The sequence below is a fragment of the Apteryx mantelli genome, chromosome 3 (genome assembly GCF_036417845.1).
Source record: "Apteryx mantelli isolate bAptMan1 chromosome 3, bAptMan1.hap1, whole genome shotgun sequence".
Taxonomy (NCBI): domain Eukaryota; kingdom Metazoa; phylum Chordata; class Aves; order Apterygiformes; family Apterygidae; genus Apteryx; species Apteryx mantelli.
In genome coordinates, this window is record NC_089980.1 from 80,907,347 (window position 1) to 81,477,458 (window position 570,112).

Sequence of the window (570,112 nt, forward strand, 5' to 3'; positions counted from 1 at the left end):
AAGTTGATTGAAACCTCACTTATTTTTCTTGATTCAAGAACTCCCAAAGCCCATAGACAGCCCAGTGAGTTCCTGTTTAACACATTTTTAATCTATATTCTTTCCCGCTGTCACACAGTGTTCTTTTGTAATCTGGGTTACAAAATATAAACACTAATGGAACATGATTATTATTATTAGAGTTCTGGTATTCTCATAAATATAATTCAGAGACGGAAATACATTTTTTTCACTTTGTATATGAAAGAAGGTATGAGATTTTCTGCAATACCAATTCTAAACTCCTCTTATTTCAAGATTTGTTTAAAAAATTAACATTTTTCTCTGTAAAACCTATTGTTCAGACTCACATCCAAAATTCTGCTCATTTTGCAGAAGGGCATGATGGGTTTTGTCAGGAATGCATCCCTTAAGATCTGCACAATGATAACAACAAAAAATGAACATGAAACTCAACCATTAGCATTTACTGTGATGCTATTTATAGTGTGGATTGAAAATCATTGGGAAGGCCTGGGGGAGTTATTCTCATGTGATAATCACACTCCCTGTTGTGTCTCATTGCTTAAGTATTTTTCCTTTTCTGAATTTAAATTTAAGGGTGTTTCCTAAAAGCTATCTTGCATTTTCTTTTCTTGCATTCTCATTTGGACATTTCCAAATGTTTTTCCAGATTTGCATCCATTTTACCTTGTATTTTACTTGGCTTTATTTAATGTTAATTGTTCATGAGAAGGGTCAATGCATGAATAAATAGGAATTAACATGAGACAGCTAAACTACCATATTTAATGATGGCAAAAGTAGCATGCTTCAGTGCTGTGAACATTATTTCTTTTATGTATTAAAAAAAAAAGACATGATCAAAAAAAACAAGACAGAAGAAAAATAGATCTTAGCTATTTGCACCCCAACTTTGGTTCCTGTGTTTGGAGGTAGAGACTGAGGCTAGAGTAATGCGTAAGGTCTCTGAAAACTCCAGGCTGAGAATAATTCCTGTGACTCAGTAACTGAGGAAAACAGCAGCAGACAGGTTTTTTACAACCTTTACAGCAGTCCTGAGGTATGCTGGGGGCAAAGGCAGACAGGCTGTGGCAGGCATGTGATTGATCTGGGCCATGGCATTACCCATGAAGGGGATCACTGGGCATGGGCAGATGTCATTTCAGGCTATCTCTAGGATTGTTTAAGGTATTCAGAGGCTTATTTGTTGGCAGTGCAAGTCCCCAGACTGGTATGTAATCAGAAACAGAGTTGCTGTGCATCTCTTAAAGATGTTCAAAGTCTTCTTCAGAATTTGGCATCTAGTTCTTAATTCCATACCATTTCTAATAATTAGACCTAGGAAAGAGAACTAGTGTTGTTATATTATAATGTGGAATATGGTCACTGAGGAGTGCAAATTCTCTCTTCTCAGGCTCCTGTAGCATTTCCTGGATACTGATGCTTATTATAACCAGGAGGTCAGGTGACACTATTTTGTAAATTCAGTCACTTTCCGCTGCTTTTGGACTGACCAAGAACCACTCAGTATCAAGCTATCTGCTATGGCTCCACAGTATTGACCCTACTAATTGAGTATTACCACTTTATGTTACGCTTCTCCTACCTGTGGCTCAAAACAGAGAAAACAAGTCACCTGTGCCTGTCTCTCCCAGATTTCCCATTCACTGGAGAACTTTGAATGTGTCTAGTAAAAGCTGTTCTTCTTGCAAGGGCTTAGTCATGAGCTGTACTGCATATCTATGAAGGTGGAGTTAAAAAGCCCTACCCCTTTTTCTCTATATCACTAGTCTGTGTGCAAGACAACGAGCAGCTGTTAATGGCCAGTAACATCTACTTTGACCAAATTCTGTCTCCACCAGCAAACTCTTTGTACCAGCAGTGTGAAACTGAACTGGCAGAGAAGAGAAACAGTGATGCAGTCCCTGATGCAGCCCCAGGCAGGGCAAGTAAATAAATGTGCTCATTTACTTAAGGCTAACACTTCTTCAGTATTTTAGTTTTGATGGAAGCAAATGGAAAATATGTATGATTTCGATCTAACATAGAAAAAATGTTCAGTACTGAAATATTCGCAGAGTTTGGAGCTCTGAAACAACCTGATACAGATATTCGTCTCATTCATAACAAAATATTCAGCCTCCCTTTACCTTTTCTTTAGACTGATTTCTGCTCCTTCAGGATGTAAGGACAGGGTTCTCTTGGGACTGAAGGTATAGTAACTAACAAAAAATTTTACATCAACCATTATCTGGGCAAAAAATAGGGAAAGAATGCAGTTCTGATATAATTCTTTAATATTATGGGAACAAGAACAAAAATTCTCTGTTTTATATCCGCTGTGCTTGCATACCCAAAAAGCAATCCAAAACGTATACTCTTTCTAAGTGGCTAGACTGAAATAAATATCAAATGTATTTTAGTAAACACTACATAAGGTATTTCCTATTCTTTGCTGCCTAAGTAGTATATCTTAGAAGTCTCTTAATGGAATAATGACACTCAGGCAGAACAAGAGAAATCAGGGTGCTTGAAGTTCAGTGGAGCTTTTTAATCTCTACCATTGCTTTTCTGCCTAGAACTGAACATCTGGTAGTCACTAATACATGAGAAATGAATTTCTTATTACTCAAGCTGTTATCATCTCTTACTAGAAAAGCTAAAAATATCATGAGGAATGCCCAGTGGAAATAAAATTTATAATCTAATTCAGGATGCAAAAGGGTTGACTTTAGAATAACACTTGGACTCTCATACGGTATATGAGGCACCATAAACTCTTCTCCTTTTACCACCCTAACAAGTTCTAACCATCTTTCCTAGCCAGTATTCACAGAACCTCTGGATGTGTTGTTTACATGTAGCAAACAACTTTAAAATGGTTTTCCCTAATGGAAGTGCAGATGGAGGATATAGCAGCTTCCCTCCAAAATGAATTCCCATTGCTCCCTCTTATCACGTTTCCTGTTGATATCTCCCACTGTTTTCTAAAACTGCACTTTCCTACAATCTGACTTTAATAACTTTTAAGAAATTGTATTTATCTACTCCTTTCTAGAGACATTCCCAACAATAAATGCCATGAAGTGTGTGATTGTTGCTGCTGCTTTACTTTCTCTAGGGATTAGAAAGTGAAATAAATGATGTCTACCTTCTTTAAAGTCTTTCTTTAAATCTGTGGAAGTCTAGTTGTAGAGTATAGCTTGATGATGTGCTCTATAACTCTAAACTTTAATGAGATCAGGGAAAGTGCATTCCTCTTGATCTGTAAGTACCTCCTCTTAGGGCAAAGTGAAAACTGGTGTACATCATTTGAAATGAATTGATGAATTGATCATCCAGCAGTTAGAGAGCTGTATCACTCCTTGCAATGGAGAAACAGCTGGGAGAAAGCATCCACATGCATGGCATTTGAATGAGGCTAGAAGCGTGTTTTCTTTCACTATTGAAGGAGCAAAAAACTAGGCTGCAAACACAAGAACACCAAACTATGCAAGAAAGTGTGGCCATGTGGGCAGTGCTTTAACACCAGCTTGGTCTCTTGTAATGCTTCCATGCTTGCATCTGTCAGCCAAATTTTCTAAGACTATTCTTGTCCATAGTCAGGTCCAGAAACCTATCCTTAAATCAGATTTTAACCCTGGAGGTTGCTCCATTGAAATACAACTTAAAGATATATTTGATTTTTCCTAAGTAACTTTTGCAGGAGTATATAATTTTCTCTGTTTTCTTCTTTGCTGAAGATGAGAGTTTCCACTGCCTGTGACCTATGTACTTCTCTCATCTTTGAAGAGTTAGGTACAGAAGTGAGCACTCTATTGCAGAGTGACAAAACCCACTTATCCACAGAAATAGTAAACACTGTCCTTCTGGGTTTAGGCTTAGTGGAATACAAAGGTAACAAACAAACCCCTTTCGGGGAATAGCGTTTGAGTCAACAGCAACTAAACAACAGTGACCTGACAAGAGACTACTAAGAACTAATCCTTTGTCTTCAAAGTTTCATTTTCATTCCATGTAACTTTTTGGTTCCTTTTTAGTGGCAGTAAAAATAGTTTTAATAAAAAAATAAGATAAAGATACCTTATCTATAAGTTCAATCAGCTTCTACACCACTAAAGGCTAATGTGGATAGAGGGTAGGAGAACCCTCTGACTGATTTTTTAGTCAGTGAGAATTAATATAATTTTTTACATTCAGTTCTCAGATATCCCAAGACAGTTTCAGCCAAGCAGTCTGTGCATATTTAAAGCAGAGAGAGAGAAATAAAGATTTTAGGAAGAAATACAGCAGAAGTAAGTCAGATTCATGAACTCATTTTAACCTGGTGCAAAGAAACGCATGTCAAGTTGAAATCTTCAGTGATTTCAGCAGTAGGTAAAATACAAAAATAATTAACACAAGTTATAAAAGAAACCTTGTCAATATTAGAGGAGTCTTCATGTATTCTTCAGATATTCTGAGTCATAAGAATAATTTGAGCCCTACACTGGACTAGAATCTGGAATCCTGAGAAAAGGCTTTAAATGGAGGACAAAGTCACAGGACTATTTTTGAAGGGAATATTTCCATTTATCACAGTTCTCATGAAAGCTTTTCTACATCCTTCCAAACAAGTGTTTGATGACACAATTATGTGTGACGCAGGTACATTAACAGCACTACTCATCCACATTAAAGTTAAAAACTGATATATTTTTAGCTCTTTATAGGGAGAGCAGGACTTAGGTTCATAGGTCCCTTTGTGAGGTACAGTTAAATTAATATGCAAAATATTATACATTTCATTTTTGGACTGTATTTAATTCCTTGCAATGAAAGACTAGCATAGTTTTGTACAGCTGGCTAGTGGTGTTATAAGAAACCTTTTCTGTGGAATTTTTTGCTAGTCCCCAACACTGACCATCCCTTCTCCAAAACTTGATTCAGACTGATAAATCTTTCCTTCCTTTGTTAATTTTCTTTATTTTATTTTATTTTATTTTATATTTTACTCCATCTTTTGTTTAGTTCTTAATCTCCACTTCAGGCACAAATTTGAAATTCAGAGATGACCGTATCTTGCATTCTATGTTTTATTCCTTAAGGAGATTTGACAGGAAGCACTGAGGTGAGTGTTTTGAATCACTCAAATAAAAAGCAGAAAGACTGATGCAACTGTCTCATAAATTAGGCAAGCTACTTAACCAGCTGTAAGCAGGTAAGTGTGAGAAGACAGTCAAGGTCTCAAAGGGCTGAAGGAATTCCTAGCCCCATAATTTTCTTTGTCTAAAAGAGACAAACCTGGAAATTGGAAGAACTGGTGTTTTGTGGCCTGTGGTTTTGGGCCTTGTCTATATTCAACCTTATGGCTCCAACAGTTATTGAAGTTTCTAAAGTCACTGAAGAAACTATGGTCTCCATTTGAGAATACTGTACCGTAAAGATACTGTAGTGGAGCTGATAGCTCCTTACCTGGTACTGTGGTCATCCAGAGAAAAGCTGTTTGTCAGTAATTGGCTGTGGCTTCCCCAATATAGTGATGAAGTTATAAAAAGGCCTGCATCAGGAGACATAAGGAGGCTCTGTGTGGTAAGAAACAGTAGCCTGGAGATATCCATGGGGAGAAAAGGCCTGTGACTAGTGTTGCCTGAATATGGTGAATGTCTGCAGTGGCAGTTTTGCTGATAGAGGCCGAATGAACTGGATGAAATTAATATGTCCAGGGTGGCATCCCTTTGCCACCAAGAAAATGTTAGCTTAGCCTGACTATTGATGGCTGTAGACCTGAGAGACCCCACCACCACATACTTCTTTTGCAGAACAGTTGTGTCATGCTTGTTACTATGAGACATTTTTGTGTCATGCTGGTCATCTTCTGCCTAAGCAACCATGCTTAGGGTAATTGCATTGCTTATTTCTGATGGTCCTTGCAAGACAAAGCAATCCTCTGTTATTTGTCAGGCTATGTTTATAGGAATCCACCTGAAGAATCAAGGGCTGTTCTCCTATGGCTAAGGAAATATATTGCTCTGGGTAGTACTTAGAGGGCTTTCACTGGATTAACAGGGCTCAGAATTGTAGTAGGCCGACAGTTCTTCACAGATATTAACTGCCACCATTGCTAGTGCTCTTAAACAAGCAAGGTTAAAACCTCTCAGGGCAAGATGTAGCAGGTCTGTAGAATCAGGTAGAATTGCTTGCCAGCCTGCCAGAGCAGGACAGTGGCAGCTGCACGAGAAATCTTAGAGGGATATTTTGTTCCAGTGTTTCTTTTGTCAGATGATTTCTAAAGCTAAAGGAATAAATGATAAGTGCAAGGGATTCTGAGCTAGAATACTGAAATAGGGATAACAAGGAGTGAGAAACTTCATATCAAACTCAATGACAGAATCAATCTGATGTTATGAAGATTCAGGAGATGTTTGAAAATCTGGAAGACGAAAGATCAAATTTGTGAATGCTAGGTTTTCCAGAGGGAAATGAAAGAGAAAAGAGGCTGTCATTTTTTAAATAACTTTTAAAGGAAACCTTTACAACAAGTATCAGTGCGCTTGTTTTTGCATTAAAAAGGCAAATCCTTCTGCTGACAAGTCACCAAGAATAGTGATAATAGACTTTTTGATCTTCCAGAATAAGAAGAAGGTTTTAAAATTTGCCAGGAAAGAGATGTAGTTTAGATATTAATCAGTGAATTAGCTGGGTTTTATTGCTAAAATCTGACCAAAGAACTGGTATTTTGGCTACAGGTCAATTTTTTTCAGCAGCAGTAGAATCATGCTCATGTCAAGTATCCTCTTTCCTGCCTTTCTTATGGTACTTCCTTGGAGGATATGGGCAGCCAGTTTATTTCTCCACTGTGCTGAATTCATGCAATAGCTTTGCTCCCCTTTTTATTAGGATATTCTTTAGAACATTGTCTCTTTGTAAAATTAGTGTGTGAGCTTCACAGCAGTCAAAGATTAAACATAGAAAGCAATAGAAGGAGGTGCTGTGTTCCAGAGAGAGCTTTCCTTGGACACTGTAGGGAACACAGGGCTCTAACTTTAGATTATCTTAAAGGGATAGGTAGATAACACAGAAAATTCCGAATTCTGCATTTTCTTTGCCTTTGTCCAAGATCAGAATTGCCAGGGAGAAAATAAGAGTGCCAGCCTCCTCTTGCATATCCTGCATATCCGTACTGTATGTGTGTCACGTTCTTTTGGTTTTGCTTTTTGTCACTCATGCTTTCTAAGCATATTTTCTAGTACAACTGAGTTTGGTTCTTTAGTTATGAACTTAGCTGGGTTTTCTCTCAGCAGTGTGTGAGGTAGGCTAGTGATCAGGTGCTAACAGCAGTCATCTGTTGTTAACAACCAGTAAAATTGCAATTGCGACTGGAATTCCTCCACCTTAATGACACTATATTATGTAGCTGTCAGAACACTCAGGCACAGAATTTCTGTCACTGCTGGCTCACCCTGAACAGCCTCAAAATTTGCGTTTGTATTCTCTACATAAAATAAATGTGGACAGTATAAAGAACAAGCCATATATTTTTAATTTTGCTCTACTGGCTGTGAATGCAAAAATAGCAGCTTGATTTGAAAGGAGAACCTTTAAAGACTCTTTCAAGACTAAAGTGTTCATACAAATCACTGTGTTAATTATACATCCCCAAAATTATGCAAATAATCTTTATAGTGGTGAATTAATCAATGTTAATCACTTGAAAAATAGCTTTTAAGTGGTTTTTTTTTTTGTAAAAATGTGTCAAAGTATTTAAAATTCTCATGGTGAGCTTACATTTTTATAGTCCTGTTTTATTACTTTCTAATAGTGACAGATGAATACTCCCTAAGTTATTTTGGTGTTGAGCAACAGACACAGTAGGTGGTCACAGGTGTAAACTTCTTACACTGGATTCCAGGTTCTTGCAAAGGTTTATAAAACAGTAATGTAAATATCACATCTTAATATTTCATTTCAGATGCCTTTGGCACAGCAGCAGTTGCCCTAGTTGAAATGCAGAAAGTACATTAACTGAGTGAGACGCATCCAAATGAGGTACTTGACCTCTTCTTTTGAGTTATGGACATAATTTGCTGTCTAATCTGAAAATATGGCTGAAAACAGTTCTCAAGACAGGGGCATGGGAATGCACTTGGATCAGAACTTTTCATTCATAAATTGTTTGACATACTCATATCTATCTACTACTTGTCCCCAAGGTGCATTTATTTCAAATTCTTGCTCTGGTGGAGGTTAGCACAAATCTAGAAAGCGAGATGACCAGCTCTAGATACTCACTGTGCCTCTCCCAACTCTACTGTAGCAGTAGATCTGCTCTTTCAGGCACTTGTAGCCCCATGTCTTATACAGACCCAGGAACCACAACGCTTCTACTATTCCAGCTGAGGCTATATACGCTCCTACCTTTGGGCCCCTGCCTGAACTCTGGAGTTCCAGAATTTTCCACTGTTTTGACTCTAGATTTACATAGCCCGAATCCTACACAGCTAGCCATCACAAGGCAGTGTGTCCCAGGCAGTCCAGAAGTTGCCAGCAGAAGTTTTCAGGAGTCCTCTCAGCCTGGACTTTAACAGCATGCATGATCTAATGCTCTGACTAGACAGTCAGGCAGATGAACTTGGAGTATTGTAACTGCTCCCATCCCCACAGTTAACCAAGGCTTAGGTGTTGGCTGTATGCAATGTCCTGGGATCTAGCCAAGACCTAAATGAAAATGATTAGCGTAAAATTACTATGAAAACTGAATCTTCTTTAGAAATTCCATGGAAATGTATTTGATGTGTGTAGGGGGAAATGTATCTCACACATTGAAGTTCATTCCTATCGGTGACTATGATGAGATATGCTTCTGTCACTGTGTGAGGCTACTAGCTAACACTCTGCTGTGTGTGGAAAACAGGATTTTGTACAGTGTAATGGGAATGGTCCAAAGTGTAAAACAAACAGATACGAAGTTTATATAAATAAACTGAAGTCAGAGCACCAATGTCTTGATAGTCTCGATTATGGAAATAAATTCCACTTTTACAGAGACAGCAAGGTTCACAACTAAATGTAATAGAAAAATTACATGTCCTTTTACATGGAAAATATCAAATAATCAAAGTCTAGACCTTCTGCAAAACATGTGGCTACTACTAAACATTCATTCATGCATTCATTCCATAAGCTGATTCAAATTCTCTGTAACTGTGAGATTACGGAAAGATATTTTATGAAGTAACTGAAAATTTAAACCATTTAATAAAATGATTGTTTTTCAGTACAAACATAACATATACATGCCATCAATTAAATTCTTACATTTGCAATCATTGATTGCGTATGTGATAAAACTATAAATGCAATATGAGTACATAACTTGCATTTTATTTTTAAAATTTCCTGTAGTTCTCATTTGCTTTAACTGATAATCTCAACACTGAAAATTAGACTCTAATTGAAAGGCTTTGGCCAGGACCCCTTTTGTAATGCATGAGTAACAGGTGATAAAAAGCTTATTTCATGCATGCTGTAGCAGGAAGGAAACTGTTTTCTTTGAAATATTCTTGTACTTCGTGGATGACTTTGGTTTGATGAATCACTGAGATGGTTAAACTTTTAAAGGGGTGCGTAATTTGTTACTCTGGTGCTGTCCCATTCGGAAGCAGAAGAATGCAGAAACAATCTCTTTCATGAATTGCCTCTCCAAACAGAACTGATAATTACCAGAAATAACTTCCATAGCCAGGCATTCTGCATGTGGCATCACACACATATCATGGGAGACAGGTGCGCTTTTCCATAACTGAAGGAAATAGAATTTGTTTTTCACACTTTATAATGTCCTCTTTATTTTTCCTCCCAATGATGATTCACTGCTAGTGTACAAATGAAGACTGTCTTTTATACGTACCTGGCAACATTACCACTGCCAAAAGGTGGATTTATCTAGCATAAACTGCAAGAGTTTTTTCTTTCTCCTTTTTTTTTTTTTCTTAGTGCCTTTCAAGAATGTACTTAGTTCAGTTCCTTGAGCTATTACTTTGGGTACTATTGCTCTTCTTCGGGACTCAGATGAAAATTTTGTAGGATCAATTTCTGCTTTCTTGAGAGAAGACTTAAATCACATCAGACTAACTTATCTAGAACATAGTCTTTGGCAGTGAAAATAAATAGTTTATCAGAATCTTTCTGAAATATTTTTATATTATATATATATAATATATATATATTTATATCTTTTTATATGAGTTTCTATTCAGGAAGGAACCTCCATACCATTGTCTGACTCATCCTGATCAAAAGGAATAATGTGAAAGAATCTGTAAGTTGGGTTTTACACCTGAAGGTGAAGAAGAGCTTGTAACCTGATGAAATCCCTTGCACCCTGGATTCAGAGATTCTCATAAATGCTAGCAATGAAATCCTCACTGCCCAGCAATGACTGACACAGATGTTATTTTTGCAGATAACAGTCTTATAGTACATGAAACATTAGTCATATCTTTTAAATAATTCAAGAGAATATTAATATCCTCCAACTGCCTTGCATGTAAGAGTGACAGGTGTGTTTAAATTAATCTCTTGAAAAAAACCCAGACTGTTCAAGACATGAATTTACTTCAGGAACACCAGCTTTAAGTGGCTGATCCTCCACTTCTTTTGACACCAATGAAAGAGTTGATATGCCTTGCATGTCTAGGCAAGGCAAAAGAGCTTTTGCTGTCTTCCTAATATATGTTGACTGAAGTCTTTTATGAGGAAAAAAAGAATAGGAGCAAATTTATTTCCACGGACACTTATGTTAGTGGATCACAACTGGGAACATTAGTCTGAGTGATTTAAAAAGCCTATAAGACCCTGCTGATTCCTGCCGAGCACAACTGGGCAAATACGCAGGTGCTTTTTAAATAAGAAGAGGAAAGTACTGATGGAAAGAGTGAGGCAAAAAGGACTCATCTGATGAGTGTTGTAGAGGAAGTAGGGTGATGACGTTCAGAGTAGGCTTGTCAAATCAGATAGTTAAGGTGGTAGCGTGATCTGTAACCTGGACTGTGACATACACATTTCACTGTTTGCCCTGTTCTGCCTGAGTACGTTACTGCCCCCAGGACTGCACAGTACCTACATTTACATTGAGCACCTTTTTGCAGTATATAGGCTATATTCATGATCCCAAACATTAGCTTGAATTTGGTGATGTGTGAAAAACACATGTTCTGGCTGGATGTACTTCTAGCCCTGAGTTTGTGTAGTCTTGATGCTGTGTTGCTTCTGTTATTATTGCAGCTGAGCCACAGAGTTGCTTTCCCACAGCTGTCGTGCTTTGTTTCTTATCTGTAGAGTAGACAGACAACATTTTTTTTGTTGCTCTGAAATGTGGTGCATAGGAGTATTGTTAAATCTTCCCTCCACAGAAATTAAGTAAAACCCTAGTTAACTTTCTACTTCGAATTGACCCCCCGCCCCCGCAGTCAGCTGTCATCTAAGTAAAAGAAACATGACTTTTCCTTGATCATTATAAAGTAGCACTGTTAGATGAAGTGCAATCCAAATATTCAAGGTACAGTTGTTTCACAAAACCTTTCACTACTCATGAGTTTGAGCAGATGTGTTAACTGTCCTGCTAGCTGAGGAAAGAGGAAGAACTACAAGCAATCAGAGAAAGAAAATCTTTAAGACACCAGGGATATAAAATGGCATTTTATACCGAAATGCACACTTCAAAAAGTGTCTAGGAAATTAAAATACACAATTAAAGATATGATTCTTTGCAAGACCCATAAAATTATCTCAAACAAAATCCTTTACCTCCAGGCCAAATCCCCCTTACACTGAAAACATTTATGTCCCAGTCTGGATTGTTTTAACAGTGGCACAATGGTTGAATGTACTAGGCTGCTGCTTGTGGCTGTACAGCCTTCACCCCACAGGGAACAACTGCCAACAGGTCCTTGGCAGCTGTAGTTTGTGCCAGTTGTACCAGAGTTGCACACAATTTCCTCAGACCCTGGGAATGCAGCCGTGAGCTTCCAAAAGTCCCCAATGTCCTTGCCTTGCATTCTGAGCTCTGTGGCCGTCGCTGAGGATCTCCGACTCTCTGTCTCCGGGGTAATATTTTTATTTTCCTTTAAACTGTGAATTTGGAAAAATTCATTTGGTTGAATTTGGCTGAACTGTCCCTTTAGGACTGTTGCACCCTTCTGCATTTGTTTTCTACTATTTCAGGGAGATGGGGGGAGGAGTAAGGAAGAAGCAGCAAGTCTTTTCAATAACTGCTTTACAGACAAATATTCTTTATGGTTTGCATTAGAAAGTTGACTTTGGACATATGTTGGAGCTTGGACAGGAATCTAATAAGATCGACAGTGACAAATGGTGATGTACTATTCAAGGAAAATTAATATATCTGCTATGCTGAGTGGTAAAGACATTAATGCTCAAACTGATTTCTTTTTTTAAAAGATCCTTCATTTTTTGCACAAACTTTTTCAGTGCAGTTGCAGCTGTCAGCACTGACAAGTTTGAATTTACTAATTCTTTCATTCCACTCATACTCTATAAAGAGACTAAATTGCCTAATGAAAAGCTCCCTGTTTAGATTTCTTTTAATAATGATCATAATAATAATAATAATAATAATAATAATAAAGCGGGTTCTTCATCTGCAATTCTGACTTTGATCAGTCCTAGACCATGGCTAGCATGAGGCAGAAAGAAAGAAATGGAAAGAAAAATTGTAGCTATTGTTAAAACAAGCATATTTTTCCTTTTAAACTCTACCTTTTCAGAAATCTGGTTGCTGTCATGTAATTTCTTTCCTATAGCTGATACTGCTGAAATATTTTGCCTGCTTTATATTTTTTCTCCTTTTTCCTGTATCTGCCTCTCTATACACTTATGACAAATAACAGATGCCAGTATTTCCCAAGTATTTTGCATCTTAGGTTTGTGTATTGCTGGGTGGGTGACTGACTTTTTGGCACACAAAGGGTTAATTCAGTCTGGAGCCTTTCATATTTTAGTATTTGAAGAATGATTTTCAGTTGGACATAATCGTGAATTCACTGACAGGAGCTGATATCTATCCCATCTGTGGAAATGTATAACTCAACCAGATTCTGATGTCCCAGGGCAAAGAGAAACCTTGGAATGGTTAAAAAAGAAAAAAAAAAGAAAAAAGACATTAAAAAAAGTACAGCAGAGGCACGCTATCTACAGGAACACTCTTAGAGATACTGTCCATACCACCTAGGGAATGTCTAGGATAAGAAGGCCTACCTAAAGTTGCAAGCAAGGACTGAGACTTATAACCTTTTTTTGTCTAAGCCTATTTCTACACTGCTGTTGTTTTTCCAAGCAAACGGTGCTTAGCTTGGAAATGGTTTTTATATCACCATGCCTTGATCCAGACTATCTGTTTGCAGAAAGACCTTGGCAAGAGCCAAAATCCAGAAGGACCTCCTGAGGTTTTGACTGGTATTAGTTATGAGAGGAATCCTTTGCTAATGTGACTGTGGGAGTTCCACAGTGCCTAAGAGCACACGATACATAACATAAAATATCAAGCAGAAAGATGAGTCATAAAATGGAAAAAAAGATGAGGTTTCCCTTTGGTTATGAAGATCAGACCCAGCAGATAGTTTCCAATGTCCCAAAGAGGGTTCTTACTAGTGAAGATACTTGGAGCGCTAATTTGATCCCATATTTTTTCGAAAGTTTTTGGCATGAGAATATGTATTTGTCTTTGCCTTTTAACATAGGTGCAATCAGGCTTTTCTCCAAAATTGCTTTTCTTTTCTTCTGTTTATGGCAGGATGCTCTACTACGTAGTATAGCTGAATTTTATTTTATATGCTGATTTCTATTGAAATTGTTTTTGAGAGAGAGACTGGGAGACAAACTTAAACATACATCAGTGAAAATTTGGAACTAGGTCTGCAATTTGAAGTTCAGAAACAGCTCAGATATTTTGCTACGTCTTTTGTGTGACATATTTCTGAGTCCTGTGAGTTCATCAGAGAAACTTGGTTTAAATAAAATTTTGAACAAGCAGTCATTTTTTAACAAAAAAATTTCCTGTTCTCAAGCAAAACTTTGTCACAGAGTGTACAGTTGTCTTTCTTTGAAAGAACATTTTGGCCAGCCAGTACACCAGGTTCATTAGGATATTAGAACAGATCTCAGTCAATATTTCTGGATGAGGTAATTAATGTTATGTCAGAGCCCACCCATGTCTCTACTAACTAGCTGGCTACTTGTTATGTTATGTACACCGTTAACCTTGGACACAGCTTGTCCTGAGGGAAAAGACAATTAACGTGCACTTTTTGTCATTGCTTCCTAAAAAGGGTTGGATCCGGATATCCCTTCTTTGTTATCATGGAGGTTATCTGTAAGACTGCCTCTGAGAAGTTTCCCAGATATGAATGTAAATTCACAAGGATTGTAATAAAACAATACTAGTTAAGAACAGCAAGAATAAAACAGGTTAAAGGAACATTATGTGATACAGAACTGCTAAAGCTCATACAAATACAGTCTACATTGATATGCTGTAATAGATGCCCTCCCTGAACCTAGCTCATAGTAATATTGAGTACAGTTAGAGCAAATAAAATTGAAAAAACACTCCTAAGCAAAGGGTCTGCTGTAGTCTAATTTCCCTCCTTTGACCCTCTTCTCAGTCAGCTTACAAGAAGACAGAGTAGGGAATCTTGTAACATCCTTGCTTCCTGGGATTCAAATAGTTTTACAATCGGTGGGTCTTCTGATATTAAAAATGGTTCATAATTGAATCATACATCCAGGCTGAGGTGTCATCAGCAATTTTGCAGCATAATGTCTAATTGGGGGTATTGTCTATAGTGAGATGGAATAGTTAGTATAATAGATATTTTCCTTCATATCTGCTAACTTTCCATCATGTAGCTTTAAAGTAATTTCTTTTTGTGAAACCTAACCTATCAGATGTCCCTTAATGAGCTCAGAGTGTCAGCGTGATATGACCCTAGTGTGCTTGTCAGCTGTCCCCAGGCAGAGGCTGATTTGAATTCAGACTGGTCTGTCTACAGAGACAGGGCTTCTTAATTGTATTCTACATTCATCTGTCAATAGTTCACATTAAATCTACCACACAGTTTTAACTAACTCTCTCCTACACTTTAAAGAAGAAAATTTTTAAAGGTGCTATGTATGTAACTCTCTCAGTGAAAAATGATGCAGACTGATTTATGAAAATATTTAAACCTGTGTCAAGTTTCAATCTAAATCAGAAACGATACTTAGGTCTTGTTTAGGTCTACCTGTACTGTGAGTATGCCTTACTCTGGTCATGGTGATGCCAAAAATCTTGCACATGCTATTCATTACATTTCAGCCTGAATGGAAGAGAATTATTTCAGAGTGTGTAAAGGTACATAGCAGGTCACAAGAACTATATCTGTGACTGAGCAGGCTTCATGGGCACCAAAATCTGAATTTCTGCTCCTATTCCTACTGAAGAACATACGATCTTACCAGTGGAACTTAACAAAAGTCACATCTATATGTAACAGCATTCCTGAACTAAAAAAAAGGAGGGGGAAATATTATGTTCAGTGGAAACCAGTCAATGCACCAAACAAATACTAGTATTTTTTTTATATGTATCTCATAGCTCAGTGACAGACATCACTATAATCCCCTCTTTGTTTCTGCCTGCATTTTTACTTTCACCAGTATCCACAGATTGGGTATCATTCACCTAGCTTTATACCTCCATCCTATATTCAGTTCATACCAGTTGATTACTGGGTGTTTTCTGATAACAATATACTCCCAGGATTCATCAGCTATATCAGAATTAAGGTTAAGATTCCTTTCCTTGACCCTGCTGTGTTGCTGAGCATGCACTGAGATACAAAGCCCTTTTCTTTTGCTTAGTTTGATTTTGTAAGACTGAACTCCTAGAATTCCTCAGCAATGTGTTCGCAGATAACTTCAAACATTGTTCTGCATTTTCTTATTGACAGACGGTTTTACTCTGTTCCTCAAATATTTCCTTGAATCAGTATGAAAGTCTCTCCTCTCATTACCTAGTAATTTAATGTGATCTATTGTCTTTCTTTATTCCCTTTTTAACAATATCATCATGGCAACCCAGAAATCAGCTCATAAAGAATTTGTGTACACCTACTCTGATTATTTGAACAACACAACTTGTCATTTAAAAGTGGGAGTTAGTAGTAGAGCTTATCAAATAGTAAATCTATGACTTTTTCCTAAAATAAAATGTTCAAGTTATTGCTTTTCCTTGAATTTTTAGTTAAGACTCTCACTTAAATGAAACATTACCTGAGATCAAGGCACATGGTCACATGCAGACAGCTGTAGTAGCATAAAGCCCTTTTTTACTCTTCTGTTCAGATTTTTCTTTTCTACAAGATTGCTAATTTTTCTCTATCCAGGCAGGTAGAGAGTAAAGAGAACATTCATTTTATTATCTTTCAACTGACTTGTATAGCTCAGAAATCTTGTATGAGGAGGGAAAATTAACCTTCTGTTATAACTCTCTCCATTATCACTGAATCTGAGATCTGATCCTGGAGCAGTTCATTTAAGATGTAGCTTCTGTGGGTGGGAAGAGAATACCTGTTGCTTGCTTGAAGAACAGAGCCAAGAGCGTTTTTATATCATGCCTGAGACCTGATGTGAAGAAAATGAGGAGAAATTGTGTGTGTGTCTAGGTCTGGATATCTCTTCAAAGAATCAAAGAAAGTTTTTAATTTTTCATTATTTTTGTCTTTTATAATATGAAGGACAGAGAAAGGACGTTTTACAAAAAGAGTCAAAATTTCCATCCAGTTAGACAGGGTAGGCTCCCACTCATATGCATTCTGGGTCAGAATCAATATGTAAGCTAGGTCAAGGAATTAACCCAGGGAATTAACCTTTAATCTGTAGGATGAAGAGCTATATATACTTTGTGCTGGCTTTCTGCATAATCTGAATTTCATAGACTAGTGAGTCAGCTGCTAGACTTCAGATTTTAACAAAACTTCTAACCAGCCCTAAACCTAATTTGGGGAACTTCCCTTCCTTAGTCTCCTAAAGAAGAAGCATAACACTCTATAATTTTCTGAAAGTGACATTTATTGTTCAAAGTAAAGGTACATATATGCACGTGCACACAAAATCAGAACCTTGTTTACCATAATCTGGCATATTTTTGCAAAGGTTGTGATTGTCTCCAATAAATATGACACACAGCTCCCCTGACTTTGCCCCCTTAAGAGGGAGCTATGTAAATCTCAATATGGTTGCCTAGAGCTATGCCTGCTGTAAGATATTTGTGCACATGACAGCTTTAGCCTGCTTTCCAGAATGAATGTGTTGCATCTGCAAGGGATACAGAGATTAGCAAGCAGTTCTCTCTCTGGCCGCTGGACTGATGTGTGGAAAAGTGATGTCCACTTGGATTCTCTCACTTCCTCTGCTCTTATATTTTAGTTTCAGAGTATCAGCCTATGATTGGTGATTGAGCAAAAAATAGCAGCAAAGGAAGTAAGGCATGAGGGCGAGAAGGCAGGTGGTAGGAGCTGAAAATGGAAACAGTGAGGGACAGAAAACCATACAAACACAATTAAACAAGCAGAGATGTCCATGGTCTCAGAAGCTTGCCTTATAGCCAAAAAGCAAAAACAAAATTCATCCATGGGTATTATCTCCAGTTCTCTTCTCTTGTATACCCAAACTGAGCCTTATTATTTCATTTCACTTTGTATATTAATACCTGTGAAAGCAATCCTGACTTCACGGTAATGAATTGCTTTGTGCTTGATCTGTTCAGCATCAGCTGAGATGATATGTCTCACATCTCAAGCAAGTAGCCTAGCTGTGGAACTACAGATGACCCAAAATATTTAATTGTTCGTGGAAAATGGAAATGCTCCAGCAGAAAAAAATGAAGTAATTAAGAAAGACTAGGACTTTGCTTTAGTATCACACAATTTACTACAGTTTACTAACCGCTAAGCTATTGTGGGCTGCTGTTTATTGATGTGCATATGATTCCACAGAACATTTAGGCATTCATAAAACAGCATTTTTTGAAGGAATAAGGCTTTGTCTAAAATGTACTCATCAGCTTCAATGAGGAGGATCTTCTCAGGAAGACAGGCCTAGGCTAAAGAAGAAAAAAGGGAGGGTTATGGGAACAAAGAGAACAGCACTGAGTACTGAGCATGGAGCAGCCAGAGTTGTCAGTGCAAAAGATTTGTTCAACAGAGCTGAAGGAGAAAAGGGATGGAGTACTGATTCTAAGCTTTGACTAGAAAATGGCTATTAGAGCCATTTTTAACATTTTCAGTCATGCAGCGCATTTGAAGTGGGTTACAGCAGAAAGAAATTCTAATGGTGACTGTTAACTTCTGTTCAGTGAGTCTTCCCTTCTGCATCTTGTGCACTGGATAAACAGATTCCCTTGCTTGTACTTTGCCGCAGAGCCAGTTGCTTATATCTCCTGCGGGGAAGATGAGAAGTGCAAATGCCAGCCCATGTAGTGGAGAAGAGCTGACTATAGGTTCCCTGCTCAGAACTGTTTAAGATGGCATCCGATTTCATGTGACGATGACATTCATGTAGAGGCATGCTGGCTCAAGGGCGCTTTTTAGTTAATCTCACTTTCAAACTTGCAATAATCTTACAACTGTGGAATTGCAAGCAATGCAATCAATAGATTGCTCATGTTTTTCATTTATTATTGTTGCTTAAATTATTATTTTTTTTGCTGTAATATTGGTTAAAGTCTACTTGTTTTCACTTTTACAAAATTTTGTTTACAACCTCAGCTTTTTTAACCAAGTTTGACATTTTCTGTAAATTAGACCTGAAAAAAAAATCTGATCTTCTTAATATTTTTTTCATGTTACCTTGACACATTTAGATTATATAAACTATTACTATAGCATGTGTAAACTATTACTATTTACTTTTTTACCAGTGATCTTTAATACTTAGATGAACTTCACAGGTATGTGTCATCATTACAAATCAAAAAAGATCCAAAAAATCAAACCCCCCAAAGTTACCAGTTTTACAGGTTTAGAGTGGCATCTTTATTGGCTCTGTAATTGGGACTAAGAATCAAAATGGAGAAAATTACCTAAATTTACCCTCCCCCTTAGTTAGTGGTAAACCTAATAGGACCCTCCCCAAACCAAATAAGGCAGGGAAGAATGTGCTAAGCACCGAGTGTGCTAAGAATAAAGTTGAGCTGAGATGGATAAGGTTACTTTGAACTCTATATTTCATGTTTCCTGACATACACTCTAAAGAACTGGAATTATGCTAGAGAGGCTGCAGGAGCTCTAAACAGTTCTTTCCCAGTTCTTTTGCTTTTTGCTGCGTTTCCATGCTTTCCTGTCCTATTTGAAGCTGGGTATTTTTACCTTTTTTTCATCGTGTGCAAAGTGCTTAGGTTGTTAGAAAAAACGTGCAGAAGATTCACTGTGAGGCATGGCTATTTTTGTTAGATGCTGATACTTTGGACTGAGCTTTATGCATTGCCTTTGGAAGGCCCTAGGTTGTTCTGGGTGGGCAGGAGTCTGCAGAGGAAACAAAGTTCGAAGGGGCACAAAAGAAGAAGAAACAGAATTAGAAAAAACAAAGGACCTCCCTCCTTTTCATTCTGCAACTTCTGCAAGAGCCAGCAACCCAGAAGTATTATCTGAGCTGTCACAGTATACCTTGACCTTTTTAACAGAGTATCTCTTACCATCATCGTTATGGCCGAGATTACAGCAGAAGGTACCGTAACTATTTTCAAATAGAATTAACCAAAAATGTTATATACTTTGACAATGTAATTGAGCTACTGTGTCAATGTGATTTATTGCTCTTAGAAAATAACATTTTTACTGCAGGGTCATTTACTTTTGTTTGTCGGATTGCTTTCTTCTTTTCTTTCCTTTTTTCCCCCCCCCTCTTTTTCACTCCTGTAACTAGCCTTTCTACTAGTTACTGAAGCTAGATCTTTGTGCACCTCTAAAAATAGCATTAGTCTCACAGGCAGAACAACACTGCTTAGGCAGTTCCATTAGTATGATACAAGAAGGGAAAAATCACATGGTTCCATCCTCCAGTCTTTACTCAGGTAAATCTCTGATAGTCCCTTATAATAGGAGATTTGCCTGGATCAGAATATGGGAGCTTAGCTGGGTGACCCTGATTTTTCCATAGGAGCACAGAATGTTTGTGAACAGTAAATAAAGTTATTGAAGGGTAAACGCTATCAGGACTGCAATTCTTATTCAGATAAGCTTCCAGGGGAGTCGGTGAAAGTTTTGCTGAAATAAGTGCTCTAGAGATGCACAGGAATGAAAGGCGATTGTATTAGCCAATAAATATATGTTCTAAAATATGAATATTTCATGTACTTTAATATTTCCTGACCATTCATATTTAGATAACATTTTAGATGCGTAACAATATTTTATCAACCACAGTCAGACAGGGGAGATGTTTAAAATGCAAACTTCTTCAAATTTAATATTGAATTTTTCAGTGGAATTTCATGCTAACCTTTTTTAATAGTATGGGTCACTCTACTGTTTATCCAAATTTCATAAAGACACTATAAAAACAAAAAAAGAAGGTTTTTAAACAGCATTCTGAAAGTTATTTTTATTTCACTTGTCAAGGTTATGTGGTGTTTCAGTGTATGAAAGATGTACTTTTCATTTTCCATTCTTCATTGTTAATATTTGTAAGATGATCTGCATTAAGCAATATTAGAGACTGTACATTTTCTCCCAGAGGATCCAAATCAGGACTATGTCAAACTGCTTACAGCTCTTGCCTCATGTCCAGTTAGCGACAGTAAAGAGTTGATGTGGTTATGAGTGGTTTTTTTGGTCATCAGGTGGATGGACTTATAATTCACTTCTGGCAGCAAATACTGCCAAAACAGGTGGCTTAGCCTGACAGCCCTAATTCAGATGGTAGCAACTAGTTTTTTTGGATATTCTTAACCTGATTTGTTGGAAACACTGTTTATTTTGTAATTGTTATCAGGCAAATCCGTGAAATTTTATTTGTCTTCCAAAATGTGTGCATTAACACCGTTAAGTGTCAGGTAAGCTGTGTGGAGGTGCCTCTTGGGAGGTTCTCCATCTTTAGGGAACCCTGCTTAAAAATGAAAATTAGCAAGATTCTTAGTCCAAAATTAATATCAAACATAGAAGACTTTTCAGTAAGTAAATCACTTAGCTACACTGAATGTGTCTACAGAGGTGTTCTGCGCTGCTAAATCTTGGATTTTCTAATTGAAAAAGAGAAGATACCCCCCTAAAATTTTATATATTCATATATATATAAAAACATATATATATGTGTGTCTGTGTGTATATATATGTATGTATATAAAAGGAATAAAACAGAAAGTTTGACAATGTCCTTATCGTGCTTACAGGTAGCTGTTCCTTAGCTGTCATATTGTGTGTCTTTCATCTTTCTTTTGCCTGTGCAAGGCAATGGAGACTTCAGGTGGTAATGGATATCAGCGACACAGTAATCTGACCTTCAGTCATAGAATACAATTTTCTTTCTCTTATATTTGGAACGGAGTTATGCTCATTGTCTGATTTTTAAACTCTGGATCCATGAGATGGAAATTTTACCCATGGCAGAAAACTAAAAATTCAGCCTGGGGCTAATGTTTTACTGCAGATTATTTTCCTCTGGGGCTACTGCTGCCACTCAAAAGGCTGTCTGAAAATTCAAATCTAAACTTCAACAAACACATCATTGGGACAAATAGAAAAACAATTAAAATATCTCTTGTTTTCATACAAGTTTTTTTTATTCTTCCTTTTTTTTTTTTTTTACTGCTTCCCAATCTACGATTTGCTGGAGTCTTCATGGCTTGTTAGGATTAAACTACTTGTTCCTCGTGATAGGTATTCTTATCACTATTTTATGCTGTCAGCCACACATCAGACAGACTGTCAGACTACTTGCCCCTTGAGATACCATGCCTACATGTCAGACAGCAGTGCATAGTGACCAGCGTGCCTGGAGCCATGCAGGTCTTGACACTGCCATGCCCAGCCCAGCTGCAGATTTAGAGAGCGGTGGTCCAGCTCTGGCAGACTGGTACATTTGATACAGATCTCGAGGTATCTTTTTTCTGATAGCCCATGTCGATATCACGATCTTTTCAGCGGCAGAATACATGGAGATGAAGGGTGCTCTTTCAGTTCGACATCACTGTAATGATAATGACACTAAATAGATGGAAAATGTAGCCACTGAGCAATGACCCTGGCCTGTTTTAATTGCAAGTCACCTGTGCTACCTATACGTTATCACAGCTACAGGTGGCATGGTGATCAGATATACTAGTGAAGTATACTTGGTGAAAAACAAAAGATCTGCAAAGATTATAGTTAACCTTAGAAAGCTGGCAGGACTTGGGTCTCCAAGTGATAAATATTTGAAAGGAGATTCCAAAGGATTTTCTTCAGCACCCTCATGTTACATTTAATTGTAACAACAGTAATGTCCTATTAAAATGTTTCTTGGGAAATTGCATAAAATTATGTACAAATGGAAGCTCACTACAGATATTAGGTAATCCCTCTTTGCAACACTCTCAGGAACGTTATTATTATTATTGTTGTTGTTGTTGTTGTTGTTATTATTATTATTATATTTCAGCTGTTACTGAGTGTTCTGTAATGGCCAGGGACTGTATTGTGATCCACCTATGAGCATGCCTAGAAAACCACAGGCATCTAACTCTGCTACTCTGCTGTGTTTATGAACATGGGCATTGGACTGGACTCAATGACGCATGCAGTTAGAACTGCCACCACTGAAATACAAATATAAAAAGCCTGGCATCCCTGAGAAATGGCTTCTACCAATGTACAGCTTAATCAGTATGTGCCAGCAGGAGCCCTATAGTTGGTGCTTTCTAGTCCAATCTACTGCAGGTCACAGTGCAAGGTTGATGGCTGTCCCCTGGCACTTTATCCTCCCACTCATGGCGCAATGAACAGAGCCTTAGCTCTGCCTGCTGCAATGCTCTGGAGGTTGTATACTGATCCAATCCTGGGAGGTGAGGAAAGGAGAAAGACAAGGTTTCTATGCCAGCTGTTTGTCTGACACAACTTATTTCCCCAGTGGAGCAAGAGAGAAGCAGGAGTCAAACAGAAACGTGACAATGAGTCACAATTTGGTCCTTATTTTGTTGCTGAGAGATATGCAACTACACATTTCCTCTTTCTCGGAGCAGATTGTAAGGAGACAGGCTTAGCCTGGAGGCTATATGCAGCTTGTCAGTGACAAAATCAAAATTAGCTTCTGGATTTTGGTCCTTTTCTCAAGCTATTTGATAAGTATGAAAAGTTTTAAGATGTAAAACATTTCAAAAGGCAGATTTAACATGATATGTATGCTTGAAGATTAATATACATGAAACTGATAATGTGTGAGAAATAACACACAAGAGCCAGAGGGTAAAATCATAAAGACTTTATGAGTGCAATGACCAGAAGCTAACAGCAGTCTTCAGTAGGCAAAAGTTTAGCAAAGTCATACAATAGGCAGGAAGGAGTTTGATACTTCTCATGGGAATTCATGAATTGCTGCTAGAGGTGCTAGTTCTGCTGACTACAAAAGGGGCCTGGGTGAATAAATTAGATTAGATGATTCATTTTGGTGGCTAAAGTCAGGTGAAATGTTTCCTAGTCTTCAGTTATACTGTCGTTTGAATCTTGTTTTAGGAGGTTGCTGTAGAATTTATTCAAAACGAATGATTTCATAATATGAAGGGGTGTCGTCTCTCCTCCTTCTTCTGGCTTCAAATGTTGATAGGGAAGCAAATTGTATACCTTGATCCCATGAAGGGTTAAGGAAAATATGCCATTGGCATATGGCATTTTTGGTAACGATTTTTTAAAAGAGTCAGTCTGCTCTTGTTCAAAAGTACCCGGTCAAGTCAATGGCCTAATTATCCAGAGAGAAAAGTCAGAAAACCCAGGACTGCCTGTAATGAGGTAAGTCTTTGAGGGGAACAGAAGCTGCAAATTCTCACTTAAATTCCATGAAACTTGGATTCCCCTGTGCCTGTGGACTGGACACCTGGGATGGTTATTTTGGCTTAATGGGTTCCCTCGAGGCTGGTCTGCATGTGCTCTCTTAGCCTGCAGAGGCAAGCAAGCGCGAGGTAAAATGTGTTACTTTAAGTCTTAAGTTTAAAAATTTGTGGGCGTTATTACTCACAGCTGGTATGATATCTATGCATGTTCAGTTGGTACAGAGAAACTCTAATATATCATTAGCTTATGCAGCACATTTGAAAGAAAGCTAACTAAAGATAGCAGGGAGTCTTAAAACCGGTAAAGCAGAGGTTTAAGCTAGTGCATCGTGATGCTAGCCCGTGATGAGCTAAAGTGTGTGTGCACACAGTTAACTTGTGTTTACTTATTGTGTGCAAACAGTTGGATTGTAGGTCTGAATATTTATTCAGTTTTTTTGAAACAGCCTTGTACTCATAAGTATTTGGAACAGTTTTTTGGGGTTACTTATATAGTAAGAAATACACTTAAAGACTTAGCAGTATTTTCAAAGTATTGATGCGATTAGTTCCCACTGATTTCAAAATGAAATCTGTGCAACTAGTTAGATTCTTAGAAGTGCTTTCAGGTACCTCGAGGTACCTGAATCCTTGGAAAAAATCTAGTCTATAAATTCTCGAAGTGTTTTTTTACCGTTGTCTCCAATGAAAACACTGAGTAAGCGGCTGATTCATGCTGCTTTTATGACAAAATTGAGCCTTCAAAATCTGAGCTTCACTCTGAAAAGCAGAAACTGGTTTAGTTTAAAGCATGTTTCATAATGCAGGTCTGGCTTCAGGCCAGGATGCACTGAGGACAGAGAAACCAGAGCTGTCCTCTTTGAAACAGGTCAGCTGCTTACAGAAATGAAGAAGCTTTCCTTTTCTTCTTGACGCTAACATTGGCTGATTTCTATTCTGTTTAAGCAGTTTGAACTAGTGGACAATGTTCATTTTACCAGCTTAAATGATCTTTAAAGCAGCAGAGGGTGGATTGTTTTAAACCAAAATGATTGGAAAAAAAAGATTAAATCATCAATTTTAATCATGATTTAAATCAGCAAACAAGAAACCTGGATTTCAAAACAGCAGTTTTAATCTCATTTTTGCATAAGTAGTCTAGGAAAAAAGAATAGAAAAGAGAAATTGATTCCTATTGGCTGATGACAAGTGTCATGACTGATGACTGAATATAGTCTTTTTTTCTAAAATTGTGCCTTTTACTCCTAGGGAGGAAAATATCCTAAATGTGTATCTATTAAGCTAGTCTATAGTTCAGCAACCATTTATCCAGATTCTTAATCTTTGCATATTTTTTTTATGATAGAAAATGGTAAATGGTGCATTTCTCTTTTACTAGATAATGATTTTATTTTTACTTGTGATTTCTGTCAAGCTTCATTAGGATGGAAATTGGAATTCAATTAAAATGGTACATAACCAGCATTTTAAATTTGTTTATTTGTGTACTATAAATTTACGGGATATATAGCAAAAATTCATTTAGAATAGAGCATGTTTTGATAAGCTAAGTGATTTATTAAACAAATATAGTACTATTTGTAGTTTAGTTTCTGGCCACTGCATCCTACAAGAATATACAACTGATAGAGCTCATTTTCTTTCACATAATGTTTATTCAAAGATTAGAGAAAGAAAACTTATTTTCTTTTTTTTTAATCCCTAATTACTTCTTGACATAGAATAAGATAGCAATTGAGTTCAAGTAGTAGAATTAATTGAAATGAAGAAAATATTTTCTGTGTTTGCAAAGAGGTTATATTGTCAAAAACTGGCTAGCTTAATTTGGCTCCATCTGCCTAGCAAGTGATTTCCAATTGCTTAGTGATTTATTTATCTTTCTTCATAACTTTAATGGCTAGATCATAGATTTTTGTTTAAATAAAAGTGATTTTAATAGATGGTACTATAAAAAACAGTCCTTAGCACAAATTTTCTTAATTTCATATTTAATTTTAAAAAGATGTGTTTGTAAAAGCATTTGAAGAAAACCTCAGCTTGTGATTCAAAAAGCAGCAACAATTTTACTCCCTGACATCCCCCAGTGCAGCATCATTTGATGGGGGCTTATAAAGGAGAAATGTTGAAGATTACTATAAAAATGTCTTTAGTAGTTGGAGTGTATAGATGGCTGTAAAACAGCACCAATGATTACATATCTAAAAGACTTGTACAGTGCCTTGCACTAATTTAATACCAATTCAACGGTGTGGTCAAAGAAAACTTTACAGAGGAATACAGACTTAACATTCTTCATGCTGCTTTACATTGACAGATCAGACTGATAACAGGGAACATGAAGTAGATGAGTGGATCTGAACTGTAAAGTTGTTGTATCTAAAGACTTAAAAATATGGCCAATTAGTTATATTTCTTATCCATTTGATCCCTCTGTCAAGTTCTCTTTGCAGCTTTAAACATTTTTATTAGAAATTATGATTATTTCATATTTTGATCTTAGCCCAGTGTCTTTATATAGATCTTAGTTTGATGCATTGAGACATGACCATTCAGACTTTAGATCCCTGAATGGGAGTATATTTAAGCAGTGTGTGGTCAAAAGGGTCAAAAGATTTAGAGTCTAGGTTTCTTGCTGATATTTACCTATAGCAGAGCTGATTTATTCATGTAAGTTTGTTAGGGGAATTACAAAGCACATACTTGGCTGCCAAATATTTGACTAGCAATAGAGATAGCAGTACCAATAGTTAGCACCAGATACACCAAATGACACTGCCAATGTGTCTTGCCCTTTTTTCATACTCTCTGATGAATTTTTTTCTCTATAGTACAGTTTTCCCTTTTCCCCTTCTCCTGTCCTCCCTCTTTCAAGATCTAAGATAATACTGCAGTTCAATAGGCAGATTATATAGCTCTAGTCCCTTCCCTAAAAGCAAAATATAATCAGAAGAACATAGTGAAACACACAGTAAGCAATTGCATTGCTCTTCAGACTCATTAGATTTGAGGGAAAGAGATGAGCTAATGTAAGGGCTCATATAAGATAGAGGAGGCTAAATAAAACAGCTGTAAAAGAAGATACTGATTTTTTTTTTCACCCCAAACTGTTTCATATGCTAAAACCCAGCTATGTGACAATTTCAGTCAAATTTCAGTTCAGTTGCTTGAAATTATGTTCAGTGCTGGGTTTTGCCCTTAGAAATCAGGATGAAAGAGTCTTGGTTTACAGTCTTGAATAAGCTTCACTTCAGTCCTGTGGCCCATTTGGGCTTTTTATAGAATCAGCTCTACAGTGCAGTATGAATTTGTTTCTGACCTGAAAGTTTTACTTAGTGCCATATGAAGGCATTTTCCATAAGAAAGGAAAATGCAAAATGCAAGGCAGAGAAAAAATTTCTCATTGGAGCAGTCTCCTCTTTCTGTCTTCAAAGATGGTTTTAAAAAATCCTTTACAAATATGTAATGAGTAAAGACTTGCTACTCCCTGTATGTGCTTATGTTTTCACAACTTCAAAAGTATGTCTGTACCTTTGCCTGGAGTCAAATTGTCAAAGGCACAATGAATCTAAGCCTTTGTAGGCTCCTTTGGTATGTAAATGTGCTCAATTTTTTTTTCTATATTCCATTATGTAGACTTAAGTTGTGGTTCTCTATGCATGTCAGGAAGACTAAATCTTGTTTCAATCTTTGCTAAGAAGTTATTCACAATTGACACAATTACCATGAATATAGTTTTCTGGTAACTATTTTACTGCTTTTAGAGACATAATTTAATATACCTAGTCAAATGTTAAGGTCTTCATTTTGCTAGGACCTTTTCCTCCTGTAATAGGAGGACCTTAGTTTTGGCTTCAGATCCAGCAGCGTAACTCCTACTGAAGTCAACTGAAGAGGTACATGAGCGTATCCAACACAGGATAGAACTTAGCAGCCCAAAGAGGCAATGTTACACATGTGTGATACAATTTAGGCTACGTACTTTTCATAGCTACCTGAATTTTTAAACCGTGACCATATGGTGAAATTAGCATAATTTCAATTGCATTTCTTTTTTAAGGGAAACCTTCAATTCCTCTTCTTCCTAGAGATTTTTATTGCACCATAATTCATGATAAGGGTAAAAACTGTGAGTATTCCACAAGGAGATATACAAAGTTAGATTCACCCCTTTAGACATACCACTAACTTCACATAACAGTAATCATAGCAAAAAAAAAAAAAAAAAAAAAAGTAGCTTAACAGGACTCAACAAGATTTTTTAAAAAAATCTGTAAATGCATTTGATAAGGTTATCACTTTACTAAGAGGTGGAGCAACTCATAACTAAGTACAGGCATTTGTTCTGCAACTAGAGTAGCCCTGTTATCAGACTCCCAAACAGAATTAATCCATGTGAGATATGTGCTGTCAGCTTTACATTTATCCTAAAATGCACCCCTTGTTCTAGACACTGTAATGCTTTTATTGATTACATAAAAGCTACCTGAAATGCTCTGGAAAATGTAATGTGCTTTATTGTGCTGTTAGTAAACCAGATGAAGTGACAAGTTTCCAGATCACTAACAGCCAACAATTCTTCTTTCCCAGCCTGGTCTCTCTCTCCCTTCACCTTCCAAAAAATAGTGCACTAGGGTCCTCTGCATGGAGACATACCGCCATACCTATTCCTTGGCTTTTTCTGAAGTGAGAAATTAATAGATACTATAGTACACCTTTATTATATTTTGCTTGCATGTTGCTTGTAAACTAGAGTCTTCAGTGAATTGTTGTTGTTTTCTGTTAATGATTTATAAAGAACTCGTATAAGAAAGATTAGGAGGGAAACTTTGCTAGATGGGTGTTATTCTGGGATGGAGGTACCTTATTAACTTTGAAAATCATGTAGAAACTGCTACAAATATGTAGGCACACAGTTTCAAGAAATCCTTTTTGCTTTGCAAGGGCAGCTACAAATATTGATGAGGCTTGAGCACATACTTAAAATTAAATGTGAATTAAATGTGTATATGCATATACCAGTGGAGCTGGGGAGAGTGAGCAATTTTGCCTGAGTTAATGAATTAAGATAATTTCAACTCTACAGGCAAAGCAATCATATGTGTTAGGTTTTTCTTTTAAAAACTAATTAGTGGGAAGTTTCTTTTAAAATACATTTGCCATAGTTTCATTTGTCACCCAGTATAGGCTAATGCATTTCACACTGAGAAGTGCTACAGGCATTCTCAAAAAAAAAGATACAAATGACTAAGTTAGTTTTACAACACGGTTGCTATCCACTCTTCAGAGTTTCATGGTAACTGCAGAAAAACAGAAATAATGCTGCATCTGCAGAGGCTGCCAGAACTATAACATGGTATTGGACCTACTTTTTAGATATTTGCTGTGGTTCTGCATAGAGATTGGAACCACATTGGACTAATCACTTTATATAATAAGAAATGATCTCTACATTAGATTCTTAAGATAATTTTAACTTGTTAGGGTTCTTCAGTTTCCTTAACATTTGAGAGAATAAAAACATTGTGGTAACAATTTTAGACTTTAATAGTCTATTAAAGCAAACAGTGAACTATATAACTCTCTAGCAGTGAACACTTAAATTCTTGAGATTATTTCTAATGCATACTAGTGCATTTTAGTATTTAGTAGCTTTTATATGACGTGTTAATTTTTCTGCTTCCTCACTGGATGCTTTTGCACACGTCCTCCAAATGAGAAATAAAGTTATTACCATTTTGTTAGAGACAGCCAGATCTGGTATACTTTAGGACCCCAGGGCTTTCTCTCTGCCCGCCCACAAGAGCCATTTGTGGTGAGCTCTGAGGTCCTGGGGATCCCTCTGGTCCCAGTCTGCTAGATGGGTGTTGCAGCCCCATGTCCAGCGAGCAGGTGCTGGCACTCAGGTCTCTCATCCCATGCATCTGTCCCTCCAGCCCTTTCTTTTGCATAGGAGGAGGTATCAAAGATTAAGTTAAAACAAAAATGTGCAATGTGTGTTAAAAAAAATGGAGTGGTTATAAAAACCTGCAAAGTCTTAGCTGCTCACTGTGTTCCTCTTTATCCTCTCAGTTCAGGTCTTTTAACATGAGCAATTCCAAAGATGTGCATTTTATTTTAGCATATTTTTTATTTAAGTGAATATTATTAAAACACGAGATACGATGTTAATACAGTTTCAGATAGAATACATGGTATATTCTGCAGATATAGAGATGGTGGTGTTAAAGACTTCATGATGAATTGCGCCCTATCTTAAAGTCTGAAATTTTGAAGAATGTTATTTTAAAAGCTTCAGCAAGAATTTTTTTCAAAGTATAATTTATAATGGTTGCCTGGATAGTTTCTGCAGTAAACTATTTTTTTTCAGCTATCCCTAAAGAATATACAAGTGAAACCTTCCCACAGATTCAGTAGTTCAAGTTAGTGTCAATGAAACTTCAGTTAATGTGTTCATGCTTTTACAGGATACATGCTCTGCACTCATATTCTTGAATATATTGCTCCACCTTTTGCTCTGTATAAGTCCTATTTTTATTCTATTCTTGGCATTTATTTCCTGTAAACCCTTTTACATCTGTGGACTCATCAAATAGGTCAAGTCAATACATTTGAAATCACTGCTGTCTCCATTATTAGCACAATCTTTGTTGTCTTTAAGTTTTTGTTAGGAACAGTTTTATCCTGTCTAATTGAATAACTTTAAGTCTTCAAAAAGGTAGATACACTTATTTAGGTACTTAATGAAAGTTGCCTAAACGGAGTTTGCTAAATCTCTGAATTTTGTTTTGGAAAGGATTCCCTTGTTTTCAATGACAGTCAGGACTTTATCTATCTCTGCTTTCAATCCTTCTCTTCTTTTATGCCTTTCATTCTCTTAATTGGAAGGATCAAACTTTTCTGCTGCTTTACTAGTAGAAATATTACCTTTTATTTTCACAGTGGTTGGAGAGAATAAATTCAGTGGTTTTGAATAAAACTAGAACTACAATAGTCTCTCATCTGTTGAAAAAGACCACATGTTCTATGAGAGAGAACATATATTTTTAGGTCCTTGCTAGATCAGTAAGCTAATGTGTGAATTAAGGCTGCAGAAACATTTACCTTGTTTTGTGTTTTCAACTTATTTACATGCTATTGCAATCCCAGAATGACAGAACGATTGAGGTTGGAAGGGACTTCTGGAGATCATCTAGCCCAACCCCACTGCTCAAGCAGGGTCACCTGGAGCACGTTGCCAAGGGAAAATAAGAAAATCATAAATTATTGTACTTTTCATTGATTTTATAACCAGCATTTCATCAACACTTTTTGGACAGGAATGTGAGTTATGTGAACTGCCCAGCTCACACACTGTTAATTTTCATGGGATCACTTAAGTAAATACCATTTTCATGGCTTTCAGTCTTCCTCTCTTCCCTTCCAAATGTATCACCTGAATTTAATTTGTATGAATGTTACCTGTCCCAAATTTCTACTACATTAGTCTGCAAGTTCTTCAGCACTCTAGCTCTTTTTATCTATACTTCTTACTGCAGAAAAGTAGCACCTGACTAAAGGTGATGCTAGTTGCAGCACATATTGTGAACTGAAGGCTACTAAGATGATTAGGGGACTGGAACATCTCTCTTATGAGGAAAGACTGAGAGAGCTGGGCCTGTTTAGCTTGGAGAAGAGAAGGCTGAGAGGAGATCTTATTAACGTGTGCAAGTATCTGAAGGGAGGGTGTCAAGAGGATGGGACCAGACTCTTTTCAGTGGTGCCCAGCGACAGGATGCGAGGCAACGGGCACAAACTGAAACACGGGAAGTTCCATCTGAACATGAGGAAAAACTTTTTCACTGTGAGGGTGACAGAGCACTGGAACAGGTTGCCCCGAGAGGTTGTGGAGTCTCCTTCTCTGGAGATATTCAAAACCCGCCTGGATGCAATCCTGTTCAATGTGCTGTAGGTGACCCTGCTTGAGCAGGGGTGTTGGACTAGATGATCTCCAGAGGTCCCTTCCAACCTCAGTGATTCTGTGATTCTGTGATTCTGTGAAGTGTCAGCTGGGACAGAAATGTGTTGTGCATAACACAAATCCTGACGATTTTTTTCTATGACACAGAGATCTTAGACTTTTCTTTTACTTACAGACCTCACATAACATTTTCAGCAACCGATCACAACACAGGTGATTTTTTTCTTCACCAAGAGTCAGCAATGGCAAAGGTGTGTAATGTTCTCAGCAAAAAGCATACGCTGCTCCACATGCATCAGGGAACATTTTCCCATCCAAAAAAGACAAAGACAAGACACGATGCAGATGGTATTATGAGACAAGTGATGGGTTATGATGTGTCCTCTGATCATTTCCATTTGAAGGAAAGCAGTTGTGACCTCTGAAGCCCTCAGTAGTCATTGGAATTCCCCTGCTTTTCCTTGGCATAAAGTCATTGAGGAGGGAGTTACTCCATTATTTTTCTAGTCAATCAAAGCCCAAATGAGGCCCAGCTGTTTAATGGGATGATCTTCTAAGTCTACTTCATATAGTGGTTTGCTAGGGAACATCACCCCATGAAATGAATATCCAAGGGACTCTGTCAGATTGTAGTTGAGCAAGCCTGAGCTTTTCTGGAAGCAGAGGAAAAAAAAAGTCTAACCTTTACCTGCCCACTTGGTGAAGAGGGAAAAATTCCAACTCTCTCCCTCAAGAGATGTCTAGTGAATGTCCCTTAAAACCTAATAATAACACTCCTGCCCTAATCAACAGAAATGGTGGGATAGAGCTGTTGATCTGGACTTAGAAACAGATTTGACTGCTTGGGTGGTGTGAACCTTTCCTCACAGTCCTTAATGGTGGAAAAAGCTTAAAAGCTTTTCTCCAGAAGCCTGTCAAAACAATTGGATGCTATGAAGCATGTGAGGATAGTTCTTTAAAAACATTATTCAAAACAATTTCATTCTTGCCTCTTATGTGGCACCTGGTATAAGAATTAAATGAAGCACTATATCAAAAAAAAACGCCCCAAAGTGGTCAAAATTCTGCGTTCTGGTTAATTTTCAAATCCGCATTTCTTCCTTGCTGTGCCAATTTCTGTTACAAAAAATAGGTGATGAAGGCTCATTTAACTCATTGCCATGTTTGATCTTTTTTTTAACTTATCATGGAGTTTTGTCTTTGTAGTAGTGTTTGCTTTGTGTTTTTATTTTAACTCTAGCCACAATAGGGTTAAGTTATGAGAACTATAGTGCAATGTCTTATGGCCTACTTCCATCTTAGTATTTTACATTGTGGATATAATAAATTATTAGTTATTCAGTTATTTTATATATACTTTGTGGCTATTCTTATCTTTCACCATAATACTTTAATAGTGTTCTGAATGTATTATACTTTTGTGGGGATGAATTGTGTTACTGAGTGAAAGATAATCAGTTATGCGACCATAAGAATATAGTCAATGTAAGCTGTAAGGCTGAAATATTGACTGTAATGTGAATGTTCATCTTCAATACATAAGAAAGTATGCATTTTTTATTTATTAGCACTTATCTAATTACAGCTGAAGCTGCACTCTATTTGTATAATAGAAAAGGAAATTAATAAAGAAAGGTTAGATGATGAATAGTCCCTTGACCAGAATATAACAGGGTGCAAAATCTTGCAAAGATGTATACAGAATAACTAAGTAGGTTTTGAAAGCTTTCTTGAAAATTTAGAAAGGACTATCAACTTCTATATCTGCAGAGGACATCTCTATCTCTTTTCATTATACTGGCAAAGATATGACTTGAGACTGCTATATTAATATTAAAGAATCTTCAGAGAACTGCTTGAAAGTTTCCTGAAAACTAAGAAAGTAACAGTGTCTTTGATATTCTTAAAATCGAGATGGACGAGCTTAAAGAAATTTTATATACATGCTGAATGTGTGGGGATACAAATGGCTTGAAAAACAGGCAAAGAAGACAAACAATTGCCCTCAGAAGAAATCTGTGATTTATTCTGCATAAACATTACAGAGTGTGTGCAGAGGTGCAACGAGACAGTCATTAGAACAGGAAACCAGGGTTCAATTCTGCTCTGTGCCTAACTATCAATATGACCTTCACTCATCACTTAATCTCTCCGTCACTTCCTTTCTTTCAAAAAAAAAAACAGTGGTAGGCCTTACATCACTATCATCATTATCTTTGTTAGGGAAAAGAGAGTGGGATGAGATCAAGACAAATGTGCATAAATGTTGTTTTCAGTCATCATGGCTGAACTTCAAATATACATATGCAACTTTGTCCTTCACCATGAGAGTCAGGGAGTCAAGCACAAAAGAACTGCTCAGCTAGGACTGATACAAAATACCAGAAACCTTGTAGGATAACTTGCAGAGGTCCCACAAGTGCCTGATCCCCGCACTAGGTGCTCAGGCCAGGAGGAAACTTTGTAGCCCCTGCTGTTCCTGTGGGCTAGGAACACTGGATCTCCTAGTATGTACATCGGCTGTTGCAGAGAACGTGAGGAGGTGTTACAGCTTGAAGATGACAGCAGAATGGCTTTGCAATAACTTTGTGCATGTCTATAGCAGATGCTAAAGAATATGTGATTTAGAATCCGTGGAAGGAAATGAGGAAACTATCATTCCAACCAGGTCAAAATTTTCCCCTGGTGTAGCTCACTTTCTGTTCCAGGCAGCAATATCAAAATAGAGGGACAGCCTTGAGATGGAGGAACAGGCCTTTTTCCTCAGAATAAAATCTTTTAAACTGTGCATTGAAATGAGACTTTAACATTGTGAATTTGAACTGATTATGCCATTAAAAAAGTGAAAAAGGTTTTCCTGTGTTCTAAAATGTATCATTTGGATTTGAGGACTGCTCTACTAAAATCTACTTAGATTCCGTTTAGTCTTCCATGACCAAATAAGATGAAACACTATTTTGCCTCAGTGTCTAACATTTTAATGCAGACACTGGAATTGAGAGAGGCTATGACCTTCAGAAAGATTCATGTTCAAAAAAATATACGTAAGTGGATGCCCCGTCTGTGAACAGGACAGCATTACATCTCAGAGGTGTTTCATTTCTGTGCTAGTGCTGATTACACATATGCATTGGGAGTGAATTAAAATTAATGGTCATTTTATAACATTCTATGCTCTGCACAAGCATGTATAGGTTTAATTTGTTTTCTAAAATTCAGAATCTTGCGTTGTTGGAATAATTTCATGAATATATCCTACAGTAGACATTATTTTTTATTTCATGTACTTTACAAACACACAGGCTTATCATTAATGCATTCTCCCTGTTTTAGGCTATATACTTAGGATCTTAATGTAAGCAGGATAAAAAGATATTTTAGAAGTAGCTTATGTAGATAGATATAAAAATAAATCATCTTCTATTTTAGATATCTTTGAATTCAAAGAAGATTTTTATCTTATCTGTCACTGAATAAGTTTAAAGGATTGTTAGCCTATTAGTAAATCTTTCAGATGAATCATTTTCAAGATTAAGATGTCATTTCTCTGAGTCACTTGACAATTAAACTATGGATCATAATCTTTTTTTCCTTTCCAAGGCCAGAGTCCTTGGAAAACATCCTACACAGCTATTATAGCTTTGATATGGATAAATACTTACGTTTTCAAGAAGGTAGAGAAAAAGCCATTGTTTACTTTTTATGATTCAGCAAGATAATACTGAAAAAAAAATAGATACAGTCACAATGTTAGGAAAATTTTATATACTAGCCCTGATGATTTTGTGCTAGTGAAAAAATATTGCTTTAAAATTTTGTCATTATTACTTTATGAGGAAACCATTAATATGGAATGTCATGACATATACTTAGAAAGAAAAAAACATTCATTTGGGGTTTGGATTTACTCTGAGAGTTGGAAAAATAAGTTAGTTGTTAGAATCTGTTCTATGAAACAGTAAAATAAATTAATCATTTGGTAATTCTGCCAACTAAAGCCAGAAAAATATCTTCTATAAAATCTAAAGGAAACCTCTCTTGTCCTATAAATCAAAAAAAAAAAAAGTTGTATAATACCATTACTATACACCAGCAAAGACTAAGCAAAGAAAATAACAAATGCTCAGATAATAACACTGATATCAGACAAGAAATGTATTTATTTTTAGTAATATTGCACCTCTTGGTACCTTCCATGCGTATTTCCATGTCTATCATACAACTTACATCATACTTCAAGTTAGACTTGATGTAGAAATTGGAACTCAGCTATATTTTTTAAATAAAACAAGTAACTTTTTTAATGCACCCATCAAAGTGTTATTTTTCATGCACTCATTTTTGCAACCCAAAGTTGCAACCCCTGCGAGCTGAATTTGGAATCCATAGTTTCTTCAGATGGATAGTAGCAAATAGGTATGGAACTGTACCTATTTATTAATATCTCTTACTCCAAACTACCCAGTACTTTAGTATAGAACATTCTTACTGTTACTAGGCTCAGTCTGAGACATGTGGGACACAGTGAACATTTCAGATTTCATTTTATGTGTCATGTCAGTATGTCACCTCCTGGTAAGGAATAGTTCTATGAATCTTTATAGAAAACTGCTCCATTTCTGGAGCTGAATAATGTAACCAGGTAACCATTTCTTGGCATTTATTACTGGGGTAAAATAGACACCACCCTAAATCTGTTTGGTCAGTTGAGATCTTGTTATTTTATCTCATCTGCAGAGATCTGAAGAGCTGTGCTGGAAGCATTAATTGCAGGTTAATAGTTAATCTCGTGCCTCTCATAACAGATAAAATTGGATGAGGTGGTTTTGGGGCCTGATTTCCAGGTCACGGAAGCAAGTGTCTCTAAACCAGTCTTTAGAGTATTCATTGTGCTGTTGAGGAACCATTTTGGGTTGGTTTGTTCAGAATGTGGTGGTGTGAAAATTAGCAATACTGGAAGTCCACAAGGTTTACATGCAGGTGTAAGACAGACTATTTAAGAGTCTCACTTGCTGATAATTTACTGCAGATAAAAGTCAGATGACTACAACAATTTCTAAAATCTGTTCACAGTCTTGTTCTCCTGACAGACATCAATTTGCAGGAAGGATGCAGAGAATGCATACAATTATTGATGTGTTTTTGGTTTTCATTACATAATTTTCAAGGAATCCTAAATGTTCATGCTTTTCCTTCTTTTCAGTGTATAGATGAGATGCTATAAAAATATCTGCATAGAGAGAAAAGAAAAACAGATACTTCAGACTCTGTACCTGTACATGAATAATATGCAGTGACCTTTTTTTCGTGAAATTTGAATTGGCAAGTATTTCCCACTTTCCAAAACTTGGCCAGGGTGTAGTCCTGAATATGACAGATTAAGATGTGACTAGTTGATGGTAGCTGATTCAGGAATGACTGAAAATAGTGGAGGGCAGGGTGACTTTTTCTGCTTGTTGAAAGGTTTTGCTACTTGGAATGGATCTCCATATTCTCAAAAACATATCCCATCTTTGTCCAGAATGCTTAACACTCATTTGAAATAAAGTTCTCTTTTCAGATGTGAGCATCTGGCATCAGCTTCCTTTGAAACAAACTTTGTAAGGTAGTGTAAAGACTTCCCAGCTCTTGAGAATAGCAAAACACATTTTGCAAGACAGACATACTGTGAATATGCTACTGTACCATCTATAAAGATCAACTTCCCTCATTGGGACAGCATATCCTCTGTGCCCCAGCTTCCCATAGAGGTCACGCCTGTTTGCAGTCTATTAAGACATATAATTTTGGTCCTAGCTCCAATATCATGTTAGGCTGGAAGAAAAGAAATCAGCAAATCGTCTTACAAATCATTCCTAGACACACACATTTGGGAGATAATGGTAGTTCCACCAGAGTTTCTTTCCAGAGTTTCTTTACACTGGTATGCTTGCCTGAAGTGAAGACAGAGGTAGTTTTAACCTGCCATTTATTGTAGTGACTTTCAGTATTTATTATGACTACTATTATTTTATAGACAGGGGTAGATTTGTTTTTCCAAAACAGAAAAAGTCTGTTTTTCTTCTAATCCATTATGAAGGTTTCAGGAATTTATAGCTGAGTTCCCCAAAACAAATTAATAACAAAGGGAATGCATACAGTGCTCTTGCTTCAGAAGATTTCATGCTGTTTAAAGATAAATGGCAACTATTTTCCTCCAACCTTCATTTTGACATTTTAAAAGATAAGATGTACCTCTCAGCTTATATCAACTCACAAATACGTCTGAATATCCCTTTGGCATCTCCTTCAGAAATGTCAGATTTCTAAGATGAACAGGAAGGTAAAAATTCTTTTTACTGTTTCAGAGCACCAATCGTTTCCAAAGAAGGGAAGGTATTACTGCAGATCAATAAAAAAAATTCAGGTGTGGAATTGAACAAATAATCGATTTTTCAGTGTGCTGAGAATTTAGCGTTTTGTGTTCAGAATTCAGTTAAATTCTTGTCTCAGCTACATACTGAGGAACTGGAAATGAAACATTTGATTTTTGAACAATCTTAGCATTTTTTAAAAGAAAACATAAAAGACATGCCAAACTGAAGAGTCACTTCAAATTGAAAAAACCTGAACGTTCAACTGCCAGAACATCAAAAGGTGAAGTCTGCTGCCTTTTGAAAAGGGAGCAGCTCACTGTCCCTTTGCCATACCTGGCCATTGGGCACGGTAAATGACACTTTTCTTGTTCAGTATCATCGACTCTACTACCTGCAGTTTTGATTTTATAGAAGTAATTAATCCTGTGTTGATTATTGTTAACCCTGCTGGTCTTCTGAGTTCTCAAGAAATTACTACTCAAAGTGCAGTAAGTAAAATGATCTATAAAATTTCCCAATAAAATTTGCTATCTTTTAAACCTGGTCTTTAGGACTTTCCTTACATTTCTTTCTGCAGTCATTTCAGGTGTGAATTATTGTGGAGAGTCTCACAATACCATCTCTTTTCTGACAGTAGATGCGGCTCTACAGGTCTCAGGCTGCAGGGAGTGCTTGGGGCCTCTCCGGGAGGCCTGGGCTGGCAGCCAGCTCTCCTGCAGGAGGTGTGCTGCTGTTGGCGAGCTGTGTCGTCAGGTAAGGGAGTTACGGGAGGAGGTCAGTAGGCTGCGCAGCATCCGAGAAGCAGAGCAAGAGATAGACAGGGTATTCTCGGAGACTGTACAGCTCCAGGAGTCCCAACCCCCTGCAGCAGTGGAGTTGCCAGAGGGCTCTGTGCCGTGTGAAACGGTACATCATAACATCACAGAAGAAGGCTGGAAACTGGTCACTGCTCGTGGGAGGAGAAAGGCTCCTACTCCTCCTGAAGACCTGAAGCTGAAGAACAGGTTTAGTGCCCTCCAGGATGAGGAGGAGATGGGCATGGCTGCCAGGGAAGTAACCGGGACAACAGACCCTGTGCCCTGCCGGAACACCCGGAAAAAGCGGCGGGTGATTGTTGTGGGGGACTCCCTGCTGCAGGGGACGGAGGCATCTATCTGCCGACCTGACCTCTTGTCTAGAGAGGTTTGTGGCCTGCCGGGGGCTCGTGTGAGAGATGTCATGCAAAGACTGCCAAGGCTTGTCCACGCTTCGGACTATTACCCACTGCTGCTCTTCCATGTGGGCGCCAATGACACCAAGGGCAAACTGGAGACCATCAAGCAGGATTTCAGAGCTCTGGGGATGGTGGTCAAGGGTCTGGGAGCCCAGGTCATCTTCTCCTCAATCCTGCCAGTGAGGGGGATGGATGAGAGGAGGAGGAGACGGACTTTCCAGGTTAACGACTGGCTGCGCCGCTGGTGTTGGCAACAGGGTTTTGGTTTCTACGACCATGGGACCCTGTTTGAAGATCGACAACTGATGGCGAGAGATGGGATCCACCTCACGAGGCGGGGCACGTGTGTCTTTGCCAACAGGTTGGCCAACCTGGTAAGGAGGGCTTTAAACTAGGAAAGATGGGGGAAGGGGAGAGTTATAGTGCCAGGGTAGCTGGCAAAAGACAGCTCAAGTCAGGATGCCTCCAGCAGGTGAATGCAGCCAGGGAAGTGCGCATGGGATGTGGCTATGGAGGACCCTCTTTTAGCCCTCCTGGGAAACCTGCATGCTCGATCACCTCCCTGAAATGCCTGTACACCAATGCACGCAGCTTGGGGAACAAACAGGAAGAACTAGAGATCTGTGTGCGGTCGCAGGGCCATGATCTCATTGCCATTACAGAGACATGGTGGGATAGCTCGCATGACTGGAGTGCTGTCATGGATGGCTACGTGCTTTTTAGGAAAGACAGGCCAGGAAAGCGAGGTGGTGGAGTTGCTCTTTATGTGAGAGAGCAACTGGAATGTATTGAGCTGTGCCTAGGGGTGGATGAAGAGCGAGTCGAGAGCTTATGGGTAAGGATCAAAGGGCAGGCTAATAGAGGTGACACTGTTGTGGGTGTTTACTACAGGCCACCTGATCAGGATGAGGAAGTTGATGAGGCCTTCTACAGACAGCTGGAAGTAGCCTCACGATCCCAGGCCCTGGTTCTCATGGGGGACTTCAACCACCCCGATATCTGCTGGAAAGACAACACAGCTAGGCACAAACAGTCCTGGAGATTCCTGCAGAGCATTGGTGACAACTTCTTGACACAGGTGGTGGAGGAGCCAACAAGGAGAGGTGTGCTGCTGGACCTCGTACTAACAAACAAAGAAGGACTGGTGGAAGATGTGAAGGTTGGGGGCTGCCTTGGCTGCAGTGACCATGAGATGGTGGAGTTCAGGATCCTGCGAGGAGGCAGCAGGGCACCAAGTAGGATCGCAACCCTGGACTTCAGGAGAGCAAACTTTGTCCTCTTCAGGGACCTACTTGGAGGAATCCCATGGGTTAGGGCCCTGGAAGGAAGGAGTGTTCAAGAGAGTTGGTTAATATTCAAACATCACTTCCTCCAGGCTCAAGAGCGGTGCATCCCTATGAGTAGGAAGTCAAGCAAAGGAGGTAGGAGACCTGCATGGATGAGCAAGGAGCTCCTGGCAAAACTCAACCAGAAGAAGGAAGTATACAGAAAGTGGAAAGGGGGACAGGCCACTTGGGATGAATATAGGAATGTTGTCAGAGTATGCAGGGATGCGACGAGGAAGGCTAAGGCCCGTTTGGAATTAAATCTGGCTAGAGATGTCAAGGACAACAAGAAGGGCTTCTTCAAATACATCAGCAGCAAGAGGAAGACTAGGGAAAATGTGGGCCCTTTGCTGAATGGGGTGGGTGCCCTGGTGACAAAGGATGCAGAGAAGGCAGAGTTACTGAATGCCTTCTTTGCTTCAGTCCTTACTGCTCAGGCCAGCCCTCAGGAGCCCCAGACCCTGGAGGCAAGAGAGAAAGTCTGGAGAGAGGAAGACTTTCCCTTGGTGGAGGAGGAGTGGGTTAGAGATCATTTAAGCAAACTTGACACCCACAAATCCATGGGCCCTGATGGGATGCACCCACGAGTGCTGAGGGAGCTGGCGGATGTTATTGCTAAGCCACTCTCCATCATCTTTGAAAGGTCATGGAGAACAGGAGAGGTGCCCGAGGACTGGAAGAAAGCCAATGTCACCCCAGTCTTTAAAAAGGGCAAGAAGGAGGACCCAGGGAACTACAGGCCAGTCAGCCTCACCTGCATCCCTGGAAAGGTGATGGAGCAGCTCATCCTGGAAGCCATCTCCACGCATGTGGAGGAAAAGAAGGTGATCAGGAGTAGTCAGCATGGCTTCACCAAGGGGAAATCATGCCTAACCAATCTGATAGCCTTCTATGATGGAATGACTGGCTGGGTAGATGAGGGGAGAGCAGTGGATGTTGTCTACCTAGACTTCAGCAAGGCTTTTGACACTGTCTCCCATAGCATCCTCATAGACAAGCTCAGGAAGTGTGGGTTAGATGAGTGGACAGTGAGGTGGATTGAGAACTGGCTGAATGGCAGAGCTCAGAGAGTTGTGCTCAGTGGCACAGAGTCTAGTCGGAGGCCTGTAGCTAGCGGTGTCCCCCAGGGGTCAGTCCTGGGTCCAGTCTTGTTCAACTTCTTCGTCAATGACCTGGATGAAGGGACAGAGTGCACCCTCAGCAAGTTTGCTGACGATACAAAACTGGGAGGAGTGGCGGATACGCCAGAGGGCTGTGCTGCCATTCAAAGAGACTTGGACAGGCTGGAGAGGTGGGCAGAGAGGAACCTCATGAAATTCAACAAAGGGAAGTGCAGGGTCCTGCACCTGGGGAGGAATAACCCCATGCAGCAGTACAGGTTGGGGGTTGACCTGCTGGAGAGCAGCTCTGCTGAGAAGGACCTTGGAGTGCTGGTGGACACCAAGTTAAGCATGAGGCAGCAATGTGCCCTTGTGGCCAAGAAGGCCAATGGTATCCTGGGGTGCATCAGAAAGAGTGTTGCCAGCAGGTCGAGGGAGGTGATTCTCCCCCTCTACTCAGCCCTGGGGAGGCCCCATCTGGAGTGCTGTGTCCAGTTCTGGGCTCCCCAGTACAAGAGGGATGTGGCACTACTGGAGCAAGTCCAGCGAAGGGCTACACAGATGATTAGGGGACTGGAGCATCTCTCTTATGAGGAAAGGCTGAGAGAGCTTGGCCTGTTTAGCTTGGAGAAGAGAAGGCTGAGAGGAGATCTTATCAATGTGTACAAGTATCTGAAGGGAGGGTGTCGAGAGGATGGGGCCAGACTCTTTTCAGTGGTGCCGAGCGACAGGACGCGAGGCAATGGGCACAAACTGAAACACAGACACTTCCATCTTAACATGAGGAAAAACTTTTTCACTGTGAGGGTGACAGAGCACTGGAACAGCTTGCCCAGAGAAGTTGTGGAGTCTCCTTCTCTGGAGATATTCAAAACCCGCCTGGATGCGATCCTGTGCAATGTGCTCTAGGTGACCCTGCTTGAGCAGGGGGGTTGGACTAGATGATCTCCAGAGGTCCCTTCCAACCTCAGCGATTCTGTGATTCTGTGATTCTGTGATCTCAGTCATGTAAGACTATTTCAGCAGGACTAACAACACAGAGGACCTTTGAACTACTAACTGCTAATCCCTCTGTGACTGATAAATAATCAGAATCATGTAAAAGCCCTTTGAAATATATATGCACACAGAAAACAACCACACAGAGATAGAAGGTTAAATGTCATATAGGTATAATGATCCTTATAAGCAAATTCAGAATAAAGTTAAGGCATTTTTTACACTTCTTCACAAGCTGCATGTAACAAATTTTCCTCCCCTTAATTTGAAGTAGGTTGTAATTCAACATTTTTTCTGTGCCACATATTTCGATAGTGAAATGAGATAGCAGTTTAAGAAATTATCAGCCAGTGCTCAACTAGACTATGGAATTCAAACATGTAAAGAAGAATGGATATTTGGCTCCAGATCACTGAAGTCCAGCTTTTCAAGTGATTTAGGACCCATCTAATATGGATTTTCAATGATATGTGGGCTCCTAAATCATGCAGAGACATCTGCTGATTTCCCTGAAGTCAAAGGTCAGAATTCTACCAACTGAGAGGGAGTTAACTTGTTTTACTGCTGACCATATTTTAAAACACAGTGGAAGAGAGTCTGACTGAAAATGGCTTCAACTTCCCCTCTTGGCATTCTCAGGTTGTTTCAAGACACCTGTACAAATAGGTAAAATTCCTCTTTTTCAAATATAGTTCTTTTGAAGTTCATACCCTGGCCTAGCCCACAACACTAATAGCTAATTTTATTATTTCTCCAATGGGATCCAAAGGTCCATTCCTCAAAATACAGATGCTGCCTTTTTTTTTTTTTTTTCCCCAGCCGTTTGCCAATGTTTTTATTCCCCCTTCTCCCTGCAGGGGTGGTCTGTCTGGGGCAGAGAGCACTTTTCTTTTTTCTTTTTTTCCTCAGTCATACTTGTAGCAAATTTAATTTTCTGACTGTATAAGACTTTCATACTGTCTGATTCCATACTCTGAGCTTTCCTGGACAAACTATCCTTTATTGCTACTACTTGAATTTTTCCTTCTTGATCAAGAAGGCCCCCTTGGGGATGAAGCCCAGACTGCCCTTATGTGATTCAGACTCCTAGCACACAACAATGGTCCAAATTCAACATCTGAATTTACTTGACAAGAAGCTAACTACATATGCCAGCTTGTTATATGACATACCCCCATTCTCTTATATTCACCAAAATATCTTTAAAGGGATCTCTGTAGCTCTCCTCAGAAGAAAACAAAATCAGAGACATGGGTTCAAAAAATTGTGGCTAGATGGAAAATGTGAGTCTTGATACACTTTGAGTGAGATAAACTGCTCTGCTTCAACTGTTTAAATATTTCAGAAAGTGATTTATACTAGGTGTACAATGTATTACATAAGAACTAGCAAAATATAATATGAAACTTATTTAAAAAACATTGGAGCTTAGCTTCTGAATTTTCCATATTTCTTTTACAGAGAGACTAGCACTTCACAGCAGGTTTTGAAAAATTGTTCCATGTGGAAAAAAACCCCTCCAATACATTTTATATTTCTCCTTTTTATTATGAAAAGCATTTGCATAAAAATAGTAGATTTGTTTCTTAAAAGTTCATTTTCTCTTGCTGCTCCCTCTCATACAAAAGCATCATAATCCTCACAATAGATTGATGTGGAAATGGTTGTAATACCACAAAGGAAGAATTATGACTCCAAGTAGGATAAAAGCAGCAGGTTCTCCTGAATTCTTAAAGCAAAAAGATTCTGTTTCCATACAGGTGACTTTACAAATAAGGAGCAACAGAGAAGCAAAACAGAAATTAAAAAAATGTTTAAAAATAGATTTATGTTCAGTTTTTTGATCTCATCTCACAGTTTGGCCTCTTACTCATAATGAACAGTAGGTACCCTATGCTAAGAACATCTTCTTTGAAGTTAGCAGGTGTACTTTAAAAATATGGCATTTACTTGATGAAAATTAGGGCATCAAGAACATGAGAAGAACCAACATGTGTCAGATGACAGGCCCAGATAATGCATTATATTGTCTTCATTAGTGGCCACTGGTTGATGTTGAGAGAAAAGTATAAGTTCAAGCATAAAACGGTTATTCTCAAACTTTCCAGAATAATTGCCCAGCATTTAGGGATATGTAATAAAGGGAATTGCTGAGCCAGAAATTATGTCTTTGTGTTTAAAAATCCTGAAAGGACTTTTTTTTTCCAGGTATTTGCCCAGTCCTTATTGTAATCTGGCCATAAATCACTGGTAAATTTATCTTTTGTTCATACAGGTTTTTCTACATTAGTATTAGTTAAACAATTATTTTCTTCAGAGAAACTTTACTTCATCTTTTCCACACAGCCCACGGTAGTGTAATGTATTCTCAGAGATAGATATTACCATAATCCCTCAATGTACATCACACCTTAGAATGCAACATTAATAACTTCTATTTTTTACCTCATAGTATTATTTATTATTATTATTATTATTTACTGTTACTATATGAAGTATCCATTTTTTTTGAACTAGATAATGAAATGGCTTGATAGGATGTAACTTTTATTCTACAAACTTCCCATTGAAATCAATGTGATCAAAAGATTGGTGTACATAATTTCTTGGAGTATGAATCGAAAAGATTAATACAATTTACTTTTTAAAATATCACACACTCTCTATTGATCAAAAATAAAACCAATACAGATATAATAACAGAAAAGGAAATTAAAAGAGTAGACAGCACCATATGTAATTATAGCTGCCTTTTCTGAATTCAATTGTTCAGTCAATTTTCATGCACCATCCTCTCCATATTCTATAATCTCTATTCTATTTCTTTTGTCATGTAGAATTGGTTGCTGCATAATTTCAAAGCCTATTTTCCACATTTCATAAAGAATATTACATTTTTATAACTATCAGTCACCAATAAATCTGCAAATGTTCCCTCACAGACATTCCCAGTCACAGTTTTATAAGCCTTTAGTCTGCACAAAGACTACCTTTTAACTTTGAGAAGTTTGCCAATATACACGATATGTGTTGAGAGGTTTTACTATTTGCACTTTAATTACATAAACTGTAAGTACAACACTTCAGTACCCTGTGATGATTCTAAAAGTCTGTAAATTCTGATATCAGTTGTGAAACTCCTTTATGTGTTATTCCCTTTTATTTATTTTAATTTATTCCAATTGTATTTGTCCATTCACACATAGTGGGATATAATATAATACAGAAGAGAAGGAATGGCTGAATGTCAACCATCTAGAGAGAAGATTTATGTTACAGCTCTAAATAAATTAGTCTCTCTTATAATTGGCACATTTTGGCTCATTGGCTTGCACGTACTCCTTCAAACCATACTCGGCACACCTACACTAGGTGCCCGCTGCTCATCTCCTGATGAGCACTAAATTGTACGTATTTGCCTACTTACAGAACCTATTTCAGGCAGTGGTGAGAGAGGAGCTTTCAAAGAGCATCCGAGTTTGCCTATGTAAGATGTCTTTCCCTATTTCCCTCTCTCTGTCAGTATTAGGCAAGAGCCTTTGCATTATCATGTGTGGCCAATAGGAAAAATGAGGCATATTAGTGAATCTAACTGCGTTCTTTATCTCCTGAAGGAGGATATCAGGATTTCAGACCCTCTGTATTCTAAGTGATTTTAAATCCACTGTAATAATTTGTTTTAAAAACTAAACTATTAGATAAGTCTAGGCTGACTCAGTGTTGTGATAGCATTTGGATGAGAGCAAAAGATTTTGCCCAGCTGGACTCTTCTTGCTCTCGTTTGAGATGTTCTGCACTCTGCCATTCATCATCCAGTGTGTGCGTCTTGTGGCCACTACTCCTGGCTCTGTAGCTTTCAGCCCAGATAAGATGGTGTAGGCTTTCTGTGCAGGTGCGTAGGCTGGGTTCTCAGGGTCTCTCTTCTCTTTGCTCTGCTCAGCATTTTGTTCCACATCAATGTATAGGGCATAATTAAGCAAAAGGCATAATGGTAGTGAAAAGTTTACAACTCCCTATGCTTCTGGAACTGGCTATATATTTATGATGAGACAAAAGCCTTTTGGGCAAAGTCATCAGACTACTTCATATTGCCGCCATTATTTTATTGCAATTATTAACTGCAATAGAAATTCTGCCTTTTCATCTACTTTTGTATAACCCAAGGGTACAGAAACCAGAGCAGAGAAAGGAAAAGAGAACTCCATAGTCAGGTATGAGTATCAGCTGAATATAGGCATGGGCACAGGTAGTATATTTTTTGGTGGAAAACATTTTCCCCTCAGGGTGAAAAGAGTGATTGCTTTGAGAGCAGCAGAGGTCTGTGGACTCAGTAAAGGTGATATGCTGGGGCTGAGAAATACAGCAGATTATGATATATCCATTGCACGATCCTTCACTGAAGGGTTCTAATCCCTTGTCCTCTTTCCCTACGGTAAACTCCTTACCATAGGCTGAGACTGCTGCCTGCCTGATCACAGCAGTGGTGAATTGATAAGGTCACCAGGTTAAAGCCCAAAGCTCAAGTCCAAGCTTAACATAGAGCGTCAATTTATACAGTCATTCTTTCTCTTTTCTGCTCCCTTAATTAGTATTTAAATATTCCAAGTGAAGTGGAATAGGTCAAACAGGAGCCATTAATGACCTGAATCCAGAATACTCTGTTTATTGGAGTGTTCTTCTGGGAAGTGGAATAGAGAAGTCAAAATCTACCTGTTCTCTCATTTAGAGCAGACTGCACTGAGATTTCTCACATCCCAACTGAATTGCCCTAGCAACAATATTATTATTTAAAAAGGAACAACCTTTTTTTTTTTCCAGCAATATGACTAGCCCTCTGCTTTTAACACACCTAGCCTCAAAAAGGCATTTCACATTAAATATTTTTCCTGACTTTTTTTTTTCCTTGGCTGCTGGCAGGATGAAGGCTGTAATACATAAAATAACTATGAAATAACATAAACACAGAAAATTACTATTTTATATTTGAATGAGTCTGCATGGTTTGGTTTATTTTGTTTTTTTTGTTTGTTTTTTTCTGAGGAAGTGGGAGGTATAGCCACTGAACTGCAAAATCAAGTGCCCATCCTTAACCATGGATTCCTATGTTTATTATGCCTTAAGAAAGCTCAGCTTACAAATACAAAGGGTATTTTATCTAAGCTGCCAGCACTGCAAGCTCACCCTGAACTCCGAAAGTCTCACTGTGTTTTCCTCAGCGTTGTCACCAATCATCAAGGTTTATTTATATTTGTGAGACCTTATGGGTCATCATATTGTATCCTCAGTGACAACTCTGAAGTCAGAGGAATTGTAAGAATCTCACACAGTTTTAACTATTTGGAATTTAGCAAATCAGTCTGTTAATGTAAAGGTGATATTTATGACCTGATGGGGTAGTTCTGTGTGCATGAGAAATCGTGATGTAGAGTCAGAGGTATATATCTCTGAAGTATCTTTTTATAGAAATGTATATATAAGACTAAAACTTTTTAACTTCCCAGCCTCATTGAAAATCAATAGCAATCACAATCCAAAGTGCCAGGAGGTTCTCACAGACATTTAGTGGTGGATTAAAATTGGATGGCTGAAATTGTTAGAGCCCTCAGCTGCACCCTCCACCCCTCTGACAGATGTTGCCTCCCCCAAAGCAGGGACACATGAGCTGCTCACGATACTATTGATCCACTGCAGTGTTCATCTAAGTATACTAAAGTAAGCTGACTTGGATTTTTGGCTGGCCATAAGACAATAGAGTGAAATCTGTATTGTGAAAGGAAATTTGTGTTATATAGTTGGGAAGGATGGCTGGAGAAGTTCTGGAATCTGATTTTAACCTGTTGCTGAATGTAAAAATAAAACTTGCAAAAACAAAATTTGATATGCTCCATCAGGCAATTTCAAAGCAGCAAAACCTCCTGCCTCTCTAATTGCCTTGCTGGACACCAGAACCCACACTGACCACCTGTGCAAGGGCTCTGCTCAATTTTGGCACTTTGCTGAGAAAGGGGAGAATTGCTGCTTGCTGGATTGATGGAGAACGGGGGCCATGTGTAGCTGCCTTCTTTCTCTACTCTGCTAGCTGTGTAAATAGCATTATCTCAGTTTTAGGAAGGAGGTTAGCACTGGTAGGAGATGGACAGCAAAGCACATAACACCTGGGCACTGAAAATCAGGGACCAGGCAGAGTAAAGCATCGCTCTTACACCATGGGTACCGCAGTAATGCAATGGTTGTTGGAGGGGCAATCATTCTGTTGTCGTTGCTTCTTTTTTTTGGAATCATGAAACTATGATGGTATTACTATATGATCCACCCCTCATGGGACTGTGTGGCATCAAACAATGTCCTCTCTCAGAAGTCTTTAAATAAACTCCTCCAGCCAGTTTTGCATATTAGTAGCCAGGGATAGAAGTGCATCTAAGAATACACAAAAATCTTATTTCCATTTTCAGTGTTTTAGGGTATCCTGTCTGGGCTCCTCTAGGCAGTTCAAAAGTTACTGTTCTGTAGATGATGCCCAACAGTCCTGTGAAGATATTTCTGGTACCATAAGGCACCTATAACAACACTAGAGACTTACTCTTTGGCACCTGAACTCTTTGGCAAGTGTCTGCACTGGGAACCTCCAGCAGTATAACAGCATGTTCCTTAGCTTGACTTGCAGATAAATTTGAGTCCATAGCTGCGCAGTCCCACTTCAGTGAGTGTAACTGTGATGATTTTATTGTATAGCATCTTGAGTTTTTCTGGGGAAAATTCACATGGCTGTGTCAATAGCCAAGAGCATGTGATAAGTAACCTTCTGTCATACGTCAGCTGTGTGGTCTCTGCAGTGTTGCTTAGATTGATAAGTTGTAGGTAACTATTTTCTTCACCAAAGTAAGCACAAATAACTCTGAGCTTGAAAAATTAGGTATGCTAAACAGGAAGGAACTACTTTTACATAGCAACTTTCCTAGCAGAATGATCCTATGAATGGTAATTATCCATATGTATAAATCTGTATCTATGTACACACAGACAGTTTTAATTGGTTTTGTTACAACTGTGCAAATATCTGCCATTAGTATGTCATTGGAGAGATGTTATGATACTAATCACATTTGTCAAGATGAGACTACCTTTCTATTCTCTCCATACCTCATAAAACCTGACTGATATCCCCAAGGAAAAAAGTGCATAATGTGTCATTTATGACCTGTTACATGCACAAATTACTTCCCTTTTGTATGCATGGCAGTAGGAAAACAAAATGCTATTGATTTGGAATTTGACTTCAGGAAGCTGATCTTTATTGCTAGTTGTCACTTGGCAGATTTTTCCTCCTGAAGTGAAATATTTGATCCAAAAATTATGTTTGGAGAAATAGAAGCAATGAGTTTTTTTAACAAAAGAAAGTATATAAATTGTGTCTTAGTAGATAGACATTATTCACAAGCAGAATAAACCTTCTATAAATAAAACTAAATTTCAAATAAGTAACAAAAAATGTGTAATATGCCAATCTTGTTCTGCTTATTTTGCTATTCAGAAAAGCAGCTTTCCAGGTCTTGAAACAAGACACTGATCGATGACAGGATGCTGGCGCAGAAATAAGCTAAAAAGGTGAAAATAAGGGAAATACACACTAATATAATGCATAACATTATAAATGAAAAATGTAGAATAATCAAGGGTCTGAATTTGAAAACCTTACAGTTTGATCAGTATGGTATGATTAGGAACCAAGGAACCTCTGATACTAATGCTATCCTTCCCAGCTCTACAGATACATATGAGATGTGTAAAGGACATTTCAGTATCATTTGAGAGAATTGTTACCACTTTCTATAGAATAAGGAACAAAATCAAGCATCTTTAGCATGAGGATTGGAAGACTTGTTATTCCATCTATTTTTTTAGGCATAAACGTTCATACTTATAGGTAGTACCACGGATCTCATTCTTTCTCTATATTCATTCATTTCTTTAAGAATATCAAAGTAGTGATTCTCCAATAGAGGCTATATATATCATGTGAGGTCAAACATCTGAAAGTCTTCAACAGTCTTGTACATTAGCTCTAGACATATTTGTCATTTTCTGTGTGGAAAATGGAACTAAATCTATTCATCTTTGTGTAGTGCAGCTCCATCACTTTCCTAACCTCCATCATTGTAAAGAAATTATCAGCTTTATAGATTGTATCAGCTGTGTCAGAACACAGGTGAACTCAGGGTAAGAAGCAATAGTTTGAGCAAACCACGTATTACTTGATTCCTTGAAAGTTCAAATTTTTATGTGGTCAAGGGTCTTTGAACTCACTGGCATTCGTTAATGAGAGCTGGTATCAAATGTACTCAACCAGACCAGGAACACTTGTAACTTGTAATATCTTTGATTTTTTTTTTTTAACAGTAAGCTAGAAGTAAATATCATAAACTAAGCTGGTAGAGATACTATGATTTTCTGCTGTTGTTGGCTGTGGAGTTATGAATATTTTTACTGGTTTTGTATCTTCTGGAAAACAAACACCAACCAGGATTGTTTAGATTATCACTTTCTTTTATGGGGAAGAATAATATGATAACTTTTCAAATGTTTTCAGGTTTCAGTTACCGTTAATTTTGGTTTTGTGCAGAATTAACTGTTCTTAATACTCCAAGAGGAAGTGGATTAAGATGTGGCAACTACTTACTTAGTTAACATACATACCCACCTTCCTTTCACCTTTCTAGTATCAAATCTATATTTTCTAGAGTTAAGTCTGCCTTGGCACTGTAACTCTTGTTTATTAGGAAATTATTTCATTAAGTGAAAAATGTTATAAACAAAGGTATTTATTTAAAAATCAGCTACAAGCTTCTTCACAAATTGTAATGATACAGGACAGATATATCATTTGTGTTTCTGTTAGATGAAATGGGATATAAACATTCTCCTTGCCATCGATATGTCTTTGATGGCAGAATTCTAGCCAGACCACAAGTGGTGTAAATGCGTTAGCTCCATTTAAGCCAGTGGAAGTACACTTAATCACATCACCTGAGAATCTGGCCTAGAGCCCATAACAAGGCAGTCCTTCAGAGAATAATAATATTTTATGCTTTCATCAATCACTCTTCTAGGTCTGTAGCTATTCATGGCAGGCTAAAAAAATGTTATATAATAATCAAAAAGACCAGTCATGGCTATTTCACCATGTTTTCTCCCAAATTAACTTTATTAATTGTGCCCATAGTTCAGAAAAACCTCCATCTTCTGGAAAGCACAAGAGCCTGTCTTTAATATTACCATATTTTCACCTATGTTGAGCATTCTGAGTAATACAAGGATTTCAAAACAGCATTCATATTCTTGATTTTTAGGCTCCAACATTCTATTTTCTCTGCTTTGAATATTTTTCTAGGACATATGTCTACAACCACAACAATAATAGATGGTAAGAAGAGATCTGTTCCTACGACATCCATGAAAGTTGGCAAGAAATCGGTTACAGAAGACCTTGTGACGACGTTCAGCTCACCAGCAGCATGGCTTCTTGTTGTTGCTCTGATTGTTACTTGGTCAGCAGTAGCTATTGTGATGTTTGACTTGGTGGATTACAAAGCCTTTGCAGGTAAAACTCAGCATATTCTGTTTCACATCTTGTACATTAAAATTTAAAAATTTGTTAAAGAGTGTATATTATGTAAATATGCATGTACTTCACCGTTTTGGAGCCTGCCCAGTGTCTTTACTGAGTTTACCAACAGAGGAGATATTGTGAGAAATGACAGAACATATTAATTCACATTTTCCACATCTTTAAAATTTAGATCTCTGTTTTGCAGCCCATCTTCATCCTAGAAAATGCTTATGTTTGCAACAATATAAGATGCATATGAGCATGCATGGTCAGATTTCAGTTTCTATATTAAATTATTTCAAAACTAATAAAATAAATTACTAATTCACACACATTTTCTTAATTATATTATAAAATCTTTCATAGCTGTCTTGTGCTTCTGACACCTGCTTACAGACTTCCATTACAAGAAATATGCAAAAGATCGTTTATAAAGATGCTAACCCTAAATTTATTTTCAAAAAACATAAGCATAGAAGACCAGATCCTTAATATTAACTGTCACAACCATGTCCTGAGTAATGCCATAATTCAGCCCAGTTTAAGACTGAACACACTGACTAAACAAGATCAAGCTCTAGGGTGTCTATTGACTGCTGAGGGCAAAGATGCAGATGAAGGCATGTGCATGTGGTGCAAGGACTGTGTGGCTGAGGAATGGAAAGAAAGGTGTGGTGTATAGAAATGGTCTCATTCTTACTTGATTTTTATGCCTTGTATTTAGCCATGATATATAACAGAAAATAAAATAAACTGCCTATCATTTTTAAGGGGGCATAGCTTTCAGCAAGCAACTGCAGAAGCAAAACTTCTGAGAGGTAAACGGGCTGGTGTAAAACATGTAAGTAAAATAGAAAACAAATGATTAGGGCCCTTTTCTTTCTTAAATAAGTAAGAACTCCAGCTCTAAATTTATCTCATCTGTCACCATAATTAACTAGGAATTGAAATTCAGACTTCAGCCTTTTAATTCAAAACAAATTGAGTCAATGTTTCACAGTTAATTTCCTGGACTTTATTAGTTTACTGATAAATCTATAGATTATTGTCTTGTTATATATCAATATTGACCCCAAGATTTACTGAAAAAGCTTTTGAGCCATAGACAGAGCTTGAAATAAACCTCCCAGTCCTGGATCAATGGGTGGTATAGGAGCTTGAATTGTAGAGAAAACATACAAGAAACCTCTTTAAAATTTTTTTGCTTCTCATCTGTGTCTGTTTTCAGAGGGAAGTCACTTGAGTCCCAAGAAAACAGAACAGTTCCTTTTGAGTGGTTCTCCCAAAGTGGGGATCACATTTTAATTTGGGCACTACCTACTTAATGCTACAAAGTAGATGTAAACCAAGAGAGAAACCACCATACTCTACTTTTAGTTTTCCTTACAAACTCTCAATCAATCATTCAATCAATCAGATTCTTAATAGTTTTTCAATGAGCAGTCAGGAACCAGGGCACTCAGACAAAACTCTTATCCTAAACTAAGCAATTCCTGGCCTAGCTGTCAGCTCATGTATGCTCACTATACTACTTAAGGTAATATTAAGCAGTGAGAATCCATATCTGTTTTGGAGACTGAAGGAATCATTCTAAGCAGATGGAAATCTGATATTCATGTTGCACTGGTTAAATGAGCTTAAATCCCAAAGGCATTAATGGAAACTGACATTTTCAGACCAGGCTGTAGAAATAAAATAATGTAAAATTCAATCTGCAGGGTAAATTCATATTTTGTGGTACTCTCTGAGAGATGACACTTTAGCATTTTGGGTTCATGAGTTCATTTCTTTTTCTTCACAAAGATATTTCTGTTCCTAAGTGATTAATTAAGACAGCATTTAAATCAGATCTCAGCAGTGAAATGTTAAAAGAAAGAACTGTTGTGCTCCTTCAGTCCCAGATTTATTAGAATGCTTTCTATATTTACATAAATATAACAATAGCTACATAGCTCTTATCACGGCCCCTGGGTTTCAACTCCTGAGTTCCTATTCAGTCTGATTTTTCCAGGTGAAACTCACTGATTTATACAAATCCTATGGAAATAGCTGAAGATTTCACATAGGACCAGTGTGCTAGCCTTATTGATACTACAGTGATTTTCACCCTCTAATGGTTTGGCCCTTTGTCTCCAGTGGAACTAGTGCCATGTTTTAGTATACGAAATGGACTTGGAAACATATTTTTAAAGAGACTCCTTAAATCTAAAACCCAGGAGTATTTTCTCTTGGTTTTGACACTGCTCCTTGGAGAGCCAGAACTGCATTAAAAAAAAGGTAGTGGTTATTTTCAGGACTGTAAATTTAGTTTTGCGAGCATGATTAAAATTAATTTCATAACTTTTAAATGTAAATGGAAGATGTGAAAGAAATTATATTCAATTATATATATTTTATATATATAAATCACTGCATATTCAGTGCATTTTTTCGTTAGTAACACTAACAGTCAGTGCATCCCATACCTGAAATTCCGTGAAGTTCAACTTTAGGAATTATTCATAACACACGAATAGCAGGTCGAGGGAGGTGATTCTCCCCCTCTACTCAGCCCTGGGGAGGCCCCATCTGGAGTACTGCGTCCAGTTCTGGGCTCCCCAGTACAAGAGGGATGTGGCACTACTGGAGCAAGTCCAGCAAAGGGCTACAAAGATGATTAGGGGACTGGAGCATCTCTCTTATGAGGAAAGACTGAGAGAGCTGGGCCTGTTTAGCCTGGAGAAGAGAAGGCTGAGAGGAGATCTTATCAATGTGTACAAGTATCTGAAGGGAGGGTGTCGAGAGGATGGGACCAGACTCTTTTCAGTGGTGCCCAGCAACAGGACGCGAGGCAACAGGCACGAACTGAAACACAGGAAGCTCCATCTGAACATGAGGAAAAACTTCTTCACTATGAGGGTGACAGAGCACTGGAACAGGTTGCCCAGAGAGGTTGTGGAGTCTCCTTCTCTGGAGATATTCAAAACCCGCCTGGATGCAATCCTGTGCAATGTGCTCTAGGTGACCCTGCTTGAGCAGGGGGTTGGAGTAGATGATCTCCAGAGGTCCCTTCCAACCTCAACCACTCTGTGATTCTGTGATCCTGTGAATGAGGGAGGTTGAGAGAACTTGTTTAGTCTAGAGAAGAGGAAACTAAGGGGTGACCTAAGAGCAGCCTACAGCTACATGAAGGGCAGTTGTAAAGATGGCAGATGACAGTTAACAAGATAATTTCCTTAGTTATAGTATAAGGTAATATAACAAGGGGTAGTGGCCACAAATTACAGCCCAGGAGGTTCAGGTTGAACACTGGGGAAAAAAAAATCTTTACTAGGAAGGCGGTGTAGCTCTGAAACAGATTGCCCAGAGAGACTGCAGATTCTCCATCCTTGGAAGCTTTCAAGACTTGACTAGATGGCCATGGCTAGCCTGACCTTGTGTTAGCAATAGTCCCTCACTGAGAGATTGCACTAGATGAACTTCAGACATGCCTATTGATCAACAGCTTTGTGATTGCATGATTTCATGAAAAATCTCTGTTAGAAATCACCTATCCAGAGATCTCAGTAGAGACACAAAGATAAGAAAGAGAGAGATTCTCACATATGGGGAGTGAACCTGCAGACCTCTGCGGTTAAGGTTTCACTCCCTGGTTAATACAGTTAATCCTTCTTACTTTAGTGCAGGTGTTTCCCAGTGACTCGCAGCGGGATGATTTAAAAGCGCACTGCCACCACGTACAGAGTCAGCACCCTGCCAGGTTTGCAGGAAACTGGGAATAGGCTCTGAGCTGGGAGAGCTCTGGTAGCACTGGGTGAAGCGTCACGCACCTCCCTGCTGAGGCTGGCCCTGACCTACCAAGACCCATCATCAGGTTTCCACCTCTGTGCCAGAAATCACTGTCTCTGCAGCAGAGCTGCTTGTACTGAACAAGTATTGGAGCCTTTGCTGTTACAGAACTGACTTAGGTAGAAAATAGTGGTGAGCCATCCACAAGCTGTGAACTGCGTTGCTGAGGAATATATACAGATTTGGTTCTCCTGAGCCTGCTGCAGAGCTGCTAGTGCCCGACACAGAAAAGAACTGTAACCTTTAAATTGTGAGAGTTTACTTAGATGCGCCTTGAGATTACACACTGCTGTTCATGGAGCTCTGTAGAAACACAGTAGAATTGACCTCGTCAGAGTAGGATGCATTTTAAACTTAAGTATTTTTTTTTTAATTTGAACAATTACTCTTAATTTTGCTTTCAATATCTTAAAGGAAAATAATTTCAATGAATGCATATAATATCAGTATATTAGTTTTAGTTATTAAGTTTTCTTTTGCTTTACCAGTATAAACTCCATATTCGCTCTATGATTATGGAAGGCCAACCCATAGATTTCTCTTCTTAATTACCACCGTTTCATGTCCTTTTAAAGGTAAATTATCAATTTGGGAACTTTGACAGTTTATACAAGATGAGATTTGTCCCAGATATGACTGTGTGGAAATGCGATGTTTGGTTTCATCCTAAAATAGATGTGGTAAATTACTTTTTGGAGGGCCCTTTCTCTATTCTATCTGAAAAGGAGCCTCTAGAACAGAGGGAGACTAACACTTAGCTTTTAGATAGCTGAATTCAGATGACATGAATCCAAGCTCCGCTCACAGAAACATTTAAGATATGTTTTGTGTAATTTTACACATTCAAGAAATGATCATTGTAAATTCAGTAGTATTCAGGAGATGGTGGTTATGATATAAAATATTTCAGGTAGACTCTGCATTGTGGGGTGTATGTGAAAAAGTATATGCCTCTTTGGTGCTACGTATAAGTAAGTTTTTTCAGAGGTGAGAACATAAATGGGATTTACTAGTCAACTTTGGCTGCGGAATGTGAGGGAAGTATGAGCCAAGACTTAGGTCCGTGCTGAAAGCTGCTCTCTCCTATCCTATCTATCCAGAAGAAAGAAATTAAAATTTTCAGTGTTTCACATTAGTGTGTTATGTTCATTCCTTTGAGAAAAAGAAATGAGAGCTTGTATTCCTATCGTGTTATATTGTACAACTATAAACCTAACTGAAATATTTCTAATGTGGTATGAAGGTGACATGCATTACAAAAGCCGGAGATAAGGCACTATGAATCTCATGCAGTATGTAGTGTGCATGATTATGCAATAAGAAGTATACTGCATTGGAAGCTCTCTTGTACATTCTAAGTATTTTCAGAAATGGAAAAGAGATTCATTTTGGTTTGATATGTGCTTTGCAACAGTTTGTTATTACTCCTATCCCGTCTGTTAGAAAATACACCTTGTTAATTGGCTTCATGATTCATGAATGTATTTCACACATTTCTTGTACACATAACTGGATTATATATTTTAATTGGTACAAGTAATTAAATAATTTAAGAATATTTTAGACCTAAAGATTGATTGCCCAGGAATCTACATTTGCTAATGGGCTAATAAAGTGTTCAGAATTCCCAGCCACCTCTGTGAGCCATTACAGCTAATTAACACCACCCTAATTTCAGCTCCAGAGTGTTCAATATTCAGAGTGAATTGATAGTGATTTAGCTAGTCACCTAAAAGCCGGACTAAATCAAACCTATTGAAACATCACTGATTCTATGAAACCCAAAACAATCACAAAATAGTCTAAGTAAATGGAAGTACACACACACAACATAGTGAGCTTGTCATCTTCTTGTGACTGTTTTCATAACAGAAAAAAGAACAGGCTTTTTGTTGTGGATAATTCATTCTGCTCAAGCATAAATGCATGGAGAGAAGCTGTTAGAGATCTGCAGCAAAGATAGATCTCCATGGAGGAAATGTCTGTCGCTAGCAGGAATGGAAAGCAGTGATTGGAGGCATGGAGCTGCTGGCTCCACGAGAAACAGCAGGGATTCCAGTCAGATATGCTTTCTCGTGGCCCCCTTCCTCTCCCCCCCCTTTTTTTTTAAGTTAATGGCAAAGCATCTGACCAAATTGCTGTGATCTTTCCTATGTCAGCTGCTGACTCTAATACAGTCTAAAGTCACCATTTCCCTACCTTAAGTTATGGTCATATCTATTACTGTCTTTCAGCCACAGAAAGCTTTTGAGTGACCCTAGATAGCCAGAATGATATACCCATTCATATTTTCCAGGAGAGAAAAACAATAACAATTAGGAACCTAGTTTTTGCATTAAGATACATATTTTAGAGGAAAAAAAATCAAGAAAATGATGAAAAGAACTCTAAAAAACTTGTGCCATATAACCGGCATGTGGACATTCATTTTCCCACTCCCCTGCACAACAAAGCTGTAATGTGTAAAACCTGTAAGGTGCAGAATGTGTTTTTCATCATTAAAATAGGGGGAAGTCACCAAAATGCAATTATTCTACTGGTTGTTTTTCTTTTTTTCTGTGATAAGATATGCATTTGTTTTTCTCCTCAAATATTTTTACTCTGAGGCCAAATGCTGCAGTCATCCTTTTGGGCTCATGTTCACTGGAAACTTTTAGTACTGCAAAAATAAGAGTGCAGTTATATTCACCCTTGTATTTTATGCCAGTATATCCAGTATTTTCAAAATTAGTAATACATTATCACTTATTCAGGAAAAAGAATGTATTTATTTTTGGCTCACTTTAAACCACCAGCAAGCTAAATGGAAGAAATCATTTTGTCTCTTAGTATAAGAGAAGTGGTTTATAGCCTCACTAAATTGGAATAATTGGTAAAAGCTTCTCCGTGAAATGCCCTAAACAACTCTCCCATAAAATACCAAAAAGAAAAGGTGTTGGCACTTGCTGTGCTCACCTTGGAATTTTTCAAAACTTGATGCTATAGCCTTTTGAAATATAATTTTTACTGTACTCACAGCTGTCGGTCCATAGCATGAGTGAACAGCATACACACTTCCAAGTTCTTAATTAAAAGATGTGTTGAATTATACGGAACTTCCACAGACATACCCAAAACCCACAAAATAATTTTTTTCACCATCTTCCATAATGGTAAAAACAATCAAAGGGATTTAAACCAAATTACAATTTAAAGAAGGGCTGCCCATATGACATCTTATTTCCCATGATTCACCCTGCAGCAAATCTTGCAACTGAGTTATAAACCCCTAGAAAATGAATTTTTACTGGAAACAATGACAAACCATGAAGTGCTGCAGTGCTACAAGTACTGCATTCGTCCCAAATGGTCTAGCATATACAAGACGATAAATTGTGGTAAATCTAGCTCCATGAGGTCATGAAGTTGAAAATGTGAAATTTCAGAAATTGACTCAATGAATAGGGAAGGATCTAAGAGAAATGAGTCTTGTGTGCTTAAATGTGCTTCATGGAACACAAAACACAAACTAAATTTCTGGCCCATAATAGTATCTGTGAAATTTCTAATTTTAAACAAACAAACAACAGTAATTAATTTCAGTAACGATTGCAATAATTTAATTCTTTGGTTATTTGCTGATGAAGAAATCCAGATAGTTCAATTAGAATCAATTATACAGAACATGTTCTTTTCAGCAATAGAATATGCTTGTAACTTTTGTGAAAACACCTGTGTCTTATTTAACTGTATTTTCTGCATTTCTCTGAATCAGACTCTATTATCTCACACCTACAGTGTATTGTTTTTTTTTTTTAACGAACTCCAATTTCTGCTTCATAACAGCAGCCCCCCAGAGACTAAATAACTCCTCACTTCACTCCGTAACTGCTTCCTTTAGTCAAGCGACAGCTGAGAATGTTCATTATTGCTAATGGTGTTTCTTCCTTTTTTTTTTATTGGCCTTTCTTGGGTTCATCCTGTTGTCATCCGCTATAGCCACTTATTCATTGTGATGATCCCTGTTTACCAGCTGGTAAAGACATTCTGCCTGCAGTGTTCTGCCTTAAGCGTGCGCGTGTGCAGTCTGCTCACCTAAGATAACAAAGCATGGGCAACAGCAGAGTGCCACTAAGCAACAGCACAGCATATCTGCTGACCCCCACATCTAGCTGACTAAATCTGCACAGTTAATTATAATAGCATCCTCTTAATTTTCACCTCCTAGTTGAAACAGATATGTCAGCTAGGAGACTGCCTCAATCTGCAGATTCCCAGGAATCAGCAATAAACTGAGAGATACTCATTTTACCCCCATTAATGCCTTTTTAAAAACACCATCATGCAATTATTTAACAGCATTACCTTTTCAATACAAAGTTAAGATCAGTATCCTTAGTCAGAGAACTGAAAACAGAATGAACAAAAAATAAAGCCTGAAAATATTTTAGATAAAATGTCTAGCTGTTTCAAAAAACACCACCTAATTAGGGTCAATCCATCAAATCAGAAGAAGCCTTTCAGCTGATATCAAGTCAAACCCTGCGAGTCATATAAATTTAATGTAGCCCCATGCTAAACATACATTCACATCTGCATGTGTATGGCTATATCAACATATCTGAAATTACTTGATATTTTGTGATACTGTGAATTTCCTTTTAAGTTTTGGCAAGTAGAATCTACTTCTAATATAACTACTTTGTTTTCATTTCGGGTAAAATGCCTTTGTCCACTTTCAGTGGAGGTTTCCTCTGAGGACCTGACCTCAATATAATTATCTAAGGCTGATGTTAGAAAGAGACAGAAAAGATTTATACCACAGACTGCAGTCTTCATAAATGGAAATTACTGGGAAATGTTGAGTCTGAGTTTTCTTTGACATTGGCTTTATACTGGTACAATTTCATGATATATGCTAGAGTTTATCCTGATGATAAGTGCTACAAGCATGCAGAAATATCTAATCTATGAAATATGAAGATGAGTCCTAGAGACACCTACACTGAATGAACTGAGGTATTAATGATGGAAGAGTTTAAGTGTATATTTAACAACATGTGTGAAAAGGTTTTATGAGTCAGATACTACTCTTCAGAAAACCACAGAACAGAAAGAAATTATGACCAATAATCACCCACATTAAAAAGCTTTCAAGTTAAAATATTTTACTAAAACTGGGATATGTTTTATGAATGCTTAAACTAGAGTTAAACTTTTACATTTTATCAAACATTGACAGAAATCCTCTGTCTTCATCAGCTGCACCTTGTCAGTATCAATGAATTGGATTATATCTCATAGATCAATCTTTACACCAGATAATTACCATCATTTGTAATTTAATTGCATTCAGTTCACTAGAGTCAAAATATGTAATTGATGAAAATCCCACAATCATTAAGTAATTCATTGCAATTCATTAAAATAAATAAATAAATAAAATGGGCTAAACTCTGAGTGTATATTCAACTTTTTGACAAGCAAAAAAGATTGATAGCAGGCCACATTCCTGGCAGGGTTATTAAGACTGGAATAATGACTTAAATGATTTGCACAGATAAACCAGTTAGTCATTTTTTGTTGTGTGCTTCACAGGAATAAATGACACAAACCATGAAACCTAACCAAGTATGCTCAAGGTACTATAACAAATCATATCATGAGTTTAATCAATTCCTATTTTGAAAAGTCACGATTACAGAACTTTATTTAATTATATTCAAAAATATTTAATAGCCACCATACCACAGATAGTAGCCATGTCACATACCTTGGTGATCTAAAAACAACATGTAATGTCCATGCTAATTTTTTAGGCTTCATTTATAGTCAGTGTCAAGACATGGACATCTTCAGAAAGTAATTAATCTCACCCTAAAAAAGACTCAGAGGAAGGTGAGAGACTTGCCTTCTGAAGGTGAAACCAACTCCTGAGGAAGTCTAGAAATCACCAGGGACTCAGCACCTGGCTTTCAGGTACATATAGCTAGATAAGATGAGCTTGACGTAAGCTGTGATTAAATGAAATGACATACCGTCAACAAAAAGGCTTCAATATTAATTGCATGTTTCATTCCTGAGCTTAATTTGCTGAGTATCTGTTTGCTTCCCTTCCCTTCCTTCCTCCATCCACAGTCAACTTTTGGTATTTTACTACTACATTGCCTAAGAGGAAAAATTGCCTCAGTCCCTGTTTACCAGTTCAGCAAAAGGTAGAACTTCACAACAGGTATCTACCTGAGAAATACTCTGGCTCCGTAAAGGCTCTATATAGTTTAAATTCAAGATTCTGCACCAGATGCTCCCAACACTTCCTCTTATGGTAGCAAATCTGAATCATGAGTTTATCTCTTCAGACTTTGCCAATAAAACACTTACCTTTAGGATACCAAACTTTGTGTGTTTTGGCCCTACCTGAGAAAACCCTGTGTAGGGCATAGATTAAAGGAAAATCCATACTACAGAACAGTATGTCTGAAAAATAGTACAGGTCCACATTTAACCAAAAAAGTAATGGGTCTCCTTTTTGAAAGTACTGAGTACCCAGATGTTCACACTAAAATCCCTTTGATGTAAGTGCATTGCATCATAGGGGGGACACTTTTAGAGAAGAACGGAGAAAAGAGTCATCTGAAAAACTGCTTAATGTTTGATGTAAATGTAGCTAATATAAATAGCTGTATAGTGAGCAAGGGAAGTATATTGTCAGCTTAGTTTTAAAATAATTTGTATTCTATGGCCTGCTGAGAGATGAAAACCCAGAAAGAGATATGCAGAACACAGCTAATCTAGTTTGAATGGACTTGATTCCAAGAGTATTCTAACAAAACATCAGCATACTGTACCCTCTACATCTGCAAATAAAAAAGAAAAAACAGTTCTACATAACATCAAAATGTCAAGCTTAAACTTTGTTATGAAAATCTGCATTCTCCCAGTCACACTCCTTAAAATCCACTGGAAATGGTTGTCTGTTTATGCATGTGTGTGAGGAAAATGGTATCTTTCTCTCTACTTGTTTTACCCTGAATTGCTTCCTTTCCTTTGTTTTATGTATATTTTGTTCTACTAGGGAAAGAACAACCTGGGAAAACTAAAAAGTTCTGGGGAAAGCTAAAAACATGGATTTGATCAGTAATTCTTTCCACTTCAGTAATATCTGGAATGGTGTTCTTATGCATTTTAGGACACATCATCACCTCTAGCACTACTTTCATAAATTGCAGGAGTCATAACAAACGTTAAACAAAAGGTCTGTACACAGGAATACTACTTGCCAGGCATATGGCACATGCATCACACTGCAAGTGGTTCTTGCACTTTTTGTACAAAATTCAATTTTGCAAATACCATTAAAGTGTCATCTACACAGTCCCAAACTGACATTTTACAAACTTGTTATGTTAAACAGGATTTGCAACTTGGATCTGCTAGTAGAGGTGTGACTGGAGAATTTTGCCTCTAGTCACTTACAAATTCTAATCCATTTTCATAGTTTGCCATGAAGTTGTTATGAATTGAAGACCAGGATACGAGGCTGAGGGCTCTGATTCATCAGCAAAGGTGGCTTGCCTTGGGGTGGTTGCAATAACTTCCTCTGCTCTTGATCTTTCTCTTCTCTGAGCAGTTCCCATGCCTGCTTGGAGGGACAGTTCTGCTACCTGTGAAACAGTTCCTGAACTGCTAGTATATAGCCCAGGATATTAAAATGAGTTGATACAAATTTTTGTTCAGTTTACAGCTGTAGTCCATAAACAGTGGCTGTAAAAGCAGCTGAGCCATCCCTAAGCAACCAGTGAGTAAAGAGTGGGTGGGTAACCAGAGTGGAAATCATGGCAGTTGTCCTAAGTTAAACCATCCTCGCTTGTGAATCAAAACCTCAATTATGCTAAGACCCCTCTGGCCATGTAAATTCTATTAGTTCACTTAGACTCTTTAGCATCTCTAGATTAGAATAAAGTATAAACAACATGTGAAGTTGAGTTGCAGATTTATTTTTTAATTGCCTTGGTATAGGTATTTATTCTCCTGGTAAACTGTTGAGAAGGACATCTGTGGCAATTTAGTTGAAAAACAAAATCCCTGGATTTCAGTGGATGAGGTCAATGCAAGTAAATATATTCCTTATGATAAGCAAATTAAATGCTCCCTGGTATACTACTCAAAATGTTTTTGAATTTTTTAGTCTGGTGCCAGGTGTAACACACAACAGAATACTAAATAAAATGATGTTACATATTTCTTTGCAATGATGTCATGCCATCACAGCACATAATAAATTTATTTGATGTGAATGACTGTTCAGCAACATATGTCTATATAATATAATCTCCAAAAATATTAACCAAAATATTTCTTCAATCTAGATTATTTAAAAGTAGACGCAAAATAATAAAAAATCAATCTGATCTTTTCTGTTTGAGATTAATTATTTAAAAATAAAAGGAACTATTTAGAAAGAGCTTCTTTTTGCTTCAAATGAAGTTGCTTTCCTTGTAGACTTTTTTCTAGCACTTTCGGAAAATAACTGTTCGTATTGTTGCTGTCAAAGAAGTTGCTTCAAGCCTGCACTTTGCTTGTCTTCGTAACCCACAACTTCATGTGAGACTGCTGCTGGTTACTGCTAAGATTCACCTTGTGAGTCAGAATGCTGAAGCTGGAAGTAGTCGTAGAGGCTTACATTTAATTTCTTATTCAGATATGTACATACAGAAAGATGGTGGTAAATAGAGCTATAGTTCTCATTTTGTTACTATGGGATTCAGTGGCTATATTTCTGTTGAACTCAACAGGAGCAGGACTAGGCCAATGATTCAGATTATATCTGTGATTTGCCTCTGATTGTCTACATTTGTGGGAAACCTTCACACAGATAGGGGAAGCATTCAGTCTGCCATTTCAAGTATGGTGAATGACAACATAGGCTGAATGACAAGTCTTCCTTGTCTCTCTTCCTAAGGAGCATTTGGTATAAATTTCAAGATAATGAAGGTTTGATGGACAGAAAGAACAGACAAAATAGTCTGACAGAAGCTGGAAAGTTCTTCTGTAACTACACCAGCAGAAGAAGGATAGAGATAAATTTGGTGAAATCATAATTAGAAACTCATTTTAGGAAATATTTTCATTACCAATTGATGGTTGCTCTCACCGAAGTGTGGACAAATTGAGGAGCGGAGGCCTTGCTTCTATTACAGGTCCCAGTGAGGATTTGTTGATGCAAGTAAGATGGAGCACATTACACTGCACAGCTTATTGGTTTGCCAACTTCCTTGCGTACAAAAGCAGTACAAGAACCAGTTAAGAATGCCAGTATGCACACATGAATGTGAATGAAGGTCTAGAAAAGTAGTAAGAGAAGAAACAGATATGCAGTTGTAAGTGCATTTTAATGTAACTGCCACTGTGTGTCACATTTTTGACTTCACATTTCCCTTCATCCCATACTCAGGGTTTTTTTGCCCTTGGTGTACATAGCCTTCGCCTTTCCATCCTTTACATTCACTCCAGAGGAATGATGTGACCTGTCTGTGCAGTCAAGTCAAGGCTCAGCAATTTCCTCAGCCAGGATTTGTGAAAAGCAAGAGCCTTAAGGGGAGATGTGATGTGAGTGGGACACAGATAGCAGTGTATCCTAAATAGATATCAAGAGGTGGAGAACCTGGGTAAGAGAAAAGAACAGGTCTGAAAGGAAGAGATTATTGGAGAGGATGAATATTTGGTGGAATCAAAAGTATATCTAGCTTCAACCCAAGTAAACCTCAGAAGAAGGGCCAGAAATTGGAGAGCACTATCAGACCAAATTATCCACTGAGTCCTGAATCACTCTGCTAACTGTAATTACAGTAGGATACATTTTCTACCAGTCCTGCACAGGAAGGAGAGCTGTCCTCAAACTCTTGAATAATAAAAATTAACTTTCACGAACTTTGTTTCTGTTAAAGGAAGTAGTATAATTAGTCTTGTGTGTAATGAAGAATAATTTTAACCACCAAAGGAGTACTTTGTTCAAACCTTTTTTGTTTTAAACTCTGTACTCAGGAAGATCTGTTAACAAGCTCAGCACAGAACCACTGAGAATCATTCATGAGACATTGGAAGAATCCAGTGATTGGCTTTATGGCTTTATTTCTTTACTGTCTGACATCGTATGGAGTGATGATGATGACAGTTATGAAGGTATTCATAATGTAAAGACTTCTGTAACTGCTCTAACTGCTGTTTTACATGCGTTATGTTGGCTTACTCAGCTTTTAACCTCACAGTCAAGAAGGTCAAACAAAATGAAAAGTGAATATTGCTGCTAATAAAGCATCTACTGGCTATTTCAATCAGTAAATTGGTCTCTTTGTTAGCTTTCATCTTGTGTTTAATGTACCATTACAGAAAAGCTGTCAGAATTAAATATTACCATTAGTACATCTCGAAGTAAAGAGTGTTAATTTACACAAGACTTCAAAGACGCAACCAAAATATGCATCAGGGTATTGCTTCAGAGAATGGCAATAGCTGTTTACTTTTAATATGTATGAATCTAGAGAACCCTGGTAAATATACAAGATAAACCAAGAAACTTAGAAGAACTTTTTTATTTGATATATTGATTATGGGTCAATATACTGACAACAAAAATAAAAGAAAAAATAGCATTTTGACTGGGCTAAGGGGATTTTTGATGACAAATAGCAAATAATTCAGTTTAGTAAAAATTATGGTTTTGCCATTGTGGTAACATTCTTCATCTGATACCAACTGATAAATGAAACTAAGCTGCTAGCATTTCAAGTTTGGAAATAACCATCCTTCTCTTATAAGAAAATTAGTCCTCTGGTATGAGCAGAGCAGCAGTGGATCATCATGTCATGTCATACTGGTCATTTTGACAAGTGATGACTGTAGCAGTGACATCTTCATTTCACAGTGGTTTATTTCATATTTTATTTGACTATAACACAAGATAATTAAAAAGCAACATGTACTGAAACTGATTTATACACATTTGTTCATAAACTTGAGGAATTATCAAATTTCTACCTTTCAAATATGTGCATGAGCTTTTTGTATCAGCACTGTATATGAATACTAATAGATATGCTGCTACATGTGGGTTCACGAATTGGGCGTCCTATTCTGAGATATGATTTACAACCAGAAGGTGACCAGTCTCTCCTACAGTTGAGAAACAGAAAAGGTGAAATGCGGAGAGCTTGCTTAAAATTGAAAAGTGTTCATTTTTCTCATTTCATAGCACCTGAAACACCTGCAAACTTTCAAGTACTTGAGTGGATAAGTATTAATGCAAGTAGGAAAGGTCATAAAACACCTGACGTACAAAAAATAAAGATCTGAATGATCACTCAGAAGTGTTTGGAAACCTCAGTTCCAGCAGCTTTTAGTCAAAGAGTTGTTCAGTCAATATCTACCAAGAGTCTGAAAAAGCAGTAGGTAACTTACTGCACTATATCATAAAAAGTAAATTCATGTGCACTCCCTTCACATTATGCATTGCAATCAATGCAGCTGAGGCTGCATGTTCTACATGGTCATCCAGACTAAATCCTTTAATGATCATATGTGGAGGCAGAGTAACAAATTGGGTGGTCAAGTGCTCCGAGTCCCACTGAAAGCGAGCATCTTTTGCCTTTAATTTAACTGGAAGTGTTACTAGATTTACAGTCTAGCTTACCTGTTGTTTTATAATTGGGAGTTAAAACTGAACTAGGCATCTATTCTTAAAACATGGACCAAGCAAATTGTAAGTGTGTAGTCACATGTTTACATTCACAGCACAAATACAGGTTTGGATGTTTCCTTGGTTACTGCTGCACACTGAACTTATCTATTCCAGACCCTGGAAAGCTCCTATGGTAAAAGAGATGTGTTATGAAAATCCAAAATCTCAGAATAGAGTGCTTGCCATTTAGCATATAAAGAATTGAATATATTTAAAAATGAAAATGAAGCAACGGGATAAAAAATATATATATTTTTAATTATAGTATGTCTTGTCTGAATTTAGTTCTTTTCTCTTGGTTTAGGTGAAGTGGAACATTCCCTGAAAAGAAAAGGTTGGTCAGTTGCCTTATTATAAAGGGCAAATATTTTGTAACATACGTATTAAGAATTAACTAGTATGTCTGTGCTATAGGTTCTGTCACTAGTTACCTGTCAAACTACTAACTATGTATACTGTACTTTAACAAAACCATTAAATAAGAATGTCAAGTTTTAATACTTGCTGTATTGTTTGCTGTTCTGGAAGAAATCTTGATTGTTTCATTATCATCCTGAAAATCTGAAAAATGGTCATAGCAGACCAATAGGATTACTGCAATAATATTATCTGTACCTTTACTCCATATGTGAGACTCTTATTAATGTCAATATGAGTTACACGTATGTCTAGAAAGAAAAAATATCTATTAAGAAATAATGGGTAGGTGTTGTAAAACTGTTGAGCATTTTGCTTTGTGTCAGTGCAGAACTAAAATAAGGACTGCCTCTGAATCTTCTAGAAAAAAAATACTTAGTTATTGAATTTTTACAGCAGATAAGAAAGAAGCAAGTAGGATTTATAACATAAATCTTTCTAGACATGAAAATTGTTATGCTGAAACATAAAACTTACGTTCAACTTCTATTAAATCAAAACGAAAATGTATTAGAAGGCTTGGGATATTGGTGATAGGATGTAGAGCTTTTCAAAACTAGGGGCATTTTGCTCCAAGTTGAACTCAGGTTGATAATATCAAGGCATGCTACCAGCCCATGTAATTTGAATTTTCTATCCATCAGATTCTCAATATGTAAATGCCCATATTGAAGAATCTATCAGCACAGTTGGTGCTGAGATTACAATCCAGTTTTCCCTAAAGTTAATTGGAACTGGATCAGGCTTCTAGTCAATGACACTTTTTGTCAGTCCCAACAGGGTATCCAAGGACCAAGTGGGCTTGAAGATCAGGACCATTCATCTTTTTATGGACAATCCTTCATGTTAAGACTGAAGAAAATTTATCGACAGTGTAGGAAAAATTTCCATTTATTTATACCGTCAGTAAGATTATCAAGAGGGCTCAGCATTATCCTCTCTCTTTTCCCAAAGGCTGTATTTTATTTTTACAGTGGATGCAACGACTCTGAAGCTGTAGCACATTGCTGGCAGGCCCTCAGGGTGGAAGGAGTCTCCTCACCATGGGCAGGTGTAACTGACCAGGCTGGGAATGCTGCAGAGGTACTTCACTGTTGGGAAGTCTTAATCCATAAAGACATAACAGATGGCATAGTGCTCAGTCAGGATTCAAAGCTCAGAACCCTCCTCTGGAGATAAATATTTGAGAAAGTCAGCTGGGTTTGGTGTGTATGAAATAGAAGAGGGGCTGGTGGTTCCTCTAGAGCTAGTACTCTATAGGATGACACAGTCACCCACATATGAAAGAGTCAAATTCAAACTCGCTTCATCTGCCTGACCTGTGAGAGAGATTTTGAGTGAGTTTTTCCACTTCCTGTATGCATGCTCAAGACCTTTCCCTCCTTCTTTCACAGGATAAGGAGTCCCATCCGTGCCTACTAGCTGTTTCTAGCTCCAGAAACTAGCTGATGAAAGAAGTAGTTTAAGGCCCTTCCTGGATATAGGCATAAGCTTTCATATAGCAACATCCACAAATAACTTGTTACCATCTCTGGATGACTGGAGGACTCAATTTCATTCTGGCAGCTAGGATTTGGCCTTGATTATACTGGATTTTGACACCATGTCTGCTCAGTGACAGGCAGCTGTGTGCTCCTCAGAGTTGTTATTCTCTCTCTTTGCAGGCTTCTCTTAAAATAGAGTAAACTTCAAGGAGCTGAATGGCCTGGGCCCAAGCCTATATAGAATTTCTCTGAAATCTCTGTGGAAAAGACTGCAGTCAACAGCTTTTCTCCTTAGGCACAGTGAAATTCACTCCTATGGCTAAAGCTCAACAGCACAGAAGTTAGAGTTCTGGGAGATAAGGCGAGGGCTCAGATGAGTCCTTGTGAGGGCTCACAGAACTCACTAGCTGTTCCTCCGAGCACAACAAGGTGCAGATTTCTTTGAATAGCTTTTCCTAAGAAATACATAGCATCATATTTATGGTCCAGAAATAAGATTTCCAGAGCTAAAGCACTTCAAAACAAAACATTGCATATGTGCTTTTTCTCACATGGCTGCTGTTAGGGCTGGACCCAAAGAAGGACCAGCAACTCAAAGGAATTTTGGCACTTTGGGATATCAAAATATTAGTAGTGATCTGCAAAATCACCACCAAAGTTTTAGACTTTGGGTATTCTCCATTTTCACTTAAAGGACCATTTCTGTATTGTAGTGCCTTCTGCTTTGTGCAATATTGTTACCCACAGCTTTATGAACTACCTTTCTTCAGGTGGCTCCTCTCTCTTATGCTTGTGGCATTTGAATACCCCAGACAAAGAACTGACCACACTAAGGTCGTGTACTGCCATCTCCAGAAAAATTGTACAAGAACAGAGTTTGACTCTTCACACATATTTTGCAGGGACCTTCCTTCAAATTTCCTTCTGGAGATATGTATATGAAGTTAAATATTGTTGTGTCTAATTTTTCAGTCACCTTAGTATTTGTTTTGAATCTAACCCACTGGTACTGTGGCGAGAGCTTTCTTGAATAGATTGCTGAGAGCTTTTGAAAAACCTCCATACCTGTTTTCAGTCTATGGACAAGCCTTCAATTTTCTGCTTTATTGACTAGCACATTTTATGAATGTTAAAACATTAGCACAAGAAATTTATTTTATAATGTAAATATTGCAACTGAAGAAATAGTAAGTTCATTGGCACCATGATACAATTATGTACAGAAAAAGAATGGGGGGAGGGGTGAGGACATTGTGTAGTGACGAAGGGAGAAGAGAAAAGTGTAATGATAATTATGAGACCAAAGAAAGAAAAGATAACCTTCCCAGAGATGTAGATTGAAAGCAAAGATAATAAGGGCACAATAAGGATACAATAGGCTGGCATATGCAACAGAGCTAATATGTTTCAGAAACCTTTAGAAAGTATTTAAATGCTTCCCCAGTACCTTTTTTATTATAATTATTTTTTCCAGCCCTAGTCTTACCAAGAATATTTATCTTTAATAATTGGAAAAGTGTGAACATTTTATATTGTCCAAGAAAAAAATGTAATCATCAGTGGGGATAGTGAAAGATTGTTGCGCAGAGGACCTTGCAGTCTTCAATAATGTATACACACAACATGCTAAAACTGCAAAGCTTTCTCCCCAAAAGATATTCAGAAGGCTAATAACAGTTTCTTACAAGCTTAATATGTTTTGGCTTAATTTTTTTTCTAGAACAATGGTTATGGCTGACAATACTGTTCATTTTTTCCTGGGTTAGTTTAACCTTTACAGACAAATCCAATTATTTGACAGCTGTATGTTTTCTCATATTTTGATTCTTTTATTAGAATTTATTAAAGAAACAGAGAGAAAAATTTATTATTTCTCCATGTCTGTAACCAGTATTAGTTGTAAGGTTGGAAAATGGTTGAGAAACATGGTGCACAAAATTAGAAATAGTTTCCTGTAAAAAATAGGCAAGTGCTAACACTTCAGCACTGTCATCCATGGCTAAAAGTTTCATTATTAAACTGTGGTGGAACTCCACTCTAATTTACATATGGGCAGTTGAAAATTTAAACTCTAAACATCGATTCCTAGGTTAGCTTGCCAGGGTATACCTGCCCAGCTATGCACATGTAGCAGGAGTTTCTAGATATTAAAGCAGCATCTTCTTCCACTTTAAAACAGCCAATGCATGCTGACTAGGAACCATAAATGTAGTGCTTTGTTTTAGGAGGAAGTTGTTCTAAACCTTTGAAAGAGATTCTAAGGTCAGAATTATTCATTTTTTATTTTATACTTTGAAGCTTTTTAATTTTTTTTCTGTAAGATAAGCTTCTTTGATTTTATATTTGTGCTTAGGTGAAATCCACTCTCTCACAGAGAGGCAAAAAAAGTCATTTTATAAGTAATTTTCATTTCAATAAATGCCACAAAGCTGGAAAGAACTGAGTAAGTAAAAATATCATTATGGTGTTGTTCTGTCTCTGCATTACCAAACAGATCTTTTTGATAAAAGATTATTCTATACCAACAACCAAACAAACTTGATTTCTCTGAAGTAGATTTCTCTAACCTTCTGTGAGTTAGGGCGTACATATATGAGATAGAAAGAGGTATAAAATTAAATATATGGCATGAACCTATTCTCCTTACTTGGCTATAAGTCTCATTTTATTAAAAAAAAATTTTTTTTTGTTAATAAATGACAGATTAAAACAAGAAGCCACAAATATAGCAGAAATTTCAGTTACAAGTTTCAAGAAACTTTGCTAATTACAAATAAGCTTTTTGGCAAAGTACCTTATCCTTCATTCAACTCTATCTTCTGTTCAAATGAGAATATGGTTCCCTGAGCATTAGACAGAGGGCTATTAATATGCTGAAAACATACAGGTCATGCTCTTAAAAGACCTGACAACTTCTAAGGTTATGGTTGGTTAAACTGATGTAACTGGGCAGATCTGGCCCAGATGTATTTACTACAGACCTGACTCCCGTTAACCCTCCAGAGGCTAAGACAGTCAGAATTTATTCAGCACAAACTGTTTATTTGCTCAGTTCTGGGTATTAATCTGAGCTAACAGCAGCAAATAAAATGCTACTGAAAGGAAAAGTTCAGATCATTTCCTAGATCTCCTAATAAAAGTGATCAAACAGACAGCTCTACCAGCTTTGCCTGGGAATTGGAAGAGGTAGGAGCAAGCAGCTTAGAGAGGACTGGTAGCGGATTTGCTGATTTGGATTTGAAAATGTTTTTGTTATTATGGCCTGTATAAACCTAAAAACAATTGTTCCAGGCTATTCAAACAGAGTGGAGAAAAACATACTAACAAATATTGAAGATATTTCAATTTATATGCAATTTGCATAAATATTTACAATTTATAATGTGCGGCTGGATGTTTTTGTCCATTAAATTCATAAGAGTGGTTATATATGATCAGACCAAAAGTCCAGCTCACTCAGTGGATAGGGTAGAAGTCCTTATTGCTGTCTGAGAGTGACCAAGAAACATGCAAGAACAGTTAAGCATATAGTGACAATTTCCCAACATAATTCTCCATATTCCAGACATTTGTCCAAGTCAGGGACTACCTGAGCCATAGTGTCACTCAATACAACAGGGACACAGTTTTTGCATGGTTGTGATCCATCTACCTGCTTTCTGTGAATTCAGGGGTACAGATAATACATGCATTAACATTAGTGAGCAAAACTGCCATGGCATAAAGTTGCTGGAACCAGTTTGGTTTCATAACAAGATTTGGAATAAGACACTTTTCTTTCCCGAATTTTCATATGATTAGTTAAATAATAATTTGCCATACTCATCTGCCATCATTAAAGAGCAGCTGTATATATTACAAGGTTTTGCACTTTTACTTTTAACTCAGGATCACTGAGCAACCGTCTTCTCCCACAGTAGGAACACCCTGGGGAGCACTCAGGTGAATAAACCTAGCTCTCTAGCACTATGTTAGATACCACATGGTATCTCAGACATCACATGGGACTATGGAATATGACACAGGACCCATGGAGAACTGCACATTTATATCATGAAGATGAGGGTACCTTAGGGAGTCTAAAATGACACCAGGTGTCTATTAAAATTCTCCCATTAAAAATTCCCTACTAATAAGGCTTACTGAGGTTTAAAAAGAAAATAAGTTGTATAGAAATAATAATTTATCATTACTATGGTTTATATCAGAAGGATTATATTTGGAAAAGTTTCCATTAGTTGTTGACGTGGTAACTAATTTTTTTTTTTTCCTGGGTAGAATTCTAAAATTAGAACGTCAGCTTCCAGGACATTTAAAAGCCCTTTTGAAACTGTTATCCGGTAATAAATCTATAAAAATAAAGAAAGCAAATGGGTTTTCTGAGGACAATATTCATGTTCAGGAAACATCTATGTGAAAAAATAAACAGTTTCCAACCCAGAAGCTGGAAATGGACTAGAGAAAAGAAATTCAGACTACCATAGCTGAAACCTGAAAACTGTAGTCCTGAAATGAAGTTGCTGGCATGGCTGATATATGTGTCTTAGAAATTAATTATTCAGTTCCATTCATCCGTAAAGTACATATCTATTTGTACTGGTAATGCCTTCTGAATCCATCTTCAGCTTTTTTTATGCTGCCATATGGTAATTCTCTTTTCTCTATATGAGTTGCTATTATAGATCTTTGTAAAAGGCTTTCACTGTCTCCCTAGGCTACATTTTACTACAAAGCATTCTGTGTATCTTTGTGTAAAGTACACCCTGCATTAAAAGAAGAAAATCATTGAAACAACAGCTCTCTTCTGCATGCCAGGCTCCTAAAAAAAAAAAAAAAAAAAAAACAAGTTCCTCACAAAGTGATTGAGTTGATAGGAATATCTATTGATGGATTAACACATTAAGGTCAAAGCTGTAGAGTTGATATTTTTTAAAGCTGAGCATAGGAACTGTGGTTAGTCTTGTGAGTTTCCACACACACACACACGATTTATATGGGAAAAGATGTCTTTGATGCTAACCACGATTAGAGATTTAATTTATTAGTGTATACATTGATTTACTCTACTCAGAGGTCTACAATTTTTTTCTAAATAAAATGTGGTTATACAGAACCCCACTATGAATGCTTAGCCAGAGACAACTACTGTTGATTCTGCTGTAATGAAACATCAGCTGAAATTCTTAAAGCTATTATAGAATCTTACAGCCACCAGCAACTCTTATAACAGTCTTATAAGCAAATAAGATTGGACTGAATTAAGTGCAGGCTGTAAAATTTATTACAAAAAACATCATTTAGAACTGGTCCAACAATGACTTTGTTCTCTTCCATAAAGAGAAACACGTCTACCTAATTTTACCTTCCGGGGGGGGGGGACACAAAAACACAAATATTTTTATGATCACATGGCTCTAGCTCCGATTTCTTTTTCTTAAATAAATCAAAGTGTAATTAGCTTTCCTTTTTCATTTGAAAACCAAGGTACAGAATTGCAGTTTGGAAAAAGCAGTATTAACATATTTATGTATTTGGAATAAAAATGCTTTTATAAGAAAATTCTTAGAGCTGAAGATCTTCTACTATCTTTCACTGTCTTTCAAAAACCTAATCACTAATAGTCCTCCATACAGAAAAGGCTGCCTATAGTCTTCTTGAAACATGCCAGTGCTGCTTATCGGATAATTATTTGAGACAATTGAAAGTACCCTCCTCCCCTTAGAATTAACAGATATTCAGAAATTGTTTTTCCATAGAAAATGGAAACCTTTCCAGAGGGGGAAAAAAATCCAAAACATGGAAACAGTTACCAAAAAAAGTACATTGTGCCAAGCTCCATTTTGTTTGGTAATCTGAGGCTTTCAAGCTGGACTTTATCTTTTAGGACCATTACCATTTCCACTTTTAGTGAAGGATATGCTTCAACTTTTGGACCTGTATCAAAGAAACAAATCCTAAGAAAACAGCACCCATGTCTACAGATAATTCTCTAATCCTGTGGACTTCTCTTTTCAAGCAGTCCTATTAGATATACTAAAATGCCCAAACTATCAAAACCAAACTGAAATATCAATGACAGTAATCAATGATTTTGCAATAAAACTGTTTTAATAAATAAACAATAATATAATGATACACTTCTACTCACCACTAATTGCTATGATTGAAATGATATTCCTTCTTCTATAGAATATAATAGCTTTAGCAATGTGGATACATATGAACATAGTTGTCTCCAATACAATGAAAAAAGGAACAGTGGAATAAATTTAGTTTAGAATGTAGGAGATTGTGGAAGAATGGTTTATAATAAAATCCTTACACAGGTTGCAATATTTTGCTTTTATGAAAATAGCACATACACCACTCTTAAAATGCCTTCTTCCCAATGCATCTCCTTCACTGTATAGTCTTCAAAACAAACAAATAAACAACAACAACAAAAATCACCCGAGAATCAAAGAACTCATCAGCAAGCTGATGAAGTTGTTAGCAGGTGATCTCTAATGAATTTGTATTTTGGACTGGTGAAGCTACAACAGTGTTTAAGCAACTTAATATCTATTGAACCAGAATCTAATCTACCTATTTTTGTCCTGTTTTGGTATAACAAAGAAGATCGTGTAAAATTCCTATATTTATAGGGAACATAAAATCTGCTTGTTTGCTGTATGCTACTCAAGATAGGTAAATTGTTAAGAAATACTTGAGGGTTGTGTTCTCTGTATCTGTGATAGCTGTTTAATTATGTCAAGTAAAGTATCAAGAAGAGGGAATAAAGGCACCTACTGTGAAGTAGCTGAGCTTTGCTGAATAGGTTTAGGACCAGTCAAAGTCACTTCACAGCAACCTTTACATTTTAGAGCAGCATGCTGTTTTGTCTGAATATGCACCAGAGCAGACAGTTTCAACCAAGGAGAACCAGAAGTGGTGTTCTGTGACATCTGTCAAAAGTAGTCTTATGGGGCTAACTACAGTAAACAAAAGAGACACTGCACATAAGGCTGGAAAAAATGAAAGAAAAAAAAAGAAAGAAAATCATAAACTTACAATCTTCTCTAAATAAGTTGTAGTGAATTGATTATAACATTTTCCAAAGAGATGGAGATAGGTTTTGAAATCTTCATACTTAAAAGGCGCTGTGACCTGGAATCTCACTCAGTGACTGAGCACACAAGCCTTTCAGCATCTTCATCAGTAAGCACTTCATCTCCTGTTACATTTTCAAGAAAGATCTTAGACACATGACTTCAGGAAAAATTGTTATGTATCTCAACCTGAAGCAGCTATGAATCCTCAGAACAGGATAAGATCTAATAAAACACTGGGAATAAGATTACACTACTAGCAAGCTATAAGGAAAGTCACTTTTAGTCATACGCATCATACACTTTCCAACACTGAATGTTAGTACCTAAACCCTTCAGTTAACACTAACCTTGGTTCCTGGTTATAAGCATAATCTACCACCTTGAATCTGCAATTAAAAATATTTCCTGTTCTTATATTTTTCCATTATGCCTGTTGCAAAACTTGTTTTTTTTTCCCTCTAGAGTATAGCTACATGATGGATTAGTAGTTTGCTGGAAGTTGCTCTAATGCACAACTTCCTTTATTCTCCCTCTAGCCCCATAAGGATAACTGTCACCCTCACCAGCTGGTACTATCTAGATTAAAAATAGACTTCAGCTGCACAATTGCAAGTTTCTCCTGAGGATACCAGCAGCAAGAGATATGACTACAATTCTTTATACAGACAGCATCTAGAAACACATTAGAAATGACATCCCTCTCATCTTCTAAAGCTCTTAACACCACTCACTCTTGCCTTGCCCTCAGTATCTATCTCCACCAACTCTTCAGAATAATCAGCTGCCTGATACCAATTAGTCTTGATAAACTAGCAAGGATATAGTCCCATTAAATTGCTGGCAACAGCTGTAAGAGTTTTGGCTGCTCAAAGGCAAATTATTAACCTCTGGTTCACCAGAACTGTGAGTAGGATGCATTTTCCTTTTCACATTTAGATATTATAAAAGAATGTCAGAGCTCTAAAGGTACATATCATTGTGTTGCCTGTAAAAGAACATGAAAAAGAAGGCCAACTGGTACAATTGCTTAGAAAGAGCAATGTATTATCATTACAAATCAACTTCCATCTATTTAACTATACCTTTAAAAAGGTAGAGATATCAAACCTATTCTCCATCCTCACTATACCATTAAAGTAGAAACAGGATGCATGAGGGGATAATACGGAGTGTCAGGGACCAGAGTTAAATTCCCAGTTCTTTTGCTGACTTCCTGAGTAGCCATGGGTAAATCATTCTTGTGCTTTTAGACGGGAATAATATTCCCTTTTCTTGCTCATTTTTGGCTGTTCATATCATTTTATTATTATTATTATTGTTATTATTATTATTACTTGGCTGGTTGATTGGAATTTTTAAGGTATATTTGAGCCATAAGATGGAAACTTAGTAGGGAGAAGGGACTAGGAGCTTCTTTTAGCAATGCTAGCTTGCTACTTGCCACTCCGTCCTCTTATGAAGCACGTAGGAGTATCTCTCCAAGGATGTATGTGGTGGCACAGGCATAATGAGCCAAAGGCTTTATTAGGTCTGTAGCATGTGTTCAGCTCAATTATGACACTCCTGTGAAAAAGGTCCATGTGCAAGACAGGAGCAAGATACAGTTCAGGGCCACCCTCTCCCAGTAGGAGAAATAATGTAACCTACTTTGTCAGTAAAGGTTGAACTCTCATGTTATAGCAGAGGGGATATTATGTCATATTATAACTACATGCAGTACCTAAACTGATACGCCTGGGACCTCTGCTGAGGCCACAAGTGCTACGATAATGCAATGACTTTAAAATAAAAATAGTACTATATCATTTACTGTATTAAACAAGGAAACAACAGAAAATCAAGATCAGAAACAAGATAGCAGACAAAAAGGAGACTAAGGAGGGAACTCTGTTAATGGGAACAGAAAAATCTCCCTGTGCCTTATCATGAAGGGGCTGTGCTTCTTTATCCATGCTGGTGCAAAGCTGCACTGCATTGAGAAAGCACCGCTAGCTCAAACTGATTCGGGGAGCTTTAATTTTCTTTTCTTTCTCCAGTCCTGATCCTTCTGGAGTTGAGGCTTTCTAGTGCATGGTCAGCACAAGCCTTTTGTGAAACTCTTGATAAAGAAAATTAGCATGATGTGGGGTGGGGGAAGGCTTGTGTCCAAACTGCACGTTCAACAGGGATTTTCAGTAAAGCCACTTGCAAGTCTGGCCTTCAGCTGACTGTAAGGGCTAGTTTGGGGTCAACAGCACATAGATATATTGGCCTGCTAACAATATAGTGGGAATACATCTCCTGTCGGCATCTTAACATGGTCAGTGATAAGGCTCCTCACTTTCCTTCTTGGACTTATTTTAAATAATTACCCTGCATGTTCTGCGTATCCTAACAGCACCCGAGGTCTAGAGCAGTCTATGTCAAGTAGTACCCATATTTAAGGAAATAAAGTATTTATCCATTCAAAACCCAAGAAACATGAACGGAAGATAATTTTTCATGTCTGCTTGATAACTGGAAAAAAACAAACAATGAAATACAGCTTTTAAAATACATACTCCCTTGCAATAATTTAATAAACTGTGCTGTCATCTCATAAAGAATCAGGATGGTTGCCGTGGTGACAGAGATTATCCTCGCTGCTGCTTGATTCTGTCATTTTTCTAAACATGAATTCATAATATTTAGGATTTATTAACAATGTGTCACACTGATAGAGACAAATTACATGCTTTAAACTGGCCATGTAAGTCTTCTATGATATTATAACCGCTTTGTCAACTCAGCAATAAGATATGATGTGATTACTAGAAAATTAAAGCTATTTGTCATAAAGGATAAGGCAGAGAGTATCAGAACTCTCAGAATAGAAAAAAAAAATCTCAATAATCTAATGTGTTTCCTTATTTTAAATATTTTGGAGTTGGCTAGCAGTTATTGTTTTCTGCCTCATAAATTGATCAAGATCAGCATATATAGAAACTAGATTTATTTGTGCTAGCAAAATTTAGGTTGCAATGCATCAGAGTTGATGTGTTCTAGGCTGCAATATTTTATGGTGGTTCAAACTGTTTGGGGAGCTTGTGAAGAGACCTTAATGATGGCAAATTTTGCAATATATAAAAATATATATACATGCACTTATATATTATGAAGATGTATTTCACTTCAAGGAATTTGGGGGGGGTGACGTGTGGTATCATAACTGTAGCAGCAAGTTAAATGAGATTTCTGAATGCTGCTGGCTAGGAAATATCTTTTTTAAGAAGTAGCTTATTGAAGTGTTTGTGTCAAGTAAGCTCCAGAAGTGAGACCAAATTAGATGGCCAGCTCTACAGTCATTGTTCCATATATTTTTCCCAGTCAAATTAGCAATAAGAAATTCATTAAAAACATAGAAAGAAATAAAAAGCTTTTTTTTTAAAAAAATAATGATTTCTACATATTTTTTCAAGGAAAAAAAGGTCTGATTTATATAGTGAGACACATAATAGGTGGAGCTAGTGGAGCTGAGACAAACAGTTTAAGACAAGCAACCCTGTACATGACCCTAACTGAAGAATAATGAATTCTCACTTAGGGAGCCACATTCATATCTGTGCGTAGGATGTTCTCTTGATTTGCTTGAGGTAAGTCTCTGCTGTATATTGCCATGTAGAGGAAATGACTCTTCTGTCTTTAAATGACAGGTTTTGGTAGCAGTCTAGGGTGGCAGCATGGAGAACCGCACAGAAGTGCTCAGAGTAAGGAAGGCATCCTCTGCCTGTAGATTATCCTTGTCAAACACTGAGGCACATGCATTATGTTGCCAAAGACAGTTTATGCATCCTTTTAAACAGAACAAGTAAGAAATGTATGAAAATCCAGCAACTGGATTCTCTCAGTAGATGAAAAAAAGAACATACAAAACCAAACTAAGCTCAGTTGAAATACAGTAAATAAATGGGGCTTGATTTCTTCTTTGAGGTTTGCAGAAAAATAAGTGAACTGCACACCCAGGCTGCAAAGTACAAGACGGAAATGGAATAAAAAGTTCTTTTGGCTCACTGACAAAGTATAATTAGCTTAATTATGCTGCCATACATAGATGGTTAACAGTGATACATATTTTGGCTTTTGTTATGCTATATCTCCTTGATAAAATAATGTCCTCTCTCTCTGAAGGCAACATAGACTGATACTATAGTATAGTTAAGTTTCTCGCAAACCAGATACAATCACTATTTTGAATGGTAAGTACTACCTGATAAAAACATTCTATATTTATCATCAGTGACCTATGCACAGATCAGAGTGTCGGAAAGTGAAAATACAATTTTCTACTGTATCTATCTGGGATTCTGTTACACCTATCAGATAAATGGAATCTTTTTGTTGCCTTCAACAGACATTAGAGTGGCTCCTTAAAGTTCAGTAGATGGAATATGCACAACTTTTTCTCTGTTGGATTAATTTGGGGTTAGAGTTCTTGTTATTTGTATCTTGTGGACCAAATCTGACCCTAAGAAACAAAGATGCACCTCCTGTAGAGTCTAGTATGATTTGCATATGCTTTTTTCAAAGATGAATTTGATCCAATATTTTATATCGGTTTCCTCCTGCAGGAGATACATGTGTATTACCATAAACCAGACACTCTATGTATTCTTAATGAGCTTATTGGACACTCATCATAAAATGCCTTTGAATTTTACCCATTGTATGCAAACAGTGCTAAGCAAACTTGATCTACTTCTGTTTTTCTTCATTTACACATTTTGCATTTTCTGTATTATCTGGGGTTTGGGGCAAAATAAGGACAGTAGAAAAAAAATCAAATGCAGAGGTGTATGGCAGTAATATAACATCAGTGTCACAGGTGAGGAATTTTGTTCAGAAGAAGTGGCAGAGCAAGAGGTTAGATGAATACTGTAGCACTTCTCTCTAATAAGGCAGGTCTCAGCTGGTGGATTTATCAAATGTCCTTTGGTATGTAACATGATCAAAATGAATCATTCTCAGAGACTCTGATCCCTAACCTAGGAACTTTTATCTCTGTTTGTAATTTGTATACAACATTGAGTCTACCTTTTATTGTGTGGTAGAGCTACCAATTGACTGTTGGAATGTTACAAAATTTAGAAAATGTAGTAAGAAGACCATTTTCCCTTCCAAAGGTATTTTGGAAAACATAAAATACTAATCCTGGTAAATAACTAGAGACAGATACAGAAAAATACTTAGTAAAAGCATATTTTTGTGATTCATGACCACTGTTTGTTCCTGTATAGCTGTTGCAGATCAGCAAAACCTATTCTTGACTTAATAAGGAGTTGTATCACTTAATTTAAAATAAAATAATTAATAAAGTCATTTAATATTATGATTTTTGTTGATATATGTTCTGTGTGAGTGTCTGTTTCTATATATATATCTATATATGAAAAATTAATCTTTATTGTATATAATTCTGAATATGTAGATGAGAAAGCCATAGTTCATTATATTTGAAGCATTTCATTATTTTTTATTATTAGAATGCATATTTTTTCTGTGTGAAAATTCTTTATAACATTGATAAATAAACTCTACATTGTATTGTTTCCAGAAATTCATAAAGAGAAACCTGAGAGACATGAGAAACGAACAGCACCAAAGGGTAACTTTTTTTTTATGTTTATGTAGGTATGGTGTGTCATATATAGTGTATTTATGAACTATGTACTTTACCACTGTTACATTATAAAAGCATTCAAAGATACAGATTGTAAATGGTCAAAACTGAATGTACACCATAGTTTAAGCATTAATGGATTGGGGCATTTTAGATTTGTGTGGATATATTGTAAATGCACGTTCCAAATAAGATTCTCCTGCCCAGACCTATCCAGAAGTCTAATAAACTTCCTCTGGTATAAAATATGTGAAATGTGTTGGATAGGGAAGAAAGCAAATTTATGGGCCAGTGGGTGCGCTCCAAGTCAGGAAGTCCTGCTTAATAGTGAGCCAGGTGCATACCAGAGATAAGAAGGGTTTCCATTTTAAGAACCAACTCATTTTCAGAGAGTGTAATCTCCTCTAACTGGCACTTTCCAAAAAGCCACAGAGGAACTGGTTTGGACTGGTTTTCAGAGGGTATGTAAACAGAGAAGTTTCCTGGGATGTGCATTTTTTTGCCTAATAGAGCCTCTTCTGTAAAGGTTAGGCTGCATAAAATTTGATGAGCATCTCTCTGATGCACCAGTGCTATGCTTAGTAATGGCAGGAGGAAGCAGGAAGAAAACTTATTAAAAACTATATGAATACACACACACACTCCCTCACATGTGTATATTTATTTTATATATATTCTGTATATGGTTTTTATAGTATTTTACAGGTCTAGTGCTAGCTTTCCAGTTCTGCTCTAATCAGGGTCATTTGGAGTTCCTAGAACTGTTTCCCAACTACTTAGTAAATCATATGGTAAGGAATGAATTTTTTAGGGTATCAGTTGGCTAGCTGGGCAATAATAAACTCAGATCCACTAGCAAGGGATCCCAGTTAGGGACTTTTCAAGCATTGTATTCTAAAAACATAAATGAGTTTGCAGCCTTGACCAAAGTAGCCTTTTGTGTACCATCTAACTCCGCACAGAAAAGCTTTGCTTTACATTAAAAGAACATTAATGTTGCAGAGGTGATCACCAAGAAGTTATAAGAGGCCAGAAAAAAGCATTCAGGTGTCATTACTTAAGTCCCCTTATGCATACACTTGATAACACAGTCTTTAATTACACAGTCTGGAAGCACAAGAGAAATAATTTTTCTATTCTTAGTTCTCATATTTAGCCCCAGAGATGCATCTTGCACACCAGAGGAACAACTACAACAAAAAGAGTTCTGTCCGGTCTCAAGCTAGACCATGATATAGATCTGAATCTTTAAGGAGTTTTATTGCTACCTTCTAACATATGTCCAGTAAGCGTGTTCAAATACAGTCTTTTGTAGTTTTTTAATAGGAAAAATGTAGAAGTAAAATGCATCTTTCTAACAGAAGCAAATACTCCAACAAAATTTTAATCCTTTATTCAAGCATATGGACACCATACTTATAGAAGTAGTTTTAGGTTTATTTTTGAAAGGTCAAGCCCCTTCCAATCAAATCTCCAAGGTTCATAGGGAAGTTCTATCTGTTAGCCTCATTTTGAAAAGATTATACAAAATTATCACAAATAGATACTGGGAATGGAAATTCCAGATGGAAGAGGCAGAAATTATAAGACAGGTTCTTATAGTATGAACAGTCAGGCAAACTTCTGCACTTATCTTTGCCTATAATTAAATATTTTGATAAACAACCAGTAATAAATTCTATTTCAATTATTTTATTTATTCAATTTAATTCTGAAAAGAATAAAGATTTTGAGAACTGATTCAACAGAGCATTTGCTTGTGCTTAAGAGCAACAAAATTAGTTTACTTCATGATTATGTGTATAGATAAATTCTCTATTATAATGGAGTTTTTCCAGTTTGGTGTTTCATATATCAGTATTTTTATAAGGGCCAGCATCGCCCGGGGCTGTATGAGCAGGGGCATGGCCAGGCCTTCTAGGGAAGGGAGCATCCCCCATATGCGGCACTTATTAAACCACATCTTGGTGCTGTGTCCTGTCTCAGACTCCACCAGTACAGAGGAGATGTCAATAAATTGGGGCAAGTTCGGTGGGGGCCACTGCACTGGTGGGGGCTGCAGCCCTGGCCCCATGCAGGGAGGCCGAGGGGCCGGGGCTGGGTCAGCTGGGGGGAGAGATGGCTTTGGGCAGGGATTGCACCACAGACCTCCTGAACACCCTGTGAGTCTGTCATTTTATGATAGATACTGACCTTGCAAGAGTCTCTGAGAGATACTGTTGAAGGTGCTATATAAGAAGCAGAAGTTGTTCTTGTTGTTGCTATTATTACTGTCAATGACTAAGAGGTAAATATGCAATACTTTGGCAATAGGGAAAAACAATACTAAAAAAATGTTGAAAGTATATAAAAGTATATAATTTCAATCTAATGGAAGACCATGGTATAATGGTACTGATGATATGATAATGAACTGATAATATCACCTCTGTTTCCAACTGAAAACTGGAATTAGCAGTAAAATTAATTAGCTTGTATTCCTAGGAAAGAATAGCTCCTATTACTACAGTCATTTGTGGAGGCATGGGAAAAGATTGATTTACTGTGTACATAGTGTGGCTTTTCCCATATATGCTTCACTAATACACTGCTGGCAGAGCGAGAGATCGAAAAAGACCATGTGGTGATGAAATGTAACCTCCGATAGTCATGCATTAAAACACAGTGATTTAAGGAAAGATACTAGTGTGTCTCTGAATTAGGACAAGCCTTTCTGTTCTTCGCAGAAAGTATTGCTGAATTCAGCCTGATTTTACAAATAGATTCCAGTCCCTTCAAAACTATTTCATTTACTATGCATCATACATATCTGTCCCTCCTACCCCTATCAACTTGCTAATAGGGCCATACTGATAATGCAAATATTAAACATCATAGAATAAAGCTGTCTGTGTTTTAGTGTACAGATACATTATCAGATTATGAAGACAAATATAATATATCTCTATAATTTAATTTGCTGTAGCAGGAAGATAAGGTATTTGAGACAGCTAAGCAGTTAAATAGAGTTGGACCATATAAATCCACAATGTACTAGCAACCCAAATAGGCTGACAGAATTAGCAAGTTAAATAGCACATTTACATTTGACACAGGGCCTGTCTACCATGATATCTAGAGGCGTAGCTATAGATGCACCTTAGCTAACTTTAAATTAAGTAGCATGTGTACAGAGAGCAACGTAGCTGCGGTAGCTCAGGATAAAATTGAGAAGCATTTATTTAGTTGCATGGGTTTATGGAAGCCTATGGTGAAGCCAATGCTATAGGTAGTTTGACTACTACCAGTAGCAGTCAAACCTAGATTCGGTTAGATGGGTGTAATGCTGTCTGACTGTCACAGTTAAATCTATTTTTAAATTGTATATACACATAAGTCTTGAGCAATTGTCTGGCTCTTCTATAGACATTTACATTCAGTGTTGAAGGACTAAATCCAGCCCAGGGTTAGACATTGCTGTGAGAAGCTTTTGCATGTTTGGGGCAGGTCTGGGCAAGCACAGAGGCAAGTGTCTCCCTCTTCACAGGTAATCAAGGCGCTTTGTAATGGGTTTAGGCACTTCCACAGTTTATAAACTGCTTGGGTTTCCTTAGATTATTATTTTGGTCTTAGAAGCCTGTCCCCTCTCTGGATCAAAACTTTATTTATTTATTTATTTGTTTATTTATTTATTTATTTTTGGTGGATTCCTTCAAGTAGGATTAAGTTACAGCCATCTAAGGCTACTTTACTTCTGAATAAGAGCATCTGCACAAAGATTTAATGCTGTCTAACTAATGCACTTTAACTTCATTGTATTAATTCATTTATCTTGACTTTCCTGTGTGTTCTTCTGTAGGCAAGCAGTTAGCTAGAGCAAGCAGTCTCTGCTTCCTGCCTATCACACTCATCACCTATCTTTATACAAAGCAGCAGACTAAGACTTACTTTTAGGTATGGAATTAGTGTCTCCTTATTACAACTCTTCTTTTTGCACTTGCTTTTTTGGTCAGGGAAACATTATCCGATATTCTCTCAAACCCTTTAACTAAGAAAACTAAATTAGGTTTCCCCTTCACTATTTCTTCCATTTGATGCAAATCAAATATACTATTAGATGACTGAAATTTGGGGAAATGTCCCACATATAAACCATACTTCTTGTTTTTAATTTTTTTGAAGTGGATAGCAATCCTTATATGATTACGTTTGGAATATATTCTTAAATTACCTTAAAATTTTCCATTATAAGTTCCTATTTTAGATTATTTATAAATTTACCACACTCCAGTCATTCAGGATGAAATTTTTCATGCTTGGCTCTTTGCCTCAGGCTGAATTTTTATTCAAAGTCACATTAAAATGTTTCAGCAATTTCCAAAATCTAGGTTAGTGAAAATTAGGTTGGGATATTTTTTACAATGCTAATAACAGTTCATTCTGAGCTTACACTTCTTAATATTTGCAAGGAAGTCCAAGCAAATTGAGTGAAGTTGTGGAAAAATCTCAATTTACAAAATTGTTATACAAGTAGTTTTAATTATTCTGCTTATTTTTCTGGGTGAATGAGGCATCCTAAAAAAAAAAAAAAAGAGAGAGAGAGAGAGAGACAGAGAGAGAGAGAGACAGAGATGATCTTTTCTGCAAGTGTGTTTCTTAAAGCAAATAAAATGGTTGAATTAGCAGTTTTAGTTCTGGCATTTTTCAGCTGAAAAATGTTTGACTTAGCAGCCTTAAAAACATTTTTTATGTGCTTTCTCTTTGTTTTATATATGCAAAAATATTGCTTTTACTCTGTTTTTTTTTTCCAGAAACATGGTACTATGGCCAGCTTGGCTTATTTCTGAAACCTAATCTGTGTAACTTCCTGACCTTTCCCTGAGTCCTCATAAACACTGGGGGCTTGGAAAAGGGGAGATATTAAGCCCTCTAGCAAGAAAAAGATATCCAGGCAACTAGATCTGGAAAAGACCTCTACAAAGTGAAGTATTTTATGTCAGAGCTTCTAGGACTCCATACAAAGCTGAACATGAAAACATTTCAGAGGAAAAAGCCAAAGAGTTAACTTACAAAAGAAAAATCATATTTACATTTCTCAAATCAAAAGCTTCAGTGGACTTTGGTGTCCCTGCTGCACTGTGGTTGAAGAGGCAAAAATGGCTGGACATCACAGCCCTGGAATGTGAACCCTTTAATTTTGGTAGCACCTGCCCTTCCCAGATAAGCTCCCCAAAAGCCGCAGCTCTGACCAAGTCCATATGAGGTAATTGTAAACACTGCAATCTGAGATTAGCATACGCTGAGGCTATGGTGATATCAACATGCAGGATAGGGCTCTTGGACTAATTAGAGAACACCTTCAGCCTATCGTTGGGAAGAGAAAAATAGTTTACGCTTATGCCAGCCTGGTGCCTGCTTATCCACGTTCCAGGCTCTCTGCCCAGATATATCAAGCTACTTTCATTTCTCAGGAAGGAGCCAGCTGACCTCTTCTCCATGTTTTTACCTTGAGGTCCACACACATTTTAATATTTACTTGTGTTTGAGCCCCTTTATGCCATTTTGACAATGTAAAGGAGCCTAGAATTACATTTATGTCCTCTTTAAGGTCTGCTGACACTCAGTGCAGTTGTTGTCTTTCAAAGCTCGTTTTGTTTTTTTCCAAAGCATGAAATAGGGAGATGCTATGGGGAAGTGGGGAATGAAAAAACAGTTTTTGAAGAATGACGTGTATCCTTCACAAAAGTTTGATGCTTAGTGGCTAAGAGCAAGCTTTCCTGTTGCCACTTTGTTCTGCATAGTTCAGCTATACTTTTTGGCATAGAGACTACAAGGACTTTTGTCAGATGTACAAAAGCTTGTGCTTCACAGGTGTTGACTATCAGAGACCTACTGTTTGCAAAACTGTGCTGCTGCCCTGTCCCAAATTGGCAACACACTACCTAGAAATGTTTGGTACTGTGCTTGTGTTTGCTAATACAAAGCTGTCATGTAAGAGCATGCTACCATTTCATCCACTGTATCACGAAAAATATTAATGGCCTAATTTCTACAGGATATAGAGACCGAGGAGACTGCTCTTGCTTGGTACGCTACAGGAGGTCCTAAAATAATTGCATGAGTTATAGAGTTTGTAATTCATGCGATAATACATTGCTGCTTTGTTTTTCACAGCTTGTTTATTTCAATGTAAATTGGCTGTCCATATTCCTTAAGGGCTTTGAAAAATCTCATCTCAATATCTTTCCATTGTATTATTAATTGATATTAGCAGTAATTTACCTGTTATGACTGGAAGTGTATTTCGATAATGCAAACACGTGTAAAGACATAATGAAATTACTGAATGTTTGCAATGATTTTTCCTAAAGAAACATGAGCCTCTTATTTAATGAGGAAATATTTAATCATCAGAAGTATACTTCTACCTCAGTGAAATGACGTTTGCTACAAACATGGTGAAATGAATGTATGCAGAAACATGACTGTGCTTGTGTATAAAAGTCACAGTTATCTTCTAGTCAGAGTTGTGTTTTCTGTGGATGATTTGTTGACAGAGACTTGAGCAATGCAAAGAAAATATTGTTTGCCTTGAAATTACAAAATATTGGTCTTTTATTGATAGCCCTAGTGGTAGCAGAGGTTGATAATGAATGTTTTTTGTCTATCTAACTCCTTATAATGCGAAATACAATGGTGTCCAAAAACAAGGTCTAGAAGCTTGGCAGGCAGCAGAGCCCTTAAGGATACAAGTTTGCTTGCTTCTAGCAGGACATATAGTTGACTGTGTTTTAAACATCTGTTCTTCCTGATGTTATTCTCTTATTAAAAGGGATGCATTCTTGCTAATCCACCCTGTGGCTGAAGTAATAAAGAAAAAAGAGCATAGAAAGCAAGATGCTAGCCATTTTCTTTTAAGAACAGTAAGCAGTGCTGTCAAGGACTGAAAATAATTTCCTCCACTGGAAATCCTAGACCCAGGGTGTTTGCGTAATGGGACCAAAACAGATCCCACAGATTAAAATTAGGGTTGCTGAATAATCACTTATGCTGCAAAAATATGGTCCGACATCTGAAGGCTTATACAAGCAAAAATATTTCTCCTGGACTTGGAATTAAAAATTGACGTTAAGAAGGGCTATATACAATCTAGTATTTGTCATTCAGAGCTGAAACACATTACTGAATTTTACAAATATTTTTCCTATAACACTTGGGTAAAATAATAAGTATGCATAATACCTGGAGATTAGATTTACTGTTTTTTTTTATTTCTAGTAATTCACAGAGACAAATCTGAAAAACAAGAAAAAAATGAAAGGAAGGAACCCATAAAGGGTAGGTATCTAGCATTTGATGTTCTTTGTCTTTTTACCAATCATTCAAAACAGTCTGATCTTAGACCATTTTGTAAATTGTAATTATGTTTAAGGATGGAGGAGGTATTGTGAAAGACAGCTTGAAGGAGAATGAAGGCTCCTCAAGAACTTTGAATACATCACTGTGGAGAAAGGCTAACATTATGTTCATGGATTAATGAATATGTTTCTACTGTATTATTAACTTATGTAAAAGATGCCCAGAGCATAAGTAGGTGCCTTTTTTATTTCTCCTGAATAAACCCAAACATAATATTTGTCTTTGGGCATACTTCTGAGCAAAATGTAATGAGTAAATTACAGCATTTTATATATATATATATATGTGTGTGTGTGTATGTATGTATATGTATATGTATGTATATGTACACACACACACATACATACATATATATAATTTACTCATTACACGCTATATATAGATATATGTACGTGTGTATATGTATATAGCGTGTAATGAGTAAATTATAGCGTACCTGGAGGCTTTCTGCTTCAGAGACATGTCTTTGAAAAAAAAATTTCCCCCAGCCTCTTTCTGGGGGTGTGAGGGAATGTTAGGGAAGATTTGCTAATTTGCTGTTGGTGTATGCTAACAACAAATTACAGACCCACCTATTTTAGGAATCGGAATCAGGATAGTGCTTCCGCCCCATCCACAACTCACGAGTTAGTTCTCTGCTTTCCAAGCCATCATCTAGCTTGCCCCTTGTGAGGGACTTTTTGACAAAATGGTATTTTGTTGGAACATGCTGACGTGTCAAAACACTTTAAGCCTTCAGATAACATGTCCTTTACATAAAAGTTCTATGAAGAAAGGTTACTCAAGTCCAGAATACAATCTCTGGTTGGAGAAAGATCCCATTCTAGAAGAGCAAATAGGCCAATGGTCTTAATAAGTACCCAAGAAACATAAGACCCCAAATCCAGTCATGGCTGATTTATTTCAGACCAAGAAGGCAAGTCTCTCACAACAAAAGTGAACACGCACCTTATTGAAATCTGTGCTTGACTAGGCCTTTCGAGTGGTCTCTGATTGGAGCTTTTCCATTTTATGTAACTAATTCAAAATATACCAAGTTAGCAAGACTGACTCTAGAGGTTAATGGCAGGCACATGAGTTCAGGTTTCCATTACAGTGAATATTTATTACTAGAAAATGGAAAAATTCTAACAAGAGAAAATGATTCTGACATTTGGCAAAGTGAAAAAACAAAGATTATAATGTCCCATATAAAGCGCTGAATGTGTTGCCAAGACTTCTCCTGCTCTTTTGTGGAAAACTTGGAAAATTCTTGGATTTGCTTTGGTAGAAGAACAATTTGGTAATGTTTTTAAAAGTTTCTTAGGATAGGAAAATCAGATCCCAACCAAATTTCAGCTATCTTATGAAAAGAATAAGGAGAATTATTACACACAGAATGGTTGAGGTTGGAAGGGACCTCTGGAGATCATCTAGTCCAACCCCCCTGCTCAAGCAGGGTCACCTAGAGCACATTGCACAGGATCGCATCCAGGCGGGTTTTGAATATCTCCAGAGAAGGAGACTCCACAACTTCTCTGGGCAAGCTGTTCCAGTGCTCTGTCACCCTCACAGTGAAAAAGTTTTTCCTCATGTTCAGATGGAACTGTCTGTGTTTCAGTTTGTGCCTGTTGCCTTGCGTCCTGTTGCTGGGCACCACTGAAAAGAGTCTGGTTCCATCCTCTTGACACCCTCCCTTCAGATACTTGTACACATTGATAAGATCTCCTCTCAGCCTTCTCTTCTCCAGGCTAAACAGACCCAGCTCTCTCAGTCTTTCCTCATAAGAGAGATGCTCCAGTCCCCTAATCATCTGTGTAGCCCTTCGCTGGACTTGCTCCAGTAGTGCCACATCCCTCTTGTACTGGGGAGCCCAGAACTGGACACAGTACTCCAGATGTGGCCGCACCAGGGCTGAGTAGAGGGGGAGAATCACCTCCCTCGACCTGCTGGCAGCGCTCTTCCTGATGCACCCCAGGATACCATTGGCCTTCTTGGCCACAAGGGCACGTTGCTGCCTCATGCTTAACTTGGTGTCCACCAGCACTCCCAGGTCCTTCTCGGCAGAGCTGCTTTCCAGCAGGTCAACCCCCAACCTGTACTGGTGCATGGAGTTATTCCTCCCCAGGTGCAGGACCCTGCACTTGCCTTTGTTGAACTTCATGAGGTTCCTCTCTGCCCACCTCTCCAGCCTGTCCAGGTCTCTCTGAATGGCAGCACAGCCCTCTGGCGTATCCGCCACTCCTCCCAGTTTTGTATCGTCGGCAAACTTGCTGAGGGTGCACTCTGTCCCTTCATCCAGGTCATTGATGAAGAAGTTGAACAAGACTGGACCCAGGACTGACCCCTGGGGGACACCGCTAGCTACAGGCCTCCAACTAGACTCTGCAGCGCTGATCACAACCCTCTGAGCTCTGCCATTCAGCCAGTTCTCAGTACATCTCACTGTCCACTCATCTAGCCCACACTTCCTGCGCTTACCTATGAGGATGTTATGGGAGACAGTGTCAAAAGCCTTGCTGAAGTCAAGGTAGACAACATCCACTGCTCTCCCCTCATCTACCCAGCCAATCATTCCATCATAGAAGGCTATCAGATTGGTTAAGCATGATTTCCCCTTGGTGAAGCCATGCTGACTACTCCTGATCACCTTCTTGTCCTCCACATGCTTGGAGATGGCCTCCAGGATGAGCTGCTCCATCACCTTTCCAGGGATGGAGGTGAGGCTGACTGGCCTGTAGTTCCCTGGGTCCTCCTTCTTGCCCTTTTTGAAGGCTGGAGTGACACTGGCTTTCTTCCAGCCCTCAGGCACCTCTCCTGTCCTCCATGACCTTTCAAAGATGATGGAGAGTGGCTTAGGAATGACATCTGCCAGCTCCCTCAGCACTCGTGGGTGCATCCCATCGGGGCCCATGGATTTGTGGGTGTCAAGTTTGCTTAAATGATCTCTAACCCACTCCTCCTCCACCAAGGGAAAGTCTTCCTTCCTCCAGACTTTCTCTCTTGCCTCCAGGGTCTGGGGTTCCTGAGGGCTGGCCTGTGCAGTAAAGACTGAAGCAAAGAAGGCATTCAGTAACTCTGCCTTCTCTGCATCCTTCGTCACCAGGGCACTCACCCCATTCAGCAAAGGGCCCACATTTTCCCTAGTCTTCCTCTTGCTACTGATGTATTTGAAGAAGCCCTTCTTGTTGTCCTTGACATCTCTAGCCAGATTTAATTCCAAACGGGCCTTAGCCTTCCTCGTCACATCCCTGCATACTCTGACAACATTCCTATATTCATCCCAAGTGGCCTGTCCCCCTTTCCACTTTCTGTATACTTCCTTCTTCTGGTTGAGTTTTGCCAGGAGCTCCTTGCTCATCCATGCAGCTCTCCTACCTCTTTTGCTTGACTTCCTACTCTTAGGGATGCACCGCTCTTGAGCCTGGAGGAGGTGATGCTTGAATATTAACCAGCTCTCTTGAAGGCCCCTTCCTTCTAGGGCCCTAACCCATGGGATTCCTCCAAGTAGGTCCCTGAAGAGGCCAAAGTTTGCTCTCCTGAAGTCCAGGGTTGCGATCCTACTTGGTGCCCTGCTGCCTCCTCGCAGGATCCTGAACTCCACCATCTCATGGTCACTGCAGCCAAGGCAGCCCCCGACCTTCACATCTTCCACCAGTCCTTCTTTGTTTGTTAGTACGAGGTCCAGCAGCACACCTCTCCTTGTTGGCTCCTCCACCACCTGTGTCAAGAAGTTGTCACCAATGCTCTGCAGGAACCTCCAGGACTGTTTGTGCCTAGCTGTGTTGTCTTTCCAGCAGATATCAGGGTGGTTGAAGTCCCCCATGAGAACCAGGGCCTGGGATCGTGAGGCTACTTCCAGCTGTCTGTAGAAGGCCTCATCAACTTCCTCATCCTGATCAGGTGGCCTGTAGTAAACACCCACAACAGTGTCACCTCTATTAGCCTGCCCTTTGATCCTTACCCATAAGCTCTCGACTCGCTCTTCATCCACCCCTAGGCACAGCTCAATACATTCCAGTTGCTCTCTCACATAAAGAGCAACTCCACCACCTCGCTTTCCTGGCCTGTCTTTCCTAAAAAGCACGTAGCCATCCATGACAGCACTCCAGTCATGCGAGCTATCCCACCATGTCTCTGTAATGGCAATGAGATCATGGCCCTGCGACCGCACACAGATCTCTAGTTCTTCCTGTTTGCTCCCCATGCTGCGTGCATTGGTGTACAGGCATTTCAGGGAGGTGATCGAGCATGCAGGTTTCCCAGGAGGGCTAAAAGAGGGTCCTCCATAGCCACATCCCATGCGCACTTCCCTGGCTGCATTCACCTGCTGGAGGCATCCTGACTTGAGCAGTCTTTTGCCAGCTACCCTGGCACTATAACTCTCCCCTTCCCCCATCTTTCCTAGTTTAAAGCCCTCCTTACCAGGTTGGCCAACCTGTTGGCAAAGATACGTGCGCCCCGCCTCGTGAGGTGGATCCCATCTCTCCCCAATAATAAGTTACTGCCTTAACTTATTATAACTCCTACCTGGCTCTGTGATTGACTATACCCTATCCTAATGTGAATGAATTACTTTTAATTTTGTCTAGTGAACTACTGTTACAATTACTACTAAAATATTACTAAAGATACAGATTCTCTGGGTTCACTGTACTAAAAATCATTGCTTTCACACTGGATAATATATTTTAAAATTATAACTATGGATACACATCTTTCTAAGGCCATTTCACTGTCTGGGAGCCCTAAAAGTTCCACTGCATCCCTGTATTTTAAATGCTTGTTGTCTACTTTAAGTATGTTCTATTTTCAAGACTGGAATCTGGTGAGAGTAAAAAATATCCTATTCTAATTTCTAATCAGTGTCCATGATGAAGTTTAGGAAAATTACCTAATGACACAGAAAGTAATTAGGTGTCCATAGAAATGGCTCAGTTAGCTATGTCAGGAACTCACTTTCTCATGCATTTCACCTCTCGGTTGCTAAAAAATTGTGAGAACCCTGTCTCACAATGGTCCCTCCTCTTTTAATTTCACTTCCAGTTAGATATGGAGTTCATGATACTGCAAAAGAAAGATCTTTCCTTTTTTCTCCTGTCTGACAAAGGATTTTTACTAAACTGAGTGAGCATCGCCACAGGAGTTAGAATAAAAGCTAGATTGCAGTTTCACAGCTGATTTTTCTCAAATGCTCTAAAATCCATGTTCTTATTTTTTATTGTCTTGAGAATTCTTGTGCTAACTCCTAGGTAAGGAAAGTGGAAAAAGTTAGGTCAATGAGTGGATGGCTCCATACAGTTTACCCTGTCAAAATTTTAGTTTTTATTTCGCACACACTGGGCATCTAACTACAGCTCTGAAATCATTTGCTGAGGACAGATCTCAGCTAGTGTCCATTACTATTCATTTCGAGCCAACTGGCAAGTGAGGGAAGTCATTTGTGCGTGTGATGTTCTTGTGTGCCAAGACTGATTCCTGGGCTGTCGTAAGCCTCTGCCTGTCAGAGGATGGGGCGGCCCAGGTGACATGCTCCTTCTTTTGAAGGCATCAGCATTTACTCTGAGCTCTTAGTCCTTGACAGGTTTCTGAAAAACCATCTTCAGGAACGGACAGACAATTGCAAGCGATAAAGTTACTGTGCTAAACAGCTGAGGCATGTTACCATGGCTTGGATGATAAACAGTAACTTGTTAGGCACAGACTTGTCTGCCTCCTCGTACCCAAGTAGTACAATGTATGCTGTGCAGATATGCATGGGATAATTCAGTAACTGCAGCCTGTCATTTTGCCTCCCATTGTTTATCTTGCTAGAATTATTTTTGATTTTTTAGTTTCTTGCACCTTTTTTTTGATATAGATTTGTGTGTATATATATGTGTGTATATATATATATATATGTATATATGTGAACATATTTCTTCTTTCCTAGTGACACATAAAGACAAATTGGAAAGACAAGAAAAACCTGAAAAAAAAGAAAGGCATACAGGTAATGATTTAATGTCATTATTTATGTTACATTTTTGGGTAGCTCTGGAACTAACCCGCTCAATTCCTCTGCATGTCAATTTATGTATCCTTGAGATTGGAAAAATTGTTATAGAACTGGATGAGTAAAGTCATCGGGTGACATAAAGGCTTGCAGAGATCCAGACTGAATAGCATTTTGTATTCCTTCTGCAAGTTTTTTTTTTTTTGGGGGGGGGGGCAGGGAGGAGATTATATATTTTATACTATGGATAAATATTTTAATGACTCAATAGTCATTATTTCCTAGGAGTATTTCCAATATTCTCACTAAATATGGTTACTGAGTGAATATGGTCATTCAACTAACACACCTGACAACTAGAGAAAATGTAAACAAAGGTAATGAAGCAGAGGATGTGGGAAAAAAAATATTTTAAATACAATGGATCCGTGAACACATAAGTATTGGACAAGGCAGGACTAATTCATTAAGTAGTTACTGGCAATACACTGGTATCTAACACTGCTTTATCTTCAATAACTGCTACTTCCTTTTGAACCATCAACACAAGGCTTGAGGGTACAAAGCAATGCTCATGCATACATTTGTGTGTTCCTAGTATAATACGCCAGAAGCAAATAGGCAGCTGGGTGTTTTCACATGCTTGGTCCCAGTAGGGTACCTCAGTGGATAAAAGCACATAATATCATCTTTGCACACCCATGTCCAAGTTAGTGTGTAAACATTAAACCTGCAAACAGTTAGAAAATCAGAGTGCAAATAAGAAAATACTCCAGACTACCTACCATGCAGTTGGTATTGCACAGCTCAGGTGTATTCTGAAACCTGAGCCAGAAACCTAGTCACAATAGTGTACTTTATTTCAATTTGTAAAGTGGAAATTAAAAGCAAACAAAAAAACCCAAAGAGCATTAGTTATAACACCAGTGCAATTAGATTTGTAATTAATTAGAGTGTTTAATTATTCCTAGCTGGTAAAACCATTATTTGTTATGTGGAGTTCAGAAAATCCTTCAGAAATAAACCAAAATAATAAACAAGAAAAACCAAACATACCAATAAACCAAAACAGACCAATAAACAAAGCTAGTAAACAACATAAATAACCAGGACTCTTCTTGATTAACGTCTTTCATGGCATTACTGTCGTACCAGAAATGCCGTTCCTACTTCAGGAGAAATAAACCCTAGAGACAGTATGTACGTTTTGAAAGTTCTAATCATATACTTTGACATCTTGAGTGGTCTCAGTGATTTGTCCAGACTCCCTCAACAGATCCCATTATATGGCTGCCATTAAGCTGTCTTGATATGCCATATGCAGATGTCATACAACCACTGTTTGCATTTACGGTTGAATGTAGTAAAACATTTCTTGTTATTCTATTAAGAGCAAATATTCCTCTTCCCCCTCCAAATGCCTCTCATAAACGTGTTAATAAATAAAATAAAAAAAGAAAACTTTGTTGACAAAAATGGGCAGGAAGTCCTGGTAGGGCTGTGTTATTTAAATTTCTCTACATGTAGTTTACAGGATCCTTCCTGTATAATTAGGTTTTATGGATCTACACATTAAAGATCTAATGTGCCATTAAGCATGTCTCCAAGTGCTGCTCACAAAAGAGCTACTAAATGAAATAATTTTAATAAACAGAGCTTATCAAGAGGAAACAAGTCTCCCCAACAGTGACGTTAGCAAACAAAAGGATCGCTTCTTAGGGGAGCATGATTTGTTAAAGCAAAACACATTTACGTTTCACCTCAATTTTGTTTTTTTTTAATCTTCTTTTTTTTTTTACCCACCTTTTTCAACATGAAACAGACTTTTTAGAGCAGGGAGAGAAAACAGTCATTCTGTTTTAGGGCAAGAGGTGAACGAAAGGGTTTCACATTTGCTTCCACATTTTATTGCAGGATGGCAATGAAAGCTTTCTGGAAGGATTTGACTGAGCAAAGGCCACTTCTGAATAGCTGAATGTCCTTGTGGATAAATTTGGGAAGGTGGGCTTGAGTAGCCATCCCTGAGACAGGAGACAGTCCAGGGTTCAACTCTTTGTCTGTTAGAGCAAACACATGGAGCAAATAAGCACAGGACTGTCAGTTTAGATGGTAGATTTTCTTCCACAGGGTGTTCTCCTGGAATTCAAATGCTTGGCAGGTTAGGATGCCAGCTATCCAAAAATCCTGGGCACAAGTACGCAGGGAGAAACACTATGTCATACACGCAGGGTGTCAGACTTGCAAGTGATGCAGAAGACACCCATTCCTCCAAAAGCAGTTGAATACGGCCCACCAGGCTTTTGCTTTGGTGGTCAGTAAGGCATCACCCCTCAAGCAGAGTCTTCTCTTTGTTCCCATATATCAATGATTTCACTTCTAACTTTATTTTATATTACTTTATCATGAGAGGAGCACAGTTTTCAGCTGTGATATTCATCTGGCACAGGAATGATATGCCAAGGCTTTCTGCTGTCTGTGCTGCAGCAAAGACCCTTGCAATGACAACAATATGTAACTTTCCTTCTGAGTAGAGACCTGAATAAGCCACACAAATTAACAGTTAACCTATAAATATTGCAAAAATGAAAGTGCTAAATACAGGGACAATCCCGTGAGCAGAAGACAGCAGCCGCTGAAGAAATCTTTCTACTTCTTTGCATGGCCAGCCACGTGTTTCTTGATTTTCTTTTTTCTCCTTTTTCTCATTTAATCTGCATCATTTCTCTTTCTTAATAGCCACAATATTTTTGTTACTTGTTTCTAGTTACGCATAAAGAGAAAACTGAAAAGCCAGAAAAACCGGAAAAGAAAGCACCTTCTAAAGGTAATGCTGATTATTATTAGCTGTAGTACAGTTTTAGATTGTTAGTGCTTTTTTGGTTTGGGAGAATGTGGAGATGAGTATTTAAAGTATATAGCTCTTCTAGTCTGTGCTGTATATTGTTTGGTCCCTCTCACAATTGCTTGAGCAGGTCTTAATCAGCTCCTGACTGAAATCTTGCACAGCACATATTTCTTGCTTAGCTCACTTGTTTCAGTGCACAGTGGTAGTTATGAATCACTTTTGCGCAGCTAAAGGAACGATCCTATGACTATAATATGTGCATTCCTTGATTTGTCTCCTCCACAATTGATTTCAGTAATTTGCCTGCAAAGAAGGCTTTCTCTTGTGTATCAGTTTTCAATCTGGTGCAGACCTGAGCGTGACAGTGTTTACCTTCTCTCAGTCGGTGTCTTCCATCATATACAAAAATAGATTTTTGTTCTCTTGCCTTTATTTTTACAATAACCTTTTCATTTCAGTACATGATTTGTACTGTACTCCATGATGGAAGTAGCTTTGGTTAGTATTTATATATCTACTAATTATCACATATATTCTGAAACAATATCATGTGTGAGGGGTGGGTTTCAGTATTCTTTTGTCTGATAATTCCATCTTTAGCCATGCTTGGACAGGGTGGATTTAAAAATCCAGTCAGCTTACTCTGCTGTGCCATTTTTTAAATTTAATATTTATTATTACTTGGCATTTGAATGTTTTTGTTCTGCAGTTTTCCTTTTTTTTTCCTCTCTTATATGCTTTGCTTTTTGAAAGCCAAATATTTCCATAACAAAGTTAGGTTCTAATCTTTGTCTCTTCTTACTTTTACTCAAATTAGAGTTAAATCCTGAAAAAAATGTGAGATATCTTAATATCAGTCTGTTACTGCAGTCAGATTAAGCTGATGATGATGAGACACATGAATTAATTAGGTTTTGTTTGAAGCTGCTCAAACAATATAAATTCAAATGTATAAATCAAACTTTATTGGACTCAACCTTCTTCTAAGGAAAAATGTGAAAACAGAGAGTGGGAGTAAGGAGAGAGAAAAAGTAGAATGAAGACTTAAGTAGAAAAGGCAGACATTGTCCAGTCTGTCTTTAAAAGAGGTATTTGATCAGTTCTTCTACTTTCAGTATATAACCTGAAAGCATAGGATTTTTTTTTTTTTTAAGTGGAATCACACTGAAGTAAACCGGAAAAATAAATGCCCACAGAGTCTGTGTAGTCTTGAAAAGCAAATAACTTCAGAGAATCCTGGAGATATTCCTAAGAAACAGCTACCCTATTTATCCATTTATCTTCTGCTAGCTAAGCAAATAATTGCTCAGAGCTTTATTATATTTAATAGCAGCCATGACTCCAGTCACTAGCTAGTAAATTTTATAAAGAATTAATCTTCTTGGCCCTTTGGCCACTCTAGTAGCTAAGGAGATTTGCTGCTTCTGTGACATGTAGACCTACTACCCTGTCTAGAATAGTTTCGATGCAGTATCAGTCCCTGTGGGTGAACTTAATGCACTAGTGCGCTCATTGCCTTAAGTGCTTCCTAAGGCATGTTTGTGCCCACAGTGTCTTGAGCCAGGCTAACCTCCATTTTGTCTGAGGTCTGCTCCGAACTGCATCAGCCACCAACAGTGCTGAGGGGCCATTTCAACGGGTTGGAGTCCCTGGGAAATGAGGACGCTAAGGTCCAGGCCAGTTTTGGGGGACAGACATACTGTAAGAGCTGTGGATACTTTTCCCCACAGCCCGGAGACTTTCTCAGTGCTCAATAAATAGTCCTAGGGTATTTCTTCAGCCCCTGCTAAAGGCTCCAGAAACTTCAGCGATATGTTATTTAAAGATGTCATCTAAGAAACTGCTATCTAAACAAAATCAGTCTAAATATCAGCTATGGCTCAAATAGGCAATAATTCCAGACTGGAATTCAGTAAGAGAGAATGCTGCTCTTATATAGCTGTCACTTGAAAGAAGTGTAATTAATTTTCAAGGTTGTTTTGTTACTGCAAAATATATCTGGATGGCAACCAAGAGAGGAAGGGCAGAAGTCCCCAAATAGAATTTTGATAGTCTTTCTGGGTCATAGCAGTGTGTGTTTACCCAGCGTATCCTGTGCAGACGTGAACTCACTCTGGCTTGTCTCTGAACTGAGCACCAGGCTTGTGGCTGTATTTGTATGACAATGAGCCCAAGCTAAGAAAAACCCTTTTCTTGAAGACTAATGTAGTCACATAGCTTTCTGTTGGCTTGAGCACAAAAAGAACAAGCCCATGTCTGCTCAGAGCTTGAGCAGAACCAGTTTGTGTCCTATGGAATATACAGTATAAACACTCCTCAAAAAGCTTCAGATCTGTGTCACTGCCTTATCTTTTGGTTGGGTGATTCTCAACAGAGATTTTGAAGCCTTTTGCTCTAGTGTGTGAACCTGAGAAAAAGAAGCCAAAAAGAAAAAGGAAACATAAAGAAATGTGAAACTTCCAGGGATTTAGTTGTGTTTTAGCAATATTTTCTTATTCTTTTTTTACCCCTAATATATAATTGTACTCATTTTTAGCAATTCAAAAAGAAAAAGTGGAAAGACATGAAAAAGTTGAAAAGAAAGTTCCTCCCAAAGATATTTATGAATTTATATTACTTTTTTTGCCAGAGTTTATATTTAAATGAATAAACTTTATTTTACGTGAGAAGAGAATAGAATGTGTATGAAAATTCAACTACATGACTATAATGATGAAATAAAATGTCTTTAGAACATCAAGGAGTTAGTTCTATATATGATTCCTTTATAAACCTTGTGAAATTTCAAAGGTGAGAAGAAAAATAAACGTACGAATGACTATTGCCCTGAAAAAGAAGTTGGGCTATCTGTAAGTGATCTGACATACAGTACATATTTTCACTCTATGTAATTAATGAAATCTTCCTTTCATTAGCCAGCAATGCATTTGGTTGTGTTGTGGCTTTGTTTGGAAGTAGGAATTGTCCATTATAAGAATACCTGTATTCTGTTTTAGAATAGGTAGAATAGGTTCAGTTCACGTACTTAAAATCAGTCTAGTCAGACCAGTGGCTTAATACAAATAGAAGTCCAGGGTCTTACAGAAGACATGGACTCTGTAGCACTAGTTGGAGTTTTGCCTCAAGAACGGAGACATTTAGACCTAGGGTGAGAACCAAGAGCAGACTTGTGAACATTAAACAGATTAGTTTAAAGGAGATTCAGGGCTGGTTTAAGGCTGCTGTTAGATTTTCCACTGAAGTCAACTACAAGCACTCACACAGTCAACAGCCACATCTCAGCTGAGAAAAAGCAGATGATACCTAAGAGCAGAAGGAAAAGACCTGATGCTACCAGCTTCTGTGCCACTGATTTTTACAGCCTGGTTATTCTGCTCTGAAATCTTCTCTTTACTGAACATCTCATTATGAATTGGCCTGTCTCAGACAAGGCTTTGAAATTGAGGAATTGATATGGAGTGAGACTCAAGGAATCAAGACCTCCTTGGACCCAGATCTAGAACCCATATCATAAACGCGATCCTTAGAAATACTCCTGCTTTAAATTGACTATACTTATAGCTTACAACAGAGTTTGGATCTTGATCTCTGACATTTAAAGTTAATCAAATTTAGCCTAGAAGTACCATATCTGTTTGTATAATGGCCAACATTTGTCGCTTCAGTTTCTACCATAAAAGCTAGTATATTGTCATTAGATACATTGTTATTATTTACCATAGCCTATTTCTTTGTATCAGTCAAATCCTTGGTACAGGTCCGAAGACAGAACATGCTCGTACCTAACATTTTGGGTTTTTTTTTGTTTTTGTCAGATCATAGCAAGGTGTTAATGATGAAGAAATACTCATTAATAATAGCACAAGATAAAACGAAGGGTATTGAGTGTTTGGAGGGAACGGGGGGGGGGGGGGGAGAAAAATGACACTGAAAGTTTTTTCTTCATTACTTGCAGAGGAAAAGAAAGTAAAGAGCACCAAAGTGGAAGCAAAAGTTAAAAAGGAAGTGAAGGATGGAAAAGGTGAAGCAAAGATGACTGAGAAACTCAAGCAGGCAGAGACTAAAACAACAGAAGTTGGGCTAATAAAGGCCAAACCAAAAGTTAAGGAGGAGAAAGCTCTTCAGACTGTAACTAAATCGGAAAAGAAAGGTAAACAAAACCTGGAGGAAACAAATGAAGATCTTAAAAAGGTAGTAGGAAAGAAGCAGAGAGAATGAAGTTAAAGCTGACAAGGACCAAAGTCCACCCATGAAAAGAAAAGTGCAGTACAAATAAATTCCAGAAAGTTCTCAGATCACTAAATGGAAACTATCCAGATTAAAATAAACTTAATCTAAATAACCAGAATATTCTAACTGTTTGTCATGGCTAAAAATCCATTTTCAGTTTGAATTCTTTACCGAGGACCAATGTCTCTTCAGATAAGACAGAGTATTGATGGATTTGCACAGTGGAATTTTGTATAGAATACTAATGGTAATGTTATTTTGGAAGATAAGGACTATCCCATGATCTGTTGGGAGATATGTTTTGTTTCTACATCTGCATACTTCCTGCTTAACAATAATGAAAATAGCAGTGTATGAAAGGGAATGTATCATCTGGATTACATCAAACTGTATAAGGCACTGTCATGTTTTGTAAGACATAATGAAAATGCCTGATGTAATTTGATGTGATTAGCTTCCAAATTTCTACTAAAGGAAAGAAATGTCATTTCCCTCGTAAAAGAAAGAAATCAAGTGCTAAAACAAGGAATCAACATGCATCAACACCAAATGTAGATGTCAACTCCACACTCCTCTCTGTCAGAATCAGCCCAGGTTATTCGACTCTAATTGCATTGAATTCCTGATTTCCCTGTGGCTATTCCATGGAGTTAGGTACAATTCTGTATATGAGTGAGGGCAGCAGAATCTGGCTTTCTGTAAGAATTGCCACACTGCAGGCATGGGATTATTCTGACATTAATAGCGGCGGCTCAGTGTTGCGTGGCACACCTATCTGATCTTTTCAGCTGAGAGCCACAGATAAAGCATTATGCCTGAGCATCAAAGCAGCTGTCCCTGCTTGGATGTCTGAATCTGCCTGGGCAGGTTCACTCAGAATTTCATAGCCATCAGCTGTGGACCCCTTAAGAGTTATCTAAATTATGTTTCTAAAAATTTGAAATGAGAGATTTTGAGGCATAGTCCTCTTTCTAACATGCATATTGTGGTGAGCCAGTATTTTTTAACATTTATTTATATTCTAGTTAATTTTAGTTTTCACACGAAATACTGGAGGCTTTGAGACATAAAATCAAAGCAGAATCTTTCATTCTGATTGTTCTGACCAAGGGGAAAGTTCAGCAAACTTTTGGGCTCCTCTTGAGAGGTGCAAATCTCTCTCAGCTTTTGCTTGCTATGGCAAGGTTTCCATGCACAGTGGGACCCGCTCCATGCTGTACAGGAAAAGGATCTCAAAAAGCAAGGGTCTGCAGATGAAGCAATTTACTTTCTGACAGCAAAATATTTTAAGTAAATAGGGGTGAAAGATTACAGAAAGCCATAGGGAGGTTTTATTCTTTTTCTTTTAACTGACAAGTATTAGCAAAATGATCCATCTTAAAGTCAAATATTAACAGACCACTTTGTAAGTCTGCTTTAAAGTGTGACCCCAATGACTGTGCACTGAACTGAGGCAGGTGAAAGTGGCGATGAACAGCTGGAGTGGAGGAAGGAAGGTGCCTTGTAAGCTGCCTTTATCACTGGAGATATGGTTACACACGTTCAGTGAAAGCTGCCTTTCTGAGTTTTGTCATTCCTTTTCCCTTCATAATTTGCTGCTGCCCAACTGGATACTCTCAGAAAAATCAGTTCTGTATTTCCGACCCACTGTGACCCACAGTGGACATAATTTTTAAGTCGATATTGATGTGCCAAAATTTCCTGATCCTGCAATACCTACTTTTCCTTGCTCAAGGAAGTACTTCTGTCAGTTTTTCTGCAACAGTGTAAAGTAAATAACAGTCCAGTCATTGGAGTGTTTTTATGATTTCCCTACTGTTTCATCATTCCTTAAGCAAGTTAATATTAAAAAGTATAGGTCATCTTCTGGGGTAAATCAGATGAGGTCCTATGACACAGAAAGATCTATGACTAATTTTATCAATAAGCATCTAGTCCCAAACTTTGACACGATTTATTAGTACTCAGTTGAATATCTGTGCTGGTATACATTTATAAGGTGAAAATGATAGTGTCAAATTCTTTTTTTAACAAGAGATTTTAAAATAAAATGAATTTTTAGCCATGAAGAGACATTTGGAAAATCATACTTATTTAAAATTCCTTAGGTTTGAATCTTTGCTGATTAGCAGAATTCCCATGGTTTTCAATGGGATGTTACTATGCACCTTATTATTTCATATACAGTTGAAATGCTATTTTTGTTATCCAGAGTTTAACATTCTGCTTTTATTTTATATATAAATTCCAGTTTTCAGGGGTTGAGTTACTAAAAAAATACTGTGGGGAGAAGATTAATATATTTTTTTTTCCCTAGGAGATACTAAGAATACAGCCTCTTTTCTAAGTTTATTCAGATTACATTGCTAAAAAGATCCTGGTTTGTATTCCTATCATTAAAAAAAAAAAGATTATTTTAATATCAATGAAATGTTGTGACCCCTCAGGCCATGTCTATAACAGAAGCCACACAGGGCCAGGGTGCAGGCTCTTGCGCTGTCCTGTGATTGTCCATACTGTTTATGCTCTCTGCCATAGTTTTGTCCTCTGCCATTGAGCAGTTTCCTGTACAATGCCCGAGTACAGCCCTGGGACTTTTCCCAAGGTCAGCATGGATGAAGCCAGCTTGTTTTGGCAGGAAAGGGATAAGGACAATTCAGCTTTATGGACAAGAGCTGTGCCCTGCCATATGCTCTCTGGGCTAAGGAATTGGCCTTGGCTCCTTTTACCTATTAATACAGATGTAGCCTGACAGACTGGCTCACTGAGGCCCTGTTTACGAAGGCAGTGCAAGCTCTTTGCTGACTTCAGTGGTTTTAGATGGGCTTAGTGAGAGTACATATTTGTACAAATTTGTTTTCTTATACATACACTTCTCCTATGGAGTTAGGGCAGATATTACAGCCAAATTCTTTAAATTCCTTAAGGATGGAATCTAAGACTGGAGCCAACCAGAATGACAAGTTCTGAATTCCCACACAGGACTGTAGAAACTATTATGAACAGTCATTGAAAGCTTCCAAAGCAGTGTTTATAGTTGTATCCCTGTGTATGTCTTGGCAAGTTTGACGCAAGTTTTACAATACTGACTAGAAATCTTACCCTTGCCACCGCAGTAACAGGTAAAAACTGCATGGGCTCTTATGAGCAAGTAGAAACAATTGATGTCTGCTGAACTTGTAAATCCCCTCTTAATTTCTACAACTCCATGGGAAATCATGACTCCTGAAAGCTGTAGTTCCCCACCAAAGGACTTTCATGGCATTCAGCATAGCAGAGTGGCAATTCTATGAATGCTTCACTATCAGCTAATGCTGATGCTTTAGTGAAATATATAACAAAGCAAATAATACAATGAGTGTTATATAGTTGGGAAGATAATTTTGCATTTAAATGCAATGGTTATGCTATTTTTAATTTTTAACTATAATTTTGTTTTGAAGTTGGCAAAGAAAACATTACTGGCTTTGTACGTGATAGGAGGTAGATGCAATGTGAAATGGAGAGAAAGATGTAACATTTGTAGCCTAGGAAGTATGGGGCAACAGCCTAAGACAGATGGATGAGCATGCTTAACTGAAGGTCCATTCCTAACCAACTAGCTAACCTGTGTTGGCATTTAGTTATCAACATTAACTTTCAAAGCTAGTGTCCCTTGGAGTCCATCAGCACAACTCATTTTTTTCTGGTCAACTGGAGAGTCCATATAGCACTGCAATTATGTTGCACTAGGTTACAACTGGTAACTTTTCTTCACCCTTCTCAGTGATAGAAATTTTGCCTGAGGTCTTCAACCCTGTCTATTTATAGAAGAAATCAATAGACAATCAACTTTTGTAAAATCAGAATTACATTTAGATTAAGAAGCTTTAATTTCTGAATATCATAGTTTTAATATATATGTACATATATATATATTTGTAAAGATTAGTTTTTGGAATATGATTCTGTAGTGAAATGATAAAATTCAGTGGAAAATCTCATTGCTACAGATGTGTAAGTACACAAAGCTCTTTTCATATTCCCATTCAATAAATGTACATATTGATTATACTGTTAAAAAAAATTAACAAAATATGGTGATATCAAAGTTAATCAAATTTCTCTATCACCTGACTGAGAATATTTAAAATGGAGTTTCAATGATGTGAAAAAGTTAGTGGGATCGACAGCCAGGCAGCAATTTCCACAGTAGCTGTTCCGGGAGTCAGGATGTACCGAAACCGAGGCTGCACATTGCTGACCTGGGCCACACACTGCTCCCTGCAGGCCTGCAAGAGTTGGTAGCTCTCAGGCACCTGTAGCTCTGAAATCCTTGTCTAGGAGGCTTGAATAACATCTGGACATTAAAATGTCATTTTCTGAACATGTGAATTACTTTGAGGCTAGAAAAAACAAACCTCTAAGTAAATATGGCAACAGTATCCCAGAATGTGTATTTGTACTGCAAAGCTTTATCTTCACTGTTAAATAGAAACAAAATCTTAAATTCACTTTCTTCATTACTCTTTTTTCCTTTTTGCTCTGTTAGATCAATATGCATTCTGTCGCTATGTGATTGACATGTTTGCGCAAGGGGATTTTTATCCAGGTACTTTCCTACATCACTGAACTCTGTTCTAATACTCTGCTGTTTTCCTGAGAGTTTCTGCTCTTTTATGCATTAAAAGCATGTTTTGTATTGTTGAAAGATCTCATAAGTGCAGCAAAGGGTGTGCAAATAGTTTTAATAAAGCATAAGAGCTAATGGCTGTATTATTAAAGCTTTTAATTTTCTGTCTACAATGCATGAATTGAAATTAAGGCTATGTTGCAAGTAGAGTCAATGGAAGGCTATAAAAACTGCTAAAATATTCCAGGCTTCTTTTGACCGAGATGCAGGAGGAAGGAGTAAAAGCTTATTGTGCTTTTTTTTCCCCGCAAATAGCAAATCTTAACCCCAGAACGTTTAAAGAATAGAAGCACAATTGTTGCTCTTTATATATAAAATCACTTATCCGATCTATCAATTTTGTGCTTTATCTTCCTTCTTTCCACATCTCCATGCTCATCTACTCAAACTCTTAATTCTTAGCCAAAAAAGAAACTGGAGCTACTGATGATGACTGAGCATTGACTCATAACATTAAGTAAATGCAATCTACCCTGACCTTATTTAATTGACATTCTTTTGAAATCAGGGTACAACTGGGTGAACAACTGGTGTTATAGCTCAAAGTCCCAGAAGGCTGAACTAAGTTATGAAGCAGCTTAAATCACCTGATTTGTAGGTGAAAAGAGAGAGGCCATCCTCCTAGCCTAGGGTCTCCAAAAGTCTAACAATGGCTTCACCTGTAAATCAACTTTTGACTTCCTAAATATTTTTTTTACAACTGAAGTTGAATTCTGCGAATGGCTGTTATGATGGTGTCTGAAATATACTGATGAGAGGTAAAATAAAATATTGTGTGCAAAACAAGCTTTAATCAATTCACAGTCTGTGCAAAGCAGTGCTGAAATGTCCAGACCATGTCTCTGAGTAGCAAGATAAAGGCCAGGTGTGCCTGGCTCTGTGCTCTTCATAAAAATAGTTGAGGAGAGGGCTACCAAACATTGCTTGGTTAGTGTTTGTTGCTGTCTATCTCAGACAACATGCTCATTTCGCAGTTGCCATTGTAAACTGGTGTGTTATTTGTATTCATTTTCTTGAATAGATAAATGTGGGAAAAACACCAGCACACTAAGTCCTTTTAATAACTCTAATATCCAGTCAGCTTTACAATCTGCTATATTTTATCCCTTCATCAGTTTATATATTTTATGGTAAGCTACGTTGTCCTAACAAAGAGATCTAAGTGCAATTCAGCTAAGGAAATTTAATTACAGCCATCCTGACACCATAATATTTTCTGTGAATCCCAATACTACCATTTGTGAAAGAAGAGAAGAAAAATACAATTTTTCTCATAGAAAATTCTATCACATAGATGTGTTGGCTATTTGCAGGATGTTTAATGTTTACACCAAATATCTTGAGGTTAATACGAGCAGTGTCCCACAAATTAAATTCCTTAGACAGAATACATTTACTTAGATTTATAATATCGGTAATAACAATAGCATTCAGCATTTGTTATTTTATATTAGTTTTGGAGTATCTGTGTTAGTGAAAAATACATATTCATTACTAGCAAGATTGGATGATTTTAGATTTATAAATTTTATGCAAGACTATCTAGCAAAGTAGACCCTTTAACATAGCATTTTATAGTGACCAAATAAATGTAAATGAAACCCAGGTTCTTGTATTTCATGTATTAAATATTTGTTCAAAATATATCAATTATACATCTCCATAGTCACCTGACCAAGCCACTGGAGGCCAATTAATGCTTTTGTTTTGATTTTAACAAATGAGGTTGACATATTGTTCATTTACCCAAAGTTTTGTCAGGTTACTGGAGACTTAGCTTTAAAAAATGAATGAAAAGTATGTACACTGTACATGGTGAATCCACAGAAGAGAGAATTCTTGCTAAGCTGCTTTGCAAAGCATTAGCTGGTTTCCTTGTTTCTCTGGACAGCATTGATTCCTGACAGTGACCAGTTTCATGCAGATCCTCCTGCTACTCTGAATAATTATATCAATATCAATATCAGTTGACTTCTGAGACTTCTATTTACTTTGTATGAAAAAGTATCCAGGGTTCAAAACCCTTTACAGTAGATATCAGTGGAGGTCTAGCCATAACCTTAAGTAGGTTTTGGTAGACCAGAAGGCTATTTTGTGAATTTCATGAATGCAACAGTGACCTACCTTGGATTATTCTGAGAGACTTTTAGAGATAAGCTTCTTGAGCTCTGCTGTATACTGTATAAAAATTGCTTTCTGATTTTACTTGATGAAGCATGGAGCTTGAGAAAACTTTTGACTTTCTACCTAACATGCATGTGATAAGTGACCATTCACTAGAGGGAATGCTGAACCACCTTTTCTCCAAAAGACAGACTTTCTGATCTTAGTTATCATAGCTTATGGCTACTCAGCCCAAGTATGGGAAGTACAGTCTCAGCATCAACAGATTTCTTTGTCCAGTAAGAAAATACTTCTTTTGGCTGCCTGTAAATGAAGAATGAATAGACAATTTTGCCAAATTTTTCAAGTTTCATTTCTAAAACTTTGATACCTAAAGAAGAAGGTTTGTTTTTTGAAAGATGTTGAGATGATACATTCATTCTAACTGGCACCTCAATTATTCTACAAGAGCAGGTACTTCTGAGCTCCAAGACAGCCTTTCTGAAACAGAAGGCCACTGACTTTCTTTTGTGTGATTTCATGATAATAGTCTACTGCATTCAGTTGATAATATATTTGATATTCCTGAATTTTGCTCTGAGTAATGTTTATAGTGTTTATTAATATTTTTATTTTATATATGTAGGAGAAAATGTTTAATTTGATTTTTATAACTATTTTTTTGTCCTTAGTTTGAAATCCTCACCCACGTAGAAGGGATTTCAGAGACACTAGTTGGTCACTCCTTTAGCATGTAGCATATGCTTTTCTGAGTTAGCTGGATGTGCTCTACTTTCCTGCCCTGATGCCGCAATCTTGTTTCACCACCACGCTCTCCTGCTCCCCCTGCAATTTTTGCCAGCTTGCTTTGCCAAGAAGAGTAGAAATGACATTTTCTGAGCTACCCTGGAGGATCAAGGAGTTGTTCCAATGAAGGACTTTTTCTGAAGCTACCTAAAGTAGTGAATCTTTGTGTGTGTCTCTCTTTTTGCATGGCCATCTCACCATATGGTTGTGCCTGTTGCATACTGCTGAATTAAGAGCAATGTGTTTGGTCCCAGTGTGGCACCCTTGTTTCCCACAGTCTTACTGTATATTTATGATCTGGTTTTGTTTTCGTTTTGATCACTTGGAAGTTTATTTTGAGTGCATACTTTTCCTGTGTTCTAGTTTTGGTTACACAGCTTGTATTTCACAGTACCCTCGACTCACTAATGGGTTGGTCTTTACAGTTACCTAACTGACCTCTAAGGTAGCTGTAAATCAGGGAACACAAATTTGACATTAGCGTCAATTTGGCATATTCAAAATCTTTGCAGTGCGGCATCCAGTTACCCTGTGGAGCTTGAACCATTACATAATGGTCTCCAAGAATGGCTGGACTGCAATGGATTGTGGCCATACTTTTTCTTCATATGTTTATTGTGTATTTCCATGCCCGAGGCAAAATGCCAAAGTGATGTAGACAGTCTTGCTAAACTTATACTGTTGAGAAAATATTTGCACTGGAGAAACTCATCACGATTGCTGGCACCTTTACACTGCAGGAATGTATCCTATACAGTCCACAAAGCAGACATCCCACCTTCTGATTAAAAAAATCTTTGAAGATTCACCCTATGCCCGTATGCTCATGGAAAAGCAGTTTTATGACAATTAAGAAATTCAGCCAAAATGTGGCCAGAGTCCATTGGGAATCCTACAGTCTGCTTGGTCCCAGGAAAAGGTGGCAGACTGAATGCCCTCCATTTCTACAATTTTCTTATAGGAATTGTCTCTTGATTTTCCATTTTTCAAGAGGTATTCAGTGAAAAAGCACAGATTATTTCTATTACACAAATGCGGTCTATGAATTTCAAGACAGTGTCAATATTTTCCTTGCCATTTAATATCTAAAAAGATTCATGAAGATATTGGTAGAAAAATACATCATTATGTAAGATCATGGAAGTGTATTGCTGTATAAGATCTGAGAGCATTAAGGGCTTAATTTTGAAAGTAAGAATGCCCACGTTTGTCCTGGGTGGGCTGTAGCACTGGAGTTCAGTACTTGCTCTGATAGCAAAACTCTTTAGGCTCTTGAACTATTTTTAAGTATCACTCCTACCTGATTAAAAACTAGACTGTGTTGTGGATATACCAGTGATAGGACCTAATTTTCCATCTTGTTACACCAGATTTACATGGGTATATTTGATGTAATGCAATAGAAAAATCAGGCATAATAAATAAAAAACAATATGCTATTTGCTTCTTGTTCAGTGAAATTCAACATGAAAAACTGTGGGCAAACTTATAGGCTTTCATGATAGACAGAGAACTCCAGAGAAGAATTTTTTTTTCGATGAAGAGGTGCTTTCTGATGCTCCTTACTCAATAACCCTCTCCCCTAGAAGAGAAAACAAGCAAATCAGCTGCTTTAGCAAAATGTTAAAGGGAGAGTTTGGGAACTGTAAAATTTTTCCAGTTTTAATTTTTAAACAGAAAAAGGTACCTGAGACCTAATCAGTCTTCTCCCTCTGGAAGCAGTACTGTAACCCCAAATTTGCAGAGACTCATCTGGATTCATCTTCAGAGCCAAGCAGCTAATTGTGTATCAGATTATGAAAACATTGTTCATATGATGAAACACTTGTTGACACATTTGCTTCCTCTGAAGACATAAATGGAGAAGATTCGATAACAGGAGCATTTACTCCTCTAGTAATTTGCTGGGAGAGTTCTGAGTACTTTTAAGATAGTCTGAAAGGAAAGAAGTAATAAAGAGTAATATTTAACTACATGTCTGGGAAACTGAAAATTAAGTTTTAATCACCGAATAATTTGTAACTAATTTATTAATGAGCAGTTCTTGCAATAGTTTCAGCTGTCATTTGGAGTCTAAATATTGCTTCTTTACACTTCTATTCAGTTATGCAAAACTGTATGAGAAGACATCCAGTGATGTCATTTTAATTAAGTTCTTGTCTATGACTCGTCTCTCATCCCGAAAGCTGTGTCTGTTTGGGCAAACTCTGAGATGACATTGATCTCTTAATGGGGACATTATCAGCACACAATCCTGACACCATCCCACAGAGGCGAAACAGCTATCCATTATTCCCTGTTTATATCATCCCGCCATGAATTGGAGCCAGATGCTGGCACACTAGGCTGCATCTGTCAACACTCTTATGGCACTTTATTGTAACTTTGCCAAAAAAATTTAAAATTACTTTCACTGTCTCAGAAGCAGCTATCCAGGGAATGCTTGGCATTCTGCTTCTGTGGAGAGGAACTGATCTCTTTCTTTAATAGTTCACTGCAAGACAATCTGAAGAGTTAGCTGCAAATCAGAGGGCCAAAATTTTATTTGGTATAAATCAGGATAACTCCTTGATTTCAATGGAAATAAACCAATCTAACCTAGGAAGGCATGCAGAACAGAGTAAGAAAAACATTATTATTATTATTATTTTATATTATAACAATTTCATATAGTTCCAGTAACCAAATTTCAAAAAGAAGGGTAATTTCAAAAAGTTCACTAACAATGACTAAAAAAGTTAGTTGAACTGTGAAACATCATTACAAGACTTAACCATTTTAGTCGTGAAAGTAAAGATGGAAAGTTAAATGCCCAAAAAATGAGGTAATAATAAGCAAATCAAGTTTAATATTAAAAAGAAAAAAATAAATTTAGACTGTTATCTTGCAATGTAATTATTACATTTAATGACTCATTGACATCATTGTTTTCCAGTTAGAATTGTTAATACAAATGCTGATGGTCTTTCAAGAAGGTTAAAAAATGGAAGCACTCTTCAGGACTCAGGATCGTATTCAGAGATGAAAAATACCTTCAGATTAATTACAATTTAAGCAAAAAGTAGTTTATCTATATTTTTGAGGAAAAATTGGCAAGGAAACAAAACAGAAACCTAAAAAAACATAAGTTACAAACATCAACTTACAAGAGCGTATGTTTCTTTCTTAGAACTCAGATGGATTCCAGTATGGAAAAAATACAGTTCCCAAAAGAAGGAACCCCCTTTTCAAGTTTAAATTTATTAGGGGTTAGAAATCAGCAGACTGCAAAAGAACCCAAAACAATGATTATGTATATTACAGACTTTGCTGACAGTATCTGCATTTGGAACACAAGCAGATTTAGTTATTTATAGGGACCAGACACAGTTGCCAATAATATTGAGATTGCATTATAAGCTGGTAAAAAAGACTATCACAGAAGTCAACTGCATACAGCTCTGCCAAACTTCAGCTGGTAGGGTTCAAAACCAGCCATGCCAAGTTACTCTGCCAATAAGGAAGATTAATTTATGCAAAAGGTTTCAACCATTTCCAGCACTTAGAAAGATATTGTGTTAACCATTTAAATATTTGTCTCCTTTAGTCCTCTTTCAAATGTTTTAGGTGTTCCTAGACTATCTTACAGTGGGACTAGCTAAAAGGCTTGACTAATTTGTTTCACAGGTTGGAACATCTGGTCAGCAACATCTGCTCAGCAAGTAGCATATTCAGAAAGAGTTCAGGATTATCTGCACAGCTCTGTGCGTATGTACCTCTTCATTCTGGCGTATTTCTAACATTGGAGAACAAGCTAGACCTATGGAAGGATTTCAGCATTGTAACACTGGGTCCTACAGAATCCTTATTTAAGCACTTATTAAGCTAATGGTCTCTGCAGCCCTTAACCAGGTGCTTAAATTCCTTACGCAGTGCCTGATAATCCATAAATGTCATCAGGGAGCTGCTTAAGTCAACCAAGTGGGACATGTCTTAAGCCCTAACCATTTCAGGCAACTAGGACCCCTAATGGGTTGCAAGCAATCATCTGTCTTTGATTAGAAACAACAACCCTCAATTCTCTCCTTCAGTTAGTTGTAAAAGCCCAGGTAATACGTCTTTAGCATATATATTTCTAAAATTATAGGTGAGCTAATGAATCCATTTTCTTTACAATATACTCCTGAAACTGCCTTAGGGAAGTTATCTCCACACGACGAGTCTCTCTCAACTTGAATAGCAAGGAAAATATCTGGGATCAATGTAAATGTGCTTTTAAACACCTTCTGAAGCTGAATATGCTGAAACAGCTTGAAGAAGGAAAACTGTACACTGAAATGTTTCCAGTTTTCCTTTGGGCCTTTTTAGAACTTTTTATTAACAAGGCAAAACATGTAGCTCCATCATGGGACTGAGATTTCTTCACCCAAATACAGATTCTTTGTTGTGTCTGATGGCAAAGGATGAAGCAAAGTTTTAACCACATAAATGGTACCTGGTCATCACACCACACAGATAAGAAGAGCAAAGACAGGATCTACAAACACTTTGAAAAGATATGTTCTGTTTCTGTCTGGAAACATTTCCAGCTTCGCAATAATTCCTCAACTCTTCCGTTGTAAGAACATGCAATTCAGAGGACAGAAAAGTGGTCAGCTGTGGCCAAACTGCCATATGTTCTCCCCGCCTTCCTTATGTCCACTTCCTTCTATAGCTACCCTGCAAAGGTTGTGATAGTTAGCTGTCGCTGGCCATTCCTTTTGCCATTCTCTTTTCAAAAACTTTTTCCTTTTTAATTCCATTTTCTTTGTGCGTGTATCTGCCTCGTCAAACGAGAGATGCTACTTACTGGTGTATACCTAGAATGGATCAAGACTAATTTATTTTTTCTTCATCAGCAAAGGCTGTTTTTCCCTCTGGTCCATCAGTTTTCTTCCTCTTGTTTCACTCTTGTCCTTCAATGCACTCTGTATTATGAGACAGAGTAAAGAGCACATACAGTTCAAAAGGCCTTCAACACCCACACATAGCATTAAACCTAAACAAAAAAAGATAAAAGCATTTTTTTAGTTACGCTTGACAACAGAATCCTTTCCTTCCATGTGATATTCATTCATATAATTGCTGGGGGGGTTGTGCACACTGTTACTAGGCAGCAATTACATTGTGAAAAATCATGCACGTCTCTTGATTTTAGTCTTTTAGTGGAATATTTTGGTGGCATATAGTATCACCTTTATGTAGAGCTGCAAAATGAGATGTTTGCAATTTATTGCACCTCACTTAGGTATCCAAAAGTTAATTGCCTAACTGTAACCTTTAGCCAAAGGTATGAAATGGATGCCTCCAGAGGACATTTCTCATCCTAAAATGGATGTCTAAGATAGGAAAGATGAATGACCCTTTGGAAGTATCAGTTTCTCTCCATTGACTATAAATGGATCCCTAAGGTAATTTATCTAGATTTAGTTGCCTAAAAGTTAACTTTTAAATGTCTAAAGCTAGGTGAGAAAGAGCCTACCTACATACAGAAAGTGTGCTAAAAATGCTCAAGCAAGTACTATCTTCACGTGAAGACTTAAAATATCAAGTTTTCGTATGTAATTTCAAACTGAATTATCCTGGGCAGCTGTTGGTCCTGCTGATAAACCAGCAGAGCCACTCTGAATGGCATGAAAAGTTGAAGAAAGGACAATAGCATTTGGGGTATGAGAGAAACGGAGAAGGAGGAACTGTATGGGGAAATAATTTCTTCAATGAATATGGAGGACCTTCCCTGTCCGAATGTGCCAAAAAAAAGAAGCTTAAAAATATTAATAAAATATTAATAAAATATTAGCTTTAGAACAAAGCCTCACTCTTTAAGGCTTCCACCTTCACTTTTGAGCACCTTGAAATCTTTACCTACTCTTTGCTTAAAATATCCCTATTTTCAGAAAATTTCTGTTGTACCAGTATAGGTGGAATAGTAAGGCACAGTGAGTAAGTTAAGTGAGTTTCCCAAAAATCACAGAGACATTTAGTACAAGGACTGGAACTCATGCTGCTGAATCCCAGGACTCTTCCTAAAAATAACCCCTTACAGCAAAGAGAATCTTTCCCAGGAAAAGGAAAGGTAGCAGAAGAATCAGAATTTACCAGAACATGGTTGGAATAAACTAACTTTGCTCTCCGGTATTACTAACTCTCTGTTCCTGTATTTCTCATCATTACCTCTACTCTTTGCACAAAAACAGTATCTTTTTTTGAAATTGTTTCAGCCTGAAACAGTTCAGGCCATGTATATCATAATGCTGTAGAAACCACAGCTGCTAAGAAGTGTTGCATCAAGCCTAACACCACTACATGTTTTAAAAGATATAACTTGTAGCCTTGAATTTCAAAAAAAAAAAAAAAAAAAAAAGTATTATCAGTATGTCATCCTCTTGTGATACCCCAAAATATTAAAGCCATGGCACTTTTAGAAGAAAGAGAAAGCTCCACGAGTTTATTAATAACACAGAGCCCAGCCTTCAAAGGTATTAGATACTTAATGCCTACCTAATACTTAGCTCTCATTGATTTCAGTGGGAGTAAGGCACAGGAGTTAGTAACCAAACCTCTGAGCATTTGGGCCCTACTCCTGACATTTGATCTAATAAATTTTTTCAGTTCTTTTCCCTCTAACTTCAAACTGCATTATTGAAATACTAACTTCAGAAAAATGGTTATAGATTCACTCTCTTAGGTAATTTTCAAGTATAGACAAGTCAGGTAACACAATAATTTCTTTCTTGTTTCTCTCATTCTGGCAAAAAGATTCGGTTAGAGAGGTGAAAATCTTCCCAGTGAGCAATTCTGAAAACGGAAATTCTTGGCTTGTGATCACAGCTATTTTGATTCAGTTGAACTTACAGTAATTTCAATATTCAATATATTCTATTTTATCTAAACATCTCTAAATGTGATGAGAGATTATTGTATATGTAATTTGATTTTGATTATACCAGGCTGTCATTGTTTAGCAAGAGTTGGCATATGCACTCTTTCTTGAAAACAAGGTAAAGTTTTAACATTCCTGAAGTAATAGCTAGATATCTTTTCTGACTTTAGCACTGAATGTTTCTGAGATGTGGTTGAACTAATGACAGTTGAAATGATGCTATGTACAGATAAACTCAGATACAAATAACTCATAAATTGCTGAGCAGTGATCCCATGGCATAGTCAGTGTCTATTGCCTTTCATCATAACAGCTTATCAGTCCCCTCCCTTATGTTTAATTGTTGACAGCAAGTATTTAATTGTGCTGTTTTCTTTTCTCTGTTTTAATTATTTTCTTGTGGATAGCCTGGCTATATTTCATATTGTGAAAAGTATGCATCTATACCAACTCCTGACATTCATGTTAATTATGCTAGGGATCAGCGTATATGATACCAATTCATTAAAGGTTATTTGAGGAGAGAGGGGAAGGCTGAATCTGTCTTTTCATTTTCATAATCTGTTTTTGCAGTTCTCTCCAGTATACAACAATAACTATAATAACCCATCATTTTCACACAACAACCCATCATTTTCACTGTCCGTGGTTTTTAGTTCTTTGAGATCTAGCTTTAAATATCTCTAAACATAACATGTAGGATTATCTTTACCTGTTAAATGTAGGTGATAAATAATGGGAGGAAGTGAAGACAGCAGAGGGGGCTGAATATCAGGTGACTACGGGACCATACAGAAGCGAGCTCACACAAGCTGGTATTAATAAACTCATTAATTGCTCAGGCTGAATAGGATTTACTTTGCAATGTACAGCTCAAGTACAGCACAAAGTCCTACTTCCAGCAATTAGTGGTGAAATAATTAAATGCAATGCTAGAATGCTAGAAGCTTGATGTTTCAGCTCAACTTTCTTTTAAGGTCAGGAAAGGCTGTGTGACTTCTTACTTATATAGAGTGACAAAACTGTTAAATCTTTACTCCTTAACGACTTCAGTCCTCTGAACACACAAACTAGAATTTGAGCTAAGGAGGGATTTTGGAGACTCAGTGTGGTAAAAATCTCAGGAGATTCTCAACAGATATATTGTTGTAAGTGGATTTGGTGCCACAGCTATGTTGTGCAGCTTAGATATGTTACGCATATTTCCAGGTGGGACCATTAGCATTGCCTATAGGTTAAAATAGCAAAGAAACACACTCACAACTCTACCCATGCCTCTCTTGCCTGCCTCACTTGTCTACTCTGAGCTTTGCTTGAGCAAAGAGTCCATACTGTGTGAGATACAGACTCATGGGAAAAGAAAAAAATACCAAACTAATTCCCAGCTGTGACTTTAATCAGGTTTGGTGGCTGGATGAAAAGGTACTAACTAATGCTCATGCAACAGCTGGGAATCTGAGGCCAATGAAATCTCATGCTTGTTCAGTTACCAAATTCATGTCCTCGGAAGTGGGGCTGGAAGAAGCATTTTTCTGTTCATCAGAACTTTCTGTTCATCATTTTCTATTCAAAACCTTCATTAAATAAAAAATATGTCTGTATATATGCACACATGTGCTCACGCATGCACATACAGATAGTATATATTATATAGGTATACATATGTAGATAAATATATAGGAATATATAGTTGAAAACAAAGGATGAACTCAAATTTCTACATATTAAAAATAGAAGCCAGTCAAGTTGCTGCTGCTTTCTACTCGGTTTCTTGAGACACGAAATTTAATCCTTCCCCCCTACCCTGTTCTAAAGAGCATTTAGATTATCAGTCTGCAACCATCCTTCCTACACCTGCGCTGTTAACCCGCTGGCCCTTGCTTTTAGTTTAATAGATGGATGGTTTCCAAAGGCTGTTAGGTTATTTATAAGAGTCTCATTTTCATTGTGTGTTTGTTGAGGGAGAGGTGTCTCTCAATAACATGCTTTATACATAAGGTAAACTCTATAAAGACCTCCAATGCTATCTGTACTATTTTAAATGATTTTTAAACCCAAGTGGAACATATAGACAGATTTGACATTAATGGTATTATCTCCCCCTCTTTTTTATTTATGCATCGTAATAGTACCTGGTTGATAGCCAGTGTAACAGAATATGAAAATGTAAAGGATTGTGTTGCTACTGATAATTGCCAAATATAGTGTAACAGTGTTTTTCCTTAGGTAATATCAACGTCATGCAACATTAGAGTTTCACTGTATATTGGGCAATTATCCACTTAATAAAGAGCCAGATCCTGAGTGTAATTGAAAAACTGAAGTACACGTTACCTACTAGAATAGACATCTTTAAAAGTCTTATTTTATTATTCATTAATTCCACGTGCCATTGTCAAAAATTAAGTCCAAGATAGGTTATTAAGATCCTGTTTAAACTATTTTTCCCTCGGGCATCATTTTGGTATCACTTTTAAGACTTGTGGACTACATGTAGGTTAGTAAATCAAACTCAAACACAATTATTCTCTGCATCTGATGCCTCCTGGCATGAAGTGATCCACATCCATTACACCTCCCCAAACTCAAAATGGGTCAGCTGCATCCTGGCTGCCTAGTGCAAATGGTCCCTGGCCCATGTTAACTCCTGAACTGAGCCAAAGAATTATTTGAGACAGAAATACATGGTCAAAACTGTTAGAAATCATTCAAAAAATGTTACAGAATATATATGTCTGAATTCCAGAGACCAGGAACATTCCCTGGCACCATTTAATTTACGAGTCTACACAAAATCTTCATGTATTGAGAAGTGTTCCTTATTCAGAAACATCATCTGTTTGGGGCATCTGCCTTTTGGTTCATTCCTTCCCCCAAAATGAGTGTTTGTATTGTTCAAAATAATTACACAATTTCATCTTTTGGCCTTCAGCTATTCTTTCTTAATGCAAAACAATTTCCTCATAGTTTTTCATGCGCACAGGTACTAACTGGAGAAAAACTTCCTCAGAATAGTGGCAGTCTTATATCTGAAGAGTGACAGCTAGTAATAAGAAGGAAGGCTCATCTTTAACTTCAAGAAACTTACATGTCAAAACTGGAAACCTAGCCAGAACAGCATGATCCCATTGAGATTTCAATCCTCTAAAAGCATATTTGGCAGTCTTACCTCATTCTTCTGTTCCACGTCTTGTTCCAAGCTTCATGAAACATTTGATTCAAATTTAGTTTTGATAACAAGTGACTCTGCGAAGAGTGTGCTTACTTTATTTCAATTATTTCTACTGTGATAAGGGAAAAAATGTCACATCTGGGAAAATCCAGATTTATCTGAAGAAATTTGTCTTTGAGAGACATTGTGCCAAAATGCTGGTGCTGTCAGCCTGTAGGATTCCCACTGTTCAAATAACCATTTACATGGCTGTGAGGGAGACACAGGAAATGTACAGTCGTAGTAAAGGTCTTTCCACCTGTCATTTTCTGTGGTGGCAGTATTTCTCCACATATCTAATTTGAGCATTCTGCCATCTACAATACCTTTAGCTATTGTATAATTTTATGTATGTATATATGTATATTTTCTTTAATTCCATTATCTTTTGATATACGCAGGTAAAACTAGAGACTTTGCCAGTCATAGTCGCTGCAGAGAAATGGAACTGGACAGATCAGGCAGGAAAGAAAACCCACATGCTTTGCTGCTATCATAAGAGATGGATTTATTCTCAATGCTTTGAAAAGGCATTTTTGACAAATGTAGAAAGATGATTCCTAGATTAAGAAAATTAAGGTTATTAACATTTTTTTTGTACTTCTTATCATGTAATATAAATTCTAAAATATTCACCTAATATATTCATAAACCTAGTCAGAAGGCATTTCTTCAACATATCTCAAGTGCTTTTATGAACACTGATGATGGAAATTTCATGGAACTTGAGGACTGTAGCTTAGTTTCGATAAAATATTTATATTAACATGTAGTTTCTTAAAGCCTCTACTCATCTTGGCAGCATATTTCTTCCTTTCAGACAGTGGAGAAAGCTAGTTATATCTTGACATGGCATTTTTTCTCATAGTGAGCAAGGTCCTGTGAGCTTAAAGAAAGTCAGTACCTTTCACTCTACTTCAGTTTCCATCAACTGTAATTTGTCAAGTAGCTGCTTACCATGTCATACATGAAGGAGGTATTTGTACACAAACAAAAACCTAAAAATGAAATAAAAACATACATACCAAAACTGCATGGACAGATTAGGCATAGAAATGTGTACACATTTTTTGTGTTTCCAACTGCATGTCTTCTGGAGAAATCAAATTCTAATAAAAAAATCAAGTCAGATCAACCATTTTAGCTTATCTCAGAGTAGAAAAATAACGACTATGTTTGAAATGAGAAGCAAGTAAATATGCAGACTTTAAATTCCAATGCTCTGCTGTGACTGCATTTTTAAACCAGAGAGATAACTTTATGTCAAGTAATAATAGTGGTAATCTGGATAATGACTTCTCATGATTCATGGAGCAATCTGATTGTCTACTGGGATCGTTAAAAATATCCTGCCTTCCTCTCATTTACATCATGGATATGTGTCTGACTAGCCACTGCTGGAGTCAAGATAGTGGACTCCATTAATCCTAATGGTCTGACCTGTTGAGGCCAATCCTCATTTCTATTTTTGAGTTCTCTGTGTAGCGAAAACCACTTGAGCTTTATAACTTACAGGGGAAAGAAAAAGGGATAGAAAAGAAATTTGACTTAGGAGAGTCTTTCTTAGGAGAGTCTTTCAGAGAGACTTGGAGAGGCTGGAGAGGTGGGCAGAGAGGAACCTCATGAAGTTCAACAAAGGCAAGTGCAGGGTCCTGCACATGGGGAGGAATAACTCCATGCACCAGTACAGGTTGGGGGTTGACCTGCTGGAAAGCAGCTCTGCCAAGAAGGACCTGGGAGTGCTGGTGGACACCAAGTTAAGCATGAGGCAGCAATGTGCCCTTGTGGCCAAGAAGGCCAATGGTATCCTGGGGTGCATCAGGAAGAGCGCTGCCAGCAGGTCGAGGGAGGTGATTCTCCCCCTCTACTCAGCCCTGGGGAGGCCACATCTGGAGTACTGTGTCCAGTTCTGGGCTCCCCAGTACAAGAGGGATGTGGCACTACTGGAGCAAGTCCAGCGAAGGGCTACACAGATGATTAGGGGACTGGAGCATCTCTCTTATGAGGAAAGACTGAGAGAGCTGGGTCTGTTTAGCCTAGAGAAGAGAAGGCTGAGAGGAGATCTTATCAACGTGTACAAGTATCTGAAGGGAGGGTGTCAAGAGGATGGAGCCAGACTCTTTTCAGTGGTGCCGAGCGACAGGACGCGAGGCAACAGGCACAAACTGAAACACAGACACTTCCATCTGAACATGAGGAAAAACTTTTTCACTGTGAGGGTGACAGAGCACTGGAACAGGTTGCCCAGAGAGGTGGTGGAGTCTCCTTCTCTGGAGATATTCAAAACCCGCCTGGATGCAATCCTGTGCAATGTGCTCTAGGTGACCCTGCTTGAGCAGGGGGGTTGGACTAGATGATCTCCAGAGGTCCCTTCCAACCTCAGCGATTCTGTGATTCTGTGATTCTGTGATATCCCCTTTAACATATTTCATCAAAAGAATGAATAAAATATTTATTCGGCTACCGTCCTTTGCATTCCCATCAAAGTGAATAAAGAGACATTTAATAACACATGGAAACATTAAAGAAGCTTTTTATCAGGGTGGATGGGAACCTGCTCAGAACAAACATTCTGGCCTAAGGGAAAGTTTTTGATCTGTGAAGCCTAAGCTTTTGATGCTTAAAACACTCTCATATTGAATCATGTGGTCAATCTGCATGAAAGAAACAATTTGCTTAAAACTTGTAAAACTATAAAATAGAAGTTGACAAGTCATTAGCAATAAATGGTATAGCACTGGGATTATGCCGACTAACACTAGTGCAATTATTAGAAAACTGCTATTACAGCAAAGAACAGGAAGATAATGGGGCCAACCTATGCTTTGACCTAGAGGTGTTAGATCTTTGCCCCATGCGAAAGACATCACACTGCAGTCCAAATTATCGACCATCCTCCTTCATTACTGATCTACTCAACTTTCTGAGCCACTGCCCTTTATCATCCTTCACACAAAGCAATTAGTCCAAACTGTAAAATTTGTCACTTTTTCCATGTAGGGATAGGTGATCTAGTTCAGGTAAAAAAAAAAAAAACACAAACAAGAAAGAAAAAAGAAACTGAAAAACTGTTGTCCAGAATTTTAATCAAAACTAGCAGAAAAAAATAAGTTTATTTACCCATTCTTCACCAATTTTCATATTACTTTAGTTTTCATTCTGAACTAGGAATGCAGTTAATGAAGTCCCTGTATGTTGAGAGAGGTTACTTTCCTATTCTGCTTGGAAACAAATGCTATTTGACATCTCTTTAGCTTGGTTTGCAATTTAAGGATGATTTTTTAAGATACAGAGTGTTTAGAAAATTATGGCTAGACAGCTGGATTCCTGAAGTTTGCCTACCATTCATTTCAATCACATACAGCTAACATCATTCTGTGATGATATTGGTAAATATCCAGTTGTGATTATTGCCAAGACAGGAAATATGTGTAAAACCCGAGATTTTTACCATTTGTTGCACAGTGCCTTCAGTGCCTTAATTTTGTCAATGTGTCAACATTTTGTCAGTGACTCAGGCACGAGTCAAGTTTGGGCAGCTCCATGTGTGATTTTTATGCAAATTACTTGATGAACTAAACTTGCTCGCAAATTGTTTGCCTGTGATCATACATATGCTGATGAGATGCAACAACTTTAAGACCATGGTGCTCAAAATCCACTGTTCTCTTCAAGACGATATTTTTCGCATGCATCCTACATGAGTATACCTACCTTTGTAAAATGGGAGGGGTAAGTATGATACTGCAGTTTCCAAAGCTCATAAACTGTTCATTTCTCTTCCATCACCACGCATGAGGCATGGCTTTGAGTTTCTGGTGTGGAGCTGGAGCTGAGACCTAACAGTATGATTGCATGTGGAAGCTGGTGCAGTGAATGTATGCTGGTGCATATGATTGCATCAGTATTACATGTAACTAATTAATTTTATTTCACAGGACACAGAACAAATTGTGCTTTCCAAGTTGTCTTGGACAATACATGCTAGCCAATAAAAATAAATGCCAAAGGAAGAAATTAAAAGGAAATAAGGAGACTGCAGGCAAGCATTATAAATCAAAAAAGATATATAAGTAATATAAGAGAGTGAAAGACCTGGTTGTTAATGTTTGTGGAAATGAAGTGAAAACTATTTTTAATAAAGCATGGTATCTGCACGTAGACTTATACAGTACTGAAAGTCCAAATTCAATACTATGAAAGAGTACAGTTCAATACTAAGAAAGAGTAGAGGTATTTCAGTCAGCAGTTGGAATCAGAAGCTAGTCAGTGTTTACAGTTCATGACCTGCTTGGTATTGGCTAATTAAGAATAATCCTTGAGGATAAAAAACATAATATTTTTTACCAGTGTTTCAGGAAGTTCATAATAAGTGGACTTGAGGGAACAACTGAAGATCATTGGCCTGACAGAAAAAAATATACTTTTACTGTAGAAGAGGTATCACGAATATGTAACCTTATTATTACAGTATTATTCTTCTGAGGTTTTTATTCTAACATGGAAAAATAGAACTGTGAGCATTTCAGCACATGCTTGAGTCACTTGGTTTTCATTAATTTAAAATGTGTCTCTTAAAAATAAATTACTGCGTTTGTTGAGAAATGCAATTTCTTCCTATGATGTCTGGAAGATAATAACTTTTATGCACAATGTCATTCATATTTTAAACATCAACAATTCTGACAGGATCTCAACCTGCTAGTGAATCTGATCAGCCTGTTAGTGAATTCATTTTCCATGCTTCTTAACCTGTATACTCACGTGCAGGACATAAGGAAATGGTATCACCTCATCTTCTTCTAGAACATAGTCCAAGGAAGAAGCCAGCAACTACTGAAGGCAAGTTTGAGTCTTTTCCTCATTTATGGGCTTCTACTCACGAACTTGACTCTCTGTTCTGTTTGGTTTTGCTTATAACCTATACAACAAAACTGATCAAATGACTGGGCCTGGGACATAAATGGTACAAGCATATTCACATGATGAGACCTAAGTATTCCTTCTAATGGTCCCACGGATGGCTCAAGGGATTTCCTGCATGAAATAGATTGCAGAATTGAGGCCCAATCTGTAAAGTAAAGTGCTTTGGAAGGTACCCAGCCATAAATTGCAATCCAAATGTAAAGGATAATCAACATTATCCTCTTAATTTACTTTGGATTACTCTTTCATTTATTGTTATTCAGCAATGTTTCTGTGTATTTTCTACAATAATGAAGATAATATTTCTGACTCCACATTTACTAACTTTATTCCTATTGTTAAAACTACCGAAAATAAAATACATAGTCAGATCTTACCATAAGATTAAAACATAAACCCCTGCAATTGAATTATATTGTTTACTGTCTAATCATTTCAGTAAAATGGTTGAAATATGTATTTTGAGCATCTAAATATGCATTTAAAATGGACTATGTCCAATCACTTCAAAAATACTACTGTAATATACATTTCTGGTCTCTACACTATACAATTTAATAATATAAAACTTATGAGTCTTGTTATATAATTATATGCCAGATTTCATATAATACTTTGGAGTCATTCAATCCCACCATGGCACTTGCTAGTCCCTCTCACAGAGGTCTCAGTTCTGTGTTATACAGAATGCAGTTGGAATCTAAGAGAAAAATAGACGAGATGGCAACATCACCACTGAACGAAAGCCACAAGATTTGCCTGCATTTGGAAATGGAAAGTTAGAGAGGGATTTGGCAGTACCTATGACTAAAACAAAGAGTTAACTTAAATAGATATTTCTGTAACGCTGTGATTATTGTGAATCAAAATGTCTTGACAAAAATAGTTAAATGACGTACTATCTTCTTTGTCTCAAATATTGTTTGAAGGAGTAAACATCTATAGTTATTGTGACACAATAGAGTATATAAATAGATTTGCAGTCCTGCCTATTTGAAGTGCTATCATCCACCAATTAACCATAATGGAAGAAAAGACATAATAGAAAAAGGCTGCTACATTTGTTGAGTGATAAACCTAATCTTTAAATATAACTGTTACACAACATGAACTAGCATCAAATTAACATTAAGTTCTTGATTTTCAAAATCATAAGGAGCATGCAATTACTGCAATTGCACATGGAAATGACTATTTATGACCAGTTACACATTTGTGTGTTTCATCAGCTCATTTATGCATGCAATTGCATTAATTGTGAATGTAAATTAGACACCCATTTGGCCAATCAAATTGGGGAGCAGATTATCTGCTCAAAATCATACAACTAAATTCCCTCCAAGGCTCAAGGCCAGTCACCAGAACAGAATACCATTCATTCAAGAGTTTTGGAGGAAATGAAGAAGGAAGAATCACTAGAAAAATGTTGCTGTGAGAAGCTGTATGTCGCACTAGGCTAGTGCCAGCCAGCGTGGTTTCTATATTTGAGAAAAGATGCCACATTGCCTTTAGGAACTTTAAACCCTGAAGCTTTATTTCAGCCCTTGGAAAAGTAATTAAGTAATTTGTAAGAATATTTGGCAAAATATCAGAAGGTAGAAAGAGGATTAGGAAGAGAAATTTAAATCTCTGGCATAGCTGAAGAGACATCTATCTGTGACTTCTTAATGCTTACCTTTCTGAGTGGAATATCACTATATATGACTGCACAGGAGAAGAGAGAGGTTGAAACAAAGGATTGTTCTCATCTTAAATATAGATAAAGATAGTATAATAAATTCTCATAATAGTGAACAATAGAAGCATTTGTTAATTGCTAAATGTATTTTATATAATACGGAATGATTGGCCCAGACTTTGACAATAGCAACCAACTCTGAAAAAAGATAAAAATGTTGGAAGTAACAGAACAGTTGTCACAGAGCAAATTTATGAAAAGAATTTATTTAAACCTTAGGCTTTCCACTTGGTGACATTCAGAGACTAGATAGAAAACCATGCAGCTAATAGAGGCTGAAAAGATTGACTCTTTTTCTAGATAGAGATGTTTTCACTTTTGCCCTGTTTTGCCACTGACTTCTTAGGTAGTCTTGAATCAGTCCATTTCTGTTAATGTGGACTCTTTAGTGGCTGCAACTACCAAATGCCTCTATGATTTGATACTTTCAAATGAAAGCTTTTCATGGCTGGTAACCAGTGCCCAGCAGAAAATGCTCTCTGCTGTGCCTTAGAGAAACAGCATATGTATTAAATCTCAGCCTTTCTCTGCTTGTCACTGGTATTCTCTCTTCCTTCCCTTCCATGGTAAGTCTTTTGGAAAAGGGCTGATTAAGATATTTCTTAAATGTATACTGTATTCTGTTTGTATGTAATCAAATGTATTCAGGTGCATGCATGTGAATTAAGTCTTTCAGGCATCTTCTGGCATGAAAGCAAAATACTTTGTACTCATATAGTCAGAAAAGAAAAGATCAGATCATTACTCTCCTATTTCATGGTGGTTTGGCTCTTTTAAAAAAGTGGTGCTGTCTTGAGATCTTACACTCAAAGCTCAATGACAAGTTTGAAGTTTCAGGTCACAAATAGAAAAGAAAAACAAAACAGACAAACAAAAAAATCCAGTAACAATACAAAAGTGAAAGAAAGAGAATTTGTGAACAGAGGACATTGATACATATTTCAATATGTGTTCCAAGCTTCAAAACCTTGTTTGGCAAACCGTGAAGTAAAATAACTCATTTTAAATCCTTTACCTTATCTTTTTCTGGAGCTTTCACAAGGATTTGGAAGCAGGCTCTTCACTCCGCTAATACTCTGATACTGCCATCTAGGGAGGATGCTGGTTTTGGCTGTGATTTGAACAGATCTGTTTTCCATAGCGCTCTCAACTTTAACATGCATCTCCCTCAGCTGTTCTCTTCTCCACATCTTTTATGTCTCTCTTTCCTAGATTTTGTTATCCACTGACATCTTAAGGCTACTGTGCAGTGTACAGTTGGTGCTCGGTGACCCTGCTTGCTCAGGTCTTGTCTTTTTACTCAGCTCACAAGGTTTTCTGCTTCCTCCCTTTCCCTGTTCAGCTGGGAAGGACTCTCCCCTCTGACAGTGCTCCCATGTTGTGCTCTCTGACAAAACAGGGTAATCTCTACGGAAGGAGCTGCCGTCAGACAAGAAATGTGGAAACTAAGCTAAAAGGCCATAGTAAATAGTAAAGCTTTCTATTAGTTGTTACAGAATGGCATGTCTGTGCTTTTGTACAAGATTAGAGCACCTTTGCGAGAGGCCTGTTTCAAAATCCTTCTGTTAGTGGAAGGCATCTTAATGCACATTACCTACGATCTCAAACAGTAACTTCTGTACCACATAAATACTTTGAACACCATTGTATCTGAGTATGGTTTTTCAAAGTTATATTGTTCTAGAAATCCATATCTGTATCTTTGAGTGGCAGAGCACTTATCACAGAATAGTGATCCACATAACTACTCTGAGTTGTTAATGGATCATGAAGGTCTGTGAAAAATCTCCTATGTGTAACTGAAGTATACTGGCTGTTATTTGCAGTCTTGCCGGTATTTGTGATACCAAATTAGGTAAAAAAGAAAAATTTTAAATCTCATAAATGTCTGTGGAGGATCTCTGAGGAAAAAAAAACAAAATGGCTTTTGCTAGATCACTGTTTGAATGCTCTAATTACAGATTTTGCGGAATACAGTAAATTGGATTACTGTGAAATACATTTCTTTAACTTCATCCAAAACTCCTGCAGAGGCTAAATTGGCATTGCAATAGAAAACTGCGTCTAGCTTCTACGCTGTATAGAATGCAGACTATCTAACTATCTTAAGAAGAAATTCTAGTCTATACCTCAGTTCATGAATATAACATTAGGGAATATAACCAAGAGTAGCCAAATTACTAAAGTCAATACAAATTTTGACAAAGCTTCCTTGATGTATAAAAGTGTATAAGTACACTTAGACAGAAGTATAGAAGTGCATCTTGTACAAATCAATCTGCCTCTGTACTATCTGTACAGTTTTCCCTTCTGTACATGGATTATTCCATAAAACATCTTTTTTTGTCTTTTCTCTGTAAAATCAATTACCCTTAAAAAATTCAATATACAGTAAAAATTCAGGATTTTGGATTTTTGTCCAAATTTACATTTTTAATAATACTGTCATTATTCATGGAATAAAAATCCATTTTATAATCAGTTTTAATCCAAGTGTGAACAAAAACAAAGAGGAAGAATGTTTTTGTTGGAAATATCATAATACAGTGTGCTGTATTATGTGTATGTGTATTATGTGTACAGTGTGTTTTAAACTAGCTTGTCAGAAGAAACAGTTCAGGTAGTTTTAATAGGATACTGTATATATAGCATAAAAATAAGGTTCTTGGAGAAATGTGGACCCTATGTCTCCACGAGTCTGTACTAAAGACAGTAAAACCTTTGAAATCATATGCACAAGATTTCAAAGTGATTTATTCAATGATTTAGATTATATGTTTAAGCAGTAAACTCTAATGATTTAGCTATAATGAAGAAAAGCCTAAATCTTCACTGTTGAAGAAAGCCCTTGACATTTTACTTAATGACATGAGGCTTCTCTGTACTACTTTTATTCTAGTGATGAGACAGAAAAAATTAAACTGCAATTGGGGGAAAAAAAGCTTACTAGAATGTAGAAAATTGATTTAAAATATAAAGCTATGTATATTTTGATTAGACATATTGCTATATTTTCTCGCTTTTATTATTATTATGCCAATTTACAATATTAGATTCTACATTTAAAAATAAATATTTACCAAGATCTACCCAACAAAACAAAAACAAATAACTTCAAAAATTATTTGAGTTTTGTTTTGTTTTTTAATTGTTCCAGGTAAGCAATAGCCTTTTGCATGTGATTTCACTGTGAATGCAAAATACTTGGATTAATTTCTCTGAGCTTTAAAATGCAAAGATTCCATTTTTCTTTGGAAAGATGAGGGTAACCCTCGCAGAAGAAGTTCTGTATAGCCTGTATAGTCCTGTATAGTTCTGTATAGCCCTTCTCCTAAACCCCAGACATTCTTGCTCAAAAGCATGCTCAAAAGCATGCAAAGCATCATTAAAACTATTCCCAGCACTGGCAACACAATCAGTGCTGCTATTGATTCCTGTTGCCTAGTGAATCAGAATTTCAGCCACAAAGAGGGAAAATGCTAACCCTGCGCCTTAGCTGTGTTGGTTTGGATCTTGCTGAGAAAGGTTGAACTGTAAAGAGTCAATGTTCCCCTAGAAATTTAACTCATCATCACAATCATATTTACATCATATCTGCTGTTCACCATTGTCCAGTGGAGGGGCTATTGCTGCTCATGTCATGGAGGCTAGCATGCCATCTCTTTTTCCCCTTCAGATGCATTTTCTGGCTTATTACACTGGTATTTGCACTCCTTTGCTACCCACGGTGTTGTTCAGTGAGGGCAACCATATGGCCCCATGCTAGTAGCAAACAGTTTTGGTGCTTAATTCAATAGAGCCCTGAAATAGGAGCCTGTAATCGCTCTGGGAAGAAATGAGGAACACTTATGAGGGTCACACGAAAGCACTAGGAATTTCAGGTATGATATTGCTGCTTGCATACTTTCCACAGTCCTAGAAAATATCTCCATGAAACAGTCTTCAAAGCTGCCAAATAGTGTTTCATATTGGGATTTGAAAACAGTGAAGTAGTTTCAAAAAGCAAAATCAGTCTGTAGAGACTCCTTAGGACATCAGCCTTTACTATTTCTTCGATGACTTATGTGCCCCATTAGTCTTTCTCTTGCTCAGTCTGAGAAAAAATTGCATTGTATTAGTCTGCTGAAATGAAAAGGTACAGTTTAAAACAGAGCTTTGAAGTAAATGTACTTAATTTTGGCCTAAGCAATCCCCTGTAAGTTTTATGTGTGTGTCTGTGTCTGTGTGAAAAGAAGCAATTCTGAGAACTTTAAATTAATACTATTTAGGTTTCTTTGACCTTTATTGACTTTTTCAGTAGTTGGTCCAAGACAAGACAGAATTATTTTTCATAGAAAAAATAACTGGACCAACAAGGACTCTCTAACCCAAGAAAGGGATTTTTCAAAAAGACAGCTAAGGTCAATTTTTAATTTAAATTTTGATTTAATTTGAAGTTTTTGAGTTTCCATGACATTCCAAACTAGTAGAAATATTTCCTTGCATTTCTTTTAATTCCTCTACAATGTTTGTAACCCTAACAGGGCCTTAGAGTGTAAATATGTTTGAAAATGTCTAGAATCCAATGTGAAACTAACTAGTCTAATGTCATTCTCCACCCTGAGCAAAAGGGCAAAGAAATAGCATCAAAAAGAGAAAGGCAATTAGTCATTTTAATGTTTAGAAGGAAATCCAGGTCCCACTGAAATCAACAGCAAATCTTTCATTAAGTTCAGCAAGGACAGGATTTCAGTCACCTATTAAAACAAAGAAACAACAACAATCTCTTCAAAACAGATAAGGAAATACATTTTTAAAATATAACTTTGTTTTTTGGAATGGCCTTTTTAAATTATGATTTTGAGAGCTTAAGGTGAACAAAGATGCTTGCAGAAAAATAGAACGGAGTTTTACTTATTGTGTTCAGTCTGAATTATAGCTTCTCTGAGGTTGGAAAAAGCTAAATTAACTTTTGTTTTGTTCTGTTCTGTATGTGTGTGAGTACGTGTACATCTCTGTTGTTCCTCATTTCTGCCAAGACCAGAATTGGTAGGCAAGAAAAGCTGTTGCAGTATTTCACAAAGCCAGGCAATATCAAAAGTCTCTCACAAGGGCTTTTCTCCTGAAATTTCCTGACAACAGGGTTTTAGATAAATGCAGATAAGCCTTGTATAAGTATCCGAACTTTAGGAGGCTTATCTGAACCAAAACATCTCCAAACTTCCGACATTCAGCCCCACTATGCGTATAAGAAGAACTAATATGCATGCCTCTGCGCAACACAGCATCAATGCCTGTATTTTGCTACCTTCCTTAGCTCCGTTTCTCAGATAGGATGAGATGAGCTGACAAGTTCTTTCAGAGTCAGTGCTCATGTAGGCACCCGGAGCGCCTGGAAGGATATGGAGAAGAAACTCTTGCAGCATCTTCCTCTTCCAGCCACCCGGCAGCGTCCCTGTGACACTGTGCCTAGTAACTGAACTCCTAAATTTAGATTCCCCTCAGCATTGGCACAGCAGCACTCTGTTCTTACCGGACTCGTTTTTGAGTCCTGCATTGTTAGCATGTTTCCATTATCTTCCCTCCCCCTGTTGTCCAAGAATTAGTTGACAGCCCATGGCAATAACACAAAGACACTGTGAAAGCTGGTAAAGTAATTCAGCTTAATACATCTCTTTTCTTGGTATCTATTGAATCTCACTTGGATTTTCATCAGTGTCCTCAGTCCCTCACCACTCCTTATTCAGAAAAAAATAAATGTCTCAGGTATTTCTTTGCTTTAGGGTTGTTCTCTTTGCTCCAGTCACTTCTCAAGTAAACTATTCTATGCAATTTTCTTCTCTTCTCAGGAAGAAGTTTCACCAGAATTTCCCATTTGGTAGCACATCACTGTTTTAATTCACACTGCTCTTCATACACACTAGTTTCCTCCTTGTTCTACATAAAGCTCCACTTTTGCACATTCTACAAAAATCTTTATTGAATCCAAAGTCCATTGCTTGACTTGCTGATTGATTCTGTCATCTTGTACTCTGCCATCTGGTTATATCCATCTTTCATTCTTGTAAAGACATTGTAAACTTTTGAAGATGGGATAGTTGTTTGGATATCTCTTACACCCTGTACATAAGGAGGTGGTTCAAGACTAGTGCTCCTGGCAAAACAATAACATCAATTACAATAATAAATAACAGTAACAATAACAATAATGGATTTTTCTATAGTCAGTTGGACTTGAATATACGTTACAGTCAACCCTGAACTGTCAAAAACAGCTGGTGTTTCTTTGTGCAACCCACTGCTCATGCATACAATGATCCTTCCTTATGCAGCTGAACCACAGATGTTTGTAGCCCTGCTGCTGTTCCTAGCTAAAGAAATAAGCACTTTAGATTAGCAGATGGGGCTCATAATTTTACAATGCAAAAGACCTGGCTAAGCTACTATTTATTTATTTGCTCTGCCTTTTAATTTAGCTATGTATATATCTGTAGGAAAACCACTGGACTTAACGCTTCAGAAATGATCATTTTTGCTGGTGTTAAATATACACTCCAATATGCCAAAATCTAAATGTAGAAGAAAATATGTGAACGACCCAAACTGAGAGGAAGTATATTTATTCAAGAAATGGGATAGCTTCCTTAAATCACAAATAACTCTTTTCATACTATCCATTTACCAAGTGTATCAGTCTAATTTACATGAACATTTGTCAGTAGTAGGCGTAAGGGACATCAGTGGGACTAGATGCAGCTGAGATTTATATGGAAGCCAAGAGTGAATATACTGCAATGGACAGTGCTAACGGGACACAGGGGCCACAGTCCTTTAACGCTTTTCTGTAATCATCCCCTACAAAATTCACAGAGAATATAGATCACTTTAGGCTCCCTGGGCACTTGGAATACTGCAACTTGAGAGCTTCATGAAAGAAAATTATGACAATGGAATTAATTGCTGAAATTATTTAGCAATGAAACCAATTCAGTCAAGGCTGTATTCTCCTTGTACTTTAAGATAATTGCAGTAAAAATTCCTCCTAGCTTCCATATGTCCTCCATGCAGACCTCCACTTCTCAAAGCTCCAGTTCTCAGCTCATGGCTCTCAACACACATATGGCTCTGAATCTTGCTGTGACATTGAGAATACATTTTTATGTGGCTTAGTTGGGCCCCAGAAGCATATGACTTGTTACACAGACACAAGCAGAAACAGTCTCTGATTAATGAGAATCTTTTTGATTGTAAGCACCTTGGGCTTACAGTGATTCCTGAGCATCACCTGACACTAGAAATATATAGAAGCAAAATAAATTAATCTAACTGGAAGACTGGAGCAGCTAAGAGCTCCACCAGAACCAAGGTCCTCAGCAAATATAGAAGACAAATAACAGAAGTACAAACAGCACTTCAGTCTCTACCTACCAGGAGTAGAGGTTAGTGAAAGGAAGACATCTAGAAGGAAACTTTTTTCTGACAGTAGTCAGGTTCTGCTGTACTTGTTATGTTTAACAGTTTCAATTAAATCAGGCAGGATAAGCAAACAATTAAACTACATTATAGAAATTAGAAGAGTTGTATGTTGCATGTAGAAATGAAATACTAAAGAGTCATACTTTTAACCTGAGCATAGCACAGAAAAGTGGAGCTAGGAAACAATTTGTGTGTGATCCGAGGCTCAAGAATTTTCCATTTTGAGGAATTAGACATGGTCCCTAGCCAGAATTTCTGGAACAGCATCTCAAAGACAGAGAGATTCCTGGTAATCCCAAAGCTAGCCAATAACAGGAATGTTAAAATACACCAAACAGAAGAAACTCCTGACCAGCTTTTGGAGGATGAGCAGTGCTCTGGCATTCTAGGTGTGACTGAGAAGCTTGAGTATCACAAAGCCTGCCAAAGGCACAGAGGACTTTCGCGCTTGAAGTCCAGGCAGATCAGGGTTTCCGCAGGGAGTATTAGGCACAAAACACTGGGAGAGCCACTCTATAAAACGCAGGCAAGGGTTTTCTGCTTCATTTTGTCAAGATAATAAAAGGGAAAGGCATTGAAAAAATCTCTTTAAAACAAGAAATAAATGCAATACAACAAGATCATTCTAAACATTAAACAATTTTGTCAGAAAATCAGAAGCAGTATGGTTCAGGGAGACCTTGAATATTGGCAAACGTTGCCTCTATGATAGGCAAAATTTTATTTATGAAACTGCCATGGACAGACTGTGGAATCTGGGTATTCTGTGAAGAAATCTATTTTTCTGTCAAGCATACACCTATTTTGTTTGTTTTTGTTTTAGAAAGCATGCTGTGCTGTATTTCAATTAATTTTTTTCATTCCCTGTTTGTGTATATTTTTTCATGCACAAGTCTATTGTAGTAATTAGGGAAGTGAAAAGTAAGTTGTTTCATTTTTCCTTTATCTTCATGTTAATTTATGCAAGGGATAATAACATATTTGCTGCTTGGATCTGCTGGCTTCAGGAAATATTCCTATATCTTAAATAATTTTCAAGTAAAGAAAAAACTCTCACTTGGCTCTCCCAAGGCTCATGCTCTTGTGCTTGTGCTGTTGGTACAGTAATAAAAACTAGCTTCATATCCACATTCATACAGTAAATCATCACAAAAACAAAAATGTATTTCCATGAACTTCATCAAAATCCAAAGCCATGCATTGACAACCTGAAGATGACAAACTTGGCTCTTTGTGGATGAGTATTTTAAAAAGCATTTAATTAGCTATTATTGTACTATCATCAAAATGGGAATTCATTTCCCAAAAAGGAAACAGTAAGAATTATAACTTCCTTTTCCCTATACTGAACTCTCAATTTTCAATTAATAATATTCATAGAATAAATAATTAAATTGTTATAGCCTTTACAAATAAAGGAAAAACATTTTCCTTATTTCTACTGTTGTCCAGTGAATTGGCAAAATAGAGGCAGATGCTTTTAAAAGAATGAGTCATGTTCTTTTGTAGAAGATGGTTTAACTGCAATCCTCCATGAATAACAGATGTCCTGTAATGACAGTTTCAAAGGTTCAATTCATAAAAAATGTTATAAAGGGATATTATATATGCAGGCTTTTCATGGTATTCTGCACTTATTCTCAAGTATCACTTGCAAGTTTTGCCATCATTAAGTCTGATTTTATAAAAGAAGCACTTACTCAGGCAGAGCAGGTGCAGGGCTACTGAATCACCACAATAAACTCTTAGTTACACCAGGTTAATGGGCATAATTTCTTGAATAAGTGCTTACTTAAATAATTACCCGGTGTATATACTGGTTCCAGTTCTATCCTTAGCTCCACACACAGTTTACTATCATCAGCTCAGAAATAAAAGTCAGGTTATAAGCTATATTTCTGAGCTGAAGACAGTAAACTCCTAAATCAGTGACAGGCTTATCCAATCTAAAACCTATTATAGCTAGTCAAGTATTCCCACCCCATATATATATAATGTATGAATAGTCAGCTGAACTTTTATGTCCCTCCTTAGAAACAGAAGAGGAAAAGCAAGCGACTCATGTGAAGAGGGCTACCACTGAAACTAAGAAGAAAGGTATGGCTTGGGAAAGCTTCTTTATTAGCCTCATTCAGCTTTTATTCCTGTGAGTGGCTCAGATGCCATTGCTATTTGTTAGGTTAGTCCTGCGCTCTGGCTCTGTATTGTGCCTCTCTTACTTCCTTACTCACTATTTGCAGTGCACCAGCCTGCATGTTACTACTTCTTCAGTCTCTGGTGTCTGCTGTCTTCAGTGTCTGATGTTTTCTGAAGTCTTTTCCTGGCAAGGAAGAAATTCCTTTTGGTGGCTGTCCATGGGCTTGTTATACCGTTTTAATAGAGTCCAGACGCATAGCAGGACATGATAATATTGCCATAGACAAAACTCATAGGAAATATCACTCGGTTCATGGTGTTCCACTTTCTGAGTGTGGAAATGTGTGTTTGTTTATTTTTTGGGATAGAATCAAAATTGAAACTTGCAGAGATCTAATTGCAAGGCCCTGACATCCATCTAGATAACATTTTGGATCATTCCCTCCCAGGAAGCATCTAAAATGCACTAAGGGCTTTGCTTTCATGGGAAAATATTTATGTCATTCATTATTTATTAATGATCTCATTGCTACTGCAGCTTAAGCTAAAAGGTGCCACATTCATGCACTGATGATTTTCGCCTAGTCTTTGATGAATTATTAAGGGTCCATATCATCCATAGTTGATGCATACTGATTAATTTTCATTTCAGCTGATTGCTCTATGGCTAGTAGGGTGCAAGTGCTATAAGGGAATAATCTGAACTAAACTCCCAAATAAGTCACATTTTTTTCAGCATGTGCCCACCAGGGCTTGGCTGACTGCATATTTGAGTGTATGATTCACAGTTCTAGCATATCAAATGACTTTCTTTAATTAAATCCTAGAAAAAGAAGGAAAAAAAGAGAAAGCTCATGAGAAGACAGCTGTTCCTGAAATTAAAAAAGCAGGTAAGAAATTGAAGTCTGTCTTTCTCTGCAGTAAATATCTGACTACTTAGCGTTTCAGGTTTTCAGCAATTGAGACAGGGGTGAGTGTAAGTCATTATCATGTACAACTCCAAGCCTCACACACACACACACACACACGTATATATGTATGTATGTGTATATGTGTATATGCATATGTATATAATATATATAATTATACATGCAATTTTAAATTTTGTGAGCTTTAGATTTTTACAAAAACTTCAGAAACACTTCTTTCTTTCATACTCTAAATCAATCAAGAGCATAAATAGCCACAAAGGGTATATGGAACAGAAAGAATGGATGAAGTGCAAATGATTTTTCATGAATCATTTCACAAATTCAGCTCATTTTAAGTGCAAGTAGTAAAATCTACATATCAAGCCACCTCATATGGAAGAAAATAGGTGGTTAACTTTCTGAAGCTTTATCCTCTGAGAAAAATAAAGCAAGTTAAAAATAACGTTAGTCATTGTCCTGAACCTAATTCATTGTGTTTCATACTAGCTAGCATAAAAATGATATATTTTTTTAATAAGTCTAGAAATTAACATTTGGGTCTTGTCTACAAGACGATTTTTTTTTCTGTTAATTGTTTCAATACATCTGCAAGTATAGTTAACACAAATGCAAACATAGCTCAAGTAAGTGGTTCTTACAGTTAGTGAAACTGAGTCTCATTATAATCAGGGAGAAACAAAATAGTCAGTCTAGCAGTTTGGTCATCACCTTAATGCCTAAAGACACTGGTTCTACAAGCTGCTTTGTCAGAGACTTTCTATATAAGCTTCTGCAAGTCACCAAGTACTCAGACGAGCCTTTCTGTAAGCTAGAGTAATGCCTAAAACCATGGAGAAAGGTTTAAAATAGGATTGAAAGATTCAGGGCTATAGTTACTATGTCCTCATGCTAAGCCTTGTGCTCTGTTATCTAATTATTCAAGTCTGCTGAATTATATCAAAAACTGAAAGGATATATATCCCATTGTTTACTAACATGATGGATTATATATGCAAATCTGAATTTGAAACTGGCTTCTTTGCTATTGAATCATACATGGTCTACATAAGCTTTCCTATTCAAATGTTTATGGATGCGAAGAAAAATGTTAACTTATGCTTGATACAATATAAAACTCTACAGAATGACACAAGTATACCTTGGTATACTTGTGGCCCCCTATTTTAGTATGTTTCCCTCTATTATAGTTAGGAATGACCCATTGTGGAAGGGAAGGGAATACTCCTTCCCAAGTTAGGCTGCATATTTAAAAGCATAAACACAGATTTTAAAAGAAAATAAGCTGACAATTCAAATATCTAATTTTATTCTGGTTCTAAGCTTGTATTTCATTTGAGGATACAGATTTTTAAAAGATTACATTCTATGGCATAGCTGCAGCATAAAGTTATTAATATGTTCATCTTCACAAGCTGTTGCTAAATCCAGTGAGTCATCCTACCAATGCTAGAAAGACACAAATTAGGCAAACCGAGACATCCGCACATTTCTGTCCCTTTTATTAGCTCTGTAGGTTGCTGCATTTTGAAGAGTTTACTAGCCTTTGTGTAAGAGGATGGTAATCCGTAATATATTCTAGCTACACATGTTGCTGTTATTCCTCATTCAGCTTGCTCTTTGAATGTATGTGTACTTTCTAGCTTTGATTGGCAGCAGCTATTGTTATGCCTAAAGGGTTTTAAGCCTGAAATAATTGCCACATTTGATCATCAGAATAGTAGTGCATAGCCCTGTTTTGAAACGAGGCTACCTCAGTGTTTGATAGTATTTACATGCTTTGGGCAGATATAGCAAATGAACCTTAGAGAGCTCGAATCAGCAGCGCAGATAAGCATCCAAAAGCAGAGCGTAGGAACAGCTTCCAATTTTTTTACCTTTTCTTATTAAAAGAATAGGCAGTGGCCACTGCATCAAATATAAGCTCTTCACCCTGGTTTTCAAATCCCTGCATTACCTCTGGATGTCTCTGATTTTGTATCTCATTTTGCTTTCCATCAACCTTTCAAATCCCTGCAGCTGAGGAGTGGGCATCTGACTTCAACCCCTCCTCGCTTGTCCCTGTGCTCACAGGCAGCTGCCTTCTGCCAGGAGTTCGCTCCTGGCGCCCCAGTCCCACTGCTGTTCCTCATCCTCATGGAAACCTTCCCAGAAGGCTCACCTCTGACACAAGGCCCCTTAACCAGGCTTCCCCCCAAAAAGAATGGTTGTGTGTACAGGGGACTGTCAGACGCAAAAGAGAGAGATGAGGAGATGCTCTGTAAGCAGCAGGTGATAAAAATATCTTTAAAATAATTCTCTCAGAGCAACACTTTCCTCTACGCCTCTCCATTTCTCTTCTTCTAACAAGAAATGCTCTGTCACTCCACTGCAAATACTGAATATTTGCTGATTAATGTTTTAGCTTAGCCCTATTGTCCGTGATACAATTTTATCTCTAGTGTTACCAGAGTGGAGTTCTTTATTGCTATCCATTAACTGTATCTCTGTGATGCATGTTTATTTGCATGCCAGCTCACTCTTTCTCAGTTCCTCTCTTCTTCCTCTCTCTCTCTCTTTCTTTCTGCTGCTGAGGAGAAGCAAGAGTCATCTAATGCAAAATGTTTTCAGACTTTAGCAGAGAATGAACTGAGGGATTCTTAATTAGCTTTTAAAAATGCATTGTAGATAAAAACACATTAATCCTCTGACCTTCAGCTAGTACAAAAACACTGTGTTAATTGTTCTGAAAAATAGATAATTCCATTGTTACAAATTCAGAGGTCTTCCTTAAACAACATAATTGTCAGACACAAAGGTCTGGCACAACCATTTTACAAAAATCTCTCCAGTGCTCTTCTGGATCAAGAGAGTGCTACATCTCCATATACTCGTGAAGGAGCTTGCTGAGCCTAGACAGAGCAACAAGCTTTAGCCAGGATCTTCCAGGGTGCGCAGTGGTGCGGATCCCCTCAGTTCGGAGGTGTCCAGCTTACAGTCTAAGAACAGGGATTCTTTCTTTGAAAGCCTCGGTGCCCAGCCTCATGCAAAAATCAGGGCTTTCAGAAAGTTTGTTAGGCTGGGGTAGCCACAGGGGCAGTAAACGTGACCTGTAACTTTTTGTGAAAGCCTGAAGTGTCACAGACTGTTATCATGCAGGTGATAATAGTTGTTCAAAACATCCTGGCTGATAAATATCACAGACAGGAAAATGGCTAAAAAAGAGAGATCTCTCCCTTTCATTCTTCTTATGTTTTGCTTACAAGGTAAGCTTATAAAATGTAATTCTGCTAGTATGGTCAGACTAAGGTTTATCTTTTAGTGGAAATAAAACATTGTTATGCAGATATTTAGCGTTTTCAGGTATTCTTAATTTGCTTGCAGGTGTCTCTTAATGCTCCCTTTCTTAAAATCTCAACGTTCAGGAGCATCTCTGCTCCTTCCTCTATCAGCATTCCCAAAAGTTCATAATGTTCACAGCAGCCTTTGTCTTTAAGTCTAACGGCTGCAAACGCCTTTCCCACCTCATTTTAGTTCTCACAACAAATACCATAGGTAATAAATGAGCTTAAAAAGCACTGAAAGTGTCAGCCTGGATCATCACACCATTTTCTAACTAAAGCTCTGCTCAGCTGTCAAAGATGATTTTGCCTTCCTGTTATTGCTGCATAATTTCAATTAATAAGTAATAAAAATACCTAGATCTTCTGCAGCATTTTTTGACAGTAAATGCCAGAAACCCTTTGCAAGGGGAGTCAGCGCCTTTCCCCCATTTTCCATGTATGAAAATTCAAATATAGGACACATCACCCAGACCAGTTGCCCACTGGGCAGAAGATATATATTTTCTACAGGCCAAACCTATGTTAGCTTGGTTAAAGATCTCAAACTTTCACAGTCACCTTCATTGTTTTCCTAACAAGAAACCCAGTACATCAACCAATGCAATTGATGCTCATGAAGAAAACTAGTTCTGCTTAAAAACGTAAGACCTGATCCCCTGGGCAGGTGTTCAGGAATGCCTAGGCTCTGACCCATGGTGACAAATGTTTTACAGGTATCAAAGTGCACTGCCTCCCTGAACAGTTCTGCTTAGCAGACATAAAATGAGTTCTTGGTGTGCAGACTACTCATCCCAGATCAGTGAGCATGATCTGACTTTTATATTACTGTGTTGGTACTTTTATGCTCCCAATAAGGCAATGGTTCTCATCTGAGCCCTCATTAAGGTCCACTTGAGCCCGTGTGAATCATGGAGCCACATGGTGCTGTGGCTGCATCCCTGACACATGATGCAGTATCATATGTTTCACACCAAGGAGTGTTAGCAGAGGAGGAGAGTGGCAATGTGTCCCTAGCTACCAAAGTAAATCGTTGCCTCCTGAATAGGAGAAGTCTCTGTGGGATTAAAGTTACAAATCTTGAGGTACTTTTAATGAAGCCACTGTAACATTCAAGTGATCCTGTTCTGCAGTCATGCAAAAATAAACTGAAAGTTGATCTCAGATGTAAAAAGTGAAGACATTACCTTGTGACTGCCACAGAACTAGATTATGCCTCCTACCCTGTTATCCAGTGAGATCATGAAGCTGAGTGGAAAGTCTATGTTTAATCACAGTTTGGAGGAGGGCTGTTATAGTACTAAGTAGGCTGAGCAGACTGGAGGTAATCAGGAAAGAGCAAATGACCATTTTTTTGCATTGGTTGACCACACATGTATTGTCATCAACTGTACTTTGTTTTAAAGGCCAGTATGTGTACTTGCAAAAAGACAATGATTTAATAGGAAATGGAGAGAAAAGACCATTTTGTATTCCAACAATATGTTCTTTGTTTTTGTGCTCTATACAGAGGGAAAGACAAATTCCTCATCTGAAAAAAAAAAAGTTTAATTTTGTGACTTCCTTGGCTCAGCTTTACCCTTGCATTCTTTATATTAATCAGCCTTTCATTATGATAAGAGAACAAGCAGTGACACCTGCTGGCTAATTGTCTTTTTCTTCATTCTGTCTGCCTGCTTTTGTTTTGTTGTTTGCTTTTAAATGTGTCTGTTTAAAAGAGTTTGTTGGTGAAAATATGTGCCTATGATTTATTTCCCCTAGCTCCTTATAGTATTGCAGTCATGGCTAGAAAGATGTTATGCCATCCAAACGTGACACCATTCTGAGAAAAAGCATTTTGGAGGGATGATACTTTCTACTTAAAAAAAAAAAAATGCTTGGCCTACCCACTGATCCAGAAAAGTGCAGCGTGCACAGCACACTGCTTGAAATGCTTTGAATGGATCCAGCTGCAATGGATCAAATGCTTTGATCTGGGACACAATGTTGATCTCAGATTTTTATGATGGGCAAATGGGTGGTGCTTGTGCATACTTGTAGCAAGACATTTCAGCTGTCTCAGAGGAGCAGTGCTGTGGCTGGGTTTGAGACATCACGCCTGCCCAGTTCAGCCTCAGGAGTGTTCTTGGGGCTAGGAAATAACTGGGGTGCTGAAGTCTCAGCATGCTATTCCTGGCCTGGCCACTGCCACATATCTCATTTTCCCTAATGTCATAGACGTCACATGAGAAGTGTCAGCAGGCAAGAGAGTGGAGGGTGCTCTTAGATGAACCCCATTTGTCATCTCTGAAAGGGCCAGTGGGATGTAAAGGCTGTCTCAATTTAGGCTGCTCTGCAAGGGCAAAATGGAGGTATGTAGACAGACAAAGAGCGGCCAAGGTACTTTTGAAAGTAGCTGGCCCACGTAAAGGAAATAACATGTTTATTCATGGGTTTTATTGTGACTTGTTAGACAAAGTATGAGGAAAGAGTATAAAGTCCAGTGGTGGGAAACTGGGGTGCAAGTGTACATGACACTGTGCATTGTGGATTGCCTGGACCTATTTTCAGAACAGCTGCTATAGCATGTAGAAGGCAGGGGTTTTGAGGGATAGATTGTTGTTTCACTGTTTCTTTGCTTTATTTTTTTTTATGCAAAAAGGCTTTATTTGCAGCTAAGTTTAGAGAGGTTGGGAGGAGGAGAGATGAATGCAAAAATTAAGTAACGGAAATAATAAGCAATGAATTGCCTAGTCATTCTTTATGCAGACAAAATGAATGTATAAAGGCAATAGCTAAGGGACCAGGGTGTGTTATGATTTTACAGTGAATTTAAAATAAATCATGTTAAAGTACACACAGACACACACACAAAGGAAGGTCAAGGCATGGACCTTAAAACTGAATCTTCCTTCTTAAAGTTACTGCTTTCCAAACTCTCTTGACAGCTTTGTCTGTTTAACTGTTCATCCACTTGGTACATTTCTGCAGGGGCCATGACTTGCTGTGTGTTTGTACAACCTTCAGCAAAGAGGACGCTGGCTCTGGTCTCATATTAGCAATGATTTCAATTATTATCATTATATGAATTAATGCCCACACACCAAACCCTATAAAAACATCCAGTTTTCCCAGCTGGCTTACTGAAGCTTCAGGTTTCATTTCATGTACTACAAGCTGATTCAGTCCTCAGTTGTAACTTGCTCATGACACTGATAAGGATCTTAGGCCCAGCCTCTTTTTTTTTCTCTTTCCTACTCTTTCTCTCCTGGGTCTTATTTGGATGTTACCAGCTGTTTCCTGACATTTTTGCATTAGTAGAGGTTTTTTCCTTTACACGCAGATACATATCCAACCCCCAGAACTGGCTGTATTTACTAACCCACAGAAATGCTGGATTAAGACTCCTGCATAGTTACCAGCAGGTGATGTTATTCACTGTTCTTTCTCTAACACAGGCAGGGTTTTCATAGTATCTCTTGATTTTGCTAACAATTTCCTGTTTGTAGGGCTTTGTATAACAAAATCACAGAAAGTGGAGATGGAAATGACCTACTAGGTCATCTAATCCTGCCTTGCCAGAGGGAAGGATAATTCCTTAAAGAATATCTTCAAGTGCTTTATCCAGTTTAGTTTTAAATGTCTGAAGTAACTAGACCTCCATCAATTCCCACAGAAGATTATTCTACAACCTAATAGATCTCACAGTTAAGAAGTATTTCATTCCAGTTTGCCTAAATTTTCCCTTGCTTAATTTTATCCCATTACTCAGAGTTATATTCTCTTGTGACACCCAAATATAGTCTCTCTAACTGCAGAGCCCAATTCCCTACTGCCTCATGCATTGTATTGCCATTTACATTTACATCGTCAAAGCAGTTTTAAAACTGACAAGGTGAATGGCAAGTTGAGGTTGATAATTTTTCATACAGCTGTGAAATAAACCCAGCAACAAGGAACGCAGGCCATGGCCACACATCACCTTTGTATAAGGCACTGGTGAGACTGGAATGTGCGTATAGTTATGGTGTTCAAACTGGAGGAAGCACAGAAAGAAAAAGAGTTATTTACAGACAGAGAATATGCCTCAGAGTGAGAGACTTAAAGTATTCTATTCATCTCTTCAAAAAGAGGTGACTTTGTTATAGTGGATACTAAGTACCTTCACAGAAAAAAAAAAAAAATTGGCTACTACAGCTCTCTTTAATCTAGTAGGAAGAGTTTAACAAGAATGAATGACTGGGAGCCAAAGCTAACTGAATCCAGACTGAAAATGAGGTACATGTTCTTAACACTAAGAATGATAAACTAACACAGCACAGGGTTGATATTGCTTTCCTTGATGTCTGCAGAAGGGAATTGTTTACCTAATGGAAAATACACATCAGCTGACAAAGTGCCTAGTTGAAATATAGGAGTCTCTGACAACAAAGTGTCAGACTAGATAATCTGATGGTGTATTCTAGCCTTGAGCATTATGGATGTATGCCCTCAGAGGTGCACATGATAAGCAAAGGCAGAATGCAGTGGAGAGTCAGGTCCTCAGAGACAAGTCTTACAGGTTTTTTGGAAGAACGGAAATTCCTATTTTCCACATGCCTTTGTAAGCTGAACACATGACTGGTAGTAGTCCTCTACCTAAGTGTTCAGTCTTCCGTGGAAAATAAAATAAAAGAGCCTGCTTTTCTAATTGATGCTTAAAAAATCATCAAAAGACAGATTTGGCTATATAGTAAAAATCAGGTTTCATCTCTCCAAACAGATAAAAACAAATATAAAAGCAGGGTAACAGTGAGGGGCAATGCAAAAAAAACAAACAAAAAAACCACAGACACACACAACCCCCCCCCCAGCATAAGAGAGAGACAAACACAGCAGAAAAGCAATTCCCATGGTCTCCATGTGGCTGGATGTTAAGGGAGTCTGCTCCTGAAACAAGACAGAAGGCAGCTCAAAAGACATGCTATATGTCCCACCCTGAAAGTTTCAAAGCACTCAGTGGACTTTGAATCCTAAGTTTCATCTTCAGCAGCGACTGACAACAAGATTTCAAAGATATTTATGTGCCTAAAGATGCAGCATGGCACCTGGAGGGATTCACAAACATGTCAAAGTAAGCCAGGCACATAACTCCCATTGATTTTCCATGAGAACTGAGTTCCTAAACACCTCTACCACTCTTGAAAATAGCACAGAGGTTGCAAGGTCACTGTGGTGTTTCTGAAAATATCATCCCCTATTGCCTAGTGAAAGAGTTCTTCAGCTGGGAATGGTAACAGTGCTTTATACCAAGACCAAACACCTACGCCCTTCCAGGACACGGTTAGGCTTCAGTGCTCAAGAGCTGGACATGCTGTGAAATGCAAGGAGATAAGCAGTCAAAAATAAGCTTTTCCTGTCTTCCCCTTTTCGCTCCTTCACCTTGCAGTACTCAACATATGATCAGTTCTTCACTGGAGCTGATTGTGGGGGACTGTGAGAAAGAGGACTGATCTCTTTCATCCAGTATGAAATCAGCTTTAGAGGAGACTCTGCCTCTCTTCCCTCCCTCTCCCTCCTTCATGTGTTGTTCAAAGAAAGCTCTAGAACAGAAGAAAATGAATACTCACTGTCTGAGGAGCCTGCTCTGTCCATGAAATATTAGCAGCAGATGAATAATGTTTAAGCGCTTTCAGTGGCACAACCTCTGCTAACTCTTGTGAGAGCCAAGAGCTTTCAAGGCTATGCTGAGTATTGCTCAGCCCAGACGTGCTTCATTGCTTTCATTCTTTTCTATCTTTGATCACAACAGAGCAGGGAGTGATGAGGGAAGGGAAAATGGTGGTAAGACTCTGTTGGCAAAGAATTAGAAATGCCAGCCCTGAAATAATAAAGAGAAAAGGAAGGAGGCTTGCACTTGTATAAACTCACTTTTTGATAAGCTAACATGAGAATCATCCTTGAGCAAAGTCAAATAGTTATTTTACTGTCTGACAATCTCTTCTGAGGTAGCATTGTCAGCATTGTAAAGAACCTTTTGGAGAAAGCAATATTAGAAATAATCAAGCTTGAAAGTGGTATATATTTAACATAAAGACCACACAGGTAATCAAATAATCATTTTGCATTTTGTCTTTCAGATATGTAGAATGAAGTACCTGCACTGTGCTAGCAGCTGGGTGGCATAGCTTTAATTAAAGAATCTAATTTATCGCATCAACACTGTTTATGTTGGTCTGGGGATTAATGTAACATTTATTTTTCCAGTCACATCCAGAAATAACAGGATTAGAATATGCCTATGCCTCAAACAATGCAAAGTTAATCTTTTTAATGAAGAAAAGCAGTTCTGTTCCCTCAGAATAAGATGTACATCTGAATCAGCAGACCTGATAGTTAGGATAATTATTCTATGCAAAATATCCATGCACAGACCCATCAGTCAAGTTGTAATGATATACCAGGCAGTGCTATCTATTTTCTGTTGTCACTCAATGGACAAGCTTGTGGCTTGACCCAGAGCTGAATAAAGTCAGTGAAAATCTTCAGCGTTTTGGATCAGGCCAATGTTTTTTACTTTTACTTTACTTTTAAAATGAAAAGGTAAATTTTCGCTTGATCTTTAAACACAATTTTAAAATCTTTTACTAAATTTTAGTGACCACATATGCGGTAAAGTTCTTTATGTCACATATTCAAAAGTATAATAGGGTGTCTCCTGGACACCTTTCTCATAGGAAGGTTCATAGAGGTGTTCTTGATTCATATAAGTGCATCCTTTACACTTTATTCTCAGTTATGATTGTTTAACCTTGCAGTAAATGTTCCCAGTGGCCATGCTTGTTCTCTTGATCTGTTTTTCAAGAAGCAGAGCTGATTTTGTGGCCTTATTATATGTAACTCTGAGAGACTAAGTCAGATGAAGTATTATTGAGTGATTAGGATAATAGAATGGGCAGATGTTCTTCAGAGGAAGACCCATACGTAGCTGTGGCTATAAGTGTATTGATTTTTAGCTTGATTGCAGTAGGTTCTGCATGAGGTTGCTTTTTCATAGATTTTACTTCACTTTCAAGAGTGCAATTAGAGTACTGTATGTCACCTATAAAGATTAACGGATGGGCACTACATTATTCAAGATTTCCCTTTTCCCAGAGTGAGGATGCTGCCTGTATCCATGTTCAGAAGTAAAAAAATATCTTCATGCTAGTGATAATGTTCACAGATACCATCTGTATATCTGCCTGTCCAACAAAAAGGAAAAAATCAAAATGTGTTGATGAGTACATAAAGAGACATCCAAAGTCTAGCACACACTTAATAAAGCCTAGTCTGACTCTAAAAAAAGAATCCACTTGCAAGTAATTCAAAAAGTATTGGTGCCCAGTTTTCTTAAGAGAAATGCATAGAGTCTATATCCTCCAGACCCTTAAGAAAAATTAAAAAATGATGAAGAAATTTTTCAACTGTAATATATCCACTAACTCAATGAAGTTATGAAAGTTTATCCAAGGAAAATAATAAATTATCTTAAATTTTAGGAATTAAAATTATTGCCTACATATGCCACATAAGAAATGGCTTACTTTCTCCCTAAATTATTAGTTTCTGTAATTAGCTGCAGTTAGAGCTTCCTCCTGTACATGGATAACTGTGGTCTAATATCATGCTCCAGAGTTTGGGGCTTTTTGAGCTATTCCTGGTGAATACAGAAGGAAAAGGAACATTTTTCCACCTGTTGTGTGGTGGGGGAGACTGAATCCAATCCATTTCAGCAATTTCAAAGTAGAAAGGAGTAATCACTAATTAATGAAACCATGTACTAGTACAGTTGAAATTGGTCATTCCCAAAGCGCAGGCTGTTTCTTACTATGAATATAGCTGAATCACTTGCTTGCTCATATCTTTCTCTACTTGCTTTATTTTTGACTCTTTTGAAGAAACTTTTTTTAATGATCTTGGGAAATCTGCTTGAGGTAGCATTTAGTATTTCAGTCATACACATTGCTGTACAACATTTGGGAAAGCTCTACAGGCTTTAGGCTACTACCTGTCTCTGATGCTGAGCTGCTCTGGGCTTTCAGGCCCTATGTGGCCACGCATAATATATAGCTCCTTTATAAATGGGGACTGACATGGTGGTGCGTAGAGAGAGTGCATTGGGAAGCAACACACATACGGGCTGGTGATAGGAAGGGTCTTGGAGGCACTAAAGAAATAAGAAATAATCAAAAATCTCATTGTTGTAAGTGGGGAGGAGAGAAAGAGAGAAGGCAGTGAGGAGAGCAGGCATCCTCTAAAGACAGTGCAAGGAAGGGCTTGAATATTTTTCTGCTTCAAAACTGACAATCGTGAAAGCTGAAGATGGAAATTCACTTTAAAGGCAGTTTGTCGACTCCCTTTTAGGGTATCAAACACACTCCTGCTTTTTCCCTGTGCCTTTACTTGATATGGTAACCGTGGCTAAAGCCCTTGAATCTGGTCTGAAGGAAGTGTGTTGCTCTTATTAAGAAAAAGAGACAAAACATTTCACTGTTCCTTGAAACTTACTTGAAAGCAATTGTTTTTAAGTGAAATAATCATTTTTATTTATATGTTAAAATACCAGAGACAATACACAGTAAAAACAGCCCCTGCCACAAAGATTTGCAAACTAAATTTTAAATGATCGGTTAAAATTTTAGACAAGCACCATCACCAATTTTGTACTATATTAAACAACAGAAGAATGTTCCCTAGTCACTTTTTCACAGTTCTAAACCCTTCAAACCCCATTATATCCCACATTAGTTATCAGCACCATCTGAAAATTGTTTCTCATAATCTAGTCCCATGTTGCTTGAGGAAACTTGATTTCACCTTACTGAAGCTCCACCTCCTCCCAGTTTCATCCAGCAATAGTAATCCTATCTGCAGTTCTCCCTCACTTCTTGTCCTAGAGGCTATAGAGATTTAAACAGAAAACCTGCAGTCTAGGATTCAAGAGTTAATGGTCTCTGCCAATAAGTTTTCCAGACCATTTACGCTGCAGGAAGAATAGCTATTAGATCTATTACTACAAATATTTATATACTATTTTATTTATGAAGCAACCATTAAGACAACTTAAATCCTAGAATTTCTTCTAACTGGTTGACAAACAAGAAAGGACCAGAAAAAGGCTTTTGTGGATATTTGGATTATAAGGAGTCCTGAGTTATTCCTAAAGAAAGATATAAACTCCCAGACTAGAGTTTAAATAACTATCACCAACAGGGATGAAGGAATAGCTGTGAAGCAGCTGTGGTGCAGTCCCTTCCTTTTTCTTGTGTGTGATTTCAGCCTCGCTGGTACAGTGAGATGCCTTTCTCATGCTCACCAAGAAACAATCTTTGGAAGATGCAAGGGCAGTTTCTGTCAGTAGCTGTCACGGAGCATATGGCAGTCTCAGGCTCAGTGATTAGACAGAAAACAGAAACAAGTGCTGGTCCAAACACAGAATTTTCCATGTGAGAAAAATGTATTGCTGAACAGCTTTTTCTATGCCAATATTGAATTTCAGGGTTGTGCATGTTAACAAGGGAAAGTTACATTAGTGGCTGAAAGGAACCTCGCTAGATTTTGAACCCCCTGAAAATAAGAAACAATGTTGTTTTAAATTCCCTGCGATACGAAATTTTGAAAAAAATCTTAATTATAAAATGGAAACAAATAAATAAGTGTTTTATAAAATGGACATTACAATAGAAAGTGCATGCTTCTGTACTTGGCATCTGCTGTTTAGTCATGATTGACATCAAAATAAAAAAAGAATATTCCCAAAAACTCTATGATTCGGTAAGATGATGCTGACTTTATTAATGCCACACAACAGTGTAAAGTCAACAGAAATAATATAAATTAGAAAGCAGCTGAGTACAAATTTTAAAGGAAAGTTCAGAATTAAACACTACTCTTGAGTGTCAAAATACTTCTCTTGCTAGAATATTAGTTGAAATAGCTACCTTTTTGTAGAAAAAGTTGTGGAAAAAGAACTCCAAGTAAATGAAAAAAGAAGTGCTAGACCACAATATATTTCAGTATAAGGTTTGAAAATGTATATTTAATTATTGTATGTTTCACAGGGGTTCATTCTTAACTTCATAATGCTCAGCTATCTAGGGTGTCTTATTCTTTTACCACTGTAAATCACATTAACTGCAAATCTTGGTACTTAATAAATTGTTTTTAAATTCTGGTACATCTGCTAGCTTGAGAGCAGACTGTACTGAGACTGGTCTCTTAGCGACTTTAATTATGTTTTTCATTCACATGATGGAAATTCTCAGCCATCAGATGCCACCTGCTATCATTTTTATTTCCACTCTTTTGAACCCTTGCTCAGGGCAGCAAAGGGAACATTAGCTTTCGTGCTTATAAGACGCATTGTCTTAAAAGCTCTGCTGTGGTACTGGATGCACAAAATCAGAAGGAAGTTTCCAAATGGTGGTCTCAGTTATGCTTTGGTCAATAATAACAGCCAGAAGCCTTTTTTTCCGGAGACCCAGTACAATTCTGACTTCACAGTGTCAGAAAATATCATGTCAATTTTCAACACAACTCCCTCTGATTCTTCAAGTTTCTGTTCACTTGTCCGCCCTCCTGCCGCGGGACGGCCGACTACCTTACAGTCCCGGACCAGGCGGGTTTCGTGTGGCGCGAGGGAGGGGAGGAGGGGGAGAGGAGATTTACTGCATGACTCCGCAACTTGTTTCAAAGACCAAAATTTACTGCAGAAGCTGCAATGGTACAAAGCAAGAATTCTTGTTAACAGAAACCCAGCTCAACTAGAATAGTTATTTCTAATTACTCTAAAAGTTATGCTAACAGTAACTACTTAGTAAACAGAAAAGGATAGCTAATTTATACTAACTGTAAATACCCAAACGAATGAACTAGGCAAACCAATTCTGATCGATCTTACCCACGCGTTGCCTCAGTGGCCAACGTACACTCAATCCCAGGGAAGTAACTGCAGGAGGGCGTCCCCGTCCGGAGGGGCTCCGCAAGTTGGCAGACCCACCGTCACCCGCGAAGAGCCGAGGACGGCCCCCGGGGCCAACCTATTTATACCCTTTGGGGGAAGGTGGCGGTGGCGTCGCTAGGCCAGTTACAGTTCTCCTCACGCAGGCGCAGTCGCTGGCTCTTGGCTGCTGCAGGCTACAACTCTCCTCCGTCGTTGTTATGACCATCGCACCCACAGTCGCGGGCTGAGGGGGGGTGGCCGAACACCCCCAAGGGCAGGCTAGCTGCCTCGCGCACTCTTCAGCACTGAAGAAAGGAGTTTGAGTGACTGTGGATGACTGCTTTACTCTTGCAGTGGGGGTCCCAAGGAGAGATCCCATGGCTGGGCTAAGAAGGAGTTAATTCCAGTCCGCAATGGGGCCCCAGCAGTGAAAGCAGGTGTTATCTCTCAGGGTCCTGATGAGGAGGAGACAGTCCTGACCACCGCAATTAACACTGCCCCAGCAGTGAGAGGAGGCTTTTGTTTCTCAAGGTCCTGGGGCCCAAGCAGGCCTTATCTCAAAGTCTTGACATCCTCCCTTTTGGAGTGTAAAACACAAGAATTCAGGCTACTTGTAACTGGCACCAAATGTGTGTGTGTGGGGGGGGGAAGCTGGGAGCATCCCCCCCACACCTCCTCTCTCTTTCTTCTCCAACTTTTTATTACAAAACTAATTAAATACCTATGTCAAAATCAATGGTAAGAGCCAAGCGAGTCAGAGTTTGCGTAAGTCCTATTAAAAAGGTTCTTTTTGAGTCAGCTGATAGAGCTATGGTCATCTTGTGTGACACACTTGATTTTTCTGTGGGTATGTGTAGACCGTTAGCCAACTAATGGGATTTAATTAAGTCCATTCTAGTAGGTGATCATCAGCTAACAGGTAGAGAAGGTAGACAGTCAATGCAAGCTAATGTTTAGGATGACAACTCCTTCTTTAGTAACTACTTAAAGATTTAAATTTCTCTTTAGTTTTTGATTCAGTGAATTCAGTAGGCATCTAGTAATTCCCAAAGGTTTCAGTGCTTAGTTCAGATTAGCAAGGACAGAGGAATCCTTGTATTCTTGTTTTTAGTCTTTAGTAAGCACTCTTAGCATTCTTAACCTTAGTTACTGGGTACCTTGTGTTTGATTAGAATATTATCTGTCATACAATTCAGACAGTCTGGTTGTGCACTGATGCTTAAATTAGTCTCTATTGTAAATTTGAGATTATGATTATGTTCTTCAGTAAGATTCTTAAAAGAAAGGTTTATATTGATACAATATACAAAACAATGCTTTCAGAAATAAAACTGGTTTTAGGCAGCTATTGTAAGCAGCATAGTATTAGCAGAGCTATCAATATATCTTCTCTGAAATATTCATTTATCTGAATTAAACCTTTAATTTAGGATTTTTTTAATCCCTTTATATATATATGTATGTATGTATATGTGAGTGAGACATTTCTACAAAGAAAAAGCACAGAGGACCTTTTTAAAAGAGTACAATTTCAGACATTTGTATTTCCCAGAATTGTTGTTTATATATAAAATTATAGGCTGTATGAAGCTATTGAAGATCTTCTGCTATTCCTAAATGTACATTATGTTATAAATCTATTGCTAAAAAATGTGTAAAGGTTTTGTGAACCCTAGATACAGAATTCACATCAGAGCAATGTTTGAAATATTCAGTTTGGTAAATTTGTTTAAATGCAGACAACGACACTCTGTAGTAGAACATTGGGGCATCCTTGTCTAATGGCTTATTATGAACCTCCTAGGGACTCACTGGCGTGAAAAGCACTGTATGAGCTTAGAGGGCTATTTTATTTTCTTGCCTCGTGTAGTTTAGATGTCATTTGCAGTTACTGTGTACTGCTAGTTTACTTCAAAAGAATGCTGATCGAGGCCTGAGGAAAAGATCGAGCTCTGTACTAAAAAGAGGCAAAAGAATAAAGTACTGCTTTGCTGTTTCACTGAGATACATCTATGCTGGCTGCCAGATGCTCATTCCTAGTTTGAATTAAAAAATGATCCCTATAGCCTGTGCAGATAAGAACAAAGTCAGATCATGTTTGTTAAAATTTTGTGGGTTTTTTAATAAAATAAAAAAAGTTTAACTACACTTTAATCTTTTTCAAGAACCAGTAAAAGAGAAACCTGATCAAAACCTGAAAAGAGGGGAGCTGTTTTTTATTGTACAACAGTGCTTGCATTTTGAGACTACAGAGCAGAATACAACTGTCTTCAAATATCTCCTGAGAATAACTGTAAAACAAAAGGTTGATTCACAGTCCTCCACAGCTCACAAACGATTTTGTTAGCTCTGGTGCTTAGCCTGTTAAAGCCTGTTAAAGGTGCTTTCAAAAAAGCCTATGGCTAAGATTGTCAGAGGTATTCAATAACTTTCAATGTCTTAGTATATGGGTGGTCTACCTAAGCCCTTAAAGATGACTTGAATTTAAAACGGGTCCTCAGCAGCTTCTAAAAAATTGAGTGCTTTGAATTTGGCACCCAAAATACCAGCAATATTAAATTTTAAAGTCGTGATCTCCTATAGTAAATTCCAGGAGTTTACTAAAAATTCTTTTCATTGCTTTAGGTTGCACAAAACAAAACAAAACAAAGTATTCCCTGTTACTGGGTGTCAAATAGTTCTGTCTCCAGTACCAAGGACAATCATAGTGCCTTTGATTGCACTGCTGGTCAAGGGAGCTAGCACACCTGGCCTGATGATAATGTGTTATATGGGTCCTAATGATGTTATATGGTTTCGGGTGAAGTGTAGCCATCGGTTTCATGTGATACACATGCCTTTCCTGTTGCAAGACTTCATATGTGAAGTTTTAAAGAGACAATAGCCTAAAGCTCTGGAAATTATTCTTCCTAGGCTGATTGGCAAAGAGGTATTTAGGATAACGTCTATACTTTGCCTAGCACAGGTGGGGAGAAAAGATAATTTCTTCTGGAAATCTCTCTTCTTAACTAACCTGAAAAACAGACTAATTGATAGGGTAGTGTTAAGGTCAGAGAGTTTAAAAAAAAAAAAAAAAAAAAGATATCTTGGCTGTGAAGACCTGAGATATTATGAGCTGCCTTCCCCAACCACATGCAAACTCCAATAATTTAAAATCTAAACCCTAGACCTGTGGAAAACAAAACAAATAAGGCAAAATGCTTATTTACCTCGTTTACTTTAATTGCACTAATATAACTCATTGTTCCATTCTTTTGTTTGTTTGTTTCCTGTGAGTTGTTTAGTTACCTGCTCTTTGTGCCTTTAGGAGAGCTATAGCTGCTAAGAATAGCAGGTGCTTGTATTTAGGGACCTATTATTCAGAAGTCTTGATTGCTTTTCCTTCCATTTGTCAGATCTACCGGTTACTCCATGCTTTACAATTAGGTCGTTTATTTCATTCAGGCATGAGGTGCTTAGATGTAAATGTTATATACTTTCAAAAGGATCTCCATGCTTTAGGGTCCAACAAAATCTCTTCTGGACATTTTTTTGTAAATCATCCTAGCCTAGATGCGTAAATATGGATTTAGAAATCTAACTTTAGGCATCTTGGCTTGAAAAGAGTATCCTAAGAGTAAAAATATTTACATTTTCTTATCATTATGTGCTATTGGAATCAGCTATTGGTAATTTTTCTGCTCTTAAATATAAGAGCAAATTGTAAGATTTTCTTTACTAGGAAAAATTCTTCAGATATTTACTCAGATTTTACTGTATGCTATGTATTTCAGATGATGGGAAAACACATTGATTCTTTTAACATAAATTATGGCTCTAAAATATATTAAAGTATGTTGTCCTAATAAATGATGACTTATATGAAAAAATGAAAGAAAGAGCTTGAGGGCTTTATTTAGATCCTCTCTGTTATTGTAAATGATGCTGCCAATTTATTTATTTTTTTATAACCTACAGCAATAGCAGATTATTGTGATAAATGATTCATATCACTGCAATGTACACCTTTTAAAATTTCCATATCTGGCAACTGATAGGCGCCTCTTGAAGGCTTCAACAGGCTCCTTAGCTAGATAACATGGCTGAAAGCTGCTTTATGATTAATTTCATCTAAATGTAGTAATTATCATACTTTGAAGAAATGCCTGCAAAACATGCTTTCACAGAGAGTTAGTGGAAGCAAAGGATTAACCTAGAAACATTTTAGTTCAGAGCAGCATATCACCCAAATAGAAATATATTTTTCCCTGAATTTTTCACGACTTCTTATTAGACTACTTGGCAGTCATTTGCATTACTTTATCTCATATCAACTTTTTCACAGCAATTTAGAGAGCAACAGAAACTGAAGCAACTTTGTATCGTTATCAGTAATGGAATGGTCTTGGTTTTGCAAGCTACTTAGTTTGGCAGCTTCTGCCCTGAAGTATTTCTTGTATTAGTGTTTAAGAGAGCAATTAATTTATCATTCATTCATGTTGTGGATATCAGCATTAGCACACCTATATTCTAGACTCAACATAGATTAATCGAGGAAGCTCATTTCCTTATGAGCATCCAAGAGATTAACTTCTACAACCACTCTACGCATCTCCTTTTTTCCTGTCTCACAGAGCTTTCATGAATCAATTCTTAGCACAGAATGCACAGATGATGCTAGTGAAGAAGGTATGTCAGCCCCCCAGTACAGTTATCAAAGTGACCCAGTTTGCTAACCAAATAAGATCTCAGATGTTAAATTGGACAAACAATTATAATGAAAATATAATCCATCTCTGAATATTTCTGCTCCCTTGCACCTACTTGGTAAAAATTCCACATCTTCCCTCACCCACCATAAGAATGTCCTACAGTAGAAGAGTTGTGCTATCTTAACTAGAGATGAGATTAAACAGCTTAGTTAAGTCTATCTGATAGGCTGTCTGGCTACGTTGGATTTTGATATAGCTGAGTTACTTTAACTTCATTTAAATTAAGCAAGGACAGATTTTACCTGCTCTTAAATGGTTGAGACATAGGACTAAGTTTCTTCAGGTTTGCAGGCTATTCCACACTGGCTGAGTTATGGTGACAGCCATGCGTGTGCTCTTTGTCACAAATGTGAGAGAATTGTATTAGCTTGAATTTCAGCTGAACACTCGGAAAAGCTGGGAGCAGGGGGTATCTTTTCTCCAGGCTGGACTGGAAGGATGGCTTAGATTCTTTTTGTCTCTTCTCTTTAACTATAAATCTTCTGTTTGTTTTGACAGCTGGGAAATATGTTGCAGCATGAGTTTTGGCTAGGTGTTATGTGAAGCCTTCCAAACTAGGCGTCATTTGTATGGTTGTCAGCAATTTTAGGAAGACTAGACTTGATAATCCCTTTTGTTATATGTCTCTATTCTTAGATTCCTATTGCATTTTCCCTTGCATTTGCTGCAATCTGGGAATGTCACATGGGGAGTAAACATGGCACAGCAAGCACATGTAAGCCATGGTAACTCAATCATATGTTGTATCCCACAGATTACTATACTTAAACTAAACAAGAGTGTTCCTATTCAACCAGACTTTGTTGCATTTGCACTGTAAATTAAATTAATGCAACTCTACCATGAAACAGAATTCAAGCGATTCACTGTATTATTCCAGTGCACTTTGCAGCAAATCAGGTGTTTACCTCTAAAGCACATACTGCTGTTTTCTGTCTACCTACCCACTTTCTAACTATGTTTTCATGCATGGGGTTTTTTTTATTTTATTTTACAGATAAAAAAGAAGCTGCTGTGTCCAAAGAACTTAAAAGTAAGACACTATTATGCAGTAAGTTATGATCTCTTTTACATGTCATGTACTTTCAAACAGCATGTTTCAATAATCCAAAATTATAGTTATTGAATTGTTGAAAACACAAAGAAGAAAGTAGCTACACCATTTATAATTGAAAAATGACAAATTTAGACTCCAGCTGCCTTGTACTTTTAAAATTCATTCTTATGCTATTTCTAATCCCATACTCTTCTTTGTGACTGACAGTTCTGCCTTCCCCTCTTTCTGTCACTGTCTTCAAAAACAAAGGTTTCACAGGGAAGCAAATGTCAAGTGAGGTCTCAGCCGAGTGTGCTCTCAGTAGCAGCAAGTTTGGTAAGCATGCTGAGAAGATTCAGGGTCCAGCAGGTTTGCAGAGGGTCACCTGACGACCATCAGACTTGTGTAAATGGAGCCTGTTCACAAATGCAAAACCATGGCATTGCCTTTCCAGTTACCTCAGCTTCACAGGGAGAGACTTCTGAGGCTGCAGAAATATTGGGACTGGGCTTTTCTGCATAAATAGCAAAACCATTCTCTCGGAACATGGCACTGGTAACAAGGGAACTCTTGCACCTTTCTTTTCTACAAATTTGTAAGCATTAATGCCTCAACACAGTGAAGATAGTTACAAGTAGTTTTGATGGCAAGACTCCAACTGCTCAGAATCTTTGTTCTGAAAGTATGATGTATAATAAAAATTAGGAAATATCTGAGGCTTCAAAGACTCAGTCAAATGCATGATTAAAGAAGGCACTGACTCCGAGCTCCATGTACGATCTTTCCCAGCTTTATGGCAGAAGCTTAAGTATTCTCTGTAGAATCCCTTACCAGCCTCGGTTTTTCAGGAATTTATGAAAAGATTTCTTTTGGCATCCAAGAAAAGCTCATACATGGTTTTCCCACTCAAATTTTGCAAAAACATTGAACAAAAGGTATAATGGATTTACTCTACAAATAATGACCTATTAGTGATATTCCTGCCTGTCTGCAAGTGGGCCTTGAAGGCTCCATTGATTTGAGCACATAGTTCTTCTAACAGGAGTATTTCCTAGCAGCTGCCACTGCAGAACTTTGCAGCTGCATTGCCTGAGTGAAACTTGCAGGATGAAATTTTCAGCTGAAACTTGTTCATATAAAGATGCAGAGTAATTAACCCTGAAACATTTTGTGAATTACAAACTAAAAAGCATATGCTTCCAAAAAAGTTTTAAAACACTTCCACCTTTGTTTTAATGCTACTAAAAAGTTAAATATATAAATAAATTACAGAAATTTTTGGTCAAAAATGTCCTTCATGTTATTTTTTCCTCAATCAAAATTATTCTGGTTGCTCAAAAATAGAGTATTTCAAATGAAAACAAAAATTTAGGTGGACCAAAAAGAATCCAGAATCCATTTATTTTCAGAGATGTTAAGAAGCCCCCAAAAAAGTGTTGTTGGCCAGCACGCTCTACCTGAGGGAGAAGGGAATAAATGCAGGAGTCCTGCAGTTTTGAAAAAAGTCCATCTTGCCACTGGCAGAATGTGTGTGTTGGATCTCCTGCTTCTGCAGGAGCAGAATATGTGTGTTGGATCTCCTGCTTCTGCAGGAGCAGGCACTCAAGAAAAAAATTCTAAGGAAACCATTCTTCAAGGTCTTCTTCTACATGTTTCCCTGAAGGAGGGGTGAGTACCCCAATTAATTACAATACTGTGATAATAATTAAGATCCAAATAAATTAGGATATAATTATCTGCTGCAGACTTTTAAATAGATGGAAACAAAACAATCGCACACTTGCAAAACTATATTTTGTTTTCATTCTGTTTCACAAGACAATCTGATACATCTTTCATGAACTTGTCAAAAGACTGGAGGGGAAGAACTCAAATTACATTCCTGATTTAGCCATATTCTTTTTCTTTGTAATAACACAGTGACAGATGTGAAGGATTAACTAACTTTTTTTGGCATTCTGTAATTCAGATTGTGATTAAAATGATTAATTATTTCCTCTCACAATATGGAAATGTGAATTTTTAGTTAGAGGGATTTTTTAGTTGATATAAAAAATCTGTTATGAAAGCCAGTGGAGTTTAGCTTATGGATATTTGTTAAATTATCTTGGTTTAAGTACAGCCTGTTTTGGTAGTTCCTGAGGATACAAAGGTATAACTAAACTCTAGTAAAGAGTGAATAAATCCACAAGACTAGTCAGATTCTTCTACTTAGGGCTGAGATTCTCAAATTGTCCTTTGAGGATTCACATACCCTTCATCACCTTCATCATTTGGAACTTCATTCCACAAGGAAATGTTTTGTTTCAGTAAAGAGGGGATAGTGTAAATGTTTCGTGGAAAGACTGAGATCAGAAGAACTACAGTTAAGCAGCCTGAGAGGGGTTATTTCTCTACTAGGAGAACCCAGTAATTGCTGTTTCAAGTGCAGTATCAAAGATTGAGTTGTTCCCCTGATGTTCCTCCATTCCTCAGCATGGAGAGAGGCTCCTGGAGTATCAGTGCCTGTGAACATACTTTGGAGAAGTAGCTCAATTTTTTACCTTTTTCATCAGGATTGGATTCAGGTTAGGGGAAAGGATGCTATTTTGAACAGCTATGGGAACTCAGGAGGTGCCGTTGCTGAATTCACAAAAAAAGGCCAGCTTCTGTAGGCTGGCTCAGAACCTCCTGCCTCTCACAACTGCAAGATCAAATGTAGAGGCTTCTGGCCAAAAGATGCTGCCTATCTGGAGAGGCCAAACCTTGCCGCCAGGACTGGTGGCTTCACCTACCTTCTGCTGAGCTCTGCATCCTGTGGGGGCTGAGACTTCCCAACAGTGGTCACAGCCGACAGCAGTGAACCCCACCACCACCACCTGAGCATAACGAAGCCTGGGTGGCCCAGCCATTAGGGATGGTGCCACTGCACTGCCTCTCTGCAGCAGAGGCTGTAATTTCTCACAAGTCCTGAGCATAGCATGGCCTGTGAACATGGAGCCCGCCTTTCCTCAGATCATGCTTCAGTGTGAGGTACCTGCTCCCAGCTGCCAGCTCTGCTGGGTTTGAGCTCCTACCTCCCTTTGAATTCCCACAGAATCCCATAGATAACTGCTTCACTCTGCTTTGCCAATGGATATGGAATAAGCAGGTAGAAAAAAGTAAAAGAAGTGAGTCAGTGGCTAATGGCAAGAGTTTACAGTTGCTTTAGCCCTTTGGCAGGCTATTTTGTTCATGCCATTGAGTTAACTGAAAGCAACTTAGTTCTTTCCTCTCTGGGTAATCTTTTTGGCTGATTCACCACTGAAAAATTTGCCCCAGGCTGTATCTTTCATTGGAAATCTTCCTCATATTTCTGTCTTTCAAGATATAACTCTTTGTAGTAATTGGTTTAATTTGTTCTCTTTTTTTTAAGAGCCAGCAAAAGCTCCTGCAGCCAAACCAAATGCCACAAAACCAGCAGCACCAGGTAAAGGACTAAATATAATCTCTCCTCATATTCAATGCATTTCTTGTATTATTGAACCAGTTTATTGCATCATAGCACCATCTACTGGATTATACAAAAGCCACTGTTTTGGCTTTTTGTCTGCTTGAACTAAAATACATTTCATTGTGAGAATCTGTATGCAAGTTCTTTGTGAAGAACGATAGCATTTTGAATGGCTCTCTAGCATTTCTAATGGCTTCTTGTCCTCTAAAAATTTTTGTAGCGAGTTTCTGACTTTTGTGACAGTAAGGTGCCATGCTGGGCTTTTTTTGCAGGGCTGGAAACCAAAAAAATGAATCGAATCTAAAGACTGTTTTCAAAAAGCAAGTATTTACAGACATGAGTTTCCAGCTTAGGCTTGTAAACTTTCAAGCACTTCAAGAAGGGGATCTGATTTTTCAAAATGTTGATCCTGCAGTAGTTTCTACAGAAACAAATGGAGCTCAAATACAATAGTGGCACTAATTCATATCTGAATTCAGACTGGATTGTAAAAACCTACCACTTTTTATTAATTTCTGCTCTGTTCTGCTTCACAGTCATCTTCAAAAAAGCCCCATTGTATTTCTGCTTAATTTAGTAAAACCCAATAATTTGAATAACAATATAAATACTCAGAATATTTGTAGTTTTCCCAAGCTTTAAATTAGCTAACAAAAAAAGGGAATTTGCATGTGAAAATGTAATAGGTATAAAAGCCATGATATTCCTTTACTCTAAAGCAGGGTGGCCTATGCTGCTCCAGGCTCTGTGCAGCTGAGCTGAGCCTGGTGCTAGCATTGCAGGGGCACACTCCACGGGAACCTTTCTGGGCAGCAGAGTCTGAACAGTCCCGATCCCCTCTCTCCCCATTTGCAGCCCGCTGTCCCTGCTTCTTCTTGCCTCCAACTGGTTCAGCTTTGTGTGGCTATGTGGCTCTGTGAAGTGAGCTTTTTTTTTCTTCTTTGTTTTAAGTGTGTTCTCTGGCTGTATTTCTCTAACCCAGATCTTTTCAGTGACCTAGCTCAGGGTGCAACTCCCCAAATTTTTGAATCACCAACTAAGGGAATAATAACTTGCATCAGTAGAGCAGACTAGGAACTGGTCAAAGATGCAAGCTGGGAATCTTTTAAATTTCCTCTATCACAAAAGGTTTTGCAGCCTGGAATTGCAGTTGATATAGGCTAGTGTAGGGCATATCATGCAACCATTAACTGTGTGAAGCAGGCTTTAGAAGTCCCATTTCCCCACACCTCCCAATCCCTGCCTTCTGTGGTTTTGCCTCAGTTTGACACCATATTCAGTTGTGCTAACACAACTGGGAAAATACTGTAAACCGGATCATTGCCATGGCTTAGAACAAAAATATCCTAAAAGTGTGTGTGTGTGACAGGGTGTTGAGTCTGGATCATTTTAGTGAGCCTGGCTCCACAAACGTTTGTATCTGTGTAACTGATAATTTTTGTAAGTAAACCTACTTTTATTACACACTATTGCCAAAGTGTGTTGTATAGCTAGACCCTTAGATGTCTCCACACTGCATTGCAGAAATCATTATGTTAGAACCATATGTTTATAATTAATTAATCCCACCTGCTTGATTCCAATATTTGTGTTCATTTTTGAAAAATATTCCAATGAGTCTGCTTATTGGCAGGAATGGTGGTGACAGTTAATCTGCTTAAGATATTGAAAAGGGGAAAAACTGGCATGGCTTGTTATGGACAAATAAAATGGGTTCATCTGTTCTGACATGTTTCTAAATATCTAGTTTGCCTTATAGATGATAAAGAGCAATAGCTTTTTGACTTCTACATTTTTGCTTCCCCTCCCCAAATGGCACTGATCTCTGAAAATTAATTTACACCCAGAATAACTCACCATAGCGAAATATTAAATATGCTTGTTTGGCAACATCATAGCCAGACTGCTGCCTATTAGTACAGTAAATTAAGTCCATTATCCAATTTCATATTTCATTTTCTTTCACATCTCTTATTACATTGTAACCTGTACCCCAGAATGCTTAAAGCTGAAGGTTTATTCCTATTAGCATACTGAACAGACTGAAAGCACAGCTGGTCATCTTCCAGTGCTTCTATATCACATGTGTTCTTGGTCTCAGTATCACTGGTGAAGAAATCTCTGTCTAATACATTGTGCACTGTTTTTATCTCTATATATTTAAATGGTGAGAGTAAAGAAAATTATTGTGGAATTCTGAAGTCTATGAGAACTTCTGAGACTGGAAACTGATGGCTGCTCTAGGAAATCACTCTCAATGAATATCTGTTACTTGATTTTCAAAGTGGATATTTTCAAATTTGTGTACTGTATCCTCTAACTTGAAAATTACCACTCTGGCACTCAACTGAAGTTGGGCTGCAGAGCATAACATTTGGCTTTAAAGAAAAGCAGAATTGTTTCAAGTGCTGTTATTCAGAAGGGAGAAACAGGGGTTGAAGATACTGATGCAGCAATTTCATGATGCTAAGTTTTTTCCTGTTACACTGTCTTATGATATTCCTGTCCAAATCCTCCCGCTCATTCCTCTTCTTACACCGTGATGCACTTCCTCCACAGCGATGCCAGCAGGGCAGGTCTGGGCCTGACCTAGCCTTACAGAAAATCTGCCTGCCTATCTATCTATCTATCTATCTATCTATCTATCTATCTATCAGCACAGGCATAAACAGAAACTGATATGGTGGTGTTGTCAAAGTTAATTTAAAGCTAAATAATTTCCTTATCTGATTCATTCTGTGATGACTCAAACAATTGTATCTCTAAAACTGAAGAGTCAGCAATAGCAGCAAATAAGAGCAAGAGCCCTTCAGCAGGGAGAGAGCAGGGGACATCCTAGGCCAGTAATAGAGCCAAAGACTTTGTCCCCCAAAGCCCCAGTCTCACTCTAAAGAGTAATAAAACTCTAAAGTGGTTCCATTAATCCTCTTCTTGTTTGCATTTACATCTCACTGAAGGACTGAAATCCTTTTTCCTTGAGAAAAAGGCATAGGTTTCTTTCACAGGATTTTATAGGGAGCACAGCATGCTCTGTAACTAGGTCATGCTTCAGAGGACAGAAGCTTTCAGGTTTCTCGGCACCAAGGGGTATGTGCTGAGCACGTGCTCCATCCCACTGCTGGGGAACTGAGATCCTCAGGTAGGAGATGTGTCCGCACATCTATGCTCACCCCTGTCCCTCCTTAGCCACACTTCAGAAAAACGCTCAGAGCCCACTGCATATCTAACCCTGCAGTTGTTGCTGTTTAGTAATGGTTCCTGGCCAGCGCTAATTGATGAAAGGTACCCAAAAGTTGTTGGGAAAGTGCTAGCTGGCATAGACTACAACCATGTTAAGAATTTTTGCAACCATATTAACAACAAAGGTGATTGAGTTGCACTGCACCATGTTCCCTGGCACATATAAAGAAGCTTCATAGCCACTAGGTCCTGCAAAACACTGCCATTTTTCCTCAGTTAGGATCAAGGTTGGGTGAATCCCCTTCATGGAATAACCTAACATTATACACAATATTTTTGCACCTTCTTTCAGCACTAATGATAGTGCTTTTCCCTGATGATTAGCCTGAGTGAAAAATCAGATTCAAGTCTTTTTAACACTGTAAAAATTAAATCTTAATTGCAGCTCAGAATTTCCCTGGAATGGCCTTGCAATTTTTAATTTAATTTTACAGCATGTTTAACAGATTCTGTACTGAAACATACCTTCCTAATCACTAATTTTTAATGCCTAATTTTTCACATCTTCCTCTCCACAAAAAAATAAAATAAAAATCATATTATTCCCCTTGAGTTCATAATATAAACTCTTTTTGAACACTAATTTCCCTTGAATATTAGGGAAGTTTAGTTTAGACCACAAAAGAATAAAATAAGTATGACAGAGGAAGAGCCCATTTTAAATGCTCCGTTAGTTGCATCCAGTCTCTCAAACTGATGCTGTCAGTTGTGCTAGAGTTATTATTCCTTTATTATGCCTCCGATTTTTCCACTATTGGAAAGAAGTAGAAGGAAAGAATGACATTTTGCAGGAAATGAGTTCATAAGGTAGGTACAGATTACTAGGAACAAGTTATTCTGAAAAATCTGACCAGAGGATCAGTTTAAGAGGTTCAGATCATTCTACATAATGCAGGAAGAGTTTTCCTGTGTAGAGACACCCCAATAGAGTACGTCTGATAGTGGTCAAAAAGAGATTCTCAGGGAAGGTCGGAGCAAGTATATAAAGATTTTTTTCCCTAAAATGCCTTCTCAATTTCCACTTCTATGTGATGCAGGGATTTCCTGTGTAAAATTATGAACTTCTGGAACCATAAGCACTTTCCAGGACTTCAAATTTAGTATATTCAGAAAAAAAGATATGCACTTACTGTGGTATGCATTTAGTTTCTTTACAGTAAAAAAAGAAATTAGAAGCTCCTTTCTACCCTGTTAACAGCATCAAACAGAAAAAAAAAAGAAAAAAGTCCCCATTTGGAACATTGTCTTACCTTAGGAAATATAAAATAAGCATCTGCAATGTGTTCAGGAAGGCATAATATTTTTTTCCAAGAATCATTAAGATTTACTTGCCTGAATACCTGTGCACCTTGAAAGTGACTGTTGTTTAAACAATAAGAGTTCTAATGGTGACGGACAGTATTTCATTTAACAAATTATTTTAATTCTTAGATCCCAGGCCACCAACAGCAAATAAAACGTCAGCAGGAAAGGGTAGATATTTTATACTTGCCATACTTTAAAAAACAGTGTTATTCTCCCACTTTAAAGGGAAGAAATAATACAAATAGGCAAGGCTTATAGGACAGCAGGTATGCTTTGAAATGGAGGAAAAAGTTCATTAAAGTGTTGAGTTCTTTGATTATCTTTTAATGATTATCTATAGGAAAGAATTAGGCTCAAAGAATTAGGTTCAAAGATTGCTAAAAGCATGTGAGTTGTACAAAAGGTTAGTAACATTCAGCACATTTATTGAAAAGTTTACAATCATATCAGAACAGCCAAAATTATCATGGGCTCTTTTTCATGTTTGTCCCAATCAGGTAGCTTCCAAGAGTCGAATGACAGGTTATATTTTATTCACAGTGTTTCTTCTGAGATCTGGCCTTTTTCCTTTTCCCCTTTTTTGAGTGCACACCGACTCCATCTTCTGTCCAACTTCTCATCCTCCTCTTGGGCAGACATACAGCCCAAGGAAGGAGACATCAAAAATCTGTGCAAATTGGATGTTAAGGGGTGGAGATGATACCCACTCCCCCATGTAAGTACTTTGGAAAGAGGAAAAGAAGAGAAATGCCTTTCTTTTTCTCTCGCCATATTCAGGCAGGGCCCTAGTAGAGTTTGCCATCCTGAAATCTCTTCAGGATCTTATGTCTGAGTGTCCCGTACAAGGCTCCGTGTGCCCCGAAGTTTCCCTTTATAAGGAGACAAGCCACAGCCCCTGGTTAGCATCTCTGTATGTATGACTGCAACACAGGTGTTACCTAGCAATTCATTTTCATAGATGGGATACTATGTTCAGTTTTCTAGTCCCTGATGCTAACCCTCTCAGACTTTCTGATAATGTAAGTACAGCAGTCCTCAGAATTTATTTTCTAGGTTTGCAGTTTAACTCTTCAGGGACAAATGATGAAGGTAGCATATTACATGCATATGGATAGGCTTTGTATTTGATATCTGGACAAAATAAATCTTCACTCAGGTAGCATAGGGAATATGCAGTGGTAAACAAAATAATATAGCCTTACCTGTATTTATGCTGCTACTCAGGCTCTTTGGGTTTAGATTCAGGATCATTCTGTAGTCCTTTGGAATCGCAGAGGCTTCATTTCTGGTCCAGGTTAGTGTACTTATTCCTTATCGGTCTTCTTCCTCACTCCCACCTTAAATCTTTGGGTAGTTAAATACTCTGACTTATTCAGTTTCTCATTTTAAAGACAGAGTTAAAGCACTGGGTGTCTTTGCACAGTAGGTGGAAAAATCGGACAAGAGAAGCTGGGTCCCCCTCTGCAACTGTTTGTCCCAGAGAGTTTCCACTAGAATTAGTCAAGTCTGGCAGCTAACTCTGTTCCTGGTCTGCCAGGAATACATTTTAGCTGCATTTACAGCAGTTAACTTATGGCTATTGTAGTCCATTGCTCAGCCTTCCCTTAACATCTACAGGAATCTATCAGTTGGATGTAGATACATTCCACAAATCGTTCCAACCTACTAACATTTTGATTGCAACTTTAGGGCTTAGAAACTATTGCAGAGTAAAAGATCTTAAACTGCCAGCTGGATCATGTAAACTAGATCAGGAACGGAGAAACAAATTCTTAGCTAATGTCACAATGCATGCCATCAAAGGGGAAGGATTTTCCAATGTTAGAGGGTTTTACTTTACAACCTTCAATTCTTTACAGATAGCATTTATTTAAATGGAGCATGAAATAGGTTATTTTACACTAAGCTTTCTAATCTGAAATCCAGTTTTTATTCTCCAATTTTTAAAAACTTCTCAAGTAAATGACATAGAATTCAGGATATTTTTTCTACTTTTGCTTGGATCTTGAAGTGCCTGGTCTCTTAGCCTGACATGCTATGACTGCATTTACACCTTCCTTACACTATACAGCATTTCAGCTTCATATAGCATTAAAATAATTTCCTATACTTCCTTTCATACCATAGCTGACTGTGCGGTCTGGTCTGCCCAATACAAGAGTACTGTTGTATTACTAACACTAAAATGATCTTACTTCAAGAGCAAGGCAGGGGGAGCAAGTTAACTACAAAAAAGAAATAACTATTCCTTAGTGCATGAAATTAACAATAATGAGAGTGAAATAGTGTCAAAAATTAAATGATTTTAAATAGAAATTAGAGTTTAAAAGATTGTTTAAGTGTCCACTCTTTATGGAAAAGGCATTTTAAGGGGGTTTGTTCTATAGCTGGCAAGCTTTAACAGCCCTGAAATTATTTCATGATTAAGTGCTCTTTTGGCAAGAACTGGGCCCAATTTCAGCAAAGCACTTAGCATATGTTTAAATCTGCCTTGAGTCAGCAAAGCATTTAAGTACATGCTTGAGCTTTGCTGAATTCAAAATATTACATATAGTTTGTATGTGATTAACTTCCCAGGCATCCATCTGTTTTGATACCTTTGTTTTGCTAAAAAGGGAATAAATGAGCCTCATCTTGACCATTGAGGCCATTCTGAAAAAAGCACTTGATTTTCAGAGGAGCAGGAGTGGATTAATAGATGGTAGGTGTGGACTAGAGTTTTCTATAGCATATATGGTAATACTACATCTTTAATTTATTATGTGCTTGAACATAGCTGCGATGTGTTTTTAGAGGTAGAGCAAGTGGTAACATAATATACTTCACTTTGGTGTTTCTTAAACATGAATTTTCTCCCATCATCACGCAGGACTACTTTTAAAGATTTTGAATGTTTCTGTATTAAAAAGTTTCAGCCAAGTACTATAAGTACAAAGCAAACTTAACAATCCACAGTACCACTTTATTCTGCAGAGTGTCTCAAATGTGGTGACTTTTTCTTATATAATGGCTCCTTACGGTGCCCAAGTTTGGAGCTTTACATGTTTCAGAAATAGCAGATGCTGGTTTTATTTCTTGCAGGCACTAGATTGCTCACAGCATTTTGTTGCCTGTCAGAGCTGCACACTTCTCCTGGCACCTTTTGTTGATGTCCTCCTTCATGACATTGCCTCTGCAGATACCCTCTGAAGGAGCTGTGTGACCTGGTTAGGCAGCCAAAGAAGCCTTTCAACTTATTTAACCATATGCATGTCCTTTGACTCTAGTGCTCCGAAAGCAAAGATATCAAAGCTTTTGCTCACTGCCTCATTCTACAGTACTCCTTTGGGTGAATCAACAACAGTACCCTGTTCTAAGTCGGGCTCTACAGTTCAGTCTCTTGTTTTAAGTTCATTATCCTCCAAATATATTTACTCCTTTAGGATCTTGCTGCATTAATTTTTAGTATCTATTGTTTTCTTGCTGAATTAGCTAATTTAATCTGTTTGCCTAATGACAGGCAGAATTTTGAAGAATTTACTTCAAAGTTTCCTTTCACTCCTGAAAATCCAGACTCATATCCACAGTGGGTTAAAATAGTTGAAGCAGAAGTCATTCCCTTCCCAAAAGAAGGGATGAACAAGTTAACATCCTCAAAAGAGCATGATCAAGTTAAAGCATGAGCAAAGAGTAATGACTGGGTGTCATCTGAGCTATGATAGCCTTCCATGGGTACGCTCTTGTCACCAAGCAACTGCAAATTTCACTCATTTTTCCTCACAGTGAGAGTCCTAGGGGAATGTTTTTTCTCTGTCTAACTGTGAGGAGCTGTGTCAGGCTGGCAGGACAGACAACAAAAATCTGCATTCTTTCCATTTCCTCCTTAAGATGGTTCATTTTGTCTCAATTATTCAACTTGTGCAGACACTAATATGCATTTCAGACTCTGAGAGGAAACACGTCAGTCTCTTTTCTGAGAGAGAGCCTCATCTTCAAGCTTCAGTGTAATTAATACTGGAGCCTTGCGGAAAGATGTTTGCTTTCCCTCTGAACTAATACAGCCTGAATATTCTGAAAAGATGTGTGGACTTTCTGCCTACTCAAGTGTGGGAGGACAGATCCCATCAGTTTCTAAGAAGGATCTGAACTCTAAGAAGGACCCTCCCGCCCTTCTAAGCCTCGCATCCGAGGGGCAGTGTTCAGTGCATTTTGATCCCCCTTTTTCCTTTTTTTTCTTTTTTTTTAAATCTGAGTTGCTGATGAGTAAGAAGAGACAAAAGGGTTTTAGCCATCTTTATTCAACAGTGCCCACATAAACCAGAGGGTCATGTACTGTTACAGTAATTCTAACTTTAAGATGTTTTTCTCATTGTTTCTCATAAGCTTTCTGAGGAAAAGGCAGAGTCTACTCCATCCTTTAAAAGATAAAGAAAATTTGTAAAATACTCATTGAAACCTCATAATACCATGGTAACATCAGTTCAGTCCCTCCCCCATAACAAATTTGATAGCAAAACTGATATATGATGGTGTGGGATGATTTTGAAGATGCAGGGGTCTAGCTTGCCTTTGGTGGGAACTGACCACACATACTCAAAATTGAGGACCTCAGTCAGTTTAATGGTGACTAGTTTAATACTGGATTCCTCTCTAAGCTTCAGGTGTGCATCCACTTAATCAAGAAATGAGCTGTATTAAAATGAGGCTAAAGTAACTACTGAAAGCAAGTGTTTGGATTTGGGACAGCATCTTCATCTCCTGCTTCCCAATTCTTTCTGTTAAGCAAAAATAGCAGGGTATCACTCCAGTATCAAATGCTTGAAAAAAGTATAATCACCTCTAGAAAAAGATTTAAATTATATTGGTGACTTCTATCTCATTCAGGGATCCTGAGGCTTTCTGCAATGGTGAAGATTTCTATCTTCAGTTTTGAGCCCATCACTTTCTGCCTGTGAAGGAAAGCTAGAGACCCAATAATTTGGGCTGGAAGCATCTGTGTTTCATCTAGGCCTCTTTTTTTTCCTTTTTTTTCTCTTTTTTCTCTTTTTTTTTCAGATTATTTTTCCCAAGTATTTCCCAGCATGGCAGGAGATTTCTGATACAAAAATGTTGATACAGAAAACTGTAGAAGAGTGTTCCCAGTCTGCCTGCTCCTTTCCTTTATGAAAATCCCTCAGAGAAACCGAGGACCTCCCAAATTGAGGTTACCCTCCCACCCCCCAAAAATGCTCGTTTAAAAAGAACAGGTATATGTTTGGTATGATCTCACCAAGTAAGAGGTTTCCTTAGCCTGTTCTTATTCCATAAAGAAATATATTTGGCAAGTTTGTTATTTTTATAAATTGATGAGTGTGGTGGTGATGGATGTGGCAGTGAGTTTCTTGACATTAATCCTGTCCGTAAGACAACAGCAGGCAAATAAAGCCTGCTGAGTACTTCTCAGGAGAAGGAGAACTTGAAAAATCTAGTTTGATGCAGTACTCCTCCTGTGGATTATCTCAGGTGTAATAACATGACTGAGCTCATACTGCAACCTTTCCCTTCAATAGGGGGGACTAAAGGGATCTTTTCTGTATCTGGCTGCTTATGTTCATAATATTTATAATGAAAGGACATCTTAGAGAGCTTACCATCCTCTCTCTTTGGTTTTAATTAACCAATACATTATGAAGGTCTGAGAGGGAAAACAACAGGCACATAGCCTATAAAACCAAGATTACAAGACTGTAAGACCAGCCTAACTTTCCCCTCTATAAGGATTTCGGTATTCAAGACACTTCACAGAATTTGATAACATCAGGCTTTAGTGAATATAAAACTAGATTCATTAAAATATTTGCAGCAGAAATTAAACAACAGTACAGAAAACTTTTCTGCAGCTACTCAGTGCAATTAGAGTGACATTGGCTGTATGACGTGATGTATAACACAGAAAAGCAAATCCATTTGAGCCATTATTTATTTAATGTTTGTCACAATCTGTGTGATTCCATATATAATCTTTATTTTTCTGAACACTTCTTGGACATGAATGCTTTATCTGAATTAATTGAAACTCACATACACACGCACATATACACATGTGCACACATAGATATACAAATCAGAATGAAATATCAATTGCTTTTTCCTGGCAGATGGCAGAAGGTCACAGCTTGTGAATATCCTTCCTGGTAGTAAAGATCTAAAGGGCACCATAGCAAATGTGCCAGCATAGATACTTTTCAGCACTGTTTGCACACTAAGGAACAGTCTGGCTTTGGGAAACACTGAAGAGGCAAGTGCAGGTTCTTTTCTGTTTTTTTGCCTGCTTCAGGGGTATTTAGAAGTGTGCCACTACTAATGAGACAAAAAAATATATACCTATATGGTTTTATGGACATGTAATACATTTGTCAAATCTCATAAAACGGAAAAGCCATAAAGGAGAAAAATATCAGAGCTTATAAATATGGTGAAATTTCACATTAAAGCAAATCTCATTCCCATGCATGGCAGAAAATCAATATATTATTATCAGAAGTTTATTCCCCAAATATACATGTGTGGTATAGTCTCATGTATACAAAAAACCCCCACCTTTTTAAAGCTAAAAACAATTACAAATGTCATGACAAATATCTAATTTGCCTAATGTGTCTACATCTGGCAATATCCTTTGATATGTCAGACTAACTGTTCATTCCTGAAAAAAAGCCATTCAAATCAAGCAACAAGAACCTGAAACAAAAGGAAAGATCTAGATCTGAACCTCCCTGAAGTTTGTGGCAGATGCAATAAAAGGTTTCAGTTCATTCCATTAAAATATTAGAAAAGGAATCACCTAGAGTTTCATAGTCATGTCCAAATTTCCCCAGAAAACTGTGATGTCAAATTCTATTAGTTACTGAGTGATTTTTTTTTCCTCTGGAAAATGATTTTTTTTATGTTTTTGGAAAGAAAACTATTATAAAAGGAACTCTGTAGAACATTCCTAATATTGTGTTTTTGAAAACCAGGAACTAAAGCTAAATAAACCAAAAATTACAGATTGTGCAAAAATACTTGAGGAGTGATGTTAATGTCATACAGTTCCCTAATCTCATGAGAGCTGACAGATCTTGGAATGAGCGAGAAAAATAATTTCCCCAGAATCACTGAAGTCATAATTACCTTTTCTTCAATTTCCAGGAAGCAGTCGTGAACAAAAGCAAAACAGAAAACCCCACAAAACCAATCAAAACTCTCATTTCACAGAATGAGTCCTAAAATATCTATATGAAATTGGATACTCTGAAGAGTACTTGGGCTACAAAAAAACAAAGCTGCAGCTGTTGTTGTGATTAAACTTATTGAGTCAGCCAAGCTACTGAGTCCCAAACTTCTGCCTTCTTCTGTCCACTAAGCTTCTCCCTTAACTATAAAGCACCAGTGGTATTTTATATACATATATATTACATAATAAATACATTAAAATGTGCCTTGTATGACCATATTAGAGCATAATCCCTGATTTTAGTCACCTATTCTCATTTCTTTGAAAGGTAGATTTTTGGCTGAAAGAAATTACTTATGAATTTGTGATGAAATTCCATCAATATTTTTGGTCAAATGAGAAAACTGAAAAGCTAAAGTGTTTTGTTTTGCTGGACTCAAAGCAATTTATTTTAGAAACTACATTTTGCTTAACTGGCTATTCAGATAGATTAGATTTAAGAACTCAGAAAATAAAATTGAATATTTCATTTCAGATAGAATTACATGTGTTGCTTGTTCCAAACTTACTGGGAAGGGAGGTGGGGCAGAATAACATATTTTGTTAAAAAGCTAGCCACCATTTTTTTTTCCTTATTTTGGATTCACCTGCCATTTCAAATATCAATTATTTTCATAGCTCTGCATGGAATATATCTCTTTTGCATATCCACTGTGCATTCAGTATTAATATTGATTATGAATTAATACTGAATGTGAATATTATTCATATTAATATGTTTAATGATCAAATAGTCAAATCAATATGGTCAAATTATTTCATTTTCTTTTGACAGATCTTGTTTCTTTTAGCTTATTCAACTCAAGGAGAACTCAAACTTAAGGACAGCTGTTCTGTATCATCCTATATCATATCCTTTTTCTAGTCTAGATTAGATTAATGAAGAGATATTATATAGTGAAGATGAGTAGAATATACCAGGACAACTGAGGACTCGTCAGGCCATTTGGATTGCTGTTTATGATGCTAGGTTGTATGTGGACTTGGACCTTAGAGTACAGTGCGGTTTATCTGAGTGAACACTTTCTGTCAATGTGGTTTCTAAAACGCTTACTTTTAGTGGTACTGCAACATCAAAAACCACTTAGAATATGGAACTCTATATCATGATTCCAGTGTGGAAACTGTTAAAATATTAGTATTTCTCAACTGTATTACTACAAAGTTAATGAAGATATCTCCTATAGTAAGCAAGGAGAAACTGCAATTATTAGCGAGCAGTAAGTGACAAACATGGACAGATGTGTATATTTAATAGAAACTGCCATTACCTTGTGATCGGTCAGCTCAAACACTCTTTAATTTAGGAAATGCTCCTGTGTGGAACCAAACCTGCACACCAGAACCTTTACATATGCTTTTTGAAAGCCTTATTTCATTTGCTGACAGCAAGAGTTTATCTCTCTTTTTGCTATTATGAATGTTAACCCTGGCTGGTGGAGCATGTTCAGTTTCCAAGAGATACATTCAGTGTCTTTCTCTTCCCTCTTGGCTGCCCACCTACCTCTGAAGGGGTTTGGAAGCAAATCCTGGCAAGAAGGAAAGAGCTGTTACAGAAACTACTGTTAAAAATTTGTAAAAGCCAGTCATGGTTCTGGTTATTCTCCAATCCCTTTGGAGGGGAAAAAAAAAAAAAAAAAAGGCATCAGGCATACTGTGGATGTCCTGAGGCACATACAGCTGTTCACAGGCCAGCAGTTAGACCACCCTGAAGAAAATGGCAAATGCTTTACTCTTCACTGTTGCTAGAGTTTCCTTTTAGCACCTAATTGTATGAGCTAAATTATCCTTCAGGGTCCAAAATTAACATTTAATCTGACTCTGTTTGCCCAGTGTGACCAGGGTTAAAGAGGTAACTGATGATAACTACAAGGGCTTTTTGGCATGCAGGAAAGTGCTGGAAAACATGCCTGAACTGGGAGTCTAAAGGCAACTGCCACATCCAACAACCACTAGTAACATGATGATAGTTGTCCAGGATAGTGAAACAAAACATTTCAAGAGGAGAAAAGTGTACTTCATTTTTTTTTTTCTTTTTCAGAACCACACAAGAAAGAAAAAATGGTGGAATCTGGTGAATATTGTCATTTTTTCCCTACTTCTCAACTGTCCTAATATATGTTCAAATTAACTCATGTCATAAGAAAATATTTGATTTTTTGTTTGTTTGTTTCTACAGCCAAAACAGCAAAGAAAGAAGTAAAAGTACATGGTAAGATCTGTGAAAAGCAGTAAGTTTTACAATCTCATTTATCTGGTATGATTTTAAGTTAAGACAGGATTAGGTAAAGGGACAAGAAAAGCAAAGCCAGAGATAAATATTTGCCAGTTTAATCAAAATTATTTGAGCAAATGAATGACTGTGGAGCAGCTAGGTACCCATTTGGCCTTCTCCTGGAACAGAGATCTAATCAGCTATAAATGAGAAGTACATCAACCATGAGATTTTTTATTTCAGGTTTTGAAAGGTTTATGTTTTCAAAGGGAGCCTGTTTGGAGGTTACAGTAAACTGATAGAGAAAAACACAAAATAGGGAATTCATAGTTTGCAGGGGAGAAGTAGGTTTTGTTTTTGTTTTGTTTTTATTTGTAGCACCTATGCCATGTATTTTTGCTGTAGCTAGGCACTCTTCTTATCCCTGACAGGAATCTACTTCTCCGTTCATCCAAATTTGGGGGAACATAAAGATTTTAAATTATTTTTACAGCCAAGCTTGATGACTCATTCTTGGCAACTGACTCTATTTTCCTAGACAAATACTGAGCAAAAATATCTACAGTAGTCAATCTATAGAAAAATGAATGTCTCCTACGGCATAAAAACCTGTCATGGGTCTTCAGAATGAAAATGTGAATAATAAGGAAAGAGAAATGTAGAAGTTTGAGTAATCTAGATTTAGTTAATCCAATTATGAAGAATAGTAAACAAATTAAACTGAAAAATACAATATATTCAAGCAATACATTTAAGGATCTTCCTCAATATTAGAATATTCTTCAACAAACTTGAAAAAGGTGTTTTGAATTGCTCCAAATTACTGCTGAAGGAGATTTCTTTTGCATCTCCTTCAACTATGCATGATACATGCCTACTCTGAAACCTGTTTTTCACTTCTCCTGTCATTCTCATTACTTGAAAATAGTGGAGTTATTGAAGCTCCATATATACCTTACCTATTAATCTTGTTTTCCATGGCTTTTGAGCTGCAGGTTAATTACTCATCTGTCATGAGACTGTCCAAATAAGCAACATATGTCTGTCTCTGTTTTCCTTTGCATAAAAACCTGAAGAATGAGTTACAAGCCTAACTTGTGTAGATACCTAGCAAGCTGATGAAAAGAAGAGCTGTCAGGACCAATCTTAGTTTCTTTATGCATTTGCAAAATTTATTTCCTGAACTCTTTTATTTTACAGTAACTGTGGAAACTCAGAAGTTAAAAGGTGGGTATCTATTTGCTTTTTAAATTGAAATGGAAGAATGCTGATGTTGATTTTTATAAATGAAAAAGCATCTTGTGACAAAAATTCTAATAGGTATGACTTACTTAAAAGGAAGTGGACCTTTTAAATAACAAAGGCTCTTCCTTCCAGCACCTCAAAGACCCTTTAAAGAGCAGATGTCTTTTTCCTGGAGTGTCCAAGAACTAACGTACTGTAATTCTCCAACTATATTAAATTCAGTTTCTAACCTTAACTCAAATCAAAAGGTTTTCGTGAAAGGCAGAAAAGAGAAGAAAATAATCTTCTATAGGAATATGACCCAAAGAGCAATCTTTCTCTTTTTCCTGTCCAGCTGTACCACAAAGACCATGACTGAGCAGTTGTTTTCTTTACTGAGTGTAGGGAGTTTTACAGGGAGGTTCACTGAAACAGCTTTTCCCTCCATTTCACGTGAAAAGTGTTGATGGGGGAAGCTAAAAGATACGGGAGCACCAGGGCTTTCTCCACAGTTTTCCCCCTTCCTGAATACACAGGGGGCTGGGACTGGTGAGAAGCCCCAAGGACTTAGGTTCAAGCTGAGCAAATATTTAACTCTTCACATCAGTGTCTGACTTCTACATATATACATTGTAAGATATTGCCTCCAAATTGTCTTCATGCACATTATAGAGAGCAACTGTATCCTAGATACAAATGGAAAATGGGATTGCATGTTACAAACTGCAAAAGCACTTCACCCTGGGTCCGTGCTTATTCATATTGAAGATCACCTTGCTTTACAAACATTCTCACTGAAACAAATGAGACTGCTTATATCAAATGCTTAGACCTGCGAACCACGGTTTCCAAAGCAGTCTGCCGCAAGTAAAAGACAGAGAAAAGAGAACTTCCAGTTTTTAATACTCTACCTGCCGTCTACTCAGCCAGCCTTTTAGTTTACATGTCACCTCTGAAACCCTATTCACATTAACTAGTAAATACTGACACCAGTATTTGGACTAAATTGAAAGGCAGTACAGTGATATTCTGCAGTATGAGGAAGGGTTGCAGCATCACTCCCTTGATGATTAGCATGAGGAAATCAAAGCTGGTACAATATTGTCTTTACTGGATGTTTTTAAGTTCCCTGCTTCATGGGCTAAATTCATAATGCTATGATTGCTTTGTAGCTAATTGTATTAAGCAAAACAGAAACCAGCCTAATTTAGATATTTGTTCTCTTTATACTCCCACCAGGCAAAACACAGAAACCAAGGGAAAAAAGTATGTTGACTTAAGCTTTTGCATTTTTAGCAAATTCTAGATAGCAAAAGCTGAAAATAAATGTAGTTTTGCCACTACGAGTGATTGAATAAAACTTTTCTTTCTTGCTTGAAGCTGCTGGGCAAATCTTTCTGATATATAATAATTTCTTCTGTAATGCTGTATTATGTATTTGATGTCAACATCCCAACACCTCTGAACCCATTTCTGCCATGCCTATACCCATTAGGGTCTGAAAAAAAGTGAAGCATTTGCTTCTTCCAGGATTAAGTCACCTCCTTAAGACATGAGGTTTTCTTTGGCCACTTCTGAGAAGTATTGTCATATACCTCTTAAAAATGTTATCCCCGCTGATTATATTTACTCCTTTATTATGAGTTTCTTTCTTTGGGTTGTTTGAAAAGTTTGTGCCAAGAAGTAGCAGGGTTTTGAATTAATAGAGCCTTTGCCTCTATGCTTTGTTGCTGTGAATGACCCCAAAATGTGCTAAATATTATTTCATATTTTGATAAGAATCAAACATTTCTACACACAATTTGTCTACACTATGTCACCAGCATTTTTCAGGATTAAAAAAAAAAAGTACCTTATGAGTCACTGAATTAAGGGTCAATTGAAAAAAATTTTACAGGAAATTCTTAGTTCACTAAAGGGAAATAGAAATCATTAGTTCCTATTATATCAAACAATCATTCTGTTATTTCTACTGTGAAAAGAACAATCTCACAACTGAAAACCTTGCTCTCAACCATAATAATTTTAGTACAGAATCAGCCTAATATTGAACCTGAAATTCTTCTCACATATTTAAGTAAATAACAACTTGGTTTTAATCAGTCACTAATCCGCATTAAATAGAAACAGCTGATGTTATCGCTGGAATAATTGTTAATTTTTGCAAAAATACTTATTAAAAAGAAGTCTAAATTTAACTGCATGCTGCTAATTTTGAAGCTCAAACGAAACCTGTTCTACGAGGGAAAAATGATATTTGTTTTAAAATGTTACAGCTCTTCCCTTTGCCTCTTAATAAGAATCACAAATGAATACTGTTGTTTACTTCTAAATATAATTTTTTTGCAATGCCAGACAAATTCTAGTAGTCTTTAGCAGTTATACCTTTCACTAAGTCTGAAAAAGACCCTTGCTTTTCTGTCTGTATTTATTCATTCTTTTATTGCTGCTCTTTATTTACTTATTTCCCATTTTCCTGCTATTAATCCCTTTAGATTTAGCAGCTCTCTGGGTGCAGTTTGGCTTCCAACACTTAGTAGCTGTTGGCAAATCTTAAAATTTGTTAAATATGCTCATGGAAAGCAAGCAGTCTTGGTATGAAAACAAGGGAGGTTTTTGATGTAATTCTCTTCTTTGGTAATCAAAAAAATTAATCTTCTATCATGGGAGGAGCTCTGGGCCATTCCTGCTAGCTTGTATTTCTGGTGAACTAGCAAGCTCATAGGAACTTTTGTCTCAGCTTCTCACATATGCTTTCATAAATTCTTTACAGCAGGGAATTTTTTTTCTTTGTATAACTGAAAAGTTCCTAAAGCATTATAGACACTTCTGAGGTTCATGATTTCATGATATTAGTGATGTTATTACAAGGAAATCCTGTCTATGACTTCAGGGTTCATATGTGGTGAATGAGTGAAGTGTTAGCTGTCTCCAGTCAGAGGGCTTTCTTTTAGTTTTCCTTCACACCAAGCACACATCTCAAAATAGCTTTAAAATCAGTGACATTTTGGAATGCATATTTCTGGTAGGGATGCTAGTTATGCAAGCTGCCTCTTTCACGATAAAGATATTTTGACAAAGTTGATTGTAGCCTACAACTATTAAAGATGCCGAAGTACTTGATTGATGAAAATTGCTCTCCTGGCTACTTTTGGCGCAAAACAAAATCTGCTAAGTTCTTTCTCATTTGTTTTCCAAAGAGTTTATGATGGAATCAGAGGAACAATTATTTCAGAAAGCATGCATTTGATCTACATTATGCCAGGTTATCAAGAATTTTGCTGAAAAAATGACAAAATATAACAGGGAAATGTAAAGGCAGTCCAAATTCCATCTACTTCATTTATTTTTTAACTATAATTTACTGGAAATGGGCATCTCTGGCAAACTTCTGCTTTTGCCTTTATATGCATTATTTTTTCCTGTTTCAGGCAGATTTTTTTTATCCCTGACCCTCTTCTGCTGTGGAGAAAAATACTGCATCCAGGTTATTTAAGCCATGCTGATAAAGAACTAGGCAAATAGACAACACCTACAATGTGAGCCACTTTTTACAAAGCCCCTTTTTACACCTTTCAGGCTGTCACCCAGAAGAAGTGGCAATAACTTTGAAAATGCTCAGTGGAAGGGATGAAATCTTGAGCTCTTCAGGAAACATGTCCCTTTTCTAAAGAAAACAAAAGAAAACCTTGTTTGGAGCCTTACTCTAAGCATTGGTTCTAAATATCTAGACTTTATATTTATAGAGATTGTTAAAGTGACATTGCTGGTAAAAAGTCTCTCAGCATCAGCCCAGCAGCTCACAGGTTCTATCTCAAAAATTTGCTGATGAATAATGTAATGTCCTGCTTGCCCTTCCTTATACCAGTCTGCCATATCTAGATGGTGCTACTTGGCAGTTTCCAACAGTTACTAGAGGTCTGTTCTGTCTTGGTAAGTTCTTCTAAACAAACACTCACTCACAGAAATGAGAAATTAGGGGTACTGAATGCATTGATAGCTAGAATATTATCAGTAATGATAGTTTTTATTTTATTTTTATTTTTTATTTTTAAATAGCCTCATGGATGGCTGGTTTCTTCATCAGAAGATCCACTTATTGTCTACCACTGCCACATGATTTTGGTGACTCTGCATACAGCTGATCTTCTCAGAAAGCTATATTGCTCTTCTAGCTTGCTGTCCAGCATCCTGAAAATACTTTTTGATTTTCATTCCTTCCGTATTCCAGTTTTCAAAAATTGAACAAACCAAAATTGCTTTAGTTTTGACTAAAAATGGTAAATGTGCTTTGGAGAAAACAAGAGTTCTTAAGAATTATGTTTACTCTTATCATAGATGCTTTTTACAGCTTTTAAGAAGCTAAAAATACATTTTGGAATGCATATGGGACCTGGTTCCTGATGTCTTTTTTCATATCTTTTTTTTCATATTAAAATAGGTCTATTCTTCAAGATGTTGACCATTTGAGCTAGATTTTTAAAATTACTGTGATATTAGTTTGCTCACACTGGCAGGTCTCAGTGCCCAAATTCACCTAGGAATGCAGGTCTCTAGTATGTTGTTTATTTAAACAGTTTTTTTGATCTGGGCCTGAGTGACATGGCTGTTAATAATTGAGATCTACAATAAGGAATTTAGGAACTTTGCTCCTCTTTGACTTTCTATATTCTCAATGACACCAATACAAAGTTAGTTACTTGAATAGAAATGTAGTACTTACATTTTTTTTCTGTGGATCCAGTTGGTCATCCTTTCAATCTAGACTTGACCTTCAGCAAAACAAGGTACCTGAGGTAAACTGGAGTGCAGAGGTGCAATACTTTACCATCTTCATGGAACTTGCCCACAGGCACAGGCTCATCTTGCAGTATCCCAGGATAAACAAGAGCAAGTTACAGTGGAGCGGTTGACGTGTGTGAGCTTGTACCTCCTACTCAACGCTAAACAGTTCATTGACTCCCAAAGCAAGGATCTTAATTTACTGCCATTGTGATGTGCTGTGTTCCACACAACAGACATGGTGTTGAAAATATATCCTTGTTTGACAAGCTGAAATAACAAGCTGAGCAGATTCTGTATGCTGATAACTCTAGTTGCAAAGACGTTTCTTTACTCAAGATATCAGTCATTTGAAGTGAAGTAATTTTCACTGCCCAGTTTACCTCCAGCCATTTATGCCGATTGCTTACTCTTTGCACTTCTTTTAAACTAGGCAGTGACAGTGAAGCATATTTTCTTAATGCCACATTTTTTGTGTCTCAAACACTGCAAGGGAATACCTTTTTAAATTAAAAGCAACTATTTTCATTTGGCATAATGACTATAAAATTTTGATTTTACAGAAGTGAAGCACTGGTAGTACCATTTACAGCTAACAAATATGTTTACATATTTTCAAGACTGTTGTCCCTGAACAATTTAATTAGATGAGAAAAAATATATGTTGTTCTAAATGCATTCAGTGATCCACAGGAAATCTTGTACATTCCCAAACCTACTATGTAAATTATCAGAAATTATAAAAAGATACCCCTATTTGTGTGAATTCTCTAAGAGAGTAAAATATAAAGGGGTTCCTTTCCTGCACATCCTCTTTTTAGGTCATTTAATCCCTAGTATGGAGCCATGAACAAATAGTCTCTCTGTCCCTTGTCTCTCAGACTCTACAAATCAGGAACCCCAGATCCTGGAGGCAAGAGAGAAAGTCTGGAGGAAGGAAGACTTTCCCTTGGTGGAGGAGGAGTGGGTTAGAGATCATTTAAGCAAACTTGACACCCACAAATCCATGGGCCCCGATGGGATGCACCCACGAGTGCTGAGGGAGCTGGCGGACATTATTGCTAAGCCACTCTCCATCATCTTTGAAAGGTCATGGAGGACAGGAGAGGTGCCTGAAGACTGGAAGAAAGCCAATGTCACCCCAGTCTTCAAAAAGGGCAAGAAGGAGGACCCAGGGAACTACAGGCCAGTCAGCCTCACCTCCATCCCTGGAAAGGTGATGGAGCAGCTCACCCTGGAGGCCATCTCCAAGCATGTGGAGGAAAAGAAGGTGATCAGGAGTAGTCAGCATGGCTTCACCAAGGGGAAATCATGCCTAACCAATCCGATAGCCTTCTATGATGGAATGACTGGCTGGGTAGATGAGGGGAGAGTAGGGGATGTTGTCTACCTTGACTTCAGCGAGGCTTTTGACACTGTCTCCCATAACATCCTCATAGGTAAGCGCAGGAAGTGTGGGCTAGATGAGTGGACAGTGAGGTGGACTGAGAACTGGCTGAATGGCAGAGCTCAGAGAGTTGTGATCAGCGGTGCAGAGTCTAGTTGGAGGCCTGTAGCTAGCGGTGTCCCCCAGGGGTCAGTACTGGGTCCAGTCTTGTTCAACTTCTTCATCAATGACCTGGATGAAGGGACAGAGTGCACCCTCAGCAAGTTTGCTGACGATACAAAACTGGGAGGAGTGGCGGATACGCCAGAGGGCTGTGCTGCCATTCAGAGAGACCTGGACAGGCTGGAGAGGTGGGCAGAGAGGAACCTCATGAAGTTCAACAAAGGCAAGTGCAGGGTCCTGCACCTGGGGAGGAATAACTCCATGCACCAGTACAGGTTGGGGGTTGACCTGCTGGAAAGCAGCTCTGCCGAGAAGGACCTGGGAGTGCTGGTGGACACCAAGTTAAGCATGAGGCAGCAATGTGCCCTTGTGGCCAAGGCGGCCAATGGTATCCTGGGGTGCATCAGGAAGAGCGCTGCCAGCAGGTCGAGGGAGGTGATTCTCCCCCTCTACTCAGCCCTGGGGAGGCCACATCTGGAGTACTGTGTCCAGTTCTGGGCTCCCCAGTACAAGAGGGATGTGGCACTACTGGAGCAAGTCCAGCGAAGGGCTACACAGATGATTAGGGGACTGGAGCATCTCTCTTATGAGGAAAGGCTGAGAGAGCTTGGCCTGTTTAGCCTGGAGAAGAGAAGGCTGAGAGGACATCTTATCAATGTGTACAAGTATCTGAAGGGAGGGTGTCGAGAGGATGGAGCCAGACTCTTTTCAGTGGTGCCCAGCAACAGGACGCAAGGCAACGGGCACAAACTGAAACACAGACAGTTCCATCTGAACATGAGGAAAAACTTTTTCCATGTGAGGGTGACAGAGCACTGGAACAGGTTGCCCAGAGAAGTTGTGGAGTCTCCTTCTCTGGAGATATTCAAAACCCGCCTGGATGCGATCCTGTGCAATGTGCTCTAGGTGACCCTGCTTGAGCAGGGGGGTTGGACTAGATGATCTCCAGAGGTCCCTTCCAACCTCAACCATTCTGTGATTCTGTGATTCTGTAAACCGGTAGACTAAAGCTTGTGAATAGACAATTGGATGTATCGAGACATCCTGACTTGAGTTGTTACATCTGCTTCTCTCTGTCATCAGTTAAGGTCTAGCAGCCCTGCTGCATAAGTGGTCTGAATTGCTCTTCTCTCTTGTACTCAGAAGTCATGGTCATCACAAAGACTAAATTGGGTGTCTGTAATATATAGTTTGACTGTGGCCTGTTACCTTCAGTGAGACTAAATACATGAATACGTTGAAGTATTTTGCTGTCTCAAGGATACAGAGTGGATCTGGTGCAAACAGGTGCAAACAGGAATCCCCACTCGTGTGGGGAACCCTCGTGTGGCTGTGCAAAGTAGAGCCCTGCTTGCCCGGGTCTCTCTCTGCACGGTTATATGATATGCACTGCAATTTATTTTCATTTGCTTTTGAGATCAAGAAAAAAAATAGTTATTCATTTATCAAAAGAAAAAAGGTTCCATGTTTGCTTTACTTCTTTTCTTTTTAAGATAGTGGTTTTTTTTTCTGATATATGACCACATAATAAATATTGTTGACCTATCTCATGGTTGCAAGACTTTGAAATCATTTGCTTCAAAGTAATCTCTAAGCATTTAATTACTTTAGAAAGGCTTTGTCTATTGGAGCAACACTTCTGACTAGAAACCTTTCTTAAACCTTATCTTTATTTTGCAGCAGCACCTGAAAAAAAGGAAGAAAAAACAAAGAAGGCAGCAGAGCAAGGTAAAAAAGAAAACAAAGCATGTTGGTACCATTTCTCTTAAAAAGACAATGGCACAGAGAAGAAAATCTCAGATGCAGACAGCTGGATGACAACAGCCTTTAAATCCATTGCTCTATTAGTATCTGCCAGAGCTCTGCACTGTTTACTAGAGCAATAGAGAATTTCCCTCTGGAACCTGGCTTTGTCCCACTTCCACAAAACTACAACCCCCACAAAAAGCTTAAAGTGAACAAATCACTCACTTCAAGTTTCTGTTCTGGGACTTTCATGTTCCACAAATCCTATGAGAGTTTTCCTATTCCTGTAGCCTGGACAGGGCTCAGCCTTTACTTTTAAGTCTTGGAGAGTGAGTTGCAATGAGGCACAGCTGCCCCGAACTCGGCAGAGCTGCCTTTCTTACCCCAGATAAAACCTTAGCTCCATGCAGGTCCACTGCAGTTTGCAAAAGCTTAAAGGGCTAATGGAGAGCAGAACTTGTAGCTGTAACAGAAGCATTAGGATTGGTATGGATGAGGTGCGAATGGGAAAGTTTGGGTGTGGAAGAACCAGAGGAAGGAGGCCTATAAGAATGGCATATGTTGATGGCACACAGATCAGCAGGTCACAGAGTCTGCATACGGCTTCCCTGGCCACGCAGAGCAGGAAAATCAAGGCAAATCTACAACAACAGGCAGTCTACACTTCTTGTAACAGGGGTTAAAACAAAAACTCAAGCTATTAAGAGATGATGGTGAGAAGACAGAAAAAGTTTGGAGTCTTACAACATGTAGTTAAAGAAATGAAGGAAGTGAAAAAATCCCAGAGGCCAGACAGGATGGAGAGGGAAAAGGTCATATTACTTTCAGCTCCTAAAGTGTACAAAAAGACACAGAGCACACCAACATAAGGCTGCAAAACTAAGAAATACCTAGGATATATGTTGGGGACTTGATAGCCATCGCTCCTTATCCTCTGTGACTTTGGTCACTTGAGCTATTATCCCTTTCCTTTCTCTTGTTTCTCAGCTTCAGCTTTACTCAGCAGTACTCACACCAGTGCAAGCACCCTGCAGCAGCTGTCAGCTGCTTGCTAGTTATCAAAGAAAATGTTAGAATTAGGAAGGCCTTGCCCTAGATTTCAGGCTTTGTCAGTCTGGGTGTCTCTATGCTGTGTCCCATTGGCATACAAGTGCTCCCCAGCCACCTGCACTGCCTTCTCTCTGTTTGGCCATCTCATACAGCAAAGAGGTGGTGTTTGCTGGAAGTTTTGTCTCTTTTACAAAGTGCCATTAGATGGGAGTTTATGTGCAAAATATTTTACCTGTGCTGTAAAGAGCACAGATTGTGCAGTATAAACCATGAGGTTGGCACTGAGCAGAGTTTTTTAAATCATTGGTTTAAATTACACCCTAGTGGAACTGGAAGAGGGTCGAAGTAATTCCAGTGGCGGCAGCAGCAGCTCTGTCTCCCCATGCAAGCAGCCATTTAGTTTCTGCAAGTCAAAATAATAAGAACAACAAGTAGTATCTCTCTGCAACAACTACTGCAGCTTCTTCCAAGGGCTGGCAGCAGCTCAGCTCCTCTGGTGCAGAGAAGTGAATGTGAACACTTGAAGACAGTACTTACCACTGCTTCTTATCCCTATGCCCTATAGATACTGAGCAACTACCAATCCAGTCATCGTATAAAGAAAAATGAGCCAAATTCAGGAAGTTTTTTGAATATTATCATATATTTATATTTCTCATAGAACAGTAAAAAAGTAAGGTGATGGAAGCAGCTCTGACTGAAGAGAAACTGTACCTAATTCACTCCTCCTGGTGTCCGAAAGCTCTGGGGAAAAGTGAGAACTCCTTTCCTTAATCAGAAAAGTATGAATTTAAAATGAGGGGGATTTTTTGAGCCTTTAAGGCTGAGAAATGACATCACTTGTTATCTATCATACTCCAGGATACATGATAAAAAGAAAAGGGAATCTCAAATAGTCAAAATTAGGATTTGTGCTTTAAGAAAAACATTATATATAATGAGACTTGCAGCAAAATTTGGAGTGTTGGCAGTTCTCTTTGTTTAGCAATCATGACATGGCTTCATTGCTTCAAACTTTTATTGTTCAGTGACACTGTTGTGGTTTTGGCCTCAAATGCTCACTTTCTAGAAACAGACTAAAAGGTTGTAGCAATATTTATGTCCACTGATCTCTTATTAGTGATAAAACAAAGTTACATGTGCTGTTACCATCTGCTGGAAGCAGAGCAAGAAGGCAAGAAGGCAGCGAACTGTCAGAAATGACCGGAGAATGGGCAGTGCTTTAACTCTTCACCCTGTTTGTTTGAAAAATGACATGAACAAGTGTCAGGATGTTGCCAGGGAGTTAGTACCTGTTATTTTAAAGCAACTGTGAATTGATACTTAAAAGAAATGAGGAACAGGCAGAGATCTTCCGGTGACATATGACATTACTGAAAAAAAGAGGTAATTATAATCAGTTAAATCAGATTGTGTGAGACTGGATTTTTTGTTCACATGTCTGCAAGATATTAGGTGGGAACCATGAACTTTTTTCACATACACTCTCAAGCAACAATTGAGTTAAGCTATATTTAGGCACTTAGGAGCCCCATCTCTTTAAATACATTTTCACTAGCTGCTTGTTATTACAAATCATTTCCTATGTGAAGATATATCCCAATGTAATGAGGGCAGGAATTTAAAAAAGTTTTTCTCTTTTTTCTTTTATCCTTTTCCCTTTCCCTTTCCTTTTCCTTTCCTTTCCTTTCTTTTCCTTTCCTTCCCTTTTTCCCTTTCTTTTCCTTTTTTTTTTTCCACAGATAAACCAAAGATGAAACAAACGAGTAAGCTATACCTTTAGGTGCTACTTCTCCCTATAACTGATAAAGCAATGTCAGATCTGTAAATGAAAAACAATGTATAAAAGCTACTGCTGTTAGTGAGATTTGTAGAGTATGGTTAATTAGACAGAAAGGATACAACAAAGCTGGTAACAGTAATAATGGATAAATAGAGAAATTCAAATCTCTTTAAGGCAAAGGAATTTGGCCCCATTACTTTATACTTTTCCTTGACAAACATAAAAGACATGTACTAAAAATCCATTTGTAAAAGTTTGTGTTTATTATTTTACACACAAAATTCTTCTCCCCAAATCTGTTAGCCTCACTAGAGGTCTCAGCTGTGTAGTCTGGTGTCAATATAAGCTTAACACTGAGAATCAATACTGAGCAAGTAACCGAAGTTTTTTGTCGTATTTATGCAACAGGATGTCGTTTTGCCATAATTATAATAGACTAACAGTCCTCAGTAAGTTCAGTCCTGAAGAATGTCCAGCGCTTATTTACAGCTTAAGTTCCTATTTCCAAGTTATTCCTGGGTCATTCTTTAAATTCTTCAGCAGCATCTGTGTCACATGCCACGTCACCCTAAGAGTTAAATTTTCTCCTGGAGATGACACCGGTCTCTGCAACATCTTCCCAATGGTTTCCTGGTTTAGGGATCATTTGAGACTTCCAGCTTTGTCAGTCATGACTTAAGCTTTTAGTTCAGAATTGTTTAATTTTCTTTTTTTTTTTAAATCTATCATTGAGGTAACAGATTCTGAAACAATCTGGACAACTGTAGTCTTTACAATGGAGGTACACGTCGCCTTGAAGTTTTCATGGGCAGGCTCCTGAATGTAAAGGGTTTATATTACACAGTAGCTAATTTGTTATGTTAATGACATAATAGCATGTCTTTTCAATGTTACTTGAATTAATCACAAAACCTTATTTGAACTGGGATTCACAAAAACACTTAAAAAAAGATCCCGTCTCTTCCAGTCTCCTCTCTTTTGCACAGAGCATAGTACTGACTATGGAATACCTCCTGGGAATCTTCTGTAACACAAAAGGACAGGTTTTTCAGCCTTCCCATTGGATTTCATTTCTCTTAGCATTGATTTATGTCATTAATATTTAAATATTGGTGAATTGTTTCTTTTCTGCCTTTGAGAATGAGTGACTGAATCATAAACTGGTGAGTATGAAATGTAAAAGTAGAAGCCAGAGGGCAGAGGTTCTGAAGCAGGTGTTTGGGATATGGTGAGGATGGAAGAAGAGACCTTTAGTACAATAAAGTTATACTTTCAACTTTGTTGAACAAAATCCATCCCCAATCTTTTTCCTTTAAAAATGGTATTGTTTGAAAGTATCTTCTTTTTAGAAGTAGGATGTAGAAGGAGAAATATAATGAAATATTCAGACCTTGAAGTCAGCCCCATCGCAACAGGAGTTTCACTGTCACCAGTAAATGCAGTTTTTCTACCTGATGGTTTCATTTGCTGTTAATAAAATCTCATTGTATCTGAATCACTTGAATGCATTCTTCCACATACTCTGTTCATTTTACACAGAGCCCAATACTAAATCATGAACAAGAAGCTTTTTTGAAACAATGATAAATTACTATTGGATACATTCCACATTTTTGTAACAAGACTGACAACTGTGAATTGTGTGTGCTTCCAGTCCGTAAGCAATAGACACCAAAACTAGCCACTTTTACAATTGCCAGTTTCAGATTTATCTGCTAAACATAGTACAACTTCCTTCTAAGTAGGAGTCTTGACATCTTATCCTATGTACAAAACCTAAGTAGGTCTTCTAATAGAGTGGGTCTTCTAATAGAGTTAAGATCTTCTGGCACCAAATTGCTGCTGAGTTTCTCAGTAGAAAGAATTTTTTTTCTACAGATCTAGTGGAGAACATTTTAATTTTTTCCAAGACAATTTCATTTAATTAGTATTTCTACTAACCAGAGTAACCAGTAGCCAGATGGTTAAAATTCTCACTTAACATGTGGGAATTCAAAATTCAATGCTCTGTTCTTTCTGACTAGCCTGTTCTGGGACAATATCTTTGGTAATTTTTTGCGGGTGTGACGTTTTGGAGGTTTTGGTGTTATCAGTCTAGAAGCATGATCTCACATGCTGTATGAAACAGAATTCTTCTTTTCTTTCTGGTCCAAATTATTTCTCATGCCTTTTCCAGGGGAGTACCTTTCATCTTAAGGATCCATTAAGATTGGTGTGGCCTAACCGTCTTCACCATTTGTCTTTAGTCAGAGTAAAAATAACTTTTGGTCCTCCTATTTGTCACACTTGTGGTGTTCTCTCAATTCAATAGTCATCTAACTCTTTACAGAAGAATAGTTCCAATAAAGAGATGCTTGGATTTGCTCAGCAAGAATGGACAATTGTCTGATAAAGGAAGTAGGTGACAACCAACTCTAATGAGTCAAAATTGGCAAAGGTTCAGTTTTTTCCTTTCTGGTTAAGAGAGTTGAAAGAATGTCCTTGTCCCATGGCAAGTTGCTACTGAAGCTTGTAAATTTTATAGGTTTCATAATTAAATCAATAAAAGGCATTTAGTGGACTGAACTCTCTGTGAACTGAAACGTGTGTTTTGTACAACTCTGCCAATTACTCTGCTTATCACCTTCTTACATTCTTTTAATGTATAGCTATAGTCTCTAATATGATCTAGATGCTTCATTATCTCTTAAAATTTAAATTTGTAGTTTCACTCAGTTACAGCTTCTGACTGTCACTTTATCACTGTGAATACTTCTTTACAGATCCTGGAAAAGAGAAAGAATTGAAATCTCCAGCTGCCACAAAAGACAAAGGTAGCACTGCAGAACAAAATTGCCTAAAACCCAAAGATACATGTCCAAGGAGAAAAAGTCTTGTAATATATGGGCCTTTCTGCTTTTTAACCATAGCTTAGGAATTTAAGAGCATAATAATGTATCACAAAATGTATGATAAAGCTTAATTAGTATTACCTGAATTGGAATCGCAAATAGAGCTTTGGTAATGTGAAATATCTGTAGGAAAACTTAGAAGTCCAAACTCAGAATTTAGGACCACTTGTTAACATATACTATCACACACTACAAAGTGAAATGAGTGTTGAGTGTTCTTCTTAAAGTTAAGTAGTACAGTTAAGCATCACATTTAAGAAATGTTCATGGTTTCACTGTGTCAACATGCTAAAATAGATCAAACCAATGCTTTTTACTGCATATTAAATTGGTATCATGGCATAGTTAGAAACCACCAAATATTCAATCAATCATCATCCCAGAGTTATTAGATGTTAACCTTTCATCCCTCTAACTTGAAGATTAATAAATTACTTTTTACAGAGCACACTAAAGAAAAAGAAGGAAAGAATCCTACAGCTTTAAAAGATAAAGGTAAGCATATGCAATAGAATATAATACTGTTTTAAAACCACAGAAAGTAGAATGAATATATTCCTTTTAAAATAATCATTAGAGATCTTGTCTGCATGTATAAAATATGATCTCAATATTTAACTGGTTGAACTATTTTGAACTATTGAACAGGATTTATAACATGAAAAAAAGGAATAACAAAAAAGTGGAATATTTTGAGCCACTAAACGTTCAGAAGCCACAAAATTAGTTAAATAAATATCATAAAGTCACTTTGAGTTACAGTTAAGAACCTTCTCTTCTGCACAATACAAAGTGTTAAACAGGAGCCAATTAGCAAGGTTTGAACTGAATGCTTGCATAAATCTGTGGACATAATATGAATAAAGTAAAGCAGTAGCATATGAGTGGGTAACATGCCTGCTGGGCTCTGTAAAAACTCTAGTTAAAACCTCATAGTTTCATCCAGTCAACCATCTGAGACATGAGATTTTGTCTGAATCTTTCTTTTCTTCCTTGTTTTTATCAAACAGTTCCTACGTCTTTTTTTTTTTTTTAATTTGGTCAGAGTAAACAGCTAGCTCTGCTGAATTTCTTTTTGTCCATTATTCTGTGGGGTGCTTTTTACTCATCGTATTGCTTCCTTCCTTGCAAAAGGTAGCTATATTTAAAAGGTGAAGTCATTTATGGATAATTGTTATTTGAGAGGTGCTACAGGATGAAAATATCTACCACACACACATATATATGAACATACTTATTCTAAATTATCATCATTATATATTATTTAAAACAACTGAATAAAGAGTTCAGTTGTAGCACATGGGAAAGGGAAAGAAAAAATGTAAAGTTAAAAAGGAATGATTTAATCACTAGGCATATTCTCAAACTCCTTGAAACCATGCTCACTCACCCACTCTTGTTTAACTGGGCAATCATTAGTTAATCACTTCTTTGTACATAAATTAAAATTAAATCATAATTAAATAATTACTCTGCAAACACTTTGGTTTTGCATTGTTCTTCTATGTGTGTTCTACTCGTAACGCTCACATGTCCCATTCACATAAGATTAGTTATTTGGACCAGAATTGTATATCAGAACCCTTCTGGGGTCTTGCAGCCCTCTCCACAGATTGCCTATGCTTTGAAAACTGTAATTCCCTCATGTGGTTGTTCTGTAAAATATTAAGGGGTCCTCTGATCTGTTTGGAGCAGAAATGCTTAGCCTGCTGCTCCTTTCAAAGGGTTACTGAAAAAAAATGGGGAGGACACCCAAAACTTTTTTCATCTTTGGCAAATTTCCTTAGAACCGATGGAAAGGAATTTGCCAGCCCTGAGCAATCTTCTGTGACATGACCTTCTTCACTGAGTGTTCCCACAACTCTGCTTTTAGCTCCTGGGCTCGCTCGCTCTCAAGAGGTCAGGGACTTCAATCACCAAGTAATTAACTGTTACTTCTAACCTGGCAGAGGAGGCTAGACCTTCTCCACCCAGTCTTCAGGAAGGAGCAGGCAGGAATTTATTTTAAACACTAATCTCAGGCTTCCTTTATATCAGATTTCCTACATTTTAGGAAAACAAGGCAAAAGTCTATGTAAAAATTTCAACATATTACTCAAGTAATACAAGGTTATATGCCCAATGCATTACTGCTACTAATAGCCAAGGTCTTGACCTACTACTCAATGCTGAATGTAGCAGTAAAGGTCCAGCTGGCTCCAGAGTAGCTGCAGCAACACTGATGTCCAGTCCTACTGACCCTGTCCCCTTGGCTCCTAAGAGCACTCGCTGATGCAGCCGTCACCATTTCCCATAATAGACATCAGACTTCACAGTTAAGTGTCTGAGAATATGGGTATTGATTAGCTAGCTGCAAACATCTAAATAGCTCCATTCAAAATATATTGGCAGGAAAAACCCTATAGGAAGAACCTATATAGCTGTATGAGAGAAATCCTTAGAAATCTTGGTGCGTTTCTAGACTATGCACTTTGCCTACTGATTTCTAAATTATTCAGCTATATAAATATATATTCAGCACTATAAATCCCTCATCTTACATGCCATATTTGCCCAAACTATAGTTTCTAAATTAATCAAGCCTTAGTTCTGTGCCACTTTTTCCTCTGCCCATTGCCAGTTCAAGGCTTCTCAGCGGGCCTCAGTAAAGCTTAACCAGGTTAATGGGACCTTCTTTTCACTCTTAGCAACTTGCTATCTTACAATCTGCTTCTTAAAGTGTGTCTTTTTTGTCACTTATTGAAGGACAGGGGAAAGTAAGGATTTTAAGATTGCATACAAATCCTAATTATGTATCTTGGGAGTTTGTTACTATTCCTGTAAAACCAAGTAGAGGAACTTTTTTAGATGAAGTGTTAAAAACTTGTAATGATTAATCTTCCCCTGGCACCTTTTGCAATAAAAGAAGCATCATCATACCTCATTCTGATTGAAGAATGGGCTAAGTTTGGATGAACAAGAAAGTGAAATATTACCTGGACCAGAAACACTATCATAAAACAGGCTATCTTTCTTGAACTGTTGCACAGTGTTTTTATTTAAAGCAGAGACAGGAAAAATAAATCCCTGAATTTGGAGGGATCACTAGGACACTCTATAGATCATAACCTCACAATGTTACCATATCTATTTTATGAGGTGAATAAAATATCTTCAATCTTAGAGTCTGGTTTTATTGGCAGCAATTAAGGAGAACACTGGAAGAATATACCTTCTTCTATTGTCCTGTGATAAAGGGCATCTCAAGACTGTTTCTGAATTTAAAGAGCTTTTTAGCTCTTTCCTGAAGTAAAGAAGCCCATTTACAATAACTAATGTAAAAGCTGATTTTCTGTTGATATGAGCATGTTCAAATAATGGCAGGCCAAGGAAACTCTTTGGGATAATGTGCCATGCAGTCTTTTTGGTAGTTATCTTAGCCAACTAATCAGAGCAGAAACTAATTCATCCAGAGTCTCTAACTCTTAAAGCTCATGATAGACCATACATATCTCCTCACTGTTTTTTTTTTCCAAGAAAGCCACTAGAATTGCACTATGCTGAGTTATTAAAGTGACAATGTGTGCTGTACAGATAATGCAAATTCACTCTGACTCTGCGTTGCATGATTTGTTTTTCAAGCAAATACCCCTTTTTCCCTCTTGTTTGCTTTTGTTGTGTTTTGGGATATCTTTGCATTTTTACTTATGTCACTTATATGTGGGAATAAGTCTATTTATTTCTATGCCTCTACACGGGGTGGTAGGGGAAATAATTCAGCAGTGTATATTTCTTTCTTGCCATACACATAATAGCACATTGTCATTAAACAAAACAAATGTGCTGATTTGCACTTGCTATGCAATGCATCTGCTTCCTTTAAAGTAAATATAAAATGAAATAACATCTTGCTTGTAGCATTTTTTTTATCTTAACTTACAACACACACTTTTTTCTTTAAAAGTAGAAAATTATGTTGTGACAGTCACCCACGTGGAAATGAAATCACCGACAGATATTAAATAGAAGGGACTAAAGCAGTGACTTTTCAGTTAATATTTCTTCCTATTTCTGCCTCCTGATTTGTTGCTGCCATTTTCATGAAGACTAAATCTTTTTCCTTAAGAGTTCACATGCTGCTGCAGCCATGTCTTTCTATACCATCCTCCTATCCTGCCCTAGCCTCACCTATGGAGAAGGATGCAGGATGAAAGCAGGGAGACAAATGTTGGCATTATGCCAGCTTTAGTTTCTCTCCTGGGACCAGCAAGGAAGTGGTCAGTCAAGAGCAAAAGTGTGAACAGTCTCCAGTGAACCCCTGTTTAAACCCCTAAAGATGAAGATCTGCTCTCTGGAGGAGAAGTAGCACTGTGTATCTCTGTAGCCTTGGCTCACAGAGAGGGTACATCAATGCATGGTGGAGAGCATCCTGCACTAGTGCTGAAGTTGTAAGGGTTGAAGGTGCTGAATCTCCTTTAAGAGCTACAAAACATGGGAAATCTCAGAGAGACCTGCTACATGGGTGACAAAAGAACTCATGAGTCAAAGCCCTCCGCCCAAGGGGAAGGGTTTGTCCTTGTGGCTGTAACAACAGCTGTTGAACCTCTGAGACCACAGACAGACATGCGAGGCAAAATGGCCAGCTGGAAGGTATTGCCTCTAGACTTCCTGTACAGTCAGCACAGGGGGAGGCAGAGGCTCCTTCAAAGGAGTTCAGAGCCTTCACGCTAGAAGTTTGCTCTCAATCCTCTGAAGGAGCCCATCTCTTGCTGTGGAGATTAGGCTTCTAATTTAAGTACCTGTCTCCGAATGGTGTGATTTCTCCAAAGGCTTCAGCCACACTGGAAGTGAAGTTATAGCGTTACAAATCACACTAAAAGCCAGATGGATAAGTGGGATCACATTCTGGTAGTATGGCAGCCAGGAGGATGCTCAGAGTTTTAAATTTATTTTAGGAGGGATCCTCTTTTAGCTTAATATGTTTTTACTGAATATTTAGTTGCTTTTTTTTTTAATAAATGATATGAAGTTTTTTCTAGACACTTAGGTGTATTTTAGGTCAGATGAAATATAATTGGGTCTACTTAGCATCCTGCAAGCTGTAATATTCTCTCACTCAAATCACAGACATTCATAAGGCTATGAAATTATTTCCTGACTTCAGAAAAAAGAATTGCATCCTAGCATTCACTGATACATACACTTAAGGAGTCAGTCGGATATTGCTTTCAGAAAGTGTCATATGTTAACTGTTTATACAATGTAATGTATGTTTTCCCGTACCTGCTGACCCAAAATGCATGGTCCCTAAAGGACTAAGGCAAAGAACTGAGCTTCAGTCCATTTGAGAAAATAGAAGAACCTTTTCCAACTTCATGAAGTTTTGGATAAGGCCTTAAGAATCTCCAATCCTATAGCATTACTTGCAGTTCCCCCTTCTCCTTTCTGACTTCTTTCTGTGAAGCTCTCCATGGATATAGTGACTTAAAATAACTAACACTATTGCATTTGAGGAAATGTAAGGTGATCACAGACCAAGTAGAAAGGATGGAAAGAAAGGTCAAAGCTACATCCATTTATGTGCATGAATTTAGTCTTGATCTTAATAACATGTTGGTTTTTCTTTCAAGTTTAGAAGGAAGGTCCTATCCTCTAAGTCTCAAAAACTTAATTACCTCCCCACAGAGTCTCTGAAAGGAAAAAATCCCAAGAATCCGGAGGGAACAAAGGAGAAAGGTAAGTGAAGAAGTTAAGAAATTCTGTAACTGAATATCAGAATGACTATTTAATGCCAGGAAAAGATCTCAAGTATAAGTATACAAGGATGGGAAACCAAACTCATTCTCGTTCCTGTTTAGTTAATTTTATCCATGGTATTGTTTTTGACAGCAAATTTTAATGCTCTTAGGAACTGTTACCAAAAGGCCTCTGGGTAACTACATCTGGGCTTATTTTTAATGCATCCTGAGAGAAATACTGAATGCATTTTTATACCACTTTTTGACATTAATCAGTCAAAATGAGTTGTCTAAATTCCAGAGAGTCACCTTAGACTCCTTTTTATAGCTGTTAGAGAGAGACACATCCCAAGAGCTATTTAACTCACCTGCTCATTTCTTACACCTGCATTAGCACTGTGGTTTGGAGCAGTAGTGTAATGCCAAAGCAGATCATCTGAATATCCCATTGCTTTCCTTGCAGTAGTTGTGTGTGCAGAGTGGCTTCAATGTGCATGAACTAGATTCTTTTTGGAGAAAACTGAACCGGACCCTCAAGTCCAGGCTCAGAGCAAATGTGCCCCTACCTGTAAGAAAGATGTAATAGTCTGAAATAATGATTGCTCCTTTGCATAACCTTGAACCACATGTGTGTTGGGGACAGTCATGCCAGGGAACCAGATTGAATCTAATCCACGGTAGACTGCACAGAATGAATACTATGGAAATGTAGGCACAGCTGCTTTAACCTAATGAGCTGCTCTTGCACCAAATTATTTGCTAGGGAATTTATAACCAGAGATACCTAGAAATTAATAAATGGAAGCTTTGGAAAGCATTATTTTAGAAACACTGAAATCATCCATGTTAACATTTACAGCCAAAAAGATGTTTCAACACTTTTGCTGGTTTTACACTTGCTGGTATCCACATGAGCTGCTCCTATGAATTCTCCTTTTAGAGCTTCAAGCCTCAGTTCCACCTGAGCACATTCCCATGATAATAGATGGTTATAAGAACTTCATGCTGCATTAGAGACATTCAAGCACAGAAGAAACGTATTTTTAAAGAAAAATACTGTTTGGGGAGGAAATTATTTGGGTGCTTACTGTTAAGTCTATCTTTGAATTTTTTGCTAAATTGGCACTATATGCAAGGGAAGAATCAAGCTTTTGGCCTGGCTTTGCACTTCACGATATTCACACATCTTTGTAAATCAAGAAATTTCCTTTCAATAAAGTAGAATGAATTATCTTGATTAAGTATTAAAGGATCATTATGCATTTTAATGTGATAATTCAAAACAACTGAAATCTAAAATATTTGTTGGTATATGACATTTTACCATAAATTTCAGAAAATCCATGGACTTTATCTGTAGTGCATAGTTAATGGCTATAGCTAAATTATGTGGCTGACTGAGAATGAGATTGACTGAGGCTACTGACAGATCCAGGTGTTTCAGGTGACTGAAAGAAGTCAGCATTTTTTTTCTTGATTTATTGGCAAAGATGGACATATATATCTCTAATCTTTCCAGATGCAGTGGGTTGGCTTACTGGCAGTGCACACCAAAGAAGGCATGCATAGTTTGATAGTGCCTATTTGGAGAAAACATTAATTGTTGCATTGTGCCATATATCAAAGACAAATACTAAGAACTATAGGATTCATGGGCACTTCCTACTTTTTGGAGACTACTGAAACATCTCAAACATTTCAGGGAAACAGCAACGGCCAGGAGAATTGTGCATGCTTCCTGAGCTGTAAAGGCACATCCTAGGTCCAAACTGTGGTAAAGTCCCAGTTTTCTGAGAACTGGATATATTTAGTGCAGTCCCTATAATGGCTGGAGCAGGGCAGAATACTGAATAGAAATACCACAATGTGATGATGCACTTTGGGGTATCTCTACAAGAGAGGAATTTATTATTCTTTGTTAAATCACCGGTGGAATGAAGCCAGGGCACTGTGTGAGGCTCAGAATTCTCCTCTTTCTCACTGCTGTCAGTCCCTGCGTCTCAGCCGGGCAGCCCACCAAGATCGTATTTTTTCTTTATTTGTGTTTAGACAACTTCTGTATTTTCTTTTGTCCTTGAGCACTCACTTGTCATGTACAAGAAAGAGAGAATTAGAATTTCAATGTTTTTCTCATCTGTTTTAATAATTTGGCATACACTGCAGAAAAATTAAAGATACAGTTATGTTCTTGGACTATTCATCTTGACATAAAATATATGAATGTATATTCTTCATCTTGACATAAAATATATGAATGTATATTCCGAAGGATGAATACTGCTCTTATTTTATACCCATCTTGACTCTGATTTTAAAAGGCTATATATATGTAGGAGGTGAAATCTTGTTCGCAGGCAATATCCGCATGGCCTCTATGGTATTAAAAGTATACAAAGTACTGAATGAGTAACTGGCCCTTCTGTCACTCCTGAATAAAGAAAACTTCCACTTACCTTTATCAACCTCTGGCTTTCAGGTCCAGCATTCCTAATATTTTAATTGTATCAGTGTGGATTAATTTTTTATTTGGGTTCAGCAAAAGGCAAATCCATTGATGCCAACTGCTCTATAGAATTGCTGTCCTCTTTTTAAATTATTCTTCATTCTCTACTTGAGAGACAGCTTAACAGTTTCCTCCAAATACAAAGGAACTAATGACATATGGAAGGTTTTGCATATCCAAGTCTTAAAGGATGAATGAATGACCTCTTTGTTTTGTCCTGTTCCTTATTTCCATGCTGTTAAAGCCATTTAATTATCACATCCTTTTTCCTCTCTGCATATCAAAATTGTCTGACTTGCTTTCTTCTCATGTGTCATCTTATTTCTCTACCCTGACTTCTGATAAATGTTAAATGTTTCTTTCCAGAGCCTGGCAAAAGAAAAGATGTGAAGCCTCCAGCAGTCTTAAAGGAAAAGGGTAATGTCTCATCATAACATCGTTTGGAAATAACCAGTTGTCCTCATGAAAGGGTCTGTTGGTACCTTGGTGCTGCTTCTACATACTTTGGTTTCTGGTGAAAAGGGACTAAACCTAGTTTCTTCTCACTTAGCAGATCTGATACCTTGAAATGAGCAGCTTCTTACATGATTCAGAAATAATAAAATAATGATCTTATTACGGCATTCTTTAACTTTTGTCTGACCCACATAGCCAATCCTCCTGCTGAAATGTTGTTCTATTCCTGAGAGTGAATTAGTAACAGAGCTGTTACCTAAATTCAGATAATAGACCTAAATGACAGGCTGCAGGATAATAAGAGCATGGTTTGAACTGCAGAATCTTTTCAAGATAATTTAGTGGAAATTATTTTGGTTTGTTTTCAAATCCTAAGCTGAACCTTTTATTGAAATAAACTGAAATTCAAATTCCTAAAACTTTTCTCTTCTGCACCTTTTTCTTAGTCTGGTGTTATGCACGTTCGTTATAGTGCAGATGTGTATAGTGTAGTAGTGTATAGTAATATTAGTATTTTACTAACTTTCTGCTTCCATTTTTGTGTTTGATACCTTTTTCAGAGTCTTCAAAAGGAAAAGAACTAAAGAATTCAACTTTCATTAAGGAAAAAGGTAATAATCCTGGCTGAGCTGAGCCTTAGCATAAGATTCAGTAGAGAAAATGGATCTATTGTGCAAGCATTTCCAAAGAAATCCTAGTTTATTCACTTACTCATCCACAAATATCCTTGAATGTCGTCCTCTGTTGCAGTGACATTGTTTTTTAGATTGTTTTTTACTTGTGTGATAAATGACATATACATATGAGGTTATATAAGAAGTAATAACAGTAGTACTCCATAGCCCCCAAAGTTACAGGGATTTCTTTTCTCCTTTCTTAATTTCATCTCATTCTTTCTCTTTTTCCATTTTCCATTTTTCCATTTCAGACTGTATTTTACTTTTCTTCTATAGCACATTGTTTTTCGCTCTTACATTGAAAGTGTCAGCACTGGCTGTCAAATAAAGATCAATTGTAATATATATATAGTACCTGACCTCTAAAAAATATGGATTCTTAGACAATGATAAAATTGTAATTATAATTAACCAAACACTTTCAAATTTACTTATTCATATCCACTTAACTCAGACAAGACTTAGATTTACTATAACACTATTTGCATATTGATTAAATACCACTTGCTTATGAAAAATCAGTCTCTTGGGTTAAATGCATAAATAATTTAACACAGATAAGAATATGTAATAACTTACTAGCTAATAGCAATCACAGGAACAGTAGTCAGTCTTAAAAATTTCCAGTTGCTTTTGAAAAGTACTTCAGCTAATTGAATAATATTATTTCCTATCTTACATGTTCCCTAAGGATCATTAGAAATTCTGAGCAGTATTTTCTCTAACAAAGTTATGAAAGACAAAGTTTGCAAGTTTTTATTTCACATAATACAGGTAGGAAGTATATAGTAGAATAGGAGAAATAAGCTGTTATTTTGCACAGTGATGCCATTTTAAAGCAACATGAAAGTTTAAGTGTTATGAAGGGAACTAGAGCTTCAATAGTCTGATATTCTTTAAAGCAGTCAAAGCAGATGGACTTGGATAGTCAGTCCAAGGTCAAAGACAGAGGAAAATAGGGATGTTAGTATTGTACCCTTTCTCTTAGTTTACTTTAGTCAGCAGTAAGTATTGAAGTGTGTTTTTTGTTTGGTTTGCTGATTACTGGTTTAATACAACGCAACTTTTATATTTTGAGCTTCAGGTGACCTAGGTTCTTGCAAATGTATCTGAAACGTAGGTAGATTCATAAGAAGATAAACACTGATTAGTCCATTTAGTGTCTGACTATCGTGTTTCCCATCTAATTTTTATCTGCAGCTCTCCGTAAATATTTCAGGTCTCATGTTTGAAATGGTGTTTATTTAAATTTAATAATAATAAAAGTAAAATACTATTTGTTACAAAAGATTGAAAAATAAAAAGAAATAATACATATCTGTAAAAGTTTTCTAGGTGCGCCGCTAGTGAATTAGTTTAAGTGAACTGTCAAACACCCATGCAATTTTACTAAAAAGCAAATATTCAAAACGGGCTAAGTTAATTCAGTTTGATCAGCCAATAACGCAACTAGTGAGTAAGAGCTCCTTTCCAGTCCCAAAACTAAGTTCTGTCAAGCAAAGGAATGTTCTATTCCCATACTAGCCGATAGGACACATGCAAGATTTTCCTTGTACTATAGCAGTAGAAAATATGATCTATGTTTCCAGTGAACTTTCATATCATACAGACTGCCGCACCTGGGGCAAGCTTTTTTTTTTTTTAACCATATATAAAGACACTGTAAGAGACAGATAGAAGATCCAGTGTTATTGTGTCACCTTACTGTCTTATAGCTCAGAGCTTGTCAGGACACAAGATATGAATGTTTGGTGCAGAATATGCTGAGTGAACTCTGCCACAGTGCAAGGGCACATTAGAGACACCTGAGATTGCCCAGATAAAGGACATTGGCTTGGATGAAGTCTGCACTAGAATTGATTTGTTTTTATAATAACAGCAGGATATTCAGATGAGCAATGCCTTAGTTTAGTGGGGACTAAAAGTGCTGAGTCTGCGCAACCTTTAGCAGTTTCCTAAGTGAGATGCACATTAGTGGCTGTTTAAGTGCAGCACTAAAGATTCCCAAGACATGGCATTTCAAACGAGTTTCAGTTTTCCTCTTGGTAGCATGCAGCTTTGTTCATCATCTATTTATGTGCTTAATGCCTTGAACAGCTCACTGAGAGCAACTGATGGCTCACAGCAATCTGAATTTCTCTTGGAATCTAATTGACTCTGTAAGAAGTTTAAATATTTGGATTAGGTGCTGTCAGGCCCATTATCAGGCCAACCACCTTCGTCTTGTGGTATCTTAGATCTGTATAGTGACTCGTCTGAGCAGGGCTGCAGATCTTTCAAGGCCTTTGGAGCAAGGCTTCAACAGAAAATTGTAGCTCAAATGGGAAGATCTCAGGTTGTATACATGCATATTGTCAAGTGACCTAAAAATCTATAGTAAGATTCACTCGTCTTCCAGTCACCAAAGTTCATGACACAGCAAATCTTATACAAGCTAACTTTGAAGACCGAGGTTCAGCTCAGTGGCTCCAGGTTCTTAAAAGTTGTTTGTCTTTTCTTTTCTGTGTGACAGATGTTCATAAGCCATTTCTTAGCTGTTGGGCTTCATATGAATGCAGCACTTCCCAAAGCAATTACAACTAACTCGGTGATACTGAATTTGTATGACAGGACATTGACATTTTGGCAGAAGAGTGTAACCCCAATGCGCAAAGTGGCTTTCAGCATCCGTGTGGGATGCTGTGCTTCATTAAACCTCTCTTTTTTGACAGTGATAAGTGATATGTCACATAGATCAGACAGACAGCTTGAGAAAAGCCTTTGTAGGGAAAAGTGTTCCAGAAATTTTGTGGCCACTGCCCTGTAAGGAAGTGCAAACAGGTCACCTTTATGAACAGCAGTTCTCTCTTTAGCCAGTCGAGAGTACACAGGAAGCTTTTTTAATGGACATCTCATTTTAGCAAAAAAAGCACCTTGAGAAACAGCAATTGTTTGAGTAGCACTTGCCACTTTAGATAGGTCTGCTGAATCTAGTATAAATCAGATCATTAATAGAAGTGACCACAGTAAAACCCCCTATGCTAAGAAAAACACATTTTTGAAATATGGGAGCTGAGTTCACACAAACTGGGTATAGAATTACAATAGAAAATTCTGAATAATGCAGAACCTTACTGTAAGGTGAATGTATTAGGTGCATAAAAAATGCAGTGGCAGCATATTCAAGTGGTCCATCCATTACAAACCTGATTGCTGAACATTGCCCATACCAAATACGTCAAGGAAACATCAGAGCATTATAAGTCAGACACCAACAAATGACACAAGACTGAGACATACTGGGAGATATAGAATTCCCATTGTGATTCAGCATATGTTTATGAAAAATCTTAAATAAACATTAGAATATAAGAAAAAAGGAACAGCAATGAAATACATAATGTGAATGAGTACCATTTTATAAAAGGAAGTATCTAAGGTTTTAATTCTGAAAAACAGTTCATATATATTAAGGATGAGGCAAATTTTACTACAAATTATTAAGTGTAACTTTGTCCTTGTTATTTGATACTTTTTTATTATTATTATTTTATTGTTACTATTTTAAGGAAATTTATTCAAACCAAACAAGAAATAGCATGTATGCGTATGTACAGAAATATGTATGCAGTAGTCAGAACATGTTAGTAAATGGCAGTATGCCTACTGACACTTAAAGTATTTCCCAGAGGCAGAGACTGATAAATACTGGGTCTTTCAGCTCTCAGTAACCATACTCTGAAACATCTGAATACATATGTATTCATGTATTCATACATGCTTATGCAATAAAACACAATTCTAGTTACATAATATGATTTGTTTCACATTATATTTGAGCCCAGAAACCAGGACTTTCTCTGACTGCGGCAGTCTGCTTCTCCCTAGGTGAGACAGAGTCAGGATCTGTCAGGTTTATTGCCATTCTCTAGTCCTAAAAGCATTGCACTCTTTTCTGCACAGATTCAGTGAAAAACTGCCTTTCTCCAAAAATACCTTGTATTTTGGGCAATCTCTCTGAAAAGTGAGAGAAAGAGATTTGCATGCTTTCACACTGAGGAGAGATAAGAGACCTAGATAACTCTTGCCGGCGGAAGGTCTAACCACCACTCCTCAGGCTTTTTGTGGCTAACACTGATGAATGCTATGCTCTGAGGGCACTGTCCACTGAAGCTGCCCCCTGTGCAGGTGCCTCGAAGAGAAGAAATCCAAGTGACCGTTCCTTTTTCTCAAAAGCCAGAGGTGTCCATGAGGTTTGTTCGTTGATATCCACGGGACAACTCCCTGAAATAAAAATAAATTTGGGAGCAAAATAGTCTGTGCTGAAGCAGAATTAGTACACTTGTATCACCTTCATTCTAGACAATGTGCTTGTGTCTTCTTATTAATGCATTGCTGGGTTTAAGTGTAATGAAGAAGAAAATATTGTAACTTTTTTTTTTTTGCATATCTAGTGAATGAAAATTTTCTTAGTAGATCTGACAGCTAGATCTTATAAATTGGTACAAAAAAGGACAGTCAGGTTATGCAGGGGAGTTCAGCTGCAGCATCTTCCTTGCCTATTAATAATAAAATACATGAAGGTAATCGAATTAGAAGATATTTCTCCAAATCTATTCATTAAAACCTGGACCAGAGGAGGAAAAGGGCAGGAAAGGTGTTTCCTACTACCTTATGAGACTCATTCTAAACACTGATGCTCCAGCCAATTTAAAAGGCTAAATTCTCCTCTCTGTTGCTCACTATACTGGTTCTTTTAACTACGTTTTCTTAACATGATTAAAATTTCTCTTGACATGGATAAAAGAAATTCTGAACTCAGAAAGAGTGGGAGAGAGAGAGAAAAATATCTGTTAGGAAGACCTGAGAGAAAAAGATCACTTTATATATTTCTTAAATATGTAAAATCATACCTTCTTCTCAAGCTATGAGCAGATGGACAAGTTATGGTGAGATGAGCAAAGACAGTGTGAACTTAGTGAATGCCAGCTGCTTTGCTGTAGCTGCCTACATGAGGTAGTTTTTACTTCAGCATAACAGCATGCCTATGAGTAGTTATCACAGAGTACCTGACCTTGGATGAGTCTGCACATTGTCTTCTCTTACCATAACTTACATGACTATAACCATAATAAATGAAATAACTCAGACAAAACTTCTGCTGACTTCAACTAAAAACAGTTAATGTCTCAAGGTGTACCAGGATAGTAAATACTATATTTTAAATTACTTTAGGGTTATTCAGAAAAAACAGTCAGGAAATTGGTAAAATCATAATTAAAATTAGAACAACAATAAATATCTGGAGAGTGATATGACAGAGTCTAGTCTAAATGGTTTCTACTAAGGGAAATCATGTCTTTGTAATAAATGTCTTTGAATGCCTAAATAAAGCAATGAGCACAGCTTTTATGGGATGGTTTAAACAGGCCTTTGGCAAATTCCAGTATAGGAATTACTGCAGTAACTAAATAGCTGCAGCCTAAGAGGGATAGCTTTGAGGGAAGTCAATATCTGATTACAAGAGAGAAAGCAAATGATTTGTTTTCATTATGCAGCCGGTTTACGGAATAATCTCGTATAGTTCCATGTTTGGACTCTTGTTATATTCCTTAATTAATAGGAAAAGACGGAAATAGTAATGTGGTAAAATGTTCAGCCGACATAAGATTTGTTCAGGATCAGAAGGGACTGCGATGCACTGAAATACGTGAGGTGAGAGGAAATCATGATGGCAAAGAAAATTTTGTGTCACCAAAAGGAATGTAATATATACTGGAGGGAAAATATTACCTTCAAGATTAATTAACGTGATCATGATAAGTCTGAAAACCACAAATCTAAGTCAAGGGCTCTTCAGAAAAATCACAGAGGAACTGGATATTTATATGGCAATCCAGGTTAGCCAAAGTTTCCATAATTAATTTTTGCATATTTAGAAAGGAAGTTAAACTTCTTGCCTCAGGACACAATTTCTTCCTATAAGAAAACAACAGGAGAATTTGTGGAAGAAATACTCGCTTACTGACTGTTTTCAAACTGCCTTCTGAAGTATCTGCTCCTAGCAACTGCTGAGTTGTAAAGCTACATGGACTTGACTAGTGCTGGGTAGAAAATGGTCTTCCTATACCACAGGCATTTTCAAGGCTTCAAAAATGTTTCTATTTGCTAAACAGTTCGGGAAAAAAGTCCCTCAGAGCGGTCAGGACCTGTGAAATTAAAGCACTGCCGGTGATCCAGATTAAGAACAGCACAATCATCCTGAACTTGAAATATTTTTTCTCCAGGAAAATATTTACTATGTTTAGACATTTCTGTGAAATTTTCACTGCTGGAAATTTATCTCTATTTTCCCACGACACTGAAAATTTTTTGAACAATCTCCACCACAAGTAAATAATGACTTTTTTTTTCCCCTCAAAGCATAAAAGATGATGCTGCTCAATTCTGGTCTCTGGAGTAGTAGTTAATCTGGATTCATTATCCCTGAGAATAGGATTTGTATCCTTGATAAACATATTTTGCTATATTAACTGGAAATATGTGATTTGGAGTTAGAAAGGGTCTAGGAAGGAAAGATAGGTGACTAACTGGAGTCATTGTGATTGAAGACTACTAAGGAAATCCTATCTGAATAGTATTTGTAGGAACTAATTCCTAATACAAGAGCTAATGATAGCTCTTGTCAGTACAATGCAATACAGTTAACTTAGGAATTTGTTCTTTCTCCACATTATCAAGGAATAAAGAACACAGCTAAGAGTATCTCTGATATCTGGGCATCACAATTTCTAGTTCATCATTCTACTTTATTTAATGTCCTTCCCTGCCCAGCTAAGATTTATTACTCACATTTGTACTCAGCAGGTAATGTGGCTTTTTGTCAACTGCAGACCAAATTCCTTGGCTAATCTATCCATCTTTTTGTTGCATTTCTAATACAAACACATTGCTCAGCTTCTGAAAGAGCAATGTAAATGATGGTCTTCGTGTTCTTTTTCACTTACTCCTTGTCATTTTAAGTTTGAATAACATCATTTGATCAGAGCAATGCTATTGGCAATGATAGTCAGAATGAGGTCTTTTCTTTCTCCTAAGATTTGCAGTATATGCCATCAGAAAAATAGTGGCCAGGGTGAAAATTCAAACAGATGTCACAATAGGGTACAATAGCATAATAATTTTTCATTGTGTGTGTAGAAGAGAAATTAGCTAGTCATAAGTGCAGTGGCAGGTGCGGATGGACCTCTGCCTGCACTCCTGTCAGGATCGGAAGAGTGGTGAGCCAGCTGGGCAGAAGTCAGGAGGACCCCAGAAGTGCACTGCACAGTAGTTGGTAAACACTGCTCAGAGTCTCCATATCTGGGATGTCTGCTAATTTGGGCTTCCGTCCAATGCACTTTATGTGGCAATGTTAAGTATGCCTTCTGAAAGCCACTGAGACTTCAGCGTAGCTTCTGGGGGAAAAAAGTAAAAAAATCCTCTGTAATGACAGTCTTATGAAAGGCACAAATCTAATTCTTCACTGCTTTGATATTCATCACGTGTGAAAGCAAAGTGACTGCAAAGAGATCCAGCTCCTGGACACCCCGTGCCTCCTGCCACTAACTCTAGGCATGAAACAATTTTTCCCCTGCTGGGCACATCCCTGAGATACTAAAAAATTATTTTATTCTCAAACAAGAGTAAAACATAGAAACCATGAACAATATTTGAAATATGACTCCCCCCCCCCCTCAGGCCATTGATAGATGCCATATCAATTCAGTTTGAGCCTTTTCCTTTTTGATCTGTTTTATCCAAATGTGCTAGCAGTTTGAAACAAAAGGATTTTTCATCTTAAGAATACCAAAGAGGCAGAGATCAGCACCAAACCCAAAATGCAAGCATCTGAGGCTGTGCTCAATCCCTCCTTTGACCTCATGACCCTTGATTTCTTTCCTGCACCATGGCACATCTTCAAAGGGAAGGTCTGCTCCTGCATGTTTCCTTTCCAGTTTCTATGCCACAACAGGTCCAGTCATACAGACAGTCTAGTGCTTGCATTCTTTACTGAGAAGTAAGGGCTCTGAATTTGAATCCCTCTGATTTCTTTTGCCAGAAAATGCTAGAAGTGCTATACTAAGGCAGAGGAGCTCATTACCGCCACTTCTAGCAGATGTGTTCTAAAAGAAAGTGGTGTCTGTAACTACATTTTTAGAAGTCTCAGTCCTATAAATGTAGACTGGGGAATGGGTGGTGCATGGATTTCAAATGCACTGAGGTGTGAGCTTGGCTCAGCTCTATCAGGATTGCAGAAGTAATCTGCAAATGCAGGCATTTAGGTACAGGTCTCCCATTTAGACATCTCAGTTCTTTTAATAAAACATTGATACGTTTTCACAGTATCCTTTGCTGCTGCAGGCAATGTTTTATTGGAATTCCACATTGAGATTTTGGTGGACTTTTAAGCTATCTCTAGAGACTGAATACTGGTTTCACACCACAGCTTGCTCTGGGGTCCTCGTTTGCAGTTGTCTAGACTGGGGACCTAACAGGAGTACAGAGCAGTTCCCTTCTAGTCTGTGTGTCCAGTCTTCCTTCCCACAAAACTCAAGCTGAGGGACACGGAGGTGGGATTGTTGCATGCTCAGATCTTGCAGTTCCCTGTGTTAGAGGGTTAGATACCCAAAAATGACTTCAGGTGTTCTTCTCCTTCTCCTTCTCCTTCTTCTTTTGTTTTTATTTATTTGTTTACTCCTATGAGCTTTAATGGTAAAAAAGCACATAATTCTCTAAAACAGTGATGTTTTGTAATCTTCCTCTAGTCTCTCCTACCCCATTTTCCCTTCCTGTTCCAGGCTATCTACCTTTGTAGTTGTTTATTTTGAAAAAAAAAAAAATCACTCTGTGCCTCTATCTAAAATATAAGTGCCTGGGAGGAAAGATGACTTTGTGACTAAAGTTAAATGTGAGAACCTAGAAAGCTGAATTTTTCTTTCTTCTCTGCTATATCAGTAGCAGAACTGGGTGACTGTGAGGAAATGTTTCATCTTTCTGATCATCAGTTTCCTCATCTGGCAAAGAAATGTAATGGCTTTATTGCATAACATATGTGTGTTTTGAGACACCTACATGAAAGGTTTGTATATAGGGGTTTAAATTATTCTTGTTGGTATTACACATTATTAACTTTAGATGTGAAAAAATAGTATTTTTGTTTCCATTTCAGCTGTGGTGAAAAAGGAACAGGAGAAGAAAGGTAAATCAATTATTTTCACCTGACTGAAGTGTCTTTCAGGCTTTGACTGCTGTGAGAAATATTCCTTTCATTCACTGATACAATTGTGATGACATACACCACCTCATGTACTACCATCAGCCGGCTTTATCTAGTCCTACTGTGATAACACACTTGTCATTTCCAGTATTGTTAGCTCCTTTTTACCACAGGCCAACACAGCCCAGTATCAGACACTTCATCTTTCTGATTGGGAGGAAAATGAAAGGCTTTTGTTATCATGTTAGAATTTGGCAAAGAGAACAAAACTTCCAGGGCACCATGCATGCTGACCTGACTGTTTGTTCTTTGCAGCATGTGCTTTCCTAGGTACATTTACTTTCCTCTTTTCAGATATGTATGTAACATGAATGTAAGCTTTGCTGAAGTCATTCTTTTGGTATTTTAATTGTTCAGTATTCAGTATAAAAATCAGCTCTGAATCAGAATCTGAAACATACTTGAAATAGTTTAAGATAAATACATTATGCTTATCAGACCCTGCATATCTCATATCTCTTACAGTCTGTTTTATTTCAACTGCAAGAAGAATGAAATATTAGCATTTTTCTTTAATATATTTAACTTTATGACAATATATTGGTTCATGAGCCATACGCTCCTTAAATTTGGAACAATGCCGGAATTTTACCATAGATTTTGGATGGTTGTTTGAGATTTAGTATTGAGTAATTTAATTCTGAAGTTTACTTATAGGTTTTCTTTTTTCTTTTGTCATTTCAAAAGGATTTAGAGCTCCTGTGATTCATATAGTTGAACAATGGAGTCAACTTTTACTATCTATTCATGAAGTGATTTTTAATCCTACTAATTTTTCTTCTGTTATACAGAGTTGTTAACTGAACTGGAAAAAAATGGTAGTCTCAACTGTATTAACAGCTCATGAGTGAAATCTTGGCTCTATTGATGTTATTGGCAAAATTCCCATTCACTCCACTGGAGCCAAAATTTCACCTCATGTGTTTAATGGAAAAATAAAATTCATTCTGGTTATCAAAAACAACCATGCTTAATAGGTATCAAGCAGGATATTTTGTCCAAAGATTAGTTTGCATCAACTGAGGCATGAAAGGCAACCCATGAAGCAGGGAAAACTGGCAGTCACACTTACAGTCATTGGTTCTCAGACATCAAAATATTTGCTGTGGTCACACTTTTGAACTTATCACATGGATTGTTGCATCCTCGGTGGAAAGAAAGGAATGAGGTAATTGCTAACTGTGGAAGAGTGCTACCGCTGTGAGCCTTGCTGCAAATTATGGGTCCATTCATTTACACAGAAACATCAAGAAAATTTGTTTGAAATACCTGCTGCTTCCCCTTAGCTCATTTTTCATGGGTTAGGATTTTTTTCTCCCCTTAATCATAATCTTCCTCAACAAAAAATGATTTAAAAGTGCATGTTTAATGAATATTCTTTGAAGTTGCAAGGACTTCTTTCCATTTCATTTCCTTTTTTATACATTTTCTGCTTAAAAAATCACCTTCTCTCATTCCTTAATTTATTAATATGATTTTGCCAACAAGTACTTTCAAGCACCTGGCTCAGGGCAAGGTGCACCTCATGCTGGAAGTTAACCACCAGCCTGCTTCGCAGAAACATAGACATGTGGGCTGAAGAAAAAGTCAGCTTTGGTCATTCTTCTAATAGCATAATTTTAGTTATTCTTGGATTAAACCTCCCTCTGGTTTTCTAAGGTTATAACTAACATTGTCAGCAAGGTAAGAAGTGATAGTAGTGAAAGAACAGGCCGGTCCTGATATCTTCCAGTAACTATGGAAAGCTGGCCATTCAGTGAGGTTCTTGTCTTCAGCAGAAATCCAATAAAGTGGGCAACTGGAAAGAAACAACATGGGCTCTTCCCAAAAATGAACATATCATTCTTTAACTTTCACATTTAACTTCAAACCTTTTGCAAACTCCACACAGAAGTTATTGCATGTGAGTGGCCAGCCCTGAGTATCATCAGTTTTTATTTATTTATTTATTTTCACTTATTCTGTTATTAGCACAAATTGCCTCTGGCTGGATGTGTATATCTCTGGCTGGTGATAAATGGGCAACATTTGCTGGTTTTGCTTAAGGGTACAATATTTTTCACCCTGCTGCAAAAATCACAGAAATGACCAGCCATTGTTCTAAATTGACTGACTCATTACCAAAGTATATTGTGCTAGTAGCATGCACAAGTTCAAATAGCACTTTATCGTTTCTCATGCAAATCATGCTGCACATAGGCACTGCACTGTATATGAAGCTTTCTCCAATTATTCCTTCTTATTCAAATACACACCCCTCATCTATAAAAGCAAGAATAATGAGTAATACAGAGTGACAAGCCATCATAAAAAGAGAAGAGATGAAGATGGAATGACACTTTCTATTGATGGTATGTTCTATATATAGCATAAATCAGACATGAAGGAATTTGAAAGAGAAAGAAAAGAAGAAAATTAAGCTGGAGAAAGCTTATGCATTTCATTGATTCCTCCAAGCGTGAGTAACACTAACGAGGAATCGTTAGGCACAATCTATGCATAAAAATGATGCATTAGCCACTTCTATTTGAAAGGTTAGTTCTCTAAGGCTTGGTGACCCAAGTCCTAGAAAATAAAGTCAGCTTCAGCTCCCAGCATCATGTTATGCCTTATTTCAACACACGTGAGGTAGAGGAGCTGTCACAAGAACGCATAAAAAGTTGTCATTTTCTAAAGGGCAAGAGATAGCAACCCTTTTCATGAAGAAAGAACTTCCTAAAATCCCCACAGGCAAATTTTACTGCAAGCATGTGAAAATTTTTAACTCTTGCTCATAATTCAGAGCATTGCAAGCAGCATTTCAAGTGAATTAGAATAGACCTAGATGTTGGTGATGTGAGATAAAGCCCATCAGCTCCAGAGTACCTCTTCAAACCCAGCAGCCCTTTAATGGTCTCTGTGAAACAAATCACTAGCCTTAGTGATGGCTAGAGAGCTCCTCTTAGAATATATGCAGTACCTTAGAAATTTCAAGGCTGTGTGAATTATGCAGATTTCACTGGAATCTTCTATAGAAAAAAATGTAAATGATAAACAGAGCTATAATAACTACATAAGTTAGCATTTTGCAATTTAAAATGCCATTTTTAAAAGAAAAAATGTTAATAATATGTTAATCTAAAACAGTATTTTTATATTTCCAAAAGATGTTTCATCATTACAGACAGCTCCAAAAATGCTTAATATAATATGGAGCCAGATTAAAGTCAATTTCAAGGTTTTCTAGTTCTTCATAAAGTACAATTTCTCATTTCAGTTCATAGCTCCTGTGTCTTATTGATTTCTGGCTAAAGAGGTCATAGGCAGAGCTGAGGGTGTCAAATAGCCAACCTTAACAAGCTTAGAAAGTTCTCTCTTCAGGTCAGTCTTAGGAAAGCTTGCCTACCCTAAGTACTTATCTGCACTTTACTGATTCAGGAGTGACTGTGTGACCCACATGCACACTTCTCTGTGCTTAATTTCATGACTGATCTTGTTCAAGTCAGTGGGACCAGGCTTAAATGAAGCTGTGAGGAGAGGCTGCAGGAACTGGGCTTGTTAGCCAGAGAAAATATTCCTTATGCCAGCCTAACAGCAGCCTTCTGGTACCTAAGAGGACATTGAGAAGATGGAGTCAGGGTTTTTACAGAGGTGCATGGAGGAAGCACAGGAGACAATGGTCATGAACTAAAGTAGGACAGGTTCTGACTGAATATGGAAAAGAAAATTGACCATGAGGATGGTCAAGCCCTGGAGCAGGTTGCAGAGAGGTTGTGCAGTCCCCATTCTTGGACGTTTTCAAGACCTGACTGGGCAAATCCCTGAGCAGCCTGGTCTGAATTCAGTGCTGACCGTGATTTGAGCAACAGGTTGGAGTTGAGACCTCCTGAGGTCCCATCCAACTAGGATGATTCAATAATTCAGGGATTGTAGTGCAATGATATCTAGAAAGCCTAAACAGGATTTAACCGTCACATAATCCCTCTGGATTACACATCCACACGCACGTGTGTAAGAAGGATCTTGTCATTGTTTAACATCAGTCACCCACCTGGGTTGCTGAGAAGCTGGCTTCTCTAGGCTCCCCTAGAGCTAATGAAAGAGAGAGAGAGAGAGAGAGAGAGAGAGTCTTCAGAGAGCAAGTTTGAGTGAGCATCTAATTGGAGCTAGGTATCTTCTGGGGGAGTCTCATTGTCTATATAGACTATAGTCTATAGATTATATGAATACGGGTAAGCTAATGAGATGCAGAATCTAGTTCCCTGTCAATGATAGCATGATTTTAGTTATGATTTTTAGCATTATTACTCCAGCACCTTTCCCTTAAATTCATTGAACAGCTTTTAAAAGTCAAAAATACATTCAGCCTGTAAATATCATCAATGATAAATTGACAGAAGTTTATGCAGGATCATATTTGGACATTTTTCCAATAAAGTATCATAGCGTAGCAAGTCTGCATATAGTCTGAGTGCAGCTAATAATAAAAAAAAAAAGCAGAAAATGGGTAATGCATATACATTCAAGCTCCAAGTAACAGATTTTTGCCAATCAAATAGAGGACAATTTCCTTCAATTACTCCTGTTAATAAGACCCTATCCATTGCTTGGAATGCTGGTCTGCATACAGAGTGTGGTATAAACAGGTCGAAATACAGCAGTGTCCCTTTTCAATCTGTATAAAAAAATCAAGATGCTCTCCCAACTGAAAAAAGGACTGTAAATTACTGTATTTCAAATCTGCTTAGCTTTGGTGTTGACCATAAAAAGTGGGAGGTAGTCTTATTAATAAAGCAAATGGCCAAAGCACTGTGGGATTTCTGTTCAGCTGGAAATGCCACTGTAGCAATATGAACCACATCTTCATTGTGTAGTTTATTAACATGCCTCAAAGCATAAGAAAATGGACTACCTAATTCCATGAGTGTAAAGCGTATTACACATGCTCCTAATAGGATACATATTCCTAAAGAGAAAAAAGTAGAAATGTTCTTTAAAAGCATTTCTTTAAAATAGTGTCATAATTTCAGTGTTATGTATGAGAAAATAGTAAACACACTCGCATACATACTACCATGCTTTTTAAATTAGCAGTGAAATTTTGACTGCACATTAAGGTAGGAATCTTTCAAGATGCAGCAGTCATTGAATTAGCCACAAGATGGAGCCCAAAGGATCCATGAACTGATAGTTAATACAGTCATGCTAAATCAGAATTAAAGCAAAATAGTGCTGACTTTATGTGACTGAAGAGCATTTTACAGGAGACTTAAGCCACAGACCAGGTATTCTTCAATGTAAATCTACTCCTGCCTAAAGATATTTTTCCTTTAATAGATAACTGTGGTTATATATTTTAAAAGATCGTGAAGCTTTGAATTTCATGCTGAAGCAGCAAAAAACAGACATGTTCAAAGAATGTTTATGAAGGTAGAATTTGCATAGAATATGGGAAATGCTCTGAAAAGTCTACATCAATTATCTGCAGTTTGCTTGAACTCTTTTTACCATATCTCAACTATCTGAGAGGGTTATAAATAATTAATGCCCATTTTGCAGGGTTATGTGAGACTTAATGATCCAAATATACAACTTCTGTTAAGTGATGGTCATACCTCGAGGGACCAGGCTCAAGTACTTTCCATGGTTCAGATATGCCAGGTAGGATAAGACATGACTACACTACAGCCTCCAGAGTACCCATTTGATGTAAATAGAAAAGTAGGCAGAAGAATGCTGAGTGTGCTGGCCTTCAAGACCAAATCAGATGCTACATTTTCACTGAATTCATCATTTCAAAGCATTTTTGAGATCCTCAGATGAACTAAACATTAAGAAGGAGTTGCCTTATATGTATTTAAATGTCTAAAGTTAGCCATCTAAGTTGAAGCTATTCACCCTAGTCTCCCTTTACAGTTAATGGAGAGAAATAAGCTTCTCCTGAGAGTGATTCATCTATCTGTCTTAGATATCTATGTCAGGATGCACTGAATTGCCCTCCGGAGATACCTGTATTTCTGAATTGTCTATAACAAGGAACATAGTTTGGGTTTAGATAAATAACTTTTTGCTAATTTGGTGAGATTCACCCCCACTCACACTGAACAGATCTAATTATATATAGTAGATATATGTGGATTAATCAAACATAAGATTCCCAATAAAAAAAAATAGAGACCATTGTAAAAATATTGATTAACAAAAACAGAAAACAAATTGCAGTGAAAGTAAGGATAGATTATTGCTAATTACTTTAACAAGCTTCCCAAAGTATTTTAATATTTTTTTCTCTTTTAAGAACATGACAGCAAAAGAGAGGAAAGGTGAGTAAAACTAGACAGTCATTTATAGACCTTAATAGTCGGTCAAATATCTACTCTCAATATACTTAGATGGAGGCACTAATTCAAATATTTTATCTCAAATGCTTAGCATTAAGTTGAAAATCCATGTTTAGCTCCCTAGTACCTATTTTTTAAAGTGTACTCAAAGTGCATAAGACTAATGATGCTAACTTACGTCAATGTTTTGAAAAAATACCCACGATTTTATTCTCAGTAGGATTTAACCTAAACCTTGCCATTGGTTATACCTTTGTAATCCATTCAATGAAAAATTCAGCGTATACTTTTAAATTGCAGAAAGACTTCTGTCTTATATAACAGCAAACCTGCAAAGCAATTTACATTTATAGATCTTGCATAGTGTTTCAATTGCAGTTATGATTACAACTTGTGTTAATCATTCTTACTTGCCTTGAAATACAACAGTAATTTATTCAGTCCCTGCTGCCAATAAACGGAGAGAGTTAGGCTTCTATTTTAATGATTATGCAACAGGTGTGATTTCTGAAGAAAGAGTGATCTGTATAATTGGTGGCCTGTGTTGTTACTATAAGTTAGGTATAATACATGTCTATTGGCATCATGTCAGCAACACTCTCATCTGTCAATCAGCATAATATACCTAAACACCTGAATATCCATATAACACATGGTTAATTGGCTAAAATTTCCCAAGGTGATAAACTATTACTTTATTGCCCTGTGCAAAGACAGTTGCAAATGAATACTCAGAGGTATGCTACTCAGATGCAGTTCCAGAATTAACTGTTCTTGTAGTGGTAATCTTCATTTCCTTTTTCATCTATGCAGACATCATTTTCAGAAATGGGCTCGTACAAAGTTGTAATTAAAGCAAAAACAGTGATCAGCAGCATTTCATGAGGAATGAAGATGGCTCAGGATGTTCTGCCTCTAGAAGCTAGTCATTAGCCCTCTGCTTTAATCACCACATTAATTTGGGTTGCACCCTGGGAAAAGTCCATCTTCTCAAAGGCTAATTATTTGTCATTGTTCTCCACTCCTAATATCAACTAATCCCTGCTCTAAAATCTGTCTCCTCTAGCTTTCCATGAGGTCATCTTATTCTTGTCTTAATGATCTCCATTTTACACTTATTTAATAACATATGAAAATATTTGGTCATTCATCTGTCACACCCTTACGTGAAATCAATTCATTTTTAATAAGGGTCTCAACAAGAAAAGTACATAGTCAAAGTATTGCCATGAAATTTGGACTCAGTGATGTAGTTTGACACCTAAGATTCAAATATTAATGATTAACAACTGGAAGAGGTGCCACTTTGGGCTCTAATTATCTATATAGAACAGTGAACAATACTGGTTTTGGTATACACTAGTGTTAATATTCAAAAAAAAATTCACTGAGAATCTTTAGGTCATCACTCTAACAGCCTACACATCTCAGTCTGCACAATTTCATTCAGCTACCCTTTACCGAGCTAATAATTTGTGTTGGAATAAAGCATGGCCTGAGCTTGGCTATATTTTGCCTTAGTTATATGCAAACATAAAGCTAACTCTTAGATATTACTAAAAATAGAGCCTTGTTAAGCATATTTTTCCTGATCTATATGTTCCCATCACATAATTTCAGGGATGAGAACATGAAAACAACAGGAGCTGAGAACGTTATTGAGAGGGAGTTCTTCATGCCTTTCACCACACGTGCCAAAGATGAAATGCCTTAATACAGCACATGTACCTCATCTACACTTGACTGCAATTGTATTCTTTTCAGCTCCGTCGATGGAAGATTTGTCCTCCTGGGATTTTAAGGCTTGTAGTACTTTAAGGACATTAACTTTTAGTGCTATCATATGAGATCTCTGTGTTTCAACAAGACATATATTTCCTAGTGCATTTTAGCTGTTTAACTGACAAACTAGGAAACAGAGAAAGATTGGGATCATTACTGATGCTCCCTACAGGCATGCATCTCAGATTCCAGCTGAAGCAATTACTCTCATTAAAAATCATTAAAAAAATGTTGGAAGTGTCTGTACTTCTTTGCTACTTCTATTATTATTCACTCCATGCTAAAGTTTCTCTTTTGCTTCCTCTCTCTGGGCTACTTTTTTGTTTTTCTCAGCTATATAAAATATTCTTGAACTGACAGTCAAAAATAAATCTTAAAAAAGAAACTATTCTAGACAACAACAGCAAAATCCCCCAAAACCAAGAGTCAGCTCATTCTTCACTACCCAGCCCTGAGGTATATGGCAAATCAAACAGCAAGGACATAAACATCCTAACTGTACGAAGGCAGATGTCTTGGAACAGACTACTGTGGTAATGGAAATAAGGCAGAAGGAACTGTGAGAATAGCCTGACAACTTTTTGATGGAAAGTGCTAATAGAAAATTAGTCTGCTATAGGTGTTACAGGCTCTAGGAGCAATGGTTAATTATTAATTGTAATGGCAAACAATGGTATTTTAGGAAGTTTTAACCTTAACAGTTTACCCTTATTGTCATCATTAGTCAAAAGAGTCATGTGAAACGGTGGTCCAAGGTGGGCTGTAGTGCTGCACAGCCCAAAATGAGCACTCCCTGCTAATAAATAGCAGCAAGAGCACTAGCTGGAAGCTCAAATTCACTTCTCTGCTCCACTGCAAACCTTCCAGATAACCTTAGACAACTCACTTAGTATTTTGTATCTGACTTGTTCATATGGGATAATACTTCCTTAATACCCTGGAGAATGCTAGGTTTAAAATAAAGTAAAATGGACTCAGTATGAAATGAAGAGATTCTGTAAGGACAAAGCTTACAAAGAATGAACTTTAAAATAGTCATACACTAGCTCCTCTCTGTTCACCCACCACTGCACCGTTCTTACTTTCTTTACTTTGATCCTTCTATACGGTAACTATTGGCCACATACTGTAAGGCAATTTCCTAATATAGAACTGAGGACAGGGAGAGCCCAAGCTATTCTCTTCACAGGAATCTTGCTGCAACTGATCTGTCTTGTGAGGAGTCATTTTGTTAGATATATGCTCATTAGGCTGGTCTTTCTGCGTAATCAGTCTGCCAGCTACTTAGCCAGCACTCTCAGCTCTCTGTGGCCAGCAGGACTTGAGGAGGACACAGGCAGATATGAGGGATCTGGTCTGCTGATCTAGAAACCATTCAGGGAGATTTGGCTGCCTCCCTTGAATTACACAGGAAGGCAATAATTTCACAAAAATGAGAAACTGCTCTTGAGTAGGGTGATTAATTAACATTAATTATAATATTATTTTTTTCCAAAGTTGTTTTCATTTAAGATATTCTGTACTGGCCAAATAAAAGGAATGTTTTATTCTGCTTGCTTTTTTGATAACAGTTTCTCCACAGTCTGAAGAACTTTGCCCTGACTAGGATAAAATTATTTCATTCAACCTTAAATTAAAAGTGCACTGATAATTAGGCAGAAAGAGGTGGCATTTTAACTCCTTGAAGACTGCAGTATTCCCACTGAATTCTGAAGCAGCAATGTTTGTTAGCTTGTCTAAAAGCCCATTTGCTAGTTTTTCCAGAGTTAATTTTCAGGGGGAATGGGGTTAGCTAGCTGGAATAAGAGAACCTAAGTCTTCTCCTTGTTTGTATGATGTATAAACCCAAAATTTCGGGAGCAAATCCTGAGAATTCCATGAGAAGACTCCTGTTGATCTTGATACACATTTTGGTCTGTAATGTTGCTACAGATATTGATGTTACAATGTCGTGGATGGATTCCTCTAAAGCCCAATCCAAATCCTGTTAAAGACTCTTCGTGCTTGCTTTAATAAGAGGTATTTAGCCTAATGGAAAGTGACTTCCTTATGAAACTACACAATAAAAAATAATTTTCGCAGCTATAACATGTATTATTATTTTGTTATTCTTCACTAAAGCAAATGGTTCTAGTTTTACTTCCATTTCCTGCACAACATATTCTTTTCTTACAGAATGTGCGCACTCACAAACATATTTGCTTTCTGAATAGCAAATGACTTATCCAGATGGAAATAGAAATGTTATAATAAAAAAGCATGTTCTGCTTTTAGCCTTACCAATTTATGGTTCAATAAACCAGAGGATTTCTTTTCTGAGTCCATATCTGAAGCTAATTTACAAAAATATGCTGTGTATAATTATATAATTAATACCCTTCTGGCATTCAGAATAGCAGGCAAAAATCAAAAAAAAATTGAAGTGAAAGTGAAAAATAGCAAGATAGCTATCAAGCCTGGTTACCAAGATTAATTGAGAATGACAAAAAATAATTCAAAAAAAAAATTTAAGTTGGGGATAGAACTAGATAATTTCCATTCATCAAATTCAGGTCTTATGTAGCTTTAATTATTTCATCAAAGTTCCATCTGCTTTTATTAGATCCAAATCTGATCCTTCTCCTTCTCTAATATGGTTTAAGTGTTAAATAAATGAAGATAAAATACTTCCTTAAGACTGATTTTTCCAACATTACAAAAAAAAAAAAACCCAAACCCCCAGTTATTTACTCAACAGGTAGTCCCTTTATCAAAACGACTGTTTGAAGTGAGACCAAGGATACATCTAATCCAACATCCTGTCTCCACCACTGATAAAAATAGTAATTGCCTAGGGAAGGGTACAGGAATAAAACAATCACATAGCAGAGTCTTGTAACCTCCTGTGATCTCAGCTCAGGGACTTCCTAAGCCAGAAATTGTGTTTAATGGCTCTTTGCAGATTTTCCTCTAATTTGTCTACTCACTTTTTGAAATGATGAAAATTTTCAGCATCCATGCATCCTTGCAGCATGGAGTTCCACAACTTAACTAGGCACTGTGTAAAGAAATATTATTTAAAGACAGCATCTGAACAGAATTGCTTTACATTCGGTGCAAGATACTACATAGAGTGAATGAGAATAGTAGAACACAGCCTTTCATATCTTACCATTTAGGTTATACACTGTTTAATATATAATAATTAGATTCTAGAAAGTCTGGGCAGGTCATTGACATTTAGCTGTTGTGTTCTTCCTTTTTTTTGCTAGCAGTGGGCTAAAAATCAGAATATCTGTATTATGGACAATTCTGATACTTTAAAAATCAACTAAGGTTCTTTGTTTTTCATTTTTGGGGGTTCTGTTGATTGTATAAGTCATTTGAATTACATCTTTGATGAGATAATGTGACACATCAGAAAGATATGGCTTAATGTTGAACTGACTAAAATCATAGTAGATTTGGTAAAACATAAATGTTTGTATTTATGGCCAACAGACCCCCTCAAAAGTTCACTTCAATTTTTTTCCAATAAAATGTAGATACATTTCAGCACACCCAACACATCCTGTGAAAATTTTAGATTTAAGAAAGTCTTCTTTTTTTTTTCATGAAAATACACAGTAGAAAAGTCTCTGATTGGCTTATATCCATATTTGCTATTTTATGCTAGAAAAAGGAAGGCCAGACATTTAGTCTGATATCAAGAACCTCAGCGCTCAAGTTCTGAGTGGATACTGGCACTATACAGGCATACCTCAGAGATATTGCGGGTTTGGTTCCAAACCACCACAATAAAGTGAATATCGCAATAAAGCAAGTCACACCAATTTTTTGGTTTCCCAGTGCATATAAAAGTTACCTTTACGCTATACTGTAGTCAATTAAGTGTGCAATAGCATTATGTCTAAAAAACCAGTGTACATACCTTAATTTAAAAATACTTTATTGCTGAAAAATGCTAGCCATCATCTGAGCCTTCAGCGAGTCATAATCTTTTTGCTGATGGAGGGTCTTGCCTCAATGTTGGTGGTTGCTGACTGATCAGGGTGGTGGTTGTTGAAGGCTGGGGTGTCTATGGCAATTTCTTAAAATAAGACAGCAATGAAGTTTGCTGCATCAATTGACTCTTCCTTTCACGAAGGATTTCTCTACAGCATGAGATGCTGTTTGATAGCATTTTACCCACAAGAGAACTTCCTTCAAAATTGGAATCAATCCTCTCAAACCCTGCCACTGCTTTATCAGCTAAGTTTATGTAATATTCTAAATCCTTTGTTGCCATTTCAACAACGTTCACAGCATCTTCACCAGGAGTAGATTCCACCTCAAGAAACCACTTTCTTTGCTCATCCATAAGAAGCAACTCCTCATCCGTTAAAGTTTTATCATGAGATTGCAGCAATTCAGTCACATCTTCAGGCTCCACTTCTCATTCTAGTTCTCTTGCTGTTTCCACCACATCTGCAGTTACTTCCTCCACTGAAGTCTTGAACCCCTCAAAGTCATCCATGATGACTGGAATCAATTTCTTTCAAACTCCTGTTAATGTTGATATTTTGACCTCCTCCCATGAATCACAAGTGTTCTTAATGGCATCTAGAATGGTGGATCCTTTCCAGAAGGTTTTCAATTTACTTTGCCCAGATCCATCAGAGGAATCACTATCTATGGCAGCTATAGCCTTACGAAATGTATTTCTTAAAGAATAAGACTCGAAAGTCGAAATTACTCCTTGATCCGTGGGCTGCAGAATGGATGTTGTGTTAGCAGGCATGAAAACAACATTAATCTCGTTGTACATCTCCATCGGAGCTCTGGGGTGACCAGGCGCCTGCCAAGGAGCAGTACTATTTTGAAAGGCATCTTTTTTTCTGAGCAGTAGGTCTCAACAGTGGGTTTAAAATATTCAGTAAACCATGTTGTAAACAGATGTGCTGTCCTCCAGGCTTTGTAGTTCCATTTATAGAGCCCAGGCAAAGTAGATTTAGCATAATTCTTGATGGCTTTAGGATTTCCTGAATGGTAAATGAGCATTGGCTTCAACTTCCAGTCACCAGCTGCATTAGCCCCTAACAAGAGAGTCAGCCTGTCCTTTGAAGCTTTGAAGCCAGGCACTGACTTCTCCTCTCTAGCTATGAAAGTCCTAGATGGCATCTTCTTCCAATAGAAGGCTGTTTCATCTACATTGAAAATCTGTTGTTTAGAGTAGCTGCCTTCATCAATTCTCTTAGCTAGATCTTCCGGTTAACTTACTGCAACTTCTACATCAGTGCTTGCTGCTTCACCTTGTGCTTTTATGTTACGGAGACAGCTTCTTTCCTTAAACCTCATGAACCAACCTCTGCTAGCTTCAAATTTTTCTTCTGCAGCTTCCTCACCTCTCTCAGCCTTCATAGAATTGAAGAGAGTCAGGGCCTTGCTCTGGATGAGGCTTTGGCTTAAGGGAATGTCGTGGCTGGTTTGATCTTCTATCCAGACCACTCAAACTTTCTCCATATCAGCAATAAGGCTGTTTCGCTTTCTTATCATTTGTGTGGAGTAGCACTTCTAATTTTCTTCAAGAACTTTTCCTTTGCATTCACAGCTTGGCTAATGGTTTGGCGCAAGAGGCTGAGCATTTCTATCACATTTCTATCTCGGCTTTTGATGTGCCTTCCTCACTAAGCTTCGTCATTTCTAGCTTTTGATTTAAAGTGAGAGATGTGCCACTCTTCCTTTCCCTTGAACACTTAGAGGCCACTGTAGGGTTATTAGTTGCCCTAATTTCAATATTGTTGTGTTTCAGGGAATAGGGAGGCCCAAGGAGGGGGAGAGAGATGGGGGAACAGCCGGTCGGTGGAGCAGTCAGAACACACACAGCATTTATTGATTAAGTTTGCCATCTTATATGGGTGCGGTTCATGGCGCCCCAAAACACTTACAATAGTAACATCAAAGATCACAGATCACCATAACAGATATAATAATAATGGGAAAGTTTGAAATATTGTTAGAATTGCCAAAATGTGACATAGAGACACAAAGTGAGCACATGCTGTTGGAAAAATGGCACCAATAGACTTGCTTGATGCAGGGTTGCCACAAACCTTCAATTTGTAAAAAACGCAATATTTGCGAAGCGCAATAGAGTGAAGTGCAATAAAACAAGCTATGCCTGTATAGACTTGGGCAATTAATAACTCTGTGGAAAATGTGAACAAGGGCGACACATTTACCTTCGTAAACTTCAGCGACCAGACCTGGGCTGAGTTCTTATTTCTTTCTGCATGAATTCAGGGGGATCTTAAACACTCTCCATGACTCATTTTCGCCAGCAGAAAAAAAAAAAAAGTACACTGGCTTCACGCTATTTGTTTTGGCTTTAGTGTTTTAAAACAAATTGCAGATGTGAGATAAGGATGCTGTAATGAAAGTTTATTTGCAAAATTGATTAAGCAGTATCAGGAAAGAGTCTGTAAATGAATTCTATCTTTATTCATACCTCTGATCATTATTAGTGATTTTTTGAAAGTGTTATAACACAACACAGTATTCTCTGATAGTTATATCAGTCATCAGACCAGTTTCTGAAGTTCAGATTTTTTTATACTTGTCATGAATTTCCTTTAGTAAATTGAAATTCATAGCTAGATGGGCCTCTCTATCTTGCTATGTCTTTTAGCACAGTGAATTTCCTTTCCAAATTTCAGATATATTTCATGGAAACTCTTTAATTACAATAGAATTTATCTAAGCTTATGTTGTTCAGGGAACTAGTTTTTTGTGTTTTGGGGGGTTTTGAGGCAAAATAGTTGAGCCTAAATTTACAAGGTTTTCTTATGCACATAATGATAACAAATGTGCCTTTGTCATAGGATCCTTGTTGTTCTGCTGTTTCTTATTTCTAATTCCTCACTTGGGAGCAAGTATATGCATCTAGTTTGTATCTTTAGTCTCTATTACCCCCTCCCAAAATGCTCCATTATTTCTGTTCTGTTCTGCATGCCATCTCCAATTGCTCTCTCTCTAAATGCAACAACATGGATCAAGTAGAGACTGGATGTAAAATGGGAGTGAGTGAGTAGACATTCAGGAGTTAGATTACAAAATGACAGTTTTGCAAGGAAGACAAGTGAGCATTTCTGTTAGGGAACAATCTCATCACTCTTGGGATTTTTTTTAAGTATCACTCTGAGGGTATAAGGAAATCCAAGAATTCTTAACAGTGAAAACATATGGTTTTCCACTCCAGGGAACACAAACAGAACATAACCCCACCTCCACAGCAGTTACTTTCTGCCCTAAGTGGGAGCTCAGGAGCTCAGTGAATCACAGTCCGGGAGCACACGGGAGCAGAGTCTGTGTTTTGGGACCACAAAGGCAGCTCATCTCCTGCACTGCTGCATCTCTCTGTGGGAATTACTCTCTTTCATACGCAGCAGACTGTTACATACAAGTGGCAGAGCACTGATTCTCTTCAAAACAACATCTGCTTTGTACAAGGCAAGAAGAAAAGTCCAGCTGGCATAGGCAACATATTTCTTTTTGTAGGGCCAATAACAGTATTGGGTATGGCTCCCTGTGCTCTCTGTAGCTGAGAAGGGTTCTCTTACGGTCGATGGAAAGCATAAGTTCAGTTTTCTGTTTTATCTCATCTAATTTGCCTAGAAAAATGTGGAAAATGAAATGCCATTAAGTTACGAAGCTGAAGTACTGAAGTTCTGAGTTTTTTCATTTCAGAAGTGTATTAATTATGTTTTCAAATAAGTCCTTCTGCTCCTTGGAGTGTCAGTGGATCAATCTAAAACTCACTAACCTTACTAAAGCGGGTGAAATTGTGAGGGACTCTTATAGGTCTGATTTAGATTGCCTTAGGTGTCACTTCCACACTAGCCTACAATTATTTGTCTGGTTTTGCCCGGTATTGAACACCTCATGGTCTGACTTTGCCCTGCGTAGTTGGGGGCACTCCACTTGACTCAGGTCAAGCACCCCACTTAGCAATGTAGTTGCCCTCGGTTTGATAATGTAGTCAGCTGAAAGAAACACGGTTTAGTGAGGGTCACTCAGCCCACCCAGGATGTGAAGAACCTCCTAGGGATCTTTGTATGAAGTAGCGTCTACGTTCCTCCACTACGTGTTTCAGTTAGGTGTCTGGGGCAGGTAGTATAAGTAAGACTATGTTAACTGTTGCACATTTAAATATAGATATCCCTGAAGGCTTATGTTACCTGCCTACAAATGTCATGAATAAATACATTGAATCCTGCATTACAGTCCTAAGCATATTAAAATACGCTCTTCTTCTTTGTTTATTTCTAGCTGCCGTAGAGAAACATCATGAACACAGTAAGTAAAAAGTTGATAAAGAATGCTGTTACTTTTGATTTTAGGAGGGAGATATGTTTTCATGTTGTCAAAGTTTTAACAGCTAAAGATAAGATTCATCAAGACAAGCTGGCTCACAGGAAATTTGGGCTTGTGAACCTGTTTTTCATCCACTCTGGAACGCAGAACCTAGATGTGTTTCATGGGACCAACCGTGCACAAAACCATTTTCCAGTTCCTTGCTGGGATAATACCTATCTTTGCCCTGTATCTCCACAGCGTGGCTGACACTGGAAAGAATCAAGGGACATAGAGACAAGAAAGGGTATTCTCTGGTGAGGTCTCTGATCCAGACAATAGAGAGATTGGTATGCTGCAGACCTCACTTGCTACACAAACTGAACATAGCTGCTGTAAATCAGAACGAAACATATTTTCACATTTCCTCTGAAATTTTACTTGTTTTTCTATCTCATAATGTTATTCTGTGGATATCTCACTATTTTTAAATAGCACAGTATTGCATACAGTTTATATTTTAATACAATTTAATAATTGTTTAATTTTATCATATATTATATAGAAAGATAATTTTATAATCTTTTTTTACTATTTTACAGTGTAGCTATAAGAGCAGTACATATTCCGGACAAATGATTCCAGACTAACAGAGGAATATGGAAAGCTATTTTTCCTCTATGTAATATACTGAACTTTCATTTTGTCTTCTATACCAAACAGTACCCCACTTCTGTTGCAGTAAAATATTTCCACACTTTCTATATAAACATCAAGGAGAGATTTTCATTATCAAAGATAAGTGATATTAATCAAAATAAGTAATAAAGTCTCTTAATCATTTTAGATATTATATGAAATTTATTAAAAAAGACAGAATGTAATCTTGCAATTTCTTAAACCGCATGAAAAAGTTCAAAATTAATTTTTTAAATTTGGGAAAGAAAATGTTCTTTTTACCAAGCTCCTTTTTTTCAAAAAAGATTTGTGTCAAAAAGTTCTTCTCAAGTCGAATGCTAATATGTAATGCAAAGTCATCTCTTAAAATAATAATGAGAATTTTTTTAAGTGTTCTAAAAATTAAAAAGCCCTCTAACATATGGGTTCTTCTTATTTGCAGAGCATGAACCTGTTAAACATGAAAAAGCTGTTTCTCAACCTAAGTCAGGTGCGTTTTGTAATTTAATTTCCAGTTACTCCAGGCTGTATTCAATAAGAATTTGTGTGATCTGTAAAACTGGGAGACTTTCTTGAGCTAAGCATTGTTTATTTTGCTTTGTGTCATTAGCTTTTTCAGAGTTGGGAGGGGAGGAAAAATGAGGGTGAAATTTAATTAAGAGGATTCAGCTTCCACAGTTTTTCAGTTTCTGCGACTGTCTTTCTAACACTGATGATGTATGGCTTATAAAGTGTCAGTGAAACCCAGTTTCCAGTGTGGGGAAGGGTATTGTCTTTTGCCTGTCTGTAAATCAAAGACAAGTATCTGGAATTACCCCATCACAGCCTTGTCTGTAAACAACCAGTTGTTACGCGAAGTAACAACTTCATGTCCCCATGAAGTAGCAACCTCATGGAGGTCCCCAAAATGGAGGGGATATAACCCCACTGGGTTATGTGTGTAGATGTATATCCTGAACAGAGCCAGCCTAGAGTTTGTGTCTCAAAAGAACAGGAGCTGAGCAATTAAAAAATTCTTGGCTTGACTCTGCACTCAGGTAAGCTGTAAGTAATATCTAGCTACAAGTGGCTGCAATGAGTCAGTATGGACCCCTTTCAAATCAGGGTCTTGTGCCTCATCATGGGCCGTTGGCGTGTGACTTGGTGAGGAGTTTGGCCTGATGTGAAGAAATGAGGCTAAGAGGATATTTTCACAGAAACTCAGCTGAAAACTCAGCTCTGAGTGGTCTTACTGGATGCGGTGGGTGCTGCAAACCAGACATCAGTGTCTCACTGACCTTTGCTGACAACTCTGCTGCTTGCAAAAGACCAAGCTTTACACAGAAATGAAGTATTCATGAATAAGTGATCAGATGAACTGCTTAGAAGCCTACTTTTTCAGTGGAAAAGAGTCAGCCTTTTTCCCCACATGCTTTTTTTCCTCAAAAATTTTTTTTGAAGGATAACAATTTTTCCTATGCGTTTATTATTTTTCTTATACGCTTTTCTAGCAGAATATTCTGCTTGTAAGCTGGGTATTTCATAGACATTTTGAGGTTTCCTATCAGATTTCACTACCTTGAATAGCTGAATTAGTGAAGTTGCGTTGCTTTTTCTGAACCACCAGGAAAAAAAACGCAATGTTCCTCACTTCAGTCTTCAAAGACACAGAGGCCAGGCTTTTTTTTGGCCTCATTGACCACTTTTTATATATTAATTGCTAATTGGGACTTTGGGCTGCATTTGGAGAAGCTCATGAAGAGATGCAGAAACTGTATGAGGAAAAACTTTTTCACTGTGAGGGTGACAGAGCACTGGAACAGGTTGCCCAGAGAGGTGGTGGAGTCTCCTTCTCTAGAGATATTCAAAACGCGCCTGGATGCAATCCTGTGCAATGTGCTCTAGGTGACCCTGCTTGAGCAGGGGGGTTGGACTAGATGATCTCCAGAGGTCCCTTCCAACATCAACCATTCTGTGATTCTGTAACTACTGCACCTAAACTTCTGTGATTCTGTATTTGGCTCCTCCCCGTTGTCCCTTGGAGAATTTATCCCAAGCCTAAATGACAAGGAGAGACTGGAGCCCCCCATGTCAGCCATCCCCTGGGCTATGGCTTCTGACATGGAGAAGGTTGCTGCCACCTTCCACCTTGCCTTCCAGTCTCCCCCTGTGACTGGGTTTTCATCCTGAGGGGCTCCGCCAGGGTCACTTGCCCTCTGAGCACAGAAAAATGAGCACTAGCTGTGTGATGGGCCAGATCTCACTCAGATACCAGTGTATAAATAAATCTCAGTGGCAAGGAGTTTGCAAACATTAGGGCATCCTACCACAAAGCGAGTACATCAGACTGAGGAGGAGCTTGTAGAGCCATGCTATACTATAGTATATCCCAGACTAGAGCCCTCAGAATTTAAATGCTTGAAGTAAAATAAATAAATAAATAAATAAAGACTAGCAAAATTTCCTTTAGTATAAAAGATCTTTTCTCCAGTGATTAATAGTTGCTTTGGAAAGCGGTGGCTGTTTTCAGTTTCAGTTGATGACTGGAAGTGTTAATTTGCAAGCATTGGTGGTAATAGTTCTGCCTGCTGTGTGCTGAGTGCTCTTGAGTTAGCAGACTGAATTATAAAACCCTCATTCTGCACAAAGCAGTGGCCTCCTTTTCACCTTGACTCACAGGAGCTTCAAACTATTATTCCTATGCTTCCAGCCATCATATTAAGTATCACGTGAGTGAGAAGCCAGAGAATTCCAGAAAATATATTGATCCTACAGGGAAATTTTTAAATTAAAGAAGGTTTTGTGTGTATGTGTGAGAGCAGGTAAAGCAAGAGAATTAATTCCTGATGTAATTCTTCTGAAACTGCCTGAAACACAAAGAGATCTGTTTGCAGCTTTATTTTTTTCTATTTAAATTAGATACATCAGAACAAAAATTAATATTAATGCTTGGAGTGCTGCAAAACTAGAGCTCTGCAGAGGAAAGAAATTCTCTCCAATGAAATATTTCAGGACTTTATACTTTGGTCTTATTCAAAATCAGAACAAAGTCTGAAATTTTCAGAAATATTCACAAAAAAAGAATTTGGACTTTGTGTAGTTTTTTGCACACATAAATATTTTGTTTATTTGACAAACTCCTCATGATATGATAAATATAAATAGTAAATGAGAAATGAGACAGTCATTATAAAATGAAAAATTTAAATATTTCTTCTGTTGTTGCCATAATACCTGTTTTTGGCATTATCAGAATTTTTTCACTGTTTTTCTTCATATGGACGTTCTGGTGAACTGAAATGATTTTGTGAAGCTTCCTGATCTCTTGAAATGTGTTTTCTGGTAGAGAGTGCTGTCTTTAGCTTTTGCTAATCCGTTCCTTCAGGTTCCCTTTTGGTTACAACCATTGCTTAGAAACGCAGAGAAAAAGCTATCCAGTCACCTCCTGGAGATCTGCTGGGGAAAGAGAAGCAGCAGTCTTCAGGGTGTTCTCCACTGGGATCAGCAGATCATTAGTTGCTGTTCAGTTAGGTCAGAGAATAGGTAGGTGGACAAATGCCAAAGAATTACAACATCTATTTCCAGATGAATGCAAGTTCACAGCCCTGTCCAAGAGACGCTCTACCATAATCAAAAGATGAGCTACCAAATCTTCAGAAATTAATTCATTTTGAAAAGGAGGTCCCAGCCATTCTTTTTAATGGATCAGTCATGCAATTTACTCATAGACTCATATGATAGGCTTACAGAGTAATCATTGATATAGATTGCAACCAGAATTTTAAAAAGCTAAATCTGTTTAAGGTTCAAAATAGCATGCACACTTTTTGATAATATCCAAAGAAACAGAAGCTCTAAACCTTTTGACCTGTACTTGTCATTAATCCAGTGGATGGTACAGGGCCTACATTTGAATTCAGCAAGCTTTTTTTCTTTATATAACTTATAAATAAAGTCCAAATCTAAACCAATGAAATATATTGGCAGTATGTTAAAGTTCATCTAAGAGCACAAAGAGGATACTTTATCTGAACAAGCTGTTTCTTCAAATTGCTGGTTGTGCTATAACAACATTTCTAGTTTCACAGACAGCCATGAAATAGAGATGAGAGTTTTTGATGCACTGCTTTCATAAGGAACTGAAAATAACAATAGCTGAGCAAGGGGAAAAAAAGCCCTAAACTTAATTCAAGGGAAGAGAAATTAAATCACCACCTACCAGATGACAACCAAAAAGCATAGCAATTTAGTGCTATATTTTATTTCCAAAGAAAATAAGAAATCAATACTAATGGAGCTTTTTCCCTCCCTGAATTTTCCCCCATTAATACTGATTTCCTTTCAGAAACAAACTGGGGGAAAAAAAAAAACACACAATTTTTTTATGCTTCATGTCCATGCTTGCACTCTTGCTTTGCCATATGTTGCCATGTTATGGATGAGAAATGGACTGTGCAGCAATGAAACCGCTTCTCTGTCAAGTGAGGCATGATAAATGTCTTTTTAGGCCTCTTTGGCATTTTTATATCTCTGGGGATCTCAACGGGCAAGTTAAAAAAGAAAAGGTCACAGAAGAAAATCTTTGGAGGTTGAACCTGCTCTCTGCCCTCACCAAGAAGTTCTCTGGAAGTTACAAGCTAAATTTGAAGGAAATGCCACATATGTTGAGACCACTCAATAATCTGCTTTCTACATACACTACTATCCACATATTTAGTCAGAGTGCAAATTAGGGTTAAGGATCCAAATCTGGACACTTGAGTTCCAGAGCAGTAGCACCCACCAAAAAACAGCAGTTCTTAAGGTTTACCCTTTGAGTGTGTGTCAGTGCAGCAACAGCCAAACTGGGCACCTGTTAATGTGCAGATGATCCCAGCCACTCATCCAGTTCCCATTACCTCTCTGTGTTATCTCATTTAAAAACATCTTTGGCTTCCAGGCTGGAAACATAGCTCATATTCAGAGGCCCAGCAGCTTACTTTGTGCATGCTCAGGCAGAATAGCCAGGAGGGTTTCTAGTAAGCTAGTGTTCAGATGAGTCGGGTGGCTTCAGGAGACAAGCCATCCCTACCCAACCTGACCTCCACCCTGCCAGCGTCACTTTGAATCTGATGCCCAGCAGAAATCTTGGGAAAAAGGCAATGGGCCACAGGCATGTAACTGTAAACTGCCTCCATCAGTGAGAGGAAGGGGAAATACATGCTGAATGTGCTTTAAGTGCATTTAAAAAGAAAAGCAATGAATGTTGTGAATGTTGAAAGGTGGGGGGAGGTTTGAGCTCAGTTAAGCAAAAAAAGGAAATAAGAGAAGAGCCATGAAAAGATCAAGAAGGGGGGAGTTTAAGTCAACCAAACTGGGCAGAGTGGAGGTCTGAAAAAAGCTTTGTAGTTCCCACCTGCCCTGGCCGTTGGGCATTTAAGAGATGCTACGTGTTCAGAAAGCATAGTCCTGCCTGCACTCTGCCTGAAGCTGAATCCACTGGCCTGCTCAGGGGGAAAAGCAGCTGTTCAGGCCTGGTGGCTGCTGCCGGCATGGGGCCACATCGCCTGAGCTGGGCCACAGGCAGCTCAAGAGCATGTGCATTTAGGCAGCTTTTCTCATGAGATTAGCACATGCTCAGGGCTTCTCTAAGGTTTTGTGACAGATATCCAGCTGGTTTTAGGTAAGCATGACCAGCAGCATGTGGTATAAACAGGCTTTCAGGCTGGCACTGGGATGTGTTTTTCTGCTTGGGGGTCTCCATACCTTTCTACTCTTCGGAGAGTAGACACACATGGATAAGTCTGTACGTGTTTGTGATTAGGCACTATCTGAGCAGAAGTTCTCAGGATTTTATATATTTATTAAAAGCTCAGATATTTATATTTATATTTATGTATGTGTGTATATACATACCTAATTGTTGAATTTAGGCACTTAACATGGTGATGTCCACAAAGGTATAATAACTGGATTATTAGAAACACAGTTTCTGCCTGAGTGACTACTTGAAAGACACTACCAAGTATGTAGCTATTTTCTGGGGGCTAAGACATTAGGTACAGTAATTTGTTCTTTCATGGAATATGATCTCACCATGCAGTCTGAATTTAAAATGTATGTGTGTCATTTCTACAGTGCTATGATGAAATAGTGTTGCTAAAAGCATGCATTTATTTTTTCTCTGTGGATTGTATGTAAAATGCCATATGTTTAGAAACATTCTTCCAGTTATATGCAGCTATGCTAACACAGGAAGAATTTCTAATTTTAATGCTGCTTTCACAATACAGACAAGAAAACTAAACAACAAAAGACTGCTCCCACCAAGAAGCCAGGTAGGAACAAGTCATTCTTCCTTAGTTTATGGGGGGGGGGTAAATACTATTCAGAACATCTCTATTGTAGTACATTTGAATTGCAGTTATTTTTCAGAGTATTTTGAAATATGTGACTGATAACACACAGAGCAGCATTGCAACTGAGGACAGTTCTGAGCACATCCTTTCTGATGATAAAGCCAGGTTAGGATGTTTAAGGTCTGGCCTACTTGTTCCTGCCTCTGTGCCAGAGCTGGGCTAGTAAAGGGAGGTGGAGCTGTAAATCAGATGTGTGAAATGATCTCAAATACCCTTGTGAGGCATTGGTGTTTTTTTTTTTTCTTTAAATTCAAATTTTTCCAGAAACTGAATTTACAGCACATGCCTGCAAGTAATTCCTGTGCCACAACACAGGGAGCACTGCACAAGAAGGGATCGAGGCAGGAGGATGAAGTAGTTGGGTCTGGGACTTGGTTAGATCTTAAAATGGCTTTCTCATGGGTCAAAAGTCTTTGGTTATTTGGGTCTCTTCTATGATTTAGACCATGTAGGTTTTGTAATAATAATGCAGACAGAAAAGATTCAAGTAACACTGATTATTATAGAAGCCCTGCAGAGTCACCTCAGGGATTACAACATTCTCATCATCATTGACTGTCTGCAGCTGTTTTGAAGGCTTCCTTTAGATATCAACCTCTTGATTTCTACTGAAGCCTCGATCCAAATATAAAATGAAAGATTGTCAAATCATGAACAATGATGCCAGATCAACAGATTATAATATGATTTCATGATGATGATGATGAAAATTTTTATAAAATAAAATGCTGTTTCATCTTGAACTGAATTGTGCTGTTTACCACCTCATTTCTATTCTTATATGGTATGTGGTTTTCCTTCTCCTGAGTACTGTAATAGATGCTGTACAGAATAATATTGTGCTGTCTCTAGCTGAGATTGCTCAAATGAAATTGTGAGCATTCATATTATTTGTGGGTTTATATTACTTTTTATAAGAACCCACATGATATCTATTATTTTACTATGAAGTCTTATTATATAGCAATCTATCTGTATAGTAGTGTTTAGTAGTATAATAGTGTTTAGTATTTTTTTATCTAATCGTAAGCTGCTGTAGATTGCTCAAAACCATATAAATTATGCTTATGTTAATTGGGTTGGAGAAGTTCCTGCAAAATACTGCAATATATTTCTCACTAGAGTGTTTAATGAGTTAGCAATTAGTAATAGGCAAACAAGTCTGGGGAAGGAAGAGATGACATCTTTGAATCTACAGGTTTTTCACAACTAAATTCACATTTTTTTTTAAGGTCAGATAAGTTTCTTTTTTAGTTTTTGAAGAAAATCAGATGTTTCAAACTATCACAGATATTGTTATTGTGCAAATATATATTCTCAGTGGCTGGAAACAAAACTGCCAGAAATCTCATGACTTGACCATTTTTTATAAGATTTATTCAACTCTGGTGCTTCAGATAGGTTGACCAGTCTTTTTCATGTTTTTTGGAACCAAACTGAAAATCCAGTATTTCAAGTTGGCCAACCATAAGCCGCTACAAAAGTAACTTGTAAGCTTTCAGATTGGTACCTATTGGGCTTTAAACAGGCAACTTGAAGCAGAGGGTAAGTCATCCCATCCTCCTTTAACAAACATTTTATAATGATATGAATTATCCTCTGGAGCTGTTTATTACTCTCCTTTGATTAAAAGGAGTTGTCCATAATAAGCTTAGAGTTAGACCAGCATGTTCTCAATGTTGCAAGTCAGTTGAATCACACCCAAAAATTCCAATCAACTGTTGACTGGAATTTCTTCTTATTCACACTGTTGCATTACTGTGTTAAATGCCAGGATACTTCATTATCTCAGTGGGGACAGGTAGCTAGGGGGACCTGCAACAGTCTAAACATGTCAGGGTCTATCTACATTTTAGGAGTCTGAGTGCAGTGTGTCTTTACATGAGTGAGGAAAACTAAAAAAAAGTAAGAGCTGACTACCACAAGAATATTTGAATCTTAAAAAGTTTAGAATTTGTTTTCTCTTTATATCTACATATTACAATTTACCTTCTTTTGTCTTCTGTAGTCCAGTCAAAGCCAGCAAGTATGTGGTACCTACCTTGCTCAGAAAATTCCTGCAATATAGCAGGATATGTGTGGCTTTTCTGATTTTAACATATGGCAGCTCTCCCATAGTAACTTGTAATTTGGCTTAAAGCTATAATGTCTTTACCCCATGCCTTCCATTATTTTTATTTAACCTGTTGTGTGTCATTGCTATTTAATAGTCCATTCCATTTGCCATAACCAACTGCTTTAGTACAGGAGTCAATTTATTCTATGCTTCCCATATCACAAATTTCACAAAAAAATTAACACAGGACTGACAAGCTTTTAAAAAATCGCTTTTAACAATCAGTTGGGTTGAATGAATACTTCTGCTGAATTAAAAATAGAAAAAGAAAGAGAGATCAACACATCATATTGTATTTTAGTATAGCTGTGTCTAGAATTTTTCTCAGTCAGAAAGGACTGGAGAAAGAGTTCATGCATTGACTTACCATGCAGCCTGCTTGTTAGCTTTCTATAACCTTCATACCTTTAGCATGCAAAGATAAACTGTAAGTGTAAAAGATATGTCAGCTGCAACCCCAAATACTCCCACCCCCAAGAAAAGCCCAGATGTGGAAAAAAATTACTCTTCAGAAACATAAATTTCAATTCACACTTTATAAAACTCTTTCCCATTTGAAATTCCCCATCATATCTTTATCTCAGCATTTCCTGGAATATATCTTCCTCTGGAACCACTGTTGCTGGGAGTTCAAGAATTCATTTAAATGGCTGAAGTGCTGAAGCATATTGCCCTTTTTTCAAGGCTTGCTCACATTTCGAACATTTTCCACTTTACAGCCCATGTTTGCATTTATTGTTGCTCAAAAAGAAACAGGTGCACAGATTTATAACTGTGGGCAGCATGACCTGGAAACAAGACCAGCAGAGCTGTCCATTGATTGTTCAACTCTAAAACATGCTGTGGTCCCTATTTGCATGCATTTGGCCTAGCTGCAACTATATTATGAGATCTGTGTGTTTTTTTCTTTTCCTTTTAAGCAGGTGTGACTTTGCTATAAATTATGTAGTGCTAGACCCTTGTTTTTAAAATGAAGCTTCTTTGTCCTTTCTATTTCCAACAACCTAACATAAATTCTCATTATTTCCAGTAAAAATTATGAAATAGAAAGGTGCACTGCCTACAAAACAGTGCTAGGTCTCTAATTTTCCACAGTGATATATAATTTATTCATGTGGAATAGGATGTGTTCAAGGCTTTGGGAATTCAGCTCAAGTATCTCTGACTCAACAATGTAAAGGTCAAGTGAATGGTTGCTGAGTTCGCTCTCTACTCTCCTTTCAAGATGGAGAGTGGGTATAAATCATGTTTTAGAAATTAAGGGGAGCACCTATTAACTGACTTTTTTCTTAAGGTACCTGCATAACTCTTAATAACATTAATAGTGGTGATATATGTAGAGTAATGTGCAGTACTACTGAACTTCATTGTTTTGTGACAGATCCCTTTGTGAATAATCTTTTAGTGATTAGTCTTTTGGCTTTCTTCCAAAATAACAGCATGAAGCAATAGAAAATAAATGTTTATTCCTGAAAAATATACATGTAATCCTTCTTAGTTAAAGAAAAAGCATACAAAACACACTTTAGAAACATGATGGCAATTTTGTCATGCTGTTTATTTCATCTAGAGCATGAAGAAGTCAGACATGAAAAAGGCGTTTCACCAACAAAACCAGGTAGGCACTCGGAATTTTATGCATTTATTACATTTGAAACTGTTATTTAAAGAAAGAGTAAAATACACTTGCATATGACTAATGTCAAAAGGAACAAGAGCATGGCACTGTGAACTATTTTGTAGTACAGGATGGCCTTGACAGTCATGCCATATCTACTGTAGGGCAGTATATATTTGTAATGCCTTTTGTCATTTTCTGAAGATATATATCAAAGGTCAAATTCCTGCTTCTGTAATTCCACTGGCATCAGAGGAGATATTCCAGCAAAGAATTCAAACTATTATCTGAAGGTGTTTGTTCTACAAGGCTTTATTTTACTAATTATTTTTGGATATTTGCCATTTATTTGGACCTTCGCAGTCTTCTTGCATGAGTCAACTTTTCAGGACAAGCATTTTATATATGCTACACTAGTCAAATCATGACCTGGTATTACCAATAGTTTATGAAAAATGTTTCATTGTAATTCCTATGCAATTTCTCTGGTACAAGATAGTAAATTACTGCAGCTATAGGACAGTTCAGCACAGTTCAGTTTCACTGTGTAGCAGTCATCATGGGTTTAAAAAAATAGTCTTCTCCAGGCTTCTCAGTGAAAAGAAATACATGGAGAATTTAAATTCTTATTGTTAATATTATTCATCCTTAATTCTAGTATAGCACTTTTCATGTGTAGATCCAAACATCCCTATTATTATCCATCATTATACTGTTATTAATTACAATAAATTTACTAAAAATGATGTTTAGATATGCAGTAAATACACAGAAGAACAAATAAAGCTATTTTTCACTGTAAAAATATTATGCTGCACCTGACTGTTCTGAGCATTTTTCTATCTTCTTTTTACTTCCCAGCCAAATCAAAACCAACTGCAAGTAGGTGTCATGTCATGTTTCCTATGGAATATAAACTTGCTTTTCAGATGCATGTTGTCTCAGTTTGCATTTTTGTAATTTTGTCATGCTAGATAATGTTATTTTCTTGCTTATACTACAGGTATTCCTACAGTGTTCAGTCTTCTTAAAAACTACTGAGCACACCGAAACTGAGCACATTTGTAATTTAATTATGTAAAGCTGCAATACTCAAAGTACACTTGCAATTTTTACTTTTTATAAAATTAAATCATGCTAGTATCATTACTGATGCTAGGGTGATTTTAGATGAGTGTGGACACATTATTTATCATTATGCGAATTCATCATTTATTAAAAGTAACAAAATGGCATGTGGCATAAACTGAATTAGACAACTTTTTTATAATTTCTTTTACATTTGTTTCAAAATGTCTTTTTTACTTTAATAAAATACAGAATTAAATTAAAGGGGAGAATGGAGTATCTCAATTTTAGATGAGTTTTAAGGAGAATTCAAGGGGAATTTCTTGCACAACAAAGATTTCCACTTAAGTCCATTAGATAATGTCCTTATTAAGGACAATGAGAATTTGAATGGGTAGAGAAAGACTGAGATCCGTGCTTATTGTGGCAAGAAATTACAGGATGCATACTTCAAACTATGATCAGACAATAATAATAGGTTCCATGAAGGACAGTGTTTACACTGCATGCTTTGAATTGTGAAAATATTGAAATGTGGACCTTTCCAGACAGATTAGCTGCAGTCTCTATGAGACAGGCTCTTTCTTTTCATTAATGTACAATGCCTGGCACAGCAAGACCAAATCTTCTTGTGTTATTCTGATACAAAGTAATCTATGGGTAAAGAGGACTCAAAACCAGGGCCAAGCCATACGAGGCACAGGCCTCTTCCCACCCCAAGTCAGAAAGTGGCAACTGAGTATCTCTGCCCAAGGGCCCACTGAAAAATTCCCACTCTTGTTACAAGTCAGAAAAATTGGATTTCAACAGCATTTTGGGAGGAGATCACTTTTTCCTGGGGGAAAAGGCATCATTATAAACAGTTTATAACCAGCTTGTCAGTTTGTGAAAGGAAACTAGAAAAAGACATGTTGCCATGAGGAATCAAACCATAATGTTTTGGTTTTTTAAGGGCACTGAGCCATTATCTCCTTTGGATGCCACAACACTTCCCAGGCTTTGTAGCCTGAGGACCTTGTGGCTCATTTCTCTCTTTCCCCCTTGGCAGCAATACGTCCTACTCTGTAAGCAGTGACTCCAACGATATTCCACAGCTGCTTAGTCACAAAGAGCATGGGTATTCACACCAGCTTCACATTATGCTGTTGATGCCTGAATTAAGAGGACCGTCTCTTCTAGTTAGTTTTCTCTTTTGAGTTATTTCCACCCAGCATACACATAGAAACCAGCGCTGGAAGATACCTGGAGGCAGGGTGAGCTGGTTCCATTAAGCTTCCTAACTTAATCTTCACTGTTAGGTGCTTAAAGTTAGACAGAATGAATACCCACCCTTTAAAATCTGCCAGAAGACACCATGTTGTCCTGAATCGTAGCTCCACGAGGAAACGGAGAAAATGAAGCATCTGAAGCATGCCCCCCGAAGGGTCTTCTGCAATCTTGAATTGCACTGTTCAGTTTTCAAGTTGCCATTGCAAAATCATTATTTGCTGTGGAAGCTGTTGGTGGTTTTATCTCCATTTTTGTCATGTTTGTATCTTATGTAAATTTTCCTCTATTTGATTCCACTATTCAAATTTGTTCAGTCTTAACATCACTGGATCCATTTACTGACATTTTATGTCTTTGCTGAATTGTTTATTTGAGAGACCCACCAATGCACTTTCCTGTAATACAGAACCATCAGAGACTTAAGTGAATAATTCCTCGGGCTTTCTATAATAAGGATCATTTTAAGCAAAAATCACTGTCTACAGTGCTTTTATATCAAGAACTATATTACCCTGACATACAGAGAATATGAAAGTGAAGATAGTGAAGATATTTTTGCTTGACCTTTGCAGAGGGTGTACCATATGGTCGGCAAACATGTAAAGCCATCATGTAAATCAGCAAAAGCTGTAGCCATGGACACAAAATACTCATTGGCCTTGAAACTCAGGTCTAGCAGAACTGTAAAACAAATCCATACCTTCATCCTGGGCCAAATTTATTCATACATTATATCCTGTGCTGTCTTATTGTAAAGGTAAATGGGGTGTAAATCAGTAGAGAAATTGGATTAAGTAAATGACAGTCTGTAAACAGAAATACAAAGCTGAGTTTTAAGAGTCCCTAGATTGTCAACAAATACATTTTTATGGTAACCTGTTAGGTGAATTAGCACACAATCATAAAATTAATTAGTAAATACCCTATTTTCACTATTTCTGTTTTAGCAAGCATGAGGTTCTTTCACAGCAATTGATCCTATATCAAATTTGAAGCTTTAATGAAACTTGAAACATACTCCCTGCATACTGATTAAAGTCTCTCAAATTATGATAGGTTACCTTTAACAGAGGAGAAAACTGGTGGCATTTCTTGCTCATATGAGAAGTAATACTGAACTGTATACAGTGTTTTGCAATCAGCATGAAGAATATATGGACTGGTATTTTCAAAAAACTCAGCATTGGCCAAACTCTATTCCCATGTAGTTCTATAACAAAAGTCCCATGATAGGGGTAAAGTGTTTCCCAGCGCCCTGAGAGAAAGTGAGAGTTTGCTGATGCTGTGGGAAGAGAAAATGTGCCTTATGTTGCATATGCCAGAAGGTCAAACTAGCTACCTTTCAGTTCAACAGTCTTCCAGCACCTTGCTGTCTAAGGGAACTCTTTCTCCCAGGTGAGGGTATATGCATGCATAGGCGGTGTAAATATAGTGACAGGTCCTTAAAATGGGATCCATAGAAGCCAAACAGTAAGCATTAGAAAATGCAGAGAAAAATGGGCTAGTCTAAGCTCCTTGGATTTAGGCAATCACTCAGCTAAGGAGTCAGAGCACAAACCCCTTTCTTAGATCTGGTGCCTCAGACAAATCTTTCTTTTTTCTTGCAAAAATGAGAAGAGGTAATAATCCATGGGTCAAGATGTTGTAATGTATCAGCTTTCAGCAACTATGAGCATGATCATGAGCAGAAATGTAAGTATTAAAGGAATTGACCATATTAGTATTAAATAGCAGCAAAATTGTCCTTTACTGAACATGTACGGTGACTAAGCATTGAGCACTGACATTTGTGAGCCCCTTATGAACCAAATCCTGAATGAAAGTTTTCTGGGATGCATTAGCAAAACCTATGCTTAACTGCAGTCTTAGGCATCCTGGTGAAAAAATATTGCCTGAAAGATGTTCACCTTGGTGAAAACTCCCATTAGCTGTAGGACCTCATATTCATCTGAAGCCAAAACTCAGCAGGAAATAAATACAGAAATAATTCAGTCAGAGGAGACCCTGAAATGTTTTGTGAACTTATTCATTTTTTATCCATCTCTAGGATATCTCTCTTTTATCATTCTCTAGGTTCGAGAAATAAAGGTTTTGTCTAGCTAGTGAGGTTTTACTCTTTCCTTAAAATAGGGTGAATAAAACTGGGACTAATAAAGTAGTGAGGAGTAAAAAATTCTTGGATCCCAAATCACATTTTAATTCATTTGTTTGATTTCCAAAGAGTAATGATGATCTCTACCAGGGAATTTCTAGCCCATAATGTAGATCTGTTGTGATTACTTATTATGGGTATAATAATCTCACAAGGAGATATGCTTCTTTTTGTGCTAGGTGCTGTACAAACATTTAATCAGGATTTTTTCCAGCTCTTAAAAGCTTTTACTCTAAAAAGGCAAGGCAGACTGATGATGCAGCAGAAAGTTATACAGAGGTGAATGGCAGCTATTCAAGGTTAGTGTCAGAGCCTTTGGTTGGGATGTACAGATAATAAGAAAACAGAGATAAAAATTAAAATTGAATACACTTTTTGGAAAAGAGAATAGGCAGCTATAACCTTGAATGCTTGTCTGAAAAGATCTCTATTTAAATGTTCGCTTGTCTGAAAGCTTTGACTGGCACAGTGGTTGCTTTGGCAGGAACCACGCGTGTTGGATTATAGTGCTTCAAAAAGTGGGACTCTTAGCACTCACTGTGAAATTTGGTGTGCGTGTCCATTGTAAAGACCCGTTTCTTTGCAAATTAATATTCTGCAGAAAAGTTGCAGATCAAAGAGATCTATTAAACTGTTACTTACCAAGAAAAAGCATGGTACTAAGCCTCATATTCCTTCCTTCCCCTTCTCTCTTCATTTCTGATTATTTTTCTGAAGAGCAAGCAGCTGAAATCCCAACAGCAGGTAAATATTACATTTCTCTGGTCTGCCTTATGGAAAGAATTAATGAACATACCAAGCTTGATGAACTATATGATGTATTAAATCACTAGTGGTGTAAACCAGCGTTGCTCAGCTGACAGCACTGCAGCTACACAGTTCTGTACCAGTCAAAGACTATTCTGATCATCTGGTTATTTTATTTTTATTGTTCATCTTCTGTAGCATGTTTTGGGCTGAGCTAAACAAAGGTGATTAGCACTGAGCAAGCTCATGTTAGTCAGATAACACATGTACCAGAAGACATTGAATGAATCATTATTACAACTGATTGGATCATATTGAGTGAAAATGAACAGTTCTTAAGGCAACCTGCCAGATTTCTGCTGTACTCAACAGGGAATACTGAAATGGGCTCAGACGCCTGAAGCAATCCACTTTATTTAATTTCAGTCTGCCTAGCTGAATAGAGTCACAGACCAACTGTCCATGTTTGGAGGGGTAGGGAAAAAGATGCCAGGAAGGAAAATGCACATGTTCTAAATTCATATACAATTAAAAAAATAAAATAAATCATAATCTACTGCTGCAGGTCATAAGAATAGCCACACTTAGTAGATCTAAAGGTCTATCTGGCTCCATAATCCTGAGAGGTTTTGTCCCTTTTGGAGGTGTTTTGTTTTGTTTTGTTTTGTTTTTTTACAGTAGAGATTGCTCATGGAAAGAGAGCAAGAAACCAGCAAAAGGCAGCATGATCCTTCCCCTGATGCTGCTTCTGCCTTCTGGCAACCATTAGTTAGGGAATTCTGGCAATAGTTTTCCACCTGAAGCCTCTATCAGGAGCTTCCAAACTGTTCTATCACCAGTGATATTCTGACCATTTCCAAAGACTGTTCAGAGAGCCCGAAACAACTACTGCCACTGACAGTAGCCAGCCATTATTTAATTCTAGATCCGTGGTATATATGCCATGAGACAGCTTTATCCCAGTTATAATTCCAGGGAAATTACTAGGGAGATCGGCATGTGCTTATTGTAAAAGTCCCATATACCTTATGCCTGTCTTTTAATGTTGTTTCCTTGTATATCTTTCTAGCCCAGAAAAAAACAAAGACAGTTAAGGAAAAAGAAGGTAAGAAGTTATTCTGTGTGTGCATATGTATGTAGAAGATCACAATGACAATAACATCAGATTACAATTATGCATTCATTACTGTTTGAAACAACCCCTGAAAGATTTTTGTTAATTTTCAAATAATTTTACTTGATGAGTCTAGGAAATAATCTTTTCATAATTTAATCAATCTACCAACCTTGAACCTTTCTTCACTTTTCTCTTCCTTTCTAGAAAAAACAGTTGAGAAGAAACATCTGAAAAGTGAGAAGAACAAAGGTAATAAGGGGATGGAAAACTCTGTAAACAGCAGTGAAAATGCAAACATTAGTTTATTCCGGGGGATTGGAATGAGGAGCTTTGTCAGTCTTTCTAAATGTATGCAAGTAAGGCAAATGATGAAACTGTACAAAAATCCCTGGTAACTGAATGTGTGGTTATACCCTCTGCGTGTGGGTATCAAGGTTTACACCAAGACATCCAATCTGGCCGTGGCAGTGCCCTGCCTGTGACCCTCCCCAGCTGCTACAACATTAGTCACAGGCACTCTACCTACAGATGAGTGGACTTAGGAGTCCCTGCTTAGTCTGCCATTATGCTCCCTAGTGAGGTGGTGCAAAGTTCATTTCCATAGCTTATGTGATGTTTTGGATCACTGACTTCATATTGTAGAATATTATATTGATAATGAAAAGTGCTTTTTATGTATAGGATATACTTCATGGTCACCTATATGCTGACTAAACTGTTGGACACAACACTGCCTTAAGTGTTTTCCCTATAGTAATATGCAGCTAGAAAAATGGTTTCTGCTATACCTATAATGCTAATTAGTAGTAATAAGTTTCACTAATTTATTAAGTTAGTAGTCTAAGAGATAAAGGTCATCTCTACATTGGTTAAAGACAATGCATTTTTTTACAGAAGTGCAGATTTGGAGCCAGATCTGCACAGGTTAGTTCTTAAAAGTTCCTAGGTGCTATGTGTGTTGAATACTTGTGTATACAACTTGCACATACCACTTGCATACAAACTTTGTATATTGGACTCCTGGAATCTTAAAAGACAGCAGTTAGCTAATTGTACTGGTGCAGGTTTGCTAAACTCATATCTAGAAAATGGTTTTCTCCTGCCTTTTTTTTCTCAACATAACATTTCTGTGCTTAAAGAGTTTAATATGAGAGTCACGTTTAAAAAACAGTCTGGTTTATACAGATTCTTAGTTGACTCCAACCCTAACATTTTTTTAGTGAAATTTAAATATTTTGGCCTGAAACTGAAGACTAATTTATCATCTTTCTTCTGTTCTTTAGGAGTCTCGCCAGTAAAAGAAGCTCCACAACATCACAACCTGACATCAGGTAAATGATTTTAATTTAGTCTTCTTTTATAAGGGAGGTCACACTTGCAGACTTTTCATGTCTCTCATTCAAGTGAAGGGGACTTGATGAGAGGCAAGCCAAGTGAATCGAATCCATAAATATTGCTCCTTTAGAGAATGATGAACTCAAATTGTATTGCTTTATCACCTTCTTAAAGTTTTAGACATATATTCAGCCAATTACTTTATAAACCAAGTGGCCTGTCATGAATTTGGCAGTGCACTTTTTCAAGCAAACATCTGCCCCTTTTATAAAATCTGTTCCACAGCAAAACCGAATAAAGAGAAGCAGGTGCAATTTATTTTTTCACATGAATAAATATCGACCCAGGAAAAAAAAAGGTAAAGAAAGGTAGGACATTTCAGGAGGAAATCTCCCTGCGTTGTGTTATCAGTTAGCTCCATATTTTTCTCAGTTTATGATATAAATAAAAATATGTTCCAGATTCTTGACTGGTATAAATTAATCCCTGTGACTTCAGTGGAACAGCACTGATTCATACCAGACAAAGATATAAATCTTTAATCTCGCCTGTGAGTTATAACTGCATTACACAGAAAATATGAACTAAATATTAATATGGGTCTTCCTGGTTCAACTTTGTTGTCTTCAACAAGGGAGAAAAGAATTTCATGTCAAATCACCCAGACTGTTTTGTTGTACATGGTTTTGTTTATCCTTTTTACTATAATTAGAATATTTTATAGTCCTATATAGATTATAGAAACGTGTAATGTATGTGTAGTTATATGTATCTATGTATGTATGTGTATAAACTTCAAATATTTTAATAACAATTTAAAAAGTAACGAAGTGAAAAACACATGCAGAGCAATCAGACATCAAAGAATAGAAAACTAAGATCAAGGACCTAAAGGTTAGCATGTGGGTTTATATGAAAAAACTTATACATATGGCTCACAAGACTGCTGTATCAGGCCCAATAAACTTAGTAGGAGAATGACTTAACTTTTCTTCCTCTTCTTCCTCTTCCTCTTCTTCTTCTTCTTCTTCTCCTTCTCCTCCTCCTTCTCCTTCTCCTTCTTCTTCTTCTTCTTCCTTTTCTTCTTTTGATTGGGAATGCAGTGTTTTAGAGTCAGATGTAGACTTTTGTACCTCTTAATAATTCTATAGTTAACTGATAAATGCAGAATGCAGAATATTTGTGGCAAAAATGGCCCTTACTATTTCATTAAAATAGTATTCATATTGATCAAGTAGTACTAATCATAGTAAATAAAAGTAAATTAGACCAGAGAGTTTTCCCAGGGAGAAAAGAATTTTCTTATGGAGCAAATTCCAAATTCAGTGTAAAACAGGAATGCATTAAAAATGTATTAAAATTGTATTAAAAATGTATTAAAAACTTGTTTGCTACAGGACTTTGTCCTGTACACCACCATGCCCCTGCAAAGTTTGCTATTGATTATGCATTACTCAAACTGTGTTACGGTGGTTTTTACTTACAATAACTGCTATAATCAGGTAATTTAATTGTACTTTGTCATTGTGCAATTATTCTTGACTGGATGTTTCCCAGATCTTAAACATCTCTGTGCAAACATTTCTTCATAAGTGGTTTTGCAAGTAGATATATTATGTATTTTCAAGCCATTCCTTGTCCACTAAAAAGAATAAGTTAGTTTGCAGACAATGGATAAAAGGTTTCCAGAAGAACATCAAAGTGATTTCTCTTTATGAATGTTGCTCTTTGGTATTTGCTCAGCTTGAGAATTTAAAAGCTGAGACCAATTCCTAGGTCAAATACACTTGAGTTGGAACTTGATTTTTTTTCCAGTGTTATTTGCAGATGAAGCTGTGCATTTTGCACAGTGCATTGAATATTCATACTTTTTGCTGATAAATAGAACTAGAAAAGGATTTAAATATTCTGAGCTAATCTATAAATTTAAATAGTAAATCTTCTTTTAGCTTTGAAAAGCTGAATAGAGCAGATTCACATATTCTTAGATTTTGATCTGAGTCCTTCAACCTTTCCCAGGTATTAAAAAGCAATCAGATAAAGAAAAAGAAGCAATTTGAAAAGCTGTATATATCTTCAATTTTAGGTTGTTCCATATTTAAACAGAATTTTAAGCAGTCCCTTACCTTGCATAAACAATGGTGATATGTGTAGTATACACTAAATTTTACTTCTTGGTAGAGCTGTAAGGAATTACAATTCTTTTCCCCCCTTTCTGCTGTCCTAAATGTCAAAACTGACTTCTGTATGCACATTGAAACTTACGCACACAAAAAATGGGAAATCTTGGAACTACTGTTTTTTCCTCTGTCTTACAAAATTGTATGCACAAGCAGACAAAAACAGATTTTTTAGACTCTGAAGTCAAATTTGAGGGGAGCACTGATTCAACTTTGTGGTGAAGACTATCTTCTATACCTTATATAAATCTTCTCTACACATAGAAGATATACATACATATACCTAGATACACACATATGTATTCTCTATATATACCTTCACTATATAGGTGTGTGTGTCTGTATATATGTATATATATACACATCTTCTATACCCTTTTTCTTTATAGAAAAACTGCATACTTCTTTACATGTCCAGATTTGTTTCAGTGCTTATACCAGAACAGGAAAATCTAAATTAATCAAAAGTTGATTATGTTTATTGTAACTGCCTTGTAATTGGCCTTGTGGCTGGAAAGTCAGGAAACACTGTGTATTGTATTTGTCATATAGATAGTTGAAGAGGTTGATGTTTTTACTGTACCTTAGCCCACCAATATGCAAACATTGCAATAATAAATAGTAGTAGTGATGGAAGACTATGAAAAGTGAGAAATAATAAGATTTGATAATAATCCCATATATATTTCTCTGTTAAATTAGAGAAATGTGTGATTGCTTTCAAGGTAATAGAAATCTATTTAGTCATGCTGACGTCTCTGGCATCTTGTGTTGTAAATGAAGACTTACAAAATTCGTGCATCTATTCCATAAATTATTAGATGTTTAAAACTTTCTTGGACATGAGAATTTCTATACTCACTGTCCAGTCAAAGAAATTGTACCTCTGGGAAACCTAAAATTATCGTAAAGCAGAGTAGGAATATCCTTTACATGAATATAGGGCTCTAGCACTTTGACTGAAAAAAGCATATCTCAACTAGGTTTATTCTCTGCTTCTACAGTGATAGATAGCAATATGGTTCCTGAGATGTTTTCCATCATAAAAAGGAATAATTTCATTACATTATCAGCAGAAGATATTCAATGGCACATAGACATCTCCATTTGAAAACCTCAGCAACTCCAATGGATTAATTCATTACAAGTCTGTATTAGCATGTGGTGATTGGTTGTTACCAATCACCAAAATTGCCATATTACCTTGCATTTTGTGTCTCCCTGAAATATATTTTCCAATCCAGAGAGGATTTCTGAATCTGAAAAAGCAGAAAATAAGTTCTATTTGTTGTGAGAACCATTTATGAGACCTCGAAGGAAATTTCCTCAATGCTGAGGTGACATAAACTTGCCAGCATTGCAACACACAAGATTTTTTCCACAGATCATTATTTTGACAGAGAATTAGACCTTTTCTTGCTTCTCTCTTTTTTTTTTTTTGGGGGGGGGGTACAGCCTTTGAATACTTAGGAGAAAAATATGATTTATTTCACTACTCCTAAGTTGCACTTGTAGTTAAGATCACTAAGTGCAATCATATGGGTCTATAGAATATAAGAATATTTCATAGAATATAAGTATTGAGCTACCATAAGAGATAATGCACAATATCCAAAAGAGAAGGCAAGCACCTCATCAGTACAGGATAGGTAGCTCTCATCAATAAATAGGTGATGAATTCATTGTTCTGATGAACTCCAGATGCTATATTTTCCACTCTCTCTGTCACCCAGGCAGTCTGTGTAACCCAGATTTATGATGGATTCAAGTATTCTGTCAGCAGCTTCTTCCAGAACTTCTGCTGTCCTGAAGTTGACAATTTGAATGCAACTAGGTCAGCGAAGCTGAACAAAAATGTTGAGGAGAGAAGATGTGCTGTCCGTTCTCAAAATGGAGATATAGATCAATAAAAGGACCATTAAGAGTAACAGCTGTGTCTTCCAGAGTAATAACAAAAATAGTAATAACATCCTTGATATAATTTGTATTAGAGGGTCATCATTTTTTTCTCATCAGAATTCAGCAATAAATCACTAACATTAATATTGTATTTCCTGGATATAAGAATTCTTACCATTGCCTGGAAAATAATAGAAGGAGTGGCACACTGAAGGGTTTCGTAATTTTTTGTATAAGATCTGTGCTCAATTATTTACAAGATCCGCGTGTAGCCTTGTCTACACATAATGTTGTCATGCAGTAAGATTTTACAGTGCGCTTGCCACTCTGCAGCATAAGTATTCTGCGTGAAAATGCTAGGGCTGCTTGCAGGAGAGTTCATGTAGGACAGTCTTCATGCTGTAGGTTTACAGCTTTCATAGACAAGCCATGAATGTCTCAATGCTTAAGGTGTGTTAGAATTGGAGGAGTAGGGCTGCATATCCAAGCTTTCCAACAACTTGATGTTAGTCATTTCAGGATTTTGAAGCTGACTTTTTAGAGTAATACTTAGAAGCTAAGTTTCTACAGGCTTGTCTAACTAGAGACATGGAGGGATGCTGTGCATTAACAAGATGCATGAGTTTAAAGAGCCTAGTTAAAATGCTTGAGTGGTCACTTACTAAAAGGTAAGGTGACCTTGATTTAATTAAGTTTAACTTCAATTTTGAAATTGAATTGAAGAAAATTTCACTAAGGCTGCTTTAATTCAGAATGAGTACCCACACAATACTTTAATAAGGCCTAATTAATCCATTTTAAAAGTTAACTTGGATTAATTTTCTTGAATGTTCTTACATAGCCATATGAGGGAGAAATGTCAGACATATTGTGTTAGGCAGGTAAAATGAAAGTCTTGTAGTCTAATCCAAAGCTGATTAAATGTCACTGGAAAACCTCTTATAGATCTCAATGAGTTTTGAAACTCAAAATCGGTAAAAACACACCACAAATAGGAACAGTACATCCATATTATTTCAATTATAAGCCTATAGATAGCCTCTCAGTATAGTGTCGTAATTTTAATTATGAATTACAGACGTATTATTTAAGTTCGCCAAGGATAAGTTTTATCTTCAGAAATATAGAACTCGATGTGAAGAATCTAGAAACACTTTGTGTTTCTGCTGTGTCTTCTGCACAAGGATATCTAGCCTTGGCTCCAAACTAATCCCCTTCTTTATATTTGGCTGTATTTGGTAGTTCCAATACATTACCTAGAGTTTATACGTTGTCATGATTTCTTTAAAGAACATTCCTGTCCTAATTCCTGCTGAGAGATATTCTCAATCTGCTTTGCATTATAACTAAATTTTCTTGGACTCAGCTTAAAGCGTACTTCCATGGTAAACAATTGGAGGTTTTCATGATAATCAGCAGAGTGGCAACAGACGAGTTGATTCAGATCAGTTTCCATGTAGCATCTTGTTATTAGCCACTTCTTAATAGCCCTTACAGTTTACTCATTCAATCTTTAAGTTACTAAAGAACATTTAAGAAATGATAGAAAATGTTTAAGAAATCTTAGAAAAAGATACTCCTTTTCTTATTCTTATGCAAGTCATAGCAGTGTCACAGCTGTGAATGTGTTTTACAAACCACATTGATAGCTCCTAAACTAAAATCCTTAACAGATAAATCCTGAAGATTAGTGAGCAGAGAGAGTCCTTATCAATCAACAGTGAAAACCAGTGTTAAAAACATAAGGTTAGATCCAAAACATTATTTTAGAAGACTTTAAAGTCCCAAACAATCTTTCAAATGGTTTTCCTAAAGCCTAAGGCTTCTACATTCATAATGTGCCTTCCCATGCAAGCAGATAATTTGGGGGGCTCTTGCATTGCAGCTTTTGAGATGGGGAATACTGCTGGCCTGGTGTTTTGTTCCTGCCTAAACTTCATTAGGATCCAGAAATTTGATTGTCGATGCCCCTCTGCCAGGCAAGCTTTGAGTACAACTAACACACCAGCAAGAATCAGTCCCTTCACAAAATGAAGCTGTAACTACTTTGCTTCCAAAATGGTGGTGATAGTAATACTTCCTCTGTACTTGTCTGGTTGTTTTGTACTCTCACAGAGAATTAGTTTACACTTATTCAGAGCCCACAGAGAGATTCATCTTAATATCCTCCACCTCCCAGGAAAACACTAGCGCTATTGAGTTATAGAATAATATGGGAGTGGGACACAATCACTGTTCCTCTTGAATTTGCGCAATTCTGGATCCATGAATACCAGAGTTCTGCGTACTGGAAGATAATAGTCAGTATTTATCCATTTGGCATAAGGTTCTGATTCTGCTTCAGATACTTGTTTAGGCAAGCTACATCAAGATGGTCACTGGGTAAAATTTGGAAATAATTCTGAATTGAATTTTGTTCTTATGCCTTCAGGCACATCCAGGAATGCACATAGCGAGCTCTTGTGGCTGGCATGCATATGTAGAGCACAAAACTTAGGTACCTGGAGAGCTTTGCAGTCCATAATGGAAGGATTTTTTTGCGTGTTCATTGGAGAGCTGGTTTCTGAACTTGATTTCAAACATAAGTGCTGACATTCAACCTAAATCATATTCTAGGTGTCTGAAGTATACTGTAAATCTTGGCACACAAACTTTATTGGACCTCTCCCAAAGCACTTGTTAATATATCTTCTGAGCTTGGAATGGTCATTTACATCCAAAGGGAAAGAGCAAAATTCTACCAGAGAATACAGAAAGGGAAAACTCAGAGCACAGGGAGATATCCCAAAACGAAAGAGGGATCATTTGGGCGAAAAAAAAAGGTTTTCTCCAAATGAATTGGAGAAAATTGCTGAATTGCCTCCAAGCATTACTCTGAGGGGCTGGAACAAAGTCCAGAATTCAGGTACCACAAGTGTCTGAAATTAAGCAGGATGAATTTGGGCCTATTGGGGTTTGTCTGTAGCATAGTTCAAGCACTGTCCCTTTCCTGAATTTTTACTGTCATAAAGAAGTGGAGTTATTCTTGGCAGAAAAAAGATAAATCTGTACACATAATACTGCACACATCCAAACAAAGCTTTATTTAATAAATATTTGACTTAGGACGATAATTTTATTGAGTCAGAAAGAAACTAAGAATACACTTGCATCACTCAAATACAAGTTTCACCTTAATTAGTTGCTTAACTGTTTCACTGTCCTTATCAGTCACTATGTTCCTTTCCTTTCCTTTCCTTTCCTTTCCTTTCCTTTCCTTTCCTTTCCTTTCCTTTCCTTTCCGTTCTGTTCCGTTCTGTTCTATTGCATTCCTTCACAGGTCAACAAATATCTGGTATTAACTTCCAGCTATTTGGTTTTATACATGTTTCTGTGCATAAATGTGTTTGTATGTAAAGTTTAAAACAGTCTTTAGTGACTGACAGCTCTTCAGAAATGACAGTTTTAACCCAATATGTTATAATTGCATTAGTTGAACATGCTGGCCATAGGAATGAGTCGACAAAGACCATGTCACATCAACATGCTTAAGGTACATGATCAGCACACAGTACACCTATCAAAACACTACCATTGTTTATTAAACAAACCAACAAAATACAATTCTGTATTGCTGCCCACCAAATGCCGCTGTCTGATGTAAATACCACTGTGAAAAAAATCCAAGATTTAAATAAACTTTGGATCAGGCCCTACGTTAATTTTTTGTCCACTCTTAAGCATCATACTGGGAATGATTTCATTAATTTGCTTCTATATTTCATTAATGAAATGCATAAGAGAGCAGTACCAGGCCACTTTGAAAGTTTAATGCCAGCAAAATTGTGAAGAATATCATTTTGACTGTGTACTCTGATCATTGTTATGCTTTGTTGGAAGTGTCTGTATTATCACAAAAGTGTTGCATTGTTACAACTTGCATGGTTTTATTGCCTAACAAAAAGAAGTTTATAATGAATTTGGAGGGGGTTCCACTTTGGGGATATTCAACCCATTTTTGTGAGAATTACATGGTTTATGAACGGTGACCATAACATGGAATATAACACTTCTCTAAATGCATCATACTGGATGGTGTAAGAGCCAGTTAGCAAAATATAGAATTTTTTTGATCCCTTGAAAGAGTATTTATGTGTCACCTATCACATTCAGGCTTAAACACAGAAATAATAAGTTTCATCTTTATTTGTGACTGTTTGCAATTGCCTAAAGTGTATTTTATTGCCACTGAAAATGGTTTAATTGGATCATTACAGCGCATTATCTAGAGTCCTCCAATTAAACATTTCATTTTTCTTCCTCAATCAGCTGCAAGTATCTGGTATAATTTAGATTGCAGTTATGAGATTGTTGGACACAATCAAGGAGAAAGTAGATCCTAAACTCCAAGGATTCTTGGAGTCTCACCCCTCCAAGGTTTCCAAGGAGTCTTTCTTCCCCTTCTATGGCATGAAATCTGTAGGGAACAGGGGAACTATAACAATTATAACATACAAATATACAAACAAACATATAAACTGTAACAATTCAGTAGCAGCTCCAGGAGGCCAGTATTGCTGTAGGAAGATAGAACATAAGGTTATTTTCTTCCTGACTCAGATAAATGGCAATTGGGAATAGCAGAGAGACTCAGAACGTTTGGTCTTGCAGCCGGTTAATCTCATCGTTGTCATGCATTTGATGACCAGAGGTCTAGCAGGGCAGCACCACATTTCCATATAGCACTGGAAGATCTGGCCATTGCTCTTAGTGGCAGAACTTGTTTGTGTCTGGAAAACTAGTTTAGCACTTGCAGCTCATCGTTCATTAGTCAAAGAACAATTCTATTTTGGGAACCTGTACCTACAGAAATCAATTTTTTTAGAATAAAGATCTCACTCAGTAAGTTTTGTTACTGTTTTTACATTTTAAAAGAGCACTGACTCTGATAACTAACTAATAATAGCTGGTTTTAAGCAGCTCTAGTCTTAGGATCTTACATTTTTACTCTGGTGATTTTTTTTTTTTGGTAAACTTGGCCAGAAGTGACCTTCCAGTGCTATTGATTTTATACATTTTATGTGTTTTAAACCAAGAGAGCAGTATCAAAGATATATGTCATTGACTTTGTACTGATAATATTTTTTGTCCCACTGATTGAAAAACACCAGTAAAGACTAGTTTCTTTTGTGTATTCAGCAGCCTTTTCTGAGTGAGTTGTGACCACAGAGACTTGTAAGGAATGGAACGATGTTCTGGGTCTTTTGCTCATTTTTGAGCATTATTTTTCAAAGCAAGGGTACTTTTTCTTTTAAATTACAACTGTTTTACCTACTCCATTTAATAGTGACTTGGAACAGCTGCTTGTCAGTAACCTTAGCACTCGGAGGGCAAACACTGGCAGTCAAAGCCTAGAGCCTTATTAACTCATGGGTGAAAATTCAAAATTTCAATGAGCTCATGCATTTCTCTTCCATTTTCATTAATGTCTTGCAGGGTATTGTTACATTTTTGCCTGATATTTTAATAGAAAGCCATTTTTTTCCAGATAACTTCTGGTGTAATGTTGTTCTCTATAGCTGTAGCTTAAAGAAGCAGACATGGCCTGATAACTAACCTTGCAGTATGCATGCTGCTGCTATATGCATCATCTCCCAAAGTCAGAGTAATGGTCTACAAATACTTAACAGATAGTGAGTGCTAAGGCTTTTTCGCTCTTATCCATTCATATTAATGAATAATGTAAAAGGCTTCTTTCTGAAATTTCTCCAGTGTTCCTCCATTAATTCTTTGCTACTTTCAGATTTTCATCATCACTGAATGAGGGTATTTCCCAGGTGTCAGGGTGCTTCCTTCCACAAAAGTGTAACCACGCTGCCATGTTAGTACCACAGTCCCACAGTGTTGGAAGAAGAGTCACCAAGTAGAACGTGCAATCTGAGGTCTCACGGCTGTAGAGACAGTGCTGTTACTAGTATTTAATTCTGCTAGTTGAACACCATTAATACTGTTGTATTAAATAACTTATCTGAACAGTCCACTTGCTAAAATATATATGAAAACTTAGACAGTGTTTGCAAAGATGAGCAATTACTTGCATTGTATTGCGGACAGTAGAGTACAGGCTTCAACTTCCCCTTGACAGCTACTTTCTGGCCATTCTAATTTTTTTTTCCTTATCCAAGACATAAGATATGAAACAGATACACTCATGGGACAATTTCTTTTTTTTTTCTCCCAACTGTCAGTACAATGCTACAAAAATATCATTTTAAATGGATGGTTTTAGATAAGTAGAATCGATTTAAAGTGATTTTGATATTTCTTTTAGATGTGATGTATATATAAAAGTATTTGCCTCTTCCTTTCCTCTCTTTCCTTCCCATTAAGCATTATATTTCCTGAGAATGACAATAAAGTGACTGTACAGCGTACTGAACAATAAGAAAGGAGTGGGAAAAGATTTATCCAAAAAGATAAATCTATTTTTTGAAGCAAATTGTGTTGTGTTTTGAAGAGCCAGTATACAAACATGAACCATATTATGAGTTTAAGAAAACAATATTTGTTTTATTGCACAGGCTCTCAGCATTCAGTTTTGCTATTCAGAGAAACAGGATTTAATTAAATGGCAGCTAGAGAGTGCAGTTAAGCAGAAAGACTTAGATACTCATATTAGGAAGGGTGAAAGCAAAAGTTTGTGATATTTAGCAAGGATTCCTCACCATTTCCCCTCTTTACTGTCTCTCCCAGTGATTTCTCTGGTCAGTTTGTCAGGGCATAATTTTACTGAAGCGTTAAGGGAAAGAGCTTTAATTGTTTGGTAGGGAAAGCAGAAGAGCAAGGAGAATAACATTTGCTTCTCTTCCTCATCCTTTCTTAATTGAGGAGGCAAATGAACACCTCCAAGGTAATGATGAACACCTCCAGAAAAATGATTTCAGAGTTGTTCAGCTCCCCAGTCATCTGAACATGCTGTCATTGTTTGTGCATGGTTCAGTTTTGATTGCTTAGCCAGAACACTGTGTATGCATTCATAGCAAATGAAAATTGATCAGGAAGAAATGAGTGCAATTGTTAACTTTAATAATCTTTCCTCTAATTCATAATTGCTTACTAATTAGCTTATTTTAATGCTATGATTGCCTGAATTTTTGTACTTTGTTGAATTGTTTAAATCTATTAGGAAAGTCATTAATTGAAGAAATCTGATTCAACCTAGAAAATGCCAGTAATAAAAATTGTTTCCTCACACATTCTTTATAATTTTTCCCTAATAACCAATTTGCACTTCTTCTGAATAAAAGCTATTGCTTTTTAATGAGTATGTTTCTTGGTGACTTGCCTTTCAAACAGTTTTCTGAGCCTTGTGCAAATGGGACTTTAACTGTTCTGAGACATAAGTAGGAACACCTTTATGTTCTTTAGGAATAGTCAGTTTTATTCCTCTGAATTTTCTACTCCCTTTCCTTATAAGATTAATAGAAAAAAATGATTATATCAGTAAAAAATTACATTTATTTGTTTGTTTGGATCATCATAATTCCTTACACAAAACTCCCATTAATTTCTTGAGAAGGCACTTAAACAGTAGTTTTGTAGATATAAAACTATGTCAAAGTGGTCTCCTTTAAAACAATACTGGATTAAAACTATGTCCTTATGTTAGCTCAGAGCAGGAACAGATTTCATGAAAGATATCATAAGATACCTAGACAACCTTGGAATTTAAATGTGTTCTCAATTAGACTGCACATAGCTAATGGACATGAAGAGTGTTTTTCTTCTTAATCCCCTGATTTACCAGCTCTTATACTAGACATGCTGTCTAAGTGGAGCTACAGCCTGTCATCCTTTGGAAATTCTGGTTCAATGTGTTGGAAGCTGAGCTCTTTTACAATGCCCCAGTACCCTGACTTTTAAGATCCAGCACATCTCTTAAGGATGGAGTGCTCTCATGTAAATCAGTTTCCTTAAAGAACTACTTCAGCTAAATTAACACAAAAACAATTCCAAAATAGACTACTTAGTATAAGGGGTATAGTATATATTAGTATATAAGGCATAAATATGCAGAATGACAGTGAGCAAGTCAGTGCCTACCTAGCACTAAGCTTTTATAGTCTCTCTCCCACTACAGAGTTTAGTTAATTAGCTGGCAGATGCTCCACAGCCTTTGCGCTGGTGACTGTGCTTCTCGTGAAAATCATTCCCTATCCAGATTCTTCAAAGAAGGAAACCCCTGCCTGGGGACCCCTTTATTCCCTTTGCATGGAAGGTCCTTCAGGTGATCTACTTGGGTTTAAAACTCTTCTCTTCCCCAGAAATTTCTTAATGCTTTTCTCAGCTGGGAGAGATTTTTGATCTTACTATCACTTCCTCAGTGCCTGCTTTCTCTTGGATTGGAAATGTAAATGGCTGAGTGTGAATCGTTTTGCCCAGACAGTAAATAAAGACTGTTAACCAATATAACCCACCATAAAGGAAAAAACTGTTACCACCTGTTAAACAATATTCAAACCTGAAAGCAGAGCTTTCGCATACATTGATCCTAATATTATATACACATTCATGTGAACTGATGATTTATGTCACACACAAATAGACTTAGCTCTTTATTGATTTCACCTGGGATGAGACACAGAATAACCAATCTGTTTGGGATGGTAAAAGACTTGCGGATGACACCATATTAATATCTGTAGGAGATATGATAGAGATGGTGAGCTTTGAAAGTTAGATCTGCTTCTGGGATGTGTTTGGACTTCTGTGTACCTGTCTGCTGGTTTTCAGACAAGTCATTTCTGATCTTTAGAAATCTTTGCCTTAGATGAAACTCTGGAAATGTAATAGTGTCTAAAATCACTGTTTAAATATTCCAGCAGTCTTATGGCTTTGGGAATGTTTTTGTTCTCTTTGACACTGGAACTGCTGTCAGGCTGTTGCCTATTACCTGTTACCTTTTTCATTAAATAAGCTTAAAGAGAGCAAATAACAACGAATATGCAATTTACATTCTAGCACTTTAAATATTAAACAAGGCCCTCAGAGCAGTTTTCATACACCTGTTCTGTGGACTGCAAAAACCATGGGCAAAGACTTAGACAAAAAGATGGTGCTTTGGATTCTCCATTGCAGGCATCATCCACAGCCCCAGCTACTAGAAAACCTAAACCTAAACTTCTTAGCAGTTTTTTCCTGGTTAATTCTCAGATTCCTGAGAAGCTTGGAGCTCCGCTTCCAATGCCTAACACCTCTGAGTATTAGGCATTTATCTACCTATATCCAGCTGAAATCAAGGATTGGGCCTCTGTCACAGAGCCTGAACTTGTAGGTATTTTTATTATTTCTCTGACAAACCGATTAACTGCATCACAGCAAAAATTCAGGGGATGCTCCATGCGCTCAGAAGGCAGCGGAGGCAAAAGCAGGGCTCTCTGCATTCCAGACACACCACAGATGTGAGACACCTGCATTTTTTCCTCCTTTCTGCTCAAGAATTGAAGGCACCAGGAGAGTGCTCTTGCAATATTTCTTACATTTCTTGGAACCAGCCTTCTGTGTGAGATACCTGTGACTTAGAGAGAAAGAGCACACATAAGGTCAGTGGAATATTTGTATAATTTATCAGATGACTATGTCATGTGCTTAGCATTTCCTTTCGACCAGTCCAGACCAGCTTCACACAAAATATGAATCCAGGCTTTTTTCCTTGTTCCTTTGTTTTCTGGAACTCATTCAGAGAGAAGAAATTCTCTCTGTATGCTGCATAGTTACTTAACATGCTGCATAGCTACTTCACTAAGGATGCCGGAGTTCTTCAGAACTCAGGATCTTCTTCCAGGTCCCTGCTTCCCACAAGCTAGGTGTTCCAGTGCATAATTTAAGAAGTCCCAGATTTCATATTATCTCTAGCCCTAAGTTTCTTAGCTACCAGTACTTGCTCATTTCAGTTGTTTTCTCTCTGGTAGGCTTACTTGCTTTTACTGCTGAAGGTTATCAGTAGAAAGAAAGAAAAAAAACCCACAAGGATGTCACAGAATCACAAGACAGCAGTGATATTTGTGTCCATCAAGGATGGGGCACTGTAAAGCCTCCAGTGCATATGCTGGTTCACTACTGGAACAAGTAAGAAATACCACAATTCTTGTCCCTCCTTTAAAGAAGAAAATTCATTACAGTCTTGGGAAGGAAAGGCACAAAAACAGAGACAAAATTACAGCCATGCTTGGTCTGAGCAAGAATCATACAGACTGCAGTCTCCATTTCTTCCATTGCTTTTCAGACCAGCTTTACCATATCTCTCTGTTTCATTGCTAGGTTTCCATCAAGGGAAATTTGTGCTGATCTTGGTCAAAATGCATGTTTGCTTAATTAGACAGACAATGATAGACCTATAACCGTGGTAGGATGAAGATTACTTTTTCCCATAGGGCTAGCAGAGACTTAATTTCAGCTACTCAGCTGTCATACTCTTTTCAGAGATGTGTATAGGATGAGAGACAACAGACACAAGCTGCAATAATGGAAATGCAGTTTTCCAAAATTACAGCCAAAGATTTTTCATACCCCTAAAACAGGTTTCTACAATTATTCTGTGCTCTGTGATGTAAAGTCAAAACAGGTATTTTTCCTAGAGAAACAGTTCTCATGAGTTGTGAATGTGGTTCTTTTTTTCTCAGCTGTGAGGAAGACTTAACTGTTCTCACTCCACACTCATTTCCATCTGAGCAAAAATCATTTAAAAGACAGTATTAATGCTATTCTCCCAAACATCATTAAATCCATCTACATTGACAAAAACATGCATTGCTATTACTTTACAATAAATTCTGTTTCTCTTTTCTTAGAAAAAAAAAGAGTGCTCTTCCATGATCTGAAAAACAAAGCAGCAAATACTCCCTTCTCCATCCTTCCAAAAAAGAATTAGTCTTAGGTACAGATTTATCAGATGTGCTTATATAACACTTATTTAGCTTATTTAGCTATAACTTGTGAAAGAAACATTCCTAGATTTTTCAGCATTGACTTTTTTTTTCCTACAGTAATACTCATAAGTGAAATTTAAGTAATTTATGAATTCTCATAAGCAATATGCTAAAAAAAAAACCATAAGGCCAGAAATAAGGTCTTGTTGTCTCAACTAATTTGAGAAAAGTCTTGCAGTATTAATTCACACGTTTTGCTCCTGACTGTTCATCCTTTTTGGTAACATTTGCCCTGAAGATATGAGATAATACCTTACAAGTGAGAAACTCTTTTCAGTTTAAAAGCCACATGCTGTATTGGCATTGAATGTGGGAATTATGAAGGCAGAATGGGATGCATTTGTATCTTATTTGCATGCCAAAATTCAAATTGTTCTCCTGGCTGTGGTTTGTATTATAACACTGTTGCTGGTTCTGATGCAGACACAGTTCCAAAGGTGTGGGTATTTGTTTGAGTGAAGTCTTTATCTGCATGTTTTGCAACTCAGGTTTGCATGATAGAGCAGCATAAGTAGGAAAACATGAAAGAGAAATAGTGAAAAAGCACATAAAATGCATCATTCTGAAGCCATTTCCTCCTGCACAGACTTATTCTACAAAGACTTACTTTGTTTTATGTACTTACCAAGTTAGAATATGTTAAAGACAGACCATTCAGTTAACAGAAAGTATGCATCTCATCAGCAATAAAGAAGAAAGACAATATATTAGATATTTACCAGAAAAAAAGGAGATACAACAAATGTTTGCAATATGTCTGCTTCCTTATCCTAAGAAATCCTGTACTAGTCCTGCCTTTTCTAGTCTACATGTTCTTATTCCAGTTCCATTTGCAGTTCTTCCTATTTCTATTCTTCAGGCTTCCCCACTCTCAATTTGTCCACAATGTAACTCTTAATCTGTTTTTTCTTTTTTTCGTCTCAGTCATAATCGCCAACCCTTGCCTCCCTTCTTAACATGAGGTTGTCCTACTGTTTTCTAGAACCTTAATCTCAATTTCTTGACCCACCTAGACCTGTTTCTTTCCTCAAGCTCTTCAGTCAAGTTGAGCATCACCAATTTTGACTTCCAATCACTTCAGGAATCATTTGTCCCAGGCACTTTGCTGGACTAATATCAGTCTCCTACCATGCCGATCAGGCTATTTCTTTGCTTGACCAGTCACAGTTTCCACCACAGCCACCCACTCCTTGCCCTTGTCACAAGCCAGATAGCTTCTGCCCTCAACATCTTCCCTTAAACCCACTAAAATACTGACACTTTTTAAAGAAAAGATATTTAAATGTTAAGAAAATATTTTTTTTCTTCCTTGCTGTTTTTCTTGACATGTCTCAGTTGTTCTCTGTTGGGCTTTTTTAATCAAAAATTAATTTCAGCCTGCAACTTATTTCAGCACGGCAAGTTTCACCACAGATGACAGATAAAATGGCAACAAAGTTACTGGAATTAGAGTCTTATGAAAGGAAGTATCATGCAAACTTAAAAAAAGGCATCACTACCTTCCCCAGCTCTCCTGAGTTTCTTCTTCATCCTACATTTTCCCAATGTTTTCTGAAGACAGATGATAAGTAACAGCCTGTATAAACATTTGAACGTCACTTGTTGCACTCATCATAAGTATGTATTGGCTGAACAACAGGACTCACTTCACAAACACTACAGGTGTCTCAGGAATAACACAGTCCAGGGTGCTCTTTAATATTAGAGGTTCCAAATACGCATCAATTTTAGATTTTTTTTTTCCCCAGACACTTCTATTCTCTTCTATGCCTAATTTTCACATTTAGTATTAAGGTCGATCATATTTAGTCTGTAACTGTAGGCCAAGTTACATAAGTCTGAAAGTTTCCACTCTCCCTTCCTGTTCACAAATTTAGAGACTTTTAGCAGCAGACTGACTGTAAGTCAGATTTTTAAGCAAAATGGTTGCATCAGTCAGTAGTAGTGGTGATTTTAGAATGATAATCAGAAAACATATCTAGAAAGTGCTGTGGTGTCAGGCATGCTATAATTACAATATATAATTGTGTTTAAAATGATGCTTATAACAGACCCAACATGTATCAGAACTTTGTGAATGTATGAAAAGAAAGAGAACTAATTTTTGAGCATTTGGATTGCATGTACAATACAGGCAATTTTTAAAATCACTTTTATTACCTTAAATAAACCTTTAAGTGGGGCTAGGAAGTGCATGATGCCCTATTTACCTTCTTCATAAAGCAAATAAAACTAGTTATTGACTTAATTTTTTATGTTTATATCCATTAGAGGAATATGCAGAAATAATTTCCATAAAAAAGAGAAAGGTGAGTTTGTAATTAATGACTTTCTTCCTGTAAGTTGTTTCACCTTATCAAATTGACACCCATTAGGAGTTTCAATTTCAGATTTTTTTTTAAGTAGATCTGATTGGGAGATCTCTGGCTGAGTATTTTGTAGGAAAACTTTTTTTTTTTAATTATAGCTTTTTTGAGGCAATGTACTGCTTTCAATTAGTTTTATTCGGGAAAGATACCTTAAGTTCAGGATGGAATAAGCCTATTTGTTGAAGCTATAACATATCCCAGAAACTTCCTGGTCTTGCCAAAGGGCCACTATAAATTGGCCAGTGGTAGAGTACAGCACATCCACCCCAAGCCCTGGGTGTCTTTTCAGGCCTCGCATTGGAAACTCAGTTCTTTCACATTCTGGCTGTGTGCTCCAACTGTGGGATTCACTTTGTCCCTGTTTTTAGAAGAAATCTTATATTCACCTCACAGTGAAACATTGTGGAAATACTAAAAATTTTGGGAAAAAATTATTTACATTCTTTGTTGCGTAGGGAAAGCAGGAAGTCACTTTCAGAAGGATCTGATTTCGAGCACCATTTTCAAGTGTGCTTCTTAAATAACAGAGACTTAACCTTTGTGTGAGTCAGGCAAGAAGACCACAGAGGAAAAAAATCACTGGATTGAATATACTGGCATTTCTGACACACCGCTCTGTGTTCCTCCATTTATTGTGACTTGGCAGGCAATAAATAAACCTTGCATCTGAGTTTATAACACAGGGGAGTTCTGAAGTCTATCTCAGATTAGAACTGTCATAGTGAACAGCTATGCTTTTTAATATGGAATGAACAGCAGAGGAAAGAAATAGGCACTAGAAAATCAATTGCATGAAAACTAACTTCTCTCAAATGCTAGCATTCCTCCAATCATTTTCCCAAAACACAACTGAGTAATAATTGTCTTCTAAAACCCTGTCAGCCCTACTTCTAGAGAGCAAAACTCATCTTTCCTAACAAATTAGGCCAATTCTGTCTGTGTTGAAAGTATGTGTTCCTGAGAACCTTTAAAACATGTAATGGAAAGAAGTGTGACTATACAGGCTAGTGCTCAAAAATCAAAAAGGGAGAAAATCTCCTCACTTGTGAAAGACTAAGAAGGAGGTGCTGCCACATATGACCCCCTTATTCAGAATAAAGACTGTTTATTTGAAGGCTAATAAGATATGTCATTATCCCTATTAGATGCAAGTCCTTCTGGAGCTTGTCAGAGTATCTGAAAGTGGCTGTGAAATACAAAAACAGAAATTATATGTGTGGCTTTAGGGGTTTTCCATTCTGCCATCCCAGAATACCAGTGTTCTGGGAGAAATAGAACTATAGCTAAGTGGAATAATGGGTTAAAAAGTGGAATTGTAAATAATCTCTAATTTTATACTACAAAGATGTCACTCAGCCTTTTAGTTAAAATCGTTTTGACATGTGGAATCTGATTTGCTGTGATGACACTGAAGATTTGTGCTGTTATAACTCAATTAATGCAAAAGAAATTACACAGTTGTTTCTGGAAAAACATAAGAGAGACTCATGGTCACAGTCTGGAAGCTGTAAAAATTAATGATATCTTTTCTTTGTTTCCCTAGCTCCTGTCCACTACTTTCAATGTGTCTTCCTAAATGGACCTAATGGGTATGGACTGCAATTCCCTGCTAATCCACCCTCCAAAAAGGAAGAAAAGACTCACTCAAAGACTTCCAAGAGAAAGACAAAGAAACCTGGGCAGTAGAGAGACTGTATCCCGCAATTATTCACGTTTTGCACTTTATCTTTTCTGCTGAACTCCACAGTAGTTACAGTGGTACCCGTCATTGCAAGAATGTTGGTCATATGCGCCTGGAAAAGTTTCCATTTCCATGGGGTAGAGGCAAACAAGCAGTAATGAACTGTGTTTGACAAAGGTAGAAATGTAAAAGTGCCCCATTTCTTGTGGAAAGGCTGCAATGCTAACAAAGCATTGGCCTGACTCTGTATGAATGTGTGCGTGTTGTGCGTGTGTATTTTCCTGCATCCTCTGCTCTTTTTGTTTTTCTCTACCTGCTCAGCATTAAAGTGAGTCTATTTCTCATTTAATCATATTTAAGGAGGGAAAGTATGAATGTAACTGTTATATCAGCAAGATTGCAAGGCTACCTGCAATCCTAAATCATTTCTTCTTAACCTTCAATCAAATTGCTGACAGGAAAAAGCCTCACTAAGTCATGAAAATGTGCTCTGTGACTGGTGCTATTTTTATGTCTCATTGACCAGTGTAGCCTGAAGTTCTCACTTTGAGCAGCTTGGTGTACATCAGTAAGTTCACTCTCCAAGCCATGTTAATGATGAACATTTACTTTTAGCTTGAAGAGGTAAAAGCATGGTGTGTTTGCCCTGCCTGTTGGTGAAATCCAAACTCTTCACTTTCTAAAGCCCAAAGTGAGCAGAGAAAGTGAAACAACATGGCAAAGGTGAGGGAAACCAAGGGTCTGACAACATGAAGGTCCCAAGAAACAGAAAATCTTTTTTAATGCTTCTACTTTTCTTTTTTGGATAGAGTTCTAGAGTTCAAATCAGACTGACTTGCAGCACAGACCATGCAAATGGATAATATGCCAGCCAACCATTTGCTGTTAGAATAAGTCTGATGGAAAACTATGATGTGAGATATCAGTCATGAAACTAAACCAATCCAGATTTCCAGGTGAAAATGTCAATTTGATATGATATCAGATCAGTGAGAAAAAAAACAACAACATATGCAGTAGCCTGGGTAGCTGATTTTACTAGACGAAAAGGAAGGATTCCTGAGCTATTAGAAGGATTTCCTCCAAATGCACTCTATTGTTGATAAATTATAGATGAGGACTGCAAGTAGATGTGTCAATCCTCAACCTTCTTGTGTTTATTTCTGCAGAAATAACTGATTAGTTACCTTAAAAAAGATGACATTTGATCTGTGTGGAGGCACATGACTATAAATTGGCATCTCAATTGTCTGTATGTCCAGTAATGTAAATAATCACGCATTTTTTGCAAGCTGCTATTTGTTTGTATTTTATTACTATACTTTTGCATTTAATCTGTGAAATATACAGCAGTGACCTTAGTTATATAGTTACCAGGTGAAACATCATGAGGTTCAACGTACAACTTGGCTACTCACAGAATCTGATTACACCAGTAACTATATACTGCTCTTTCATTTTTAGCATAGTTCAAGATATCACTCTCTTCTCCTGCCTCCTTTCCCTGCCACCCATTCTTATCTTAATCAAATAATTGACTTACACGAGTTTCAGACAACTGAGTCCTTGACAGATTAGGGCAGTTCAGAAAGCTTTGTTGTCAAGTTATTGAGTCAGGTTCGCACAGTCTGATTGCTGCTCACCACCCCATGTGGACTGAGTTCTTGTCTTAGACCACTCCGTATTGTACAGGTCCTGTGTTGCAAAATCTGTCACAGCACCAAGCAGCCTAGACAGTGGTTTTCAGAGAGAAGTAGAAACCCTCTTGCCCTAGAGGTAGCTGTTCCCATGTAGGGGCACACTTCAGTGTGAATGCCTCCACTGTCACCTGTGAAATTCTGAAGATAAGTGTAGGTCTGTAGAGCTGTCAGGCAAGAATTTTTCATGATGAAATGACAGTCTTTAATTTCTTTTCAGTAGGTGTTTTTATATTTCCAGTGGCTTTTTTTTTCCTTTGCAATCTGTGATTTTGTGTCTATTATTATGGATGCTATTGCCCTAGGTTTTTACTGTGAAAGCTGTCTTAAAATGAGATTATAACTTTCTGAAAATCAGTTAATTTAATTCAAAACTTTATCTGATTTAAATCATCAGGACAAGATTTTATTATGCTATAAGCTGTTATTCTTTTCAGCTTCTTTTGCTAAAATAAATTTTGTGCATTATAGTTATTCCTATTTGAATTGGGAGATGACAAGAATGTGTTCCAGATCTCATTCCCATAATGTTTCAGTTAGATATCTGAATGGGTTTGGAAACATAAACATTAAATATCAGTGAACAAGTGGTATAGAATCAGCCATTTATTGTCATTTCCTAATCTCAGCCACCGTCTTGAAAAATAGAGGAAACAGAGATCCACTCTCAAAGTGGCAATTATTTTTCTCCATAAATTAAATTTGCCTGGAATCTTAAAAATAAGTTATTTGAATTGCATGGTTTTACTCAAATTAGTCTGAAATATTGCAAAATCATATGCTGATTGTTATCCATTTTGAAAAATAAAGAACATAAATCACGTGCCAGAGGCTGTGTTTTCTGCGAATCCAAAAGTGGATGATAAGGATTTACATATATAAATAATCTATTCTTACTAAGTATATACAAGTCTTCTGAATATGAAGAGACATGGCATTTTTTACCATTAGTCTGGAAAATGAAATTTAGACAGATCTTATACACCTTCTGCAACAGCTGAGTGTTGACTCAGAATGGCAGCAAATTCCTATTTGTCCAACACTTAGGGTCTCCACTTAGAACACAATACAAAACATGCAACCAGTACACCAATGCACAGATTGATCACCGAAATCTAGAACTACACTGCCAGCTTTTTTCTAAACAGATATTTACTACTTAGTACAGTCTAGTTTAGATGAAAAATTCCCTGTAGAAATATTCTATTATGACACTGTGCTTTAATCCAACATAGTATGAGAAGTGCAATAAGCACAGGTGTAATTCAGTTGCAGGTGGACATGTCTTTATACATCAGGGCATAAGCAGGTGCTCAGGACAGCAGACGAAAGTCTCCTCCTTTTCTTATTCTACTTAATGCTTTGCTTCCACTCCAGCATCTCACTGTGTAATCTACTGTGTACAGGAAGAAATGAATGAAAGACTTACTCTATTACAGAGAATGCTGGCTGTCTAGCTACTTGGACTTAAGTCAGCTGCTGACTGTCCACAGTCACATACCATCAGTAGCACTTCTTTCCAAGGAATCAAGATTTTGGAAACCAAGAAAAAAAGAGAAAGAGAAGGTGGGTAGTATTGGAGAAGGAGAATGGGATGGTGTGAAGGGTTGGTAACTGACAAGAAAGAAATATCATAATGTGTTATGAGGGCCAGGTAGAAAAAGAAAGGTAATTTGTTTCGGAGAAGACAACTGGGGGAAAAAAGAGTTATAAGGAGATCCTGCGATGTTAAGGGTGATATTGCACAGAGGTGAGAGAAGTGGGTAAAGAAAAGATTGCAGCAATGAAGGCAGAGTTTCAGGGCAACCTTTGAAAGCGTAAGAAGAAAAATAAAGAGAATTTTAGAGAGGGTACAAAGAACAGAGGAGGACTTAGGATTTGGACAGTAGGCAAGCTGAAAATTTTGGGAGAGAAGGAAGATTGACTTGAGCAAAATATCTAAAATATAAAGAGCGAGAAAGTTTGAGATGAAAGGATAATGCTTAATGTTATTTAAGGGAGAACAGGAAACAGGAGGCTTCATTAATCTTAGTTAGGTATTTTTAAATATTTGATATCTGGTTCTTTATTCAATTCTCAAAGGTGAATACCTTTGAATGGCACTCCAAAACTACACTCTGGGAAGAAATCACTAGGAAATACTGAGCATAGGAGGGTTTCTGATAAACAGCCACTGTACGAATGCAGTTCTCAGATACCCCTTGAGAACTGCAGGCAGACCAAGTCAATCACAGCAGCTTTTGCTCCAGAACCTGAGACCTCACCTGAAGGTATGGATTTACAGCTATAATTTCAAAGGCTAAAGCAGGGCATGGCCTCTTCATCTGAAACATCACTTTTAAATGGAGGAGGTAGGAGTCCAGTCTCTGCTTGACAGATTTCATATTTTCTCTAAGCTCTGGGGAGTGAGATAAAATGAGGATCACTAAAAGAAAGCAGTCAGAGTTTTACTTGATGTGCCTGGCATACTTTGATAAAGTCTTTTAGATAAGGCTCTAAGATATATAAGCACAGGAATACCTCACTCTTGAAATCTGCTCAGCCCTGGGCAGGAGATGAGTGCAGAGTTGCTCCTGTGGAATATGCACAGAAGAAGAAGCTTCTAAAAACTCAGCTTCATTAAAGTTCAGGTGATATTTCTGCTTTATTTTAATATTCCAGAAGGAAAAAACACAAAGGCAAATAAAAACATGAAGCATGTATTATTTCTATACCTGAAAATGTCACTAGATATCAGGATCTCGCACCATTTATTTAATGAAGTCCTGCAGAAATCTCCAGCTAGCCAAATAGATAAAAAAACACATTATTCAGCTGTGGGAAAAACCTCCCTAATCAGAGTGTACCCCTCAATGCAGGAGAAGCCTCAGCCTTTCAATTAAACAATGAAATAACATGACTCATCGTCTGTGCTCTTTGTCTTGGTTTATGGATTCCTGTGTGTGCTCCTTGCTCGTGATACATCCTCTGTATAACAATCTGTTCTGCAGTGCTCATGTCTCACGGACACTGTTAGTTATTGCTATAAATACTTCTCATGAGTTTTCTTCATTTTTCAGTCTTGTCTCTTATTATGATAAAAATAGTGGTCTTTTTAGAACACCATTTTATTTTGCCTGGTCCAAAAGCCCAATTTAAATTACTCACTGATGCTTTTTTTTGGAAAAGTATTGCAAAAAGATGCACTTTCCAGATATCACTGTTATTTCACGGGGGAAAAAGGATGTTCTGCTTTACCAATATGCACCAGATAAAATTTGTTTACAACTTTGGACCTCTTTCTTTGCATTAATTTCAAAGTGAAAAATATGCTCCAGGGACCAGTGCGACAGCTGTGTTCCATTTAGTTTGGTTCTTGCCTAAGAAAGGCCTAAGTGGTCTCATTTCATAGAGATGAAAGATACTTGGACCCCAAGCAAACTTCTTCCCAGATTGTTTTTTACCTGAAAGCTGTTTTTTTTAATTTTCTCTCAAGGCCTCTTTATTAACGTGCCCATATCCTAAAATTTTTAGTTCTTTTCTCAGTCTATTGAGAAATTGTAATAAAGAAATAATATTACTGCCAGTGTGAACCAGCAAATCACTGAATAAGATTGGTAGTGGAGGTAATAAGCAGCTTTTTCCTGATAAGTGGGATGTTCGCTACTGTAATCCTACGGTTTCTTCATTTTTGTGCCTAATTTTGCTCAGAAGTACATTTAGTCTGCCACCTACCACATAATAAGTTCCAGCTAGCACAAAAAAAAAGTCTTTGAAACCAAATCGCCAAACTGAATAATTGCAATTATTGTAAAGAGTAAACAGGAACACTTTAATCAGCTTCTTCCTTATTCTGCTGAAGGGCCCTACAAAATGATGGTCTTGCAGTTTTTAGACCCTACAGACAAATGGCAAAATAAAGCTGTTGATGTTAAAGCTCCAAAATACTTTCCAGCTGGATGGTGAAGATAGAAATGCATATTTATTGCAATCCACCTACCATACTTCTTTTCTTTCAGAAAATGAACAATGCAGAGGAGGAGTCTTGAGTACCATGCTGTTAAATTAGAGCTTAGCTGTAGCATTTAAATGAAGAAAAGACAACATGAAGACAACATGATGAGAACCCTCTGTATGTCTCTGTAAATATCGTATCTTCCTGTCAAAGTGATATGGCCACCCTTTCTTAAAACAACTGGTTGTCTTTGTTCTCTTCTTAACCTTTATGTGAGTGAACTTAAGTTTGATCTGAGAAAATCTGAATAAATTGCTACTGTCTGGCAATTTTATAGAGTGTGGAAGGCAATACTGTGTTTCACTATAACATATATATCTATATCTATATCTATATATCTTTGTGTGCATACATATGTATACATACTTGCATATTTTCCACTGACATTTTGGTTGGAATGACAACATGTTCTTTGATAGAAAAAATTAGTAAAGTAGAACAAGGAAGTTGTAACATAAGTGGTCAATCAGAATAACACTAATTATTCTTTTAAAATTCAAAGAAAATGTATCAGAAAATTTTAAGAAAGTAGACTTGAAAAAATAAAGTAACAAAATACTTGGGTTTATGAGCAGATTTTAAAAGTCTACCTAACTGTTTAAAGCAAACAGAGCTTCTTCCTTTTTGTTTATTTACCAAGACTGTTTTTCCCTGAATGTCTTGCCAACACAATTATCATCTCTGGGCTCAAGTCCAGTGGCTATCAAAGTCAATTGAATTCTATAGACTTTAAGGAGGTCTTGATCCAACCACTAATGTGCTTTTCTTTAAGTGGTTGATCATTTAGTTAATCGTTTTGGAAGCTTCCCCAAAAAGTAGGAGATAAATTTGAAATACTGAAGTATTTTTTTGCATCTTTGTTTTCAAAGTGAAAGCAGAAAAGGCACTTGAAAAATTAGTCACGATGACAATGAGGTTACTAAATGCTAAATGTCACTGAAAATTAAACATCTGGGTGCTTCAGCTTTCAGGAAATAAAACCAACAGCATGCTTCATGCCTCTAATTTGCCTGAAACCTAATGATTTCAGGAAAAAATAGTCTAGCCATTTTCAGAAGGCTTATAACAGCAGTGTTGATGTCCTATTGTTTCCCTGGGTTAGAAGTAACAACAATGATAAGTCTGTGTAATCCAAAGTCAGAAAAATTGTCAAATAAATCGAGGTATGGCAGACCTGCTTACATTTGTCATAGGGATATTTTGTAGATCCATCTGTTTGTGGGCAGCTTTATCTTGGATGGTAGTGATTGGCACACTGCAATAAAAAGGGTTTCTGCAATTTGTAAATTCTCTGAAAAAAATCCAGCAATAGAGAAGTTAAGAAGGGTTGAATATGACCCCATTTAATAGATTTTGCCCTTCACATTGAGAATCCTGCTACAAGGGCTTCTACGATGTGCAACCATTATCGTTCTTTTGCTCCCAAGAATGTACCATTCTCTACTTTTGTATAGGTACATGTATAGTTTTACAGTGTTAAAACATTCTCTAAGAACAATACGCTATAAAGATTGAATCACTGGCTAAGAAACAATGGCCTAGTTTTGGTATGGAGCTGAGTTTTTTAGGCTTATACTAGGACTATCAGTATAAGCAAGCTAAAATTCCTATTAAATCAACCACTTTTATTATTTTGTTTGTTATGTAAATGTTTTAATCAAAACTTTAAAGGGAAAGAAAAATGTTTGAAAAGTAAATTGGGAGGCTGCTTGATACTTAGTATGATTACTCAGTAATATTGTGGAAGACCTTCTCAAGCATCTCTGTACACTTTAAAGGTTGTTTTTAAATCACAGGAATGGACATTCAAACCCAAAATCGTGGCATAGATAATAGCTTCTGAGATGTCAGCAATGATTGCTTTTAAAACTGAGGATGGCATCTTACCTATTGATGACTCAGATACCAACCACTTGAAAATCACATTTAGTGGAGTTGTGCCACTTCAGCAATCTGAGGATATAGCTTTCATGGTCATTGCTAAAATAGCATGCAAAGACTGATGGGAAGAAATGTCTGTGTATGTGTGAACTGTAGCAAGTCACCTGTAGTTCTATAGGCATGCACATGGAGACAGCTATGCTCTTGTTGCCAGAGCATACTTGTAAATTCATGGAATTTAAAGCCAATAAATGACCTTCCATAGGCCATCATATTTCATTCTCTGGCATTTTTGCATAAGTTTAATAGCACATACAGGAATAAAGCACAGCTGTTAAAAGTCCGTCTTGGACGAACTGAACAGAGATTTGTAGATTAAGTCCCCTCTTTCTCCTGTATTGTTTACATTTATAAGAGGTCTCACTCTGCAGAGCTCCCAATCTCACCTTTTCACAAACACTACCACCATTATTTTAGTACTGATTTAAATCATTTTTCTCTGACTGATATTGGTGAAACTATGTCAATTCATTTTTGTATGTGAACCTCAAAACTGCATTTTGTCTACTGTGAAGACCTGCAGGAGGCAGAGAGCTGAACAAAACCCTTCACAGATGTTCTTCAAGAGAAAGAAAGAAACGTGGGAAAGCTTTACAGCTATAATGCTTTTAATTTTAGAGCACTGAGATGTTTACCTAAGACAACAGCTTAGTTGGTAGTAGTTGTGCACATCTAGGGTTTGGACATCAAAATTAACTGAATTAAAGTCTTTTAATGTTTAATAATGGACAATTCTTTTTTTTTTTTTTTTTAATGGAAAGCCTTCCAAAGTTTCCAAGCTGCTTTATGCCTGCTTTATGAAGCAAATTTTAGACTTGTGAGAAGGAGGCCTGGGGGCTAACTACTGGAGTAGAAAATCACATGTGAGAGAGAGAGAGACTGAGAGCACAAGCATGAGCACAGGTGAGCTGGTGGGAGCTTTCCTCACTGAGGAAGCCTTACTTCCACTTCTGCAACTCTCCGCCTACAGCTGAGAGGAGAGGCCAGGCCTGCAAGGAGCCGCCCACACCTTGGGAAGCAATGGGAAGCAGGAGGACAATGAAAGCAAAGAGCAAAGTCAAGGCATGAGGAACATGAGGCCCTGGGCAACCCAGAGATAATAGAACGCAAGAAACCATAGCTGCTGCAAACAAATTTTAGTATCGTTAAGCATTTTCTATCCATCTTTGGGACAGCAGCACTCCATTTTGCGTGTACGTCTGAAGAGCTGTCTCTGCATGTACCTTGCTTCTGTTCAGCCTTTTGAATAAGGAATTCAATTCATTTGCCTTGCAAGCCACAAGCAGGCCTTGTCTGCTTTTGTTTAATTATTTTTGTAACTTTGATGGATCTCAGTCCCTGATCAAATCAATTGGCCTAGCCAACATAAATCTGCTGCCATGCAGTTGAAACTGCTGACCATCTGAAATATTAGCATTTGTTCTTCCTTCCCTCTCTGTGTCTGGCAAGCACCCAGATATACTGAGCTGTTCCTACCGTCCTCTGCTGATGGACAAACAGCACCACAGACCACTTTGCCCACTGGTTGTGCTATTACTTTCTCTGGGGAAATATAAATTGCCTCTCTGCTGTGTGATCCTAGTGCTCTTTGGAAAAACAATGGCCATGTGCTGGATAACTACTAATCAGAGAAGGCTTGCTTCTGTGATGTGCTGGAAACTTTGACTCTTCCTAGGAATTGAACTGCTTTCACCTCACAGAGAAGTTATTCGGCACCCACAAGTTAAGGCCTTAAAGTATTTACAAAGACAAAGCTCATCATGTGTGTGAAGACTCAAATTTCATTTGCTATTTTAGTTTCTCGGAGCCAGGCTGATACCCACCACAATGCCAAAGAGACCTCCAGGCAGAGTTCTGTCAATCTTTTCTACACTGGGAGCTCTGTAAATTATTATTAGTAACTATCATTTGCTGTATACTTGCATAGGGTTTGGTACGCATTCTTAATATAAACATTGACCATGATAATAAACTGTGTTAATAATTATATCCTATGAAAATTATAATTCAGTTTAAAAAATCATCTGTTTTTTAACAATCTTGTTCCAATATATATTACTGTGTTTATAGCTGTTTTAGCCTTGAAGTTGACATAAGCAGAACAGTCACTGCTAAGCTCGTCAAATTTAAAAAACTAAAAAGGATGTGGAATTTCACAAATCAAATGGATAATACATGAGTTCTATCCCCTTGTCCAATCTCACTGGACAATAATTTCTATTATACCCTCACAGGTACAAGAAAGGCCCCAGAACTCATCAATGTGCCTGAAAGAAATACCTCAACTCTTCATACAAAGTTGCATGAGGAAAGATGACATACTAAATTAATTTTGCTCTTTTCTGCTCCTTTTATATGTCCAAAGACATCATCAGATGTTTTAAATAATTTTTTCAATTCAAACAAATATTAGATCTGTTCCCTTCTGTTCCTTTTTTTGTTAAAGAAAAAAGCAATCACTAATATCCCATGAATCAGTGAAATAACTTGTATCTAAATTGTAGGAAGATATTTTCAGAGCCTTATATCACATCACTAAAACTTTTTCCATCCTACCGCTCCTACCTCAGCCTTCCACAAGATTCTGCAAAACAATGTTTGTTCTCTTGCCTGCTTCTGCCTGTCACTCATGAGAGAATAGAAAATGGCTTACTTTCATTTTAACTCTTAAAATTTCTTGCAAACTACAGTCTTGGGGTTAACATTTGCATTTCTGCTTTACAAAGGTATAACCTCATACGTAACAGTGCTGGGCATTCTCTATGTGAAAAAATTATTAATATATAACAGATTTTTTTCCTACAGAGCAGACACCATCTCTTTCGGTCTTTATTTGTATAGTTCTTAGACAAATGTGATTCTGGTTGCTGCCTAAAATTCTGATGTGTTAGAGTAACAAGAGGGATATGTGCATACTCCTCTACCTGCAGAAGAAAAGATGGGATTCAATTCCACAGTAGGACAATCAAAAAAAAAAAAATACTCAGGGTTAAACATTTTGGTTAAGCATTAGGAACCACTTTCTGGCTGTAAAGAGAGTTAATCATTGGAACAGTGGCAGACTCCACAGAAATTTTAGAACTTTGAAAAGAAAGGTTATGCAAATACCTGCCAGGAGAGACACTACTATAGCTGATCCTGTCTTGAGGCAACGACTATCACCTCTCCAGGTCCACTGTAGCCCTATATTCTATGGCTCCGTGTTAGTGCATATTTTAACGTTTTTCTCAGTGTAGCAATAAATTCTGAGAAATCAAGAAGGTATATGTACCTTTGAAGTTTACCACTTTCCAAAAAGCATTTAAGGTGCCTTTGTTGAAATAACAGCGTTAGGACATTCACTACTGTTGCAGATTTCAAATGTCTTCAAAAACTGTGGGGTACATTACACCTACTTCTGGTAATTCAGGCCTCACTTCAGTAGTAAAGCCTTTCTGATTCCCTGTGACATGACTGGTCTTCCAGGAAGGGTGAATAGCACCAACATCTAGAAGGGAAACCCTGTTATTTAAGATTTCTGCAACTGGACTAGCTTATGCACCAGCCATATAGAATGTGACACCTGTCTATATGGAATATGCACCTGCCTGCATGGAATAAGAAAAAAAAAATACCAGCTTTATCATATATTTCTATTATTCTGGACTTTATGAGAATAAATCAAAAAAACAAACTATGATCTTTCAAAAGTGTTGAGGCTGCATTTCTGATTACCCAATAGGTCACAGTGAAGATGAGCTGCTAGTCCCAAGGAGGATAGCTAAAGTTCAGAATGAATATAGAACTGTATCACTGAAAGGACAGTTTGGATCTGATTTATCTCAGTTGTATCTCTGTTATGTCAGATGTCTAGTCTAAGGTAGTTGCAGAGTCAATGTTAAGTCTGTAGTCAATGGAGAGGGACTGGTAACTCCTGATGACAGTTCACCTATTCTGCAATAAATATCTGAGGGATGGGATGAATCATCCATGAGAGAAACCCATCTTTCTTCATTTACTATATAATTAAGTACCTGAGAACAGATCTCTCTAGCTTTTCTAGCTAAAGCTGTATGAGATTCATCTATGACACTATGATGCTATGTGTCTACTGCTAAAGCTAGAAATGGAGATGCTGTTTCAGTGTATGGAAATAATCTTGATGTATGGATAGACTGCAGGGGAGCATTTTCTGCATATCAGCCGATTTTTAGTTGACAAAAATAAAGATATTCACATTAGATTAAGTACAGTGCTGAGATTCCTCTTTCTCATTCCCTCCTCTCTTCTACCTTCTTGTCACCTCCAGGTCACAGCAGCAAACTTCCACCAGAATTTCCAATTGGATTGTGTTTTCTCACCAAATGAAGAGGAGATATTTCACAGAGGCCATCACTATTTACATGACGTATCTAGTGAATGAAGACCAAATAATAATAACTTGTCATTGTAGCCTTTGTTTTCTGTAGTGAATGAGGTGGGGGAGACACAATACAAGGGCTTACTGATATTGGAAATATGTACTTTCAACTCAGAGTTACTGCAGACCCAAACAAGGCAAAGCCATCTCTAAGTACCAGCCCTGACTTCTAAAGAATCAGTGTCCATGCCAAAAGAACAGCTATCTGAAGCCATAAGGATGCTCCAAAAAGCAAAAAAAAGGGGGGACAGAAAGTTTACACAGAGGTCTTTTGAATAAAAGTACTACTTGTCTGGCAGAAATCAAACTTTCTTGGCTAAGAATTGATACCAAGAGGGTAATGGTGAATCTAAAGGGTCTAAGTTTGAAAGATAACATTTTACAAAAAATAGGCTGCTTTCCAGTTTCCTCTTATTTTCTCTTGAAGAAGGAAAAGAAGTAACATTGGAAACAGCCTAATGGAAAGCACATAGCCAGCAGCCAGGTGGATTCAAACAACATGAGCATAAATCAGCTCAACCTTTGATCAGTATTTTTACTTTATCCCTCAAGATGTCCCCTAAGAAACTATGCAGAACATAAGGACTGTTTGAATTGTTTGAGACATTACAAGAACCTACAGCAATTTCTCTTTTTTACTGGTGCTGCTTGTGCAGTTTTTTTTTTTCCTTTGACTTCATTATATTTGCTTCAGATTTACAGAGGTGTAAATCACTCATTTCCTAATCAGTGATTCATTCCTCTGCACACTGACGAAACCATGGCAGCAGAGCCCCGTGCAGGAATAAAACTTTGGCAAAGGCTTTTCTCTCAGCTTGAAATCCTGAATTTGCGCCAAAGACAGCTGGAGTGTTTCCACTCTTCAAACGGCTGGAAGGTCAAGTCCTTAAAGTACAGCTGCGAATCAGGGGCACAGCAAAAGGCAATGTACCTCCCACCATGTAGATATAGAATATTTCCCTCTAAATCTCTTCTCCTTTAGTGATGAGTTCCTTGATGACAGCACTGATAAGAGGAAGCACGTGCTGGGCTGTACTTCTCAATTGTCCAGAGTGCAAGATATTTCTGTTGTTTCAGCTGTGTACCAAATATGACAAATTTAGAGCTCTGAGTGCATAGTCCTGTCATGATTCCTACGTCTTTAATAAAAGTGAACACATTTTACTCCTACATTATCATATCTTATCATCTAGAGTGATTTTTAAATATCAGCCCATTTATTATCACTGTTGACATCGTATTTTTTAATTTTTGTCTAACTCCATCTTTCCCCAACACGATGCCTACTGGAGAAGAGCCCCTCAGATCTTCTCTTTAACTTCTGAAAAAAATATATCTGTTTTCATAGCTATGCCAGCCTGCAGTAGCCAGGGATCAAGAGTGTGACCAATAAGTTGTAAAAGAGTTGTCGAAGAGAAGCCTGGAGTCTGGATCCCCAGTATCCCCATCTCTAACTGCCTTTTTGATATAAAGAGAAACAGCTATGAGACTGTATTTCAAAACCAATGCCCAGGTGAAACACAAGTACTTCAGTTGATATCAAGGATGTACAGAATACAGAGAAATAATTTCTTTCTCTGTACAACATGATGTGAAGATAGCTATTGCGGTTGCTGAACCAAAAAGAAGGACCTAGACACACGAGAAAGGGTTTAAGAAAAGTTTAGGTCCATAAAGTCACAGCTGTAACTGCAGTGCTCATTAGATGCTCTCCTGTTTCATTTTATATCTCCACACACCTACAAGTCTCTTTCTGACCAGGCACAAAACTGCCTAAACCTGAGCAAGGTGCCTGGTGCTCACCACGGCCAAATCAAACTCCAGGAGACAGAGGGGCCCTGAAGTTCCCCGAGGGGCCCCAACCAGTGTACATACTCAGGACATACCTAGTGTGTATAATCAGAACGCACAGAAAAACTGAACTGTTTTGTACTGTTATACTGAATAAGCCATTATACTTCCTCGGTCACTGTCTACAGGTGACGTCATTGTCAATTTTTCTTATGAATTTCCCGAGGAGGCCTGTAGGAATCAGCTCACTCAAAGAAATTGATTTTGATGCAAGGTCACCTGATACATGTACTCCAAATGGGTTTATGGAATTAAATAACCATTCTCCGTCAAAACCCTGTACCTTGTCAGTATGAATTAATGGAGGCCACAGCTATACAACTTTATGTGTGTGATACGGTTGCATACTAAATACATTAGTGGATTATTTATTAAAAAGGTCATTCAAAGATGTGATTTTATCAAATAAAATGACTTCTCCACCTTAAAAGATATTAGTATCAGAAATATAATGCTTGATAGGAACTACAGCTTTTTAAGCATTTGAGAGGAAAAAGCTGCAAAGGAAAGGTTGAGAACTCAATGATACAGAAAATGGGAAAATAAAATTGAAAAGTTTCATCTTTCTTTTCATTTGTATTTGTGGTTTTAATGTTGCCTTTGCATGCACCTTTTCCAAGTGATTAAGGTATAATAAAGACATTGTGTAATAATACTGCTACAGGCTTTCCATTACTAATTATTTTTAGTGCTTGAACTTGTTGCTAAAACTCATGAAATGTTCATTTAAATGAGAAACTATAACTGAAAAGAAGTTAATGTCTTCTTTAATAAATCAGAAAACAATTTTATTTGGCATTTTCATACTGTAGATAAGGAACATAGTTCCATTGAAACACTCATTAGTTAATAAAAAAAATGGGCAAATGACATGTAATTTCTGAATGGTTTGTCTGCTACATTCATCTCTTGATAAATAAAAGATCTTATTATGTGAAGTTTTAGTATATAGACATTTTAGTGTGTAGCATTAATGTTTGTTCATTGTTGTGATAAAATGTAGCCATGCTAGGGCTCTCCTTATGTACTTTACTTGCAGAATGTAAATATGAGTTCAGAGCAACACGTGTAAAGAGGTGATGACAATCTGTGTTGCAGCACACTCAATTCAAGTACCACTAAGAGGATTGGCATCACATGCAAGCTTTTGCATCCTTGGGCAAAGAAGTTCAGGTCTTGAATTTCTCATCTTCCTGTCTCTCTAGTTTTGTTTTGCCTTGTTTGTTCCCCTTGTGTATGTTTTTATAAGGAGTTAGTCAGTGACTCCAAGGATATGTTCAAATTCATAATTGCTCTAAAGGCAACAGAGAAAGAAGAGGCAATCTAAATAATTAAATTGAAAGTCATCAATTTTTTTTTTTCCCGAGATGGAGGAACAAAAGGCTTAGCTAGCCAACAGTATTTCAATCACCATAATTTCTCCTACTATGATGTAACAGGTCTTTACTTCCATACCATTATAATTTATGGATTCTTCTCCACTGTGCAACAAAATAAACTAGCCATTTACTGACCATTCCAAATTTTGACTCATGAATATTCTTTCTGTCTAACACCCTGTGTTCCCACTTCTCCTTCAGTCTCTTAGCCATTCAACATATTGAGGAAAATTTCATTCACTTTGTCTACCGCTATGACCTGAATTCTTCTTCAGATCTCTCCAGAGAGTTCTCTACAACAAATGCATCATATTTTGGAGGCATCTTTTGTTTCAGACTCTGAATAATTTATTTCTGGTGTACATTCCTAGTGTCATTCTTTTTCTCATTTCTTCTTTCTTTCACTTTCAATAATGTGAGCACCATTCACTTACTGTGATTAACCAATCTCACCTGCATGCATACTTCCATGGTGTTCCGTTAGTAACACTGTCTTCTGTCAGCGTTTACAAAAATGTGGGTGTCTGTTTTGTGTTAGTACTTGAACAAGCAGCTTTATTTTACAGAAGTTGCTCTCAGGCATTAATTAACATGTATTGTGTGACTGCAGTTCAGCATCATGATAGTATTGAAAGCAACATACATGCAAATAGTATAAACACTAAACACTAAATTACTTCCAAATTAGAGCACTTAGCCATTACAATTATGAATGTTTGCATATGATTAGAATCAAGTGTTGTACTGTTGTAATAGTGGCCCAATCAGTCAAAAGAGACAAGAGGTAAAAACTGTTAGTTTCCTTGGGTGCTACATGCATTTTCCAGATATGAGGCTAAAGGCAACCTACAGGCAGGAGGCAGGACAAGAAAGGGGGAAGAGGCAACCTCTATTGGTATAATACCACGAAAACAAAGGAGGTGTTTTGCAGAGTTCATTTTGAATACCTGTTAGGTTATATCATACTGTAGCCTATGATACAGCTAGATAAGTCAGTTACTTAGGGCCCTGGAAGCATACTGAGAAATAGCTTGGGAAAATGTGCAATGCACTGTATTAGATACTCCAGGAAGGACCTGCCCACCATGCACTTTCCCTAAAACAAGTGGGTTGGGAGACACAAATTTGAATGGGAAATCAGCAGGATTTCAGCTTTTCTGTCTTACTCCATGGTCTGACTAGTTAACTACATAAATGAAATAATTTACTCACTGCATACCAAGGAGGCAGCAAAGAAATCAATCTCTTCAAGGGTGTTAAAACAATGCACCACTTGACCAGCTAGACAATTTTTCCACTGGAACAGAAAAATGGCCATATTTCTGCTTCATTTAGGCCAATATTTTTCTCTGACAGTAGACAGCAGATGTCTAGGAAAGAGTACAAATATAGGGCCAGTGTATAATTATAGTTTCCTTGATAATACAACTATATGCAGACACGAGCTTGATGAACTGAAGTTGTCTTTCTATTTAATAAGCTTCAATGGAGTCTTCTTTCATGAGTTTAACCAGTATTTTTCTGACTTTTTGAATTCTGTAAAATAGCATCCAAAATATTTTGGCGTGAATGACCTCCACTGTTTAATAACATGCTGTGTGAAGAATCATACCCTATAGTTTGTTTTCAACCTGCCATTTGCTAATTTAATTTGATGGTCCTTCATTTTTGTATTAAAGAGAGTGGGCAATCATTTACTATTTATGTGCTTCATGAAACTCCTGATTTCATGGTCTTCTTTCATATCCCTACTCAGTCATCTTTTTTTCAACTTGAAGAGTCCAAGTCTATGCAGTCATTCATCAGTGAAGTAATGCTGAAAAAGGGATATATTTATTTGTGTTGTTTTATACAGGTAAGAATTAAAGAATTAGAGCTACTGAGCATGCATAAAGGTTCTTTTGCTGATATAATTTTCTTTATCTACAAAAATTTTCCGATAAATTAATGTATTACTTTCAACTAATACTTATACCACGTGAACCAGCCAAAACAGATTTCTTCTTAGAATGGTCTTGTTGAGGTGTTTGCTGCAGAACTCATGGTTGAAGCATTAAGGAAGATCTCTTTGTTAGTGGCTTTTTGATAATTTCTGGGGCACCATACATTAAGATTTTAGCATGCATCATTCATGTACAGAGAGGACTGTGTAAAATTCCAATACAGAGAGCAATGCTGAATATGCAATATTGCTTGATGCTGCATTAAAAAGCACCTATTTTGTTATTTCTCTCAACTTTGACCAATGACAAAACCTAAGAATAAGCTAACTGTATGTTGGAGTAATTCAGAATGACACAGCTGGCTTCCTTATAGAGGAACAATAGTTCTTGCCATAGAGACAGCATCTTATTTGCAAAAACTTGACTGTGTCCGAGCTCGAGATGCTTAATTTTAATAAGAGCCATTATGCTAGAACACAGCAACGTTGTTCTGTATGTCAGGACTGGAAACATCAGGGATGGCAGGAATAGGACCACTGCCAACATACTGTCAGATTACAATCAGAGGGCACACCTCCGGACCAAGATGGAGGACCCCAGTAGCTATTGTATCCGTCTAGGAGTTTAAGTCCAATCAGTCATGAAAAGTATTCATATGTGATGATGGACTATGGTTGACACTGGCACTTCAAGTATTGAATCTTCTTCTGAGAAAATAAATAGTGCATCTCTGAGAGATGAAATATTAGGCCTCAGAGTGCAGCAGCACTGAAGTACCCAATGAAACAAATCATCTCCTGCTACGGAGAGAGGCAAAAATAACCTATCATCAGACAACTCATAAAAACTTAAGTATTTGTTTTCCCACACCTTGGTAATCAGAAAACATGTTAGTAGTTGACTAAGATTATTAGAGTCAAAGAGCTGTAGAGGTCTGGAGAATAGCAATGGTGCACCAAGACTCAGAACTGAGAGCTGGTTTCAAGCCAGATCTGGCTGCTACTGCCCAAGCATTATTTTCACATGCCCAGTGCAGCCAGCTGTGAAACTAATTATTTTCCTGGTTCACTTCCTGAAGAAAAGAAGACCACACTATAAAAACTAGTACCACTATCAGCAATTTTTGGTCTATTTTTCAGCCGTTTCAGCCAAAGTCTCCTCATACACTAAGACCATCTCTAGTCTTTCAGTGAACTACCTGAAATAAGGAATGAATTACACTGACGAGACAGTGTGGGAACCTTGCAGCATCAGAAACTGTGTTGCACCAGCTCTGTGGCATCTCCAGACATATCAGACTTCCACCCACTGCTGACAACAGCATCCTCATATCCTGACTGTACATCTAAGGCTGAATTTCCCAGAGGAGTATTGAATTAATGATACTGTTTTAAAAACAAACATTTTAATCATAACAAAACAATCTAATGAAGCTCCAAGAATACAGCCACACCATACATGGAGATATTGTTGACTGGAAGGGTAATTGTGTGAACAGAATAGGAACAGGAAAGGCTTACATTTAGTATATTCAGAGAATTAAGAGATTGCCATGCTTTTTAAGAGTGAAAATAACATCAGCATATTATTTTTGACTTGCTCTTGTGAAAATAAGAATAATAATAATTTTGGAGACAAAAGTCTAAACAAAATGAAAATACAGTGAAAGTTTTCTCTCCCTCACCCTTTCAAATACAAGTGTTTCCTCTTCCATCATCTTTTCACTAGCAATTGAAATCTTCCATTCTGAAGCTTCTGTCTTAAGCTTTTGATGATGGATATGAGCTCTGAAATGTTCGGGTGGGTTTTCACAAGAATATAGGCTCTGGTTTTCACCTGGGCTTTAGCACCTGGCATGATTCTGGTGCTCAGAACCACTTTGCCTCAGTCCTTCAGAGTTTTTAAGTATTCAGGACATGCTCTACATTCTCTCTTTTCTTGTATTTTTTTCTTCTTTTTTCCTTTCCCTCAGAAGGGGAAGCATTTCTTTTTCAAAAGGGTGGATATGGGTGGACTGTATTCTTCCTCCCCCCGCAAAATGAAGGAAAAAGTTATAATCTTTTGTTGAAATATTTCAGAGAAAACCACGTTTCTGTAAAAGTTATCCTTATGAATTATAAACTATTTCTGATAAGTTCAAATAAGCATTTATATGTTTGGAATTTTTTTTCCTTTGCCTCATACAGTAACTATTCCTTCACCAGGGGACTGAGCATCTTTATCTACATGGGAGACTTATCTCAGAATAAGCTAAAATACAAGCTAGGTCAATACACTGATAAATTACTCCGGCATCTTTTCTTGTCTTCAGTACGCTTTTCCTAGTGCAATCTTTCATATATTGTATAAGCTCATGTTTCTCAGGGATTAAATCTAAACCAAAAATGGTCAGTTACACTGGAACAAGAAAGTCCTTATGACAGGTTACATTGATATAACTATGCCAGTTATCACTAGTAAGATTTTCACATATACTAGTATCATTAAAAACCTTTTATGCATAACCAAGTTTTTAGCTTCTACTGGGAAGTCTACAAGTAATGATACTTGCTTCACCGTTTCATTGATGAACATGTTTTTTACATTTCAGTACATACCTTGACTCACAGTGCAGGTACTGTGTTAGAGCACTGCTTTTGGCACTGGAAAGCATGCCACCAGAGACTGACTCAAGTCAAAAGTGATATATCTGGATTTGAATCGAACTGTTAAAATTAGGTGATTAATTTATCTTACTAAGATAGGGTATCCTATTAAAATAAGGTCTTCTGCAAATGCTGGCTCTGCATACAAGTTCACTTTTCCCTAATGTTTAAAATTGACTGGGTCTTAGAGCTTGGTCCAGGACCGTTTCTGAGCTGTAATCATGTACACTTTTCTCTCCCAAGATATTTACTAGGAAAATGTTTCCAGCAAAAGGGGACATTTAGACAGTTATAGATATATTCCCCACTGCCCATTCTCTGTGCTGACCTTTGTTGAGCTTTTGTTGTATGTTCTGTATTATATTGCAACCAACCATGAAGTAGAGCAAATTTGGCCATCTTCGGCACCATTTATTTGTCTTCATTAGATACTTGCAAAAAAGTGACACATCCAGTGACTATATAAATATCAAACTATGTTACCAATAATGTCTTTTTTTTTTTCCTGGTGCTAAAATATGATAGGAAAAAATAAAAACAAAATACAGCATCCTCTGTAAGACAGATAACGTTGTCATGCTACCAAGAAAAGGATGTTCATTTATATGAAGAAAGCACCTTCTTTAGCAGACTCCAAGGTCAAATGATTTTAGCTTCTGGTTTGTCTTGATGTTCTCAGATAAAGTGAAGTGCTCCACATTTAGCCCCTGGAGCAGTTAGAATGTGCTAAGCCTGTTTGCGTTTGAACATTGCTGGGAAATCTTGGTTCAAAGTCCCCAAGTGTTTAGCAGCCTGCCAGTGCTCAGCTCTGCTAATTCATATCAAGCACTTTTGTTGACCCTCTCTCAGAGTCTGGTACACATTTAAAGTTAGTCTCAGGGATAGGTGCCTTATGGTAAGATGTATTGTGCAATGGCAGATTCACAAGAAGTAGAAGAAGATCCATTACCTAAGTATATAAATATGTAGGATAACTTTCCTGTACTGAGTCTTGCCTAGTGGAAGAGATGAACTTTACTTCTCCATCCTTTACCTCTAGACAACACTTGTATTTTTCAACTTTCTTTGTTTATGGGATGCTACATAGCTGAGAAGCTCCAAGGAAGTCTGAAAAAAATGGGACTTAGTCATCATTTCTTCCCTTACTGCTCTGGTACAGAAACAATTTGTTTCATTTTTAACCAGAATGCAACAGGCTCACGTCCCATCCATGAGGAATCAGATTTATTAGTAAGTGTCATGAAAGATGTACTATTTTTTCCCTTGATCTCTTCTAGCCTACCAGTAGGAAAGATATAACCCTACAGAGGTTGCCTCCCACCATCTCCATCCAGACTGGGCTATAGCCAATCCATTCATGTATAAACATTTAATGTAGCCAGTGAAGCTAGAAGCCCATTCTGATTGCTCTGAATCTCCTTCTGAAAGTGCTTATTCCTGTCTAAGGACTTAACCCAGTCCTTGCAAAAAGTAACAGTAATGGTTCATCAGTATGATTATTTGAACACTTTTAAATGTAGGTGTCTTTTTTTTTAAATCTCACATTGACATTCAATGTCTGATAAAGCCCATGCAACTTGTTCATTCACTCAGGTGCTCATCATACTCTTCTGTATTCTTAAGCAAATCAGACTGTATTACAATATCCATTATTTCTTCCTAGCATGAAAGGTTTAACTCTGTCCACTATTGCCAAGAAGATTCTTTCCAGAATGCTTTTGTCATCACACTTTCTTTTTCACTAGCTCAGCAACACATTAATTGAATTAGTTCTCTCCATATAAAATTTTCGTGCCATATCTTTGCCAAAATCATCTTTGCAACACTCAGATTCTTCCAGTTAAACTTACTGGATGAATATTTCCCAGAAGATTAATAATAAAATTCTTTTAAAAATTGATCTGTACATTTTCAAGATTTGGAAAGATCAGTATCATTGCACACACAGGAAATTAAGGAAGAGGAAAGTAAAGATATTTGAGATCATGAAGGAGGACAGCATTATTAATGTCTGAATGAAGAAATAAAGAAAAGAAACAAAACTGAATGTTGTCCTGTGACAGTCAAACTAGTGAATCCCCTGTGTCCCTCCACCACAATAGCTCCCTTTCACACTTCCATAACTTTCCCCCTCACAGGATGTCCTGCCAACCCTTGCAGCCTGTCCCCACAATGCCACAAGCTCTCCCCTTGCCACCTAACCACATTGCATTCTCTTAATTTTTTTCAGCAAAGTAAGAAGCAGGTAAGCCTGTATATTATTGAAGTGAAATTGCCTTATTCTTTGAGGTGCTGCCTTTTATTTTGTGCATTTAGTAAGTTTCCAATTTCCAGTCGTATTTAATTTATATCTTCACATTCTCTTTCTTTAGTTAATTAATGACAAAGAAATTACAACCCTCCTCTAATTCAGGACAATGATGTCAGCTCTGCTAGCTGTCAAAGGAGCCTTTCACCTCAGAAATTTTCTTGAGACGATGCCTGTTGACTGCTGCTTTTTAACAACATCTTGTTTCCCTTCTTTCCCTCCCCCATTCTCCTGCACCTTATTCAGCTGCCTAGTGAGGGCAGAGTGGCAAAGTGACAATTTGTAGAGACATAAAGACATGAGCTATAATGTTACAGCTGTTGGTTCAACCTGAAAAAGCAACCTGAGACAAAAAAATCTTAATTGAGGCCATCTTCTTTCTTAGAAGCTTCATGACTTGTTCTGATAGAGGTGAATAATGAGCTCTCATCCTGTTTGGACATGAGGCCGCCTTTATTTCCCATATAGCATGTCTTCTGAAATAGACCATGGAGCCTAGTAGGTTTTTCTGGTTTGAGTTTTTTTTTTTTTTTTTTTTAAATGAACTACTAGATTTTGAAAGGTCTGCCAGTCCAGGATTGGAACAGACAGAGCTGGTGATGGGGACAGACATAATGTATCTATAGAGACAGTATGGTCCCAAATTGGTTATATGTGCTTCAATGACTGACAGTGCAGTTTCTTCCTGGTTACAGACATGTCCCAAGCTTACCAAGTAACAATTGTGATGGACTTTCCTAATTTACCTTAATCTTCTGAGTACTAGCAAGAACTGCTTCTATGGAGAAGATTCCTTATTTCAGCTTTTTCTTCAAAGATTTTTGATTTTGAACTTACTCCAAGACTGAATTTAAATCCAGTCCAAAAGAATGCTTTGGATTCTGTGTCATAGAGTCTGTCAACAAAATAAGAAAATTAAACTGAAAACATACCAGGAGCTGTTAATCCATTTAAGAAAATGATTCTGAAATAACAAAATTTTGCACTACAGAATAAGAAGTTCTGGACACAGAGAAATATGCAAAATTATTATTCTGAGCTCAAATATCATATTACTTTTAATGACCAGTAAATATACAGTATCTTAAAGTACCATTTGGCTGTTAACCAAATACACAAGTCTTCTTTCATAAAGGAATACACAAATATTGGATTAAAAAGTCCATACCAAAATCATCTATTATTCTGATAAAGACAAATTTGAGATGTGACTCTTGCACACCAGCTCAGTGGAGTTTTGCCAGCATGGAACTGGCTTAACCCCACAAGTAACTGGAGAAACAAAGTTTCTGCATCTGATTCAAGGACCAATGTTTTCAAACTTAAAAGAGTTTTAGTTAGTTTATTAAAACACCAGTGACTTTAATCAAGTCACTAATGACTTCTACTACTCCAAATAAAGGTAAAATCAGGTCCAATATCTGGAAATGCTGAAATGAATTGGTGCTGTGTATTCAGCTTCAGAGGCAGGTTATTTGCCCAATCATTTTCCACCTATTGAACTTCAGAGAAATAATGCCAACAGAAATGATATTTTTTACAAGATGCAGTTGGTATCATTAGAACATAAGCCAGTTTTTTTCTTAAGAATGAAAAAAATGGTATCAAAAGAATTATTTTGAAATACTTATGCTTTGCAGTAGGGAATTTGTGAAAATCAGTAGCAGCTGTGTCTCAGATAGCTGGAGACAGCTTTTTAAACACCATCAGATGTTTAAAAATTATTTTTTTCCACTTGGAATGGAATGCATTTTCACAAAATGTAATTATCCTACATGATTTTTCTCAGATTGAAAACATCAGTGTTTGGGTGGATAATGGTTCCCCTTTCACTCCTTTTCTTTCTCAGTCTTTTTCCCCTCCCTCTTTCCACAAACTCTGGAAATTACAAGGCAGTCCTACTTGGATTAAAAAACTTTCCTATCATAATCTTTGTCAAATTCAATAATTCTTATGAAGTATAGCAATAAAATAATTCATTTAAAGGAAAACTATTATAACTAATATACTAGAATAGTAGATAATTTCTATTGATAGATTATTCTAACAGATTAGAAGAGTATAATTGTCATAGCTTGGTTCATTTGTCCCTACCTGTTAGATTCAGGTAAATATTCATAATTTCTCCTTTAATTAATTTGCCAGCTATTTCACCTGGAATGGAAATAAGTCCCCCTGCAACCTACAGTTCCTAAGAACAGAATAAAACTCTACATTTACTATTCCCCCTCTACCCAAATCTGCACATGAGCCTACAGTCATGAAATATAAGACAATACCTCAATAAAGATACTTTCTTCTACAGTCATAGGGCTATATTCTCTAACTGCATATCACAGCCAGTGACATTAATACATGTTTCAAACACATATCAACAAAACCGACTTTGTTACAATCCAAAAGGGATCCAATAACATTGTGTAATTGTCCCCGTGATAAATCTCAAAAGGCAGGGCTAAAGCCTAAAAACTGTGCATTCATAAACCACTTTTCTTAAATCTTTATCTAGTGAAATGACTCCTGCCTGTGTCATATCATTGTTAGTTATTAGAAAGGTGCTGCATTTTATTGTATTTAATATTTCATATATAACAGAAAAATACTTATGCAGCAAGGTGCCTTCTAAGAGTTCTCAAACATTCTCCTGTCTGTAACTGTACCAGATAAGTTTATTATCTGATATCTCTGCTCATGAAATGTATTAGAATAAATCACACTGTGAATTTCAAGTTCAAGTTCTAGATATGAGCCACTGAATGCTGACATTATTTCCTAGGATCATACAATTGTTTCAACATGTGGTGTATTTAAATCAGCAGCCAGTTAATCCCAACCAAAAAGATACATACTTGATTTTATGTCTGATCTCTTCAGTGTTAAGGAGATGTGAATTTATTCTTACAAAGTTCCTTGACTAATGTTTACCTTACTAAATTTCCTTTAATTATTCACTTGACTTCCACATTTTATTTATACAGGAAATATTATCAGAGGGGAACATCGAATGATGCTTATTATGTACACAGGGAAGACAGTACATAGAGATGAAAGTATGTGGAGGAGAGAAATTGTCAGAGAAGACTCCAGGATCAAATGTGAAAATCCCATCTCCTGATACATCTTGCTTCACTTTATCTGCAGTGTTGGCCAGCTGTCAAACTTCCATTTCTACACAAGGGAGGAAATAGGCACTTGTAGAAAACGATTTATCCCCTCCTAAAACAGTTGTGTAAGATATGAATGATGTTCTGTGACCTGTCTTTTACTGAGCTTAGAAAGTGCCTAGATGCTAACTGAAGTGAAATGTTTAACCCGCTAAGAGGATAAAAGATGGTAAAATATTTTTCATTCTTTGTTACCAAGATTTTACAATAAGGAACTTGGATCAAGATTTGAGGGAGAGAAAGACAGACGATCCTCCCCTGCCTTCCCCAGTATGGACAGATGGGATTCCTAAAAGCCATTTTAGTTGCCTAAATAAATGGTGTGATTTCTCTAATATGCCTTAAAGGAATAGGTTGCTGCTCCCGCTGAAACCAATGTCTTGCCACAGGCACTGCTGCAGCTTACGTGCACATGTTCCTCCATGATGCCAAGGAAATTTTACTTATTCTACAACTCCCAGCTCTCCTTATTTATTTTCTCCAACCTGTCTTTTGCCAGAATCTACAAATATACCGATGTCACATCTCTGGTGTCATTTTCCTTTTTATGGCTTCCTTTTCGCTTCCATCTCTCATCCTTTTTTTTTTACATTTCCTCTTTTGCTCACCACCTTATCTTCTCCCTCAGCCCAGGATTAACAATCCTGGACCCCATATGAATTATCTTTTCTCCTGTTACTTTTAACTAGTTACCCATATTCAGCTCTGTGTATTGCTGCAAGTTTATCTGCACTGCAAAAGGAAGACCAGAACTAGAAAGAAAAGACATACAGGTGGCATTGAAAATTAGGAGAAAAGGATCTAGCTCGCTAGGGAAATGGAGAAGAGGCAGTAAGGCTTACCAGTGACTTCAAGAATAAGAATGACATATAGTAGACTTTAAGAGAGGGCAAAAGACAAGATAATCTGCAGGTTGGATGAAAATCAGAAAAGGATGAATTCTCTAATCAAGAAAAGATGAACTGGAGATGATACTGACAATTCTTTTTTAAAAGTAAATAGTAGCTATGCCACCAAAAGGCAAATCCAGAAAAGTAGATGAACATGCTATCTACCAGAAACAGGAGTATGAAAAGTAACCTCAAAATAGAAAGGATCTTGATACAACCTGAAAAGAAACTACTATTATCAGGGGAAAATAACACTGCCAGATTCCCTTTGGAATCCATCAGAAATAAGTGTGCGGGGCTGGAGAAAACATTCAGAGAAATGAAGGTTCAGGAGAAAGTTCTTCAGCAAAATTACTTCATTTGCCAAAGAATATCATCAAAGACAAAATAAGTAGGACTGTACTAAAGAAATTCTGGTATGACCCCAAAAGAATAATAATATCAATTCAGGAGGGACTGGAATATCACACAGAAAGAACTATTTCTTCTTAGCAACTGGAATAACAGGGAGGAATGAAAATGAAGACTACAGAGTAGAAGGTTGTTCACTGAAGGACTATGACCTGATGGGTAATAGTTTGGAAATAAATGAGTGTGAGAATGGTGATTAATGATTTGACTGATGATCAGTATGATGCGGTTATGGGAACATCCTCTACAGATGTAAAAAAATGTATCCAGAAAATAAAAAAAATACTGTTGCAGCTTCCTGTAGATGAAGGAGCAAGATACAAATCAAATAACTTGCTTTCTTTGGTAACATTTCTCCCAGAACACATCTCCTACCCTATTAGTACCTCTCTATTTTTTTGCTGAAAAGTGACACAAATTTGTTTCTGTGATTATGATTTTGGCTCATGGAGGCAAGGCAATTTGATCTTTGAGATAAATTGCTAGAAAAGCATTTATTTCACCCAGGTCATATCTTTCAAGTCAATTTCTTCAAGCTGATTTTCAGAACACCTTTCCTAACATGTATTATTCAGTTATTAGCTGTAATGAAATTCAAATCCAGTCTGAGTTCTGTAAGATATGAACCTGTCCCTTTCCACTTCCTGAAACTAGAGAAAATACTTTCAAAATGAGGGGACACAGCAGCTTTTTGAGAGCAAAAGGAGACACTACATTTGTCACAGTCTCCCTTAAAAGCACCCATTAAAATTGCTAAGCCTGCTGAAAAAAGAGGATGAAGGTTAACTTAAATAATTAAACATACCTAGGGCATCTCACCCACATGCTGTACTGGCTTCCAAAGTATTTATTTGTAAAAAGTATTTCACAAGTGAAAACTGAGGTCACTGTGCCTTCATGTTGTCTGTTCAAAAATAAATAATTAAACAAGTAATGTCCCAGCTACACTGTAAAAAATATCCATTCAAGCAATGGAGAAAAGGAGAGACAATAGCTGATGTAAAGAATCTTTTTTCTTTTCTGATGAGAGAGAGAAAAAAAAAAAATTTATTCCAGTGAGACCCTCTCAGAAATTTAGTAAGGGACTCCCTCTATTTTTTTTTTCTCCCTCAAAGTGTGTGATACACATGACATTCCCTGACAAAACACTCGTTCCTCTTGCCTCATGAAAATCCATAAATCCCCTATAAATCATTCAACATTTCAAAGCTGCTTTCTGTCACCAAACCATCAACTCTTAACCTCCAGCTCCTTAGCTTCTTCTGGGGTCTTTTTTTTTCCTCGCAACCTTATTCACAGCAATAGCAAAAGCAGGTGGAATGACCCATTGCAGCTACTGTTGAGGCTAAAGATAGCAGATTATCCTGTACCTTCTAGCTATTTAGCATCTGGTCGTGAAATGAGATATCTTTAGTTCTTGTGAGAAAGGCATAGGTGTATGTCAGTAGCACTATTCTGGAAGAAAAATGAAAGCACAGGGTAGGCAAAAGTATGAAATAGAGCAATGTTTGGCTCCTGCCAAGTGACCAGCTCACCCACATCACGCATCAGTGATTTTTCTCCAGCCCAAAACATGAAAGAGGATGGAGGGTGATAATGGTGGTAACTGGTACATTAGGATTGCCATCTGGGCTATACAATGTACAAAACTGTGAATGACAACCCCCAATTCCTTGTCTTCTGGGTGACAGTTGTATGGATGGCTTATTACTAAGGTCCCTTTGTGCTAAAGGTCCGGTAAAATCAGACTTGGTCACACTTATCTAAAGCTTACTCTGCATCATCACTCCCTATATATTTGATATATCTAATGCATCAGGCCCAGTGCAAGAAACCAGGGGAGAGATAGAGCTCTTTCTATTACTGACCCTACACCAAAGCACTTACATGTGCTTTGAGTGTAAGGACAATAGAGGGAAGGGTGTTTATTGTATCTCGGTATGCAATAGAGGTTACATCCAATTTTGTTTCATAACTAATCATGGGTATAAAGGTTTTTGTGTTTTGGTTTTGGTTTTGTTTTTTTTTTGCAATTTAAGCTTGAATTCTGCTCCACAGTTCTAGCAAAAGGAAGAGATCATGCAAGTCTATAAAATTTCCTTCTGGCTTATCAGTGATTTTGCAATAGGAAACGGTATTTTCTGAAACTGTTCATTTATAATGTTTCTGGCATTCTAATTACATTGTTACTCTCTTGTTTCTTCTGAGCTGAAATTCTATACAAAATTAGAGGGAAAGCAGTTATAAATCTTGCACTCTGCTTCTAACAGTGCTTTTTCTCTTGGAACCATTTGCATACCTGTGTATTCCTCAAAGAATGTGTGGTTAATCCAGCAATGAACCTTTAACCTAAAAGCAAGGAGTGTGATATTTTCTAGCGATTTAGCATCATCAGAAAAGTTGTGCAGTGGAAAAATATTAATAAAACATTAGTAGGTTTCATTAATTTTGCTCTGCATTATACCTAAGCCTGTGAAGTCACAAAGGAGGCATGAACCTGTGGATATGTTATAATATTTTGGATCTAAAGTTACAACTTCCCATGAAAATCTCACCCTAGTCAATTCAAACAGGGATAAAGTTAGGCAAAAACACAGAATCACAGAATGGTTGAGGTTGGAAGGGACCTCTGGAGATCATCTAGTCCAACCCCCCTGCTCAAGCAGGGTCACCTAGAGCACATTGCACAGGATTGCATCCAGGCGCGTTTTGAATATCTCCAGAGAAGGAGACTCCACCACCTCTCTGGGCAACCTGTTCCAGTGCTCTGTCACCCTCACAGTGAAAAAGTTTTTCCTCATGTTCAGATGGAAGCGTCTGTGTTTCAGTTTGTGCCCGTTGCCTTGCGTCCTGTTGCTCGGCACCACTGAAAAGAGTCTCGTCCCATCCTCTTGACACCCTCCCTTCAGATACTTGCACACGTTAATAAGATCTCCTCTCAGCCTTCTCTTCTCTAGGCTAAACAGGCCCAGCTCTCTCAGCCTTTCCTCATAAGAGAGATGCTCCAGTCCCCTAATCATCTTTGTAGCCCTTCGCTGGACTTGCTCCAGTAGTGCCACATCCCTCTTGTACTGGGGAGCCCAGAACTGGACGCAGTACTCCAGATGTGGCCTCCCCAGGGCTGAGTAGAGGGGGAGGATCACCTCCCTCCACCTGCTGGCAACACTCTTCCTGATGCACCCCAGGATACCATTGGCCTTCTTGGCCACAAGGGCACATTGCTGCCTCATGCTTAACTTGGTGTCCACCAGCACTCCCAGGTCCTTCTCGGCAGAGCTGCTTTCCAGCAGGTCAACCCCCAACCTGTACTGATGCATGGGGTTATTCTTCCCCAGGTGCAGGACCCTGCACTTGCCTTTGTTGAACTTCATGAGGTTCCTCTTTGCCCACCTCTCCAGCCTGTCCAAGTCTCTCTGAATGGCAGCACAGCCCTCTGGCGTATCCGCCACTCCTCCCAGTTTTGTATCGTCAGCAAACTTGCTGAGGGTGCACTCTGTCCCTTCATCCAGGTCATTGATGAAGAAGTTGAACAAGACTGGACCCAGTACTGACCCCTGGGGGACACCGCTAGCTACAGGCCTCCAACTAGACTCTGCACCGCTGATCACAACTCTCTGAGCTCTGCCATTCAGTCAGTTCTCAGTCCACCTCACTGTCCACTCATCTAGCCCACACTTCCTGCGCTTACCTATGAGGATGTTATGGGAGACAGTGTCAAAAGCCTTGCTGAAGTCAAGGTAGACAACATCCCCTGCTCTCCCCTCATCTACCCAGCCAGTCGTTCCATCATAGAAGGCTATCGGATTGGTTAGGCATGATTTCCTCTTGGTGAAGCCATGCTGACTACTCCTGATCACTTTCTTGTCCTCCACATGCTTGGAGATGGCCTCCAGGATGAGCTGCTCCATCACCTTTCCAGGGATGGAGGTGAGGCTGACTGGCCTGTAGTTCCCTGGGTCCTCCTTCCTGCCCTTTTTGAAGACTGGGGTGACACTGGCTTTCTTCCAGTCCTCAGGCACCTCTCCTGTTCTCCATGACCTTTCAAAGATGATGGAGAGTGGCTTAGGAATGACATCTGCCAGCTCCCTCAGCACTCGTGGGTGCATCCCATCAGGGCCCATGGATTTGTGGATGTCAAGTTTGCTTAAATGATCTCTAACCCACTCCTCCTCCACCAAGGGAAAGTCTTCCTCTCTCCAGACTTTCTCTCTTGCCTCCAGGATCTGGAGTTCCTGAGGGCTGGCCTGAGCAGTAAAGACTGAAGCAAAGAAGGCATTCAGTAACTCTGCCTTCTCTGCATCCTTCGTCACCAGGGCACCCACCCCATTCAGCAAAGGGCCCACATTTTCCCTAGTCTTCCTCTTGCTGCTGATGTATTTGAAGAAGCCCTTCTTGTTGTCCTTGACATCTCTCGCCAGATTTAATTCCAAACGGGCCTTAGCCTTCCTCGTCACATCCCTGCATACTCTAACAGTGTTCCCAAATTCCTCCCAAGTGGCCTGTCCCCCTTTCCACTTTCTGTATACTTCCTTCTTCTGCTTGAGTTTTGCCAGGAGCTCCTTGCTCATCCATGCAGGTCTCCTACCTCCTTTGCTCGACTTCCTACTCTTAGGGACGCACCGCTCTTGAGCCTGGAGGAAGTGATGCTTGAATATTAACCAGCTCTCTTGAAGGCCCCTTCCTTCTAGGGCCCTAACCCATGGGATTCCTCCAAGTAGGTCCCTGAAGAGGCCAAAGTTTGCTCTCCTGAAGTCCAGGGTTGCAATCCTACTTGGTGCCCTGCCTCCTCGCAGGATCCTGAACTCCACCATCTCATGGTCACTGCAGCCAAGGCTGCCCCCAACCTTCACATCTTCCACCAGTCCTTCTTTGTTTGTCAGTACGAGGTCCAGCAGCACACCTCTCCTTGTTGGCTCCTCCACCACCTGTGTCAAGAAGTTGTCACCAATGCTCTGCAGGAACCTCCAGGACTGTTTGTGCCTAGCTGTGTTGTCTTTCCAGCAGATATCAGGGTGGTTGAAGTCCCCCATGAGAACCAGGGCCTGTGATTGTGAGGCTACTTCCAGCTGTCTGTAGAAGGCCTCATCGACTTCCTCATCCTGATCACGTGGCCTGTAGTAAACACCCACAACAGTGTCACCCATGCTAGCCTGCCCTTTAATCCTTACCCATAAGCTCTCGACTCGCTCTTCATCCACCCCTAGGCACAGCTCCATACATTCCAGTTGCTCTATCACATGAAGAGCAACTCCACCACCTCGCTTTCCTGGTCTGTCTTTCCTAAAAAGCACATAGCCATCCATGACAGCACTCCGGTCATGCGAGCTATCCCACCATGTCTCTGTAATGGCAATGAGATCATGGCCCTGCGACCGCACACAGATCTCTAGTTCTTCCTGTTTGCTCCCCACGCTGCGTGCATTGGTGTACAAGCAAAATATACTAGTTGGATTTAAACCATTTTATCACATTTTCTGAAATGATCCTTTCCTCAGTGAACAGGATGGGGTTGTAAAAGATATAAAGGACCAGCTGTGCACAAAGTTTCTTTCAATGTTAAATGTTCTCACTTCTGAAGACACTGAAATCTTCAGGAGCAACTGCTTTGCAATTATCCATAGGTAATGGAAATTGAGAGAAGATTTTTTAACCATCCATAGAATAAGGATCTGAAAAAGCCCTTCCAGAGGAAAAAAAAAATCCTAACTAGTTTCAAGATGGGGTTTATGTTTCTGAAGAAGATTTTATGTTGCAAATAGCCCCATGATATCAGGAAACTGGACGCAGTAACTATAATGATCCTCTGTCCCAGGCTCATATAAATTCTGATCCTCCCATACTCAGATAACGCAGCCCTGCAGTTTCTCTGTTTGTCCTAACAGCATTTCAAAGCTTCTGAGATTTTAACTATCCTCCTGGCGTGTGGAGACACGTGCATGAAAATGCACCAAGTAACAACTCAGCAGGGAAGTTGGCTTGTGCTCCCTTTAACCTGCTGGTCCCCCTGGTAGCTGCTGGGAGGCCAGATCCTGCTGCTGACGCCAGGGTCCTCTGAGGGCAATTGGCCCCTTCAGAGGCAAGGGGTGAAATGTGCCTCCTGACCACAGCAACAGCAGATTGGCCAAAGGAGAGCGGAGATGCTTCAGCAAAGTTGGTCACAGGCCAGCCCATTAAACAAAAATCCCATTTAGTTCCTACTGGATGGATCGTGAAAATACAAAAACATTAGTGTGTGTGCTCCAGAAAGATATGTTCTTAATGAGCATATCTTGAATTCTGCTATACTTTCAGTCTCCAGGTGGTTGTAAAGTATAGCCCTAAGTAAAACGCATTGCAAAGTCTAAGCTGAAAGCATGAATAAAAGAAAACAGCACAACTACTTGACTGTACATGAGAGTGAAGAGGGAACCAGATTCCTTCCTCTGTAGTAGCTCCCTAATTTTTTTAAAATCAGCGATGAACTGACTTCATTCCTACTTGCGTCTTCTGGGTCAAAAGTAGCAATATTATCTTTGCCATCTGCTCCTGCTGTTTCCCACAGCTGCACTTCAGTCCTTCTTAGATGAAATGCTGGCCAGCCAGCTCTTGGCCCCAAACCCACCCTTACCTCAATGTTAGAGGCAGTTGCTATGGCTGGATTTGGTGTTATGGATGAATACAGCTGCGGGTCATGAGCTGGCCAACTCTCACACCAGACCCATGTACAGATCAGGTAAAAGAAACACTGATACCCCTCTCTGCAGAAAAAGAAAATGTATTCTTACCTTGCTGAAGAAGTTCTCAAACAAAACACACAGAGTTTGGGGAACTGAAGATGGAGTCACTTTCTATAGATACTAAAAAATACATGTTTTAGAGAATTTTTCAATGATATATCTGTACAAGAAGCAAAGATTTTAGAAGGAAATATCTGTTTGCGTTTTTTTAACTTGCTTTCAGAATTGTCAAAACTAACTCTTTTGATCCTTTCTAACAAAATGCTTACACCTTTCTGGTTTGAAACAACTTTGTTTTATAATTAATCTACATAAAGACAATTTAAGTACAATCAGGGGCTTTTTAGATCTTGATGAAATGAAAAAAAATGTTTAAAATGAAAAAATATTTCTTTTGAACCAAAGACATTTTGGTGTCCCATTTTACAAGACCTTAGATTTTGGTGTTTTATTCTACTTTAACATAAATAATTGTTTTTAGTAAATCCATGTTCAAGCAAAACAAGAGAAACATTTCCTCCCTTCCTCCCTATTAACTCTAGGTTGTCCTTGCTGCTGCAAGTTGTATAGAAGTTTTGTACATGACAAACCCTCCATTAGTATTATTCAGACTATGACAGCCTTGTTTCAGGCTCCAACTTACTGAGAGATGTATTATGGGTTATTTTATTACCCAGGCAGGGCCTTTTACTGAGATGCATACTTCAGCTTCTTTTACAGCCTTTGTGAAAGGCTTCTACATCGTGTGCAAACCTGGAAGAAAACAAACAGCATGCTATCAAAATAAATCTCACTCAGTAGAAAAAGGCTGAATAGAGGTTAATCCAGTTACTTAATGGTTGTCCCCTTTTGCCTCTTCCTTCAGGCAGCTGTGCTTTTACATGTTCTGCTTCTCTCTCCTAACATGTTTCTTTAGACTTCTTTTCTTCACAAAGGAAAAAATACTTCACTGGGCTCTCCAAAAATAATCTTTCTCTATTATGGGGTTTTGGCCATACAGAGGAATATGCTCAAAATCTTGTACATGAAGTGTTGAAATTCTCCATCTATTGCAAATATTTAATTTTCATGTAAAGTGAATAGGCCATTGTTCTTAAATTTGTTTGACTTATTCTTGAGGTCAGACTTCTAACTGAATAAATAGGAGTAGCACTGAAAATTTAACAATATTTTTTCTGGGGAATTGATAGATAGCATTAATACTTTTTTGTAAAAACATGACTCCACAGATAACATCATAAATAGCAGTAGGAGTCAAATAAATAACCTTAACAGAACTCTAATGAGAACAAAATTTAATGAAGCACATGTATATGTTTTCAACATTCCTGCTTCAGGGAAATCAAATGTGCTAACTTCTGCTAATGCCATCCCTCTGGGAGTTTCATGCCCAACTGGCAGGCTGCACAAAACGGTAACTGACCTACAAGGACGGAGGGCAGCGGGTGAACAGTAAACAAGATGGCTGGGACAATTAATCTTTGGCATGCACTTATAGCTTGTGGAATAACTATTCTGCTGCATTTAGGATATGTCAAAACATTCTTGCCTTGAGTCCCCTGAACTAGACCTGTTCAATGTTTGCATTTTGCAGCGCTGAGCACTCGTTTGTCACTCACAGCACTGCCATAGTCCATCCTCGGTGGTGCTCTGGAACTGACTGAGGTGGGCACTATTTATTCCCCAGTCAGCCTGAGCCAGGATTCCCCTCTCCTGCAATAAACTTGCAATATTTATGTTATAGACATCACCCAGAACAGCTTCTGCTTGATAGCTTATTCACATACTGAAATCCATCCTCTTTGTTGCTAAATGAAAAGGGAAAATTTCTTCCCTCTGTGTGTTTTTACTATCATTCACTCAGTGAGCAAAATTTTATGTTATAACAAGAGGAAGAGAGGAGAAACAAGATAAGCATGAGGCAGCAGAGCATCCTTGCACGCACACTGGGCTGCATTGACAAGAGCATAACAAGCAGATCAAGGGAAGTGATACTCCCCTCTGTTTGGCACTTGTGAGGCTGCATGTGAAACACTGTCTTGAGTTTTGGCCCTTCTGGTACAAGAGAGGTAGGTGAACTGCAAAGAGGATGGTCAGGAGGCTGCAACATATGACACAGGACAAAAGGTTGAGGGAACAGGGTTTGTTCAGCCTGGGGAAGAGAAGGCTAAGGGGGTAGATAATTGCAGTCTTCCACTGCCTAAAGTGAGGTTATGAAAAGGCAGAATCAGGCTCCTCTCAGAGGTGCAATGGTCACAATTTGCAGCAAGGGAAAAATTCCACCATCAGAGTGGTTAAGCACTGGAGCAGGTGCCCGGAGGAGCTGTGGAAGCTCCAGCCTGAGAGATTTTCAAAATTTGACTGGTCAAGTCAGTCCCTGAATTAAATGATCTGTGATGATAGCCCTGCTCTGCGCAGGAGGTAGGACTGGACAACCTGCAGAGCTGCCTGCCAACCTGATCTGCCCTGTGATTCTCTCAGTCTAAATCCCAGTTTAATCCTACTATGCATTAAACCTCTGTTGTATTAATGCAGGATCAGATCCTGCTACAGTAAACCAGCAAGAGCATTGTTGGGCTAGGTAGCTTCCCGCTCATTGCACAGAGGTTGTAAAATGCATAAAATGCCAGGTGTTTCTTCAAGGATTTAGCAAGAGTAACTTACCCAGGGTCATACAAGTGTATGAGAGATCTGGAAACTGAACTAAATGCAGGTTTCCAGGCAGCTCCCTGGTTAATCAGTGTTCCATTAGCAATAAGGTAGCTGTGGCATCTACAGAAACACACTTGCTGGAGTCATGCTTTCCATCTGCACACCAGATATTTTAAATGGACCAATGGCAATTAAAAATGTAAATCTCAGTAAGCTACAAACTTTACAAAATAAATTCTGATGATATCCCTAAGTCATTCTATTCTCTGTCCTTGAGTATATGTTTATATTATGGACTAAAGGTCAGCAGTGTAACGATAATGGATTTGTATCCCCTTCAGCAGTTCCCTGTTATTTTGGTTCAGCAAACCAAAACGACTTTAGCTGTAGACAAAAGAGCCTGACCAACTAACCAAAGACCTAGAGATTAAAATGATGAGTTGTTTGTGAAAGGAAGGAGTAATATAATAATTAAAATATTTTCTATTTCTGTCTTTCTTTGTATGCAAACGCATCCTGATTCCTGGTCTGCCCTATTACTGCTTAATTAAAAGTCAAGTCCCTTGCAGATTCACATCAACTCTTAGATTTTTTAACCCTGCACATTGTATCATACATTATGGACTATTTTTAGTAAAGGGGTGAATAGTATTAATATAGCAATGATGCACCTGGAGTAATGAATAATCAAATCTGAGATGTAGGGACTTACATTGCAAAATAGGTTAGAAAGAAATATTGTCTGTTCCCAACCCTCATCCAGAGCACTGCACAACAGTTAAGGTTTTGTCTTTGTTTTCTAAAACATCAGATATTAGCTATTGCCAGAGGGAAACTATCTGATATGATGGGCCAGGGGTTTGATTTGATATGGCAATCCTATGTTTCTGTAATGAAAAAAATAAACAAAGCATACATATCTAAGGAGTCTCTTTTGTAATGGGCCATATTCTTCAAAACATTCACGCACTTGTACAGTTCCTATATGATAAGTTGATGTGGTGAAGAGAAAAATCACATTGCCCATGCCAGAAATTATTAAGAAGTGTTCATCATTTTATAGCTGCAGAGCAAAATAAGATGGGAGAACAGAGCAGCTTTGCCATAAAGAATTCTATGTTTAGACCAGGTTAGCTATGCCTGTCATTTCATGTCTTCCTATGCCAGTTCAAATGTAAAATCCTGAAGAGACAAAAAGCAATATGTGCAAGCTGGCCATAAAAACCCCACTCTCTTTCAGATTTATAAATTCTTCTTTGACACATTTCCTTACAAAAAGGCTGAACAAATTGCCAGAATTCTTTCTGCAAGCCTTCTGTGAGAGAAACTTCCTTAATCTGCACAGGCTCTTCTGTAGTAGAGAAGAAAATTACTAGTGCCAGGGCATACTAACATGTTTCAAAGAACACTTCCATCACCTGCAGTAACAGTGGTGGTTAAAGATAGCCTGTGGTCTGTGCAGGAGAATTTTAGTTTGTATAGACACCCACAATCCTTGTAGAGCAGGAGGCTGGAAGTGGGGCTATACCTTACTAAACATAGATATTTTCAGCGTAAGTCACCCCAGGATCCCGTTTTAGTCAATGGAGAACTTGTCAGCATTGTCAAAGAGAAGAAGCACAATTTATAAAATAGGCTTCTGAAATAGATTAGATGAATTGTATCTTCCCCCATCATCTACTGAGGAAGTCTACATGGACTAGATTAGGACACACATCCTGTCTCTCTCTTTGGCTCTGTCCATGATAGACTTCTACCACTGAACAAGCTGATATATGTGTGATTCCAGTAAATACTGTAATTCAAGCTTTTCTGTGTGAACACTTTTTCTGAGCACCATACAGCCCCATCTGGCAGTTCAATGGCTGAGGAAAATGATGGCAGTGGTATATTTCCAGTGCTCACATATAGCCACACAAATCTATATGAGGTAGAGTTAAATGATGATTAGCTCTCTAATATGCTATTTTTAGCATTCCTGACCATTCTTTTCACTAGTGCAGCCAAAGTGAATTTTTAGGAAAAGGACCAACTTCCTTGAAATATAAAGCAAGAAAATTGCTGGGCCAGACTTGAAAGGTTGTTGAATGAGTAGTACTCTACAGTGAAAAGGAAAAATCATGGAAAGGCCTAACGTTTAGAGGCAAAAAGGCACCTATGTATAGAAAATAAAGGCTTCCATGGTCTTTTCAGAATCAACTTCTTTACATGGGGAAAAAATGCTTTGAATTGTTGAAGAATCAAAAGGATACGACACAAAGAGCACACATCATCTTTTCATATCACCAAATTTCCTAGAACATCTGCTGAGGCACCTGTTCATCAGTGTTATTCTACCACAACATACGATTGTGGTGGGAATAACTAGCTGTGAAGAACTAAAAACAAAACCATTAAGGAGAATGCATGTTTGAATGTGAAGGTTTTACAATATAGACACAGGCTTTTGTAAAAGATAAATTTGTAATCTAAATGCAATGTCCAAATCTCAAAAACTAGGACAGGTACTTATTGTCAGGGAGAAAGATACTGCATTTCTTTTTCACCACTGTTTTTGAGACTCACGAAGCAATGCCATACTCTTCCATCTTTCCATGCAATATGCTACGAAATACAAAGCTTCAATCTCATATACTCCATGTCAGGACTCATTATTTCTCCAGTTCAAAGGGATATTATAGAGAATGGGGTGATAGTAACTCCCAGCTTCACTGTGAATAAGACTTTTTATGGCTTGAGGTAAAACAAGCCCTGCTGAGAACAGAGGGTCAGCATGAGATTAGGGACAAGTGTACTGAAATCAAAGCCACTATAATCTATTCATGTTTTAACTAAAGAAAAAGCATAGCTAAAACAGGCATTGAAGAAATATTATTTTCAGTGCACTCAGTCTTCAAATGTGATTTACAGACTGCCTTTTGCTGACAAGTCTGTCCCACTCCTATTTCCTACTTTATGCCTGCAACCAGAGAAGACCAATAGATTAACAGCAAATGTAGAAAAATCTTCTCATTTTAAATCCTAGAGCTATGAATTCCACACCTGACTTTCCAATAGGCTAGGTTAGACAATCACAGGTCATTGCACAGCAAAGTCATGAACTACACAGAGCTGCTGTGCAATCTTCAGGCTTTCTTCCTATCATATCAAATCATGGGGGGAGCTTTAAAAGATACTTGAATGAGGGTCATTCAAACATACTGCCTTTGAGTCATTTTCTGATTGTTATTTCTGAGTCTTTAAAGTTGTTATTTTATGATTATTAATTTAGGTAATGCTGCAAATGAGTATTTTATGTATGAAGAACCAGTATCTCTGGTTTGTGCTTTCCTGAGCACAGGAAGTGTAAAGGAATACAAGCCTGTTTCCAAAACATCTACTGCTATCAGAACATGCAGCTCTAGTGTTTAAATCACACCTGCAGGGCATCTTTTATCAGCTTTGAAATCTTTTCTTTTAAGTGACTTGGAATGAGCTGAAGTTATCTCAGTTCCCGACAAAGAAATATTAGTTTATCATAACAATTCCACACTACTGAGGTTAAAATAAAAGAGTGGAGTTACAGTCCAGGCAAAGAAAGAAGCTGATTTAGAGAAGCCAACGAGAGTGCTCACAAGATATTAGATTCTAGAGTTATTTAATATAAAGCACATCTTGTTCAGACCTGCCAATGCCAAGAGCTCAAAAACCATGAGCCAGATTTCCAAAATCTTCATTACCTTTAAAACTGTAAGATTTATTTTAGCTAATTTAATTGAGACTTATGTGATCATGCTGCCTGTCTGCCAGTCTCACAGAATAACTTTTGGATATTAACTAATATTAATCAAACTTGACAGAGGTACTGAGGTCTCAGAAAGATTAAGTTCCTGCAAGTGTTAGGTGGAGTGCTGGTAGTGTGCCTGGTGTTGGAAAGCCACTTCACTTCTGTTTATCTTGCCCAACAGCAGGAGCAGCCAGTCACCATCTCCATAGCTTTGAATCAGGCTTAGCATACATCATTTCTTGCCCAAGCAGCATTTTGAAGAGAGAGAGAAAGAAAAAGAGGTTATTGGGGAAGGTTAGTATCTCTTGCTGTTGCAAGAAAACTGGAGCTATTGTCCTAGCAAACTGAAGAGGGCTTATAGGGGAACCAAAGGTATCATGGTAGGGTGACACAGAATAGTTGTGGGCAGCAGGGATTATTATGGTGCAGAGGGCAAGAAATGCTGTGCAAAAATCCACAGGAAGCTAGACGTTCTCGGTTCCAATGTTCACAGAACAATTTGTTTTAAGAATGAGCTCTTATTGTTAAATCCTCTTGTGTTGTGTCCTCAGGCTACATCAGAGTCACATGTTTCGGCCTTTCTCTGCAGGTATGAATGGTAGGAATGGTTTAATTTTTTTCATTGACAGCTTAGGTACTTACAGTGCCAAGAGATGGAGCTTAAAGAAAAAAAAAGAACAGTTGGAGAGACATGCTAAAATCAATAAATAATAGAAAACAGGGCTGGGAGGAATCTTGAGTAGGCAAGATGAACTATATCTAAATCATTTCTGGCAGATTTTTGCCTGACTTATTTTTAAAACCCTCCAATGGTGGAGGTGCAAAAACTTTTCTGGCTGCCCTAATCCAGTGCTTCACTATCTTGCACGAAACCTGGCAACACTTCCTGCACCGTTAGTTGGCATTGTTTGTGCTAACACACTACCAAGAAAAGCAGGAAATCTCTTATTAACAACTTAGAGAAACAGAGGACCTGTACTCCTTAGCCAGAATAGACAGGACAATGATCTTTTCCGTTCACTCTAACTTCTGATTGCACTGGGAGGAAAGGACCCTCACAGAGCCATGCTATCAATAAAACATTTTTACAGAAACACCAGCCAAAATTAATGCAGAAGAGAAACAGTTGCCAAGCTATTAGCATCACAAATACAGCTACACAAGTAATACGAATAGGGAGCACAAAATCCTCATCAGCTACCGTTAAGTAAAATAATTCCTTAAGTGGGTGATCTGCTTTCTGCATCTGAATCCTGAAAAGCATCCTCACTGAAAAAGCTTTAAAATTTAAGTCCATTGTATTGGTTACTATATATTCTGGACATATTCTGGCTGACTCCTCTGTAGAAAACGATATAAAGGCTCATTCAGAGATGCCTTTGAGTTGCCACTTACCTACAGCTTCCCAGCCTAGTCCTATTCACTACCATTAAGAAATTTTAGGGGTCTCATGCTAATGACCATTTATTTTTCCTGACTGACAAGAAGTTTTCTACAGTTGAAATATGATCCGGGATTTGATCATGTGCTTGTACATATATATGAGAGGCTGAGACACAAAAACAAAAATATAATTCATGGCAGTAACATCTGAATGTTGACTAAATCCATATTAAAGTCATAGAAAGAAAGCAGCATCTCTATCAGTTTTCATAAGACATAGCACAGTTTATGCTTTAGATCTTCCTTAAACAATCACGATTGTTGCAAATGGAACTAAAATACATCTACTACAACACCATTTCACTTTGAGTGTTCTGAGGTCTGAATATTTGTCCTTCTGCAGCACTCTGAAAGCAAAACCATCACTTCAATCTAATTACTTTAACCCAGGGAATATATGCACTTATAAGGAAAAATTCTGACAGCTGTAAGAGGATTTAAAGCACCATTCACCCACTAAATAAAAGGATCTCACTCACAGAAATTACGCAACAGAGTTTCCAGCATCAGTGTGTTTTGTCTGATACTTTGAAGAGAGAGCTTGTGTGAATGTATCCCTGATTATTTAATGGTGCAGAGATTCTTGAAAGTTTTAAAGAGCAGTTAGAATAATATGGCTATGACTTTCAGTCTGAATTTGCAAAGATCAGTGATATTTATTATTATAAGCATGAATGGCAGATATATTTGTCCTCTGTTGCCTCGCACGATGGAAGCCATAGCCCCAGACTGAGTTCCCAATACAGAAGCTGGCTTGTGCTGGGCTTTGCTGCCCAGCAGTCCTTCAGAGGCCAGGAGTCTTATCAACATCTGCTTGATCTGACTGCACAACAGTCCTCAATAATGCAAACCTCTGCATAGTACAATTGGTTTGAACTGGCTCAGATTCTTCTCAAAGTGTAGTCCTCACAGATCATTTCATGCAGAAGGTGGGCAACAGGCTCCGGACTCAGCGTGTGGCTGTGGGAGCTCAGGTCAGATCCAAGGCTGGCAGGTATCTCACCTTTGCCTGACTACTGCAGAAAGAACCCCTATTTGTGACTTCTAAAGAAACCTCCTGCTGCAGACTCAGTTGCAGATAAAATAACCTCCCTCTTGCGTCTGGCAGTCAGACTAACCCTAGACTCCAGCTCCCCTGAGCACATCCCTCTCGTGCAGACACCTCTGAGCTGCCTGCACACTCTGTGCTGATCGGCCGCCTCTGTCAGAGCTGGCCCCCTCCCTTTGCTGCCTTCACTCAGACTCATTTTACTCCCCAGCACCAAACAGACTTTGCTGTAAGACAAAGCAAAGGTTTATTTATCAGAGCTGAATGTAATAAATTCAGAATTCTAACTACAAGACTGCAAAGGCAGGTAACATAAAATGTTTTTCTTAACAGTAGGGTGCTTCTTGATTGTTCCTGGGTGTCTCCCACTAAGCCCTTGTTGTGCAGCTTGCCCTGAGAAGCTAATGTTCCTCTTCCATGAAATAGTGCCACAGCCACATAATCCCACCAAGTTCTCCCTTTCCTCCAGATACACCAAGCTGGGTTTCTTGTTTCATTTCAGGGTGAATGGCAGTGTCAGTGGCTCACACTTTGCATTTTTATTAGAGTTTAGAGTTTCCCCACCATGGCACCCCCCTCCGAAGTAGCCAGATGCTAGTTTAGATATAGCACAGATCTGATGGGAGCCAAGCAGTGTGACAGTAGAGCCCACCTAGCCCAGCCACTACTGGTGTGGGAAACGTAGAAAAAACTGAGGAAGGTGTTAAAGGTTCCTTGATCCCCATTGTAAATTTATGCTACCTAATGTGTATTCCTAGGTGTTTTCAGGTCTATAAAATTTGATCATTAATATTCATTAACAGTCTTTATGAAATCTTAATTAAATTCATCAAAATGATTAAAAATAATTAAGCTGAGTAATCTTCATTAAAAATAGAAGTCACATCTATTTTATTAGAAGTTTGGTTTGTGGTGCTGTCTCAGCTTTTGCTTGACACTGCAAATGGCTTTTCTGGATACAAATTTCAGAAAAAATGGAAGACTCTACCTAAATGCATGGCTGCCTGTCTTCTCTCTCAAAACTTGCTGTTAACTTTTGGGTACTTGGATCAGAGTCAAGAGGAGCCCCCATCAGAAAGGCAGCATATGAATATTGGGGTTTTGCACTATTTCCACAGTTACCTGCCAGAGATACTCAGAGGATGAATTTAGGATGAAATGATAAAAAATAGACTGGAAGTCAGAGTCATTGTGTTCTTGAGAGACCTTGCGAATTTTCCAGCCTTGACAGCTCTGACTGCTTGGATTAGCTGGTGCTCTGAGGACTAAAGTCTTTATGATTTTTTCTCTTTTAGACACTGAAATTACCTCCAGCTTCCCCTCAGGGACCTTACAAAGGGACAAGCACATTAAGTCACTAAGCCACTGTTCTTCTAAAAGCAGCCACTAAATAAAGAGACCAGGGGAAGAACAGGGACTGAAAGTAGCTGTGAAACTGTAGGCTGTTAGGTTATTAAAATTTTGTAATTCTGGTTTTGTAAAAGGCTAAGTAATTACTAAAATTACATAAGTTTAAAGATAACCATAGAATAATAGAATTATAAAAAGAACAGTTGGGAGCAACCCTTAGAATATCATTCAGCCCAACCCTGGCAGGATCAATTATCCCTGTGTCATTCTTGACAGATGTTTGCCTAACCTATTTTTAATATCTCTAGCAATTAAGATTTCACAACCTCCATAGAATTCTGCTCATACAGCATGAAGCTATATTTTTGACTAGTGCTGTCACTTTCTCTTACAATTAGAAATGTTTCCTAATATATAACTTGATTTTTTTTCTTGCTACAAATAAAGCCTTTTATTGTTTTGCTGCTATCAAAGACTTGGAAAATAGTTCACCCTCTCATTCTTTGTAGCAGACTTCCATGTACCTGAAGTCTGTTATCTTCTCCCCATCATTTCCTCTACTTCATGTTAACCAGGTCCAGTTCTTTTGATATTTCCCCAAAGGCCCATCTGAAAGAACTGATATTTCATCCTATTTTTGTTTTCCTAATTATTCCTTTCTGTGTTCCTATTAAGTTTCATCTTGCTTTTTCTGACCAAACTGTCAAGAACTTTTTAAACTGACATCCCATCTGTCCACATACCTGCAATCCTTCTTCCCTCTTCTCTTTGATTATTAATGAGATACTTTGGGCATTTCTGTGTCCTTTATGTGCTAAACCACCAAGCAAGTATGTTATCTTGGGTATACAAGGTAACACCTCTTCCATTCTCTCTTGCTTATCCTTCTTGAGCATACGATATTGTTTTATGTTCATTTTCCAGTCATATGAGTTACCCAGCATCTCTGTTCTGTTAGTTACATCACAACAGTGATGAGATTAGGTTTATTGCATTAATATATAGATGTCTATATAGTACCTACAGTATATATATAGAAATCTTTGATGGGCTGACCAGCTACCCTTTACCACAGGATGTTTTGGATGCCACAAATATAAATAGATCCAGCTATTATTAAACAAATCATGAAAGATCCATTAAGGCATATTAAAAAAGATTCTGGAAATATGAGTCTAGTTCAGAAAGTTGCTAAACCACAGAATGCCAGAAGGGCAAAGAGTACACCGGGGAGTTGTCACTCTACACTTCTTGCTTCTTATACTCTTTTCCGAAGCATAAAATGTTGTTCACTGTCAGAAGCAGATGCTAGCCATGGTGGACCTTTGATCTTACCTGTATGGCCATTTTTATATTTATAATAGAACTCTTGATCCTTTTCTTGAGAACTTCTACTTAGCCACCTTCTTCCCACCTTGTGCGGTACTTTTGATTATTTGCATCTAAGTATAGACTTAGCTCTCATTCTTATTGAATTGCAATCTAGTTTTTTGGACCATTCCTCCAGTTTGTCAAGATCATTACATTATATTTAAATCCATTTCCTCCCATCTTCCCTAGTAACAATGATTACCTAAAGGAATGGCTGATGGCAGTAGCTGTAAATCTTCCAACACCTGCACAACTGAATTACTCTAAAGCTCATAAAACTGACTGATGCCATATACAAGGGAATTATGGTATTTTAAAACTGTGACATAGATGTCTGGAAAGATCTGGTAAGACAGAATATTATGGTCCCCAAAAGTCTACACGATTTTCCTTGCATGCTATTATTTTGCATAATACTGCTATTAATGTAAGAGATATTTCTGACCTATTAATATTTATAAGATTGATGCAGCTACTTGTTCTTAGTTTGTAGGCACCAGTTGAAGTAAGACAAATTAAAAAAAGAAAAGAATGTTTAATGCAATGTTATTCCGAGTGATCTCATATTACACTTTAAGGACAGCTTTTCCTCCCATTAACAAATGCTAATATTTAGATCCACAAAAGGACTAATGTTCTGAAAGGCTGGCCTTCAGCTGAGGACCCCAGAGTTAACTGTCTTCGCTTCTTGCAGAATGTCTGGGAAGGAAGAGGGCTGCTAAGTGCAATATAACATTGCAACCTCTGAAAAGTGTATTGACTCTAGCAGTGTACCATCTTAAAATGACAGCTGAGCCAAAGCAATTCTATATTTACCAGGCTTAGACTGAGAGAGCGCATGGATGTCAGCAGGCAATAGGCTGTATAGATATACTTTCAGGTACCTAAAAATGGGCTGTACTAAGGCTGAGTTGGGAGACAAACTAACCATTGAGAAATAGTGATGGAAGAGAGGGGAGGAAGGAAGGATTTGAACATTTTATGCACCTCCTTTTTGCACCTCTTTCATTGGGAAAGTTAATTGTCTTCTCCAAAGCTGTCTTCTTTCTTGCAGAAGATAAGGAGGAGCCACTGTTTTTAACAGAAATAGTTCTGGAGCAGAGCGCTTGTACTGCTGCCCCCCCACCCCACCCCTTTGATCTATAGCACAGTGTAATGAGAGCTCTCTCACAATTTGTGATGAACAATTTGGGTAGTAAGATTTTCAGGGAGGAAACAGCCAGTGAGAGAGAAGGAAGACAAAGACTCTTTATTCCCTCCAACTGAAGAAGCTATAACTGATATTAATTCATTTATTCAACATATATGTTTCCTTATCTGAAAAGAGGGGGTTACAGTTCCAGCTCCCAGGTCTTACTTCCTTCAGCAAAATTAGCCCTAGCAAATGCTTAATAACTCTTCTCTTTAGAAGAAGTTTCAAAACAAATACCCTAACTCAGTCCAAAAGATATAACTTTATCTGTGGTTTTCTCTGATGAGAGTTCTGTCTTATTTGACAAAGTTATTGGCACCCTTTGCATTTATAAGGTGTTTGATTGAGTACCACATGTGAATCTTACTATAAAATCATTTTTTTATAAACCAGTGGAGAACACATTAAATTGATTAAGAACCCACTAATTGACAGATGCCCGAAATAAACTGTCAATGGAGAATCATCATCAAATGAGGAATATTCTGACAGGATGATCACTTTGTAGGGTTTACTCAATAACATTTTTTATGCCTTTCAATAATACACAATATCACTGGTGGTAAAATGTGTGGGTGACAGAGAGATTGCCAGAGTAGCAAATAATGATGAAGACATGCAACTTGTCATTCTGGGCCCACTCAAACAAAATATCTTTTTAAATGCCTAGCATATCTAGATGACAGCATATGGACCATGCCCATGAAATTAAAGACTGCATATGGAATAGAGACCCAGTGAGATGTAAGAAACATACTGAATGAGCAACTGAACTTGGGTTTCCAGTGTGATAATGCAGTAAAAGGGGGCTAAGGAAGTCAATGGATATGTAAATGGTGGAGTAGATTAGGGAGGAGAACGTATCTCTGCGTATGAAATTGGTGAGGCCAACATTGGAGTACTAAAGGATAAACTCCCAAGAACTGGCACTGCCTTCATGCACACAAGCAGTAATTCTTGCCCACTGACTGTTGTTCATGGTGTACACTTCTGTTTTGCCTTTGTGTCACAAGTCTCTGATAAGTATATGAGTTGTTTTGGGAACAGGGGAGTGCCATAAGCACAAGGCAACACAACATTACCATGCTTATGGGCCCTCTCCCTCAACCCCAGTGCTACCAGGTTTGTAATCAGTGCTGCAGAGTGCCCTATCTCCAGTAGAGAGGGGCAGCGAGCACCCCGCTGACCCACACCCCCATATCCATGCTGCGCCACAGCCTGAGTGAGGGCTTACAAGCGAGATGGGAAATGCATATCACCACAGGTGGGACCTTCCTCTCCTCACTGGGAGCAGGGGTTGCAAATGCCACATTACACAAAGAGTGGGCAGGGAAGCCAGCTACAGTTTTGAAGGGTAAGACTTTCTTAGTTTTTTGGAAGAAAGGCTGCAGATCATTCCCTTCAGCAGATAGACTCTGGATCCTGAGTAAATGGAGTGTGAAACTTGATTTAAAAGTCCTCCTTAGAGGAAGTGCTCAGTTTCCTAACCCTGTTGTGGCTGTACAGTGAGGCTTAAAATACGCTGTGTTTTGTCAACAGACCTTGACTTGTTGACTACACAACAATTATAAATGTATTCTGTATTCTAATCAAAGTATATGCATGCCTTACCTCACCAGCGGTTTGATGTATGGCTACATGTTTGCTTGTACCAGAAGAAATATCTTAAGTATTTTACTGTAAGTACCAAAATTCCAACATCTGCAATGGCTTTAGGGGTCTTCCAGCAGTTCACAATACTACATTCTCATCTCTGGATTGTTGCATAGAAACAAGACAGTTAAATATACATTCTTTTCAGTTAAGTAAATCTTTTTAAACACATGAAATTATTGACATTGTTAAAAGAAATATTTATGTTTATATAGTAAAACAACAAGATAAAAGTTTATTATTAATCTTCAGATAATCTTTCTAACAAAGGCAAACTCGCAGCCACAAGCTTTTTTTTTGGCTTGCTACGAACAAGATAAATGATAAATGTCACAGATTTATGCTGTGAAGAAGAGTTTCCCCTCCCTCAACACATTTTTTGTCAGACTATGTAACTGAAATAAACATACATAAACTATGATTGCTGATTAAGACTATTCCAAGTTATTAAACATACATCTACTGTTTAATGTAATCAGAGCCACAACATTGCTGAAGATTAACTTTACAAACTTCTTAGAAAGCACAGAAATGTGTTATAAGATCTTCTGAGGCTAAAACTTCTCAATTTCTCAAACTAACATTTCAGACTCATGCATAAATACATCATAAGATAGATGATTCTTGTTACTCTAACAGGAAATACGTCCCTCACTCCCACTATGTTAAAATATATACTTAATTCTCCCACATGGACAAGGTCCAAGTACTCTGTCTTGAAACCTTCCAGTTACTCACCCAAAAGAATATCTGATTTCTGCTTGCATACATATTGTTTAAAAAAGTCTTACTAAATATCTTAATAAATATCCTAATACTGACAAACTTTGACAAATACCATAAAATGAGCAATACTGATATCCTCCCTCATATGTTTGGATCTGATGGGAAGATCACTTCAGGTGATCCCCACATCAGAAAAAATCTGATTCCTGACAAGCTCATGTGATTATAACCACCATAAAAACTAAAGCTATGTCAAGACATAAAATGTCTATTGCTCTTTAAATGAAATGTTTTGGGTTGCCCTCTAGAGCATCCCAGTTCTGCAAGGAGGTCCATGCCATCCCAGCTGGAGACTCAACCTACAGCCTGCCCTTCACCTGAACTCTTTTCAGAGAGACTGTACAAGAGGCTATGAACTGAAGAGGATGACTGGGGAATATAATGCAGACCCTCTCATAGGAGGAACACTGCAGTATTTCTCTAAAACAGTCATCTAAATCTGCATTGTTGTTTTAAATTCTTCCTTCCCTTATATACACAGGCACGTTTTTATTTATGAATAATTTTGTGCTCAGTCCTCTTGCATGAAAGCAAGCGAGATCCTAGACATACTAAGATTGTTCCCTGTAATCCCAGAGGAAAACTATGATTTAATACACAATGCCTTTATGCAAGAATTTAAACACAGTAGGAGTACTGCTAAATGTCTTTTAGAGATGCCAGCCATCCTAAATCATTAGTAAATGCAAGTCCAGGAGATCACAGACTATTGCAAAATCAGTCAGTGAGGTGCAATAGATCATTATGATTAACATTTTCCAAAGGATTCCCATGGAAGGAATGATTGATTTCCAATAAAAAAAACCTTGGTTTCACAATAGGAAACCTACCACCTGCAGCTGTTTAAGAAGAAAATCTGAAATTTATAAGCTAGTTTGTGTACAGCATTTTCTTTTCCTGCTGTGAATTCTTCAAATTGCCTTTTAACCACTACTGACACCATTTATTTTTTGTTCATTAACCTTAGGTGGCCCTACCAAAGAATTCTCATAACAAACCAAAAAAATATTGTTCAAACCTGTGTAGTAATCATTGCTACAGTCCACCCTCCATGCAAATGTGATAGGAAATAATGATACAACGTATACTCAAAAGAATAGAAAATTGCATTGATGGAGTCAGGACATGTTAATACAGCAATGTACACAAGGCTAAGAATTATTTGATGTATTCCAAGCACAAGGGATTCTTGAAAAAACAGAGGGAAGGGTTTTTAAAACTGCTAAGAGGAGCAAGCAGCCTCAGAAAGTCCTGATTCTTAATGAAACAGACACTGTCTGACCAAATTTGGTTTTCAGGCTCCCAAATGCTACCCACACTCATTCTGAAAATTAGCCAAGTTCAGATATATTTGGCAATGCACAGGCCTTGGCTCTGGACAGGCAGGCCACCTCTTTTCAAGGTGAGCAATATACGTATTGATCTATCTCCAGCTTCCTGTATCTGACTGCTCAGCTAGTAACAGTTTTGGTTGCTTTCAACACCCCATGGCTAATGGCTGGGTGTGCACTTACAGACATGTTAAATGAGAAGAGCTTTTGGCATCAGGCTGGAGTAAAGCTCCAGCTCACACACTGAGATAAGTATCCTAATATTTTGAACACCTTGCTTTCATCCCTTCTCTCACTTTGCTTTTGTTCTTCTGCCTCCTTTGAAGCCTGCACGTATGAGGATGGCTATCCTTCTAAACTACAGAACAAGCTAGTACCAAAATAATTTTCTGCTCATCAGTGCCAGTAGCAAGTAATAATCCTTCCTGTGCAGACTGGGGGGGCTGAGAATCAGAGCTGTGTCTCTGTCTCTTGTCCTCATGTGAGTAATCTCAAATTTAAACGTTTGGTAAATTCCACTTACACCGCTTAATGTATCTTCAGATCTCTGGGTTCTAATATTAGCAAAAGGGACTGGGACATCCTTAGCCTTCAGGAGGAAGATTTGGAGCTTCCATTGCTGTTCAAATAGAGGCAGAGTTTTTCAATGAAGAGAATTGTCTGAATCAAGAAGAACAGCTGTCCAGATCCATAGGCAATGAGGCCTTAGATTTGGCACAGAAGGCTATGATTTTCTGGGTTTTTTTATATTTCTAGAGAGAAGAAAAACTTCAAACTGTGGTGTACATCAGTCCTGAAAGCTAATTTAATGTTCAGTGTGCACTGAATGTGATAAAAGGCATGTGTTGTTTAGGCCCACTAGGATGTGTTTTATTGATCCATTACCAGGCAGATTAGCTGTTCTAGATGCCTGAGCCTACATTTCTCACACTTCTGAGGATGTAAATATTCACCATATTAAAGATCAACTTGGAGAGGCTTTATGCCATGATGCAGTAAATTCCTTTTGCCTTCCCTCCAGAAAGAGTGGCCTCAGCACATTTCAGTACTTGTATAGTAGAAGGCAACAAGTCGTCTGTGAAGGAGGGTGTGTGTGCGCAAGAGTGCTTCTTTCCAGGGTAAGGCCCTGATTAAATATATTTTATTAAGCAAGCATTTTCTTTCTTCAGGAGACCTATGCTTTCATGAAAAATAAAAAGCGTGAAAGGGCTTCCTTCTATTATTGAACAATTTATAAAGGAAACATTTTCCTCTCACCTCTACTGCTTCTGTGCAGTATGCACGCTGTTTCAGTTTCCTGTTATACCTCCCTTGCCAGACATACCAACAGTTACCGCTAGCTAATATTTCTACTTAAGGATGAGGAAGCAGTGTCTTAGAAGAATCCCTCTGTTTATGGACTATATAGAGCTAGCTCATATGTGGCTGACATTTGGTCAAATGAATCACACTCATTTTGACTCAAATGATACTCTTTAGTTGTTTTTATTGTACATTCTCCTTCTCTTCAACATCCCATATCTGTTTCTTTGCATCAAAAGATCATTCCGTGGCAGCAATTAGTACTCTTCAGATTAACAGTGCAAAGCATAACATTTGGAGGACAAATCAAGTAAAGAATCCTGTCTCAGGAAAAATGGAATATCTTCAAAGCACTGTGGCATATCTCATCTGGTTGAAGGAGGAGGAATGAGTAATTCAAGTGCCAGCATGAAGAAACAATGACCTAGTACAGATGCAGACAAAGGGGAAGGGAAGAGAATGATTTTGAACTTGAAAAAAATTGCATAGATAGGTAAAGGTACAGGTATAGTTGTAGTATAGACATAGCTAGACTTTGGGAAGCTATACTCCACTGATGATAAGAAAAATATTCAGGTAACAACCAGCTTCTGTAAGAGCTTGCATATGACAGAAGGTCAGATGATTTTAGCTTGACAATAGAAACACTATTTCATGGGCATGGGGAGATGACTGTCCTCAGTGTGACAGAAGGAAGCCCGCACCTAGAAAGATATATTTAGCTTTGCTCTTCCAAAAAAAAAAAAAAGAAGAAGGTGGCTGTATAAAGCCATACCGAAAACCATGAAAACTATATATTGCATAGCTCTAATACCTGAACACCATTCTGTTGTGAATGGATTCATCCACCAAGAGCCATATAGTTCAATCCCTCTGAACCTAAGCAATAGCTGCCCACTTCTCCTAGTGCTGTCTTTCAGATGCTCTGCTATGTGTACACCTCCTGCCTAACACCGTTCTTGGGCAATCTTATTTCCATAACACAGCTTTTAAGAGCCTTGAGTGATTTAAATGTGTTCTTCTCACTCCTAGCCCTTTGGATTGTAAAACTGTGTTTTTTAAGGGACTACATGATAATAAAGCAATGAATGTTTTTTTTTCTAGCAGGATTTATCTTCTACATATATGTTGCACTCAAGAAGAAAATAAAGGATCTTTCTGGGGAAAAAAGTCTGCCCTTAGCATCTTTGTGATCCACAAACCTGGTTGAAGTCTCTATGCCAGACAGCCTTTCCAGCCCTTGCATTATCATTTTAGACAACACAGTAGTCTCTCTTTTAAAAAAGCAACATTTCCTCCATTTGGATGCAATGTACTCTGTGAAGGAAGGAGTAGAACCAGGATAGAGCTCTTCATACTTGCCTTCCTTACCAGTTCTCCCCTCACGTCATCTTCTGTGTAGGCAGACCATCAAGGGCAGTGGCCCTGCTAATAGAAATCTCATGATTTAAACAGGGAAGAACCATTCAGTGTTGATTACCCTAGCTAGTCCATCACCTGGTCCCAGATGTAGTGGGATATATGTAACAAAACTTAGACAACCACAGTGTAGGTGTCTACATGGGACTTAATCATTTGGCCCCCTTTACCAAGAGTAATAGGTTCTGTAGTGCACAGCTCTTCTCCTAGGTGAGATGATCCTAACCATGAATATTATTCTGCACTGATTAGAGCAGGGGTCCAGATGATTACCTCACATGTAGCTGTCTAAAGTTAGGTGAGATGAATTCCCCATCTGTCTTAAATGATAGTAATCCTCTATAGCATAATAGACTATTGTCTATGGAGAATCACAAAAGAAGACAGTGTTTATTATTGAATGCAAGCAAATCTCAAAGCCATTGCAGTGTTGAACACTGTATAATTCCAGAGTATGAGAGTTAGTGGGCATAAGAACCTAGAAACCCCCACACTGGGTCAGACTCCAGGTTCACCTGATCCTATTTCTGACAGTGGGCAGCAGCAGATGCCTAGGAGGGATATATGAATACTTCAAGCAGGAACTGGCACCTCCTTGGTGAACTGTCCTAATTCTTGTAGCCCTGTGTGTCAAGATCTCCCTGAGCTAGGGGACATATTTTTATGTTTGATGGTCCTAGATGAATAATTCTTCTCTGAAAATGTTTTTGGAAGCCATATATGTTTCTAGCATTTGCAGTGCCCTGGGGCAATGAGGTAAAGATTTTAATTACGTTGCAGGAAGACTCACCTGCTTTTGTGTGTTGTGAAAGTGCAGTCTGATCATTTCATGTGGTGATCCTGTATAAGGGAGGCTATTCAGTTTCTCCAAGCCACTCATGAGTCTGCAGGCTTCTATCATGCCTCAAACCCCACTGGTTATTTTCAGAGTTGAACTGTCCTAGCACATTTACTCTTCATGTGCAGATACCATTGCATCATCTTTGTTATCCTTCTTTGTGAATTTTTAGCATTATTATATCCTTTCTGAGAGAGATGCACTTTCAGAACTGCACTTTCTATATTGAATGCTGATGACAGTCACCAACACTGCAAAGGAAATGTACTTTGTTTGATAAATAATACAACACCATGTGGTGTGCTCTCTCTAAAATAAGTTGACTTTCAGCAGATTAACTGATCAGAAAGGAAAGGGAACCTTACACACTGGAATTACACTTAGAGCCTGACAGTATTTATCTTTCTGCTTTACTTCCTAACCACCCACTGTCAGGTCTGTATCTTAGATAACTTATTCTCTCTCTCTTCCTCTCTGTTGGGTGTAGTTATTTTTGCTTTCTTGATAAACATGAGTTTCTCGGCTATCTTGGTATCAAGAAATGCATCTGGGTATATGCATGCTTAATTCATTATAAAGTGCTTCTGACATAGTATGTCTGATATCTGCAAGATTTTGAAAGGAAAGATGTAAAGCCACCATCTTATTTACTTAGTGTAAGCCTCAAAGAAGGATCCATTTGGATTTAGCTGAGAAATATCCATCAGATGTGAGCAGAATCTAGCCATGAGGCAGAAACTTTGGGACAGGTGAAGAGGAAGGAAAAAAGAGAATTAGACTTTGAATGTCTGAATATGCTTCTGAACAGCTGGAGAAATCCACTGATGAAACCTTCACATTTCTGAAAGTAATCTACAGCAAACTAGAAAAGCTGGTCTAAACCAAAAATAAAAAAGGATCTTTTTTTCCTCAGAACAAATTATAGGATTTTTTAATTATATTTGTCTCAAATCATAATGGAATGTAAAAATCCCCAAAGCTTTAATAAAATAAAATATCCAAACTGAAGTAGAAATATTTTATGTCATTGTTTTGACTAACATAGCATCAAAAGGAAAACTGTAACATCAAAATAAACTTACTGAAACGGTTTCAAAACTTTACTTTGAAAATGCTGATGAAATAGAAATGTTTCAAGGACTGTTTCAACTTGCTGTATCAGAACTCTTCAGTGGGAAATGCTTCTTGGAAAAATTCTGGTCATCTAAGTGGAACTAGAACTAGCAAAACTTTGTAATAGAAATAAAAAAATCAAAGGCTTAAAACAATCCCCTCCCTCTCTGCCTCATCACACAAATGCAGGCAGTTTCTCATGATGCTTCTTACTGTGCTGCTCTAAGGAATTCAAATAGAATTACATTAATCATTGGCGTTCTGAAAGTATGGAGCTCACTGGCTGTAGATGTTATAGAAGTAATAAAGCTGAATGGGTGTGTTGATCAAACTTATAGAGAAGGTGCAAGTATTAGCTAAACATTTCAGAAGACTAGTCTCACATTTTAAGATAGAAGTTAATGATCTGATTATTTTTCTAGTTCAGTAAATCAGCAAGTAAGTGACTTAGAGTGTCCTTTTATTCTCTTTAATCTTCATTGAGTGAATCAGTGAAAGGAACCAATATATATTTGCTGTCTATGACTTATTTTGACAGAAGTCAAGCAACAGAGCAGGTTGAATCTAAGAATTTCTCTTCCATGGGAAACACCGGCAGTCTGGCATTTGAGTTTATTCTGACAAAAAAACAAACAAACCACAATTTGAAATTTCTCTCAAAAACTTTAATGTTAATATTTCAGACTCATTAATAATACTGCTATTTTAATATTAATAATTGTAATAGTGGGTCTGATAAAAATTATTTTAATCATTTTCATATATAATATACTGTCATAAAATCAATTTTAAAATAAAAGCCATTTTGAGAAGGAAAATCAAAGACTAACATATCTATTTAATCAAAATGCTTTTGCAAATAGAGTTCAAACTAGAATATTAAAATCAATACCAGTAATGCTGCAAGTCTGTGGATTTTGGTTTTTTTTTCAAAAAAAAGTCCCTTTGGGAATCTCTTCCTGCTCAGGAAAGCCAACAGTTATGTTCTCTGCCTTTCCAAAATGATTCCTCTGACAGCACTAATACTTTTCTCCCTACGGTACAGTATTTTTCCTCTGTGAGACTATGTGAGAAAAAAAACCCAGAGACTAAGAACTATATAAAGTACCATTTATAAAAGAGCTCTGTGTATCTCAAATCCAGATCAAGGAGCTGTGCCATATTCGACCTGATTATTTAGTGACTTCACCCCATAATGAAACTCACTTCAGTAATCTGAAAGCCACACAAACATCATTCTAGGAACAAGCAGTGGTGAAATGCAGCAGGCCAGTGCCTGTTCATTATGTGGTATTCAACTAATATACAGCATTCCCAGATAGTCAATTGCAATAGATAAATTATTATCTAAGCTAAAAAACAAACAAACAAAAAAAAAAACAGCAGCAGTCATCTTATTAGTGCATATTTTTTGCATAAGAGAAAATAATGAGAAGGTAAAATTAATCATTTCCAGGGAAAATGTTCAAGTTAAACCACACTATTTGCATTTTATTGTCTCTGCAGAGGTGTAAATTGCTGTCATCTTGGGCTTTATATTGCACTGATAAGGTGCTTCCGGGGGAAGGAAACTAGGCAGAAAATTGGCATCATTATGCATTTCTGAGATGTTTGCATTTAATCATTACAAACAGCTGATCTTTGAATAATAAACTGGAGGGATCAAACAGTCAAAAATAAACGTGTGCAGCTGCTGGATTCTGAAAACACAATTTGATAAATTACCTTGGAATGGAAAACAAGGACTCATTTCTCTACCTTCTCAAAAAAAATTACACAAAAACAACCTCAGCATCAAAAAAGTCTAGAAGATAGGAAACTGGAAAGAAATGGAGAATAAAGAAAATCCTATGTAGTAGATCCATTTGTTTCTTTTCATAGCAAAAAGTGAAAAACTAAAAGTGAAAAAGTTGCAGATGTGAATAGAAGGGGAGAAGGGTAGTGTAAAAATACTATCTCCATGTTGACCATTGTGACAATTTTTTCATATGCATGCACTTTTTCAGTTGTTAATCTCAAGAGTTTTCAACAGTTAAAATGACGGATTAAAGGAAAAAAAATTCCTTGACAGCCTGGTAATCTGTCTAGTGGGAAGGAATGTTATGTCAGTCAAGGTTCAGCTGCTATAAGTGTTTTTGACCAGCCAACCATGGATACCTGTCTAGAAGGACAAGTGTTATTTTTCTCTGCTACTACTGCCTGTGAGAATGAAACCAGCACTATATGAGACCAAATATTCCTTTTCTACTGCCGTAGAGAATTTTGAACTTTGTGAACACTAGCTATGTTTATATTATGCTCAATAGCCACTTATAAAGTTGCATAAGTACTACCAGTACTATTGAAATTAACAGCACTTCTCCCAGTCACGTTTTCTACTCTGCTCTGTCCTACACAGTTGCAGTGCTATTGTAGGCTGCACTGAAGTTGTGGTTGTGTAATTGGTAATTAATTCTCCAGCTGAGTCTCCAGTACTCCTATGCATCCTGTTGACCATGCCTCCAGGCAGGTGGGAGTTACACTGACACTCTCTTTTTTGGCTGGATCACATGTTGGATCTCCTGTCCATGCAGACACACTGGTGTCTAACAGCATGAGCTCACTCCGCTCGCAGTCCAGGAACTGCTAGCATCGCTCCCCTCTGCCCAGGTGCCTATTTTTATTGTACCACACATCTAAATTGGGAGATGGAGGCACACACTGTACATGCGAGTCCTCGCGTAGGTTTCCATCACATCTATTCCCTCCGGCCAAAAGCAAGGTTCGTACTGCTTGCCCCATCCTCCACCCCACAGCTCTGGCAGGCAGTCGCGGCAGAGGAGTGGCTGTGAGCTGCAGCACACCCCAGCCAGCTCCCGCATCTCCTCCATCGGGGCCTCGCGGTCCGCTGTTTCACATCACACATTTGCACCTCGACCTACATGCAAGCTTTGAGGCCTCTTTCTTTCTCCCAAAGATAACTGAAACTGGTAAATGGGATCCAAAATGGGAGCGGGGTAGGACAAGCAGTCATGTACATGCACACGCACACACACACATACACACACGTGCACACACACACACACGCACAGGCAGGATCACATTGTTTTCAGGGGAAAGCAGTCTGGCAACATACAAATTCAGACTGGCTGTAACTTGTGGCACTGTAATGAGGTACTGTAGCAAACCAAACCAGGTTTCAGGAGCTTTAATTCTGCTAAGTGATGTGTGATTCATCTCAAAGGGAGCAAAGTGAGAGCTGCACACTGGACCCCTTATGAAAGTCTATGCTGTTACATTTGTAATGATGGAATGAACCCTTACACAGCAATTGCTTACATACTGTATACAACGACAGTGCCTGGGAGCTGAAGGACTACATTTCCATGTAGAAAAGATGCCAACGGTATTTTCTCAACGTGGTAATCAGGCAATCTGTGCTTCTTCTTAGTAGGTTATACCTTGTAAAATTCAAATAAGGAAGGCTTCTGAGTATATCACTGAGATTGTGTGAAACAGAAAACTGTTGCAGCCTATCTTTTTTAATCTTTGTAAACCAAAGTTAAGATATAGAAAATGTACAGGAAATGTGATTAAGTGTCCACATGCCTAAAGGGAGGAATACAGCAGAAAGAACATTGAAGAAGCACATAAACATGCAACTATCGTTTATTATCTCTCCCCCTTCCAAGAAAAATAAAATCTATAATGAAATATGGTTGTTCTGCAGGCATAGCTTCAACTTCACAAAGTCTGTTTTGTCCTACTCTGGCTACTTTTTCCTGGCAACAATAATATCACCCTGAATAAGTTGGCATCTCCATGTGGAGCTAACATGACTTCTTCCTGGTGTGAGTTCAAAAGAAAAGGTAACAAACATGACACAATGCTAGGGAACAAGGTATGGGGAAAGCTAAGAGGGAGAAGAGGAATAAAGATCTTTGGGAAAAAATGAGCTTTTCTTGTACTGTATTTCTGCATGATCTTCATCTATGAGGGCATTCATGACCTGTAGACTTCCAAGAAGTGACAGCTCACCCTATGGTGTATTGCAAATATGGAATATGTGAGCTCTTTAAAACTTATCGTTGGGCAGGGAGGCATAGAGCCTGAAGACATACAATGTTACCAGAATAAACTTACATGCTCAGTTATTTCTCATTTTTCTTTCAAAAAGTTAATAAAAATAATTATAGTTCATTCAATTAAAATATTTCCTTCATTCATATTTTAACACAAGCAAGCAGACAAACACTCCCATGTACAAACACAAAAATATATGTGTATTTTAATTTTCATTTGGTCATATTTTATTTAACAGAATGTCATTCCTCCTCAGTAACCAACAATGATTTAAAGTAGTAGTACTTTCCAAAGTAGCCCATTGATCACAGAGAACTGATGATATTTAAATATACAATATAAAGAGTGACATGTTTCACAAAGTTGCTTAATCCTCAGATTTTAGGTCAGAACACAACAGACCAAAAGTAACTTTCTTGCTAGGTCCAAGAATAAAATTCAAACTGACAACAAGTTGTAAAAAGAGATTAGTTATCGAAAATATACATAGAGAGAACATGATTGATAGACTTGTCCCGGCTTTACAAATCTCAGACCCCCTGAGTCCTACCAGTACTAAATTGAGAAACAAACAAACAAAAATTTATCCTGAGGATATGAGCACTGTCTGCAAATTACTTCTGTAATTTAATTTCTGATAGGTGCTGTAGTATTTTCTGTAAGGCTCCAAAGTAGATTGTTGCATGCGAGAAAATGTATTTAGTGGTTACCGCTATGCAGGTTCTACAGATCACTAGAGCCTTAAGGCACAGATAGCCAATCTAGCTACGGCAATTTTAGATGTTGCCACAACTAGCTGTTAATCGTCATCCTTGTAACAGAGCTGTATCAATAGATTATGTGAATATTTTTAAATTTGCATGAGTACAGAATCAGCAGAGTTAGTGCGAGTTGTTCACAACCTCCGTGGAACAGGAGTACTTCCATAATCCACTGTTGCTTAAATGTTGGGGCAGTAACTCCCAGCTTAGGGGTGATAATTAACAGTCAGGGGAAGGTAACATCTTAAATCACAACAGCTGTCTCAGGTGATTGTCTATCTACACCTTTAGGGACTCTTAGCCAGAGTCTTTCTTGTATTCCTCTATGGATGAGGTCAGCTGTTGCTCCCATTTTCCAGTTCACCCTGTCACCACAGATCTGTATAAGGGAAATATTTAAAACAGTGGTTCTCAAGCTCCAGTCTGCAGATCATCAGTGGTTTTACAGTTTTCTCCAGTTATTCACAGAAAAAAATATGTACAGAAAACAGGACATTGTGGAACGCGAGGGGGTAAGAGAAGAGAAGAAAAGATGCAGAGCTGGGAAAGGTTTGCAGGATGCCTTTCACATAACAGTTCACAGGGTGAAAGAGCTAGAGAACCAACTGATTTAAGAGAGACATTACTGTCAACTTGAAACCTAGTTAACTGTAAACCAAACCTCTTTAAAAATAGTGTTAGGCATTCTACATATGCCCCTCTGAATGTATCAATAGCTTTAGAATCACATTATCTAGCATTTAATGCAATCTCCTTCTGCCATTGATGCATGAAAGATCCACACAAACCTCAGGGAAAACCATATTTAAGGGAAAGTGATTATACACTAAATCTCATCAAGGATACAATGCAACCAAACCCTGAAACTCTAAGTCATCAAAATCTTAGGCATTACTTGTAGCAATCACCAATTAAATATTTTTAGACATAAGCATGATGTTCAAAGATGTCAGTTTCCTTTAAATCATCTCGACTCTGCGTGACCAATGGCTACTATTAACATCACCAGCAGAACTGTTTAAAGACACAGGACAGAGATCACCAGCTACAGCTTGAAGGCTGCATAATTAGCACAAGACACCTAAGTGTTTGGAGAACATTCCCGCACTGCTTATATTCATGGCCTTTCTAAACAGAGCAGGCGCAGATATCGATACCAAGGCAAGACAAGACTTTAATCCAAACAAGCACTAAATTCTCATATCTCTGCAGCAGGGGCTTGCAGAATCCATTCCGTCCTTCTTTTCCTCTGAGATAGGTTTGTGAAATTAGCTTTCCAGCTCCTACACGCTATGTGATACCCACATCCCCAGAGCCCCAGTGGAAACAACAGAAGCAGAGACAGTTCAGGCCTGGCATATATATCAGATTTAAAAACATTAAAAAAAAAGTTTGTGTTGCAAAGAGGAAAAGATGTTCTCTCTCCCTGACGATGACAGATGTGCAGTGGGGTTTGTAAGGCCTCTTTTATACTGATTACTGAGCAAGGGAAAGGCTCCCTCACCAATATGTTCAAAGGATGGATGCATTCACTCCCGTTCCCTGTTGTCCTTTTCTCCATAGGCCTTCTGCCTTTTCCTCCTGGTGCATGGTCCCTTCCCTCTCTGCATGACCTCTGAAAGCGAGCATTCATCCAGGCAGGACACCATGTTTCACATATCCCTTCGGGTGCCCAGGACTGCGTCAGCCCAGGGCCCATCTCCGAGTTAACATCTGGTGAATACACTGATCCACTAAAGCCATGGTAACACATTCATTTACTGTAGCTTGTGACTGAGTGTTTTACATGGTATTTCAAAGCATTTTCTAAAGATTCAGGAAACTCCACATACAAGGCAAACAGGGTGAAAAATGGCAACTCTGCTCATAATGTACATGGGGGACACATGAAGGGCTAATGATTTACTCCATGGAAGTTTTTGTACATGTTCTCTCACATCATTTTTGCCATTCATTCGGCTTTCCAGTGCAGGCCTGTTTTCATTTTAATTATTTTTTTTTATCTTTCTTTATTATCTTTTCCCTTGCTTTTTTCTCCCCTTAGTTTTTTATTAACCAAGGGACCTGATTTGAAATGCTTGCCTTTTGGCATTGCTGTGTGTTGATGATGAGGCAGCCTCTTCAAGGAAACACAGTGGCATTTCCATATCAAATACAAATCCTAATTAACCCTAGTCAGTTGTTTGCTGTTCAAATATGCCAATTCTCTAGAAGTGAATTCTCTGCTAACAGCAAATAGAAGCTTTGTCACCCCTTTTTTAGAAAATACTTGTTGTAAGTGAATGATTCAGAAACAAAAGAGCTGGCTGACCAGGATTCCCATAGACAAAATAATTTGGTTATATATTAACATAACTTAGCTTTGAAATATTGTACCATAAGGAAGCATCAACATCTTCCCTTGGCGCTGTCTATACATTTTGACAATACCCAGCTGCTCTCTCCCATTCAAATTCCACTCTAACACCCTCAATTCAGATTTTGAACTTCTGCAGAAGCTTCTCTTTTTCTTCCTTTTTTTTTCAAGTCACGTTGTGTGAGTTTGATATGTCTGGTATCAATTAGAGCAGTTTATTCACACAAAACACGAGCATGAATGACAAAGTAGTGAGAGTTTGTGACCTCTGTTTCAACTGTACCAATGCCCAGCATATCACAAGTTGTTGTTTTCTTTTTCTTTTTTTTTTTTAACAACAAAATCATGTTGCAAGTTCTGCAAACCAGCAGGGGTCAATGCCATTTTGTAACAACAGACCCATATGAAGGGAACAAATCAAGATCCCAAAAGTTGATATCAAAAAAATTCCCACACAACTGAAAGCTGAAATGCAGAATAAAAGATACGTTCAAGTTAATGTGCTAGATACAGACACTTGACGCAGATTCATTAAAGGTCACAAGGCAATAAAGGGTGTGGGATCATATCTCCCTGGCTTGCACCATCATTTGAGGTCACTGAAGAATACCTCTAAATGAAAAGCATATGTTCCCTGTATTGTCAATGTCAGAGTAAGTATCTTTCAAGGCCAACAGAAGGGGATCTTCCTTGGCCAAGTTGAGACTTCTTTCCTGGGCAGCCAGGATCTCCCTTTCGAGGTCTTCAAAACAACTTTTTTCATCAATTACATGGAGAACCAAGGTGTTTCATTTGGGGGACATACTGTCTTTTCACCATTTCCTCAGCACAAGGCATGTAACAAGACTTAATTCCACAGGAAAGCAGATCATCTCTGGTTTGTAGAGGTCTCAAGCTATAATATTTAGGAGATTTCCAAGGAGTCTAGGTTTGACTGTGAATCTAAGCCAGACATTTCTCTCACACAACATAGGGATGGATATTATTTTCATTCCTTCAGTTCAAATCAGACTGAGTGATCAGAGTACTATTCCTGCTGTACATAAACACAATATGAATGTCTTCTATTGAGATTTTAACATCTCTAACTCACTGTATTTCTATTTTGCTACCTGAGAAATGGGATAACAATTATTTTCTTGATTTCATAGTGTGCTTTGAACTTTGTGGATTAAAGTACTATATTCAGCACCACAAATACATGCTCATAAACTACCCGCAAAATGCCATTCAGTAGCTAGCCATGTGCTTAAGTGATTTTTCAGCACAATCTTTTGAGACTCTTGCTTTTCATATTGATATTTATCTTACAAAATTGTCCTGATACCCAATGCTGCTGATAGCTCAGCAGTTTCCCGTAGGCAAACAATGATTACCAAAACCAAATTCAAAGCAACCTAAAAAACTATTTTAGGATTTTATACAAAATCCTAAAGGCTAATTTGGAGATTTTCTCTTTTCCATGCTCTTCCAGATATGATTCTTTTAAGATTCTTGACAAATATATACAACAATAATGACAAACAGCATAACGGGGACATGACCAAGGCTTATTGCAAAATGTTTCCCAGGCAATTTTGAAAGGTAGTTCTTATGATGCTTGGTGAACTTTTTAATTTTCCAAACAGAACAGATAAATAGGAAAAGACATGAACAAAATATAGTCAAGTTACAATTTTGTCTGGTATTGTTCTTAGGTTGTGCTGTGACTGCAATTAAATAATACAAAGAACATTCCATGCAAGGTGCTGAGTTAAAACAATTCTTGAAGAAAGATACAATTAAAGCAAATCTGCTCCTCCTCTTATCAATGTAGCTGACCTCTTGAGGTCCCTTCTACTCCTATTTTCTTTAATTCTGTGTTTAGCTTATGTATATCTCTATGAATATCTTTTGTGATTTTTTGAGACATTTTAAATATACCGTATAAGAAATTACCATTTCTATAAGGACATAATTATCTTAAAGCTATTTTACAAGTAATTACTATTTGGAGCCTGCATATCTATTGCAGTTTAGTGGAACTTATTCCCTGTCAGTCAGTTCATAAAGCCAACAGATTATTATCATCTCTGGCTACAGGATCAAGGCCTTAAGCATGAAAGTTTCTACTTCTCCATATATTTTAAACATTTGTTTCATGGAAGAGACACAGTTTAAGGGGACATTTTTAGATCTCATTAAAGTCCTGAAATCCTCAATTTTTACACTTTTTTTTTCCTGTTCCTTTTTTTTTCACCTAGCTGGTTAGACAGGTGTATTTAGTCTTTCCATTAAGTTCTTTATATTGCAGGAATTTTCTTTTTTGATATATGCATATCAGCATGCATAACTACAGCAAAGTTAATTCTACCCAATATACAACAAAGATAAGAAATTAAAATGGTTTCCTTTGAATTCTATCTTTAGTACTTCAATTCTGATATAAAAATTGGCTATCACCTCCTATGATAATAAAGATTGGAAAAAAGTTTTCAGTCCAAATTTCATTTATTAAAAATTGACCTACTTATACAGATTTTCTACAGGGGAAAGATAGAAACCCTGTTTAATATGTACCCTGGTAAGTAAAAGAGAAATGCCTGCAAAGAATACTGAGAGCATGTGAAGAATAATTATATTTCTTATTCAGTGTCACAACTACAGTTACGGCTGCAAAAATTTGCTTCAGTTAAATAAAAACTGCAGCCAAGAAGAACTGTATCCCAACTCCTTAACAGTAAGGATCTCACTGAAAAAGTAGTTTTGCTCTTGATGAAAGATGAGGTCCCAGTTATGCAAAATTATAATATATCCTACTTTCACTTTCTGGAAAGAATGTATTAATATTCATTAACTTAAAGCTGAAATCAGCCATCAGAATACATTGCATAAATTGCAACTAAGTGCCTAAATAAAGGATTCAAAAACAAAATAAATCTTTCAGTCGGTCTGCAGAAGCTTAATACAGTCTTATCAACACACTTTCCTACAAAGATGCTCTGTCAGGATTTAAGAGGCTTTTGCATTTTCTGACCAGACAGCTAGCATATTTCAAAATCAGTGTTGTGCTGGTTTACACCAAGCTTCAGCCCATGAATCCAAAGGCATCATAAAGATTTTGATCACCACCAGGTCATAGTTTGCATAAATGTGGAACTCCGACTAAATCCTGGAACCCTTAGAGGGAAAAAATTTCTACTGATGTGAGAGTTTTATTTGATATGGATTTTAAAAATCAGATCTATGGCAATATAGTATTCTACTAACCATAAGCGTGGGTGTGCATAACATACATTCAAATATGGCACTTAGTAAACCCTAGAGATACATCTTACCTATATGGCATGACATTACAAGGTTCATGAAAAAGAGAACTGAATAAAATAGTAGGTAAGAATTCATAAATCTTTTAAGTCCCTCAAAGCATAGAAGTGGTGTTACAACAGTTTCTAGCACTGAAAACTTGCAAGACAGACTAAAAAGACATAAGCATGTACAGTTTCCATCTGCCCTTTCTGGAGGTGCCACTGTTAAACACTTCTCATTTCAAGCTCTGTATCTTCTCTGTTCACATTTTGTAACATGTATAATGAAAATAGCGTTAAGTGAGTGGAAACCCAATGACTTGGTCAACAAGTTCTAGGCAATACAATCACGTTAAGACATACACTATTTATCAAAGTCGCTAATGCACTGCAAAGTATGAAAGCTTTATCTATGTATTGCCTGGGCTAACCAAGGGTGATGTCAATAGGGTTTTCTGAGAACTGGGAAATGCCAACGTTGCCACAATATGAGTTACAGCTAAATTCGGACATACTTTTTCAAGATTTCACTCTCTGCATTCTTTTAACTCTTCACAGTCTATTAATTCTTAGAGCTGGAATCATCACTGAGAAGGGAGGTGACCTAAAACTGGCAACTGTGAAACTTAAGTGATGACTGAAGTAATTGAAGATATTCTTTGTACTATGGAGCTTTGGAGGCAGGGTTGCTTGAGCTATTACCTCCACAGTGGTCAGCTGTTAACAGTATTCTTAATTAATCCCCGCTTTGTTCGGACATGCTCTTGCAATACCTCTAACTATTCAGATATATTAGGGGGCATCCTGTGTCTTCTCATTCTGATTGCAGAGTTAAATCCTAATAAGAAATGTCTACTTAGTGTAAAGGACATATTCTTTTCTCAGCATAAAACAGACTGCACACACACCAGCACACAACGATGATGACACAATCCCTGCATTTCAGCATACTTACTCAATCCCTAGCAAAACCTGTTGCCCTTTTGAGGTAAAATGTATTTCTCTGTTATGGCACATGTTCAATATATACAGTGACATTACAACAAAAACAAAAGTGTCCTAAACACATAGGCTGAGATGTTTGACTACAACTTATTCATATCAATCCTCGCTTGGAGTGTGATGCTGTTGTTCTATGGAAAGTTTTACTATATTAATAATGACATTGTCTCAATATACAATCTATAATATATCTAAGTACATTGAATAGGTATGATTTCTTGTATAAACCCTCGATTAAATATACTTGTCTAACAATGTCACCTTATATGTTTGTTAGAGATTGGTAAAAATATATATATGTACGCAGTCTCCCAGCGCACAGGATTTAGTGACTGACTTTTAACCTGCTGCTGCCAGGCTTTAGATCCAAATACTGGTTATTACACTTTATTTAGAGGAATATTTTCTCATTCCAAGGGAGAACAGAATTCTGGAAAAATTCTTGACGTGCACCCAAAATGCAAGAGAAGTAGTTCCGATACGGCCCACATTACAACACCCAGACTAGGGTAATGAGCCAAGTTACTTGCAAAGCCCAAACTGTAAATGAAAAGTTAAGGAAGAAACCTCACAGATTCATACAGCCAAACAACAAAGCCGTCAAAGAGTTGGTGCCAGCTCATCTGCTATCTTTTTTACAATGCTACACAGTTTATGCTAAGTCACAATCCTAGATCACAAAGTTATTTGTGAAATAAATTCCTACAGTTAGGAAATATTCAACTGGTTACAACGTCTCCAGGTTATTATATTCCTTCTTTATCTTTGCACACTACATGAGCATTGCAGAGAGAAAACAAAACAGCAGTCAATATGATAGTTGCAATATGGCTTCCTATAAGAAGGACAACATTTAATTGTCTTTGATATTTTTCTTTGTCCAGTACGCATTTCTATGTGTGAGTGTGTGTTTGTGTGTGTGTGTTTGTGTGTTTGTTTTCTTCTTGTTTTTATGGTGCATTTCACTGACATATTTAATAGTCATTCATTTCCATAGTATTTGCTTACCATAACTTACAAATTCAAAGTGGAGGGTTATATTGTATTTACAAACAAGTTGGCACTTACAGAATAAATTATTGATTCCTCTTTTTTATTTTATTTTATTTTTTCTCTTCTTTTTTCACCCCAGGGCATCCAGAACTCAGGCAGAATTGTAAAACCTGCTGCCTGCTTCCATTATGCTACATTAACATGAGTAAATAGAATCCAGCTGGTACATTCTTTCCCAATGGTTTGCTTGCTGTAAAGAGGCAGTGCCTTCCACCTCAGTTCATCTTCAATGCTCAGGAACTGTTAGTCAAGTGAAAGCAAAGGCTGCATGTTTTCCTCCTCATTCTTATCCATGCGTTTTAGCACCCCAGGATCCACAACTGACTGAGACCTGCAGAAGGATAACATGTTTATTTGACATTTCCAGATCAAGTCAAATGAGGGTAAACCTCAGCTTTCTTTTGTTTATTTTCATTTTTGCCAGGGCTTAAAAATAATGGTACAGGCACCCTGAGCATCTGATCATACCAAATGGTCAGAAAATACCCTGAAGAAATGATTACATGGCTTTAACGGGCTCTGTGCTAGTTTGTGGATAGAGGCAAAAAATGGAATAAGGGGATTCGCTTTTTTTTTCAATGAAATGGTGAAGCAGGGTGCATCCTTAGTACACAACAGAGAGCAAACTAAGCTGTCTTTTGTAGTGTCCTAAGCATTGACCCTCTTGACCAGAGGGCTATATGGCAGTGGGCTAGTAAAGAAGGTACAATTCAGTAACCCAGCTGGCTAATGGCACGTTGCAATTAGTGGTGTGTTAGCTGGAAGCACAAGTTGCTCCTTTTCTGAACAGCACTTAAATGCAACAGCGCATGCTGCTAAGTCAACCCTGGGAAACCCTGCCACGGCCAGCAGGATTTCTGGAGCAGTGGACACATCTGTCAAATGCACTTATCAGCTTAACTACACAGAGCCCAGATGGATGGTAAGGGCAAATTCACTGTGGACTGTAAAATTTTTAAGATCCTCTGATTCAGTACAGAATTTTAACACTGGTACTATAATACCCTACAACAGCCATGTGTGAGTGAGAAAGAGGAATCCCTTCAGATACAGCTTTCAGCAAAATCAAAATGCTCCATTAAAAACAAAGTTTGAAGCATTAAGAATGGGACTCACCTCACCTATGCCTCAGCTTGTCAAAAAACAGACATTTTTAGGGTACAGTACATGCAACTTTTGCTGGATGTCTCCCTTAGAGTGAGATGAATCCTATGCTAGAAATGTTTACTTCTCTCCCTTTCTGTAAAGAGGATTTGAGATGGCTAGAAGCACGTGTTCATCTCTACAATGTAAGCATCTATTTTTAGCCATAGGAAGCCCACTGTAAGTGGCTGCAGCATTACTACCAACTGGTGTTTTGCATGGCTACAGCACAGAGACAAAGCTTTATCAATTCTGACCTCTCTCATAAGATAAACATACAGAGCCAATACCCCTCTTACAAATAGGCACCATCCACTGAAACCAATGACTGATGCTGATAGCAGGAGACAATTTGGTCTATCTCAAAGAAAAAAAAAAAGAAAACCTTCAAAAACACAAATGAGGAAAAATATCTGAATTAAACTCCAGGTGAAAGCTTTAAATCCAAGGATATTTTCTAATAACATTTACTACTCTTTCTTACTAATGGCAAAATCAAGAAAGTTAGCTTTAAAAATCTGATGATCTCTCTTGTGATAAACATAATTAATTTTTCTTAATTAATACTGCGCAATAAGCCTCATCTAGAATATTGGTTAATTCCTCAGGCAGAAAGCGAACCCACTGAATTAAAAATGATTTTTTTTAACTGCACAATGTATTGTGCGAATGCAAAGCTGACTTAAAATTTGCTGATGGAAAGCTGTACTCTTGGAAAATCCAGTTCATCAGGATAAAAAAGCTGTGGGAGCAGACTAATTTCAAAGAATTCCCAATTGAATTTAAGTACTGATAGGAGATTGAAATCCCTTTTCCTAGGCTGCCAATATCTCAGCAGCCAAGGTGTCCGGGAGTTCTCATCTGGGGAACTGAGAGGGAGCCAGAAAGGCTGCAAACGTGGCCTCAAATTCCCAGCATGGCAGTTTTGCTCATAAATTCCTAGGGCTTCCAAACTCCCAGGTTCTAAGGAAGATTTTAACTGAACAAATCCTGATCTAGGGCTTCTAAGCTCGGGAGCCCAAATGCCTTGCAGAAGGGGGAAAAATAGTTTTCAGTCAGTATTAAATCAACATTTATTGTCACATTGCATTCTGTGCAGCAGTCATTCATGGATTAAGCCATTTAAAAGGAAAAACATTTGTGTAAGTCTATAGTACCTTCTATCTATGTCTCCCAATCAACTTTACAGACACTACTGAACAAATTCTCACAAATCACAGTATGACAGAGCTGTATTACTAATTCCCATTTTAGAGATGAGGAGCCAAAGCCAAACACAGATGTTTAAAAAAGTGATCAGGCTGTGGTTAGCTGTGCACAGGGTCCTGATCATCGGAGCTCCACCTCTGTGCCTTAACCTTGAGAGCCAAGGGTGGACACAGCTCCCATCTAAACAACTGTGCTGCAATTGTGCCGCATGATGCGAACATGCACTCCTCAGAGACCCCTGTCACAGGCGGCACGAATTCCTCCTCAGCTGCAGCACTCCCCCCACCATCAGCCATCTTTTCAAGGAGGGCTCCTCCAGTGCAACAAAAGGTCCAGGAGATCTGGAGTGTATATTAGGAATGTCAGTGATCCCCATGGAGGCAAATATGGGTAACGACGAAATGAATACTTAACAGGATTTTGGTATAAGAAGGGTATTCTTTCAGAGCAATAAACTAATTCTAAAATGACAAGCCAAATTAAACAAGATAATTGTTGGAGACATGCTAGACCCCTATGAAATTTGGTCTATGAAGTTAAGCAAATTCATTATTATTATTATTATTGTTGTTGTTGTTGTTGTTGTTATGTTATTGTCATATTTTTTAGATGTTAAAAAATTGTTTTGTAACATACAACACTGAGTGTGCTTTTAAACTTAGGGAAAATGAATCCATCAATTGCCAAGTTCAATTTAAATTCAAATTTAAGTTGAATAGAATTTATCTACCTCTATTTTTGCATCAATGAAATTTTAATGCAGTCTGTATATTTAATACTCTAAAGTCCTGGGACTTTCTCCTTTGCATCTTATTACTATTCCCTTCTACATGGTACTTGCACAATAAACCTACTCTGTACCTTTTTATATACAACAGCTGGGAAGGAGGATTCCAGCAGACACTGCAGACACATTATCTGAAAACGTGAGAATCTATATAGAAGGTGAGGGCACTCAGATGAATATCATTTAGATATAATTTTCAACATGTTTATTTTCTGCAGTGTCTCCTACTGTGCCAGCTAACCCAGAGAGAAAGACTATCAAGCAGTAAACTGAAGATCAATCTGAAGTTTACACTGAAGTATAATTCTGCATGAAAGATTTTTTAAACACAAGTTAAATGAGAAGAAAAGAGTTAAGTGTTTTCTGCTTTGATAAAGAATGAAGAATCTAGTCAATCCACTACGAAGCTTTTCCAAATAATAATGCACTTCTCCAGGCTAGTCTGGAAAATCTGCCTCCAAGGGTCTTGTTACTGGCTTATTGCCTCTTTGGATGAGGCTGTTTTCCTCCCATGACTTCATTTTCTAACAGTATTCCACCCTTCTCTCCAAGACAACTTCCCTAGTGTCTCATAATTCTTGTATTATGTGCAAATCATATATAAATGTATTGCTCACTCTCTCCCCTTCCCCAGGCTCTTCACTGACCTATTTTCTCCATTCCTCTTGCTAACTGCATCTTTGACATATGGATTCAGGACCTTTCTTAACTTCTCATTCCCAGCCAGTCTCCTCCTATTTCCCACTTTCCATACATTATGTCCCAAGACTCTTCTCCCTTCTGTATCAAATGCCATCTCCTGAAACTGAATTTTCAAGTTAGCATAGTCTGATTTCATTTAAAGGCTTTCTGGTAGATCTACCCAGTTATGAGCTGAACTCTGACTTTTGCTGCTTTGCTCAACCCTTTGTATCATCCTCTTCACGACACTTCCCCTTTCTCTTCTACCTCCCTGGTGAGGTCAGATCAGATTCCCCACTCCCATGTGAATCACCTCACCGCTTCCATAGTTACTGTAGAGGCAAGTAACCTCTCCCCATACTTTATTTGATTTAGACTGGTAAAATGCAGCAAGCAATTATACTGCTTCTTCTCAAAGAGAAGAGTATCAGACTGTGAAGATGTTTATCACACTCGAGTACAACAATTTGCACGGATTCTTGTGCTGGTTTTCCTCATTAATTTTTCTCATGCTGTGTGCAGTAACTGTGACTGAAAGGTCAGGTGCTGCAAATATACTGGCACCCACAGGCTGGTGGATAGCCAGCACTGGGCTATGAGATGGGAAAAGGTAAGAATCATCACTACAATCTGGTTGGACAATTAGACCCATTTTATCCTCAGCCCTAAGGCTCACTCCAGCCAGCACTGGCTCTCTAATGCATACTGTAAGCTCAAGCAGGACACTAGCTTGTTCTGAACACAATACTGTGTACACTACCTGTATGGCACTGCTGAAATAATTCATCATATTGAGCTCACAACCCACATGGACTATAATCTACAGGGATCTTCTTAAAAAATTCTTCTTACAAAATAAACTGAGGAAACTGCCTATAGCTTCACAAAACCTAAAAAGGAAGAAGGGAAATACTAACCTCACAGCAGTACTAGAAGACCACAGTAACTTTAACCCACCTTTTCATAGATTTGGGAGAAAGATCCTTGTCTATATCTTTTGCAGGAGTGTTGTAGGAGTCCGCATTGCATTCACTGTCATCATCATATTCGTGGTCTAGCAGTGTTCTTGCCCAAGTCCCCATGTCGTAGGGGGGCAACATGCCTCCAAACTCTGAGGGCAGGATCTCAGGATGTATTAGCTGATGCAGACTGTTGAGGTTATTTCCATGCAGGAATATCTGTATACACACGTGGAGATAAAAACAAAGCAGTATCACACAAATCATCAAAGCCCAAATTACATCATCATTATCACAGGATATGGTATGGTATGAATATTCTGTCTGTGTTGGGCTTACAGAGTCAGTCATCCAAGACAGACATTGCATCTGCCTTGAGCATGGTCAGTCTATGTTCACAGTCCTGCAAATACACAAATGTTAAAACATAAATAAACTTCAAATGTTTGCAGGACCAGGGGCCTACAGAAGCTGAGAACTGATGTGCGATACCTAGATAGACAGCAAATTAGACAGAGAGACTGCCTTTCTTTTATATTATTTGTTTTTCCTAATATCATGAAATAAAGTAAATAAATAAAATTAACATTCAATACATACATTAAGGAATACATATTGACTCTCAGCATCTAGCCATAAATTCTATAAATAAGATAAATGGTGCAGTGTAATGAAGACCCCACTCAAGCCATTTTCTTCCCTAATATGGTAGTACTAGTAACTACCATCCATACTTGACAATGTATGAAGTAAGTGAAAAAAATAAAATAATTTATGTGAGCAGCATGAAGCAGTAGTTGACAGACTACTTGATATTGTCCATCAGTGTTTTGGTAGAATGGTTTATTTTCAGATATGCTTTACATATAAATATACATGTATGTAGGTATGTACGTGTGTGTGTGTGTGTGTACACTTTTATATATAAAACCTCATCCTTTTTCCTCAAAGATTTGGAATGTGTGATCTATGGGCACTAGACACAAAGCAGCTCCGGATTTGGAGAGCCTTCTCCCACTGATACGAGGGACCTGCAGACCTTCCACTGAGAGGAAATGCCTATTGTAGGTTATGGCTGCACAGACAGACAACTCACAGTGGCCACTTCTGTACTAGCAAATGAGACAGGCCAGGATTCACTCTCTGGCACAGCGCAATTGCCATGGCACAGTTCACACCCATCTGGTTAAACTCCCTTCATCTCCAAAGGAGGTTCACCTCATCCATAGTGCTCACCAGTCTGTGTTATGCCCTGAACTGTTCCTGGGCCATGTCTAAGAAAGCACGAGCTGGCACAGGCCAGTACCCTGCCGGAGGGTGCCCATAATCGCACAGGACGAATGGTTACATACCAGGGCTCAAGCCAATGCCAGTCCCTTTTAATTTGTTCATGTAGAAGCAGCCAGTAAGGCAAGGTAGGATGCTGCCTTGTAGCAGCTGTAAGCTACCTCTTATTCACCACAGAGTACGAGTTACGCACAGACAGATATCACCGAGCTGCTGGAGTGCTGCCAGTTCAATCCCAGTTTACCCTGCAGTGGCTTCTCTGGATAGCTCTACCCCTAGAATAATTTACTAAGAGTTAAATTCAAAGGGGAGAAAGACAAAAGACCAAATATGCGTTTATTTCAGCTGATTTTCCAATCAGCTGTGGAGATAAGGAAGCTTAATATGACAATGCAAACCCAGTACCTATCCCTCCAGCTTGGAAAGGACTTATTCTTGTGTGAAATAACAGATATCAATGGCAAAAATAGCTTGTTTTATAGTGCCTTTCAAGCTGAATGCTTCTCTTTTCAGTAAGGCTTTATGCCTAGTATAATGCTTAGTATAATGTCTGGATAAATGTCTAGTACAACCTTATCTGAATGTACTTATTGGTTGTAAATCTATCAGACATATTTTAATAATACAAAATAATTCAGAATAAACAACAAAAGATTAACAATGAGCCTGATGAAATTTTGAAGAGAATTCTGATCTTATTTCACAATAATTTCTTTTGTTTCTTTTTTTTTCAAAGCTGATTTTAAATGATATGTGCTGGACACAACTTTCACATTTTGACATTAAATTTTGACTCTAGATCCATATTTAACCACCTGACCTACTTTTTATAGTTATTCAGTATTGACAAAAACAGCCATAGAAAGTCAGAATTTATGAAAATATAAGCCACTGATTCAGGTGTCTAAATAAAAATGTAGATGCCTAACTGATAAGCACCCATATTCAACTGTCTTGTCCCTTATTTTTAATCTTGTAACATATCCACAGGCTGTACTTTACTCCCCACTTATGCATACACAGCACTTGACTTAAATAGGCTTCAAGCATATCTGGCACTAAAATGTTCTTCATTGAAGCTGTAGTCAGTGGAGTGCAACTGAATCCTGCAAAATGGGCTTTCATTTGCATATTTATAACAGATATTACATAAAAGGCTTTGTGATCTATAGTTCAAAATCTGTAAGTATCAGAGGTCTCTCAAGCATAAGCTGTCAGTAAAAAACAGCTAAACACTAAGGATCACTATGGCCTTGCAGACTGTGTTTGAAGAGAGAAAAAATACAGAGCTCCTTAGAGAGCTGATCCTGTAAAAAACAAGACTGTCATATTCTTTGTAGTGGCTTTGTGTATGATGCTGATCAGGCTTTCCTGGATGACAAATTTCCTCTTACAGAAATAATATCATTCTATGTGCTCTCACCACCAAGCTCTAATTTAATTGCATTGATGTAAATGTTGCAAATTAAGCAACATCTCAGAAACTGCTGGTGCTTGTGCACAGATGCATGTGCACAAATATCCTTCTATAGGCTTTTCATCCAAAACACTATTTTCAAACTACTCTGTACCAACTGTGTCTTTTAGTTCATACTAATGTCAAGGAAATCACATTAGGAAAGGACTTGGCACTCACTATCTTTGTATTTGAAAGAAAGATGGACACTTTTAATATTTTACTACTGTGACTTTCTTATGGAAATTGTAATGTTGACAATTTTTCTATAACCCAAGAGGAAGCATACGCTTACAATTAAAAATACATTTAAGTGCACTGCTTGGCTGTGTCCTTGAAGAATAAAGCTATGTATTTTTCTAAAAGAGGTGAAGATACTCTTTACAATGCAGACATATTTAAATACATTGCATCAATAACAAGCTGAGATATTATATCTACTTTGCTACAGTATGCTATATCTGCTGGCTATAAATGACTGATAATGGAAAATTAAACAGAAGAATACCCTTTTTCGTGTCTTCTCCTTTAAAAAGGGCCGTATAACTGTGTAGAGGGCATGGATATACCACGGCTGATTGACGAAATGTATTCCTCCAAACCGTGCGGGAAAACTGTCCTATATGTCACAAAACAAACACATACAATGTGAGTAGACTCTTAACCAAAGTTGTACATGCATCAGATCTTTTTTTTTATGCTGAATGCCTTCATTTTTGTAATAAACCTGAAAGGAGAAGAAACATTCTTCAAAACTCTGTCCTCATGGTACAGTTCCAACTTTCCATGCCTGCGTATCAACACATCACACACGCTGGACAGAGCGGTTATGAAGTGCACTGAAACAACTATAGTATTCTAATAAAGGCATGGCATTTCCAATCTCCAGATGTGCTTTAAACATTTACGATTTGCACATAATCCATCTATGCAATGTATTTTTCTCCTTCCCACCTCTATGGAATTTTATTCACTTTTAATAGTACTCTTCCCATAACATAATCTCATGTCTTCCATTGTCACTAAAGAACACCAGCAATGTCCCTCTTGTTTCCATCTTAAAAAAGCAAGTGCAAATCTACACTACTATTCAAAATGTCTCCAATATTATTCATATTTCATAAAACTGAGAATGCATTAAACATTACTGTTATGCAATACCAATGATGGTAATTCTGCTTGCAGAGTCACAGGCCTTCCGGGAGCTTAAATTTAAGGACAGAATATCTCCAATGAAGTAATGACCTTTTTCTTGTTGAAAAACAAAAGGGGAAGATAACTCACTAACAAAGACTCTGATCTGCATTTTCAGTTTCTAAAAGTCAACAGAATATGCCAAATGGTTTGGTAGTTTGAAGAGTACAGCCACTCTAGAATACCATCACCAGTTTCATTGCATGTCCTCATTTTGTCTTTGCCTAATTGATCATATGCTCTAATAATGCAATAAGCTGCTCCCATCTCTTATGTTGCCTGGATTTACAGTACTGGGCAAGGAAGCAAAACATGTAAACAGGCATATAACCTGACACATGTTCCTCTTTCATTTTCAGAGGTTATGGCAGAACCTTCCTGGTGTTTAGATACACAGATTTATTAAATGAATGACTTTCATTTGAGTCATTATTGAACAAGTCATCCAGCCTAGGCAACCTTGGTAGTCACTTAGATCAAAACCAGATTTCCTCACAGAAGAAGCAATTCCCATATCCCTCCCTGACAATACAGGCACAGAAGAGGACATGCTTCCCAGCTTCACCTCCTCCTCTTGTGTGGATGCCACAGAGGCAGCTTTAGGTCTGTGTGATCAGAGGCTCAGAAGGAGGCAGTCAAGTGTTTATTTGGGGCACTGTGCAAACAGACACATTTTTGTCTCCTCTGGAGACAAGACAGCAGGCCATAAGGACGCATCCAAGAGTCTAGACCCTTAGGCCATTTGAAGCATACTGATTTAAGGACGTGCAGCACAAGGCAAAAAAACAGCCAAGAAAAATCACAAGCTACAACAAACAATCAAGAACTCTCAAATCAGGAAGACAGGAACTATCAGAAGGAAATCTTTAATGAAATGTTTCCAGATAGGAATACACTCTGACACAAAGTGCACGTGCTAAGAAACTTCCTTAGTTCTATGATTGCGTATAGTGCTATGGGAATAATGAAAAGGCTACTTGCTCCTCCCAAAGGCACCATTCAAATAATGGCAGGTGTTCCTAACCCAGGCAGTCTTCCCATCAGTCTTATCCATACAGAAGCAACGTGCCATGACTGAAAACTGCAAAATCAAAAGAAGGATGTAACTCTTGCATGCATGCATGTGCCTTGGGTAGCACTCACACTTGCAGACATATACATACTTAGTTTTACAAAAGCTCGATCTACATGTATACTAATACAGTATTTTCTTTCTCCCTTCTCTCTTTGACCTCTTCTACTGGGAGAGTATTGCCTGTCCCCATATTGCAACACATAGGTTGGATTACCAGATGAAATATTTTCCATCAGGGAAGCAATACTTTAACAACATTCTACAGAGAGGGTGACAACCACAACAGACAATCCTGACATCTGGCTGGCCACAGCACAGCAGTCAATGCAATTAACGGTCTATTTTACATATTTTCTCCAGAAACGTTTGATTAACAACAATTTTGAAATAAAACAATACTATTGAAAGACCGTGTTACAGAAGCCTCATTTTGCTAAATGCCTAGATCCTGGAAACACTGATTAAATGTCCAACAGAATGGTTGATAATTTGACAGGTAATTCACCTAGTTCAATATCATAAATCCCCAAACACCATTTTGAGAACACAATCTCTGATGTACGAAAGGTAGTAAATTATGTCCCTGTCAGAAGAACCCAACAAATCTGTTAGGAGGGATAAATCATTGAATGACATCTTAACCTTTAGTTGCAGGACATACCATTCATCCACAGAAGGTTGTATTTATTTTATTTATTCAGGCTGCTGCTCCAGCAAAGAAGTGCAATGCAGTGTGCTGGGTATCCTGAGCAAAAAAGCATACCCTAGAGCTGCAGAAGACATCTTTTGCTAATTTCATCTGGATGTCTTTGAAGATATGTCACGCTGTCATGCTATGAAGGTTCGATAGCAACGACTGAGACAGTAATATAATAATAATAAAAAAGATGTTTATTTCCTCACACAAGTTCTTGGATTAGTAACATCCATTAAAATAATGCGATTACTAATTTAGAAAGGATAACACAAAACCATCAGTTACTAATTTAGAAAGGATAACCTGAAACCGTCGATTACTGCGTTATTAATTGGAAGCACTGCTTATCCCTACTTGAAAGCTTTCTTGTTCACTCTCCTAGTGAGAGGACTCTCAACCTCGAGGAGTTACCTTAACCCAGCGTCCCAGGAAAAGGGGAGGTGGGGGGGAATACTCACGGTCCAGCCGGAGAGGATGGTCAGGTCACATTCCCGTCCCTGCTCAAACTCTCCTAGCTCCCAAGTCTCTTTTTATACGGCTGGGGCTCTGGGCAAACACTGCTTTTGCTGACTTTTAGCAAGTTTCGCAATCACAAGACTGTTTGTTTGTCTGCTGGGAGGACCCTGCTAGCGAGGCAAGACCACAGCACCTCCGTATTGCTTCTCCCCTCCCCGGGGGTCCGTGCAGATTCCAGGTGGCAGACTTCACTTCTCCAGTCTTGTTAATGCTGCCATTCCGCAGCCTTGCGCATATCAGTCCTTGCGCATATCGGTTGGTAGACGTCTTTAGTCCTGTTAAGTTCTCTGTTCAACAGCTTTGTGCACATCAGCTCTTGTGCTATCAGTTCTTCTGCATATCAATTGACAAACTTCAGTCCTGTTAACTCTTCACTCGCCCGTCAGTCCACCCCGTCAAGATATCTTCAGAATTAACATTGTAATGTAAACTGTGTTAAGCCTCTTGGGGATCAAACACTTTTTATAATGTAAGCAATATGGATGACATCAAAGTAAACCAGCCATTCCTAATATTAGATAATGCCTTCTTTCATGATTTTATAAGCTTTTAAATTAATATAAATGCTCCCAAAATTACACACACAAGACACAAGGTCATGAAATGTTTGTTCTTCATTGCTCAAAAGATGCATACCATGCAAATTGAGGCCAATTTGTGAGTGAGATGATCCCAAAAGGTAAGACAGTCATGCACACACACTGATTCAGAACACAGAGTCAAAGGTGCCTGTATTCCACCATGTGCTCAAAATGGATGACTTGTTGATACTTTTTTGAAGATATTTATGAAGATATTACATTTCTTGCAGACAGAAGAAGTATCTTTAGAAAGTACCACTTTGGCACTTCTGCTACCTATTTCTGCATCTTGGAATCCATTTACATGGAGGGTCATGAATATATGTGGAATGATCCTCAAATAGGAGATACCGCTTGATATTACAAGACAGATTGTCTCAGAGTTTCAGCAGTTCTAAAGGCATTTTCAAAAACTGACTAATGATGTTGGGTACGTAGCAATTTGGGTGACTGAACTGAGAAGCACTTACTAAAATACAAGCTGAAATTGGGAACCCCCAAAATTGAGGCACTGAAAGAGATGGGGTGGTCAAAATGATCCAGCATTATCAGCAGTGCTGGGCCTAGAACACAAGAGCTCCCAAATGATCCAAACTCATCTAATAGACTGAGCACCTGGTGAGAAAATAAAGAGGCAGAATAAGTAACTACAGCTTCTGGAGAAACACGTGTCAGAAGGTTGTCTTGCTCTTCTCAAACATAACAGACTTCTGCACCAGGATTTGTCAAACAGGTGGCCATCCTACACAAACAGCAGGTAAGAATTTCTTCTAAATACCGATCGTTGTGTTTTTATGTAGATTAAGTCATAGGCTTGGTGGCAGTCATAACTGCCTCTGTAGACACATTGCACTTCAACAGAAAAGCGTGTAACCCCTGAATCACGTGAATTCTATGTAAAAGGAATCCCATGCCAGAAAATGGTAAGAAATAGAGATAAGCCATGAAGTAAGCAGTGCACTTGACTGCAAAAGTAGTAAGTCTGATGGGACATACCAAATCACTAAAAAGATCGCATCTCATCTAACTAATTACACACACATGGTGTGTGGATTTTTTAGCATTCACCACAATCTCTGACTACGCAGAAGAACACAAACCAGCCATGCCTCTGATGAATACAACTTGGGACATGGCCATTCCACAGATGCAGGCAAGCAGGCAGCTATAATTAGGATGTAGAGCCCTCATGATACAAGGCTTACAAGTGACAGTTAATAGTGTGCTAGCAAGGAAAAGGCAGAACCCTACACTATTGTTTGCAAGACTGGATGACTACCAGTATGTTAATAACTGACCTCTCCTCTAATGTCTATAAACCAGCTAAGGCGAATGATCCCAAACAAATCAGCTTACCAGGTTTCCAAGTCCAAACATAAGATTTTTCTCACTCAGAGAACAGCCATTTTAGCTCTCTGTTTCACATAATTTACATGACCTGTCTCCATAAGCTTTCTGTCCAAGGAGCCAGCTGCTGGCTGCTGCTTATAGTCTATGGCACATGCCAGGAAGCCAGGTTTACACTCGCTGAGCACCATGTCCCATCCTGTGCTCAGCACTGCCATGATCTGAGGCAGCTCTGTGGGTCTTACAGAGGGCCCCACTCCCAGCTGAGGCCTGCAGATACTCTCACCATACATGTAACATCAGCAAAGCCACAGTACCTAGGACAGTTAGGCAGTCCCAATTGTCAGTGCAAGTCTTCTTACTGTTGTCAGAATTGTTATTCTAGTAAGAAGTAATAAAAATGACCATGACTGATCTTTATCATCTTTACCAAATGTGAAAAATAAAAGCACTTCTTAAAGCCCACAGTATTCCCCATTCCTTGGGTCCTGTGTGCTGGGCTTTTACGTCTGCATCTAATTGGATCCCCCAGCTGAAAACAGTATTGAAATCAACTTTGTTTGCATGGCTCTTAAAAGTGGAGCCTTAGAAACTGCTGGTACCTCTGTATGCCAAAAGACGCATTCACATCTCAGCCACCTCAGGGCCTCACAACCATATTGTAGACTACCTGCAAATAGTCTGTGTGGACACATCTTGCCCCATACTAATGTACTTACAAACAGCACATGCTATACTGCTAGAGTGTTTGGGCTTGGGGGGCCATGCATGCTCTGAGATCGTATTTGCAGGTTCACTGCACTTGAGAGCAGTGAAATGGTTTTGAGGCCAGTCTTGAGGTATCCTTCAAAGGACTGTCTAGACAAACAGATGAACATATGTGCTTTACTTAAGTCTGTGTTTGAGTGCTGTGATGAATTCAAGCCTTAGCATCTGCCAAAGTCAAGAGGCTACAGAGTCAAAACTGTAAAACCTGTATCTTCGTAACAAAAATTATAAGCTCAAAGAGAGCATATTAAATAATTAATAGCTTAAATGTCACTTAAAAGTTATTCCTGAAGATAATAAATTCATATCTCCTCCAGCTATTCAAAAAGTCAACATTTCAGGGGAAAAAAAAAGTCAATACGATGAACCAAAACAGTATCTTCATAATGGAAAGCTCCACTAGAAGGACACTGGAACATTCTGTCTGATGCAAGATGCAGTGTGACTAAACTTAATTTCTGGCATATTAATCAGGAAACTACAGAAAACCAGAGAAAGAAAAGGTCTGATTAGAACTGGTCCAGAAACGTTAACATGTTACCTAAGGAATATTTCAGTTCCTTAGTACTACAAAGTTTGATGTGTCTGAGGAACCAATAGCCACTGCTGTCCGCGTTAGGAAAGAAAGCCTAAGACTTGCTCCCAAATGCTACATTTCATGGAAGATATTCAAGAGCAAGGCATTTCTAATACCAAACTTCCTGCAGGAGTCCCTGCATGACAGGATAGTTGTAATGCCTCAAAACTAAGCACCATACAATATCTTGTGTGTCAAGATTGTGTTCAAGAGATGAACTCAGGCTGGAACTGTGTCTAGTGGTATGGCAGGATGATAAAGAGACTGAAAAGTGTATCTGTGAGTCCAAAGGAATACGGATTGTTCAGTTTAGCAATACAAATACTGGTAGGCAGATGCAACCCGTAAACACATTAGGGAGAATTAAGTGGCAGGTGAGGAAAGATCCATTTGAAATAAGGGACAACACTGACCCTAGAACAAATGAGAAAAAGTTCACCATGAATACAGTTAGGCTGGAAATTGGTAGAGAGCTAATAATTATCAAACATCCAACCAGTTCAGTGCGGGGGATAAACAACCTAGCTAATTTTGAGATGGAGATTACTAAATTATGAGGGAGCTGAGCTCCAGGTTGTGTGTAACAGCAGAAGACTTCATCTCAGGACCTCTCTGTCCCTCTGCCCAAGCTCTTTAAGGTCTGGAGCTTAACAACTTGCTTATGTAAAGATGGAAAAGAAGTTTACTTCCAGTTTATTATAGACGATTACTGCTAGACTGCTGCAATAGCAAAAGGACCTTTTATTTTTCAGGTTTCAGTGCTAGTGAAATTTTGCTTGATCCCTGGAATACTTATAAAATCTAGAGAAGTTGGATCAAAACTAGTGTTCAATGAAAAGGATATTAACTATGAAATTTCCTCCTAATCAGAAACATATGGGTATACCCATATGCTACAATTAGTTGCTTTAGTGATTTCCCTCCATAAAAGTATGGCATTGCTTTCTCCTAGCTTAAGCTTTATATTCTTATTAAACAATGTTAAACTGTTTCTAAGACAAACAAAAAGTGCCAAAACATATTTCTGCTATTGCATTCAACTAAAAGAGCACTACCTTAAGGCAAATTAACGTCATTCAGTGGCATTCCTACAAAACAGATTTAATTATCTAGAACTGTATGTTGTCATTTTGCTAAGAAGATTCCGATGAGGCAGTTTGACTTTTGGCAGTCCTTCTTTTAATTTCTATTAGTCATTTTATCTTACCGCTCATATAGAAATGTGTTTAATTGACTGAGATGAGAACAGAGAGAGATAGTATCCATCCAGTGAGAATATTGCTCATTTTACTGAAGTATCTGTTTTAATTTGAAATAATCTTCCATCTTTCACTTCAATAAGCTACTCATAAAAATTATATATTGGTTAGATTAATTAGGCAGATAGGCATTTAAAAGTCATCTGACCACATATTTTTTCATGATTATATAAATTTATATTACATATATATTACATATATGCTTCCACTATTTGGACAAATGGTTCGATCACTCTCACTTTTGTAATTACATGGTCTTGATAGAGAAAATATATTGTGCAAAAAATGCTCATTTTCATTTAGATTTTTTTTTAATTTTGCAAATTAACTTCAAGATTTTTGGCCTTTTTTGAAAAGTTTAATTAGAAATTGTGTGAAATTATTTTAGCAATTTTTTGTTTGTTTTGACAGAGGCTTTGGGGTTTTGGTATTTTTTTCCTTTGCTCATTTTTTATTTTGAACCTGGAAAATGAAGGACTTTTTCTTAAGAGGAAATAAAATATGCTATTTTCCAAGGAGAATTCTGTTTTAAACTACAAACATTGTCTCATTTTTTAATTATAAGTAACATTTTGACAGTTTGGAATGTGAGAAATTAGACAGCAAAAAAGAAAAAAAAAACATTATTCACAGGGTGATGCTGTTTCCAAATTGGCAAAATCAGAAAAAACATTAAGAAAGGTGGTAGAAGTAAGTTTTTCTATACTATTTTCTTTTCCTGTGAAGAAAATCATTCTTTACAATAGGCAATTATCAGATGGTGATTTCTCCTATGGAAATTCCCATAGGGAAACAAACATCCATTTTCTGGGCAGCTTGTGAATGTCTTCTTAGATTAAGATTACAGATACATGAAAGAACACTATACTGAAAACTGTGCTGTGCATAAATATAGTAACAATACTTTCATAATGCTGGTGGAATAAAAATAATTTGAGGAATCACTGGTCATAAGAAATGGCATACTCAAATTTCTGAAGACAAAAGTCTTTGGCCAGGACCTTTATGTAAGGAGATGAAATGCTATATCAGCATCTCACCTTGTACCACCTCTGTGCCTCCGCCTGGTCTTCTCTTAGTCAGAAAGACTATCCTGATCCCCCAGCAGTCATTGAACTCTGCCAAGACTATTGACAAGAGAATTATTGTTCTGATGCTTTCCATGATGTAGAAAGCTTCCCACTGCACTGAGGCCATTTCAAAGAGGAGCACAAACAGTCATCAGATAGTCCTTGCTTTGTGCTATGATCACTTCCAAATGTGAGTAGACTAAATAACACTTTATCTAGAATTGGCTTAGGGGTGCTAGGCTTTTTTGTTCTGTTTTGTTCAACCAAAACATTCTATTTCACGTTTACTTCATAACATAAAGGAAGGAAAGGAAACCTTAGGATAATGCTAAGATGAAGAAGGAAAGAAACAATGACAGGGTAGAAACCAGAGAAATAAGATAAAAGTAAGGAATAGAAGAAAATAGGAGTGATTAAATTAAAACTAATATGGGGAAGAATATAGAGAAATTACCATGATTTGCAAGAGAAAACATTCATCATATCCCTTTTCCAGTTCCTCTCCAAAAATTGCACAGCAAGAGAAACGTAAATTGATCTTACATGGAGGGCTCATGTTTTTCAGTCACATATCAAGACTGAATGGATTTTTCAAACCTAAATTCAAATAGGGTAAGTAAACAGTAAATCTTACAGCTTCCATATAATTTCTGCATATCATCCCAACTGACAATTTCCCACAAGAATCAGAGGATACCTATAGATTTATAATTCTGTATTGGCTTCAGCTGAAAGTCACAAGAAGCCACTTTTCATCTGAACTCACTATTCATAATGGCATGTAAATATACCTGGTATAGGCAATGGGGAGAGCAGGCCTACAGATAGAGAGGATGAACAAAGGTATTGGACAGAGGCAAAAATGCAAGTTTCCTTTTCAGGACACCTTTTGAATCACATTGTGTAGCTTTGCAGTGCCAACCATTAACTACTGAGCTGAAAGATACCAATTCTTCAACTAGACTATTCACTTTTTCCCTGGAAACGGAGAAAATATAAATTAGTTTCTACAATTTTATTAACCAAAGCTCCCCAAAACATGGAACTCTTAGTTACAGACAGGATACATTAAAATTGGATTACAAATTTACCAGGTTCAGTTCACCATAATACAATAAACTGAAAGCCATAGTGATTCAAGAGTTATTTCATGAACCATATGTTTCCTTGTACAGGAGGAAATCAATCTCCATGACTGGAGTAGGCACTAAGAGCAGTAATCATTTTAGCCATCCAATTTTAATCTGTCACTCTATGCAAATTAGAGTCCTGAGAATTGAACCGAACTGTAAAATTGGAGGGATAGTGATTTAAGAAAAATCAGCTGAGGACAGCCACTGAGATCTAGAAAGCAGCATAATTAAGCTTTAAATTACTAGGGAAATTGAATAACTGACTTGAGATCCATTAATAAGTTTTATATTCTACTAAAAGTAGAGTTATCATGAACTACGTAGCATACAAATTTTCAAGAGGTCAGTTCCCAGCAGTACAAAACTATTTCCAGTTCCAAAAAATGTTCAGACATCTTAGTCATAGTAAGGAGCAGAGGCTTATTTTGGCCCTTCAGCTTTAAGAAAGTCTCAATCCCAGCTGTCCAGCTATACTTTATCTTTACAAAGATGTTTGAAAAGATAGGGCTTTCTAGTGATTTACGAGTAAACTCCACCTCAGCTTCCCTCTTCTTCTGCACTCGTGAATGACTGGTGGTGGTACATACATGTAAAATACTCCTGGGAGCCCAGGGAATTTCAGTATTGTTTGAGGGAGAATTGTCATACGGATTATTATTCTGGAGGATCGGGTAAATCATTATTGTTGAATTCCAACTTCAGACGTCAATTCACTGTCTTTCTAACATCATATAAGCACGGATCTCTCTGTTAGCATCTAAGAAGGAAAACATGATAGTAAAAAAAGAGATCACGCCAAGTGGGCAAATAAATAATTACTTGTTTTATCATACATATCTAGGGCAAAGCCAATATATTTATTGTGCAATCAGTATGTGTCATTAGTGCAGAAATGTGATTCTAGAATCTGTTTTGAAATCACACTTTTGGAACTCTTTAAAATTCATTCCCAAGGTTTTTCAGGAGTTGGAAGACCAAAATTAGAAATGCAGATCTCTACCTGTTAAGAGTGTAACCCATGTGAATCTCCTCTCAGCAAGAAAAAATTAGAGTAGTACAAATTTCATATTGTGTGGATATCCACAAAGGAAAAGAAATGAACTCTGAAATCATGAAAGAGTGCACTCTGGCAGTTCTCAACAGGTCAGTCACTGACAAAAAAATATAAAATCAGTGAGGTTACACAAGGTCCACATATCTCACTTTCAGACTATCTTCAAAATTCTCAAAGTTAAAATTTCAAGGACTAAAATTTCTGGACACCTTTCTGGTCAGGTCTACAAAAAAACCCCTAGAGTCTCTGCGGCAACAGGAAATTGAAAAAACAGACATGGTTTGTCTGTTTTCCTACGTGCATGTTGGGAAGAACCTCTTACAGGAATTTTCACAAAAAAAATGCCTGTTTTACTCCAGTAAGTTCACTGCAGTGAAACTTACATGAATAACAGGGTTATTTTTCAAAATATGATTTCATTTTTCAGTAAGATTGTGCTTATAAAATAATCCTGTAGTTACAGATGGTACTTTTTCAATAGTAGGAAAGACAAAGTCCATCAACAAAGCTGTATGTGGCAGCAACATACATGCAATCCTTGTACTGCATTCTCCATAAGTGAGTCATGCAGCCAGAGTCACAGAGAGCTGAAAGATGTAATGGACAGTGATGAAAATCAGAAAGTTCACCCAGTCTTTATTGAACTAACATTGGCTATTCCATAACTTATTATCCAAAATGTCTACAGGTCATCAAGATCTGTTAGCCCTCAGGGAGGCTCACTGGTTTAATACAAACAGAGAATCAGCTTGTTTCTGGGATTTCGAGGAGGATACAATGATTTGGAAGGGTTGCAATTTTTCTTATAAGAATGTAGAGAATTATAAAAAAGTGAGTCAAAGATGAAGAGTTCCCAGTGAATGCTGGGTTTTTGAACAATATATTTGGACACTTTAAATACAGAGTTTGTACCTGCAAGGAGAAACCCACTCATACGTGACCTTCTTGAGCCCTTCTAAGTTCTTTTCAGAATAAACTGCCTCTCTTTTTAGATGATTTATAATTTCCAAAATTTCTTCACTTCCCAAAAGCTGTATTATTTTGGGAGATCATCATCAGCCAAAGTAACCAGTGTGATGACAGACTTTTAAAGCTAGATAAAGAACTGATTTGCAGGTAGATGTTAATATTTATCCTACAGAATGTCCTCAAGCTGCTTGTTTGAAAACTACTCATCTTTTCAGCAGAAGTGACTGCAGTAAATGTAAAGGGCTTACTTCACCTAACCGGAGATTTACCTTATTTGAAAACGCTGATGGTTCATGTATCACATCCACTGATCTGGGATTTACAAAATACAGATACTGCTAAGCTTTCTGCAGAGCATTCAACAGGCTCTGTTTCCAAGCACTAAGGAATGACCTGCTCTACTAGTTCTGGCTCAGCTCATATCTGTGAGTCCAGCTTTTCATAAGCGTCATAAAGAGCAAAACAGCTCACAGACCAGCGAAAACCTGCAACACTGAGATTAACTTCACTAACAAAACCTCTAGGAAAGAAGTTCAATTTCCACTTTGACACTTACTTTTTACCACTACACCAAACAGCTTTTACAGCGCTACTAAACTAAAGAAGGGTATATATATCCAAAAGTTTGCTTTCTTCGACCTATAGCAATTGTTTTAGTAGAAGATATTGTTGCTCCATACATAACATCTTAAAATGTTTATAATTATAGAGTCTGTTAAATGTTCGCTGCTCTATTGCTAAAGTATTATTCGAATTGTACCATCTTAAGTCTAGCGCAACATACTAAAACTGTATACATATTTTTAACGTACATGGCTTAAAAATGTACACAAAAAGATACCACATCCCTCTCCTTCCCTACCACTTTTCTGACTTGTCCCTTTAAAAAAACTCATGGAAAAAAACCTCTCCTACAGCATAGGTTAAATTTTCTACTTTTTTATATTACTTTCACTCAAATGTCAGTGGCTGATACTACCAGGAGAATTAAGTCCCCAGTATATGAACAATGACATATGGCATGCCTGAAAGGACTTAATGGAAGGGAGAGAAACCCAGAAGGCTGTCGCCTGCTACCCATCCATTAGCACCGTACACTGTACCATGCCATATATGCTATTAGTCACACAACTGTGCAGCCATCATCCAGTTGTCATTCATGCTACAACTGAAATCATCCCTGCTGTGACTGCCATATGTACTTTAAAAGGAGCCTGAAAATACAGAAGAACTCGCATCAGTGAGAACATTATTAAACATTAAACCTTAAACAAGCTTCTATCCCCTCTCAAATGAACAGTCAAGATTCATTCCTCAGCTACTAAGAAAAGCAATATATTCTCACCAGCTGAATCCTCTACCAGTGAAGCCGTATGACAGGCTGAAGCAAAATCAGAGCCAAAATTAGCATGAGTAGACATGGCCTGTTTCAGTCTGTCCACTCACAAAGGGTTGCAGGGTTGAGGGAATCTGGACACCAGGTCACAAAGCTTTCAAACCTCTACAAAAAATAATTAACCAAGGAAAAGCTTCTATTAGGTACTAACAGCTGTGAGGTCATAGCAAGAGACAAATACAGACTCAAACTGCACCAATTTGCTAGACATAAGCTGTTTTCAACAGCCAATGAACAGAACCACATCTAATATGAAAAAGAGTTGGTCAAAAAGAGTATTTGTGTGTGTGTGTGCATGCACACTCATGTGCGCATGTGTGTCTGTGTGCATATGCAAAAATCATTTTACCCCAAACATCAAATTAGTGTCTTAAATAATTTATTACCATGGATAATTTCTCAGTTCCCAGTAGCCTATTCATTTTAATTTAAAATAGACTTAAGAGCTTGGATTATCAATGTAGGACAAAAAAAGAAGACGTTTCCTATCTAGGAACCAGAATCAGGTTTTCGTGTCCTATTGGTAGATCAATTATGTATTAGAGCTGCTGCTTGACTTTTAATCCACATCAGCTCACAGGCCTTGAGCAACTGTAATGTTACCATATTAAAAAGGGAAGGGAATAGAGTAAGCTATATAGAAAAAAAAAGAAAACAGATCAAGCAAGGGGACAATTAATCAGCCAATGGAGAGACAGGATGCCTACACCAGCACACAGGGAAATAAGAAACGTGCAGATAATTCATTTAAATTTCTTAATATGTAATATATTCCAACTGAAATAAATATAAAGTCATTTTTAAGATGTTGCATTGTTACCTGTCCTTTTGGTAATTCAGGCAAAGGGATCTGCTGATGTGTAGGTGCACAATTTTGTACACTAGATCTAATATCTGTTCTCATACTGAATGAACAACATTTCAAGCCACATTCTAGACATCTGATGCCAGCTGTACAGATCCTGAAACAGATAATTTAAAGCAATACTCCAGTCAGCTTTGCTCACTTTGGAACCCGACTGATAAATCTTCAGACATAGCTGAAACATTAAAAAGTCTTTCATTTCCTGAACCCAAATCCCTGCATCATCATATCCATTACAGCCTTTAAGCACTAAAATTAAAAGTAGCATAAATATTTAAGTGTTTTGTGATAAAATTTCAGTAGCTAAATTGGCTAGTATACAAAAGGCAAAAGCAATCTTAGAATTTGAGTTCACTAAAAAATGAGGTGGGGGGAAGAGGGAGTTTAAAAAAGGGGAAAAACTATTTGAAAATACTTGCTTGCTATTACTAGTGCCCTAGGAGTTGTAGCTTGAGTGTTCTAAACTCCTATTTCCTTCTACAGACAATGCTATTTGATTGAAGTATATTTCCTGTGATGCACCATAGTCTCTCCTGGAGACTGGAATAGATTTACCCTAGAGGCAAACACAGATGTGAGGTGTCTGAATATTCCATTCAGCACTGGCAGCCTTCCCAAACTAAAATATTTCAGTTTTGACCCATTTAATATTTGTTTATGGCAAGAAAAAATCTCTAGAAGGAAGATACTTTTCATGAACATTTTCATTTACTTTTAATTGAAAATTTGCAAGTAATCCTTCATAGAAAACCCACGTCTCAAAGGTTATAATGTTTCTGTTTAAATTTTTAACGGAACTAGAATCCCTTTGTTTTTATGTATATTAATGCAGCACCTTGGAACTATACTAATAGATTCCACTGTGTTATCTGCTATGATCATATAAAATGCAAGCTTATGCCCAAATCAGAAACGGAATTCTACACAGATCTGATGTGAAGAGTTACATGATGAAATAAACTACAGATGAGCACTATCTGTGTGTCCCAGGAGACCCTCAGTATTCAAACAGATTGCTGTTATTTTAAGCCATTTCACTGCTGGAAACTTTTTCGCCTAGATCTGTGACTGTGACAGACTTCACCTGCAAAGCACGGCCACGTGAGTTAATCTCCAGACGGAAGCTGCAGTGCTGCAGAATGGTTATTGGCACTTCAGTAAATGGTTCTTCTCCTTCTGTCTCAACTCTGCTCCAAAGCTCCAGCACAATCGTACAAGCTTGTTGTGCTCACTGATGTTGTCAGCTTTCAGCAGAAAAAAGCAACTGAGGTCTTGACCACTTCTGGTTGCATAAGATCCCATGGTGCCATTGTAGAAGTATAAGTACAACCTCAGTGTCTTGGTCGAATAACAGCTTAAGTAATCTCATTCTGCCTATCTGAATTCTTTCTGCACTTTCAGCTGACTGCAGCATTTTTTACTGAAGCGTTCTGCTGCCTCAAAGTGTCATCAAGCACTGTAAAACACCTGACCTGACTATTTATTCGATGCAAGATGTGATCATGTCATCATTACAAACACTTAAAGACTGAGGAGATCCATAAAAGATGATAGCAAATGGATCTACTGAGTTCAGCTGTAGAATAGCTCAGTCCCCCTCCAGCACCTGACTGCCAAAGGTGAGTGCAAAGATCTCCAAAGTAATGTTCTTCATGTACAGCTCACTCACTTGGGCTCACTGGGGACTTGAACTAGTTTGCCTGCATCATGTGTATTCCACAATCTCTCTTCATGGAAACAGGCCTTGCCCTACTGACATGTGTCAGAGATCAAAATACACAAAATAATGTTTTCCAAAACATAAGCAGTACCTATACTAGCAATTTAATAGTGCTCAGAAATATTCATGGAGAGGAAACTCAATCATCCACTTTGTGAAAATGTTAAAGCAAGCCAAAGCCACCTACCACTCTTCCAAACAATTTGGAAGTTAGCACCGATCAGGCACCATTCCCAAAAGGCACTTGGGATTTAGCCATCTGTTTAGAATGGCAAAAACATTAATAGCCAGGACGCAGCTACACCATGGCCTCAGCAGCAGGCAGCAGCCCTGGGCATGTTTAATTTATTAGTAGAGACACAGCTGTACTCTCGTAGAGACATTCTCCACTGGTAGCTGCCTATTATAAAACAGCAAGAAACCCGTAAAAATATGAAGTAATATAAAATTGTGTGTCATACAAAGCAAATATATTCACTTGCAAATATAAGCTATAGACCTTTTAAATGCTATTGATTACACAGATTAAAACCTTTTAAATACCCCTAATTAAACAGAGTGACTAATCAGGAGCTATGAGGTCTATTGTGTAAAAACATACTAAGGAGTCCTGGGAGCTGTTTCCATCCACTATACCGATCTCCACCAAATAGCTTTTTCTTAAGAAAATGAGTATCACATAAATACTTTTGTTTATATTGTCGTGAAAACTTCTGTTGTTCTGTATACATTCTATATAACCGGAAATGCAGAATGGAAACGTCTACAAGATATAAATTATTCTCCATGCAAAACAACTACTTTACAATTGTTACTCTCTTATCCACTAGCTCTTCACCATTCCAGTTTGTTTCCTACAGGACTGAACAAAGTACTGTCATTTATGCTTTGTAATGAATTGGTGTTCAATGGCTAAACAAAGTCCTAGGTAAATAAAGACTGACTAATAAATACACACATCAAATGAAATACTTTATGGTCCAAGTATATGATGGGACTTGAGGTGTGGACTTAGCAAATACAAAAAACACCAAGTAAAAAACCCCAGACATTTGTCATTATTATAATTAGCAACTAAATGTTCACTTCTTGTCTGACCCTGGGAGTAGAACTGGTTGGGAACTTTCCACTGATAAAACTGTGATTGTGGGGGAAGGAGGTATGTCAGAAAATTCCACCTCATCAAATCGTTTCATGCAAAATATCTGTCTTGACTAAAACTTTATTTTGTTTAGAAAAGCTTCTCAGCCCTTGGATAGCATTTGAGGTAAAAGTCTGAGGACAACTGCAATGACATAGTCAGCAATAGTGATTAATATGCCCATGTGTCATACAGGACCGATGTAGGTGAGTGTCCCAGACAGAGGCAAGCAGAGAGTCAGTTTCTATCTCACTTTTTCTCAAGGAATATTGAATTGTATATACCAAGGTGAGCCTCTTGGCTTTGTAACAATATGCAAAGGATGTTGTCTACAGAGAGACCACTGCTTTAATGGTCTTTTGATTCACTGACTTTTATTGAGACTACATATGACACACCAATAAAACAGATGTCAGATATGGAATAAGCATCAGCATCCTCTCCTTTCGCCCACTGTTACCAGTTCAGTGGTCACTGCATTATAGCTGCTCTCCCAATAAGAGATAAAAAGCTCAAGCCAAGTCATGTGCAGGAAAGAAAATCTCAAGATATTTCTAAGGCACCTTGCTGAGGGACCTGATGTTAACAGAAAAAAATGGGATGGAGGAGACGTGTGCCTTATGACTAGGAATAAGCACCAGCATGGGGTAAGGAGCCCGACCACCTGCTCTTCTGTCACTGCCCTGGGAACGGGCAAGTTCCCAAAGCCACGGCTTGCAAGAGGAAAGAGGAAATCCTATCATGGACAAAAAGCACACAGAGGTATTCTTTCCCTTATGTTCTGTCTCCAAAGTGAAAGAGATGATATCACCCCAAGGATTTCAATAAGGAAGCCAGGACAGGACCCTGGATTTTGGCCACATCAAAATCCTGACTGTTTTGTGATTCTGGTAGTGTGGCCTGTGACACAGCTGAGCTCTGCTAGGGCTGGTTTTCTTTCACAACACTGAAGTATTTTATTAGACTAAATAAACACTACAGTCTGAGGAAGAGGTGTGTGGATGACACTGTATTTTTATCACTGCTGCATGAGCTAAGAGGAGAGAGATGAGGAAAAAGAAGAAATGAGCAAGACCTGAGGGCCATGTTGGCTGACCCGTACCTTTCTAATGCTCCATATGACCAGACACTCTCTCGGTGGCCTTTGTACAACTACAAAACTGAAACAGCAGCATGCACATGCAAAGACATAGTATATCTCCAAGAGGAAGAGAATCTTCTTGTTTGTTTTGAAACTCTGCACCTACTCTTATAACCAATATTCTGCCCAAATACTTATAAATCAGTAGGGTTACAATGTTAAAAGATGGGGATCAATAATGAAATTAGTACTTGGGAGCAAGTCAGGGAACACAAAGAGCCCAGCTCTGCACGTCAGCTACAGGTGAGGGACACCAGTGTTTGTTGACTAGAAGATCTGCTCAGAGCATGCAGGATTTTGGGAGAACCTCAGTTATAACAACACAAATAACTGCTTTAGAGGAGTTAGACATGGCATCAGATGAGAATCAGTCCCAGTCTAAATTTACACTATTAAAAAATCCAGACTGAACAATATCACAGATGTATGCTCATAAATGTTCACACCAACAGTCATTTCAGACAGTCTTAAAGAATAACTCACCTAGGCGATGAGATTCTTCTTATTCAAAACCATGTACCTGTCAGGAAATGGTTCACACCTACTAAGTATGAGAGACTTCATAAGCATAATAATAAAAATAATTTATTCCCTATCATCAGCAGGGTGAGCAGCACAGCTCCAAAGGGAATACGAGCCAGGCTAACAGAGCGCTGAATTCACAGTAAATACTGTGTTCAAGACCTTCCCATGCTTTTGTAATTCACAGAAGAAAAATCAATTTACAAGTATTTTATTTGTCAGAATAAAGCTCTCCCTCACTGTGTTTTCTGACACAAAAGTAAATACTGATGTAGATGCATTCACAAAAAAAACTAAATGATTTTTTCTAAAGTGCTACTGTTAAACGAGTGGCAACAGATTAATATAACACAGCATCAATGCAAAAAAGCTTACAATGTCCATGCCACTAGAGCATCTAGTCTATAAAACAAAAGCATTGTGGCTTGATTAGCAGGCTGTATTTAGTTTTACATAGTACAGATAAAATAAAATTCTTCCCTGATCCATATCCAACATACTGGGGCGTGGGGTTTTTTTATTACACAAAGCAGTAAAACTTACAGATGCTATTTGCTGTCAAAGCATGCCTACAAGTAGGTGGACAATCTACCACTGCTGCAAATGAACAGTATTCCCACAGAAGATTTTACTATGTTCTCCAGAACACGGTTGCTAGCCAGGTAGAAGATTATTTTACAGATGAGGGATCTGAAATAATGCCTGAAGCAAAGATCAAACCAGCAGGCAAATATTTTGAAATGCAAGCCAGTAACTCTCTGTCCAAACTGGCAGATCTAGCTTTGTTTAAAGCCACATCAAATTGACACCAGCTCTGGTGATCCCTGTGGACAGGTGACCGCTGCCAGCTCTCAGAAGCTCCAAGGTTTGAGCTCGTGGTATGAGCGCCATGATCATACCAGAGCTCGTATTCTCATACACCGTGTGTGCCAGTGAACCTATATACGGCGGTTAAGAGAAGAAAATGTGTGGAGAAAGAAAGAGGGCAGACAAAGACACAAACGTACTGACAGAAAAGCCCTGACCTCCTGTATTGGACCATCTTGTCTATCTATAGAGAATGGAAAAGGGTGGCAAAATTTTGGATAAGCTTTGACTAAAGTTGCCTGCATGCTCATTGCTAGTAATTTTAGAGCCTTTTCTGCAAGAATGGATAGCAGCATTCGTTACACTAAATGTGTTAACTAGAAATGTGATTGGTAAAACTAATTAAAAATGTTTGAATGTTGGGACTGACTCAGTGTTATGTAATACTGTGGGAAACTTGAGATGTATTTTAGGAATCTGAAAGTGAGGGCAAAACAAATAACATATTCAAATGTAAAACTACCCCCACAGCACATACTTCATGGCAGACTCATTCGACTTCCCGGGCCTCACCTGCTCCCATTACACTTTCACCTGTTACCTTGGTAACTGAAGGAGAGATTTGGCTTTTCACTCCCAACTCCTCTAATTGTACTCTTGATGACATTTTCTCGCAGTGACAGCTCCTATTTTCACCCTCTCCTTTTCCTTTGTCCTTTTCTATAGTATATAAACACATTACAATATCTTTCACTACAATATAACGCCTCCTATCACTGTACATCTCTTCTCTGTCTTATTGCTAATCCTCAAGAAATGGAATGCCCACAATTACTTTACCAAATACATTATGCATTTTCTCTGGCTCAGTCTAATTCCACTTAAGCCTACTTCGCAGTCTCTCCAGGTTTCAATACTGTAGATGACTCTCCTTTATTTACAGCCTTCATCTAGCTTTTTTATTCCCCCTGTTAACTTTTTGTTTGCTTCTCCTTTATCAACTGTCCATTCCTCTTTTTACAACAGTCCCAAAGACTTCTGCCGTTTTTCGCTCTGCTCTCTTCCCACTAAATGTCATCCCTGGAGAACTTACTTCACATACATGCATTTAACTGTCATGCCTGTGCTGAAATGCACTTCTCTCCACTTGCCCTGTCTTCTACAACCAAGCCTCACATTCCATACTGTGAAACCTCACTAGCAACCCTACACTCAAATTCCCCCAATTTTTATTTTCTACAGTGTTACTGAGATCCCTAAAAAAACACTCTGCCAGTCAAACTCACATCTTTGGATTATCTGTAAAGTCCTGTTCTCCTCTCACACCATTGCTCCCATAGCGAGACCAATATTTACCATGCCTACCTCTACATAACAATTTGGGGAACCTAAACCCTTATCTCTCTAGACTAGTCTACTGTCACATTTTGTCACTTAAAAATTATTCAGTTTGAGAGTTGGGGTTTGCTGATCACTTTGGGCTTGATGAATCCAGGGATGTGAACTTCAGCCCATGCTGAAAGGATAAGACCCCAGAGAGAAAGCACAGGAACATTTCTTCCAGAAATAAAGCAAAGAGGGAAACTAGGCTGACACTACTTGGATAAGAATTGTGCAGTCCTGTGACAATCCTCTTTTTAGCTTTTATTGTGTGTTCAGAAGAAAATCAGACTTCTGAAAGAAGAGGGGTGAAAAGCAAACCACATCTACTCCAATTTGATGCACTAATAGTAGCAAAAAATATCATTATTCTGAAACTGTCTGCTTTGCAGAGAAACATGTCACCTACAATACAATATATGAATCAAAGCATATTATGACTGGAATTTGCTACAAAACATGGAACAAAACAAGTTATTCTAAACCAATCTCCCCATCAGTCTGCTGCTAATTCAAGCTCTGGAACGCCAAATAAAAAGCAGCACTGCGTGCCAGAGCTTCACTCACTCCATCCAGTGTTACCTCAGCAATACAGACAGATGGTACAAGTGACTCAGAAGAACTCCAAAAGGCTCCGATCTCACAGCCATAACCTATGTCCCAACCCTGTAACAGTCTGTCATCCATGCAAGCGGTATTTTTAAAGGACACAAGTGTGAACTTGGTGCTACTAGGAAAACATGACAGAATGTTAATCTCATGGACAACTTCTCTTTTTGCAACCTGGGCAAAGATAATTCTATTCTGCACTCTCTCATCAGCATGCTCCTGTGTGTGAGAAGGCAGGGCCTTGGGAAATAATGCTTGGCAACATAAATTGCTTAAAAACATTAGTGTACTACTTTTGACTAAGCTAAAATTATCAAAAACCTTTCCAGGAAGGAAAAGCCTCAGGGAAAACATAAAAGCTTTGTGAGCTAGACTTCATGACTTTAAGGGAAATCAATCCCAGCTTTAAAATCTGTTAAAAAAGAAAAAAAAGAGGCTTCAGATTCTGCTTTCCTATTTTCTGAGTTATTTTTTCAATTGATACATTCGCAAAGTGAAGCAGAGCAATTGCAGTTCTGTTCCCTACCTAGCTCTTTAAAATCTCTGGCATTTCCAAACTATAAAATTATGGCTTTTCCTTTCCTAGTGTGATTAGGAACTGTAACTGGGGAAAAACAAGCTGCTGAGAACTGTGCAAATAACAACCTCAGTGATAGTGTTCTTACAGCCATAATACTGTAATGACATAAGCAAGTTGAAGTTTGTGGGGAGGAGGAATTTTCTCTTATTAGACAAAATAGCACAGTCAAAAAAGTATAATTTTGCTGCAGGGAATGAAATAGCTACAGATTGACCCAAACTGTTCTTTTTGAGGTTTTCAAAATGAACGTGCTGGATGGCATCTTTATGTCTCTTAATGGTGTCTCAGATACTTCCCCTCTTAATTCAATCTTCAGTTCAATGCAACAAACACCCAGGGGGCTCACCAGTCACAGCCTGATTTCTCTTTGCACTCACAACTCTGTGCATGTTGCCTGCATGATCTGCTTTAGAGGAGCTACAGCCCACTGCTCTTCCTGAATTCAGAAGTCCTAATGAAATTCAATCTGCATCCCATCCTCCTGCACAAGACTATTGGCACAGCTGACCATATTTTTTCTTGTAGTTTATTCTAGACGGATTTGCCCTCTCTGCTGACTCTCCTCCTTCCTGGGCTGTCTCTTCATTAGCTTGCTCCTCAAAGGACCCACCTAATCCATCCTCCTTCATATAGGCCCCAAAGTACTCTGCCCTTAGCCCCTTCCTTTTCTGTCCCCATGTGTCAAACTGGGCACTTACCTTGGCAAACGTGAATTCTAACATCATCTCTGTGCTGGCAATTCACACATAAACTTCTGCTCTAGTCTCCACCTGTACAATAACTTAAAATCTCAGCCTGTTGCTCTCACAAATGTCTAGCTTTTAGCTAAAGCTCCATGTAGCTAAAAGAATTTTGCCAGTTAATCTTGCAGCCTTACCTCCATGCTCAAACACTGTATAATAGTACCAGGCTATTCATCATATTCAGGCTCTAGTGTCACATATGATTTGACTTCTTTCAAGTACCACACACCTCAGCTCTGTTTACATCCTCCAAATGCTTCCTTCATGGTGTTGCTTAGATGATATAGGTGGCTGATATAGTGTGCTCACCAATGCAGCAAATTTTTTTTTCCAAACATATAGAGAGAGGCATGCCTTTTATATTTTTTCAGAGAAGACATCAATGCTGCAAATACAGGCTTTCATTTCAGTCCTCATGTTTACTTTCCTAGTCTGTGATTTACTGAAAGATTAAAGACAAGCTTATGAAAGTTCACCACAGCAACTGCTGATGTCATTGGGAACTAGATTCTCAATTGGGGCTTAAAAAAGGATGAAGACCATATTGATAATTGACAATATTTCTGACTTTATTCATGTAGCTAATTAAGCTACAACTTCATGCCACTATGTATGCTCAAATCTGAATGAACAGAAAATGTAGCGCCATTAATATGCTCAGCTGCTGACATTATATAAATGTAGCCCACAGAAATTAACTGTTCATGGAAGATACAGATGATTTCCTCCTTTCCCATTCAGCAGCAGAAAAACAGAGAATTATTTATGCATCTGTTTCATAATACCATGACTACGATTGTCCTACGGAAAAAAAAAATGTACATTTTTTCTCAAAAAATTAACCTAAGCACTGTATCCCACAAGATGTCATAAACTGAAGCAAGGTTTTACCCATTTTGCTTCAAGCACTTTAAGCATCAATGGAAAGGAGACACATACATATTACTAGCTTGGACAACTTTGCATGTGAGGCACAAATTGTGATTCTCCCCCCCCCCCGCACTTGTCATCTTTTTTAGAAAAGGTATAGTTTTGTGTATGTATAAAAACACAAACAAAAAGCACATTTAAAGTCCCTTAAGCATACGTGTGTATGCCTTTTGGCTCCTTCTGAGGCAAGTTACTGCTAAAATGACTTCATGGTAGTTTGTTCCTTGCTCCATCTTCCTCCAGAAGCCCAAAAGCAGTGTGCTGAAAGGCAATCAGCCCCATGGCAAGTCAAAAAAAACCCAGTAAAGGAAAACATCAGCCACAAAACCCAGATTCTCAGGGATGGAGCAGGGTGGGATTGTTCAGAACTTCTAGCAGATGCCATGAGAAAAAATGTAATGAGAGGAGGAGGAGGAGACATGTATATGTGGAAAATGCGTTACAGCCTTTAAGAAATGCTAGCAATAAGTACAAATGGTAAAAAAAAATCATTTGGGAATGAGAATGGAGGTAGAAGGACTGTCTTGTCCATGTATTCAGGTGTCAGTCCTGAGACATGGGACTGTGCCTGAGCCTGGGACGTGATTTTCTCAGAACTCCAATTCTAGCCAAACAGAGCCAAGAAACTTTGCAGTTCTGCTACACCCTGTTGCTGTTATCCTCTGTGGGGGACTTCAGAGCTCCCTACAGAAAAGTAATAAGCTGTCAAATAGGGACTCTTAAAAGAAGTAGTCTTCAGCAGCCATATAAAAGTAAAACAATTCATCAAGAACATTTAATGGGACAAAAGATTAACAGGCTGGAAGAAGAAAATATATATTAAGAGTCACCTTGCAAGTAAGACACTACTCCTTTAGATTTCATTCCTACAACTTAAAATAAGAACACACACGGACTTAGCTGTTCCCATGTATCATCAAATGGATTCATTTTTAATTGGCTTTCCATGCTGCTCTTTTTAAAGGCTTGAGTGCTACTTTCATTTGATACTGTATTGATTTTCTCTGAAGTTTCTTCCTGTCATGGCTACCCTGATCAATTAGTGTGCTATAAATAGAGTGGTCAGATTCCTTTCACTGGTCTCATTAAATTGCACCCCTGCTGAATTTCTGTGAAGAACAGAATTGGATCATACTGATAGCAATAGTATGAAGATACCCTCAGGTTTTCCAGTGAAAATCAATTGCTCAACATTCCTAACAAAAAGCTTTGAAAACTGTGACCCCAGTTCAGCTAATGCTCAAAACCTAGTTCAAACCTTGCTTGCAATTCTACATCTCTCAAAACCCCCAAAGATAAAGGATGGAGAAATAAATGGTTTGGGGCTTGGCCAGTTCCTCACTGATATATAATGCCTTACTCAGTCATAATCGTTTAACTGCATACCATTGTAATTCAAATATGTTGCTGGAGGTATGCAGCTAACCCATATAACCCTCCTGAAAAGTGCAGCAAGGATTCTGGGAGGAACACAGTCCCAAGGCACTGTCAAAGTTATGGCAGTCACCATGTGATTGTGGTGTGATTAGTAGCTTTGGAGGGGACACATATATTCGGTGGTATGAAATATGCTATTTATTGCAGGTGCATGTCAGCTCTGACTTCAAAACTCTTAATCTTTATTTTGTAATGGTATGGCAGCATAGCTTTTTAAAACTTTTAGAGCAGACAGCATTTTACTCAGCGGGATTAGAAACAGACATAAATTAGGAAATGGAATTGTCTAATTTCAAATATTCAAAATTTAATCTGAAAGGGGTCTTTTAGGTCTCCACTCTGCCCCTACAACCTACCCCATCTTTTCATAACTATCTTGTCCTATTTTCTAACATCCTAACTGTTCTTCTTTTCTCCTCCATTGACCACCACCCTTCAAAATCTCTTCCCTCTTCCTTCCAAAATGAAGCTACATTTTCACTGTAGGTTTCAGTGCAGGTTGAAAATCTCTGCTGCAAAGGCTGAGTTTTTTTAAACTACTGTATCTCAATTACTGAATGATGTTTCCACTGTTTCTATATGCACTCACCAGTGTCTGGAGTATATTCTATGGGATTTTTGTATGAAAGTCTGAAGAATTAGTTCCCAGTTGGCTGTACACTTTGCAGACCTCAGAGGACTGGCTGTACTTTGAGAAGACTGTGAGAAGAACACTGGAGGACTACCAGTACTCGATGATTTATCCTGATCCTTCATACTTAGCATGGTGGCTTTCAGCCAGAAGATGTGGTGCTCTAAATGACACTTGCAGTCAAATAGCTTAGCCCAGGATGAAGGCACCTCTCACTAAACTCAGAAGATTTTGTGGGCAATAGGGCAGATTAGGTGAAATATCAGGTAAGAATTTGCAACAACTGCTGTGTAAACACAATTTTAGGGAGACCCTCTCCAGACTGACCATGGCACTGCTTCCAGGAAGTGTTTTCAATGTTTAAAGTGCAAAGGGTTAAAATACAGCTTTTCTCAGGCAGAAAACCCTCCCCAAAATGACTAGTAGATTCTTAAGAAACCAGCTTTTAAGAGCAAGAAATTAACAAATACATTTGAAAATGCAATCTTTAATCACTAACTACGTGACAAAAATGTGAAGAAGCTATATGAGTCAGTCCCATAACATAAGGGGGCTGAATGCCCATTTCATAATCAGAACTCAAGCCTAAACTGTGATAGATAACATAAAATGTAACCCATGAGAACCAGGAAGCAATCTGACATAGCCAGAACTGTTCTGGCTGACGTGCTGACATGAGACATTCCTAGCACCAGGTGCTGGAGGTATATTCAGTTTCTTGGACTGAATCTACACCTCAATTTCCCCCAATACAATGATATGTGTTGTCACCACTGATTTCAGTCCACTTCCATGTTTGGATATTCATTATATTTAGACAAAACCTTAGCACTCAATCCTTTAGCTATAGAAGACACTGGAGAAGATTACAAACACTGTTCTTGATTCTGCATAATAAAATACTTAATAAATCCAGAAGTGTTTTTTAAGAACTTATTCTGGTCTTTGCAAAATATGCAGGAAATGGTTGGAGAAATTGGTCTCAGATTGGGGAATTTTTGGAAATACATATTATCCAAATTTTAGTGTGATGTTTTAGAAAGAGTTCGTATTTAATCTTTCCTTTAAAAATATAATTTTCTTTATGCATTATAAATCTAAGCTTTCAGTCTCTGAACTATTTTAAATCACCATAGCACCACCTATTTGAACATAGCTATGCCAATCAAAATATCTGAGAATTGAATTGTCTTAACTTTTTTTATGACTGTGAAACATTAGCTGAGATAAAACCATCACCAGCTAAGCAATATAATTTCACATTTTTGTGATGCTTCCCCCTAGAGAAGCTTCCCACATGCAGTTTTTCGACATTAGTGAAATATCATAGCAGTGTCTATGCCACATGGTAATCGCTTATAGCCAAAGTCAAATTGGACTGGACAAATTATTGCCATAGGAGCTGAACACTTGCTAGGGAGTATAAACAAAAAGTCACAATGTATAGTTTTGGGGAGAGGGAACTAAATGTTTAGCTGGTATAATAGGGAGCATGTGCAAAGGTGGTAGAAGATGGTAACAGAAAACCATCTGTGCACAGCCTAATATGATCACAGTGAATTTATGAGCATCACAGAAAAGACAAGTTAGACTGATACCAGAAAACAATTCTAAAAATGATCCAGTATGTCCTTATGAGGTAAACCTGAAAGAGCTGTATATAAAATGGGTTGATAACACAGGCAATTTGGACAATATCAAAAAGTAAACTTAAGCTCCTCAAAAGAAGATGATTTTGCTGATTTTCATATCACGAAAGAGACTACAAATCTCACCATCTTCACTGGCAAATAAGAACTCCCTAGTTCAAGATTACAGATCATTGATATTGCAGATGCATCACTGAGAGTCAATAATAGATATTCATACAATTCCTGCTACGGACCCAACAGCATGTGGTGAAATAACAAGGGGTTTATAGGAGATGACATTTTGAAACAGAAAATTTAAGATTAATGTTGAGAAGAAATCTGAAGAGCAAGAAGCCATGGAAAGGTTTCCAAAGAATGTGACAGACTTCCATTTGAGACTTTAAATTAAACTGTGTGTGAAGAGCTAGAAAAAATAATGCATGAAATAATCTTACTATAGCAGGAAGGTGAACTGTGATCTTAAAACATGTCTTCTGTCTCTGACTTTATGATTTAGAACAAATTAGTTTTATTTCTGAGTGACCTTATGAGGAAGGAAAGTATTTATACTCCTCATGGACTTAAGATATTGAAGCAAAGAGAAATATTTAGGCCTTGACTGAGAAAAATAACTTCCAAAAATAATCACGTATTTTGAAGCTGAGGAATGGTCATAACCATATAGCTGTTGAACTGTGGCCTATCAGACACAACAGGAAGTTAATCACAGTGCCAAGAGTTAATTCACTACCCTGAGTTTGAGCTACAAGGCCTTCTTTTCTGATACTCATGCCACTCACCTTAGCATAACATTAATTTTTCAGCTTAATCAGGGCAATTTAGTCACTATCATTATTTAACACAGATCGTTTCAGTTTACTGATAGAAAGAGAAAAAAATAAAATTGGTAGCATTTAACAAAAGCCAATGAAAGAGGTATTCTGTAAGTACAAGGAGAATCTCTTCTGTTTTCTTTCTCTCAAGCTGCAATTATTTTAACTGAATGTTTTTCTCTGTTAATGGAACTGATGGAAAAAAACTGCAACTATGAGCCTTTTCACTGGCTTCTGCGCTAACCACTGCTACTTTTTTGAAGTAGAAGAAAACTCCAGAAACAAAAAATTTTCTTTTTCCAGGTCCTGCCATGTCATTCCAGCACACACCCAGAAGCTCCAGTCAGCTTCTGCCTGGGTCATATGACTACTGGGTCATATGTACCAAGCAGACCAGTTCCTCTCTGATCAACCAGAAGGACCAGTTCCTTAGCAGCCTGATGGCTAGAGGACTCACTCAATATGTGAAGAGATCACAGAATCACAGAATAGTTGAGGCTGGAAGGGACTTCTGGAGATATCTAGTCCAACCCCCCTGCTCAACCTTTCTAGAGTGCCAGGAAGAGCTACAGGAACACTAGTTAAGAGAAGGCAATAGATTTGAAGCTGATTAGATGCCCAATGTGGAGAGCATTTGGACAGCAAGTCCACAAAAGGCAAAAAAAACCCATATCAGTGAAGACCGGTGCAAAAGTAAGGCAATGCGAACAGCAGTAGGATGAGGAACTGGAGAAAGAACTGGGACTGGGACAAAGGCTGCTTGGAGGGAAAAGGGAAGAAGGAATGGGCAGAAGAGTCTAGCTGTGCCAGCTAGATCAAAGAGCCTGAATGAAAGCCAAGATCCCCAAGACTAATCATGTCTTGCTTACAGCAAATATCTGCAAAACGCTGGCAAAGTGCCCACTCTCTTGCTGGTTCACATGGAGGATGACAACCTACTGCAGTCAGTTACTCCGCCAGCTCAAGTGACAGATGTTTGGGTGGTGGATATTTAACTCCATTACAAATTCTTGCAGTAGGATGTCATACAGCAGAGTTTCTGGGGTAAAAGGGGAGTTCAGTCTGCTGCTTCTTACCGTTTGCTTCAAACAGGCAGTAGCCCACACAGAGTTACATTCAAAGAGCATTTAATGAGGAGCTCTAAAGTTAGGCCATGCTAGAATTAAGGCTTCTGGCTTGAGGTATCAGGATCAAATCTTCAGAAGTATTGACTCCCCCTGAACTGAAAGTAAATGGCAGCTGGACTCTGAATATATCAAAGGTGACTGAAAATCAGACCATTGCTGTCACAGTGGGCACCCAAATTAGCAGATGCTTTTAACTGTAATCTTTCAGTGGAATAGCTCTCAGCTGGAAAAATGAGATAATAGTATCCCCTCATCTTAAAAGTGTGTTTGTGAGAATAAATAAATTAGTATTTGGAAGGCATTCAAAGATATTTTTTAATTGATGAGCATCATAAAAGTATCCGGCAAGGGAATTAATTATTCTGTCTTCAAAGAACAGTCTTTTAAAAACCTGAGCCACACTGAATAATGGCTGTGTCTATACAGACATGCCTGTAAGCGATTAAACTCAAGGTCTGGCCATCAACTCCTCTCTCACCTCACAGGTTAAGCCGATACAGACAGCAGCTGAAGAGCTAGAACTAATGATCTGTTCCAGCCCACACCGTTTCCAGAATAAATTGCCAGCAAGCCTTTTTGATGGCCTTTTTAGAAGTAGGAGAGATCAAATATATGCAAACTCTTTTAAAACAACAAGCTTTTAGGAAAAATACCCCTTTCCACTGCTGTTACAGAACATGAGTTAAACTGGTATGAAACTCTGCTGTTTGTAGCTGTTTGCAAGCATGTTCATCCACTCTCTGGCCTGGTCCTGGGCTCAGGGGACTCAAGCAGACAGGGGCCATTTACAAGCAGTTTAACTCTTTGATAAGTAACTGAATGAAAGCAGCTACGTGATTTACTAGCTCTCCTGGAAACAGGAGATATTCTCACTAAAAAAAATGACACTTTACTACTTTTTAATGTCCTTCCCAGCACTATGTGAAGTGTCAGGACCTTGTCACAAAAACTGGCTGAAAACTCAGGCAGTGAACTCAAGTTTTACGAGTGTTTTTTTATGGTTTTATGTTTGGACGCATAGATGTTTAAAGCTCTTTTTTGTGGTTTGCTGCTAATTGATATTCATTGCCAGTACTGAATAATTATTCCTTAATCTCAATATTAACAATCTTATGCACTGCACAGACCATGTGAGCAAGTAATTATATGAAGTCAAAATAATATTTTCAGACGCATCTTTAGTTCTAGAAGTTCCTGACTTACGAACGCTTGACTTTGCAACCTGTTGGTTGTATATGTGTAGTACAGAACTGGGTGGTTAAATTTAAGCACTGTCTGAATATGGATATCTAAATAGGAAGGTGAACCAAACATGATGTCCAGATAAGGGTCCCTTTAAGATACCAATGAAGTTCATGCTCAAAGATAATGAGAGTAGGAAGTCCTGTCCCTTTCCTCTCCAGACTGTATGTGCTCTGGCCTCTGTTACTTCCACCTTACATTGCTGCAACAAGTCTGATCTAGGATATTATCCTTCGAATTCACAAGAATAACTGTTTGAAAGATGGTTTTGAGTGCAAAAGTAGCTGCAAGCATGTTGTCTTCATGTTCTTTCTGTTTTGCTTCCATGTTCACAGTAATGAGTTTGTTTTAACCTATGAAGCCTTTCTTTGATACAAACAAAAAGTCAAGATCAGTTGAGAGACCTGCCTTGTCCCCCACAACACTATCCTTCTCTCTCCGTGTAAACATCCTCAGCGCCAAAGCAAGAGTCTTCTGTCTTCTGGAACATTACTGACTGTCCACATCTGTTCAGTTCTCAGTTTAAATGTTTATCATCTCTTTTTCCTCAGCCTCTTACATGGAGGAAAAGCATCACTATTTAACCATTAAGTTTTTCAAAGAATTGGGAGGTACAGCCTGCCTGAGTGACAATATGCAAAACAAACCTGTCATGCATGCAACTACCATTATGAGCTAAATAGAAATCACATATTTAAGAAAGATTTACAGTGTTCCAGGTTTTAGAATCCTAAATATCAGTTAATCAACCATCATTTAAAGTTTCACGCATACTCACAACTTTCCATTTTGCAAAGCTCATTTATCATTACCCCCAAAGCTATCTAATAATAAACCCCAACTTTTCAAAATAATTTTCAATTGAACTTTCAGTCTTTGACACTGCTTTTACCTGCTTTCTGAAAACAAAGATCTCCTGATACTTAATAAAAAGCCCATGGAAAATGCATAGCTATAAAAAAACTACCACAAAGAAAAGAATCTTAGCCAAACCTACCTTCTCCCTCTTTCTGCCCAAGTGTTCTTAGTTAGATATTTAAGCAGAAGAGGCCACGGAATGGCCAGGAGCAGTAAAATGAAAAAAAAAGTTTATAAAAGGGGAAAAATTAAATATACATGTATTTTTTTTCTAAATAATTTAATTATGGAACCATCTAACCCTATATTCTGTCCTTACAGAGGCCAAAAGTGAGTGTCAAGGGCACACACTGTATAACAATAGGGAAAGCTTATATGATATTTCCACTTAGCATTCTCTTAGTCTCCAACTATCAGCAGCTCAAGGACTTCTGAACCTGGAAGTGGTTTTGATGCATTTTGTAATCCTTAGTTCATTTCTCTTCCATAAACGTATCCATTCTCCCTGAATGCAATTAAACTTAGCACCCAGATCCTCCCATGGCAAGGAGTTCCACAGATCAATTGTATATTGTATAAAGAATCACCAGATTGTATAAAGAATCACCAGATTGTATAAAGAACCATGTCTACTGCTAGTATCATCTGACAATGATAATACGGAGATAACAGAACAGCTGCAGCCTAGCCACCCTCTCCATGCCACACATGATCTTTTTTGTAACCTAATCTGACCTCATAGGGAACCTGCTTTAAGCAGCAGGTTGGACTAGATGACCTCCTGAGGTCCCTTCAACATAAATTCTCCTGTGATCCTATGGTTTTACAGATACCCGTAATTTCCTTCCACAGTTTTTGTTCTTGCAACCTGAAGAATTCCAGCCTGCTTAGTTGTTTCTTATACAGAAGCCATCCATACCTTTGGTCTTTTTTTGCCCTTCTCCAAATGTTCTGCAGTTCTACAATACCCTTTCTGAGACAGAAAACACAGAAGTGTCCTCAGCAGTCAAGAGAGAAGCAAAGCACCGATTTACCCAGTGGCTTCATCATGTTCTCTGCTCTCCATTCCTTTCCTAATAATTCCTAACATTTTATTTTCTTTCTTGACCACCATTATTTATTGAGTTGACATTCTCACAGAGCTGTTTATGAGACCATAACACTAAGGTATTATATGTGTGTATGGTAATAGCTCAGAGTTCATCATTGCCTATGTAAAGGTAGGACTGGTTATGCTATGTAATACTATATATACTCTATGTAGAGACTTATACAAGGCATTTGGGTGCTGCAACACACAACGCTGTAACATTCCCAGCTTTCAGGAACCCAGCTGCTGGATAACATGAGATCACAGACCAAATTCAGTTTTGAGGCTACAGAACGCAATGAATGGGGAGAAACAGGCATCTAAAGACTGAGATTTATAGACAGCAGCCCATCAAATATGCCAGGGAGAACCAAAACAAGGTACTAAAGTCAGGGCATGGGTTTAGGTCTCACCCTTCAGAGGATGCTTGATACTTTCTTCTGCTCAGGTTTCACAACTCTGAGTCCTTACGTACCTTAGGTACCTAGGCCAGACAGACGCTTCTCACAAAATAAGGAATATTACATGTTGCGTTTATTTATGTGTTTATTGTCTACTACCAAAGGTATGGGAGATCTAAGTTTAAATACTCCTTCTCACTAACTATGAGCAACATAAATGCTGTAGCCAGCAGCATCCACATGAGAGAGTATTGCCCCTCTCTTCCACAAGGACAAGGGTAATGCACCAGCTGGGACTGCAGTGTCAGAATGCTGGCCAAGCACCCTAACCACCACAGGAGGGAATCACAACTTTCCTGACCAGTAAAACCATTTGATCTAAAAATCAGAACTGGTGTATATTGCACAGATTTGGTCAGTATAGCACTGTTGGGATGGAAATAACGGAAATTCATGTCAGCTTACAGATATTCACTCTCCTTTAACATTACAAACTCCATGGCTGAAAGGCTCTTTTCCTGAAAATAACTACATGTACTTACTAGATTTTTCTAATGTATTGAACTCAGTTTGGGGTATGATTCTTTTCATGTTCCCATTTAACATCTATATGCGGATGAAGTATCGAGCAGAACTTGTCTTTAGTAGAAAACTATATATATTTACTTGTCTTACTTTCAAAAGCATTTTCATAATAAAATAAGCAGTTGTGAAAAGCCCAGAAATGCCATAACTTGTAATCAGCTCACCTTGGTATGTGCAATATTCAATATTCTGCTCACCATGCAAGCTAAGCAAATACAATACAAATTTAGAAGATTTCATTCAGGAGGCAAAGGGATTTGGTTAACATCCAATTTAGAGGTCACTAATCCCACGTCCCCTGTCCCCTTCTACCCAAGTAAGATAAATATTTGAATTCCCCAAATGGTAAAGTTCAGCATCTTGAGCCCTATTAAATCTTGTAATTCAAAGTAAATTCCATTTCTCTGATTAAACAGAGAGTATTTACAAAGATCATAAATAAACAGTGTGCCTGAGACGTTCTTAATCTTTTTCATATCACCTGACTAAGCACTTTTGACTTCGGCTCATTCAGAATGATGTTTCTGCTATATATTTTTGTCCAAAATAAAAGAAAAGACAATATCTATTGAGGGTAAGAAAGTCTAATATTTTAGGCATGAAATCTTGCAAGGAGATGCAAGTAAATCCTGGCCTTTTCCAGGGTCTCTCTGCACCACCTTTTCATCATGCTTTCTTCTTATTCCCTTCCTGATCACATTTTTCTAAAGTGAGGTTTTCCCTCCAACATGATCAGCACAGTTGTTCTTAGACCTTTTTATTGATTCCAATATATCTCTACGTAGAAATGTGTTTATTTAAGAAAAAAAAAAGACAGAAATTAAATATAAACAGGCCCTTACATAGTATAACTAGAATATTATCAGTAGAGTCAGGCAATTTTGCTAGTATGGGAATGTTAGCCCTCACTCCCACAGTGCTTCTCCAACAGAAAATGAATGGATTTATTATGAGAGTCCAACTAATTGATTTCTTCAAAAGATTTGTGGCAAAAGGCCTCATAAAAGTTGCTACTTACAGACAACAATATCCGTCACGAATTAGGACAGTCTCTTCAAGGGCGAGGTAAGTTTATCTCACGTTTACCATTCCAGGACCTTCTCATCCCCTTTTCTGGAGCATTTTGTGCCTGGCTTTACATCACTGAAGTCAACAGGACTGAAGATAGTGGGCACAAAAAAAGCCCTGGGTGCTGGCTACTGTCATATTGGAACCTACAAAGGTGGACTTTGGCTAGAAATTTCATTGCTGGGCATGGTAAGCTAAGCAAAGGGACCTCACCCTGACTCAGTAATATGCCAACTGATGGTAGGAGAGCACAGAATTTCAGAGTCAAACTTAACAGTCTGGTAGATCATCCATCATGTTTTCAGATGTAATTATCTGCTGCAGCTCTCCTCAAAAGAACTATCTCTGATTAATACCCGAAACAAAACCATTTAAATATAAAGACTACGAAAGTACTTATTTATGTTCCAAAGGAAAAAAAACCCTACAGCGGAAGAAGGAAAAAGCTTTGAAAACAATAAATGGAAACACAGAACTATTACAAATACAGATCTCACTGTTGCCTTCTTATATAGTTCTCAAGACCATAGAATCACACCATCGTATAAGGAAATGCAACAAAATGACAAATTCAGATCTCAATCTGATGACTGCGACTACCTTTCTGTGCAACAGCAGCCTGAATGCTGGTTAAGCCATTTCAAGATATAGATCAAAACTCCATATTACTTCTATACACATTTCCACATGAATAGCAATATCAAAGTGAAGAAAGTTCAAAGATACGGTTGTTATTTTGTTTTATATGAGCAATAAAAATGTACAAATGATAAAAATATCAAAGAAAAGTAATATATGTCCTTGTAAAACCAAAGCACACTGCCACAGGAGTGAATTACAGGTATTTCTAACACAGCAACTCAAGCTTGCACAGTAAACAACTACTTTGCAGATTCCAGTTTTTCATTTTAATGATCATTAAAGATTACAGGAAACAGACAAGAGTTATGCAGTATCCTTTCCAGCAATGTCCCTGTGCCATGTAAAGTGCATTTACAATGAGCAAGCAAGAAATTAAATCACCATATACTCAATCCTGCAAGTTGCTATTCACATGAATCCTGATCCAGCAGTCAAGCACATGCTGAACTTTAACTGAGTAAACAGTCCCAGCTAACTGTCTACTCACAGTGCCCCACACTTTTCAGGACAAGTGATATAGTGTGAGCCTGTGTCCAATGGAATCAATGAAAAAAATGACCTGGTATGGCAGCAGCACCATATTTCATTAGCCCTGTCCAAAATGACAAGAGAAACTGATTACTTCTAACTTAGTACTGCAGAAATTACAGTGGGAATTTACAGGAAGTCAGCTGCTCTGGAATAAAGATGGAAAATTACCTCATGTTTATGGCAAATTAAGAGCCTACACACTGAAAATTACTGGAGTTAGCTGACCGAGTTCACGCATTAACTTGCTCCACTGTTACACCTTTGTCTGCCTATACCTTAAAAGGCATTAAGAGCCTTGCTATTTTGGAGTGTGCATCTTTCCTGCATTTGGGTTTTTTTTAGCCATCCAGCTTTTTAATGAACCGCAAAAAGAAGGGAAATCAGGAAAAGAAAGAAAAGTAAAACTTTACCTGAAGGCCCTCTATGGCTAATCTAAGCATGCTTGGTGTCAGCTTAGAGGCCTGCTTGAAGGTGAAGTTGCTCCAGTCTATAATCAAAACAAATCCATTCACTTGAAGCTCAGGATCTTCTATCATGGCTTCTAGAGAAAGAAGTATGGCACGCAAAATATCCACCAGTGTGTACCTGTGAATGTTAAGGGGAGACTTGATTAGGCCAAGTTTAGGAAGACACAGAAAGACCCCAGATCAGAGACTGGCAGAATTTCTAAGCGTTATTCCCCTGTACCATTTAGTAAGGGTTTAAAACAAAGGAATGTATACGCATCCTCAGAAGTCATGGGAATGTAAAGCTGTGAAAGTCTCAAAAGCTCAGTTAGTCAATCTCATCCTCTGAGGCAGGATTATATACATTAGACCATTAGTGAGCCAAGATAAACTCAAAAATATAAACCCCCAAGAAAACTTTGAACTTTGCTGTAGAAGGTACTAGTCTCCAAATCTGCCTAAATATCTACTCATGTAATTAAATGTCTATACAAACATATCTATGCATGTCTGTATAGATGTGTATGTGTATGGTATATGTATATGCATATATGTATAGATCTAAGTTCCCTCCTATAATTTTCCAAAGAATTAAAGTAACAACTTCCACATGATAATCTGATAACAAAATGCGATTTCCAAATGCTCCACTGTCATTCTCTCTGGGTAACGTTTACTCTTAAATCTGCAAAGGGTATTACAGAATGGTCACTACCCAAGTCAAAGATCTTGAAAGCAAAAAAAATGTACACTAGGGCTTTGGAAGGTCTCCAGTTAAGAGCAATATCAACCTATTAATATTTAATTAATTTCCTTCAGAGTACTTTTAAAACCAAATTGTGTGGTTTCTGGTGTAAGTTTGGAATGTGGTATACATTGGTTCCAGCACTGTCTACATTAAATTTGAGTTTACAAAGATGCAGCAACTGTGCATGTTTTACTTACAATAAAAAATGTATGTAATTATATATTTTACATATATGCCCATAATCTTTTCTTAGATCAATAATCTTGTAAAAGAAGATATAATTCCATATTGGTTTAACTATTCTAACTCAGTCTCTCAGTGCCAAATCCAATTGAGTACAATCGCTTTTCTGTTTTGATGCTAGAGCACCTAATATAGCAGCTGAATAACTTTAATAAATACAGCAATGTCATCTTCAAACTAAAGGCTGGAAAACCAAAATTGGCCATGTAATAGCGGTATTAATACCAACTTGCAGTTTAGCTTATTGGGATTTTTTTTTAAAGTGAGAGATACCTGAATTATTCATTTCTGAAGAAATATGAAAGTCATAGATTAAGTTCTGATTTTTTTCCAGGTTAGTGATGTTTTATATCCAAAAATCTTGAAAAAAAGTAAGATAAATAGTTCCTGAAACAGAACTAATTTTGCCAGTCTGCACCATAATATCAGATGCAGCATTAGAGTCAAAACCAGAAAATATCAGATAAGCAAATGTTCCAGAAAATAAAAAAACAAATGAGTCTAATTTTTAGAGTGTTTGTGCTGATAAAATTTTTAAATAAGGCCCTCTAAGAGTCTCCCATGATGGCATCCAAAATCAGAAGCTCTCAAAATCATGAGGCCCCTGTGAAATCTCCACAGAACTGCATATGTAGCAAAGAGCATGTGTGTCTATTTAGCAATTACATTAAATTATACTAAATTCTGCTTGCTTCAATATGAGTGCACTATTCAGTTATAAACATAACTATATTTTGAAAGTATTTGCAAAGTGAAATAATTGAAGTGAAATTCATCTGGACTTGCTGACTTCTTACATTTTTCTTTTTTTTCAGTCTACTAAAACTCAGGGCACCTCCTAACTGTGCTCTCCCAGTAAAGGGCCTAGCAAAGGATTCTGTTAGTGTCAGCCACCTAACACAAATGAAAAAAAGAAAGTGTGTTTTCCCCAGAAAAGAACAGGAGTTTTACACGATTCTTCTCTTCATTTTGGAGACTTTTATTTTGTTTTGAATTTGATTTTGTTTGCTGGGATAGGAGGTTTAAGATTCTCTCCACCTTTTTATTTTTCTGAGATTTAACTTTTTTCTGAGGTCTTTTCTGAGATCTAAGGTTTGTAGGAAGTTTGGTATGCTCCCCCACTTTTGTTCAGATTTTTTTCAAAAGGGAAAAGAAACAGAACAGGAAAAATTGTTCTCCTCAATTTCCCTATGGAAATCCTCAATATTCTAAAATTCTCAATTTCCCTTTGGAAGAAAAAAAAAGAAACATTTTTGTAAATGGATTTTTTTCCAGGAGGGGAAGGGAGCAATGTACTTTAAAACCTATTTTGAAGGAAAATGCTCAAAACCTGGATCCTTATAATTATTAGCATAATTCCGTCATCAAAGAACTGTTAGATCAGGACCCCATTATTGCAATAGGTGCGGTAAAACGAACCTGGAAAGCCCCGCCTGCTCTGGGTAAAACTCCCCCTGAGAAAACAGGGGCTGGTATGTCAGAGGCAAAACCTCAGGCATTACACAGCTTATGGCTCTTCCCCAAGGAGAGTGAGTCCCCCAAGCCCAACTGCTGTATGCAACATCCAGCCACCCTGGGAAAATGCCAAAGTTGCTGTTGAGGCCTTTAAATGAGCAAACAAACAAACACCCTCAGCGACCCAGTGCAAAGCACAACCTGGGGAAAGATGAAATCATTCAGTGGTTCTTTCCCAAACAAGCTGCATGTAAAATGGGACATTCAGGGAGTGTTTCGCAGCATCAAGACTACAAGAGGATTTTACTGGCATAAAATAAGACCGGTTTTGTGCACCTAGCATATTTACAGATCAGTCTACCTGTCTGATACAACACAGATGTTCAAATACTGTGGAGGGCATCCAATCAAAATGGGTATTGAAAAAACCCTGTATAACCTATGTTTTGTACTACTGCTAGCATCAGGATAAAAACACACATGGTTAGCCTGAGGGAATGAGGCTCATGCAGTCATTTTGGGAGTCCAGGGCAGGGGGAGGCTCAGAGCAAGGTCAGCTGCCTCCCCCTCAACTCTTCAGTAGCTTCACACTCACTGTTATACTCCACAAGGCAGTGGAGGTATCAGAAACACTAATTTTTTATCACTTTATGAAATTAGATAGAGATATACCCTGTAAGAGGCCTTCCCAGAGGAAAGGTTGCACAGGGAAGGAAAATTATTAAGCATCAGATAAGTCATTGAAAGAGCAGCTATTTACTAACACCTCAGTCCAAGGAAAATCTTCTATTAGAGTTCATGCTTACAAGAAAGGGACATGAGAAATACTCAAATCTTAAAATTAGTCACAATGCCACCTGTCATTTTTGCAACCCCATCCAGAGAAAGCTATTCTCCAGGATGGGAGTTCCAACAAAGCAGACTGCTGCAAGCTCCCTACATCCAGTTCCAAGAAGATTCCCAAGTTCCCCAGTTCCACTTCTAATGTCCTCCCTAGGAAGGTTCAAGAAAACATCATTTGTCTTGGATTAACGGCGCTCTGATCTCTGGTAACACGAAACTGCTGGATATCCAGGGCATAAATATTTTTTGTTAGTTCAGGCCTTCAAGGCATCTCATAAAATGTTTTCATATATACCTAAGTGCTATATATCAGTATATATGTATGTGTATGTATATGCATATATATACACATATATTTCTACACACTCACATATACACCTAATGATATCCTGAATTCAGTCAAGTCAGTGACAAAACTGTCAGACATCAATGAGACCAGGATTTCAGCCACCACAGAGAGTAACCGTGGCTGCAGGGCTAGGTCTCCACATATCTACAACATATTCACCATCACCATAATTCTTACTACAGGTTTGCTTTGTGTAAGTATGAGTGTGAAATACAGTGCAGAATAAGAGTGGCAATATTATATGTTTACCTGCCGAACAAGACAAAAGGCTCTCCTATCAAGGAAAACAAGCCCTAAAGAACAAAGATCTATCTAAAAGCAAGAAAAAACACTTTCTGTCAGAGGAAGGTATCTGAAATACTCTTTAAACCTAAGAAGCCACATTAGGAGTATATAGGGATGTCTCACTCACAACCAAGCCTTCCCTCACCCCCTAATACCATTTAGGGCAATTAGTTGAAAATAGGAGCTATCCTTCATTCTGTAATGGACCTCTTCTCTTGTTTTTGATATATTCCCTAAGTACAGTACGGAAAACCAGAGAAGAAAGACAAATCCATTAGTGGATACTTAAAGTAGCTTTTACTCTGAACACATGCTGAGGCAAGCCAGAAATGTAAACCTGGTGTGATAGATGAAATCTTAGGTGTTGCAAATTGCAAGCTGAGTACTGAAAATATCAGCTGAACAGCCTGAGCAAATGAAATATCATTAAAGAAACTACATTAAAGCTTTCACACAGCACAGAGTTATTTGCGTAAAGACTCATCTCTAATCCACTCCAATCCCATGTTGTCCAACATTTCATCTCACTGCCACTACTGCTCACGTCAGCACCAGGACGTAAGGAAATCTGTGTAAACAAAGTCCCTCAAAAGGCTTTCTACAGGCTTTACCACAACATACACTCCATTCTCAGCTGGGCTTTAGGGACTTGAAAACCCTAGGTGTAAAGTGGAGAAATTACATGCCAGGCTAAGCTACAGCTATACTATTGCCCTGAGGTCAACCACAAACTAATCCTAATCCCATGCACTGTCTTTACACAGTCCCATATAAACTATCCACTAGGGACAGTCTCCAGAGAGGCACTAGAAATTTAACCAGTGTGTACATATGGATGACTGCAGTGTTAAGGTGGACAAATAACACTTTGAGAAGGCAGGAACTGTTTTTAGCAATACCTATGCTGTGGTCTTCCTGCATTAGTCATTCCACAAGGGGAATATTTGCCAAAACACTTTTCTTACCAGCATTCAAAGAGGTATGATGAAACATATCTCACACCTTCATAGCTAAAAGTTACTAAACTCCTGGTGAAAGCTGAACTTTAAATCCTTCCTGAAGTGTGATTCCCTTGAAAGCTGGTATACCAGTTTGAGAGACTCTTGCATTAGTCTACATTTAGCAAACTCCTTTTTTGTAGAAATACTGCACCCAGAGTGCTACATAAAAGGTGATACAACAGAGAATTACTGTTTTAAAATGGGCTTATATTTTATTGTTCTGTGGACTACTACCACCTTTTACAAACTCTGACATAGGTGGGTAGTTTATTTTTCTTAGAAGAAACCTCTCTCTACATAAGAAAGCCTCAACACCAGCCTACCCTGTCCTCTGCATTGCATTGTAGAAACCTTCTTTCCATTCCAAATAAATTCCACATAGACACAGAAATCCTACAAACAAAAAGTGAGAAAAACAGGATAAGCTGCAAGTGAGTGTGAAATAAACTTGGTCCAAGATGGCTTTGATTGACTTTGTACTTGAAAGCAAAATAAAAAAAAAGACATATTAGCCTTTAATTTTAAGAGAACTTGGTGTTCCCTTCAGTCCAAAGGGAAGATGTTACTCTTTTATTCTTATCAATCTGTGTCAAATTATAGCCATTGGGCAGCTCACTGTTAGGGCTCAATAGAACATGTCAGTTTTTCACAGCAATATCCAAAGATTCCAACAAATATTTATCACTTGATCCCAATGCCCTTCATTTTTTGGATGTTTATTTTGGGGACAGCAAGCCCCTTACTTTGCTCTGGCCCCAGTTTTAAAATGACTGCTCCAGTGCTGGGAAGTGAGCAGGGTGCTTTGGGCCTAATTTGCTACAGTACGTGTCCTACAATAACCTGGAGTTAGGCTGTGCGGAAGTAAAACCTGATTTATTTACAGCTAACTTCAATCACTTTCACTTGTTTAAACAGACTCTTACAGGACATACTGTAGCTAGCAAGGTATCACTAATTCCTAGGATAATCTAGAATTTTTTGATTAATTTAAATGCATTTAGTGCCCCCTATTTATAGGACTATGTCTAACTCAAGAGAAAGTTTAGAGAACTTTTTTTAGCCCAGTTGTTAATGTGAAAAATAAAAGCTGGGAAAATGTCATCACATATGTAATGCATTCTTCAGTGTAATACATTCTTCATGACCTTCTTCTGTGTGAGTTCCAGGCTTGAGTTCAAATGAAGTGGGGACTAGTGTGCAGATATACTCTGCTACCTCTCAAAATTTTTCATTCAGGTTGACTTTGAAGCAAGGAGCCTGGAAAAGGCTTGACATGCTAATAGCCACACTGACAGTGATTCTTTCATCTGCTTCAGGATGGCTACCATTTCTACAACAGCAACAGAGCTTGCTCAGGTAACGCCTCACTGAGGTCTTGATTTGTTATTTAACTTGGGAACAGAGCAACTAAAATAATTAACTGAACATCCTGCTCTTGTAATTTAGCAGTGGCAGCAATTTCCCCTTTACAGGAAAGAAAAGTTCTTCGAGATTTTCTTACGGGATACGAACAATTCAAAGTATTTCCAAGGATTTCTGGGAAACAACAGACTGGCAGACAATGCTATCAACTCTTAGTAGTACATTTCACCATGGTCTTTCACTTTTACCTCTTGGTTACATGGTCTGTGCACCCACTTCATTCCCAGAAGCCACTGTGATTCCCACTGGGCCAACAGCAGAAGACAGGGAGAAGGCAGGAGACAGAAGTCTCATGTCAAATCCAACTGTGTCATCTCTTTATGATGTAGATGGCATCCACCATAGCATCTGTTTAATCAGATTCTGGCTCCAGCCAGTTCCCATGTGCATTATCTGATTCATAAACTCTGTGGCTGACATGCATCTTTACTGATATCAAGAAATCTTTTGTTATTTTGCAAGTTAAAACTGAGTGGAATGAATTTGCATCTCTGGATGCAAATGGATATATAACTAAAAGAGACAAATGGAAAGTTGTCTTGGTTTGAATTTAGGCCAGGCCTGTCCTGAACGTCTCAAACACATAAAGAATGCACAGCCTGTCTTGGAGGCTCATCACCATTCTGGCAGGTGCCAGTTTCTGTCAAATGAACTACTGTGACACCATGGTTTAAAAGAGAAAACAAGCTGAGTCTCTGAGCCATGATCCCATTTATAATCTACTCTTCTGGCTTAATATTTTCAGAATTTCATTGAAACAAGAGCCCTCATGATACACAAAGGAGTACCTAGAAATGATGCCTCAGATCTCCTTGGCTTGTCAGTCTGGGTGCAGATCTGAACCCTAAAAAGATGGGGGATTGAAACTTTTCTTATTAGAGATATTCTGTTTAAATAGTAGCAACAGGTCACAGGGACCTTATTCTGAAGCTAAGCACCACCAGTGTTGCACAAATGAATAGAAAAATAGAAATAGCTTCAACGATCTCACCAGATTATCTTTTAGATTTTTCTTTAATATTGTTCATTACTCCTTCTGTTAGCCCAGAGTCTAACAATCACTGCCATGGATGAAGATTCTGCTGATCTAAGTTTTACATAAACATTGACCGAAAAGATGATCCTTAGCCAAAACATTCACAGTCTAAATATAAGTGATAATAGGTGTATGCAGATACATGGGGAAAGCCAAAACAACAAGGCAATATTAGTCAGTTAGAGAAACTGTATAAAAATGACAGTTTTCACTAGTTAATAATAATTACATGAAAGATATTACTTTCAAACATAAATTGAATCTATTAACCAGATTGTTTGTTTTTGTTAAGTTGTTAGTATTGCTAGTAATACGATTTATTTTGTCATACTGCCTCCTGCAGAGCTTGAAAAATACCCTGCCAACTCACCTGTGGTTAATAGTGAGCTGAGGAGCAGATCAGCCTCCTAATGGCTGCAGAACTTAAGCTTTCATTTAACTGGAGGAAAAGTTTCTAGCACTTCTGGCATGAAAGCAGATAAATGCATACTGTGCCCCTGCATCTGCCTTCTTCCCTACTGTAAATTAGCTGAGGCAACAGCAGAGTTAACACTAACAAATGCAGTGGGTTTCCATATTCACTGAGGATGTTCTGGGCTCACTGGGTCACTATGACACAGACAAAAACTATGTATTATTGCACTTTTCTTCTGCTCAGAAAAGTTCTGAGATAATTAATGCAGGAAAAGATCTCAAATAAACAGCATCAGAAAGGACTGGGTTTTGTAGTGTACTTGTGTACAGGTGCCATGAAGCATACATAGGCATGACAACAGATCATTTGCCACTGAGAGCTGAAGTTAATTGTGCCATTAATGAAAAAAACTTCATACCAGCACCAGCTGGACACATTAAAAAAGAAGAAAAAAAAAAGGACTCTTCAAATGCAAGTACATACCTACAAGCCAAATGTAATTATGAATCAACAGTCTGGAAGCTAATGTGGAAGGTTGATTCCTCCCCAAGTATGATCCAGGTTTCTGGAAGGAATGCCATTCTTCTTGACTTTCCCAAGAGCTGAGACAGGAGGCAGCATTAAGCAGGGTCCCATTGAAAAGCTGCTGGGCTACTCAATGCATTATCCTTCATCTTTCGTTTTTCTGTTTGTTTTAAATACAAGTCTGATTTAGTTGTTCAGATGGTAGGACATCTGGTACAATTTTCAGGCCCTGCTTTAATTTAATGATTTACCATCTAGTGCACAGGCTTGTTTTACCATAGGATTTTTTTTTGCCTCCCACGCTTTTCTTTCTAATTGGAACTATGTAAATCATAGACTGCTGGTGCTATATAAATCCTTTATAGTATGTCTGCTATTCATTTAAATAACAAATTGCCACTTTTTATTTCTAACTGTTACATGCTGGCCATAATAAATTGTACACACAGGATAAATTAAATTTGGAGCCATGCTTTCTCTATTAACATTTTTTTAAAGTTTATAAAATATACAGAGAAGTCCCAACAAAACAAACCTCAAAAAGTAATCCTCCCATTGTTGGTGCAAGAGGAGCACTGGTTTACACACTGTAAGATCTCCATCAGTTAAGGCATAAATTTGACACACAGTATGAAGCAACTCCCATATAAGTTGAGCACACGGTACCTTCCAGGTTCAGGTAATTGCTGAACACCAGATAATGAAAGGCAATAAATTAATTAGAAAAGAAAGTGACCTAACCCTATTCCCAGCTCTGTCGCTAACTTGTTATATACCTTGGAGCAAGCTACTTTCCACAGCTGGGCTTCACTTCTCTCCCCTTTGACTGAGTTGTTTACTTGAAAACAAGTTCCTAACTCTGGAGGCAAGGTTTATGTTGTGCATACCATGCTTAAGAGTGATGGGGACCCAACTGCAAACATGGCCATTAAGTACTCTAGGGTAATTCAGTAACTTTGCTATTATAATGTAAATAAGCTTAATTCCATCAACAGGACTTCATGAAAAAGAGAGAACAGAACGCAATAAATTTACTGATATGTCAGCTGATTTCATGTAGCTTAAATATCAGCACATCCATAATTGATAAAAAACTATACTTTTCACATGCTAATTATTTTTTGAAATGCTGCTTTCTGTCTGAACTCAAATTCTTAGTTTTCTTGGGACTAGGAACTAATGATCTGAAAAGTGTCACAAAGTTTGGGGTTTTTTTCATTATTAAGAAATAGTGGTTTACAATAGGTCAGACTAGCTTTAACAAAGGAACATGGCAGGGCTATAATTCAATAAAATGTTTAAATATCCATTTCTTTGCAAATTCTTCCTTTGGGGATTTTTAAGAGTTTGAGTTAGCTGTTTATTTTAAATAAAAGTTGACCTTGTCCTTATGTGGGACATAAGAAAATGAAGCCCACTCAGAGCATCCTTAGCCATATCATCCCTGCTTCCCCACTCAGCTTCTTTGGCTCCATCTACTTTGCTAGCATGGTTGCGGACACCGTTTTGATTTGCGTCAAACAGCATTCTCCCAGTCTGGGTACTGGGGTTAGTCATGGGTTAGTAAGGGCCAGGAAACATTCCCAGGACACATTTTGGATGTGGCCATCCTGTTCTGGAAAAGAAGTAAACCATGCTGTGCCACCTGCCCTGTGGCCCAGAGCACAGTGCCTGGCACATCTGCTGGCACAGTCGCCACAGCCTGCAAGAGGAAAGCTACACAAATACTTCAAGAGCAGGCTTAAGCATGCTGATCCCCCAGATTGTCTCCTTTCTATCCACACTGCTAGCAGTTTGTGTCCTCCCCATGTTTCAAAACAGCAGAGCTTGGGATATCTGCAGAGAGCACTCAGCTCTGCCTGTGCTCAGCTTGTATGGACCGCACAAAAGAGGGTTCTGGTTCATGCGAAGGCACCATGCAAGACTTAGTTTTCTCGCTGAGAAGTGCTTCAGAGCTTAGCCCTGTTATCAAGCAAGAGCCTAGAGAATCTGTGCAGTGCTCATAGGAGTAGGTTTTAGAAAGTTCACTCTCAACAGCTCACTCTCAACTCATTTACATGTACCAAGAATCAGGCAGTTTTGGAAACTGTAATTTTAGACTGCAGGAGAAATGGGGCATGGCACTTAATGAGGCATTTAGAATAACCAAATAGTGTCACATAGCATATAGCCTATAACTAAAAGAAAGGGCTTTGATTGTAGATAGCTCTTGGTTCAGCCTGCTAAGACATCTTCAGGCTAGAGCAGTCCCAGAAAAGACCAGACATTGTTCTGAGGACTGCACTAGCCTCCTTCAAATTGCTTTGCTTGTGAAGTCCATTTTTTCACTTGCATCCATATTATACTGGGGATTTATACTGAGAGCAGTGTAAGAGGGGAAAAGAAGTGGTTACCATAACTTCCATCCTGGCATTTCCAGATAGCTCAGGAAGAGCTTTCTTTAGCTGAGGGAAAGGATTCAGAGCTTAAGCTTCCTGCATAGGCAAACTTTTCAGCTTGAAAACCATGATGGATACTCCTGATTTGCAAACAGCATCTCCCACTTTTAAATACTGCACTTGGGCGGCTCTGTGTATTCTCAAGCATAAAGACCAGCACAGTGAATGCAGCCGGCCTTTGTCAGGCTGGGAAAGTGCATCATCTACCTTGTCTGCTTACTTCAGCTAAAGGAGAGGCAGAAGTGTGTAAACCTCAAATCACTCATTTGAGAGGGGCAGCTAAGCAGTTCCTACTTCCCTTACGAATTTCAGAGCCTAAAGGATGAGAGGGTTGCAAAGGCCCTAAGCCACAGAATTTACTGCTTCTTTCTTTCCTCCTTCCTCCGTCCTTGCTGCTGCCCAGCCCCCTTCTGGGTAGACCGGGGCGTGTCCCTGTTGCCCATCCAGCCTCCTTTTGATCTGGCGCAGCTTTTCCCACACATCCCCCCGGGGAAGAAGGGGTTAAGGCAGGCAGGTGGCTCTGCATTTACCTGCTCTGGTCCCAGTTGGCAGCAAAAAGGACGAGGATTTTCCTGCCGTAATGGTCCAGGTTGGCCAGGCCCCCGGGGAAGCCGTCCTTCAGCGCCTGCTTGATGCCAGGGTCTGTGGCCTTGAAGCTCTTGAACATGTCCAGGTTCTGCTGGCGATACTCAAAGTACTGGGCCAGGAGGCGAAACGCCTCGAAGTGCTGAAACTTCCTGGCCCGCAGGAAACGCAGGATGAAGGCATCGTCGGTGCGGAGGAAGCCGATGTCCGGTCGAGTGATCACCATGTCCCGAACCTCCTGGATGTCCTGGTGCAAGGTGTCGGGGTTCTCGTTCAGCTCCAGCCGGGCTTTCTCCAGAGTCTCAGGGGACAGACCGGCCTGCAAATGAGTCATGGTGCTGCCCTCCTCCTCCTCCTCCTCCTCCTCCCCCCCGGTGCTGCCTGCGCTCCTCAGCCTCCCGGCAGCTTGCGGGCGGACCCCTGCCCCCCGGCCCCCTCTGCCCTAGGGCACGGGTGCCCCGGCACGGCAGGCAGCTCCTCGCCTTCCTCGCCCCGCTCCCCCCCGGTGCGGCTCTGCCCAGCGCCGCCGGCAGCCGCCGCAGCGCGCCGGGCGCCGCCGGCAGCCCCGCCGCCGCCGGCCGCAGGGGCAGGGGCAGGTCCCGCAGCAGCGAGGCGAGCGGCTCCGCGGCCGGCCGCCCCCGGCCAAGGCTCTTCTCCGCCCCCCGGGGCACGGCAGTCGCCTCCCCACCCCCCGGGCTGCTGGAGGAGGCGCGTTATCTCTGCGATGTGCCGCCGCGCCTGCCGCGAGGTCCGGAGGGCCACATGATGCTCCGGAGCGAGTCCAAAAAACGAGGTGAAATCGGTCGGACTGCGCCTCCGGGATGGGCCTGAGGGCTGCTGGTTTCCGCTCGCCTCCTCAACCCCAGCCCTGTGCAGACAGTGATCTCACCCCCTGATGCTGCAATCGCTAGCAAAAGGGGGGCCCGGCTGCGAGGCAGGAGCGAGCGATACGGAAAGTGGCTCCCCGAGCCAGGGGTTTCCAGGAGGGCTGCCTTTCCAAAAGGAGGACCATTTACGTAAGATCAGTGCTCGCCTCGGTTCAGAAGCATTTTCTTGGATTTCAGGGGGGGAAAAAATGAAGGAAAACAAAGAGGATGAAACGCAGTCGGCAGGTGCTTCCCTGGCTCCGCCGTGTCGAAGACCCTCTCGCTCGGCGGCGCCGAGCGCAGAAAAAGCAAAGCACGGGCTCGGCCTTGAGGATGCTCGTCGCCCTCCTGCCGCCGCCGCCGCCGCCGCTGCACGCCCGGCGCGCTCCGATGGCACCAGCCGCCTCTGGGGCTGCCTGCGCGCGGCCCCCGCCCTTCCGCGCCCAGCCGGGTCCTCCCGCACACGCACACGCGCGCACACGCACACGCACACGCACCGGCCGGCGAAAACGCAATGCGAGGGCAGCGCCCGCGGGGATGGGGGCGGGCGCGGAGGCAGCGCGCACCGCGCAGCGCCGCCGGGGCGGCTCCGACTTTTTTTTCCGCCGCCGCCGGGGAAATTTCCGCGCGGGGGCAAAGTTTCGGCGAGGCTCGGCCCGGCCGTTTTCGGCTGGGCTGGGCGCGCACAAGATGGTGGTGCCCGCGCAGGCAGGGCGCTTGCGGAGGGCGGCGGGCGGCTCCGCGCCGTCTCCCGCGCGCAGGAGGGCGGCGGACAGTAGCGCGGCGGCGCGGCGCTCCCGGCGCGCTGCAAACACGCCCGCAGCCCCACGGCGAGCCGCGGAGGCGCCCCGCGGGAACCGCAGTGAGCATCCACACGAGCCCCCGAGGGAGTGCCCGTACCCAGCTGCTCTTCCCCAAGCCGCCTCCAAGCTGCTCTTGCGGCTCAGTTTCTCAAAAAAAAAAAAAAAAAAAAGGAAAGGAAAGAAAAGAAAAGAAAAGAAAAGAAAAAAAATCCAAGGTAAAAGCCTGGATTTAAAATCCAGCAACCCTCTTTTCTCCCCTACTGGGGACTGCATTTCTTAAATTACATTATACTACAACGGGCAAATTCTTTGTATGGAAGATTTCAGACAGGAAAGATGCCTTTTATTTTCATGCAGGAAAGTTTCATTCTGCAGTCTGCTTTCAGGAAAAGTTCCCACTGAAGAACATTTAACCTTTGTCTGGGGGACTGGACTTTTCCAATGCAAATAAGCTTGAAAATCGGGTTTACACAAAAGACATTGAAAGCACAGGAAAGCCTACATAGCGTGTACCTCCTCCTTCCTATAGGAAGCACAGCTCTTTGGTACTGCATTGGGCTTCTTCCCCAAGATTACGTAGCTAAAGCATACAGGCTGAATTATTGAAAATGCACTGAGACGGCTGAGCCACATGGGGAGTACTTCCCAAGGTGTAGGAAGTATAGTATGTGTTCAAAAGCAAAGAGAGATATTAATAAAAACATTTAAATGATGCCATGTACCTTCTGTGGACCATTATAAGATGAAATAGATGACCTCACCAGAAAGAGAACCCTCAGTTATGAGCACTGAGTAATGAACCTATGCAGTGATCAGTATTTAGGTGGCAAAATCTTCATTCTTTTGGGGGCAGGAAAGGGAGTTTCTGCTTTTACATGGTTAGTTCTTCACAAGACCCCTTCTTTGTGCCAAGCAGGGGTCAAGTTTTACCTATTTCTTCATAGCTGCCTGATGTCAAAATATGTACAGTATGTATGGCTGCAAGGGTGGAGAGAAACACCAGTCCACACTGAGCTGGATACCAGATTTCCAGTGGCATGGCTTAAGACTGAAACTGCTGGAAGGACTGGTTAGTCAGTGCCCAGGCATCATGACCTAGTTTTATTCCACCCAGGTTTCACCATGTGTTCACGATGTCTCACAAGAGAGAAAGGTACACAGTCTACCTAAGGGCGGGATCACTCTGTGGAAAAGCTTATTTCTCTTTGATTGCTAAAATTTCTTTAAATTAGCCTCCTTAGGTGTGATTCATCTGAGTTGATAACTTTTCTTAGAGCAGTTACTGCTACAAAAATAGTTCGTGAGGGTTCGATTTTGTATCGTTCTCAAATCTTCCATTTCCTGTGCTCTTCCTATCTACCTTTATATTGCTTATATAGTACTTCAGGAGAGACCCTATGAGAACAGCTGTTCCCATCAGCCATAAAGAACCAATGGCCAAACTTTTTCTGCCATCATTTTCCATTTCTGATGCTACTGCTCTGCCTTTTCACCTGCAACTAGCTAACAAAAGTGTACGGCCACATGACAAGTGCCTCAAATTCACTCAGTGCAAAGTGAGCTGCAGCCATTCAATGTCTTGCAGAATCAAGCCCGTAATATGTTCTGTCTGTGACCTCCAGTAATATGTTCCTTGATTTTTTTTTATTTTAAAAATGCAGACATACTTATGAATCAGTTTTTCTCATATGTGCCAGCACATAGATGCTCCAAGTGGAGAAAAGAACTGAGCTGGCAAAAATTAAAATGTTAACAATCTTGAGATTATAAAAGATGTTAATTCTAAGTGTTTTTCATTTTTTTAAGTTGATTAAGAAAATACATTAAATTCTATCTGAAATTTTTCATTTTCATTATTGTTCCATTTTTTGTTTTTCTCCCTTTTTGCCTATAGACGCTTCCTTCTCTTTTTAAACAAAAAAAAGCACAGAAAACCACAGAAAAGAATGTGGAGGAAGAGGATAAAAAAAATCTGGAAGCCAAATATTTTCATCAAGTTCATCAAAATAATCCAAATTCTTTAAGCTTCCTTTTCAAAGCAAAATTCATTCTCTACAAAAATGGATTTAAGTTGAACAGTTTCTAACCTGTACTTTGCCAGAGTAAAATGAAATTCACCAAATATTAACAGCATTTCAGGAAAATCATTTTACAATGAATAGTTGAAACAGACCTAGAAGTCCTCATCATGAAGGAAATGGTTCACATAGCCCTTTCCTGAAATGAGTAGACTTAGAAGGAAGTAATTAAGAAAAGTACATGAAAGCAAGGCAGCCTGAAGGTAGAGGTCAAAGAACAAGATTTTGGTCATGTTCCGCCTGAGCCAAAAGGGCTGCAAAAGGGACTTACTGTAATAATAACATTTTTATAATATTTTGAGGTCTTACATGTAAAAACATGAAAAATTTGTTTTAAATATAGCTTACTTGGCAGGAGGAATAAAAAATGCTTTTGTCATCTATAAGCAAATTTACCAAATGATTTAAATAGTATAATGAAGAAACATGCATTTTCCAACATGTCCTCTTACCTAAGTCAGGAAGGAAAAATTAGAGCCTCTAATGTAGTTAGATGCAACATATTGATGGCACAGTGTAATTTATTTATTGTGCACATGCACTTTTCCCTCCATAAAACAGTAGGGGTTTCTGACTAAATCCATTATGCAAATCTAAGCATATTTCACTTGCACTTATAAACTATTATTTTTCCTTAATGCTTTTATAGTCACTTTTGCCTGAACTTCATACAATTAAAACCCAAGAGCCAGCAATCCTACAAGTACTACAATTAGGCACCTGATTTGAAACAAAAATAAGACACAAATGTGTTTGTTGTAGATGTTATTGGAGATGCTAATTCACATTCAGAATGAAATTGTTTAAAATCAATAATAGACCAGGGCATTCAGGAGAAAAATGGAATACAGGAATGTAACACAATAAATACTAGATGGTGGATAAGGAAATAACTGCATCAAGACCAACTGCTGGCCTTACTTTCTGTGGAGTGGGTCAAGACTCTGGACAGCTCTTGCTGTTGTCTTTGACTTCATTTAAATCGTCATCAGCATTCCTGCTCTGGGTATTCCTTCCGGACAGCTGTGCATATAGGATCAAATTTCCAAGAGACTTTGGCTTATTTAGCTGTGATGTAGCTAAAGAGATGAGTAATACACTTGGAAGTACACACACCTGGGAATACATGCTGGCATCTGTTCTGCTTCAGCAAAGTATTTTCTTAGTTAGCATAGTTAAGCATGTGCTTGAAGATTTTGAGAAGGGCTAAACATAAATTTGTCAAAAGCATCTAGCTGACTTCAGAGTCTAGGTCCATTTTCAGAACTGATTCAGAAACTTCATTCAAACATTTTAAGAGTGTAAGAACAACTGTAATGCGTTAGAACAAGCATCCTTTTAGCTTAAAGCGTGCTTTCGCAGTGGCTTACTGTGGAGGCCTAAGGAACAGCATAAGATTTAGCATTAGGCTCCGGTCTTCCTGAGCCTTTCTTTTGAATGTCAGTTAATCTTTGAAGCCATTAATTGACCACATTGTTGTGACTTAACAAGTTCCCATATGGCAGCTGAAATTTAGCAACTAATCTCATGCATGTTCTTGCAAATAGCTAGTAAAATGTGTTAGCTTAAACCTCAGTGTTAAACCACATTAGTTTGCATTTGCAGCATGTTGAGGATTTTCCTCAGTTACCAGTGCTCAGATATCATAGTGTAACTAGGTAAGCTATGGAAATGCACTCATGTGTCTAAGCATGATAGTGATCTTTATAGTTAAAAAATATTTGTAGAAGAGCTCAGGACACTGAATCTAGAAAGTCCCACTATAAGTGAAACTTCTAAAACTTAGCTCTGTTGGAAATCTGCCTGCAAAAATGGCTGAAAGCTGAAAAAAAATGGCTTCTGAAAGTAAACTAGTCATCTGTGTCTTTTATTCATCATCATAGGTCTCTAACAACATCAGGATTAATAGCCTTTCAGAGGACAAGGGATAGCATCAGACCCTAATCAGAGAAATATTTCAGTATGACAGGCCTATTCACAGAATCATAAAAAATAGAACTGGAAGGGACTTTAAGAGATTGCCTAGTTTATCTGTCCCCCATCCTGATGGATGTTTGTCTGAATCGTCTTTAAAAGCCTTCAGCAGTAGATACTCCACAGCTTCCCTAAACAGTCTGTTCCAGACCTTCAGCATCCATGCAGTTAGCATGTTTTTCCCAATGTCTATCATATCTATCACTTGCTGCTATTTAGCCCATTGCTTTTTATCTTATCTACTGTGAACTGACAGAATAGTTTATTTTATAACTACCTGTTCTTTATTTGAAGGCTGGTATAATGTCTATGGTAAAATTCCTCTTCTCTTTTTTACACTACACAACCTCTGTTCTTTCAGTTTGTCTTCTTGCATTTAAAATACTTCAGATGTACAATAGGAAGGGATGGCTACAAGCCTGGCATTAGTGATGGGCGAGTGAAGAGTTAACAGGACTGAAGTTTGTCAATTGATATGCAGAAGAACTGATAGCACAAGAGCTGACCTGCGCAAAGCTGCTGAACAGAGGACTTAACAGGACTAAAGTCGTCTACCAACCGATATGCGCAAGGATTGATATGCGCAAGGCTGCGGAATGGCAGCATTAACAAGACTGAAGAGGTCTGCCACCTGGAATCTGCACGGACCCCCAGGGAGGGGAGAAGCAATACGGAGGTGTTGTGGTCTTGCCTCGCCAGCAGGGTCCTCCCAAGCAGACAAACAGACAGTCCTGTGATTGCGAAACTTGCTAAAAGTCAGCAAAAGCAGTGTTTGCCCAGAGCCCCAGCCGTATAAAAAGAGACTTGGGAGCTAGGAGAGTTTGAGCAGGGACGGGAACGTGACCTGACCATCCTCTCCGGCTGGACCGTGAGTATCCCCCCCCTCCCCTTTTCCTGGGACGCTGGGTTAAGGTAACTCCTCGAGGTTGAGAGCCCTCTCACTAGGAGAGTGAACAAGAAAGCTTTCAAGTAGGGATAAGCAGTGCTTCCAATTAATAACGCAGTAATCGACGGTTTCAGGTTATCCTTTCTAAATTAGTAACTGATGGTTTTGTGTTATCCTTCCTAAATTAGTAATCGCATTATTTTAATGGATGTTACTAATCCAAGAACTTGTGTGAGGAAATAAACATCTTTTTTATTATTATTATATTACTGTCTCGGTCGTTGCTATCGAACCTTCATAGCATGACAGCGTGACAATTAGTATCATGGGGACAGTATTTTGCTGGGTTTTCCTCTTCTATCTGCATGAAGTCTTTTCATGCCATTTTTGCTGTTGGAATAGACACTCTCCCAGAGGTGAAATTCTAGGTTAAAATAATTAATTTGTGATAAAGAAAAATGAACATCTCACAGACTGACAATAGACAAAAGCAAAAGTTTCACGCAGCATTAGCACCATTATAAAATATCTTTGCATCTGTACTGACTTGAAAAAAACATTTTTTTCTTATAATTAAAAAATTAAGGCTGTTTGAGAGCTTCATCTACTAAGTCCAAAACAGATTGCACCCAAAAGCTATAGAATAGCAGAATTGCCTTATGCTGTAACTTGCTTCAAAATAAATTGAGCCATTGAAAATCATTAAACCAGAATGGGCAGAGAAGTGGCCTTGTTTTCTAAACTTATGCACAGGGAAAGCTTGTTGTCACAGTAGTTTTCAGACACTTACAGTAACAGGCAACTGAAACTCAGTTCTTATTGACAGCAATGATGGAGACAGCTCAACACTAACAAATGTTCACCCATTTGTTTTGGAAATGTAGTTTATTCTTTTGTATCTGCCACAGCTGCAGGTGACTTCATTTTACACCTTTGACAGCTTTTAACACTTTTAACACCTTTAACACCAGAATGCTAATTTTCAAACTAATTTAAAACTTCCTTCAGTCATTTAGGGTTCGGTTCAGTTGCCAAAGCACAGGCATTTAGTCATTTGAGATGCCTTCAGTAATTGCACCTGGTGTTCAGCTGCTGCTCAGGCAGGCGTGGGTCACCCATACCTCTTGTGTTGTACCTGCCAGCCCTGTGCAGATGCCCTAGGTGTCTTTGGGAATCTCACAGTCCTGGACACTTATTTTTTGAAAAACAAATCAAGCCCTATTAAGTAGCAACAGTGTAGGATTACATATTTACTTTCATTTCAGCTTGCACATTTAGCTGTCTTTTGGCTATTATATTCTTAGTGGAACAATCTCTGATGTGGTGGGAGGTGAAAAGGAAACCTACATTTGATCTGTTAATTACAGAGGCAAGCAACTGCTTTTAGTTTTGCTTAAGTCATAGACCCTTTTTTCACTGAGAAATTCAAACAAGGAAAAAAGTGTGAGATAAGATGGCTGTTGAATGCCTTTCACAAACTTTCCTGAGATCTTTCCAGAAATTATAGGATTCACATTAGGTGCACAGTGACCACCAAAGAATTACAGGTTTCGTGACTAACCTTTTGCAATGACATTGCACAGAAGATAGGGGAGCAAAGGAGGGGAAGAGGTGAGGCACACACTTGGGCACACAGAATTGCTTGTCAGAGACAAAGGGGACCCTGCTTGTTAAACCTCGCCTAGTCAAGGAGAAAACCCAGCATCTGCTATGGGTTGTTAGAACAACCCATTGCAGATTGAGAGTCCACTGGGCAGAAGAGATGCACTTTCCCACAGCTGAGAACATCAGAGGACTGAGCATACGCTGGGCTGAAGGGAAGAAATTGTCAGTTAATGTCCCTGCCACGAAATTGTAAATACAGGGGGAAAAAATGGAATCAAGAGATAATGCCCTGATGAGGCCAGAGGTCAGTAGGTTTTGTTGTTGCCAATCCTTTTACATTAGTGATAGTGGAGGACGTGGGTACTTCACAGTGACTCCTCACACTGGGGAGATACCTCTTAGTCTGGCTAAGTTTACTAAAAACGCCTAGAAAGGCTTTTTTCAGGTCCTAGAAGGGACCTGAAACCTTGACCAGTAAGTCCTGTAAATAAAAATAAAATTTGGTCTTTGTTTGACCAGTCTCCTGTATAACCAAAAAGCCCCCCAAAAACCTTTCCACCTCAATAAATCCTTTTGAGTGTAGACATTCCCTTCTGACCTTTATAACACTCAGCCTGTCCCAGTGAATTATTTTACTGAGCTGATAGCACCAAACCTAAATGAATTTACTTGTTTCTACATATCAGTTCAAGGAAGAATGTCAGGCAGAAATGAAACCTTGATCCACGAAAGTCAGGAGGAGTTTTTATATTGTCCTTAAGAAGTAAGAGACTTCACCCCATTCTCAAACTTCTGTAAATAAAGAAGAATACTTCTTGCAATATAGGAGGTCAGCTTAGACTAACACAGCTGTCCCTCTGGCCTTAAAAATCTATGAATCTATAATGCATAATGTTTGTGAAAAGGTTAACTGCCTCATCGTTAATAGTGGAATAAAAAGAAGTAATGACATACTACAGTGCTGACTAAGAAAATTACAGCCAAGGAATTGATAAAATTCAGAAAAGGGCAGAACCTAAATCATCAGATGAAATAAATGTGTTCCCAAGGTCTGAAAATCTCATCAGAAATCCATAGAAAATGCAGCTGAATGCACAGAAAATGCAACTGATAGAGCAGCAGGTATACTTCTTCAGGATTCTCTGCCTTTCAGGATCTCTTAAAAATGACAGGTCTTTTGTAAAAGAGCACTCTTTACTTGTTGGACAAAAGGCATTTGTTATTCCAGGACACCAGAAGTGTTAACTAAATCTTTGAACATCTCAAGTCAGAAGATCATCAGGTTTTAAACTATTGGGTCCACATGAAACGAGTCCAGAATGTGTCTGAGCCTATTGTAAGAGAGCTTTACAAAATTAGTTCTGAAAGCATGTTTTGCATTAGCACTTCCTCTGACTTTCATCATATGGCTTCATAGTCCATGGCATAGAGGTAAATTTTAGTCCAGCAGAAAAACATTCAGCTTCTTAACTGCTATAAATGTTAATGAGAATCTTTTGGCTAAGCCTCTTCCCACTAATTTGAAAGTTTACATTTAAAGGTCAGAGGGATCCCATGGCATTTGGAGACAGTGAAATATATTCTCAGGGCACTATTTATTCTGCCATGGAAAACCTAATTGTTAAGATTCAGTGTCCTCCCAATCACATTTATTATGATTTATAAAGAACTGAAAACTATGCTTGCTGTTAAAATAGCAAGGTCCAGCCAGATTCTCCTGCCCTTTACCCTAGAAATAACCACAAAAGCTAACTGAGACTGTATCAAAACTGACTGATCCAGAAGTATTTCTGAGCTTCCAAGTTTGGGTGAGATACAGGTAGAGTTGTGCACCAGTTCCTCCCCTGTTCGTTTGTCTCTGCCATGAAGCAATGACAATAACAAAAAAACAAACAAACAAGCAAAAAAACACAAAACGAATGCACATCCCAGGGCAATTACCTCATACAAGCAAAAAGTAAAAAGAATATGTGGACACCCCACAAAGTGGGTTTGAGATTTTTGGGGGATGTTTTTATCAAAAATGTACCTGACCCTCCAAAACAGTCTGCGAAACTCTGGTTTAGAATAAAGGGTGGCACACAATTCTCCCTTCTCTCAGGAGCTAAACATCTCCTGTAACTCAGAAATCTATGGCCACTTAACTGCTTCTGAGGGATTTTTGAAAACTGGCTTTAGAGGAGTTGTGAAAGGCCCGTAATTGTTTACTCTTCAGAGAAACAATCATTTCATGGCAGGTGGCTTCCATCTGGTGTCCTCCCAATTCACACCCACCCTCCTGCCACAGGCTGCCTGGTACAAAAGGGCGGGAACTAGAAGTGCAATAGTGTATTATCTACAGCTTGCTCACAACACTCTCCTGTACAGTCTGTCTAGGCACAGATTTAATTCTGTTTTCTTCATATAGCTGCAGCAGCAAATTGGTTCTGTCTTTCACAACTGTTTTGCAAAAGAATTACAAAAGTATAGTCCTCTTAAAGAGACCCTACCAACAACTGTATTGTGTGGCCAGCTGCCATATTAAAAATGGAAACATTTCCTGGAGAAGCGAGAAAGAAAAGCAGATAACTGGATTTCCTTCTGCTTGTCGGGAACATACCACTCAACACTAGACACTGAATGGAAGAGATACCACTGCTTAGTAAGTCATGGTAATTTGACAGCTGACCTAAAAGGCCATTTGACTGTGAACAATAGGTATCTGTTAAGGATTTATCACTGCTCCTGGTTATGTTACCAAAGCCTGACTTAGAAAAAGTCACAAGTGTCCAAGCACAAGACCTCCTTCTGTTATCTATTACATATTGCTGTAACTCCACTGACTTTAAAAGAATTATCACTAATTTATAGTGGTAGGAGATAAGAGTCAAGCCAAAGATTTCTTCTTTAAATCAGATATTTGTCCAATCTATTTCAGGTGCTTATTTCAGGGTGAATGTGAGGGAAAAACAGTATGTTCTCTTTGGGTGTGAATATTGATTAAGGACAATCCAGCACATGTCCTTGTTAAAAACTGACACCAGCAAAGATGAGTTAAATTAATGGAAGATTTAAGATAATAAGTGATGGACAGTACTGAAAACTATTCCTTTATTAGCTAGACAAAGTGCAAGTGAAAGAAATCTTGTTCTATCCACTAGCATTCTTGTTCCAAAGGAACAGATCTTTTTGTTAACTTTTGGATATCTAACCAAATCTCCTGGTAAAAAAGTAGTGTCAATTCTCCAATAAACTTGCTGCAAAGATGGAAGTAGGGAACCTGAAAGAGAAATAATTATTTTTTCCTTTATTTGCATTCTGCTGATTTAAAAATAAGACTAATTCTTGATTTCTCTAAAATAGTATTTTTAATGTTTTTTATCAAAGAAGGTAGATATTGAAATATGTTGCTTTCTTGTTTCATGTTTTCTCTTTTTCTTTCCCATAATTTTATCCTATATTTCTTTCTTTTCTCTGTTTTTGTCTCTCAACTCCCCCCTCTTTTTTATTTTTGGCCTGTTAGAATGGCAGCTGGCACAGGAAAAGAAGTAATGAGGGTGAAGGAAAATCAGAAGAATGAGAAGGAAAATGAAAAAGAAGGAAAAACCTAATGCATGAAATAACATTTTAGTGTAAGTTAAGTCAGGAAAAAAGGTCTTTTTAAATAAAATACCTATTATTGTGAAAAGATTGATCAGATATATTTTGCAGGCTCGTTTAACTCTGGTTTCTGTGCTATATTTGTTGCTATGATAAGTATCATAACTGTCAACTGTGAAGGGCAGCAAGTGCTAGCTTATGAAAACAGGGAAGTCATGGCATTCACCAGCAGCTGGCTAGGCTACCGGCCACATTCCCTTCTTGGAAGCACGTCCCACACCAAGCCCACTACACCATGCAAGAGGATTGCCAGCTTATGACAACTGTCATAACTGTGACGGCTATATTGAAGTCAGCAGTCGGGAGGACGTCTCCCGTCTCCCAGGCTTTCCGAGCATCAGTCTGACTGGAACATGCCATTTGCATTTAGACTGCACAAAAGCCAAATGCTCTAAACCTCTCCTTTCCAAAGTGACCAGTTATTTTTTGAGAGGTAATGCCAAGACTTTTGCAGGGAACCTGAGTGTTCTGCCATGCACTCTTCCTCTTCTGTGCAGTTCCTTGCAAAGAACTGGTAAGATTAAGCACATCACTAATTATTTCCACTGGCAATGCATGCTTGCTATCATTTACTTAGAAAAGCTCTCATTTAAAAATGCTGTAGCCATTCCGATCAACCACTTCTGACTGGCAGGATATCTTTGCTCTATTAACACGGTTGGGACTATATTTCCCCCATCTTGCTTTGAATTCATATCACCAGTGCTGCCAGTTCTTTATATGACAAGTTTGTTCAAGTGAATTTTATTTGCTGTTGAAGTGTTAAAAATAAACTCATAGATGTTTTGAAAATTACACTTGACCTTTCAAATCTCTGTAAGCTGTCAAACATCATACTATGTATTGCAACTCCTCCCAGCACAAGTTCCAACTACTGATGCTGTGTAAGCAGGGGTAATGTCAACTAATTTAACACAATGCTTGCATTAAAAGTCAATATTTTTCATCAGTTAGTTTATTAGCATCCACCATTATTTCACTTATCTTGCCTCTATGATATATCTACATACACAGCCACAAGCATTTGTGGCAAATGGCGATGAAGGCAAGTGTCCCTAATCACAGAATCACAGAACGGTTGAGGCCTGTCCAGGTCTCTCTGAATAGCAGCACAGCCCTCTGGCGTATCAGCCACTCCTCCCAGTTTTGTATCGTCAGAAAACTTGCTGAGGGTGCACTCTGTCCCTTCATCCAGGTCACTGATGAAGAAGTTGAACAAGACTGGACCCAGGACTGACCCCTGGGGGACACCGCTAGCTACAGGCCTCCAACTAGACTCTGCGCCGCTGATCACAACTCTCTGAGCTCTGCCATTCAGTCAGTTCTCAGTCCACCTCACTGTCCACTCATCTAGCCCACACTTCCTGCGCTTCCCTATGAGGATGCTATGGGAGACAGTGTCAAAAGCCTTGCTGAAGTCAAGGTAGACAACATCCCCTGCTCTCCCCTCATCTACCCAGCCAGTCGTTCCATCATAGAAGGCTATCGGATTGGTTAGGCATGATTTCCCCTTGGTGAAGCCATGCTGACTACTCCTGATCACTTTCTTGTCCTCCACATGCTTGGAGATGGCCTCCAGGATGAGCTGCTCCATCACCTTTCCAGGGATGGAGGTGAGGCTGACTGGCCTGTAGTTCCCTGGGTCCTCCTTCCTGCCCTTTTTGAAGACTGGGGTGACACTGACTTTCTTCCAGTCCTCAGGCACCTCTCCTGTTCTCCATGACCTTTCAAAGATGATGGAGAGTGGCTTAGCAATAACGTCTGCCAACTACCTCAGCACTCGTGGGTGCATCCCATCAGGGCCCATGGATTTGTGGGTGTCAAGTTTGCCTAAATGGTCTCTAACCCGATCCTCCTCGACCAAGGGAAAGTCTTCCTTTCTCCAGACTTTCTCTCTTGCCTCCAGGGTCTGGGGTTCCTGAGGGCTGGCCTGAGCAGTAAAGACTGAAGCAAAGGAGGCATTCAGTAACTCTGCCTTCTCTGCATCCTTCGTCACCAGGGCACCCACCCCATTCAGCAAAGGCCCCACATTTTCCCTAGTCTTCCTCTTGCTACTGATGTATTTGAAGAAGCCCTTCTTGTTGTCCTTGACATCTCTAGCCAGATTTAATTCCAAACAGGCCTTAGCCTTCCTCGTCACATCCCTGCATACTCTAACAACATTCCTATATTCCTCCCAAGCGGCCTGTCCCCCTTTCCACTTTCTGTATACTTCCTTCTTCTGGTTGAGTTTTGCCAGGAGCTCCTTGCTCATCCATGCAGGTCTCCTACCTCCTTTGCTTGACTTCCTACTCTTAGGGATGCACCGCTCTTGAGCCTGGAGGAAGTGATGCTTGAATATTAACCAGCTCTCTTGAAGGCCCCTTCCTTCTAGGGCCCTAACCCATGGGATTCCTCCAAGTACGTCCCTGAAGAGGCCAAAGTTTGCTCTCCTGAAGTCCAGGGTTGCGATCCTACTTGGTGCCCTGCTGCCTCCTCGCAGGATCCTGAACTCCACCATCTCATGGTCACTGCAGCCAAGGCTGCCCCCGACCTTCACATCTTCCACCAGTCCTTCTTTGTTTGTTAGTACGAGGTCCAGCAGCACACCTCTCCTTGTTGGTTCCTCCACCACCTGTGTCAAGAAGTTGTCACCAATGCTCTGCAGGAACCTCCGGGACTGTTTGTGCCTAGCTGTGTTGTCTTTCCAGCAGATATCGGGGTGGTTGAAGTCCCCCATGAGAACCAGGGCCTGTGATTGTGAGGCTACTTCCAGCTGTCTGTAGAAGGCCTCATCGACTTCCTCTTCCTGATCAGGTGGCCTGTAGTAAACACCCACAACAGTGTCACCCATGCTAGCCTGCCCTTAATCCTTACCCATAAGCTCTCGACTCGCTCTTCATCCACCCCTAGGCACAGCTCAATACATTCCAGTTGCTCTCTCACATAAAGAGCAACTCCACCACCTCGCTTTCCTGGCCTGTCTTTCCTAAAAAGCACGTAGCCATCCATGACAGCACTCCGGTCATGCGAGCTATCCCACCATGTCTCTGTAATGGCAATGAGATCATGGCCCTGCGACCGCACACAGATCTCTAGTTCTTCCTGTTTATTCCCCATGCTGTGTGCATTGGTGTACAGGCATTTCAGGGAGGTGATCGAGCATGCAGGTTTCCCAGGAGGGGTGCAAGAGGATCCTCCATAGTCATGTCCTATATGCACTTCCCCAGCTAAGAATATAAGAATATTGAACTGAGTAGATAACAGGCACAGCATGCCAATGCTCCATTTTTGAAGTGGAAAGTCTCCATTTTAAGACAAGAACTAATCCGAAAGGCAAAAATTCAAAGGGATGCATTTACTAAATGCTGTAGTTTGATTCAGTTTTCATCAAAGTCAGTGTTTTATCTTTGCATAGTTACCCCCTTTTTTCTACAGTGTGCTTCTCCATATTTCACTTGAACATTACTACTTGGATTTGTTTGGCAATACAACTGAATGATCAGGGTTAGTGATGCCAGTGAACATTTTCTTCAGAACTATTTTAAAAGCAGTACTGGATCAGTGACGGTAGCAATGACATCAGCAGCAGTTACTGTAAAAAAGCTGCTTTTATTGTTATATAACAACATACATATTGAGCTCATGGACTTCTATTGAACTTTGCTGAGTTTATGTGTTTCTAATACAAAATACTTCAGAATGTCCCTTGTGTCCTCATTTTTATGAGCTAGTGGATTGTTTTTTATACTGACCCTTTACAAATGCGCATCAGTAGGTTGTTTTTATACAGAACTCTCATGATGAGAACCAGGGTCAACTTTCAATCTGCTGAAGTCAGTTTAAAAAGTCTAATTGATTTCACTGGACACTGCATCATATCCTAAATGCAAATCTCTCTCCAGCTTAATTTATGAAAACACTTGGAAACCACTTAAGCCAGTCAAGACTTAAGGCCACTTTCCCACGATTTCTATTTTCAGTTGATATAGTAGTGGGGGGTCATGGGCTAGACTTGACACTTGACTTTTTGTTTTTCTTCTCTCTGCCTTTGCAGAATTATGCCTGACACCCTCAGGCTGCCGCTGAGGTGTGTAGCAAGGGCAGAGCAGAAGAAATGCACAAGGGAAAAGTGAAAGGTGATTCCAGCAGCCGACAGACTCCTGTTAGTCTGTCAAAATAATTTGTTCTTTAGGTATGTTTGCCACCATTCTTGTCAGCTTCAGGCTGGCATCTTGGGAGTTTACAGAAGTCCTTGTCAGAATAATACAAGACGAATTATAGAAAGAGAAATGAAGGAGACAACACAAAAAAGGGAGTCTTAAGTTTAATTGAAAAACTGCTCTTTTGCATTTAGATATTTTTTCTGCTAGCCAGTCTCAAGCTGACACTTGACTCTTGTAGGTGTCCTTTAGCACAGCTAAATTACAGAAGTGGATGGAAAACGGAGGGAGGAGAATTTCAAAGACACAAAGAGGAGTTATGGTCTCCCTCTGTGTGGAGAAATTACCTTTCTTTGGAAAATCTTCCCCAAAAGGATACAAACTAGTTAGAGAACTGAAATAAAAGTTCTAAGTGTGAGAAACATTGTCTCCCCCCGTGAATGTGGTTTAGTTCATTCATTTAAAACTACAAATCACATGCACATGTTGTAGAGCAGTGCTAATCATCTAAAAGAATTTGAAGGGGATAAGCACCAATGAGGAGGAATACCTCAAAGGGCTCTAAAAAGGGTTGACGAGATATTTAGAACAAGAAATAAAATTTTAGGCTGAGAGTCCACAGAATACTTCCTGACAAATAGAGAAATGGCAGGTTCCCTGAAAATCTACAAATCTTGGACAAGATAAAAAAAGTCAATCAAAGGTTTTTTTTCAATCATAAAGTTTCTAGACTGTATTTTAAAGGTTTGGAGGGCTTATGGTGCACAGCTACAAGTATTTGTCAGTCATTAAGTCTCACACTCTCAGACATTGCCCTCCCCTCCTCTCTGTACTTACCTAACACCCACGTGCTAATTAGAACAATGGGCTGTATGGAAACATGTTACTACAAAATTCATCCCTATAGATTTCAGCTATCTTTTCATGCAACTAATGATTTAGACAAAAGGAGATCCAATAACCAGAGAGCTCTCTGCAGGCCAACAGCAAATATTCCATTAATTATCCACGGACTATGTTTTGACAATCACCAAGGTATATGTTTCATTTGCCTCCAGTTTCTGTATTTTGGGGGGTAAAAAAAAGTACTTATTTCCATTTTGGCAGTGATATGGTATAAGTAGAAAGGTCATTAACTAGCATGACTGATCTTCATAATTAGAGGTTTTAAAGAATTTATTTCCATATCTATTCATAAATTAATCCATTTATAGCAAACCAGACTCATTTACTATTACTTCTGTAAGTCTTTGAAACTATATTAACTGCATCAGAGGAAGATTGCCTGTTAAATAGGAGGAAGGAAGTTAAAATGATAGGAAGAAGGAAAACTGTGGGACAAATAAATGTTTGCAAACTGGGCTTCTATTGCATGAACTCTTCCTCCCTTTTCCTATTAGTGCAGGTAATGGTTATACAGTCCCACAAGGCAACCTGTGCAGGTTATCCCAAACTCCAAAACAAGCAAGAGAAGGATTTACCACTTTGAAAACTGTAACATTCTCCATTTGTACAGGAGCCTTGGGCTTTTCTCAGCAAGCACTATTTTCAAGGCAATACACATTGCAATGGCAAGGGGCTGACACAGTCCCTAATGAAGTTTCTTAACTTTATACTCAAGGTAAATGGGAGACTATAAACGCTCATGTAACCAGAGGAAGATGAATGCACAGTGTAAAAATGATTGTAGCAACATTGCCCCACATTCTTCCAAAAGTTTCATCTCAGTCTAACAAATGGAGCTTTAGATGGGCTTTATTTTATTTTTTTAAAGAAACCACAGGGAGTAAACAGTCTGTGATCTTCATAAGTCTGAGAAATGTTTATCCATTTGTGGTTGTACCCCCCAGGATGTGTATCATAATGAAAACATTTTACATGCTCAAACTGACTCAAGAATGCCATACTAAGACTGCACTGCAGTGCAAAAACACAGAGAAAATAAACTGTATGGAACTTTTTTTTTTTTTTTTAGGGGCACTTTAGTAGCATTTCATCTGGAATCAAACCCTTCTGGTGGTGGAGGTCTAAGGTTCCCTCTTACTACTCTTTCACTGATATTGACATCTCTGAAATACCACTATAGGGCCATAAGTAAGAAAATTATTGAACTTCTGGGTGCTGGAAATGAAATGGAAAGCAATGTCTCTGTCTAGATTCCCATTTCAAATGTCTGTGAATTGCTAGGAAGCGAGGTGTCTCTTCCCCTAGAAAGGGCAAGAAAGGATACAGTATATTAAACTGCAAGTACCTGTACATTAAAACACTTGTCATTTCTAGAAAAGAATAATTTCCATTTGGGTAAGCTATACTGTATAGTCCAACATCTGCCACAATAGAGTGGCCAAGGCATCAGAGGTCTGCTACCAGGATGCCTTAAGCTTTGTAAGACGGGGGAAGTTGCTTTTATCTATGCAGCATGGAAATAAATTGCAATATTCCTGATAGTCAAAAAGGATAAAATGGAAGAAGCAATTGTATAAAACAAAGCTGACAAAGATGATGTTAAGAATTCCTCAAGAGATGCTGGGGGCTTCTAATTTTGTAGTCAATAGCATAGTACAGTGGTATAGCCAACAGTATTATTTGAAGAGACAAAGGATAATTCACCAGAACCTCTTCATTAACATAAATAAGGGCATTTATATGAATTGTAGCAACTAAACCCAAAATGTTTATATAGTCGTGTGGTAAGAAAAATTGACTGCATGACATCAAACTTACAGTTAGTTTACAGTTAGTTTATTTACTCTGCTCAGACATCCAAGAAACTAAATGCTTCATCACCCTGTCACTCAGGTAGTGGGATCAAGCTGGGATTATGACCTTGACGTTTTTCTGAAATTAACTTATTTGATACAGCTCTTTTGGACTCTTCCTTTATCAAAATGGTGGTGGTGCACCTTACTAGTAATCCTTTAGTAACCCACTTCAAAAAGGTGTAGGGAAAATCCTAAACTTATTTCTGCTGTTCACAAGTGGCCAAACTCTAATTTCAGTATTTTTCAGTTTTTTCCAGCAATCTAGTCTACATGGATGGACACAAAGATGGAAATGCTCTTCAACCCATGCCAGCCTGCAGGATGAACAGCTGAGTTAGTATGGGGCTAATGTACACATTATACAAATACAATTATTAATGTGCAAGAAAATATATCTCTAAAATAACTAAATGGGGTTAATAACTAAATAGGGACCAGAGCTATCTTGTGTCTGCTCAGCTTAGAAGGTGAGCAAAAGAACCCAGGTCAGTCTGCATCTAGCCATCCTGATGAGCAGGAAATCAAGCAAAGGCAGCAGGAGGCCTTCATGGATGAACAAGGAGCTCCTGACAAAACTCAAATATAAAAAGCAAGTGCGCAAGAGGTGGAAGCAGGGACAGGTTATCCGGGAGGAATATAAAGACACTGTCTGAGCATGCAGGGATGGGGTTAGGAGAGCCAAAGGCCATCTGGAATTGAATCTGGTGAGGGATGTGAAGAGCAACAAGAAAGGCTTCTAGAAGTACATAAAAAGCAAAGGGAAAACTAGGCAAAATGTGGTCCTGCTGCTGAATGGAGAAGGGAACCTGGTAACAAAGAACGCAGAAAAGGCCAAGGTACTCAATGCCTTCTTCACCTCAGTCTTTACTGGTAAGACCAGCCCTCAGGAATCCCAGGCCCTTGAGACCAGAGGGAAAGCCTGGAGCAAGGAAGGCTTACTCTCGATAGAGGAGGATCAGGTTAGGAAACATTTGAAGAAACTGTACTACACAAGTCCGTAGAACCTGATGGGATACACCCACATGTGCTGAGGGAGCAGGCCAATGTCATTGCAGGCCACTATTAATTATCTTCAAAAGGTCATGGTGACTGGGAGAGGTTCCTGAGGACTGGAAGAAAGCAAATGTCATCAAGACATGTCTTCGAGCAGGCCAGGAAGGAGGATCCAGGGAACTACAGGCTGGTCAGCCTCATATCAATCCCTGGGAAGGTGACGGAGCAAATAATCCTAGAAAAGGAAATGCCAAGTCCTGTACCTGTGGAAGGAACAACCCCATGTTCCAGTAGAAGCTGGGGACCAATTTGCAGAAAAGGCCCTGGGAGTCCTTGTGGACAACAAAACATTAGCCAGCAATGTGCCCTTGTGGAAAAAATGCCAACAGTATGCTGGGCTGCATTAGGAAGGGCATTGCCAAGAGGTGAAGGGAGGTGATCCTTCCACTCTACTCGGTACTGGTGAGGCACATCTGGAGTATTGTGTCCACTTCTGGGCTCCACAGTACAAGAGAGACATGGACATACTGGAGTGAGTCCAGTGAAGGTCCACAAAGATGGTTAAGGGACTGGAGCATTCATCATACAAGGAGAGCTTGAGAGATCTGGGACTGTTTAGCCTAGATAGAAGAAGGCTCAGGGAGGGATCTTATCAGTGTATACGGATGACTGATGGGGGGGGGGGCAGTAAAGAAGACAGAGCCAGACTCTTCTCAGTGGTGGCCAGTGAAAGGACAACAAAATGCAATGGGCACAAATCAAAGTACAGGAAATAAACATAAAAAAATTTTTTACTGTAAGGATGACTGAATGCCAGCAGAGGTTGCCCAGAAAGGTTGTGGAGTCTCCATCCTTGGAGATATTCAAAAGCCAACTGGACACAGCTCTGAACAACCTCCTGTATCTGACCTTGCTTTAAGCAGGGTGGGTTGGACTAGATGGTCCAGAGGTCACTTCCAGCCTCAGTGATTCTGTGATCTTTGGCCTTAAGATCATATTAGTTCCGAGGAGTTCTCCAATAAAGTCCTGGAAACTATCTTAAACACACATTCACTGTTCCAGTTTTGTCTTGAAAATTGCAGGGATAATTCTCTGAGGTTATTTCACCTTGGTGAACTTCAGTTTAATCCCTCAATGAAAGTTTATCTCATAGCTCTGTCAGAAGAGAGGTTGTGAAATACATTGTTTTAACAACTCCAATACAGAACCTGCACAAAACCAAATATGAAAAAAAAATCAGACAGCAATCAACAGTTCTACTGGATTCAAGGAAATAAAGACATCTTCTAACCCAGTCTGAAATCTCATTATGTTAGGAAATCTCAGAAGATATTCAAATATCATTAAGAGTGAGATAGCTTGCTGAAAGCTACAGATCATGTTCTCTCAGACATGAAAGTTTTTATTCTTGTTCATGTGATTCCAGAAGGGAAGTGCAATTTCTGCCTACTATTATTCCACATTGCCCAGAGACACTATTTTTATGAGCACAATATTGTAGACATTCTTTACATACTAGTGAGTGAGCAAATTTTCATTAGTTCAATCTTATTTCCCTCCAGGTAGCCCTCAGTCTACATATGTATCTCTACCTAGTGAGATTTAACATTCCAGCTTTTGCAACAATGTCTGGAATTATATGATGATGACCCCGCACTCTTACAATAACCTGGTTAGTCCTTTTCTGTGTTATCATGCTCCTCTGAACTGATATTTGTCTCTAGAGGAAATGAAACCTGAACATTAACTTTCCTGAAGGCAAGCACATTTTTATGCATTTTTTAACCAAACACAAGCATTTTATAATTTATGCATTCCAAGAATGTAATCACTATCCCCCTCTGAAAGTCATATCTACTGCTCCAAAGGGAAAATCAACAAAAGTTGCAAGGATACCAATGCAACTGCTGCCCCTTCTTTCCCCAGCCTTCTTGATATCAAGGAAAAGACACAAGTAGGTCCTTCAAGTGCTTTAAAGTTAATAGAATTTGGGTTCCTGGATCAACTGGATGCTTATAAAATGTCAGAGAGAGCTGAGCATGGGACTGGAGACAACAGCATGCTCTGTTCAAGACCCTCAGCCTGCATGTTCAAAAATCCAGGCGTATAGTTTTCTATGGGGCATACCACCTCTCGGTTGATATGTAGCTTCCCTGTTTCTATGTCCTGATCTGTAACATGCCTGTGGCATTACTGAATTCTTCAGAGAGGCCCTTTGAAATATCAGTCAATGAACTAAGCTCTTGAATTATAAAATACCTCAAAAAATGTATGATGTGATTTGATAGGACTGAGCACCTCCTCTAGAGCACTTACCACACTCCTATCAAGACATCCAGATATGGAGGTGGCCCAGGTCTCCACACTGTAGCACAAACCAACCAGTGCTCCTGCCTGTGGGCTCTCAGGACCAGGCACTTACCTTCTGGCCTCCTGAGAGCTGGAAACCCCAGCCAAACTGCCAGGTCCCAGTACTAACTCCTTCTACTCCAAGCATAGTTTATTCACTCCTGAAATAGCTGCTCCATGGGAGACTGGCTTCTTACAGCTTGACTCTTTAGAAGGCATAAAATACACAAAAGCCTAAGCAGGCCTTGTACTGGCCTTTGTTTTTTGTTTGTAGCTTTGTTTGTTTACCTTGCCTATAAGGATACATACTTCCAGGGAAAAAATTTAGGCACATCTGAATAACTTAGAAGCAGAAGGCCCAGCAATTAGGGTATATAAACCAGACATTCCTTCAAAAATTTCTTCCTTAATTTCTCTGGTTTTGAATAGCATTAAGAGAATAGACATGGAACGAAAAGCTATTCTGGCACTAGCTTCATCAGTTCTACAAAGTGATGTAACTCCTTACATACACATTTGGACAAATCATCTGCCAAACAGGCAGCTTTAGGTAAGACGGGAATGAGAGTAGCATCACTGTGGCTACCAGTTGCTGATAACCATTCCCAAACACTACCCCATCCATCAACCAGCTGCAGCAGACTGTCTCCTCTCTCCCACTGCCTAATCTAGGTATGCATCACTTGCCTCTCTGCATGACTTGCTGTGCCAGCACCCGACAGGGGGAAGAAAATTTGATTTCACAGTATCGGGCCCCACATTAGGCTGCCTTCAACAAGCCACCCTTCTGAATACCCACTGCCTCTGCTGATTAACTAGAATCATGTTCTGTTGCAGGTAATGGCAAAACCCACCCTGACCACAACATGGTCACCCTAAGGGAGGATCTCACCTATTTAAAAAAGAAACAGATGTGCTTTGTTGAGAAAAGGCAAAGAAAAACTGGAAATACTATTCTGTAATGCTTTGTACCCTTTTTATTGCTTGCAAAATGCCTGAAGACTTCCAGAGTCTTTGCAATTACTGGAGAAGATGACAGGAAATAAAGATGTGCTACTCAGAAAGAGCAATGTTTTCTTTACCTCTATAAATAAACTTTCTATATCTTTTGACACCTGCAAGCAAAATTTGCTTGGTTCTGCACATTGCAACATTTCATGCTTTCTGTTAAACTTTGATCTTCATGAAAAAACACTGTAAAAACAAGCTTAGAAGATAAATATAGTTAAAAATCAATATTATTATTTTATTTTATATTATTTTAATTTGAAAAATTGACCAAGTATAAGAATAGATTCTAAATATTGTATAAGCAAAGATATAACCAAAATGCACATCACAAGAAGTTATTATGCATACATAACTAGGAAACACAACAAAATATATTCTGCTGCTTAGAGAGATAAATTGGGATTCAGTTTACTTAACTTTAGCCATTTAGAAATTACAAATCTTGCCTAGGACAGCAGTCTAACCACTGAAAACAGAGAGTCACCTCCAGGAGCAATTCACCCACTCCTTCCTGAGATGGATGACTAAGGCCTGTAGAATATATCATCTTTTGGAGAATATTCTCTTTCTCTTTCCTTTTCCTATTGACTAGGAGCCCAGATAACTGGTTTAGATCAACCTTTTAGATTAACTAGCATTAGGTGAAGTGAATCCCCCTTCCACAAGGTCTAACCTTTCCCAGGCTTTTCACATTTCTCCATGTGGTAGTCACCATTAATGTAAGTACAAATAGGAAGGCAGTTGGAATCTTATTTTTGGTGGGATTCCTCCCAGAGATTGACTTGGATTTCCATCAAAGTTAGTGGAAAGAGGCCACTGATTTTGGAATCACACTGACTGTACTATTCTGTGGATCAGCTCCCTCAAGACCAGCAGCTGCAGGTGCTGAACCTTACCACTGCTCATTCATCCAGCTTCATTTAGTGTCATCTGGTTTCTCTGACTACTAAAATGGCCATCAGATTTTTTCACTCCAGATTATGAATTGCACACTTTGCCTCAATTGTGGTCAGACAAAAATATTCTAAAATCCAAAGCCATATTCATTCTTTTAGTCATTGTGAACTGTGATGATTTTTTTCTCAGCAGCTGCTGCTTTGATCACTCCAGGAAAACATATGGTGCAAGTAAATAAGGACGAGTAAGTTCCCTTTATTTAAGAAAATCTGCATATCTATATCTCAGAAAAGGGGAGCTGACTGAGTTGCTTTAACCACAGCAAAACTAATTACTGTTCTCTGAAGCTGCAGCAAAAAATAGCACATGTAAGCTGAAGTGGATTTGCCTGGCCTTGCCTGGGGTACGACTGGACCCTGAAAACAGCACTCAGTCTTTAAACACTACATGAGAAGGTGCTGGAAAGAATAAGCCTCTTTTATTTTACTTTAGAGACACATGTCTTTTGTCACAGCTAGTGCTTGTTAGTCCTGCAAGACCCTCCAAGCTCAAGAGTGATTCAGATCTTCCAGCCTCCAGGTTAGTATGCTAGGAGCACATTCTCTGTTCAGTTCCCCAGATTTCACTGAGAACTTAACACGTCCAACAGCCTGGCTTTAAAGAAAGTGCTCCAAGCTACTTCCCCTTGGCTCTTTCAATCTGGTATTGACCAAAATTTGCTCTTACTGAGATTTTGTGCTTCGTTCTTAAAGAAAAAGTGTCAATTTGCTCTGACACTGACTTCTGCTTTTCATTGTCAGCCAGCCTGAACTTCTGACATTCTCAGAGAAGCTCAACATTTCCTATCACAGCACTGGTCAATAGAAGAAGCAGTGCACTCAGACTGCTGGTATCTTAATTATTTTTGTGGGTTTTGGTAGACATTGTAGCAAAGGACAGCCTGCAGGAAAACAGTGAAAATGCTTTGCAGACATACTTGAAAAAAATATTTTAAAAATTCCAACTACATTCCCAAATATCCAAAAATTATATCATTCCAAGAAAAAGGACAGCACAGGATACTTGTAGGTAAAATGAAAAAGCAAGTTATGGAGGCTAGAATCATGGGTAAATGGAAGCAGTCATTTACATTTTTATTCTAAATAGGATATGACAAATGGGCAAGCATACACTTTCAAGGGCCTACCTGTAAAGAAAAGTAGTGTAAACCTGATATACAAGAAAAGAGGTAGTATAGTATACAATTTTGTCTAGAGCCAAAATTAAACACTCAAAGATATGGTTGAGAACTGATTCCTTGTGCCTCATTTATTGGCTGATATTCCATCATTATACAGTAAAGAATTAGCAAGAACTTCAAACATAAAAGGCAAGCTAAAAAGTTAAGCTATTCATGACTACAGCATACACAAATACTCCAGTAGCAGTTATATTTCATCGTTTCTTGTAACTTCAGTAACATAAAAGACAGAAATGTTTTATATTTTCAGAATGCTGTACATGAACCCGGAGAGCTTAGAACTGCTGCTGTAGAGCAAAACAGCAGAATATTTGGTGAGTTATTTCTTTTATCTGAAAACAGATTCATGTTCATCAGTTTCTTAGTCCAGCATTTCCAATTTAAATCATAATGCTAAAGACATCCAGGTCTGCAGAGGTAAATTTCCTTCTAAAACAAAGGACAAAGCTGGAAATGATGGGGTGGATGTTACATATGTCTGCCCTTTCCCCATTAGGCCAGATAGTGGAAGAAAGCACAGAATTTAGGTGCATATTAAATTACTGCAGATCTCTTTGTCTGACTCCAATGACATGTTATGAACAAATCATGACCTCTATTTGTAATTTGATTACAGGAAAACAGAGACTTAGAGAAAGCAGTTTGCTAGAAGAATTAGCTGATGCTCTGCAACTAAACACTTGGCAGGTGGTAGTATTGTAGGTTAAAAATCTCTTTTACAATGCCTTTTTTCATTAAAAAATGGAATATGTAGACAAACTCCATTTTTATAACCTATTTCATAAATGCTAACATTCATTTCTATCACGAAAAGCAGTTTTAGAAAATGACCCAACAACACTTGTCACTAATTTTGAAAATGTTACACGCTTTGTCCATTGTAAAAGAAATGGTAGTAATGATAGCGCATTTTTTCTGTGTGAGTGCTTATATGTGTGTGATGAATTGGTTCAAAATCATGATGCATATTTAGGGTTTCATGTGAAATGTGATTTTCCTGAATAATTTTACAAATTTTTCACTGGGCAATGTTTTGTTTTTACTGAGAGAAACTTTTGCCCACAGATATGGGTTTACAGCTCACAAAGATTGGAGATGTTATTGTACATACATGAGGGTCAAAATACAGATATTTGAAGTTTTGCTGGAAAGCCTCTGGAAGATTGTAATGTGAGAAGAGCACTGTGACATGTTCAAGTTGCATCCTCCTTTTGCATTTCTTAAGGAGCAATGAGAGCTTGACATTTTCTTATCTTTATTGTGTCTCAGCCATAAAGCTTCACTTAAATTATAGTTTGAGATGTTAGTATTAATATGTTAATTGCATGAACATCAGTTTTTAAATATGCTATGACAGCTACTGAATAGCACAAACTATCATTGTATACAAGCGCCCGTTTTCTCAGACTCCTATATTCTTCTAATCTCACCAAAATCTTTGAACATAAAAGATTTATTTTTAGAGATAACATGTTCTCTCTAATACAGGTTCTGCTTGTTTAGGAAGGTATTGACATAAATGGAACCTGAATTCCTTTCAGTTCCAAAGCAGCTTTATCAGAGAGATTTTAGAAATCATATTTTCAGCTCTTTAGGTTAAAGATATATTTATTACAAAAGAAAGGTCTGTGCGCTTATTGCCAAAGCTTTTAGCAACTCAGGAAATATGTATATAAAGTTAATTAAGCTTTATTTTAATTCTATGTGGAATATCTTCTAACCCTGTCAGTGCTTTGTATATTCTACACAATCTAAAATAACATGTGGGTATTTCACCAAAAGTATTGTTGCAGTGTACTGCCTTGTCTTGCCCTCTTTGTCATCTTCTTCTGTGTAAATATACTGTTTCTCTCCCTTCTTCCACCCATATAAATCTTCCACTCTTGTCTTCCTCAGGAGAGCTCAAGATGTAGCTTGCCTTTCAAATACAGGTCAGTAGTGGAGATTGATGCAACAACAGCTAACAATAGTGGATTCTCATTCAGCTAGATTTGACACTTCAAATTCAGGAAAAGAATTTCAGTTACATTTATGTGGCCAAATATATTTTCTCACATTACAACTGTTCCTGAATGCAGCAAGCTGTTTCACACAGAGAAGGCTCTTGGACAAAGAAAAGAAATACTTTTGAAGCCCCACCATCTCCGTATAGCCTCAACTTTGGAAGGAGGAAAGAAATCCCTTTTTCCTTGTATTTGGTGGGAGGGATGTAAAAGAACTGTCTCTCACTGCTGCACATATACAAATATTAGAGAGGGAAAGAGGATAACCTACTTTCCACATACAGTGGTCTAAGTAACACACCTGGGACAAAATGATCACAAGGATATAAACACAATATGATTTACTACCACCACTGAGGAAAGAGATCCTGGGCCACAGTATAGTACTGCGAATATGTCATTCCTGCTCAACAGTGGTCAAAAATTCCCCCAAACAGAAGGATCACAATTCATTATGGGCTCACATCTTGAATACTGGCTGCAGCCCTGGCCATCTTTTCTTAAAAATATATAATTGAACTGAAAAAGGGATAAAGAAAGGCAACAAAGATAATGAGAAGTATGGAATGGTTATTTAGGGGGAGAGTTTGAGAGAAGAGACCATGCAGACCAGGACTCTTCAGCTTGGAAAAGAAGCAAGTGAAGGAAGATCTAAAATCAAGGTCTGTACAATTGGAAAGATAACTTGTTTCTTTCAACAAAACAACCAAGAACACACAATCTATTGATTAGACAACTGTTGCACTCAACATATAACTAAACTGGGAAATTCATTCCCAATGTCAAAAATTTTAATAGGTTCAAAAGTAGACAAATAATGGAGGGTTAGGCCGATGTGTCATTATTAAAGACAACAGTCTTAACAAAACCTCAAGAAAACCCTAAACCACAAACTGCTGGAAACTGGGAGAACACCACAGAAAGGGACACTGTACATTTGCTCAGCTCCAGAGCATCTGCTACAGGGAATTACAGGAGACAGGATTCTCAGCTGGATATAGTTTTGATCTAAAGGAGCAGGGCAAATATTGCACTCTTATGATAACCCATAACTGACAAAGTGCTTCTGCTGTGACTTGTTTAAATTCAAAACAGTATGTAAAATGGCCACCTGCTTCCCTTTTCACCATAATGGTTCTGGTGACAATTGGAAGATTCAAAATGAGCCAGATTACATTTTTATGCCTTTCCCCAGAGGCCCTTCCTTCTCACTCCAATAGTATTCTGCAGCCTGTTATGATGTTCCCATCTGTCTTAGTCATCACGCAGCCAAGCTATTTTTATTTAGCTCCTTAACCTTTCCTCATGAATCAATTTCTCTAACTCTGTAATCAAGACTGTCTGACAGGGAGGGAAAGTAAATCTTGGGTTTGTAAATAAGCTTCACACAGTAGCTATTGCAACAAGAGATGTAGAATTCTCTAGGTCCCTTAGGCTACGGGTCCCTTTGTGTGGATGAATGTGTGTGCTTCCAGGGGAAACAATGAAGCAAAAAGGATTGACCATGTTTGGAAAAAAGCTGGACACTGGGTAGAAAAGAACACAGAAAAGCCTAACAACAAAGGGCAGAATAAAGATGTGTTTCATTGTTTCCTAGGAGAACATGAACAAGCATTAGAGTCTGCCCGTCCATCTGTCCCTCCTTCCTTCATTCCTTCCTCCCTTCTGTCCCTCCCTCACCTCTGTTTGTTTGTGCTATAGCTAGTCAATGGATTTGAGATCTCTCAGGATCACTTTGAGTCCCCAGAGAGGTTCATGCCCTAGTAGGCAAATGTGATGAAGCAGAGACAGTACAAATCTTGGTTATTATTTGATATATTCCAAAATGTTTCTTTCAAGACAGTCTTTTACAGTTTTCTTGACTACTCCCCTGAAGTTGTATCTGAGTACTGATTTCTAACACCATTTGGTACATATTTCTTTCCTCAAGCCTGAGTAAAGAAATTATATGGAGTTGGGAAGAATGGAAAGCAACCTGTGCCCTGGCTTTGGAAATTTTCTTCTTTGTGGTCAGTGCAATGGATTTTTTTGTTGCTGACTGAAACTAGACTTTCACATCTGCTGAGACAGAAAATTTCTGTGGAGCATAGTCCACATAAACTGCGTTTTGTAACGAAAAGGAACTTTTACATACCACATTATCACCATTTCAAGTGCATTTACAGACATCTTTCATAGCACTCATTTTCATGCTCTATAGATTACTGTTTAACGGTAATGAATTAGAAACAATATCAATAGTTTTGTTAAAGATAGGGAGGTGCTGACTCTTATACCATATACTTTTTTTTGAAAGGTATATATATAGAGAGAGGTATATATAAGGTACATATATATATGGGTATATATAGTATGTGTATGTGTGTGTATAGGTATATATAAGGTGTGTGTGTGTGTATGTATGTATGTGTGTGTGTGTGTGTGTATATGTGTGTGTTCTGCCAGCTAATTTGGTATTTTTAACTGATTAAATATGACTTACATTATCCAAGGAAGTTTTAAAGTTGCAGAATACTACATATTCTCATTTGAACCTATTTCCCATACATTTTTGGATGCTAAATTGTAACAGAAACATTTTAATTGAGAAGAACATGCTGTTACTGACTTTAGTCTTGAACTTCTTAGTACTTCTCTGCTTCAGGGTTGTTTTTATAAAACTTCACCCAAAAAACAGCCTATTCAGTTCCAAAAACAAAGCTTAGAAAAAAGACGTAAAATTGCTCTGAAGCAATTCCTTGTGTTTGGAGCAAGACCTCCTCACCATCACCTCTACACAAACTGTTGGTCTAGGTTATGTTTATGATCATCTTGGAAGCCTTGCTCCAAAGCAATAATAGAAAAATATAGAATTGAAAAATAACATTACCAAGCACCCTCAGCCCAAATACCTAGTGCCAAAGTGGGAAATTAATGTAACAAGACTCAGGATGCAACTTTATGGAAAGGAAAATGATATATTTTTTAAACAAAGCGGGTTTTAGTCACTCCCACTCATCCTCTCACAGGTTCTACTTGCTCATATTCTCAAACTGACACACTCACAGGCAGGAAGATGCATGTGTCCAGACTGTCTGTCCAGGATTACTTACATGCAGCACAGAGGGCAAGGAACACTAGCTATCGAGTCCTCATTGTGTCTGTTGGGTTCCTCTTGATTGGTAATGACAGATGGCTTTTGTACAGGCCTTTTATGACTCCATTTAGGAGCCAAACAGTTATTATGATGGGATCTTCTGAGTCAGAGCTTTGCTTAATTCATCCTCCATAAATCTTAGGCAAGATGGCCAAGCATTGTCTGTGTCTGCTTGTTCTGGGTATCTTTGTGGCTACAGTCTGTCTTCCTATTGGGGTAGCAGGAAGAGGAAAGCACATACAATGTGACCTGCGGATTGTATGTAAAACTTGTTCACTGAATCTTTGAGGGCCTAAAATCATTACACAGACATCTCAGCAGAACAAGGACTCAACAGCACAAGCCCATGTTTGGTCTTCTCAGCTATCATAAATTGATAATCTTATTACTAGGATTGAGAGACTCTAAAGAAAAACTTTCAAGGCAAGTTGCAAAGTTCATTAACTCCCAAACCAAAATATTGGAAGCTTCTTAGTTAACCCATAAGGATTCCCATGGCACATTCTCACAATGCACTGAAAAAAAACAACATATCTTTCCTTCAAAAGGAACATTACTACCTTTACTTCTTCACTGCTGTTATTGGGAAAGACAAAGCTGGCCTCACCAAACCAAACTCAGTCAACAGCCATGGGCATGGAGGAAGCGGAAAATAGAAATCGAAGAGAATTCATACTTTGTTTTTACTGTCTCTGAGAAGCTCTCACTGACATAGACTATGAACTGATGACATTATAGACAAAATCAAAAAGTTTGTCCCAACAGGAATCCACCTTCATTTATGGACTCTCTTGTCTCCCTCAAGACAGAAATAACCCACAAATTTTAAGGAGTTTGATCCCCTCCCATACAGATTTCTCATCTTTTTGGAATAGGAAAATTTTCCTGAGTTCTGAAATGGATCAAATCTTTTATTACACAAGGAACTCAAAGAGAAAGCAGTCTTTCAAGACCTAGACATAAAATCCCTGTCAGTGATGGAACTGGTTAGACTTGGGGCTGAGAAAACTGGCTGCTCTCTGCAACATACTATCTGCGCATAAATCAACTCTGCTGCTAGACAGTACTGCCTCCCCCTCTTCTAATAGCATGATTGCTGCCATAAACTTGGCACCTTTACCTGGATATTACTGGCATAATTAGTTCTTCTTTAATGCAGAAAATGAATTTGTAAATGAGTAGCTATTAGTAGGAAGCATACTGTGGACAGGGATGATTTAGTTTAATGCAGCCTTCCTGATCTGTATTTTCTATCAATTTCATGTGACATAAACTGCCTAATAGCAGAAAATCTCTTATTTCAATATTAGGAGATTTTCCATGAATACTAGGAAAATCTGATGGGAACACAACATGAATATATATAGGGGGTAGAAGTGAAATAGAGTAATATTTTCGTGATGATAAAAACAAAATAAGTAGTAATAAACTTTGTTGGCATTTTGTTCATAATAAATGAGAGAAAAAATGTGTACCATAGTTCAATAAGTAAGAGGGGAATTACAATAAATATGGCTTTATAAAATAACATTTTAGTAATTCAACTTGTGACAAATTTCAGTTTTAAAATTCTCTCAATATTCTACCACACTTGCATTATTTAAACTTCACTTTTGCCACTGAGCAAACAATATTGTACTAATGGACAAATAAATCTTTTTTCAGAATTATTTCAAGACATAGGGATTGGAAAAATCATTAAATATTTGATGGCAGTTGCAATATCTAGCTGATTTAGAAGCAGATCTATTCCCAGGTTAATACAGAGAGAATGATAAAAAGGAGATCAATAAAACTCTGCTTACATGTATCATATAAAGGAAATAAAAATGAAGATATAGTAGATGCAATGGATTCATAACTGAAACTAAAGATGAAATATAATTTGTTCGTTTCCCTCAGATTTTTTGTTTTCACTGAAAGAACAAAAAACAAAACAAAATCTTCACAAATTCATTAAAAGCATATAAGGTAAAAGTCTTAGTCTAAGTAAGTCTTACCCCACTAAAGTCAAAGGGACTTTTATCACTGACTTCAGCTGGGCTAGAATATTGTCAGCAATGCTTAGCTCTTGCTGTAACTGGACCCTTAGCTCTATGGATATAAAAAATATGCAGACATGATATAATTCATGTACTAATCTCTATACACAATTTCAGTGACTTCAGCCACATACTGAATAGAAAATACTGTATGCTGGTTTCACTCGCCTTGCAGTGTCACTGTCGTAGAGACTATGGAAGTTGTACTACAGGTAGGATGCAGGCTTATCGATCATTGTTTCATCTCATTCTACTGATGTAGCTGGCTGAGATAAAAATTATTTTAGTCAGAGATGCATGTGCTTAGAATCTGTTAACACTAAGCCTTATACACTATTATTCCAGTTGCACAGACAGTAAAACTTGAGGCAGGAAAGCAGAGTGCCACAGAGCAAATTAGAGCTAGGAAAGACTCAAAAGTTCCTTTATACTTTTATGATAAACCTAAACTACTCATCTCTTTCATATCTCAAGGCCACAAGATATCATTTTCAGAGTGGTACTCCTTTTTTTTTTTTTTTTCCCCATAAGGAAACATGTTTGTAGCATGTCTTGAAATACCTCACAATAAATGGCCCATGAAAAGTTTTGACTGCCTATTTTCTTCCTCTCTCCTTCCATCTTTCTTTATCTAGCTGACCCTTTTTACCATAGTATCTGTGCATCTTCCTATCAACAACAATAACCACAAAATAAATTTGTTTCCTATGTCTTAAAAAATAGCAAAATTATTTTCTTTCTTTTTTCAAAGTTCAAAGCAATTTCATTTGGCTGCTTTGGTTCTCAGATAATTCATAATTGGCTTGGAAAAAAATCAAACTCAGCTTGGATCTAATCCACGTTACAAGAACCAGAATCACAGCTGACACTCTTGTTAGCACAGTCAGCAGAAAAACCCAGAGCCTGCTCCTATAAACATTACTCAAACAAAATTCCTATTATTCAGAATTTATTATTAAGAATTTTTCTAGCATGAGGACACTAGATATTAAGACATGCCTCCTTGAACGAGACCCTGTCTGTTCCCAAAATTGTACCAGTTTAACCAAAATAGTGTTTTTTAACAATTTTGTTCAGTGCTTATACAGTGTGTGTGGGGGGGGGGTGGTTGAAGTATGGCTTATTTTGTTTAGAAATATATATAAATTAAATAAATGAAATAATTGAAATAATCTGCTTTCCACCTGAACAAGAATATTCTGAGTATTTCTTATTTGATTAATTCAGTTGCAAAAAAAAAAAAACAAAAAAACCCCCCAACTTAAGTAAGTTAAGGCAGGACCACTTCCTCAGTAAAACAGGTAATTCTGCCAGAAAAGGGATGATGCTTGGCCTTGTGTCTACTCAGGTCATTGACAAGCTCTCATTATTTTTACTGGCATATACCTTAACCTCTAGTACAAATTGGCAAGTCAGAGTTTGCAGTTTGCCCAGCTGATGAACTGATTACTTTGCTTTCTCCTGCTGGTGCCCGGGTCTCTTGCAGCCCCAACTGAGTAGTAGGGCTGTGCAGTTACACAAGCACAGCTACATCATTTGTCACAGGAGTGTATGGGCGACACCAGTTAGTGTTAATGCAAGGGGGTTAAGTTCCTTATCTTCCTTCCATCCCTAACCTTAAATCCATGCTGGATTTTTGATCATTCATGTTCACCCCTTTCAAAAATAGAATGAGAAGACTTTTTTTCAGTAATATTTCTTCCTTTCTCCCCGCCTCTTTGGTTTTAGCACTGTATCCCTTAATTGCTGCCTTTCATTGAAGTTTTCCAGACTTCATCATGACAGTAAATAGATTATTTTAATTTATATCTCCAAATAGTCTTTTCACAGCTGTCAGTATCCAATGTCTTCGTCTGAATCCTGAAAGAGCCCCAGACTGTAAAACCTAATTAATATGTACTAAGCAGTGGAAGACTGTATGGAAGAAAGCATTTATTTCTAGCAAATATAAAGCCTATTTGTTCATTCTGTTTTCCATTTTATCAGTCCTTTATCTGCATTTGAACATATATTTGTCATGATTCCCTTTTCTTTAGGCAGGGCACATACAATTCCCCTTCTCCTCTGCCACTTGGATGCCACTGAGTAGGCATCCTCTTGAAAGCCATGAGCATTTTGGTGATACAGGAAAGCTCCCCACAGGTCTGAAAGTTAAGTGTGAGCTGACATGAGGAGCCCTGGCCCGAGCTGCATGCCTGTACTGCTCCTGCTCGTCCCGCAATCATTTGTTTGAGGTTCACATTTAGTAGTCCAATTAACAGTTTGTTCAAATTAAGGTCTCATTTAGTAGAAGAAGAAACTGTGTGTTCTTCTCGCTAGGATGGTCCAGACCATTTGAAATTGTTGTTAATTTCATTCTGGGTGGCACCTCCTAACCCACAGTGACAGATTTGTTCCCCTGGCAGTGGACACTAAACATCCAAGAGATACAGGCTAAGTGGATTGCATCCTGCCATGCAAACATATCCATCACAGATCAACAAATGTGAGAAAATTCAGTGGTCTGCCATCAGGTTTCTAGCATCAGTACTATCTTAGCTGAAAGTCAGGGGGGCACAGACTACAAGACCTTGCTAACTATCATTAGTTAAAAAAAAGCCAAAATAAAACATTTAAAAAGATTTTAAAAGCATCCTTTTCACAGCATGGTCTAGTAGTTTTGCAGAGATATAATCCTTTAACAGTGGAAAACATACATAACTGCCTTCCTGGATCCAGGCCTTGGAGACCTACCATTACCTACATGGATTTGTTTGGGGACACTGTGATAGAAGGGCAGATAATAAGCTAGGAACCCAGTAAGTTAACGAAGGGAATCTACAAACACTTTATGAAGAAATAGAGCCCTCTCTGTGAGTTTCAAAGCTGAATTTGGTATAAACAAGAGAAAGCAAACATTGTTACTAGAGAGAATAATGCCTTTGTCCATTGGAATAAGATGTGTGATACGTTTTTAATGCTGGAAAAAGAACCTATATTAACAAAGGAATTTAACAGTTATTTTCTCTTTTAAAGATTTCATCACCTTGCCTTGCTTAAGCTGGAAGGGCACAACCCTTTAGATAGTAACCACAGTTGAAAAATCCTTCCTTGTTTTTCAGTGAGACTGATCACTGAGTTGTCATAAATCTGTACAGTGTGGCTCTACATTCTTTATGAACCTTGGATAAATGTTCCTATGGCACAATTATGAATTCATTTTTTACTTGCAACTGAAAAAATAAAAATGAAAAACTGCTTGCAGCTGAATTTTGTCCTATGACGGTCTAATCCAAGAGTGACTCCCTGTGAATGTCTAGAAATTAACTACTTGCCTATTTTTAAGATGCAAGATTAAAGAAAAAAACTACCATTTTTAATAATTTAAACTATTTTGTCAGATATTTTAGTCTAAAATAATAAAAAAACATGTTACCGACCATTTTTGGTTATTGATTTTAGTGTCATAATGTAGTGAAAGAGTTCTGTTCAAACATACAATTAATTTTAAAAAACACTATGTTTGTTTCCCATGTTGCATCTAAAAAACTCATAGCCAAACTCAGGGGCTTGAATCATCAGTCTGCATGCAATAGAGCTGGTCACTAGACTTACCCTGTATCCTTGGGCTGTTGTAACAGATATCATGCAGATATCTGTTATAAACTGCTGTTTTAAATTGTAAATTTGAACACCCTTACCTGAATAATCCCTAGGTAAAACAAGAGCAGAGAAGCAAACTCTCAGAGAAGCATGGTCACACCCTAGAAACAATACTTCAGTCTATAAAGGATTGAGAAGTCAACAAAAACAATTTTTTAAAATGTATTATTTTTTAGTGTGTATCCACAGTAACAGTTTACATATTTTGTTGAAGACCTAGATTTTAACAGCACACTTAAGTAAAGAAGATAGTGGCAGATGAATTCCAGGTAGGGGGATAGGGTATAAAGAAAGAAGCCATTCAGACAGAAGGGAATCGAGTACTTTGGAAAAACTCTGGGCAAACTGCTTGAAACAGATTCATTTTACCTACTTCATAAGACACTGGCCAAACTAGTTGTCTATACTCCCTGTATATGGATAGACATACCTGGGGGCAATTCTTCTCACTTAACTTAGACACCTAGACTGGGATGAAATAAATGTGCTCTGAAGGTATCTTTTCTCTCCACTAACTATAAGGGAACTTAGGTAACTGGTTTAGGCTAGACATCTAGCTCTTAGCAAAGTCAGGTGAGGTGTATGCCGTGCAAAGTGAGAAGGGGAGCAGTGAAAGTAAGTGGTTAGCAGATGAACTTCAACAGCTGAGAAATACAAGGGAAATGAACTGCACAGGGCCTTTTGGATGACAGGAAAGAATTTGAAAGATGGCAAAGAATCTAATTAGGTAATCAAATAGGACCACAAAAAAGAGGTTTTAAGTACAGGACAAAATGATTTTTTGCAGCAACCAGGTAAGTTTGACTGGAGTTTTGTATGATATGGAAGGCAATGGAGGAAGTGGCTAAAGGAAAGGTATGTAATAATCAGTGCATAAGTTGCTCAGTGTGTGAATATTATAGTATCCTATAAGGATGCAAAAGAATCACCAATCTTTGAGATACTGTGAAAATACAAAGGGTATTCAGTCACAATATCATATGAGAAATCCACTGAAGGTGAAAACATGTTATATTTTTACTGTGGTGGAGATAAAAGCTATGATATGCAAAGAACAGTGAGAAAAGATACTGATATTTTTTTCTGTCTGAGTTGGATATAGACCTCGCAATGAGAAATAATCTATTTTATGTTAGTATAGATTTTCTTCTGGTTGCCCATTGTTGCAGAATTGCTGACCGAGATATTACAAACATTTAAGCGGGAAATCTTTAATGGTACTCTATCTAGGGGAATCTATTTTATTGAAAGAATAAATAAAATGCAGGTGTCTGAGATGATGGAATAAAGAAAACTGCTCACTGATTATGCATTATGTCTCCTAGTCCTAACAATCTCACTGTACATTTAGTACCAGCAGTCTGTAATATAACAATAAATATCACATAATCCAGACTGTAAAAGAACAGTACACCCAATTCAATCAAATCTCAGTTTTGAGCTGATCAGTATTGAGTGATTGGGTATTATATTGCGATGGCTTCCAAGACTGGCTCATTTGGGTGCTTTAGAAAATTGAACTAAAGTACTACAAAAGCCTGTGGTGATCACCAATACCCTGCATTATTTGAAAACAATCATAAGGTAACCGAAGGTACTATTAAAGCAAATTACTAGTTTATGACTCTTTTTATTTAACTATAACAAGTTTATATTTTTCTTGCCCATCCTCCCATCTCAAAATCTGAACTATACCCTCTGTGTTCATCTAGGAATTCATCTGGGAATGCTATTTTTCTTTGTGATGTTTTGACTATATTTTAAGCATAAATATTATGAATCCTTTCCTGTCAACTTTTGATTTACCAAGCATTTGGCCAAGCCAATGAACAGATTAAGCTCACTACATAATACCAGATGGCTTTATGGTTTTGTGTCCTCTCCTGGGCAAGTCCTGCTGTCATCTCTGAGCATCTGCACAGGGCCACAAGGGATGTGTGCACTTTTCATTCATTCAGCTGGGTCACTCATCATTAATATTCGGAGGAGGAGAGGAGGTGTCAGACAAGAGAATTGGTTCTGGCTTCTGTTAACACATTGACATGTCAATCATTCCCCTAGAGGCTGCCAGGCCCAATTTAGAACAAAAGTAACTGCTGGGTTGAACACATCAAAAAAGGAGATGAGATTTCTTTGTATTAACCAGTCCTTCACAGGGTAGAAACATAATTAGAATCTTCCTCACAACCAATAACACATGAAACCAAGTGATTAGTGAGACCTACTTTGAGATAAAATCGCTGACCTCAATCATGTTATGAATGATTCTGCTGCAATTGTAGTGTTCTCAAAATGAAATTGTATTTAAAGCACCTCTCTTAGGAAAGCAGTACAATTGTGCACAGTGATAGCTTGAATATGTTAAATTCCCTGCAATTTCTTACATGACAGCTTTGATCATTCATAAAAGGTACTGTTGTTCTCCAAATTAATATAGTCACCTTTTAAAGAAAAAAAAACAACAGAAACAAATTGATCCCCAAGCTGTCTGATCTCAATGCAATTTCCCACTAGCCACATGTGCAAAAGCCTCTTAGTGCACCCTACTGGACTCCCTAAAGAATGTTTCCTGCTTTCTTGGAGCAGCTTTAATGGAAAAAATGCGGGTAAAGTGGTAAACATCACATGGGCTGGTCTGCTCAGACTAGAAAACAGAAACTGCTGCTACAATAAGCCCTTCAATCTTCTCTTGCAGCATTTTGATCATTTTTGGCATGTTGAATTTCCAACTATTAATTAAAACAAACATAAGCAGTAGCAATAAGCTCATCTGCTGTCACAGTTCATATCCATTTACCATCAAGGAGTCAAAGTTTCATTTTGTTCTCGTAGGCAGCTTCTCTTTCATCCGCCAGGCTAACATAGGACAACTTTCTAGTGTCTACCATTTCTAATGGCAGATTCAAACTTCTCAGACATCAGGATCTGAAGATTAAAGCTAGCTTCTTCTCTGACGTACGTTGCACCAATATCCAGCCTGCAAATATTTTGAGGAAAGTTAAATATCTATTCTATTGATCAGCTCCATTTCTATGTGTAATATCTCCTCCCACCCAGTAATTATCAAAGAAACAATTTCTCAGGACAAGCCATGTATAAGCCAGTAAATCTCTATCAGAATCAATGGAGAGACACCTTTCTATACCAGCTAGTTGAAGAACTGTTTTTTTAATATAAAGTTGTCAAATATTTGTTTTCTTCCATTACGTTTGCAATTATCTGTTGTTTACTGTATGTGACATGAGCAATCCACCCTGAACTTCCATCTTGGTTGGAAGCTTGGAAACCGTTCACCTCCAGCATTTCTCATAACAGATGGTTATTGTTTCACATGCTTAATTTATTTCATTAAGAAGAGAAAAAATGTATTTCAGTGTCCTTAATTCATTTACCTCCTTTAGCCCTAATGTCTATATCTGACTGTATCATGAAAGATGTATTCTTACTGTGGCCTGGTTTTTGTAATGAAGTTTTATGGCCAGTTAAATGTAACTCAAAGTATGAACCCTCAACCTCTACTTCAGACCCTATAAAACAAACATGCAACATGATCAGTCAGGGGTTATAGCTAAACTGCAGGAGTAAGAAAGAATGACAGTGGTTCACAATAAAACAGTTCTTTTTCAGCTCTCACAGGTATATATTACTAATGCTATTTAGCGATAGATTAATTTAAATGGATGCAAGTCATGCGTAGGTGAGAGGAAAGCTACATCTCTCTAGTCACATAGCCATCATGGACACAAGGAATGAAATATTTGAGTTTGTTTTTTATTTATATTGCCATTTTATTTATACTGTTATTTTGGTGTTCAAGTACTTAAAGACTAATTGTATAGCTGACTGCGCTAATTATTCTGCACCTCAAAAATCTGATGCCATCTCCACAAAAAAAGAGGACTACAAGACAGCAGTTCAACGAACTTTTAGAAATACATTTGGATCGCTAGTATAAAGCCTTTTCCCTTTTATACTCTGAGGGACTAAATAGGGAACACATTAGAGCACTTACATGCTCTAACGAATGTTATTATTATTATATATTATTCCAGTTAATAATACCACCTTGAAATAACATGTTCTTGTGTATTATATGTAGGGTTGTAATTTTACTGAAATGATACAGCCAGCAAACTCTGGCCTAAATATCTGGCAACATCAGCGGAGCATATGTCATAGCTCAAAAAAGAGATGCAGAGGAGCTTTTGTGCTCTCTCACAAATGGCCAGGCGTCATTGTGCGTCAGACCAGCTTCCTCTCTGAAGCTGACTCCTCTAAATTACATGAGCTGTCAAGGAACTGATGATCACCCTTTTAAAGGTATTTCCTCAACAAAACGCTGATTATTCAACGTTTCAGACAAAAATCTTGTGCAAAGAAACTATGTACAGCTTAAGTCATTCTTAAGCCCAACTTGCCAGCCACCTGTCACAACATGAAGAAATGGAGGCTAAGAACTGTAAAATTTTGGGTAAGAGCCATGTCTGATAATGTAATTGATTTGCATGATAAGCAACTCCAAGTTCAGTTATGTCAATATATGTCAAAAATGTACTGCAAGTGCATGAATATGTAGATAGCATATTAGAGAGGAAGAACAGATTGGTGGCAACCTGTCAGAAAAGACAGGTTCAATTGTTTGCTCAATAGAGATTTCCTATGTTCCCATTTTTTCTCTTCAGTTCCTCCTCTCTAACATGGGGACAACAGTACTTTTTTTTACTTCATAGGGGTGTGTGATACCCTTAGAAACAATATTAGTACTATTTGTATAAATATCCTTGATAGATTCAATTTTTTAGGTATTAACTGAAATAGTTTTTCCATGAGGAATGCTGTACACTCTAGAATATTTTAGCATAAAGATGCTCCACTTTTGAGCATGTTTATAGTACTTTGGTTAGTAGGAGAATTTTATTTTCTTGCCCTTATTTCCACAGGCATAATTTTTACAAACAATGCATCTGGTCCTTCTGTAATTCATCCCCATACATTTCATTTTCATAAATCATTTTATGAACTCAGAGTCAAATAGTTTGAGAAGGCCATCTGCTTTCATTTGCATCATTCTCCATGTGCTCTCTGCTCTGAGGTACATTATGTTTAGCATCTACTTAAATAATAGACCAAATTCTCTCCATCACTTTAAAGGAAGATAAGAACTCTCTATTAAAAAGTTTTTCCTTGTGAGGGTGACAGAGCACTGGAACAGGTTGCCCGGAGAGGTTGTGGCGTCTCCTTATCTGGAGATATTCAAAACTTGCCTGGACGCAATCCTGTGCAACGTGCTCTAGGTGACCCTGCTTGAGCAGGGGGGTTGGACTAGATGATCTCCAGAGGTCCCTTCCAACCTCAACCATTCTGTGATTCTGTGATTCTGTGAGAGTAACTCCCAAAAGCCCTGAGTGAACAATAATACACGCTCATCACCCCACCTTGTGTATATCTGCCATTCTACTGTATTGCAATGGATTGAATGTTTCATAATAGAAAGAGTTCTTATCTTCCTTTCATATTTAAGAAACTGCATGTGCAAAATAAGTGTATCAGAGTAGCAAAATAATCAAGATTTCTAAGTCAAATTTTAAAGAATGGAGTATTACATAAAAAAACATAAATCAAAGCTTTAATGCAGGTATACAGTGTTTAAAGGGAGGTTTAAGAAAATGCCCAGTAAGAAGGCACCAAACATAATTTGTGTTGAAAAAGCTAGGAAATAAAGTAAATACACTGAAGAAAATGTATGCAATGCATTGCAGAGGAGGGCAGACTAACTAAAAATCCTACATCACAGTAATATTGAAAATAAATACAAAGTGCTCACTATTGTTAAAATCAATTAAAAGTCATCTATGGGGCTGACAAAAACACAGCTTCTTCCATTGGGGGTTTAAGAGAAAACCGTGTCTCTGAGAAGGGCTGTGCCTCTTAATTATTGATATGAGGCTTATTCACAGCAATCTACATCTTCATGACATCCAGGGTGGATTAATACTTCTCATTGTACTGTGTAATGCACATGCTGAGACTAAAAAGAGTTTCAGCTGATTTAAATCACAGCCATCTATTTTATTGGTATTAGACACAAAGAACAAAATCCTCCCAGCACGCCGCTCCGTAGTATGACTCCAAAGGGAACAAAGAAACCAAGTGACATTCTGTGGTATAGGGCTGAACTATCCAGAGACCTTTCTCAGCAGCTGGTCGGAGAGCTCCTTGTTGGAAAAGGTGTTCATCACACTGGCAGAACTGGAGGCTATATTCACAAAGGGATTTAGAAATGGAAATTCCTCTTTAGGTCCTTAAGTCCAGCTCTCAAGCACTGCTAGCATTCACAGCATCTGTGACTAACACTAGGTCCAAACCCCCACAAGATTCTCCTGTAGCACTGTGGATGGACTCCTCAAGGTGTCTGTTGTAAAACAAACCTCACCTCAGTCAGTACCTCTAAAAGAGGTATATTAAGGATGTATTCACCATATTAAGATTGGCCTTAGTCCTAAAAAGCTTGCTAGCTTCCTCCTCTTCTAGGCTCTATCCACCCACACATATACACACACCTTCATATTTTGGTCATCCCTATCAGCAGCTTTCACACTGCATCCTGTTGTTCCCTTGCCTTTTTCAGTCGCTACTCAGAAAAGGCAGAAATGCAGAGTCCAACAAGGTGTGTGACTATCATTTAGCATCTCTGGCTATAATGAAGTGCCATAAAGCTTCCCAGGGTGACAGAAATGGCTCACAGGAAAGAAAGATTCAGATGCATTTCTCTAAAGATACCCCTGAAAAACAAAGGCATTTGAATATAACTATCAGGAAAAAATATATGGTGAGAGAAGCCTGATTTGGAAGTGAAGGTTGTCAATAATAGTGTAATCAGAGGAGCTTGAGTAATGCCACATCTGTGCAACCTTATCAGATTGCCCCAGCAGAAGCCATCTGTTTCAACCAAATGCCTGCGATACGAATGCTATGCCTTACCATTCTGCGTGATGAAGGGGTTCGCCTTTCTGTCCTAAATAACACATTTTTCCCAACCCTGCTCTTTCTGTTTTCAGCATTGGGCGTGGGGAAGGGGGGCTGCAGCGCTAGTGAAGTGTTCCAGCCCTTCAGGTGGAGACCCTGTGGACAACAACAACACGGTCCCACCTGTGACTCTCGCCCAGCTATGGCACTGTCCTTCCCGGCCCACCACAAGCTTGGTGTCTCACATGAAGAACCCACCAGAAAAGTGTTATCAAAAAAGCATTACTAAGAGTCAAACGGTACCACCCCATCCTCACGCCCGGCCCTGGAGACATGTCCGGGGCACGGGCCCAAGGAAAACCCCTACGTAAGCTCCTTTGGCCCCACCGCCCCGCCGGTGGCTGCCCTGTGCCCGCTGCCCGCTTCGGCCGGAGCTGGGGCACAGAGCGAGCCACAGCGCGGGTGGCGTGGGGGCCCGCGCTGCCCCACTGTGACACTGCACCGAGGCAGCCGTGAGGCGGCCACGAGGCGGGGGCAGCGTGCGCGGGTGGGCCCCAGAGGCGTGCCGCGGCCTATGCCGCCGCTGGCAGGACATGGCCGACCAGCGCTCGACACTCCACACCTGGCACCCGCATGGCCCTGCAGTGGCCGGCAGGGAAGGGCGCAGCGGCCCCCGCCTGCCCGCCGCCACCACACTGCCCCACGGGGGCCCCCATGGGGGTCCACAGTCAGGGCTGCCGCGGCCGGTGGCCGTCTCCTCAGCGGGGCCTGCTGGGGGCCGGTGCCACGCAGCACCCAGGCCAGCGATGGTGGTGGGGCCCCGGCGGTGCTGCGGCTCCCTGGGGCCCTCCCCCTGCTTGTCCTCCCTCTCCCTGGACCAGCTGCAGAGCGCCAGTGGCCAGGCTGGGAAGAGGGGGGCCGAGGCCGGGGCTTGGCCCGAGGCCTGCGAGAGCAGCTCCAGCCTGCGGGACTGGGCGCGGGCCGTCGCCAAGGGGTGTGGCGGTAAGGACGAAGAGGCGCAGGTGGAAAAAACTTTACCCTGATGGCCACTATCAGCGGAGGTCAAGAAGTGGAGCGTCGCCCCAGAGGCTCCATGGTCTCGGTGACAAGAAGTACAATTTCGTCCATGGGAAAGAGAAGACGATGAGTGCCCTGACGCTGTGCAGATGCAAGGAGGAGCAGGACATGAAGGGGTGGCAGCTGCTGACCTCCAGGGTTTGGGATGAGGTGAAAAGGCAGGAGAAGAAACTCAGATCCAGACTGGAGGAGAGGCGACAGCTGATGGTAGAAAACCCGAAGAGGTGGCAGAGAGACCAGGATCAAAGGAAGGCCAAACGCAGGCTGGATGAGGAACGACTTTTGGAGGCCAGGCAGAAAGAAATGATGTTGTGAGAGAACAAATGGAAGAGACTGGCGCAGGAGGAAGAAACCAAGCGCAAGGCAAAACTTGAAAGATCAAAGCTGCAAGTTGAGTACAGGAAACATTGTCAAGAAAAGCAGCTAAGAGAGAAACAGACCATGGAGCAGGATACTAGAGACTTGAACTATAGTCTGCTCAGAGACAAAATGTCACGGGCTTGTGAGAAAAGGCTTTTGAAAGAAATTGAAGGGAAGAAGAAGAGACAAGAGTTGAACCAGTATGAAATGACAAGACGCAGACACTTGAAAGATCAAGTTGATCACCAGGTCAAAGCTGGTGAGCTTTGCAAGAGACATGCTATAGAACAAAAGCTTCAAAGGTCTAAGGAAATCCTTGATCAGCTAATGGAGGAAAGGAATAGGGAATCAAAACAAAAAGCTCTAAAGGAAGAAAAACGAAGTTTTATGGCCAAATTTAGAGCAAAAGAGACAGAGGAAGAGAAGACATAAAAGTATGTTACTGCAAATAGCTGAGATGAAAATTCAGCAAGCTCAAGAAATGCTGGCCAAAACTATGCAACAGAAAGTACAACGCAGCAAGGAAATTAACTGTTTAAAAGAAAGAAACCACCACTTTCAAAGGCAAAAAATTGAAGATGATGAAAAATGTCAACTACAAGAAATAGAAGAAGCCATCAGAAGACGAGATCAGAAGTGTGATCAAATATTAAGAGATAAGGAATCTGCTTCAGGAAAAGCTAGAAAAAATATCTAGAACATCTTACGGCCTGGGACAAAAAGTGAGAGAACTGATGAATAGCTGTGCATATGACTAGATGGCTTTAGATGCCTGTCATAGTGCAGGTATTCTTAAGACTTTAAAGAAAGATTGCAACCATTTTTGTGCCAAAAAGATGATTTGTAGTTTATTCATTCTGTGATTTGGCAAGAGCTCTGGATTGTATTGCACTAAAATGGTTTCACCTTAACCTTGCTGCATCTCATAAATGTACTGATCACTTTTGTCAGTGCCTCGAGTGCACCAGTAGGTCTTAATGGCCCTGGCCTGGCACACCTGGGGCCCCCATCCACCTCCCCTGCCCACGGGCCCAGGGGCTCCCTTTCAGCTCAGCCCTGTTTCCGAAGCTGGTTACACCTCAAGCTGCAAATGTCAGAATTGTTCCAGTTGTTATCTCTAACTGAAACGTACTCGAAGTTTACCTGGGATCTTTTAGTTGAATTTACACATATTCATGACAGTATAAAGTGAAACATTTGTCCACTCGCTGGAGTCTTACAAACTGGTATTGAAATTATATGGTGAAATTGTGGCATCAAATGTTTATTCAAATGAATTAAAATAGATTGTGCTTTTACCTGTTTAAATTCATATGCACTGGTTTGGCTCAGCATGAGGTTCCTAGCCAGAACAAAACATTTTTTCAACAAAATAAACTGAATGCTGAGTTAGCAAGGATTGACAGTGATGCAGCTGGACATGACTGGCTGCTGTTCAGGGTTTGATCATTCACCTGTGTTATCTAGAATTTTTACATCAGTTTTGTAGACACTTTTCACTGATTTTTCTCAAAAACATACTTTTGAGTTTTACTGTGAAACTGCTGTATTATACAATGTCCAGAACTTTACTAAAGACAAACTGTATGGCATCCTCTACTTCAATACCTATTCTTTCATACGTGAAATTGTAGAAGGAAATTACATTAATTTGATGCAATTTTTTTCTGATGAAACAATGATTTCTTTGAGTTATGAGGTTCTGGGTGCCTACAATTAGTTTCTAACACCTGCAGTATTTTTCCTGTTAATTAAGCAGATAGGAATTCATCTCTCTCCCTTTTCCTGTCTCTCAAAGATAGGTGCTACATAGTCTCTTTTCCAGTCTTTTGAAATATCATTCATCCTCAGTGTATTCTGCCACTAATGCTCTGCAGTTATTCCAGCCAATTTCACTACAAATTGAAGATGACCCAACTTGTCTAAAATTATCTGTATAGTCTCCAATCTGTTCTGTTTAGCTCTTTTCCTGACATACTCTGTTTCCTCTTCTCTGGACTTTTCAAGCACTGCACTGATTTGGGTGCAGCTTTACTTAAATCAGTAAAAAGCCTAGTTTTGAAGGATTTGAAGTTGTCAATCCCTGTAAATGATTACCTTAATAAAATCACTACTTGTCAGACTTTTGCTCCCAAGCTTGTATTTAAACAGCTGAAGATAAATGGGGAAAAACATGGTAAGATGCTGTAAATAACATCTAAATTAGCAAAAAAAGTTGAAAATGTCTGTTTCTGATTGTCTTATTCTTATGTTATTCAATTAATAGATTAATGCAAGAATAATATTTTAAAAGAGACTGGACAAGAAAGAAATTAAATGGATCCAAGGATATAAAACATATCAAGTATTTTAAAATAAAGGCTGATTATATACTTTGTACTTCTAGAAACTGACAGTAGATTATTTGATTTTTATATCAGAGTATTTTAAGCATTTCTGTAGTCCGATGCTGGGTTTAAGAATGCTAAGTCTTTGTGGTAGAAACATTGAAAGAAAACCACTGAAACTATACTTCACTATTTTGTATGACATTCCCATGAAATATAATTTAATTTATAGATCATAACGAAAGGTATAAATTAAATGTATACAATAAAAACAAATTAAAAATGTATTTAATGAAATTATGCTGAATAACTTGAGGCAGTTCAGAAATGACCAAGTTGCTTGTTTATATATCTAACAAATAGATATCTCCTCTCAAGTAATTCTCGCCCCTCACTAATTTTTGCTGTTTTGAAGAGAATGAATCGCTTACATCTGTCATACAGATGTGCTCCGTTTTTGCCTTAGTTATGTAACATATACTGCAAAGTCAGAATTACCATAATACAAAAATATCCTCAAGTTCTTTCTCAAACTAAAATAATTAGACATCCTAAAACAAAAATACAATTATATTTAATCTAACATGTAGCTAGCTAGTACACAATCTGAAGTGAAATTTAGTTTTATAAAACTGTTGGGTCAGTGAATTAGATCATTCACTACAATGACATTTTCCTATTATATAATTTATGATGGGTTTCAGTAAATTGTTATATTTTGCAGTAGTTTAATTTTCATTTATGAAAGTTGAATTACTATAACATTCACAGCATGCTAGATATAAAATTCAAGCAATGCCTGTAGCATAGAATTTTGAATAATTAAGAAAAAGTGCTTTATCTGAGAGGGTGAGAAGAAAATTCTGTGCGTTTCACTGAGCAAAATATACTCTGGTATATTCTGAAGGCTACGGCATAATCCTATTTGTTTTAAACTGTTTTTAATCTGTATTTATGTTGTTGACTACACTGTTAATCAATAAACTAAGATAAGTGGCAACATCATCTGGAAAAATAAAAAAGCTTTCTTTTCTAGAAAAAAAGGAAGGGTGAAACATAGTGGCATTAGGCTCTACACCTTTATGAGGTCCAAGCAAGAGCAGCTGAGCATCCCCAAAGAGCTGGCAGTTTCAGCTGATGTCAACTACACAAATAACAGATGATGAAGAGGGAATAAACCAAATTTGAGGACAAGCCTTGACTTGAATATTATCAGAGATTTTGGGGGGGCTTCAACCCTGTGGAACCAAGGCTGGATTTTCCCAAGCAGGTGGTTCAAAAATAATGTCTCCTTGCTAGAAAGGAAAAGAGTATTTTATATGATCAAGACAGAGGAATTTAGCAGCTGATATAGCCTGGCCCTTTCACAGCTGCTGATGAAAAATATCGTTAAATAAGTTTTGAGAGTGTGAAATTTCCAAGCTTCAGGCTACAGTCCAACAAGTCAAAAGCACTTTTTGCCAGAAAATAAAGTAAAAATTTATTTTGCCAAAATAAATAAACTATGATTTGAAAACGTGTTCCTGCTGAAAATTTAAATAGGTTGTAGAAGTGAGATATCCTGTCTAGTACTGCTTTACCTTACAATTGGAAACATGCCTGCTCCTGGTAGAATTAAGGAATCTGATTTGTAAATCATAATAGCAGATATTTATACACTTAGAAATCAATAGTATTTTCTACCCTGTTTTAGAATACAATATAAGTCATCTGCAGGAAGATTTTTGGTTAAACTTTCCTACTTTCAGCTGGAATCAGATAATACAGATGCTTCTGACTTGGGTGTGCTGAGTCTCTAGTGAGGCACAGACAACCAACTCATCAGCTGTTTGGTACCCACTTAGCGTGGCTGGTAGAGAAACTCACTCCGGGCTCAACTGGGAGCATTCTAATGGTGTGTGATTCAGAGCATGTCACAATAAACAAGCACAGCATTATAACCAAACTTGCTCTTACCTTTCAAAGAAAAGACATTGTTATCTCTTTTTGACCTGAGCAGGTAGCTAAGAGTCTGGGGTTTGTCAGTTATTTCAAATAGAGTTGTTTGAAATTTCACACTCTTTCTTAAAAAAAAATTATTTAACAATATGTTTCAGCAGTGGCTATGAGAAGGCCAGGCTCTGTCAGCTGCTAATATTTTTAGGTATCAGCTGCCAAATATTTAGATACAAATTAGTTTATTACAACAGATGTAGAAAGTCACCTTCTCCTGAATGCAAGAGAAATTAAACAGCAAGGCACATAGGTCAACATCACCTTCTGAACAACGCTCAGAGCAAAAACTCTCTGTCCATTTTCACCCATGCCTGTCTCTAATTGCCCCTTGCAGATTCTTTTCTCAGCTATTTAGTTGTTCTGTAACCCACAGATCTGAAAACCATCATATAACAAAACCCATTCAGTGTCTTTATTTTAGGTGGAAGCTGTTTTCATTTCAGCTCTCTGATTCCTTACAGAAGTTTAATCATTTCTTACCTTTATCCCTCACAAAGAGCTATTGTTAAACCCAGAAGCTTTTAATGTTTGGCCAACTACAACAACATCTGGGTTTTGAAGTCTTAGCAACATTGATGTGAACAGCAGCCATATACGGCCTCCTGTCCCAACATTTATCTTCAGTAAAAGGCAGATAAAGGTAAATTATCCCGGTCTTTGGAGATGAAAAACAGAAACATAATAGCGCTCATTTTTTTTAGCTCTTCAACTTCACAATGGTCTGATGATAAAAAAAGGATTGCCTCACGATGGTCACTAGCACACAGCACTACCAGATGAGGTGGGTGCTGAAGGAAAGCACAGGCAAGTATACCAAATGGCCTTCCTGGAAAATTTTTTCAGTGGTTGAATATAATAAAATACACAATACATAATAGTATGGATTCACGCTTAGCAAAACCTTGAAACATGGTACTACATGTCTTTCAAGGTGCATTGCTGAAATAGTGTTTTCTTTTTTCTGTAATAAAAAACTTGTTTTCCTAATTAGCCTCATCTGAGAAGAGAACTTAATACATTTTACAGTTTTGAACTGCTACAGACAGACATCAGTGTAGATGTCTGTGAATATGCCTGCACTGCTAGTGGATGTCTTGAAACCTTGATCTTAAAATGAACTCTACACAGATTCTCCTGTAAGGATGATCCCTGTATAGTCAAGGCCAAAATGCAAATTAGCTACCGATTGTTTTGGATTTTCTGACAGATGCTGCAAATCTTAACTCAGTCTTGGCACAGTCAATCTGAATACTTGGAAACAGAACATTTTCAAATCTCCATTTGGAAGCATTCACTTCCAGTAGTCAACAAACAAGCTATCTGGTTTTTTGTTTTTTGTTTTTTGTTGTTTTTTTTACTGTGATATGTAACATTTACAAAAAATATTTTAAAATATAAAGTAAAATGCCCAGGGGATTTGGGAGCAATGTTTATAATAGATTTGGATAAGCTCAGCTTTTAGGATTATTTTCTGCTTCTTTTTAAAAAGACTGGATTATCTGAAGGATGAAGAAATCTTTGACCTATATATTCTAGTTACTGTCTTTCTTTCCTCCATTTACTTGTCTTTACAGCATATTAAGACAAGCTAACCCATATAAATGTCTTGCAGGATATAAGATTCAATTTTAGTCAGGAGAAAAAAAATACTTGTGGACCAAAGGAAGGCAGATGGACAGATTCTTATTTTAGCACATGTTGCGTGGCAGAAAGAAAACAGTGGAAAGCACGACTTAAATTTCTCTCTACCCCAGAGAATTACAATCACAGAATTATCCCAGAAAATAATAAGGGAACAAGAAAAAGAATCAAAAAAAAAAAAATCCTTATGCTGCTTATGCTCATACCTCTCAGATCACCAGGGGTTAAAACATTCACCAAAGTACGAATTTCATGTATCATCAAGGAGAAAGCAAAGACCAGAATTTAACAGCTTAATTTACCAGCGAATTCTGCCTTGTGAAGGGAGGATGTGACAGGCAGATGGGAAAATTTGGAACACATGGGGAAACTGTTTTTTACCAGGAAGTCTCTCTCCTTTATTTAAGGGACATAGTTCTCCAGAAATGAGATGAACTTCATTTAAATAAATCTTATTGAGCCCCTATGTCAGGGATGCAAAGCAATAATCCTTTTGCAACCAAGGACCGGAGCGAGTTCAGACAAGCTCTCCCAAAAGTCTGAGAAAACCTGAATCTCTTGTACTTCAGACCTTCTTGACCTTGTGTGGGACTGGCATGTCAGTGGCATGTACAGCTCCAACATTTACTCACAGGGCAGGCTGTGGAGGTGCTGCCCTGGCTGTCCACAGTGTCAGTGCAGCCATCTTAAAGTATTGATGAGGTAAGTCTCCTGAATCCTTAAACACAATAGATCTTTTTGCTCATTTTTCTGTATGCTGCCACCACCACTCTTAGTAATACAGCTACATTCATTCATTCTTTCTTTGATTAATATGTCTATTTAGATAGCACACTTGGAGGGTGTGGACTGACACTCTAGGTCAGGCCCCTCTTCCCTCTCTCTTCCATGTAAAATGCACAGCATGTTCAATGCTACAGTGGCCCAGATGAAAGAAATTTTGAGTGACCTAGAGTGGTGAGTTTTAACCACAATCTTGATTTTGTTCCATTTGCCTCCCACTCATGAATTTCACTGAGAAGTCACTACCATTATGGGCACTGGGGAAAAAATGAACAAGCTAAAAAGACAGCACACCCCTTAGTACTCTTTGATTTTTTTTTTTTCTCCAACTGAATGAGATGCTCTGTTTCCCACTTCTGATTCTATCTCCAAATAGATTGAAGTTGGAGGGAAAATAGCCTACAGTAGTACTTCATTTTAGGAGTAAAGTCACAATGTCATTTTCTTAACCATAAATGAGTAACTTTTTTCTACAAGACCTAGGCATTTCCAGACTGAGACAGGGGAGGGCACTGAAGAGTTGCACATAGATCTGAAGGCTGAAGAAATGCTCACCCCAACATGTAAATTGACACTTAAAATGATTTCAGGCTCATCAAGTATACCTTTACAAAAACTCATATTCTGATTGTGTTTTTTTCTTAAATGACAAAGAAGCTTTGATGTAGCCTGTTTTAGATGACTGAACCACTTCCTTAATCTTTGGGAAAAGCTGCTGAAACCAAGCCTTGCTTTTTTTGTGTTATATAGTCTTTCTGCCAAGTAAAGAAAATATATCTTTGTTAATCATTTTATAAGAGCAAGTTGGTCTCTGAGAAAGCTAGAGACATAGTGTGAGCCAGAATGTAGTATGTTTAGACCTTAGTTTTACTTGTCTCTAGTTCAGTCAAATTAAGTTTTAATGTTAAAAAAAAAAAAAAATCTTTGAGCAGTCCTTGGTCTAACTGAGCTAATACTGCTAAAGAACAGACACATTTAGATAATGGATTGCAACCTTCATAGCACTTCCAAAAAATCTACTGCAAGGTTATTAGCAAATTTACTACACTTGCTTAATTTCTAAAGAATTAGGACTTGGCTCCTTATAGGAGGCAACAATTCATTTTCTTGTGCAAAGGGAATGTGTTTTGTTGACAAAAATGAACAATGCACAGCCATTTACATAATTAATTAGCATCAAGCCCACAATGCCTTAAGATGCTGAATCAATTCTTTCCATTTTCTGCATGTCAGAGGTGAACTATCACAACTGAGACCACGCACTGAGGTCCTTCTTTGCAAAAGCACATCTGAATGGAGAGTTTGTTTTAATTATAGCAGCTTTTTTTTTAAGTATTGGATAATTTTGTAAGCAGTGATAACATTTGTATTGATGCAGGCTACAATCAGATCTCATGCATTAGTGGAAAATTATATTGCTGCAGAGACCAGGAAGGCTTTATGAATGGATATTGTAGAGCTGTAAAAGTTATTTCTCTGGTGACCTTTTTGCTATATCTTTCATGCTACACAACATGAAACAAAGAAGGAGAAAACCTGGGTGTGTTAGTCAATCACAGTATAGGTATGATGCAATGGTATGCAGTGCCTGTTAGCTTTAGGGCACATGAGGTAACATATAATAGACAGAGAAGCCTGAATGCCATTGTGCGTGGCACTGATATGACATTATCCACAGTTCTGGCCAGCCCTGATCAGAAAGATGAGATAAAAGTGGAGCAGATCAGAGGAAGACTACTAACAAGCTCTAAAACACTTGAGCTGCTGGATCTGACATGTGCCATGAACACATATATACTCCATCCTTAAGCATGATCTGGATATACATCCAAACTCTTCTCCCTAAAAGGAAATCCAAATGCCTAGGCTAGACAAGAACCCCATTAAATAATGTTTTAGAAAGAGGTTGGCTTTTTGAATGTATCCAAGAGAAATTCAGGAAGTGTGGATTGCTTTCTATAAATAAAATAGAAGGCTAAACACCGAGAAAAGGAAAGACTTATTTAACTTATGTGGCAATGTTGTCACAGAAACATAAGGTCAAAGACTGGCGATAAAGAAAATGTGGCTGCAAATTAGAGAAAGGCTTCTTGATAACTCTCAGAGGTGTGCAACATAAGATCTGAATTCCCAAATAAATGTTTCCATCATCAGTAGCGCAATTCCATGACAGTAACACTGGAGCTTTAGCATAGATGGGGCACCTGCTAACCACACAGATGACATCCTCCCACATGACTTCTTAGAAGGAATATCACATGCAGCAGGAATGGAATTGGACAACAAAATCAGGGTTTGGGGAACTAACCTGTTAGTCCAAGCAGACTCCAGCCAAGTGGAGGTGTGGTAGAATAGAGTCAAGCAGCACAAGCCCACCATGAGCTCATTGCCACACAGCTGTGCTCAGCTCTGGTTTCCAAGGAAAAGCAAGCACACTGCAGGTGAATGTACCTTCATAGTATAGACAGAGAAGTCCCCCAGTGGCTCATGAAACCCATTTCTTTCTTCATGCTCACAGTCTTCCATGACAACTGTGTTCCTCTGTAGGGACAGTTAGCCTGGCTGCCGATAGACAGGTGTTTGTGAGTGTGGACATTTCACAGGAGCTGGACAGATGTGATGGAACCAGTCTCCCAGCAGAGAGGAATGGAACCAGTGCTCATGGAGTCCAAAATAGATACAAACTCTTCATTTTTTTACCCCAGTCCCTTTTTCCACTTTTGAAAGAAGCAACAACTAAGAATATCATCAGAAACAGAAAAATTACACTCCTTTTGGGTTTCAAAATAGAACAAACAAGGTGTCACTTTCTCTTAGGTAATATCAGGAACGTGCAAAACCAAGGATGAACTACATGTATGTACCCATCTTGAACTTGTGGGTGGAACGGGAAACTGCTATCACAAATACACAGTGTGTGTTAGAATCATTTTTTAATAGCGATCCTGCTACTGTATTACTATATTGATGCAAACTCCTCAAATCAATTGTAAGGACATTGCTATGAAAAACAGAAACAATAAAGACTTTGGCTGTCTGACATTCCCAGAAACCTCAGCAGGTTCTGCTGCTGATAAATTGTACCAAAGTATTGTGGGACTGCAGGTTATTTCCTCACCATGCTTTGCTGCCCTGTTTCATTTCTTTGGATTATACACTCTGCTTTTGTGAGTGCTGTCTTAGGGAGGAAGAAAGGTTGTGTGTGTTTTGTTGTTCTGTTCCCTTCATCACCATGCAGACAATATTCAGCTGTTCTCAAGGAAGGCCTGGGATCTCTGCTCTTTTCCCAGGCTTTCTTCTTTTCCATTAAAAGAAGAAAAACGAGAGCCTGTTTGGCTCTGTCTGGCTTAGCCATGGGCTGACAGTGATGTAATAGCCAAGCCCCGCAGTGACTGGCTGCAGCCAAACTGGTCATGCTCTGTCCACACATGGAGCAGCAATCGGCTTGCGACTAAATCCCACCTCAGCCCCTGCCCTCTTCACAAAGGCTCCAAGGGGAAAGCATTCAAAGGGTAACAAAGCGCCAGTGAAGCATGAAACTGAAGGGAATCTCCCACTCGGCAAAGCGACTGCTTCCAGCTTTCACTCAAATGCCTGCTTGGAGTTCGTGATGATCATGGCTCATGGAGGGAGACCAGCCTAGGATTGCTGAGCTTTCAGCTGGTGGAATAATATTTTGTTAAGTTGTGGATAGCAGGGGGAGTAAGCACAGAAGGGGAAAAAAAACACTAAACCATTTTTATTTTGTAGAGTATGAGGCCAGTCTCGACTGATGTAAATCAGGATCGTCTCATTGCCTTCAGGAGCACTATTCAAATTTATATCAGCACAAAACATAGTCCATGCAGTCTGTTAACTGATTAATTGTAGTTAATTCTACAACTGTTGCACCGTTTCTTGCATGACAATTAGTAATCTAAAGGCCTACTAAAATCTAAACAAAAACATTTAGGTAGTGGGCTCAAAGCTAGCTTGCAGTCTTCTTACCATTTTATGTCTTCAGGCACTTCATGCAACATATAGAAAATGTCTCCAGAGAGGAAGAAGATGAGCTTCCAGGTGGCTTTGTTTTAACTACTTCACTGTTGTTCTTATAAGTATCTTCATTATCGTAACAACATTTCCTATGCAAAAACTACACATTTTTGATTCTGATGGTGACTGAAGAGCAGCAGAACAAAGAGAAGATCATGAGAACAGACTACATTCATACAAACTACAAAAGACTTAAATAGGGCACTCTACCACTTGTGAATCCTGTTTTCTTATGGTAAAATTTGCAAACAATGTTAAAAAAAAGAAAAAGAAGTAAAACTCTTATAGGGGCCTCCAGAGAAAAAAAGAAAGCATCTATCTGTACTTATATGAATGTGTGATTGGTTGTTTTTTGCAACAGTGGGTTGTATTACCAGGGGAACAAACATTGCCAGTTCCAGAGAGGAAATCTTCACACTTCAGAAAGGCAGAAAGAAGAAGAAGCTATTCATTCTGATGTGAGGTGCTAGTTTTTGTATTTGTTTCATATGTAGAAGTCCAAGCTTTCATGCTGATGTGGAAGTAAAGCAGTTCTTTATGGAGTATTTTATAAAGGACAATCAATCATTCCAGTATGAGACTGAATCAGAAGGGGAGCAAAGGAGAGGTCATGCACAAAAAAGGTTGTGTTTCAAGCCATGCAACGAATGGAGATTTGACTGTGGGAAAGCGGCTTCATATTCATGCAGACCCTGAACTTGGCCTTACAGAGCAGATAAGCGCTGCCTGTGCCTAAAGTGTCTTCTCACTGAGGTCTACCACCTATAAAATAAATCCTGTAATGAAAGCAGACTACCTCATAATGCAGTCCTAGAACGGGTTGATTCATCTAATATCTCTTGCTTACAAATGTACCATGGGGTTACCATAGTTCAGGCAGCCTCATTAAAAGCAGTGCAGAACACGTAGGGAATGAATGGAGATGAAATAAAGGCACTATAGATGGCTGTTACACATAATCCATTTGTTACTATGCTTCTGGCAAACAAAGGACCACATTGTTTATAGAACTGCTTTCTGCCAGGAGCAGCACAAATTCTTATATGATTCTAGTGGATATTTTACAACATTCAACAAAATGAAGAGTGTGCCTTCTTCATAATGCTAGCAATTCATAACTGTAAGATGAATAAGTGGAGAATAGAGAGAGTGACAGTAAAAAAGTAAGACCAAGTAATTAGTATCATCTTTACAGAGAAACAGAAATTCTTACTGGTTCTGAGCCCCCGGAGACCTGCATTGGAAAAGAAAAGGAATTTTTCATGATTTTATATGATTCTACATATAATGCTGTGCATTGCATATAGTATATGTAAAGTTTAGAATATATTCCCTAACCACCAAATTCAAGTGGTTTATAATTTTGCATACCAGTGAGTGACAAAGTCTCCCTAACTTTGGACAGACAAAAATATGAGGATATTCTTGAAATAAAAATTGGCCAGACGCTGAAAACCACAACGGCAGGCACAGAATGAAGCAATGAATTTAACAAGTATAGGGCCTCTCTAGTTCCACAATGAAAAAGTCTAAAGTAAAATTACTATTTCTAGTTCTTGTATATATTTGGCATATATATAAATATATACACACACACACGTATATATACATACATACACACACACACATATATATATCTGAAGGCTTTTTGCACCCTAACAAATGAATGGAGAGCATAGTTTGCAGTCTATATATTATTTGCTCTCTCCATATCCTGGCTAAAATTACACAGGCTCAGACCTCATTCTGACTTCACTGGAGTTGCACCAAATTCTGAGGATCTGCCATCTAGCCAATTAGTATCAGTTAATTCATGCTTCTTATTGCACCTTACCTTGATTTCCAGGAATTGTCTTCAAGAGTACATTCTAACATACATGTGAACAAAACAAAATCCCTGAAGTCACATTTCTAAAAAGACACTAAACCCTCTTACCTATGCTAGTATTAACTAAAGGTGTTTTTTGTGCCTAAACAAAGGAAATGAGTAGAGATCATTCTTCAAGCTGAACATGCAATAGGAGTACACAGAGCTAGACTCTGTAATTTAAGGACAGGACATTGTTCTCTCACCCAGCCTACACACACACGAGGCGTTAGAAAAATTTATCACCCGAAAACAAATTTAAGAAGAGGGGTTTCAGAGAAAGAGTCCAAAAGAATCTGTCGTGAGGTTTCGCTTAGCAGCAATATAATAATAGTCTCCTAACTACAGCTGAAGCAACAGATTTTCACCTCCACTGGCACTGACAGAACTCACCCCAGCTTACAGGAAAAAAGGACGTGGCCTCTCTCTAATAGCCTTAGAAGCCATTTGGCAGGGAAAGCAAAGCAAAGAGGCTTTGAATGCAGTTAAGGCCATCAAAAGAGAATCAAAGTATCTGCAAAGGAAATGGCATACTATGAGGCCCAGACTGTTTATGCTATTTTTGTCCCATGAAGACAAGCGGCTGCAAAACACAGCCTAGTGTAAAGACATAAAGACAACACTAAAGCAGATATGCAAATTTGCGTGGGAAAACACTCCTTTGAGGCATTGAGAAGCAGTGACATGTTTTCACCTAAATCATTAGGTAAGATGGGATCCAATTTTCCATCCAAACAGCACTCCAGAACACTGGGAGAGCTGAAGACCACCTGTCCTCTGCATAGAAAAAACTACTTTTGCCTCTACCTGTCTGACCACACAGCAATTGCTTTTGTTTATAATCATATGAAAGTAGCAAACAGTGTATGGAAATACTTTCTGTTCTAAGGCTCTTATTGTTTGTGCATCTGGGGTAAATTTTGAAAATCAGGATGCAGGAAGAGCCAAATTCAGATTTTCTAATTATTGATTTCTCTGGACTCTAAATTCCCAATATTATTTGAAGTGACTGTTCTGCCATCTAGGCAACTGATATATTCAAGAATATGGACACCAATGGACTGGATTTCTGTTGCGGTCAAAAGGTCTGACGCTGAAGTAAATGAAAGAAATGAGTGGGAACTCTTTGATTGCTCTGATGGGTCAAAACCTAATTGTTGACGTATCCTGAACAATCAGCTCCACTGAAAATTTGTTTTAATTTGAACTGATTCTATACAAAAAGCAACAAATAATATCTGACATTTAACAGAATTAGTACAGAGATCAGCTGAGGTCAAAAGGAGACAAGTGATGACCATTCAAATAACTACTCAAATCAGGGAACTTGTGCTGCTGGAATGAGCAGAGGAACCTACTGAGCGACGAACAGGTCTCCAGTGCCAGTGCACACAGCCTGATGGCCCAGATATGTGCCCTAATGAGCACACTAAACATGCTCTGCTCTCCCCTGCTGCTCTGCCAGCTCTGCTGCATTTGCACTAGAGGCAAACTCTGCTGCTCCTGCTCCTCCTCCCTCTGCTGAGATTTAAGCAAAAACTCTTTTATCCTAGTAATAAGAATCCATGCATTCCTGAAGTCTTAAACTGTGGCATGCACCATGAATAACACACAACACTTCCCATATGGATTGCTTTGAGGGGAGTGCTTAACCCATACAAATATTTAGCAACAGTTTTCAGCACAAAATTCCCGGAATCACATTGGAGGGGATTGTGGGCTGGGGGCAATACAAGTGATTAATGGATCCTCTAAAGAACAAAACCTACTTAGATCTGTCACAAGATAGTTGCTATGGTTTCTTGACACTGCTCAGCAGAAATTTGCTTTGGCCGGGGAATTGGAAGGGGGAGAAACACAAAAAAATACAAGAAAATACTATAGACAAGTCCTCCATGGTACACTGGCAATTATTCCAAGCAAATCCTGTGCCTGTCTAGAATTTCAAGCTCTGAATAAATACTTTCAACTTTCTAAAAAAAAAACAAATGAGGAGACTTTGCTAAGAACAGACAGCTTGAAATATGTCTTGTTAGCTATCAACAAAGTCTGTTAGAAATGTTGGAAGGTTTCAGCTAGGTTGATGTAAAAACAAAATCAAATATCCCCTCCTGCGAGAGTAAGTTAAATATTCCTTGCGGTGTTTCAATTAAGGCTAGGTAAAAAGCACATTTCATTGCAATCAGCTGCAACAACATCAGAATCTTTGAACAGGAATTTTCACTGAAGTCTCAGGTTTCAACCGGTTTAAAAAAAAAACTTTGTGCCAGGTGGCAGTTTTCATAGTTATGAAATATTCTAATATATGGGACAGGTTCATCCAGAAAAGTCCAGCAGAACAGGAATGAGAAGTCAGCTAGGGAAGACTTTTGAAAAGTGTCTAAATATGAACACTTTCTATCTTATAGGGTATAAAAAAGCCAGAGCAGCGTGCAAGAGCTTTAAAATACCATACCCATCTGGAAGAAGAGTCTCTCTGCACGTATTTTGAGCAACACAACTATCACCACCCCCACGAGGGGCATGCCAATGACAGAGGTAATATTCTGAAGGAAGATTCTGCTACACTGAACACTGGAGATTTGGGAAAGTTTGATGCCTATAAAAGAGCCTAAAGAAACTGCCATCATGGCATAGCTCTGGGGATGGTGGTCAAAGGTCTGGGAGCCCAGGTCATCTTCTCCTCAATCCTGTCAGTGAGGGGGATGGATGAGAGGAGGAGGAGACGGACTTTCCAAATTAATGACTGGCTGCGCCGCTGGTGTTGGCAACAGGGTTTTGGTTTCTACGACCATGGGACCCCGTTTGAAGATCGACAACTGCTGGAGAGAGATGGGATCCGCCTCACTAAGCGGGGCACGCGGGTCTTTGCCAACAGATTGGCCAACCTGGTAAGGAGGGCTTTAAACTAGGAAAGATGGGGGAAGGGGAGAGTCATAGTGCCAGGGTAGCTGGCAAAAGACAGCTCAAGTCAGGACACCTCCAGCAGGTGAATGCAGCCAGGGAAGTGCGCATGAGATGTGGCTATGGAGGACCCTCTTGTACCCCTCCTGGGAAACCTGCATGCTCAATCACCTCTCTGAAATGCCTGTACACCAATGCACACAGCATGGGGAATAAACAGGAAGAACTAGAGATCTGTGTGCGGTCGCAGGGCCATGATCTCATTGGCATTACAGAGACATGGTGGGATAGCTCGCATGACTGGAGTGCTGTCATGGATGGCTACGTGCTTTTTAGGAAAGACAGACCAGGAAAGCGAGGTGGCAGAGTTGCTCTTTATGTGAGAGAGCAACTGGAATGTATTGAGCTGTGCCTAGGGGTGGATGAAGAGCGAGTCGAGAGCTTATGGGTAAGGATTAAGGGCAGGCTAGCATGGGTGACACTGTTGTGGGTGTTTACTACAGGCCACGTGATCAGGATGAGGAAGTCGATGAGGCCTTCTACAGACAGCTGGAAGTAGCCTCACGATCCCAAGCCCTGGTTCTCATGGGGGACTTCAACCACCCCGATATCTGCTGGAAAGACAACACAGCTAGGCACAAACAGTCCCGGAGGTTCCTGCAGAGCATTGGTGACAACTTCTTGACACAGGTGGTGGAGGAGCCAAGGAGGAGAGGTGTGCTGCTGGACCTCGTACTGACAAACAAAGAAGGACTGGTGGAAGACGTGAAGGTCGGGGGCAGCCTTGGCTGCAGTGACCATGAGATGGTGGAGTTCAGGATCCTGCGAGGAGGCAGCAGGGCACTAAGTACGATCGCAACCCTGGACTTCAGGAGAGCAAACTTTGGCCTCTTCAGGGACGTACTTGGAGGAATCCCATGGGTTAGGGCCCTAGAAGGAAGGGGCCTTCAAGAGAGCTGGTTAATATTCAAGCATCACTTCCTCCAGGCTCAAGAGCGGTGCATCCCTAAGAGTAGGAAGTCAAGCAAAGGAGGTAGGAGACCTGCATGGATGAGCAAGGAGCTCCTGGCAAAACTCAACCAGAAGAAGGAAGTATACAGAAAGTGGAAAGGGGGACAGGCCGCTTGGGAGGAATATAGGAATGTTGTTAGAGTATGCAGGGATGCGACGAGGAAGGCTAAGGCCCGTTTGGAATTAAATCTGGCTAGAGATGTCAAGGACAACAAGAAGGGCTTCTTCAAATACATCAGCAGCAAGAGGAAGACTAGGGAAAATGTGGGCCCTTTGCTGAATGGGGTGGGTGCCCTGGTGACGAAGGATGCAGAGAAGGCAGAGTTACTGAATGCCTTCTTTGCTTCAGTCTTTACTGCTCAGGCCAGCCCTCAGGAACCCCAGACCCTGGAGGCAAGAGAGAAAGTCTGGAGGAAGGAAGACTTTCCCTTGGTGGAGGAGGGGTGGGTTAGAGATCATTTAGGCAAACTTGACACCCACAAATCCATGGGCCCCAATGGGATGCACCCATGAGTGCTGAGGGAGCTGGCAGACGTTATTGCTAAGCCACTCTCCATCATCTTTGAAAGGTCATGGAGAACAGGAGAGGTGCCTGAGAACTGGAAGAAAGTCAGTGTCACCCCAGTCTTCAAAAAGGGCAGGAAGGAGGACCCAGGGAACTACAGGCCAGTCAGCCTCACCTCCATCCCTGGAAAGGTGATGGAGCAGCTCATCCTGGAGGCCATCTCCAAGCATGTGGAGGACAAGAAAGTGATCAGGAGTAGTCAGCATGGCTTCACCAAGGGGAAATCATGCCTAACCAATCCGATAGCCTTCTATGATGGAATGACTGGCTGGGTAGATGAGGGGAGAGCAGGGGATGTTGTCTACCTTGACTTCAGCAAGGCTTTTGACACTGTCTCCCTTAACATCCTCATAGGTAAGCGCAGGAAGTGTGGGCTAGATGAGTGGACAGTGAGGTGGACTGAGAACTGACTGAATGGCAGAGCTCAGAGAGTTGTGATCAGCGGCGCAGAGTCTAGTTGGAGGCCTGTAGCTAGCAGTGTCCCCCAGGGGTCAGTCCTGGGTCCAGTCTTGTTCAACTTCTTCATCAGTGACCTGGATGAAGGAACAGAGTGCACCCTCAGCAAGTTTGCTGACGATACAAAACTGGGAGGAGTGGCTGATACGCCAGAGGGCTGTGCTGCTATTCAGAGAGACCTGGACAGGCTGGAGAGGTGGGCAGAGAGGAACCTCATGAAGTTCAACAAAGGCAAGTGCAGGGTCCTGCACCTGGGGAGGAATAACCCCATGCACCAGTACAGGTTGGGGGTCGACCTGCTGGAAAGCAGCTCTGCTGAGAAGGACCTGGGAGTGCTGGTGGACACCAAGTTAAGCATGAGGCAGCAATGTGCCCTTGTGGCCAAGGCGGCCAATGGTATCCTGGGGTGCATCAGGAAGAGTGTTGCCAGCAGGTCGAGGGAGGTGATTCTCCCCCTCTACTCAGACCTGGGGAGGCCACATCTGGAGTACTGCGTCCAGTTCTGGGCTCCCCAGTACAAGAGGGATGTGGCACTACTGGAGCAAGTCCAGTGAAGGGCTACAAAGATGATTAGGGGACTGGAGCATCTCTCTTATGAGGAAAGGCTGAGAGAGCTTGGCCTGTTTAGCCTGGAGGAGAGGAGGCTGAGAGGAGATCTTATTAACGTGTGCAAGTATCTGAAGGGAGGGTGTCAAGAGGATGGGACGAGACTCTTTTCAGTGGTGCCGAGCGACAGGACGTGAGGCAAGGGGCACAAACTGAAACACAGACAGTTCCATCTGAACATGAGGAAAAACTTCTTCACTGTGAGGGTGACAGAGCACCGGAACAAGTTGCCCAGAGAGGTTGCGGAGTCTCCTTCTCTGGAGATATTCAAAACACGCCTGGACGTGATCCTGTGCAACGTGCTCTAGGTGACCCTGCTTGAGCAGGGGGGTTGGACTAGATGATCTCCAGAGATCCCTTCCAACCTCAACCATTCTGTGATTCTGTGATTCATTTAGCAGCCTTAGGCATTTCTAAGTTATCTTGTAAACACCGAAATCTGAAAGGTGCATAGTGCCCCACCTCCCTCAAAATACAGTATAAGGGGTGTGTAGGTACAGTCAGCAAACATCAGACCAGAAGATCTAGGAGCACAATTTCCACTCTTTTGATCTGGGTTTTCATACTTAAGTCAGTTAGTATGTACTTACATGACATAAAGCAATGCTATACAGGCAAATATTCAGGGTAGCTTGGTAGCAATCAAACTACATTGTGTGTGGAAGAAGTTCTTGGGAATTGCTTAACAGTTTCCAGGGGAAAATGCTGTGTCAGTATCAGAATTTTTCAAAGAAAAGTAACAGTTCCAGAGAAACTTTTAATTTCTGAAGTTCTTCAGTTCCTGGGTAGGAGGAGAAAGCATAGTCAACACAAAGACAGATGCATAGCAAGTGTTTCAGGGAGAAGGAGGCAGGCCCAGGTACAAATCCCCACTTTGCATATCTCCCTGTGTAAAACCTAAAAAAGGTATTGCTTTTATTCCAGTGGGAAATATTGTAATCTCAAAAGGTTTTTCAGAATAGGGAAAACTTTTTTTTTTTTTTATTCAGATCCACAGTTGAAATTTCTCCAGCTGATTATTCCTGCTGTCCAAGTGGTTGCTTTAAAATCCAGCAAGGAATTTATGCGGTTTGAGAAAATAGTGTCCATATTTTTACCCACTGCAAGCTGGAAAATATGACAGAGGAATATTCTAGTGTTTAATTGTAACGCATTTGACAGCTAGATTCAGGGCACAACTAAATAGAAATGCAAACACTAGAAGGAATTTTCCAAACAGTCTTTGAATATAGCTCTGTCACTGAAGGCAACATTAGTTGCACTGCAATATCTGTAACTGGCCGCACCTATAGGCAAGCATTTAATAACATGCTCTTTCCAGTGCTTCATTACATGCTTTGAGCTGGGATTTTGCCATATTTCCAGTTGTTTTGCTTTCAGTGTTTCTGGTTTTAAGTGACTCCCTTCTTGTGATTTCAGCCAGCAACCTACGGCATGATCCATCCTATTTGTCACCACTCTCCTGATATCCACAGGGGCAGCCCTGACAACCACATATTTCACAGGAGTTGATGCAAGGTGTCCAGTAATGCACTGGCAACTTTTATTCAATACAGTGCCTCTGCCATTCCCACCCATCAGGAACTAAATGTATGTATGATGGGTCACATTTTTGGTTAATTTTTTATTATGTATTTTCTTTGAGCTTCTACAGCTGCAAAATTTCACATACACGTTCACATGAGAACAACATTCATTTCACACCAGGGTTCTTTGCAGACCAACAAAACTGGATAGAAATCATAAGTAGAATATTCTTCCTGCAGAGCAAGAAAGCTGGAGCTGACAGATGACTAGTGAACTATCTAAAGCAGCATTCTCTTGCTGAAAGCTGTTGCATTAAGCAGATAAAAGTTAAGTCTCCATCTTACCAGAAAGTGAGGTTGGAAAGCAGCTAATCTTACTTATACAGTTACAGCTCCTTTCTTCACTGATACTGTCATAGTTCCTCTTGACTGGGCATGAGAGAGAATTCCAAGAGATTTCATTCTTAGATGTGATGAGTCACCTTGTGGAGATAAAAAAGGCAACTGTGTTAAATTAGATATTCATCCTTCAAGATGCTGTGTTCATTATTTGTGCACTTAGGAAATGGGTCACAAGGGATTGCATGGGATAAGATCACATCCAGACATAACTCAGTGTCCCAGTCTAAAGTAATAAACCTTGGCCTCAGGGTGCATTTACATTTTGGTTTGGATCAGAAGCACACTTCTGAGCTGAATTTACTGATCATCCCCACTTATGGTTTTATTCACCTTGTAGAGTGCTCTTGGAGTGCAAAACTGGATTCCTTTCAGCTGAAAATCAATTAGCAGCTGCGCTTCAGGAGTGCACTTAACATTCTCCAACCTCTAATGAAACCAGCAGTGCTGACATCGGCTCCTTGGCATCAACTCTCCTGTTAAAGAAGGTGCTCCTATTAGGCTGCAGTACCTGCAAAGCAGACGTAAGCCTCAGACAGTTAACTTCAGAAGAGAAACACAGAAAGTAAGTGCAAGGAATCCCCAGGAATCCCTTCCTTAGGCTCCAGTTCTTCCCAGATCTGGACTGAGATCTGCACCTACCTCGGGGTTCGTGCTCCCTTAAGTGACAAGCCTCGAGGAGTCAGGTTTCATTTAATACCCAAGATAAATTGTGCTATGTGGCAGTACATACTATACAGGTAATTGAGAAATGACTCTTCTTATTTTTACGTCCTCAAGTTTAGGCCTAGTTGAATGCAAAGCTTTTTACTCCACCAGGGGGTGTAATTTGTTTTTCTGTCCAATGTGACCTTACAAACAATCCTCCAAATCCTTCATTCAAGATGGGGACACAAAATATTGTATGAAATATGAAACAGCAATCTGATCTGCTGGAGTCAGAAGTGTTACTAGGTCACAAATTTAATATGGCCATCCATCTTTGGTGTTTAATTATTATGATTCTTTTAAAAAAGATTCTGTCAGGAAAAGATGACTTACCTCTAGAACATTCTTAGATCCAGGAAGCAATAAAGTAAGCACCAGATACAAAAGTGTCTTGGGCTTCCTCTATTCCCCCTTACACCCTGATGCCATCTAAACTGTCAAGGTCATTTATTTGTTGATTTTTACAGTGTAACATTCTGAAAAGTTCTGTCCTTGTTTGATGTTCAAGTTACAAGATGACACAATCAAACATATTCCTAGATCTTTCTTGCCCAGTTTTGCTTGCATTCCCATGGGTATAGTTACAAGAGGAGAAGCAGAGAATGCCACCATGCTTAACAGGGTATATTTTTGTGGATAAATGACTAAATGTAGCTCATTGTGGAAAAATGACTGAATGTACCTCTCTAGTGAATATGTCCCTCTGGCTGAAGCAAAAACAACCTCCTTGACTGGTGCCATTCAACTCTAACTTGAACTAAGGTCCAGAAAAATTCAGATTTTATCTATTAAAAAAAAAAGTCTGGATCATAACTTGCTATTTAGAAATTTTAGGCATTTATTCGCTCATGCTCACTAAATAATATCTACTGTAATAATAAAAAAAAGGAACCTTGGGGGAAAAAAAGACATCTAGGAGCCAAGAAACCCAAGAACTCAACAGTAGTATACTAGTTTTTCTAAGGAGTTCTGTGGCTACTAATCTGCTACATGTTTCAGCTCTCCCTAAAGTACAGCAATAAAAAACTCTATAGTAGGAGAATACAACTTGGTAATTTTTATAGCATTTTCTGGGATGGTTTGTGGCCATTAAGCTTAATCACAGAAGCAAACCAATACGGGAAAATGAGACAGTTGTTCAAAGAAAAAGAATTGAACAAAACTGATTTGAAAAATTGGAGCAACCTCACCTATCCTATCACCTCAACTGCTCTTCCATTATCTACCCACATCTTTGCTTGCCCTTGGGAAACAGATACTGGCTACATAAAAATATTTTAATGAATAAAACCATGAGAAACCCAACATTAGAAATGCACCCAACACTGATGGCATCATCTGCTTTTACCACTGAAACATTCTGGTATTTCCTCACAGTCTGCATAGAACACATGTTAACTTAAATTATTCTGATAGCTGAGATTAACAGAGGTTATTCTGACACCTCTGAGATTAGCCAGAGTAGATAGCTCTAAACAGTTTACATGCCCACATACCCTCTCCAGGCACAAAACTTAAAATACATAGGTTGCCTATTTTGCATTATTAATGGCATTTCTAGACATTAGTATGACTGGAAGATTTGTTTCTGAATACAAACTCAGCAAATCGTCCATTTCCTCTTTGGATGATTCATGTACGACAAATCTGAGTCATCTGAGTCTACAGTTATGAATACTGTAGAGTCAGAAAATTTCTTCTGAAATAATCAACTAAATATTTCAAACTGGGGTGGAAACAAAACCAGAAAGTTCCTCAACAGCTATAATAAAGGCTTTAATCTCATGAAAATAATCAGTTAATAATTGAATTTGTCTCATAACCACCATTACAGCTCCAGTTACTCTGAAATAGTATTGTTTAGAGTAAGGTTTACATGGTTTTATATTGACCAAAGGCTCTCAAACCATAGCTCTTGATTTGACAGAAAATGGGCAATGGTTGCTCTTGGCTATATACACTAAAATAAACTGCCTTAACTGTATCATCTTGTGCACAAAAAATATCACAAGAAGAGGAAGAGGTAGTCTGTGCAATTGTAAATTGGTATGTATGATAATCTTTGCACTAACTAGATTGTTCTCTAAAAAAAGAAAAATCTGAGAAACCTCAGGATAGGTGTATGTTTCCCTGCATTGTATCAGAATGTATATGCTATCTAGTTAGTGATGTCAAACAATTTAAACCTGATTTGTGGTCTGCTGCAAAATCTCTTAACTAGAGATTACATTCCTTTAAATATTTGTTTAAAGGAACGTAAATTTGATAGCAGTACCAACATACATGGCTTTATCATAAGAAAGCAGTGCTTAGTGCTGGGCAAGCATGCACATTCTGAAAGTACATTAAGTATTTACAGGATGGAGATTTGTGATTCGTTAAGCCACATTCATGCTGTCATCAGAATATACCCCTATACAAACATGGATTTAGGGAGTTAAAAGGGAAAAGGAAACCTGGTACAGGGACAAGGAGACACCTAATACTGGTATCACATTAACATCATGCACTCCAGTCTCAGTAAGTGTGGGTCTTGCAGATTTCAGTTTGTAACTCTTGACAGCATATAGCTGAAATCCACCCCCATACAAATCCAATGCCTGAAATGGGGTGTATTGCCTGCCTTGACATGCTTTGCTAAGAGAGACCTGGATTTCCAAAGAACTGAGTAACTGCTGTTCCCACATACTGTGATGCCTGATACAGAGGGCAGAGGAACCTTGAACAATAGCAAAATATCTGGCCACTATTACATAGCCAATCAGCTTTTATTTAGATGTGGAAGGAAAATATGTTTACAAGAAGGAAAAAAAAAATGGGGAGATTTATTGCTCCCCTGAAATTCAGTGAAGATCCACAGGCTCCATGCCAGCATGTCAGTGCTTGAGCGAGATGATGAGCAGGTTCTTTAAAATCACAGGCTAAAGTTAGTATCAGCACAGATTGCACTGGAGACTTCATCTCCACAGTGCTTCCTGCTTGATACAATCTGTGTATGAAGAATAATCCAAATATTGGATTGCACATATCTGGCAGGTTTTGCATCCCCCTTCACAGACAATGGTTTTGTCATAACTCACAATGAAGTTACTATAATACTGCTCAAACAGTCTGCTGTGTGGCACAGACAACTGCTTGACCATTTCATATAAGCTTTCTGGCTTCAAGTCTTCAACGCCGTAAGCTTTAGTCAGGATGTATTCTAATTTCCAGTTTGATTCATTTTTCTTGTTGGCGTCTCTGAGGTCCAAGTAAAACTGCCAAAGATCCTACAGTTTACAAAAAAAAAACAAAAAAAACCCCATGGCTGTATTGTTTTCTTCCCTGCTTCATTAAGCCTCTAGAGTGATATGCTGATTAGGAAGCTGTCTCTCCTTATTATTCACAACTGAATAGAAGGTCATGTCCCACTTCAAGAGTTGGGCTTACACCCAAAGCTGGTACTTACCATGCCGGGGGGTGGGGGGGAGAGAGAAGGAGAAAAAGGAGTGACAAGAAGCAGTAGTTGCACTGTTAGAGGTTTTTTCTGTCCAAACTGTAAATCAAGCTCCACTATGCTCATGCCTGGTATAGGCATGGGGCAAAAGGGTGAAAGCCAGAATTTTCTTTTCTATGGGCACCGTTTAAAAGGCAGAATGGACAAAGAAAAACAACCCAGGGAGAACTCGGGGGAAAGGGGGAGATGAAGATGAAGGAGTGAAATCTGTGCAAGAAAGAAGCATCAGATATTAACACAGATCTCCAGAGAGAAATCCCAGTCCCAGTCAAGCCACCAGATGTGTTGTCATTGAACTGAGCAAGGCCAAAATTTTACCCTGAATTACAGAGAGAACGTCTGAGTCACTCAGACCCAAAATAACTATCCAGGATTTACCTTCTCTACCTCAAAAAATCACAAGTTTACAGAATAGAAGTAGTCTACATTTTTCCTTCTAAATTTATTCACAGATGCCTATAAAAGCATAAACCCTATATAGAGAGGTGCATAATTATGAAAGGCATCACATAGTTACCAGTGCTTTTCTTCATCTGCTCTTCTACACCATTTAGAAGCATTTCATAGACTGCTTCCCAAAGCTCAGAAAATTACTAGCAACAATGTGGGTATGTAAACAAACCCAGGATTTACATGAACATTTTTCACTTTTGCAGAGCTCCCCACAAACAATTTTAGGATGCTGCCCAGATAATTGCAGACTGTCTTTAATTCTACATCTTAAGAATATTCCTTACATAATTAGAAATACTGGGTAGTCTTTCAGCCACAGAAAGACTGAACGAGCTCTCTTTTAGATTTCCATTTCTTTGCCCAGAAAGAAAAATGAGAACTAAGGCCATAGTTCCAGCAATAACCGTAATACTATACAGGCTGATATCTTGCTGTAATTTTTAATGAAGCTATATTTAAATATTTAACCCTTAAACAATGCTTTAAAATATTTACTTACCAGCAAGCTATAATTAAGAAGATCATATTGATACAATCTGACACCAGGGTTATTGGACTCCATTTGCCACACATTCTTCACTGGGGTTACAGCAGGTGTCACGAACAAGGAATTTACTGGTTGTTCTGTAGGAAAAGGGAAGGTGGGGAAACAGTTTCCTTTCATTAATTTCTTTTTAAAACAAATGTTTTTTGGAGAACCAGCACAGCAAGAACCAGAGTGACTTGGTTTGGTAAGTTAACCATTTTTTTCCCTAGAGTAGCTATATCACTGTGAACTCCTCCTATACTTCCACTGGACAGACCGAATCTGGGTAAATTACAACAATACACATTCCACTGTGTATTAGTTATGTTGATCCATACTGGAGGCTTCCCACAACTTTAACTACCTTAATGCAAAATAGTCTTGCCTATATGTAAGGTCTCTGTATTTTGCATATTTCTGCTGAAGAAAAATTCAAAACTTTGAGTTGCTGTTTCCATGCTTTATTTTCCATGTTGCTTTATGTAGTTTTTGCTTTATGTATTTTCGGTATTACTAGAAACACCAGGATATCATTAATTGATCCTGAGGTTCACTCAACCAGACTAGCCCAGCACCTATTATGACAATGCTGTGCTTTAAGGCAACTGGAATATGAGGACATAAAAGGGTTTTTAATAGACAGAAAATGCAGGTAAGTACGTTCAGAGGTTCTCCATGGAACCAAAACCAAAACCACCCTATTTCTTTCTCTGCCAGCATCACAGCAGAGAAATCACAAGGTCAGTATCCACAAATGAGCAAAAGCTTAGAAAGCTTGAAAATCAGCAGATTTTTCTGGAAGAGATAAAATGAAGCTCTGTATCTCAATACATGGATGTTGGCTATAGAATTAGATGTATCTTGAATTCCCTGAAATTTTGTCAAGAAAAAAGTGACATGAATAGAAGACAGCGTAAAACTGTAGTTAGCTACATGAAATGTTCACTGCTTAAATGTTATCAAAGATGCAAAACAAAATTTGGGAGCATAGTTACTTGCACACTGTAAACTGTAATGATAAGGCACCAAGGCTGTCCTCACAGAAATGGAACATGATACAAGAACAAACAAAAAAAACTGTTAAAAGGCAGTTCTTTCACTTGGGTTGATTTCCTTTTTACTGGAGATTAATTCCATGAGAATGACATGTAAAGAGGTAAATGATTTAGAACATTGTTACTCCAGTCAGCATTTCAGATATTGCTTTTATGGGTCCATATAAAACAAACATAAATAAGGAGCCAATTAATATTTAGATATTTTACATAAACTAAGGCAGTGAACCACTCACAGTTCTATTGTACAGACACAAATATTTAACCATTTCTGATTATTTCTGCTAGGGATCTTTTGTTAGAGATGTTAAAGTGCTTCATACAGCCATAGCCATGCTTAAAATTAAGGGATTTCCAAGCAATAAACCAAATTTTCAAACCTGGGTGCTTTTCTTGAAGGGAAATTAGCTGATCTAAGAGGTGCAACAGGCAGAGATTTTCTTGCCCCTGCCTCCTGCTTCCCCTCATCTTAATTAACTTTGAAGCAGCAGGGAACTTGGAAGGGAGGCACAGTAATGATGCAGGAAACACAAGAACACAGAGCATGTCTAGTTGGCCTGAGAACATTCCCTTTGACACATTACACAATAGCAGCTAGCTAGTATAATTTGCCCACGTCACTGAAGAGGAAAGACTAGAAATTCTTGTCTAGGCATAAGCATTCATTAAAAAAACAGGAAGCTTGGGAAGTCTCTTCTGACCTCAGCAAAAAAGACGGTCTGCCTTGCAAGGTTCTCTTTGGAAGAAATCTGGGAGCATGTGTGTGGCTTGAACTCTTATAGATAAAGTTCCCAATTTCCTTTTTAAATTATTTATAGAGGCTGATTGGTAACAACATGCAAGAAGATATTAATTTGCTTTTAACCAAGAAGAAAAAAAATGTAGGATTCTACAAGCATCATTACCTTCTTCATCCAAGAGGACCATGATACTATCTCTGTGCGTGTGTCCAAAAAACTGCCCAGCGATAACACCACTGTATTTGCGAAAAATCTTTACCAGTCTTTCATTGTAATACTCCCTGATAGCTGTAGTATTCCTTGCAAACGGCAAGTATCCTACTGGTACATGTCCTATTATATATACCTAAGGGATTATATATAGAAAGCACAATTAGTACCTTCATTTGAAACTTAACACTTTTAGCTAACACTTAGAAATGGTTAACACAATTCCATATCAATGCTACCTTTGAAATGCCATTCTTAAAGCTACTAATCACAGTAGTTTTGTTCACAAAATACAAACAGTAATATGTTTAAAGTTGTAACAAAAGAGATGAATGGATTTTTTTTTAGTCAATTCAGCATACTTTCGGGGAAAAAAAGTTCTGATACATCTACGCATAATTTTAGGGCAAGGAAAATCTGACAAATCATTTCAAATGAAAAAATATGCTATGAGGCCAAGAATTAGGATTTAGCATCTCAAGGGCAGAATAAGAAAAACTTACATTAAAACATCATAGAACCTGTGGTCAGACATTCACCAGAAACAGAAGAACTGGTTAAAAACCCGCTACTGACTGAAACAGAAACCGAGTTCCAACCACAAATGTTGACTGTTCGCCACAAGGTTTTACAGGGAAGGGAAGTCTCTCCTTTCTCCTTATTGTAATACAATGTTTAAAAATTTACTACACCATTTTCCTTGTTCTTAAAAAGAAAACAAGAACTGCAGACATTTTTCCAATTAAACTCTTCTCCTGGTCAGCTGCTGATCCAGTCCCCACCACCCCCCCCCCCCCACACCAATCAAACACAAGGCAATACTTCATAACTTCACTTCAAAAACTGAGTATCTTAAGGTAATTGATCATTATTACAATACCAAAATTGTAGCAACTGTAGCAGCATGGCTAAGTTTTGTTGTTGACAAACTCCTTCCTATTTTTGACACTCAATTATATAAAAATATTAAGTGAAATTTGTTAGCTTTTGTCTCAGGCTAAGTGTGCCCATTTTTTAATAAAAGCTTACAACTAGTAAGATGCAGTCCCTTCTAAGAAGCAAAAGTGTAAGATGCTTATTTCTTTAATTATTCGCATTCTGTCTTCTAGAACGTTTTACACTGTAGGAAAAAAAAGGTATTTTGCTGTATAATTTGAGAAACATTATTCAATAATTTCATTAAATGTAACATAATGTACATAATGTGTATATACAGGGAAGAAATAACAATACAAATGAAACTTTAATTTTGCAGTATCTTTGGCAGCATTAGCATTCTTCTGGAATCACATTTATATTTTTGTTTTCTCTGCTTGCTGATACTTTTTTATTTTCAAAGTTTAAACAAATAATGCTGATGCATTCTGTTTATGGCCCCCACCTTTTCCTTCTTTTGTGAAGAGGTTTCTAGTATTCCATCCAGCCAGGCTAACTGGTTGGCTGGGTCAGTGATATTCACAGTCACACTGTTGGGGCTGTAATATAAATTTGTGTTCAAACTGATTATCCTCAGTGGCTGAGAGCTAACACTGGATTCGAACAGTTGTGTGTAGAAGCCACCTGTGAAAATAAGATCAACATCATCTGAAAAAAATAAAGTCTTTGGAGCACAACCTCAGAATGAAAGCATAGCACTGATAAAATTTCCAGCCTTACTCCTTTGAATAAGTTAGAGTATGACCTATTTATTCAAAATGTGTAGTACCTTAACTGTTTTCAGCAACATTTTAGTAGGAAAAGCTGACACTGAATATTGTAAATTCTTGCTTCTAACTGCTTCAGTGTTTATTTCACAGTTTTCATATGCAATTATCCAATTCACATGCAAGAAGTGTCCTGTATCATTTCTTCCACATTGAGAGATACAGCAATTGCTAAAAGTTCACATTTCTTAAAATACTGGAAATATGTAGGTTCCTCCAGAAAGAACTGTTTGAGAACTATTTGTTTTGCCTTGTTCTTTGAAGGCCATTTAAATTCAGACTGGGATACGATTAAAAGTAAAGAACATGTTTTTCTAACAATCCAAGTTCCTAAAATTCTCTATGGGAAACCTGCTTCTTCCACGGGTGCAATTTCATAGTTCAGGGACTTCAGTAGAGCCATAACAATAAAGACTACAGAGCTATAGCAATATACCTTAGCTTAAGATCTGCCCCTTTGAGTTTTATTTTGCTATTAGAGTTTCTCCTTCTCTTCCTCCTCCTCCCCCCCAAAGATCTTTCTTATCCAGGATGCAAAACACAGATTAAATTTCCAAATCCCTAACGTTTGAGTGGATCTGAAATTGGGCTGAGCTCTTCAGCCTTTTGCTAAAAAAATAAAAATTAAAATTGGAATATCCTTATTTTCTTAATTTAGTAAATTGGACACAAATATGATGTAATTAACAGTATAATCACCATAACTATTTGCTACCATAATTCGCACAAGTATGTGCCTATTCAATTTGCTCTGAATAGTCTCAGACAGAAACATTACTTCAGTTTTTTTACAATCAAATTTAACTCTTGTGCATCATATACCTTTATCTAAGAAGTATTTTTATTATGAGGTCTTGAAGGCAATAAGATACTTCATATATATTTGTACAAAGCCAACAACATTCTGTGTGCTACAAGAAACAGTAATAATTATTGCATCGGAGGAGAACAAACATACCCTGAAGATAAGCATTGCTGTTCATAAAGATAAATAACTTCTTCCAGGAGAACCATTTCAGGTAATCTATTGTGCTGATTCATCCTATGAGACTCAGCTAAATAAAGGGAACAAGTCTACAGAAACATTAGCTCTCTAAGCCCTAGCTTTACAAAATATTACTGCTATATTTTACCTTTTCTGAAGGTACTGATTGCTTCATCAGTTAGCCAAGGTTTCCAGAAATCTGCTACAGCATTGTAAACTTCACTGGTAGTTACAGGAAGTTGATCCTGTGAAAGAATGCCTAAGTCTTATCATAGAGACACATAGACAGAAAAGAAATCACTAAACAAATATATAAACCAAATATTCAAAGTCTGTTTACATTCTGAAAATAAAGTTTCTTGGAGGAGAGGCATGAACCTAGGTTTCTTATATAGCAAGCAAGTTTTTCAAGCTACTTGGGATTGATATCAGCTCTCCAAAATTTCACTTTTGCCCCTAAGACACATTTTAATCAAATTCTCAAACATTTCCATGATATCCTGCAGTTCTGAAGACAAAGCATTTAAAACTTAAAATAAAGTTTTGTCAATGTTTTCTCCCACCAGCTCTAATTAGGATTCTAGCACTTTCAGTCTGAGCCAAGCAATGCACAAGTGCCAGAACATGATTAGAGCCATGCTCTCATCTAACCCTGACAGGAAGATTCCAGCCTGTCCTCACCTTTCCTAAAATATCTGCATGGATTCTTAGTGCTAGAAAGAAAGAAAGGAAAAAAAAAAAACAGAGGGCAAAAAGTAGGAACAGTATTACAGTGCAGCACATGTTTTCTTAAACATGAAACTTAACCTTTCTAAGGTCTTTGAAACTAAACCTACTTTATTAGTGGCTTAAGTACTAAGTCTCTGTCTAGGAGCAGTGCAATCAGAAGTCAGTTCAGACATTTGTTGCTTGCGATGTACAGATATTAGTTACTAAGAAAGCTTTCAGTCAAACCAGATCAGCCAGAGTTAACATTCACTAACAGATATAGCAAAATCTAATCTTAGATAAGAGGCCATGTTATGGACTGAAGGCAGCTGAGACCCAGGCTCTAAAAGGAAAGTTAGTGTTCTGTGAATGTTGGGATTAGACAGCAGTTTGGGAATTTGTTTTAAGCAGGGGCAAGTATGTGAAACAGGTCTAGTCAGAAAGACCAAGGTCACAACATACAATCTGAAAGGTATCCCAATGCTCGATTAACCTGAATGGCATTTTTCACAGCCTCTGCAAGAAAAATCACCAAAAATCATTACATTGTTACGATGAATAGGTCAGAACAAAAGAGAGAGCAATAAAATTCTTTGGTGCATAGTAAGCACACAGCCTTCACAATCACTCTGGGACAGCCTACACTGGTGTGTGGCTTCTTCCACATCACTTGTGGTCTATGGTATGCAGTGCCAAGCATGTCCACAAGAAAAAGTCATCAAGAGCAAAAAAAAAATTCAGCAACCTGAAATGACCTCATAGCAGGCAATTTCTGATCCCGTGGTCTTTCTCCATCAATAAATGAAAAGTATGTTATTTCTGTGCATTAGTGAAGTCTGCCATTTCAAACAAAGTATCAAACATAAATATATGTGTATTTTTGTGTGGAGAGAAATATTTATTCCAATGAGCTTCAAAACACTATTTGCTGTCCATCTGTCCCAGCTGACCATCGTTTTATTTTTGAATTTAATTTCACGAACAAAACTCATATTCGTGGAAAAAGACACTATATCAAAATGTCAATGGGATAATGCCATGCAGATTTCCATTAATGTCTACAGGATTATTGAATACAGCTTTTTTCCTATATATCAAAGGAAACTGCTTTTCCCGTGTACCAAAGGACAACTATTCTCTGTTAAGACTTTTTAAAAAACAAAATGAAAACAATGCCCTAAGTTAGACTTCTGTCAAGGTGATATTTACCAAAATATTTTACCAGTGGCTTCCAGTGAACCAACCTGGCCCCTTGTCAATGCACGTAACAAGCAAAAGCTATACTACCAGAATAAGAACATAACACTAAGTTCCCAGCTTGGTTTGGTCACTTATAGCTTCAAGATATGCTACATACTCAGCTCTTGTTTTCCTTCTCACGTTCCCCTTTCCTCTCTCGGAGCAACTCTACTACTCCCTGATTTGAGAATCACTAACTTCAATGTATCACAGACAATGATGCCATCATCTACTATGCCAAAATATCCCACAGTAAGCCTAATAAATAACACAGAAAGCTATTCTGGAATAAAAGTCTTTGAGGGTTTGAAGGGGGTGTCACTGAATTTTCATTACACGTTTCAAACAAAATATTTTAGTTGACCTGCTCAACATTCCTTCTGATCCCCTCAGATTCAATAACAGAATTTGGTTCTCAGTCCTGTGAACTGCTAGATCAACTTGCAATCCACCCTAAAGGCCATATGCAGCAACTGTTTATTTTTGAACTATGTCAAGAACAATATTTGCAGAACACTGAAAGTAAAAAAAGCACTGTTCTCGGCTGCACTGGCCCACATATCCAGTAAATCGTCATTGGGAATACATGTCCAATAAGGAAAGAAAAAAAGATGCATTTTTTGTAACAGTTGTGAAAATATGGGAACATTACAAAAATTCTGCTATGGGACTGATTAAAAAAACCCACAAAATCCAGTGATGTCAGTGGACAAATTCCCAACAGGCCTTTCAGTAGGCCTTGAATCTTACCATACACTGACAGAACCACTAAGAATATCATCTCTGTTCAACTAAGCTATTGTATGCACATGTATGACTTATGCAGGCAAGAAAAAAAAGTGTATATAAACTATGATGAGAACTGGTGGTTCTAAGCCATGAGAGAAGATTAATTTGCAACACCTCAGGCAATGTGCAGATTTCATCCAACATTGGCATTCGCTTGGGTAACTTAACACATGGAGAGATGTACTTTGTATTCTTGATTGGAACTATTTATGATTTTAGATGCTAACCTGAGAACTGGAGAATACTCTTTCCAGAATAGTAATTATGAAAATTTCAGTCTTATTTCAGTTTTACACTTGCTATCTGAGAGCTTAGAAACCCACTCAGTCTGGTACAGAAACAAATTTCTAAGAACTTGTTTTACCTGTGGCCAGTAGTCATGATTGCCCAAGGCTGGGAAAACCTGAAGATCCGGGAAGAAATTACGTATTGTAGAACTCATATTGCCAATGATGTTAATGACCAACTTTGTGGAGAGTTCTTTCACTGGAACATGAGGAGGACTATCTCTGAAAAAAGAGAAGGCCTTATTAGCAAAAGTTTTTTAGCAAAACAAGGAAAGGCACAAAATTTTGCAAATACACTTAAATTTGTCCTGTAATATTACTGTAGACCTCTTAAATAAAATCATAGCATTCCCTGAAAGGTTCCCTGCAAAGTAATTTCTTTTTACAAATAGTCCAGTGTTTACTATATGATACACATTTATCGCAATTAAGACTTCTTATAAATTAAACGAACTAAACTCCATATTTTAAGCTACTATGCAGTTTGGGTGATATATCTTTCATCATCTATACAGCCTTGGAAGTTTGCTTTTTGTCTTTCAACAACACCTGTTGAAAATGAATTACAGGAAGCTACATTTAATCCCATGTCTTTACATATTCATATTTCTTAACACCCTTCCCCCAGCAAAATGAAGAAAATAACACAGCTACTTATATGCTTCTCTTTTACACCTCTTTCCCCTGATCCACAGCTAGGGGTACCCAAAGGGCCTCACAGATAACACCTGTGTAAGAAAGAGTATTGTTATGCCCATTTAATAATATGGAACACACAGGCACAGAAGAAGTTAACGTCTTACTCAAGACAGGTCTAGACACATCCTGAATATTGCAGTGAGAAACTGCAGTAATTTCATTAGAAGCACATGCAGCTAAGAGTGATAGTAATGAAGACCGAGAGAGAATCTGTTATATCGTTATCCCCTCTACTAGTCCCTAATCTAGAATCCATACAAGAATTAAACCTATACTGTAGCTTTCTATACTCTTTTTTTAAACATTTGATTCAATTGATTGACAGAGTTTAAGACTAGAAGTCACAAGCTGTCATATTGCTTGATCCTAGCTACCTCTTACAGAACCCAATACCTAATGTTTAGTTAAAGGGTATCTTCTAAAAAGGTATCCACTTTTGATTTAATGACCTCAAGATCTACAAAATCCAACAGCTCCCATGATAATTAATTCCAAAGAGTCAGGTTTTCCTCTGACCTTTCCTTTTCTTTTTATTTTTCCACTTCCCACCCTCCCCACACCGCTTCAATTAAGTTGCAGTAATACAGTCATGCAATAAAAATATCCCAATCAACAGTTCAATGGTATCCACAATGTTTACAGCAGTGATCTATATTTATTACTGAGGCCTTGTATATTCACCCAATCTTCCACTTTTTAGTCATTCAGACAACTAAAGAGACTATTTAAAAGTAGCATTTATGAAATATTAAATTCAGATGTGTTAGTGCGAATATAAACTTGTCAATTACTGCATTATATGGTTACCTAGCTATTAAAAGCTTTAACTGCACAGTGACTTGAACACTTACCCCGTCCAAATCATGAATGAAACTTGTTGTTCAGAATCCTTCATGAATGCAAATGCTGACAAAATAAGCTGATATGGCGAATCACACAAAAAGTCTCCAAAAGGGCCTGGGTCAGAAGCATTGACTCCTTTGGAAGAAGAACAAACTTTGGTGCGATCCGGGGTGATGTGGTAAGTTGGGTCTAAATGCAAGTCAGATACATGCCAGAACTGCCCTGTTTTCAGAAAACAAAGATTAACAAAAACACATTATTTTCCACCAGCCTGTTAAGAATCTCACTCCTTCCGTAGCCTGCAAAAAAAATCTATCAGCTGAAACTAAAGCTGCCCAGGAATCTCAGCCATCAATTCCTGAAGAAGGCAAGTCTTCCACTTGAAAATAAAGAAAAAAAAAGTTTGTGACTTTTTGGTTACAATTTGCATATATGAACTGGTTGTACAGGGGTAATCCCAAGTCTACTGCTATTCTCTTTGAAGTTTTCATAAGGAGAATATATTTAACAAGTTTCTGATCAGCCTGTCTGATAAGTGGTGTATTCTTGACAACAGCCATTCATAAAATCTGCTTAGAACAACTGTAAACAGAAGCAAAGGCATAGGCTTAAGCTATCCAGAAGAAAAAGACCCCAACATGAAGGTTGGTGTGGGCTGGAAAATGGAGCTACTTCTCATTTATGGCAATCTGGAAACTGGAAAGTAGAGGAGACAGAGGAACTTCTCCATTTCACTACCTGAAAACAGAGGGATCTGCAATTTTAATTATTTTTCTAGACCTTCCCTAGCTGGAAGCTACTATAAAAGATGACAGTCTAGAAGGAAAGGCAAGAAACAGCATGTGAGAAAAAAATTCAAAGCTCTTTTTCTACCTAGCAGCTGCAGTAGCAAAGAGGCTGGGCTTCTTATCAGAGAGAGGTATCTGTGTGCCTTACCTACTCAGTACATGCCAGGCTAGTCTGTGCTGACACATTCTCAGCCACTGTTATTTAGCACTAAACAGAAAAAAACCCTGAGAAGTATAGGAATATGTTGAACAAAATGAATTAAGTTTGTATGAGACTAAGAGTAATTTATGTCAGTTCTGAAGCATTTGAAAGAGGAACATGTGTATCTGTTGTGTTGGTTGCAAAACTGGGACAGATATAAATTGATTTTCCCAAGGTCACATGCTCACTCCGTGGCAGAGCAGACAACATGTGACTGGGCTCTTCGTGGAATTTATTTCAGCAAGCTGAAATAATCGCCACGGCGATCTCTCAAAGCTACCACTTCGCCGCTTACTACTAACACAAGACATGGGAACTCCCAGAAACTGCTGCACTGCCTTCGGTTTGGGATGTTTATGAGTCACAACAACCGAAAATCCTGTGAAAAGCATTTCACAGCACTCACCTGCGTACGTTATTGTACCAGAAGAGCAACCCTGCAGAGGGGAGTGCGTTTCTTTGCTGACAGCACAGAAACCGAACTAACGGGTGCAGTGCGCGTTTCCGCACGCTACACCGCAGGCACGGCAGGGCTTACCCCCCCGGCGCTATCTGGAGTGCCAGCGTACCCTGGCAACTAAATACAAACCCTACTCAGCCCTCGCATACCTGAGATAGCAATGCATTTACTTATCTAGAAGTCATTTCAAGTTGAAGCTAGTCGAGACGCGGAATAAAAATGCAGCGTATCTGGGTAAGAATAAGAAAGGAGGGGACCAGAGAGGGGACATAGCCCCGGCTGGGAGAGCCGACCACAGGGTGACCGAGCGGCGCCCAGAGGGAGGGCAGCCGGGCCCCGCGGGGTGGCGGCAAGCAGGGGCGGGCTGCGCCTGCCCCGCCGGCCCTCCCCAGCCCTGCGGCCAGCGGCTCCCCCCGAGCCCTTGCCCGGGCGGCCCGGGCGCCCTCCGCGGAGCCCGGCCGGCGCAGCCACCGCCCCCCAGGCGGACTCACCCACTGCGGAGGGGGGCTGCGGGCCCGCCGGCGCTGCCGCGGCCGGGTCCAGCGAGGAGCAGAGCAGCGCCAGGCCGAGGGCCAGGCGGGCGGCGCGTCCCCCCCGCGGCTCCATGGTGGTGGCGGCGGGAGCGGCCCGCCCGCCGACGGCCGCTCGCGGGACCGCCCCGCCGAGGAGGAAAGGGGCGAGCCCTTGCCCTCGGCAGCCTTCCCGCCGCTGCGCGGAAGCTCCCGCCGCCGCCCCGCCTGCGCGGCCGGGAAGGAGAAGCCGCCCCCGGCGGCGGGGCCGAACCCCCGGGCCGGGGCCGGGGCCCGCAGTGCCGCGCAGGGGGGTTGGGAGGGCTCGTGGTGACCTCCAGGGGCTGCCACCCCGGAGGAAAGAGGCCCTAGGGCAAGCCAGGCTAGCGAGCAGGGCTGAGCTCCCTCTCCCGCCGCGTTTCAGGCGGCCCTGGAAGGAATGCGCTTGAAAACAGCTGGCGCCGTGGATGGGAGGTCGCGGTGGGCAGGAAAGTGGGAGTCCGCCCGTCACTTGGCCGCTGGTTGTGTCCTGCGGCCCCTCGCTGCCTCCGTACCTCCCTCTGGACTGGTAGCAACGGGCTCACGCTTTTTATTTTTTATTTTTAAGCGTTTGGGATCTGCGGCTGAAAATTGTCCTCCAGGGACCTGTTCGGCCCTGCAGTATTTCTATAGCACTATTACAGGCTAGCAGACTTAGGTGCGTGCGCTCCTGGTTAACGGCACTGCTTTGCTCTGCTGGGCCCAGTGGTGTGAAACACCTGTGATGATGAAAACTACTTTTCCGCTCCCCCCTTCTGAATAGGGCCACAGGCATTTCACAAATAACACTTTTCTTATCCCTTATTTAGTTTCACGTTAATACTGTTTATCTTTGGGATGGCAAAAGTCTCCACCAGTAAGCTTTTCTGATGGGTTTATATGTTTCCAGTAGAGCATATGTGTATAGGAAAAGTAACTGTTTAAAAGTGACTTAATGTGTAAACCAGGTCTTGCCAATCTATTTCTGCTTTCCTCATATTTAATAAACTTTTTTTTTCTTCATTGCCCTGTCAATCACTTCTCATGAAAATGAATGCCATTAATGGAGACCCAAGTCTGCTTTCCTTGGCGATTAAGTAGAAGCATCTGTTCCCAGTTTTGTGGGAAGGGGTGGTTGGGAAATACATTATATGATGAATATGCGGGAATAAGCTATAATGGAGGGGAAACAGATGCAACTTGTATTAGGCACTGAAATTAAGTTTTAAATGAGCTAATAAAAGCTAAGGAGAGAAGACACTGTTTAAACATACTGGGATGATAGAGGCTGAAGCAGCCCAAAACATGCAGAATCCAGTTCCACATACACTAAAGCAAGTTCTACTTTTCATTTCTCTGAGGGGAAAAAAACACTTCCTAGGTTTTTCTAAATTATCAATATCCACCAAATAAAACATACTTACGATGGCTCAGAATTAAGGAAGCTATTTTCTCAAAGATCTATAGCATTCTCCAAAAGAGAAAATAGATTGGGATGTTCCTTTCAAGCAGCTTCCATGTGAAAAAGTGAACCTAATAGAAAATTAATCTTGTATTCTTGTTGCTTAGGGGTCAAAGCTGTGTCTGATGTTTTATCAGATGAGTGAGATAAGCTATCCATGTTATCCTAGCCCTTAGGGAAGAAAACCATCAAAGGAAGCAAGAAGCCAGAGTGACTTCCCATTAGACCAAGCAGGAGATCTGAAGGATGGGACAGCAAAGTATTACACCTGGGAAAATCAGAATTTCCTTCCTCGAACTCCCTCTGGAGTCACACCGCCACAGTACCAACCAGCTAAATGCCACAGCTAAACTCTGCATCATTTGTTTAAAAGGTCCTAGCTAACCAAATGTTGGTATGGTCCACTGAGTCAGGGTCTCAGCAGAGAACATGGGACCTTCAAAACATTTTCTTCCAGGATGCCAGCAAGCTGTTTCAATTTTCTTTGTCCTGCTTTAAGAACTAAGCTGAAGTGTAGGGCAGTTTTTCCCCCACTACTGTTTTAAGGTTTTACATGAATAAGATTTCAATTTTTCTTCTTTTTACTCTCTTTTAAGCAGCATTTTATTTTACATTGCTCACTGTGCAGATTATGACCTCCAATACAGATTAGCTATGAAACATACAGCTAAGGGAGAAGAAACTTGGAGGGTTTGTCTTTTACTATTTTCCCTGTGTTTTCCTCCCACACCTGTGGTGATTGATGGAAGATAAGCTCTGTACTTCAGGTTGCCCTGGTCCTGCCCTATCATATTTGTACTTTCCTCCCATCCTGTGAATCACTTCCATCTTTGCACTCCAATTTACTTCAATCTTTTGAATATTAGCAAGAAAAAAAAGAAAAAAAGGCAAACAACCCCCCAAACCCAAAAAACTCTCATAACTCTATTAAATAAAAATGCAAGAACTCCACTGAAAGTGAAGGAAGTCTCTCTATTGAACTTAACAGACACTGGATAAAGTTTCAAGTGAAGAGAAGCGCTGAAGCTGGCTTGAGTTGGAAAAGCAGTGCTTACGTGTCCTCTTACATATCTGCCTACACATATGAAGACAGGGGCTGTAGATTTCTCCAGCAAAAAGAAGCTACTTAAATAGAATGAAGGCAATTTTTCATTTCCTGTGTACTCTGTATCAATTGTGGAGACTCCCAGAGGTTTTTACCACATGCTTTTCTGCTCTTTTACTCAGAAAAAGAAACTTAAGACATCTCCCCTCAAAGCACTGGAATACTAGTCCATTAAATGCAAAAGGAGCACAGGTTTAAAAAACATTTTAATTTCTGTTTGATCTCCATTTCAAAACAAATCAAATATGTTCCATTTATTAAAAAAAAGAGGCAATTGTTTCAGAGATTTAATGCAAAGTTTAACCTGTTGCACTTTACAGAAGCAGCTTGCCAATTTGATGGCATAAAAGTTCTTTTCTAAAAAAAACCCCTACCCCAGCCCTTTTATTAACCTTTCATGCCAGAAATGTGCATTTTAGCTGCGTTCAGTTATGGATAGTACATTAATCCATCCAGCAGAAGTAACATATGGACAGAGGTCAGGTAACTCTACGCTTTATCATAGTGGCGAACAGCAACCACATCACCAAAGGTGAGAGTCTGCAAGTCCAAGGAAAACATACATATGTTAGATGCAGGACCATTTTCCATAATTACATAACACATATTAAGAAGTCCACAGTAGGACAAAACATTATGTAATTTATACAAAAACAAGTTGGTCTAGATTATCGATATTTTAAATGAACAAGAGTCAAAAACTCAAAGTTATGGTTCCTATAATAACAATAACTTTCTCCTTGTTACTTTCAAACCCAAGAAACACATAATATACATTCTACAAGTCAACTAAAGTGAGATTAGAAGTGATTTAATTTTTCTAATTTTGTGAATGTAATTTCTTAAATATAGCATTGTGTAATACAGATTTAACATTCATTTTCTCAGAGGTGATCACATTGCAAAATGTGCAATCTAAGATTCAAAGCCTCTGTATCCATATTCTATACAATTATGCTTAGGCATATACTTAAGGAGAATCTCATATTAAAATAAATGCATTCCATGCATGTATGTAGCTAAAACTACCAAATATTTAATTACTGCAGTTGTGTAAAAACAGTAACTACCGTGTGGTGAGCTTTGGAGCTATTTTCTGAGGTGGAATATTGCATCTCACTGTATTCAAATTCCACAGGGAGTGGTTTTCAGTGTTTTTGTATAGCTGTTTTCAAAAACAAAACATACATTTTTCCTTGAATGACCTGTCACATTGTGTTGCACTGACTGTATGCTTTAAGGTTTTAATTATTTAGAAGCTCAAATAATTAAAACCAAACAGGATTTTAAAAATCTACATAGCCCTGTCCAAAACATGTAGAAAATGGAGCCAACTGTTTTTCTCCAATAATCAAATCACATAAATTAATATGGCTGAAGAGATTTTATTTTTGAAAGCTACATCTCTATGCCAAAAAAAAGCATGAGAAATATCAACCTGGACATTAGATTTAGCAACTTCAGTGCCAATGTTTCCATGCCATATTCCTGTTCCTGAAAAGTCAGGAGGAGGATGTGAATTTAAAACAAGAAAGATTATTCTTCACACAAAATTGCTATTTTAGTCATAGTTTTTAAATAAGCTGGGAAGAATAATCCATTTACTATTAAATGTGAAATGCTGTTACCTCATACAATATTTAAGTTATATTATCCTAGGGAAATACTTACTGTATGTAATTAAATATTATTTACACATGTATATATAAAACAAGTCTTAAATTTAAATTAACAGTGGTCCAAAATGGATTATTGCCTATATAATCAAGAATGTCATATATTTTGCAGCTCACCAGAACTGTATTTTGTTTTGCTTGGGCATTTACATAAACACTAGAAAGGACTGATACACCCTGGAAATCACTAACCTGGCCTAGCTAAAACCATTAGCATTTTTTCATTTGTCAAAACAAAATGCAAAACAAAGAAAATAAACACTTGAAAATTCTCTGCCAGCTTTCCTCAACAATCACTTTTAAGTTTTGTATAAGTAACATTATCTGTTCAAAAAGCTTGAGATAAATGCAGATAAGGAGTGTTAGCAGTGTATGTAAATGCTCAGGGATGTTTATACTTACCATAATCATTTTGCCATCCTTTATTTCTCTAACAAAGTTTGTCTCTTTGCCATCCCATTTCTGTACATGCACTAGCTTGTCTCCATCCAGTGTCACAACCGACTGTGAGATATCAAAAAACACTCATTTATTTGGAGCATTTGAGATTCTACTCACACATGAAGCGCGCAGTACTCTACTGGTTTCTCTTGAGTAGATGCATGTGGATCTAGAATGATACAGTAGTCCTAGCCATTTTAAAACCAAACCCATGAACTGTCCTTGTGTTAAACAAGAGCGCCATACAATTCTTGTTTGTATCAAAGGATGAAATGAGCTATTTCCTGTAAATTCCAGTCCCCCATGAACCATCATTTCAGATGCGCTTTGGGATAACACTTCCTTTAAGCCCCCAAAGATGCAGGGAGAAGGCATTGCTTCATTTCAGTCAGAAAAAGTTATGCCAAGTAAGCTTTAGATTTAAGTTAATTTGGTACAAAGGTAAATGAAGAGCTAACAGAATTCCTCCACACTGGAAGGTAGAAAGTGAGCTGGAGACATGATATATTGCTTCAGACAAGATGTTGTGCACACAGGCAAGGAAGATGCAGTCTTGCCTTTTTCCTCCTGTCCTTCACAGTGCTACAGCTGCCTGTAGCAGAAGTTACATTCTCTTCCTTTGACCCTGCCATGCTGAGAGATAAGAGCTTCGGGGGGCGGGGGTGTGAAAGGAAAAGAAAAGGAAAAGAAACAACGGCAGCCTGAAAGTTCACTTACTTTGCAGTTTCTATCATCTGGGGTAGTTTCATCAAATTCCTCTCCAAGTTTAAAGCTGATTTCTGTGTTTTTGAAAGTGCTCTGAGTCCTGATCACTACTTTGTCCCCCTCGCTGCTGATAATCACAGTGGGTTTAGTCACATTCCCCACCTGCCGAGTAGCAAACCCCACTCCTAAACCATCAAGGGAAAACAGAAATCCGTCAGACATTGGGTTTTTTACATCTTTTTTTTGCCATATATTGAGGTACAGAAGCTTCTTCCCCTGCTCTACACCTTTAAGCTATCACACCAAAAAGCTACTTTCTGCTTCGCTTTTCTCCTTATACCTCCTTATATAAATTATATATAATATATAATTATATATTTATATATATATAATATAAATTATATAAGGATATATATATCTCCTTATATAAATTATCCATCATGTACTCCCCCCACATATTTGTAGCTGTGTATCTTCCGTTAGCTCCACGTGCAGTTTACTCAATAGCACAGCATGCCAAAACATTGCCGCTGAACTGCTGACAGCCCTTTCCGCTGCTGCAGATGAAACTCCTTATCATTCCAGCGTAATGGCTTTTGTTTTGCTTTAGTTTATCCGCAGGCAGCACTTGCCCTTACTTCAAACTCTCTCTCTCTCAAAACCTGTGGCATCTTTGGGGGGCTCCCTGCAGCAGGGCAGCTCGCACGAACGCACTGCAGCCCCCGACCGGCAGCAGGTTCGCTCCGCTCCGGAGGGACGCGGTGACAGAGGCCAGCAGCTGCGGGCAGAGCCACCCACACCTCCCCTTTCCAGCTGCAGCCCGCACCGGGCGGCGCACGCAGCCTCTCCCTCTCCCCGGCTCTGCTCCACGAATAGCTTATATACATAGGTGTCTCTGTGTGTGTATTTTTTTTTTTCAGTGTGGTGCAAAAGTCCAAACGCGCGGTCTCCTCAAAACCTCGCCGCCGCACACGGCTGCCGCGGCAGCGGGCGGCGTACCTACCCAGCGCCTTCATGTACTCGTCGAAATTCTGGCTGTCCACCAGCTTCCACGTCGCGCAGAAAGCCTCGACCATCGCGGCCAGGGATGCGGCTGCCGGAGAGCGCCGCTGCGGCCGCGCCGCCGCTCAGCCCCAGATATAGGCGGCGCGGCGCGGCGCGGCGCAGCGCCCGGCGGGGGCGGGCAGCCCCGGGGCCGCGGCGGGGGCGGCGGGCAGCCGCGACCCGCCCCGGGGCCGGGCCGGGGCGGCGGGGCCGGCGCCTCCCGCCCCGCCGGGTGAGGGCGCTCCGCCACCCCCGCCGCCCTCCCCCAGCGCGCCCGCGGGGCCCGCGGGGCCTGCGGGGGGACCTGGCAAGCGCAGGCGGCCCGGAGGAAGGATGCACAAAGGGGCATTGAGCCCCGCTTCCGAGCGGCTGGCAGCCCCAAAGAAAGGGAGGCTGGCGAGGAGAAGTCCACGTCGCCGCCTCGCCACGAGGGACCTGGCAGGTCCGCTTGGATGTAGCCGAGCGTGAAAGAGGAGTGTGACAGTCACAGCTGCGGCAAAAGGGCCCCCTCCTTCCCGCCCTGAGTGAAAACGGAAAAGGGAGAGCGTTGCATTCGTGTACGGCATGGTATTATGTGCGCCAGATCACCTTAGCTGGGATGCCCCGCAGACCCACGTTATCCCTAACAAGGTGACCACTAACAAAAAAGAGATGCAGACACCAAACACGAAATACTCTACTGAATAAAAATACAGGATCACACCACTATGGCAAAACACCTTCTCTTTTTTTAAAGGCTTTCCCATTAAGATTTTTGAAATCCGGTTTGGTACTTGGTAAGAAGAGATCACATTCCCCCACCATCATATGGCATTTATCCCAGTGCTGTCTGAATTTGCTGTTTGCTGTTGTTGACTGTAGATTACCTCCTGCCTCCAAAACTGACAGCATTTGGAAACTTTTAGAAAAGATAAAGAAAGAAAAGAGCATAAAACTATTTCAGCTATAAGATTTTTTTCTGCGAGAGGGAGAATGTTTTGTTCTTCAGGTTTTTCCTTGAAATTTATCCAAGGCCCTAGGCAGTGACCTTGTCTCTTGAGTGTTTTTCAGAAAGTAGCCTGGCTCTGTGAGACAAGCCTTGATGTCAGCTTTTCCAGACCTAAGGCTTGGTTAGATTCCAGAAGCATGAATCTAGCTCTTTAGCTCTCATAACAAAACTCAGGAACTAAGTAGAAAGGATTTTCTGTAATTTAGGAACAAACCTCAGCAATTTTCTACCTGGTCTAGCTATAAATAGAAGCATAAATAATTGTATTTTCTTAATATTTTAAATTGGATTTTGACTGCATTTCCTTCAGGCCCTTTCAGTACGACATACTCTTCGAGTGTAGGGCAATGAATGCTTCTGGTTGATTTTTATTTTAATATGTTACCTTTTGATTTTTCCTCAGAAAGACCTAACCCCTCTCTATTGCCAGGGATATAATTTTAATTCTTTTTAACACATAAGGCAGTTTTGGTTGGTCTTGATAATCTAACTAGGGATATGGACTAGTGCATCTATTTTCCTTTAACCTCAGCTCCCATCCACTTACTTTGAAGTGCAGACAGACACATAAAGTGTCAATGGTCATCTATGCTCTCCTGCAGCTGCTCAGTTTATGTCTGGCCTGCTTTTCTGATCTGTATTTCTGAGAGACTCTTTGACTAGTGCTCAGAAACCCAAGGACCGTAAGAAGGTCACTTGAAATAACAGACCCCTCAATGTTTTTTCATAAGGCTGGAAGGAAACAAGTCCCTTTTTTGTCCCAGTAAATAAATGCTGCCTCTCCAAAATATGCATAGAATACCATCCTTACTAGTACATCTCATACTGATGTCCACAAATCTAATCTCTGTCGTCAGCCAGAGCCTTAATGAATGAGGCGTATCCTTATTCATTGGCAGTGCCATGGTACAGTGCACATGGAGCTGGCATGCACAGATACCATCAGTGACTCCAGTTCAGTCTGGGAACTGTGTTTTCTCAACACAGCTACATTCTCAAGAAGTTAGCAATGTTCACCACCAGTAGGCAAACCACTGCAGTCATGGCCTCACAGAGCTTTATCACTGTCGCCCAGGCAGTTGATGTGAACCCACAAATCAACATGCAAACTGACCTAGTCACTTATCTATTTCATCTGATATGCACCATAATCAAATCCTTCCTACATGGTTTTACCAATATCTTCCTGAACTGACAGTGTCTCATGGCCCGCTACTGACAGGATGGAGTTAATCTACTGTTTATGTAGATACCATCTGCAGATATTCTGGAACCTCTGCTGATACTCCTTGTGCAGATCCTCATGTGTGTGCACAGTCCTGGTAGAGCTCCTTCCTCTGCACCCGTTGGGTCATGTTGCTTAGTACCAGCCTCATGGACTTTGTGTGATGTAAAACTCCTGAATTAACTTCACTGCTGGTATCTGGACTCCTTAAGGACATGTCTGTCTTACATCTTCTTCTACACAGTACTGCAACCTGGCCTTGGGAGGTAGCCACTTCAGCATTTTGCATAATTTAAGCAATCACACTTACACTTATGGCTTAGTTCTACCACAGTTTCTGAACATACTTAGCTAACAGAAGTACACAGTCTTAAGCAAAACATATTCCATAACACTTCACACCATGCTTTGGATGTAAAACAGGGTGTTCTGAAATGTCCATGTTCCTTCTGCTGCTTAGATAGATTGCCCAAGTCATCACACCAGGTTTTATGATGGTGAGATCCCAGCTTTCTGTGTTAGTGATGAATTGGAAGCAGGATAAATCAGCACTAGGAAATGTTCCATTACTGACACCTTTGTGGGGTGACAAGCCACAACCAAAAATGGCTTCCATTGCATCTCATGGCCCATATTTGCTTGTGTGTCCTTATGTGAGAGTTGTGTTAATGTCAACAGCTAGTACAAATCATCTTTTTGAGCTATGTAAATGCTTTGCTGGCTGGAACAGGGATAGCAGTGTGAAATACACTGACCTGGTGAGAATTTTAGTTTGCAGCTTAGAGATGAGCTTGAAGTTTCTTCTACACTGTCAGCAGAGTTTTAAGGGTTTAACAGGCTGTATCCCTGCCAGTAGAAAAGCCTGTGTGATGAAAGATGCTATTGGAGATTCCTCTCTGGACACCCTGGGCCTCATTCTCATTACACTAAACTCTTTACACCACTTCAGCAGCATAACTCAGCACCTTTGAGGTCTCTGTAAGGACCTGCTTGAAAGATGTAAATAAGCAGGTCAGGGCTGTGGCAACACAGTGCAGGGCACAGTGTAATAGATAATTCTTGCTTCCAAAGGCCATCCAGGGTGAACACGAGACTGCTCTAACCTTCTGCCTTTGGATATGAAACACAAAATTGCTTTTAGTTACCTTTTCCCACCCATTATATTCCTGCTTCACATGCCCTCCAGCATTCAGAGAATGAGGCGCTCAGCCTGAGGCTGGCTTCCTTTCCTCCTTTTACATGTCAGTCTTTGAAAAAATAAAGCACTGGGCAGCACAAAAAGGCTGCTAGGCTTATGTCATAGAAAAGATTGACCAAGAAGCTCTCTCATGTGGATTCCTCGTAATCAATGTTGGGAACTGTTGAGAATCTAATCAGTATGGCTGGTCACTAAGGGCTTAATACTTTGGTTATGGAAATGCAGTGAAATTGGTGCAATTAATGTTTGAAGTCAGATTTATCTTTCTTCTGTGTACCTCTGTAGATCCAGTACAGGAGGGGCACTCTCGCTACAATTCAGTTAAACCCATCCTTTCACCGTGCTGATAATATAATAGCCAGAAATAAAATATCAGACTCTGTAGAGTTTGATCACTAGCTAAGCGGATACTATGTTATAAGACTTTCATATAATTTAGTGATAACTCCATTATTCAAATGCTTCTGTTGTTTAAATAAAACTAACTCAATTTTTCTTGTTTAACATCTGTTACTGATTAACAATGCCCATCATTATAAGATTAAATGAGGAATCCTGGGACAAAGAAATACGTTTCAAGCCAAATTAAAATATAGTGCATTCAAGAGAATGGCACACATTTTGTTTGTCTCTCTTTTTGTTTTTGTCAGGATACCATTTCAGACCTCTTTCTGTTGTGCAGGATTTCAGACAAACCTTCCATGACTGGACTTTTCAAAAAATACAGAGTATGCTTCTTTAAATGAGGTAATTGATAGCTGTAGTGAGATATCAACATAGGATGCTAATAGGGATTAGGAGCACAGTTTTACTCTTTCTTCAGCAACCATCACTCATGCAAAACCAAAGATGGATCAATAAATGCCCTAAACTGTACAGATATCTGGAAGTGCAGAGCATCCTATACCCATGTATGCAACAAAGAATAGAAGTGACACCAAAGCCTAACTGCCCTATATCACTCAAAAGCATTTTAGGTATTAAATCCCGCTGAAAGCTTGGAAGTGATTCAGGGTCCTGAATCACTTAGGCACATTGGGAATTTTACCCATCTGACTTTTGAACATCTGATCTCTTAATATTCTCACTGTATATTGAAACATATAACATAAAACATATATTACTTTTTAATTAAGCAACCTGAAAATAATGTGTAGTTGAAAACAGAAGAGATTTCCTCCATTTATGGACAACAGAGCAGGGTATTCTCAGCACATTTTAACCTGTTTTGAATCCCTGCTGTAAATCTCAGTGCAGCTCTGATCTCAGTACAATACAGAAATGGCCAGATTTTAGTTGCTATTGTGTCAGATGGGATGATGTTACTTTAGGGCTGAGTGTGATCTGATTTCATGGTGCTGCAGAAAAATCTAATGTCAAAAAAGGGCAGTAGAATGTCCTAAACTAAAATTACCTCAAGTGTCCTCTAGTTATCTAAGACATTTGCCAATCCCACTAATAAACTATTTCAGTGTTCTTGGTGAGTCATACAAAATAACTGGGTTTAGTCTATTGATGTGCTGCTCTTTAGAAATCCCAGTTTAAACAAAGGTGATATATGTCTCAGGGAGAAGGCACTTGTGTGGCTGCACAAGTGGTATAGAATGGCCCTACATACAAAGCAGTGGTGCAAATGAAGTTTTGTGCTGCATAAATGCCATGGGAAGGGCTTTGCTGGAACTGAGGACCCTATGACAGGCAACATAATGCAGGCAAGAGCAGAGGAGGCACGTTTACACCAGATGCCTTCTAAGAGCAACGCATACCTTAGGCAAAGCTTAGGAGCATGTTCAGCAGACTACCTGCCTGCTGTAGAAGTTCAGCTAAAATAATGCCAGGACCGGCTAACATCAGAGAATTAGTTAAGATTTAATTCTGGTGTCTCTTGATCACTGGTGAAAACAAAGTGGTCTGTGACTGTGCACTTCATTCTTGCAGATTCTCCCTTAGGTTACAAATTGGTGTGATGTGAAATTAGGAGAGTCCTGACTACCCACAGGTACCTCATTATGAACTATCAGACATTTATTGAGATTGGTTAAGCCGGTAGGACAGCTGGACTATGATGATTTAAAGAAGGAAGCAAATACTACTAAATATCTCCAGGGTCTTCTCTGCTTCTTAAGGTATTTTGGCAGTTGTTATTTATGATCTATTATTACGATAGCTACCCTTTAAAGAACTCCAAAATCTGAGGCTTTTCTTAAAGAATCAGGCTGCACTAAAGCCAGCCACTTTCCTGGCTCCCAGCTTTACTTATTGAAGATGCAATTGTTTTAACTTTATACCATTAGTCCTTTATTTATTTTAATGTTTGCCTTTGTTTTCTTTTGTGCTTAAGAGAAAAACTATTAAAAAAAATCCAAAATGTAACAAAAGTGCCTAATATTAAGTATCACTTACAATAGCTGTCCAGTTATTGTAAAATCAATACAAGACAACAGCTTTCCAGACTGTTACAATTTCAGCATGGCCAAATGTAAAGTCACACATTGAGGAAGAAAGAAATACAGTCTTCTAAATAATCAGCCAACTATTTTCTGGGCAATAATAACTCTGAGAGAAACTTGGAAGACATATAAATAAGCTGAACACATTAATTTAAAACAATCCTTATGTGCATAAACAGAAGAATAAATAGCACATAGTTTTAAGGAGATTAGATGTCTTGCATTTGACTTGCTGCAACTGATTCTGGAAGACTTGTGTAGATTTGGTGTTCAGAGCAGCCCAATTAGAGTATTAGTAGACTCTGTACTACAGTACTACAGAGTACTACTCTGTAGTAAGGCCCAAGGATTCTATGTTATAAAAAAGATAGGGAATGATTTTTATCATCATCAATCCAAACTTGCACAGTATTAAAGAAACAGGTGATGTCTAAGTGTCATATTCTCTTTCTATAGCCTTAGAATACACCACGGAGGCTGTCTAACAATTACTAAGTGAGACTATTTGACATTCAGTATAATCACTCTCAAGCTAAATCCTTGCAGCATAATAAAAGACAATTCTGTGTAGTCTGTGGGGTTGGATTTAAGAAACTTTTGGAATAACTCAATGTACTTTTGTTCTGTTTGTCCACAGTGAAGCTTCTTATTTGCTGTGATACCCTGCAATCACACCCAGTATCAGCTGAGATTTAGATAAAAAGTAAAATAAGTTTTATTTGACCAAATTACAGATTTAAGTAAATAACTACTAGATTTGGAAAACAGATACAAAACAATAATAGGCCTCATTAAAAACCTGCATTTGGATAAATTCCCAGCGTTCCCCTCCACTCCATCCAGCTAAGGACTGACAGGACAGAGTCACAGCTTACTAAAGCCCAAACTGCTTCCTCTGATGACGCTCCAACCATGTTCACCTGGGATTGTCTCCTCTGAACTGGGATCTCTTAGCTGGCGCAAGCCCCTTCCCACAAACTCCTAAACTCACAGGGGGTCCCAAGGAGCGCTCATGCGCCCCGAGACATTTCTGCATTCCACAGTCTTGATTAGTGATTTTAATTAGGTTATCAATTTATGGGCCTACTGTTAATGGAAAGATGTCTCACATAGATTAGGAAGAGGTACTTTTGAAATGTTACCTGGGTGATGACACTGGGTGATCTAGAATTATGCATCTAGCCTGTCAATGCATTCACAGAGTGCAACAATAATCATACCCCTGCTTTGCATATTGGTTTGTGAAAAAGCATTGAGTCATTTCTGAGTCTTCATGAGTCTAAATACATAAACGTCCTGGAATGCATAATTGTAGAGCAACTTACAACATTGTAGGGTTAAGATAGTTCATTACCAGCTTTAAATAGAAACCAGTAACAAGACAAATTTGGGGACGACTTCAGTCACCCCTGCTGTTTGGAGACAATCACTGAGAAAGAGAAATAAGAGTGGACTCTTCAGTCCAGACACAAAGATATGAAAACTCTAATCACTAGAAGTTAAGCCTAGAGAAATTTATATTAAAAATGAAGTGTGTAGTAGCTGTGAGGAGACTTAACCACTAGAACAACTTTCAAAGTGCCTTAATAGACTCTGTCCCTGCAAATTGTAAAATACACTAACAACCACAGCTATTAGACATGATGCAGGAAGTAATTCAGAGAAGTTCTATATCCTGTATTATGCAAGAAATCACATGAGATTGTCACAACGGGCAAGTCTAAATTAGGAAGCCTGAAAATACAGCCAGCTTCCTGAGTGTGGGTTCAGGTTTTTGTTAAAGCCAGACTCCACTCTGGCAAAAGATGCAGATATGTATGGAAAAGAAAGTAGGTATGTAGTCCCTGTTGGACAACCACTGGATTTACATCCTGGACTGTACTGTAGCAAGTGCCAGTGGGGAAGTATAGATGCGTCCACTATTCCTTTAATTCCATCCATCTATGTGTACATGTTTCAAAAGATTTTCCCCTCAGTGTGGACGTGGTAAACATAACCCAGAGCCTCTATGTGTCACAAGCTCCTTAACTAATCTCATAATGGTTAAACAAGGCCTCTGGTAGCATCTTCCCCCAGAGCCTTTGAAACACTGTTGAACAGGAGATCTATGCTGCAGCCAGAGAGGTCAGAAGCAGCAGAACGTGTAGGAGGCTGACTTCCTTATGCTAAGACTGGCTCAGCTGTTATGGTAAAAGCAGGGCTATGGAGAGAAAGCATGTGACACGACTTTCATTCCTTTAACCCCTTCTCACTGTCCTTCATCTTCCCCACCCTTACGCTCCTCCTTAAATATCAGCATTTTATTTTATCCTTTATAAATATACCTAGGAATTTCCACTCAAAACTGTCCACATTAGAAAGAAAAAGAAGTTGCAAAATCAAGAGTTCAAACTTACTATCTGAAAGAACAGGCCTGGAGGAAACTTATTTCAGCATCTTACATTGCAACACCATCTTTAATTGCCTGGTCACATACTGTTTCTTCTGGAGAAGCTTTTCCTCTCTCAGTGCTTAAGACACAGGGTATTCAGGGACTGGCTCGGGGCTCCTTAGTGAGTCTGTTTGATACATAAGATCTCTACTTAGTGCTACTGGGAGCTGCAGTGGTGATCGCACTGTTGAGATCTTGTGGTTGTGGTATGTATTTGCATGCCATCCTGTTCATCTGTTTCTGTGCCCCTTTCCATGTAATGCTGAGTTGCCCTTCTGCTACCTCATTTCATTGAATATGGAGGCAATTAAAGAGATTAGTTTCTTACATTAAACATTTAAAGCACTAACCTATGCTGGGCATAAGCAGGAATAGGTGAGCAAAGCAGGGGAGAGCACTGAGGAAAGGAATTGAATAGACTGATGACTATGGGTAAAAGTCTTAGTTAACAAGCCACCGTCTGCATCACAGACATGTTTTATATATTTGGAGGCACACCTGCCCCCTGCAGGCTGTCACAGCCAGGCAGGAGGCGCGCAGGCGCGAGGTGCCGCTGGCGCTGCTGAGGGGCGGGTGGAGGGGGGCGGCCCATTGGAAACCTTCATCTGCCCCTCACGGCTCTGTTTTGAAAGCGCAGGAAAATATTTCTAATTTAAAAAGCTTTTCGATGATGGTTTCTCGTTTTAACAGAAAGGGTGGGCACGCGGAGGACTGAATCCCATCCCTGCGGGCGAGGCGCGCCGGGAGCGGGAGGTCGCCGCGGGCGGGCGGCGCCCTCTACCGGCGCCGGCAAACGCGGCTTCTTCGTCTCGGCGAGAGCCGGGCTACCGGGGCGTTTCTGCCCTGGTTTCCTCGCGGCAGCGCTGAGTTTCAATTCATACTAAAAGGAGTCCAAAATTATCATTCCTGAGGCGCTGCGAGGCCGGGGGAGTGGGGCGAGGCGGGGCGCGGCCGAGAGGAAGCGGGGAGGGCCCGGCCGTTGGCCTGGCGCGGGCTCGGGCGCCATCTTGTGCCCGCCGGTCGCTGCCTCAGGGGCGCGAGGGAGCTGCCTCGGGGCCGGCGGCCCGGCCGAGGGCGGCGCGGCCTGGCGGCGCAGAGCTGGGCGCTGCTGCGAAGCCTCTCGGGCAACAGATGTTGCCGTCGTCTGGGAAAACTGCATGTATTACAAGAAGACTATTTCAGGAATACTTCTGGGAGTTAAAAGCAGATTATGTGCTTCCCCCCCCCCCCCCCCTTGCAGAGATATCCAGTTACAAATGTGCCCAGAGTGCTCAAGGTAGCCAGAAAAAAAAAAAAAAAAAAAAAAACTAAAATATAGGAATATTTAAAACCATTCCCTGACAGATTTAGATTTGCTTTTTTGTATATTGTATGATGAGCACCAACCTTACAGGCTCAGTCACTGCAGCATGGCTTCTCAGGTACAACTGGTACGGATCACCTAAGTCATTAAATTCAGTCCCTTGAAATTGCAGGTAATTGCTGAGTATATGTTTTATCCAGAGGTAAAGAAAACATCGTACACATGCTTTGTATCACTACCCAGAAAACTTAAGACCTACATTAAAAGCCAGAGATCTACAGTTTTGCAGTGGCACAGGACAAGCACAGGAGAGATTGAGTGCATTGCCTAGGTGTCTTCAGTTGCTCCCTCATCATCTTGGGATACACACTGGTCCCCACCGGACAGAAGAGGGAAAGCAAAATAAAAGTAAAATCTCAAAAGTAGTGCTAATTATTTTGCAAAGTAGAACATCTTCAACTGAGGAAGGTGAAACTGTGTTTTCTTTGAAAAATGCAATATATATTGCATATATTGTGGTATTGACACCCTAATCCAAATCACAGAGCAGGGATTTAAACCTGGGCAGTCTGCAAGCCAGACTTAAAACATCTGGTCTATAAGAGGGTTTACAAGTTAAGACTGCATTTGGGCTGCTCACCCTTGAGCGCCTAAGCTCAGTATCTTTCCTTTGCACATACTGTTCAAGTGAGTTTTCTCACAGAGATCTGTGCCTTTGAATTGGAAATGTCATACACCCTTGCTGACTGTGCAAGAAAATAATTTAGTCAATGTACAGAAGGAGAATGGAGAGTGGGAAGGAGTGCTGTGTACCTACTAATAAGAATACTGTGTAGCTGGGAAGTTTTAGCTGGGATTATTTTGTCAAGTATACATAAACCACTGGAGCTTTGTGTTGTGATCACCTAACTTTCTGAACATACCGAGCTGCTGAGGTACTGACTCCACCACACAGCTAATGCCATGTTTGGACCCTTAGCAAAAGCCTTGAAGCAAGGGTCTCAGATGAGCTGGAGACAGTCTTTCTCTAGCTAGGTCAGCTGTCACCCTTTTTGCTTTTTGCTCTCAGGCAGTTGAGATATCTTAAACAACTGACTCCCTCTATGCTTTTGAATGAGCTTCCTGACAGGCTGAGGATCCCACTAGATGGCAGGACAGTTAAGCCCTTGGTATTTTTACCCAAGCTACTTTTGAGCAAGTAACCTCAGCCCTGCTGGCCTGTGCAACTCTGGAGCACTGTGTGGACCTAGAGGAACCCACCTGCTCCACAGTGGGTCTGGGGTTCATGCTCCCCAAGCACAGCAAACATGGCGTGTGCCAAACTGATGGAGAAATCTGTGCAGAATTTTCTGACACTTCTTTTTATTCCTTTTGATGGGTTTTATCACACACACAGCAGCAGCTGATACAATAGAGCAATCCTAGATAATTTGCTAAATCTTGCAACACTCCTCTTACTGTGTGTGATACATGAAGGATATTTGTAATACATGATGGTAAAGTATGAGGTAAACATCTTCTAGCCACAGTTGTGTTGTTTCTAACTAATGCACTAGGGGTTATTACTTCAGTTATCATATATATTAGATGTGTCATAACTGTGTGACTTCTCACTATATAGGAGTGATGAAGAAGGATATATCATTCCCTGCCTCTGATGTCAGACAGTAGGTTAATATGACACAGCTGTGAATATGCTGGGGTAAAAACTGAAAATAATGAAACCATCAGATAATAGTTTGATACATGATTCTTACATAGCAGTAGCCAAATACTATTTAAATAAATAGTCTCTATACAAACTATGGACCCCAAATGCTGAAACAGATGGTACATCTGTATATGGTATATGACCTGTCATTTATCAGCATACATTTATTACTAGCATCCATGAAGTTAGTATAACGATACCAATTTCTTTTAAAGTATGTTTCAAGATTTACTGGACTGTATGGTAAACATGAAGAACTTTCTGTCCACATAACTTTTTTTCTGCTAGGCCCAGTTTGGAAACGTTATGTATGTAAAAGGTGTGATTAATGTCATTATTGCTCTGTTAAGACCTAGAGATGAAAGCTCCACAAGAGTGGCCAGTATGGGTCAGACCATAGGTCCATATCAGCAAATATCATGTCTTGGACAATACAAACATACATGAAGTTTCCACTGAGTAGTCTCCTTGCCTTCAAACATTTGTGCTGAGGGGCCTCCTGAGCTGGACGAATTTTCTGTATATTCAGTAATGCCCAAATTAAAAATAAATTTAGATACAACTCACACTATACTTAGTGTGAAATAAACTTTGTCTTCAAGGCATTTGCATCTGGCCTATAGATAGCAGTAATACCAATGATTTGGGAATCTCTTTTAAAATATACCACCATGCAAACTGCAAATGTTTTGCCACCCATTTCATTCAACACCTCTTTTTTAAGCTCAGCCTATGCAATATTATACCAATATGATAGCCTACAGCACAGATGGAGATAGTAATTTGAGGAATCAGGACAAATAAGTTTCATTTTAAAAAATAATTTAATTACTCATCTTAATCTTTCTAAATTTGGACATGCTAATAATCAGTCCCTCACCCCAAAATCTAATTGCTCCTTTATTGCCTTTCAGAAAATAAATTGAACTTTCTTGATTTTTAACAACAAAACACTTGCCTTAGCATGTTTATCCATCTATTATATGGATTTTCTGATGAAGGGCTGACCCAAAGAAGATTACCTTCTTAATGACATCGGAAAAAGTTTGAGGACAATTTTCTATATGCTCAAATTATTTTATATGCACAAGAAGGTTACAGAGTTTTTTTCCTGCTCTTCTTTTTAATACGCAGAGTGGCTGAAAATGAATAAATTGCTTCATTAAGTTCTAAAATTTGAAGACAGCAAAGTTATCTTTTTTATTGGTACTAAAATAATTGTTTTTTACTCTACAGATGGCCAGAATAGTGTCGTATGCTAATGAAAAAGATGCCACACTTGCTGGAATGGAAATTGGGATTAATGCATTATAATACTAGATTAGCCATAATGGACATTTGCTGCTGTAATTTATCAAGGTAATTAAGTATGTACCCAATTTTAGATCCTGAAGAGTCCTACTGACTTCAGTGAGACTATTCTGCATTTCAAGTTAAGCATGTTTTTAAATATTCTGCTGATTCAGGACCATAACTTTTGTTACTGTGTGAATTAAGAGAATACACTACCATTAATTCTCTGTTACATGATCTAATGGGAGTCTGGTATATCCTGAATAATGGTAAAAACTGGATAAACTTGTTCAGTGGGAAACATGTACAGAAGAACTGAATTTACAGTTTGAGTTTACAGGCTCAGCCAAAGTTCAGCAGGACTTGTTATCTATCTTCAACATATAACAAGAAAATAAACCAGAGCTGGCCCAAATTTTTGCTTTGCTTAAACCCTGCCAAACCCCAGACTTCTGGAGAGCATGGCATAGAGACTCCCAAACAGTTCTAAAGGAGCTAGCTAACTCCTGTCTGGCTGAGTCAAGAACAAGCCAGAACTAATAAATTCTTCTGGACCAAAGTTTATGCTGTACAGTGTCTTTCACACTAACCAGTGTTTGTAGTTCTGGGTATACTTGTCAGAAATACACAGCTGGCTCAGAACTGGGAAGGCTCAATTCCTAGCCTTATGGCTAGGCTGAAATCCTAGCCATAAGTAGCTATTTTTCTTCTATATCTGAACTACAAAAGAGCACTCTCACACAGCCTAGGCTAATAATCTCTGCTAGACACAAACTGTCCATGCATATGGCAAAAAAGGAGTATTTCTGCATTTGTAACTTGGTTACTCTGCAGCCACATAATACTCGGACAAATGAGAACTGACTGAAGCAATCATTTGCAATCCCAACATATTATAGATCAAATATGTTCATCCTGCCTTGAATTGAGTTGCATTTAAAACCTTCCTGTTTGTTTCTGCTTCCTATGCAGCTTTCCTAATTTTCTCTTAAAATTCTTTCTGTGCAGTTTTTTTCTCAAAGACACATTCATACAGCTCAAGTACAAAGTAAGTACCAATTTTGCAGAGTGTTGAGCACCCTGATTAAGGTTCTAAGCTCTAAGTCTGTGAACAGTTAACTCCATATATATATAGCTGTGGAATGATTTTTATACACAGTAAAGTACATGAATAATTTGCTAAATCCAACTGGTTCACATGATTGGGATTTTAATAGAAAACAACTTCAAAGCATTTTAGGCTAGTCAAAATACTTGTTTAAACGTCAATTCCTGTAACCCAAATTTCAGTGTCAATAGATTGTAAGAGAAGATTCTAAATATATCCAGTGCTGCAACTGTGAAAAAGAGGAGATTTCAATATAGGCCATGACCCAGAAGAGCACTTTAGCATATGTGCCACTTAAAGCACATACAGAATTCTGTTTCAGTAATATTCAACTACTATATTTCCATGGGATCATAATAACTGCTTAAATTTGAACAAGTTTACGTACCAAGGTGCAATAAAGGACTGACAGTGGGACTGGAACCCACAAAAAGAGTGTGTAGCACAGATACACTGAATCCCTCTCCACTATGGTTTTCAACTCTGGTCCTCCTGTGTCAGTTAGTTCAGTCTCTCAGTCCTCCTATGCCACCTGTTTTGTTCCAGTAGAGTAGGCTACTTGACCTTTTTAAACTTGAAAGTAACTCTGGGATGTTGCACTTGTTGAATGAATAAAGATAAGAGGTGGGAATTGATGGTCTGTTCAGCTGGATGAAATCTATCCTTTACTGAATGGTCCACAAAAGACAGCCCATGCGTAAATGCATAGTATTAATGGTAGCTGTGCAGAGAGGCCTCTTACAAGCTGCCTCCCAGCTGTAAATACACAAGTTCTTTATAGATGGACTATAGGTGGGATATGGAATGTACCTATCAGAGATGCTTCCTCCATCTGGCTACAATCCAGCGGAGAGACTGGGTGGCCAAATGAAAGGACCCCACTGTCAGTGTTGGTTAGGTTTCAGGAAGCTGCTGCCTCAGACCGCAGTAAAGGTGCAGGTCTGTACATGAATCTTACTTAGGTCTCCTGCAACAAAGGGATGAATGCTGAGTATTTTCAGCAGCATGACCTCCATAACAAATCAAGGCCTTTAGCAGAGGGAAAAACTCTTTGTTTAAAAACATCTTTGTAAAAATAACAATGATTGAAACATCTCCATCGTCAGCAAACAATAAACCAAAAACCAGGTGAAATAAAAATGTTATAAACTATGGGGTTTTGAGTCTTTTCTTGTCATAAAGGACAGACATCAAAGATTCAACAGAAGGCAGAAAAGAGGATAGCTCCCACAGTGAGATTAAGCAGTTTTAATCACTTACAGATGTGGCTATTTTATTGTAAATACACATGAACAGCTACAGTATTAAGCCTGAGAACAGAAATGACAGAAGCAGCAAGACTGCTGGGAGTGGGAGAACTGAGATGGTCTGCCATAATTGAATAAATGCAAGAGAGTTTAAAAACATACACTGGTAGATTAAGTAGTAATACAAAACCTTTTGGAATCAGGAGGAGTAGAGAAAAAAAATATATATTTTTTTATATTTCTGTATATCCCTAAAGAGAACAAAAATCTCAGGAAATAAATTACAGATAGATGTCTGTAATCTAATATATGCTTAATATCATCTTAAGGTGAAGAGTGAATATACCTCTGTGTTAGAGAGAAAGAAGTTATTTTGGAAAATTAAGAATTAAGAAAGATTGGTTAGGATGAATACTACAACTATTAAAAAATCCCAAGCAACAGATACATTCTATAGTTCTCATCCCATTTAGATTTGTAGAACATTGTAGAAAAAAACATTAGTTCCATGTTAATATCATCTAGGTACGTGTGTGCTGTAAAATGTTGTCTGTGTTGCTACAGTTGCTACCACACTTCAGAACTGGTGACACAGGGAAACTAGAAAGTCTGTTGATGGGTTTCATTAATTCAGCAGTCCTTAGGTGTTAGGAATCACTGCTTTTTCCTCCTGACTCTTGACTTTCCAGCGAGCCTTTGGATGATGATACTTCTCCACCCTCTGTTCCTTCATCTAAAAAAGACAGAATAAAATATATACACCACACACATTCACACAGCATGTTAATTGCAGCCAAATATTTGGGTTTACTGATCATTGCTGTTTGGATTGGCTCTTTATTACCACACTGATAGGTGCTTTAGAAAGATTAAACCAAAAGATAAAGAACTTGCACAGGCATCTTCCAAAAGCAATTTCCTATTGATGCTTATTTGCCTGCTCCTTGCACGTGCTGATCAATGTGCATTTGGCTGTAAGAATCAGATTGGAGATTACTTTTTAGTATTTTTTTTTTCTGGGTCATTTTCAAAGTCATTTCTCTGAGCATTGCTTCATTTCAGGTAGATAACATTACAGCATGTGAAGATGCCAGTTATTATCTGGCAGGCCTTCTTTACCATGAAATGCCTAGGAGAATTCACCTTGCCTTCACAAGCTGAAGGGATTTTTGTTCTTCTGATTTGGAAGTTCACTCTTCCATAGATTGGACTGGAATGTTTACAGGACTGGTAAGTGAAAGCGCCCTGGCACGAGTGGTTGTCAGATGAATAGAGTTCCATGCTGTCACTTGTGATGCTCAAGTTCTCCCACTGAGAAATGACAACTAATTTTGCCTTGTTTTCCTTAAAAAGCATAACCATTTTCACATTACCTTCAAGTACCACATGGCATTACCAATGCTATCAAAACAGTTTGTGTACCCAAGTGTGACAGTCTGTGGCTTTTGGTGGCAAGGAAGGGTTTGCTCAGTGTATCCAGTTGTGCTGTCTTCCAGGTCTTACCCACCTTAATATTCATACTCTAAGGGGTACATTTTCAACAATTTTCCCCAGAGACTTGCCATAAATATCATGAACAGGCAAAAGAGTTATATATCTTGGTCTCTACATACCACAGCAAATATATACCGCTGCACACAATTCATCAGATAAAGCTCTCAGCAATAACAGCTTTATGTTGCAAGCCTCCACAGAGGTCTGGAGCCTTCAGAGTCCTTTGAAAGTGGTGGAAATTAAGAGCTGAGTTATTTGAAAGCCTTCAAAATTAGGCAGCACTGCTCTTTTGGGGAAAGGGAGATAGAACAATCTTCTTTATTAGCTGGTTCTGTGTGGGGTTGGATGTCTAATATAAGCACAGCCTTGTAGATAGGATAGAGGAAAACATAGTTTCTTGGAGGAAATGTAATCTCACACTTGGTAGTACATACATGTGCAGCAGGTGCCAAGCTGCTGAGTGTATCAAGATCTAGAAAGTTATAGTCATTTAGAAAAATTCAGGCAACAATAGAATTTACTGGCAGAACAGCCCCCTACAGTGGGATTACCAAATGTGGGAGGCCAGTATAACCTCTTTGCTGCCAAACTTCTTGCAGACTCCTCTGTAACCTTCAGATCACCAGTGATACCAAAAAATTGTTCAATGTCACTCCACTGTGGCATCCCACAGGATCACATTTGGAAAGTCTAAGGCCTGCAAAACTTAGCAGAGGCAGACAGGACACAGAAGATCTTAATTTTGGATTTAAGCTCTGAGATAAATAGCTGGTGCCAAAATCTCTCCTGTAACTCACAATGAGAACATTAATTTGGTGTGGCTTTTATAGTACACAGCAATTTATATCACACAGCTAAGATCTGTGTATATTCATAAAGAATATATGCAGTCTCCTCTTTTATGCCAGCCAAAAGATATTAGCATATCCTGTTCCTAATCTTTCACTAATACAGTGACATCTCAGCAAGAAAGGAAATGTATGATCCAATGAGCATTAGTTCAGTCTGAACCAAGATGGAGAGAGTACTCCACATCATTTCCCACAACCTTAACTAAATCTTTGAGAGCAGAAAAATATAAGGCATACTTTATATAACATGTTTCAAACTACATGTTTCATTCTTCCTCCACTTTTCTCATTTATCCAACCTCCAACCTCTGTGGTCTGAGCTGGAAACAACTTTCCTTTTTTTTTTTTTAAACAACTTATTGTTACAACCATGAACAGGCAAAACAGTTGCCTGTTAAAACCACAAATATTTCACAGACTGTTTCCCAGTCACAGTATTTGACTCTCCAAACTTTCCTTCCATTTTGTTGAAGTCTTGATTGCTGTCTCATTGGAAGTTTAACTTACAACAAAATGGGGCTATGATCCCCATTTGATACTTGTGGAATTCCCAGTTCCCAACCAAAAAAGCACCTGAGCAGTGCCCAATAGTCACAGTGGGCTGACCTGTATCCTGTATTCACTTCTATTATCACTACTGCAAATTGCTGATAACAGATACTCCTTCCAGACATGCTCTGGTACAGCTATGTGCCAGTGACAAAAGCAAAAGATAATTCCATGCTCTTAATTGTTCTTCAAATCCAATGCTGGTCTTTGTATTTGTAAAAAAACCATCAGTACATTTTGCTAAAACAGTAGCTGTGTTTTATTTCTTCTTCATAATGCATTGAATGGGCACCAGGAGAGGAGGGTTATTCTCTCTGGAAGGCTAAGTACATGTTTTATGCTGTGCTGTAACATTTCTTTTAACAAGACTTTCACTCTTTCATGTTTATTTTTATCTAGGGGGGAAAAAAGATTGAAGACAGAAATTTTCCATGAGTTAAAAACTATATTCTTTTCAACTAAACTTTCCAGAGGCCAAAATGAAACAAACATAAAGAACTTATCAACAGCTGTTTTCTCTGTTGTGCTTTGTTTAACATGGTTACATGCATCTCCCTCAAGGTTCACTGCTTTAAACAATACAAAGGTTAGTTATATGTAATACAGCAATGAATATTTCAGTGGGTTGGAGTGCTTAATTTAAGAGCTTTACTTCCACAGTCCTTGACACTAATAACAATCTCAATTCCAATCTACTTTCCCTTTTGGGAAGGGAAACAGTTCTCTCCTGCTGGAATCTGACCCTTGGTCACTGTGTACAACCTATGCCAGGTGAAAGAGCTATTTGGAAACTGAAAAACATAATATTTGAAAATCAAAACATTAAATGTAAGAGATTCTCTATAATTTGGAATGGATTTTCAGTGCTCCAGTCACATGCACAATGAGAAAATCTGTAGGGATATATTTTTTAAGTTCCTAGGGAGAATCTCTCCTCAAAGCCAAGATATTTGAACTTGGCTTCACTGCCTCTGGATAACAGGGCTGAGCACTACCTTGCATGGACTCTGACACAGCACCCACTGTCCTTCCCACCTGTTCTCCCAGATTCCCACAGTCACCCTTACTACCTGCTCTGTAGCCCCATACCTGAGCATATCTGACCATCTGTGTTGTCTTTCCCTTTTTCACTTTATATCTCCCTCTGTCTCCCTCTCTCCTTCCTAAATCTTTGCCCTTTCCCTTTGCAACAATATTGCCTCCCTCCAGCACCCATTGCAATTCTTATTTTCCTCCCTTTCTTAGGTTCAAGCCAGCAGGTGGTGAGTCAGTACCTTCTCACTCCTCCTGGAAGTGCTATTTCTGTCTGCCCTCTTCCAGTAGCCAGCAGCCCTTTGATGGGCCCATGATGGCTTTGGGTTACAGAATCACAGAGACATGAATATAAATGAAATGATGAAAGCAAGAAAGAACAACTTGTAATCTAAGTAATATGTAATCCCTCCCAACATTTATGATGCTTTAAGAAGCTGTACTCAACATCCTGTAATTGCTTCGAGTAACTGATCTGCAGCAGACCCACATATGAACAGGAAATGCACCTTTGCAGCCTGGGAATCCCTCCTATAACCTACTTCCAGTTCGGATTCCCGGGTCATCCACTCTGCGTCTGCCCGTGCTGCCCTCACATCATCACTGCTGTCAGAAGTGGGAGGACCAGTTGCAGTGGCATTTTTCAGAGCAGCAACAGTGACAGCATGAGAAGAAAAAGTTATTTCCAAATCAGAACCTGAAGTAGGGGCAACACATATGAAGGGTCAGCCTATAATTCTCACTTCATAGGCATTAGAGACCAAATTTTCTTTTGATCCAGTTTCTTTGAGCAGTGGACAGAGTCATATCTAAAAATGCCCCTGAAAGTAAAAAGAACTCAATGTAAAGCTAGTGTAGATTGGACCTAGGTTAATCACCACAACACTTTATCAAACTAATGGAAAGACCTGGGCACTGTGAAATATGACACTGCTCTCAGCTGGCAATGTTAGAAGCATAATAGCAGGTAAAAGTCAGTGCAGCCCCTAGGCTACTCTTAATTTATATGCCTGAGTTAGTATGACAGCTGTAATGGGATTAACAACATAGCTTTCTGTCTTGTGCTAAGTAATCTTAGTGCAGAAGAAGACTCTAATTTATAGTTAGAATGATGGTTTAACAAGCTGCCCAGCAGTGTAACACTGCTGTCTCTTGTTCAGTGGAACTGGAGTTCAGTTCCCAACACCTGTTCTCCAGCCTACTCAACATTGAATCTGAGGGTGGATATTGCAGACAGTCTGGAATAAAATTAACCTGTCTCATTAGGATGTAAAAGTGATAGCTGCTTTGCAATGCTGAATTTAATCTAAATGAAAAAAAGAAATATTAGTATTGTCAACAAAACTGCTCCGTTGTATAAGTCTTAAGGAGAAAGCAAAGGATGACTGCATAAAAACATTTGGTTTGTGAATGTGCAGGCATTACCTTCTGAAACAGAGAGCTTGGCCAGTTTGTGTGGCAGGTCTGAAGTCCCAGCACCAGCAGGAGAGCCCAGAATATCTGGTAAGGCATTGCGGCGGCCTGCCCTTCCTGATGCTGCAAAATCTGTGACCACAGGCTCCACATCAGTCATTGCTGACTTCTTTCCTCATAGCAACATCTGCATATAGAACAAACATAAAAAGAAAACAGCTGTAGCCTGGCATAAAACATGAAGTGCTTCTTCAAGAGAGATGCTAATCACCTGCTCCACAATACAGCGGCCATTGGCTTTGCCCAATGGGTCCTTTATTAGTGAATGTCACATACTGCAATACTGGCTGCCAAAGCTTCGTCTCTGCTCCAGAAAAAGAAAAAAAAGAATCTCTCTGCATTTCATTATGTTTCCATCTGCACACCAGCACAAACACTGACTAGCACAATGAACTGCTCTCTACCTACGAGAAACCTGTAAATAGAGTCAGCCACAGACCTTTCTACCAGCCACTTGTATGTCTTTTTTTGACCTGACCCTTCCTCTCTCATTTTAAGTGCTTGTGCCAAATAATCACTTGGATGGGAACTGAAACTCTATCTTATCATACTGTCTCTGAGAAGCAACATGTTTTCTTTATTATGAATCTTGTTTAGGCTGAAACAAAATCCTTCCACACTGGAGTAAATTATGCAAAAAGGACTTCTCAGAACTAAAAATAAAAATCTCCATAACATTTCTTTATCCTGAAAATATCAAATCGTTTTCTTTCCTCTGCTCTTACAGAAATAACTTGTTGGCTTAGTTTAACCTCATCTTGTGCATGTGACTTTTTTCTAATAAATTAATACTGCAAATAACAGAACCAACAGTGCTCTATTCACTCTGCCTGTTTCAAAGTCCATTGAATTGAATGGTAAAACTCCTGCAGACTAAAACGGGCCTTGGATCAGGCATAGATGTGTTTGCAGGATCACACTGCAGGGCACCAGCTGAAGTGAGAACACCTGGAGCAGGAGGAGGTAGTACTTAGCTACATGAAGATACATGGATAGTCTGTGAAAACTGCAATTAGAGACTGTATTATTAAGAATCACAAAAGACTGTCATAGAAGAATTATACATAATAATTTCTGGTAGTTAACAGAGTCATTTCTAATAATTAGACATAAATTGCTCAATTAAAAAAATACTTACTTGCCATGCATGAGTGTGGTTCTGTGTGCAAGGTGGGAACCAGAGTGCTGTCTCTGCGTAGAAGTGGTCAGTACTTTATGCAGGAAGGGACACAGACAGGGTTGGAGACTCATCTGATAGACTATCAGCTTTTGATTGACAAGTGGCCATACTTAGAATAAGATATGTTAAGGAAAGTTTCAATCATTTTAGTTTTCTTCATTTATGAAACAAAGTGTCATACAATCATCTTTATAAAATTCTTCCAAGGTACAGAAATATTAGCACTCTCATTTCACGGACAGAAGAACTGAGGCAGCTGTTGCAATGTGCAGGAATGGTGGGGTAGAGCTTCGACTACTGATGCTGACCTTGTGTTTCCGCCAAAAAGAACATTCTTCTTTTCTCCCTCAAAGTTACTTCCCACTGTCTCATTCCAGCTACAAAAACAAATATTCTTAAATCTTCTTTATATCTCTAAATGCACTGTCATAAAAGAAATGAATCCCTCTTGCCAAGAAACAAAAGCACGAATAAAATCTGCAAGTCTGAAGGATGATTTGAACATGTAAATAAAGCACTTTCTTTAACTGAAGTCAGTAACTGAAAGTTCTGACCTGGATATTTAGCAGACAGTTCTGATCCTACATGAAAAGAGTCAGGTCAAGTCAAAACAAACCTTTTCCGTAAGTAGTAGAACTGTAAAAACTGTAAATGGACATTCCAGAAAACACTTCTGAGAAAATATACAAGCTATGAGTATTGCAATTCTAGTTTACATATAACATTCTATTATGTATTCATTAAAATGGGTGAGGTCAGCACTTGACAGGAAGTACCAAAAATATTGAGAATGAATCAAAATTTACAGACCCTGTCTCATGGCTTTTTGTGGGTGTTTGTATTTATTGTAGGTGTTCTAAGTATAGTTCCCCACATGCACACAAGAGCAAGTAAAAAGACTGTAAATTATACTGAACGGAATAGAAAATACCCATGATCTCCCTCTGCTTGGTAAAGCTGTTAACATTTGTTCCCAGTGCCAAAATACCAGTGCTGTTGAACTTCCTGCACTTTTGGGTTCAGCAATTCAGTGGGACAGTACTGTTCTGAGTTGACTCTTATTCATGTAAAGGTCTACAGCAAACTGACCTTAGTATCACAACCCACCAAAGACTTTCTCAAACCTGTCTTGTGGACTTGTTTTTTTTTTCCTCTTTGCTCTTTAGCATGGATGTCTTGGTCCTCAAAGGGTTACTTTTCAATGTAGAAAATCTGCCCTACAACTAATGCCATATTAAACTCCCTTCTTTTTTAGTACAGTTTTATCTCACTGACCTTGTGCACTTATTTCAAATCCCACCTTTTCTCTTTAGCCCATGTCTTTCTCCCCGATGTAATCTCCCTTCATTGCATAACATTAGGCAACTTTAGAAGACGATGAAGGACACTGTCTGACATGCTTTCATGTACTTGAATTTTGATTTATACATTTGATTAAAAAATTGTGCAGAGACAAATCTTGGAACATTTGTCAGACAGGAAATCAGCCTACCATTATCCATCAGTCAAGTATACTATCTAAAAATAATAAAAATACACCATCCTTTGTATATGTAGCAGTTACCATTACATTTTCACCTTTGTCTTTTCAGTACTACACTTACAGTATTTGAGGCTGAGGAGAGGACTGAGTTCAAAAGTTAAATGCTACTCACTGAGCTAGCACACTTCTGATTTTTAAGGGAGAGGATATAGGATGTTGTCTAGGAATATTTGAAAGAAGAGGGCCTATCCCAGCAGGCTTAGAATTGACATTATAAATCAAAACTTAAGTCCATTTTGACACTAGCCCTCCTCCCCAACATATGACAGTCCATATTCAGAATAACTCATTACTGTACTATATATAAAACACATTTATTTCTTTAATGTTGTAAAGAATTTGTTCAATTTCATTCCAATGCTCTCTTGCAATAGTATTTTCTAAGGCCTCCATCCAGGTAAGGATGTAGAGCTCCTCCACTCTTCATCTGTTTTCTAGCTTTAATTTTTTTTTTTTAACATTTTTGTCAGGAAATAGCTATCTTTTTGAGGCTGGCGTCCTCTTACATGTTTTATGTCTAGCATTTTTCATGCTTTCTTACAGGCTAAATAATAATCACAGTGTGCATAGTATCTATTTTCCCAATTCCACTCCTTCTCCTACTGGCAACATCTCCTTCAGCTTCACTGAGCTGATTTTGCTTAAGTCTTATCCAAGTTAAAGAAGGTTACATCTTGCCAATGTCAGCATGTAGTTGCCTCTCTCGACTTCCCAAATTATTGTTGTCATTTTCCTCCCTTCGTCACTGCTCACCAGACTGGTGATGGTACATAGTTCTAAAAGAACAGTGACAGATTTCCTGAGCAGAAGATTCCCTGCTTCGCTGTCTCCTTTTTCTGTAGCAAAAAACAGACAGCCGAAAGGCAAGAGAGGAGAGGACTGGGTAAGAAATGGGGTTGAGCAGGGAAACAGGTTGTTTGCAGAGGGTCAGCAGTAGGAAGACAGATGGACTGCCCACAGAAAGCTCTCCTACTAAACAAGAGACCAAAGACTTTGACTGATGGGATAAATTATAAAAGGTATCCCAAATAGTACTCCATGGGTACTCCATGGGACCAGACTAGTTTTGTACCCCATTACTGGGCCATGACATGATGCTAAGTGGTGTTGGGGAGTACTAAGTTAATTCTTTCATACAATAGACCATTTTGCTGTATGAGGGGGAAGGAAACAGTCATTTTGTGCAAACTGACTATAACCAAAATATAAATTGATTAGTTTATCTATGTGACATTTAAAGAAGTGTCCTCAACAAAACAATGGTATGCAAACTACCATTTTTAAAACAGAGAGCAAATTTGTTACTCTTTGTATCTTCTTTTGTCAACAGTATAGCCACCTTGCCAGCCTCTTGGGGGAAAATGAGTCATAGAGCTGAAAGGAAAGGAACAAATGAAAAGGAAAGGAAAAGAACAAATAAGTCTCTTGAAACTAACATGATGGTTTTGTTGAGGGTCAAGAAAAAAGTGCTTCACGGAAGTTGTAACTGGTGCCACAATCCACACTAAATGTCAGTGCTGTCTCTCCCTTACTCAATCTGTTTGGAAGTAGATAAATCACCACCAGACATATTTGTGAAAGCTATCTTTTCTTCTGATCTTTTTACTGTCTTATACAGAGACAAAATACTGCTGCTGTTCTGCTTGGAAGGACAAACTTTTCCTCAGGAAACGTCAAGAGGTTTCTGACACAGGTATTGCTGCCACTCCACACAGAAGACTGAAAGACCAAACACATCACTCCTTGCCATGCAAGACGCTTCTGTCCTTTCAAAAAATTTTCTCTTAGGTCTCATGAATAGTCTCTCTCTGCACTATCAAAGAGAAAGTTACACTTTCCAAACACTTTCCAAACTTCCTTTTGAAGGCCCATTAGTAAGAACAAATTGAAAATCATGAATACCTCTCACAAACATCTGAAACACAGAATAGCAGAATAAGACTGTCCAGAGCCAGACTGATTGATTTTGTGTCTTGATGGTCTGTTACTGTATTGTCAACTTCATTTAAGCATCTTACTTTATTCAGAAAGAACTGTACAATTTTTTTTCATTTGTAAGCAAAAACAGTGCTCTTCAAGCCCCTTTCCCCCAAAAGCCTACAGGTTCAAAAGTTTCCAAGCAAAGACATCAGACAACTTATTGAATGAGATGCTTCCCACAGTGCAACAGCAATGAAAACCACATCTCCTTGCAGTTGCCATGCTTTCACATCCTCTTACGCTGTAGCTACCTCCTGATGGCTTTGCTTCCTCTTCCTAAAGATGCCACTTAGAATTATAACATTCTCATTATACGGGCTAATGTAATCCTTATGCTTTCTTTTGAAGCACTACTAGACCACTTAAAAGGGAAAAAGCCACACACATTCATGCTTTTAACGAATGCATTCCAGGGATTACTATAATGACTAACAGTGAGCTGGGCACTTGCACAATTTTTGTGAGAAAATCGCTGTTACGTGGTTTTACACATGAATAAAATTTATAACATATTCATAAGCCTAGTGCTGGGAATCACACAGAAGTATAAGCAAGTGGTCTTTACCATATCTATAATCAAATACAGGAGTCTTGACTCTGTTCAGCAATTACTACAAGGGACCACACATTTCCTAATAATTGCTAAGCAGAAGCAATATAGTTAACAAAAGTTAAAAGAGAAGCACTCAGGAAAAAATTAAATTCTTTAGCTTTAATTTTTTTAACACATTACTAAAGTTGAACAAGACATCCTTCTACTTTTTCGTGTTAGAAAGACCATTTGGCTTTCCAACACCTCTGGAGATGGTCTCTCCACTGTAAGTTCTCTCAGCAATTCATGAGTTGTTGTCCCATTCAGTGAAACTAAATTATATCCTGTCTCAGTGAATCTACAATGCAGAAGCATGTCTGAGTCCTTTTACACCTTCTGTCTCAGTCTGGGATGTTATAGCACATATAACATGTGATGTTCTTGGGATGATGTTTGAAGTTTGGTATGTTGTATGACAGGTTTTCATTTTTGTTTCTTCCCAGTGTATGCAGCTAGACAGACATCTATGTTCTTATTTGGTTCTGCTCTGGATATGTGATGCACTTTACCTTTTGCATCACAGGCAATATCGTTAGGAGCAAAAATGACTTTCATACACAATTTTCAGTACTTTCTATCACTTAGAGATCACTTGAGATGGTGGAGTTCAGGATCCTGCGAGGAGGAGGCAGGGCACTAAGTACGATCGCAACCCTGGACTTCAGGAGAGCAAACTTTGGCCTCTTCAGGGACCTACTTGGAGGAATCCCATGGGTTAGGGCCCTAGAAGGAAGGGGCCTTCAAGAGAGCTGGTTAATATTCAAACATCACTTCCTCCAGGCTCAAGAGCGGTGCATCCCTATGAGTAGGAAGTCAAGCAAAGGAGGTAGGAGAGCTGCATGAATGAGCAAGGAGCTCCTGGCAAAACTCAACCAGAAGAAGGAAGTATACAGAAAGTGGAAAGGGGGACAGGCCGCTTGGGAGGAATATAGGAATGTTGTTAGAGTATGCAGGGATGTGAAGAGGAAGGCTAAGGCCCGTTTGGAATTAAATCTGGCTAGAGATGTCAAGGACAACAAGAAGGGCTTCTTCAAATACATCAGTAGCAAGAGGAAGACTAGGGAAAATGTGGGCCCTTTGCTGAATGAGGTGGGTGCCCTGGTGACGAAGGATGCAGAGAAGGCAGAGTTACTGAATGCCTCCTTTGCTTCAGTCTTTACTGCTCAGGCCAGCCCTCAGGAACCCCAGACCCTGGAGGCAAGAGAGAAAGTCTGGAGAAAGGAAGACTTTCCCTTGGTCGAGGAGGATCGGGTTAGAGACCATTTAGGCAAACTTGACACCCACAAATCCATGGGCCCCGATGGGATGCACCCATGAGTGCTGAGGTAGTTGGCAGACGTTATTGCTAAGCCACTCTCCATCATCTTTGAAAGGTCATGGAGAACAGGAGAGGTGCCTGAGGACTGGAAGAAAGCCAATGTCACCCCAGTCTTCAAAAAGGGCAAGAAGGAGGACCCAGGGAACTACAGGCCAGTCAGTCTCACCTCCATCCCTGGAAAGGTGATGGAGCAGCTCATCCTGGAGGCCATCTCCAAGCATGTGGAGGACAAGAAAGTGATCAGGAGTAGTCAGCATGGCTTCACCAAGGGGAAATCATGCCTAACCAATCCGATAGCCTTCTATGATGGAATGACTGGCTGGGTAGATGAGGGGAGAGCAGGGGATGTTGTCTACCTTGACTTCAGCAAGGCTTTTGACACTGTCTCCCATAGCATCCTCATAGGTAAGCGCAGGAAGTGTGGGCTAGATGAGTGGACAGTGAGGTGGACTGAGAACTGACTGAATGGCAGAGCTCAGAGAGTTGTGATCAGCGGCGCAGAGTCTAGTTGGAGGCCTGTAGCTAGCAGTGTCCCCCAGGGGTCAGTCCTGGGTCCAGTCTTGTTCAACTTCTTCATCAGTGACCTGGATGAAGGAACAGAGTGCACCCTCAGCAAGTTTTCTGACGATACAAAACTGGGAGGAGTGGCGGATACGCCAGAGGGCTGTGCTGCTATTCAGAGAGACCTGGACAGGCTGGAGAGGTGGGCAGAGAGGAACCTCATGAAGTTCAACAAAGGCAAGTGCAGGGTCCTGCACCTGGGGAGGAATAACCCCATGCACCAGTACAGGTTGGGGGTCGACCTGCTGGAAAGCAGCTCTGCCGAGAAGGACCTGGGAGTGCTGGTGGACACCAAGTTAAGCATGAGGCAGCAATGTGCCCTTGTGGCCAAGAAGGCCAATGGTATCCTGGGGTGCATCAGGAAGAGTGTTGCCAGCAGGTCGAGGGAGGTGATTCTCCCCCTCTACTCAGCCCTGGGGAGGCCACATCTGGAGTACTGTGTCCAGTTCTGGGCTCCCCAGTACAAGAGGGATGTGGCACTACTGGAGCAAGTCCAGCGAAGGGCTACGCAGATGATTAGGGGACTGGAGCATCTCTCTTATGAGGAAAGACTGAGAGAGCTTGGCCTGTTTAGCCTGGAGAAGAGAAGGCTGAGAGGAGATCTTAACAATGTGTACAAGTATCTGAAGGGAGGGTGTCAAGAGGATGGGACCAGACTCTTTTCAGTGGTGCCCAGCAACAGGACGCAAGGCAACGGGCACAAACTGAAACACAGACAGTTCCATCTGAACATGAGGAAAAACTTCTTCACTGTGAGGGTGACAGAGCACTGGAACAAGTTGCCCGGAGAGGTTGTGGAGTCTCCTTCTCTGGAGATATTCAAAACACGCCTGGACATGATCCTGTGCAACGTGCTCTAGGTGACCCTGCTTGAGCAGGGGAGTTGGACTAGATGATCTCCAGAGGTCCCTTCCAACCTCAGCGATTCTGTGATTCTGTGATTAGTCCTAGACTGGTCAACTTGGGATACCATGACTACATCATTCCTCTATTCCCTGCCTTGGAGATCTCAGAAGCACTGAATCAAGTCCAAGATCTTGATCATGTTGTCCAGGTGCTCAATAGTTTTGGGGTACAGAATCTGAAAGTCTGGCAAAGCTGTAGGATAAAACCAGGAAGGGACAATTTTGGCTCCTTGGTGCAATAGAATTTCTAGATAAATCTTGTCCCTGCATTCTTTAAGAGTGGTCCAAGACTGGAAATGAATTTTGTCAAGTATTAATGACCATCACAAACACTACCATCTTTTGCTTCAAATGCATGATATATTTTTTTAAATTTTCTCCTTTATACAATATCTAGAAAACACATGTGTGCACTTGCAGGTATATTGCAGGCTGAAGGACTGGTGTAAACCAGTATGCCACACGAGCATTACAAGGTATGTATGGTGTAAAACCACTTTCTGTATAGATGAAATGGAATGGAACAGTGATATACCATTCAAATCTTTTTTCTTCCTAATACTGGTACTTCCAAATTTTCTGGCTGAATTTTCTGATCACTTCTATAAAACCAGTGCTATACTCATGGGAAAAAGAAGAGAAAAAAATGCATAGCTTATTAGTCATGTTGCTTTTATACTTCTGGAGAACACACCTATACTATGCAGAGGTTTATTCCTATAGGTTCAAACTATATAGAACAAAACAAGTTTACTGTGAGCTGTGTTTGACAGTGAATACGTACAGTGCTCTGATTCACATAAGAAGATATTACAAAACTAATAATAGTACCAAGTAATGGTACAGATTTGCCATTGTGAAAGAAAAGAAGGGAGAGAAAGGAAAAGGTCATGATACTGACAACTGAATCAGAAGTTATCTGCAGCAAGTAATAAATAAAGTGACACTAGCTGAAGGCAGTCAATACCAGGCAAGAAAGCAAGTCGCATTCCAGCGCCTCAGGCTGACCAAAAGCAGTGACAGCCATAAGCTTTAGTCAACTCCACAGGAAACACAATGCAGCACCAAGAAAAGTCTGATGCATCAACTATGTTGGAAAGAAATCAAACACGTTCCCTACTATGGAAAAAGAATTGAAGCTCAATGGAAAAAAATCAAACCAAATTTCTCCTCCTATATTTTGGCCATTTGTCCTCACACAGTTTTCATTTCCTGTTGTAAAGTGTTTAAGTACCTTCTGTTCCCACACATATGCAGTACGCTTTAAGTTCAGCCACAAAGCCCCACCCTTCCAAGTCATGTATGAAAATTTATGTCCAGCCTGATATCCAAGAGAAACTTGCCCACCTGCAGGAACATGCTTGAGGAGTAATTTAGGAATTATTTAGACATCCTTTTTAACTGGCTAATTTAGCAGAGGCTCTGATTACTATATTATTGCAGTCAAGTTGTGTTGATGGGTCTTGTATTGCCAAAGGGACACAAAGAAGTGAGTATCCTTACTGCACTACTTTGTTTCTATAGTCATACATGCACCACATTTTTACTTCATTCTCTCCCATCTCTTTGTTCCTCTCTGTGTTGTGAATTCTTTGAGCAAGAATCAAAAGACTTTTTCTCTCTCCTTTGATACATGTTGCCCCAGAATCACAGGAACATTTCCTGAAACACAAATAAATAGCTACGCAATCTGGTGTATGCTTATGTCTGTACTGTATTCATTATTAGACTCTGAGAGTAGTTTGGATCTCTGCTTGCTCTTTCTGTAGAAGAAAAATACTCAAAACAACAGGGAGAGGCTAAGATAGCAAACAGCTTGTGACATGTTATAGTCCGCTCACATAATGCACTCTAGTAAGGCACTTAGTGCAGTGCAATATAAAAGGCAACCGAGGGAATATTCATTTATAATTTAGCATATGTATCTAAGAAAGGACAATCCTATGCACATAATGAACACACGTACACACCCAAATTCTCTTAATGGAGAAGGCCCTAGTCTCCTTGTGATCTTACTGAGATGACTGAGGAACATTTCCACCAAACCCAGAGTGAAAGAGAGCACAGCAGTATGGACAGGGAGGTCCCTAGGAGTCCAGATCCGCCTGGGAATTCCTAGAGAAGAGCAGAAGTTGCCAAGAGCACCTGGAAGGAACGTGTGGGCACGAAGAACTGCAAGTCAGGGAGCGTAAGGGTCACAGAGGAGGAAGAGGCATGGGGGGCCTGTAACTGTCCTTGCAGGCAGAGAGAAGGAAAGATTAACTGAGGGTCTATCTCAGACAAAGAAAGATACAGGAAAAAGGAGAGCTCTGGAACCTTACTGAGACAAAGGAATGAAATCATGTAAAAAGGAGCTTATTTGGACAGCAAGTGGTAGGGAGGGAGGAAGAGGCATGATAAAGTTTGGGGAGCATTTCAGGAGACCAGCTCTGCTGGAGGATGGGCAGAGTGATGGGGCACTACAGACCTCTCCCAGTAGAACCTATGGATTAGCAGCAAATCACCTAAGTAGCAGCAAAAGAGGTATTTTCTTGCTTAAAAGATTAGGTATGTAATTATCCCAATATGCCCATATACAGAAAATCTGAAGAGTCTGCACAAGAAATACAAGGAGAGTTTAGTACACCAAGGATTTTTTTTTTTTGAGGGGGAGAAATTATTTTGTGAGCATGACAAGTCTTGTTAAACTGAACACAGCCTTTGTGCCAGAGAGCAGACTGACTCTTACAGGATGATGTGTGACTACTCAGAGGAACAAGCAGGTGCAATACAAGCGCCTGCACAGACATGCCTTGCATTTGCCCTGCCAGCAGCTCCCTTCCAGGGAGCAAAGTCCTGGTCCACTTCATAACCAGGCTTCCAGCAGGCCTCCCAGAAGTGGAGGGAGGTTTGACAAAAGGGCTGTCAAGAAACTCACAGACTCAGTAGCAACTCACGCTGTGCTACTCTCCAACTAGCCATTAGGTGATAACAGTCTGGCAGTGAGCAGAAGTCACATGTGAATGGCACCAGGCACCTTGCTAAGTCCCTAAGCTTTCAAAACATTTGACTACCTAATTAAGAAACAAGGACAAGCTCTCAGAAGCACTTTAGTGTTTTAGTTAAGCAAATGCAAGCTGACTTTTGATTTTATTATCTTTGTCATGGCCAGATGATATTCCATAAGTATATTTTTAAGATATTAATTATGTCTTATTTGTATGATTCTTCCTCCTGTATTTTTAGCTGTATTTTTAGCTTTTTGAAAAACAACAACAAAAATATGAAGACCTGATTTAATTGGTTTATGAGCACTTAAAAATTACATAAAGTGAAATTTAGCTCTTTGTTTTGTGGTGAAACTCAGGGAAATTCCTTTTAGCAGATTCATATTGGCTTAAACAAAGTTTAATGCACACTGGTGAATATACAGTGTGCTAGAATCAACCTCAGATTGTCCTGAATCACTCCTGGAGAGCAGAGCTTCCTGTGTGCGGACTTATTGTCTGTTCAGGTTCAATTGCACCTTAGTGATAGGAAATACCGGTGTTTAGCCAGTTTTGCAATCACATCCCTTTAGCGCTTCTTCGCCTTAAGACAGGGGAGAATACTCTTTCTTGTTATGCTGTTTCATGTCTGCTGAGCCCTTCAGAAGAGCTAAAGTGTAACCAGAGCCAAACACCAATTCTTCTAAGTTGGAGCAAGACTTCGTATTTAAATTTTTCATTTCTGCATTCTGGCTTCATAGTGACAAACACACATAAAGAAGTCACTATCTGTAGACTAAGAATTACTCGCAGCAACCTGTTCTAAGGAAAAAAAAAACAAACCCCCAAAATTGAAGTGAAATTTAGCAATTCATTACTAATTACTCATACGGGTCTGAATACAGCACTTAAAGCCAAGTCGAATAAATCCTCAACTCTCACTGAGCAATCAAAGTACATGGCTAATTTTATTTTCTTTAGGACCGCAAGCTGCAGCAAAGCCTGTTTGTCATTGTTGTAAGAGAGTTTCTAAATCTAACATTCTTCAGGTCTGTATTATTTGTCTAGCTTCCATAACAACCAGCTTGAAAGGCAAAGCTGTTGACAACTTTGAGTAATTGAATAATGTTTACTGTTGTTGCTAGTGCTTATTCCACCCTATTCACACAGGGCAAATACCAGCCTGATATGTGCTAGGAGATCCTGCCGCCATCCCCCCAACACTTCACTCAAACTCTCCTCTATTTATATGTTTCCCATGGTTTCAATCAGCTCAAGATCTTTGCTTTTGTTGTGAAGCTCTGCATAATTATTTTCACCCATAATTATTTATTCCATGTTTTGCTTCAGTTGCTTCTACTACCCCCAAAATGGTCTGGGTTTCCTGAACTATTCTTCTTCTACCTCACCCACAAATGTTTCTGGAAATCCAAAACAAAATACTTTGTTTGGCATTATTCAGTGTATAGGATGCTGGAAAGCAAACTGTGTTTGCTCAACTCAATAAACGTTTAGCTAGTTAATAAAATATTATTTTATTAGCTCAAGGGTAATAAAAGGTCTTTAATTTTGCGAATATAAGTGAGCTATTGTGGGATAATTCTATAAAGCTATGTCAACCTGGAGCAGAGTTGGTATACTCAAAAGTTCCTCTATTTTTTTCCAATTACATTTTTCTAACTAATAGAAGATATTTTCTCTCTCTAAAACCTTTGTCTTGACCATGTCTTTAGGCTCACAGGTGCTGAAAAGTTCTACAAAATCATTTTGGCTCAGTTTGCTCTCAGGGGAAGATGAGCTGGGATTTTCACTGGGATTTTCACAGCAATCTGACAAATTCTAAGTGAGCCCCAACACAAAACAGCTATTTGGCATGTGAATTCTAATATAATCTAAACGGAACTAGCTCTGGACTGCAAGTCACTGTGGTGCACTGAAACATCCCTTTAGGAGTTACTGAAGTTTCCTACCGCTGTGCTTGACATCTCAGTGACTTTAACATTCACAAAAATGAAAAATAAGGACATAAGGCTACATTTTGGGAATTTATGTTCTACTACTTTACTGCATTGCGTTCTAAAATTATATTTTAAATCTGGATCCCTCAACCCCATCCCCTTCCTCTGTATGTTGCATATATATTTTATTTATGTTTTAGCACATATTTTGCTTCATATACAAAATTTCTTCAATATCAAATTAATCATTTTTCATTTTGTTTTCCTACATTCATCATGTTTATTCTAATACAATTCCAGTCAGCTCATATTCCCTGGAGCATACTGTTCAATCTTGGTAGTAGTCCTGTTCATTGATTTTAATGAAATTACAGATAGAAAAATCTGCCTCATCCTATGGTGACTCACCCAAGAAAATAGACTGAGATTTTAGAAATGTGTCTTCCTCAAGCCTTATAATTTAAGTTAAATAATGACCTTGATTCACAAGGCTTCCCAATTATATCTGCAGAATACTTTAAATTACAAATAAGAAAATTAATTCAATCAATTAAATTCACTGAAACATATCCTGATAGGATAAGTTTAGATTTTGATCCTGCAGTTACGCATGTACTTAACTTTATCTAGATGAGCAAACTGAGTGGGCTTCAGTCTCATGAGTGAATGCTATGCACATGTTTAAAGATTACATGCAAATCCCATTTGAACCAATGTAAAACTGAAAGGCTTGTTCCTTCCATTCAAATTTGATAATAAAGAAAGGAGATAGAGCTTGAAATGTGCTCTTTATTGTTCACTGAGTGCTCACTCTTTAGTGATCACTGAGTCAGACTTGTCCCACTCAGATCTGGAGATGAGAGTTGTCTCCAGTGGATCAGACACCTGCCAGTACAGTTCCTTGGTTATTTGCCTGCACCAGTAAGTAAATGACTGAATTTTAATGGAGAGATCTCAGAGTATTTATGCACATGTGCAGACACAAAAGATCAGAATGAGGCAAGTCTCAGATTTACTTATCTGCCAGAAAATTTAAAGGTTGGGGGAAAAACTTATCTAAATTTTGCACACTATAGAGAATATGGCAGCACAAACATTAAGAGCACCCTAAATTTTCTGGGAATGAGCCTGATATACCCTGCTCCACTGAATAGCACTGATGAAACAGAATTTCAAATAAATGAAAAAAAATACCCTTGAACCCACAATCTCTTGAGGACTAGTGATGGAAACAAGTATGCTATATGATTAGCCATGGTACACAATAAGAACTTCTTCCCTGTAACCTGTTTTGGATGAATTTCACCCTTTACATGAAAGAGTTTAACTGCAGTATTCTACTTGCTCCTGCCTTCCTATTTTTAGATGACTCCATTTGTTTCCTCTGTGTCTTTCCTGAATCGATACAATTGATCAGAGTGATTTATAAACTTCCCTGACTTTCTTACCATCTCAGAGTGTCTCTCTTTCCCAAGAGAATAGGCCTAATAGGCAAAAATCATATCAGTTCTAAGCCTAAACAAGTCAGTGGAATTACACCTAGGATTTATTTGGTTTAAATTTTTTAACCTTTCAATATACTTCCATTTTATGAAAGTAAGAATCATCTCTGTTACCCTCCAATGCTCTTACTCTAGAACATAAAACAGCCTTCTGATCTTAGAGCTTCAGTTATAGAATATTTTGGTAAAATAAATGTATTTCAGTCAAAATTCTAGTAAAATATACTTAAGAAACAATTTTATGGTCTCTCCGTGTTAGGCAAGTGAGGAAAATAACTGTCTCAAAAAAGCAAACTGTAAAAAGCAAATCCCTACCTCCATATATTATGTCCTGTTGTCCAAGCACAGCCACATACAAACTAAACAGTCATTTCCAAGCCATGTACTGGTCTGGCAATCAGAGAATCTCCACGTGGTTGAATTAATGTATTTGTAATTAATTCACTTAAAATTAGTTCTAATTAATGTAGATGACTTTCAAAGAGCCTTTTCCATTTGGGTAAATGATCCTCCAGTAAACACGCCCTACTATCAAAACACCCCAAAAAGTGCTCTAAATAAGAATCAAGAAAAAATATATTTATATATCCCAAATGACGATAAGGCTGTGAAAACAACCAGTGCAAACAGAACCATTTAAAAGATGAAAGGGAGAAAAGAAAATAAGTTTGCTTTTTATAAATGTCTTGATTCAAGTATAACAAAATCCTTTAAGCTATTTTTCAGCTGGAATGCAACCAAGCATAGTACTTCTGTTTAACTCTCTTAATCTACATGGGCCATTGCAGCTTAAGGGAAGGTGGAGGGATGGAAAACAAAATATAAGAAATATAAGAAAGCAATCAAGTCTCATTTTATGTCACTGACAATAAGATTAATATCCTATCCTACAAAAAACAGTTGACAGGTACTTACTTACCTGGTTTAAAAGTTTAACAATAAGCTTTCTAGTTCATTGTCTTTATTATTTTTAATTTAACAGTTTTGTCTGCTATATCTGAGTTAGAGATGGGTTTAATTTTGGCATATCAGACTCAGCAATTCTTTCACAAAGAGCAGCAAAAGGAACAAGCAAGGTATTTCTTAAAGCATTAGGAGGCCGGGAAACCCCAGGTCTTGCTCGGCTTTATCACAGACGTGTTCCTCTGCATTCTCATTTTGCACTTCAGCCAAGATGGTCAAACACTGGCAGTCACAGAGGCTGTGCAGGAGAGTGGGAATCCTCCCAAATCAGTTCCTCCCAAATCAGTTCCTCCCTCACTTACTCTGAGGGATGCAGTGTCAGCCCTGCGTCCCCTCTTCCCACCGTCCCGTGCCAAACACCTTCTCTCCTCTTTCTTTGCCTCTTCCACTCCAACATGCCGAACCACAGTAACTGCCTACCCCATACCTGTGGAGGCAGTTCCCCTGGGGAGCACCACACGTGAATCCCCCCTCGGAAAAGGTAAGAGAACAAACACTGCAACCCAGAGAGAGGGAGCTAATCACGGGCATTGGATGTGGCATTTAACTTATTAGCTGAAGGCACTCCAGTGCTCAGGAATGAGGTTCCTGCAAGAACCAATTCAGGGTTGGTTAAAGAATATTTTTCAAAGCCTTTTTTAGCCTCTATAGTTACCCATAAGATTTTATGCTAAATTGGAAATACTACCATTGCAAGCTATTCTTAAGATTTGCAGCCTCCACAGCCTTTGGCCAGCATGCATACCTGTGTTAAAATGTGTGAGTTCAGGAACTGCTGAATGCTCAGAAACAAATTTTTTCCATCTGCAAAGCTAATGACCTCCTCTGAAATTTCTATGAGCTCTGAACATTTCCTTTTTTAGCTTTGCCAGCATAATCATATTACAGCCTGACACCCAGCAATGTAAATTCATCTCTCTTCTTTTTTTTCATGCAAATCCCTCAGAAGTGGATTTTTCCCCCATTTTGTCTTATAAAGCACAGACAGGGAAAGAAGGAGGAAACAGACAGGCATTATCAGTGAGTGAATCTTTTTGTAAACTGATATTTCTGCTTTTAGACAGACTGGAACCAACATAAAGGCAGTTCTGGAGGACATGTTTTATAAAGATGTATCTTTCCCAGAAACACACAGACCAAATTGCATTACTTAATGGAAATTCCATGGGAATTTTTATTGCAGAAGTATTGAGCTGAGCTTCTCAAAACAAAAACCTGGAAATTACCCTAATTTACACTTATAGATCTGTGGGGATTCTGTTAATATTGTTATAGTACTCAGAAATTTTACTCATTTGATATACTGGTATTTACTTCTGCATTAAGACCTGTATCTTTGAAAGGTCAAAAACAAGAATGATGCTTCCCATGCTTTCCTACTGAAAGTATATCTTTAGAGAGATATACTCTTCTCTCTCTTCTCAACGCCACTCAACATTGGAGCTGAGCAGATCCCCCTGCACTTCATCTTTAGAGTCTCCCATTAATCTAGGTGGGAGAATAGCTGATGGCGTGATTTCAAGGGATTGGGTTTTTTTCTGCAGATAATCATTTTTTCTCAAAGAACTCCTGACTATAGTAGTCATGGGAAACATTTTTCTCTGATCTTTTTTGGTACATTTTTATGGCTCACTTTAAAAATAAGCAATTGAAAGGTTTGCTTTATTCCTATCTTACATTTTTCTCAAAAAATGCAGAAATAATTCTGAATTTTCTTAGTTACAGACAAAAAGACACAACCTTTCACCAAACAGACCTGTATGCTACATTCATTTTGAAACTATCGGTCACATTCTTTTTCCTATAATATCAAAGAAGCCACTACAGATTTGTTCAACAAAACACAAATTTGGGAAAAAAGCTGACAGAAAAAAAATCTCTGCAAATATCCCTTCACAAGAGCCCAGCTCATTTATAGCGATAAAAACTAAAGGGAAGGGTTCATGCCTGCCTTAGAAGCTGTAGCACTCATCCCTTAACCGAAAAGATTCCCTCAAATGTGTGAGGACTGGTGAAGACACAAGAAGCTATTTATGTTCAGTTCAGAGCTACTGGTGACCAGTGGTCTATCACAGACTCTTTCTGGTCACCCAGAGCTCCAGAAACCTTGCTGTGGTACACAGAGTTTTACAGGGCAGACCTGACAATCTGCATTTGAAGGTCCACATGAACAGTGGCTCTCCCCCGTTTGGCCTGATGAATCGCGCTTCCTCTCTGAAGAAGGAAGAGATCAGCCCACAGAGAAACTACACCCGTTTATGCACAGACAGGGGAGATGCAAGTCTTCTGGTGCAGAGAAGTCCATAAAGAGCAAACTGTCACAGCAAAAGAACAAAGTTTGAACATATACTCTCCAGGCAACTAAAAAAAAAAATCTAACCTAATTTATTAAACCAAGCAAGGTTCTTACTCTAGTGTTTCAGAGGGCCTAGAAAGACAAAGACAACTTCTGAAGCACACAAAAGCCCAGCAAACAGGATAATGGCAGCAAGGCAAAGAACATTTAAATAATAGAATACTTTTCTATTTGCTTTGTTTGTCAAGAGCCGTATGCAGAGAAGCATAACTTTAAAGTGCATTGGAAATGAAATGTGATTATGAAATCTTGTAAGACAGTTTAAACAACAGACTAAAACGAATAGCACAAATGGTAGAATACAGCAGATGAGAGCATAAGAAAAAAACTACTTACAAGACAGCAAAAACATGTTGATGAGTGCTAGAGAAATGGAGAAACAACTAGAATATGATCTCAATGTCTGGCTTTCAGCTGACTACAGCAAAATGCCAAGGGAAAGCTGAATTGTTGCCACAACCAAAACAAAACTTGAGCACATTTCCAATAAATAAATAATCTATGCATTCACATACAGGAGCACATGCCTCACAGGCAGACTTCTGGACTTCAGCATTTCCATTTAGGGCATTTCTGGTACAAAAACAAGCTTTGCGCCCTCAGCCCTCAACAACAGTGCCTTAGAGTGAACTCACCTTGCTCCAGCAAAGCAAAGGGAGACTCTCTGCAACGACTGTACTGCTACAGTCACCGCAGAGGTGGCAGGTACTGCCTGGACCCCGGGTAAGAAAGCAAGCTGTGTCTATTCAGAGGCACTCTGCACTCAGAAGCTATAACACAGAACCTGTCAATAGCCAATTGTGATGACACTATGGCATAAAAATTGCTCTCACACTGATATGAGATAAATAATAATTTCCCACCCAACTTGCAGCAAGTCTTTATAACAGATTTAATATTTCAGCATCTACACACACTGAGTTTTACAGCAGCCAAGAAGGTAACCTGGAAATAACCATACTGCTTCATTTTGTATTAACTTTCAGCTGGTTTGCATGGAGAACTGACTGGCTAGCAGGGAAGTGTGTCACCTACTACAGTCAGTTGGCCAATCTGACCCAGTTTTGCCCCCCGCCCCGCAATGAGAAGTACCTAAAAGTTCATGGTTCAGGTAGGCTTTTGGTCCCACAGCATGGTCCTTCTTTAAGAGGGACTGCATGTGAAGTAAATTAAAAAGCTACCTCTGGAGCTGTTAGCAAACAGAGAGGAACGTCCAGGAAGGTAACAACAGCTCTGGCTTCCAAAATCTCAAAAATAACCTGCAGTCACACTACTGCTAGAGAGGCAAACTTCCACTAGAAAAGCCTTTCTGCTTTTAAAAATCAATAAGTCTGAAACAACTTGAAACTATACAAATAAAAAAGGCCCTTCTGTGCAAACTACGTCAGCAGGGAAAAAAAGAAAAGAAAAGGAACACTGAAGAAAAATGATCTTCTCAATCAAGGAAGTAACTCAAATGTTTTGTACAAAGGCAAAAAAGTCTCTACCTGACATTTTTCAAGGGCTAGTCACCCACAGGTGGGGGACTGGGAGAAAGAAGTGGTTTTATTTGCCTTTGGATAGGTTTCTTCAAACACAGAGGACTCAAGTTGAGTAAAATTTTACTGTTGTAAATCCAGAGCAATGTCACAGGAGTTAGGTTCCTTTGCACGTACACCAGGACAATTGAGATCAGAGCCTTCCCACACGCTGTTCACACCATCCAGTTATTTTGTTACTGAAGTGAAAGGAGCTTGTGTAAAATGGGACATTTCAGTGGAATCAAAAAGTCAGTTAGCAGAAATAGAAATTAATTTGCCTATATAGATCTTCCTTTTTTTGCACTCTCTCACCTCTATTTCAAATGTTTAATCTAGACATAAAAAGGAGAGAAAAAAATTAAAAAACTTGTTTAAGTGATTTTATTAATTTAGTCTTCAAATCTTCTATGTACTTATTTGGGTATAGTATGAAACCATACTAAAGTCTATACTGATCTATCCAGCAATTCAATGCCTGCCCAATATAATGTTCTCTTCCAATATAATATTCTCTCTTGGATGAACACTGTCTCCTCTGCACTTTTACAGTAAGTGATAATACTTCACAAAACACAACACAAATTTTGCAAAGGGCTCAGAAAACACCCAACTGTCCAACAGATACTAATTATAGAAAATTACTCTCCAGAAAGTTAGTAGGATGATAAAACAAAGATCAGCATTTTGAAGTAAATATCAGCTCATTATGGAGAGACCACTGGATTTCAAAATGTTGCCAATTTAATAGTACCATTTCTCAACCTCCACTCTCAACATTTTTGCAACAGTAACTGATACAATAAAAAGTGTATAATTTTACAAGAAAGAAACTGCAATCTTCCCTGAAGCTTTTAGTACTTTGTAAAATTAGTTTTCTTCTTGTGCTTGTAGATTATGCCTATTTTTATTGTTTTTGTTTAATTAACATAACCCAGAAAACTTCAAGGACATAACTGTCCTTGGCTATTGGTTACAAGATACGCTTCATTTATTTTACAAGTATAGTTGGGAAAGTCAAAGTAGAAAAGAAGTCTAATTGAGAATCAGCATCTGAAGAGACTAGTGTGAATGCAGGGAGTCAGCAAACGTTATCAGGGTCGCACACAACTGTGCTGCAGATGCAGGAAAGGGAAGTACATGGTTGCAATCATGCAGATGCACACACACAACCTGGCTGGGGTAACATAATGGCTACAGCCTCATTTGCCTTTCCAGTCTCGTCTTTCCTTCTTTTTCCTCTCCCTTCAATAAATCATGCCTGATATCATTAGGGAAGCACAAAATTGTGAATGCTCTCTCAGGGTAAAATGTTCTCTCGTTCAAAATCTGCTGCTCACCTCTTAAGTCCAAAGAATCATGTTATTTTACCTCAGCTGATGTATTACTGGACAAACTGCTGGCACAGTCAGTGCTCTGAACCACATCTTTAGCCTGAAATGCTTTTTCACACATGCCCTTTCAAACCTGGCATTTTATGTGTTTATTTTAGCTGCTTTATAGTTACTTAAGTGCTGAGGAGAGGAAGAAAACAACATGCACATACAAAAGGTCTGTTATCAGTTCTCTCTTTTTTAATTTAAAGTTCAAAAACATATATATAATACATCCTTGCAGCTCTTCAGGGTTTCCATTTGCACCAGCTAAAGGATAGATTTTCCGAGCTGTAGCTGCAGCTTCTAAAACTATGACTCAGCAACCACACTTTCACACTTATAATTTTGACAAGTGGCTTGGTGCCAGATAAGCTACTGATCCAACAGCTTCCTAATATGCAGCATGATGCTTTGGAGAAAGTTTTGCCCATTACATATATAAGGCCAGATTATTTGCTGTAAATTCGGAAAAACTTTATTGATCTTGCAACACTGACAGCATTTATAGCTCCCAACAATATAATGTTTGGGTTGTGGAAAGCCTATTCTGACATGTCATCATTTCTTCAGAAACAATTTTGCATTTCTCATTTCATGACATTTATTTCTCAAATAACATTAATGCTGAGACCTTTCCTTGCTGACTTTTTATAGTAAGAAGTTCTATTTATTTATCTTTTTAATAGATGAAGAAAGTTTTCTCAGCTTGAGTTCATTGCAATTGATAACCTCAGCTACATGGAGAGTTTTGAATTGCAGCTTCCAGTCTGAACCATTCTTTCTAGAGACCAACCATGTTATCTTGTACAAAGCTTTTAAATAAATGACAATTATACCGTGAAATATAGTATTGAATTAATGTCCAGAACACTCTTACTTTTATAAATGAAATGCTTACCTATGCATATAAAGGCCATTTCAGGGTCTTTGTAATTTGCATTTATTTTGTATTATTAGGTGTGGATACCTCTGTGGACATCAAGATCCTTCACTGATGTCTGAGGACATGTCATGCAGATTCTTTTTTCTCTAAATGCTGTTACCATAGCTATTAAGGTTATAGGACAAGGGTTGAAAACTTCTGAGATTTCCACTGAATGTGGAACTGTTCAGGCTCACACTGAGGCCGATGCAAAAACCCTTCTCTCTAAAGCGAATAAAGATGGAGTCAAGGCTACTGCAAGCAGCTATGTGCTAAGTTAAGCTTTCAGTGGGCTGTCATGATGAAGGCCCACTACTGTCTCTGGACCTCATCTTGCCTCTTTTCTTGTTCTGCACACCCACACTTCTTCATAGCATCTGGAACGGGATTCTTCTTCCCTCCTCAGCCAAGGGCATATGTATGTATATGATGGGTGCCATGACACCCTTGCTTTAGGTACAAGTCCCATAAAACAGAAAGAATCCAAACTGCAGTACTAGATACCAAAGCTTCCTCTACCAAGTTCAATGCTTCAGAAAACTGTTTCAACCACCAAATCTCATATACGAAAGGAGAGCCATCTAGAACTACCTAACAGATAATACTTAGGAGAAGGGTATACCGAGGGATCCTACCCATCAGTGAAGACTTTGCCTTGCTCTGGATTGCCAGGAAGTGCCTCCATCTACTCACCACTCACTTCGGCAGATGAAGAAATCATCCTCTCTGCCATGATTCCTTCAAACCACCAAGCAGGGCTCAGCCCTCCTTTTGATAACATGTCCTGAGGGGAACACCTAGCTATTAGAAGAAAAGCTGCCTTGAGCTGTTGTCTCCTGGGAGAGTGCTCTGACCACTAGGAAAGAGATTAAGCAGAGCAACAGCACTTTGCATTGCGCAGAATATAATGGAAGTATTGTAACTGAAATTCTGCCCTTATTGAGGTCAACATAAGTTTTGCCATACTTTAACCTCTAATGCAATGTGCTCTTTGAGGAAAAAAGAAAAAACTCACAAGAGTTGGGGGCAGGACCGGCATCAGCCCCACTTGAAACCCAGAGGAAAAATATTATGCTTGAAACCGAAAGATTACTTCTGTAATTTAGGCAATGACCATTTCATGTAAATGAAGAAACAGCCTTTGGAGACAGTCCAACATTCACAACTTCCACATTTCCAGCTGGCTACCTTAATGACAGTGCCCATTTTGTCCCCACAAACCTTGAATTCTTATCCATGCTCTTTTCTAATTAGCTTCCAACTAGCTGATTAAAAAGCATTCACAGCACTGAGCTGTTAGAAAAGGGTTAAAACAAACACGATTAAAACCAAAATTAAGTTAACTGAAGCACTAGATGTTTATTTAAGTCAGACTTGATACTAGAAACATTGACTGTGCTTCAGGAAACTGCTGAATATTTCTCCGAAAGAAAATTTTCCTTGCTTTGCCAATATTATGTTAGCAAAATACTGATAAAGAAAGCACTGAAGAGGATCCCAATGAGATGTCTAGATTCTCTTAAGGACAATAGTTGCAAAAAACCTTGCTATATCTACATGCTCCTTGTAAGTGAAAGCAGATGAGATCAATCACAACACAAACCTACTAAGGACAGGTACGATTGCTTCTCTTGCTATATGCTCTATTGCCTCACCATAACTAATAGTTTGACTTTTCTCATCTCCCTAGAGCATTGTTTATTAGAATATGTCCATGTTTGTGAAGAGTTACCACAAAGAAAGGAATGGGATTAAAAGAAAGCTGAAGAGTCAATTTTCAATTATACGTATTATTTGCATCTATCAAACAGTGATTAGTTACTCTGGAAGAATTTTTAGACAGTTCTTATGCAACTAAACCCAAGAAAATGTTATGCCAGCCTTCAGTGAATTTCAAATGTTTTACACACATTTGTCAGGAATATTGGAGTCAGAGTCCTGGAGAAAATAAAAGAGGTCAGCATAAGCTGTTAGACACACTGTACTGCAGAAAAACTGATCACTTATATGTCTAAAATAAATAGAAGATAACTAGGTATTTATCTTTGTAAATTCTGAGCATCATTTTCTGTGTTTAGCATTTCTGTCTCACCTGTGTATCTCATATCTCAATCCCCAAACAGACAAGTCACATTGACTTCAAGAGTTGGATCAGCACACTCTGAAGCCTGAACTGATGCCAACAAGTACTTCGTCATACATCACAGAAGGCCCATTTCTTTGTTCCTCTTATCCAATGGAAACCCTGTTTACCCAAGCTCTACAAATGCTTGTTCATGTGCTTTTTTGAAGAGAAATTCTCAATTCCAAGTTAATCACTGAATTCTAAATTGGTCAGCTCTCAGCAATTTCTAAGAAAACAGTGATGATCTGATTAACAGTTCTCAAGGCAGGTATCACTGGATGATAAGAAGGGGCTTTTGATAGAAAAGACTGATGATCCTACCCCATTGTCAACTTGAGGCTTTGTATTTCCAGGGAAGAACTCCTTGCTCTCCTTATTCTAAGCTAATCTAGCAAATTTCAGCTCCAAAATTAACATTTTATAGGGAAAAGAAGCATTATCAAAGATTTGACAGTGGCCTGACAACAAAGTGTCTTTGTTACACACTTTATCAACTTCATCACAATTTTAGAAGCTTTATATGACGCTAGTCCACATTATAAATCTGACCTTTCTGTCCCTTTAATTTTAGGGAAGGAAATAAATTCTGCAATTTTCCTAACTTTATTTCACATCATTTTACTAATCAAATCACTATTTCAAACTACTCATGGGTACTTTTTAGACTGTGTTGTTACGTCTTCCCATTCTACATGGATTCTGACTCTGCTGCCAAAGAAAGTCAGGCATGAGTTTTCTGATTTTTTCCTCAAAGTCAGCTGAGGAGTGGAAGGGAAGAAGTAATATAATTAGGAAAAACTAGTTCAACATTATCCTGTCTAGTGTTCCAAAAAGAGTTCAGCATATGAAAATGAATTAGGGTCACTGCTTCTAGGACAAATCAAAAGCCTAATTAAATCAAAGCAAGGAATCCTACTTGACTTTGCCAAATGCTTAACAAACAGATGAGGTGAACGAGACACCAAGAAAGGTCTGCAGGGAAGCAGACTCTGGTAGAAACTCTCTTCAGCAGGTCATGGTCTGCTGATACTTGCTTCCAAATGGCAAACACCTATAAATTTATGGACATCTTAATGTCAGCCTCCTAGGAAAAGAGCAAGCATCTCTCTCACAGGGAAAACAGGTCAACAAAATGAAGTTTTGTTCAGACAGGAGTAAATGGATGAGGCAACCAAGGGGAAACCAGTAATTTACATTTCCAGCATTGGTCAGAATCCTCTTCCTCACACAGACTGTAAATTGTAAATTATAGATTTACAAGGCCACAGTGATAGAGTGGTGTAGGTGTGAACACTGGTAGGCAATCTGTAGAGGTGATGACTGGGCAAGAGACACTTTTTTCCCTGTCAATGGTTGCTTCATTGATGCAGGAAGTCATGCAGATTGGTCTTTCCATTGACTACGGTTTTGGTCTATGGGGCTTAAAAGCTTCTTTCCATCTGGCTTTTTTGTATAAACAAACATGTATCCATTGTCTTTGGCTGATTTCCTGTTTCTGCTCTCAGAAATTGCTCCAATTTATTTTGGGCCCTGAATACAAGTTATTTGAACTTATTTGAGGCTAGAACACTACACAATATTATTTCTTCATTTGTCATAGCAGAAATAAAACTTAATTTTTGTCACACTAAACCAACCCAGGGAAATGTAGATGTTGGAATGGAGTTCTGCCTTCCTACTAATTATCGCTATGGCTTCTTGCCAGCCGTCATTTCAAAAAGTTAAAGCTAGCTTCTAGATTAGCAGCAATGCTCAAGACAACAGAACACTATGCTTAGGAAAACAGGTGGCAGCATGAAAGGAAGCAAGTATTTTCTTGTTTGGACAGTTGCCTACAAGTCCTGGTTAAGGAACTCCCTAATGAAAACAAGGTTGTTTTTTCCCCAAATAGAAGTCTGTCAACGTCTCAAAACCACCATACTTTTCATCATGGCAAGGCTCACCTGGTGGAGAACAGCAGTGATATTGTGCATTATTCTGAGGGTGGCACAGGATATGCAGCCAGGAGAAGTGTCTGAGATAGAGCTAGAAGCAGAGGATGAAGCAGGGCTGAAAACTTGGTGATATAAAACCACAGAATAATTCAGGTTGGAAGGGACCTCAGGAGGTCATCTACTCCAAATTCCTGCTCAAAGCAGGGTCAACACTGAATTCAGCCCAGGTTGCTGAAGGCTTTTTCCAGCTGGGTTTTGAGTATCTCCAAGGATGGAGACTCCACAGCCTCTCTGGACAACCTGTTTCAAGGCTTGACTGTCCTCAAGGGGAAAAAGATTTTCCTTATGTCAAGTCAAAACCTGCCCTGCTCTAGTTTTTGACCATTGTCTCTTGTCCTCCTGTTGTGTAACTCCACAAAGAGCCTGGTTCCATCTTCTCAGTAACCTCTCATAGGCATGGGAAGGTGCGGCTGTTCACTCAGCTCCTGCTTAGGCTTTGGGCATAACACGTGGCTCATGCTAAGGCCTGGTGTATGCTGGGAGCAGCACCATTAGGCAAAGCAAGAGCAACATGTATGCCAGATAGTCAAGAACAGAAAGCACAACATCTGCTATCCTTGTAGTTTATATGTAACTGCTTATTAACACCTGATAAGACCAAAACTCTCCAGAGTTAAGCAAGTTCCTGACCAGTAACTGAAACAACCAATAAGGATGGTATAGACCAAATATCCAAGCTGGAAGGTGCAAATACATCAGCTCACCCAAACAGCCTTTGAAGAGGATCCACCAGCAGCTGGACTGCTGAGGCTCTCATGCTTCCTGGTGTAATTCAGGGGACACCCCCATTGTGATGGAGGAGGAAGGATGAGTACTCTCACCACCGTTTAGGTAACTGTTTTGTTCATAAGCATGTGAATTAGCAAACAAGTAAATTAAGTAACTAGAGAATTAACAATTTAGGCTACTCTACAGAGAAGGGATGAACCCCTTGTTTGTTTGGTTTTTTTTACCTAATGAGCTTGTAAAAATAAAGTTTGTTTCACCCAGTACACTGTCCTGTAACTTTGAGAGATCACAATGAACTGTGACAGAAGCCTGCTTTCAGGTCCCCCAAAGATTTATCCAAGCTGATCAAGCCCCAGTCCCTCAGCCTCTCCTCATGTCACAAGTGCTCCAGCCCCGATCACTGGAGGCTCTCCTGCTCTAATTTATCAAGATCCTTCTTGAAATGGGGGGCAGGAGGGGTGAAGGGGCCCAAGGAGGGCAAAACTGGACACAGCCTTCGAGACATGGTCAAACAGGTGCAGCCCAGTATGTCACTAGCCTTTCTTGCTGCCAGCATGCTCTGCTAAGTCATGTTTAGCTTCATGCGGGCAATGCACAAAGCAGGGTGAGAAGGTGGTCACAGTTATCAGGAGTTTCCAGGTACACCCTGCCACTCACCCCAACAGGTGTAAAAAAACATGGGGAACCATCAAGTGTTTAAACCAGTGGGACTCTATTCTGAGAATGTCTATTTTTTTGAAACTAGGCATCGTGGAAGATTCCTGTTAGGCTATGAGATATGTACAGTAGAGCATGTGGTACTTCAAATCAGGCATCAGAAAAATGTGCCTTGTTACTCTGAATGGGGCTGGCACTGAGTTTGGTTTCCAGATGGTTTTCTGTTGTGTTGCTATTGCTTAGAGGAACACAGCAAAATCAGAAAGGAAAACCTTTCCCCACAGAGAAGCAAGAAATCAAGATAACAAGAGCAGATGTGCAAAGAATAATGCAATAATTAGTAAGTTAAATCACCTTCTGTGTCATAGTTTTCTCAAGTAAGGAAACAGCTGTGGAAAATCTCACTTTCAAGCCAAACGATTCAGTGATTGACCCTCCTATCTGTAGTAGCCTTGGCTGGCATTTTCCAGTCTCTTTTACACAGGTAGATGCAAAGAAGCCAATTAACATCCTTGCTATTTCTTTATTAACAAACACAGTCTTTGAAAAGACAGATGCTCTTGTTTACCATCCCCTCAGATTTCAGTCACTCTACATATCAGTATTTGTGCTCTATGCTATACTGTATGAAGAAATCTGATTTATGGTCTTTATTCACTTTTGATATGGAATTTTTCAAACTGTTTGATTCCTGTATTAGGCACCATTTTGTTTCCATATTTGGAAATGTTCTTTACAGCTCACTGATCTCAAATTCATTGACAAATATCATTAAGAGTCAATGGGAAAAATCAGTTTGAGAGTTTGACCCCTGCAGTAATCCTGGCTTCTGAAAGGATCTGAACACAGCTGAAGTGCACATACTTAACAGACTGGGGACATGACAAAGTTGAGTTAAAAGACTGCTAACTGCACTCACCTTTAGCTATTTAACTATGTTCCATTTATTTATTGTACTAGAGCCCACTTGTTACCTAGTAAAGAACATCTCGAATACAATAGGGGATAATGTCAAATCAATAAACCACGTTGCACTATACAATCAAATGACACTTTAACTCCAAAATTGCAGCACTATACACCATTATACCACATAGCTCCAGTTTATCAGAATGCTCAGTCAAGTGCTTAATTTTTGTAGTTGTATGCTTAAAAGCACATACTCTGTAAAACTGAGGCCATTATTGCTTATTCAATCTTATTTTCTAATTTCATTTTTCAAAATATCAGTTGCAGGCTTAAGAGAGACCACCAGGACACAACAGGTCCAAATACTCAGCTTTCCAGTCTTAACACTGGAACGTACTGAGTACTTTTGACTTCTACAGATATTGGGGAGAATGGAAGTTACTTAGCAACTTAAAAGATCAAGCCCTGTTAAAATAGCATAAATTTGCAAGATCTAAGGTCATTAGAAGGGTTTACTTCCATTATTAAACTCCATTAATATTTTCTTTTCTAACACTAGACCTTTTTCTGCTATCTGATCCCCTGTAACCACCTGATACACTAACACGCGTTCTTGTAGGTCTATTCTGCAAATGTGGCCTAGAGCCCAGAACCTCTGAGGGGTCTGAAAGAGCAAAGATATAGCAAGCCATGATAAACCGGATTCACTTTGCTGCTTATACCATCCTGCCTAAGGACAACCATAGGAGGGCTGAGCCTGGAGCTCCCTGCTCCTGCTGAGAAGCAGTAACTGTGACAGAGAAATTGAGGCAGGAAGGTATGTTACCCCTAACTCTGCTGCTTCTTCGACCCCATCCCTTTTGACCTTGAACCCATGACATAGTTTCTCAACTCCCCACCAACCCTCCTCTTTCCTTACCAATGCAGAATTCAAGCTAATACACTTTTCAGAGCTTATACTCTTCATGTCAACTACAAATTACTTGGCTTGAAGCAAAAACCCAGGAATCTACAGGCTGTGGTAGACAAAAGGTCAAACAACATAAGCATCATCGGGCAGAGGGTCCATTAATCTGTGGCCCTAATCCTGCAAAAGCGTATGAACAAATGTAACATTACTACTGCCCGCACAGTAAAAAGGTAAATGTGTGGCTGCAGTGTTAGGACCTATGAAATACAAAATTTGAGCAAGCAGCATTTTGAAGACTAAGTACAATTTTAAGTAATTTCATTTTAAATACTGCTCCAAGATTTGTGGAAGGCAGGGATGGAGGTTTGGGTTTGCCATTGCCCACAGGATAATCACAAAGATGCTTGTCTGGAAGCAAAACAAACGTTGTTCGCGTGCACAAGGTGGATATAAGGGAAAGGAGCTGGGCAAGGGAGGACAGGAGAAAGGATCTAGTCTGTCCTCCTACGTTGGCAGAGCTGACCTAGCCTGTATGCCACATTGAAAGGGACAGGGAAGAAAAATCTCTTCCCAGCACCAGTATGTAATCTTCTGTGGCTTGCAATCACCATCCTGTAAAGTCACATAGATAGACCTAAGTCTGAGTGAGGCTACGGCTTATTTCTGTGCAGGTTATCATACTGTGCACAGCATTTTTTAAGTGTAATTATAGTCCCTGTCATCCTATCTAAAAAGAGTAGTCGCCATAGCAACGCCTAAATCACATGGCACTGCACACCTGATACCAATCAATCTTAAAAACATCTTTTTAAAGAAACAGCATGCTGGAAAACTGCAGATGGTTTCCATATAAGAGGCTTCTTTTTGGTACTAAGAAAATTCTTCTTTATAGCAAAAATGGAAATTGTACATTATAATCTTCTCACTCTAAATTCCCTCCGTACAATCCCATTCTCTACTTCCCAGTTTAAAAAATGATAGAAAATAAAGCGGGTTCTTTGCAGAAAAGTGACAGACAACAAAGTACAGCTGGCATGTAAATGATGTCCTGCATTTTTCCCCATAGCATTAACCATAACTTCTGAGAATATAGTCATGGTTGACTGCTGAAATAAAAAATAAATCTTTCCACCCTCATGCCTTTGCACCCTCCCAGGATACCAGATTTCCTCTCAAACATTAAAAAAATAGAAATTTTGGCAACCTCTTTCTCTCTTTATTCTTTCCCAATCTTCAGGCAAATTTGATTGATTGGAGTTGTGTTTCTCTATGTGTGGAAAATTTCCTGGAGAAGAGTATGGTTAAGGAAATGATTTTTGCATTTACTTTCGAGGGAAGACTGCCCTCCCTATGCACCCCGCCCTTCTGAAGTGCGTTCTGCCACGTGACCTCCAGACACACTGAGCAGCCAAACAGCTGATGAAGTCACTGATGTCTCTGGGTTTTTTTTGCAGCTCAGTTCATTTCTTCAGCTCCATCCTGGCAGCCTTTGGGTTCTCTGTGCTGTGCCTGCTCCTGTACCTGTTTCAACAGCTTGCTGCCTTTCATTATTCTCACAAGGACATGGCTAAAGGTCGATGAAAATAATTCCAGCATATAACCCATGTATAGAGTTCAATCAGTCTCAGAAGTATTTCCAAGATAGTCTCAGTATTTCCTATTTGTTCATATCCCAAATTATCACTGCTTTCTTTATTTCAATTTCTACCGCTTCTTAATTTTCCTTTGAAAATGACTGTTTCTGTTCAAGTGGTTTCCGTCTTTGTCATCTTCTGTTACATCTACATTTGTTTTGTTTTATTTTTCAAATAAGTCATAGCTATAGACCATTTATTCTGACAATGTCTCTCATTTATTAAAGGGGATTTCAGAACAGGAGAGCCACTGAATTTGCAAATGCCATTTTGATTATACAGACTGACAATAGTTGGATGTACAACTGCCATCACGCTAATAAAAATTTGCTTAGAAACTTTTTCAGCATCATGGAGAGGAGTGTAAAAACAACAGGAGTAGATACTGTATCAGCCTAAGGAGGCAATGAGACAGCCTCTTCTAAACTCACTGAAGTTACCAGAAACTGCCCCCTCCCCTTTGCCGTCGCACTCATTGCTGACCCACTGGAACAGCTCAGGTGCACATAAACTGAGCTAAGCTGGGTGACTCTACACTGAAACAGGCCATGAAAATGCTCCCCCAATTTATTGCCAGAGAGATGGTCATATCCAGACTGAGTAACTTCTTAAATCTTAGATGACTGCTTGGATAACAGCTGGAACCGAGTATCTTAGTACTCCCTTCATTTCAAGAAGAATGCTATCATGATTTTTGTAATAAAGAAAGTGCAGTAACTGAGTGATTATGACCTATATGAGGCAGCTGTTAAGATAAGCACTTGTATTGTTTTGCATATAAATATCACCAGTGAAAAATTCAAATCATAAAAAAGGAAAGAATATTTGTTTTGCTTGGGTAGATATAAATTCCAGCTCCATCTTACTGTAGTGTAATATTGGCCTCTATCCTACAGCTATGTTCCAGGAGCAAAAGGTGGAACATGGAGAGAAATAAAATGCATGCTGTTTTGAATTTAGAAGAATAAAGGGAATTGATTGTATGTAAACATTTGGGGCAGAAAGTGTAATACACATCATTAAAGGTAAAATGCCAATTTGGTGCAAAGCTATCATCACTGCAGTTCATTTGTACAAATGAAGTTTTGCAGTGGTTCCTCCAAGATGTTGTCAGGCAATACAGATATGTCCTAACAGCTGTAACAGATGTTTGTGCTATTTATAACACTTTAGAAGCCAGAACTAGTGGTCACGAAATTTGTAAATGCATAAGGAAGCTGGACTTTAAACCTACTTTCCAAGAGCATGGAAGTTAGATTTATTCAGCTGCACTTCGAAAAATATTTTCCACTAAATAGCATTACTATTTGACAGGGCAACAGATCCCAACAGATAGAAACATAATGATTCAAAATCAAAATTTAAAAGTTACTAAAAGTTTATTGGGATTTAAACTACCCCACGGCCCAATTTTGGTTTTCAAATTGTATAGGATCCTTTGATTTTGGTGAGGATTAGAAACCATACTTTGATGTTTTCAGGTGTGTTTTGCAAAGGTAAGGGGCAAGCAAAGACCAGGAAACTGCAAATGAGTTGTTAACAGCGAGAAAGCTGCATGTGGCCTCCTGTGCTTTTACCAACCTGTAAGAAAGAACTAAAACAAAACCCACACTTCCCAAATGATTACTTTAAAGACAACAATATACCCTATGTGGTGAAACACACAAAGATAGTCTGCCCTTGCCCTGGATGAGTTTTGCCATAAATCACTACTTAACTGTGCAGTTCATTCTGGAAGGCATCCTTACACCTGAAAACTCCGGTCAAGGAATAGAGCATCGCAATACACTTGCCACATCAAAATGACAATTCATTTGTTTTCCATATACATTTATAAAGCAAGGGTCATCCTAGCAAGTGAAGGTCAAAAACCTTATGAATGTTCACATTTACCTTCCCTAGCAGAGTTTCATATGCTTTTGCTGACACTGAGATCACAGATCTTTCACTCTTAGGCAGCTGAATTGGCATAATTGTAGAAGCTGTTAGCACCGCAGTTTTGAAATGCATGCTAAACTGATACTTTCTGTTAAGGCTGCCTGCCTTTACTGTCCTTATGCATAAGAACCTCAGATACCAAATACCCGTGGGCCTCACATGTACCTTCCAGGAAGCATGCTCCTTCAGGAACACACTCTTTATGGAGGTACTTTCACAGTGAGTCATTTTCTATCCCCTGACCCTGTAGAGTATAAATAACTGTAATAAATAGCTGGCTAAAGATTTATTTATACAACTACGAACACAAAACCACTGTACTTGAAAACAAATTTTCCTTGTGTAGTTGTGTGAAATTGTGGTGACTCTGTTAAACGTACAAAAGAAATAAAAATGGCATGACAAAAATTTGGCTCATAAAATCAAACACAATCAGAACAACAGAACAAACAAGCAAAACAAGTCAGAAAGTTTGTCTTCTGAGTTATACTCTTTCAGATTCAAAATTGCATCCCTGACACCTATTAAAGATTTCATTCCCTGAGCCTAGACCAATTTCACTGTCTCAGTACTAACACCTAGAAGCATTCGATAGCTTTTTCCCCTCCTCTTCCTGCATCTCAGAAAAGAGCAAAAAGCAAAGATAAAGCCTGGATTCTCTGACAGGATTTGTCTTCATACTGTGATAGATGAGGCTGGGATTTTTTTTTTTTTAATTAAACTTGAAAACATCAGAAACAACATCCTCCCTCCAAAGCAGTGAGGTCAGACTTAGCCCATTGCTGTAGCACAGCCTGAAGTTGTTTGAACGCACCAACTCAAAAATAATTGAAGACACAGGCACATCTCCTAAGAGAGAATTTATGTTACTCATTTACCTGGAGTTTAGACTGAATGGCCACTAGTTATTAGCTGCGAAATGTAAAAGCAACTGTTACCTTCTACAGCCCAATACTCCTCTTCTGCTCTTGTGCCAGTGAAGGATTGCAGCAGTTTGTCCCTGGCAGCAGCTGCCTTCTCCCGAAAACAGGAGGGACCAAGTGGCCAGCGAGCTCGCGCTCTACCCAGCGCCTACAAGCTGCCCGTTGGCAGCTGAGACTCGCAGCTAGGAGGGTACATGAGCTTCCCTCATCTGCGCTCCTTCCTGATCTGTGCTTTACAGGAACGAGTCAACAGGGGTATTCTACAAAAGCCTCTGGCTAGCTGGCAAGGGAAAGCAATGGGTACGTTTGGCCCATTTTGCTTTGCCCACTCTAAGGTGGTGGAGACACCCTTTTTTATATAGCCAGTTTCCTTCTTTACATCTTTGGCATACACGGTTTAGGAGTCCTCCTCCACCCCCCATCCTGACTGCTGTCTTTTCTCAAATAATTTGACCTATTCAAAGTAAAATGAAACTTTCGGGGGATTTGAATGTGACTTCTACTGAGAGCTGTCAAATGACAAATACTTTTGAGCACAGCTTTAAGGACCCAGATGTTTGATTTATGCATCATAGAAAAGTCATGAAAAATATCAGTATACTCTCCAGACACTCATCCACCACTGTTTTCCCAAGGTAACCTTGCCTTTCCCAGTCATTCTTAAGATAAACGTAAAAGGTTACTGATATATCAACAAGAAGAAAGAAATGTCGGATTATGGCTATTCTTTCGATTTTTGTTCACATTCCTGTTTCAGAGCACATCAGAATCCAGACTAGGCCAGGAAGGCGTAACTACTCCCACTAACTCCTATGTGTTTTGAAATAAGGGGGGAAACCATCTCCAAGCATTTATCACCCAGTGCATCTGTTCCTTGTCTGTAGCATGGACTGCAGAAAAGTAACCCAGAGGAGACAGATAGGGCTCTGCCCTATCGCACACAGAAATTGGTAGCCTATAGAAGGTGTTAATAATGTGCTTTATGTATGTAAAGGCTCTCACAGTTGGAGCAAAAATAGGTGTTCCTATTAAAGAAATAAAGATGTGAACTGAACATGGGTTGAGTGTTGAACCAACTTATGCTGAAGTCAGTGGGAGACTTGCCATGATCTTAGATGCTGGTTAGGATTCAGAGTCTACTTTTTATAGAGTTCGACTACTAGGCAATAATTCTGCCTTCAGTGAGGCATCTCTGAACCTTGAGAGGATGTACAACCACTTAATCCTCCTTATATAGCCCATGCTGAACATGAAGGATATTGGCAGGCCTGATTTCCACATTGCAAACCCATATTCAAGAAGTTTGTCTTTCAAAAATGGATAGAGCTATCAATTTGCACATTTTTACCATTCCCAGACACAGAGATATGTGGGCTCTACATTAGAGCAGATAGAGGAGGTAAATTTTATTTTTGATCCCATATTGTAAACTATTAAGCTACACAACCTGTGTCAAGCATTATCTGCAATGAAATAAATAAAAAATGACATTTCATGAGTTCTACTTTTATCAAGTTTAAAAAGATGTCTGTAGCTGATTGGCAAGTTAACCTTATGCTTAAGACATATCTACTTATGGATGTAGCACTTTCTTCTACCAGTAACTTGTGTAAGCAAGAGTGTTCTACTACTTTCAAGAAAAATTTCATAGTTGCAGAGAGAAAATCCTCCCCTTTTAATACCCAGGGTTATTATTACATATTGATAAATATTTCAAAATCTTGGGATATTTAAAATCTGCTCCAAACGTTCAGGAATGAGCACTCCAAAGAGGCTTACTTTCAGCAACAGGAAACTGATTTTCAAAAACAAGCCAGACTGCATTAAGGAGTCTTAAGTAAGAGTCCTTCCCTTAAAAATAGTGGCTGTAAGTGCCTGCAGAATTACTCACTGATTTTCAGGACTGGTGAATATCCAGTTCTGAAATATGAGGTGGCTCTAAGAACTTCAGGTGAATGACACAGTGTAGAAATCACCTTCTCTAATTAGGCTTTAATTTTAATTACACAAGGTTAGAAGCTTTTGTGAACATCTGCTTTCTTCTGATCTTCAAATACCACATCAAGGAGTTCTGCATTTCTCTCGACAGGACTTAAAAATCAACAGGATTATTTGTTTCTTCCAGTGCTGTATCTTGTTTTGTTTACTTTCTCTGTGACATCTGCATGTATACCTTCTGAAAGCAAACGAGTAGCTGGATGACTTGAAACACTACTGCGCATAACACCCTACCTCACATAAATACTTCCTTGTGTGATGACAGGCTCATGAGCAATGCTTCTGCCTTCAGAACTCCTTACCCTGCAAAGTACTGGCAACATCCCTACTTGCCTGAAGCGAGGGAGAAAGCAATGGCTACAGCTGTGTAGGGACAAGGAGGCAAAAAGACCAGCTTTGAAGCTGGCAGAGCGTGATGAGGAGGTAGCACTGCAATGCCAGAGAAAGAAGAATATGGCAGCAATGAGGTTTGGCTTCAAAAAGCCTGAGGCTATCATTCTAGATGTCATTATATTTCCCTCGGCCAGGATATCTGTCACAAACCAATACCTGCAAATTCCTACACCTGCACAAATTTATGGTTTGCTTTCCATTACACATTATCTTAGCTCTTCCAATGTCCCCAGAATCAGTAAGCAACAAATCATGATTGCTTCCAAGACTGAACTTGTTTATGTCATGCAGGTGGCTTTATGAAGCAATCTTCTAACAATTTCTGTATGTCTGTGGCAAATCCACCCTGCACCTAAAAACTGGGTTCAATCTACAAAAATGATTGAAGGGTCCAGGAGGGAAGTAATAATGTGGAGAAGGTCATGAAAAAATTAAGGAAAGCAAAATCTATCATGAGCTATTAAGCACAAAGATACTGCATCTGGCTCAGGAAGTCCTTGAGCTGCTGAGGACTAAACAGTGGGAGAATATACAGGGGGAAGTATTGCCATGTGTTCATAGTCTTTTTCTCAGGCACTTCTGATTGACTTCTCTCAGAGGCAAGACACTATGAACTAGACAGCCATTGAATTTGATCCAGTACAACTGTTCTTATGCTCTGGAAGAAAAATTAAAAAATAAAAAAACGCAAACCCCCCACAAATGAAATCCCCACTATGTCAGTTCAACGCAAACAGAAAGCTTCCTTCCCCTTCCATACCAAAGAGGAGTCCAAATCATTTAGTCAACATTGATTTAGGTAAATCCATTCCTTTTTGGACAGCCGAGTACTGGTACACTACAGCACACAGAGGTGTCTAGTTTGTTGTTTGCTGCCCAGTGCTGTGGCAAGGCAGAACATGAAGTTTCTAAAGAAGAGAAGATGTCAAGAAACATTTTCAGTTTTGATTTCCATCTCCAGAAGCTGGGTGTACAAGATCACCCCAGCCAGCCCCACAGCAAACCCCTTCAGAGGGGAAGGACAAGTTCCTCCTGTGGCAAAGAGAAGTCAAATGGGTCTGGTGATTCTGGAGAGGCAGAAAGCATAATCTGGAAGTGGAAAAGTACAAGGGTATTTTGGGCTAACAAAACACTGCAGCTTTCAAGTGAAAATGGGAAAGGACCCTATTAACTGTTCATTCAGTTAGGCGTTTGATTGCAAAGAAGCATTACAGAATGAAAAAGAGCTCTAAGGATTGAAAAAGCTCAATCAGAAAAAGAGCATAAGATTATCAATTTCATGTTCCTGTTGAAATTGTGTGACCTCTCCACTTGTGCTGAACTCTGAACAGTAAAATGGAAAGTTTCGCAGAGTATGAAGAGATGAATACAGAGCTTTTTCCATATTGATCATCCCTGAAACGCTGCAACTTGCTGCTGGTGGCTGCAGAGGCAGCTTTGCAGTGTAGTGTTGCAGGTTGCCCTTCTGAAAGGGCAACAACAGGAGCAATCAATTCCCAAAGCAGCTCTTCAAAGCAAGGTGATGCTGAGGAAATTTAGAAGTCAAATGCCCCAAAGAAACACCACCTGCTTTTCTGTCTATAGAGACATCACTGACATTGGGCAGTCAGGACGTGACAATTTATGTGCTGTACCTGCCATAAATAAAGCTATCAGCATAGATGTGAGAGCTGAAGTCAGCAGTTCTGAAACTAAATACCTCTTTAAAAAACTACAATTAGAAGGAAAAGGATGTCAGAAGCCCAAACCCATATTAGCAGTAGCTTGTGGTCGCTTAGCAATATTCAGCTGAAGCAACTGGCTACACACTAGGGCTTGCCAAAGGTTGAATGGCATTTGGCGGGCGAGGGAGAAGGAGGTCCCAAGGACAGACCATAAAGCACGTCTGACCCCTTAAGGATACGTAGGGGGGGGGAGAGCAGAAGAGGAGTCAAAGAGTTTTCTTCAGTCTTTGCTCTTGCGATATGCAGGCCAGACCCAGCTGCATCCCAAGCGCTTCCCTGAGGGTGAGGATTCTTGGTCCTCCCTGGAACAAGAGCATCACTACCAAGGCCAGGTGAGAGGAAGCAGGAACCATTAAGCCTGGCCTAATCTCTGCATACTCCATAAAGCTTCATTCACAAAACAGGCTTTTTACAAGTGCTTTGAAACAACCCACACCACCACCACCTCCGCAAGACTTTTTGGTGCTACCAGCTGGGGAATGCAACTGTTCAGCTCTTCCTTCATGAAGACACAGTATTTACATTTTCATGCAGCCAAAAAAACCCAAAAGTGCAACTGATGTTAGTGGCGGAAGAACTATGACCTTGATGATGAGTCTGAAGATAAGCAAGTGTGTTTGAAAACTACTGTCCTATGTCCAGATTCACTGCTGAATCCATCACATATTACCTTGCTTCAAACATAAAGATTTTCCCCTCTCCAATTTGATGTCACTTTATCACTGCATTTTCTCCTCCTTTCACCTCACCTAAAGTGTTCAGCACAAAAACCTATTGCGCTGTTAGCACAAGGACCTCTGTTATGCAGGCTCTCCAATCACAGTACAGTTGCTAACATTTCTTTCAACCTAACAGGCTGTGACTGACATGTCATTCCACAATAGGTATCACAATGATCAAACCTCAGATAAAACAATGGAAGGAAGCCTTGGCACGCTTTGTATCAGACGATATCACATTTGTGATAACTAAAGATCATCTTTGGATTTAGTGGGCTATTAAACCAAACCTCATGCATTCTAATGGTATTCCCTCTTTTCTATCTGATATGTATACAACTCATATGATGGGAGACTACTTACGAAGCTTTTAAGCAGTCTGTAAGTGAACATAATTCTGTTGGTAATTCACCATTTATTATTCGTGGTCCATCTCTCTCTCAAATATGCAGAGCATTAGCAACAGTAATGGGAGCTTTAAGAAAGAGTGTGTTTATGTACAGCCCACTTTATTCTTAATAGGGTATTTACAGTATGTATGAACCAGAAAGACATCTTATAATTCCTTCACTCTGTTCAGCACTGGTGAGGCCAAACCAGAATTACTGCATCCAGTTGCAGCCCCAGCACCAACAAACCAGAAAGGAGGGTGGTCCACAGACGGCCACCACGTTCATTGGTGAGCTGGAACATGCGACATTCAGGGAGAGGCTGAGGGAGCTGGGATTGTTCATCCTGGAGAAGGCCAGGCCAAGGGGAAGGGGGTTTCATTGCAGTCTTCACTACCTAAAGCAGGGTTACAGAAAAGACAGAATCAGACTCTTCTCCAAAGGGCACAGCAGAAGGACAAGAGGCAATGGGCACAAGTCACAATAAGGGAAATTTGAAATCTACCCATCAGACCCTTCATTCATATTTCAGGAAAAGGATGAATTCACTGGCTTATTCTGACCACAATTTTCATGTCAGTCCTTTAGCTACTGCCACACTCTGCACAAGGATTTGTTCTGGACATGTATCAAGCACAAATTCAAACAAGCAAGCTATCTGTATAAGCAATGCATGGATGGTAGAAAAAGAATTTAAACTTAATGCACCCAATTTAGATTCAGACCTAATGCTAACTGAAAAAGAGTCCATTTGAGGACAAAGACATAATTCAGCACTTTGCAGTTGATGGTTACCAGTCTCCTCAGCTGCAAGTAAGAGGCAGATGAGGAGCTCCAGTAGTCCTATTTACTAACATTCTTTGAAACTTTTCCACAAGACTTCTCCATTGAAAACATGCTGTTTCACTGAAAGCAAAAGAGTTCATAAAATGGAATTGTTTTCCAGCTATCTCCATCACTGACTACTACTCAGATGCACAACCATCAATTCATCTACAGTTCTCAAAAGCACTTGTTTTGGTTTTGCACTACCCATTCTACAGCCCATGCAGGATATTTACTACTGACTGAGGTGGGAGGAGAGAGAGGCCAACAGCGAGCACTTTGAAAATCCTTCTTCACTTACTTCCAATCCACAGCTGGAAACAAATACTACAGACCCGAAGGGCTACTGATAGGGCAAAACACAGTCCTCCACTTACAAAGGAGGAGGAGGATAGTGCTAGTAACAAGTGGCAGATGACAAAAAGGAGTCAGAAACATCCAGGATCTATTCACTATAGCTGAGGAAGCTGAAAAGGGTATAGCCAACTGAGGAAGAACTTTAGGACAGCCATTGGGAGCGCAGTGAGAAGGAGGGTTACAATCTCCTCCTGGAATGAGGGGTGGGTAGCAGCCAACAATAAGGAGATCTAGAAAAAGAACTGGAAAGACCTGTCTTTCAGCTTCCTAGGAGGTAGTCAGTATCCTGAAGAGATATTACTTGACAACAGGAATAGAAGCAGGCAAAAACCTAAGTTTTGGAAAGGGGGTATTCATTTACGGTTACCACTACTCAAGGGAAAAAACTGGACTGAATACAAACTCTGCAGTGACTAAAAGCCTTTGAATAAACTATATATATATAAAACATATGCATGTATATGTGTATATATACACACACACTGTATGTATTGTATATAATAGGTATACATTTTATATATATAATATACATGATTTCAAAGTTGTGACAGACCTGGGGGATTACAATGTACCTAAAGGGGTTTGGCTTCTAGAAACCTTGTCCACTGAGCATCTCCTCAGCTGAAGAACTATCCAAATGAACAAGAGGGAGAACTCCAGCTGAAGCACAGTCTTGTAAAGGTCATAAGGATAACCAAGTAGCTTCTACTTTCAAGCAAGGTGAGCTAGGAATGGTACCATATGTGACAAGACTCTGAGACATCTATAAACACTGGAACATTCATTCTTGTAACTGCATGTGCTACATGCCATGCAGATTTGACTCTTAAGGGAAATGCATGGTCCGTAGCGCAAGCTAGTGCAATTCCTAATGATGCCTTTGCACAGAATTCAGCAGCGACACATGTGGTAGAAGGCATACATTGGAGATAAACTGAAGAGCGACACTCATGCAGCTTTACAGAAACAGGCAGGCAGACCTACATATTCATCTAATCACCCTTGCTATAGAGGGTGATATCACCAAAGAAGCAGCAGAGCCAGTGTACCACTGTGCTGTGTTTAGGAGGCTAATGTAGCAGGGCACCATTTAGAACAGATACTCTGAATTACGGCAGAAGTCAAAGTGTCCCTCATCTACCCTCAAGCTTAAAAAGGCAGACAGACAGCAAAACAAACCTTTATCTTCAAGTCCTGGGTGGTCTATTTCTTAGCCCTTGATGAGCTGTGAGTCTAAGCTGGCTAAAGGCATCTCTTGAGGCATAAAACTGTTCCTGAAACAGCTGCTAAGAAGTTCTTCAAAAGATGCACTGCTTCCAAAGGAATGCATAAAAAACCTAACAGAAATACTGCTGCACAGAGTAGGACAGATCTCACATAAATGAAGGAGCGCATGGCATAGTCCTCAAAGTTTTCTGTATGCAGACATGTTCCTTTCAGGATTGTATTCAACATAAGAAAATTATTCATATATAGCAATTCAAGCAGGCCCATTCCCACTAAAATGTGTGAAAGCTCTACAGCCAACTTCTCGTATGAGATACTGAGCTTTCTTTCACTATTTGTCCTTATTAAATATTTACTTCTCCAGAAAATTCTTAGGGCAGTGTGAAGAAGAGGAGACAATAGGTATTTAGCAGTAGTATCACATCTGCTAGAAGTACAAAAGCTACTCTTCCACAAATACCATGGGTCAGATTTTTGTGCTTAACGCTGAGGCTCTCTCTTCCGCAGATTCTTCTTAAAATGCATCACTCAGCCCGTCTTATACTTTCTGCTCAGTTTTTGTGCTCACCAAATTTCATAAGCTCATATTTGCTTCTGCAGAGGTGAGCATTTTGGACGCATCTGGGAGCTGATCATGTAAATGTACATATGAAAATTGCATCTGTATAAAGAAAAAAGAAGCGACATCTACAAATAAACTACTCTCTTGTAAGTGCAGTCTTTCAGCTACAGAACTGGAGGCTGAAAAAACTGGTACTAGATATCAAAAACTGACATGGACAAAAAAAATAGTAAAAGGTCAATGAACTGAAATTCACACTAAGTCTTTTACCAGTGCAAGCAGAAATTATATTTGAAATTGTAAATGACTATATAAAAAAATCAAAGATAGAATATACCAGTAGCCTTTTTGAGATTTCATGCAGCAAGAAAAGATGCTGAACCTATACATCTGGAAGAGCTGTATTTATTAGACTGTGGTTTCAGGTTGCTTATTAAAAGTGACCTGAAATAGTTCAATGGAAATGACTGTAGTGAAAAATAAATCAAGTGAATAATGGAGCACTGTCAATGTGATGGCAGAACACTTGCATTGTGCAGAATGTTTTACTTCTGTGCCACAAAATGTTTCTGGGATCATAAACTTCTTCACAAAACAGTGACTTTCCATTATCACCCGCTTGGCACAACTGCATCCAGGGTACGTCACTCATTTGCATCATTAAAGAAAATAAATTCCTCAGTCTTTTAAGAATCTTTCTTGGTGACACTGTTGTGTGTTCTGCATTTTGAAGGCTTTGTTTCACAACTTAGAAGGTAACATTTTCCCATTTTATATTCAGAAGTGTTACAGGATATAGATGGCAATCTGGAACTTCTTAGTGAGGATGTACATGCATTAGCGGTCTGTTTTACAGGATCTCAAGTCTGCAAAAGCATTTGTGAACACATGTTCTTTCTTGAGATTGGAAACTATTGCTGGCTTCTGTTTTCCTTCTTCAGCATTAAAAAAAGAAAAAAAGCTCAAGACAAACAGGTGAAAGTCTTGCAGGTCTGGGTGCATTATCCTCTATATGCTGCAAAGCCAGTAAGAAAAGCCAAGAGTATAATAACCAGAACAAGCTGGAGATCCACGGAAAACCTGCCGTTGCTTCATAGACCCCCCAACTAAATGAAGACCTCTAATCAAAGGATCTTGCTTTCCAACATGCAGGAGTGACCACTCTAATCCCTTGGGGACACTTGCTATGCATGATGCATGATACCAAGGAGGGCCCCCATTGCTCAGCCACAGCTTGGAAGGGTCTGCGAGGTGGTACAACCTAAACTATGGCAGAGATAACTTCCTCAACCCCACGCAAGACGCGGCTCATCAGCAGACTGGAGCAGTCTGGTCAAAGATTGGTGCAGCAAGGCAGAGCTGGAGAGAGCTCTGTGCCTTAAGTGCCTGAGATACCACCAAGCTGAGGGGGGAGCACGAGGCTGAAGTTACCTGTGTGGATGCTCAACAGGTGACATACGACAAGCAGGAGATAAATAGCTGCAGACCTTTCTCCCCACGTCTCATGCTCTTGAATGTGGAAAATGAGGTACTCGCTTACTGTTGCAGGGTAACATCCGGATATTTTGAGTAACTAAAAGCTTGTGTGGGCACAAGGCTCTGACTGCGAGTGTGGGACGGAGGAATCTCCTCTGTCACCAAATGCCTCAGCCTTGGGCCCAGGAGGGCTGGAGGCAGTGGGTGCTGCCTGCCAGCAGCTGCCCTCACAGAGCAGTGGGGAGAGGACACATGGACCACTACACTGAGTGTCAGCTGCCATAAACCAAGTGCCATAATAAAATTATTCTCCATTGCTCATCTGGAGGCCAGGCAAAAGGTAACAAGTCAAAGGTGGGTCTGTGAAGTGCACTGTGCCCTGAGACTGCTTTGATAAGGCAGTTAAACTCAACTCTTTCTTCAAGGCTGTTCCTCAGCAGATATTTTATTTCTCTTAGAGGGATTCTGGCACCATTCTTACTCGCTTTAATACTTCATTTTACAAGTAATTCAAATTAATTATTAGGGTTATACTCAAAGGCAGATGTTTCACAATGTGAGTAAAGTTAACAAAATGAAGCCCTAACAAAAACACTGAATAAATTAGAGCACAAGCACTGCCCTAGAAAAAACAGTCTCAGAACTAAGAGGAAAATTAACTCTAAACTTATATTATAAGAAAGAAATCTTCACATGAAGAGACAATACAAGCTGGGTTATCATATGAAAGTAACCTGATGGGAGGATGAAGAGTTAGAAAATTAGCTAAACTGGTCCCTTCTAATTAGAAGAGACTAGGCCTGGAGAGTCAGGTCACCCATCCTATTCAAGGCCTGGTATTCTGAAGAGAAAAGTTCTGCTTATACTGGTTAGAAAGAATAGAGTCTACATCCAGGATTTGTTGAAGCCCTTCTGGATTAATTGCTGCTCTCACTAATCTAATTTAGAGGTATAAACACAGAGCATAGATCAAAAAAATCTAGAGGATACGTGAAAAATGCCTTTCCAAAATCAAGTGGTAACAGAGAGAAGGAAAGGTTTAATTTAATTTCTGAATTAAAAGTAATCAGTTTAGTGTAGTAAAAAAAGCTCTTTTGATCTATTTTTTAATCTGAACCACTCACCAACATTAAGTTCTATACCAGTTCCTACATATCTCCACAGGCATTGCTGATTCAAAGCAAGGATTAATGACAAATCTGTAACAACCTAGATCTTTAACAATGGCAAGTTAGTGGATGGGAAAAGGGCAGGCACATGTGATAACTGAAATTACCTGTTCTCCAGATTTCCATGTTAGATTACTGGTTTCTCTTCTGGTCATATGGATAGCCTTTGTATGTACAGCATTGTACTAAATAACCTGTCCAGAAATGGTACACTGTAACATCAAAGTTCTTCCTGAATTGTGGAGAAGAGATGCAGAGTGCTCACTACCAAAACAGAAGGGAGGAGGCCTGATATAGCACAATTCAGTACTACATCTACAGTACAAAATAGTGCAAAAAGACAGTACAATTTTATTCAGCCTTCTTCTGAAATAGTGAAGATACTTTAATAAACCTTATTAAATCCAAGCAATTGCACCAGTCCCAGCACTAAACTGTTGAAGACGAAGCAATTTTTCTGTGGAAAATTTATGGCCAGAGGAAATGTTCTAACCTTGGTATTTTTATAGCATCCATACATTTTTTAACAGAGGAGAGGGAAGTCCAAGATTTCAAAGACTTACTCAAAGTGTCCTCTAACTTGAAGAAGGAAATAGCCTGCACTGGGACACTTGCCATGGCTCCCAAAACACGTGATTACAATTAGGTACAACTGTTGCCACCAAGTCACATTAACTTAGTCAGCCAAAGTTCTCCTGATTAGACATGGAAAGTGTTTGTGAGGTCTGATTAGATTCATCCTACCCATTTTGGTTATAAAACAAGCCTTGATTGTTGTCCATGGCCCAGTACTCCTGTTTGTCGTTAGTCCTCTTCAAAGCAATATTGACAGAATAAACAGAAGAAAAATAAACCAGCTGCAAGAATGAAGTGGACAGTTAGCATAGCTCTCTTCAAAAGGGGCAATACGGTCATCGCATGCGGAAAGGCTGAAATCCTTGGCATCCTCCCCTCCTCCTTTCCACCCAAACAAGGTGCCTCGTGCCCCTAGGGCTCCCTGAGATGCCTCGCTCGGAACGGTGCAAGGACCTCCTGAGGGAGTGACCTGCCTCTCCATGCCAGGAGCAAAGCATGGCAGAAACACAATTGCACATAAAACCTTCACCAGTGTTTCCCTTCGACAAGCAGATTCATTCCCAGGCCTCAGAGGACTGACTTGAGTTTTGGGGGCTTTTTGCTATTGCAAAGCACTCTCATCACATTAGGCCTCCACGTGCCAACAATTACTACTTTTCAAAACTCAGTCTTTGCTAACTGACCTTTTATTTCACTTCTCTGCTCTACATGATGAACTCCTGTTGTCAAAGCCATCATACAAAGCCCCAAGGCTAAACAGCACAGAACAAGTGTTTCTCCAGCCCCTTCCATGGTCTGCAGAACTTGTTTCCTGAGCAACTTGTCGGCCCGTCACAGCGGCAGCGTTTCCCATTCTCATGGATTCTGCCCATTTGCTATTACTGTTCTAGCATACTGTAACCTGCAGGAAAATGTTCAAATGAACATCCCACCAGCTCGGCTCCTGAAATGAAAAGTGCAGGCAGTTCATGAGCTACTTTCCTAAGAATTTGTTACCAAATGCAGCATGATCTAAGAAAAAAATTAGCTGTTATTTTTGTTCCTCTAATTTAGAAAATGAGGGCACAATTTCCTCCAGAAAGCAGAAGCCATAGAATTAGTGATACTTTTTTCCTGGTATTTTGTTCACAGTTTAAACATACAATTTGGAGTCTCAATAACTGGTTGTTGAATGTTTATCACAGTTAAGCTCTGTTTTTATCTAGAGAAGTATCATTTCAGATATCACAGTTCACCAACAAATACTAAGAAGCATGTTAATGTGGGGAGGCATTTCTCTTTGGAACTACAATTCCAAAGCTGTTACTGGAAATGTCTTTTTCTCTGGAGCCTTCCACATAATTAACAATATAACACATTACTGTAGTTCATCCGCAGCTTCCATTTGCAAACAAAATGGTGTTAATCTCTCTCAAATCCCAATGTTGCTATCTTTTCAGCTTCCCCTCCTCCTCACTCTTCCTTCTTAATTCAGAGACACAAATGTAAAAGAAAATGTGCGAAGACACTTTCTGAAGAGACATAAAATGGAGAACAGTCTGCTATGTTCCTCACTCAAAAAAGCCTATGTACCTTTCAGATGCTCCGTTCCATATGCTTATTTTGTTAATAATTTTGGAAACTCACACTGATAGCAGACGCTCACGCTGTAATACTCCTTCCTCAGTTTAACGGCTTCCCCCCACCAAAGATTCGCTCCTCTGAACAATCCTAGAACAACTCCAAACACTTAGAAGATAAGAGTACTCACTGTGCTAGCTGTCGTTCTCCTGCTGAAACTGTACAAGTGTCTCTCCAAAAACATGAGGCTGTTTTTAGACTCCATACTACCTGAAGTTTTGCATCTTCCCCCTCATCACATCCCATTTAGCGATGAGGCATCTATACTCATGCTTCTGAACCCCTACACTATCTCTCATGAGATCAAGCCTTTAAAAGGTCTCTATCAAAAGAGCATGTCTCTGTGTCTCCTTTCAAGGCTTTGCCCAAAAATATATGGAAGGTCAACATGGATAACAGAAAATCAGAACTAGGTCTTACTCTGCATAGATTTTGTTTAGTTGTCTAGACTGGCTAATTTTCTGATGGAACAGTTTGGGATGGCATGGAAAGGAATGAAACTGGAGCCATCTATCAACTCAGCTCCTGCATTATTTGTAATTCTTTCCTGTTGGAAATTTCAACACCTTTTTTCATACACAGTGAATTCTGGTATAAATACAAAGTTACAGCCTTTCCAATCAGCTTACCAGGATCTCATCAACAGAGGTTGAAAGTCTTGCTTTTCAGCAACAGAGCTTTTCCTCTCATGAGGACAATAGAATTAAGTACTTTTCCCCTAGGTTCATCCCTCTTTTGACACCACTTCTACCTTCCTTTTAAACCTCAGATCCACTTCTTCTGCACTGAATAATGACATGAGCTTTGGAACATATTGAGTGTATCAGTATTTATTTGCTGTTGGGTAAGAGTTCTTTTGACTCAATAGATTGGAACCAGTTCCTGGTAAGACATCTGAACAAATATCCCCATTTTGGGAGAGTTTAATGTCAAATGTTAATTATGTCTCACCTTTGATGGGCTCCTGGTTTTCTAAGTCTAAATTGCTGGACTGCCTCATTTGTTATACGTACAATTAAATAATTGGCTGCGATTTATACACCAAATGCCTCACATTAGATGGAAGCTGAAATTGTCAGTCCCACTTTTCTTGATTTATGAAATATTGACATTGGAAAGATGTAACAAGAAAACTGAGATTTCAGGAAATGTCCTTCATTGCAGAGAATATAATACCTGCTGTTATCTCTGTTCTCCAGTTCTCCCACTGGGTATAGTACAGGAACAAATGCATTCATTCCTACCATGACCAAGACAAGTCTACATAAAGGTCTGGCTTGGAAATCCCTACATTTTAGTGGTTTAAATCAAATGGAGCCAAGACGTATAATTACACTGGGGGACAGAGGGGCTGTGCAATACAAAATCTGAATTAACTTTTTTTAAAATATGCTTTGATCCACCTCCAATCTTGCCTTTTTTCCCTAAGTTTTAGGCAACAAAATTCTAAAAAAAAGGACAGAAATGAGACACAAAAATAAATAAATACATGACCATTTCATTTCCGAATGCATGCTTAGGAAACTTACAGTTAGAATATCAGAACATTTACAGCAAGAAATGATCAAGTAATTAAATATATTTAAAATGTTCCTCTTTTTGAACAAGTATATCTCTGAATCTTATCCTTCAGTATTCCCAGAGTATAAATTTTTTTATTTAATTCTAAGCCATCAAACTTCAAGTTCTAGGTTTTCTACAAATTTAAAGAACAACCAACCTTTAAGATCACTAGGGTGTGAATTTTTAATTGCTATTTTTGGAAGTCAGAATCAAGAGGCAGATATGGCAGGCATCACTCAGTGTGAACTTGCAAAATAGGTCCGCTGGGTAAATTTGTTCAGCTTTCTTTTACACCCTTTAGACACTTTACCAATTACTGCTTCTCTCTAAAGGGGGCTCCAAATTTTTTTGTTCACTCCTTTATATGACATAATTTAACTCTTTACAAAGGCTGGCTTGTTAACCAGTCACTTAATTAATGCAGTAGATAAACAGTTGAATGCTTTATGATTTCCATTCAAGACAGCTAGATTTCTGTAATAAGATTCAATTTCCATGCATGAATTGTTATAGTTCACTCAAAACAAGACATTGTCTCTACTTAAATGTGAATATGGCAAGTAGTTTAATATTTGGAGTAATTTTAATAATCAGTAAAGTTTAGTGAATTAATATTTATTTCTTTTACTTTCAAAAATTGCTAGAAAAGGAAACTTCCAAAACAATAAACTGACTCTATTGGAAAATCTGTTTCTGAAACACAGCATCCCATTTATTCCGTTTTACTTTTAAACACTACTTCCAGCTACATATAGTAGCGAGAATCTGGAACTAAAGAGGGTACATAAAAGTGAGTTAATCCATTAATAAAAAGAACTGCATGGGGAGTGTGTACACTCTCTTCAAAAAGAAGAAATAAAACTACCAGATTCATAGCAGCAAAAGCTAGCTTCTTTGTCCCAGTAAGTCCTCTTCCATGTTCAGGTGAACAGCTTACAGCCACATCAATAAAAGGGTGTTTCCAATCATAAGTGGGAGAGAGATTTGATTTATTATTCAGTTCAATTCCTTTCACAACTCCAGCTTTCCAGCAAACAAATTAAAGTTCAAGGGGAAAGGAAAGAAAAAATTCCTCCAACCCTCACATGCTCATCTTCTTAAGCTGTTTTAAGCTCTCCTGAAGTAAACGGCAAGCACTTTTAGTGACAGTTTCTGAGTAATGACGGGAAAGAGTGAGGGGGTGGCTGAAAGCACCACTGCCTCATTAATGTAAACTCTCTCTTACATTGCTCAGGAGAACAAGTGTTCAGTCGCTGCTTATGAAGCAACTTTGACAATAGTGAGAGGAGCTTTTTGCTTGGTGTTTGCTTAAGTGAGAGCCTATCTGTTTTAGAAGCAAAAAGAAAAGAAAAAACAGAAGCAATCCACAGTCTTAATAAACAAATTGGAGAATGACTGCCTTCTCTGGAGACTTCATTATCATGAGGTTCCACTGCACTCCAGTGCTTCTGAGCAGGCATTTAAAGAGAACATAGGAATGGTGGTGTAGAATTTCTCATATTTGAGGTTTCCAAGAAGAAAAACAAAAGAGACATATTAAAGAACCCCTATCCCTGCTGAAGGACTTTTCTTTAAAACCTCAACATCATATCATTATAAATGATGCCTACTTACAAGAAAGCAATAGGATTAGCTTTTCATTTTTGAACACTGAACAAATATAATATGCTAACACTGAAGTGAACCCCTTGCATATTTATAAAACCATATTGTGCCTTGGAGAAAGCTTTTCTTAGGTCAACAAAAGCTGCAGCTAACTGAATCAGACTGGAAGGATGCAGGCAGGATGCTTATAAATGATTTTACATAACTGATTTTTTATGAATTTGCAATCATATTTAAAACAGATTATACCAGCATGGTTTTTTTTAAGACAGGGATGGCCAACCACTATGCTATTGCAAGCATCTATTTATCATTTATTATTAAAAGTACTGTCATTGGCCATGTTTTAGTCTGGGAAATAAGGACCCCTCTTCCCTGTCATTTCATGCACAGCTGGCAACAAGAACCTAACAGCAACTTTTCAGAGGCTCAGCTTTGAACTTAGGGTCATAGGATAATTCAGGCTGGAAGGCAGCTCAGGAGGTCTCTGGTGCAGTCCCTGCTCAAGCCAGTTCAGCTGCACAGTCAGACCCAGCTGCTCAGGGCTGTGTCTGGTCCAGTCTGGAAAACCTTCAAGGATAGAGCTGGAAAAACCTCTCAGGGCAACTGGTTCCACTGTCAGCCTGTCCTCGTGGGGAAAAGGTCTGTCCATACATCCTGTCCAAACTCCTTTTGTTTTAGCTTATGCCCACTGTTTCTCATTCTCCCGCCTTGCTCCGCTGAGAAGAGCGCGGCTCCATTTCCTAGACCACCTCCCTGTAGGTACAGGAAGGCCCCCTACAGCTGTCTCTCCCCACAACTGACCCAGCCCCGGTCCCTCAGCCTCCCCACGTGGAGCCAGGGCTCCAGCCCTTGATCTTGATACTCCAGAAAACTGTTTCTTCCCTGGAGGAATGTGCATTTTATTTTACAGGGAAACAGATAAAAGGTGCATCTAACTGACACCCCTTGTGAACTCCACAGCATCATCTGGGCTCGTTGCTTCAGGGATGGAGCTGCACTCCTGTATCCCAGCACGGCTCTTCTGCAGGGAGGAGTATAGCTAAATCAGTGTGTCATCTCATCTTCCAATTGGACAAAACTTTACAGATTATAAAGTGGGTTGACTAGATTAACCTCTAGACTCTGTGTGACTTAAACACAGCTTCTTGAGATTTTTTTCTTTCTTTCTTTTCCATCTGAAAACAAAAATAATGTGCTAAAATAGGACTTTATTCACCTGAAAGTTTTTTAAATGTTTGAACCTTTCAATACAATAGGTGCAATTTAGTTAGTAATCACCTCTGATTTCTTCAAGTGGGATTAATTTGGACAAAGGATGATAAGGTATTGAGCAAGGCCTAATGAAGAACCAAAGGAGATTCAGGAACTCACTCCCCTGTTCAGCTCAGGGGACAACACGTCTCCTAGTATCAAGATCTCCAAGGGTCTTTTTTTTGGACATGTTTCACTCCAGCTTGTAATATTACAACTTTGATTTTGCACCTGCATTTAACTCAAACTTAATTGGGGATGAGGGAAAAAAGTAGTTAATTCACATAATTAATTTGTTCTGTCAATTAATTTCATACATCAAAACAGCTTTCAAAATCAAAGGCAAACTAACAGATAGAGGAAGAAAAAACTCAAATACAACTAACAAAAAATAAACCATTCAGATCTTCAAACACAGAAGTTAATAAACAGCAAACAACACCTGTATCATGGATGCGCAAATCTTGTTCTGTTTCTTTCATCACATATATCTTTCATCCTCTGTAATATCACCCCATTTAATCTCTACAAGATCTGGCAACAGAAGCACAGGGCTATGTTCTGTTCCTCAATTCCAGAGTGGTTTCCCTAAAAATGGAACAGTTTATAAAGCCAATCCTCCAGATTTTTATTCTTACAGAAGCTGAAAAGCTCCAGCGCTCCCACTGAATCCTGGCTTTAAATTAAACTGAAGAACCATACGATTGCTTAATGTCTTGTCGTACCATCTGCCAAATCTAACACAGCTATTCACAGCTGGCTAAGCCCTGAGAAGTATAGAGATATGCTTCAGGTTTTAGGCACACTTGGTACCACAGGGGGAATTCTAGCTACATTTTAAAATACTATTTTCAAAACCGTCTGTCCACTCGGAGAGAATTTTTAGATATTTTCCTTTCTTCTGCTTCCTTTATTCCTCATATCAACCCAAAACCTACCCACAACAGACAAAAGAGACCTTCATAGCTCTCCATATACTTACAGGCCAAATCTTACCAAAACTGTTTAACAGAAACACTCCTAAGGACTGCGATTCAGCTTTGTAGTTACAAATTGCTTATGAACAAAGCATACCACATATTGCCCAAGAATTAAAGCTGTTGTTAATGGGACAGAGGGAGGGCATATACTCACCTTAATGATAAGGTTTATGGCATCACACAGTTGTAAGTCACAGAGCACTTTCATTAGTTAGTAAGAAATATGTGACAGTGGCAAGAACTTCAGATTCTGTCTGAGCAGATACTCTGTAATGAAGAAATCCTAAATACCAAGGGTGAGGTTCTCAGAGTCACACAAAAACCACATGACTCAAAACTATGCGAAAGCGAATTTAAGGGAGGTATCAAGCCTGAGCAAAAGGGAACACTTCATCCAGTTGGAGTGTGCAGTCGCATGGATTTTATTAACACCTGTCTGGTATCTCAGTCTCAGCTTCAGTCACTACACTTCACACAGAATCATGAGATACCACACTTCAGTTATTTTCTGCAGTATATATGCATATACTCTCATCCACGCAGATTCCAAGTAAATACTCCCTATGACAACTCCAAGTGGTTTCCTACTCAGCATATATTATGTCATGGCAAAAATTTACATGCTTTAATGTAATATTGTCCTGAAGGAACAGTAGAGAGAACTAATACTATGTAAGGTTCTGGATGCACAAACTGAAGCTTCCTTCCTGGTCTTCCTCATTTTCATTTTTGTTAGTTCCTTTTCTTTTAAGACTTATCCCACAGGCACTGCTAAAAGTTTTGAATTCATAATTAACAAAAAATACTGTGAAGAGCATCTTAATGCTCTACCCTTTAACAATTCAGTCTGCTCCATCCAGAGACCTGATGCCATTTGGTTTTGCCTTGTAAAAATGCTTTTTGCTCACATACTCTAGCGATGTTCATTTTAATGCTTGTTTCTAGTGACTTGCTAGCTTCTCTTTAAACAAACATAGTTGCATTATGTTAAGTCAGTCCAAGCTTGATTCCAAACCAGGGATTTTGACTCAAGAGGGGGCTGCCTTCACTCAAAAGGGGTTGAATGCAGCATTTCTTCTGAGGGCATTTCTACAACTCTGCAGTTGCACTGCTAAACATATTTTCAGGTTACTCGGGAGCCTGTTGACAAATCTGTGGTTTCCTCACAGAATTCTGCCAAATGGTTTTCAAAGGTAATTAAAAAAGGCTAATAAAAGGTGGTTCAGCCTATTTGCCTATGAAGACTAGAAAGCAGCATAAATTACTCATCTGTTTTACATCAGCAGGTGTTTAGATTTGCAAACATAAACAGTATTGTGTACTGCAAACCCACTTCACCTTCCTCTTTCCATGGAATACATGGGCAGGAAGGGAAAAGGTGATGCCTTAGCCAATAGAGGGAAAAAATAGTGTGTTGCTAACATTAGGTATGCTGCAAATACTGCTAATCTGGATTAAAAAAGAAACAAAGAAGGAAGCACTCCCTGATATGTAATTGCTTCCCTGGGATTCCCCTAGGAACAGCATAGCAAAATGATAGACTTTTATTAATTAAGAACTGTGTTCTTGCAGCACGACCTAGCACAGAATTACCAGTATCTCTGAGGTCAGCAAGGAAAAAGTTTGCACTACATATTAAAGAAAGCACATGGTAAAAAAGCTTCTGCTGTATATATTCAGCACTTATAATGCTATGGCAAGCTAGCTGGCACTATCCTACCCAGATACCTCCTGCCTAAATGCCTTAGCCAGGGTGCCTCTGACACAGCTCCACATGCAAAGATTGCCCTAGGGGTACACGCTCTCCCACGCACAGTGGAAATTTCACCGATTTGGTAGAATCGTCTCCCTTTGCTGATACTATTTTTGTAGGCAGATGTGCTGCTTTGGCTGCAGCTGAGCCAAGTTAAAGGCTATTGCTCTCAACCTGGCTGCTCACTTTCACATCCAAACCCTCTCTTCTGGCCCTCTCTACTGCCCTCAGCCTGTTTTCCTTTCTCTGCCAGATGTTACTGTCCTTCTCAGACTTGCCAACATAACTGCATGTGTTTTCACACCCTACCAGGTTGTCAAAATGATTCAAGTTAAGTGCTTTTACTGGCAGGGATTTTTAAGATCCTTTGGATCCATTTTGACTGAAGCAGACTGGGTAGCACCTACATATGCTGCTGTCCATGCATTTTGGAGAGCACAGTAACTTCGGGCGATGGGAGGAGGGTGAAAAACAGCTGTGGGAAGTAACTGCTTACACCAGCTGAGAGGCAACCAGAACAGTATGTCTGGTCACAGCTTAAAAGGTGAATGGAGAGCACTGTACGGCTCAACAGGACAACTGCTAGAAGCTCCAGCTCCTTGTAAAGGAGAAAGAAGGTGGTACATCTCCATCTAAGTGCAAGAAGATGAAGCAAGGCAAGATACTACATGAGCATATGTTCTTGTTCCCAGAGAAAAAGACGTATTTATGGGCCTCATTCCTCCTCTTGCTAGTATAAACCAGGAGGATAAAGTCAAATTTAATCACTATACAAGCACGACTGGTATTTAGTGCAGAATGCTGATTTTAATATTTAAACCATTTCTAAAACATGTAAAGGAGAGCTTAACACAACTTTAATGCAGATGAATAAAAAGAAATTAACATTAACCACTAACCACTTCAGTAAATTGGTTTAATAGATATAGGTATGTTCATGCCCAGCCAGTAATCAGCTGATATGATTTCTACAACAGGAGAAAACTAGGAAGTCAGTTTACTATACTATTAAAGTGATCTAAAAATATTTTAAAAATCCCCCCAAACCCCAAAGCCATTATCTAGGGAAGTACTGAAAGAGAAGAGAAAGGGAAGTACTGTGTTGGTATTGATGTTCAAAAGACAAGGAAAGAGTAAGAAAAGACAATTGCCCATAAATATAGAGCTTAACCTTAGTTATGTAACAGAACAAATACCAAGAACAACAATCACTGTTTAAAAGACAATAAAACTAACATGTATTTATAAAGGCTAGATAAACTCAAAATGCCTTTCCTATTTCCCCTTTGTTGTCTTTCCCCTATGCCAACACACAGAGTGTTAAGGCATTATTTTGTGAAGAGAAAGCAGAAGAGGAAGTTTGGGAGGCAGCTGTAACTAGAAGAAACAGTAGTGACAGCTGAAAACAAATTAGAGGCAAATCACAAACTTGTAAATAATATGGAGAAGTTCATTGTAGAAGAATGTAAATTTTACAGAGACCCCACTAATCAAGTGTTTGTGCTGAATTAAGATTTAAAAAAAAAAAAAAAAAAAGCTACTGCAGGTGTCAGCTATCCACCCAGTATCTCAAAGTATTGAATTATGGGCTAGGAAAGCAACAGGTCAGCTTGTGCAGCTGAGGAACAACAGTACTTATATAATATCTCATTACCAGAAACACCTCTGCCAAATTAGAGTTTATTCTGAGCTGACTCTGGGGGAGAAGAGCCATGATCAAAACCTCCAAGACTGCACTCCCAAGGAGCAGAGAAATTGAAAAATATAATCACCAACCTTGTGAGCAGCAGAAGCTATGAAGCTTGGCATCCTATGGAGCACCCACATGATTTTTCTGATGTCTAATAAGCTGAATGCTTGCTACGGCTCTTCCCTCAGTGGGGACATCAACAGCATCTCTCTCATCTCCTTGGTCACCAGTAGTCGTGAGGTTTGTACAAATTTCAGAGCTTTGCAATCTCTGCTCTTCTATTTAAATTGGCTAAAATTGATTCCCGGGGTAAAAACTTAAAAAGGAGGGGAACTATCAGACAGACAGTATGATTATTTAAGCTTCATCTCCGTAGGAAACCAGGTCAAGGAAGAAGAGTGAGGAAAGAGGGGAAGAAATGACATACAGAAATCTCAAATGGAAGAGATTTCTAAAAGCAGAATTATTGTTAAGTCAAATACAAAAGACATTGTTTCATGTGTGGAAAGCCAGATTTTGCAGCTTTTCACAAACAGATCATTCCTGACCTTCTAGGATTTTTACTAAGCCATATTCTTAGGTAGTAATGAAAATCTGGATGATCTCCATGTCCCTGTAAAAATCTAAATGCCAGAATCTTCATTCATTTCTGCACAGATGCTTGTCTGTTCAAATACTTGTACAAAAATAAAAACAGCCCCTCTTTTCTGGCACTTCTCCCCTTCCAGTGCAGGTAGCCAAGCAAAGAACAAAACAATCTTATGGGTCTGAATGACCAGACCAGATGCCAAACAGTGGAATAAATCAAGTCAGCAGCAACCAGACTGATTTTTACAGTCTCCAGGGCATGTCTGATACTCTTTTGTGCTGCCTTGTTCCCCAGAATGCCACAGTTTTGTTACGTATCTTCTGAAGATAAGTCACAGCCTGAGATAATTCAAGTATGAGTTGAGTCAACATGATACAGTGATAATTGCTGGCATTTGACAAATCCGAAATAATATACTAATAAGCCATTTCACTTTACACTAACTGTATTGCTCAATTTTAAATCCTCAGTTGTTTCACTGCTCACAAAACTGCTTAGGTAAAGAGAATAAGGAACGTCTTAGGAAGACTTTGTACTGAGTGAAGACTCTTTGGCTGCCAAGACATGGAGAGAACACAGAAATTTCCCTGATTTTCACCCCAAAGCCAGTCAAGAGGAAGCCATGTCCAGAGATAGGTCCTGAAGCATCTTCAACAGAAGGACAAACCAATAAAGTCCAGCAGAAAGCCCTTTAGGTGTTAAGGGAATGTACAGTCTCCCATGAGAGTGATCTGTGAGTTTATGGATATAAGAAAAGTACACATAGAATTCCTCACTGATTTTCTCCTCAGGATTAAAAAAAAAAAATCAAAGAAAACAGGTGGGTTCTGAGTGATTTGTTAATGACACTCACTATACTAACAGAAAATACAACTTGGACAGATAGACAAATGGACACAAGGGAACAATTTTTGCACTCCCCAGCAGATTGACAACATGACCTGACTAAGTTTTTCTATCTCTCTGTTTTACAATTTGCATCAGTATTTTAAATTTGTCATGATTTTTTGAAGTTCATTTATATTTTTATAGCATACTGGTGCATGTTATGCTTCGTTGCTTGAATTTGTTAGTGTTGTGACATGTCTAAGCTGAAATAAAGTGGACTAGTCCACTGGGTATATACCCTGGTTCAACAGGGTGCATTTCCAAACCAATCTATAGAACTAAACCTTCCTTCTTATGGTACAGTAAAGTCATTGCTTTTAGAAGTTCTTTGGATATTTCTGGGGAAGTTTCAGTTTATTTTACTTTCATATAAGCAGTTTTTATCAACCATAGTGCAACACTTCATGAACAGCATAGTACAGACATTCAAGTGAATTGGCTCACTTTTTCACAAGGAATATTATCAACTGAAACAACAACAACAAAAAAATCTTCATCCTTAAGACATCTTCAGTGAAGAAAGATAAACAATGAAAATCCTGATCTTTACTTTAGCTGTTTTCAGGGTCTCTGATCTGTTTAAATGTTTCATCCAAACTGCTTTTTACTAGCTACAAAAGGCGATGAAATTATATTGGGTAAATCAGCATGCCCTGAATATTTTCACATTCATAATTCCTGAATTAAACCTACCACGAAAGGCGGCTAGGATTTTCTTGGAATGACTAAGGTCTCATTATTTTTCAGAATCCAAACCTTTAAGAATTGGGTGTATCTCTACCAACGAGGAAACAGCATGCTGTAGATCACTTTGTCTATCATTTCAGGAGTATTTTGAATACTGTTTCACTTCTTCCTTCTATAAAAAGCACTTGCCTGCTTTTCCAAGTCCACAAGAAACTTTTAACAAATGCAGAGGAGTATCCATCATAACCAAATTAGGAAAAGACTGTCTTACTACTAACATTTTGTTGCCATCAGAAAGAAAAATTTCTATCATCTTGTGAGTGATTGAAATATAAGAACACCCCTTGCAATCATGGCAAGATGAAACTCAATAATGTATTTCAACTGATTTTCCAGGACCATCTTTTGCATCAACAAACTACATGTTAGTTCATTCATTATACTGTCCATGCAACTTTAATTCTGGACTTCAAGCACGTAAGTTATTTTTCAGAAATTTATTTTAATGTTACTAAGCCGTACTACTATGTAAATAAAGCAGACATTTTTACTCTCTAGTTTTCTATGTTCTTGTACCTGATTGACAATAGAAACATAACTTGAGAAAGGAGACAGATAAAAATTGCAGCTGGAGCACTTCTGAGTGCTTTCCTCCGTAAATGAAAAACTCGTGCTAGTTTTCTTCCTGAAGAGACGTAATCCATTTATGACGCCTACTATCATTTTCTCTGAGCACTTCTTAAACTTTAACATATTTACCTGATCAATTAATTGCACTGTAGTATCAAGGAAAGTGGGGCGCAGAGATTACGTGACCTATCCGTGGCTATACAGAACCGTTGGGACGCAGCAGAGCATCAGACCTGAAGTCCCCAGGAGCACCCCCGATCGCCACCTCGCCTTTCCTCTCCTGTAGCCTCTTCCTGCCCCAGGAACGTCTCATGCCGTGAACGTACCTGCCAGGAGCCGCCAACCGAAGGGACGCCCGAAGCACAGCACAGCGGCGCCGCCTCTCGCACCCCGACCTGCCGGGCTGCAAATTTACTTTTCTTGCCGGGCTGAGCAAACCCCGGCTCCCACGCGCCGAGCCCCGGCCCCCGCGCGGCTGCCGCCACCGCCGCCGCCCGCCTCTCGCGGCGCTCCCTGCGCGCCGCCGCCGCCGCCGCCCGCGCAGCCCACGCGGGGGCAGCGGGGCGCGCCGCCGCTCCACGCGCCGCCCCGCGCTGCCTCCGCGCCCCCCACCGCCGGCTGAACCAGGCCCCCGGTGCGCGCACACCCACGGTGGGAAAAACACAGCTGTTGCCTCGGTCCTTACCCATTTTAATCTACCTTCCTCAGATTTCACCTCTTCATTTATTTATTTATTTATTTTTATTTATTTATTGGCTGCAGTCGTTCCCCCCCCCCCCCCCCGGCCTCAGCTTCATCAGCAAAATAACACAGGACATCCTCCTGCCTGATCCAAAGAGCGTCTGGCAAATCCTACTGTGAAAACAATGCAAAAAAGTTGGCACCTGGACGTAGCCATAGATGACCCCTGTTGGCTATGAGCTTTGCTATACTGCACGGTGCAGCTGCACAGGTCGGCCATAAAAAACTTACGGCCTCCGGGACACGCTTTACACAGGAACTTGAAAAATCCCGTCTGGGCCTCAAATCAGCAGGCATTTTATTTTTCTCCTAAAATGATGCCCTATGAGGAATATAGGAAATTCTGTGCCTAATTATTGTATTTCAGTGAAAACACAAAAGTTAAGGTCTGGCATCTCAGAATAGACTGAGGCACAATCACGTTCTGTACAAGCAGATGTGTATGGCTGTATTATACTTAACAGGCTTTTAAAACTTTCTTTGAGATATAGAAATGTGAGGCACTGATTTTTTTCATAGTTTTTTTTATGTTGCATCAACAGGACTCCAGACTATTTGCTTTGAAATCCCTTCAGCCGGTGTTGAATATCTCACTACAACTGATACAGATTTATCTGAGACATCCTGCCATTTACCTAGATCCAGTTATATCCAAATGATAAAGGAACACTCACAGCTGTTTTCTATTTATACCAGATATTCTGAGAACTGGACAGATTCAGCTAAAGCTGGGTATCATATTTGGACTTTTCAGTGTTTACAAAATAGGTTAAAGTCTTTATTTAGGATAATAAATAAAGGGAGAGGGAGGATTATAATTTTATTCTATTTTGAAACAAAAGTTTGGGTTCCCAAGCCTAAAATCCTTTGCTTTCACTTTTTACATTTTTCTGGAATCACCTAGAATTCTTAGGGTCTATTGTCAAGACTATTTGAGCCATATTATTACAGTATTACAGTTCACTATGGAAACATTAAACAGCTAATAACTCAGATGATGGTTTAGAGTGGTTGATTATCTTGCATTTTTATTAGACTTTTCCAAATGAGCTCTTAAAGTAGAAGAGCTCTTGTCTGAAGTCATGCTACATGTCTCTAAAATATTTCTTCTTAGAATATGGTTTATTGTGTCTCCTTGTTTAATATTTACTCTCTTTGTCATTTATTTTGTCATAATTTGGTCATATGGTTTGATTTCTCAAAAAAACTTATGACTTCTGTTTTTCATCTAATGATAGAAACAAATGGCAAATGTCTTCCATTATCTGGATTATCAAACAGTTTATTCAGAAGAGTGAACCTGCAATCATTCTCAAATGACGGTAACATTTGCAGTATAGATTTAGGTTCTTCAGCTCATTTTCCCTCCTGAAACTGGAATTCAGCATGCTGTTTACTTACAGTGCATGATTTCTGTGAGGACACATCAGGAGAGAGAAGAATATGCTCAAACACTGTATATATCCCCACTACAGATATAGTGCCAAAACATAGTCCTGAACTCAGTGTACTAATAATATTAGAAGGCCTTGACATCTTTGTAGCCCATCTGGGTATTTGCTGAGGAAAAGCCAACCTACATACTGCTTCAGACTGATGTAGTGGCAGTATGTTTTCCAAGGTAGTACAGGACATAGCTCACCTCCTGCCTCCTGCAGCCAGCACCTGCTATGTGCAGACTAGATTTAAAGTGTATTTTTTGGTATAAAGCACTTGGTCATCTCTTCTGAACCAGACCCAACACAAATGCCTGGGAGAATCATGATGCCAGTAAGTGAGATGCTTACTCTAGAGCAAGAAGTTCTCCTTAATGGATGTGTATGTTCTCACCGCTGTCCCAAGAGAAAAATCTTTTCCATAGAGGAGCACATCCATGATACTCAGTAGTGGAAGGTTATTTTCAAAACAGCTGGGATCAACTTATTTTCTGCAGTAGGCATGCCTTGACCGAAACATGGAGCATTCCACTTAGAGCCGCAACAGCTATTCTTTTCCATTTCTTTATTATACACGGTTATTTCTTTGATTTATTTTCAGTTTATTTCCCTCCTTGTTGCAAAATCAATGTCACTTGAAAAACAGATTTTATTGCTCACTGGGTAACTTCTGATGCTGTAAGTTTGAGCAGTTTCTGTATTTTTAGACATCTGGAGGATTAGGAAAAAATTGTAATGTAATAATATTCACGTCAAGCCTTTCTTTATTTATATTATAGTGCACATATTGTTGGATCTTTCTGGTGGAAAACAATGAAAGATTAAATCCCAAAGAAGCTTCTAATGCAATTGATTATTATCATAAGAAACAACCCAGTGAGGAAAGTACCCTAGATGACTACTTTTAAATTCTACTTGATAAACTTAAGAAAAAGGTTGTGTTTTAGTGTGGCTTGTAGAAGCAGGGGAATGGATTCAGTGGCCCTGATCCCTGCTAGTCCTGTGACCTTAACTTGTCCATCTGACATCTAAAATTTCTAAGATAAGCCTGCTCAGAAGGTTATAAACCAGCAGAAGTGTGTTCACACTATGTGCAGGCAAGTGTTAGGATTATTTTGCTGCCCACCCTCAGTGTTTCCCTGCTGGGACAGGCACGTGCTGATGGCAGTCAGAGGAGAGGATGGGGTACACACCTTGGAGCGATGGGACAGGGAGGCAAAACCACCTTCGAGCTCATGAGCCGTGAGATCTGACTGGCCCTACAGCAAACCTCCCTGAAAATGGCCCATCTGTACACTGTGTACACTGAGCTGGGTTTTCCTAGAACCTGAACAGCCATAGTACTGCACGCCACAATATATCAAAAACACCTCCTGTCTTTTAAATTGAATGTAGAGTCTTGCCTCAGTAAAGGCTTCTGAACTCTTTCTCTACTTCTCAAGAGCTGGCTTTAAAAAGCTGACATTTTGCCCTTGCTAAAAGCATCACCTTAAAGGGTCAGAATAAATGAATATATCTTATCAAAAAAAGATTCTTGGAGGACTACAAAAAAGCTGACACAGTTAAATAGCAGAATAGAAGAAGTTACTTGAAGTTTAAAAAGGCATTTTTCAAAAAGTGGAAGTTGTGTCCAAACAAGGGAGCTCAAATAGAGCATAAACCCAGACAAAGCAAATTTAAAACTATAAACAAAGATTTTGAGGAATAGCTTGCTATAGGCAAGTATAAAAATTACTAATAAAATCTGTTATTAAACAATAGGAACCAGGAAGCTTTGTAGAGCTGGTAGATGATCAAGGTGTAAAAGGATCATAAAACAGGTCACGAAAGAGAAGCTCACTAAAGTCTTTGTTGCACTGTTCACTACCAAGGAGCTCGGAGACATTTATACACACTCTTTCTTTACAAAGGTCTGAAGCATCATCTCACATTGAATGGCTGGAAGAAAAAAATTAGCTTGAATAAATAAAATGAATAATAAAATCAACAGGCATAAATCATAATTCATCCCATAAATCATATGCACCCAGAAGTTCCTAAGGAAGTGAGATATTAAATAACTGATCTAAGTTTACACTGAAGTGTAAACTTTTCATATAAATAGGTTTTGAATGCAGAGAAAAGGAAGGTAGCAAAGTCTGAAAAGGGCTCCAGAGGGTATTTGTATTTGAGGAAATCTATGTAAAAATATCCTAAAGAATATTATTAGTTGGTATGTGGATAAATATGAACTAATAGGGAAGTATCAATCTAGCGTTTGTGGAAGGAAACCATGCCTCACAGTCTGCTGGAGTTCTCTGAAAGATTCATCAAGCTCCTTCATATATAAATGATCCGGTCAACATGGTGTCTTTTTAAATATCCTTAATGCTTCTGGCAAGGTCTTTTAGGGAAGACTGACAAAGAAACTTAACTATCTTAAAATGAGAAAGATTAATAACTACTTAAAAAGCCCATCAAGGGATATTAAACAAAATGGTCCAGATGCAATTTCTGTCTCACAACACAGAAAAAGGGGCACTGAGTGAAATTTTCTGACAGTGGGTCTGGAACACAAAAAAGGAAGCACTTTTCCATGCAGCACATTATTAAACAGCATGTTACCCACAGTCAAGGAATGATGTAGAGACCAAAGTCATAAACTGGTACAAAATGCAAATTTATGGAAGAAAAATCCATCAGGTGCAATTAAACACAAAAATACAGATTTCCAATTCTGCATAAGTGTTAGGCCTCTAATATATGACCAAAAGCAACAAAATTGGTAATACGCTACAGAAACAGAAAAGAAAGTTGAAGTGTATCACCAGTATCCCAGCTCCCTACACTTCTATGGCCTGAGATCTACCTGCTTACTTGGGGAAAGCTCAGCCTTGGAAGACCTTCAGAAAGCTAGGGGAGAATGTTGCTGGGAAAAGAGTTTTCAGTACGAATACTGGATTTATTTATTTATTTATTTATTTATTTACATTTAGCAGTATTTTCATTAAATTACGGACAGCATGAGCCATCTGTAGTTTGTATACCACAATTATTCCAAGTGGTAACAACTTTTTATTGTTACAATCATACTCCCTGGGGGATACTGGTCTAAATGATGATCATCCCTGCCAGGGCAAAGAACAGATGCAAAGGGTGATTTGCGGTCTAAGTCGATGTTGGTGAGGCAATGCCCAGGGCGAGGCAGAGGTCTTGCCACCCAACATTGCTCAACCCAAAACGACGCCTGGGGCGAGGCGGGAGTCTTGCAGCCTGGTGTTGTTGCTAAGGGCAAAAAAGGCCAGCAGCCACTGACGCCCTCCGCTGAGCTTGACAAGGACCAACCATCCCACAGTGTTTGGCTCAGCCCCACCTCACCAACAGGATAAATTCAACGTATAAACGTTCCTCCACTTCGAGGATGGGAACACCAACCTACGGATGGGTCGACTGCCCTGGACCTCTCTCCTCCCCAAACAGGGGCGCCTCTTTGGTAAGACTTGCACCTCCAACAATGTTGGACATTACCCCGGGAAAAATACCATTGTTGAAAGCGTTTAATTATCAGTTTGAGCTCAAAAAGTAGAATTTGTTGCAGTAAGTGCATTTATCACCGGCAATCCTGAACCTGTTGGATCTGTCGCTTTAATAAATTGTTTATTTTGTTCAACTTTGTGAAGCTGACTCAGGGAAAATTCTTGGAGGAGGGCTCTGGCAGGCAAACATTGATTACCGAATAAGGAAGGGCCTTTCCACCTAATCATACCCTTTCCCTTCCTTCACATGACACCCCCAAGTTGATCAGAAACAGGAAAGTGCCTCCAACCATATCAGCCTCCAGCAATTCTTCTTTTGGCCTCTAATTAGTATGAATGGAGTGCTACTTCCACCGAAGTTTAAAGCAAGTGTGAAGCAAAAAATCAAGCTTTTGAGATGATGTGTATGCATCGAAACATATGCCAGCTTCCAAATGCAAGAGTTCTGTCTTCTGTGATCTAAAATCAAGCATCACATCTCTCTGTGACCTAAAGCACAACTGGCAGCTATATATGTGCTTTGAATTAAAGTGTTCTAAGGAGAAGAGAGGAGATCACATTGCCTAGATTCAGAAATGTCTGCCCAGTGGATCTGCAGCTGAAATGAATGTTTGTATCAGAATGACAAAGCCGGAGTTTGAACGGAGACGTTGTTTTTTTCAGTCTGGAGTTGGCCCTGACAGGTCGCATGTGAGATGTGCCCTGCAGCCCTCCAGCTCTTGCCTCCTACCCTTCCTTATCTCCATGCTGCCACACACATTCATGAAAGGATAAGAGCATTTTAATAGCCTGGTTACAAAACTGTATTGAAACACAGATACTGATGCAAACTGTACAGACTGTTGGCACTGTGTGAATTGTGCCAGGCCTAGAATGAGTCTACATTAATTCCAAGTGTGCTGTATTTCCATTTCCAAACCAATTCTCTTTTGACATTCATATTGCAAGTTGCCTTCATTTAGATTATTTGCTTTCTTCTTGCAATTTTCCTTTGCATCTATTAATGCTCTTGTCAAGTCTCTCTGTACATAGCTGATTTCCACAGCTTCCCTGATCCTGTTCTGTGTTTGATCTTCAGCTCTTCCAAAGGAATGTAAACAATGGCAATCAGAAATCAAAATAAAGGAAGAGGCATCTCTTCAGCAAGCCGTTACAGACAAAGACTTATTAGAAACAGAACCAAAAGAATCAGGAAAGGTCCATCCACACTGTAAAGCTGCTTTTTTGAGTACCATATATACATACAGTTGACTTGTGTCCTATCTTTTTGGTCATCCTCATTTCTTTCATAGCACAGCCAGGCACTACCCTTTGAAGTCTCTTCCTGCTTTCTAAGTGAACGTGAGCAATTCCTCTATGTTGCCTCCATGGAGAACATAGATACCGACATAGCCTTACCAACAGCACATAGATGATGCTGTCAACAGTATTCTTCTCTAAAAATCGCTGAGAAGATAGAGGACAAATCAAGCTGGTTATATTGCTAGTCAGGAGAGTGATGAACAGCCACATTTAGATGATACATTTGAGAGCGGTTCTAAAACACCTGGCACTGGGAGTTTACATTTATCAGTTCAAGACATAACTTTGGTGAATATGGAACCCACAGGGATTAACTGGCAAAATACGCACTGCCCTGCAAGCTGCAGCAGCTATCACAAAGTCAGCACGTTTTTGTTTGATCCTTGCTACCAAAAATTACAGAAACACTTGTAACAAATATAGTTATTCATAACTATATTGCATAGCCTGCTGGGTTTGTAGCTCATTAAAAGTCACAGTCAATTAACAAATGACTGTCATCACCAGATGTGTATGTCCTGAGGTATACATTAATACATGTCAACCACAGCCAAAATGACAACATAAGTGGTGATTAATGCTTAGCTGACTATTTTATAAAGCAACACACTAAGTAAAGGAATACCACCAAAATAAATAACCTAACTCTAGAATTTAGGCTAACTGGAGTGAAAATATGAAAGAAGGGAAAAAAAGATGAGGTTCAAAAATACAGAGATTTGGAATGTGTTTACTGCAAGTTCCCAGCGTAACTGAAGCAGTGCAGAAAAATTGTGAGGCCATTACCTGTTTCATAATGTATGAGTTTTGCAGCATGAGGCATGGGCAAGACATAATGCAGACCCCAGAAAATTGCAAACTGCTTGTTTTAGAATAGTGAGAAAAAATAATACAAATTGTGTTGTGAAATAATTTCTTAATACTCTTCAGTGTATATGACTTCATTTTTTTTTCAGTCACCCCAGGATCTCTGTTGATAGAAATTATTTAGCAAGTCAACTCTGTTGAGAGATTTACACAATTCCTAATTTCTGTGGTATCAGATTTTGCTCCAAATACTCCTGCAATGCTCCAGTTCCTTTAACATGTATCTTTTTATTCATTTTTCCTCATGCTGTTGGAAAGGTACAAGTAAAGTGGAAGCAATTTACTTCTATGGCCATCTGCAAGGTGTTTGTGACTAAAGTCAGTTCACCTTCCAGAGCTGCTAACATTGGCTGTTGCAGCAATGTTGCATACTGCATGAATTCTTGGTCTAAACATTTTTCACTTTTCCTGAGCTAGCTGTCTGCTGTGCACCACAGCAGTAAGAGGAAATGATCATATGGGATGAAGATACCAGCTAGTTCCAACTGGAAATGTGGTGTTGGGATGTTGTCCTACCAGGAGCAGTCTTGTCAGATGGCCAGAATAGGTTGTGCTTACTGAGGAAATGTGTTAAAAGGGCAGAGAACAGAGAGGAAAAAAAACCCCAAACACAAAACAGTTGAAATGCCAAGAACAGTCTCCATTTTTCTCATTTCAAAAGGAACACATTCACAACATCCTTCTTGTCCCCTTGAACACTTCCCTCTTCCAAGGGTGTTTGACCTCTCCCTCAAACCTGCCCACCTGCTAAAAGCACGTGACTGTCACAAGCACATGCTGCTCAGACTGCAGAAATGCAAGTAACCCTGGGGCATCTCCAGGATTCCTGCCTGTACAGCAAGCACAAATGTGAACACAAGAGACAGCAAACGCAGTCTAACAGTAACCACGTTCATCCAGCGCTCATGACATTAGATTAACTTCATCAGTGGCGAGGACCGCTTGCATAACATCAGGCAGTGAGTCAGTTGCAACAACAAAGCTAGAATAGTTACAGTGCCCAATTCTCTTATAATCCTGGGAGAACAGATTTGTTTGTTTCCTGTACAAATAACTGGGCACAGTGTGTTGCCATTTGTTTAATGCTGCAAGTATACAGGCTACTGTGATGTCTCTGTCCGGTCTTATCTCTAATGCAATTTTTCATGTTTTTGATACTTCTGTAACTGTTTTACAAAATTATACTCCCCTTTTTTCCTTTTTTTTTTTAAGCAGAAGAAGTAATACCTTCTCTTTCAACTATAAATTCCCAGGGCTTTGGAACACTGATACTTTCAGAGTGCCAGTCCCAGCTAAATGCTGTGCTAAGGTATCCAGCTTACTTCTGCTGTCTCCCAAAAGCTATGCTTTTCCTCTGCCTTTTGTTCCTTGAAGAGCATTCTTCAGCAAGTGCTGCATAAAGGAGTTGGAGCTTATAAACAGGTAGAAACCAGCCTCTTTGTAGTCACAACAGTCAGAAGAGCAAACAAGCCACTGAGGTGCATTAATGAAGGAATGAAGCACAAATCAGTAGAGAGACAGAAGGCAAGAGAGTCAGCATTATGCAGAATTAGCTGTACGTCATAAGATGATTTGAGAATTGTAATTACTACATGCATCCAAGCCCACCATTATCTATTAACTTGGCATTAATTGTCATTTTTAGTTAGAATATGAGTATTTTGAAATAAAAAGTTCCAGATAAAGAAGACACTTAATGCAAGTAATCTGTAGTCAAAATTTCAAAGAATAGAATGGACTTGAATTTGGGTTCCCATTTCAAATGGAGAGACCACTAAATCAGGGATGATGTAAGCAGTAATGAACTTTCCCTGACTTTCTGGGAGGTATTCGTTTCATGGCTGGCATAGAGAAGTCTCCAGGGAGAGGGCACATGGATACTGAAAAGCAGCAAAAGCCAGTTCTGAGGAGGGGTGAAAGGACATTTTGTCTTGAAAAAAGGCACAGAAAAGATGTTGCGTGAAAGAACTTCTCAGAATTAATCAACTCTTTGGAATGCATCAAGTTAGCTTTACAAAACAGACTGTTACTACGTATTCACCATTCAGAAACTTTCAGTGAATCTATGAATTAGTTTCTTTCGGGAGGTTTCTCAAAAGTGCCTTGCCAACATTACTGGAGCATTAATCTTTATAATTCAGCTGTCAGGCAGTGTGACTGATCACCTGTAGTCTTATTCTTGCTCCCTCATTCAATGATCTCAGCTTTAAAAAGACTTTTTCCTCTCCAGAATAATCCTCACCTAGTCATAAAATTAATCTCAAATTTAAGCAGCCTTGAAGATCAAAGTTCTTAACTTTGTGTTTATTAGTCTCAGTCTGAATTATAATTATGTGGAAATACTAGGAAAGCTAAAGCTTTTTTTGTTTAGAAAACATGGGAGAGAACATGATTAGGGTATAGACCATGAATCAGAGGATACAGGTTGCTCCTCTTGAGTAACCTTGTGCAAGACTCTTTGGGTTTCTGTAAAATGGAATATTAATAATTCAGAAAATCATTAGGAGAATGATCATAGTGGATTTGGCAGTTGAAAAACATTATACCAGGTAATGAGATGACAGGAGAATAGATTAAGGAGGGACATACCTGGGATGTGTACAATTCTGAGACAAGCAGTTTGAGCAAGAACTAGCCAACAGAAAGACTGGGAAAGGGCCAGGAAAAGAGGTGAGCTTTTAGGAAGTAGAAATGAAATATTTTCCCCCAAGAATGATTAAAATGTGGAATGCCCAACCAAAACTACGGAAACAATTCCAACAAAGATCATATTCAAATAAGAGCTGGATGTGGTCAGATGATACCAATTAGAAATCATATCCTTACACAGAACCAGGTTAAAATGAATGGGTGTATCACCTATTTATTCATACATTTTTATGATGCCACAACAGCATCTCTGTGTGGATTCTTTCCATCATTGTGAGAAGGACAGCTATATTCACACAAAAGGTGAATGACTGCAGGAATAGTGCCTGTGGTCTTTCCATAAGAAAGATTTAATATAGAGTTCCTGCCACAACAACCTGACAACAGTATAGACCTTGTTTATTGTAGAGTACAAAAACTGTAAGTAAGTCATCACCATATAGAAGATAGTCTGAGGTTTTTTTCACTCCCATAATCCTTAAAAGATACGTTTCCTCTAATTATCCAGTAGAAAACATTTTTTTCCTCTGGAGAGTTCTAGATGTACCATGTCAAGTTTCACAATATATGGAGATGGATGGTCTTCTAAATTAACGAACCAAATCGTTTGTGGCTGTCTCATTGGAAAGTTCATTTGTTATGTTATTTAGAGTTTATGCAACATTTACTCACTTGAATGTGCTTCTAAATGTAATGGGGCTGCTCCTGTAAGTAGGTCTTCACCTAGGAGGTAGACAATGTAATCCTTGATACTCACATGTAACTCTGAAGACGGAAAGTACTAAATATTGACTTATATTGTTCCTGTGTTGGTTTGGTGCACCTGAACAGAACATGAATTACCTCTGCTCTGCTAAAGATGTGAAATATGTAGCAAAAAGATGTGTTTGCTAATCAGAACATCTGGTATGTTTTTGTATTTTAGCTTATTCAAGTCACTTCAACTCGATCATGAAAGAATAATATGTGGAACCAGAAAGTGACAGGAGCAAACCTACAAATATTCTAAGAGCCTGGTACTGCAATGCTGAAATATGGTTTCAAATATAAGATAATGCTAGTGCATAATTCATTGATTACAAACAGTTACATGATGAATCCTTTTCTAGTTTTCCATGAATTCTGATTTAATGAGTCCCATGGAGTGTAAATACTGGAAATATTAAAGGCATAAATGAAGCATGCAAAAGCAGAGATTTCAACTATCATATCTTATACTGTTGTCTTTTCAGCTTTCACAAGCTAAACAATATAACATCCCTAGCCCGTATCTTTACTTTCATTGAACATTTTCTGGTTTTGTTGGAAAACCGAAAATGATGCACGAATTATGAGTTTTGAGATATTCTGTTTTTTAATAAAAGCCTAAAGGCCAAAAAAAAGCCTGATAGGAAGAAACAAAAATACTTTTTGTTGAAACTTGTAATAGGGAAAAAATATTTTCCAGACTGTTTTAGCACATATTAGAGTACAGCCCAATATCCAAAGCAAAGGGATGAGAACATTTTATTCATTAAAAAAAACCCTTAAAAATGCTGATGGCAAGATGTAATTTCCACTGTTTTTTCCTCTGTTTTAAGGAATTTCTAAGGAGGTTTAAGTGTATTTCAACCTTGTAATTATTTTGCTACTAAACATTAAGAGGGTAACCAGGTAATGCTACAAATCTCAGAAGCTCAAAATAAAATATTTGGTATGAAACACCCCCAATAAAAACTAGGTGAAGCTAGCTTATGTTGGGCTGTTCAGATATATATTCTTGTAAGTGTTTCTCCTCCATATTCACTGTATGTTCTTATTTCATCTAGGTTTCCGTTCCCTTCTAGATCAAACACTGCAAATTAAGGAGGCATTGCTGCCCTAAGACTCCTTTCCACAAAATCCTTATGAGGTGGTCATTGATGCGCCAGTGTAGGAGTACAAAGGATCTATAGTTTGCTCCCTGGGGATAGTTCTTTTGATTCATGAGGGCATGAAGGTTTCGAGGAATGACCTTTTTCCTTTTCTGTATTCAGGTTTAAAAACTGTTTTTCTAGTAATGACAGATCAAGTCCTGACACAAAGATGACAGAATGAACTTTAAAGTGGTTCTCAGCCTCCTTAGCTTGACTACCTGTGGCCCTTTCTTTAAAAAGATGTGTCATTTATAAGCACCATTTTCAGCAAGAATCAGCATTTATCCTCTTGGATATGAAAATACCTTAATCTAAATGGAATGTTGAAAAAGTTACTTGGGATCCAGAATGATATCTGTTCCTAGCTAAGCAGATAAAGATAAAAACGTAACATCGTAAATTGTATTTATAAAAACATTATAAAAATATTCATCATAGATTTAATATATTTATATTGGTCTGATGTTTATATTTTATATATAACCATATGGTATATATTGATATGCAATAAACCATATCAACATGTGCAGACTGCTAATGACACATTAGGATGTTACTGCTTCGATGTTCAAGTCTAGATTCATCCTACCTGCTCTCCACTTTTGTTTTCCATCATCCCAGTTATGGTACATACCCAGAAAGGAGTTCACTCATCTCCTGAAACACAGCACAGTGAAAGCTACCCTGAGGCTTGGAGTCCTGTCACTGAGGTGCCGGAGTTTAGATCCCATTCACCCCACACTCCATGTTTAAATCAATGAAAAAAATAGGCACCTGGGATTATGCAGTGGAATGACTGCCACCCTCACCCTTACTGACTGCATAGGGGAACTCAGGGAACCAGATGTGAATCTTAGGCACGTGATGAAAGAAAGGATTAAGGAAGCTTAAGAATGGCCTTTGTTTTGGCATGTTGCAAGAGAGAGATAACTTGTTTCTGGGCCCCTAATTTATGCAGGATGATGGACCCTGGACAGTGACCTTTAATTCAGGACAATAAAAATTAATGAGAGGCTCCAAGAACAACAACGAGTGAACAGAGATTTATGGTGAAAAGACAGGGATTACAGACAGGACTGCTTAAGCTTATTAGAGGCTCTGAGTACAGCACTTGCATATACAGAGCAAGTCTATATAATATGTATTATGGGTCCAACTTGCACATGATCAACCAGCTGCACAGGCAGCTTAGGTCTGAGGCATCTGGAGCTGCTTCTACTCTGCCCTGACTGAGGTCGCTGGTCTGATGCCTTCATATGATACAGGCAACAGATTAGGAGGACAACAGCACAAAAAGAGTACTCCACAACTGCTTACTGGGGAAGTGTCCTGCTGCCTCTTCTCTTAATTTATTTTCTACTAAGCCTCTCTTCCTGATTCTGTGTTCTCCCCCTTACAATTAATGATGCTGTAAAAGCTTGCAGCTGTAGACTCTTTCTGTCTAGAAACACTGACAGAAAGGGCAGCCTTTTGCTCTTGGGGCCTGGTTTCACCTTGGTCTGTAGAGGCACACTGGGATCCAAGGTTAAGGGAACTGTGCTAAGTGTCTACTAAGAGTGTGAGGACTATTCTGCTTGGGCTGGGACACAGGAAAAATCTGACAAAAGTCCAGATAGCTTCTCACACTGCAAAAAAAAACAGTTAAGAAAAACTGAAGACCAACCTCAGATACCTTTCAGTTCCCACTTGTTCTTTCTACCTTGGTAAGTCTGATACAAATAAAATACCCTTTGTTGCAGCTCCCCAGTTGTAATATTTATAATATCATAAAAATCCTCTCTACTGTAGTCCCCAGTGACTCTTCTATAGGAGGTGAAAATCAAGAAATGAAATAGCTCTTTCCAGCAGCTGGAAGTGAGAGGTACTGATGTTGCAAATTTATTTTGCAAGTATGTAAAGCCTTTCTATCAAAGGCTCCTGCTAATCATTCGTTGCAGTGAAGGCTTAAGATGTAGGTAAAGTAGACATCAGCCAGAATGAAAAATTTTGCTCACCCTGACATCACTGTTAGTGTGAGCCATCTACCACCATGTCACAAAGGAAGGAATTTGGAAAGACTCTTCTGTGAGAGTTCAGAAAGACTCTTCTATGAGTGGGAGGTATGGAAATGGTTGAGAAAGAGCTGCATCTGCATAGGGTGACCAAGCTGATCAGGATGCTGCACAGGATATGTGACAAGAAGATGAGGGAGCTGGCTTTGTTCGGCCAGGGGAAAGTGAGGCTGAGGAGAAACCTAATTGCTGTTTTTGGCTGTCTAATGGGTATTTATAGAGAAGATAGAGCCAGGCTCTTCTCAGGTGTGCACAGTGATAGGACAAGAGACAACTGTCGCAAGTTGCAACAAGGGAAATTTTGATAAGATATAAGGGAAAATTTCTTCACAGTGGGCGTGGTCAGACAAAGAAACAGGTGCCCAGAGAGGCTGTGAAGGTTCCATCCTTGGAGATACTCAGAACCTTACTGGACACAACCCTGAGCAACCTAATGTAACTTTGAAGTTGGCCCTGCTTTGAGCAGAGGGTTGGACCAGATGACCCCCAGACACCCTTTCTGACCAAAATTACTCTAGGTTCAAATTATTCTAGGGAAAAAATGGCACAGTTGCCAGGGAGAAGAGAGGAAAATAGTCTAGAAGGAAAAAGAAGAACAGGAGTCAGAAGGCAGATGTATTCTGGAGGTAGAAAATAAGACTCCGATGAGGTCAAATAGGCTTGAGAAAACAGCAGCTAATGAGGCAGGGGGAGAGAGGGAGCATGATAAAGAAAGAGGCAGTGACCTTTGAAGTACTCTGGCTCTTCCCAGCCATTCTCCCTACCCACCTCACACTACTTGAATCTTTCTCAGTCACCATCCTCATCCCCCTGAAACCTCCACTGACCTCCCTCAGATCTGCCCCCCTCAGCTTCCAGTACTTGACACACACCACCCCAGAAAGAAGACAAATTACATTTTATTCTTTTTCTTGGATGATAAAAATTGAAATATGCCTCTGTTGTTGAATAGCTCATTGTTGAATAGCTTGAATAGCAGTGAATAGCTGACATCACTCAGGGCTGGCAGGAAATCTCACTGCCTTTTTTATGAGACCTTGCATGTCCATGGAACACAGGTTTGGTACATGGAGATAGGCAACTGCTAGGTGCAACCTGGTTGACCTATGCCAAATTACTTTGCCTACAAAGCTGGTCGGGAGCACTCCAGAAACGCTTGGAGGCTGCTGAAGAGTACGGTGTCAATCCCCACCAGGAAACAGCACAACACAGGTCTAACTGCTTCAGTTTTAGCTACGCACTGGAGTCAAAATAAGAGTTCAGCACTGAAGGGTTCATATCAAGATAGGTGTGGAATGGTCTGGCTGCTAGGGACAAACTGTGATAAGGCATTAAAATGAGAGCGCAATGAGCTAGCAGTGGGCCATCCTGACCCCAACGGTCACTAACACAGTTTCTGGAGAGCATGAGAAGCTCAAAACCGCCTCAAGCTAGATCTTTGAAATCCCAAAGAAGGAGGGAGGTCAGGTAGTATTTCCTTCAGATGAATACTTTTTCTGTATAGTTGCCACACATTGCCAGTGGCACATATTGTCATTGTAGACAAATGTTTTGTAGAGTAAAAGTTAAGCAGCCATGAAAGTCAAGAGACAAGATAGGAAAAATACTTTTCAGTTTGGAACTCAAGGGATATCCATATAAAATAAATGTATTTACATAAAATATAGGGAACAAATCAAGCAAATTTGCCATAATAATGTCATGCTGAGAAAGCTTAGAAAACCTAAGAAAGCAAATCTAGACCAGACAATATTTATGTAATAGGTCATTAATGGCTTATAAAATCAATGTTTGTAATTCACTTATGTAAGACAGATGAAACAGCAAAACTCCAGTTTCACTAGCCTGAAACAAGGAGAGCAACTGATGCTGGTACAGAAATAAAAATTACAATAATTCTCCCTCCTGCCTTAGGTTACAATAAACCAATCAGCAACTGGGATCAGGAAGAAATATTAACTTCCACTAGTAGCAATGAATAAAAATTATTGCCATATTTGTGATAGTAGACTAGACAGACCTCACCTAAATTCTTGTATGGTTAAAATGCCCTCCCTGGTTTTCAGACATCAGAATTTTTAAATACAGAAAATGGATACTACAGAAACCTTTTGAATTCACAGCATACTGCATAAACATTTCCTGATACCATTAGCATCATATGATATTTGACCAATGTTCCTTTTTACCATAAATGCTTCAAGGAGAAAAAGAATCATTTGTCACAGTTCCAGAAACAATTAAAGGTAAAACAACAGTCTGAATACAAAACTTAAAACAATTTTAAAAATGGGAAAGAGAAGTGTTTGTGCCCGCAAACAAAAGCATCCTTGTTGATAAAATGGTAGGCTGTATCTTCAAAGTGATGTAGATTGGCCAGAATATTATCCAGGAGAACTCAGCAACTCGGGAGTCAAGAACTACAGCTTATTTGTATTGAAGTAAATACCTCAAATACATTTAACCTCAATACCTGCTAGTACTTACGTCTTTCTTGATAATGTCTTCTGGGTCACTGCTTGACTGTCAAAGGTGGTTGTAGGTCACAATTTAGTATCTAAAACACTATCATTCTTGTGTACCCTTGCGAGCTTGCTAGTCAGGACAGTGGAAGTGGAGCATGTGATAGAGATCCTGCCTGTAACTGTCAGGTTGTCTATCCGTTCCACTACAGATCAGTCAGGCTTTTGTTATCTGCAAACCAAAAAGGGTTTTGCTCTGGCCCCTCAGAAGTATTTAAACACAGTTTAACACAGTGAAATAAGTTGTGACCCTGTTTACAGAAAGTCTCTGTTAAATAAAGAAGGAAAATTGCTGAGATTCCTATTTTTTTCACGATAATAAACTTCCACACGCAGTGTAGTGAATCAGATGTATAAAACAAAGCCTTGCTGTGCTTGGTTAATTACATATGCATAAAGAGGAAATAAATGCTGAAAATATTCCAAAGTAATTTTAGAAATACTAACGCTTCTGAACACTTCTTCTAGCCTGTGGCTTTTCCATCATTATTATAAAGTGACTGTTCCAATACCATTACTCTAGTGCAGAATACCATGAATGATGAAACTCAGATTTAGTAGTGAAAAAATACTGTTCTTCAAGCCAGCTTGTCAAGCCAGAGAAGTATAAAGGCAGAAGGAGCTTTATGTTGTTCAGGGTCGTTTGTTTCTTTCAGAGTATTAACTCAGTTTAGCTTTGGATTCCATAAAATAAGTCACCCGTCATCACAAATAACCAACTGTTAAAATTTAATTATGGCTCTTAGCTTTTTCTCAAAACTTTGTGAAAGCAGGGACCTAAAATTAGGCATGATTTCTGGGAGGCCTGAATGGTCTGATAGCTGGAGGTCCAATGAATCAGCAAGTTTTGCTGAAGTTAATGGAACTGGACTTATTTGCATATTGGTTTAGGCATCCATCTCTCTTTAAAACATGGTTCCTTTTGGAGTTGAAGGATTCTGAAAATTTACTTCCTTGAATGCACTGATCAGTATCTCCCTGATGCATTTTACTATTAGGTCATACTTGGACACAGGCAATTTGTTCTACCCCCCAAAATAGCAGTGAACCATTACAGCTTGCCTAGAGATCATAATGACAGCTTAGTAGACTGAAAGATCAATTTGTCCATTTTGTACACAAACATAAATCTTTTCTCCTAACAGGTGTGTTTAAGGAATAGGACTTGGCTTGTTTCTACACCTGAATCTACCACTAACATATATGGTCATGCAGGGAAAGAGTTATATTGTTGGGGAGCCTTTACAAAAGCTGACTTGAACAGTTTTGCCCTCTCATGCAGGAGCTGTTACAGATGCAGAGTTCAGTCACAGTCCAAACTTTCCTCATGTTCAGT

At 38.6% G+C, this 570,112-nt stretch overlaps 5 protein-coding genes across 10 annotated transcripts; 1 reads left to right on the forward strand and 4 right to left on the reverse strand.

The window, feature by feature from the left end:
- Positions 1–956: 956 nt before the first annotated feature.
- Positions 957–263,295, forward strand: TRDN (triadin). Its single transcript, XM_067294583.1, is given in 40 exon segments — positions 957–960; positions 1,794–1,952; positions 11,877–12,037; positions 16,779–16,833; positions 52,400–52,609; positions 59,977–59,981; positions 60,425–60,461; positions 66,470–66,607; positions 68,467–68,496; positions 82,724–82,774; positions 90,047–90,106; positions 96,099–96,158; positions 98,926–98,985; positions 101,543–101,600; positions 102,960–103,156; positions 107,768–107,827; positions 125,701–125,772; positions 137,084–137,146; positions 138,013–138,075; positions 154,181–154,240; positions 158,125–158,160; positions 161,558–161,611; positions 175,456–175,488; positions 176,830–176,856; positions 184,865–184,912; positions 187,723–187,746; positions 190,526–190,576; positions 191,099–191,149; positions 196,319–196,369; positions 199,241–199,291; positions 199,891–199,941; positions 226,838–226,885; positions 232,647–232,691; positions 236,459–236,506; positions 237,368–237,388; positions 241,713–241,739; positions 242,812–242,847; positions 243,064–243,108; positions 244,143–244,190; positions 263,153–263,295. Coding segments are annotated over 40 exon segments (2,541 nt in total).
- Positions 263,296–330,274: 66,979 nt separating this feature from the next.
- CLVS2 (clavesin 2) lies at positions 330,275–386,295 on the reverse strand. Its single transcript, XM_013959141.2, has 5 exons — positions 385,822–386,295; positions 374,496–374,670; positions 338,444–338,554; positions 335,191–335,411; positions 330,275–330,744 (listed from the first exon to the last, which is right to left on the reverse strand). The coding sequence occupies exons 1-5, from the start codon at positions 386,208–386,210 to the stop codon at positions 330,657–330,659; spliced, it is 984 nt and encodes a 327-aa protein (XP_013814595.1). The 5' UTR covers positions 386,211–386,295; the 3' UTR covers positions 330,275–330,656.
- A 63,750-nt stretch (positions 386,296–450,045) lies between these two features.
- On the reverse strand, positions 450,046–467,047 carry SMPDL3A (sphingomyelin phosphodiesterase acid like 3A). 4 transcript variants are annotated; one of them, XR_010883759.1, is made up of 10 exons: positions 466,845–467,047; positions 464,912–465,125; positions 463,439–463,583; positions 460,487–460,583; positions 459,032–459,210; positions 457,606–457,786; positions 455,619–455,743; positions 454,251–454,439; positions 450,796–450,973; positions 450,046–450,545 (listed from the first exon to the last, which is right to left on the reverse strand). XR_010883759.1 is itself a non-coding variant. In XM_067293779.1 (8 exons), the coding sequence occupies exons 1-8, from the start codon at positions 466,957–466,959 to the stop codon at positions 454,128–454,130; spliced, it is 1,368 nt and encodes a 455-aa protein (XP_067149880.1). In that variant the 5' UTR covers positions 466,960–467,044; the 3' UTR covers positions 451,601–454,127. The 4 variants fall into 4 exon arrangements, 1 of the variants encoding a protein (XP_067149880.1); XR_010883760.1 differs by having other exon boundaries at positions 450,796–450,938; positions 466,845–467,046; XR_010883761.1 differs by lacking the exon at positions 454,251–454,439 and having other exon boundaries at positions 466,845–467,043.
- Positions 467,048–469,636: 2,589 nt separating this feature from the next.
- Positions 469,637–473,432, reverse strand: FABP7 (fatty acid binding protein 7). The gene is made up of 4 exons (XM_067294792.1): positions 473,273–473,432; positions 472,282–472,454; positions 471,526–471,627; positions 469,637–469,987 (listed from the first exon to the last, which is right to left on the reverse strand). The coding sequence occupies exons 1-4, from the start codon at positions 473,343–473,345 to the stop codon at positions 469,937–469,939; spliced, it is 399 nt and encodes a 132-aa protein (XP_067150893.1). The 5' UTR covers positions 473,346–473,432; the 3' UTR covers positions 469,637–469,936.
- A 14,821-nt stretch (positions 473,433–488,253) lies between these two features.
- Positions 488,254–552,293, reverse strand: PKIB (cAMP-dependent protein kinase inhibitor beta). Of its 3 annotated transcripts, none has more exons than XM_013959162.2 (4): positions 552,125–552,293; positions 494,805–494,877; positions 493,619–493,793; positions 488,254–489,000 (listed from the first exon to the last, which is right to left on the reverse strand). In XM_013959162.2, the coding sequence occupies exons 3-4, from the start codon at positions 493,764–493,766 to the stop codon at positions 488,915–488,917; spliced, it is 234 nt and encodes a 77-aa protein (XP_013814616.1). In that variant the 5' UTR covers positions 493,767–493,793; positions 494,805–494,877; positions 552,125–552,293; the 3' UTR covers positions 488,254–488,914. The 3 variants fall into 3 exon arrangements, with proteins under 3 accessions (XP_013814616.1, XP_013814615.1, XP_013814617.1); XM_013959161.2 differs by having other exon boundaries at positions 494,805–494,955; XM_013959163.2 differs by lacking the exon at positions 494,805–494,877.
- Positions 552,294–570,112: the final 17,819 nt, after the last annotated feature.

What these genes read in the sequence shown, in the direction of transcription:
- SMPDL3A (XM_067293779.1), bottom strand. Translation starts at nt 466,959, where the DNA reads ATGGAGCCGCGGGGGGGACGCGCCGCCCGCCTGGCCCTCGGCCTGGCG. An exon ending in TCATTCATGATTTGGACGGG is followed by an intron (nt 463,584 to 464,911) that starts GTAAGTGTTCAA and finishes CTCTTTTTTCAG; the next exon opens with AGATAGTCCTCCTCATGTTC. An exon ending in AATCAGTACCTTCAGAAAAG is followed by an intron (nt 459,211 to 460,486) that starts GTAAAATATAGC and finishes TTATTTTCACAG; the next exon opens with GTGGCTTCTACACACAACTG.
- FABP7 (XM_067294792.1), bottom strand. Translation starts at nt 473,345, where the DNA reads ATGGTCGAGGCTTTCTGCGCGACGTGGAAGCTGGTGGACAGCCAGAAT. An exon ending in CGAGTACATGAAGGCGCTGG is followed by an intron (nt 472,455 to 473,272) that starts GTAGGTACGCCG and finishes TTGATGGTTTAG; the next exon opens with GAGTGGGGTTTGCTACTCGG. An exon ending in CAGATGATAGAAACTGCAAA is followed by an intron (nt 471,628 to 472,281) that starts GTAAGTGAACTT and finishes GATATCTCACAG; the next exon opens with TCGGTTGTGACACTGGATGG.
- PKIB (XM_013959163.2), bottom strand. Translation starts at nt 493,766, where the DNA reads ATGACTGATGTGGAGCCTGTGGTCACAGATTTTGCAGCATCAGGAAGG. An exon ending in CAAGCTCTCTGTTTCAGAAG is followed by an intron (nt 489,001 to 493,618) that starts GTAATGCCTGCA and finishes TGTCTTTTTTAG; the next exon opens with ATGAAGGAACAGAGGGTGGA.
- CLVS2 (XM_013959141.2), bottom strand. Translation starts at nt 386,210, where the DNA reads ATGACTCATTTGCAGGCCGGTCTGTCCCCTGAGACTCTGGAGAAAGCC. An exon ending in TAGCCATAGAGGGCCTTCAG is followed by an intron (nt 338,555 to 374,495) that starts GTAAAGTTTTAC and finishes TGTGACATATAG; the next exon opens with GACAGTTTTCCCGCACGGTT. An exon ending in AGGAGAAGACACGAAAAAGG is followed by an intron (nt 335,412 to 338,443) that starts GTATTCTTCTGT and finishes GTGTGTATACAG; the next exon opens with ATATTCCTGCATGGAAATAA.